This window comes from Pseudorca crassidens, chromosome 1 (genome assembly GCF_039906515.1).
Source record: "Pseudorca crassidens isolate mPseCra1 chromosome 1, mPseCra1.hap1, whole genome shotgun sequence".
NCBI classification, from domain to species: Eukaryota; Metazoa; Chordata; class Mammalia; order Artiodactyla; family Delphinidae; genus Pseudorca; species Pseudorca crassidens.
The window spans coordinates 13,950,229-14,463,983 of record NC_090296.1 but is presented as its reverse complement, the minus strand read 5'-3'; the positions used below and the strand labels follow the sequence as shown (position 1 = coordinate 14,463,983).

At 46.4% G+C, this 513,755-nt stretch overlaps 4 protein-coding genes, 1 long non-coding RNA gene, 2 other non-coding genes and 1 pseudogene across 21 annotated transcripts; 3 read left to right on the top strand and 5 right to left on the bottom strand.

Moving 5' to 3' along the window:
* Window positions 1-39,507: 39,507 nt before the first annotated feature.
* PSMC1 (proteasome 26S subunit, ATPase 1) lies at window positions 39,508-52,686 on the top strand. Its single transcript, XM_067727961.1, has 11 exons — window positions 39,508-39,594; window positions 42,764-42,817; window positions 43,416-43,512; window positions 45,162-45,286; window positions 45,903-46,088; window positions 46,277-46,405; window positions 47,498-47,594; window positions 49,770-49,959; window positions 50,435-50,586; window positions 51,163-51,317; window positions 52,328-52,686. Exons 1-11 carry the CDS (start codon window positions 39,592-39,594, stop codon window positions 52,460-52,462), a joined length of 1,323 nt encoding a protein of 440 aa, XP_067584062.1. The 5' UTR covers window positions 39,508-39,591; the 3' UTR covers window positions 52,463-52,686.
* A 1,815-nt stretch (window positions 52,687-54,501) lies between these two features.
* Window positions 54,502-100,173, bottom strand: NRDE2 (NRDE-2, necessary for RNA interference, domain containing). Of its 3 annotated transcripts, XM_067727929.1 has the most exons (14): window positions 100,050-100,173; window positions 85,615-85,723; window positions 84,375-84,608; window positions 81,124-81,273; window positions 74,721-75,171; window positions 73,547-73,952; window positions 72,055-72,188; window positions 69,152-69,272; window positions 64,553-64,728; window positions 61,886-62,272; window positions 60,191-61,119; window positions 58,541-58,679; window positions 55,274-55,345; window positions 54,502-54,755 (listed from the first exon to the last, which is right to left on the bottom strand). In XM_067727929.1, the coding sequence occupies exons 1-14, from the start codon at window positions 100,111-100,113 to the stop codon at window positions 54,630-54,632; spliced, it is 3,498 nt and encodes a 1,165-aa protein (XP_067584030.1). In that variant the 5' UTR covers window positions 100,114-100,173; the 3' UTR covers window positions 54,502-54,629. The 3 variants fall into 3 exon arrangements, with proteins under 3 accessions (XP_067584030.1, XP_067584041.1, XP_067584051.1); XM_067727940.1 differs by lacking the exons at window positions 54,502-54,755; window positions 55,274-55,345 and adding an exon at window positions 55,354-56,715; XM_067727950.1 differs by lacking the exons at window positions 54,502-54,755; window positions 55,274-55,345 and having other exon boundaries at window positions 58,541-58,674.
* Window positions 100,174-117,383: 17,210 nt separating this feature from the next.
* LOC137219416 (uncharacterized) lies at window positions 117,384-147,383 on the bottom strand. 2 transcript variants are annotated; one of them, XR_010941121.1, is made up of 3 exons: window positions 126,606-127,769; window positions 125,572-125,787; window positions 117,384-117,831 (listed from the first exon to the last, which is right to left on the bottom strand). It is a non-coding gene; the product is annotated as an uncharacterized lncRNA (long non-coding RNA). The 2 variants fall into 2 exon arrangements; XR_010941120.1 differs by lacking the exon at window positions 117,384-117,831 and adding an exon at window positions 143,298-147,383 and having other exon boundaries at window positions 124,428-125,787; window positions 126,606-126,832.
* TRNAV-CAC (transfer RNA valine (anticodon CAC)) lies at window positions 119,675-119,747 on the bottom strand. The gene has a single exon. It is a non-coding gene; the product is annotated as a tRNA-Val (tRNA).
* A 12,516-nt stretch (window positions 147,384-159,899) lies between the features above and the next one.
* Window positions 159,900-168,421, top strand: CALM1 (calmodulin 1). The gene is made up of 6 exons (XM_067727903.1): window positions 159,900-160,116; window positions 162,928-162,958; window positions 164,127-164,270; window positions 166,672-166,778; window positions 167,210-167,345; window positions 167,518-168,421. The coding sequence occupies exons 1-6, from the start codon at window positions 160,114-160,116 to the stop codon at window positions 167,544-167,546; spliced, it is 450 nt and encodes a 149-aa protein (XP_067584004.1). The 5' UTR covers window positions 159,900-160,113; the 3' UTR covers window positions 167,547-168,421.
* A 32,936-nt stretch (window positions 168,422-201,357) lies between these two features.
* On the top strand, window positions 201,358-201,933 carry LOC137224085 (large ribosomal subunit protein eL21-like; annotated as a pseudogene).
* A 66,919-nt stretch (window positions 201,934-268,852) lies between these two features.
* TTC7B (tetratricopeptide repeat domain 7B) lies at window positions 268,853-505,786 on the bottom strand. Of its 12 annotated transcripts, none has more exons than XM_067727815.1 (22): window positions 505,496-505,782; window positions 482,808-482,962; window positions 478,801-478,969; window positions 448,420-448,550; window positions 432,558-432,679; window positions 401,756-401,834; window positions 395,655-395,827; window positions 388,337-388,400; window positions 384,377-384,514; window positions 368,324-368,407; window positions 367,230-367,334; window positions 365,346-365,463; window positions 363,080-363,137; window positions 357,594-357,666; window positions 354,917-355,077; window positions 334,618-334,734; window positions 327,453-327,550; window positions 323,215-323,376; window positions 320,764-320,814; window positions 312,163-312,303; window positions 299,866-300,068; window positions 268,853-269,825 (listed from the first exon to the last, which is right to left on the bottom strand). In XM_067727815.1, exons 1-22 carry the CDS (start codon window positions 505,614-505,616, stop codon window positions 269,604-269,606), a joined length of 2,745 nt encoding a protein of 914 aa, XP_067583916.1. In that variant the 5' UTR covers window positions 505,617-505,782; the 3' UTR covers window positions 268,853-269,603. The 12 variants fall into 12 exon arrangements, with proteins under 12 accessions (XP_067583916.1, XP_067583971.1, XP_067583925.1 ...); XM_067727813.1 differs by lacking the exon at window positions 268,853-269,825 and adding an exon at window positions 299,482-299,766 and having other exon boundaries at window positions 505,496-505,786; XM_067727870.1 differs by lacking the exon at window positions 299,866-300,068 and having other exon boundaries at window positions 505,496-505,785.
* LOC137208052 (small nucleolar RNA SNORA11) lies at window positions 424,905-425,033 on the bottom strand. The gene has a single exon (XR_010935446.1). It is a non-coding gene; the product is annotated as a small nucleolar RNA SNORA11 (small nucleolar RNA).
* Window positions 505,787-513,755: the final 7,969 nt, after the last annotated feature.

The window sequence follows — 513,755 nt, the reverse complement described above, 5'->3', positions numbered from 1 at the left end:
ACTCAGTTTTAATTAGTTTTGTTTAAAAAGAAACTTTGTCTCACTACCTAAACAGAAGACTCATATCACTTGCCATAAACAGAAAATAGAGTCATTACAAAAATCAATATAATGAAGATAAAACTATGTTATTAAATTCTAACAAGATCCCATATCCTAGTAAAGGCTTTAATCCCAAGATCTTTTCTCTCTTGGTTAAAAACTGAGATTGGCAAATGTGGGGAGTTGTTATAAAAACTCATTAGCACCGAACAGAGTCTCTCTTCATGATGTAATGAAAGGACTGGAAGAGAACTGGGAAGGGAGTAACTTTCTGACCGTACGGTTCAGTGTTAATTCATTCCAAGCCTGAGGGCCCCTAAAATCATCTTATGTTCCACCCAAATCATTGGTGCACATCCCACATTGGGGGGGCTACATAAAAGTAACAAAGTACAGCACAGTTTCTGAGGTCATGCCCCCCACATGGTAAAGAACAGTTCTCGGATTTGAACACCAGGCCCGGTAGTTGTAATGTGAGAGACAGTGGGCAGCTCTCTCAACCTCACTGTGTCCCATTCCCTCTGTACCTGTGATGTGGAAACAGTAGCAACACCAGATCAAATGAGGAGATGCACAGGGCAGGGCTTTGTGGCCTCTGAGGAGCTGCAAATGCAGTGGGTGCTGGTGGTCCATGTGCTGTGGCGGTGGGGGGACGTTACATCCAACAGGGAAGGATTTTGTTCTCGCACCTTCCACCCAGCACTTGCCACACTGCACTTCATTAACTGTTCTCATTTATTAAATGGTGTCACTCTTGGTGAGGGTTTTATACTAAACCAAAAGACCACAATGTCTTTATTTCTGTTCCACTGAGTCCTTTTATTTTAGTATTAGCTGAGCCAATTGAATGATTTGACACAGTAGAATGTTCTGGGAGAGCTGTAATATCTTGGATTTTGCTAGAATTTTATAGCTTTTAAGGCTTATCCATTCACAGTTGTAATATTTTAACTTTCATAACCACATTGCGAAGTAGGTAGGGTACTTATCTTCAAACTGCCTTTAAGCTTTTCTGAAATAAGAGAGAGAAATAATCACACTTCACATAAAAATTAACTGTGGTTCAGATTGAAGTAGGTTAGAGACTAAGTAAGTTAAAATTATACAGGGCTTCCCTGGTGGCGCAGTGGTTGAGAGTCCGCCTGCCGATGCAGGGGACATGGGTTCGTGCCCCAGTCCGGGAAGATCCCATGGAGTGGTGGGATGCCGCGGAGTGGCTAGGCCTGTGAGCCATGGCCACTGGGCCTGCGCGTCCAGAGCCTGTGCTCCGCAATGGGAGAGGCCACAACAGTGAGAGGCCCGCATACCACACAAAAAATATATATATATACAGACTGGGTTTGAAGTTTGGCTTTGTCACATTCTGGTTATATGAATATGGGAAAATTACTTAATGTTTTAAAGCCTAGTTTCCTCATTGTTAATGTGGGAACAGTTGTATCCGCATTGCGGCATCACTGAACCAGGTAAATGAAGTGATCTGGGTCTAGGCTCTCATCATCAAGACTATGGTCCCTAAGCCCTTGGAAGTGAAGGATGATAAGTCACAGCATTTCAGAAGCCAAAGGAAAAACAAGACCAGCTTCTAGAAGAGCCCATTTTATTCCAAGATTTGGAAAGAAAGGAAGTTTCCTCCTTCCTATATGACATAATGTAATACATTCTTTTATGACCAAGTGGGATTTATCCCTAGGATGCAAGGACAGTTTAACATTCACAAATCAATAAATGTGATACACAACCAATAGGCTGAAGATAAAAATCATAGAGTCATCTCAATAGATGTAGAAAAAGAATTTGACAAAATACAACATCCTTTCATGATAAAACAAAAACTCTCAACAAATTGGGTATAGAAGGAATGTACCACAACGTAATAAAGGCAGTAGATGACAAGCCCACAGCTAACATCATACTCAACAGTTAAAGGCTGAAATCTTTTAAGGTCAGGAACAAGACAAGGATGCCCACTCTCATCATTCCTATTCAACATAGTACTGGAAATCCTAGCCAGAGAAATCAGGCAAGAAAAAAAATAAAAGGCATCTAAATCAGAAAGGAAGAAGTAAAAATTCTCTCTGCAGACGATATGATCTTACGTATGGAAAATCCAAAAGACTCCGCAAAAAATGTTGTTAGAATTAATCAGTGAAATCAGTAAAGTTGCAGGATACAAAATCAGCTGTGTTTCTATACACTAACAATGAAATATCTGAAAAATAAATAAAGAAAAGAACCCCATTTATATTAGCATCAAAAACAACAAAATATTTAGGAATAAATTTAACCAAGAAGTTGAAAGATCTGTACACTGAAAACTATAAGACTTTGATTAAAGAAATTAAAAACAAAAGATATCCCATGTTAATGAGTCAGAAAAATTAATATTGGAAAAATTGCCATACTACCCCAAACCATCTATAAATTCAATGCAATCTCTATCAAAATTCCAATGGCATTTTTCACAGAAATAGAACAACAACCCTACAATTTGTATGAAACCACAAAAGACTCCAAATAGCCAAAGCAATCCTTAGAAGAACAAAGCTGGAGGCATCACGCTTTCTGACTTCAAACTATATTACAAGGCTATAGTAATCAAAACAGTGTGGTACTGGCATAAAACCAAACACATGGACCAATGGAACAGAATCAAAAGCCCAGAAATAAACCCAAGCATATGCAGTCAACTAATATTTGATTAGGGAGCCAAGAATACTCAATAGAGAAAAGACAGCCTCTTCAATAAATGGTTCTGGGAAAATTGGACATTCACAAGCAAAAGAATAAAACTAGACCCTTATCTTACACCACTCACAAAAATTAACTCAAAATGGATTAAATACATAAATACTGAAACCATAAAACTCCTAGAAGAAAACATAGGGGGAAAGCTCCTTGACATTGGTCTTGGCAATGATTTTTTTAGATATGACACCAAAAGGACAAGCAATAAAGGTGCAAATACACAAGAGGGACTACATCAAACTTAAAAGCTCTGCATAGCAAAAGAAATAATCAACAAAATGAAAAGGCACCTTACAGAATGGGAGAAATTATTTGCAAACCATCTATCTGATAAGAGGATAATATCTAAAATGTATAAGGAATTCATGCAACTCAACAGCAAAAAAATCAAACAATCTGATTTTAAAATGGGCAGAGGACCTGAATAAACATTTTTCCAAAGAAGACAAACAAACGGCCAACAGGTACGTGAAAAAATTCTCAATGTCATACTCTCTGTGCCTCCAGAGGAATGGGGTTATCTATAGCCATGTACCACATGGGGAGCAATGAGGAAATTCCCACCCCTTATTTAAACAAAAAAATGTACTAGAAGATTCAATCTTCTGGTATGGAAAAAAGGTAGTCTAGTGGTTTGATAGACTGTCTTGTCGTCTCATTTAAAAATTTAGCTACTGCTTCCTGGATATACAGTGGTGTGCTAATCAGGTGGGATGGAAAGTACCAGATGAGATGGGAATCCTCATCCCTGCTGTGCATCAGCATCCTCTAGGGACTTTTGTTAACATAACAGATTATCGGGTTCCATTCCTTACCTACTGCAAAATATTCTCTGATGCTGGAACCTCAGAAATATATTTTGCACAATTTTCATTGGTGCTTCTGATGTGCAGTCAGGTTGAGAGCCCCTGTTGAGGAGGAGCTTGTTATCTTGGGTTCCGGAAATTACTGTATCTAATTAGTAAGGATGATCTAACAAGCACAGTACCTTACCTGGCGTAATCTTTATAGTTTTCGAAGAGCTTCCATGTGTTCCATGTGCCACTTGATCCTGATGACAGTCCTGTGAAGAAGGCATAACCGTTCCCACATTTCTGATGAGGAAACTGAGCCTCAGAAAAATGTAAGGACTTGATAAAATTTCTGGCCTCTACCCCTAGATGTGGAGAGCTGGAAGGAACATCACTCCAGCCAAACAATGAAAAAGAGCCAGATGAGCTTCAAATTCTCCACTTTGTGGGAAATCACTGGAGAGCTGAGGTCGTAGAGCAACTGGCCCAAAATAGGAGGAGAAACAGATAATCTGCCGAAGAAGAGGAAACGCAAGTGCTCACTTAGCTGGGGTAGAAGCATTTAGCCAGAATAATTGATGAACTGGTGAATGGTGATTCTAGCCTCGCGGGATGTGTGAAGCCCCAAGGGCCACAGAAACTGGAGGAGCCCACAGCCTCTTGCAGATCTTTTCTCCATGAACCCCACTGAGCACTCACAGAAGAGACCAAAAAGAGCTCCAAGAAAGTGTCCATCGTGGCGCAAACCCAGGGGAGGGGAGTGGCTGCCACGTGGGGAGAGAAACTCCACCAGGACCCTCTCTCTCCTGTCTCCCCTATGGGACAAAAGCCTTAATGTGGAGTGGAGGTGGAGCAACAAAATCTGCTCTCCTTAGGGCAGAGTGAAAACTCACTGCAGTGGGGCAAGGGGACAGAAAAAGTATCTCTGCTTCGGGGAGAGAGGCAGGAATATGTGCTGCACCAAAAGGCACAGGCAGGGGACAAGCAGGAGGACTGGGACGAACATGTCCCTGATGCCCAAGGACATGGCACCTCTCGGAAACAAAGGCTGAATGTGAACAACACAAACACTCCCAGCATCCTCCCCATCGAGCTCAGGAGCTTCCGATGACAGGTATCAGTGGCAGGAAGATGAGAGCGTGCAAAGAGACCCCCTCTCAGAAGGGTGCAGGGAGAAGACCTAACATTCAAGATCAAACAAACCTCGCTCTGGCAAATCAAGTTTCATTCTAAACACAAGGCATTGCTACAGGAATGTGAGGCCTGAGGAGCGCTGAGGGTAACCATAGCAACCACCAACCTCAAGTCCAGGCCAACTCCTAACTGGATTAAATCAAACATCCACACTAAGCATTTATCAATAGGAAAGGCATGCTCGTGTCTAGGCGTAAAAACTCTGCCTCAGTCTCTGCTGACATACACAAGATGCCCAGCTTTCAAGAAAAAAATTATAAGGCAGGCAGAAACATCAAAAAAAGAAAACTTCCCCCAGAGACAAAGCAATCGTCAGAACCAGACTCAGATTTGAAACAGATGTTAGAAAATATCTGGCAGGGAATTTAAAATAACTATCATTAGTATGTTAAAGATTTAAGAGGAAAAAGTGGACATCAGGCAACATAGGATGGATAATTTCAGTAGGGAGATGGAAACTATAAGAATCAAGTAGAAATGCTAGAAATAAAAAACATAGCAACAGAGATAAACAGTGCCCTTGACAGGCTCGTCAGTCGACTGACACAGCCAAGAAGAGAATCCACGAACTTGAAGACAGGCCAATAGAAATTGCTCAAACTAAACCACAAAGAGATGAAAGAATGAAAAAAAAAAATGACATCCAAGAGCTTTGGGACAATATCAAATGGGCTAGCACATGAATAATTGGAATCCCAGGAGAAAACAATGAGAACAGAGCAGAAGATATATTTGAAGAAATAATAGCTGAGAATTTTCCAAAATTAATGACAGAAGCCAAGATCCAAGAAGCTCATAGTACACCTAGCAAGTTTTAGGTATAAACACACACACACACATACATAATACACAAACGCACACCACATACACCTAGGCGTATCATATTCAAATTGCAGAAAACAAAAAATCTTGAAAGCAGTTAGAAAAAAAAGAACATTACATTCACAAGAACAAGATAAAAATTACAACAGATCTCTCATCATAAACCATGGCTGTCATAAGACAATAGTATGACATCTTTAAAATGCTGAAATTTTTTAAAGAACCCCTGTCAATCCAGAATTCTATATCCATCAAAAATCTTTCAAAAGGGGAGGAGAAATAAATACTTTCTCAAACTAAAACTTAGAGAATTCATTGCCAGCAAACCTACCCTTCAAGAAATGTTTTTTAAAGTTCTTTAACATTTTAAAACAATGGGAGAGAAGGAACAACTTTTCCAAACAGAAGAATTCTAATTAGTAAATGGAGAGGAAATTAGGGAAATAGAGAATTACCATTAGAACACCAAAGTAATAATTGCTGCAGGGGAGACCCACAGATGGATGCTAAAATTAGTGATGTAAAACTTGAAGAAGAACCAGGATATTTACGGTCTCAAAGGATCTCCACCCACCACCAAAATATTTAGTCATTACAAAAAGAAAACTAGTCACTTAACAGTGGACAGTTCTGGCAGACACCACATTAATCCATTGAGCGGAGTTAATGTCACCAGTGACACCATGATGTCACAGATATCATGAGCCATCTAAAATGATGTGTCGAGACGGGAGCAGCAACTAAAGCATCCTTTGCAATAACTTCAATCTAATCATGAGAAAGCATCAGACCCAAACTGAGGGACATTCTACAAAATAACTGACAAGTAGTCTTCAAAAATCTCAAGCCAGTGAAAGACAAGACTAAAGAGGCATGACAACTAAATGCGTGTGGGATCCCGCCTTGAAATCTGAAATATAAAACAGACTTTAGTCGACAAACCGGGGTGACAGTCAATAAATTCTGTAGTCTACTTAATAGTATTATACCAAGGCTACAGTCTTCGTTTTGATGATTGTTCTATGGTTATGTAAGATGTTAAATAAGAAGCTGGATAAAAGGTATATAGAAACTGTCTGCACTATTTTTACAACTTGACTGTAAGTCTAAAATTATCTCAGAAAGTTAGGAAGAAAAAAACCCAAGAATTTCTCGAGTTTGCACACAGCCAGTCACAGCTCAGCGTGGGCTGTGACTTGAGCGTTAATACACCCGTGATTCCAGTTCAGTTCTCACAGCCTCAGCAGGTCTTGGCCATCGCTGTAAAGCTGTGGTTCTAAGAGTGTGGTCCTCAGATCGGCAGCCTTAACAGCAGCACCTGGGAAGTTTGAAGTGCAACTATCTGAGGCCCCAAACCTGACTTGAAGAATCAGAAACTCTGAGGGTAGGGCCCAGCAGTCTGTATTTTAACCAGTTTTTCAGGCAATCTTTTCCAGTAAAGAGTGCTTTCCTGAGCATGAGCTATAAAGGATGGGAAAGAGACCCTCCCTGGGACCCAGCCTGCATCCCCATCAGGCTGTTCCACTGTTGCCAGATGCCAGTGGCTCCCAGAAATTAATTTCTTCTGTATCTCAGAGCCATTTCTAATCATTTTGAATTTCCCAGACACTAAAATAACTACTCTGGAAACTCTGCTCCCTGCAGGTTATTAGATGAAGGTAATGATTCTGGATTTAGGCAGAAGATGGTGCTTTTTTGTTTGCAAGGGATTTTTTTAAAAATATCATCTCCTAGTTGTCCTCGGGTAGATTTCTTTGTATTCCTAGGGCATTTGCTGAGTGAATTTTGTTTAGTCTTCCCAGCAGCTGGCCTTGGAATTTAAGTTATTACAGAATTCCCTGCCGGTGGGAACCATGCGTCCAGTATGTCCTACCTTCCTCAAAAATCACCATAATCCCCTGGGGAGATTGTTTTTCATGCAGATTTTCAGGACTTTCCCCAGACCTTCTCCATCAGAACCTCTATGGGTGGGACCAAGGAATCTGCATTTTTTATTTTAATATGCATCCACCATCCCCGTAAAAATCAGTCCTTCAGCACATTAACGTTCGAGAACCACTGCTTTGTGGGGTTAGGTGGGAGGAAGAAAGGACATCGCCTCAAAGAAGGTGCAGGATCTGCCTCGGGTTTGCTGAGAAAGATTCGCGGACACGTGAGATTGTAAATTGCAGCAGAGATTTGTGCATTCATTCAGCTTGGTTGGGCTGATGGCCACTGAGACGATCAGAAACCTGCGTGGTGCACCCGTTCCCATGATTTATTCCTGACTTTCTCTGGCCCGTGTGGGAACTTGGGCACCACCCCATCCGCTTCTCCATGCGCAATGGAAATGTTCATCTCTGCTTTCTCGCGGGCTCTTGTAAGTCAGTTCCATATTTATTAAGTATCAAGACCTGCCCTGTGTGAGCTGCTTTGAAGGTGCAGAGTGAATCTCAGGCAGTCAGTCCCTGACTTTAGGGACACACTCAACACACTTTATATCACTAAGGGTTGGAGACAAAGTCTCTGAAACATTTCCAGGGTGACCAGGAAGGGGTGAGGGTCCGTGTGGACTTAGCAAGTCAGGGAGATCGCATGGAAGAGGTGGGCTGGGAGCTAGGACCGGGAGAATGGATACAAGCAGTAAAGAGCTCTCTGCTGAAGGCGTAGGTAGGTGAGAAAGGGAGAAGGAAGATCATGACTGCAAGGAAAGAGACTGTGTCCTGCAGCCAACATTGAGTATTTAAGAGCACCTCCCATGCGCAAGGGAAGTCAGGGGTGAGAACAAGTCTAGAGCTGAAGGCAGCTGCTTGCTCATCTTCTTCCGGAATTCTTTTTCTCCCTCCTCTAAGGAGAGTCTGCCCTGACTCTTCTCTTTCCTTTACCAGAATCTCTCTCCTTCTTGGTCCCCCTGGGTCCTCCGGGATTTTACACTAACCGCAAGGACTCTTTAAACTCTCCGTGAGTCGCTTAAGCTCGATCTAGTGGGAATGGAAGGTAGCAACCAGCGTCAACACCTCGTGCTCCTGGAGAAGAGACGTGGGACAGAGGAGAGTGATGAGCTGAGAGGCACCACCTGGGGAAGATGGGCAGGCCACAGCCTGTTGTATTAGCCAGCGTTCTGCAGAGACACGGAACCCATAGGTTGTGTAGATGCATAGAGATTTCTTTTAAGGGATTGGCTCATGCACATGTGGGGGCCGGCAAGTCCAAACTCTGCAGGGCTGGCCAACAGTCTGGAGACCCAGGGAAGAGTTGATGTTGCAGCTCAAGATCAAAGACAGTACAGAGGCAGAACTCCCTCTTCCTCCGGGGACCTCAGTCTTTTTCTCTTGAGGTCTTCAACTGATTGGATGAGGCCCACCCACGTTTTGTACAGTCATCTGCTCTACTCAAATCTACCAATATAAAGGTTCATCTCTTCTTAAAATAGCTCCACAGCAACATCCAGACTGGTGTTGGACCAAATATTTGGGTGCCTTGCCCAAGCCAAGTTGTCATAAAACCAACCATCATCACATCTATTAAACACCTCAGAGCCTAAAGCAGAAAAAAATTAGAAACTATCCTAAACCCTGAAATCCCCTCCAGTTAAGCTTCAGAGAGAATGCCCAAAATGGCACACTCTCGCCTCAGGCGTCTGGACCTCAGCTCTGAGGGAGGGACGAGCACTCCTCTAAGTGTCCAAGGTCCCCCTCAGCCGCTCTCCCTCTGCTCTAGGGGCGGTAGCTTCTTTCTGCAGTTGCTGCATCTGCACACTTAAGATCCTCCTTCCCCCTCTGAGTGGTTAACACCTTTCACCAGGTAACCATTCCTTCTGTTAAATTTTCCCTGTTCAGATTGTTGGTGTGGTTTCCATCTCCAAATGGACTCTGATTAAATCAGAGGGAGAGCCCTGAGGAGAGCACCTGTGATCCTTCCCTTCCCTAATTCAGCTGGGAGACTGAAGAAGGGAGAGAACAGAAAATTCTATCCTCTGCTGAAAGTGAAAGCTGCTGTCTGTAGTGTCTCCTCTAGCCTTTTTGCTTCAACAGGGCATCCTCTTCTCTCACTGTACACTTGAATCATTTGAGAGCTTTAAAAAATATATGATGCCCCATTCCTGTCTCCAGGGATTCTGGCTCAGTTGGTCTGGGATGATGCTCAGTCATGAGTATTATTTAGTTGCTTCCATAGTTGTTACAAGAGAGAACTGCATGAAGTACTCAATTTATGCTGTATAAATTGCTATATAAATTCTGTGTTTCTATGTATTTTTTAATTTTCCCTGAGCTATATTTTGTAAGATTTGTTTTGAAATTTTTATCCTGCCTCAGGAGAGAGGTGGTTTGGTCCTCACTCAGTCTCAGGAGAAGAGCATGAGTAGGAAAGTCAGATTAGACATCCATGCCTTGCCTCCTGCAGGGAGGCCACAAAACATGCTCTTCTTTGTTGGATCCACGTGTCAAAACATAATTTTCAAAAAATTAAAATCATAATTCTCATGCAAATATACAGTGAACAAAAATAGAAGACTTTTTTAATAGAAGGTATCTTTAACTCAATGAGGGAACAAAAAGGAAAGAAAAAATGAGAGATGACAAATCATTCAAAGGATGATAGGAGATACATAATTCATATGTATGTACACACACACAGTGAAAGAAAAGATGCTGGAATAAAATTGCTAAATTAGATACAACGTGGGTTAAGCTAACAGCTTTATACAGAACACTCCACCAAATAACAGCAGAACACACATTTGTTTCAAGGGCACATGGAACAGTCTCCAAGATACCCCATATGTCAGGCCACAAAACAAGTCTTAACAGAAAGACTGTTTAAATTAAAATCATACAGAGTATCTTTTCCAATCACAACAGAATGAAACTAGAAATCAATAGCAGAAGGAAATAGCAGAAACTAGAAATCAATAGCAGAAGAAGAATTCACAAATATGTGTAAATTAAGTAACTCTTATGCAACCAATAAGTCAGAGAAGAAATCACAAGGGAAATTAAAAATATCTTGAGACAAACGAAAATGAAAACACAACATACCAAAACTTATGGAATGCAGCAGAAGCAGAGTTAAGAGGAAAATTTATAGCTATAAGTGATTACATTAAAAAGAAGCAAGATCTCAAATTCATGACCAAACTTTACACCTTAAGGAATTAGAAAATGAACAAAGTAAACCCAAAGCTAGCAGAGGAAGGGAATAAGAAAGTAGAGGTAAATAAAATAGACAATACGACAATAGAAAGAAAAAAAAAACAAACCAAGAACTGGTTCTTCAAAAACATCAACAAAATTGACAGACATTCAGCTAGATTGACTAAGGAAAAATGAGCAAAGACTCAAATGACTACAATAAAAAAATGAAATTGGGAACATTAGTACTGATTTTACAGAAATAAAAAGATTATAAGAGAATACTGTGAGCACTTGTATAGCAACAAATTGGATAACCTAGGCGAAATGCAGAAATATCTATAAACATACACTCTACCAAGACTGAATCACAAAGAAATGAAAAACCTGAATAGAGATTGAATCCATAATCAAAAACCTCCCAACAAAGAAAAGCCCTGGACCAGATGGCTCCACTGGTGGAATCTACTAAACATTTAAAAATAAGGCCAATTCTTCTCAAACTATTCCAAAAGTTGAAGGGGAGGTAACATTTTCTAACTCATTCTGCAAGGCTGCATTACCCTGATACCAAAGCCCAACAAGAACATGACAAGAAAACCATAGAACGATATCCCTTATGAACATTAATGCAAAAATCCTCAAAAGAAAAATATACTAGCAAACTGAATTCAACAGCATATTGAAAGGGCTATACACCATGACCAAGTGAGATTTGTTCCTGGAATGCAAGGATGATTCAACACATGAAAATCAATCAATGTAACACACCACATCAACAGAATGAAGGGATGAAAAACACATGATCATCTCAATTGATGCAGAAAAAGTATTTGACAAAATTCAACACCCTTTCATAATAAAAACATTCAACAAACTAGGAATAGAAGGAAACTAGCTCAACCTAATAAAGACCAAATATGAAAAACCCACAGCTAGTATCATTCTCAATGATGAAAGACTAAATGCTTTTCCTCTAAAATCAAGAACAAGACAAGAATGCACACTTCAGCCACTTCTATTCAACATAATATTGGAAGCAGTAGCCAGAGCAATCAGACAAGACAAAGAATCTATGAGAGAAACATCTAGTTAAAAAAGAAAGAGGAAAGAGAAGGGGATGGGGGGAGGGGAGGAAGGAAGGGAGGGAGAGAGGGAGGGATGGAAGGAAGGCAATTATTTCAACCTCAATATTTTTCATTACTTTACATGGATCGTTTCAGAAATATCTCTTGAAAAGAAGAAACATTTATTTGAAGTTTAATGATTTCTTCTATTTCTTGTCAGTTACTTCTATAAAGTTCAAGTAAGATTAAACGTAATTAGTCTTCTAAATGTCATGTATAGATTCATCCCATTTTTGCAATAGCATTTCTTTCTACAGCTGTCTATTCATCCATTTACCCATCTATTTATTTATCCATATTCTGATGCCTAAAAAGATGTCTGAAATTTTGTTCAGGCATAAACCTGGAAATAAATATACTTAAGATGCTAACAATAATTAATTCTGAGTTTTCATATGGCTGACTCTTAATTGCTTCTTTGTAGTTATCTATTGTTTTTAAATATTCAAGAATTAAAATAAAAATACAAAATAAAATGAGTTCAGTAATATGTAGTGGGAAAATCAGACAGATTTCTATTTGCGTATTGACAACTTTGTTAATTTCTCTGACTTTCAGCTTCCCCATCAGTGAAACAGAATAATTATACTCACCTTTACAGCAGAGTTGCACAGCTGAAAAGATTTAATGTCTGCAAAATGACCAGAAGTTCCTGGCTCAGAGTAAGCTCTTAAAGGAACTAACTTTGACTCTGTTCTTGACATGTTACTGTCTCCCTCCTCTTTTAGGGTCATCCTGGCAGCTGTCTCTTCTTCAGCTACCACTCTGACTTTTGGACCAGCCACTCTGCACTGTCTCTCCTAGTTAACGCTTCTAAAATAGACCCTTAAATGAATTTTAAATTATTGATTAAATATGAGTTACTAAAGCTGAAAGAGAGTCTAAGCAAGAGTGACTGGCTTTACTGTAGGGTTTATGGCATTTTAGGGCCAAATCTGTGTGCTGCTATGTTCGTTCAATTAACCATTCATTTAGCAAATATAGATTGAGCATCTACCATCTGCCAGGTGCCATGCTGGGCATTAGAGGTAGAAAGATGAATAAGGCACAGTCCAGACTTAGGAGATCCACAGACTTCAGCCTTTATTCCATAATGTGGAACTTGTCAAAAAACTGGTGTCTGGTGCTTAGATGGGTGTTAAGGTGGATTTCTCTGTCCCCGAAGAGCTAGATCAGTTCAGGGAATACCCTGGCGGTCCAGTGGTTAGGACTCCGTGCTCTCACTGCCAAGGGCCTGAGTTTGATCCCTGGTTCAGGAACTAAAATCCCACAAGACGTGCAGCACAGCAAAAAAATAAAAATAAGTTTGAAAAAAAGCACATTAAAAAAAAAAAGATCAGTTCAAAGCCCTCCCCTCCCTACTCCCAAGACTGCTATGAGTTCTAGGGGAGCCATTGCTTTTGTGGTCATTTCTGGCTCTGAGATTCTTAACAGTCTAAACTGTGTTTTTTCAAAATAGGTCCTTAAATGCCTTCCTGGGTGAACACATGTGTGGTTCCTGTTGTGGGTGCTCCCACAAGCACACAGGCACCATTCTTCTGGCTTCTCTCTCTCTCTTCTCCTTTGTGATGATTAATTTCATGTGTCAACTTGACTGGGCCACCAGATGCCCCGGTATCTGGTCAAACATTATTTCTGGGTATGTCTGTGAGGGTGTTTCTAGAAGAGATTAACATTTGAATTCATAGACTGAGCAACGCAGATGGCCCTCTCCAATGTGGGGGGCACCATCCTATCTGTCAAGAGCCCCGGTAGCACAAAAAGGTTGAGGAAGGTTGGATTTGCTCTCTGCCTAACTGCTTGAACTGGGGAATTGATCTTCTCCTGCCCTCGGAGCTCCTGGTTATCAGGCCTTTGAACTACACCACCAGCTTTCCTGGGTGTCCAACTTGCAGACAGCAAATTGTGGGACTTCTCAGCCTCCATAATCCCATGAGGCAATATCTCATAATAAATCTCTTTATCTGTATCTATATCTCTATATCTTCATATCACTATCTATCTATCAATCTATCTATCTATCATCTATCTATCTCTTATTGGTCCTGTTTCCCTGGAACACCCCAACTAATGCACCTTCCTGCCTCACCTTCTCATCCTCTCCTGGATTATTCTGGGGAACTACCGGTTCTTCTCATCATTTATGAAGAATTATAATATTTCCTTCTCTTCACTGTCCTCCTCTTTTGAATTATTCCCCTTCAATGTGAAAAGGGCCTATCGTTGAATCTAATAAATATCTCTAATTAGCATCACAAAGGAGAAGAATTATTTTAAATTATTGCTGAGAAGGATGCCATTATATACTATAGGGAAAGATCTTTCTCTAATATGAAGTGGTTGGGGGCGGGAAGAACCAGTTACAATCGTCTAATTGTTTTTGATCCAAAATATTTCCTGCTTCATTTGTTTTACTTTTTTCTCAGATTAGTGACGGGGGCTGGAGGATTGAATCATAACATGGTTTGAAGCCCCATGTGTGAGGCCAACAGATAGCTTCCTGTTGAATGTTTCAAGGATCTGTTCACTGGGCTGAGAGTGCAAGTACAGTTGTTCTTCATCTCCAGAAATGGCCTCTTTACTCAGAGGCTCTCAGAAAAATTTAAGAAACATTCCTCCAATCAGTTCCATTTTCAAAGGCTTACCTAAAGGGATCCTTAATTAGAACCTTCAGTATAATGGATGCCACTCCCAGACAGTCGTAATTAAGTTACTTGATAAGTTTCTGAGTCTACGTTGTAGTGACAGGCCTATCGCAGGGCAGTTCCAGGGGTCCCTTTTGGTCCAGACACTTGGTTGCATTTCAGCCACTGAGCCATCTTTGGCTGTCACTTCTCACTAGATGAAGAGATTGACCTGCAGATGTTACAACTTTTCCACCCTGGACTCTCCATTGTCTTATCTCAACTTAGCCCCTGTGATCCCCCACTTCTCCCATTCTCTTAATTTCGTGGTCCTCACTTCAAAAGCCCGTTTCTGGTGCCTCCCCATGGCCTGACCTGGGCCAGTTTGGTCATTTACAATTCTTATGTTTTCTGTGCTGGATGCTGGAGACCACCAAAAGCTCTGAGAGGAAAAAGAGTTAAGTACCCCACCAAACCTTGCTGCCAGGAAATAATGAAAGGAAGTCTTAGACCAAATTCCACCCTACATATAGACGTTTATTAAATAACTATTTATCAGCATGTCGGTCCCAAACCAGTTCCTACAGCCTGTTCCGTGAGCTTGACGGAGTCCCAGCCCCTGTCCTTCTACACCCTCTGACCACACTCCACATAGAACATTCATCAAGGCAGAAGGACCAGTAGCCAGCATCAAAACAGATCTCTAGGTTCTGCGTTAGACAAGGGACACTTGGAGACTTGGCTGAGGGACTGGGTTCAGTCATCACCCCTTCCCTTCTGCACAGCTGATCTCTTCTATTAGCTCCCTCCGCCAACAGAAGAGCCAACACTTACTGAGTTCTCGCTGTGTGCCAGGCACTGTGCTAAGCGCCTTGTAGATGTTCTTTTATGCAGTCCCCATAATAACCACATGACCTAGGAAGTATTAGAAGCCCCGTTTTACAACTAAGAAAGTGGAGCTTGGAGAAGTGACTTGTCCTAGGTTACAGGAATTAAAGGTGCCCAAAGTTAGAGGAATAAAGAGGGAGGTCTGGCTGGTGCCAAAACTTTAACCACTTAACCACATACTGCATTTAACCACTGCACTGTGCTTGAGTCACTCCCAGAGAAACAAATAAATAAAGTAAAAAAGAAACAGGAAACAAAAAAATTCCTTTGATCTGCCACCTGGGCTCTCGTCTTCCCTTCAGAGCCACGCTTCCCCAAGCAAGAGTTGAAGTTGCCATTTCCTCTTCTCTACCCGCCTCTGTCCCGCTGCAGCACAGGCTGTGCCTCCAGCACCCACGAGATATGGTCACCAACAGCATCCATGTTGCCAGGGGCAATGGATACCTGGGCGCAGACCTTACGCTGTCTCCTGGCGTATTTGGCTCTGTGGTCCACGGCCTCCCTGAAATTGTGTCCTTGCTAGCCTGGCTGACAGTTTTGTCCTACTTCTCTGGGCACCCCTCCTCCAGGGCTCTTCTTCCTTGTGCATCCTGTGAACATCCTCCAGGGTTTACACTCACCCACCCACGTGCCTTTTACTCCCACCCTGTGGAACACTGCTTAGAGCTCTACTGATGTCACTCACTTGTCCTGCTGGTGGTAGAGAAAAAGGCAAAGCAAGTTTCAGCCTGTGTAAGGGATACTCTCTTTGCAGACGTTTCTCTCCCTGTTATATTTGTCAATACTTCAGTATGAGAAGTGTAGTGGGGAAGGCTGCGCCCGCAAGATAATCCAAACCCGTAACACCTCCGCAGACGTGCCTAATGAGCATAAGGGATGACAGAGCATCCTTTGGTTGGTGGAATTACAGGTGAAGTATCGGGACCCACCGTGTGATTAAGTATGAACACTGGTGAGCCCTTATGATGGGGAAACCTCTGGAAGTCTAGTTTGACCACAGCCCTTACCTGTGAGCCATGTTGTCACTCAAAGCTTTCATGCATGGGGTAGATGTGAGTCCCTGAGATGGAGAGAGACACCTTTCCTGAAATTCCAACCACTAGTGAGACTATCCAGGCTGTTTACTAATAAATGTCTGTGTGTTTGGCAGAATGTGGAGGGGACTTGCTCTCACTGTCACTCACCTCCTGGTGGTGGCCATGGGGGCGCAGAGGGGCGCACAGCTCCTTTCTGCCTCCAAACGCTAGAAGCTGCCCAGAGTCGTCAAAAGAACCCGACATTCAACAGATTATAAGATGAACTTTTGGTTCACAACACTCCATTTGGAAAGGATAAAATCTAAGGTCATAAAAAATGTCCTGCCAATGGAGGTTTTTTATTTAATACTTTATTTTTAAAATAAATTTACAGGACTTCCCTGGCAGTCCAGTAGTTAGGACTCGGAGCTTCCACTGCAGGGGGCGAGGGTTCAATCCTTGGTCGGGGAACTAAGATCCCACATGCCACGAGGCATGGGCAAAAAATAAAAAATAAAATAAATTTTCTATTTTAGGATTATTTTAGATTTACAGAAAAGTTGCAAATATAGTACAAAGTTCCCATATACCCCTCACCCAGGTTCCCTGAACGTTAACAGCTTACGTAACCATGGCACAATTGTCAAAACTAGAGAGTAGTACTGATACATTATGATTAACTAAACTAGTCTTCCCACTGATGCGCTCTTTCTGCCCCAGAATCCCATCCAGGGTCCCACACTGCAAATTAGTCATCGTGTCTCCTCGGTCTCCTCTGGTCTATGACAGCTTCTCAGCCATTGCTTGCTTTCCTTTTCAAGACCTTGACAGGTTTGAGGAGTACTGGTCAGGTGTTTTGCAGAATGTCCCCCAGTTTGGGTTAGTTTGGTGCTTTCTCACAATTAGACTGGGGTTATGTGTTTGGAGGGAGAGTCAATGCTGGAAGTCCCCCCACAATGCCCACTGAAGCCCCCTCCACTGAGCAGGGGCCCCCAGAGTGCTCTGTGGGAGCTGTAGGCTGGGAAGGGAGCCGGAGTGACTAGGAGACAGTGCCTTGGAATTCCATGATGGGACATCACCCTGAAGAGCTGTGTGGATTTTGTGGTCACTGGAAGGTCAGCGCTAGAGAAAGGCAATGGTTGTTGATGAAGGGGGTAAATACATCTGAGGCTGAAGGAGGGAGAACAGTACAGCTGCGCATGGGAAACCCTCACCCCTGTGTGTTGTAAATAGATGGGTTAAACATCCTGTTGCTGTTTCTTATTTTTTCCAAGTCTGCTTTTCCACAATAAAGCTGTATTTCCTGTCTAAGAAGGAAGGAAAGAAGGAAGGGACGGAGGGAGGGAGGGAAGGAGAGAGGAAGGAAGGAAAACGTACTAGAAAGAAAGAACCTGAATGTAATCCACCCTGGATTGTATTTGTCTTTGAACCAATGCAATCATCAAATATAATTTTAATAGGTTTTTTTTTTAAGAGGAAAGGGACCACAAAGGTTACACCACAGCCTTGCTCCAAGTGCTGGCAATCTTATTTATTTCTTGATTGAATGCAGGTCCCTGAGGAACAGGGTTCCATGAAGCTTAACTTGGGGTGAATGTTTATCAGCCAGTGTCTCCAATAAGAGGGGAAAGATACAGCCAGAGAGCCTTTGGTGCCCACAGTGGAGGGGGAAGTATTGGTTGAAGCAGAGTCCACAGTATTGCTAAGGGCTGGACTTGTCCTTGAGAACACTAGTTCCTTGAGCTCCACTGGGCGGAGTCCCCATTCCACACTAATTGATTAGTGGTAAATGGCAGAAATAAATGGACAAATAGGCTAACAATTTAAATTAGTTTACAACCAGAAATGAAGTTAAATGCACAGAGCCCCAGTCTCTGGAGGAAGAGGCAAGATTACCAGGAAGCCGGACATGCCTCAGCTTCAGGGAGCTCACTACCTAAGGAGAAAGATGAAGAAATAAACAAATAATCACAAAGTAATAACACATTGAAGGGACAATGGGAGTGCAGAAGAGGAAAATCTATGCCTCAAAGTCAAGGATGACTTTATGAAGAGGTTAATTTAGACTGGGTCTTGACAGATGTGTAAGAGTTCACCAGATGAAGGATCAATGTTAGATGATAAAAATCACAGGCGTTGGAATCAAGCAGTCCAAGATTCCAATCCCAGCTCCATTCTTTACTGTTCATATGACCAGAGACAAGTTATTTAGCCTCTCTGAGACTCAGTTCCCCTATCTATAGTATACCTACTAAGAAGAGTTCTTGGGAAGATTAAAAACAATAATGTACATATAGTATCTAGGTGCTGCCTGGCACTTAGTAGGCTTTCTTGTAAATAGGAGCTACCAAAAGGAGAAGGTGCATCAGATGATGAGGGTGTGTATAAAGGTGTGTCGGAGGGATGAGTCACACAGAGGCTGGGGAGAGGGTATGTTGGAGCCCAGGGAGCCTGGGTTTTCATTTCTTCCAGTCCTTGACTTACAAGCTGTGTGATCCTGGGCTAATTAGTTTCTCTGCAACCAGAAGATGTGGATAATAGTAGCACAACCTCAAAGGGCTGTTGTGACGATGCAATGAGTTAATGCAGGTAAAATGCCCAGTACAGAGTGACCAGTCAGCACAGGGCACCTATTATTTCTGTTGTCATCATCGTTCTTTTTGTCATCATTGGGAAAAAGGAAGTGAGAGAATGGAGCTAAGAACCAACAGCCTATATCTGGCCCTCCATCTACCTTGACAGTATTTATTGATAGGTTTACCTCTTTGTTGTATCTCCCCACTAGAACACGCCCTCCCATGAGGGTGAGCTCATGGTCTTATTCAATGCTGAGAGCCCAGTATCCAGCATCGTGCCTGGCATGTAGTATGTGCTCCAAAAACATATGTAAGATGGGTGGGTGGGTGGATGGATGGGTGGGCAGATGGATGGATGGATGGATGGATGGGTAGGTCGTTGGGTCATGGATAGATGGGTAGTTGGGTCACAGATGGATGGATGGATGGGTAGTTGGGTCATGGATGGTTGGATGGGTAGTCGGGTCATGGACGGGTGGGTGGTTGGATGGTTGGATGGTTGGATGGATAACTGGTTGCTTGGTTTGGAAAGAGCACAAAGCCTATTACAGGGAGGACTCAGAGCAGGAGAGTGACTGCGACTCAGCTCCACATGCAGTTAAAGCTCCAGAAACGTTTCCAGCAGTGGCCCTGGGAGAATAAAGCAGGAAGAAGGCAGATGGGTGCCATTGCAGGTGGGTGGGCGTAGGTGGAATGCACCCCAGCCCCCGCACACAGGTGCAAGGTCAGCTGGACCTTCAAGGGGATCCTTGCCAGCCCCCAGCCACTGGCCCTAGGGAGCCTGGAACCCCACCCAGACAGCAGTGATGGGAGCCTGGCCTGGGTCCCCAAGGAGGGATGGTGGGGGGAGTGGAAGTGGGGCCTCTCCACTGCTCAAACTCTGACCATCCTTTGTTACCCTTTTCTAAGTATCAGGAGACCCGAATTCAAGTCCCGGTTCTGCCACTCACGGCTGTGTCTCTTAAGCCAGTTATACAACCATCTGTGCCTCAGTTTCCTCATTTGTAAATAGTGGGGAGAGGACCTACCTTCTAAATTGTTGTGAGCATTAGACCCAACACAGAGGACGCCCTGGACAGAGGTGGCAGCTGTTGTTACTACTGTTATTATTATTTTTGATAATAAAATGCACTTCATAAACAGCTACAATTATTACTATAGGCCAAAGGAATCTCTTTTTTTGCTGAACAGCATAAAGACAGCTTTTCCTGTCTCAGTTACAAAATCCCCCTCTAGATGCAAAGCTCGTTTGGGGCTGTGGCCTCTGAGAATCATCCGTGTGTCATTCTGCTTTCCCTGGCTGTCAGGAGCTCCTGGGTCACCGGCGTGGTCTCTCTCTCTGTCTCTTTGTCTGTCTCTCTCTATCTCTATTTCTCTCTCTCCTCCTAACTCTCTCTTCCTTGATGTTCTCTCTCCTGAGGTCCTCCCGGCCCCACTCACCATCACCCTTAACCGGAAGTGACCCCCTCGCGACTCCCCGCCCCCCCCCCCCACTCCTCTGGGCAGCTTTGCACAGAGCCTCAGTTTCCTTGCCTGTAAAAGCAGGTATGGTGGCAGCCACATCTCTCAGGGCTGTGGGAGGATTCAGTGAGATGGAGCAGACAAATTGCTTAGCCCAGGGCCTGGCGCTGGGAAGCGCTCAGTCACAGGGCAGCACCTGTGCTCTGCATTTGCACCTCATTTCCTTCCCTTCATCGTGAGTCCTTAAGTCAGGCACTGCGCTCTGGCGTCATCCCTGAATAATTCCCAGCATGTATCACGGCGTCATCTGGGGACCAGTGAGGGGTGAGGAAGACACAAAAGGGGACGAACAGAGCGGGTGATGAGCTGGCCCTGCTCATAGAAAATGTAGTCCTTTTGTTTATTTTTTTGTTGTTGCCTTTGCTTTTTTTTTTTTTTTTTTTTTTTGCTGTATGCGGGTCTCTCACTGTTGTGGCCTCTCCCGTTGCGGAGCACAGGCTCCGGACGCACAGGCCCAGCGGCAATGGCCCACGGGCCCAGCCGCTCCGCGGCATGCAGGATCCTCCCAGACCGGGGCACGAACCCGCGTCCCCTGCATCGGCAGGTGGATTCTCAACCACTGTGCCACCAGGGAAGCCCGTTGCCTTTGCTTTTGGTGTCAAATCCAAAAAATCATCACCAGAACCAATGTCAAGGAGCTTACTGCTTATGATTTCTTCCAGGAGTTTTAGGTCTCAGGTCTTACAATTCAAATCTTTAATCCATTTTGAGTTAATGTTTGTGTATGGTGTAAGACAGTGGTCAAGTTCATTCATTTGCCTGTAGCTGTACAGGTTTCCCGGCACCATTTATTTATTTATTTTTGAATTTTTCAATTTTATTTTTTTACACAGCAGGTTCTCATTATCATCAGTTTTATACACATCAGTGTATACATGTCAATCCCAGTCGCCCAATTCATCACACCACCACCACCACCCCCCCGTGGCTTTCCCCCCTTCGTGTCCATACGTTTGTTCTCTACTTCTGTGTCTCAATTTCTGCCCTGCAAACTGGTTCATCTGTACCATTTTTCTAGGTTCCATATATATGCGTTAACATACGATATTTGTTTTTCTCTTTCTGACTTACTTCACTCTGTATGACAGTCTCTAGATCCATCCACATCTCAACAAATGGCCCAATTTCGTTCCTTTTTATGGCTGAGTAATATTCCATTGTATATATGTACCACAACTTCTTTATCCATTCGTCTGTCGATGGGCATTTAGGTTGCTTCCATGACCTGGCTATTGTAAATAGTGCTGCAGTGAACACTGGGGTGCATGTGTCTTTTTGAATTATGGTTTTCTCTGGGTATATGCCCAGTAGTGGGATTGCTGGGTCGTATGGTAATTCTATTTCTAGTTTTTTAAGGAACGTCCATACTGTTCTCCATAGTGGCTGTATCAATTTACATTCCCACCAACAGTGCAAGAGGATTCCCTTTTCTCCACACCCTCTCCAGCATTTGTTGTTTGTAGATTTTCTGATGATGCCCATTCTAACTGGTGTGAAGTGATACCTCATTGTAGTTTTGATTTGCATTTCTCTAATAATTAGTGATGTTGAACAGCTTTTCATGTGCTTCTTGGCCATCTGTATGTCTTCTTTGGAGAAATGTCTATTTAGGTCTTCTGCCCATTTTTGGATTGGGTTGGTTTGTTTTTGTTTTGTTTTTGCGGTATGCGGGCCTCTCACCGCTGTGGCCTCTCCTGCTGCAGAGCACAGGCTCCAGACGCGCAGACTCAGCGGCCATGGCTCACGGGCCCAGCCGCTCCACGGCATGTGGGATCTTCCCAGACCGGGGCACGAACCCATGTCCCCTGCATCGGCAGGCGGACTCTCAACCACTGCGCCACCAGGGAAGCCCAGTTGTTTGTTTTTTTAATATTGAGCTGCATGAGCTATTTATATATTTTGAGATTAATCCTTTGTCCGTTGATTTGTTTGCAAGTATTTTCTCCCATTCTGAGGGTTGTCTTTTCATCTTGTTTATGGTTTCCTTTGCTGTGCAAAAGCTTTGAAGTGTCATTAGGTCCCATTTGTTTATTTTTGTTTTTATTTCCATTACTCTAGGTGGTGGATCAAAAAAGATCTTGCTGTGATTTATGTCAAAGAGTGTTCTTCCTATGTTTTCCTCTAAGAGTTTTATACTGTCCAGTCTTGCATTTAGGTCTCAAATCCATTTTGAGTTTATTTTTGCGTATGGTGTTAGGGAGTATTCTAATTTCATTCTTTTACATGTAGCTGTCCAGTTTTCCCAACACCACTTATTGAAGAGGCTGTCTTTTCTCCATTGTATATCCTTGCCTCCTTTGTCATAGATTAGTTGACCATAGGTGCATGGGTTTATCTCTGGGCTTTCTATCTTGTTCCATTGATCTATGTTTCTGTTTTTGTGCCAGTACCATATTGTCTTGATTACTGTAGCTTTGTGGTATAGTCTGAAGTCAGGGAGTCTGATTCCTCCAGCTCTGTTTTTTTCCCTCAAGACTGCTTTGGCTATTCAGCGTCTTTTGTGTCTCCATACAAATTTTAAGATTTCTTGTTCTAGTTCCATAAAAAATGCCATTGGTAATTTGATAGGGATTCCAGCAACATTTATTGAAGAAGATGTCCTTTGTCCATTGTCTTGTAAGTTGTTATGGGAAAACCCGAATGAACTTTTTGGCCAACTCGATATATTCTTGGCTCCTTTGCCATAAATTATTTGACCATATATGTATGGCTTTATTTCTGGGCTGTCTATTCTATTCCATTGATATGTGTGTCTGTTTTTATGCCAATACTGTGCTGTTTTGAATACTATGGCTTTGTAATATAGTTTGTGATCAGGAAGCATGATAGTTCCAGTTTTGTTCTTTTTCAAGATTGCTTTGGCTATTTAGTGTCTTTTGTGATTCTGGAGTGTGTTGCATTTCTGAAGGGCCATTTCATTGTGATCGACTGTTTCAGGCATCATGAGATGTCCAGCTTTCTAGCCCACTAAATGCCAGGACAACCCCTCCCCCCAATCACTATGCCAACAAAAAATACCTCCTCATGCTTACAAATGCTCCCCAAGGAAGTGATATTATCTTATTTTAAGAACTGAGTCTTACCTGGGGCTATTTGCCATGCTCTTTTGTCTGACACAGACTGGTCAAAATATCAATACTTTCATGAAGCACATTGGGATTCTGTGGAGGCTCCCCATGAGGACCTCCACACTGCTCTGTTTCCTGACTTTGGCTTCAAATTCTCCAGCTGACCTCTCATGAACACCCCCCCTCCTGCCCCTGGGGGTATGCCACACAGACTCCCCCTGCTGGGGTTCCTACATGCTGGCAGACGCCTCTTGGTTGGGATCCACTGAAGGTTCAAGCCAGCTATTTTCTGTGGCATCCTCTTGTTCCATGATGAGCAACAATCAGGCTGCCCCCTCTTCCAATGGCCACAGCAAGCTGGTCCAGGCACCCTCCCACACGGGCCCCCCAACTACAGGCATACATGTCAAGTTCCCACCAAAATTACTCTCACGTGCTGCAGCCTGGTACCCCCATATGTCTGCAACTTAGCAAACCTGCAGCCAGGGAACCTGCACTCATCCCCTTCCTGACGGGGAGCCCCACATCTCTAGGGGTGATTCTGCTTGGGTTTGCTCACTTGGTTTGGGAGGGGGAAGAGAAAATCCAAAGTACTTTCTGCTTCCAGGTGTGACCTTCTCTCTCCAGTTCCTTTATAGGCGCCGTCATGGTGGCTGATGGGAGTTGATAGGACCAAGCCCTGCAAGGGTGTATCTGATACCTCTCTTAGCAGGTGGAAGGACTCGTTGTCTGCTGTTCTCAGTTTTAGGATTTCTCCTAACTTCTGTCACCTTCCACCTCCCCTTACAAATGAATAAATAAGCACAGTTCTTTGCTGAATGTAGGTAGGTCTCTGAGCCTGGAAGCCAGATTGTATACAGAGCAGATGAGAAAAAATGAGTCAGCTGGAACTCCAGAATATGTACAATAAGTGTTTGTTATGTGCTAAGCTCCACACTATGGGCTTCCCGTGCATTATCTCATTTAAAACCTAATTTTACAGAGAAGGAAACTGAGGAGCAAAGAGGTCAGGTGACTTGCCCAAGGTCACCCAGCTGGGTGGAGGTTGAGGAGCTAAGCTGTGAACCAAGGTGGGCTGGGGAAAGCCAGGCTCTGAACTCCTGCTGTGATTAAGGTTAACCTCTGGGCGGGTCCATCCTGCTGGCAGCTTGGACCACAAAACCCTGTGGAGGGGATCAGAGGGGTCTTCATTATGGGGGTGTTTGTTATCCCAGCAAGCAACAGTCCCAGGCTACAGGAAGCAACGCTGCCATTTTACTAATGAGTTCAGCCGTTATAAAACCAGTGCCACCCAGTCACCACCCCCGCTTCCCAGCACACGGGGTCCACAGCTTTGTCCTCAGTCTCTTGCTCGTGTCTGATTGTCAGATGTTGCCATCCAGATGCAAGAGCAGAACCTTGAATCTTGACAACGATGCTGGACTTTGGGACAGTGATGCTGGACAGCTGCTTGTGTCTCAAGCAAAGGTCTGGTCCAGGGAGGATGTGGTGAGGACAGGCCAGTTAACACCCCAGGACAAGAGCTTCAACAAGCGGGTGGTGACACGTAGAAAGAGAGTGATTGAATTTTGAGAGTCCAGGAGGCCGTCAAACATTTTTGCTAGAATGACCTTTCTGATTGTGCCATGAAAATCAACTGGGACAGGAAGGATTTAGTATCGCACTGTCATTTACGCTTGTGCTGCAGAAATCACTCTTAAGAAGCCACCTCCAAGCAAGCAACGTCTGATTCATTCTTTGTTCACTTTTAGAATGTATGTGGGATGCCATTACACCCTAAATGTCCTTATATATTATTTTCCTAATTATGAGTTCTATTTTTCATAACTGAGTTTCAGCCATGTTTTTTTTCCTCTCTACTTTCTATTCCATTTCAATCCTTGCTTTAAGAGCCTGATAGGATGGGGAAAGAGAGAAAGACTGAGGCTAGGGAGAACTCAAAGGGGGAATGGAAAGAGTTTAGGAGATGGCTTGGAAGAGGAACAAAGGAACCGGAAGCCGTGACGTTGGGAATGGCAGCTGGTGAGGGCCTTACTGGGCTTCGTGGGTGTGGCACAGACACCATGGGTCTGGGGAGGCCTTGGCTATACCTTTATCCACACATATTCCCTGAGTGCCTACTGTATACCAGAAGTGCTGCTGGGGACACAGAGATGGAAAAGACCTTACAGCTCACAATCTATTAGGAGAAAGAGATACATGAACAGATAATTACTATATAAGGGGATTTTAATAAACACTAATAGTGAATCTCTAATAGGAAATTGTGTTTTTATAGGTTGAATTGTGTCCACCTCCCAAAAAGATATGTTTGAGTCTTAACCCCCATGACCTCAGAATGTGGCCTTCTTTGGAAATAGAATCATTGCAGATGTAATAGTTAAGATGAGGTCACGCTGGAGGAGGGGGGGCTCTAGTCCACTAGGACTGCCGTCCTTATAAAAAGACGGCCAGGTGAAGACACAGATACAGAGGGCAAGCCACGGGATAATGGAGGCAGAAGTCACGCAGCTGAAAGCCGAGGGACACCAAGGATTGGTGACAGTGCCAGATGCTGAGGGACCTAGGACAGGTTCTCCCCTAGAGCCGTCGGGAAAGCATGGCCCTTCCGACACCTGGATTTTGGACTTTCAGCCTCCAGAACTCAGAGACAATACATTTCTGTTATTTTAAGCCATCCAGTTTGTGATACCTTGTTGCCAGAGCAGTACTAGAAAACTAACACCTCTGCTGAGTAAAAATATCCCCAAAGGTTACATTTATTTAACATTCTTGAAATGGCAAAATTACAGAAATGAGAACAGATGGGTGGTTGCTAGGGGTTAAGGAGGGGGCGGGGGTGAGAGCAAAATGGGTGTGGCTGTACAGGGATCCCAACCGGGCTGTTCTGCATCCTGACTGTGTCCCTCTCGAGATCCTGGCTGTGATCTTGTAGTACAGCAGTGCAAGGTGTCAGCACTGGAGGAATCTGGGTAAAGGGTATGCAGGGTCTCTCTGTATTATTCCTAATAATTACATGTGAATCCATAATTATCTAAAAAATTAGAGTTTAATTTTTTTTTCTTTTTTTTTTTTGCCCTACATGGGCCTCTCACTGTTGTGGTCTCTCCCGTTGCGGAGCACAGGCTCCAGACGCACAGGCTCAGCAGCCATGGCTCACGGGCCCAGCCCCTCCGCGGCATGTGGGATCTTCCCGGACCGGGGCACAAACTCGTGTCTCCTGCATCGGCAGGCGGACTCTCAACCACTGCGCCACCGGGGAAGCCCTAGAGTTTAATTTTTTAAAAAAACGTAGCTACCATTGATTAAATAATTACTGTGTGAAAGCACGTGGCACGTCTTATCTAATTCTCACTAAGATCTGAGGAAGAGGTATTATCATCCCTATTTTAGGAGGAAATGGAGGTTCAGAGAGGTTAAGGAGGACGTGGCTAGGAAGGGTTACGGATCAGGATTTGAACCCAAGCCTGAATAACTCAAAAGCCCAGGGGCTGAGAAGCACATGCTGCAGTAAGTGGGGAGAGAAGGTCCAGAAGAAACCGAAATGTCCAGGAGGCAGCTGGGGATTTAAGACTAAATCTCAGGACTGAAAAAGAGACAAAAGAGATTCTCCTTCTGAAAGTGGTGGCACGAGGTGAGTACCTTCTTCAGGAAACGCATATAAAAATGGACAAAGTGGGCTTCCCTCGTGGCACAGTGGTTGAGAGTCCGCCTGCCGATGCAGGGGACACGGGTTCGTGCCCCGATCAGGGAGGATCCCACATGCCGCGGAGCGGCTGGGCCCGTGAGCCGTGGCCGCTGAGCCTGCGCATCCGGAGCCTGTGCTTCGCAACGGGAGAGGCCACAGCAGTGAGAGGCCCGCGTACCGCAAAAAAAAAAAAAAGAAAGAAAAAAACTGGACAAAGTTATCAAAACGACCATCACAGGGCCCTGGAAAATGATCAGAGGCAGACAGCTTGAGAAGTGCTTACTCATGAAAGCACAGCTCCTTCATGGAGAAGGAAGGCAAGTTCAAGGCATTCTGTTTTTTTTCTTTTTTTTTTAAATTGAAGTTTAGTTGCTGTACAATATTATATTAGTTACAGGTGTACAATATAGTGATTCACCATTTTTAAAGATTATACTCCATTTATAGTTATTGTAAAATATTGGCTATATTCCCCATGTTGTACAATATATCCTTGTAGCTTATTTTATACATAATAGTTTGTACCTCTTAATCCCATATCCCTATATTGCCCCTCCCTGCTTCCCTCTCCCCATTGGTAACCACTAGTTTGTTCTCTGTATCTGTGAATCTGCTTCTTTTTTGTTATATTCACCAGTTTATTTTTTAGATTCCACATGTAAGTGATATCATACACTATTTATCTTTCTCTGTCTGACTTATTTCCCTTAGCATAATACCCTCTAAATACATCCATGTTGCTGCAAATGGTGATATTTCATTCTTTTTTTATTTGACGGAGTAATATTCCATTGTATATATATACACCACATCTTCTTTATCCATTATGTGTTGATGGACACTCAGGTTACTTCCATGTTTTGGCTATTGTAAATAGTGCTGCTATGAGCATAGGGGTGCATATATCTTTTCCAATTAGTGTTTTTGGTTTTTTTGGATAAATATCCAGGAGTGGAATTTCTGGGCCATATGGTAGTTCTATTTTAGTTTTCTGAGGAACCTCCATACTGTTTTCCATGGTGACTGCACCAAATTACATTCCCAACAACAGTGAAGGAGGGGAGAGTTCCCTTTTCTCCATGTTTGAGGCATTCTTGAGTGGGGTGTTCCACCCCCTCCCCAGCTCACGTGGCAAAACCTGCAGTTTTCTCAGCCACAGGTGGTGTCTGGACCAGGCAGGTGGCAGAGCAGCTATAAAGCTAACACAGCGATAGTGAAGTGAGAGAGCCAGGAAGACTGAATAACAAACTCCACAATCCCTGGCTGACTGCCCAGCTACACATGCGAGTGGGGGACCCCAGAGAACCCAGAGAAAATTCAAAGCCTGAAGAGACATCTGAAATTCTGCACTTATGAATGCCTTTCCCATTCCCCACACAGCTTGGGCTGCAGAGGGTAGTGAAGTGTCTGAACAGAACCTCTACTGACCACTTAAAATATGCAGCTGCAAGGGAGACCCCTAGGGAGCGAGGCTCTAAAAACAAAAACCAAAAACTTTGAGGAAACACATCAGCAGCTACATATCCCAAGAGATACAGATTTTGCAGTTAGAGTTAATTACCTAGAAAAAGAAAAGAAACAAAAACAAAACACCAGAACCCTCAGAAGAACAAAACAGAAGCCAGAAATGTTACAGTGATACCACATATTGTTCACAATGTTCAGTTTCAATAAAAAAATTATTAGACCTGCAAAGAAACAGGACGGTGTGACCTGTGCTCAGAGGAAAGCGATCACTTCCGAGTGGGAATATGGGATTTAGCAGAACAAGACTCCAGAGCATTCCCGAGTATATATTCAAATAATTAAAGGGAAATGTGTTAATAATGAGTCAACAGTGGAGAATATTGACAGATAAATGCAAACTGTAAAAAAAAAAAGAACTTCTAGAATTTAAAAGTGTAATGTCTGAACAAAAAACTGACTAGGTGGGTTCAATGGGCAGAAGAAAGAATGAGTGTCTTTAAAGAAAGACGAATAGAAATTAAACCTCCAGAAAACAGGGAGAAAAGGGAAAAAAATTGAACAGAGCCTCTGAGATTTAGGACAATATCAAGTGTAACAACATAGAAGTAATTGCAGTCCCAGAAGGAAAGGAAAAAATAAAAAAGAGGCAGAAAAAATTTTTTGAAAAATAAATTGCTGATAACACCTCAAAGTTGGTGAAAAGGATCAACTTACAGATCCAAGAATTTCCATGAACTCCAGGTAAAATAAACAACGCAGGAGAGAAGGCGGAAGGAGGTGGGAGCTGTCTTCACAGAGGGGCTGGCTGAAGTCCTGGACTCTCCTCGGGGAGGCTGTAGGGAAAGCAGCCAATGGGCCAGGGTGACTCTAGTGAATGGCTGTAATTAGAGGGACTGGAGGAGGGACAGTTAAGGGCGAGAGGCCAGCCTAGACAGTGTACATACATGTCAGGGAGGTGAGGGGGAGAGAATCTCATGGAGGTCAGTGGTGTCGCGTGCACAGAGCAGCGTAGAATTAAGGACAAGGGACCCAAAGGCCACCGGGTATGGTCCTTACATCTCCAGGGCACATTCCGCCAACACCCTCATCCTCTACTGTTGGGAGGGCAGCCTGGTGCAGACTTGCAATATGGCAAAATGGCAAAATATTTAAAAATGCTAACTTTGACCCACTCACTCTACTTCTAGGAATTTATCCTATAGAAATTACTAAGTGAGGCACACAGATTTCTGCATATTCATTGCAATAATAATGACAGCGGACTTTTGTTAAGTGATTACCAGGTGCTGAGTGCTCTGCGTGTGTTATTTACCTCAATGAGGCAAATGCTATTTTTATACCCATTTCATAGATGAGGATACTGAGGCGTAAAGAGATTAACTTAACAAAGGCACATAATACAAGGGAAAGCTCAGGTCTTTCTGACACAGAGCCCCTACTCTCAAATGTGAAAGCAGCATAAATGCTGAAAAATACCAGCTTGGTATAAATGATGGTATATCCAACAACCGAAGTATCACGCTATCGTAAATCTCTTTCCCATGAGAAGGTCAGCTCCATGAGTGTGGGGTGTTTGTCTGACTTGTTCCTCAACGCCTGAAACAGTGCCTGGAACATAGCAGATGTTCAATAAATGAGTTTATTTCATATTTGTTCATAAGGTAAATTCATAAAATAAGTGAAGGAATAAGCCTATATAATAGAATATTAAAGGTCATTAAAAATCATTTTTCAAAGAGTAGTTAATGACATGAGGGAAATATTCATGATAAACAACTGTGATAATATTTTAAGTAAAAAGGAAATATGTCACATGAAATATATAGTATGTTCCCGATTTTGCTTAATTATTTATTATACATAGAAAAAACAGCTTAAGGAAACACACCAAAATGTTAATGGGGTTACATCTGAGTGGTAGAACAGCAACTGACTTGTATTCGCTCAGTTTTTCTCAACTTTTTTCTCTATTTTTAACATTTTTTGTAATGAACATACGGCACTTCCAGATTTAGAAGAAAAAAAAAATGTTATGGGCAGGGTCAGCAGAATGAAGGTCACGGAAATCACACGGCAGATGGAAGGTTGAGGAGAAATCAACTGCAGGGGCATGGAGCAGCGGTCCCACCAGTCCTGCTGCGAAAAGGAGAGAAATCAGACAGAAACAGGAAGGGCAGCCGGGTCCGCTGAGGCTTCTTCTAGGTGATGATGATCCCGAACCTGTCTGAAGGCAAGGTGGGGAAGAAGCCCAAGGAGCCAACTTTGAAAACCCTGGAGGAAAGTAGAAGTGGTTTCCGTTTAAATGCCTTTTTATTTAGCCAGACCCACTGCAGAGCAGCAGAACTGCTCCCAGCTGAGCAGTACTTTCCTTCAACCAGTAAATGGTTAAGGAGGCCCCACCAAGTGCCTGGGGCAGGATACAGTGATCCAGGGATGCAGGGGTGAGCAGTAGATGTGGCACCCAGAAGACAGTGTCTGAGAATTGTAAACTTTTGTTTCCAATGACAAGCATCTAACTCTTGTGGGATTCGTGCTCAGAGAAGAGAAGGATGAGAAGATATGGCTGGGGTAGGGATCAGATCTGCCGGCCAGGGAAATGTTCTGAGGTGGATGCTGTTATGGGAGAAGAAGAACTCTTCCTCTACCCTCTAAGGTTAAGTGAGTGGGTACATGCGAATTAAACTGACAAGAGACATATTAACAGGAGAAAAGGTTTATTCATATGCATATGAGAGGTAACAAGAGAAGTAGTAGCTCAATAAATGGTTAAAGTTAGAGGCTTATATACCTAATTTAGTAGCGTAAAGGGAGGGGGGAGAAAAGGCTCCTGCGGGAGAACAAATTGGTTTCTTTAGGAAAGACAAACATATTTCAGGAGAACAAATGGGAGATAAGAAAGGTTGTGATGATATTTGTCTATGCAGGTTTGAGTTGGCTTTCTGTCTTCTTCGGGGCCATAGAACTCCCTCAGAGGGAGGATTTGTGGCCGGTTTACTCTTGGTCTCTCTCCTGGAAGTAAACTGCCCCAAGAGGAAATTCATGGCAGCCTCATTTCCCCAAAGTTGCTGCTTTTAGTCAGATAAGGGAAGCTCCTAGGCTTCTTTCCCCATCTGTTGACTCTCAAATGTTTTCAGCTCATAATAATCTTCCTACCAACTCTGGGATTCTGAGTGGTTACCCGAAGTATCTAAGCTGAGATCTGCAAGTTAAGTAGGAGGAAGCCAGGCAGAGATGTCCCCAAGCAGAGGTCACGGGGCCCCCCAAGGGCTGGCTGAGGCACTGATCCACTGTCTGGGAAGTGCAGAATGTGAACTTGAGGCTGCATCCCAGTCCTAAAACCCTCTGGAGTTTCCTGCAAAAAAAAAAAAAAGGCGATGAAAATAAAGGTTGGGAGCTGGAATGTCTAAGTTAGACCTGACTGCCCATCAGCTATATGGTCTAGAGCAGGTCATTTAATGACTCTGAGCTCCAATTTCTCATCTGCAATTTGGGGGTAATAGATGAAACTCAAAGCATTGTTGTGAAGTCATGTGAGCCCAGGTCGAAGAAGGTGGCCAGGGGGCACTGGGTGAGAGTTAAGTGGACTCCGAAGTCTTTAGCGTTAGTTCATGCCGTGGGGTCAAGGGCCCAAGTGGAGCAGAAATGAGGAGGAGTGGGAGAGCAAGGGAGAGCGGCCCGGCGCCTTTCGGGCGCCTTGGAGGAGCAAGAGTCCCGCTCCACGAGGCATTTCGAGCACGACCACTGCGCAGTATTTCGTTGGGCGGCCCCCTCTGCTGGTGAGTCTCTGAACTGCATGCACTCTTCAGCCACCCGGAAAACTGGCCGCCGTTCATTCCTCCTTCAGTCCCCCGGCTTGGGAGACACACCGACAGTAACAAGCAGCCTGGGCGCTAACTCTGGGGTTTCTTCTTGTTGGAAGGTTATCAAACTTCAAGTCATTTAACCCAAACCCTTTATTAAAAAAGATAATTTAACAAACATAACTGGTCACCACACTGTTTTATGTACTACAAATGTCACCTAGTTTGTTATTTTAAGTACTTCTGTGAGTAGGGTCGGTTAGTGTACCTACTTTACGGATAGGGAAACTGATGCATGGGGTCACACACTGACATGCTGTGTGAGTGGCACACTGGGGGTCAAACCCAGGCAGCCTGGCTTTAGAGTCTCTGCTCTTAACCATTACTCTACACCACCCACTCCTTTATATATATATATAAATAATACATATATATATAAATATATATATATAAAACAGCTTTATCGAGATATAATTCACAACTGTACAACTTATCCACTTAAAGTGTACGATTCAGTGGTTTTTATATGTCTTCACAGATATGTACAACCATCACTGTGGTACATTTTGGAAACTTTTCATCACTCCCAAAAGAAACCCACTACGCACCAGCAGTCAATCCCCATACCCCTCACCCGTTCCCAGGAAACCACGGATCTGTATACTTTCTGTCTCTATTGATTTGCCTGTTATGGACATTGGAAGTATATGTGGTCTTTTGTGACTGGCTTCTTTCCCTTATAATTTTTTCAAGGTTCATTCATGTCATATGTATCAGGACTTCATTTCTTTTATGTCTGAATACTATCCCGTTGTGTGGATATACACCACCTCATGTTTATCCATTCATTGGTGGACATTTGGGTTGTTTACACTTTTTTGGTCATTATGAATGTGGATGAGAAATTAATTGTCAACTGAAGAAAGAAATGGAGAATTTTACTCCAGCCAACTTGAGGATTATAACTTTGGAGGCAGTCTCTCAGAAAGCTCTGAGGACTGTTCCACCCGTTAGAGGTCAAAGCACAGTCTTGATTTCGAGACAAAGGGTTATACATCAAAGTAACATACTGACCGTTTACGTGGTCCAGATCTGCACGTACAAGGCCAGTAGTGGGTCATCGTGACCCTTGACAGGACTGAGAAAAGAATGTTATCTCCTAAGGAGTTACCTTGCTGGTACCAGGAGAAAACTGCTCTTTTCAGTTGAGCAGGCATTCCTGTGTCTTCCAAGGGGATCTGGTTAATGTATAATGCAGATGCACAGGGCACACCAAAGAGGGGTAGTGGCCCAGACGGGCAGAGAGAATTTTATGGGTAAAAAGTTTCTTGTCGTGCCTTAAAAATAATTTTATTCCCTCAGAACAATGCTGCTATGAATGCTGATGCACAGGTTTTGTTGAATGTATTATGTTTTCATCTCTCATCATCACCCAGGAGTGCAATTGCTGGGTCACAGGGTAGCTCTGTTTAACCTTCCAGAGCAGCTTCCAGACTGTTCTCATTATTATTTTTTTAAATGTATGTGTGCTTTTTTTAAGGTAAGGCCCAAGGAGGGAAGGGACTCTCCCCAGTTCACACACAAGGTAAAGAAAAGGCCAGAACCTGACCCCAAGTCTCTGACTCCTGGCCAGTGCCCCTCCCGCTACACCACACCGTCCCTTGGGCCGGTGGCCTCACCCGTTGGGTCAGCTGAGCTCCCAGCACTGCCACATTCCACCCCTTCCTCCGCCTGCTTCCCTTCACCTTCTACACCAAATAGCAGAACTTCCTTCTACACCAAGGTCCAGATGACGCTTAAACCCTTCCCAAGGGCTTCTGCTTTACAGCAGGAATCAAGCCTTGAGAAGAAAAATTAGTCACTTTAATGGTTAAAGTTCATGGTTGATGCAAAAAGAGTCCGGTTCCAGGCTCTGATCCTCAGAAACAGGTTTTTCAACCACAAAGATGCCTGGCGGTAAGGTATTGAGAGTCCTGGTGAATGCAGGATGTTTCGTTGTGTGGGGTGTCCCTGCCCACCCTGCCGCCAAATACCAGTCACATTCCTCCTCATCACAAGGACCAAAAGCTGCCCCAGAACTTTCCCAAGTGTCCCATTAGGCGGCACCGTCCCTGGGAACCCAGCTCTGAACACCCACTCCTACCCCCAGATTCCCTTCCTGTCTTCTGCACCTACTACCCTCCCCACCAGCCTGGGGAGAAACTTCATTCTTAATCCACGTGGACTCTATCAAATCTATGTTCTAGGTCCTGAGATCTTTCCTTGCCCCCTTGAAGCTGGCTTCTGACACTGGCTTAGGAAGCAGGGGCTCCGTTTTCTCTGCTCTGCGCCAACCTCTCCATCCCTCACCTGGAGCAATGGGTCCAGGAGAGCCCGGCAGAATGGGGGAGGGCAAAAGGTAAAAGGCGATGTTGGAAACTGGGACACAAAACAGCCAGAGGTTAGGATTTTCAGACTATTCTTTCACCACAGCACCTAAAGGAGACTGACACCAGCAAGAACAAAGGCAGCCAGTACTGAGACAGGGGTTCTCAGGTAACGCCAAGCAGCCCACTTAGCTGAGGAGGCAACTCTGAAGGGAAGGCACCTGGGCTTCCCTGGTGGCGCAGTGGTTGAGAGTCCGCCTGCCGATGCAGGGGACACAGGTTCGTGCCCCGGTCCGGGAAGATCCCACATGCCGTGGAGCGGCTGGGCCCGTGAGCCATGGCCGCTGAGCCTGTGCTCCGCAATGGGAGAGGCCACAAGAGTGAGAGGCCCGCGTACCGCAAAAAAAAAAAAAAAAAAAAAAGTTAAGCATCAGGGCTTTCCCGGTGGTGCAGTGGTTAAGAATCTGCCAGCCAATGCAGGGCACACAGGTTCAAGCCCTGGTCCGGGAAGATCCCACATGCCGCGGAGTAACTAAGCCCGTGCGCCACAACTACTGAGCCTGCGCACCTAGAGCCCGCGTGCCACAACTACTGAAGCCCGTGCGCCTAGAGCCTGTGCTCGGGAACGAGAGAAGCCATAGCAATAAGCCCGCGCACCGCAACGAAGAGTAGCCCCCGCTCACTGCAACTAGAGAAAGCCTGTGCGCAGCAAAGAAGACCCAGTGCAGCCAAAAATAAATAAATAAAATAAATAAATAAAAGAATGATGCATCTTATGATAGAGGTCAGGTCATCAAACGAAACTTGTCATCACTCCCACTTTGCCTGTTTCCCCATGTATAAATTCAGAACACCGCACCATGGCTGCAGTACTTCCTTCCGACTCTGATGTGGCTGAATAGCTTGAAGTTGAGCATTATTTGCCAGTTAGACATTTTTCATAAATAGAATATTCCAAATCACTGATGCACCACAGTTTTTGACAAGATCTATTTAAAGAAGTTATGTGACAAAAAAATCTCGTAAAAAATATTACAATATTTCCAAAGCTGTAATGAAATTAATGATGTTAAAATGTTTCCCAGCTTTCTTTGAGGCTATTAGTTTAAATAAGGGGTTTCTGAGTGAAGAGGTAATAAGGATAATAGTTAATCTTTTGATGTGTCATGGTAAAGCCTTTTGGGTGCATTTCCCAGAAACTGAGAGTAAATGGCTTTGATGACTGAGTAGTAAATCCTTTTGTACACCCAATGTTTTCTAGTTCCTTGCCATCACATGGAAGAAAGACTTAATTCAAATTATCATTAATAATAGATTTTGCTGATAGATCACTATGTGATTTGGGGTATACGACACAGAAGGATTTAAAGAATTGGGTGACATTTTAATTACTAAATTCTTTCCTTTGCTTTTTAATTCCTAAAAATTAATTTATCACAAACTATAATATAATATATACTTTTGATCAAGTGTGTACTAGTTATAGTTTGTAATAACTCAATCTAGAAAACATTTTTAACACATGGCACCTTAAAGACAGAAAATAAAATACATTGTAAAATTCTAATTTGTATAAAATGTTTACAGAGATGTTTGGGAGATTGATCAATAAAATATTTTCAAGCACAGAAATACATGACATTAGGATAAAAGTATGTGGGATGGAAATGTGAATTCAAGGAGAAAAAAAATTTTTAACCCTACAACATACTCACCACCAAAAATTTATTTTCCATCTGTCACCATACAGTTGATCCCCTTTATCCATTTCACCCTTCCCCTGCCCCGCCCCTTCCCCTCTCATAACCACTACTCTGTATTTATATGTTTGGTTTTGTTTGGTTTGTTCCTTTCTTTTGTTTTGTTTATTAGCTTTTTATATTCCACATATGAGTGAAATCATAAGGTATTTGTCTTTCTCCATCTGACTTATTTCACTTAGCATAATACCCTCAAGGTCTGTCCATGTTGTCACAAACGCATGCTTTTATCTCTTTTTATGGCTGAGTAGAATTCCGTTATACATATACACATGTATACCAATTACATCTTCTTTATCCATTCACCTGTTGATGAGCACTTAGATTGTTTCCATATCTTGGCTTTTGTAAATAATTCTGCCATGAACATGGGGGTATCTTTTTGGATTAGTGTTTTCGTATTCTTTGGATAAATACCGAGAGGTGGGAAAGCTGGATCACGTGGTAGTTCTGGTCTTAATTTTTTGAGGAACCTCCATACTGTCTTCCCTGGTGGCTGCACCAATTTACATTCCCACCAACAGTGCATGAGGGTTCCCTTTTCTCCCCATCCTCACTAACACTTGGTGTTTAGTTGTCTTTCTGATAATAGCCATTCTGACAGGTGTGAGGTGACATCTCATTGTGGTTTAATCGGTTGTTTATTTTTTTGTCGTTGAGTTGTATGAGTTCTTTATATATTTTGAATATTAATCCCTTTTCGGCTATATCGTGGGGAGAAAAATTTTCAGTGCTAAAGAAGAACCTGTGTACATAACTTTCAAATGGATGGTGTTAGATATCAAGCTATCAAGCTAGTTAGATTCCACTGGATAGACAGGAAAATATCAAGACTTCAAATGTGCTGATGAACGGATTCCTTGCAGCTATTTAAAACTTATGATGAAATTTAGATGCCAACTTAGAAATGTGTCACACAATATGTGGTTGTGCAGAGTTTTTGTTTGTTTGTTTGTTTGTTTTGCGGTACGCGGGCCTCTCACTGTTGTGGCCTCTCTCGCTGCGGAGCACAGGCTCCGGATGCGCAGACTCAGCGGCCATGGCTCAAGGGCCCAGCCGCTGTGCGGCATGTGGGATCTTCCCAGACCGGGGCACGAACCCGTGTTAGGCAGGCGGACTCTCAACCACTGCGCCACCAGGGAAACCCTGCAGAGTATTTTTGAGGACACGTGTAGGCAAACGTGTTTGAAGATCTCTGTACCAATAGGTTATAAATTTTGTGAAGGATATGTGACCATTTAATACAGCACAGAACAAGGAAACTAGGAGCAATTCGTGTATTAAAAATACTACTACTAATAATTGTAGCTGATGCTTAGAGTTCTAGGCACTTTAGTCCTCAAACAAGGACTCTGTGTGGGAGGAACTTTTTTTTTTTAATTTTATTGGAGTATAGTTGATTTACAATGTTGTGTTACTTTCAGGTGTAAAGCATAGTGATTCGGTTATACATATACATATATTCATTCTTTTTCAGATTCTTTCCCCATATAGGTTATTATACAGTACTGAGTAGAGTTCCCTGCGCTATACGGTAGGTCCTTGTTGGTTGTCTATTTTACATATAGCAGTGTGTGTATGTTAATCCCAAGCTCCTAATTTATCGTGGGAGGAACTCTTAAGGCCCCTATTTCACAGATGGCAAAACTGAGGCACAAAGGGCTTAAACAGCTTACTAAGACCACACAGCTCCTTAGTGAGAAGGCCAGAAAGGAGACCTGAAGTGGGGGCCCACACCCTTAATCCCTGTGCTGATTGCCTGTTTAATTGCTCTTCTTTTATAAATAAAAGATTTAGTATTTAGTATCTAAAATAAAAAGATTTAGTTTCATTTTTAGCATGAAAACATTCTGATTTCTTGTCAGCTGGGTGGAGAATATTGAGAGGGTCCGTGATGGGGAAAAAAGAGAGGACCATGTTTGCTCTGCATTAAGAAGTCTTTTTTAATGAACATCCTCCAGAATAAATTCTTAAGTTTTCGCTATTAGCCTATATTCTTTGAATGTGACACAATCTCAGGGGCACTGTACTTCTTCAGATAACACACAGATTTCCTAGATATTCTGCACAACTCTGGAATTGCTTTCCGCATTCCTGAAGGGAGAGTTTTCTTGTCCCTAACCTATCACATCATTTCATGTATCATGTAGATGCCACATTTGTTAGTGGAGGTTGACAGTGTCAAGACTTTCTATTACAGTATTTTAGTGATGAAATGGAAATAGTAAGTTCCTGTTGCGTGTTAGGGAAATATTTTTAGACTTTCAAAATTAAAATGCCTAAATTAATCTGGATGGGGATGGGGTGGAAATCAGACAAATAAATCCATCTCTCCAGTTCAGCGAGATGCAGCATTTTGAGCACCTGTTATGGAAGTTTACAGTGGCCAAAAGGATGCTTGCCATCTTTCTGATGTTCTGCTGGATGTAATAAATGACGAACTTTACAAACTGGGTGCAAGATGAGGACTTTTAAGACAACATTTGGCATCATCACAAGTCATCAAAAAAAAAAAAAAAGATTTAGATGATTCATGAGACAGATGAGCAGATTAATTCCAGAGACCAAATCAGAGCTTAAATGTTGGTGCAAAAGTATATGTTAACTTCTCAGTTCCAAATGCCAGTCCAGTTCTTGGAGAAGTAAGTAAAGGTCTTCCCAGCTTGATTTTTGCATATTAAAAAAAATTATATTTTCACAATTGTCTCAGTGTGACAGTCGAGGTCATTGTCTTAAGTTGTTGACAATAACCTAATAACTGCGATTTAAATTTTTTTTCAAGTTAAATATTTATAAGGCTCAAATCTCGCTTGTAAGTTAGCGCATCATTGCCCACCCGCTCGCACAAGCCGTGAGAGCTCATTGGTGCGTGCGGGATTTGGTTCCTATCGGCCTCCGTGGAGTCCCTCGTCAACTTCCGCCTCTGACGGGCCGCCGAGGCGGTGCACTTCCGGCAGCGGCGGCTCGAGCGGCCGAAGCAAGATGGTGAGTGACTAAGGGTTTCGGCTGGTAGTGGCGGTGCGACGGGGTCGAGGCGGCTGCCGGAGGCACTCGGTCCACCCGCCGGCCCGGTCTCCTGGGGCGGGCCTTATCCCGGGGCCCCGGGGCCGGGGCTCGGCATGGAGGGTCCCCCAGACGGGCCACGGGGGCGGCGGAGCGGCTCAGGTGGCCCGGCCTCACTCCTCCGCCGGCCAGGGCTCCGCCAACCGGCGCGGGGTGTTTCGGCGGGAGCCTGCTCGAGTAACTGGGACGAGGGCTTTCGGAGCCGCGCAAGTGGAGGGATGTGCGGCTTGAGCGGAGGGAGGGATTCGCTCCAGCTGAGGAGGGAGAGCGAGTCGTGGGAGACCGCCCGGAGTTGGAGGCATTTGACGGAGGCCTTAAGATGCCTTTCTAACAGGTGGACCTTGGAGGGAAAGGTCCCGTGGTGCGCTAGTAATAATAAAAGCAGCTAGCATTTATTAGTTCGCGGATTGATGTTGCACTTTGGCGGAGGGAGGGCCCAGGCTCTGCTCTAGGCGCTGGGGATACAGGGGGTGAGCATGACTGACCTAGTCTCTGCCTCTTGGAGCTTACATTCTCAAGAAGACAGACAAAAAATAGAGGAAGGGATATGTGATATGACGTCGGGGCGGGTGGCCGTCGCTTAGGGCTGTTCTGCAGAAGGGGGTAGGATGGGGAGGGGTAGCTGTTTTACATAGCATGTCAGCGAGTCCCGATGAGGAGGTGAGATTTGAGCAGAGATCTAAATGAAATGAGAGAGTAGCCTATGCAGGTACCTGAAGGAAACTGGTCCAGGCAGAAGCAACAGCAAGTGCAAAGGGCCTGAGATGGGAATGTGTTTGGCCTGTATCGTGAACAGCAGGAAGTCCCGACCACAGTCTTACAGGTCTTAGAAGGACTTCGGGGTAGCAGTATTCTGGGTATGATAAACACGTGGCAGGTACTTTTCCAGCATTTGGTCATTATTCTTCTCAACAGCCCCTTGAGGTAATTATTATTATCCTCAGTTTACCAAGGAGGAAACTGAGACAGGCTAAGCGGCTGTGCTAGAACACAAACCCTGTGGGTCTTTGCTATGAGGTACTAGTTACTCAGGCAGTAGAGAAACACAGGTATTGGTGCCCCGTGGACCTGAGTGTGATTCCTGGCTACCTCTCTGACAGCTTTGTGACAACAGGCAAGTCACTTAACCTCTCTAAGCCTTCATTTCCTTATCTGTAAACTAGGGGTATTGATGGTGCCAACCTCATAGCGTCTGTAAGAATAAAACGAGATGATACCTTGAGAATGTTTAGCACGCTGCTTGGCATATAGTGTAATGCATATACTTGTTATTATTTGAGGCTGAGAAACATCATGTAAATGGCCCAGACATGAAGAAGTTCGGGACCGACTCAGGAAAACGTCCTCCAGTGGGGCCAGACTTGTAGGACCATGGGAAAGGTAGATGAACCTGGGAAAAGTTGGTTGCAGCCAGTTTGGCAAGGGCCAGTTATGCCAAGCTAAAGAGTTTGGACATTACACTCTAAATGTTAGGGAGCAGTTGAAGGTTTTTGAGGAGATTTGAAGGATCGGCTCTTTGCTGTAGGCGGTAATAATTGGATTGGTGAGGGAAGAAACTGGACCTGGAAATCTCAGCTGGGAGACTAGAGCCCAAATAAGATATGATGGCCTGGACAAAACAGAGACAGGGTGTGGACAGAAGAGAGAGTGAAGAACTGAACCAGAGTGGATTTGTTTCAGAGCCCAGACTTTATAACCAGACTGACAAAATCCTGACCCTGACATTTCTTATTCACCAATGATATTGTATTGAGTAGGTACTATGAGTCATGCAAATTTGAAGTGTTTTACGTGCATTACTTCATTTTCAGCAACAAATAGGAGCTAATACTATCCCCACTTTCCAGTTAAGGAAACCAAGGCTCAGAGAGGTGGCTTGACTTACCTGAGGTCACATAGCCTATTAGGAATGAAGTCGGAATTCAAACCTGGATACATTTATTTCCTTAGCCCATGTTCTTAGGCTTGTTGCAGTTCCTCATCTAGAAAGTAGTAGTAATGAACCCTACCTTGAAGGACTGTCCGGGATTAATGCGGTAGTGAAGGAGAACGTCTAGTACAGACTTCGGCGCATCGTAAACATCTCAGACAGCTGCCCCAGCCAACAGCGCACTTCCTTAGGGGTGTAATTGATTGTGAAAGGCCTGCAATTTGGACGGCTTAATGCAGTAAAACTAATTCTATTTCCCAAAACTTCTCAGAGCCTTGAATTACCTTCTTCAGAATAAAGTGCAAAGTTTTAAGAATCCTGCATGTTGGGAAATAGATTTGACTTTAACTCTTTCAGGTAACGATGAGAGGGTTGTTTCGTCCTGATAATGAAGCTGGTGCTGTATTAATTTAGAGGAAGTGATTTGAGGGGACAGAGGGCCCCTCTAGTCAAGTAAATTCACTATTGCTCATTTCAAATGCCGTCATTTCTGAGACACTGCTCTGTGTGAAACATTGTCCTGTAACTGAAGGGTCTGTTTTAAAGTCAGAAATCCCACTGAACTTATTAATACACTAAGTTCTTGATAGCTTAAGGTGATTCAACATTTTAGATTGGGAAGAAGGACCTGCCCGAGCACTCCAGGCTTTAGGGTGGGAGGTATTTAAGCTGCCATTGAAAGGAAAGTCTCCTGGATCTTGGCGTGATGCTAGTAAGGAGTAAGTGACTGACAAGTGACTGTTGAGTAGGTTAAATGATTTAGCTTTCATGGCCCAATTTCATGAAATACGCTCTTGGTGGCCTCAGCCAGGTAGTTTTATATTAGAGAGTGTCAGGCTCTATACCTTCCCCTCAGGAAAGGGTGGTCTTAAGATCTTAGTCTCATAATGACACATTAGTTATATCTGTTTCTTAATAGAGTTGTCCTTGATTTAAGATGCAGTCTGTGGCAAGGTGCACCATTGATCTAACAGCTTTCCAGGAAAAAGAAATTCTGCCACATTAAGTGTACACGTTGACTGCAGGGTATATCTTGAGTTCAGAAATATTAAAATGTGGGGAAGTGTTGGTGTCTTAGAATCGCAGGAGAATAAGAAGGGTTTTTTGAAGTGATCATATTCTGAATTTATACCTCTGTCTTAATTTTTTTCTTTTTTTCAGGGTCAGAGTCAGAGTGGTGGTCATGGTCCTGGAGGTGGAAAGAAGGATGACAAGGTAAATAAATAAGAAGCCAGATATGTCTGTCATGTGAGTAAATTGCGGAAAATGTCAGATCTCAGCTGAGAAGTTCTTTGGGGATTCACGAATTTTAAAATGCAAAATAAATTATCTCTTCATTTAACCAGCCTAGCCTACAGATACAATACCCTTTTCGTGTTTTACAAAAGATTATTGACCGTCACGTAGGTATTTATGAATTAATGATTTTTAAAGGTGTAAAATTAATAACGTTACAGAAGTGTTAGAATAAATTGCCTGTGATTTTAGTGTTTAATATCCTTAGGTGTGAAGACTTGTGTCAAATCATTTCACCTCAGACTTCTGGCATATTATTCTGAATTCTGACTTCTGTTCCTTATTGAATGATCTGTCAGTGTGTATTATAATAAAGAAAGATCAGTTACATTCACATATTAACATTGTAGAACGTAAAAACAGATTTTGGGGTTTTTTTAGGACAGTCTTTAATAACATCCTAAAAGATGAGGAAAATTGTATTACCTGAAAATAGATGATGGTCCCGCATAAGTAAGTTTGTGTTTTAATATGATTTCTGTGTGATTTTTTTTCCTTACTATTCTAAAAACTCAAGGACAAGAAAAAGAAATATGAACCTCCTGTACCAACTAGAGTGGGGAAAAAGAAGAAGAAAACAAAGGGACCAGATGCTGCCAGCAAACTGCCCCTGGGTAATGACATGGTTCCGATTCCTAGGGGGACTGTCTCTGTGTGTGTAGCTTAGAGGTCTGAATGTGGAGACAGGAAATAGGGTGTGGTTGAAGCTCTAGGTCTGTGACTTTGTGGGGCATTCTCTAGGTTGGAATAAAAGCTGTATTTTGGTTTTAACAGTATACACAGGATACGACTGTTATTCATTTTAAGAAATTCCATTAATTTCCTCTAAATAACCAGCTCCTCTAGTGTATTAGAGCACGGGGTTAGATTAGAAAACTCAGGTTGAGCTTGGTTACCTTAGAGATAAGATACACTTATTTCATGAAGAAATGGAATTTAGTGTATTGGAACTCACAGCATGCGATGCCTGAACATAAAATTTTTCAATGTCTTCCTACCAAGCAAGGAATAAAACTCAATCAGGTGACCTCACCCAGCCCACTGCTCCATCCTCAGCCTCTTGCACTCCCCTTGTGTGTCGTTCTTCACACTGCCCTGCCTCACGTCCTTTGAATCTCCTGCAGCAGGGCCTTTGCTTCCCTCTGCTTAAAAATGTTCTTCCCCCAGTCCTTCCCGTGGCTGCCTGCTTCTCATCCCTTCAGGCTTCAGCTCAAATACCTCTGCTATCCTCATCTATCATCTAAACAAGTCTATTCCTGCTTAGATGCAATAAAATAAAAATATTGCTTGGTTAATAATAGAGTCAGACAGTAAAAAAATGTGCCATTAACCTACCGTAGTGAATCAATATGGTATTGATAAAGAACAGATCATCAGATCCCCAGAAAAGCATATAAAATTCAAAAACAGAGTCAAGTTATGGATAACTATTATGTGGTAAAGGTGACATTTCTGTTCTGTGGAAGAGGATGGGTTATTTAATATAAATGGCTGGCATCTTTTATTTGTTATTGAGAGAAAATGAAATTAGACCCCTTGCTCTTTGCCAGATGAGTTAGATATACATATGTAAATAAGTAAATAAATGAAAATTCAGGAATACATTTAACCTTAGGGGAGGAGAGACCTTTTGAAGAAGCCAAGAAACCCAGAAACTACAAAAGAAAAGTTGTCTATATAAATGTTAAAAGTCCTGTGTAGCACGAGACTTTAGGCCAAAAGAAACAACATACGAGTGTGGAAAAAAATATTTGCACGTATGTTAATATCCCCAGTATTTCATAATCCTCCTATAAATGAATGTATGTGTTACAGCTAGGGTGCAACAACCTATACTGACTGAACAGCACCTGCAGCTATCTTTATTAGCACCTGTGGGGAGTAATAAACCAAAGCAAACTATCTTTTTGGTCAATGAGTTTTTTCTTCTTTGTAGACAGTTACCACATGTCATTTATATTATCTGTTTGGTCATAGGCCTCATCCCCATTATTATTGGGCTGGCCCAAAAGTTCATTCGGGTTTTTCTGTAAGATGTTACAGAAAAACCCGAACGAACTTTCTGGCCAACCCAATACATAAAATCCCTCTCCCCTTTGCATTTAGGCACCTACTTACTTCGGGTCACCAAACTTTGAATTTTTCAGTGTCTGTCCAACTAAACTAAGTTTAAGTGTTAACTTCTTTTTGTTCTTAAGGATGAACCGAATTAATTGCAAACTTCAAGCTCCAAGTATAATAAAACTTTCTTTTTTAATTACAGTGACACCTCACACTCAGTGCCGGTTAAAATTATTGAAGTTAGAGAGAATTAAAGACTATCTTCTCATGGAGGAAGAATTCATTAGAAATCAGGAACAAATGAAGCCTTTAGAAGAAAAGCAAGAGGTAAATTGAGAAATTACTGTAACTTGTTTTTTTTACCAATTGAATTCTACTTAGAACTTAAAACTGTTAATGAATAAATGAAATTCATTTTCTGCCTTTAATGAATTATTATTTAACTGCCTTTTTAAAAAAAATTTTATTTTAAATTTATTCATCGATTGATTGATTGGTGGCTGCGTTGGGTCCTTCCCATTGGGTCTTCGTTGCTGTGCGCGGGCTTTCTCTAGTTGCGGCGAGCAGGGGCTAATCTTTGTTGCGGTGCACGGGCTTCTCATGGCGGTGGCTTTTCTTGTTGCAGAGCATGGGCTCCAGGCGCACAGGCATCAGCAGTTGTGGCACGCGGGCTCAGTAGTTGTGGCTCTCGGGCTCTAGAGTGCAGGCTTGGTAGTTGCGGCACACGGGCTTAGTTGCTCCACAGCATGTGGGATCTTCCCAGACCAGGGCTCGAACCCGTGCCCCCCCTGCCTTGGTAGGCGGATTCTTAACCACTGCGCTACCAGGGAAATCCTTAGCTGCCTTTGAAAAGTACCAACTGCTTTGTGAATCTTGTGAACTGTCAGCATCGTCTACTTTTTAGGTCTAATCTGCTTTTCCTTCTTGGCCTACTCTTATGTAGGAGGAAAGATCAAAGGTGGATGATCTGAGGGGGACCCCAATGTCGGTAGGAACCTTGGAAGAGATCATTGATGACAATCATGCCATCGTGTCTACGTCTGTGGGCTCAGAACACTATGTCAGCATTCTTTCATTTGTAGACAAGGATCTGCTGGAACCGGGCTGCTCGGTCCTGCTCAACCACAAGGTAAGTTGATAGCCTAAGAAAGCCCGTCGGAGTGCTTGCTTCTTGCTTGCAGATCCGTCCACCTGTCCCGTGGAAGTAGATCACCAGAGCACTCCAAAGGGTAGAGAAAATTCTGTGATTGCCATTTCATTGTAAGTGGATTGTGTGAACCTTACATGCCTGTGTTAAAGCTTAATGTTCCCTGTTAGGTGCATGCTGTGATAGGGGTGCTGATGGATGACACGGATCCCTTGGTCACAGTGATGAAGGTGGAAAAGGCCCCCCAGGAGACATATGCTGATATTGGGGGCTTAGACAACCAAATCCAGGAAATTAAGGTATGTCAAGGAACCAGCTCTGGGGTTTTATTATGTATTTATTTATTTATTTTAAAATATTTATTTATTTACTTGGCTGCTCCAGGTCTTAGTTGTGGCATGCGGGCTCTTTAGTTGCAGCATGCATGTGGGATCTAGTTCCCTGACCAGGGATTGAACCTGGGCCCCCTGCATTGGGAGCTTGGAGTCTTAACCACTGGACCACCAGAGAAGTCCTGAGCTCTGGGATTTTAGACCTTTGGTTTCTTACTGCTGTCTCATTTACGGTGCTTGGAGTTGTTTTGCGTGTTTTATTTTTTCTTTATTGATCAGACCAGTAACTGACTCAGACCTTACTAGTGGTGGTGTTTTGTGTTGTTAATACTGAGTTAGGTAATAGAAGTAAGTATAAATTGTATGATAGTTCTTGCAGCAGCAGCAGTGTAATACTTTTTACATGTAATGTTCAATAATTATCTGTGTGAACATGTTTCCAGTTGTACTGACTTCAGCTGTGGCTATCCAGAAACCTCCAGTGATGTCTGGGGGTAGGGTGAGTGGCACACACTTGCACAGTGCTGGCGTCTAGAACGTTAACCCCAGCTCCTGCCAGGGTCCTGGGGTCAGGGGCATGTGGTGGGCCAGCCCTCTGCAGGTTCTTTCATCTGCAGGGAGGTCATTCAGAGTGATCACAGATCTCCACTGGTGACTCTCAGACAGCTGGGAAATAGCCATCATGTCCCTTGGTGGTCACAACAGAAAATCTTGCCAGCTCCTGCCTGCAGTTTCATTGAAAAGGGTGAATTTTAGCTTTAAGTTTCTTTTGCTCAGGAAGGGCTTAAATGTTACTCAAGGTTGACTTTTACTGGGAAATGAAAGGGAAATTGGGTGCTATTAGGAAGAGGGGATCAGTGCTGGGAGCTCAGGTAGGACAGAGGTCCTCTTCAATGTGTCCTTGCTGCTGGTGGAAGTCAAACGTTGTCTCTAACAAGAATAATTGAAATTTTAGCTTATTTTTGTTGAAAGTGAGATGTACCCATGATGTCAGTGAATGAATCTGATAAATTTCAGTAAGAAAGCCTTTTATTTTTACCAAGTGTCTGTTTTCTTTAGGAATCTGTGGAGCTTCCACTCACTCATCCTGAATATTATGAAGAGATGGGTATAAAGCCCCCTAAGGGGGTCATTCTGTATGGTCCACCTGGCACAGGTATGTGTGCTCTGTGTTGGTCACTTTCCAGGCACTGAGCTCGTCTCTTGAGCAGCAGCACTAGCTGGTTATAATGACTTAGCTGTTGAGTGAGGATGCCACACTTCCTTAGTTTGAAAATGTGCTCTAAGCAGCATTTTGGACATTTCTGAATAAGCAGCTCCTCTGGAAACATACCTATTGCATGAAAGTATATATTTCTGTATAATAGGTGTACTAAGAAACTGAACTATCTTAGGCTTGTAATTGTAGACTTAACAGAGTTAATGTGTTAAAAACAATAGTAGGAATTACAACAGAAGATAAACACCAGTAGGCACCCCCCCCAAAATGCCTGCTCGATGTGAATGCATTTCCAGTTCCCCAGCGCACCTGTTGTATGCTCAAATGTGCTAGATTTATATGTTGTAAAACATAATGCCTTTAAATATTTTAAAGAGTAATGTGAGTCTGTTGAAAATATTTTGTAAGAAAAAATAAAAATAAACAGGGTGCTCAACTTTGGCTGTACGTTGGAATCACCTTGGGAGCTTTAAAAAATACTGATGGCTGCTCCCATCCCTGAAGATTCTGATCTGTTCATCTGGAGTGTGGCCAAGCATCAGCACCTTGGTGGAGGACCACTGTTTTAAAAGCTATCCTGTGCTGTTCAGATTAGGTTCATCCTCCTGGTCCATTGGTACTGAATGAGTCTACCATTGGATGAATAAATGGAGAAAGATAAAAATGCATATACGTATCTGGTTCATTATGCAGTAAGCTGACCTGAGTAAGTTGTATAGTCATTGCTATGTAAATTCCAAAGGAAGAGAGGTTATTTGATTGAGTGAACTGAAGCCATGTTGCCAAGAGGGTCTGTACTGAGGATTGCCCACGCTGGAGGGACAGGGAGCCAGCTGTACCCTGAGGCAGGGAGCTACTGTAGCCTGTCATTTTATAGCCCAGGGAAGTGAGTTTCAGAGAGGCCAGCGACTAGCCCAAGGCCCCATTAGCTCTGGGAATTGAGCTGGTACCAGGGCTGGAGCTGGAACACAGGCGTTCTGACCTGCAGCCGTGAGCCTTCTTTGGGGCACACGTGCTGACAAGGGCTGGAGTGGAGTACCGGGTGTCAGCCCTGTCGGGAGGAAGAGGAGACTGGTTCAGGGATCCCTCTGGCCATTGAACATCCCGGCAGCTGAACCTGGCTGCTTCTGGACTGTAAGATCCCATCCACTTAGAAGGTCCTTTTTGTCTTCTGTCAGCCATCCTTAAATGATGCTCTCAGGAAGCAGTCCAGCCCTCTAATAGGCATTTGAACCTGCCACTCTGACTGCCCGGCTGAGGGAACGCCATTGCCCCGTCTTGTTGCAGAGCTTAGCTCCCTGTCCTCCTTCCCGCTTGCACGAAATCTTCTGTGTCACTCACTCACTCGCCTGCCGGCCTCCTCCCCTCCCCTTACAGGCCTGAGGGTGGTCCTCTGCCAGCTCTGCCTCTAACTGCCTCTGTGTCCTGAGGTGACTGCCCAGCCCTCACCATCAAAGGGGCCATGGTCTTGAGCTCGAAAGTTCTCAAGTTGGTACTCTTTGCTTACTCTTGTTCTTGATCTGAAGGAGGAATATCAGGGAACAAAGCAGGGTTGGAAATGTCAGGTCTTCCCTGAGATCAGTGAGGAACGTCCCGTAAGGGCACACCACGAAGAGAAAAGTCTCTTGAGCTTTCAGCAGCTCACAGCTGTGGGCTCCATCAGGAGCTGGTCTTGGCTCAGCTGACTCAGCCCTGGGGCAATCCCACAGCAACGTCTTCAGGAAGCCCGAGGGCACTGCAGGCCCTGCTCAGGGACACTATGTGTCCTTCGGTCAAACCTAGGGCTCCCGGGCCTTTTTTTCATCACTGATAGTTTTGTAGGAGTTGAGTTTGGTTCTCTAACCCTGGTTGCATAGGTCAGGTTAATATATGCAACTTTGCAGTAAAAAGTATTTTCTGACATTATCTTGATGAATTTAGGAAGATGGTTAAAAATAATCAAAATATGTTTTTTAGGTTTTTTGAATTTCCTCTTGTCTGCTTTGGAGAACAGAATGCTTTTCACAGAGGGATCCTCCCATTCTTGATGTCTTTTTAAGGTGACAATGAGGATTTTAAAGTTAAAACAGCACTTGAGTTTTTTTCCCTTTTTCCTCTTTCAATCTAAAACAGGTAAAACCTTACTAGCCAAAGCAGTAGCAAACCAAACCTCGGCCACTTTCTTGAGAGTCGTTGGCTCTGAACTTATTCAGAAGTACCTAGGTGATGGGCCCAAACTTGTTCGGGAACTGTTTCGAGTTGCTGAAGAACATGCACCGTCCATCGTGTTTATTGATGAAATTGATGCTATTGGGACGAAAAGGTAGACTTTCTCTTACCTCTTTTGTGTTATTTAGAGGTAAAAACCATATGGTCCGTCTCTGAGAACGCCCGACCGCTGGGCACTCCCTACGTGGCCTGCATGTTGGTTTGCCACAGTCCGTACTGGGTCGCTTCCATGGATTCTTTAGGCTCTGCTCTCCCACGTGCCAGGTAACAACTACCCGGCAGTTGACTGGTCAGTAGCCATGCCTTGAGCACCCGCTCTGAGCATGGCACCATCCTGACTCTGGAGACACAGCCATGAGGATGAGTCTCTGCCCTTGAGGAGCTCAATTGTGGAGACTGAATAAATCACATAATTTCAGGCATGAAAACTGCTACGAAGAAAATAATGTGTTGTTTATCTTGGGCTTTGGGAGGGTGTGACATATAGGCTGAGACAGAGCTGTGTTTTGTAATCCCCTTTAACAGGAGATCAGTTGGGTCTTCACTTCTCCCTCACTTCTTTTCCAAAGGTATGACTCAAATTCCGGTGGTGAGAGAGAAATTCAGCGAACAATGTTGGAACTGTTGAACCAGTTGGATGGGTTTGATTCAAGGGGAGACGTGAAAGTCATCATGGCCACAAACCGGATAGAGACTTTGGATCCAGCACTTATCAGACCAGGTCACATTTGCTTTGGTTTCATTGTGGAGAATGAAGGTCCTATGTGGATTTGTATTTCTTAGGAGCACTTTGGGGAGAATATAAATGATACGTGTAAGGCAAATACTGCCTGGAAACTTAGAATAATTCACCAAAACTGTGTTCCCTTGAGATAATCGTGATGTAGTCTGTGTAGCTTGGCCCTTTTAGCCTCGAGACGCCTTTTTTTTTTTTTTTTTTTTGAAGAAATATGACAGCTCAGGTCCATTTTTTACATTCAGGTAGTACCAAAAGAAGCAGTAGCTAATTTTACTGTCTTTTGTAATGTTTTTAACATGATTGATCTGTCCTTTTCCACTAACTGTGCCATTTAGGAATCTCTCCTTTCGTTTGTTTCCCAAAGTACCAGAGCAGAGAGGATTCTGTAAATGAGATGAATTCAAACGTTGATATTTACAAACTACAGACATGAGTGTTCACTTTTTAAGAGCTGGACCTCCTTCCATAGGACACTATGTGACTGAGACTACTCGTGTGGAGACTAAGGCCTCTCCCCGGGCCCCCAGGAGTGTGACTGAAAACCTTTTATACCCACAGGCCGCATCGACAGGAAGATCGAGTTCCCCTTGCCCGATGAAAAGACGAAGAAGCGCATCTTTCAGATCCACACGAGCAGGATGACACTAGCAGACGACGTAACCCTGGATGACTTGATCATGGCTAAAGATGACCTCTCTGGTGCCGACATCAAGGTGAGGACCTGGGCTGGATTGTACCTCTTTGTTTTATCATATGTGTGTATGAGTTTGGACGTGTCTTCCCAGATGACCGGAGTTTAAAGCAAGGCCTGGCAGCACTGCATACGGCCACAGCCTGCCTTCTGGGGGAGGACCTGGGTTGATGCCATGGTTAGGTAGGGGCGGCACACACAGGCTGTTTCACGCTGGTGCCTGCACTGAACTGCGTATCCCTGGCATCTATAGAACTAGGTTAGTGTCTCAGTTGGGGAGTAACTCTCTCTTTTTAAAATTTAAATTACCTTAAAATTCTGCACCAACTTTTTATTTAGAAAAATTTCAAGCCTTCAGAAAAGTTGCAACAAAAACACCCACATACTCATCACCCCCATTTACCAAATGTTACCCTTTTACCTGTTTCTTCTCTCTGTATGCAGAAACACTCTCTCTTCTGAACCATCTGAAATAAATATCCTAAAGGCCATAACCAGATAGAACCTTCAGTGCCAGGATTGTGTTTTTACCATATCATGTTGCTTGGGTTCTTGTTTTACTTTTGGCAAGTAATTGTTGAGAAAATAAATATATTAGAATAAATACTGTACTAAAACTTGTAAATATTTAACCAGAAAATACAAGTTCTCTTCTGACTATAGGTAAATGAAATGGATGTACACTCTATGTGGGCTCTAAACTTCTGGAATAATTTTATCTATTTCTTAGGAGGATTACTGCCTTTAATGAAAGCAGGGCTGTGAGAACTTACTGACCTGCCAGGCCACACGGCAGGGGTTGGAACCTGAGCCAGTCCTCTTCCTTAGTGAAATATTCCCAGTTTAAGCCACTTCAGGTCCTTTGAGGAAATAATTAGAATGTTCAAAACATTTAAAAAATCTAATCGTTCCCAAATGGTTTGAGAACTTCGTGTTTAGGTTGGGTGCCTACACCAGATTTCAAAATAGCACTCTCTGAATTGTTAGCATAAAAATTATTTCACTTTCTGAACACACTGTTCCTTCTTACAGGCAATCTGTACGGAAGCTGGTCTGATGGCCTTGAGGGAACGTAGGATGAAAGTAACAAATGAAGACTTCAAAAAGTCTAAAGAAAATGTCCTTTATAAAAAACAAGAAGGCACCCCTGAGGGGCTCTATCTCTAGTGGACCACAGTTGCCTTCCAGGAAAAGGTTGGAAGTGTGTCGACCCCCTCAGAGGTGAGAGGTTGGGGAAGTTGCCCAGGAGTCCATGTTGTGGTTGATCTTCACTAGCACAGCACCCCGAGTACCTTTGGAATGTGATGTGTAGGATGCCCGTCCAGCCCTCTTCGTATGTTGCTCGCGTGTAGCGCTCTCATGCCAATAAAGCGTGCTCTTTCTCAAACAAACACTGAATCCTGTTTCTGGGCCCTCCACACCGGCCGCTTGGTAGCAGCAAGTCGATGGATCTGGGTGCTAAGGAAGCTGGCTGACCAAAAGGACTGCAGACTTCAATACCTGCTGCCCCGTCACACCCCCAGAGCTGGTGGCAGTTGTTCAACAGCAGCTGATGGGAAAGCAACGAGCATACGTAAATAGCGGCTATCTATCTTTGTTGCTTAAGCAACAAGGGCTGAGGAGTCCCTACAGCCGTGGCTTCCCTTTTGGAAGGTCGGTGGAGCATGTGGGCTCTCAGCGCTCTGGAGGCAGGAAGGAGGTGTCGCTGTTGCTAAGAGACTGAGGCTCCTACAAGAGACCTCAAAAGGGCAGGGCTGAAGAGTCCCATACCAGCCCTGCCATCCCTTGTTCTCGGGTTCAGAACCTGATCCCTCCCAAGAGTGTTCAGAAATGTGTCAAGCTTCCCCTTCCCTTTTCTTTGTCTATTATTTCCTGCTCTTCTCTCATTTCAGAACAGTTCCATCTCAAAGCCTGTAAGTGGGGCAGATCAAGGAAAGCCTCCACTTGGTTGGCCAGCTTCCTTGGGTGCTCCAAGATGCTCTTTAGAAAGTGCTTTAGCTCAGGAGTCCCCAGTCCCTGGGCCTCCACCTGCTAGGAACCACCGGGCCGAATAGCAGGAGATGAGTGGCAGGTGAAGGAAGCTTCATCTGCCGCTCCCCACTGCTCGCATTGGGGCCTGAACCATCCCCCATCTCCCTCCCCGCACCCCACCTTCTGTGGGAAAACTGTCTTCCACAAAACCGGTCCCTGGTGCCAAAAAGGTCGGGGACCGCTGCTGTAGCTGTGCTGCCCTCTGCTGCTTTTTCCCAACCAGTGTCCATCGATTTCTAGCCAAAATTCTATGCCACAGCAGTGGCCTTTCTGGATGAGGTGCCAAGGAAATATGCTTTCAGCAATTCTAGAGAGCATGATTTAAAAAAAAAAAAAAAAGCCAGAGAGAAGCTGTCCACTTTTTAAAAAGCAGGACCTCAGAGAAGATAAAGCAATTTCCTCTCTGTCAAATGTAACTCAGTTCCTGGAAATCAAAACGAGAGCGTGGCCAACACCGCTGAAAGCCACCTCCGGCACGTGTCACAGGCAGCACTGGGTTTGGTAGGAAGGAGCTCGCTCCATTTTCCACGACTGGCTGCTGGTGAGCTCCCCGGCAGCGGAGTCCTTATTTGTTCAGGCAGTGCTTTCTACACGGTAACGTACACACAAAGTCCCCTAACAGGGCGTCCTGTTAGAGCCCAGGTTCTGACAGCAGGGCTGGGGAGGGGCCTGAGGGTCTACATTGCTCCCAAGCGACGCTGGCTGCTCAGGCCGTAGTCGAGGACGTCACTGAATAGGGTTCAGGGAGTAATGAGAACTTAACACATTTGATACAGGTGAGAATACCAAGGTTTAAACGACTCCCCACTGCTCTGGTCTGAAGATGATAAGGGTAAAATCTGCTAAGCAGCCCAGGGGAGGAAGTCCTAGTATTGAGTAACCAGACCTTTTTTTTTTTTGACTGCAAGACCCAGGAGACCTGGCAGGACCACCAAGGATGCCAACCGAGAAGGTACATTCACCCCAGCAGGGCTGGCGCTGGCTGGGCAGGGGAAGAGTGGACCAAACGAGAACTCGCACATCAACCATGACAGGTTCATTTATCACTTAGCATGATTCCTGTCTATGCACATATATACACATACATATATAATATGCAAAACGATGGTTTTGTGTCATTTGCACACACAATGTGCAAGAGGTGAGAGACCAATAACCCAGACACAAACTATCAAGAAAGAAACTCCAAAGGCAGAGGTCTTAACACACTCGCACGCATGTGTCACCGTCTCTTCTGGTATCTCCTGCTCCCACGGGGCCGGCGCCGAGGCCTCGGAGGCACGCCCCACTCCCCTCCTGGTCTCTAGTCCTCAAGCAGAAGCTCCAGCTCCTCCAGCGGCAGGCGCACCCGGAGCTCCTTCTCCGTCATCAGGTCCAGGATCTCCTGCATCTCATCGGGGAAGTACTCCACGGCATCCAGGTACAGCACCTGGGGCCGGAGAGCAACATCCTCGTCGGCCGGCCGCTCCCTCCAGCTGCCCCGCCACAGCCCACGCTCCCCTTGCTGTCCTAACCCAGCAACACCTTGACATGCTTCAGGAAGGGCTGAACTCAAAAGCAGAGGGAAAGTGAGTAAACTCAAAGTGAGACCCTCTCTTTCCAAAGTGGGGCCGGCAGCTGTGGGCAGACACTGCGGTCACCATCAGTCTGGTCTCTGAACGTCTCCTGACTTGGGCTGTACAGGGCAGAGCTGGGACGCGGATCCCAACGCTCTCAGCATCTGGGCTGAGCTTTGGGCAAATGTTGGGCACCAGCCGCCTACAGCAACGCTCCCATGAAACGCCAGCTCCAGTGCAGGGAAAGGACACAAATGCCCCTCCGTCTCCAAAGGGGATGCTCTGACTATGGAAAGGCCTGGGAAGTGCCCTGTCCCCATGATACTGACTGGATGAGGCTTGGCAGGGAGGTCCTTGGGAATCTGAAGAGACCATGGCCGTCAGAACTCACCTTTGCCCAAGGACAATTCTGAAGTGCTTTGTAGAACACACCTTTGCTTCTTTCTTTATTTCCTAAGGAAACCTGAGGCAAGGGGAAAAAAATACAAAAATGACAAAAGAGAATCCAAGGCCATCCCGGTACTGATCCACCCGGGGCACTGCCACAGTGGCTGATGGGTGGTATGGGTCCCTGTACCACGGGATGCCCTCAGGGGCCACTGCTGTGTCTCAGTGGGCCTGGAGTTGACCTTTAACACTTCTGACTTGTTTTCATCTCCTCCATCACTGGGCCATCACACCTGGCATTACTAAGAGTGCCTAGAACGAGGCCTGTGCACGAGGTGAGGGTGATAACTTTACACAGAGAAAATATTTGCTTTAATACTTGCCATTTTTTGAGAACTATCTTAGAGAAATGAGGTGACCAGGATTACTGAATCAGTAACCTTATCAAAAGCAAATTTCGGGTCAAAAATTTCAGTCTGAGAGCATGCAGATATTCAGCACGTGTTTCATCTAAGCACATTTTTATACTGATATAAAATCCTTATATCTTGTATCAACTCACAGACAGGCGCTTTTTCCACACCTGCTGTGGAAGCTGGAGCAGCGTGTGTCCTCCCCTCCATATCCCCGGGCCTCTCCCAAGTCCCAGGGAGGGATCTGTCCCTCCTCCAGGGAGTCACAACCCACCGGGCAGCTCCCCAGGCGGGCGTCCGCAGCTGTGAATGGGCACAAGCCGAGCTCACGGAGCTGAAGTCTGTTCCTGGGCTTCCTGCCCACCCACCTCCGCCAGACTTCCCCTTCCCACAGCAGAGCTTTCTAGTGGACGCTGGCTCTGCCCACCAGGCAGCCAGGGCATGATGTCCAGACAAGACCGGTGAGGGCTGTTGACCGACCTCTCAGAAACGCGGGGGATGGCATCAAGAGACCCCTATCCACAGCTCAGGACCTCTATCTACCAAGGACAGCCTCGCCTCCTTTTCAGATCTTTCAGGTTAACTCCCACAGTCAGGAAGACTGGAACTCCGGGCTGTAACCAGCATCTGTGATAACCTTCAGGCCGGCAAGGCGCAGGCCTTCCTCACTCCCTCCCAGTGCCACCCACAGAGTCAGCCGCGTGGCCCGGGGGACTCCTGCCTCCCTCCCTGGTATGAGCCTCGGCCATTCTGAGGCTGGACCTCTGAACTTATACCCAAGAAGCCAGTGTGAGCTGTCCTTTTTTCACACACCAAAATACTTCAATGTCCTCTGCTAAAATAGTAACTACACTTAAGGCTTTGTTCTTGAAAGAAGAAAAACTGTACTCCTGTACTTTCTCAACCACTGTATTTGTGAGACTCACAGTTAACCCTGGAATCCAGCAAATCCAGGTACGTAAGTTGGCTAGCCTCAAATGAGAACTGCCCTCTGCTATCTCCTTCATCAGTCAGCCACTGGAAAACGCCTTTGCTGCATCAGGTATGAAAGGGTTAAACGCCAGGTGAAAGGGTGGTAGTGACGTTTCTCCTCCAGGGAGCCAGAGCCACACCCTTCCACAGTGGCCCCACGGCGTCCTGCCCTCTCCTGGCACTCAGAGCCTACACATCACATTTTGGCCCTAATTTGATTTTTTCACTGAGTTTATCAAAGCGTTAGGAGCTCACCCAGATGCCTCAGAAACTGCTAGGAGTTTCACTGCTCTAATTAATTCTTGGTCTGATGCTAATCTTTCCAAAAAGACAGACATTCCTTAATGGTCCCAGGCTGTTTTTCTAAGTCAACAAGAATTTTTCTGTCTACAGTCCACCCAGACTTGGCTCATGGCAGATCCTCAGTGAAAGTACTACAAGTTTGCACTTCACCCTATTTGTCTCTACCTAAAAAAGACCGGAGAAGTTAAATTGGCAAGTGTGCAAGCTCTCCCTCTTTTTAAATTTAGAGTCTTTCACTGGCTTAGACTCCCAGAGTGTTAGCGCTGGAACCATTAGGGAGCATCTGGCGCGCTCCTTCAGTGAGGGCCTGACCACGGGGGTGGAGCTCAGTGGGAACCCAGCCCTCCTGCTGCACCCCAGTGGCCTCCTCTGGTAACAGGCAGGGCCCGCGTCCAGGCCGCACGTGCCCACGGACACCACGCTGGCGTCTGGACTTCTGAAGGTTTCCATTTCACACGAGGGAGTCAAGACGTAAAATCTGAGCTTTTGAGTCTGAAGAATAAACATTAAAAACACAGAAACTTTGGTGGTAATTCATCTTGATGCCGACTTCTGCCCACAAAATTGTGCCCGTTTGTCCTGGGTGTGCTGTCCTGAGATCTGTCCTTCCCTGCTACTCAGGCCTTTCAGAGGTCAGGGGAGGTGCTCCCCGATGAATTCTGGACTCTAAGAGGATGGGGGAGGCCCAAACCTCTCCTAACCCCTAACTTACACTCTATGTATCTCTTTACACCCGACTCTGTCAAATGTCAATGGGAAATGTTCAAATACTTTGATCAACTTCTGAGAAATTATCCTATGGAAACAATCAGAGAGATACATATTTATCTTCTTTTTCAGGAAGGTCACTCCTGACTTCTGAAAGGTACAATATTCAATGGAGGTCACTGTGATATGATTCAATAGCCTTGAGCTAAACAACACTCAAGTGGCCTAGAAGATTGTTTCTAAAAAAGCATGCAACTTAGCAGTAGATGTATTATAGTAAAGGAGGCCCAGCCCAGTGCCAAGCCTTTAAGCAAAGGCAAAGACAATTCAAGACTCCAGGAATGAAGCCCAGGAACCACCTTTCAGCCTGCACAACACATTAACAAAACTAAATGGCATCTCGCCATATTCAATTACTGTGGTACTTTTAAGTAAAAACAAAGTTGCTTTGGAAAGGTCTATTTTAAAAACCACATTCCAGATTGAATCTTATCTTTTAGTAACAAAACAGAATCAGGACCTGGAAATTCTTAGAGGCAGAACAGCAACAAATTTAGGTCTCTTTCAAATGAAAGCTCTTAGACTATTTCCAAGTTGTTGACTCAACAGCATCAACTAGGAGAAAGCCACGTGACATTCTGCTGCACCGAACAGCCCAGGCATCACTCCTCGCTATCATTCTACCAAAGGCCCCAGTAGAAAAGGCAACTTGTGACCCCTCCCACGTCCTGAGGGACCTGACGTCATCCCACCAGGATGCCCACAGGATGAGCCAAGGCTGAGAGGGGTGCGGGCTGCTGGACACCCGCACCGCTCACTTACGAAGGAGGAGGCAGAGCTCTGCATAAACACAAAAACTCCGCATCTTTTCTTACCAAAAAATTCAAATACATCCTCCACAGTAAGGGGCACTGGCTGCCGTAGTCACTCCGCATCGCATTTTCAAACAGGGCTCTGATCCGATGTGTCAGGCCGGTCTCGGGAATGGTGGCGTAGACCTCTCTACCATCTACCCTGCAAGACAAAAGCTCATGTAACTCCAAGACAACTTCCCACACCTACGTTGCAGTGGGAAGAGATACGTCAGTGACAGCTGACGTCAGCAACAACTGGATCTGAGCACGTCGGAAGCAGTGCTGCTGCCAGGTCTGGGGACATGGGGGTGCAGGATATAGTATGATGTGGCTCCTCCAGGGCCAGAGGAAGCCAGCGTCGAGGGTGCTGTGGTGTCTCCGCCACACTGGGTCTGCCTAGAAGGCACACAAACTCCCTGCTTCTCTGTTTTCTAAGGAAAACCTACCCTTTCATCAGCAGAGTGCAAATTCTACCCTATGGGAAAGAAAGACCTTTCAGTTGAAAGTAGAGTGAATAAAATCCTGATGGAAGAAGTAAAAAACAAGTAAACTGAAATACTATTCTGGACCTCCCTGGTGGCTCAGGGGTTAATAATCTGCCTGCCCACGCAGGGGACACAGGTTCGATCCCTGGTCCGGGAAGATCCCACGTGCCGTGGAGCCACTAAGCCCTTGCACCGCAGCTACTGAGCCTGCGCTCTAGAGCCCACGAGCCACAACTACTGAAGCCCACGCACCTAGAACCTGTGCTCCGCAACAAGAGAAGCCACCACAGTGAGAAGCCGCACACCGCAGTGAAACTAGAGAAAGCCCGCGTGCAGCAACGAAGACCCAATGGAGAAAGAAGGAAGGGAGGGAGGGAGGGAGGGACGGACGGAGGAAGGAAGGAAGAGAAAGAAAGAAAGGAAGGAAATAAAAGTTAAAAATTATTTATTTAAAAAAAGAGAAAGAAATACTATTCAGAGGCAATTCTGAACACTCGATTTCTAAGGTCAGAGTGAAGTAACAACAAAGCTTCTGGAAGGAACAATGATGCCTAAGCCAATATGTTCCCAAGCCTGTCGTTTAACCTTCAGATATAAAATACTGTATCCAAAAAAAAAAACCAAAACATTTAAAACATGACACTGTTATCATCAGTAATAATAACAGAGGCTAGTAATTAGTCTGCACTCTCTTTGTGCTCGATACTCACCCTTCCCAGCAACCCTCTGAGGCAGGTCTTTATTCCCATTTTACAGAAGGGGGAACCTACTGGAGACATGAACTGACTTGTCCAAGATCACACAGCTGCTAAGTGGAAGAGCTGGGATTTGACTCCAGATTCCAACTCCAGAGCCTGTGTTCTTACCCCCATGCTTTTACTACACCTTCTCAGACACCTGAAGACCTGGCAGTCACCACTCATGCACCGTAAGCAATGCTCAGGGATCCCAAAAAGCACGGCCTAAGGAGACAGCCACGGGAGCCTCTGACGAAAGGTGTTGCTACTTGCAAGTCTCTCATTCCTTTTTCACCATGTTTTTCTACAACACGGAGAAACCCCCCCGGCAGGCGTTCCAGGCCCAGGCCGCATTCACTTCTGTATTCTGGAGGCCGAGTGGGTGGTGGGAACATGGCAAGCATTGCATAAAGGTTTCTGGACACACAGACAAGATGCTCTGTAATTACCTCTGCACAGTTTCCACTAGTCTTTTCCTCATTTTCTCAGCTTCAATTGCGAACAACCACGGCTCCAAGGGTTTGGCAGACCTGGTGATCGCATCGAAGAATCTTCTGGTCTTACTGGCACTGTGGGACTTATTCTGAATCTGTACATACGACCTCCAAAGAACCTGGTTGTCCGGATACAACTTTAAAGCCTCCGAGAGAGCCTCTCGCAGAGGAGCCAGAGGGTAGACGGCGACTTTCATGTGGAATCTAAGCAGGCTCGTGTGCATCAGGGTGACGGCCTCAAGGACACTGCTCAGGCTCGGGGGGCTGGCACTGCCCTCCAGACCAGGGCCCTCTGCGGAAACAGAGACCTTGTGTTTCGCAAATACCTGCTCATATATCCGCACAGCAGCGTCGATCCCTATGGTCAAATACTGGAAGAGCATAAAGCATTTAACCAGGCTAATCAGGCGGCTAAAGGAATCGGCGGGAGCTGGATCAGAGACACAGCTCTCCCCCAAACAGTCCTGCAGCGCGTGTTCATAAGCCTTCCGAGCTTTCAAAATGTGAACGGCCAAGACTTGCCCGGTGTAGGGCCCGTAGGCCCCATTCTCGGTCAGTCTGGTCAATACGTGAATGGCTCGGGCTGGGGCAGCCCCTCTCACGTCCGGCAACAGCTCCACCTCCAGCTCGGCGTAGACGAGACCGAGCTCACACAGCTCATGGTCCTTCAGTTCTCTGCTCCCTGCCATGCCGAGCGCTGTATCGAAAACTCTTCTGGCATCCTCTGTGTTGCCGAGCAACCACTCCAGATGCGCATACTGCTTCCAGAGGCAAAAATTGTTGCGGTTGTCTGGCTCCTTGAGGAGATTCTTGGCTAGTTTTTTGCAGTTCTTTCCTTGTGATTTTAATCTCTTCTTGTTTTTAGTGCGCAGACACCAAACGACCTAAAGGTAAAAAGAAAAGAATGACTCCAAGTGCTCTGTGATATTAAAGACATCCCTTCGTACTGTCAGATGCAGGAAGCCACACAAGGCTCTTCACTGCCTTCCTTTATCACGTGTCTGCTAAACACTTAGGCTCTCCGAGAAACAAATCAGGATTCCACCAGGGCCACAGGAGCCCCAAAATGAACACATCTAGGTTTCCATCTGAAATCCCTACAAAGAAGGCTTATATACTCCACATGCTCTTCTCCAAAGACAGACGACCACCAAATTTTACCAGGCACTATTTTAATAATACAGCCTGGTGTGTGCAACCTGCAATTAAAGCATCAGAACTTTGGGTTTTATAATTCAATACTAACCGGTGGCCAGCAGAGGGCAGAGGAGTCAACCCTAGATGAACTTCTAGCAGATAATGAAGAGCAGCATAAGTAAGTAGCTTATTTTCTCTATTTTAATAAGCCCCTAAATCCTCTAACCTGGCTTAAGCTTAAGCTTGGTCCTTAACACTAACTGCTCACATAATCACAGACATCCGGTAATAAAGAGTCAACACAACAAATAGCGCGCTGGACTCACTCCCACCTTCCTCCTCTTCCCCGTGGCCCCTCAGAAGGGGCAGCCGCACACCCGGTGCCTTTGGGTCCCCGAAGGAGGAGGTGCTGTGGCCCAGAGCCCTGAAGAACACCAAGAGCCTGGCCATCCCACTGACAAACAGCGACGGGAAATGAGGTCCTCACACAGGGGAGGAGGAGGCCGGAGTTACCTTTGCAATCTCGTACCGTAACCAGGAGAAGCAGAGCTGAGACCTCTCCTTGCCTGAAAACAAAGGCATCACGAGGTGGAAGATGTTGCGGATGAACTCCTCGCCCTCTCGACTGTGACCCCTGGTCCAGTGCCGGCAACCCAGCTGGTCTGTGCGTCCGATACAGCTGACGCCAGAAAATGAAAGGTTGAGAAAAGTCAAGGGCTTTTCATCATAAAGTCCATTGTCAAAGATGCTGTTCTCATCCATGGCCAGATAGAGGCAGGAGGCCGGAGGGCTGAAGCCGGAAGGCACACCCAAGAACTGCAGAAAGGCTGCAATCAGCCGAAACTGAAGATCCGGGCTGGAAAGCTGGATCAGAGACTGTCCAATATCATCAAACAACACCTGCAACAAAGACAAAATCATGTGACCGAATGCAACAAACAAAAAAGCCTTCACATTTTTTTCCACAATTCTTTTTAGAGGAATATACTTACGAGTCAACATTATTCAAATTAAATTTTAAACAGACAGGAGCTAGGCTGTCTGCAAGGCGCAAAAAAGCTAGAGGCCTCCCAAGGCAAGCTGAGGGCAGGAGGGTGAGTGCCAGGGGTCCTGCAGCGCCGGCAGCATCTCACACTTCCTGGGAATCCTCCACAGGAGGGGACACCAAAGTGGAAACTTTCAAAGTCTCCTAACGGATTCACAGGAAATCTAAAATCACATTCACTTCTTTTTCTTTACATGCATTTCTGAGAACACACAAAATTGCTTTTCTAGTTACTCTGATAAGTTACAATTGTGAAAAATTTTTATTTTAAGATAGAAGAACTTTACTACTTTGTGGTTTCTTTGTATAAAATTGCTTCAGGAAATGAAAAATACGCTCAAAAATACACAAACAGCAGCACAGTAAAAAGGAAACTGCAGGAGCAACGGACCATGCTGAAAGCAATTGTAAGAGCCTAATACGGACTGTAACTGTTTGTAGCTGACTTCGCGTAATAACTTTAAAATGTAAGGCCACGGGGACTACACTGTGTCTCAGGTCCTGCTTATCTGACTGGTCTCTGTGGCCCTCAGCAAAGAGGAAATCAAAACACGAGCACAATAAAAGTGGACTACCTGGGACTCAGCTCATCAAAACCATCAACTAATCAGAAAGCTTTTTCTCCTCCAGGCTTTGACTAGAGAAAAAAATCTCTATTTCTAGAGAAATTGTTCGCGGCAGTAGGTTCCTCCAAAAATGAGGTTCCGGGAAACCGCCAAAGTGCTGAGCCTTGAGAACTAACTTCTGAAGGGTGACCATGAACTCTGTAAAGCCATCAAACACCAAAGACCGAGCCCACCCACCCTGCCTGAAAACTTCAGCTCGGCGGGCGGGGACCTCACAGGCAGGCTCGCCTCAGAAGGTCGAAGGTCACCGCATGAGCAGCCATTCCCCTGGGCGCTGGCCCTTCCCTCCTGCCCAGAGGCCACCTCCGTCCTTCCTCCCAATTCTGTTTTCTCATTCTGGCCACTCCTCGAACATCCCCAGCCCTCTGGTTCCTTCACTCCTGCTGATCCCTCTGCCTGGAGGCGAAGCTCTGGCATCACTCTCCACATCCAGGACTACTAACTGAGCGCTCACCACTGGGCAAGCCTCGTCCAGGCACTGGTGATGCAGCAGTGACAGAAACGGGAAAAGTCTCCACTCTCACGGCACGTGATTTGTAGGGAGCGAGCGGGTCAAAGCTCAGGAGCCTTGCTGCTGTAAAACCTCTCAGACTGTACTTGTGACCTGTCGCGTGCCAAGCAGCACACAGTAGACGCTTGAAGAGCACGGGTTTGAACTGGGCGGGTCCACTTACACATGCATTTTTTAACTAAACATGTCCCACAGGACCCCATGACCCGTGGCTGGTTGAATCCGCAGCTGTGGAACCACGGATGCGGAGAGCTGACTGCAAAGTTTTACTCGGATTTTCAGTTGCTCGGTGCCCCTAACCCTCTCGTTGTTTAAGGGTCGACTGTAGTAGGTATCTTGTCAAAGTGGCTCAATTCCAGGTATCAAAATAGAATCTCTTCCTTTCGTTTAATGTGAAACTTCCCAAGCTGCTGGCCACTGGGCACAGAGTAGCAGGCGCCAAGCCACGCAACAGCCGTGAGGGACGTAACCTGAGTGCCTGGCAGCACAGGTGCCCAACAGATGCTACTTCCTCCCCAGCAAGATGAGCTGGACACCCACCGTCCCAACACGGCCTCTACATTCCTGTCCCTCTTGTCTTCCGGAGTCACACCCACCCACCCATCTTTAAGGATCCAAGAGTAGGGTGGGGAAAGTGGACACAGTTGAAGAATCTAGGACAGTGACTCCATGCTTTTAAACCCTGAGCCCCCAGGCTTCCGTGTGAAAAACTAACTGAATAACCTGGAAGACAATCTCCAGAAGGGGGGACCACCAGAGCCGACCCTCCTCCTCGGGGACAAGAACTATCAGGTCGAGTGCCTCGATGCTCCCCCATCACTAGCAGCCAGTGAAAGTCTCCCCGGTTTCCGGGAAAGAGGGGAGTTTCCGTAGGCAGGAGCAGGCTAGAACCTCCCAAGCCAGGCAGGTGCCCAGAGAGCCCAGCATACTCCTTCCGGGGAGCCAAACCCCAAGGGGAACGGGGGCAGAGCAAAGACCCCGCGGGAGGCAGCGCTCACCTGCCTCTCCGGGTCCTCACAGTCTTCCTCCGCCTGCTTCTTGGTCTTCTCAGGGCGCCACGGCCGCCAGTGTCTGTGGTCTCGGGACCGCTCAGCAGCAAGCCAGATCTGCCACCTGGGCAGAGTCTTATCTTTAATTTCCTGGTCGTCGTCTTCTGGTTCATCATCGTCATCATCTAGGCAAGAATCAAACTTCTAGACACCTAACCAGCAAACAAAGCCACCATCAACACTTAAATCTACCTGCTGGTTCCAGCTACAGAGGTGGGCACCTGGAAGGCCAAGGTAAGACCCAGGCCCAGCCTTCTGCGACACTCAGTGGCATTTACAGACTCTCCCATAATCACTCAGGTTCCCAGGAAAAAACGGCAGGTTAGCCGGTGAAATCAGATGATTGTTAATGCTATCACAGCAATTAAAATGGGAATGACACATATTTAGGACAGCACTGCCCAGTGGAACTTTCTGTGATGCCAAAAGTGTTCCAATTCTGCGCTGAGTAATATGATAGCTACCAGCTACAAGTGACTTACTGGGCACTTGAAATGCAGCTGGTAGAATAACTGAATTTTAAATTTTATTTCATTTTAACTAATTTTAATTAAAATAACCACGTGTCACTAGTGGCTACTGTACTGTACAACACACTTCTAGAATGCTAAATGACATTTAATGAGAGCATTGCTTTAGATTTTCTTAAGCCATCAGAATTTTTAGCCAGTGGCCCTATGATTATGACACGTTTACTTTTTTTTAAAAAAAAAAGCAAGCCAAGATATCCTATACTTTATTTCACTTTGTTTCCTAACTCTGAACATGCAGAATAGGAAAGGAAAAAAGTCTGAGTCTTCTGTAAAGTTCAATATTTAAAAATAAACAAACAGAGTATGTAAAATGGTGCAGCCACCCAGAAAACAGTTGGGCGGTTTCTTATAAAACTAAACTGCACTTAACGTAAGACCCAGAAACTGTATTCCTCGTGCTGATCCCAGAAAAATGAAAACCTATGTTCACACAAAAACCTATACATTAATGCCCACAGCAGTTTTATTCATAACAGCCAAAAACTGGCAACAATCCAACTGTCCTACAGAGGGTGAACAGAGAAACAAACTGTGGTACATCTATGCCATGGGCACTGCTAAGCAATAAATATGAAGAAACTGCTGACACATGCAACAGTATGGACGGATCTCAGGGGAATTCTGCTAAGTGAGTAAAAGGCAATCTTAAAAAGTTACACAGAAAACAACTGTTAGTGAGGATGTGAAGAAACTGGAACCCTCGTGCACTGGTGGTGGGGATGTAAAATGGTGCAGCTGATGTGGAAGACAGTATGATGGATCCTCAAAAATCAAACCCAGAACTACCATATGATCTGTCAATTCCACTTCTGGGTATACACCCCGAAGAGCTGAAAGCAGGGACTCAAACAGGTGTTTGTGTATCCACGTTCACAGCAGTATTATTCACAGCTGCCAAAAGGTGAAGCAATCCAAGTGTCCATCCATAGATGGAGAGAGAAATAAAATGTGGTGTATACATACAACGGAAAATTATCCAGCCTTAAAAAGCAAAGACATATTGACACATGCTTCATACTGTATGAACCCTGAAGACATTACACTAAGTGAAATAAGCAATCACAGAACAACAAATATTGAATGATTCCACTTATATGACGTTCTTAAAGTAGTCAGATTCATAGAGACAGAAAGTAGAGTGGTGGCTGTCAGGGGCTAGGGAGAGAGGAGAGGAATAGAGAGTTAATACTTAATGGGTATAGAGTTGCAGCTGGAGAAAATGAAAAAGTTGAGGAGATGGATAGAGGTGATGATGGTCGCACAAGTGTCTGAATGTAATTAATGTCACTGAACTGTACACTTAAAAATAGTTAAGATGGTAAATTTTGTGTGTGTTTTACAATAAAAAATGTTGAAAAGAGTTACATGCCATGTGATCCCATTTATATAAACAGAGGTGAAATAACACAGAAATATAATAATAGACATGGAGAACAGATCAGTGGTAGGAGTGGGGGGAGCGGGGAGGAGGTGTGGCAAGAAAGGTACAGCATAGGGGGCCCTGTGGCGATGCAGTGGTTCTGTATCTTGATTGTGGTTACGTGAAGCTGCACATGTGGTAAAACCGTAAAGTACGAAACAAACACAGGCAAAGACGAGTGGCTGTCAAACCAGTGAAATCTGAATAAACTCTGTGGATTGTACCAGCATCGATTTCCTGGCTGTGCTACTGTCTGCAGCACTACCACTGGGGGCAGCTGGGTGAAGGGTGCACAAAACCTCCCTGTGTATTTTTTTTCCCAACTTCTTGTGAGTTTATAAGTATTTCAAAATAAATAACAAACAAGCAAAAATCTCAAAAAATCGAAATGCATGATACGTGTACCAGCATTTAAAACCCAATATTCTACCCAATGCTCTTCTGAATTCCTCAAAGAAGAAAACAAATTTAACTATTTATCACCTTCTTCTAAAGGTCTACATTTGAAGTAATCCTTTAATCACGCTGAGAAACTTACTATAAGAGAAATTACCCTTGTGAGCTACATATCAGACTTAGATACCAGAATTTATTACATCAGTAATTCAAAAAGTTACATGGTTGTGGACAGATGTATATACGTAACAATCACAGCCTAACAGGAAGCGAGGGTAAGCAAGGAGAAATAAGTTGTACCATATGAAGAAGTACTTCAGAATCAATGAGAAACACCAGCCACTCTCTAAATGCCAGCCCTGTCCTGATGAACCAAAAACTTAAAAATAAAACAAAACCAAAAATAATTATCCACTAGTTTTCTGAAAACAAGAATCTTTCAACCTTTCTCCTGATGCTGCTGGGGTTTTGCGTACTCCCATTATATTCATTAGAAAGAAATTCATTGAATTTTCTCTATAATGGAAACTTTGCAGGAATATTAGCACCAACATATGTCCCTAACTTGATACTAAAAATCAAGGTTTCAACACTGGGGTTACCTTTCTGAGAAAATTAACTTTACATCTGATTATGAGTGACGATTAGACATTTGGACATTTATCAGAGAAGTAATGTTAACTTGGTCTCTGGACACTGCTATGAGAACTCTATCCTCATAGAACTGCAGAATACGGTAAACTTTAGAACGTAGATTCCATGCAGTCTAAGAGTCTTGCTCATTCACAAAACACAGAAACAAAAACAAGCTGAAAACACAGAACCATGCTGAGTCGGTCACTCAGAGAAAGAAGATTTATTACCCAAAGACCTATGTTCGTAATTCTTCATGTGGTCTCGCAGACTCAGTGGCTAAAAGTGCAACACCTACTTCCATTTTTCCCTGCATGTTATTGTTTTCATATATGAAACCACTGAGGTCAGCCTGAAGAACAGTGCCAGTTCTTTTAGGAAAGGACACTCAAGAGAAGTCAAAACAGCTGAGCCTTTGACAGCATAGGTGAAGCATGACCATCACCAGACAGTGCTGCCCAGAGCAGAGTCACCCCAAACACCTGACGGTCCCCCCCACCCAACCTGCCTTAGTGGAGGCAGGGATGCCACCTGGCCTGGAGCTCTGCGCTGCCACGCAGACCTTAGCTAATCCAAAGCTTCCATGCCACGGATGAAGAAACCAAGGCCCAGAAAGGTCACACCTGTGAGAAGAGGCTGGCCGAGTCTGGGCTCTCTCCCCCTCACACTTTCAACAAAACCAGAAAGTGAAGCAATTCCTGAATAGCTGAGAGCTGTGCTGTCCAATTCAGTAGCCACAGTATGAGGCTATCAAGCACCTGAAAGTGGCTGGTCTGAACTGAGATGTGCTGTAAGTATAAAATATACACGAGATGGCAAAGTCTTTGTATGGAAAAAAAAGAAGGCAAAATATCTCATTAATTTGTTTAAATTGATTACATGTTGAAATGTTCATGTTCTGATATACTAGGTTAAACAAAATAACATTATCAAAATTAATTTCACCTCTTTCTTTTCACTTTTTTAACGTGACTACCAGAAAATGTGAAGTTACATATGTGACTTGAATTATATTTCTGTTGGTCAATGCTGTCTTGAAGAATACAAATCTGGAAAATACTTTGGAGTCCCTTAGGATGACTACTGTATAAATGCTAGTTAATAATTATAGTAAAAAAAAATAAATAAATAAAAAATAATTATAGTATTCCTAAAAAGGCAAGTATTTTTCAAATAATCTGTTGGTCTGTACATTGCCAAGAAAACGAAAAGACAGTCTTAAACACACACAAAAATGGGAGGAGGGAGAGCAGGGGATCAGTAACAAAATTACTAATCAGAAGCAACCTACAAAATGAAAATTACTTCCTCTGGAAAGAAATTCAACCCTCAAGAGTGTATGGACTAAAGGAGGGCAACGGCAGTCAACTGCTTTAAAATCTCTAAGGGGAAGAAACAGTCTTTCTCCCAGGTCAGTTACTTCATGAGTTTTTGACACTTTGATGTTTGCACAGTGTTCTTAAGCTACTGATAAATAGCTCACACCTACAAACAAATAACCCGTGAAGACGTGAAAACAAATTCTGGAAGGAAAAGGCAGAGCATCTCAACTGAGAGGCGCCTTACCTGGGCTGACGACCACCCAGCCGCCCCGCTCCTGCTGCTGCATCCACGCTCTCCAGCCTCGGGCGCCCTTCTCCCCGGCCCTGGGCTCTCCACTGTCCCAAAAGGGCTCAAAGAATTCTACCTGTTCAGGTTTAAGACACAGAGGTTAGCCTACCTTGTACAGAACTGCTAAGTCACTGGGCAAAATCAGTGCTGACTGGCATAAGAGGGGCTTATGATTCTTGAAATCTTGCCTGTCATCAGTCCTGGGAGTAGATATACGATACACAAAACAGAAAAAACAATTCGTGTGACAGGCAGCCACCAAGAGAGGCCCCCGTGGCCCTCCCCTCCCTTGAAGTATTCACACCCTTGAGTGTGGGGTGGGCCCAGCGGCTTCTAACAAACAGAACATGGCACAAGGTGATGGGACGACACCTCTGAGGTTAGTTACAGAAAGACCGGCCAAGCCCACGAAGAGGGACCTGCAGCTGGGTGGGAGAAGGACGATTTGCCGGTTCTGACCCTGGTAGGCCAGTCTGACCAGGGACAGTGGCACTGCCAGTTCCCTGAATGCCACTGGGCCCCCTAACTGATACCTGAAGTCATGTTGCTTTCAAGACCTTTGGAGGGGAAGGAGAATCAAAGTCTTTTCTTTAAATAGAATGACAGTTGATTTACAATATTATATTACCAAAGTTTTAACAGGACAGACTGTGAGCTCTTGAGGTCAGGACCACATCTCAATTACAGTAAATTCCCAGCACCTGGCACTGTGCCCAACACACAGGAGGGACTCAATAAATGTTTGCTGGGAGACAGCTGAACATGGCTGGCACCCAGCGAACAAACAGGCCTGCAGGGTAAAGCCTGGTCCCTCCCTCAGTCATCTGGCCACCAGGCCTGCAGCGTGTGGGGGCAGTTTGGCAGCAGCAATTCCCTATGGAACAAACGTGAACACTTCATGAACAGGAAACTGAATATGTCATCACCTGACAATCGGGACTTTGAAAGTTGGCCAGTAGGGACTTCCCTGGTGGTGCAGTGGTTAAGACTCCACGCTCCCAATGCAGGGGCCTGGGTTCGATCCCCGGTCAGGGAACTAGATCCCACATGCCGCAACTAAGAGATGGCATGCCACAACTAAGGAGTCCGTGAGCTGCAGCTAAAGGAGCTGGCAAGCCGCAACTAAGGAGACCCAGTGCAACCAAATAAATAAATAAATATTTAAAAAAAAAAAAAAGTGAGCCAGTAACCTGTTCAATGAAAGCTTTTGCAAGAAACCTCTTGAAGAAGAACGAGCAGGCTTCAAAGGGCAGGAGCGGCAGGATGACGCAGCCTGAGCCCCAGTCTGCAACCAGGAGAGCCACAGGAGGGCCAGGCCCTGCGCTCGAGTGCAGGCAGCCACCTCGGCCAGGGGAACCGCGAGGACTACACTCCCTCTTTACAGGATTTGCTCTTATAATAAGAAGGGATGGCAGAAGCGCAGTCAAGAAAAAGAAGGTTTTTTTTTTTTTTTTTAAGTGTGATGAATGGTTATAACCAATTCATTTATTCCACAGAAGACCAGTAATCCCAGACTCTGCCTGTTTTCTGTTGTACTACTCTGTTTATGGTAACAATGTCTCTCAGTTACAAAGGTATGGAATGTCATTAAACAAAAGCTTCAAAGTTGTCATACACATGCTTTGAAATCACAGATCTCTTATTCACTGGGTGCCCACCACCGTCAGCTCTGTGCCAACAAGCACTGGTCCCTACCGTGTGCTGGGAACACGTGTTAAGCTGAGGTGTGGTCATGCCCTCCAGAGTATTTAAAGCCTCAAGTGCGTGGGCCAGTCCTGGGTGATGCTTCTGTCCTGGGCAGCGCCCCCCAAGCCCATCAGCAACTGCTCCCACCCCAGAGGGTGTCAGCAGAGGGGTGGGGGTGAGGGAAATTCTGTTCCTGACCCCCAGCACACACCCCAGGCTCCACAGAGAGGTTAAGAACCACTTCTGCGGCACAGCAGGTTCTTCAAACAGCAAAATGTGTCTTAAAGTAACTGTGCTATCTGGCTTATTATACTAATAATCAGTTATACCAATACTAACCAATATTCTTTAACCCAATTTTGTCTAGGAAAAAAAGGTTAAAAATAAGGATGATAAAAAGTCTTTACAGGCAGTTCATGAAAGCTCCACAAGATGGAGACCATAGCCTGTCACCAAAGACCTTTGAAAGTTCACCATAAATTCAGATGTCCAATCCATCTCTCATCAGACCCTCTTTGCTGAGTAGAAAACTCAGTTTTCTTGAGTGGAAAAAGGGAAAAGAAGGTTGTCTTATTTGGATAGTTCTACAGTTAGTTTTTTTTATTGCTTCACATCACGAATATTGGCAATGTTCACTCATCTTCTAAATGACTAACCCCCCCAGCCCTACCCACCCCCAGTTAGGATCGGTGTTGACAAAGCACCAACATGTGCTTGCAACTCCACTTGCAACTCCAGCAAGATTTTAGGTGGTGGAAAGGTTAACCGGGGGAGAGACGCGAGACCCAGATTAGAGTGCACGCAAGCAGGAGAGAGGACCACAGTTTACAGGGCATGACAACTGCCTGCCTGGAGGGCGGGGGCAACTAGCACTTAAACACGGGCAGTTAAGTAAGGGAAAAAAAGGAACATAAGTGAACCTTTATATTTGGGGAGGCAGAGGGATCGTCTTTCCTCTCTCCATGTTTCACTACTTTCATTATGGAATTTTCCTTGCATTGCCAGAATATTTCTGAGGAACAATCCTCAACAGGACTGATGTAAAGGAGGATATAAATATTCTAAAAATACGACCACCACCTCCCATTATCCACACACCCCCACGAAAGAGGGAGAGGGGGAGAGAGATAGAGATGGAGACGGGGTGGGGGGGACTCAAGCAGGACTCGCACCTGTCCTTTGGTAGGCAGGTCTTTCACACTGTCGGGTTTGAAGAAGGTGAAGTCAACCATGGCCTGGAACAGAGAGACGGCCTTCTCGGAGTGACCAGCCTGCCGCAGAAAGTGGCACTGCTGAAGAAAGAGGGCTGCAGGCAGGGAGAGCAAAGGGGGAGAACCCTGGTTAACACCCAAAAAGGGAGAGAACATAACTCCTACAGACATGCAGTTCAACACCCAGAACATCTTTTCCCTGAAATTTAGTGACTTAATATTTTCAAAGCTGTGAGACATACATGTCCTGATTTTAAAGGACTCAGATGGTACTGCAATGAAAGTACATTCTCATTTTTATGTGAAACTATCACAGAGTACTAATAGTAACAATAAAATAAGGCAAGAGGATGGTCTGAATATTGGTTATCAAATACTCAAAGCTCATTAATACGAGAAAAATTCTAGGAAAAGGATGGCGTCATAGATTTCTTATCAGAAAGCAAAGATCTGTACTCAACTGATCACTAGATGGCATTATTCACCAGCAATTTTCATGGTGTACTCAGTCCGCTGTAAACAAATCAGGGTTCCATGTTTGAAAATTTCAGTTCATTTAAACTGTGGTACAATTCCATCTACTAAATACCATTAAGCTATTTGAGCTCATCACAAAGGATATCAAACATGAGACTCTTTTAAGTCAGTGGAGTAAATGCTTATTATTTCTAGAGCAATATATTTCTATCTTTAGAAATTAGCAGCACTATTCGATAGCAGGGATTTGATCAAATAAACGCCTGCTACATGCCGGACCCTGAGCTAGACTCACCATATATTATCTCAGCTGACGTGCGCAACAATCAGGTAAAGCAGGTATTGTACTATTGCTGCTGAGGGAGAAACTAGAGCTCAAACAGGTTAAGGAACCTATCCAAGGTCACACCAGAACCCATGAAGGGCAAACTCAGGATTCAAGTCAAGAGTGACACTCTCCAGCTCCTGTATAACATGCAGTCTCCCGTGCCTCATTACTGGACAAAATTTATATTCTAGTCTCCTTCAGGACCTGCCAAAAATGGTAACAGTATAATAATACCAAAAACCTATACCTATCAGTGATGTCAGCCAGTCAGGGCAACCCGCACACAGTAGTGCCTCAGACCCTATGCTATAATGGGTCAGATGAGCAGTGCAGGCATCTCAACAGATAAGGCCACCAACAGCCAAAGCAGTTAAGAGACTTGACTACATTTACCTGATTAACAAGTAGAAAAGTTGGAACTTCTAGTCTGGTGATATTTTCCGAGCCCTACTGGCTCTAATGCCCCACCACCAAGAAGCTGGAGGGGGAGAACCTGTTATCAAAAGGAGTCATAATACCTTTTTTAAAAATCAGTTTTATCGATTTAGACATTCCTAAAATAAACCAAAAATAAATCTTCATTTTCAAGTTAGCCAAAAGAAAGTACAGCTCCTCCCGCGTAAGAGGATCTGGTCATCATCTCCTTACCAAACATGGCCTCCTCAGTGCCAGGCAGCTCAGGGTGAGACAAGATGCTGCCGTCCTTAACAGCAGACAAAGTACTCAAGCATTTTCCATAAAGACTCTGAATTTTTGATATGGAAAAGGTGCTAAACTGGCTCTGGCAAAATAAAAGGTATTTCTGCCAAAGGGCTGTATTGTTGGGATGTAAAAATATCAGTTTCTGCCACTCTTTGACCAGAGTGGAGGGCTCCCAGAACTCGGTGCAGAGCTGCAGCTTGGCAAGTTTCAGATCCACGCTGCTCGGGTTGCTTTCCACGGCCCGTTCCAGAATGGCCAGCTTCTTCTCCAGAACCAGCTTCAGGGACCGCTTCCGCTTTTCCTGCTGTCCTTCCTCGATGGCATACAGGCCCGGACTCCTCATGACCTCGTCCTCAACAACAAAAACACCGATTTACAAATGCAAATGGAAGTGGGGGACCCTCAGGATTTCAAGGCTGCTTGTAGAGTGACTTATAAGCCCCAAACGGTTTCTCACCTCTCAAAATGAATTGTTATTCAGACATGTTTGATCTCGAGTTTAGTTCACCTAATTTACCTATCCACTCTCTGTCATTTTAAACTTAGATTTATGTATCAATAACTAGCATGCAATGTCTTGAAAACCTTTTCTGAAGAGCCAGTTTTACCAATAACACAGCCAAATGTAGGACAAATATGATAATTATATAAGTGGTTCAAAAAGATAAGTGGGACGAAGACAAATCCATGTGTTCCAGAAGGGGAGCACACAGCTCTAACTACGTCATTCCACGGGCAGCCCCTCTTTGCAGTTCTGTGCACTTCGCATGTGCTGTTTGTATTTCAGGAACGCCTCCCCCTGCCTGGTTAGCATCTACTGTTCTTTCACGATTCTGTTCAAGTTTCACCATCCCTTGGAAGCCATTTCTTACTCCCTAGTGGCAAGTCACCCCCTCATTCCATCCCCAAATTAGATGTTATAGCGTTTATTACCCCAGATTGCATTTATCCTCCCTCACGGGGCTTTGAGTAAACTCAAGGCGAGGGCTGAATTCTAGTTATCTTTAGAGGCCCGGCACCAGGGTTCCTCCTAGGAGCTCAAAAATCACTGCAGAGTAAATCAGTGCCCCAAATTATGACCGTCATTCTAAGGTAAGAGAACTGGGACAGCGATACTTACCTGAAAAGCAACAAATGCCATCCACAGCTGAATGTCCCGAGGATTCTCCCAAACCCTCCTGTTAAACTCCTCCACCTTGGCCTTGAGAAGCACGTTCTCTCTGTTGGGCTGTGAATCTGGCTGCTTGGATTCTTGCTCTGAAGGACCCCGGCCTTGCAACCACTGCGTGGTGGCTTCATCATAAATCCCCAGAGGGTTCAACCAGGTTGTAACAGGGGAAACCACATCCTCTGCACCCTTCACTGGGATAAATGAGATCGACTCTGATGAGGGAGGTTCAGTTTTACTGCTAATGGCAACTCCGTCAATGTTCATTAATCCCACACTCTTCTTTGTAAAGTAGCGCTCGACATGCTTGTGTGACCGCTTCTTTTCTGTGGAAGTCCCCTCCCAAGATATACACTGCTTCCTAGGGTTAATGCCAAGGCAGGAGTCTCCTTTCCTCTTGTATCTTATATTTGAAAAAGAAAACAAGTTACTGAGAGAACATGTGCCCTGGATCCAAATGACTGAAGGCCCAGCAGACACACTCTTGTTCTGCAAGTTAACTGCATATATTCAAATTCACCTTCCCTTCAAACTGCTTCTATTTAGAGAAGCACGAGGATTAGCTGCTAACTTTTTCTGCCTGTTTGACTTATTCCTCTAACATGACTCTTTGTTTATGTCTCATGAATTTAAGATCATGCCTGTCTTCCAGATCTTAGTAACTTATATTCTCCTGCAGCTTTGTACAGCACCGTCCCATACATTGTGTCATTTGAACACCCCAATCATGTGTGACAGGCAAGGCGGAAATCATCTCCTCTTTTACACCATTCCTAGATGAGGACGCTGAGACCTCAGGTGACACTATGTCATCTGTCTCCTAGACCAGTCCCTTTTTCTCAGTACTGCCCTGTGTCCCTGCTTAAGATAACAGAGAGGTCTAAGATTCTTTTTTTAATCCTGAAACAAAGTATGTCAAATAAAATTACATTTGGCTATTTTCTCCTCTACAGGAAAAGAGGCTGGGTTCTGAAATGCTTTTATGGATCATGTAGGCGTCCCCAGAGTTAAACACAAGACTACTGAATATGTGCACAAAAGCTAAGGAAAACTGTGCACACTTTTCTGTATGTATGTTATACAAACAACCCAATTAAAAAATGGGCAAAAGATCTGAACAGAAATGTCACAGAAGATATGAATGACCAATAAGCACATAAAGTGGTCAACATCATTAGTCATCAAGGAAAAGCAATTAAAACAGTGAGATACAGCACAGGCCCACCAGACAGCTAAAATTAAAAGGACTGACAATACCAAATGCTGGCAAATGCTCTGTGGAGTAACCGGGACTCTCATATGCTGTTGGTGGGAATGTAAACTGGTACAATCACTTTGGGAAAAGGTCTGGCAGTTTCTTAAAAAAACTAAACGCAGACCTTACCCTATGACCTAGCAATTCTATTCCTAGGTATTTACCCAAGAAAAAGGAAACCACAGGTCTACACAAAGAGCTGTGCACAAATGTTCTCAGCAGCTTTATTCGTAACAGCCAAACACTGGAAAAAGTCCAGGTGTCCATCAATAGAAGAATGGATAAACAAATTGTGGTATGGTACTCCCACCAGGAAAGAGGAACAAACTACCGATAAATGCCACAGCATGGATGAAACTCAAAAACATTATGCCGAGTGAAAGGAGCCAGACACAATGGAGCACGTACTATATGATTCCATTTATATGAAATTCCAGAATAGACCATACTAATTGATGGTGGAAAAAAATTAGAATGGTAATCTTCTCTAGGGAGGTGGGGTGTGGACTGAGTGGAAGGGAGCCTGGGGAAACTTCTTGGGGTCATAGTAATGTCCTCTATTTTCATAGGTGTCTGGGTTACACAGGTATATGCATTTATCAAAACTCAGCAAATAAAGATGTCGATTATTACACTGTAAGTAAATTTTAAATCAAAAGAAAAAAATAAGCAAATCTTGAACTCTAGCCAATGATATGCACGTTGAAGTATTTAGGGGGCAGTGTATTGATTTCTGCAATTTACTTTGAAACGCATCCAAAAATTAAGATGGGTGGGTAGACAGCCAAATGGACACGTATGTAACAAGGCAAGCACAGAAACATCAATGGTAGAACGTAGGGCATGGTTATATGAGTGCTCACTGTAAACTTCTTTCGACTTTGGCTGTATTTTTAAATTTTTTCACAATAAAATGCTGTGGAGAGAAAAAAACAAGAGAGAGGTGCTGCCATCTTCTGTCAACTCCCAGAGAGCTTCTCTTCCACCTCCTCCTGGTCCAGCTCCATCACCTCCTTTCCTTCCTCACTGTCAGCAGAGACCTGAGAAGCTCTCTGCTTGCCTGTGCCTCCCTCACCGCTCCACTGTGGTGGATTCCACTTTAGGGGAATAGTTTCTCTTGTACACACAAGTTTTCTCTCAAACCCTTTCTCTTTATCCTCTCTCCCAGTTCCTCCTGGATTACCTCTGGATAATCTCTCTCCTTTCCATTTATGAGTCAAACAACTTTAGCAAAGGGGTGATGAGATAAAATAGGCTAAAATAGCTCTATATAAGCCTTTCATCCCCTAAGAAACAAATTTTAAGTTAAAAACTAGTTTTGTTTTCCTTAATTACTATTTTCTTTTATTTTCACTAAAAATGAACAATATTTTAGATATTCAATCTCTTAAAAAATGTTTTCTGACTTTAAAACTGCATTTTGTAAAACTGATTTTAATAGCTTCCTTTTATAACAAATTTGATGAAAATGATAAAGGAGAAAAAAGAATGCTACTGGCCTACATTATTAAGTATCAACTTTCAGATAATGTGCATATGTATATATTCATATATATACATACACACATCCTTTTTAAAAACAGCTGATATATTATAGCTTCAGGCTTTCCTCCCTACTTTTAAGCATTTCCCCATACCATTAGTTTTAGAAAATACAATTCTTACTGGCTTCAAACTGGTTCATTGGAAGAGTGTGTCATAATTTATTTAACCATTTCCCTACTGTTGGATATTTAGGTTCTATACAATTTATCACAGAACCTTAATAATTGGACAGGACCTAGGATTAATGCAATAGTTCCCCAAATAAAGGCACTTTTTCTATAAAATCCTTACCAAATAATCAGCTAGTCTTCACTTGAATAATTCCAGAGGTAGGGACCCTCACTTTGTTTGGAGGTTCAGTGAATGATATCACATGTATCTAATTTAAATAAATTCAGATATAGGTACTTAGTCACCTCCCCAAAAAAAAGAGAGAGAGAGAGAAAGAAAGAAAGAGTGAAAGAAATGAAAAGAAAAGAAAGAGGGAAAGAGTTTGGGAAGAGAATATGTTTAAATCAAACACCCAGTTCTGCCCTGAATCCACTCAGTGGGTCTGAGCCCCAGAGTAAGCTGGACTGAACAACATGAATTTGCCTTTCCTTTGGCGAATTCAATTCACACATGCCTTCTGAGTGTCTGACTGCCTAGGTCCAAATTCCAACTCCACCATTTACTAGCTGGGTGACCATGATCAAGTTTTAAAAAACAAACAAACTGTGCCTCAGTTTCCTTGTCTGTAAAACAGGGATAATAACAGTACCTTATGTCAGAGAATTGCTAGGATGATCAAAAAAGTTTATATATGTAAAGTCCTGGGACTTCCCTGGTGGCGCAGTGGTTAAGAATCTGCCTGCCAATGCAGGGGACATGGGTTCAATCCCTGGTCAGGGAATTAGACCCCACATGCTGCGGAGCAACTAAGCCTGTGTGCCACAACTACTGAGCCTGTGCTCTAGAGCCCGCGAGCCACAACTACTGAGCCCACGCACCACAGCTGCTGAAGCCCGCACGCCTAGAGCCTGTGCTCTGCAACAAGAGAAGCCACCGCAATGAGAAGCCTGTGCACCGCAACAAAGAGTAGCCCCCGCTCGCTGCAACTAGAGAAAGCCCACATGCAGCACTGAAGACCCAACGCAGCCAAAAATAACTAAATAAATAAATAGAAAAAAAATTAAATTATATATGTAAAGTCCTTAGCCATACAGTAAGGACTAGATAAGTTTAAATTATTATTATTATTATTTCATACAACTTGGCTCCTAAACTTGAGCCAATTATTTCATTTGGTATATAGCCAAAGAAACAATAATCTCTTCCAAAAATGGAGGAAAAACTAGCTGAACTTCACTGACAGATAGTATACTAGTCCTATGGAATTTTCCAAAGGTAATTCTGACTTGTTATACACTCACTTTAGAAGCTGACCCTTGCTTACCACAATGCTCCAAAACACACCACATCATTGCTGGGATGCTCACACTCTTAGATCGCTTTCATGCTGAGCCAAACTTCCACTCACTGGTCCTGGTTCTGCTTCCCAAGTTACACAGGACATTGCCAACCCACCTTCCAAAACACAGTCCAACAAAGCCTACAAAACGACGACCATATCCCTGACAGGGGCCAAATACCCACAAGCCCTCACCTCATCCTCACACGATGGCCTTTAGCCAAGTGTCTGCTCACCTTCCTCTCAATGATCTTGGTTTGTCAGTATCCCTCTTAAAAAGTGTGAAAATTCAGCACCTGACACAGTATTCCCACCATCCCCTGAGCAGCTCAGAGTGCCATGGGACCAACACCTCCTCAGACCTGGACACTAACAGTTGTACAGCTATTAATCTGGGCAAGACTTGCCTCACTTAAGTTTTAGTAATTTACTAGGAAATCACACCAATGCCCTAAGCCCTTTGTAGTAGTCTCTTTGCAGTTTAGATTAACAAAGTTGTCTTTAATTACTCTTCCTGAGCTCTGGGCCATTCATTAGCAGAGGCTCAAGAGCCACTCTCTGTTCATATTTTTTCCTTTTTTCAATCTGTTACTAAATAATAACTCTTTCTATTTGCACACCAATTTCTAATTTCATAGCAAATATTTTTGATATTTGAGTGTAAGGCACAGCAGGCGTTACAATTCCCAATTTACAACTGAAGAAATGGAGGCTCAGAAAGGTTAAGAGACTTGCCTGGGATTACATTACTAGTCAACAGCAAAGTCAGAATGAGAACCAGAGTCTTCTGTTTCCCAGCCTAGAAAATGCCCTACCACCCAACCTGTCTCCTCTTTTTGTGGACAGTGGAAGAACATCTGAAGTCAGAGAAATACAGGTTTAAACCCCAACTCTCCTGCTTCCGGGTTGTATGACCTCGAGAAGGTACTTCATCTCTGAGATTCCTTTCCTCGTTGGTAAAATCAGAGTGTCCCCTCCTCATGGAACAGCTGTGAGGGTCAGACAGGCTAGCATCAGTGAGAGAACACACACAGGATCATGCTACCTACTTCATGCCAGGCCAGCATTTGCTGTGTGTCCCCACATCTGCGGCATGAAAAACCGCACAGGACTTTAGGGAGCATTAAAATCATTCTAAAAATACACAAATACACTTTAAATATGATAGTCATTTACTCCCTGCCATGAGGTTTTAGTAGACAGTATGGAGATACAAATATGCACCAAAAAATAACTGATATAAACTCATCATAGAGGAAATTTTAGTTGGAGTTGCTTATGTGGTGAGTTACAGTGTCAACAATGAGTGACAACATGACTAAAATGTGGAGGTGCAGCAAAGTAATGGGAACTAAAATTTACTTTAAAAAGTAATTAGCCCATGAAGAATGATGATGATCTTCAAGGCCTCCTCTTGGCTGTATATTCCATGATCTCTACCTTCAGTTTTCATTACCTATAAGCTGTTTGGGAATAGAGACTGTGTATTATTGTTCTTACAAAGTAGTAAGTGTCTAAAGAGTTTATTGAGGATTCCAATATTTTTGATTGACAGATTAGAGGAGAAAAGTTTAAACTCATTACTGAAGCAAATACCATCACCTATTTTTACGATTATCTGGTGACATCTGCATGCTGGAAGCAGTTTGAAAAGGTCATTACCATTTAATGTCATTTTTTAAAACGGCACACGTGCGTTGCAGGGGGTGGACAAATAAAAGGCTTTTGTAACTTTTAAGAACGGCATATAGATTAGCCCAAATGGTTCACGGATAGTCACAATTATTTCAAGGTATTTTTCGGTTCATTCATTCTACAAATATTCATTGAACACCTACTATGCCAACACACTATGCCAAGCACCATGGCTAAATAAGATTAATCTGACCTGGGTCCTGATCTCAAGGTTTAAAATTTTATTTTAGAATGTGAGATTACTCACCTTCTATTGTATATGCTTACATAACTTAACAGTGGATAAGAGTCAACAGAGTCGATGGGGGGCGGGGGAAGGCAAAGAGACACAGACAGTGCTGAGAGAGCACAGAGGAGAAGGAAGTTCCCTCCCAGCAGGGAAAACCAGGGAGCGCTACCACGATGGATACCTTGCTACATCTCCTCGGTAAAGAGACTTATACTCCCAGTTTGCAGGATCCGGCTTCTTATCTGTTCTGAAGGTTTCTCCCGTCAGAGCCTGAATGTCCTCAAGCCAAACAAAGTGACGTCCAATATCAGCAGTGGCATTATTTTCTTGACTGTGGGACAAAGGAAGGCGAACAAAAAAAGGGAAGAGGCACTTAGAAATCTCCCAGTTACATATCTCACGTTTCAGAAATGTGAAAGTTACACACTTCAAACTCCATACAGCATCAAGCACACCTAAGTACATAAAATGTGCACATGCCATAAAAATGGGAAGAGGACTCCTACTCTGGAGAAAGTTTTAAAATACAGAGCAAAAACTGTCAACACTAAGTGACCCTTTACCAAGAAATCAAGTCAACTTATCCCAGAAATACAAGTGAAGGATACAGGTGTTTTTTTAAAAAAAATTCATTTAAATGATAACTTGATTTTCAAGTATATTTATAAACAAGGTTTTTTCTAAAAAAAAAAAGAGAGAGAGAGAAAGATAAGGCTGCCCTAACTTTGCCTAACTTTCTTGAAAGTGCTCAGATAATTTATTCCAATTAAAAACTTAACAACAACGGCAACAAAGCCACAGTTCTGAATGCTTCAGTCTTGCGTGCTACTTATGTATGGTCTAAGTCTCGTTTTTATAGTCTGGGCTCTGTGTAGGGTGTTTTGCCTATACGTCCGGACCTCTATCTAAAGGGCAGAGTCTACTATAAGACAAGACCCTTATTTATCCCTTTGAACCAATTTGTGACTTGGCAGACTTTCAGATACAAAGGGAACCAGTTCCCTAGGAGTCAAAGAAGAGGGAGGTTTTTTTCTGGCATCTAACATGTTTCTTCCTCTAAAGAAAATCAGTTCATAATGCTGCTGACACAAGAAGGTGCCAAAGTAGTCGAAACAGCCATTAAGTGTTGTTCCATCTTTGCTTTTTGGCTCTGCCCAGATAGAAATAAAGATTCTAAAGGCTTATAAATCATTCTTGGCTGGCAACACAAGGGAATGGTATTTCAGGGACACAAAGTAGCTACTCAATAAGTATTTGTTGAATGATGCATCTCGGGTTAAAATACATGGTGATTTTTAACACATTCCCCTCCAGAACAACTGTGGAGGGTTTTCTGATGACAAAAACTGAAAGGGGCAGCAAAGGGAGAGAAAGAGATCGGTGCACTCCAGAAAGAAATGGAAAGCCAGTGCGGAGAGGGGGCGGGAAGGGCCAGGCTGCCGACCACCCCTGGGGAGCAACAAGCCCTCACTCCTCCCCTACTGGGTACTGCGGTCAGGAAGCAGGCTGTGGTCTAGGCCGTGTAAGAGGAAGGATGCGCCTCCCCCTGAAGGTGAAGAAGAGCTCATCCTAGGAGACAAAGGTCAGTTATAAGCTGTGACCTCTGGGGAAGCTGTCCCTCGATCACCCTGAAATAGAGTCCCATATGGTATGCAACCCACCCCTCCCTCCAGGCCACTTTCCTGACATCATGGAAAGACTCTCACAACTCAGTAATATCTTACTCCCTGTCTGTACAGAAACAAACGATTCTTCCAGGTCACCGTTCCAGGAACAGACTGCAGAAGTGAGTAGTGAGAAAGTAAAAAACAAAGACAAGAACAATCCACTCTGATCTTAATGGGGATATTCTACAAAATATCAGCAGACTTAAAAATGCTGTCTGGATCATAAAACTATCAAGAGGCTGTAAAGATCACCTCTGATGTGGTTAAGCACAGGCTGAAAATAACTATCTTTCAAGTTCTTATGGTCGTTCCTGTACAGTTTCAGGAAATCCTTTAAAACTCATTTTCCTCAGCCATAAAAAAAGACAGTTAAAGATGAGTCTTCAGAACACACAGCAATTAATGTATTTTGCTTTGAAGACATACCAAAAAAGCAACAATATCAATGGTATATTCATCCATTCATTCATGTAACAAAAACGTACTTGAGCATTTACTCCACATCAGGCCCAGTGCCAACCGCTGGGGGGACTCAAAGGCAAGCAAGGTGGGGTGGTTCCCACCCACAGAAATTCAGCCAAGTTCGAAACCTTGCTGCTAGACTCCTTTATTCCTTCCTCCTCTAGGGTTACAGGGATAGCACCTGAGACACAGAGAAGGCTAAATAAATCTGGGTCCTCTGAGCCACAGAGGACTGCGGCATTCTCCAACACTGATCTGCTGACAAAAGGGTCCCGGAAGACTACGGTGTCTGCCTCTCTGGAGACTACGGGCCGGATTCCAGACTCACTCTGACCAGAGCTCTCACGGACATCAATGGGACTTCTAAGCACACCACAAGAGCAAATAATCCCTGAAGAGTCGCAAAAGTCTTAACAGCACTAAATTTTTTCAAGTATGCCTTGGACAGGACTTAAATTTTCTCTCTTCTAGACCACATGAACAAAGAAAAGAAAAAAAGTTAAATGAGGAATAATAATTCAAGTAGTTTCACCACATAACCACCTGTCTCACGCATGGGAAAAGTGCCTCTCTATGTAAGAGGAAGTTAGATTAAGCAGAGAGGAAAAGCACCTGCTCTGGGGTCAACCTGTAGAACACCTGGAACACTATGCTCAGCGTAGACAGCAGAGCGAAACACGGGGAGAAAAAAGGCCCCCAAGGAAAGGATGCTCATGCTGTGGTCATGAGCCATTCTATACCATTAACACAGTGGTTCTAAACAAATGTGAAATAAGGACGAAAGCAATGATTATTTTTAAGTGCTATATTAACCTTAACGTGTGTGTGTGTGTGTGTGTGTGTGTGTGTGTGTGTTATGCACACAGGGGTTCTGATGTGAGTGACTGAAAGGAAGACATATCAAGAAAGAGAACGAAGACATTTTTCTTACTCGTTACAAAAGCATGTAAAGCTAAGTAGTGACCTGGTTCACATGCCCACTGTAAGGCACATCTGCCACCTTTCAGAAATCCTGTAGACTTTTTGTCTGAATCAGATTTGACACAATCATTACTGTGTCTAAATAATATTTCTCAAATAAAATCATGGTCCTATTTTTTTTTTTAAATGAAAGTTTTCTTTTCTTATGTTGACCTAATGATAGAACTCTTTTCGTTTTTTTCCCACTTTACTGAGGTATTTATTGACTCCATTTTGATTGAGTGGCTAAACAGTCATTCAGATGTCTAACTTGTGGCAACGATCAAGGGAGAAAAAAATCAAGATTTGAAAAATCATAGGTATCTGAGAATAGAAAACCTACTTCGGTTTCTCTGATTCCTTTTTACTGCTTCTGATGCTTCTGGACGATATGTCTTTTTCAGAATCAGTATATGACTCAGATCCACTGCTACTTGACTGCCCACGTTTTCTCTTGGTTTTCTTGTGGTGCTGATGCTTCCTTTTCTTCTTTTTCTCTTTCTTCTTTTTTCTGCTTGTTTGTTTGGGCTTTTTGTTAGTGTCACTTTCATCTGAAGGCTCTGAATTCAGAGGACTCCTATTTGGGAAAAGCAACATTAGAATTATTTTCAAAAGAGAATTAGGGAAATAATATGTAAGTAAGTATGCAAATAAACAAATATGCAAAAGGAAATTCTATAAATGCCCACACCGACTTACTATGTGCCCATACATTATACAGTGCCTTCCTGGATTGCAACTCACCTTAAAGATTTAAGAGTTGGACCTAAAATAACATCAGCCGAAGAAATTCTAATCTTTCTAAGATTTCTAAGCTTGTAAACCTGTATTTTCATAGCTATATATTTTTAAATTAATCTACCAGTTATTTTATCAAATACAGTTTTTTTAATGCTATAAAAGGTTTATTTTCAGTCTTACATATTATGCCAGCATATCCTTAATGCCAAAAGAAAAAAAAGGTTTAACTCTGGTCCTTGTTTTTTAAAGTTATAACAAGATCTTCCTCATTACTCCCTCTCATGCATTAACTATTCTCAATTTCTAAAAGCTTCCTACACTTTTAGAGTACATCATATTAATGAGACCGTTTGGCCTATATTTGTGAGAGAGCTCATTTCTCAATCCAGTGATCTATAACAAAATTCTTTCAAAGCTGGGTACAGATGCGTGCCATTTTGCTTTCCCCAAAGTTTTCATGAGGTTTTATCCTATCCTTCTATTTTTGCATGCAACTTCTATCTTTATGCAACTAAAGAAATATCTGAATTACAATACTCTAAAGGTTACTAATGAGGTTAATAAAGTTACTTAAGAATCACAATGATGCCATTTCCCTTGTGGCCTAATTACTGGCAGTAACTGTGTCAGGTACTTGCCACTCCAATGGAAAGGGAAAAAAAAAGGATAATCTGTTAAGAGTGAGATAAGGGAAAATAGTCAAAGATTACCTCATTACATCAGGTAAAAGGAAGAGTTTTACTTAACTCTTTTATCACAGGGTTTTCTATGGAGCATCATTCAAACTAAGCCATAGATGGTACACTGACAAAGACTAAAAATCCACCTATCAAAAAAACTACCTGGTCAGTAGCGACTCTTCAGAAACAAAGGCTGTGACCTCTTCAGTTTGTTGGCTCAGAGATGTTATGGTTCCAACACAAAAGCTTGGGTTGCTCAGCCAGTCTAATTCTGCACATGGGCGAAAAGGAGAAAAGATCAATGAAATTAGCTCAACAGGATTTCTAAAGCAGGAAATCCATCTTACCAGCTGACATCTTAATTCACAGCCAACGTCAGCCAGACATTTTGAACAGTCCACAGAAGCTGAAGGGAATCCATGAAATTGTTATCTCATAGGGCATGGGGCTTTAACACACTCTAAAATATTTAAAACTGAAATCCTCTTGTGATATCAGGCTGTAGCTTAAGCAAAAGCCATGTAATAAGCATGGCCTAAAATACAACAAGGCTTTACGTATTCCATCCACACTCTAATGAGCATGAACGCTTCCAAAGCATTAGGTTTTAATGACCCCAAATTTGATTTAAACAATTCTGAAAAGTTAAAAAAAAATCAAATCATGCATAGAAACCCACCAGGCTTAACATTATTCCAGAAGATTCAGATATTTTTCTTTAAAAAAAAATTCCAATGTTCTTAGTATAGTAACTTAACATAAGCTTTTCCTTATAACAGTACTCTGTGAAAATAAAAACAGAAGGTGTCAACTTTTTAAATTAATGCTAAAATTATATAAGATGTTAATAATGATTATCTCTGGACAGTGAGGTTAAATGTCCAAAATTTTTCTTCTTTCTGCTTATCCATTAATTTCTAACTCTTCTATGATGAACTATTTCTAAATTACTTATTTTCTAACTTTTAGGAGTCTTGGCTGTGAAGGAAAGAAAAAGAATGGTGGCAGCAAGGGGGCCCACGGTGGTGTGTGTATTTTGTCCTGCTTTGTTTTAGGATGGGAGGCCACAGCATGATCACATGCTCAGGAGAAAGGACCCACAAAATGGTTGAAGTTAGAAGAGAAAAGGGTTAATTACATTTTTTAACAGTTGTACTGGGATATAGATTATATACAAGGTTCACCCATTTAAAGTGGACAAGTCAGTGGTTTTTAGTATATTTAGAATTGTGCAACTGCCACTGTAAGATAATTTTAGAACATTTTCATCATCCCCAAAAGAAACCCCACACCTATTAGCAGCAACTCCCCATCACCCACCTCCTGCCCTCCGACTCCCACAACCAGCCCTAGGCAACCACGAATCTACTTTCTCTCTCCGTAGATCTGCCTATTTTGGACATTTAATATAAACAAGATCATACAAGGTATGGTCTTTTGTACTGGCTTCTTTTGCTTGGCATAATGTTTTCAAGGTTCATCCATGCTGTATCATGTATCAGTACTCCATTCGTTTTTATTGCTGAATAATAATTCCATTTTATGGCTATACCACATTTTATCCTTTAACAGTTGAGGGACACTTGGGTTGCTTCCACTTTTGGCTATTATAAATAATGTTGCTATGAACATCCAGGTACAAGTTTTTATATGGACATATGTTTTCAGTTATCTTGGGCAGATATCTAGGAGCAGAATTGCTGGATCATATGGTAACTCATGTTCAGCATTTTGAGGAACTGTCAGATTGTTTTCCTAACTGGCTGCACCATTTTATACTCCCATTAACAAGGTATGAGGATTCCAATTTCTCCACATCACTGCCAGCTTGTTACTCTCTGTCTTTTAGATTACAGTCATCCTACTGGGTATGCTGTTTTCTCACTGTGGTTATGATTTCCATTTCCCAGGTGACTAACGATGTTGAGAAACTTTTCATGTGTGTGTTTGTTGGTCCTTCATATTTCAATAGAAATAGTTATTCAAATCTTTTCCCCATTTTTTAACTGGGTTGTCTTTTTATTATTGAGTTGTAAGAGTTCTTTATATATTCTGTATTCTAGTCCCTGGTGGTAACTGCATCTTAGTGAAGAGGGGATATCGGAATGTATGCTCCATGATACAGTACCTTATTTTATTCACTGCTGTATCCCTAGCACTGAGAGCAATGCCTGGCATACATCAGTAGGAGTTTAATAAATATTTGTGGAAAAGAGGGGATGAAGGAAGGAAGGAAAGTTCCTTAAGAGAAAAGGTACATTGAAAAGCAGAGGAAAAAGGGAAAGAAGAGAGGGAATCTAGCTTATGAAGGGCTTTACTGTAGGTCAAGCAACAGGTTAAGCACTTAATTTACATCCTTTAATCCTCACAACAACCCTCTATAGGAGGTACTACAATCTTCATTGTACAGAAAAGGAAACTAAGGCTCAAAGGGATCAAGTAATTTTTAAGGTCATACTTAATAAGAGTTAAAAGAATTCTTCATGCAGTCTTTCTTCTATTGTCTCCTTTTTCCTTCTGTGGGGTTCCCTTCCCTTGGGCCTAATTCCTGGCAAGAGGTATGTGAAAATAGTTCCTGTTGCTCACTGAGGTCACAATTATTTTCACAATAATTGGATTCTATCATGAGCAAAGGAAAAGTGGGAAAAAATGGAACAAACAATATGCAAGGAGAGATGCTCTCAAAGAAGTCCATTATATTTTTACATAAATATCTGGATAGTGAGGAGAGCTTGGAGGAAATGTAAAGAAATAGATACGTTAAAACAACAAAGCGTGTAGCTCTCCAAAGTCCTTCAGAAGGTACAAAAAAAGCTTTTAAAGGATGCATTTAAGGCTCTGCCATATGGGACCACTGTGGGGAGAAAAAAGAAGTAGTTTATAAAGAACTAAAACTCTTGGGTTTTGAACTCAGATCATCACTGACCCTCTGAGTGACCTTCATCTCAATCAAATGACCTTTTATAGGAACAAAAGGTATTTTTACCTGATAAGAAGTTGCTGCTGGTTTTTGGGGGGTGGGAGGAGGGAGGCTATCATATTAGCAGTAACCATGTGTGGAATATTAAAGTAATAATCATTGGGTGTTAGGCCTAGAAAAATTTGGGAGATCACCTAGTCCACAGATTTTCAAACTTTCTTAGCCAAGGAACTCACTGTTCAAGCACAATCTTTCAGAGAAGTTCAAAATGCAGAACAGAAAAAGCAGGATGCCCTTGTTGGGGGCTCACAGGGAGGGAGCAGGTCCACAAAGACTCACTGGAGCACAGCCTGGATACCCGTCCCTCATTTACAGATCAATAGCCAGAGGCTCAAAGAAGTTAAGTCACACACACATCTGAACCTGGATCTGGGATCCTCCATCCAGCCCTCTCTAACCATGCCATGGTGCTAACTCTTCACTGCCTCAGCTAAGGAGTTGCTTTTCCTAAGTCTCCCCGCAATCGGTACAGGGGACTACGACAGCAATTTTCACATTGTAATCTCATTATCTGCATGTCAAGTCTTCCCATCATATTCTAAGCCAAAGGCCAACAACTCAAATCCTTACAGGGACCAGATGAGTAATGATTACTATGACACTATCGAGAGTGACAACAGAAAAAAAGAAAACGACAAAAATATTCTTCCAGCCAAACAAATATACCAACTGGTTTACAACTCGTGCATCCAAGTTTCCAGCTTGCCTCCACTCCCACTCCCTTCTTCCCAAACCAAAAGAAACATGAGGGCAGGAGCCATGACTATTCACTCCTGTATTCCCAACTCCTAGCACAGTGCCTTGGTACAAAGTAACTGGAGTCAATAAATATTTGTTGAATAAGTAAAATGAATGAGCATCTGAATCATATCTCTGCATCCCTGTACCCCCAGCACCTAATTTACAGAACTGAAAAAATTTGATTGTTAAAAGCATGCCATTGGGGCTTCCCTGGTGGCACAGTGGTTGAGAGTCTGCCTGCCGATGCAGGGGACACGGGTTCGAGCCGCGGTCCGGGAAGATCCCACGTGCCGCGGAGCGGCTGGGCCCATGAGCCATGGCCGCTGGGCCTAAGCGTCCGGAGCCTGTGGTCCTCAACGGGAGAGGCCACAACAGTGAGAGGCCCGCATACCGCCAAAAAAAAAAAAAAAAAAAAGCGTGCCATTATCTAGGTATAAAGTACTACTTTATAATTCTTCCAGTCTTCATTGTAAATTCAGATTTAATCATTAAAGAATGGAATATCTACTATGTGTCCAGGCACAGTTCCAGGCTTTGGAGGCACAGTGGTGAACAAGTCCCTGCTCACGTGGTGCTTATACTTAATCGTAACATTAACTGTTCATGTAATACATGTGCATTCTTAAATTTTAATTACACAGAATCCTGGAAAGTTATCTGAGATCAAAAGATGCTTTATTAATCAGATTGCAAAGTCCTTTTCTATATTTACTTACATCTTCAAATAATTTACAAATACCAATTATGTATTTAGATAACTGTGCTAATACCAAGCAGGATGTAACACGTTACAGAGAAGACTAGCAGGATACCACATGCCTAGGGTTTAAGATAGAGAAGATGACTAGCTAACAAATCTTTTGTCCCAGCAGGTTAGTAAGTAAATCACAGGTTGAAACTTACCTGGAAATTAGTACCCTGCTATACACATACACACATCTAAGAAGGGAAGAAGAGTGGAAGTATCAGGCAGAAAAACCACTTTAGAACTACTGCCTAACAAAACCAGGCAGGTATCTACAAAAACCACATCATGTGTAATTTTACAGAAAAAAATATAATGTATCATCACTGAATACTTCAAGCTGAAATGCTTTTTGCGATTATATAAGTTTATTATATAATTCTATTTCTCCATCACTAGTGAAAATGCTTTAATTCAATTCCACTATAGATGGAGGGAAGAAGGAATTGTCATGAATAGATTTAAATTTTAAAAACAAATTTTGGGGGGCTTCCCTGGTGGCGCAGTGGTTGGGAGTCCGCCTGCCGATGCAGGGGATACGGGTTCGTGCCCTGGTCTGGGAGGATCCTGCATGCCGCGGAGCGGCTGGGCCCGTGAGACATGGCCGCTGAGCCTGCACGTCCGGAGCCTGTGCTCTGCAACGGGAGAGGCCACAGCAGTGAGAGGTCCGCGTACCGCAAAAAAACAAACAAACAAACAAATTTTGAGGACTTCCCTGGTGGCAGAGTGGTTAAGAATCCACCTGCCAATGCAGGGAACACGGGTTTGATCCCTGGTCCAGGAAGATCCCACATGCCGCGGAGCAACAAAGTCTGCGCCACAGCTGCTGAGCCTGCACTCTAGAGCTCATGAGCCACAACTACTGAGCCTGCGTGCCACAACTACTGAAGCCCGTGCACCTAGAGCTCATGCTCCGCAACAAGAGAAGCCACTGCAATGAGAAGCCCGTGCACCGCAACGAAGAGTAGCCTCCACTCACCACAACTAGAGAAAGCCTGCGCACAGCAACGAAGACCCAACACAGCCAAAAATAAATAATTTTTTTAAAAAATTAAAAAGTTAAAAAAATAAAAACAAATTTTGAACGACAGGTGGATAAAATGCCCTTGTTCTACACCCATTCCCCATTGTATTAGGCTTTCCCCTGCTTTTCCAAAGTTCACTGTATGACACTTTCCTCTTATGAAAGACCTTCAACTAGTACCTATTTTCACTAGCCAAAATCCGAAGAGGATTTTCGCTTTTACCAAAAAAAAAGGCGAAAAGCAAAAGTAGCCTTCAGTGTTTGTTTTGCAGCGAGCCTTCAGAGAGGCAGTGAGCACCCCAAGCAGCAACAGTGGCGTCACCAAGCTCCCTCCTCAGGAAGGAGCTCAGCATCAAGCCGCCATAGCTTTGAACTATGTCTGTGAGTATCTGTGCTTTATCCTGATTTACTCTGTGCATCCGTTAGCAAGATGTGTCCTGAAGTAACTGTTTCTTCACTGTACATCATTTCAGCTTAGGACAGGTTTCATCAGAACGCTGCTCTACCTTCAGATAGTGGGGGAAACCTGTATAACAAAATAGCACTGATTATGAGTTTACGTAAACTCAGAGGCAAGCACCATCCCTTCAGTGATAATTCAAAAGACATTTCTAGGGCTCTACAGCATACATATTAGGGAAGGGGGTTATTCCTTTAAAAAGAATGAGCCAAGCTCTTTGTTTTGATGGAAACACTTGATTCCTGACAGAATCTGAGAGCACAAGCATTTGTACAAACAGCACTGGCAAACATGACTAAACTGCATTTAAGACAGTGAGTACAGAGAATCTAAGCAAAGTCAGCCTTTCCACAGAGTTAAGCTACAATTTGAAGAGACCCAGGGATCCCAAGGGTAATGTTTAAACAACCAAACCCCAAAGTACAATATCACAGTGTGGTTTATAATACAATTTCCGGTGTCAGAAGGACCTGCGTTCAAACACTGGCTTTAAAGTTCATTAGTTGTGCAACTCGGAACAAAAAGCCTAATCTCTCCAAGTTTTCTCCTTTCATCCAGCACCTTTTCCCTGAGAGCCAGGCATGGACAAACCCAGGACAGCCCTCAGGGAGCGGACACACTGGCAGTCATTTACATGCAATTAGACAAGGCCAAGATAAAGAAAAGTTACAGGGTATAATGAGAGCACACAGCTGGGTTCCGTAGTCCATACTAGGTATGGATCAGAGAAAGCTGCCTGGGAGAACAGCTCAATAAGACCTAAAGGATGAGAAAAAAAGTAGGCAAATATGCTCCTAGGAAGCATCTAGGCAGGGGAAATGGCTTATACAAAGGCCTGAGAGTGAGAAAGCATGACTCTCTGGGCAACAGGAGGGAGCTGCTATGGCTGGACCACTGGGAGTGAGGGGGTGGGGCGGGGGGAGCAAAATGAAGCCAGAGAGGTTCAGGGGCCTAAGAAACCCTATCAGAGTTTGTGTTTACCCTAGGAGCAATGGGGAAATGCTTGAGTTTGTGGCAAGGGTGACAAAATCAGGCCTAGGGTTCAAAAGATCAGCAGCAAAGAGCATACACGTTTTGAAGCTAGATTGCTTGAGCTCAAATCCTGCTTCTGTGCCTGTTTCCTCCTCCCTAAAAATGCTGACAATAATACCGACTTCACAGGGTTGTTATGAGGATTCAGTGACTTAATATGTATTTGTAAAGCATTTAGATCAGTGAATGGCACATAGTGGTCTTTTTTAATTTATTTTTTATTGAAGTATAGTTGATTTACAATGTTGTGCCCATCTCTGCTGTACAGCAAAGTGAGTCAGTTATACACATACATTCTTTTTAATATTCTTTTCCATTATGGTTTTTCCCAGGATATTGAATATAGTTCCCTGGGCTATACAGTAGGACCTTGTTGTTTATCCATTTTATATACAATAGTTTGTATCTACTAACCCCAAACTCCCAGTCCCTCCCCCACCCCCCCCTCCCCTGGCAACCACAAGTCTGTTCTCTATGACTGTCTTTCTGTTTTGTAGGTTGGTTCATCTGTGCCATATTTTAGATTCTACATATAAGTGATAGCATACGGTATTTCTCTTCCTTTTTCTGACTTACTTCATTTAGTACAATGATCTCTAGGTACATCCACGTTGTTGCAAATGGTATTATTTCATTCTTTTTTATGGCTGAGTAATATTCCATTGTATATATGTGCCACATCTTCTTTATCCATTCATCTGTTGATGGACATTTAGGTTGTTTCCATGTCTTGGCTACTGTGAATAGTGCTGCGATGAACACAGGGTTGCATGTATCTTTTTGAATTATAGTTTTGTCCAGATATATGCCCAGGAGTGACATTGCTGGGTCATATGATAGTTCTATTTTTAGTTTTCTGAGGAACCTCCATACTGTTTTCCACAGTGGCTACACCAACTTACCTTCTCACCAACTTACATTCCCACCAACAGTATAAGAGGGTTCCCTTTTCTCCACACCCTCTCCAGCATTTGTTATTTGTACAGTTTTTAATGATGGCCATTCTGACCAGTGTGAGGTGGTACCTCATTGTAGCTCTGATTTGCATTTCTCTAATGATTAGCAATGTTGAGCATCTTTCCATGCGTCTATCAGCCATCTGTATGTCTTCTTTGGAGAAATGTCTATTTAGGTCTTCTGCCCAGTTTTCAATTGGGTTGTTTGGTTTTTTGCTGTTGAGTTGTATGAGCTGTTGGTGTATTTTGGAAATTAAGCCCTTGTTGGTCGCATCATTTGCAAATATTTTCTCCCATTCTGTGGGTTGTCTTTTCATTTTGTTTATGGTTTTCTTTGCTGTTCAAAAGCTTGTAAGTTTGATTAGGTCCCGTTTGTTTAGTTTTGTTTTTATTTCTATTGTCTTGGGAGACTGACCTAAGAAAACACTGGTACGATTTATCTCAGAGACACACAGTGTTTTTAAGTAAGTAGTTTTAAAATTCTGGCTGTGGTGTGGAGAGTGGTTCAGGGAGTGACTATTTAGAAGGCCGTTGTAATATCCAGGGGATGACTGTGGTGAAAATTATGCAGTGGCAGTGAGAATAGAGGGAAACTAACGAATTTAAGAGTTATTTGGAAGGACTGGATGAAGAACTGAATGGGGGGAACAGGAAGTTGAGGTATGTGTCTTTTGGCCTGGGAGAATGGCGGTGCCATTTTCTGACATGTGGACACAGGAAGAAGAGCAGGTTTCAGGTAAAAAGACAATGTGTGCAGTTTCTTCCCCCAATATAAATAATAACCTGCTTCATATGCCTCATATCTTCCAGCCCAACTCTGTCTGAATATTCAACCCCCAAGCAACAATGTTTTAGAGTAGACAAGCCTAATAAATCTGATGGTGTAGAAAGAAAAGCTCGAGAATTGGAGGGATCACACACTGAGGTCTTTCTGCTGCTCCTAACACAGGGGAGGCGCTGGATACCTGTTTGTTGACAGAATGAATGTTACTGAATTTAGCCTCCCCAAAACACTTACTGAGCGTGATGCCTGCTTAAATCCTGGCCTAACTCTTAACAGTACCGAGAGAGCGGCGAACAGAGCCTCTCTCACTTGCTTTGGTATTGCTCATCTTTCCTGTCCAGGAGTTTTTTGTTTCTGTTTTTGTTTTTGTTTTTAATTGAAACTCTGCACACACCAGTACTAACACCATCTTACATTTTTATCACATTTTATAGTGTAAGGCCAAAAGTACAGTGCTTCTATTTTTAACAGCAAAAGACCAGAAACAGTCAAAATGTCCTTAATAGGGACTGACAGAATAAAGTATGTGACATCCACACTATGGAGCTCTGTGGACCAGTCAAAAGAAGTGAGGAAGACTTCTATACTCCACTGTAGAGTGATGTCTGGGATTTTAGGTAAAATGCAGAATAATATGCATTTAAGAAACAGAAGTGTGGGCTTCCCTGGTGGCGCAGTGGTTGAGAGTCCGCCTGCCGATGCAGGGGACACGGGTTCGTGCCCCTGTCTGGGAGGATCCCACATGCCGCGGAGCGGCTGGGCCCGTGAGCCATGGCCGCTGAGCCTGTGCATCCGGAGCCTGTGCTCCGCAACGGGAGAGGCCACAACAGTGAGAGGCCCGCGTACCGCAAAAAAAAGAAAAAAAAAAAGAAACCGAAGTGGAGGGGGGAGGAGAGATAAATTTGGGACTTGGAATTAACAGATATACATTACTATATATAAAATAGAGAAACGATGAGGACCTATTGTATAGCACAGGGCACTATATTCAATATCATGTAATAACCTATAATGGAAAAGAATCGGAAAAAGTATATATATATATATATATATGTATGTATAACTGAATCAATTTGCTGCATATCTGAAACACTGTAAATTAACTATACTTTAATAAAAAAACAAAATATTTAAAAAAAGAAACAGAACGGAAATGTAGTTGCTCATGTTAAGGAGGAAAGAAATAGAAGGATATCATCGATTACTAAAAATTCTAAACTGTAGGGGAAAGTTGGAGAATTGAGATGGAGGTTTATTCTCCGAAAATAACTGGGTTACACGTATTTTCAACTTTAGAACCATGTAAATGTTTCACAACATTACAAAATGGGACCAAATCAAAAAGAAGAAAAACACAATCCCCCAAAGTTAAAAACAAATATACCTAATTGTATATCAAACTGGTAATGAAATCACACAGAGAATTATTTCAAATGAATTTAAAACACAGTAATTTGACAGCACATGGGTTGTGGGATACAGCGTAAGGACAAATAGAACCATAAAGAAATAGTGAACTATTTAGTATTAGTCATACTACTATTGTTATTTTGGACCTATATATAATTGGACTAATGACACTAAGAACTAATATTTTCAGCATAAGAGGAAATGAATATAAATAGTAAATCAAAGAAATCAATTAAAAATCTCATAATCTTAAACTTGGATTAGAAATATCAGTATGAAGGCATGATGTATTTTTCTCTTTCTGGTTCTGGCCATTGAAAATGTTTAGAAGTAATGACAACCCAGTGCCATGAGTACTCCCAATATCCAATTTGTGGTTTTAACATACCCATACCATTTTCCACTAAAAGAAACCAGGGTTCCTTTGAGAAATAGTCAATTCCAGGCCATAATAAAACATGTAAGCGATGAGCTCTGAGCAGCTTTTAGGGCAGAAAACAAGGAAGTGATTAAAGACAACGGGTTTATGCTAAAAAGACACAGGCCCAACTTGATCAAGGCCCCATCAGCCAAAAATGGGACAATTTGAGCATTAGAAAATAGTATTCGCAATGGACTGAAATATAAGTATGTTAAAAATTCATGAGTTCATAATTAAAGGGGGTGGGGGGAGAAACACCTCACTTGTCACCTCTAAAAGTTGCCAAGACCCAAACTTGTTATTCTGTAAACTAACAAAAGGAACAAACCAAGTATTCATCCTGTCCTTCCTGCCTGAACTGTATTTCGGGGTATCCCAACAGTTTTGAGAAAAAGTTCTTTATAGGATAACTGATACTAATAAATATAGGAGGAATGCTAAAAACGGAAAATACCCATTTTGTAACCCCAATGAAATGGTGGATCTAAGCAATAATCATAAATGGCTGCAAAAATCATTAGGTGAAAGACTGATAGGCAGCTTCATAATGGATGAATCAGGCCATCCAGGAAGCCACTGATCAATCTTACCACTAAAAGGGAGAAAACTGGACAGCTCATCTTCCTGATTTGGCTCAACAGCAAGTGTAGAGCACACCCAATGAGGTATTTTCAACTAAAAAAACTGTACCTGAATCTAATTAACTCTCTACATCTAACTACCAGTTTACAGGAAATGCTAGGGTAGAGAAGCATGTTAAATGACACCACAAGGATTTGGTGGGAAATGTCTATAGGACAAATGATGCAGTTTCCTCAACAAATCACAAGGGAAAATAGAAGGGAGGGAGAAATTGTTTTATATTTTTTAAAAAGACCTAAGAGACATATCCAAAATGCAGTGTTGGATTTCTTTGGATACTGATTTGAAGAAACCAACTGTAAAAGGCCATTTTTGAAACAACTCTGGAAATTTGAACATTAACTGACAATTAGATGATATTAAAGAATTATAGTTACTTTCATTATGGCTAATAATGTGTTTAAATTTTTTAAAATACAGTACTTTATAAAAAGCTCTTAACATTCTCTAACACCATACACAAAAATAAACCCAAAGTGGATTAAAGACCTAAAACGTAAGACCGGATGCTGTAAAACTCTTAGAGGAAAACACAGGCAGAACACTCTCTGATATACACTGCAGCAATATCTTTTTGGATCCACCTCTTAGAGTAATGAAAATAAAAACAAAAATAAACAAATGGGACCTCATTAAACTTAAAAGCTTTTGCACAGCAAAGGGAACCATAAACAAAACGAAAAGACAACCCACAGAATAGGAGAAAACATTTGCAAACAATGTGACCGACAAGGGATTCATCTCCAAAATATACAAACAGCTCATACATATAGCTCATATTGATACAGCACAATATCAAAAAAGTAAACAACCCAATCAAAAAAAAAGAAAAAATGGGCACAAAATCTAAATAGACATTTCTCCGAAGAAGACATACAGATGATCAAAAAGCACATGAAAAGATGCTCAGCATCGCTAATTATTAGAGAATTGCAAATCAAAACTACAGTGAGGTATCAACTCACACCAGTCAGAATGGTCATCATCAAAAAGTCTATAAACAGGGCTTCCCTGGTGGCGCAGTGGTTGAGAGTCTGCCTGTCGATGCAGGGGACACAGGTTCGTGCCCGGTCCAGAAAGATCCCACATGCCGCGGAGTGGCTAGGCCCATGAGCCATGGCCACTGAGCCTGCGCGTCCGGAGCCTGTGCTCCGCAACGGGAGAGGCCACAACAGTGAGAGGCCCGCGTACCGCAAAAAAAAAAAAAGTCTATAAACAATAAATGCTGGAGAGGGTGTGGAGAAAAGGGAACCCTCCTACACTGCTGGTGGGAATGTAAATTGATACAGCCACTATGGAGAACAGTATGGAGGTTCCTTAAAAAACTAAAAATAGAACTACCATATGACCCAGCAATTCCACTACTGGGCATATACCCTGAGAAAACCATATTTCGAAAAGATACATGCACCCCAGTGTTCACTGCAGCACTATTTACAATAACCAAGACATGGAAGCAACCTAAGTGTCCATCAACAGATGAATGGATAAAGAAGATGTGGTGCATATATACAATGGAATATTACTCAGCCATAAAAAAGAGTGAAATAATGCCATTTGCAACAACATGGATGGACCTAGAGATTATCATAGTAAGTGAAGTCAGAGAAAGAGAAAGACAAACACCATATGCTATCACTTATATGTGGAATCTAAAAAATGATACAGATGAACTTATTTACAAACCAGAAACAGACTCACAGACTTAGAAAACAAACTTATGGTTACCAAAGCAGAAAGGTGGGCGGTGAGGAATAAATTAGGAGGTTGGGATTAACATATATACATTACTATATATAAAATGGATAATCAACAAGGACCTACTGTATAGCACAGGGAACTCTACTCAATACTGTGTCATAACCTATACAGGAAAAGAATCTGAAAAAGAATAGATATATGTATAACTAATCATCTTGTTGTACACCTGGAATTAACACATTTTAAATCAACTACACTGCAATATAAAATAAAAATTAAAAAAAAAACGAAAATAAATAAATTTTAAAAGAATAAAAAGCTCTTTTGCAATCATTACCCCAATGCGGGTACCCAGAAGATGTCCAATAAACACTGGTTAAGATAAATGACAAGAGCAACACTCCCCTGTAAACCTGCCACTTCACCCTCCCAAAATAAAAGGATTAATCCTTGGCCTGTTATTCAAGTCAGTACCATCCCTCATCACCAGTTCCAACCATATTTCCCAAGGTGCCTCCTTACACCTCTACATTTCCAGACAAATTGAACTACCTGCAGTTTTTTGCAGAGGTCTCATGTTTTCCTTCGTGCGTGCCTTTGAAGGCCCTGGAATGCCCTTCCACTATCTCTTTGTCCAAATCTACCCTCTTGAAGACCCATCTCCAAAGTTAGCTCCTATATAATGCTTTCTTTGAACTTCCCCACAGAAGTCATTATTCCGCTGGTTCACCTGTGTCATCTATAACATCCCACCTTGTAAGTACTGTTACTTTTTTGTTAAGTACTTACTATTGGTCTGTACATTCAGCTAATATTTATCGAACACCTACTACACTTTGGGCCTGTGCTAGGGGTTAACGATGCTGCAATGAATAGACAAACACTGTTTCTGACTACGTGGATGTTACGGTCTAGTAAAGGATGACCAAAATTACACTAGTTATATAAGAAATTACTCACAATTATGAGAAGCATACCAAAAAAAGAAATGTAGGAATTACGACTGGATACGATAAAGGTGTCAGACACAGCTGGACTCTGCCACGTAAGGGCATGATTTAGGATTAATCACTTTAAATTACAATTCACTATGTGCCACAGCTTTTAACAATGCAGATCTGGGAACGCTTAAGGCCTAAATAAAATATGTAATGCCATTACCTGACCTACAGTCGACCCTCAATAAATAAATGTTAGTTCTTATTCCCAGCAGCTGTGCCCATCTGGAGAGAAACTGTGTTTGATTAGCCTTTGGATCCTAATTCTCTAGCTCTTGGTCTGCCAAAAGATATGAGTCCAATAAACAATTCAGAAATAAGGAGAACAGAGAAGGAAAAAAAGCTGTAATAAGAACACCCAGCATTTGCATCAGGAGTCTCCCCGAGATGTGGAGTACCATTGTTTCCATCTTACAGGTGAAGTAACTGAGGCTGGGGGGAGAAAACGGGGCTCAACAATATGATTACATGTTAAGTCCCAGCTCCGAAGCCTCTCCCGGTCTGTCTTTCTCCTTTTGGACTCTACAACTCTAGCGCAGAAACCCGGACGAGCGCCGCTGCTCCTCCCACAAGGCTTTGCAACACCGCGGAGAACTCTGGGATACAAATGAATAAACAAATCCAAGGCAAGGGCGAGACCTGGGCCCGAGAAACTCCGCCCTAAGCCCACCAAGTACCTTCTTCATCCCTTTTGTGTGCTTACCTTTCCTGGGGCTCCCGCTCTCGGGCTCCTCACTAACACCCGCAAAGGCGGGGAACAGCGCCATGTTCACAGGCCACACCGCCTTTTCATTCCACAAAAATGGCGGCGGGAAGCCGAGGCCGGTAGTAAGGCCCTTGCGGTCGGTGTGCACTCTGGGAAGTGTAGTTTTCCCGTCGGTCCTTTGGCTTGTACCCAAACCGCGGGGGCGGGGCGGAATGAAAGGGGAAGGGGCGTGATGGGGGAGGGGCGGAAGGGACCACTTCCCAGTAATTAGTACCGTCAGGCTTCTGTGAGAACCAGAAAATGCTGAGACTGGAGGTGCAACTGTTCAGAGCACAAAGTTCAAGGAAGTTGGGATTCTGATTACACCCCAGAGTTCACACCATGGCTTCCTGAGTCAAATCAAATTCCCTAAGCTTCAGGGGTTTTTTTGGGTTTTGGGGTTTTTTTTTTGCGCGGGCTTCTCACTGTTGTGGCCTCTCCCCTTGCGGAGCACAAGCTCCGGTCGCGCAGGCTCAGCGGCCATGGCTCATGGGCCCAGCCGCTCCGCGGCATGTAGGATCTTCCCGCACCGGCGCACGAACCCGTGTCCCCTAAATCGGCAGGCGGACTCGCAACCACTGCGCCACCAGGGAAGCCCCAAGCTTCAGTTTTGATGAAATAAAAATTTGTATTTTAAGGCAAGATAAAAATTTAAACAAAATTTTTCTCTGCCCATTTGTACCTCCTCCCTCCCATCTAGTGTGCATCCTGCATCTGCATTATGCATTAACCAGACCTCCGCAATGGCAGAAATACCTGCTCAGCCGTAAAGATCAATTTTTCTTTTTCTGGTGCCAGCTGGGTAATTCCTCAGAAGATAACATTCCTTTCTCAATCCTGTAAGGGGTCATCTATGACCCACCACTCACCCTGTATGTGTAGGCATCTTTGGTGAACTTTATGTACAATACCAATATGTCATTTCCCTTAAAGATAGTGATTGGTGCAGAACAGACTGGTCAGACGACCTGCGGAGAGTACTGGGCCACACCTTATGGAAGTTCTTGGCATAAATACATATTTATGAACTTAATGTTACCAGCTATATTACTTGTTTTCTGTCTATTCTATAAGATTATTGTTTCCTGCATTACCAAATGTGTGACTGAGTCTCAGATAAAATTAATGATGAATAGATGCCTTGAAGTGATTGATCAAATACATAGTTCTATAAGATCAATGATTGTAATAGTGTAACTCTAGATACGGGAAAAAGCAACAAGAGGGAACCATTTCCTGGACCATAGAAGACTAGTAAGACAGGCAGTCCAGAGGCTTTTGGTTACTGTTAAAGGGGCCTACTCCAGTAACAGTACCTTGAGGGGCCTATCAATGACATCTTTGCTTGACCTGGGAATGAGCATTTCCAGCACCTTGGGACAAAGTGGTCACGAAATGCCTCCCAAACCTTGGTCAAAATTAAGACCAAAAGGGAGGGGATTGTAAAATAAAGAATGTCACCCACCATCCAGTTCTACAAGAATCAAGTCACTAGCCACTGCAGTCACTGAAAGGAATCCCTGAAAGGAATTCAGGGCAAGCATCAGGATGAGGCACTTTTGTGCTCTGGGAGAACTGATAGAACTGGCCCTCAGATAGTTAGATATTTTCAGGTGAAAATTTTATGAACCCAGTTTCTTGCACCTTCCAATAATTAGAAAAGCACTAAAACCATTAACTAAGATATCTTTTCCTCCCAAATGGCAGTAACCTTCTATCAAGATGAGAGTTTGCATGTAACCCTTCACCAAAATCACATACATTCTGGCCTCATACTGTATCTCTTCAGAACAGTTCTCAGAGCTGTCTGGGAGATTGTCTCCTGTATTATAATCCTCAGTTTGGCGCAAACAAAACTTTCCATTTCTTTCTTAGATTGACAATTGATTAAGTTTTTTGTGTGGACAGTTTCTTCTGCAAAATGTTTTGAAGGTTAAATTAGCATAGAGGTAAAGTGCTTAGGCTTGTGCCTGGCTCGTGGAAAGCACTTAATACAAGTTAGCTTTTATGTGAGTTGTGACTGCAAGTCTGACTCAAAGCCTTGTGAGATATCCAAACTTCAATCAATTTATCATTTTAAATATTTTAGAAATACAAAAGAATTCAAGGTCTTCTCAAGTTCAAAGGTCTTTGCTGGTTAGAAAATATATTTACCCACTTATGAAGTATTCTTGACTTTAAAAAAATTGAATCTGAATCTAATGAAGACTGCTACCAGAAATATATGAGTAAAGGAACAATTTAAAGAGCTCATACCACCTAGAAGCAATCAGCCAAATTTGGAGTGTAGGAAATTATAGAAAACAACCCAGTTTCTTCAACGAATCAACATCTTTAAGGGGGTGGGAGATTGAAATAGATTAAAAGATTTTAGAGATATATCAACCAAATGCAATATACAGCCTCACTATGATTCTGGTTGGAAGAATTGTAAAAATTCTTGTTTTGAGACAGATGGAGAAATTAGAAGTCGACAGAATATTAGATGACATCAGGTAATTCTTATTAATTCTGTTAGATGTACTAATGTACTAATGGCACTGAGGTTACTTTTTTAAAATTCTTATATATCAGAGATATATAGTGAAGTATTTGCAGGTGAAAATAAATAAATGAAAATATATTGGGGGGGGGGTGGAGTCCCAGGGAGTTCAAAGATCTTTAGTTAGGAAATAGATTAAGAGTGGGAGATGCAAATCAAGTCAAAGGATGGATGGACTCTTGCGAAAGCTGCAGACCTGTGTGAGAATTAGGTTGTGTGCGTCCAAAATGAGCACCCTTCAAGTTTTTTTTTGTTTGTTTTTTTTGGGTTCTTTTGCGGTACGCGGGCCTCTCACTGTCGTGGCCTCTCCCGTTGCGGAGCACAGGCTCCGGACGCACAGGCTCAGCAGCCATGGCTCACGGGCCTAGCCGCCCCGCGGGATGTGGCATCTTGCCAGACCGGGGCACGAACCCGTGTCCCCTGCATGGGCAGGCAGACTCTCAACCACTGCGCCACCAGGGAAGCCCACCCTTCAAGCTTTGAAGGCCTCTACACATTGCTTACAAAAAGAGACTTAGTATGACGATATGAGCAGCAAAAGTCTGCAACTTTCAGGTTCTACCAAAATCTCTGGCTCTAAGGTCCCTCAGTTAATCGGGACAGCTTCCGCCTCCATTAGCAGACATCTCCCTTAGCAGACTCCCCTGGCTGCTGCGTTCCCCACCGCTTCGTATCCTTCCATTCCAGAAGAGCAACTAATGTGGAAGGGTTAGGAGAATCAGGGCCATAATAGTAACGTTTTTGTCCAAGAAGGAATCTGGGCATATTAGATATTTTCTGTACTACAGATGGGGAAGAGAATTTGGCTTAAGAGACGCCTTATAAGCAAAATTTAAAAGTGTGTAACTGAGTAACTGCTTTAGATTCCTGATTTTAAGTCGAAATCTTATGAAGTTTAGGCAAAGTTTCAGACCATCGAATAAGTTTACCATACTTTTAGGTATAATTGATTACCTTTGTAAAAATTAATACTTGAAGAAGATTGATGTATTGTCAGGTAACTGAAATACCCAAAGAGGAAATAAAATGTATTACGTTTATAAATTTATATAAGATGCATAAATGCTAAGCCAAGTTCAGCAAACTTTTTCTTAAAGGGCCAGATAGTAAATATTTTAGGTTTTGTGGGCCAGAGGGTCTGTGCCACAGCTACTCAATTTTGCCACTGTATTGGGAAAGCAGCCAGAGATAATAAATGTTAAATGAATGGACATGGCTATGTTCTAATAAAACTTTATTTACAAAAACAAGTGGTGAGCCCACAGGCCATCATTTGCCAATCCCAAAGAGGCCTGTATTACATTGGGAAGTGTTTCATTAGCTACCTTTATAAACTGAAGCAAACATTATTCAAGATCCCTAAAAATTATTGCTAAAATAACAAATGAAATATGTAATCTGAACTTGAACATTTAAGAACATTATTCTTCAATTAAATCATTTATTCCTTTATATCCAACAACCAGTTTTCAGGAAATGAAAGGACAAAGGAACGTCATAAACACCACCAGGGGATACAATCAGCAAAATCCTGATTTTGGGAAAACGTGTGGAACAAACTACCTGCTTGCTTTCTTTCTCTCTGTTTCTCTCTTGGCTGTGTTGGGTCTTCATTGCTGTAAGCGGGCTTTCTCTATTTGCCGTGAGAGGGGAATATTCTGTGTTGCAATGCACAGGTTTCTCATTGCGGTGGCTTCTCTTGTTGCTGAGCACGGGCTCTAGGCGCACGGGCTTCAGTAGTTGTGGCTCGTGGGCTCTAGAGCGCAGGCTCAATAGTTGAGGCGCAGGGGCTTAGTTGCTCTGCAGCATGTGGGATCTTCCCAGACCAGGGCTCGAACTCGTGTCCCCTGCGTTGGCAGGTGGATTTTTTGTTGTTGTTTTTTGTTTTTTTGCGGTACGCGGGCCTCTCACTGTTGTGGCCTCTCCCGTTGCGGAGCACAGGATCCGGACGCGCAGGCTCAGCGGCCATGTCTCACGGGCCCAGCCGCTCCGTGGCAATGTGGGATCTTCCCGGACTGGGGCACGAACCCGTGTGCCCTGCATCGGCAGGCGGACTCTCAACCACTGCGCCACCAGGGAAGCCCTAGCAGGTGGATTCTTAACCACTGCACCACCAGGGAAGCCCCCTGCTTTCTTTAACAAATAAAGTGCAAGGGAAAAAAATAAAGCAAGTACCCAAATGGAGACATGTATTAAAAGAGACTTGAGTTAAAAAAAAAAAGAGACTTGAGAGGCATATTGACCAATAGTAATGCACAGATCTTATTTGGATTCTGATTCAAACATACTGTATACGTAAAATGATGACATTTACAAAACAGCTGAAAATGTGAACACTAGCTGGATATTTGATAAAATTAAGGAATTATTGTTCAAACTTTATAGACATGATAAATGTGTTATGGTTATATATTTTTTTAAAGAGTCCATATCATTTAGAAATACATGCTGAACTATTGACAAGTAAAATGGTATATGCCTAGGATTTGCTTCAAATATGGGAGGGAATTAATTGGTGAAGGTATGGTTGAAACAACATTGGCCCTGAGTTTATAATTATTAAAGTTGGGTAATGTGAACATGGGGGTTCATACATTATTTGGGCCTTTTTTGTTAAGTATATTGAAATGTTTCATAATACAAAATTTCTAAACTGGAAATTTAAAAGCTTATTTTTTTAAAAACATAGCAGTGAAAAGGAACAAACTACTGATATACATAGCGACATGAATGAATCTCAAAATCTATGCTGGGTAAGAAAAGCCAGACACAGAAGAGTATTTACTGTATGACTCTGTTGATATAAAATTCTAGAAAATGCAAATTAATATATAGTGACAGAAAGTGGATCAGTGACTTCCTGGCTCTGGGAGTAGAAGGAGGGATATTCTGTGTGGTGCAAGGAGAATCTCTTGGGAGTGATGAAAATGCTCTGTGTCTTGATTGTGGTGGTGGTGGTTTCATAGATGTGAACCATCTGTTTTTTTAAAAAGCTTAGGAACACACTAAGGTTTCGAATTTGTTGTTTCAATAAACTGAATGCTAATCTTTTAAACCAGGATCAGCAAACTTTCTGAAAAGGGTCACATAGTAAATATTTTAGACATAGCAGGACATACGGTCTCTGTGGCAACTACACTGAAATCTGAATTTCAAAAATTTTCACGTCACAAAATATTATTCCTCTTTCTATTTTTTCCAACATTTATAAATGTAAAAACCATTCTCAACTCGTGGGCCATGCAAATCAGCGTGGGCCGATTTGACCCACGGCCATAGTTCACTGGACCCTTACAAACTTTTTACCATTAGACAAAAATAAAAGTAAACTTTTTAATAGTCTTTTCTGCACAGGAAAAACCACCCCAGAGAGCATGAAACGAACTCACTTAACTATTAGTATTATTATCTGGGTATTTCCAGTGCATTTGGCAGGGTATTTCTTGGAATAAACCAACGTTTTCAAATTATGATTTGGTTTTGCGTGGAGCTTGACTAAAGGAAAAGAATGCACTGCTCAGCTACTTGTAAATGTTGCTATTCTTTGTAGTAGAGATTACTCACTCTAAATTCATAAGTTGCTGTTCTAGCATCTGTCACACTTTCTAATGTACACTCATTTAGCCTGTCTCACAGACCTTGATCACCCTTGGACACCAACAAGGGTGAATCTTTTCTCCAAAGCTGGGAGGAAAAGATGTGGGGCAGGGGGGGTTGTGCAGGAGAGATATATGAAAAGGGGCTGTATTTTAGTTGCAGAAGAGTTGGATGAGAGAGGTTATGCAATCTTGATCTCAGTAAAGTGGGCAGTCAGACTGGCCATGAAGAATGAAAAAGACGCGGGCATGACATAGGGGCTGAAAACCATAGAAAACAGCCTTTAAACGATGTCATAGAAGACACAACATGAACAAAAGGATTGGCAGGAGGCAGTTAGATACCAAGTACGTAGGTGTAGGTACTCAGTACTTGTTTGTTGCCAAAATAGCACCTACATAATTCCCATTTACTTTTGGAGAAGGATATTATAGAAAAAAGAATAGGTAGTGGACATCTTTTGTTTTGCTTAACTAGCACCCTCTTTTCTGAATCCACAGGGTGGTCATGTTAGTACAATGTGGCCTTACTGTCCTGGCCCCATCTGATTGGTCAGGGTAAGGATGTGACCCAACTTGGCCACGTCTATAGTTGGTCAGTGTTCAACACAGCTCTGACCCAATCCGGGCCAAGCAAAGTTCTTTTCCAGGAATTTTGGAGCTAGAACTGAGAAAGAGAAGCTTGTCCCTCTTTGTGTGTCTGGACTGCAAGATATAATAGCCCAGGAGCTGGTGGACAAGTAGAGGAAACCTGCTTGTAGAGAGAGAAGGATGAAAGCAGATGTGAGTTGGAGAAGAGGGGTACGGAACTCTAATTCTAATCGTCCCTGGAGCCTCGGGTCTATGCTTGGATTCTGGAAAACAGCCCAACATCCCTTTCATGTATCCCTCATTTCAGTTAAACAGATTCCAGTTGACTTTCTGTCACTCACAACCAAAAGTCCTATATGATACAGAATGAATGAGTGAATGAATGAATAAATGACATCATCTCTACACTCAAGGTCATAATCCCAGAGCCTAGAGGTGCTCCAATTAGTTTCAATGATGATGAGATTTTTAAACTGGTATAAATATTAACAAAGGGAAACCTCACTAAAATGGATTTGGGAGGCTAGAAGCAGGAGAGCTCTCATGCACATACCACTCAGTCTCAATTACAGGAAAAACTGTCAATTACAGACCCCAACAAAAGAATCACCAACAAGAAGGAACCATCAATTCCAGGCCCCAACAGAAAAAGATGTACATTGCATCTCCTACATGAAATCTAATACCTCAGCAATTCAGCCAATGAGAAACCATCATTACCCCAAACTCTCACTTTCTCTAATGGACTTTCATTCAAAACAACGCCCCTGGGCTTCTCTGGTGGCACAGTGGTTAGGAGTCCTCCTGCTAATGCAGGGGACACGGGTTCGACCCCTGGTCGGGGAAGATCCCACGTGCTGTGGAGCAGCTGGGCCCGTGCGCCACAACTACTGAGCCTGCGCTCCAGAGCCCGGGAGCCACAACTACTGAAGCCGGCGCGCCCGGAGCCCGTGCTCCGCAACAAGAGAAGCCACCACAATGAGAAGCCCGTGCACCGCAACAACGAGTAGCCCCCGCTCTCAGCAACTAGAGAAAACCTGCGTGCAGCAGCAAAGACCCAGTGCAGCCAAAAATTAAATAAATGAATAAATAAATTTATTTTTTTTAAAAAAACCTCCCAGTGCCCTCCTTTTTCCCTATAAAATAATGTTCTTCTTTGTTTATTGGACTTGCCTATGGTTTTTGCTATAGCTTGTTTGTCCCGAATTGTAATTCCTCCGCTATCCCGGAATAAACATATTTGCTGGTTGAATAACTGACTTTTATTTTTATGGTCAACATTGGCCTATGAAGAACATGTAAAAGCAAACTCTTTTCATCTTAAGAAGAAAGGAATCTTCACCCAGTAACTCAGGCAAACTGGAGAAACCGGTCTATCAACTCATTCAATCTTAAGGAATTTTCTGCTGGTCCCTATGAAGTAAAAGAAAGAAAATGTGCCTTTGGAAACCAGAGATATCAACAAGGAAATAAAAGAGCCTGAGCCATTTCATTGCTGTGATCTGCTTTCCCTTTTTTTTTTTTTAAGAGGAAGAAGGATGGCATGTCTTAGGTTGGAATGCCTTAATACGTGGACACAATCCCGAGCAATTGTTCTTCAGTCATGGCTAAAGTGGCCTATTTATGCCTAATCGCAGTTCACATACTCAAGAATCTGTCTGAAATATGTAAAGTTTTGAGAAGTGGTGCAGAAATTACGGAAGAGTGTCAGCAACAACGCTTAGTAATGATGTTAGCATTTAGAAGAGTCTCTAGGAGGAAACTCAGGTTTACTCTTCTATAAGGAAGGTTATGTGGTCAGGCTGAGGGCGTTGCCTAAGAGCTTTGGATAAAAGGGATTAGAACCAGAGTTTTAAAAGGTTAAATGAATTTTCTTGTGTAGCTTACTCTTAAACTAGCCTTTCTTCCCAAAATGCCCTGAACTTTCAGTCTCTGTTATGATTAGACTCTTCCAGAAAGTGATATGTTTTATAAGTTATACTGATAATGAAAGGGATCAGTGAAAAAACATAAGCCTTTTATTTTTTTAAGTAATTTTTAACAAGCAAATAGTTAAATCCCCACTAGTCAGGCTGCCTTTCTTTGACTAGGAAAGTGACATTTTTAAGAACTGGTTGGTCCCGGTTTCCATTCAAAAACTCCTTTTTCCTATTGACTTTTCTCTCCCTGGTGATTCTCCTGGCTTGTGGCAGCATGTCTTTTAAGTATGGGGCAAGCGTGGCCGGTTTATCTCCTCCCCTTCTTATTCCCATCTTTGCCTCTCTTCACTGCCTCCTCTCATTGCCAAAAAGAACAAAAATGTGCATTTTTTTCACCTGTAAATTTCCAGTTGCAAATGAAAGTATCTAAATTAAATTGGTTTCACCTTGTGCCCACCTATTTAGGAGTACAGAGAGGAATTATCCCCCCCTACCATTTTAAGCATGCAATACATGCTTGATACAAAAAAAAAAAAAAGGTTTAAACACTGGAAAGTATAAAGAAGATGGGGAATAATTGCCCATATTTTCATTACCCAAAGACAAATACTATTTTGGAGTATTTCTACAGAGCCCTTTTCTTTCTTTCTTTTATGTCTTTTTGGGGTCTTAGTTTATGGGTATATTTTTTCATCATAACTGTGATTACTTTTCCTCCTAATATTCTATATAAGCATTTCTCGGTTTTACTACAAACCTCATAAATATGCATTAGATGCATAATATTTCATCCAATGAAATATTCTACTTAACCACTTTCTACTTCTAGATATTTCACAAACCTTACTTCTTGTGTCATCTCATCAGTGTTACCCGTGAGTTTTCCAAAACATGAATGGCCGGGCAGGATGGTCAGCAACAAGATCTTAAGTGGTAGCTCATCCACCAGTAGCCAAGAAAGGATGTTTGCAATGAGGAACTGCCACAGTGCTGGAGCATGAAGGGTGACGTGGCGAACATGGCAGCAAAAAAGGGCAAGAGGACACTTTCTAAAAAGACAAATATAACTTCAAATAATGTAGGCAAAACTCCATGAAACATTCACTCGGCAGTCACTACATTACGTGCCAACAGGACATACAGACATCTCAACAAACAAAGTGCAAAGATAATCTATAAACAAACAAGGAGTACCAGCAGCTGGGGAGGTGGGGATTAACTCTGCCTGGGAGGGCTCCACAGAGGTGGAACTGCTCACCTACGTCTTGACAAATAAGAAGGAGTTCCCTGGCTAGACAAAGGAGAAAACACAGGTAGACAGAGGAAATAGCATGTGCAGAAGTCCAGTTTCTAAAACAGCAAGGTGTGGTCAAGGACTCTCAACCAGGGCTATGTAGCTGCAGTGAAGTGAGAGAGGCTGGGGTCACGTCCTGAAGAACCCTGATGCCCTGTGTTGAACAGTAAAGAATTTGTCTGGTCCTTGTGTCTCTCAGTGGTAAACACTAAATCCTTGGCATTTACTGAGTGATCCTTTGCTGTTCATGGTGGCCCCTGACCACACCTGCGTTTATGCTAACGCGATGACTTTCCAGCATGACTGTCACGACTTAGACCAGTCATGCTGGAAAGATCAACCATGTGATTAGAGGGTTGGGGCTTTGAGCCAGCCAACCTCTAGGGAGTGGAAGGAGGCTGGAGGCTGAGTTCAGTCACCTGGCTGATAATTCAATCAATCATATTATGTAATGAAATCCCAATAAAACTCGAGACCCCAAGACTCCAGTGAGCTTCCTGGTCGACAAATACATCAAATGTGCAAGGAGGAGGGTGCATCCTGAGTCTACTAGGAAAGTGCACAGAAGCTCTACATCTGGCTGGTCCTGATTTGCATCCTTTATAATAAAACTGTAGTTGTGAGTATAGTACTTTCTTGAGAGTTTTATGAGTTGCTCTAGGTGGTTGTGGGCACCCCTGAATTTGTAGCCAGTTGGTCAGAAGTGCAGGTAGGCTGGGGGCCCCTGAACTTGTGACTGGAATCTGAAGGAGAGCAGTCTTATCAGGGACAGTGCCCTCAACCTGTAAGTCTGCAAACTTCAGGTGATCTGCATAGGAATCGCACTACAAGGTTGCATCCTGGGAAGAAATTTGGACCTGATTTTGAAGGATTTTAAGTAAAGGGACATCACATATTTGTGTCTTAGGAAAATCACTCTGTGCAGTATGAAGAGTGGACTAGACAGGGAAAAATATGAAGGGAGGGCTTTATGGATTGCTGGGAATCAGGCAGGAGCAATAAACTAGGCCAACATACAGCAATCAGGAGTGAAGATGAATTACCAAAAATCTCTGAAATAACTGTGTGAAGCAGCAGATCAAAGAGCAGAATCCCCCAGGGTTGGCTCTGCAAGAATGTGCCCAACCTATCATGGAATGAAGACAGAAGTTTATTGGAAACATCACTTTCGATTATCACAAGCTAAAAGATTTGGATCTTTTAAAAAAGAGTAAAAAGATACATTTTTCTTTTGAGTCTTTAGGAAGAGTTTAAAGACACAGAATAATACAACGAATGATTATGTGCTTACCCCTGCCCCCAATTAGCACATGTAAATATTCTCTTCTTTTCTATTAATTAGTTCTATTTGTGCTTATTTGTTTTCTATTATAAATCAGTGGCTTTCCGCAGGGGGGCGGGGGACTCCCAGGGGACATTGGATGGTGTCTAGAGGTATTTTTGGTTGTCACAATTGGGGATGCTACTGGCATCTAGTGAATACAGCCCAGAGGTGCTGCTAAACATCCTAAAATGCACAGGACAATCCCCATCGCAAAGAATTATCTGGCCCAAAATGTCAGTGCTGAGGCTGAAAAATCCTGATTTCAATAAAAGAAATAAAATATTATAAAGTTGAACTCCCTGTGTACCCTTCCAAACCCACTTCCCAACCACCCTCTCCCCAAAGGCAGCCACTAACTTGAATTAGGTATAAGGACAGAGGATTATTTTGGAGTTATATTTTTCCAATTTCTTTTTTGCTAAGTTCTTAGGGTTCAACCCTTTGAAAATGTTTAGTTAATTCTCAGTGTCTCCTACAGGAATGAAAGTACCCACACAGACACCACTGTGCCACCAAAAAAGGACAATTGTAAAGGTGCTGCCTTTACACACGCACACACACACACACACACACACACCCAGATCCATCCCCTTACCACTGTTAATCTGCGCTGCCCTCTTTCTCAAGCTAGGCTGGGTTGCCCACCTAAAAGCGGGAGAGGAGACACAGTGCTAGACATGCTTCAGCCTTGACCAAAACATAACAAAAAACTCTTCTTCATTCAGTCTCCTTTGACACTGCTACTAGCGGTCCATCCTACAGGATCCTATGGTTGACCCTTTTACAGAATATAGTAAGTGTTTAATAAATTTGTTGGAACAGGGTCACTAAAAGCAGGCTTATTAAGCAAGGATGATCTAATTCAAGTCATCGTCTTACAAAAAACTTACAAACAGATGTTTGTGTTACAAACGGCTTATGAGAATTTGGGGGTAATACTGAAATGATGCTTCAATGCAAAAAAAAAAAAAAATCAACTAAAAGAAATGAAAAAGTTATCAAAAAGATGGAGAACAAAAAATAGCTCCTGGGCTTCCCTGGTGGTGCAGTGGTTGAGAGTCCACCTGCCGATGCAGGGGACACGGGTTCGTGCCCCAGTCCGGGAAGATCCCACATGCCGCGGAGCGGCTGGGCCCGTGAGCCATGGCCGCTGAGCCTGCGCGTCTGGAGCCTGTGCTCCGCAAAGGGAGAGGCCACAACAGTGAGTAGGCCCGCGTACTGCAAAAAAAAAAAAAAAAAAAAAAAAAAAGCTCCTTGTTTTTTATTTTAAAAAATAAAAAGCAAAACTATCTTTTAACTGCATGCTAAGTACTATGCTTTATACTGGTGATAAACTATCACTCCAAGTGAGGGAAATATCACTCAAGATGCCTTCAAGGATCTCATAATCCAGAAAGGGAAACACAAACATTAGCAGATAATGCTCGTAAGATGACATGGTGGGACAATGAAAGAGATATTTTTTCAGTATAACTGCAGCAGAGATGAAATTAAAGACTCAATTGGTAATAGCAATGCCCTTCTTCATCCCATGCAGACTATTGTTTATAACCTTGTAATAAGAGCTGAGAATGCCATTTAAATTAAAATAGTCCAACAAACTTACTCTACCAGATTTCAAATATATTGCTATAATAATCCACTGTAATTTATATGGATAAGACACTGGTTTAAAACTAGGTAGATATAATAGAATAGAGAGTATAGAAACAGAGTTTGATCTAGCATAAATATGGTATTTCATATCAGTAAAGAAAGTATGGATTATTCAATAAATGATCTTGAAATAAATTTTAGTTTGGAGGAAAAAGTACATCATATCCCTAGCTCTTCTTAGTAGCAAATAAATTCTAGGAGGATCAAAGATTAAATATTTTTAAAACACATGAAAAACTAGAAGGAAATATAGGTATTTTAAAAATCTTGAGTCAAATGAGATATTTCTAAGTATGACACCAAATTTAGAAATTCCAAAAAGAAAATAATTTTTGCTAGATTAAATTTTTAAACTTCTGAACTACAGAAAACTGTCACAAACAAATGTAAAAAGAGAAGCAATCTTTTTTCAAAAAAAAAACTAGGTCATCTGGACTAATATCCTTAAGACATATGAAGAGCTCTTATAAATGAATAAGGAAAATGTGACTCTCCCTGATGAAATGGGGAAAATGAAATAAAAATGTAATTCACAAAAGATTTACAAATAATCAGGTAGAAGATAGCGTTCTTATTAATAGTCAAAGAAATGCAAATTTCACCACAATAAATGATGGTGAAGATTTTAAGTCTGAAAATACCAGTTTGTGCAGAAAGCAGATATTATTACATGCTGATGGTGGCAAGATACCTCGGTAGAAATCTTCTAGATGGAAATTTGGTAATACGTGTAAAAAGTTAAAGGAGAAGAGAAAATAGAGGGGAAGAAGGTTGAGGGGAAGAAGAGATGCTGAAGGGAATACTTTTGAACTAGCCCTTTTCATGAAATTTGTCTTAAAATTTATCTTAGATATGCTTCTAGGTCAAGGTGTCAGCAGGGTTGGTTTCTCCTAAGACCTCCTTGGCTTGCCGATGGCCACCTTCTCGCTGTATCCTCACGTGGCTTTGCTCTGGCTTTGTTTCCTTTTCATATAAGGATACCAGTCATATTGGATTAAGGCTCTACCCTTATTTAACATTAATTACCTCTCTAAAAGCCCTATTTCCAAATATAGTCACATTCACGGTTAGGGCTTCAACATACGGATTTGGGGGGAACACAATTCAGTCTATTACAAATCGTGAAAAGTGGAAAAAACCTAGAGGTCCAGAAAGTAAAATATTATGCAGCCTCACAGCGATGAAGCCGATTTATACTTGTTAACATGGAAAGCTGTCACAATACATGACATTTTTTTTTTTTGGCCGCACCCCACAGGTTAGGGGATCTTAGTTCCCTGACCAGAGATTGAACCCCTGCCCTCGGCAGTGAAAGCGCAGAGTCATAACCACTGGGCCGCCAGGGAATTCCCTATGACATGTTTCTGAACAGGTTTTAAAACAATAGGCTTAGTATGACCACACTTTTGGAAAAATATATATGTATATTTGCAAAAAAACGTTATGTATGTAAACAAAGTGACATCTGGATAGCGGAGCTCTGAGAAAGATACATATTCAATTTTATATTTTTATGAATAATATAAAATGAATATTTTAACCTTTATAATAAAGGAGAAAAAAGTTATTTTCGAAAGGGCAGTTCCGTCCCAAATTTATTTCTTCCAGGATTATTTAAATACATTTCAAATTCTGATTGCTAATTTTTTGCATAAATAATTACAAACTATGAGCCAAAGTGACTCCGCGGGGTGCACCAGCGGAGGCCACTGATGCGAGGCAGATGACAAGCTTGAGTGGAAGAGATTCATTTGCAGAAAAATTATGAACATAAAAAAGTGTTAATTAGCCAACAGAATTTATGGGTGTGTTTTGTGGACCCTGGCACTCATTCAATTTGATTATTGTAGCCTATCAAACTACATAATTTAAGCCAAAAGGCCCTGTTAGAATAGACAAATACATTGACAAATTTCAAAGACAATAGATTCCTTTTTTTAGCAACTTGGAATCCTATGCACAATTTCAACACCAACCAAGTGGAATTTCACAAAAAAAGTGCAGTTTCACAACAAGGAAAAAAACAACGTAACAGTGTATGTTGGTTTAGTCCCTGATTGGTTTATCCACTAATTCAGTCCCCCGAGTGACAACTCTTTCCTTTTAGTGAAAAATCATCTCAATTTGCTACTTCTTTTGAGTTAGTTTTTGTATTTAAAGAATCAAAATTCAAGGCAGCTCCCTCAAATTTGAAGACCTCAGCAGTGAAATCACCTAGTGGTGATGGTCGTTCAGACTAAGCAACATTCCCAGTGTAGCCCTCCCTTCTGCATCATTAGTTATGGTTACGTTGTAGACAGAACCTCCATAATGCAGCTTGATTTGCCTAAATAGAAGAAATAGATCTTTCTCTGTTAGAGGGAAAGTTGGCATCAAGGACAGAAATTCATCTCCTGATTTTTTGCCATCCTCAAACGTTTAGCTAACTGATTCATCAGAACAAGCGAAAGCATAATGTCTTTCAACCTCTCCTGGGATTATCAAGTAGCTGATTGCAACCTTTCACAATCCTTCAGCATATGGGTTGCATAATCTTTAGGGGATTCTGCAGAATGTGCTGATAATGGTTTCCTCTTTGACATTCAAGTTAATTATCACTATTGAATCTTTAATACTTAAAAAATATGTGTTGCTTAATTTGTTCATGAATCAGTGGTTTAATAAATGCCAGCATATATATTAAATTATGTTAATGTTTAATATCTTTTTTGAGCAAAGTGCATTAAAAATTAAAATAAAATTAATTCTCACTTTCCCATTCTTACACTGTAAGTAATGTTATTTTACGCTGTGCTACAGTCTTCTACAAATTGATGTTCAGTGCTTTGAATTAATGAACTTTGTGATTTATATACTGGCTGGGGTATTATTCATTGCTTTTTCAATTACAGTAAAACTTTATACATCATGACATGAGACTGAGCAATTGGATGAATAGTACTGGGGGAGTTTTTCTTTTAAAAGGGATCACGTAATAAAGACAGAAAACTAAATTAGCGTCTCTAATATGCCAGCCAGCGACACTGGGCTCCGTGTTAGTGCGCTTATGAATGACCTTCCGGAAGTGAAGTTTTCAGAATCAGAATGTTCAGGAAAACCTGATCTCCCGCCCTTGAATAACTGCAAACGTTCATGGCGAACCACTATCATCCAGAGAACTAAAAAACAAGAATCTCTAGGATCCAGCGTATTAACAAGAGGCTGAGATTTTGAAAGTACTGACATGTCGTATCATCCTATCAATTTTTAGAACTGCCAGAAGTGATGGTTATGCTTTGCACCGACACCTAAATGTGTCCCATGCATCTGACTTCTTTCCATATTTCTTTTAGTCAACACTGACAAGATTCCTATCCCTGCCCTGGGCTCTAAGGGCTGAGGGAACATAACACAGGGATGACATTCCCCCAGGGTTTGTTCTGTTTGTTTGTTTGTTTTAATCTCTTGAAAACCATGTGTCATTCCCAGGAGGAGCATCCCATGTAGTACATGGCCCCAGCTGGAAAACTCAAGGTGAGGCCAATGTGAGGAAAGGCTAGAGGGGGCCTCACTGAACTGCTCCCACAATCACAGAAGAGCGAGAAGCACAGTGAGAAGCCAGGAGAAGCGGTTGACAAGGCAACAGAAGCAGCAAACAGGCTCACTGGGAATCCAGACTCAGCACCGGCAAGCCACTGACTGTGAAAAACCCACAGCCACATGGGGCCCAGGCTCCTTCCAGCCAGCTTGACCTACTCTGCTCATGACCCTCAACCTACAGGAACTTCAAATGCGCCAATAGAAAGGGAGGCTTTTCACCTGGCATGAGGGATTTTACTATTCAAAAGGAAGGACAAAGGGAGGGAGGAAAGACCTGTTATCACCTCAGAAAAATGGGCCTGATGACAAGACCCTGCACCACGAATACCCCAGAAGCCTGGGCAGCCCCTTGCTTACTCAGGCAATTTGAGACCAGACCACACAAAACACCGGAAGGAAGCCTGTGCTTAAGACAAGGGATAGCCATGTAACTAATAAGCATTTATTAGTCCTGTGCATAGATATGCAAAATACCCATCACACAAGGAGACTTCAAACTCTAATTTTAGGATTTTATTCCTGTCTGAAAAATATAACCTCTGTTTTCTGGAATTTTCCTCATTCTGTTCTGGCATCTCTTAGTTGGTCAATCTGCCCACATCCCTTTGGTCACCTCCCATTAGAACAGGTCCCCCTCCACCCCGCGCCCCGCCCCCCAGGGCCATTGCCTCCTCCGGCACAGGGCTGGTCCCAAGTCACTGTCTGTCATACAAGCATCCATCTGAACTGACCCCTCATTTCTTGTCCCCCACCCTGTTCCCTGCTTATGGTCTTTCCTGACCCTTGTACCTGATGCTCAGGATGGCTTCTCTGGCTCTTAACACTGTCTTCTGCTTTCTCCTTGATTTAAACCCAGCTCTTTGATGAAGCCTGTCTAAGCCCCTCCAGGAGCCCCTTACCCAGGACAGGTCCCCACCAAGCCAGCCCTGGTTCCTCCAGCTGAGCAGACCAAGACAGTTCTGGAAATTTTGCATTTGGAAGTCAAGGAGAAAATCTTATTTTGCATCAACACTTATTGTAAATAACATCTGTAAAAACTGGTGGATTTCTTGTCTGATCCTTTCTCAATGATGCAGCATGGTATGTATCTCAGGGTCCTCATTCCAAACATCAGTGAAGGTTGCACAGAGCTACAGTTCATCCAGTAAGATGGTTCATCCACTAATAGGACCAGACACTGGAATCCTTGGCTTGAGTCACCTCTCTTGTCATTTGATGTTTTCTGATAAGAGACAAGTGCTGTAAAAATAAATAAGCAACAGCATTCCAGTTGTTGCAAGTTCTGGGGAGCAGGGGGCTTTTAGACTTCCTACGCCATAACCATCCAAATGGATCCCAAAATTTACGTAGCTCCTGGAAAGTGTCACAATTATCTTGGCAAGTAAATCACTCTGCCCAGAAGTATCCACAAAATCCATTTTTTTAACGTCTTTACTGGAGTACAATTGCTTTACAATGGTGTGTTAGTTTCTGCTGTATAACAAAGTGAATCAGCTATACGTATACATATATCCCCATATCTCCACCCTCTTGCATATCCCTCCCACCCTCTCTCTCCCACCCCTCTAGGTTGTCACAAAGCATGGAGCTGATCTCCCTGCTGCTACCCACTAGCTATCTATTTTACATTTGGTAGTATATATAAGTCCATGCCACTCTCTTACTTCATCTCAGCTTCCCCTTTCCCCTCCCTGTGTCCTCAAGTCCATTCTCTACGTCTGTGTCTTTATGCCTGTCCTGCCCCTAGGTTCCTTAGAACCAGTATTTTTTTTTTTTTTTTTTAGATTCCATATGTATGTGTTAGCCTACAGTATTTTTCTCTTTCTGACTTACTTCACTCTGTATGACAGACTCTAGGTCCACCCACCTCACTACAAATAGCTCAATTTCGTTTCTTTTTATGGCTGAGTGATATTCCATTGTATATATGTGCCACAACTTCTTTATCCATTCATCTGTCGATGGACACTTAGGTTGCTTCCATGTCCTGGCTATTGTAAATAGAGCTGCAATGAACATTGTGGTACATGAGTCTTTTTGAATTATGGTTTTCTCAGGGTATATGCCCAGTAGTGGGATTGCTGGGTCGTATGGTAGTTCTGTTTTTAGTTTTTTAAGGAACCTCCATACTGTTCTCCATAGTGGCTGTATCAATTTACATTCCCACCAACAGTGCACAAAATCCATTTTAAAGCCTCTGCTTTCAGGTTATCTGAAGACCCTGTATGGAGAGACCTAGCATAGGTTGTAGTGAATAGATGGTGTAGGTTCCAAGAAAGTCATGACATGTGCTCAGTTTTGGCCAGAGTGGCTCATGGTTATACTGTGGTCAGTGCCAGCTGAGACCCACTCAGGACCCTGCATGGCCTGCCCAATGACCTCCAGAACTTTTGGGAAGGTGGTGACAGCATGGGAGCGTGACTGAGGGAAGATTCAGGGATGTGTCCCACCCTTAGTCTCTGAAATAGGTGTGACTCGTTGGCTCCAGTTAGAACTGGTGAATTCCCCAAATCCAAATGTCAGAGTGGTGATTTCTTGCAGAGAGTGGATGGTAGCCCTGGATATTTTGGGAACGAACCGTATCATCTTCCCTCATCTCTTCTGGGAGAGCAGCCTACTTCTACACATCTGCTCCCAGGAGATCAGTCTCCAAAAAGCCCCACCTTGAGTGCAGGTTACAGGGTCAAAAGATGCTGCTGCTTTGGCTGCCAGCTGGGGTGATGTAGGCAGAGAAGCTGGGATGCGGAGGCATGCTATCCTGACCTACAACTGCTTCCCTTGCAGCCTGTAGACACTGCGAAAGCAATTTTGAAAATCTGAGACATCTTGATGTATCTGTTCATCTTAAGCTTATTTTAATAACTATAATTTTATTTATTTTTTAAAGCATTTATACCCTTTAAAAATTTTATTTATTTACTTATTTTATTTTATTTGGCTGCGCTGGGTCTTAGTTGCGGCACACAGGATCGTCGTTGCCACATGCAGGATCTTTGTTGCAGCATGAGGGATCTTTAGTTGCATCATGCGGGATCTTTTAGTTGCAGCATGCTAACTCTTAGTTGCGTCACGTGGGATCTAGTTCCCTGACCAGGGATCAAACCTGGGCCCCCTGCATTGTGAGCGCAGAGTCTTAGCCACTGGGCTACCAGGGAAGTCCCTAATAACTATAATTTTAGATGGTCATCTTTTATCCTGATCTTGAGTCTTACATCTTACATTTAATTTTTAAGCATCATAATGAATATTAATGAACTAATTTACTTAGGGATTCACCTAGAGTCTATTCCTTTATGTATGGCTTTCATCACAGTGATCTCAAACACTTCTAGGAACATTACCCACATAAATAGTGCCCCCAGCATTTATGCTGGGAAATACTTGATTGCTTTCTGCTTATTGTTAATTCAGGAAACCCGTTCATTCTCAAAATATAAACTCTTGCAATTGAATCAAATGACTCAGCTCTCCCGCTCCAGCCATGCTGCCTGGCCTTTCCTCACAGCTCCAGACAGGGGTCCAGTTGTCCTGAGCACACCCCCGCTCACCTGTCCTGTTGTACGAAACTAAACGCGTTCCCTTCTTTCCCAGAGTCTCCCTATTTACTCCCACCAGTTAGACTGTGCAAATATTCCCGTGTCCTTCGGGGATCCCAAATCACACTGGACCCATGAACCAACCCTCCAAAATCACACATGATGTGTGGTACATGTGTGCATAGTTTTCTGGGGATCACACCACGGCTTTCATTATATTCTCAAAGGGCCCATGACCGTCTCATCCAAAAGGATGGAAATGGTCTCTCACTGTCATCGATACTGTCCTATGGTATACTTGCAACAGTAAAACAGCCTCCTGGCTGGTCCCCCCGCCTCCAGGGTCCTTCCAGTCCATTCTGTGCACTGACACCACCTCACTGATCATCAGTGGAACACAAGGTTTACCTGCTTTAATTCTCTCCCATTCCCCAAGTCCACGGGAGCCTGAGAGCGGTGCCACCGCACCTGTTTTATTCCTAATTAATTGCTTTGCTACCTAGAACACCTCCCCTGCCTCTCTCCGCACATCCATTCAACCTCCACACTTCAAGGCCCAGCCAAAGGCACGTCCCAGCCGAAGACCAGCCTAGAGGTGGAGTTTGGTTTCAGATGACAGGATACCTGAGAGAGGATGTGGGCCTGGAGGTTTACAGAGCTGGAAAGGTCTGCATGGAGTTGAAAATCTTGAAAAAGGACGAGCTCTCCAAGGTTTCAACCTTGACAATGAAAGAGCTCTCCAAGGTAACTAAAAGCAAAAACAGTCAAATGTTTATTCTCAATTTCTACAGCACTTAGGTGCCCGGCCCAGGGCTCCACAAAGAGCTCACTTGAATACTTACCGAACAAATGTGGAACGTTACATTCAAAACGAAACATAATCTGATGGGGGAATGGGAGTTTCATAAGGTTAAAATTTGCCTGCAAAATATTTTGAACAAAGTACTTTGCAAAAATTAGGTGAATTATTTCCCTAGTCTTTGCCTCAAAAATTGTAATTTATAAAAGCACTGGAGTTGAAAGTGGTTTAAAGCGGCAAATGAAAAGTCAAGTGACATCCTTAATAGGTGCATATTAAATATACATATTTCTATTAACATTTTTCATGGATGTGATGATAAAGTAAATCTACAGTGGAGAGAAAGAAAATACACTTTGCATTAATAATTTGTAAATCACTATCTCAGGGATTTGCTTAATTACTGTTACCTATGCAACTAACCCCGGGCATAATTATTTAGGAAAGAATTCATGTCTTCCTTGCGACACATTCTAAACCAATATTGTTGGTCTCTAAGGAGAAACTGTGTCCGCAGTTAAGTTAGGTGTTTAATATCATGAGTCAATATTAATATTAAACTAGAGCTGAAGAGAGAACAAGAAACAGGGGCTGGTGCACAGCCACAGAACCACGCTACAACTGCAGGCAAATGTGAGTTGCCAAATTAGGTGTTATTGAAATGGAAGACCAAGCAGGAAGCTGGTGGATCGGCAGGCGGGGCCCGTCCCTCATGACGCGCTCACCAATATAACATTCCCCCAGTGCTTCATCTTCATTTGCAGAGGATAATGGATAGGATCAGGGCTGCGAGAGTTTGGTCAGTTGCACAAGACCCAGCCTCTAGGCACAGAGCTACCACGGAGCCTGGCTTCTACCAGACCATCTACTCTCTACCAACTCAACAGCAGTTTATAAATTCCCCCCAGGGCTTAACAATGCCCTTTGGACCTCCATGCACAGGAGCCCTTTAAAAGCCGTCATCCCCAAAGCTGGCTGCCCATAGCATCCCACCAGTGTTCAGACCACACAGCCCAACTGTGCCCCAAATCTAGAGAATTTCCAAGTCAGAGCCCTCAACAATAACTGCTCCTCTGCACATGTGACGAAACAGAGGCCTGGAAGATCTAAGAACTGGGCCCGAACCTGATCTTCTTCCAGTCCGGAGGAGGTTCTGCTGTATCCCAGTTCTGCCAGCTGTTATGACATAGGGGATGCCAACCGAAGTAGAGCTGGCTTTTCAGAAGTGATATTGCAGTCCTTCAGGAATCCTGAGCGCCTGGACCTTTGAGTGTTATTGGAAAAGCATTGTTCCAATTTACTGGAAATTTTCCTTTTACAAATTGACCTCCTGCCCTTGCTAAACCGTTCCCCTTCTTTTCGTCTGGAAACGGTCTACCTGGACACCCCTTGCCATTGTTACCCGGCTGTGGGCACAGGGATTCCTGTCTACTAGGCTCCCTTGTAAATAAATGTAGTGAGCACTGGCAAAGAATGGGAGGAAAAGGCTGGAGCATCAGAGGTTTTTTGATGCAGCTGTTCTAGAGCAAGACCCACGGTGCAGAAAACCAAACTCTGACAGCAGGTGTCTGCAGCAAAATAAGGGTTTATTTGCAGGGTGCCAAGCAAGGGAGTGGGAGACCAGTCTCAGATCCACTCCATCTTGGTCTTTGAGTTAGGGCTGTTTTAAACGGGAAGAACAAAGAAACTGGGATTAATCATTTTGTGACATTTCTGTGACATTTCTTAACTGTCGTTTCGCGAGTCAGGATGCCTCTGGTTTATGATTCTCTGGCCAGATGGTCCAAGCCTCAGGGATCTGTGAGCTCATCTTGCTCTGAGTCTTTACGTTAACGATGACCTCCATAATAGCAATTTTACTGTATTAACAATGTTACCGAGAACAGCCATCTTTGTCATCTGACTGTTTGATTCGTGTTCAGTTAGCACAGGATTGAGGTCAGAGGAGACAAGAAAGAGATCAAGGTTTTGAATAGAGAGATTAATCATAAACTCTGCAAGGGAACTCGGTTTTAGAGGCACTCAGTTTCACAGTCAGTGGCCAAGTCCTTGACCTGAAAGCTGCCTCGGGTGCCCGTGTCTTCATGAAGGGCTTTGCCTGGCTCAGAAAAGCCTTGCAGCTGATAAACTTTGTGAAGTCCCTGTCCTGCCTGTTTCCACCAAGTAAAGCACCCTCAGCCCTTTCCCCTTCCCTCACTGGTTTAGGCAGATGGCCCAGTCCGTCACAACCAAAGCGGAGAAATGGTCTGAGCTGACTCATTGAAGAACAGTAATTCCTTCCAGAGAAGATTCGCCATTCGCTTAGACACTGGAACGATTATTTGCTGGCGGACAGCTGTAATTACTTTTTGCTGCAGGTAGGCAACTGTTCCAGAAGTCAAACTAATAGAATTACTGGTTTCTGAACGGCTTTTGGAACAAGTAATTTTCAACGAGTCAGCACAGCATGTTCAGTGAACTTTCCACCCAGGACAAATCCCTGCCTCTGTGACTCCGCACTGCAGGCAAGATGTGGGTTCTTCGATGGGGCACTTTGGAACTGTAGGGGCATTTTTCTTCCAGGACCCTTCGTTTGAAAATGGGACTTGAGCAAATCGTGCTTGGAGATATTTCATGAGCTTGCACCAAATCACTCTTCTAATTTTTAATTACTCTGGGAGTTGGCATTAAATTGTATCAACCAACTAACCAACCTTTCTAGCAATAGCAGGGTAAATCACTTTCCCAGTCATGGTATCCCATGGTAACTTCTCCCTCCATGCTACCCATTTCTGAAGAGAAGTTAAGGGAAAAATAAATCCAGAGGGCCTTTTAGTCAAGGTTCCTAACAAGATTACCAACTACTGTAGACTGTAGATAATGATTTTGCAACTAGATTCTCTATTTGATAAGAAAAAGCCCTTTTGAATGCTTGTCAACATTGGACCCTATCAGCTGATTTGATGTCTAACAGATTTTAAAAAGCACATCCATGGTCTGTTGGGACAACAGTTCCTTTTACTGAGAAGTCTTTGAGGTATTTTTTGCTGTTGTTGTTGTTGTTATGATTACTAAACATTCCCGCCTCCTGCTTTGCCATCCACTAATTAGCTGAGCTCTGGTTTTGAGTGGGCTGGGCCATAACTGTTCTCTTTGTGCCCATGAGTTGGCTTGTCCTGTTACCTGTCCAGGGGAAGGAGCAAACGCAAAACTGTATGACTTGGGAGAAGACTGGGCCTACCTTAACTCTAGTATCATAAGAAGAGACAGGTCTGCTTTTAAGCAGATTGAGAACACTGAGTTGTTGAGAATCAAGAGGGGATGGACTATATAGACTATTGATCCGGAGACTGTGTATGGTGAGAACATTTAAGACTTACCCGCTTAGTAACCTTCAAATATACAATACAGTATTGTAAACTATATTTTATTTTTATTTTTTTTTATTTTTTAATATATAATTTAATGAGAAGCAATTTAATTTATTTCTAGTATTGTAAACTATAATCACCATGCTGCACAACAGATCCCTAGAACTCATTCATGTTATGACTAGAAGTTTCTACCCTTTGACCAATATCTCATCACCACCCAACACCCCAGTTCCTGGCAGCCACCAATCTACTCTCTATTTCCATGGCTTTGGGTTTTCTAGATTCCACATATAAGTGAGATCATATAGTATTTGTCTTTCTCTGTGGAGACTATTTTTCAGACTTTTTGACATATGGTCAATGCATAGAGACCTGTTAAGGGAATTTATTTCAAGCAATTGGTGTTATCAGTCTGCTTTATTGATATGCAAATTCATTAGAGTCTGGGATCCCCAGAGAAGGAACTGTAACCCCACAGCAAACTTCCTTTGCAGCCCTTAGAAATCAAAAAACCTTCATTCATTGTTAGGAAAGTTGAAAGTATGCTAGATAGCTGTCCTCAAAAGCCTGAAAACTGCTTAGCTGAAAATCATTAAGTAGGTTTAAGGAACTGTTGACTGTTTAGTACTACAAAACATTTAGTATTACCACAACCTTTGCAAGTCATTCTGATGGGGGCACTAAAGTCACTCAACTGCAGGACCCCAGCTCTAAAACATCAGGAGGGTAGAGTCTGCAAATTGAGAGCATATGAGTCAGAGCAAAAGTTTGGAATCAGACAGAACTGGGCTCAAATCCCACTCTACCACTTCCTACCCGTGTCTTCCTACAATCCTGTCTGCCTTGCAATGGGGGTGATGAGATAATGTATGTGAAGCACTTAGTGCTGTGCCTGGCACATAGTAAATGCTCAACAAACAGTGATCAATACATTAATTATGCTGATGAATCATGCTTCCTTTAAAAGACATACACCAATAACATTTCAAAGGGCGTACCCTTTGCTAGCCAAACCTCCTTTACGGAAGATCTAACATTCTGGGTGTTGAGGAAGATTCTAAGGTACCCATGAGACCCATACTATCACAAAAGGTCAGTGTGGTCACTTATCACAAAGTGTGGTCAGTGGGCCACTGTCCCAGAATCACCAATAGTGCCTGTTTATAAAACTGGTTTCTGGGCCCCCTAGAAGGCAGGCTGCACTGGTCAGGATTGGCCAGGCTATGCTGCAGTAAGAGACACACCCTAGAAGCTTGGCGATTTCACCTTGAAAGGTTTATTTCTCACTCACGCAAAGTCCGCTGTGGCTCTGAGCGTCCTCCAGGGCATCTCATTTTCAGCAGGGGCTCGGGGACGCAGGCTGTTTCTCTCTGGTGGCTCCACTGTGGAGATAAAGCCTCTTGCTGTTGATATGGCAGGTGAAGAAGACCACCAAAGTGACTCCTGGCACATCTACTCACAGTCTGTTGGCCAGAACCTGTCACGTGATCCCGTTTACTTCCAGGAGCTGAGAAAAATGGTGAGGAGGGTGGATATCTGAAATGTCTCTCTCTGCCTCACTCACTGAATCATTCTCTGGGGTTAGGATCTAGGAATCCACATTTTCAAACTCCCCAGATGATACAATTCAAAGTTAGCCATCACAGGGCTGTGATTATCTACTGCTGGCAATGTTCCTTTTTGGGATAAATAATTTGAAATAATGGAAATGAGAGAGTGGCTCTGTCAACATAATAATTAAACTGGGAGTCTAAGAGTCTAAAACATTAGGCTCTTTTCTAGCTGTTATGTTAAGTGTAGCTCTTAGGTACAGATGCCTCTGAAATCTATTTCTGGTCCAGACTCTCCACTGCCTTCAGACTGATATATACTCAGCCAGGGTGTCACAAATCTCAAACTGGTTGTTCATCTCTACCAAACCTGTCCCTGTGTCGTGTCCTGGGACAGTACCAACACCCACCCTCTCGGGCAGCTTCCAAGGCTTCGTGACTTGGGAGTCTTCCTTGGCTTTTCCCTTTTTTTAACCCCTCAAAGCCAGGCATCAAGACTGTGTTTCTGTCTCTTCACCGCATAGTGCGTCTGTTCCCATCTCTCTTCCTCCACTGCCGTTCCCTTAGTCCAGGGTCCCATCATCACCTGCCCTGGTCCAGCTCCTCTCTCCTCTTTCTCCCAAATTGCTGCCAGGGTGATGAACTCCCCTTCACGATAAGCATTTCCTCATTTCTTCCCAGCAAGACTCCTCTCCTCAGCCTTCTCTGAGCTTACTCTTTTCCCCTTCACTGTTCCCCAGCATACTTCTCTCACACAGCTATAATTTGAACTCACCTGTATCTGCTACACTGCAAGCACCCTGAGGACAGACAGCAAGTTTGCCTCTCTCAGGATGGGATCCTCATGGTCTGACACCACACTCAGCACATAGTAGGTATGAAGGGAGAGACCAGTGAGGGTGGGGAGCTGCATCGTGCCTGGCACCCGGTGGGTGCTATACAAAATTTGTTGAGAAGAGGATATCCAACCATCTTCCTCTGCTTAGTTATCCTGTCCTGCAGCTATGATCAAAGATGAGAAAAAGAGGTGGAGCGAGTCAGCATGTTCAGGGTGTCTGAGTAATATTGTTTTGCAAGCAGAGCAGCATTTTAATTTGCAGAAAAACAATTCTGAGTAAAACCAAGTGAATTAAAAATAAATTGCATGAGTGAACTAATTCCCAGTTCAAGGAGGGCTAACAACTGAAAGTGATATCATTTTTCTTAATTCACAATAGAATCCATAAATATTTGGGGGAGTTAAAATAGTAGTGTTAATATTTGTTATATTCCTGAACATCTACAACAGTATTTATCCACACGTAGTAAAAAGTGAGCCAGAAATATACTCAGAATGTATTTCTAGGAGCATGTTTGTGAGCCATTTACATACTATACAATGGGTCTCATGTCTTAAATCATAATACAATTTTGTTACAAAAGTTTTCTTATCTCTAGGTCTGCTCTTTCATATTTTTAAGGCAAGACTTGGCACCTCTACTCACTAAAGATTTCCAAAAAATGACCCTCAAATAGGAGACTCTACAAAAGAGGGTAATGTTCTAATATGTAGATATAAAGAGATAAAGAGAGATTAATGAATTAGAAATAGTACTTGGAAAATAATGAATTCTTTTTTTATATTTTAATTAAAAAATTTTTTTTGATGTGGACCATTTTTAAAGTCTTTATTGAATCTGTTACAATATTGCTTCTGTTTTATGTTTTGTTTTTTTGGCCATGAGGCATGTGGGATCTTATCTCCCTGAGCAGGGATTGAACCTGCACCCCCTGCCTTGGAAGGTGAAGTCTTAACTACTGGGCCACCAGGGAAGTCCCAACAAGAAATTCTTTTAAAATAATTTTTAATAATATGTGTGTGACAAAGCGAGAGAGAGGCATGGACATATATACACTACCAAACGTAAGGTAGATAGCTAGTGGGAAGCAGCCGCATAGCACAGGGATATCAGCTCGCTGCTTTGTGACTGCCTGGAGGGGTGGGATAGGGAGGGTGGGACGGAGGAAGATGCAAGAGGGAAGAGATATGGGAACATATGTATATGTATAACTGATTCACTTTGTTATAAAGCAGAAACTAACACACCATTGTAAAGCATTATACCCCAATAAAGATGTTAAAAAAATATGTAAACTATTTGGAAACTAGAGACAATCAAAAATAATAAAACAAAAATCGGTCATAATTCCTCCCAAAGCAGATAGTTACTAAATTTTTTGATTTATCTGAAATTTCATATGATGTATGGTGTAGGGGAGAAATCAAACTTTATTTTTTTCCTGAATACAAGTTAGCCAGTTATCTCAACTTATATCATTGGGTAAAGCCTTAGAAGAAGTTAATTTCCACTTAAGCAAACCAAGATTGCACCTGTGTTGGCGGCACTTCCTGAGATCCTCTGCTTTTGCCACAGTTCTAAACTTTCTTGGTTCTCTGACTGAAGGGAATATACCAGCAGCGGTGGCCATGTTGCCCACTCAGACCCCAGCCCCGACATTGTCTCCTTCTCTGGGAAGCCAGGAGGACTAGTCAAACCAGAACAGGGAGTTCCAGGGCGGCACCAGCTGAGGGAACAAGTGGAGGCAGAAAGGGTGTCACAGACATTTTCCAAAAGTCTGAATGCATATGCCCAGGATACCACCTCTTTGAATCTAACCTAAAGAAATACTTTCACACATGGACAAAAATGCAAAGGAAGCACTGACCACTGCAGCATTATCAGTTATCAGCAAAAACATCAATAGGAAGTTGGTTACATAATGATAAATCTGTATTATGGAATACTTTGCAGTGATTAAAAAGAATAAGGGGGGAGGGAGAGAAGGGAAAGAGAACGACTGCAAAAACATATTAAATGAAAAACCAAGTCATAGAATAATATGTATGATTTGATCTTGTTAATGTAAAACGAACCCTCATAAATGTGTATAATGTATATATGATATATAAAATGTAATATATACAAAATATGTATTTATACATATATAAAAATATATAAAATAAATAAACATATATATACATATATAATATATAGTATATATTTAGAGTATTTAGGTATATGTAACGAGAAAATGTTTTGAAAAGATGCAAATTCCACTAAAGAAATCACAAATGGAATTGACAGGGGGAGTGCTGGAAAAGAGAGATGGCAGAGACGCTGTTTTACATTTTGCTCTAAGTACTTCTGTATTTTTAAAAAATCTTTTACAACGAGAAATGCAGGAAATGCTTATTCAATATTTTCAAAAGACAAAAATAAACATATAAGAAAGGAAGACTTTCATGGAAACCCTAAGCCCATTTATGCCAGCATGAACCAGCATGTTCCCGACTTGCCCGACAGTGGGGTTCAGTCTTTATCAGCAGGTGCAGCTGAAAGCCAGCCCACAAATTCCTACCCATGACTCGAAGCTTAATCTGGGAAATGCAGAATGGAATACAGGAGAACAGGAAACACAGGAGTCCCAGGAACGCTTATATTAAGGACCAGTTAAACCCAGAATTTTAAAAAGTAAAAGGAGCCAGAAATGATGACTACAACAAAAAGAATCATCACCCCCATGGAGAGGGCCAGGCCGATTTTGTTCTGGGCTGGACTTGATTAGACCATGGCATGAAAAAAATGAAATAATTTTTTTTTTTACTGTCTCAGAAGAAAAATACAGAAGGTGTGTCTTGAAGTAACCGAAAATCACAAAGTTTTATTTTTTAAAGTGGAAATGATTCTCTCTTTTGCCACCTGGTGTATCTTACCAAACTGATTTACTAAAGGCTTGACCTTTGGGTCATCCTATGTTTATAGCAGGTGCCAGATTAGATTCCATTAAACTGGAATAAAAAGCACCTGCCCCAGCCTGCAGCATCAGCCCAGTCCGAGGGCCGTCTGAGAGAGCAGGGGCATGGGGAAGCCTCAGGGAGGGAAGACGGTGGGCTCCCCTACCTGTCAGGTGTCCTAAGGAGAGCACTCCAAGGGACCCTGCTCCTCAGACGCTGATTTCTATTAATGAAGGAAATACTCAGGAGAAGGGAGGGGAGCATAGACATAGTGGATTATGAGGAAAACACCACTGCCACCACCACCTTCTTTTATAGGTCTGGTCCCAGAAAATGTCACCTTATTTCCCAATTCCCACCCTACCCTTGCCCAGGGGTGAGAAGGGGTGAGAAGAGGGGAAAAATGATTTGCTTTGATACTTGAAATGTATTAAAACCTGCAGACACTGACAGTCTGCTCCTCTTCCATGCAGCAGCGTGGGGCAGTGATGAACCTAAGGAGAGAGATCCTGACAGCTGAGAACACTCACAGGTTAAGTGGTTCTGTGCAATTCCACACCCCTGCTGGTATCCCCCAAAGGACGAAATCCCAGAGTACTGTTAAGTGAGACAGTCTTTTTTATCTAAGGCCACTTTTTCTATTCTGTCCTCTCTTGCTGCGTGCTTTCAATTACCCTTCTCTTGCTCAATTATTTAATCTTTACCCCTCAACTGCAACTTTTCAGCATGCGGAAGGCCTTCCCATTTAAAGAAAAATAACCACATTCTCTTGTTATGGACTAAATTTTGTTCTCCCCAAATCCATTTGTTGAAGCCCTAAGCCCCCAATGTGATGGCATTTGGAGACAGAGCCTTTGGGAAGTGATTACATTTAGATGAGGTCATGAGGTTGGGGCCCTCATGATGGGATTACTGCCCTTATACTCAGAGGAACCAGAGAGCTTGCATGCTCTCTCTCATTCTCTCTCACTTTCACTTCCCACCATGTGAGGACACAGCAACGAGGCAACCACTGCAAGCCAGGAAGAGAGTTCTCTCCAGAAAGCAGCCATGCTGGCGCCTTGATCTTAGACTTTCAGCCTTCACAACTGTGAGAAAATAGAAGTCTGTTGTTGAAGCCACCCAGTCTATGGCACTTCGTTACAGCAGCCCGAGCTAAGACGGTCCTACACTCTGCTTCCAGGAACTACTTCTTCTACCATTTCACAGCCAAATTTCTGGAAAGTGTCAGTGTTTATAAAGCCTGTCTTCATTGCCCTTCTCCCACTCATCACACCCCTCCAGTCTGGCTTCCTCCATTTCACTAGCCCAAAGAATCTTTCTGTTAACTTACCAATCACTTCCATATTGCTACATCCAGTGGACAGTTTTTGCCTCTCTTAGGTGTATTTGACCACTCCCTCTTCCCCTGGCTTCTATGAAGCCACACTCTCCTAGTTTTCCTCTTCTGTCTCTGGCTGCTCTGCCTTAATCTCTTTTGTGGGCCTATTTTCTGCTATTGCCCTAGGCCCTCTTCTCTTCTCCCTGTAGACACTCTCTCAGCCGGGGTGCACACCTTCAATTATCACTTACATGCCAGTGATTCTAATTTTCATCTTCAGCTGGGACCTTCCCTCTAGGCCCCAGATCTACAAATGCTGATCTGACGATTCTAAGAGGAGCACCCCAGGACCAGCATGTCCAAAGTAAACTCACAAGTTTGCCCATAACATGGTTCATTCATGCATTTAGACAAATGAGTCCGAAATCTAGGAATGAATCATTCTTGACCATTCCCGCCTCCATCTTACATCCAATTTATCATTAAGGCTCACTTATTTTGCTTTCTGTGACCAATTCCCTTTATGCCCCTTCCTCTCTCACCTGCTCTATTGCAGTAGCTTCCTAAATGGTATACCTGCATCTATTCTTGCTGTCACCAACCCATGTGATTTTTTTCAAAGTGCAAATCTGATCACATCTTATTCCTGCTGAAATCTTCCAATAAAGTTTCATTGCTCTTACATTATGACCAAAGTCCCTAATGCAGGCCTAACCACGCATCTTTACTTCCGTTCCAGCTTCCTCTCACACCACACAACCCCTCACTTTCTACTCCACAGAGGCCATGTTTCCTCCCGCCAAAGGATCATGTCATGTACTGTTTCCCCTGCATAGAACACTCTTCTACTCCTCTTCTTCTTGTCCTGTTATGGGTTGAATTGTGGCCCCCCAAAAGATATGTTGAAGCTCCAACCCCTAGTACCTCAGAAGGTGATCTTATTTGAAGACAGGGTCTTTACAGAAGTAATCAAGTTAAACAAAATGAGGTCATTAGGGTGGGTCCTAATCTAATACGACTGATGTTCTTACTACAAAGGGGACATCTGGGCACAGAGACCAACACGTACAGAGGGAAGGAAATATAAAGACACAAAGGGAGAAGGCAGTCATATGCCTTGGGAGGTACATCTACAAGCCAAAGAACACCTGGGGTTGCCAGCACACACCAGAAGCTAGATAAGACAAGGAAGGAGTCTCTCCTAGAACCATCAGAGAGAGCACGGCCCTGCTGACACCTTGATTGCGGACTTCTAGCCTCCAGGACCACGAAATAATACATTTCCGATGCTTTAAGCAACCCAATTTTTGGTACTTTATTATGGCAATCCTAGGAGGCCAATACATCCTATCAATCCTTCTGTCTCATTAACTCCCATTCAGTTCAATCAGACTTTCTCAGGGAGTATGTCCTGGACCTCCTGGCTAGGGCCCCTATTAGATATACACAGCACTCTGTTCTCCCCTTCATAGCACTTACCACAGTTACAACTTGACATGTATTTATATGATTATTTGACAGAATCTCTCATTAGACTATAAAGTCCACTGCAGTAGGGACTGTGCCTTTCTTTAGTTTATTGTGCTACTCCCTGTGCCTAGCCTAGTACATCACACATACTGAAGCTCTATAAATATTTGTTGAATAAATGAATGAGAGAAAGAGATAAGAGGGGCATGCTGGAGATGGAACTAGAGGCTAAGACCTTAAAAGAAGACAGGCTGGGAGACAGTTTAACATGATAATAATTTCCAGAAGGGCCTCGAAATACCTCTGCTGTCAGCTGGTGCTATCATTCCATAGAAGAAAGGTTTGAAATGCACATATCCCTGAGAGAGATAAGACATTAACCTAAATTTGCATTAGCATATTAATAACATCCTTCCCAGAAAGTAAGCTCGAGGAGAAGGTGTGTCATGGAGAACACTAAATCAAGACTCTGAATGTCTGAAGATGGAGGCTGTGACTTGATGATGGGAACCAGGGTGAATGGTGTAAAAAAATAACCTTTCTTACGTCACAGTTTTGTTAAGGGTCAGCTTACCACTGGCCAGAAGCAAACTGCCAGATTACTACTTACCAAGCGTCGACGAGACCCCTTCCCAGAGAACTTTAACACAGCGCTCCACTGACACTTGGCAGCCAGGGAACCACTTCCTCTTCAACTAGATGATGCTGGGGGACAGTGAGAGGACGGGTATCCGGGACCCACCCAACCCACCATGCCCTTGAGTTCTGATCACAAGGTTCTTCTGCTGGAATTAAAATGGAAAAATCTTCACCATTGATCAACATCCAGATCCCACAAGGTACAGGCCACCACACACAGCCGGTTCACAAAGGACAGTCAGCTTTTCGGGGAGATCAAACTTTAGAACCCAATAATGACAGGAAATGATCCTCACATTTTATTAAAAAGGATTTGCTGAAGATCAGCAGAAATAGAAGAGAAAGTTGTTGTGTTTTTTTTTGTGGTACGCGGGCCTCTGACTGTTGTGGCCTCTCCGGTTGCGGTGGGATCTTCCCGGACCGGAGCACTGAACCCGCGTCCCCTGCGTCGGCAGGTGGATTCTCAACCACTGCGCCACCAGGGAAGCCCTGATAGTTGCTTTTATAAAACGTTTTTAGAGCTACAGGAGTTCATTCTTTTTTTTTTTTTTAATTCTCTACTGTCAACATGCCTTCAATGGCAGCAAAAAGGGAAACAGATTTTTCTTCATTGCCCCAACTCAGGATATATTTCCAGAATAATGATTAAACACCCCTCAAAATGCCTCCCATTCATACTCTCTGAAATTGTTAACGTTAGTTTATAAAGGATTAGTCTAAAGTTTACTGAAATCTTAGACTTTTAGAGTTAAAAGGGATCTTTGAGTATATCTGATCCAACCTCCCTCCAGTGAAAAAATATATTCTACAAAATTTCCAACAGTGACCTCAACTTATGCTTGAGTTTTCATGGGAACAACGATCTATTTTACTTCTTTTCTAGCCAAATTATTCCATTACTAAGCAATTCTACTTAAGCTTTTTTTTTTTTTTAACATCTTTATTGGTACTTAAGCTTTTTTTAATATATCTTATTACATGGAACTCTATAAAACCAGTTGGCTCCATTTAAATTTTACGCTGGTACCTTATTCTTCCAAAAGTAATTGCCTAAAAAATTACTTAATTGAATATTTAAGTGAAAGGCACAAAATTGGCAATGATTTTATTTTTGCACTTATGACCGCTGGAATATTCCTGTGGCAGGTGTAAAATTAAGCTAAATTTTGAAATCTAACACAAGTTTCAACATGTACATTACACAATTGCAGTCTTTCCCCAAAAACAGCTTTAAGCATTAGAGTGTTTTCAATCTTTACCTTTTTTAGTGAAACTTGAACTTCACAAAACAGTCATTTGTGAGGTATCTTTCCTACAGTGACTCATTTTTGTGAACAATTTCATTTCTATAAAATATATTGTTGGCACGTGGTATAGTCATTTAATTTTATAATGACAGTATATTTTAAGAGTAAAAGCAAATATAGATGATTTAGAAATTCTGAAACATAAATTGAGCAACTGGAAGTAAAAACCAAAAGCTTTCTCAAATATGTTTTAAATAAACCATTAGAGTCAGACTAAAAAGAAAACTTTTAACTTTGAGCAGAATTTTAAAACATTTTAAATGTTCATAAAAATCTCAAAATATATAACCAAAATAAGCAGAAAAATACAGAGGTCACAGGCTTCTGATTGGGCTCAATGTGGAAATAACAATCTACACTGTTTCCTGAAAGTCATTAATAGGACTTAGTCAAAACAAGAGAGACAATTCTAAAGAAAGGAGATCTGATAATTAAATCATGAGATGATTAGCAAAAGCATTTACCTTCCAAGAGGCAGCAGGAAGAAGGTAATCTCAGCCAACATCTCTATTCAGCAAAAAAGAGAGCCCCGAGAAACTGAAATGACTTAGCTAGATCTCCCCTACTGTTCTCTATAACTGATAGGGGCTGCTGCTGTTTGACTCAGTTGTAAGGACTCATACCGATGAAAATTAGTTATAGCAATTGCTTGTACTGTCAGCCATGTTCAAATGCTGCCTTCTATACTGTAATAATCACGTTTCAACTTGAAAGGGATGAAAACCTCCACAAATACTGAAGCATACTGAAAATAAATTGAAAACCAGTGGGAAATAGAGTGTGGTTTAAAAAGCTTCATCAGCAACTTAAACAGAAGAATTACGACTTGTGCCCCAGATAAAATTTCAGAACGGACTTCAAAAGCAATCCTTAGACTATTTTCAGTGTCTCAAAATATGTTAGTGGGAAGAGAGGCATAACAATTTTATTTGGATCTGTTTGGGACAAAAGAAAGTTTAATTAGAGACAAATTCCATAATTCACTTAGGAAGCAGAGTCCTTTTTCCTTGGTTTTTTTATTTACAATATTTTAAAGTTACAGTTTTGAAAGAGCTGAAAAATGTTTCCTACTAACTCTCCCATGTTCTCTGTGGATAAAAGTTCTGTGTTTTGGATCCTTCACACGACAGAAGATAAATGCAGGAGATGGAAGGAGTGAATTCCACAAACACTCAGCCTAGCTGCAATGTGAAACCAGCAACTCTAATAATTTATAGCTATATAAAAAGAAAAAAGGGAGACTGCTACACTTCACAACCACGAGGAGTAGCTGATCACAGCTTTCATACAATACGCATGCAAGCACTTCCCCACAATCACTTCAAAGAACCATTCTCTTGTTCCAAACAATTTCAAAAGCAAAGGAACTACCTATAGCCATTTAGAAAATGAAATGCTGTCTAGAAAATAATTATTGGGATCCATAAACAATTAAAATTGGAGGTAGGGGATACTTAGATTTACTTGGATTCTTTCTTAGGAAGTTAAATTAAGAATTATCAAAGAAAATAAATTTCAAAATAGTGTATAAACTCCTTTGGAAGTAAGCTACATATAAATAAGTAGGTGTTCTCTTGATCTGTTCAAAAATCATCTGACACTAACAGATATACTACCCTGTATTTTGGTAGTACCATTTACGATCCATAAGATGGCAGGCCTAGATTTCATAGTGATATTCTTAAAAGTGTTAAGTATACTGGTTGCCTTGAAATAAATATTGAATATTATCAGCAGTGTGTGGCTAGTAATAATATTAAGGGCATCTATCAGATTAAATTTGGAAATTATGAAGCATGGAAACTATTAACAAGCTAATGCATTCTATTAGCTCATAATGAATCACAAAATACTACAGCCAGAAGAAAACTCATGATCATCTATTTTAGTCTTGCCTTTCTCCATATAAGGAAACCAGAATCCAGATTGCCCAATGTCACAGGGCATAGGGAATAGCAGAGAGAGACCCAGAATCCTGGTTTTCTTCACCCCAGTTGGCATTAATCCTAACGTTCACTGTATTTCTTCAGCTCCTCATGGTGGCATCAAAGGCCACATAACTGCTCTGCCCTATCTCACTGCTCTCAAACCCCACTTCTGCACTTCTCCACAGACTGCCTTTTACTTGTCAAAGTGTCTCTCATGAGTTAGCACTCTGTTCTGCCTGGACCCCAAGCATGGAATTCCACAACTCTCTTCATGAATTTGTTCGTGTGTTTCTCAAACTGGGGTGTGGTGATATGGAGTGGTATTTGAAGCTACAGGAGTAGTTAAGTCCTATCTCTTAGACAGGTTTTTGGAGGTGCAACATCTTCTTAATTGAAAGAAATAAAATATGTATAAATTTTAAACATGAAATACATGAAGTTTCAAAAAAATGTGTAGCATTGGGTAGACTAGCTCAGGCCGGCAGCAATAAATCTCTTCTGTTCCCTATCCTGTCAGGGATACTCTGGTGAAAAGCTTACAGCTGTACAGTCGGCCCTCAGGTTCTGTTATCGGTGGATTCAACCAACTGTAGATTGAAAATATTCGGGAAAAAAAAATTCCAGAAAGTTCAGAAAAAGCAAAACTTGAATTTGCTGTGCACTAGCAACTAGTTACACAGCATTTACATTGTATTAGGTCCTATAAGTAATCTAAAGATGATTTTAAGTATATTGGAGGATATGCATAGGTTATATGCAAAGATCACGCCATTTTGTATAAGGGACTTGAGCATCTGCAGATTTCGGCATCCTCAGGGATCCTGGAACCAAACCCCCTCACATACCAAGGGTGACTGAACCTGGTTAAAAGGTTCCTTTCCAAAAAAAAAAAAAAAAAGGTTCCTTTCCTTCAGAGCATAGCCTGGAGCCCACCCTGTCTTCTGTGAAGTACCTAAGGTCATGTTACACTTGTGTCCTAGACAAACTATCACACTACTGCCTAAATACTGTGTAAATGGTCCTAAGATAAATTTAACTTCTATGTGACAAAACATTATATTATAAACATTATAATGGAAATCAAATATCAACTATTATACAACTATCATATGGGATACATATGTAACAGATAGAGACAACTGGTTGGCAGAATTCTTATGGGCAAACCAAACACAGTAGACGGAATTAATAAAAATAAACCAATGTACTACTTTTAGAGTTTTATACTGAGTTTTTTCCATTAAGCATTATATGCTATAGAGAAAAGTACGGAGATCCAAGAAGGTGAGCTAGAGGACTTCTGACCAATTACCTAATCTGTCTTGGTCTGCTTTCTATTTTCTCATCTGTAAAAAAGAGTGAATTGGATTAGGAAGGGGGGAAAAAGTCTAGAATTTTAAATTGCTTTTTCTCATCTTTTGCTCTACCATCTCTTTGGCATAACTTTTTAATGAATGTAACATAAAATAATCAGTGCCTAAACCTTTTTTCTATATATCCTGACAGTGATTAATTCAGTTACTTGAAATATACTTACTTCCTTAAAAATTCTCAGCATATTCATGGGTTAGAAATCTGTAAACTAGTCCATGTTGTGAAAAACACAGACGGACTGAGGAAGGATTCCAGATTACGTGACACTAGAGACATGACACTTGAATGCAATGCATGATCTGGGATTTTACTTTTCTATAAAGAACAGCAGTGGGACAATTTGCAAATTTTGAATGAAGACTGTAGATTGGACAATATTGGACAATGTTATTATGTCCTTTTCCTGATTTTGATAATTGTACTATAGTTATGTAACATGTAATAGAATGACCTTATTTCTAGAATTATACACTGAAATGTTTAGGGACAAAGGGCTATCATGCCTGCCACAAGAAAGAGGGAGCACAAGAGAACATGTATGAATGTGCCAATGTGATAAATGTTACCATTTGGGAAATAAAGGGTACATGGGGATTCTTTGTACAATTCTTGGAACTTTTCTGTAAGTCTGAAATTATGTCAAGTAAAAAATTAAAAGAGGGACTTCCCTGGTGGCACAGTGGTTAAGAATCCGCCTGCAATGCAGGGAACACGGGTTCAAGCCCTGGTCCGGGAAGATCCCACATGCCGCGGAGCAACGAAGCCCGTGCACCACAACGACTGAGCCTGTGAGCTGCAACTACTGAAGCCTGTGCGCCTAGAGCCTGTGCTCCACAAGAGAAGCCACTGCAATGAGAAGCCCTCGCACTGTAACAAAGAGTAGCCCCCGCTCGCCGCAAATAGAGAAAGCCTGCAGACAGCAACGAGGACCCAACTCAGCCAAAAATTAATTAATTAATTAATTAATTTTAAAAAATTAAAAGAAAGAAATCAGAAAGACAACTTGTTTGATGGCTGCATATAGAACTACAATGGAAACCAGATGTAGAAAGATTAATGAGAAAGGAAAATTTTTCTGGAAAGAAATCCTATTCATTTACAATACTATATTTCTCTGGAATTTGAGTTTATGATACTAGACATAACACACTATACTATGTATTGTAGAAAAGGATGCTCCTAGTAAACATTGGTGTAAGGATTCTTATTTGATAAGATAAATGTTTCTATAATGCCATTCTGTTTGTGGCTTGCTTCTTTACTTTTATGTTCTGCTTTAGTAAATCTTTACCAGTGTTATAACTTAAAATCTCTTCACAGACAACTCACAGGAAGAGTTTCACTAAGAATCCATGTAAAAACATACCCCAAGTGATTAAAGACAGTTTTGAGACTATGAAATAGAAAACATACATGACAAATAGAAAAGCAATTTAAAGTAAATTTCCCCCAAAAAATGATATTTCAAAATTTACTTTACACCATAAGAGGGAAGGAAAGGCAAAACAAACAAAACAAAAAAGTGAACTCTAATATATGCCTTCTCTGAGTGCATAGGTAAGCTGTTCTGATGTCCCCAGGATTTAGCACACAGAAGTAACCCTTACTACTTTTTTATGGTATTCAAAGAGCCTGTAATAAATTATCTTCCATATGATTATTAACAAATGTATTTTTCAATCACTTACTAAATGTATTAATTCTTTTTTTTTTTTTTTTTTTTGCGGTACGCGGGCCTCTCACTGTTGTGGCCTCTCCCGTTGCGGAGCCGAAGGCTCCGGACGCGCAGGCTTGGCGGCCATGGCTCACGGACCTAGCCACTCTGCGGCATGTGGGATCTTCCCGGACCGCGGCACGAACCCGTGTCCCCTGCATCAGCAGGCGGACTCTCAACCACTGCGCCACCAGGGAAGCCCTGTATTAATTCTTAATAAAGAATCACATAGATTTGTCTTCTGTAAATCCTTGTTTCTGATTTATCCATCTCAAAGTTAAAATACCCCTGAATTGAGAATGCAGTTTGGGCTGAGGGAGAGGCAGGAAGATGACATTGGGAAGTATACAAGTTATTTTCCACAGTATTGGTAATTTTCTAATTATTTGAATAGGTGGTGAATTCACTGGGGCTTATTTTAATATGCTTAATAATTTACATTTACTATATATATTATTTTATATGTATCAAATATCACATAATAAAGGTGTTTTAAAAGAACATATGTAGTATTTTCCCTTTTAAAAGCTACATTACAAAATAGAAGCTTTTCTTCTTTCATTTAACTCTCTTTTTTCCTCTCCAACTATTTTAATAGTTATTGATTCAGATGTTCAACATACACTTAGTTAGCAACTATTATATGCCAGACTTGGTTGTAAGTATTGAGGGTATAAGCAAACGTAAGTGTAACTAACTAAATAACTAACTAAATAAAACTATGGTCCCTGCCTGCATGTGGGTTATAGTTTAGTTGTGAGAATGTAAAGGGCAGAGCTATGTGTAATTCTTTGCAAGCTCGGTATTCCCAGAGTACCTTGCCCAGGTAAGAACCTCAATAATGTTCACTGATGATATTGATGATGCTTGCACCACCTATAGATCTTTTTTATGGGTAGAAGATTCTTTATGTTGTAATCAGATCATTTTACCATTTAAAATAGACTTCATCCAGCAACAAAGAAATCTGTCATACTGGATTCCTAAAGGCCACTTGGAATTACATCCTTTTGGGAAATCTCAGCAACCTTGTCTTCCTGAAATAATCATTGCAACAAGTTTCCAGGTAGAGGTAAAGAGTTGTAGACACTTGTAAATTTTGTTTGGTATCCAGTTATACCATCATTAATTATTCACACAGAGAAGAACTCTCAAATGACAGCTTGTGTTCCCTCTCTGCACCTTTTAAACATACAAGTTTTACACAAATTCATAAATCTCAGGTTCCAGATGACAGGGTTTCTCTTTATCAGTCTTTCTGCAATAAAATTTAGCAAACCTGATGTTAATTAGGAAGAGCAGCACAAGGGAAGTAATACCAAAAAACCCACTGGTAAACTGTTCTGAAAATAACTCAGGCAATCACCACTCATTCTCTTCAATGAAAATACTTTTTCAAGATAATAAACAAACTTTGATCAAAACATCAATTGTACTAAATCTCACAGGAAAATGTTCTGTGAAAAATCTTATTTACGTACTCCAGGTATGTAATTGTATATATTTAATTGTATATATTTCTTTAATTGTATATATTTCAGGTTGTACAGACTTTAAAACAAATGAGAGACCAGAACTTAAAAACTTCAAAGACTAGATTTACCAATATGGCATATTATAATTTGAAAAATGCTTGCATAAGTGACGAATTACAACTCTTATCTTAATGAAAAAAACAATGCTATAATGTATTTTGCCTCCCAAATTCCAGTAGCAAAAAGATGGCCCTTTTTTGCTTTAAAGTCTTATGATTAAAAACAACAATCAGTTCGAGTATTGAAATAGTTCCCTTAGTGCTACGTATACAGTTGATCAACTAAACTACGTATGAATGCCTACGTATGTAGTTATCTACATAGATAGATCATATGTGATCATACAGTGGTGAGGCCTAAACACATACCACTGAAGAGGATTTTTAGATTTTAAATGTCTTGGTTTTGATTGAGTCTGAAAGTCTAGACTCTATGATAAGAGTTGCAGAATTATTTTGTGTATGTTTTTCTGGGAGGTTTCTATGGCTTTTATTAGACACCCAAAGGTGCTGATGACCCCCAAACCACTAATAACCATGACCCCAGGACAGGGTAATAAGCACTCACATTCAAGGGTATCTGACATACAGAATGAATTTAATAAACATTGTTGAATGAATCTTGAATGAATATCCTTTTTCTAGAGTATCATTAAACTTTTCAGTGCTGTCATCAGAGGTAAGTGTTGACTAGAAAAATCAGAAAAAAAGGGGAGAAAAATGACAAATCAAGACTGAGTGATTACTATATGCAGGACAACGGTGCAGGTGGTGGGAATTTTTTTTTAAGGTAATTTCTGTTTTTAAGGAACTTATGATCTAATTAGAATGATAAAAACACACAAAATGATGTAAGAACATTAGCAAAAGGGAAAAAGGTAGTCAGTGTATTATAAAATGTATACTAGAACTACTGATGATGAAAAGCCTTTCCTAGGTTTGAAGGATCTTTGACATATATAGCGTTTAATTTTGCCATCTATAATCAGGAAAAGACCAGAAGTATAAAGGGTAGCGAGAGGTGGAATAGAAGGGGTTGGAATAAATACTCTTTTTACGGTCTTTGGTGATTGGGAAGACGGTACCAAGGGAAACACAAAATAATCCAGTGGTTCTTGAAGGGCAATTGTTCTTGACGCTCTTCCTCCTTATTGCTAGTGTATTTTTTGGAGGGGCACGGTGGGGGGCCATGGGGATGCTGACTTGACCAGAGCATAGGAAAATCACTCCTCCAGTGCTCTGAAACCATTAAATATCTTTAAGCAGGTACTACCCAAGGTCTTTCACCCGAAGGCAAATGCACTGAAAAATTCTAGTTCACATTCAGAAACATGCCCAATCAACAGGAATATTTGGAAGCATAACTTGGTACACCTCCAGGCCACTGCTGTTGGCACTTTTCCTCTATGAGGTTTCTGAGGAGTCAGAGTAGAAGGCCAAGCCCAACTAGCATCTATATCCTTTCCCCATTTTGATATCATGAGCTTTCGTAAAGTGAGGCAGAACTGTAGCAACGTATTTTGCTTACTGGTCTTATTTCCTTCATATAGAAAAATATGTAGGAGATACATGACGAAACCAACGTTGGAGAAGACAGTCCAGGAGTTCAGCCCAACCACAGTGGTATTTGTTGCTTTTTCATTCTTCACTTCAAACTTAAAGTACATAAAATACTATAATTTAAGAAGTATCGGGGACTTCCCTGGTGGTCCAGTGGTGAAGAATCCACCTTCCAGTTCAGGGGACGCGGGTTCGATCCCTGGTCGGGGAACTAAGATCCCACATGCTGCAGGGCAACTAAGCCCGCACACCACAACTACTGAGCTCGCACACCTCAACAAGAGAGCCCGCGTGCCGCAAAGTACAGAGCCCACGTGCCCTGGAGCCTGCACGCCACAACTAGAGAGAGAAAACCCACACCGCAACAAAAGATCCCGCATGCCACAGCTAAGACCTGATGCAGCCAAAACATAATAAAGACAATTAAAAATATATATATCATTTCTTGGATCTTCTCCTCTAATTCCACTGCTAACACTTTCAGATTAAGGGTAATTCATGGACCAACTACTGCATACAGTAAATGGGTTCAACTTCCAACTCTGTCACCATGGGTGAAGTTGGATAAGTTATTCTTATAACTTAGTTATTATAACTAACCTCTTGTAACTTAGAGGTTAGTTATTCCTCTCTAACCTAAATTTCCTTATTTGTGAAAAGGAGTGAATAATAAGGTTTTCGTGAGCTATAAATGAGATATTGCAAGGAAGGATATTGCACGGCATTTTGTAAGGGCTCAATAAATATATGCCATTATTCTTATCGCTTTCATTAGTCTCCCTGTGTACAGTATCACTGTAAAATTCACCTCCCACTTTGCTGCCACATAATTATTCTGAACTCACCTCTGATTCTGTCCGTCTCTTGTCAAAACTCTTCAATGGATTCCATGCAACGGCATCATCTTATCTTCTGGCCGGGAATGTGTGGCCATTCTCTATCTAGCCTTAACCAACCTGCCACCAGCCTGTCTCCCAAGAGGCCCCTTAATAACAGATGAAACTTCTTCCCCTTCCCTAACATACCCTTCATACCCTTCATACAGCTTGGTAGCTTTGTTCCTGGTATTCCCTCTGTGTTGAATGCCTTCCCCATGTACATCCATATAAGTCGCTGATCCTCCAAGCTAGCTTGGATGCCACCTTCTCCACAAAGCTTTCTCTCATCCCTCTAGCAAAGTGCGTTCTCCCTCTGGATGCCTGAAATACTTGTTTTCTTTTACCTTGAAAAAAATGTTATTTAGGTTCACATTACCTCCCAACCCAAAATACAAGTCCTTTAAAAACCAAGGTTTGAATCAGTTTTATTTTATATCCGCATGGCCCCTAGTACAGGGCCACACTCACAACAGATACTTGAAAAACATTTATGGAATGAGTAATCAAATACTCATAATAAAGTAGACAGTAAGAACAGAAGAGGGTAAAATAAAGCACTGAGGGAGTCCAGCGGAGGAAGAGGTTATCTTAGCTAACTTTGCATTTGAAGTCTTTAAGGATGTTAGAACTCTGCTAGGCAGAGATGATGGAAATCAGAAATCGAGGCCCAGAGAGCAACGTGAATGTAAGATGGAGGGGAAAAAGCACAAAGATTAAAGAACAGTTTGTACGGCCAAAATTTAGGAGTTGCAAAGGGTAGTAGATTATTAGGACTGAAAGATCAGATTATGGAGGGCCCTGAAGGAATTCCTGAGGAAACTGCACTTAAGGCTAGAGGCCATAGGAAGCCATGGGAGGTTGAGGAGGGAAATTATATAGTTATATATGTGCTTTAGAAAAACTACTCCATCAGCTGGGCGTAAGATAGAACTAGGGGTGGGAGAACAATTTTTGCAATAGTTAGGAAAACAGCCACAGTGTCTTGAACTATGGTGGTGACATATAATGGCAAGAATGTAAAGGTGGGACTTCCCTGCTGGTGCAGTGGTTAAGAATCCGCCTGCCATTTCAGGGGACACAGGTTCGAGCCCTGGTCCAGGAAGATCCCACGTGCCGTGGAGCAACTAAACCCATGTGCCACAACTACTGAGCCTGCGCTATAGAGCCCACACACCACAGCTACTGAAGCCCGCGTGCCTAGAGCCCGTGCTCTGCAGCAAAGAGAAGCCACTGCAATGAGAAGCCCACACACCGCGACGAAGAGTAGCCCCCGCTCGCTGCAACTAGAGAAAGCCTGCACGCAGCAACAAAGACCCAACAAAACCAAAAATAAATAAATTTATTTATTAAAAAAAAAAAGAATGTAAAGGTAAAAGAGAATAAAAGAGGACAGGGTGGAAAGAGAACTACAATGGAGCAATGGAGAAGGAGTGGGGTTCTGAACCTGGCCTACATGGAGACAATTCAGGTCCATAAACTTGGATGGAAAAGTAGAACATCTCTTTTCACTAACCTCTAAGTGAAATGTAGCATGCCTTCAATTATGAATACAGCAATGAACCATAGCAGCATTAGGCTTCATCAGATTGACAAAGGGGTCCATGGCATAAAAAAGAATTTCTGTGCTCCAAAGTGACGAAATCTTTAGGAGAGCCTTTACCAGAGATAAAGATTAGAACTGAATAAGAAAATTCCGAAACAGAAAGATTGAAAAGAAAGAAAACAGAGGAAGAGAGGAAGGAAGGCACGCAGGCAGGCCCTGTGTGGGGACTGAGAGAAGGAAGGACAATAAAGATGGATAAAATTATGTTTGAATTTGGACATGCTGAGTTTCAGGCGTCAGCCCACACTTACCTTACACAAGGACATCCCTTTTCTTGAGCCCAGTAGCCTCCAGCTGCAGGGAAACCTAATCGCCTCTATATAGTAGGAATCTTCATTTCCTATTCTGTTCATCCTCCCATCTTGTGGGAATGAAAACAGTCCAAGGGTGACCAAATGTCCTGGTTTGCCTGGGACAGAGGCGCCTTCTAGGACATGGGCCTTTGATGCTAAAACCAGGAAAGACCAAGGCAAACTGATGTGCTAGTCACCCTAAGGGCCCTCAAATCTGGCCTGCATGCAAATAAGGCTACAATAATACTATGCCTTCAATTAAGAAAAAAACTATGCTATTTAAGGTTTATTTTAGATCTGAGTTTGTCAATCTGTTCACCCCACAAAGCAGAAAATACTGAAGGAAAATCTTCCTCTCACAGTGTCAGACAGTTATTGGCACTCAATAAATGCTTTAGTAACTGAATATCATTATGTCAATAGTTCTACAATTTACATAGTGCTGGCACATTCCCATCTCATGCAATCGTCACAAGGACTGGGAAACAGACTTGATTCTCTTCATACTACAGAAGAAACCAAGACTCTGGAAGATGTAGTCCTTTGCTCTACCTCACACAGCAAGCCAAGTGGCGGACTCCCAGCACTGCAGCTGACAAAGAACACTGAATTACTGCGTGTTCCACAAAGGCACGAGTGGTTGTTGCTATATGGCGATTATGCAAAGCTGCAACTGTCTTTCTTTTGCAATGTCCATGAACTCAGTGGTCTGGTATTATATTGATACACAGTAAAATGGAGTGTAAGTTTTAGGCAGAAAGCACCCTAAGGTAAAGTGATGGTTTGCCTATGGGAAAAGGCATAAAAAGCCAATGATTAAATGTTCGAACTCGGTATGATGAGGTAAGAGAAGCAGTAACTTACACATCAAATTGTATGGCCAATGGTTCCAAAACTATGCTCCCGTATGCAGCCTCTAATTACAAAACCCATACAAGGCAGTGACTGCGCCTGTATTAGTCAATATAGGAATCAATACAAGACCCTCGTGTGCCTGTAATGATCAGTCCAGGAACCTTGGACCGGGATGGGAATGGTGAAAGCCAGGATACATAAACTTGGATAGTTAATACTAAGGCTTCATTCAAGGGAGAGGCCTGGCCTTGCTGGGTTTATTGGCCCCCGTAACTCACCAACTACCTCTCCCTGTAGCCATGGCAACACCCACACCAAGGCAGCTCCAGAATTCACCTTTGGATACCCACACTGCACCGAATTTGCACCTACGCAGCTCAAATAAAACCAACAGAGACATCCCTCCCGCTAAACCAAGACAACCATGGCCTTTTCCCGTTTCTCCAGCTCTAATTCACCCAGGGAACATAGTCTTTCTTTTCACCCATATCCACTGAAGAGAGTCCTGGACAACGACCACTTCTGCTGCAGTAAAAGATAAGAAGAGGGTTTTTCTCTTTTTTGCGGGTGTGGATATCAGAGACGAATGAAAGCCGGATGCGCGCGCGCGCGCGAGCGCACACACACACACACACACACACACACACACACACACAGAATAGTTGCCTAAAAAGGCAACTAAACTGATAAGATCAAAATAATTTTCAGCCAACATCTCGTAGCATGTCTGTCAGGCAAGCTCCGTTTTGCTCCTGCAGGCCACTGTCCCTGCAGCCGGTAAATAGTTTCCAAGACGGCTACTGGACTTACAGCTCTAAAACACAAAAAACGCATTCCCTGCAGGCGCACAGCATGAGCAAGAACCATGACGTATTCGGGAGAGCTTTCCAGAACTGCTTTCCAGCCCGAGCAAGATGCCCAGGAAGCAAATCTCCCTTTTGCTTCTAGAAATGGAGAGCAATCAAATCACACTCCCCGCGCTCGCCGAGAGAACGCAGACCCAGCGGTTTTCGGGAAGCGGCGGCTAAACGTCCTGTCAGACCCCCTCCTTCCTGGATGGCCACTCGGCCCTGAGCCGGGAGCCCGCGAATTCTACCCCCTCCACCTCCCTGGCACCTGAGCAAAACCGAAACAACCCACCGCAATGGAAAAAAGGAAAAGAACCCCCCTCCACAAAACTTCTGTCGCAAAGCGTTTTTCTACTGGCCCAAGAGCGCCCTGAAAAACCCCTTTGCGTCTGGGACGTCCCGGCTGCCACTAGTAAAGATGGCGGCCATAGGCGGAGCCGCTCCCTCCCGAAGGCGGCCGGCTGCCCCTCCAGCCATGGGCATTCACGCCCACTGCGGCTTGACGCATTGCAGGTGCGGCGCGGCCAATCAGGCGCCTCGACTCTTTCCGGCCAACTACTGCAGGGTAGCGCTGGCCAATCAGAGCATCCTTGTCAAACTGAACGAGGAAAGCAGCCTCGGCAGCGCCAACTAAACAACCTGCCCCAGAGCAGCGCGTTTTGGGGCGTGGAAAGCAAGAGCTGCTGTGTGCTCCTCCGCCGGGAGATATAGTGCCCTCGGCCCGCGCCCCGCCCCGCCTGCCCGCGCGCGCTTGAAAAGCTTAGGCTTGAGGCTCGCGTATTCTTTTCCCCTCGCAGGGACGGGAAGCAAGGAGTTGTTCTAAGAACAATGCTGAGTTCCTTTGCCGTAGCACGTGGCACTCCGGGGGGCGATCTCAAACCACTCTCGCCCTGCCTCCTGGCTTGTTGAGGCCGCGCTCGTTACGGTTCATCCGGCACGTTGTGAGAAACAGTTGCCACTGGTGAAATAAGAAAAACCTCCCCTTATCTCCAAAACCTGACTCGATCCGCCTCCGAGACGACCCTTCCTGTTTACGAGCGGAGGCCCAGCCGCCCGACAAGCATCCTTGTGGGCACTTTTGTTTCAGAAGGGCCCTTTTCCATTTCCCTCCTGTGGTCCCGCGGGCTCGGGTTTTCCGCCGCGGCCGAGCAGGAGAGGCCTGAGGGGGACGTGCCAGGAGCCGGCCTGGGGGCTACGGGACAGACGAGGGTAACTTAACAGGCAGTGAGCTGAGAGCCAATGGTTAGCTCCTGGGTAGACCGACGGGGAGCTTCTTGTGTCCTGAGGAAAGACTCTCCTAGATGGAGGAGAAGACTTAGTGAAATAACCTGTCAAACGTGCCAGATCTGGTACCATAGTGTGCCTAGTGTGTAGTCTGTCTGGGTTTCTCTAATCCCTCACTGTACAGCCAAACAGTCTGAGATCCAGGAGGGTCAATGGACCCTCCTGCAGTCACACAGCAACTGAGGAGCAGAGCACAGAACAGAATCTAGGTTGTCTGTCTCCCAAGCCCGTGTTTTTCTGCTATAGTAACACCTCATCTTCTGGAGCTGATGCTGTAGTGAGAGATGGCTCAAGCATTTGGGGAGCTTTATTGTATAATTGAAGGAAGGTATAGGAATTAAGGGAACTAAGTTGTCTCTGAACATAATTTTCCATTAGTGTCCTACAGAGAAAGTTAGCAGAGAAGAAATGTTACTTGGTTATTCTCACTCCTGTAAGAACCTAGCTAAGAAAATGAAATCCTCTGGGTTTCTTAGAACTGCCATTTCATTTAAATGTGATTTTATCCTCTCTGATTTTGACACAATATGACTTGAATGATCTAATGATTTTTGTGATTGAACTACTGTATATTCCTGTTTCCAAGATTATGCTATTAATGGTCTTTCCTGAGGTTTTACAACTTGTGTGTCTGCTCTGTACCCGTGTAAAAGTTGTTCTCTGATCTAAGGCTATAGTTGCCAGCTGCTGTTTATTGCTGCTTCTTAGACTTTTACTCAAAGCCTTGATCAAAAAGGAGAAAAGCTGTGGTTTTCTTTTTTTTTTTTGAAGATGTTGGGGGTAGGAGTTTATTAATTTATTTTTGCTGTGTTGGGTCTTCGTTTCTGTGCGAGGGCTTTCTCTAGTTGTGGCAAGCGGGGGCCACTCACTACTGTGGCCTCTCTTGTTGCAGAGCACAGGCTCCAGACACGCAGGCTCACTAGTTGTGGCTCACGGGCCTAGTTGCTCCACGGCATGTGGGATCCTCCCAGACCAGGGCTCGAACCCGTGTCCCCTGCATTAGCAGGCAGATTCTCAACCACTGCGCCACCAGGGAAGCCCTGTGGTTTTCTTTCTGTAGGCGGCTAGTAGTCATCTCTAAAGGTGTTTACCAAATGAGCAAATATCTGAACTTCCAAATGAGCAACTCATTATAAAAATACCTACTCAAAGAAACAGTACATCATATTTCTTTTGCAATGTGTATGGTATAGGAAATATGTACCATGACTTCTTGGTGTCAAGTCAGATCATAATGTGAGATAAGAGCTCTGGCTGTGCCACTAACAAATTGGAAATTCTTGGCTAAGCCCCTCTGTTCCCTGGACCTCAGTTTTCTATTCTGTCGAATGAGAGGATTGAATTAGATGATTTCCAGATTTCCTTTCAGCTCTAATATTTGATTCTGCTGCAAAGAAGTTAGACCATAACATAGCTGTGTCGTTATATTTAGGCTTACCTGCTTCTGCATGTAGTGCTTTAAGCTTTTTTTTTTTTTTGCGGTATGCAGGCCTCTCACTGTTGTGGCCTCTCCCGTTGCGGAGCACAGGCTCTGGACGCGCAGGCTCAGCGGCCATGGCTCACCGGACCAGCCGCTCTGCGGCACGTGGGATCTTCCCGGACCGGGGCACGAACCCGCGTGCCCTGCATCGGCAGGCGGACTCTCAACCACTGCGCCACCAGGGAAGCCCTGCTTTAAGCTTTTAAAGTCACTCTTACATTTATTTTCATGCTGGAGGGAGAGTCCCCATTTACCAAGAAGTTAGGTTTACTGTAAAGTGTATCCCAGGTTTATCTTAATGTGAATCAGTGTGCCACAAAATATTCCTCTGAGTTTACTTCAGTCCTAGTACATACCAAACCTGCTACTTTTGGTGGTCAGAAAAGTAGTTCACTAAATTGTGAGCTCCTCAAGGACGGGGCCTATCAAATTTATCTTCATATTCACAGTGTTTAGTGAATTTCATTTCCATGAGCTCAATAAAAGTTTATTGAAGGAATGAATGAACAGTAATTAGGACAGAGGTAGAAAGAAGAACCTGGATGTGAAGGGGTCTTTTGAGTTTCAAGAAAATCAATCAACCAATACTTACGGAGAGTCTACAGTGTAGAAGGTATAGTTTCTTTTTTCAACACCACAATTTTTTTTTCCATTTGAATTGTCTTCACTTTTTATTTTTAAATTAAGGAAATATCGTCATTATGGGACATTAATCTTTTGAAATAGCAGGGCTTATCTCCAAGCTTTCCTTTATATGTATTCTATCATGTTCTTTGAAGAATATAAATATTTAGAAGAAAATGTTTTTTTAAAAAATTTGACACTCAAAATTGCTCACTTTCCCCTTTTATTGTTGCTTTTCTGGTCTTTTTAAAGAGATCATGTCCTCTTCCCAGCTTTTGATCATTTTTGGCTCTTTTTGGAAATAAATGTCCAGGATTGATCTGTCAGTGGGAGATCTAGGCATGGCCTAGTCTGTTCTAAGTATTTTAACTGAGTATCATTCAACAAAGTAGGAACTCTATAATGATCTGAATTTTTACCATTTTTACCATTTATAAAAAGATGTAACTCTTGAGTCAAGTCCCCTATGACCTTAGCTCTATTTACATTCACATCTCCAGGGGTCTCCTAGTTACTAGGGAATTCTGCACAAGTTCCTCACAAATTTCACAAGCAAAATATTTAGAATCATAAAATTCTAAATCAGGGAGGCACCAGAGAAAGTCCATCTGGGTCCCCTTTCCCATTTTTCAGTTAAGAAAACTAAGTTCCAAGAAGTACAGGTTCAGGACAGAGCCACCTTTAGGGTCTTACTAGACTGATCTTTCCTTTGACCTTTGAAAACATTTTAATGAAAGATTAGTCATATTAAGGGGATCAGAGGAATGTTATCATTTACAAGGCCTCCGAGTGACTGTGGAAAATCTCTAGATGACTTTGCTTTGGACTTTGTGATTCCATTTAGGGATTGGCTGTCCTGAATTGTTCCCTGTGCTAGGCCTTATCTATACAGCTTGTTTAAAATCTTTGACCTCAGTTTAAATTGCTGACACTTTCCTGTTGTTAAGCCTTATCATAGTTTCTTTACTTACGTCTTCTTCAGGCTAGCAGTGGTTCCCTTTCTTATTCCCAAAAGAGCTCAGAGAAGCTAATTTTTAAAAAGAATTTTTTTAACTGAAGTGTAGTTTATTTACAATGTAGTGCAAAGAAGCTAATTAAAAAAAAAATTTATTTATGTATTTGGCCGCGCCAGGTCACTGCCGCGTGCAGGATCTTCATTGTGGCATGCAGGATCTTTTACTTGCAGCATGCAGGCTCTTAGTTGCGGCGTGCGGGATCTAGTTCCCTGACCAGGGATTGAACCCGGGCCCCCTGCATTGGGAGTGTGGAATCTTAACAGCTGGACCACCAGGGAAATCCCAAAGAAGCTAATTTTTTGAGATGAGTAACAAACAAATGAAAGGGTAAGTAGTTATACAATTATAATTTTTTCATATCATTCCAAAGTATTTTTTAGGGTATTGCAACATGCTAATAAAGAATAATCATGGATATATCTTCATTTCTCACTGTCCAACTTTTAGGCTGGTTCCTAAAAATTTGGTTCTTTTCTTCAGCTGATTAAAACAGGTATGAATGGACTTGTTCAGAGTATGGTGCTCTTTCACAGAAAGAAAAACTTGTTCCATGACTTTTGCAGCACCTAACCCCCAACCCAGCTGGCTACCTAGCAAATGTTACAAGCAGCAGCGTTTAGAAAGTAAAAATGGCTTGGTGGCAGCCTGTGGTATCACCATACAAAGCACAGGTTGAAATGCATGCTCTAGTCTCAAAGTACCCCAAAATACAAAGTTCCCACAGGTGTATACAAAGTCCTGAACGGCTCTGTTCCGTTCTCAACCTTTCTTTAGGATTTAAAAGTCAGAAATACCTCTATTAGAATCACTACGTCAATAGGCCATTTAAAACATGGCTTCTATATTTTGCTGCTATTCGGTTTTGAGGTCATTTCCTAGGTTTCAAACGTTGTGTGAAACAGGTGCAACTAGGAAACTTTGTGTGGCAGAGAAGAGCTAGAGCAGTGAAACGTGAAACTATAAATCAGTTCTCTGAGTCACAAATCTCTTCGGCTGCTCTAGAAGACAGTGATGACTCAGCAGCATTCCACTGGCATGGTGGAGGGAATGAGTCTGCGAGGGCTTGTTGCCCTGGGCACCAGCCTGTTGGGGGCGTGGAAAGATGGGAGACCTTGGATCTTCCCACTGCTGAACTGTTAGACTGCTTCAGATTCCCTGACTGTTCTGAATTGCCTTCTATCTGACCTTTGCCATGTTTAGCTGATTGATGTTTTAGATATTACAAACAACCACAACTTGTATTTGTCTCGCTAGGTATTTATTGTTTACAAACTAATTCGACATTCTTTTCACGCATGTAACCCTCACACAAGCCCTTGAGGTTTTGTTATCACACCCATTTTACAGATGAGATGGCTGAGTCTGTGTGGTTAACTGGCCAAGGAAATAGTCATTTAACCTGGCAAATAATATGCCACAATATTATCCTCTTCTTGGGAAATAACTGTTTTCTTTGTCAAAACAATAAAAATAACCAAGCCTTTTGCTGAAATAAGACAAAATTTCTTTCGTTTTGGTTTATAGAGGAGGGTGTGAGAAGAAAGGGGGCACACCACTACTCAGTTGTACAGCTTAAAAACTCTCCTGAAGGCAAACCTTTTCAGGGACCAAATGATCCAGTCATCTTGTTGTGATGCCTAGAGTTGGTTTATTAGCCAACGACTCGGAGTATCTACTTAGGATGAATAAGACTCAAGAAGCATCTTCACTGGACTTAGACAGAGATAGTTTCAGTTTTTCTGTTCAACTACAACTTGCCTTTGGCCGTATTTTCTCCATATAGGAAGCAGGGAATGGATCCAGTCATGTGAAAGTGGGGAAAGAATTGCAGAAGGAGGAAGGATCAGCCCAGGTCCATACGTGCTCAGGGCTGTAGAAGGGTACAGGTCAGGATCAAAGCAGGAACAGTCTGGCCTATTCCTGAGGAAGTATGATCCGCCACCAAATCTAGGGAGACTCATTTCTGGTGGTAGTTCCAGTGGTAGTATCAAAGCAAAAGACTTCCTTTTCCTTTTGTCTCTGCTTTGGAAAATTCACTTCTCATATCCTCTCTAGCCCAGTAGTGAATTGAGCTCACCACTAATCAATTAAATAATCTATTGATATTTATTATCAGGTACTGTGCTGAGCTCAGAGTATAAGATGGTAGCTTCTGCTACTACCTGGTTGAGGAGATGAAATACATGAAAAGATAATACCAAGTAGAAATGGGTAAGAGGTGTAGGCATTCAGAAGAGAGGAAGTATCATTCAGAGCTATGATAATTGGGAAAGTTTGAAAGATGTGTGATTTAAAGAGGACATGAAGGACTGGTAGGATTTAGATTGGTGGCGAGGATCTGGACACTGAGAATGGCATGGAAAAGGCAGTGAGTTGGGAGGGCAGAATGAGTATTCAGGGGTCAGAGAGTAAACCAATTTGTCTGAGGCAGAGAATTCATATTTGTAGAATAACAAAAGTAATGCTGAAAAAGTAGATCAACAGACTGTTGAAGGGCTTTGAATGCTAGGCACAAGGACGTTGCATTTTATCTCCTGCAGGCATTGGGGAGCCTCTGAAAGTTTCTGAGCAGAGAAGTGACAGGATGAAGCTAATTTGGGTGACTGACTGTGTGCTGCATGTATCAGAAGGGAACAAACTCATTGGGATGAACAAAGAATAATGGATGTGGTACTAAAAATTTGGAACCCTCAGGATTCTTGATCTAGGCAAACATGATGCTCCTTCCTTTTTTTAAATCTCTAGAATGGTGCTGTCCAATAAAACTTTTTTTTTTTTCAATAAAACTTTTGTGATGATGGAAATGTTCTGTGCTGTCCAACACGGTAACCACTAGCTATGGGGGCCTACTGAGTACTTGACTGTGGCTAGTGAAACGAAGGAACTACATTTTAAAATTTTAATTATTTTGAGTTAAATAGCCACACGCAGCTAGTGGCTACTCTACTGAACATCATGGCTCCAGAAGGCAGGATAAAGGCTATTCATTATGATTCAAAACCAAACCACACAGTTACCAAAATAAATCTTAATTCTGTTGGAATTGGTGAGGCCCATTCTTTGGTATAATCCACATTCAGCATCAGTTTCTCTGATTTATCATTATGGCCCAGTTTTCTGCATATCAAGACCTCAGTGAAAGTACCAGTTTGTGCGGATCACTGGCTCTGCCCTTCAGGCAAACTGAGTCACCCCAAAACTTGCCATTCCAGCTTACCACTGTGGCTACACAGCCCTCAGATGACTAGTTGTTAAATCATCTATAAGCTGCTAAATGCCTATTGTTGCATGGACGTCTTAGACCTGCTCTCTGGTATGACCCCCACTGTAGCACATGTGGTAGAAATGAGAAGTTGCTGGTTACTGTTTGGATGTTGATTAAAGTTACTTTTGCACTTGACTTTTGGATTAATGGGGAAAATGGTGACTCAGGAATTTCCAGAATAATATGGCTTAGAGAATACATTGCTCAGTAGGTCAGCTGCATTGTTTTAAAAAAAAGTTTAAATTTAGTGTAAACACCTAAAGCACAAAAACTATGATCTTATCCCATTGGGCGTTTTAGAATCTGAATTCACATACTTGGTCCTTAAGTCTATAACTGTTGGCTGCCTGTGACTTAAAATTCAGTCCATTAAAGCACAGACCTAACGAGGCCCAAGTCATGGGTCCAGTCTCATTAATGGTCAATTATTTTGCTCTGTTCTCACACTTGCTGTGTTGCATATTCATGACCTTGGTCACAAGGGTGGACCAAGCCAGAGAGGGAATAGTGCAAATCCATGACCACAGCTACTAGCAAAAGAAGCACAAGCCCTGTGAATGGAGGGCAAGATGTGTCCTCTACTATACAAAAGAAAGTGTTTAAAAAACAAACAAGAATTGGGCACATATGCAAGGTGAATGGTGCTATTTGGAAATATTTCACTTTAGATCATTAACTAAATATACTGATGAACCCTGCAAGCTGGAACACACAGTAGGACATGTAGTGGTCTGGTTATGCTTCACTTAAAATTCTGGGACACTAAATAGACATATGCTAAAATTGATAATGTTTTTCTCATGGTAATAAGTCATGGCCTAACACTTGCTTATTTTGTTACAATGGTAACACATTTCAAATTTGAATGTAATGTTAGAATTTTCCCTGTATTCTTTACCTATCTAAGAGTCATTCATAAAATATAATAGCAAAAAAAAAGATAATAGCAAAATTTTATGTGGAAAAATAATGAGGTATTTTGTCATTGATAGGGATAGTAAAGCTTGTGTAATAATCCTGTATAACACTTAATGAAATGTAAATCCACACACAAACAGCAGGAACCTGTTCTGGCTATTGGAGATGATTGATGAGGAAGACAATCCCAAATGGTGGATCATCATCAAATTATATTGGACTATGGGGCAGAGAAGGAGGGAGCTGGGGATGGTGGAGAGGTAGAAGACAAGATTTCTTTCCTGTGAGACAGCTTACAAATTCCTTAAGGAAAATCTTCTAACTAGATAATCCATCCACGAAGACACAACAGACTATGGTTATATTCAGTGAATGAATTTAGACTGGTTACTTTGTAAAAACCATCAAACCAACCATTCACCTCTCTCTCTCTCTCTCTCTCTCTCTCTCTCTCTCTCTCTCACACACACACACACACACACACACACACACACACAGTCATTTTCTCAAAAGACTGTAAGCTCCATGAAGGCTAGGAGATCTATCTATCTATCTATCTATCTACCTATCTACCTATCTATCCATCATTCCAATCATCCATCTCTCTCTGTGTTTAATTTAAAATACCAAATCCCAGGGCTTCCCTGGTGGCGCAGTGGTTGAGAGTCTGCCTGCCAATGCAGGGGACGTGGGTTCTTGCCCCGGTCCGGGAAGATCCCACATGCCGCGGAGCGCCTAGGCCCGTGAGCCATGGCCGCTGAGCCTGTGCATCCGGAGCCTGTGCTCTGCAACGGGAGAGGCCACAACAGCGAGAGGCCCGCATATCGCAAAAAAAAAATTTTAATAAATAAAATTAAATAAAATACCAGCTCCCAAAGATACAGCATGGAATAGGACTGGGATTAGGGAGTCCTTGGCTATCTCTTTCAATGAAAGCATATAGTCAACTAAATGTTTGACAGTGAGCAAGTCTCCTCACCTCTTTAGGTCTCCTCTGCAAAATGAGAAATGTCCTCCAACTAGGAAGCATCACAAAGTAAAAGTTTTTCTTTTTCTTATGCATTCTACTCCTTGTGTGGGAGATACAGCTATTACTACATTCCTATGATCTTATTTTAGTTTTAAATCCTTGGGTAAGAAGTATCTCTTTAACAACCAAATTTGAACCTTATTCTTTGTGCTCCTTCCAAAAAATTAAAAATAAATTCTATTAAAAATTCTATTAAATTACAAGAGATATAGTGTAATGCTTACATGTTTGGTCCTCTGAAATAGATTTTTGGGTTCCACCACTTAAATTAGGCAAATCACTGAATCTCTCAGTGCCTTGATTTCTACATAAGGATAATAATGACACTGGCCTCACAGGATGGGCAGGAAGATGAAATAATACAGTTAGCACAGAGCCTGGCCATAGCCAATGCTCAGCAAATGTTAACTTTTAAGCCATTCCCATTTCTCCATTTGCCCTCTTCATCTTCAGTATATGTATAATTGTGTGTATACACGCATATATGAAATAATGTATAATATATATTATACATGTATATTTTATAATAACATATATTATAATCTCAGGCACACCGTTTTACAGCTGGAAGGAATTTTTAGATTAAATCCAAACCTCTTGTTTTACCCCTGAGTATGTAAAATTATTACATTTTTATTCTTTCTGTTAGACTCAGATAGGTAGAGTAATCAGGTTAGTGACAGAAATGATATTCGAACTTGAGATTCCTGACTTGGGGTTGCATTCTTTCTATTTTTCTTCAATTTAATATTACTTTATATAAATAATAATAACCATTTTCTATCAATATTATGAAATATTCCATAGTTTTTTGGTTCTCAGTAAATTATGAGTTCATAATAATGTGACTTATTTTCTTCTTGATCTTTTCATAAATTAGGAAGTTTATTCACTTAAAGAAATCTTTAATGAACACCCAGTGATCATCTAGGTGGTCGGAAGAACCTGCTTCAGGAAACAGGTAAATCTTCACACGGTACCTTTAAAAATTTCAGGTATTAATTTCACTAATATATAATCTAATATTAGAGCCCCTGAGCAAGATCTTGGGCAAGTCACTTGACCTTCTTATATTTCAATGTGTCAAACTGGCCGTAAAACTGAGTAAAGCATGACCTCATTATAAATCCAATTAGACTTGAAAGCTAAGATGTGATTTGATACATTAAAGAATTACCAAAAGGGAACTCTAGCTGGTAAAATATGAAGAATCACAATAATGAATTTTACTATAATAAGTAAAATGATTCTGAAATACAGTTTTTAGCAAGTAAAATCATGAAAAAGGTTCACAGTGTTTTATTTGGGTGAAATAGGTTAAATGATAGAGGAAGAAATATTATTTTAGAAAATGCCTGGTTTTCAAAACCATACATTGTAGCAACTTAATTATAAGGCGTGGAAGACTATTAGAAGGTAATAAACCCTTAACAAACACATTTTATTTCTAGGCCACTATTTCCCCCTACCTACACAACGTATGCCAAGTTTTAAAATGTATTTAATTAACTACTGTATGAAAACCTGGCAAAAGAATACAAATTCCCTTAGTGTGTTTAGCCATTTAGACTGTAACTCACTGTATTACTGAATATTCTTTTAACTGACTTTATATTAGTCCCTTCCCCCTATTTCCAACTCTCCTATTAATATATACATTTAAAAAATATATATACATATATTTTATTTCCACTCAGGTTACCCCTGTGAGCACAAGATGATGATGATGACGATGGCGATGACAATGACAGTGACTGGTAGATGTGTTAACTGGATGATGTCTTTCTCATCTGCAGAGGGAAGGCAGTACCATTCCCTGGCTTGCTGCTACAGCTTCTCTTTAAATCGTACAGCAGGTTCACCCTTTCTGCAGCATTCCAGAAGGAATATCAGTAAGAACAGTTCCACAGATGCTTGTCTGAGGTTATCACAGAAGTCCTGGGGCATCTACAATGTGCCTGAACATTTTCCATTGTTTTACATCTTTCTGCAGACTTTGTCAAAGCCAGAAACAAACACAACCAAGCAAAGCCCTTTCAAGCAGAGCTTGTCAATCGCACACTTTGCCACATTCTCTGAAACAGTAAGCAAATGATAACTTGCAACTGTTGCTCAGGCCCTGTAAACAAAAGATCAAATTCTGTGCTCTGCCTTGGCCAAAAAAGAAACTGCAGCATTTTGTCAAGATTTTTACAAAGTTCTGGGCTTCAAATTTACAACTGGTACTGTCGTTTCTCTAGTATACAGAAAATTGAAAACATTAGTAAATTTAAAGATTAAAATACTACTTGAAAAAGCATATAATTAAGATTGTACATTAAAGAATGGTCTAGCTCCATAGTAGAGTCAGTCAGCTGTGTGTTCTAGCTCTAATCTAGGGGATTCTATGTATCTATTTTTCTCCTTCTTTGTTTGTACGGGCGTATGAGTAAAGATCTGATCTCTCTCAGGACCAGGTAATTAACAAAAAACCCAAAACCAAACAAACAAAAAAATTAAAGCATGTGTTTTAAAGTCTATAGAAGATGCACAGATACATTAATTTCAGTAAGACTGGGGTCAGGATGAATAGTATTTTCCACAGGAAAAAGAGAACCAAACAGTAGGAGAGGGAGATTATTCAGGCATAAAAAAAAAAAAAATTCAGTGGAAACGTAAAAACATTAAAATAAGACTGGCTAAGCATATGAACACGACACAGATTTAGCAACTGAGCATATATTAATTTGTCTCTGATATTACTTCAAATTTTCAAAAGCAAACGTCTGACCAATTTCTTGCACGAGGCACACTGCCCTTCCCCTTCCAGACCCCTCTCCCCGGCAGCAGAAGGAGAGCGGTCAATTCCTGTCCCCAGCTCCCCGCGGCCGCCCCCTACCCTAGGACCGCCCGCAGCTCCCCAACGGAGGCGGCCAGCTGGGGACGACGAGGCCAGGGGCCAGGGGCACCCGGGTGCCCCAGCGGAGCGGTAGGAGATGTGAGGTGGGGGTAGGAGGGGGGCCCACAGGTGGGGGTGGGGCTGGGGTGAGGGGCCTTGGGCTTCTGAAGCCCAGGGCCGCCCCAAGTCGGGGCTATGCTGACGTTCCGTCCTCGCCCCGGCCCCGGTGAGCATCTCCGGGGACTCTTCGCCGCACCTGTCCCGCGACCCTGCGCCTCTCCCCTCACCCTTCGCGTATGGGTCTCCAGCCCCGGCCCGCCGCGGCTTGCGCGCAGGGGCCGGCGGGAGGCCGGGCGCGCCTGGGGGCGGGGCCGAGTGGCCAAGGCCCGGCCCTCGCAGCGCAGCTCAGAACGAGGCGGCCGCGGCTGAGGCGGAGGGATACCGAGCGCCGTATATATATCGCGGAGCGCAGGCTCGCACTTCGACAGTGGTGCTGGGAGTCTCGCGGACGCGGAGCCGTTACTCGCAGTTGGGCGGCGGCGGTGGCGGCGGTGGCGGTGGCATAGCGCTCAGCGCTCACAGCGCCTTAGCAGCAGCAGCAGTAGTAGCAGAGGCACCCCTGCGGTCACAGCCCCGGCGCAGGTGCAGCCACCCTTGTTCTCTCTGCTCTTCCTCCGTTTGCTCGCACCATGGTAGGTCGGGAGTGGCAAACGCCGGCGTAGCAGCTGCCGGCCCATGATTTCTTCCCCAATTTTTAGTTCAGACTATTTTTTACTCCTCTTTTTCTTTTCTTTGTTGGGTTTTTTTTCTTTTCTGGGTGTTACGAAGCAGGTGCGGTTTAGGATGCATTCCGGATTTGCATCTCGGTTTCCTCGGCCAGGGATCCTCATTTAAATTTTGGTGCGTCTTGGAGCTGGGATTGGCCGTGGGCTGTCCGCGAGCTGGGGCTCTGGCCCCAGCTGAATCGGAGCCATCTGCATCCACCCCCCTCCCCCAGTCCGCACCACTGCATCCAGCGCGCCGCACCCGGGCTGCCCGCAGCGCTTCGCCTCTGCCCCGGGGGGCGGGGGAGCCGGGCGGGGCCGGGCACTAGACCCTGGCTCGCAGGCAGCTGGGCGGGCGGGCAGCGGAGAATGAATGGGCCGGAGCGAGCCGGTGGCGCACGTTGCTCCTGCCGGGATGTGGGGGGCGCCGTCAGCCTTCCCCCAACACTGCTATCCCCGTTGGGCGCTCTCTCCCGGCGCTCTTTCCTCTTCCCTCCCGGGGGGCGCGGCGCGGGCGTGGGCTGGGAAGGAAGGAGCCGGGGAAGGGTGGGGTGGGGGCAGGAAGGCGCGGGGTGGGGGCGGAGAGGGCGGAAGCGGCGGGCCGGCCGCCCTGCACCCGGGCGGGGCCCTGCGGCGTGGCCGGGGCTCGTGTCTCGTGGGTTCGTCCCCCTGCAGCCCCCCACCCTGGGCGGCAGTAAAGGCGTGCGGGAGCCTCGGTACACCAGGAGGTCCCTTCCCGAGGGAGGCGCTCGGCTCGCGCTAATTGGGGCGGGGGACAGGCGGGGGAGGAGGGAGCTGGCGCGCAGCTCGGCTTCCAGCAGAGACGCAAAGTTTCTGCTCTGGGAGGCGGTGGCGGCGCGGCGGGCTCGTCGCCTCGGGGAGCAGAAGCGGGTGGGGGGCGCGGGGCGGACTGGGCCTCCGCCTGCCGCGCAGCCGGGGGGTGGGGTTGGGGGTGGGAGTGGGGGTCTCCCTGGCCTGGGAGGGCGGCGCCCCCTTGAACCCGCCTGCACTCGGGGCCCGCTCCCCTGCCCGGCCCTTCGCCCGGCGTTTTCTCCGCCCCGAGCCACTTCCCAGTCCGAAGGGAGATGCCCTCCACGTTTCCGCTTTCTCTGCAGCCTCTAGATTGCCAGATGCGGCTGTGCGCCTCGCTGGGTGTTTTCCATAGCCCCTTTCCTCTCTCGGCGGGCAGGGCTGACATCACCCACAGCGTTTTCTGGCTTGGCGGGGTGGGGAGGTGGCTCCCGGCAGGTTCAGCGCACCTTCGCCCCCAAGGCCAGCGCGGTCCGGTGGTCGGCGTGTATTTCTTTGTCGAGGAAGGCTGATGCTCTCGATAACCACTCTAATGCGAGAATTTTGCGGCGAGGTGAGACTGTCTCCACGGTGAGGTGACAGCTTCTCTTGCGAGGTGTGGCAGCGCTTCCTGTTGTGCAAGACAGACGTTGCCCTGGCATTACGTAAATCATCGTGTCTCCTTCATTCGGTATAAAGAAGACCAACGTGCTATGTCTGGGTTAGAAAGGAAGGAAGACCCAGTTCTAATTTGAAAACATAAGTGTCTGATGTAAATCAGTATATGGGAACATCATTCCTATTGTGAAAGCTTTCACTTATGAGTTAGAATAAACTTAATGCCGTCAGCTTTCTAATAGGACTTATTCTGGAACTGGCTTCATTAGGCGTCCTTCATTAATATAAAAATACATATCAGCTCTCCTTGAGATCTCGAATTCCCCTGGCTGGAGGCACAGGTTCAGTGTTGCTGAGGCCAAATAATGCAAGTGAGAATTACCTTCGTGGCCGTTACCACCTCTAGTCAAGTATTTCTATTATGAGCAGCTCTTACGTCATCCATAAAGTAGGTAAATATTCTCTAACAAAGTTAATAGTTCCTCTCCAAAAAAGGGAGGGCGCAGTCTCAATAATTATTATGTAGTTTCTTTGTACTTAATTTTTGCAGTTTTCTAACAGCTCAGCTGTAGGACAGTTCCATTTTTTCCTGGCTCCTGAGTCAGGATAATTTGACCAAGGGCATTTAGCTGTTCTAAATTTTAGGCTTTTAACAAATAGCTGCCTAATTTAAATGATTGGAAAGCACTTGTTACGTGAGAATGAAGTCGGTAGGATAACCCATTGCTGTATATTTTTTTCCATTGAATTGTGTCTCATAAAATAGATATAAAAGCCTGTTAATCCAACCCAATGACATTATGTAATGCCAGTTTGGAGCTTTGGAGTGCCTGCAGCAATGCGCAAGGTGCACTAAAAGTCTGCCCCTGGACCCAATCCTGGCTGCGGTGACAGCAGCAGCAGGCTGGGTCCCTTCTTGGATGGAAGCGGGGACTGTGGCACCCCTGGTGCAGTAGGTGGCGCTCTTCTTTCTCAGAGCCTGCCCCTGCAGCCGATGCAGTGGGCCTTTTGCCACTAGAGGTGCCATTTTTCAAACTATGAACTGACCCTTCCTAGTTAGACTGCAGAGCGTATAGCCATAGGCCCAGAGAAGAAAACCCGAAATGAGATGTTGTCACTTCCTTTGCCATCCTTTGTTTTTAAAATAGCGTAAAGGGTTCCCTTTATTCTAATTGTTTTTATTAAATGACTTTGCTGAAGTTTTCAAACAGCTGATTTTTTTTTTGAGATTGATTTTTGAAAGATCACTATTAAAAGTGTAATTGGAAAAACCATGTTGACCTCGATCAAACTCTGGTGGATTGAATTATAACCTTTTCTTTTTCTATGTAGGCTGATCAGCTGACCGAAGAACAGATTGCTGGTAAGTTGATGATTTCAGGGAGTTTCAGTAGACCGGAACTAGGCAGACTCAGTTCTGGTGACTCCTCTGTCCTCTCCCCCTATAGTCTGAGCAGTTTTCTAAGAATTTACTTAAATGAAAACAATAAGCAGAGATATTTAGGTCAAGTGTTACTCCTTGTCAGCGTTTTGGAGATAATGAGAAAGGAAGTAGAACTAAGAATACCCACATATTATACTCTGGAGTATTTGACTATGCTTCACGGTGTGCCAGGCTTTGTATATAATGAGATTGCATGGAGCCTGCTACAAAAATGTAGCAAAAATGTAGTTTAGAATTCTTATGCCATAGGTCTTTTAGTAATTCACCATGAAAGCTTGTACTTGCTATTCTAAATGGGAACGGATGGAAATAAGTGTCAGGACCACTGTAATAATTGGGAAGGGAATGGTTTAGTTTATATTTTAGCTTTTAATATTCCCTGGAGAACTTTTTTTTTTTTTTTTTTTTTGTGGTACGCAGGCCTCTTACTGTTGTGGCCTCTCCCGTTGCGGAGCACAGGCTCAGAGGCCATGGCTCACGGGCCCAGCCGCTCCGCGGCATGTGGGATCTTCCCGGACTGGGGCACGAACCCGTGTCCCCTGCATCGGCAGGCGGACTCTCAACCACTGCGCCAGCAGGGCAGCCCCTGGAGGACTTTTTTGAGATGGTTTCTCTTTAGGAAACCAGGAATGCCTTTGAAATACTCTGAATGCCATGTAGAGAGAACACACTGGTTACGTGGGATTGTACATTTCTGGTAACCACCTCTTCCTATGGCTGTGAAACGGGGAGTTCTTGTGGCTGTAGAAATTTAACAGGAAGGGACCATAAAGGAACATGTGGACCAATCTTCACTTGTCAGATTGGACTTAGGACTAAATTAAGTGTGTTGAAGCTTAGCCTTCCTTATGTGACAATATTGTGGCTTTATGGAACTGGTTACCAGGAATGACGTGTGCTCTATGGACTACTGTGTGAAGGCCAATCCAACAGAACTGCTGTGATCTTTGTTTCAGCAGATAAAGAGCAGACAGTTTCTCTTAACTTGCACAACTTGGATGGCTTGCTTTGGCAAGTTAAGGAAAGGGCGTGCTGTGGCTGGGTTGGGTGAAGACATTCATTCTAAAAGGTAAACTTTTGTTTTCAGAATTCAAGGAAGCTTTCTCCCTATTTGACAAAGATGGCGATGGCACCATCACAACAAAGGAACTTGGAACTGTCATGAGGTCACTGGGTCAGAACCCAACAGAAGCCGAATTGCAGGATATGATCAACGAAGTGGACGCTGATGGTAAGGGCTTTAGCACTATGAACGAATGCCAGCGTTGTGTAATTCAAGTTCAGACATTAAAGATTGTCTTTCAGGTCCCCAGATCAAGGCAAACGTGCAAAGATCCTTTCTGTGGTTTCCTTACAGCCACTGACAATTAAAATAGAAGATTACGGGCCTGCCTTTCGCCCTGCTCACTGTCTAGAATATTTCCTGGATCGGATCACAGTATTGTTCTTTTCCACTCGCCATGACCTACAGCTCAGTCTTTTATCAACTGGCCCATGAGTCTGCACTGAGTCCTATGGGGAAAGTAAAAATAAATAGCCGTAGACCTTTAAAAAAGCTTATTGTCTCTAAGAGGAGAAAAAACCCAAGTGAGGTGGGGGAAGAGCATTCTCAGATGTTAACATGTGGAAGTGAGTACAGTGTGAGCTGTCAGTGTGTTTTTTTTTTTTTTTTTGTGGTACACGGGCCTCTCACTGTTGTGGCCTCTCCCGTTGCGGAGCACAGGCTCCGGACGCGCAGGCTCAGCGGCCATGGCTCATGGGCCCAGCCGCTCCGTGGCATGTGGGATCCTCCCGGACCGGGGCACGAACCCGTGTCCCCTGCATCGGCAGGCGGACTCTCAACCACTGCGCCACCAGGGAAGCCCTGTCCGTGTGTTTATTGAAGAGGGTTTTGAGGATCATTGAGGCTTGGAGGTGGGGTGCATGATGATTGTAGGGAGCAGATTTATAGAAGCTAGTAGAAGGATGTGGAGCCAGAAGGGACAAGCAGTAACCCCTCCAGCAGTTGGTCACCATTTGGTTGTTCGTTCCTCTGGACTCCAGAACAGTGGACAGTAGACCTTTTATTGGGCACTTCTATCAGTAAGTCGTTTTTGATCACTTCCCCCCCAAAAGAAAACACGTTTTTTGGAAATAATATCAATTAAATTAATAATTTTAATTTATTTAATAAACTGAAGTAAATTAATCAAATCTACAGACATTGTAGAACATTAGTAAATTTTGAAAAGAGGTAGGAATAAACAATTTGGATCTAGACTACTTTCTTGATGATTGGCATGATAGTAGCCATTAAAAATATGGTATCATAAGGTGATAAAATGGAATTACACTTCTCTGGTAATATACATTTAGAAGCAGGGGTTTTGGGTCAGCTCTTTAACAATGGTTTTACCCCATTTGAACTACTTCTAAAGACTGTTTTCATCCTTAGTAATTTGGAAAAAGGTTTTTCATAGTTCCGTCTCGTTTGACTGCTAAGGGTGACCAGCCATCTGGGAGCGTGGGGTGGCTCTCTCATGTTTTGTGTAAGCCCCGGGGAAGCTGCTTGGGGGCTGGCAAAGTGTATTAGGCCCTCGGGTTTTATGGAACAAGGTGGGGAAAGTTGTCTCAAGGTATAGAATCTGGTACTCACAATGAATAAATGTGATGCCTAAGGACATCGCTGTGTGGCTGTAAGAGAGCATTTCAAATAATTTTGTCTTCCGTGAATGTCAATAATGCTTAAAAATTTTGGAGGCTAAATAGATTTGAAGGAATCTCTGAATTATTATTTTGATTTAAAGGTACTGGTGAAAATGAGTGACTTAACGTAAGGCTTTTTTCTTCTAATTTAATTTTTGTTTCTGTTTAGTTCAAGTAACACTGTTGATCTGGTGACTTGTCTTTGGGGTGTTCATCGAGCTGTTGGTTTTAAAGGAGGAGTTGTTTGGAATACTGGCCATAGAACAGATTCTTCTGACAAAGTTTCCTGAATGTTAATAGTCTGAGCTGAGAAAACACTTTTGAGCCTTGCCCTTAATGGGAAATAAAGATACTGGAGTTGGGGAGAACATGATTAGGTGACTTACCATAATGTGGCTGAGAAATGCCTCCTGGAGAAGACTTTGCAACACTTCATGGTCCCTGGCATAACAAAGTCAACTTTTTTCCCGCTCATAATCCTTTTCTTTCCTAAAAACATTGTGTATTCCTGGTGGCCCAATTATGGACCTTCACCAGCATCGCTAGTGCAGGCAGAGCTAGATCCGAGTGACCTCCCTAACTCTGGGGAAGGCAAACTCAGGTGCCTCCCTTGGGAGTAGAAAGATTCAGCTTGCACTGCTGTGGGCTTTTTTTCCTCTTGAACGGTACAAAACCTTCAGTGGCCAAGAGTCTGTATGTGCATTTTCCTTTGCATCATTAAATGCTATCCTGGGCACTGATCACTGGTTTGAATTAAGTGAATCACATGAAATTGCCCTGTGAAGTATTTGAATAGTTTAAACCTAAGATGGCTCAACATAATAAAACAATTTACCAGTTTGTCCTAGCAAATGCTTACTGTTCTATAAAGTGGTTCTAAAACTATCACTCCAGGGTAGCGTCACTGGAGCGCTTATTTTACATGAGCTTTTGTTTTTTTATTTGAGGGAATGGCACCATTGACTTCCCAGAATTTTTGACTATGATGGCTAGAAAAATGAAAGATACAGACAGTGAAGAAGAAATCCGCGAGGCATTCCGAGTCTTTGACAAGGTAACCCTGCGTCTGCATTGCAGACTGTGCTTAAATATGGCTTTCTGGCTGTCATTTCTAAAAGCTTTAACGTTCTGTTCTAGTTAGAACACTTACCTAACTGCCTGAGCCTCTGTAATCTCATTTTCAGATATCCTGACTTATTGTAGTAACCTTATCAGATGAGAGTAAACATAATAAATAGTAGAGAAATTTTGAACCAAGTTTCTTGATTGTGACTTTCAATTTCTGTTTGCTTTTCAAAAGCCCCTGCAGTGTCTGCATTGCCTGACTGCATGTGTTTAGTAGGTAGAAGTGGGAACTGGAGATGGAGAATTGTCGACATACACACAGTTGGCAGTAACTTGAGGGGCTTAATTAAGTCAAAGGCCTACTTGCCCACAGCGAACCACTATGAGTCCCTACCAGTAACAGTTGCTGAATGTTCACAGGATGGCAATGGTTACATCAGTGCTGCAGAGCTACGTCACGTCATGACAAACTTAGGAGAAAAACTAACAGATGAAGAAGTAGATGAAATGATCAGAGAAGCAGATATTGATGGAGATGGACAAGTCAACTACGAAGGTAACACACCAAGTTTCTTCAGCTTAGTTTTTAAGGTTTCCCTTTAGGATCTATAAACAAGTTAACTGCTTGAACTAGATTTTTTTTTTTTTCCTTACGCAGAGTAGAGACGTTATGTTCATTAAAGCTGCTTTTGAAGATAACCGAAAGTTATGATTATTTGTCTTTTCAGAATTCGTACAGATGATGACTGCAAAATGAAGACCTACTTTCAACTCCTTTTTTCCCCCCTCTAGAAGAATCAAATTGATCTTTTACTTACCTCTTGCAAAAAAAAAAAAAAAAATTCATTTACTCATTCTGTTTCTATATAGCAAAACTGAATGTCAAGAGTACCTTCTGTCCACACACACAAAAAATCTGCATGTATTGATTGGTGGTCCTGTCCCCTAAAGATCAAGCTACATCAGTTTTCCGATATAAATACTTGTCCTACCTTAATGATAAGGAAGCACTTAGTGGACACCTGGCAGGTCCGTCCGCTCATGGTTAATACACTGTTTGGGCTGGCCAGTTTTTCATGCATGCAGCTTGACAGTTGAGCACAGTCAGGCGTTTGTATTAAAAATGAAAAACAAAAAAACAAATTCAAAGCCTGCTCAAAGGGGCTCTAGTTCAATTTGTTACCATAAACCATAAAAGCTGGTTTACTGAAAACAGACATTGAAGATTGGTTTACCTCAGGATGCTGTGGAAGAGAAACTGTCCAGGCATAGCCCCACTAGCAGGATGGCCCTCTTGTAACTTCCCCGTGCCCCTACCTGTCGTGACCGGGACACACCCTGGTGGCATGCCCACGTGTGTTGGTTTAGCCTTGTGTGCATTGTGCTAGAGCGGAGTGGGTGTCAGGCTATCACCATTCATACAAATTTTTAAAAACCTTTATCAAGGGAGCATCTTTGGACTCTCTGTTTTTAAAACCTTCTGAACCATGACTTGGAGCCAGCAGAGTAGGCTGTGGCTGTGGACTTCAGCACAACCATCAACATTGCTGTTCAAGAAATTACAATTTACGTCCATTCCAAGTTGTAAATGCTAGTTTTTTTTTTTTCCAATAAAAAGACCATTAACTTAAAGTGGTGTTAAATGCTTTGTAAAGCTGAGATCTAAACGGGGACAAGGCAGTTGGAGGGGAGGCAAGTGTACCTTTAAATGCCCACAGCCCAGCATTGGGTTTCCCTCCCTCCCTCCCTCCTGAAATCCCAGCACCAACTGCTGAGCCTGAGACCTTGCCTAAAACCAAGCAGATACCGATTGCTTCATCTTATTTATGGACATGTAGGTCTACTTGTATTTTCACTGGGGGGGAGGGGGGAAAGTGAATTATGGTAACTTAATGATTATTCAGGCGGTAGAGCTCTTAATGAAGGAAAAAAACCACTTTCTCTCAAGCATGTATTTAGGGGTTCTTATCAATTGTGCTGCTGATTACCTGTTTTATGTAACTACTTGAGACCATCTGTGCAAAAGACATGATTTAGTGTGTCTGTAATTCAATCCTCGCTGTGTGTGGTAGAAGCAGTCACTTTTCTAAGCCAGGCTTTTCATGCCTAAAAGACACTACCAGTCACCTTTTGATTCACAGTTTTTAATTTATGATTATACTTACCTTAGACTCCTTTTCCTTTTTCTTTTTGTTTTTTTCGGTTGACTTGACTTTGCTTCCCCACCCCCCAAGTAGAACGAATGCTAGCTCCCAGCTTGAAAGTAACACTCCCAGCCCAGAGGGAATTTTGTGTTTCTTGATAAACCTGTAACCAAAACTCAGAGATGCTGGTACTGGTCTTTGCAGTGGGATTGGTTTGCTTAAAAGCTCCCTAAGAGGCGTTTGGATTTAGTGCAGACCTCTTTTTGAAGTGAAGGCTGAATGTGCATTTTTCAGGGTGTTAACTTGGTTGTATCTTATTAGCGAGGAGATTTGGATTTTGAGTGTTTCTGTGAGAAGTTTTACTTTGCCAGGGAACAGCGGCAGGCTGCTAGTGAGGCAGTGAGAAGCTCTTGGCAGCCAAATGGGTGCATTCGGGGCTGTTTTACGGAGACCCTCAGCTTCTCCCTCTCCTACTTCTTGTCTCTCTGGCACTTTGCAGCTCTTTAGTTTTCCCGCCAGAGGGGTGGGTCAGAGCAGTGGAGAGGAGCCTGCCCATCTGCCTTTGCCGCTGGTCCTTAGACCCGGTGGTTGGAAGAAGAGAGGTTGACGTCATGAGCTGGGCTTGGCTTTCACAACTCCTTGAATCTGGAAGGAACATGTCAGAATACCTCGGGGGTTTTCTTCTGGTGAGACAGGACTGGGGTTTCTCCTTCGAGTAAGTTAATAACCTGGATGTTTCTTGCAGGGAGGTCAAGTAGCCTGACTGTTGACCCACTCTCAGGCCTGTGGCCGATGACCTCCTGGTAGTTTTAAAAAGGGTTGAGGGCGATTTGGCTTGTTTTTCAGAAACTTTGCCTTCTATCTTACCCTTTCACCAAGTTGTTTTTCTAGAAGCTGGGTGGACTCCATGTTAGTGGTCCTGCAGTCTTTCCTAAAAGACTACTCTTGAAACCAGATTCTTGAATGGCCCGGATCCTGTACGGGAACCAGAAACCTTTCCCCCAGGGGATGCTGAGTTCCACTTTGGTGCACCGGGAACTCAGTCCACTGTAGCCTTTCTCTCTGGCCTTTGAGGGGGACGACCAGCCCAGGGGTTGAGTGTTTGCAGTCTGCAGGGGTTTGTGAGAGGAAATGGCTGGAATGAGGTGGCAGTACTGTGAAAGTTGGTCAGCACCTTCCTGTAAACTCTTGCCCTACTTCTAACTGCTCTATAAATATATATATATATATATATACACACATATATATATATATATATATATACACACACACATATATAAAGTGACTAGTTTAACTGGCATCCCGCAGGAGCCTGAGACTTGCCATAAAAAACTGCTGAGTCCTTGGCATATACCTTCATAGTTTTGTTCTCCATCTGTTCAGGGTAGGTGTCAAGCAAGGTAAATGTATCTTGATATTTCAGATGGACTTTTGATGTACTGTTGCCAAGGAAGGTTTTTTTCTGATTTTTTGACAAACGAATTTTTGCACACTTTAAATTGGTGTCTTTCGGCAACTTAAAACACATTGAAAATTAGCTACTGTACATATTTTTATATTCTCTTTATAAATGCATGTCTGACTGTACTTGTAACCATATTGTAACACGTGGCCGCCCAGTAGGCCTCGTGCTGCTGTGGCCCCGTCGGAGTAGCAGCATATTAGCAGCCCCTCAGCATACTGGGAAGTTCTTCCTAAACAAAGAATGTAAATTTGGTCAAGTCTGCTCTTGGTTCATTCAATTATTTTTAACATTTGAATTAATTATTGTATATCCTAAATACATTTATCCTTTTGGCAGTGACTAGATTCCACGAATGTGTCTTAATCTATCCCTTCAGCTGGCGGTTACTATTATCTTTTTTGATCCCTTGAAGTTACCCTGTAGGAGACAGAAATCCTTTGCTGTCTGTATTCCTCAGAGTGAGAAGGTAGTGGCATGGGTGGAGTGTGTGTTCTTTCTCCAAATCTATTATAATGTTCATTAAACATGTCTGTAGCAAAGATGGTGGTAGTTCTTTTGTTACCGAAGTCACCCTTCACCGTGGCGATTTGCGAAGGAGATGTACTCGAACGTTTCTGTAAATCGTGAGATGAACTGTTTGGAGATTTAACCACCTCTCTGATGGGGGACCAACTCTATGGAAATTGTAAATAAGTTCTATTTATAAACCTGGCACTGTATTCAATAAACATTTCTGCAGCCTTTCATCTCTAACTGCGAACTCTGTAGGTTTTTAGCTCGCAATGCTTTCCATTCCTTTTGCTCAATGAACAAGCTACACCTGCCCTCAGCTGTGATTCCACCTGGGCCCTAGCGTGGTAGGGGAGGGACCAGAAACACCACAGACACATCCCACTACGGCCTTACCCTGGTTTTAAAGTTTAGGTGTCAATAGCTGACGTTTTAACACAATCTCTTGGCATATTAATGTATCTGTGTTTGCCTTATGTGGAAAATTCACACCGTAAAAAGATTCATTCCTCTTTAACTTCAAGGTTAATCCAAGTCTCTTTAGGAATCGTGTGAAGAAGTACACTTTAAACATTAGATGGGAATTTAGATACTAGATGGGAATTTAACATTACGTAAGCACATGCCTCTGCCCATGTCCAGAGCAGGGCAGTGGAGGCTACAGCTTCCATGCAGAACCTTGGAGTTGAAACCTTGCCCTTAATCAGTGCCATCGCAGACCCTGGTTTCTAGACAAGGTTCTCTAGCAGGAAAGGCCATCTCCTGGCTGCCACCTGTGTTTCCAGAAGGATCTTCCCCAGGCTGCCGTGCCCATTTCCTTTCTTCCCACTGCACAGAAGCACAAGAGGGCTGAGAAGAACGGGAATGATCACAGGGTAAGCCCCTGCTTTGGCCAGAGGGCTTGAGACACAGCCAGCCCCTCGTCTACAAGGATGGAGACACCACCGTGGGGACAGAGCCCTCTGCTGAGACTTTAGGCCCGGCTCCTAGTTTTGCTTCTGTCCTTCTGTAGCCAAAGACAGGTTCTTTACCTCTCTACACCTCAGTTAAAATCAGATTATTGGACGAGGTACATTCTACCTGTGGCTTTCTAGTATTGTGACCAACCCAGCTTGGCGTCACTTGGTGTTTAAATTGAAATTGCAGCCTAAAGGGTGGGAGGCAAAAGAGTGTAGGTATGCTGTACACTTGGAGATGACAAATGGCATTTTAAAAGTCTCAGCAGCTCCCTGTTGGGGGTGGAGTGGAGGGTAAGCTTGCTCTTAACACTGTGATGTAATACTGGAACGGGGGTCAAAGAAACATCATGAAGTGACTTCCATCCTCCTGGCAGCACAGAAATAGGAAGCTACCATTCACTGCCTGCAGGAGATTCAGTCCAAGTGATGTCATCTAGTTTTTCAGCAGTTTTGGTTCAGGAAGAAAAACACATGCACACATTTCCGATTTGAGCTGAACTTCCCAGAGCACTGAGGGCCGGAGCGTCCAGTGACTCATGATGCCTTAGAAGGAAATCAGACTTCAAGTTTTTTTATAGCTGCTGAGAAGCTGAGAAGCTGCTGCTTCTCTCCCACTGCCCTCAGCCCTCTGCCAGGGAGTGAGAGGAGTTCACTCGTGCTCTGGAATCCACGGGAAAGCTGACGGGAGCCCGAGGAACTGCCGGCTCTCCCATCTCACGTCTCCATCGACAATGCCGGAACTTGGGTTAAAAAAATGGTGGCACTGTCCCACATAAGAATTATTTATGTCCTGCCTGTGTGTCAGCAACTATGGGAGTGAATGTGTAATTTACATATTCAGATAGTATTTCAAATGTCACGTTTTTAAGTTCTGCTTTCACTTTTACAAAGGTGAAAGGTCAGTGGTTCGGCTCCCTCTTCACTCTTTGTGAACATCCCATTCCCTTCCATAGCCTGGCAGAGGCCTGCCTCTTCCTGTTCCTCCTCTTCTGGGTGCCCTGTGGTCCTATCGGAATTCTGACTACTCCTTGAGAAATGCTCACTGCCCCCAGCCAGGAGCCCTTCTCTCTAGTATGGCTGGACCTAGCCCAGATTTGTCTAACACCATGAGAAATGAAGCCACCTGGTCACATCTCACCTCTTCTCTTCTTCGCCAAAGTCTTGATCTTCAACTGGAAGATGTCACACAACACCCCGGGGCTCCCACGACCTGATTCCAACTCAAGGTTGGAGACACTTCCCTAAACCCCAGAAGTGGGTGATGACCCAATGGTTGGCTAAACCCTAGTGAGCTCATCCTTTTTGGAGCGTTCCGGAGGGGAACTCAGGGTCTGAAAGCAGCTGTTCAAACAGAGCAAATCCTTTAACTCAGCTCTGCAAATAACTGCCCGGCCTTCCCATTCAGGCTGCCACCTATGGCCAGGAAGGAATTCAGAGCATAGTTCTTTTGCTGTTTCTTACTGGGAGCGCCAACTCATTAGAGGAAAAAGTGAGAGTGCTGTATTCTGATGATTTGTTCTCAGGTTCAATGCCTACAATGTTCAGAGCTCAGAATTAGAGGACTTCAAAATACTGGAAGGCTCAGTATCAACCTTTTGAGGAGCTTTTGCAGGCTATTCATAGAAACATGAGATACAACCGCCAAGTAGCGTGCCAATGAACAATATATAACAACTTGAATAAATAAGAACTGATGCAGACATAGCATAAGAAAGTATAAAGCAAGAATTGACAAGAGTAACAAATCCATCATCATAGAGATTTTGACATAGTTACCCCAGTTATTAAGAAATCAAGTAGACAATAGTACATTTGAACTACACAATGAACAAGTTGATTTCATGTATGTACGTAGAACATGGCATCCAGCAGTTAGAGATTTCATATTACAGATATTAACATTAATAATAATAAATCATTAAATATTATATTGATTATAGTTATAGGATAATATAATTACAAATACGTAACAAATTAGTAATGATAACATAAATTAATAAATAAGTTTAAGTAGAGAATTAAGATTGACTATATATTAGATCATAAAGTAAACTGCAACAAACATTAAAAAAAATCTTTCATATTGACCAAGTTGCCTAATAACAATGCAATGGATAGAAAACAATTTAAAAATTACAACTTTTAATATACCCATTTAGTTTGAAAATTAAAGTCCACTTCTAATAGCATTTCTAAAAAGAAATAATATGCACATCTAGAAAATGTTTAGGACTGAATGAGAACAAAATTCTACATTCCAAAACTGTGGGATACAGCTTCGAAATTAATAGCATGAAAATGCTTATAATGGAAAAGAAGAAAGACTAAAAATAAATAAGGTAAACATCCAACTTGAGTTAGAAAAAGAATAAAATAAGCCCAAAGAGAGCAGAAGTATCAAAGATACCCACAGAAATTAATGAAATACGAAACAAAGGTACAAAAAAGAAGATCAACAAAGACAAAAAGTTGGCTCTTTGAAAAGATGATTAGACACAGTATGGTAGCTTGTCAAAAAATTAAACATATAATTACCACATGATATATCAATTCCACTTCTGAGTATATACCCAAAAGAATTGAAAGCAGGGACTAAAACAGATATTTGTACACCCATGTTCATAGCAGCTTTATTTACAATAGCTAAAAGGTGGAAGGAACCCAAGTGCCCATCAGTGGGTGAATGGATCAAAAAAAAAGGTGGTGTGTATATATATATATATATATATATATATATATATATATATATATATAAAACAAAATATTATTCAGTCTTTAAAAAAGAAAGGAAATGCTGACATATGCTACAACATGGATGACAACAATCTGTTCTTTTGTAAGAACAAATACTGTATGATTCCACTTACATGAGGTCCCTAGAGTAGTCAAATTCACAGAGACAGAAGGTAGAATGGGTGGATGCAATGGGGGGGACAATCATTGTTTAATGGGTAAAATTTCAGTTTTGCAAGATAAAAACGTTCTAGAGATGGATGGTAGTGATGGTTGCACAGCAATGTGAATATACTTAATGCTGATGAATCGTACACTTAAAAATGGTAAAAATTATAAATTTTGTTATGCATGTTTTACAATTGTTTTTAAAAGTCAAGCAAGTGAAGAAAATATTACAGAAAGATAATGTCATCCTGGAAGTTGCTTATATTGCAGATGATGTTTTCTGTTTCATTGATTTTTTTTCCCTATTATTTCACCATTAATATAATGTTTAATTATTATAGTTTTATAATAATAAAACTATAATAATAATAATAATTTTTAAATTATTATAGTTTTATAATAAAAAATATATAAACTATATTATAGTTTTTGTAATAAAAGTTCATTCCATTTCTGGTTTAAAAAGTTTAGACAAATCTCAGGCAGTGCTAATGAAAAAAATGTTAGGAGGGAATTCTCTGGTGGTCCAGTGGTTAGAACTCCACGCTTTGACTGCTGAGGGCCCGGGTTTGACCCATAGTCGGGGAACTAAGATCCCACAAGCCGTGGAGTGCGGCCAAAAAAAAAAAAAAAATGTTAGGAATAAAGTGGGAGACGTAACCACAAATAAACCAGAGATTTTTTGAAAACTGTACTGTAAAAACTTTGATGCCAATAAATATGAAAACTTAGGTAAAAGGGATAATTTCCTAGAGAACTGACTCAAGAAGAAGTAGAAAATTTAAAACAAACTAACCATTAAAGGAATCTAATCAGTAGTTAAAAATATATCTACCTGTGCTGGATGACTGTCTAACTGTGCCCCATTCCTCCCCATGAGTGATGAGGCCTTGGTCTCATACCCTTGAGTCTAAGAGGACACTGTGACTACTTTGACCAATGGAATACACTAGAAAGGATATACTAGTTTCTGGGCCCATGCTTTTTCCAATTCTGCCCTTGGAACATTCTGGAAGCCCTGAGATCTCCATGCTGGAGAGGCCACATGTAGATGCTTCAGCAGACAGTCAGCTGAGCCAAGCCTTCCTGCCAGCTGTCCCCACTGAGGTGCCCAGTAGGTGAGGCTATCTTGGATCTTCCAGACCAGGTCATTTGCCAGCTGAATACCACTGAGTAATCTCAGTTGACCTCAGATGGAGCAGAAGAATCACCCATCTGAACCCTGCCTGAATTCCTCACCCACAAAATCAGGAGATAAAATAAAATGGTAGTTGTTTTAAGCCACTAATATTTGGGTTCATTTGTTCTGAAGTAACAGATAACAAAGCCACCACCAAAAACAGAAAAAAATTATTCCAGAGAAAGAAAACAAAACAGAAAGATTACACTGCAACTCTTTACCCATTCTTGACAAGTTCTTCCAGAAAATAAAGAGAGAGTATGTTAAAACTGATTATCCACACCAGATAAGAATACAAGAAGGAAGGAAAATGACAGGCTGGTCTATGTACATAGATGTAAAAATATACAAATATAATTATTAAACTCAATCCAGCAGTGTATTAAATAAAATGCATCTATGAACATGTTGGTTGTAATCCAATAACCCAATGATTATTTCACATGGAAGGAGAGAGAGTCGTACGAGGGGAAGGAAAGGCTGAACAACCTAGCCAGTGGAAAGGCAGATGCCCCGAGCTTCAGGCTTTTTGGAACTGGGGACTCCCCCTCCTCCGTCGAGCCTCTGGTCCTCTTGCTTGTGCATTGTCTTCCTTCCCTATCTTCCTCGAAGACTGGCTTTCTCTACTGTAGGCAACGTGGCTGGTACCACTCCTGAGATTTATACCCTACACTTTTAGCCAGGTAGAGACAATCTGTTTCAGTCCCAGCTCCAACATTTTTGAGGAAGAATTCTGCTACAGTTTGCCTAAGGCACCCAATCTTGGACTATTCATCTGTGCCAGGAGGTAGACTCTGGGGAAACAACTATGCATTAATTTCTTATTGCTGCCATAACAAGTATCGTAGACTTAGCGGCTTAAAACGGGGGTCTCCAAAGCCTGGGCTGCAGACTGGTAACGGTTCACGGCCTGTTAGGAACCAGGCCACACAGCAGGAGGTGAGTGGCTGGCCAGCGAGTGAAGCTTCATCTGCCGCTCCCCATCGCTCCCCATCACTCGCATTGCCGCCTGAACCATCCCTGACCCCTCCCCCCCAGCCCCCCACCCCCGACTGGCCTGGAAAAATTGTCTTCCATGAAATCGGTTCCTGGTGCCAAAAAGGTTGGGGACCGCTGGCTTAAAACAGCACACACTTATCTTACAGTCCTGGAGGTCAGAAGTTTGAAATCACTTTCACTGGCCTAAAATCAAGGTGTCAGCAGGACAGGTTCCTTCTGGAAGCCCTAGGAGAGAATCTGTTTCCATGCCTTTTCTAGCTTCTATAGGTCACCTGCATTCCCTGGCTCATGGCCCCTTCCTGAATCTTCAAATGTAGCATCTTAAATCTCTTTCTCTATGACCCCTGCTTCTATTGTCACATCTCCTCTGACTGTGACCCTCCTGCCTCCCTCTTATAAAGACCCTTGTGATTATATTGGGCCCATCTGGACAATCCAGGATATTCTTTCCACCTCAAGATTCTTAATCACATTTGCAAAGTCTCTTTTTCCATGTAAGGAAACATATTCACAGGTTCCAGGAATTGGATGTGGGCCTCTTTGGGGGCTATTATTCTGTCTGCCCTCAACTGTGATTGGCTTAGATTGGATCAGGTGTTCACCTCTGGACCGATCAACCACCACTAGGAAGTTGGGCTACTCTAAAGTCAGGGCTGCTTCCACAGGAACCTCAGAGATGGGGGAGTTCTCAGAAGGATGGGAACACTACACAGAGAGGATGAAAATTTTCCCCTCCGGTGGCATTGCTGTCCACTCATTACCCAAACTAGAAATGTGGGAGTCACTCATAATTCCTTTCTTCCCCCTCATGCAGTATCAATTGTATTATTTTAACCAATACTTAAGTAGCACTTAGTCTGTGCCAAGCGTTGGTTTCAGCCCGTGACCCATAGTCACTCATGTATCCTCCTGTGAGATAGTTACTCTCCCAGCTCCATTTTCCAGGAGGGAACCTGTGGCGTAGAAAAGGTCCAGTACTTGCCTGGGGTCCCAGAGCCAGGAAGCTGAGAGCCAAGATTTGAGCCCAGGAAAACTGGCCCTAGAGGCCATGCTCTTAAACACCCTTCAATTCTGCTTCATCCTTTTCCTTATTTTGCCAGTGAGCATTTCCTAAACGCTGTGTTTCTTCCCTACATTATCTTATTTGCTCCTTCAGATAACTGTGATTGAAGGCGGTCCAGACAATTCTACCTTTTAAACGCCCTGCACCCTGACCTGCTTCCCTCCTGAGCCTTATCCTGTTACCATCCACCTCTTTTTTTTTTTTTTTTAGGCTGCACCATGCAGCGTAATTGAACCTGGGACCCTGCGGTGAAAGTGCAGAGCCCTAACCACTGGACTGCCAGGGAATTCCCACCGTCCACCTCTTATCTCTTGGTTGACTGCTACTGCCTTCTAACTGGACTGTCTGCCTCTGGCTTGGTCCCCTCAAATTCATCCGTCAAACAGGTGACACAATAATCTGCCTGCTTAAAATGCTGAAGTTGAGGGTTCCTTTCCCATTGTCGAGGGGAAAGTCCAGTCTCACTAACACACTCTCCAAGGCCTTCCATGAGGTGCCTCACCCACCTCTCCAGCTGCCTTCCTGCCACTTTATGCTCCAGCAAAACCAACTTGCTCATGGGTCCCCTCACATACAACCCATCCCATTAAATGGTGAGTTTCTTGAGGGCAAAGACTTTCTTACTTACATCTGAATCCACTTGGCCTGGCATGGAGGGATGACTTATACTCCAAAAATGTGTTAGGGATCCACTCCCATGGGACAGGAGGTCTCCAGTGGATTGCCACTGAGCTCTGTCCTGATCTATGTTCCTATGCTTGGCTCTGATGAAACCATAACGACACCCCGTATGACAGAATCAGGAAAGTTGAGGTTGAAATGATGGTCCCACACGAATTTAACAGACATGTGTGTAACATCTTATGCTTAGGTTCCAGAATACACCTGCCCACGTACAGCAAGAGGGAGACAGAATTTAGGGCAGCAAATAAGGTAGCGCTGTGAAAATTAGAGATTCAGCGAGCGACTCGAGGCCAGGAAAGGGTCAGTGTTGAGTCCAGAGTTTGAAATTCCGTTTCTGACGTTCTTTCTATAGTCCAGCATGGCTTCCCCAAGGCCTCTCTCTCTTATTGGTTTCTGTCTCCATTGAAGAAGAAAAGCGTGTCTTATATTTCACGGCATCCCTGTTGGCTTAGGCGGTTCCGTCTGGTCACCATGCTTGTTCCGCCACTCTGGGATGGCTGACTCCTTCTCAGTCTTTGGGTCTCAGCTTGGATGTTTTCTCCTCAAGAATCCTTCCCTGACCATCCTCTACAAGACATCCGCCCATTAGTCTCTACCACAGCATCCCTGTTTGTTTGCTTCCCACCAGCGTAATTTGCTTCCCTTCCTTGTTCATTGTCTGTCTCCTGTGAGAGACAAAGCCCACGGGGCAGGGACCAGGTTGGTCTTGTTCACCAACGTGTCCCCAGCCTCCGGCTCCAGGCCTCGGTGTTGGAGGTCCTCAGTAAATAAATATTTGTTGAATTGGAGAAAGATATGCCACTGAAGCAGTAGAAGGTTACACAGGAAATGCCAAACACGCAGGTGGGCCTTCTCAACAAGGGGTCCTGTCACGGCAGCGGATGGGAGGAGATGAGGGGGTCAGTAAGCCCACAGCAGGGTCCAGCCCTGGGGGACTGTAGTCCTGGCCAAGGAGCCAAGGCAGGGACTCGGATCCAGGTGGCTCTTTGCTGTGTTCGTGTAGGGCCCAGCATGAAGTTGAGTTTAATACATTATAGCTGGGTTTTATTATTTTTTTTAATTTTTATTATTTATTTTTTCGGTACGTGGGCCTCTCACTGTTGTGGCCTCTCCCGTTGCGGAGCACAGGCTCCGGACGCGCAGGCTCAGTGGCCATGGCTCATGGGCCCAGCCGCTCCGTGGCATGTGGGATCTTCCCGGACTGGGGCACGAACCCGTGTCCCCTGCATCGGCAGGTGGACTCTTAACCACTGCGCCACCAGGGAAGCCCAAATACATTATAGCTGGGTTTTAAAAAATTTACATATCACACCGTAACTGCCTGACTTCTCCCTTGTTTTTTTCTTTTTTAATGGTAGCAAAACTCATATAACATAAAATTAACCATTTTAAAGTGTACAATTCAGTGGCATTTAGTACATTCACCATTGTGCAAACACCACCTCTGTCTAGTTCCAAAACATTTTCATCACCCAAAAGGAAACCCCAGACCTCCTCCCAGGCCCTGGCAACCACCAACCTGTGTTCTGTCTCTACGAATTTATCAATTCTGTATAGTTCCTATAAATAGAATCATGCGATATGTGACCTATCGTGTCTGGCTTCTTTCACTTAGCAGAGTATTTTCAAGATTCATCTACACCGCAGCATGTATCAATGCTTTGTTCCTTTTTATGACTGAATAAAATAATATTCCACTGTATGGATAGACCCCAATTTGTTCATTCATTCATCCGCGATGGGCATTTGAGTGACTCCCGTCTTTTGGTCTCCCCTTGTTCTGGTCAGTGATGCATGTATCTTAGTGGGTGACCTAAGAAAATGGTACCCCGGTGTGTGTGATGCTGATATCACAAGTGAGAAGAATACACAGATGTGCCCTGGGGGCCCTGTGTCCATCCTGCTGTCTTTGGGGGCAATGCTAAGAGCCCAGCTGTTGGCCTCAGGACATCCACCTTTGAGTCCTGGCTCTGCCACACGGGCTCCCTGGACCTCACCTGCCAATGGAGCCGGCCACACTTGTGCTGCCCCCTCATAGGTATGTTGGGAGGCTCCTGTGGTTGCCAGAAGGCTTTGTGAGCTGAGAAGCTTAGCAGATGGGCAGCTAATACTGCTGGTTTCCAGACCCAGGTGGAGCAGTAAGTCTCTAGGCCTCATGTGACCCAGACTGCTTCGGTCCAAATCCTGGCTCCTATAATTTCTAGTCCAGTGGTTAAGACATGTTGTCAGCTTCTCTGAGCTATTGAGAGAATACTTTCCCCCCTGGGCCCCTGAGTTGAGCTGGGCTGGGAACTTGGTTCTCCTGCTTCCAAACTTCAGATTCCTTCCTCTGAAATAATGAGAGGGGGCACCTTTTTATCAAACTGTTGTGGAAAGGTGAGGGACAGGCTCTTTGCGAAACCAACCCACATGGGCGTCCAGATACAAACCTTCACACAGCTGCGTACACACATCCAGGTTAGCCATCAAGACACTGAACAACAGATAGGGCCCTTGTTACCTCCACCAACTAGAATGCTCTCTTTCCTTCACTGGAGCAGGTCGGGGGTTAACCCTTCAGTTGAAGGCTCATCTGTGCCACGGTTCCAGGGAGGGGCTGGGGCAATAAAGGAGCACTTGGGTGTTTGGGGCAGTGGCTGTTTACCAGCAGGTAAGGATATTTTAGAATATTTGAAGACTGAAGGCCATGATGGTATTTATCAGGTACACATCAGATGAACGTCGACCTTGCCTACCTGCGAACATTTGCTCATCCATCAGCACATACAAGGGCACTGCCCCCTGCCAGCCCGCGCCCGACACCAGACTTTCTGACCTCCTGCAATCAGTTTTCCTCGAATGAGGCCGGGGGGGGCTGACTCAGGCGGCACACGGCCAGCCTGCTGATACTACCCTCGGCTCCGGCCTGAGAAGCTTCAGGGAAAGAATCACGCACATCCTGAGCTCTCACCTGCCCTGGACAGGCCTGTGGGCCTCCTGGTCCGGATGTCAAGGCAGCTGGCCACGGTTCCACCCTGTCCTTCCCTCCTGCCAATCACGTTTGCAGGGAGAAAAACCCATACCACACAGGGTTTCTCCAAAGTCCTTCTTGGGAAGAGGCCTACAGGATGGGCTGAGGCTGGGTTTCCTACCTTTTGGAGCTGGGAAGTCACTCTGGGATAACCGGGCCAAGCTCTCCACTTACCAGGTGAAGAATTAGGTCCCAAATGTTGGAGGAGAACCAACCCAAGTCACCCATGGAGAGGGTGGTGAGACTAGGGCAATGTCCAGGCCTCCCAAGGCCCAGCTGACACCTTCTACCTTTACAAGTAGAAGGGGACATTCCCCCACTTGGTGTTCCGATTCCCTCCCAGGCAGGACCCCACGAGCAAAATGTCCTAACTGGCTCAGTTTTCTCTCCAAGCTCTGCCCGTGACCGTTCTGAAGGCCTGCCTTCTATCAGCTCTGGTCAGGACTTAACCCATCCATGTCCTGCTCTCCCAGGTTCAGGTGTCAAATGGGTCCACCTGATTGGCCAGCTGACAGGCTGATGCACTTCAATGAGTGTCCTCTCCTGGGAGTGTGTGGCCTTCATCAACCCAGTTAAATTCACCCTTCCCCACACCCAGCCCATACCCACCGCAACACACTGGCTAAGAGCTCCTTGGAGGTCACAGCTGGTCCCGTGGTCTCTCCCTTGCAGAGCCCAGCACAGGGCTAGACTCAGAGCAAGTGTCTGGTGACTGTTCCCTGAAGGGGACTGAGAGGGACAGGGATCTGCTTAGAATCCATGTCCTTAGAGGGACCGGGAAGGGGAGGAACTGTGGAGGGTGGCCTGCAGGGTGGCTGCGAGCAGGCAGGGAAGGGACTCCCTCGGGGGGTGGGGGGGGCTCTGGAATCCCTCGGCCTGCCTTCCTGGACAGCACCCACCAAGCACCCAGTCCCGCCTGTGACTGTAGGGGCCAAGGTGGGCCGGAGAGCGCTTGCTCAAGATGGGCTGGGGGGCTTCCCTGGTGGCGCAGTGGTTGAGAGTCCGCCTGCCGGTGCAGGGGACACGGGTTCGTGCCCTGGTCTGGGAAGATCCCACATGCCGCGGAGCGGCTGGGCCCGTGAGCCATGGCCACTGAGCCTGCGCGTCCAGAGCCTGTGCTCCGCAACGGGAGAGGCCACAACAGTGAGAGGCCTGCGTACCGCAAAAAAAACAAAACAAAACAAAACATGGGCTGGGTGGTAGCAAGGCCTCAACGACACCCCCCGCGGGAGGGTCCTGATTCTGAACAGATGGGCATGGGGAGGGCTTCAGGGAATGGCTGAGAGCCCAGGATGCGGGGCTGGGTGGAGCTTGCGTGACTCAGGTGGGCAGTGGGGAGCCAGGGAGCCTGTCGGGCTGTTTGTTCTCCGTGTACCCCCAGACTCATCTCTGCCCTTCTCTGCCCTGCCCAGTGTCCTGGAGTGGGGCTAGCCTGTCTCCATGGCATCAGTGGGCCCCCTTACCCACTGGTTTCTGGTTGGAGCTGGCCAAAGGGAAGCACTTAGGCAGACTGGAGGACAGAGGGGCTAGTCGTTGCCAGGCCATGAGTCAGCAGTGGCTGTGTCCCAGCTGCTGCGTGTGTGTGTGTGTGTGTGTGTGTGTGTGTGTGTGTGTGTGTGTGTGAGGGTCCCAGCTCCTGTGGGGCAGCCCTCCCTGCAGCTCCGGCGCTCTCTGGGGACTGCCCCTGCCCCTTGCTCGGCAGGAGTAGGGCTGGTGCCGTGTCTAGCCTGGATGCTTCCATATCCCATGCTGGTGTCCTTCTCCCTGTCCACACCCTGTAAACAGCCCCAATTCTCCTGTTTCAGGGTGCCCTCTGTGTCCCTCCAGGACACTTGTCGGGACCCTGTGGGTCAGGACCAACAGTTGACAAGCATGGTTCTAGAAGATGAGGGGGAAAAGGCCTAAAGCAGACATGATAGTAACTGGGGCTCTGAGGCTCACCCCAGAGCAGACTCCACTGGGCAGCAAGACTTCTGAGCACAGCGGTCGCCCAGACTCAGCTGGAGGCCCTGGGGGCTGAGATTAGAGAACCAGCTGAGCCCACAGACATGGTTAGGATGACTCCCAGAGGAGGGAGCTTGGCTCCCAGGACGGAAGAACCCAAAATGGCCCTCCTCAAGCCCAGGCAGTGGGGGGGGGGGGTGTCTGAGCCTGCAGACGGGCACCCCAGAAAGGCTCATCCCTCATTCCTGCTCCGCCCTCACACCTCCTGCTGCCCATGGGGAATTGGCCTGGGCTTCCAGCATGCACCTGGACTACTTGGACCTTGATAGAACAGTCCAGGGCCTTGGGGAGATGCGGGAAGGGGAGTGGGGTCAACACAGGGCCTTGTTCTGACTCTGGCCTTCCTACTAATCAGTGATGGAATCTCAGGGGGGCAGCTTCTTACCCCTGGGGCTGCAGCCTGCCCTGCTCCCACACTGGGACTCTGGGGCTTCGACCCAAACCTACTTGAGAAGATACTGAGAGCTGACTTGGCTTCTCTAAAAAATTGGAGAGAACAAAGAAGCAAACTCACCAGTTACTATGGAAACCACCCAAAATTTAAAAGACTAAAACAACAGTTTAATATCTCAAAAATCCTCTTTTTTCTCCCCCCCTCTTAAAAACACACACTCATATACAAATCCCATTGTACCACATTATTCTGATGAGATGGGGTGGAGGTGGAGGGGAGGACGAGAAAAGGATTCAGAATCTCAGGGGGACCACATGGCGATGGGGTTCCCAGAATTAGTTCTAGGGGTTTAAATTAAAACACAAATAAACATTGGAAATGCAAAAGACCTAAATCCTCCTGCTACACTGCAGATGGAAACAAGGTAAAAGCTTTTCACTGGATTAAAAGGGAGAGAAGATATGCAGGTGGGATAGTGGGGCTGAGGAAGTCAGCTGGGCCCTAGTGCCTGAGGGAGGGCCGGGGACCACTGCTCCCTCCAGAACCCCATCTCTTGGGCTTGGCCATCACTCCAGTCCCACCCTGTCCCATCCCCCCACTCTCTGCAGGGCCTGAGAACTGAAGACTGGGAACAAGGCATCCCCAGAACACTCATCCCCTGGTGTGGGTGAGTGGGGACTGAGCTCCCTTATGTGGAGGCCATGGAGCCACTGCCGAAATGCCAGGTCCACTCCTGTGAGGACAGGTCTCGCCTCCCAGAGTGTCACACTGGCCCCAGAGAACTGCCCCGGTGTAGCGCTTCACTGCTGGCAGGATGAGTCTGTGGGGCACGCTTGCTGCCCTGTCCTTCTGGGAATGGTTCCCTGAATGTCCACAGGACCCACCCATCCTCGAGTCTCAGGCATGTGGTTTTTGCAGGACTGACTCCACCCCCAGTCCCAGGGGAGAGGCCTACCTGGCCACAGGGACGTGTTAAAGGATAAGCAAGTGACATGTCATTAGATGCTGACTTGGAGTTCTGCGAGAGAGATGTCCGTCTTCCCCTCTGGGCTTGAACTTGGCAGCGTGAGTGTGCTGGGGGCCACCCTGAGAACATGAAGGGGTAAACCTGCCTAGAGAAAGGAGCCAACACTGAGAAAGCAATGCTGAGATAACATCACCCTGGATTAAGCTTCGCCTGAACCCCATCTCCCGGCCCCCAAATGCTTCAGTTGTTTGAGCAGATACATTCCCATCATTTCCTCCTGAAAACATTTTAGTTGGTACAGATCTCGACCCCTGGGCCTGGCATTCAAGTCTTGTCGCCATCTACTTCTCTCCCCTTTTATCTGCATCTCCACTAATTGCTCTGCATGATTCCTCCACTCAGCCCACTGATCCAGTTGGCCTTTTTCCAAACATGCTGCGAGCAACCCACCCTCCAGGGTGTTGCTTACAGCACTGTCCCTACCAGGAATGCCCGTTCTATTTATCTGAGTACTGAGTACTCAGCACTTGCTACTATCTGAGTAGTACTTAGACAGGTAGGCATATTAGATTAGGACTAATTGCTAAGTACTACTTACTCTCCAAGGTCCTTCTCCCTCTTCCAGGAAGACTTCCTTGGAAGCCTCCTCTTGTGTGTTTTCCTGATTGCCCAGGTCTCTCATCTGGCCCTGATGAAATACACCTGGCTTCCCAGGTGGTTCATGAACTCCAAGTATCATCCCTTGGCTTGATTCAGTAGGTTCCTAGAACCTATTTCTATTCCAGCAAGGGACTTGTGTTTAGGGATGGACACCTGTCCCCAGGCCCCAGCTCTGCCCTGTTCAGGCAGCAAAGAAAATGGATCCTATCATACTCATTTTCACATTTGGTCCTTACAATAGGTCTGTGAGGTAGGAGATTTTAACCCATTTTAAGAACCAAACCTTGAGGCTCAGAACAGTTCAATGACTTGTCCAAGGTCACACGTTCCTGCACTAGTAGACTTGGCACCTCAAACCCAGGTCTTCTGATTCCCTCGTTCATTCCTCAGATGAGAGACAGAACTGAATTTTACTGAGGGGTCCCCTGGGATGTGTGTGCATCTCTACTTAGTCCTGCGGAGCCCAGGGTGGCACCTGTACCTTCACAGCTGAGCCAGTGTCTTCCATCCTGGACCCAGCAGGCTGGGTCCCAGGTGGCAGTGGATTCTGAGCAGCCAGGGGCTGGCCAGCCTCATCCTGACCATGTCAAATCCCAGAGGCCTCGCTGAGGGGTCATGTCCCTCCAGATGAACAAAATAAATTCATGGAAATGTTTTCACAAGGGCGTTTTTCCTCTGCTGGTCTCTGCTTCCTTGAAAAACACAGACTTGGAGGTAAACAGTCTTTGCTGCTACAAGGGAGCAAATACAGACTTCCTTCCCCATCTCCGGCCCCGACAGTTCTGCTTCCTCTGCCCTTCTTTCCAGCACTGTCCAGTGTCCCCCAGGAAGGCCTGAGGACCAAGCTCCAAGGATGGAGGGTGTCCCACAGAGACAAGCCGCGGGGACACCTGGAGCTCCAGATGCTTCTGCCTCCCCATCAGTCAGGGTAGTTGGACTCCTGTCCTCTGGACTCTCCCCACTCCCATCAGATGGGCCCGCTGGCCTGGAGAAGCAAAAGGGGAGCACTTCTGAAAGGAGGGGTGCTGTTAGGTTAAGATGGAGGCTCGATCCTGACGGGAAAAATAATCCACGGGCTTGAACCATGCTTTCTTCTTAATTCCAGACCCTGGAATTTGCTTGTAAACAACACATTGTCATCTTGATTTTCAGCTCCTTGAAATTAAACAATGTTAAGAAGGGTTTGTACGAACAACCTTAACTGCAGAGGGCAGAATGAGAGGAATTACTGTCTGTTTATTTATGCTTTACATTTTCTACTTGAAAAATGCTTCAAGATACATTTCACTTTCTGTCTGGGATTTTTTGTCCCCCAAGATCCTGGTGGGGACGCCTCTTTCTAGTGATTCCTGGGGATGGACTGGAGGCAAACAGCAGTAGAGTGACCTGCCCTCAGTCACCTGCAAGGGCAGGATTCACATGATGGGTGAGCACCACGGCAGATGGGATTATTGGTTGCAGTTCCTCACTCCCCTGTGCTCATGTAACACACCCACACCCTAGCCATAGCCTCATAGATTTCCTTGTCCCACTGATTTTGAGGCTGACCATGTGACTTGCTTTGACCTATGGCAGGTGGACAGAAATGGCAGTGTGCCAGTTCTCAGCCTAGGCAATAAGAGACCGCACGTATTTCTACTTGTCCTCGTGCGCTTTTGCTATCTTCACGAGGGAAGTTTCCCCTGGTTGCCGCTGCCCTTTTATCCTGGGGCCCAGAATGAACATGTGAGGGGTCAGAGTTGCCCCTATTGATCCACAGATCCCCGAGAGGGAAAAATGACGGCTGTTGTAATTCTCTGAGTTTTGAGGTGATCTGTTACACAGTGTTTCATGGCCATTGCTGACTGATACAAGTACTCAGTAGAAATTCTGTAGATAGTAGGTGATTAATAAATGACACCCTGGCATGTTTATTTCCTACAGATTTACTGAGCATTATCTATGTTTTTGCCAACCACTGTGATATGTTAAGTTATGGGGATACAGATAATAACAAAAATCAGTAAAATAATAATTAACATTTATTAAACATTTACTAGGTTCCAGGTATCATGCTCAGCTCTTTATATATAATATCTTATTGAATTCTCCCACATTTCTATGAAGAAAATGAGGAAATTAAGCCTTTGAGAGTGAAAGCAACCTTCCCCAGATCATATGACCGGAGAGACCCAGTTTCTGTCCTCAGGACACTCACAATCTGGCAAAGAAGGATGCGTGCCTGCATACACTTGTGCACGCCTGTCCATGTGACTGGACCGGTATTATTATTGTCCAAGTTTGAATTCTGTGGTGAGGCAGCAAAAGGCAGACTGGCTGTTTTGGCAGGAAAATCTGCCTTGTTCTTCTCCGCAGGCAGAGTTGAGCTAAAGGCTGTTAGCAAGCTAGGGGGTGGTGAGGTTACAACCTGCACCAAATGGCATGAAGGTGAACATGACCCCCACAGGTGCTTAGGAAAGCCCTGCTTTTGGAGTTATAAAAGCTTGAAAGTAAGTTTCTGTGGTTCTGCACCCAGCTTCCATAGACATGTGGTATGACCTTGGGCCCACCCCTTGCTCTCTTTGGGCCTCAGTCTCCTCACCTGTAAAATGGGCTGGAGGATGTGGTTGGGTGATCTCTACAGTGGCTTCCATTTCAGAGATGTGTGTAGCCTTGGACCCCTGCTTTGGAAGGAAAATGTCTTCCTTTCTCTTTGCTCTTGTCATCTGCAAGGGGGTGGGAAAGGGAGTATAGAGGGGTAGGGGAGGAGTGGACGTGTTCTTTTAGAAATTGTGTTAAGGGCTTCCCTGGTGGCGCAGTGGTTGGGAACCTGCCTGCCAATGCAGGGGACACGGTTCTATCCCTGGTCCGGGAGGATTCCGCATGTCACGGAGCAGCTAAGCCCGTGCACCACAACTACTGAGGCTGCGCTCTAGAGCCTGCGAGCCACAACTACTGAAGCCCGCGTGCCTAGAGCCTGTGCTCCGCAGCAAAGAGAAGCCACCACAATGAGAAGCCTGCGCACTGCAACGAAGAGTAGCCCCCACTCACAGCAATAAAGACCTAACTCAGCCAATAATAAATAAATAAATATTTATTTATTTACTAAAAAAAAAACGAAATTGTGTTAAAAGCAGTGCAAGCACAGGGACTTCCCTAGTGGTGCAGTGGATAGGACTCTGTGCTCCCATTGCAGGGGCCTGGGTTCGATCCCTGGTCAAGGAACTAGATCCCACATGCATGCCACAGCTAAGGAGCCTGCAAGCCGCAGCTAAGACCTAGTGCAACCAAAAAAAAAAAGCAGTGCAAGCAGTTTCATACTGTGATGTTTGTTTGATTAGAGACTTTGTTGACTGTGGCTCTTTCTCCTGGAAACTGGCTGTAGAGTGGGATTTTAGCACCAGCACACGGGGCGTGTGTGTATGTGTGTGTGTGTGGGGTGGCCGTGTTCTGTGGGGGGGGGGGTTAGCTTTTCAAATGGAAGGATCACAACCCCATCAATAGCTACCATTTATTGAGCAACTATTATGAGCCAGGCACTTGCATTACCTCCATCAATCCTCCATTTTACAAAGGAGAAAACTGAGCCCCTTAGAGGCTTCCTGTGCTGCTTTCTCCTGCTCAGGAGCCTCTCCTCTTAGCAGAGATGCCCTTCATGGCTCTGTCATCTTGGGCAAGTTCTGAACATCTCTGAGCCTCAGTTTCCTTATCTATAAAATGGGCATAAGAAGCCCTGCCTCACAAGTTTGTCGTGAGGATCACACTGAGTAACATAAATGTTACTGGAACGTAGAAGGCACTTGACGAAAGTAACCATTTTACTTAATGTGCAAATAAGCATGTATTTACTTAAAGTCTTTCCCTTCAGATGCAATAATTCTAACTCCATCCCTTCCCAGAAATTTTTATTCTGTTTTCACAATTACTCACTTTGCTCAGTTCAATTCAAACCTCAGAATCATAGACATCAAAGCTCAAAATCACCCAATGTCTGCCGGTCCAGTCAGTTTTAATCTTGTTTTTTTTTTTTTTTTTCTTCGCTGTCTAACCAGAGAAACCTTTTTGCTAACTAAACCTTCCGGAGAAGCCCAATGAACAAAACACAGAAAAGCTAGGTTGCTCTGATGGAGGCAAGATGGCTGGGTGGTGCAAGGGATGAAATCCTGCCCGATGGGGGTTCCTCCTCCCCTAGAGGGGGCTTCTAAATGCCTCTGAGGATCCTTGCCTGGCGCCCTTCAAACCGCGTGAAATCAGTCTCCAAGTGCATCATTTGGAGCCCAAGGCTGGTTGCAGAGATCAGACCAAGGAAGAAGGATACTGCACTTTACTGATAACCGCAAAGGTCCCGGCAGTGTGTGGGCTGCATTCAGAGACAGCGGGATTCCATGCGGGAAGCAGCTCCCAGCTGGCTTCTGCTGGATCACGAGGGCTGGCATCCCCAGGCTGGAGCTGGGAGTAACCTTCCTGCTGCACCCCAGCACTCCTGGTGCCGCTAAAGCAAGTGAGCAAGGGCAACCTTGAACCTCTTAAGTTATATTGCTATTAATGAGCACCTTTTCCCCATGCAAATTACTTGTCATATACCTCCCGTGATCCTGCCTGGGATGCCGAGGTGGAAGGCATTAGGCCTGCAGTGAAGCAAGTTTTGATTTTTGTTTTTCTTAGTAATATTCATTTTTTAGACACAGTCCCTACAACTCTTCTGTCCTCCCTTTGTCCCCACCTTCTTTGTGTGCCAGTGTCTCTCTGTGTCTCTCTTAGTCTTTGTGTGTCTCCCTGGATGCCCCAGTCTTTCTCTATGGACTATTCTCTGTCTCTCTCCCTCTCTGGCTCACTGTTTCCTCTTTCTCTCCATCTCTCTGATGTTCTTCCCTTCTTTTTTTTTTAATTAACAGGAACAGAGCTGGTGGCTCTGAATGCACAGTGGCTACCCCCTTGCTAATTTCACCACCAGGACCCATAGACCAATGACCACGTGGGAAGAGGCTTTCAAGAAAAGGGCAGTTCCCATGATTCTCCTCTCCTCTCTCCACGGGAACAGGAGGGGAGCCATTTGTGGCTGGTTTCTCCATGGGAAGCTTTAACAAGGTGCTGGCAATCAATGGTGGCCTTTTGAGCCCCGACTGCCTGCTCTGGGACACCATCCAGCTCTAGAGAGAGCTAAAATACCCACACTGGACAGATATTATTAACACTGAGACAGAAAGTAATTTCCCCTCAGCATTTACAGAATCTTCCCCTCAGCTCTGGGAAGGAAACCAATATTGTCCCCATTTTATGGATGGGGAAACTGAGGGCCAGAGTAGTAAGTGAAGTGACTCACCAGAGGTCTCACAAGTGATTCAGAGCAGAGCCAAGACTTGAATCCAGGTCTCTTGACCCTAAACCTCAATGCTCTGAGCATGAGGCCTGTGGAGATGGAAGCTTCCAGGAAATATTGGCGGGGAGAATGAGAGGGGCAGGCTGCAGGCTGCTTAGAATTGTGACTGTTTTCCTCCTCTGGGTCCCGGGGCTGAAGTGAGGAAATTCCTCCATGAAGCAAAGTTGGATTGCCTCTTGGAGGCTTCTCTTCCTGTGTTTGGAAGGCTCTCAAGGCAGGAGGGAAGGGGAGCAGCTGGTGGGCATGTTCCTTGCGCCAGGAGAGAGCTGTAGGCGACTACTTATTTTCCTGTGTCCTCCTAGGGTTTCTTTTCTTTTCTTTTTTCTCTTAAAAGATTAACTTGAGAATTTAGTATCTTTTATCTATTTATTATTATTTTTTGGCTGTGTCACGTGGCATGCAGGATCTTAGTTCCCCTACCAGGGATCGAACCGTGCCCCTTGCAGTGGAAGCGCAGAATCTTAACCACTGGATCTCCAGGGAAGTCCCTCTACTAAAGTCTTGATTCAGGGCTTCAGTCTGATCTTGGATGGGCAAAGGGGAATTACAGGTAACTGAGGAGGGATGGCAAAGGGGGGCAGTAGTCCACTCCCAGAGCTGCCTGGTGGCAGCATGGTGCTTCGTGAGAACACCCTAAGGAAGGTGGGGAGGCTGTTTTGTGCCCAGCTCAGCCTGTCAGTAAGCTATGCTGTGGTTGGATTGGCCCTTGTGGTTCTTATTATGATTGTAAGGCATCCTTCGGCAATACCCACCAGGAGACTCTGTAAAAAATAAAGGTTTATTACTTACAGGACCTGGAAGTTACATGACACACCTGGGGCCACACAGCAAGGCCTTGCGGGGCAGGGGTGGGGTAGAGGGAGAATGGGCCTGGGCTTTGCTTTTATCGGGGTCAACGGTGGAGGCCTAGGGTTTCAAGGACTCAATCTTTATTGGTGAATTTAAAACATAAGAGTGAGCAGAGAAAGACAAATATCATATGATATTGCTTATATGTGGGATCTAAAAAAATGGTACAAGGGAACATAATTACAACAGAGAAATAGATTCACGGATGTAGAAAACAAACTTAAGGTTACCAAGGGGGAAAGGCGGGGGGAAGGGATAAATTGGGAGATTGGGATTGACATATACACATTGCTATATGTAAACCAGGTAACTAATAAGAACCTACTGTATAGCACAGGGAACTCTACTCAATATTCTGTAATGACCTATATGGGAAAAGAATCTAAAAAAGAGTGGATATATATATATATGTATAACTGATTCACTTTGCTGTACAGCAGAAACTTATATAACATTGTAAATCAACTAAACTCCAACAAAAATTAATTTTAGGGACTTCTCTGGTGGTCCAGTGGTTAAGACTCTGCGCTTCCACTGTAGGGGGCAAGGGTTCGATCCTTGGTTGGGGAACTAAGATCTCGCGTGCCATGAGGCACAGCCAAAGAAACAAATTAATTAAAAAAAATAAAGTTTAATTATCAAGGGGGAAAAAACCCCACAAGAGTGAGAATTTAAAGCATGGGAAGAGAAAAAACAACTGGCCCAAATGGTCAGTTATTGAAATCAACCAAGGTCTCTAAAACAAAGGCGCCTCAGTGGGAGGAGGTGGGCTGGGTCTTTACCTAGTCCTTTGGCTGGCAATGTGTTTATTCAAGATCCCCATCATTGAAGTGGATGCCTCTTTGAAGTGGCTGCCTGGGCAATCAAAGCTTAAGTCAGGCACTTGCATTACACAAAAGAAAAAACAAACAGACAAGAAACAACTGGCAGGATTTATACTGCAAAGGCCCTCCACAACTGGAACTATACGGACTAGGCACCCTCCCCGCATGCAGACTCTCCCCTCACTGTCAGCTTTGAAGGGCTGGGGTGAGATTTTATTGAGGGAGCTGAAGCTGGTCTGCTGGGTGGGCTATGAGGGAGGGCGGAGGCACTAGTCCATTGCTATCCATTTTGGACATCTTTCACTGGTTTAGGGAAGCAGGTTTGCCTCATCTGGGCTCCACGAAGGATGTACGCTGCACAACTCTGGGGAGCACCGGTCCCATTGTGCAGTGCACAGCCTACACTCCTGTATGTGGCAGCCTGGTCTGGGAAGGAGGGGTGCCTGATTCAAGGCAAAACCAGCCCAACACAGATCCCGGCTCTGGGAACTGAAAGGCTGGTCTTGGTCCACTTTAGTGACCAATTCAATTTCAGATTGAACTAGCCCACACTGAGCTCCTATTATGTGCCAAGCTCATAGTAGGTGATTTTTCTTATTCAAATCTCTCCATCTCCCAGTGTACTCTCTACTACATTTTGAACTGGAGGAAATTTACTTGCCTTATTGATAGAATGACCACATTTATGTTCTCAGGGCAGACGGTTCATTTTCAAAACTCAAAAGTCAGTTTTTCTTTGTTTTTGTTTTTTTGCAGTACGTGGGCCTCTCACTGTTGTGGCCTCTCCCTTTGCGGAGCACAGGCTCCATACGCGCAGGCTCAGCGGCCATGGCTCACAGGCCTACCCGCTCCGCGGCATGTGGGATCTTCCCAGACCGGGGCACGAACCCATGTCCCCTGCATCGGCAGGCGGACTCTCAACCACTGCACCACCAGGGAAGCCCCAAAAGTCAGTTTTGTAGCCAGGTCTGGCATGCAGTGTAGATTGCCTTTGTGCCTCTAAAGACAATTGAGACATTCAAGTTGGTACTCAAGAGCCTTTCTGGGGCCCCGTGGATGCTTCTTCTCATACTGATGACCCACAGGCTTCCAAGCAATCACTCAAAGGGTCCCTGGGCATTTGGCTCTTAGCCGGGTTAAGAAGGGCCTGTGATTCTGGGAGGTTCTCCTGCATCAGGGGCTGGGCTGCCTGCTGGAGTGGCCTGTGGAACTAGAAAGGACCTGGGTCTTGGGTTCAACTCTTAGCTCTCTTACCTACCAGCTATGGACCTTGGACAAATTTCTTGCAGTCTCAGTTTTCTTACTGTGAAATGGAGATGATAATACATGCTGTATTATATCGTGAGGTTTACATGGAAATAAAAGGCACTGTTTATTGAGTACCCACTGTGTACCAGATCTGCTGAGCCCTTGACATTTGTCAGCTCATATGACTTGTACCTGGCACAAAATCCCCACTATTTGCTGAATGAATGAATAAACGCTTCCTCAGAGGGCCAGCTTCACGTGCAGGCCACCTGGGCACTTGCACAGGACCCCACACTTAGTTTAGTGCTCTGCTGTTGCCATCTTGAAATGTTTCATACTTTTTGAGCAAGGGACCCTGCTTTTTTTTAAGGTAAGAAGTAGATTTATTAATATCTTTTGTTGCAGGAAAATGGGGCACAAGAGGACGGTCAGGTCCCAGGTCTCGGGTGAGTTCCTGGGATGGGCCATCAAATAAGGGTCCTTGGCTTCACGCAGGGAAAGAGGACCCTGCATTTTGATTTTGCACTGGGTCCTGCAAATCATGTAGCTGGTATTGCCTCTCCATAAACCCTGTGGGACATGCCTAGTCTGCATTGTCATACCTATTCTACAGATGCATAAACTGAGGCATAGGGAGGCGAAACTACCTGCACAAAGTTTCCCAGCCTATAAAATGCAGAGCAGGGCCCCATTGTGGACCTCCACTAAATGCAGTTCATTTCACTGGGGTGGTGGCCCTGTTGCTCTGGCCTCACGCCTGGGCTGGGCCTGGCAGTGGACAGGTTACAAATCCACAAATTGGAGTGGCCTTTCCTCCAGCTCTTAAAAGTCAGGGGTTTGGAGGATCTCACCAGTCTTTGGAAAAACTTCCAGTTTCTGACAAAGCAGTAAAAATGGCCTTCAGTCCGCCCACTCTCTTTCTGTCTTGTTCTGGAAGATGAGTGAGAGGTAAATGCGGGAGAAACAAGGAAGATGAACAAATGTCATGGAAAGTCAACAACATCTCCCTCACCAGTGTGGTCGAGGGGAGGAGGACACAGAAAAAGAAAGCCCCCCACCCCAGGCCTGGGGCCTCTGGGTGGCTGTGTCCACGGCTCTCCAAACAGTGCTGAAAATGAAAACTGTGGGACAAGCTGGTCCCCACTGCCTAGAACAAAGGGAGGCTGGTGTGTCTTAGTCACTGCTAATTTCTGGCAAATTACTGGCCTTGGGAGCAGGACTGCTTGTAAAGTTCTCAGCTGCTCTAAGCTGAAGGCAATGTATTCAAAGGGAAATAAGGGCCACATCTGCTGAGGTGATGGGGAGACAGGGAGCCTCTTACAAGCTCGTAAAGATGGTGCTGGAATCTTAGATGCACCTGCAACAGGCCTGGCACTCTCCTCAGCCCAGTTTTTATTCTTTTGGATTGGTTTGCAGAAGGATGCCCAGAAGGGTTTATGAGAACCTGGGACTGTGTGTATGGGTTCTTTAAAAAATAATAAAGTCCTCTACTACTCCCATGGCTGAGTGCATGTGATGTGGGAGTCGTGGGCGGGAGGAAATTGCAACTGGTTTTTTTCAGCCTGAGAGGGAGGGTGTTGGAACAGGTTCTGAAGGAGAGGAAATGCTCCGTTGTCTCTTAATTCCAATGATGCTGGATTCACACACAACACTCCAGCAGCTCAAGGCGAAAAGGGAGCTTCAGGTTGTAGGTGAGCGTTCAGGTTCACCAGCGTTCAGGAGCTTCAGGTTGTAGGTGAGCGTTCAGGTTCACCAGCGTTCAGGAGCTTCAGGTTCCAGGTCTCAGGGCTGGAAACCCTGCGAGGGTAAAAGCAGAGAAGGAAGAGGAGGTAATGCCTTTGCATCCTTGGGCCTCAGTTTACCCTTCTGTAAAATGGGATCTGGGAGCCCAGACTAGAATGGAGCTTGAACATTCTGGATTATGAACCTAGAGAAAAGGGGCAGGCAGGAAAAGGGGGTTATTCATGAGCCCTAATATGTACACAGAGCTTTACAGTTTATGAGCCTCTTTAAAGACATTGTCCATTTCTTCTTCTTCATTATCATCCTAGCAGACATACAGAAAAGGACATAAGCAAATGCAAAGTGTCATGGGTAATTCTAATTGTAATAAATTCTAAAGCAAACACCCATCTAGTGAACAACCCAGATCAAGACAGAATGAATGACAGAATGATGCCAGCAACACTAAGTGATCTTTCCCACTCACATCCCCTCCCATATACTACAGGCACTCATAGCTTTGCTTTTATGAAAATCATTTCTTTTTCTTTCTCTTTTGTTTTAGTTTTGCCACCGTGTATACATTCCTCAATGACAAAGTTTAGCCCTGCCTGTTTTTGAACCGTATATAAGTGGATTCATACAGGACATGTTATCTGTGTCAGCTTCTTTTACTCAAAATCATGATTGTAACACTGGCCCATTTTTCCAGATGAAAAAAGGGAGCCTCGGAGAAGTTAAGTGACACATCAAAGGTCACATAACTAGTCCTGGCAAAGCTGGGCATGAAGCCACACCACCTGGTTACTCCGTTACCCAGATCAATCCGCTGGGGTTGCTAACGTCCGTTTCCAGCAATAGGGCAGAGTAGGTAATCCGAGAACAGAAGAGAGGCCCTTATGGCTGAGCCAAGGTCACGGGCCCTAGAGAAGGAGCCTCTGTGACCTGCTCTTCTCTGGCTTGTTCCTGTTTCACTTTTTTTTTCTCTATTGAAGCATAGTTGATTTACAATGTTGTGTTAGTTTCAGGTGTAGAACAAAGTGATTCAGTTATTTATATATATATATTCAATATCCTGTAATATATTCAATATATTCTATATATATATATATTCTTTTACAGATTCTTTTCCATTATAGATTATTACAGGATATTGAATATAGTTCTCTGTGCTATACAGTAAATCCTTGTTTATCTGTTTTATACTCAGTAGTGTGTATCTGTTAATCCCAAACTCCTAATTTATCCCTCCCCGCCCTTTTCCACTTTGGTAACCATAAATTTGTTTCTGTGTCTGCGAGTCTCTTTCTGTTTTGTAAACAAGTTCATTTGTAGCTTTTTAAAAAAGATTCTACATATAAGTGATATCATATGATATTTGTCTTTCTCTGCTCCACTTCTTAATATATGAGTTAGGACAATTTACCAAAATAAACCCCTAAGTACCAGCGGGCAACGGTGAGCAATCTAAGCTAATGGAAACATAGATTTTTCTGAATTTCTTCTTCAAGAAAGCCTTGCATTTTCTCCTCATAGCTTTGGCTCCTGAGGCTGACACAAACATAACATAAAATTGAGGCATTTTACAGCACCCAGATGCCCACAGGACTACATTTCCCAGCCCCTGCCTGCGCAGTTCTTTCATGTTACCCCTGCCTTTGCTTGGCCCTTCAGGGCCATGCCAGAGGCCACTAAAGTCTTGAGAAATGCCCTCAGTTTCCAGCAGTGGCATAAAATGTTTCCTCATATTGTCTTAAGTGGGGCTCCTGGTGAGTCAGTTATATCCTAGACTGCAGAGAGGCTCCCGGGTTTTTGGAAGATATTTGCAGCTGGGATGAGACTTTGGGGAAGGGGGGATTCTTGGCTGGAGAGGGGAGATGGTGAAGGAGGAGAAATGAATATCTGAAGAGATTGGGCTGTGGGTATTCGGGCATGGAAATGGGGGCAGGGCAGCTTAGAAACACAATACAGGGGTCACGGTGCTCGGGGAGGGAGTGTCAGGTGAAGACAGGGCCCTTGCACAGACCCTGGCCTGGGGCGGCTCCTTCGAGGTGCTCATGACTGAGGCCCTTGATCCCTTCCAGGAAAGCACAGAACTATCTCCAGGAAGCCCCCAGCCTTGGGCAGAGGCATGAGCACTGGTCCAGGAGTCTGGGAGCACTCAGGATGTGCCCGGTCCTGTTGCACGCACGCTCCTGTGTTAATTCATTTGAGACTTACAAGGACCCTACACTTTTTACTGGCATCATTACTTTATCATAAAAGGGAACGTGACTGTTCCCTTTTGACAGACGAGGAAAATGAGGCACTGTGAGGTTAAATAACATGCTTGAGTAAACTAGTGGTGGAGCCGGGATTTGAACCTTGGTATCTGACTCGATTTTTTTTTAAATCTTAAAAAAATGAGGGGATGGGACCGGGCGACATCCATCGTCCCTCCCAGTCCACCATCACAATGGCTAATGGTCTTGTCTGCTAACTTTATTGTGAAGTCTGGGGTCACACAGCACAACAGAATAAACCTTGCGAGAAACAAGCAGCTTCGTAAAAGATGAGGCTGCCGGGCTGACCCGATTTCCTTCCTTGACATCATGAGATTCTAAGAGAACAGGCGGGCTGGGGGCACATCCTGCCCGAGCCAGCGGTCCCTTGAAGCTCCACTGTGTTCTGGGTCTCTCTGAATGAATCCTGCCCTGCCTCGCTCATGCAGCTAATGCTGGATGGGGGGGTCCTCTTCTCCTCTGACCTCCCCACCTGCTACGCCAGCATGGTGCCAACTTGTACTCACAACCAGTAACGCCAGTGGCGGGGACTGAAGCTGGGCCTCTCTCATCCTTTCTCTGTGGGGTAACACTAGGTTGTCATAAAGTGGGGTCCACCTAGATAGAGTGGGGAACCTAAGGCTTTCATTGGCCTGACTTGCTTGGGTGCCTGCTTAAGCAGAGAAGCAAAGATGAGCCACAGGGGGTGGCATTTAAGAGTCACCAGGTCGTTAGAAACAAACTGGTCCTGAGAGTCAGAGGGGAGAGACGTTGGACCCAGCTCTGGGGGGAAGCTCTGAGTGACAACATCGGGGAACCCCTGCTACCCACTCCCTGGACAGAGGAGCAACCAGTCTTGGAGCAACTTGCCCAAGTTCATAGTGAGTGATGGTGGAACTAAGATTCAAACAGGATCTCTCAAGGCCAAGTCTGGGGCTCCAGCCACTTAACCTTTTCTGCCTTCACATCTGGTACCAGCTCAGGAAACCATATGCTCTGGTCATATGGGCTCGACACCCAGGAGGCCCCACCGCTCTGCCAACAAACGTGAACGTGAGTTTGTCCCGTCTCTACGGGAACCTCCAGTGATGACTCAGCACCTGCATGCTCTGAGTTCTTGGAGCTCCTCCATCCAGAAACAGAGAGCCTAGGAGTAACATGGATGGCAACTCTTGGAGTCGCTCCAGGCCAGGAGGGACACAGCCCATCACGGGCCACCTTGGCAGCCTGTGCCGTTTCTCCGGGGAGTGGATTGATCCTGTGCTCTGCACTCTGTCTCTCCCAGTCCCCATACACAGCGATACCACCAACCAACATTCACTACCCTTCACAGCAATCTAGTGAGGTTGATACATTACTGCACAACAGCATTTTACCGATGAGGAAACTGAGGCATAGGAAGGTTAATACCCTGCCTGTACTGGCTAAGTACAACTAGTCAGTGGGAAAGCCAGGATGGCAAACCCAGACAGCCTGGCTCCCAAGTCCATGCGCCCAATCACTGCACCCAGGTTATCTCTCCCTTCTCCTTTCTGGGGGACATTCACTCAGCATCTCCTTTAAGAAGCTCCCCTCCTCCGTTCCGTGAGGTGGGGGGAAGGGAGGGGCTGGCTGTCAGCCACCATGCCCTACCCACAGGGTGGACCCAATGCCCAAGCTGGGTCAATCAGGTTCTCTAGGCACAGGACTCTTTGCCTGAGTGACAAAGACATCTTGAGTCATCCTCACAGTGATGGCCCCCAAAAGCTCCTTTCTGACTGAGTTCTCTGGACCTGCCTTTGTTTCTTCAGTGTTTCTTTCACCACTGTGAGCTGTCCAGTTTCCTTCCAATAAATAGCATTTTTCCCCTGCTTGTTAGCCAGAATTAGGTTCTACAGTTCAAGAACCCTATGGGTATAACCACTGCAGAAATGACTTACCTTTCATTCCATATACATTTAGTAGGTGCCCAAACAGGCCTGCATTCAAATGTGAGCTCTGTACTTACTAGCTGGGTGATCCTGAGGAAGGGACTTCTCCGATCTGATCCTCACCCCTCTCATCTGATAAAGGAGGACATTACCTTGTAGAACAATTACACGGACAACCTTCCAAGAAGAGGAAAACCCAGATGCAAAGGACTGGAAGTGAGCGAGTGTTTGCCTTTGACCACAGTGGCATTAATGGCCCTGTTCTACACCTCTCCCTGTGTCCATGCCCTTTGTCATGTGGCTTTGCAGTACCCTCCTTATTGTGGGTGGGAGGTACTTCCCTACCTCTTTACTCTGGGCTCGACTATGTGCTTTGGCCAATGGGATGACAGCAGATATGGCTCAAGCAGACACTTGATAAGGGCTTGCAGGACTGATTTTGCTTCCTCGTGCTACTACCATCACCTTCAGATGGACATACCCAGGTGAACCCACTGGCCTCAGGTGGAGGATGAGAGACACATGGAGCACAGCCATCCCCAGCTGAGCCTAGCCTAGATCCACGAGCTGCAGACTCATAAATTGGCCCAGCCAAGACCAGCAGAGCCAGTCAAGTTCAGCCTGGGTCAGCCACCCCGCAGCTGACTCACAGACATGTAAAAAAATCATTCATGATTTTTATCTTAAATGACTGAAATTTAGGATATTTTGTTATGTATCAATAATTAACTGCTACATAAACTGGTACGCAGAAGTGGACATAAATCATATGTAACGTTGTTTTTTGGGACTGGGTGGTGGGAATGAGTAAACTATTAGGGAAGGCTGAAAAAAAAGTAAGGAAATTGCTCTTGGAGGCTGGAAAAATGGCAATCCACATTATGTAATGCTGAATCCTTTAGGAAAACTGTTAGTAACTTGGGAGATAAAAAGTGTATCTAATAAACTCTTGGACTTGGGCAAAGAGATTTCTCAGCAGAGTATTGAAAGCATCAGTTGGCTTTTATGACTGTGTTTGATAAGGTACTACAAAAAAGAGACAAGCTCATAAAATAACTGCCTAGTTTGCAAGTAGTATTAGAAGCATCATAGAGAAGGTAGAATCTGTTCTGTTGCTGTGGCTTCTGGCACATGCTGTAGAATGGAATCAAAGACAAAGGGAACCCACAAAGTTTTTAGGCAGAGTTATATTGACAAAACGACTCGTAGCCTGAATTAAAAGAGATGGAAATTGTTCAAAATATAAAAAGACCTCTGGGTAGGAAGTAGTTTCAAAAGATTGCTTAAAGGCTATATTTTATAATGCCTTCAGAAGTAGCCAGTGATGGTGATAGAAAAGGAAGGACATCTCAGAGGCTGGGGCAAGAGCCATAGAGAACAATGGGGAGAGAACCTTTCTTAGAATGCAGATCTTGGAGCCTTTCGGCCGGAACCGCCATCTTCCAGTAATTTGTCAAAATGACCAATGCAAAGGGAAGGAGGAGGGACACCTGCTACATGTTCTCTAGGCCTTTTAGAAAACATGGAGTTGTTCCTTTGGCCACATACATGTGACTCTACAAGAAAGGTGATATTGTATGTATCAAGGGAATGGGCACTATTCAAAAAGGAATGCCCCACAAATGTTACCATGGCAAAACTGGAAGAGTCTACAATGTTAGGCAGCATGGTGTTGGCACTGTTGTAAACAAGCAAGTTAAGGGCAAGATTCTTGCCAAGAGAATTAATGTGCATATTGAGCTTTTGAGCACTCTAAGACCCGAGATAGCTTCCTGAAATGTGTGAAGGAAAATGATCAGAAAAAGAAGGAAGCCAAAAAGAAGGGTACTTGGGTTCAACTGAAGCACCAGCCTGCTCCACCCAGAGAAGCACACTTTGTGAGAACCAATGGAAAGGAGCCTGAACTGTTGGAGCCCATTCCCTATGAACTCATGGCATGATGGGTGTAAAGAAAATAAGGGACCTGGACTGTACAAGTGTTTCTCTTAACTGAGTAGAAGTGTTGTGTCCCCTCCCCCAAAGAAATATTTAAAGCACATTTTAATTGTGTCCAGATTCAGTGGGTGATGTCTTTACTTTCCAAATTTAGTAGTTTTTCTTCCTGAAAGATGTGAGGTAGTTTGCTGTGCAATATACTCCACTGGTGAATAAACTGCCAATTATAATTTATATATATATTAAAAAAAGAATGCAGATCTTGGAGCTAATCAAGGAATGTTACCTATCCCCAAGGTTGTGGTAGCTGGAAACGTTTTCCCAGCAGGATTTCAGAATTGCTATGGACCAGTGACTGGTATGGACCTCCTTCTTCCCCTGTTTGAATAGGAATGTTTATTGCAGATGTCCTGTCCCTAGCTTACCATTATATGTTGGAGGTATGGGAGATGGATAACTTTCCCAGAGGTCTTGGATCAAAAGGAGCTGTATCTGGACTGATGTAGATCATGAGAAAGTAGATTTTGAGCTTGATGCCACTGGCTGTTTCTCAGTCTTGCAATGGGAGTGATTGATTTTTGCATGTGGGAAGGATCTGAGTAATTGAGGTTGAGTGTAGGGTGCAATAGATTGATTGCCTTAATGGACCCAATTCTTCACCCCTGCTGTATCCACATCATTTGCCATGTAAATTGGCAGTGCCCTCTTACTGTGGGGAGGAAGCACTTCCCTACCCCTTGACTCTGGGCTCCTATATGACTTGCTTTGGCCAATGGGATATTAGCAGAGCTGACACAAGCAGAGTCCTGACAAATGCTTACCTGATGGGGTTCGTCCCCTTGCGCCTCTGACATCACCATCAGAAGGCTGTGCTCAGGCCAGCCTAGTGATCCACGGAGGAGGATGAAAGACACATGTGGCAGAGCCTCTCCCAAGCTGGGCAACTGCAGACTTATGTGAGTTCACTCAAGACCCACAGGACCATCCAGCCAACTCCAGTCAATCCACAGAGACATGAAAAATAATACGATTGCTGTTTCGAGCTTCAGAGATTTGCAGCGATATTTTTATGCAGCAGTAGATATCTGATATAGCAACAAAGTGGAGTTTTTCTCCACGGGAGGCTGCTAGCCACACATGAAGACCAAATGAACCCCTTCCCTTGTAAGACTTCTCCAATACTAATCATGATAACAATAACAAAAGCTATCACTTACTGAACTCTTATTTCCAGGTCCTGTGAGAAGGGCTAGATGCATCATCTCGCTGAATTCTTACAACAGCCCTGAGGGTTGGTTATGATTATTTCCATTTTATAGATTAAAAAAACCCCAAACCCCCCCCCCCCCAGGGGCTCAGAGAGGTTAAGAAACAGGCTGAGGTCACACAGATAGTAAGTAGTACAGTTTGGATTCAACCTCAAGCTAGTCTAACTCCAAAAGCTATGCTATCTAGTCAGGCACAGGCACTGTAGTGAATGGGGTTGGTTTCAGGCCTGCATTCTCCAGGCTGCCCTATGGATCACACAGCATTTGTTGGTTTTGTTTTCCCAACAGACTTTAATGTAAGAAATTATTTGAACAGGTGCTGGAGAATTGAAGAAGTGAAATGGGGGATATGAGCATAACACAGAGGTAGAAGCCACAGCTGTCATCACCCTTAAATCAGGGAACAGAGGGAAGAGGTGGAGTTATCAGAACTTTGCAGCTGGGACTCCATTTTCTGGGGAGGAGCCCTGTCTGGCAGGTGCTGGTGCCTCTGATGGGCAGAGCTCATTTCTGACATGTGAACAATGTCAAGAGCATCAAGGAACATAGCTGGCTGGTTGGGGAAGGACTGGGTTATCCAGTCTGGAACCCACTTTGCTCCAGACATAAAGAAGTCACCTAAGGAGAAGGAACGACACCAGGGAGAAGATGGGGCTTGGATTAGGCATCAGAAGATGGGGATAACTGAAGAAGAGATCTAAGGGAAGGAAACACTCACCCAAGTTCCTGGGGCTAGGATGGGGGCAGGGCTGAGACTGAACACAGATCCAGGTGTGCACACTTCCCACACTGCCCTGGGGAGGGACGCACCCCTGGAACTTCCTGCCAAGACTCCAAGCATGGGCTTGTCCACCCTCTGACATGATGATAGTGGTCATGTGTGCTGGGGAGGGCAAGTGACAGTGGCCCTCTGAGTTGGAGTATGGGGGCCACAAGCAAGGTCTTTGCAGCCAGATGGTCTGGGACCTAATTCTCCCCTCTGCCACCTAGTAGCCATGTGACCTCAGGCAAGTCACTTAACCTCTTTTATTTTTATTTATTTATTTGCGGTACGCGGGCGTCTCACTGTTACAGCCTCTCCCGTTGTGGAGCACAGGCTCCGGACGCGCAGGCTCAGCAGCCATGGCTCACGGGCCCAGCCGCTCCACGGCACGTGGGATCTTCCCGGACCGGGGCATGAACCCGTGTCCCCTGCATCGGCAGGCGGACTCTCAACCACTGCGCCACCAGGGAAGCCCAACCTCTTTTATTTTTAAACTTTTTATGTCAAGAGAATTTTAGATTTACAAAAGACTTGCAAAGAGAGTTCCCACATACTCTTCACCCAGCTGCCCCTGATGTTAGCATCTTACATTCATCCCAAGAAAGAAAGGAACACTGGTACATTACTGTTAACTGAACTCCAGACTTTATTCAGGTATCTCCAGTTTTTCCACCAATGTCCTTTCTCTGTTCTGGGACCTAATCCAGGATACCCTGTCACACTTAGACTTCTCCTCTCTTTGCTTCAGTGTCCTCATCTGTAAAATGGGGCGATGGTCATGATGGCACCTAGAATCCTTGTCCTCTTGTGAGGATCAAGTGATGGGTCACTGATGCATAGCACTGAGGTGGTGCCTGGCACAGGGAACTGCTGTATCAGTGTAGGTCATGATTATAACGCTTAAGACCAGTGACGCCTTTTCCTGCCTTCTGGGAGCGTACCCTGGAATGCCAGCCGGAGCCCCTACCACTCACTCAGGACTCAGGTTCCTTTGGAAACCCCTGGCAGTTAGGTGGGTGACAGCGAATCCCAGATACCATCACTGAGACCCAAGTGGTGGGAATCCACGTCGTCCAAATCCAGCAACTGCACTCTTCAGCCCGAGCTCACTGCCCCGCAATGATCAATTCTGTAGGAATTTCACAGGCTCAGCATTTGAGGCGTCCCACACATACTGTGGGAAGAGGGATCGGGACACAGAGCTGTCTCAGAAATAGGAGAAAGAGGAGCAAAAATAGGAACCCAGGGAGAGGGTGGGCAGCAGAGCATCATCTGGGCCAGCCTGAGACCCTCCTTTTCAAGTCACAATGCCACCCGCAAGCCCTCGCTGAGTGCCCGGTGCTGGCCAGGCTCTGGGAGGACAGCATGACAGCGAGCGCACATGAAGGTGCCGTCCGAGGCCACCTTCTGGGAGCCTCCCGCTGCCTCTGGGTTCTGGAGGCATCCTCCTGGGAAGGCCGTGATGGCCTGGTTGGGCATTTCTGCAGAAGCATCAGCTGGGTAGAAGTAAAGGGGCGGGGAGGGGAGCAGAGAGGAGATAACACGCGGCCAAGGCAAGGGGCGATTTGGCGGACTGGAGGGAGAAGCGTGCGTATGCGATTCCCCGTGAGCTAGGCTGTATGTTCAAATGCCCAGGGGCACCAAACCTGAGGGGAGCACAGAAGGAGAACAGCGCGGAGCGGGCTCGGCCTGCCCAGGAAATTGTTGCATGGCTCTGCATTATGCTGGGAAAAAGAGGGAGTCTGGGTTTGTGACGACCAAGGGAAGAAGACTGGAAGCTGCCATGCATCACGCCTGCTGTGGGCCCTGAGGCTGACCTCCGCTGTCAGCCACCCTCCCTTCTAGCTACCCCGGAGTAGGGGTTACAGAGGCTCAGAGAAATTAGCTGATTTGCCCACGGACAGACGGGTACTAATTGGGAGGGGTGGGTGTCTCATACAGTGTCCTGCTCTGAGGAGGGTGAGCTGCTTAGGACTCTCAGTGGGTGGAGGTAGGGGACTTCTGCACCAGGCTGGCCTCCCAGCTCGCAGCCCCACCTGCTGTCATTCCTGGCTCTGATGCAGCTCATGGGCTCTGGAGCTCACGCCTAACCGTGGAGGCAGCTGGGAAAGTCAACCCACGGCCTTGGGGGCTTTAAGACAACCACCAAAAAAATACTAGGAGGGCAGAGAGAAGCCAGCACTTCATTTAAACTGCAGTGGCTGTGTAGAGGCACATTCAGGCAAAACTTCAAAGAACTAGACTGAGAAAGGTCTTGAGGAACAGGAAACAGGCTAACAGGTAGAGGGAAGAGCAATGGTATTTGCTGCCGATTGCACTGATGGCCCCAGGGACTGGCCCACGCTCTTTGCCGTGAGATCTTGCAGCTCCTTCCCACCTCCGATCTGGGATGCCCTTGGTACTTGCTTTGGCTGATAGAATGCAGCAGAAGTGTGCCAGTCCTGAGCCCAAGCCATAAGAGGACTCGCATGCTGCCACCCACTCTCTTGGACTCCAGCCTCCTCCGTGGGAATAGCCTGGGCTAGCCTCTTGGGAGATGAGACACCTCATGGAGCAGAGGCAAGTCACCCAGTTGTCCCAGCTGAGGCCCTGGCATGTGAGAGAGCCCAGCCCACAGCTCTTCTGCCCGCTGACACATGAGTGAGACAGTTAAGACAAAAGAATTGCCTCGCTGACCCCCAGACTCAGAGGCTAAACAAATGCATACTCGTAAGCATGGGTTTTGTGGTTTGTTACACAGCATTACTGTGAAATAGAGAACTGATACAGTGTTCGATACAGGGAATGGGAAGACAAGGCTTGGAGGTGGGAGAGTGTGGGGTACCTGGGGATGGTGAGCAGTCCAGAATTTCTGTTTCAAAGGGAGGGCTGGAGGTAGCCCCAAAGTATTCTCCAGCCAGGGGCCCTGGAACCTCCAGGGCAGCTGACCTGGCCAGCTGTTGAATGATGGATCAAGTATCTGATTGCCTGGCTGACTGGCCACCAGCCTGACTGCTATCTGATGAGCTGACCAGTTGAATGCCTGCCAGGTTCACAGACAAATAGGCCAGCCTGATGGGATGTTTCCTCAGCCTGTTTTTTCCTATTGATATTTGCCAGTGGCCAGGCCTTTGGAACACCTATCACAAGACGGCTTCCTGGCAGATCCTGCTCACTGGTGACTTTTGCACCTCCCTTGTGCCCTCTATTATGGACTGAATGTTTGTGTCCCCTTCAAATTCATGCACTGGAATCCTAACCCCCAATGTGATGGTGTTAGGAGGTGGATGCCTTTGGGAAGTGATTAGGTCATGAGGGTGGAGCCCTCATGAATGGGATTAGTGCCCTTTTAAAAGAGGCCCACAGAGCTCTCTCCCCATCTCTGCCACATAGGAATACAATGAGAACTTGGCTGTCTGCAACCCAGAAGAGGGCCCTCACCAGAACCCAACCATGCTGGCACCCTGATCTCAGACTTCCAGCCTCTAGGACTGTGAGAAATAAATGTCTCTCGTCTATAAGTCACCTGGTCTGTGGCATTCTCTTACACAGCCTGAGTGAACTAACACACCTTCTGAGCATTCATTGCATCGATGGCCACATGGGGTTGGTCATGTCTACTGTTCTAGTTGTTAGAGGGGAGGAAGCCTTACAGGAGATGCTGATGATGCAGGGGGGTAGAGTTAGGACAAGTAAGGTCGAGGGGGTCTTAGATATGCCCCCCTCCTCTGCTGGTGCTGGAGCTGAAATGTGCCCCTGAAACCCTCTAGTCTAACCTCTTATTATGGAATAGGGAGCCTGAGACAGAGAAGGCAAACAGCTTGTCCTTGGTCACACAGCAAGTTCACAGCAGGGCTCAGACTGGAACCCCATGCCAATGGTCCCACCACACTGCCCAGCACTACCTTGCCTCCCCATAATCTCCCCTTGCTGCCAGAGCCAAGCTCCCCCTTCACCCCTTCTTCTGCCCCTCTCTGAGGGGGAGGGGAGCAGAGCCACACAGAACAATCTGGCGTCCGGGCTGGGTGGATGGATGGTCAGCCCCTCATGCCAGCTCAGGACCCCCGAGTGCCCCTCCCTGTAACTACAGTCATCAGTCATTCTCCTTGTCCTTTTCCTGTACCTGGTCTCTCCACCACCAACCCCCACTTCTGTCTGGGGGCTGCTCAGAAGGCCTGGGGGCAGGGGTCCCAGCCTGCCCCTCAGAGAAGAAAGGGGGGCCTTCCAGCCTGTCCTGCCCCTTTCCTTTTTGTTAAAGAGTCCCTAGTCAGCTAGGTTCACAGCAAGGGCACAGTGATGGGGGTGAGGGCAGTGGAGGTTGTGGGCATCGGGTGGTGGGGAAGGAGACCTGTGGGTGTGGGAAGAGCCTGAGCTGGGAGTCTGGAGAGCCATCCCCAGTCCTTGCACTGCCTCAAGAGGGCTCAGTATCTTCATTTATCAAGTGGGGGGTGAGGAGTCTAAGGGAACTCTGAGATCCTGTCCAGATCCCCAGCCTGAAGTTTTTGTGTTACCCCCTGAAGATCTGCATCTGAGAAGGGAAGGAGGCTACCTGTGTGTGTGTGGTGGGGGGGCTTACTGCATGCCAGGAGTCCTTTGAACCTGCCGTGTGGGTGTGACCCCCAGGACCTTGAGGGAGGCCCATAGAGACTCCAAGACCATGCCTGAGTTCCATAGCTGTTAAGAGGCCAAGGTCATTCTGGGACTGGAACCCACGTCTCTGGCCCTGTGAGGGCGCTCTGTGTGACAGAGACAGAGGCCCAGGTCACCTGCACACCTTTGGCAAAAGCACAGGTAGGAAGTAGGTGGGAAGTGGGCTAGTTCAGGCCTAGGCTAGAGGGCCAACCCCCATGGGAGGGGCTGGAAGGGAGGGACCTACTGCCTCTGCCCCGAATGTACAGTTTGGTGGGGGCATGGGTAGTCCTAGGCCTCTGCCCTGTTTCTGAGGAGAGCAAGGAAACGCTCCATGTGTCCTGACTCTGTGGCTCCAGCTGGAAGTGTGTTTTTGCAAGGCAGCCTCTCCCTTCCCCACCCTTCCCCCCACCCAAGCAGTCCCTCTATCCCAGGACTCCCCGTGCCCAGGTTGGTCCCTCTGACTGGGGACCTGTGTGAACCATAGAGCACCAGCCTTGGCGTCAGGCAGTCCAGAGTCAGGTCCTGGCTTTCTGCCACTGCACCTTTCCATCCCTCAGTTTTCTCATCTGTAAAATGGGGATCACGACAGGGATTACCTCATAGGGTTGGGGGAGGGATAGGGCCCTTGTGTGCCAGTGCATGTAGTTGGGATTCCTGGGGCAGAGATAGGATGGAGGGGCCCACAGGTGTCTCACCCCCTCCTTCGAGAAGTAAAAGCTGCTTTGGTTTCCATCCCCAACTCCCCCTGCTCTCTCTCCCTCGGGCCATTTGAATGGTCTTTTAAAAAAAGCACAGGGATTTCTGAGACGAAGGCAAGTCCTGGGCAGCTCCTGGCTGCCCATGCCACATTTTGGACTCAAACCTGTAATTCATCACGTGTCTAGAGCAAGTCGTAGGCATCCGAATCTCACACCTCACATTCTCAGCTCAGCCTCCTCCCTCTGGGCACCAGGCTGTTTCCCCGGAGGGCCGGGCTAGTGCCTCTTCCTTTCCTCACTCTCCTAGGATTTGCGCGCCCGCAGACTCGAAGGCACTTGCGCTGCCCCAGGGGGTGACGGAGTACGGGGTGTTTGGAACCCTCTCCCCGCGCTCCCCCATGAGCTTAGAGCTTGGTAAAGGCAGCAGCCGGCAGCTGCCAGTCCCCGGGTCTGCTCAGGGAGGGACCCGGGCTCCTGGCTCAGTCCTTAGCTCCCCCAATTCGCGCCCCACCCCCTCCCCAGACCCTTGATTCCTTCTGCGGAAAACCCCCAGCCGCGAAAAGCACTGCCCTGGAGTGGGTTTTGGAGTGGCAGGAAGAGCAGCCAATGACGTTGGAGGCCAAGCATTACATCATCACTGTGGGCTCCCATTGGTTGGGGACACGGCCTTCCCGGCGCTTACCCCCGTGCTTGACAGTGGGCATCTCTGTGCCCCAGGCTCCCAAAGGTCTAGTGCTGGGTTTGCAGAAGGGCCCGACGAGCTGGAGGTCCAGGCTCTGCCACTGATAAGGGGTGAGGCGCTGTGTCGCCAGGCGTCAGCTTCCTCACGTGCAAGAGGAGAGAGTTTCTGCTTTAACATCCTCGCCCACTGCCACCATTCTACAGAATTCCCCAGGACCAGGCTCTGACCCAGTTCCTCCACACCACATCCACCGGCTTGAAGGTCCTCCCCGCGGGGCCAGGAGCCCTGAGGGGACAAGAATCTCGCCTGGCCCACTCTCCTTTTCATCCCCAGAGCCGGGCAGGACGTGGACATGTATAATAATGGTTAGCGTTAACTGAGTGTTTTCCTAAAAGGCAGACATTGTGCTAAGCTTTATATATCATTTTATTCATATTATAAATATTAATTCCCCACTGACATTGAGGCTGGGTAAGGACAATGATTGCCCAAGGTCATGAGACTGGTGAGTGGGAAAGCCAGGCATCGCGCCCAGGCAGGCTGGCTCCAGAGCCCGTAATTCCAAAGCCATGGGAATGAAGGACCAACCCTCACCGCTGTGCCTGGTTTAAGCTCCCCTGCCTGACAGGCAGTCCTTGGCAGGAGCCTTCCCTGGACTGGCTTTTCAGGGCAGGGCTATTCCGCTGAACTGTTGTCAGTGAGCTTGGGTGTTGCTGGGGAAAAGCTGTTGCTGGGATTTGAGGAGTTCGGTCCTGAGCTGTCAGAAAGGATTTTAGCTCTTGTGCCACCCCAGGGATGGTGGCACATAAATCACAGCAGACTGGCTCCTGGCATGTCACCTGTGGCATTTGATGCCAGCATGGCTGCCTCCTCTGTCTCCCCATCTGTCTTGGCTCTTGTTTGAACTCTACACAGATTCTCTGAGTGATCCGGAGAAAACTGTCCTGACTGTTTAGGCCTGACATCCGCTAACCTGTACCAGGAAAGGGCGGAGATGGATAATCTCACACCCAGGAAACCTGTGGGGCCCTACCTGTGACCTCCACCTGAGCTCATCTGGCCTGTGCCCTATGGTTTTTGAGCCAAGGTGCAGTTTTGGGGGTGCAGGACCAGGGAGAGGGTGCAGGTGTCTGAATGCTTTTTTTAAAAATTTTTTGGCTGTGTTGGGTCTTCACTGCTACGCGTATCCTAGCAACCTCCAAGGCTGACATCCGCAGGGCTAGACCCAAACTCAAGGCTTGTTCGAATTCCCTAGCCTTCCATTAATGTGTGTTTCCCACAGAAATGGGGGGTGGGTTGGGGAAAAGAGGAGAGAAAAAAGCAACAAGTGTAGCATCCAGCCCCATCCTGGCCCAGATCAGGCCTCTCAAAAAACACAGTGGGGGTGGGGGGGGGGAGGGAGGAACAAGGGGAGTCCTTTAACTGAATATTGCCACCTGCCTGTCACCAAGGTCAATTTACAGCCATTTAGAATACAGTGAATCTAGGCAGTGACCGTCAATGACAGCTAATATCATAAAATGATAGCTGGAAATTATGTTCCTTCCGATGGAAGAACACAACACTATCTATGCAGTATTCCTGCCCCCCAAAATCAAACCTGAATCTGATCAAGCCTCTAGAGGTAACTCCCAGTTACAGAGATGCAGCGAGATCTTATCTATAGGAAAAACACTACAGGTTTCATCAACAAGAGACTGTAAGGAAAAGGAACAACGGCAAGAACAGCAACAACAAAAACCTCAAACAAAACAGAAGGGGAACAGAAGCTCAAGAGAAATACCAACCAATTATAATATATGGACATTGTTTGGATCCTGATTCTTACTAATAAACTAAAAAACAACAATGACAGTAAAAACTAAGACATTCTGGGCTTCCCTGGTGGCACAGTGGTTGAGAGTCCGCCTGCCGATGCAGGGGACGCGGGTTCGTGCCCCGGTCCGGGAGGATCCCACATGCCGCGGAGCGGCTGGGCCCGTGAGCCATGGCCGCTGAGCCTGCACGTCCGGAGCCTGTGCTCCGCAGCGGGAGAGGCCACAGCAGTGAGAGGCCCGTGTACCGCAAAAAAAAAAAACAAAAACCTAAGATATTCATGAGACAGTTGGGGAAATTTGAACACTGACTGGATGTCTACTGATATCATTGAATAATTTTAATTTTTAGGGATGTTAAAATGATTTGGAGATTGGAAAGAGTCCTAGTTGTTCAGGAATGCATACTGAAATATTTGTGAGTAAACTAATAAGAGGTCTGGAATGTGCTTTAAAGTAATCCATGGTGGAGAGGAAGGTGGAGAGGTTTAGATGAAACAAGATTGACCTTGAGCTGATGATGGCTGTAACTGGGTGGTGATAGGAACATGGGGGTCATTATACTATTAATTTAAGTCATGTCGAATAGCTGCTATTTAACCATTTTGGACCTTCAGATGGCAATTTTGTATGGTACAAACTAATCCTTTGGTATATGTTTGAAATTTTTCATAAAAAACGTTTTTTTAGAGCAAAAGGAGAGGTCCAATCCTGCTTTTCCAAGAGACTGTGCCCTAGGAAAGTGGTATCCCAGGCTGGTACTAAACTCTGTAGCACTGTTATGAAAAAAGCTGAAAACAACTCTCAGAGGCTTCTGTAACCTGCATGAATGATCTCTGTTGAACTACTAATAATAGTAACAATATAATTTACTGATCACTGACAGCAAATGCTGAGCGACTTGACTGGGTATGTTTGAGCTACGGAAGATGGCTTCATTGACATTTTAACTGCTTACTAAGTAACAATAAAAAATTAAAGGAATCCAAACAAACAGTAGACACATCAAACGAAAATTCTTCTTGCTTGCGGAAGAAGGCACACTGGATCACTTCTGGAGCATAAATTTTCCCTGCGGAACATTGGCCAGAAGACCCCAAAGAGGGGGCAGAGTCAGGCCCTGAACTCCAGCGCTGGTTCATCCCATGGTCTCTGCAAATCTCCCAACTTCTGAAGCCACAGTGTTGAACTCCTGCCCATTTCTCAGACTTGTGGTTTCCTGTACCTGGAGAAGGCCCAGGTCACTCTACTACGTCCCTTGTCTAGTTCCTGCTTTTATCTCGATGCTGAGTTAATTACTCATGCAACCAACAAGGTTTTATTTGTTTGTTTTAAATAATGTCTTCTCTTTGTGAACCACTGTGCTGGATGCTTTAGATGACACGGTTTCTTGTCGTGACAAGCTCGTGAATCAAATCCCAACTCTTAATAGCTTTGTGGCCCTAGGCATGTAGTATTTAACCTCCATTTGGGTCTCAGTTTCCTTACCTGCAAATTGGGGTTAATGATAGTTAATACCTGCATATAGGGATTTTGTGAGGATTAAATAAAATAAGGCAGATCAACCACTTAGTGTCTGGCACATTGTAAGGCTCAATGAATGGTAACTACCACTATTATTATTATTACATAAAACCCTGAGTGTTTAACAGTAAAGATAAACTGTGTGGTTTGGGTGATATGTGATATAAGATATCCTAGTGGACTGGTTTCACAGGAAAATCTTGTACTGAGAAACTACTAACTGCCCCTCACTATTCATTGTCCCTTTTTTCCTTAGTAACAAAGCTGGGACTACATTTCCCAGCCTTCCTTGCTGCTAGACATGGCCATGTGACTAAGTTCAAAGAAGTGAAAACACAGGTGTTATGTAGGACTTCTAGAAAGGCTGCTCAAAAGGATCTGATTCAGCTGGGAGGAGAGTCCCTTTGTCCCCATTTCTTGCTTCTGCTGGTGTGGAATGCTGATGTGATGGTTGGAGCTCTAGCATCCACTTTGGAGTGTGAATCCATCTTGCAGATAGAAGAAGTGTACTGAGGATGATAGAACATGACAGGAGCCTGGGTTTCTGATGACTGTGGAACAACCATGATGTCCCTGGACTCCCTATCTCTTTACTTTTTTGTGTGAGAGAAGTAAACTCTCTTGTTTACCCCACCCCCTCTTCTCTGGTAACCACCTGTTTGTTCTCTGTATTTATGACTCTGTTTCTGTCTGTTTGTCCATTGGTTCTGTTTTTTTAGATCTCACATATAAGTAAAATAATACAGTATTTGTCTTTCTCTGACATTTCATTTAGCATGATACCCTATAGATCCATCCATGTTGTCTCAAATGGCAAGATTTCATTCTTTTTTATGGCTGAGTAATATTCCATTGTGTATGGGGTGGTGTCTCATTGCAGTTTTGATTTACATTTCCCTAATGATGAGTGGCTCTGAGCATCTTTTTATGTGCTTATTGGCCACCTGAATGTCTCCTTTGAAGAAAGAATGTTCTCTTTAGTGTGTGTGTGTATGTGTGTGTGTAGGTTATAAGAGGGGCTCGAAGATATCACTGGAAGTAACATCAAAGAGGCCAAATGAATCAGATTACAGAAGCCTGTGAGAGGTAGATTCAGAAATATTCTTGAATTTGAGGCGGTGGAGCATCTGTGGGTTTGGGGGTGAGTGAGGGACCAGATGACCATCGGAAGTGATGAATCTTGGCTGTGCAGTGCCAGGTGGCATTTCAGTTGCCCCTTCAGTGTAACAAGCCATCTCTATCAGTCAAAGAAATCATGAGTCTGTCCAGATTCGGGGGGAGCACACATAGGTGCCCCTTCTCACCGGGAGAAGAGTCAAGTTCATATTGCAGAAACACATGAGATGGGAGATTCGATTGCAGTCATCTGTGGAAACTACAGCCTGGCGCTGGAGGTGTCCTTCCTTTTCAGCACCTGTCTAGTTAAGAAGACCCTCAGGGTGGATGCTTTCCCTTACTTCGCAGTTCCAGCCCATTCAGAAGTATCTGGAGGTGCTTACTGCCTTCTAAGTGGGATACACAATGTGCACCTAAATTATTTATGGAAACAAATGATATCTATCGTGGAAAATAACCAAGAAAAAGCTTAAGCATTGAACTAATTAGCTAATGTAATTGAAACAAAGGGAATAGTTCAGACTCTAAGTATGACTCAAAAATAAAGAGAAATGATTTTTCAGTGGGAGATGATATAGTTCCCATCACTATCCAAAATTACTGGACTTATGAGTTATTCATTTAACAAAATTTCCGGAGTGCCTACTAGGTACCAGGCACTGTGCTGAGTCCAGGTTAGAAGCAGATGATCCAGCTCCTACCTGCAAGCAGTTGGATAAGATTTAAAAACTGTGGACCATGATGTGCTAAGCGCTCTGCTGGAGGAATGCAAAAGGAGCCCTGGGAACATGGGGGTGGTTGGGCTCAAGGGTCAACCTTGAGCTGGGTTTTGAAGGAGTATAAGAGTACCCAGAGGCAAAGCAGGGTTTGACCTGCAGGGTGACCCTGCAAGTTTCCTGAGGCTGGATCTTCTCAACCATGGCTGAATGTTGATCTGTCTCATAGACCCAAAGTTAAAAAAAAAAAAGAAATATATATATGGTTTCCGTCTTTTTACTGTAGCCTTAAGATAAGGAACAGCTAGTTTTATACAGCAATATGGGCCTATTCAGGGAAGGGGCAAGCAGCCCCCCAAATCTCTACAAGCCCAGAGGGAATCGTCCAGTTGTATTTAGGGCAATAATCAATGTCCATAATGATGATTCTGGGCCATCCAAATGTTTAATTATCTCTTAGATCCATTGTTTAAATGAGGCACAGCAGATGATTGCATCTTAAAGAAAATCAATCATTCTTATATAAATTTACAAACAACATTTACACATACCCTTTGGTCTAATTTTCTTGACAGTCCTGTAAATGAGTTTATCCCCACTTTCTGGATAAGGCTCAGAAAGGTCAAGGGGCTCACTCAAGGTCACTCAGTTAAAATCAGAGAGGGGACTCCAGCTTAGTTCTTCTGGTATGTTTTACTTTCTTGACGGGATAGTTAACTTCTGGGGAACAACTGATTCTTCCATGATGCCAGATAAATGACAGATGAATGGATTCAAGTTAGCATCACGGAGGGGAGGAAGCGATGGTCTTTGGTCTTTTATCATTTCGAGCCCCACCCCCAAGGTCATTCTGAGCCTGGATATCCCACTGGCAGGAAGAGGAAGAGAGAGTATGGCAGCCCAAGAAGATTTTCTGAACCAGGTGGGGATGTGGCATACATGATGTCCCCCACATTCTGTTGGCCAGAACTCAGTCACGTGGCCTCATCTCAAGATCGAGGTGGCAGGGAAATATAATCCCCAAGTAGTAAAGTTCTTCCCAGTGCCATTTAGACTAAGAAGGAGAAGCATGATTGTCTGATATTCTGCTGGTCATCAATGCCGTAACACACTTGTCAAGCGTTTACAATGTACCAAGCAACGTTCTATGAGTTCCACCAGTATTGACGCATTTAATCCTCACACCAAAACTGGGTGGAGGTCCTGCTGTTAGTCCCATTTACGGGTAAGGAAGCTAAGGCACAGAAAGGAGGTAGTTAACTGGGATTCACACTGAGATCCTTGCTCTGGACCTTGGAGCTTGGCTTGTCTCCATCCCACACATCCCTTCTTGACTTCTCCTCTGACTTACAGCCTGCATCTGGCGCCTCGTCTCCATCCTCTGCCACAGGTCCAGGTTACACTTTCTCCATATCTCTTGTGTTCCCCTCTCCCCCAGCTTGTCCCCTCCCATCCACTGTCCCCTCTGCCACCAGTGATCTTGAAAGTCAAGTGTGACTCTGTCCTTGCACCTTCCTACCAGTGCCTGTCTGTTGCCCTCAGGATAAAGTCCAGACTCCCCTCCGTGGCAGTCTAGGTCTATTCAGTTTGACAATATCTCCATCCTCATCTCTCACCAAGCTGTGTTCTCCAAACACTAGGCTTCCACCCCTCTGAGCTTCTCACCAGTCCCCACTCACCAAGGAGCCCAATTGTGAACTCATGCGTTTGCAATGCTGTGCTTTCTTTCTGGAATGATCTTTCCTTCTCGCATTTGTCAAATTCCCAGTTCTTCAGGACGAGGCTCAGAGACCGCCCACCCCATACCTCCCCTTGGGGCTCCCCCAGGTGGGTCCTTCACTCCCTCTTCTGTGCTTCTCAAGTTTGCACGGAGACTCCAGCCCTTCCCACAGTACCTTGTTGGTTCTTTACTTGAGTGTCTCCCTCCCCAGACCAGGAGCTACTCAGGGTCAAGACAGTATCTCCTCCACCATCATTTCCATGGGGCCCAGAACAGGAGCTGAGCTCTCACACTGTCGAGCCAGGAGGAAGGGAGCCTGTGTCCTATGGCCCGCTCTTCCCTGGCTAGATTTGACCCTAGTCAGCCTCTCTGTGAATGAATGGAGGGCATTTGTCTAGTCAGTGGTTCTTAACCCCAGGAACCTTGTAAAAATTACTGATGGCTAAGCGTTACCCCCAGCAATTCTAATTCGATGCTCCCTGGTGATTCTAATATGCAGCAGGGCTGAGGACCACTCCAGCGCTTCTCTGGCTTTAATGTGCACGCAGATCCCCTGGGATCGTGTTGAAGGGCCAGCTCGGATCCAGTAGGTCTGGGGTGGGGTCAGAGGGTCTGCATTTCTCACGAGCTCCCCAGTGATGCCAGTGCTGCTCGTCCAAGGTCCACAGCTTGAGTAGAAAGGACTTAGATGATCTCTCCCGTGGCTGGCCTGGCATTCGATGCCACTGAGAAGAGAGGAGGAGGCCTGGAGGCCTGCAGGTCAGAAAGGAGGGGTGAGGGATGAGGGGAGGTAGTGAGGTCAGGGAGGTGGGGCATACCTGAGAGCTGTCAGGGAGGACACATGGGGGGGACATGGCGATACTTGGCACAAGGGTGGGTGACGAAGGTCCTGGCCTGCGTGTTGTGGCACCACGGTCCGTGGTCCTGCGAATCGTAACAGCTAGTGTTTACCAGGTACTGGGCAATATTCTAGACTTCTAATAACTCATTTAATCCCCTCGTCCTTTTCATAAATGAGGAAACAGGGGCACAGAGAGATTAAATAACATACCCAAGGTCATGCAGTAGGAAGTAACAGAGCCCAGGCACTCTGGCTGCAGGGTCTGAGTGACTGACCCCTTCGCCATATGGCCCCTCTGGTTTCTGAGCCAATGCATATTCATTTCTTTGTTCATTTCACCAAATATTTGATGGCCCCCCGCTCTGAGCCAAGGTCCAGGTTGGGCACTGGGAATACAAGGGTGCCACTGCCCTGGCCCCCACCCCACAGAACCCCAGCCCCTTCTGCAAGATCTACTCTCACGAGCAGCTCCTCGAATCTGGCCCCAGCTGGCGGGCATGCTTGGCTGAATGGAGGGTCAACGTGTAGCACCCACAGGGCTCTGGACCGGAGGAAGGCAAAGCAGCCTGGGGCCCTTGTCTCTTTCCCTGACAACCTCCTTCCCTGCCCTGCCCAGCCTCTTAGGAGTTCAGTCCTCTTCAGGTCTCCTCTCCAGTCCTTGAATTTCATTGTCCCAGCCCATGAGGCACCTAACTGCTTGCCTTTTACAAAATCAATTCCATTCTATTATTTACTAATTACTTAGTTATTATTTTGATGGATGGAATAGGCACCCAGCCCTCTGGGCTTCTGGAAGCCCACACTACTTGGATAAATAATAGATCCTCACACTGGGAGGCAGGTGAAAGCCCATGTGCTGCGATGCCATTGTTCTCTGTGTCCCTTGCTCCTGGGGACTGAGAGCCTTCACCTTCCCTCAGGTGGGCTCTCACGGAATGGGTGCCCCATTTGGTGAGCTCACTGGCTGAGGTCAGAACTCTCCCTCAGGGAACCTGGTTGCTATGGGGACTGATGCCCTGAGCTCCAGGTCGGGGAGAGGAGACGGACACGGGGTCAGCAGGAGAGTTATCCAAGTCAGAGGGAATCAGACTGACCAAGGAAAAGCTTATCCCAGCCAGACCCCCCTGGTCCCAGCCTCTGTCTCATTGGGTCGTCATGTTGGCATCATTGCCGCCACCATCAGGCTGGGAGCTCCAGCAGCATCTGATTTCTTTTCATCTCTGTCACCCCCAGAGCCTGTGTAGATGATGTCATGTGTATCCCATGGGAGGGGAGAGCCCAAGGATTATCATTCCAGTAGCTGTCACCAGCCTGGCATCTGCCATTCATCTGCCGTTTTGTTTGACTCCTGTTCCTAATAGCTCACGTTTGTGACACATACGGTATACTGTTTATTCACAATTAGTATTTCCACTTGATGAAAACCTATGGGATCTTGTAACTTACATAGCAAACTCATAGGGAGTGTTTACAATGAGCCATGCCTTGTTTGAGGTGTTATTCACTCATTGAATCCTCATAGCAGCCCTATGAAGTAGGTACAGTCATCATCTACATTTCACAGAAACCTGAAGCACAGAGAGGTTAAGTCAACTTGTGGGTAAGTGAGGAGCTGGGATTTAAACCCAGGCGGCCTGGCTGCAGATTCTGTGCCCTAACCCTTAGCTGAGCTCCTCTCCTGGTCTTTTCATTTCCAATCATTCTTCTCTTTCCCTGATGTTGTATGCCTGCCTTGATCAACATAAAGGAGCTTCTAAACTTTCTGATCAGGTATGCCACCAGCAAAAATTTCTGAGCGTGCATCCCTCCAATATACGTATATTTAAGTGCCTATAAGTTATGTTCAGGCACTGCCATCAGGAATCAATATCTCAAGACCCAATATAGACTTCGTGCAAGGGCCATCACTTACTATGATGGAAATAACCCACTTTTCAAATAGTCTTCTTGAGAATTAAAAATTGGGGGCTAGGGGTAATTGTTTGTCAGATTTGTCACTGGTTTTATCTCAAAGCAGCTGAAAGTAAAGGCTGTTCTTGGAAGAGAGGAGGGTCAGCTTTGTCATTTGCTTGTTTTTCTCCTGTGCTTACGTGATTTGTATTATCTTCAGCCCATAGATTCTTGGGAGTCTTTTAAAGCCATATGTCCACTTCTTGAGAGCTGATTTAATGAAAAGTAGTTTGCAAACTCAGTTGCCTTGGGCAAACCTGAAACCCACGCACTGAAACACTTATGGAAGAGGGTCTGCGGTTAACCTCACCACAGTGTGGCCACCTGATTTGGGACAACCTAGAGGTCAGTTTGTAAATTAAACGTTAGTAAAGTATCATTTCTTTCCTAATTTTTACATGAAGATCTGAACAAAAATTCTAATATTGTCTGAACTCAGATGAACCAGCTTTAGCACCCCCTGGGTGCATATACCGCCCCCCATCACAGTCTGTTTCTTGCTCCTTTAATGTTTATTACCATTTTTTCTATGGTTTTCCAGAGTTCTTACACATGATACGGCCAATTTTACACAGATCAAACCTTTGACTAACCGAATAAACACTTAAAAATAGCCACAGAAAATTATTTGATTAACTAAATACAAGCTCAGAAACACTAACATTTCTCAAAAACACTTTTATGGGTGGCATTAAGTTCAAAATAGGTGATCTGTGTTTAGTATTAAACACAGTAGAAATTCTAAGCTTGATTTTAAGAGATCAAGTAAACAAGTGCTCTGAAGGACTTGCAATTCTTGTGAACAGTCCCTGCCTACCTGTCACTTGTTGGGTCAACATTTACAGAGGAACAAGGATGGTGATCACTGCTGGAGTGATCATGGGATTAGTGGGCCCAGCTGCATTTGTATCTCCCATATCAGCATTTGAAGCAGAGAGGTTTAAAAGGGGAGGCACCTGAATCTTGGAGAGGTTAAAGGTCACACAGAGAGTTAATGGTGGAGCTGGGTTATAGCCAGGTCTTTTGATAGTGCTATAGCAAGCTTTCAAGTTGGCCTGTGAATTTTTGAAAAAATTTTGAGATTCTTTGATGTTTTTTTCATTTTTATTTACTTGATCCCAAGTCAAAACTATAAAACATGGTACATTCAGATAAGTCTACTTCTAACTATGTTCACTTCTATTGTTTTTATTAGCTTGGGGGATTACTTCAATTGTTTCTTCTTAAAAATATAAATAAAACACACACACACACACGTGTGTGTGTTTGTGTTTATATGTATTTCTCCCTGTTCTACACAAAAAAAGGACAAACTATGCACTCTGTTCTGCACCCTCTCTTAACAATATGTCTTGGAAATTTCTGCATAACATTACGTAGACATTGTCCTCATTCTTTTATACAGCTGCATAGTAATCCATTGTATGGATGTACATAGGCTATTCAACCAATTACATATTGATCAATATTTGTTTTTTTTCCAGTTTTTGACTGTTACAAATAATGCTTCAATGAATGACTTTTACCTACATCATTTTGTATTTCTTTCAGTGTACTTTTGGGATAGATTCCTAGAAATGGGATTGCAGGGTCAAAAGGTAAGGCCTACGTAATTTTGCTAGATATTGCCAAATTCTTGATAGGGAGTGCTTTTTTTTTTTTTCTACCAGAATTATGTGAGAGTGTGTTTTCCTAAGGCTTCTCCAATAGTGTATGTTGTTAAATTTTTGGAGTTTGCCAGTATGTTAGGTAAGAAGTGGTATCTTGGTTTGGTTTTAATTTGCATTTTCTATTTTTATAAGTTTAGTGGCTACATGCTTTTTTTTCCCCCTGGGAACTGTCTATTCATATCTTTCATCCATTTTTCTACTGAGCTGTTGTTAGGGGTACTAACTCTTTGTGATGTAAGCTTAAAAATATTTCCCCAGTTTATCATTTTTTCACTGTGCTTATTTTTTTATATAAAAAAATGAAAACTTTTTAATATAGTAACTTTACTATTTTTTCCCCTTATTGCTTCTGGATTTTTAGTCATAGTTTAAAAAATGTTTTTCCAACCCCAGGTTATAAAGGAGTTCACATATATTCTCTTTATAGAATTTTATTTAGTTTCTACAATTAGATTTCTGGTTCATATGGAATTTATCCTGGCATGCAATGTGAAGGCTGGATCTGATTTTATCCTTTTCTATATGGCTACCCAGTTGTCTCAACACAACTTATTAAAATGTTCTTCTGGGCTTCCCTGGTGGCGCAGTGGTTAAGAATCTGCCTGCCAATGCAGGGGACACGGGTTTGAGCCTGGGTCCGAGAAGATCCCACATGTCATGGAGCAACTTGGCCTGTGCACCACAACTACTGAGCCTAAGCTCTAGAGCCCGTGAGCCACAACTACTGAGCCTGTGTGCTGTTACTACTGAAGCCCGCATGCTTAGAGCCCTGCTCTACAACAAGAGTGGTCACTACAATGAGAAGCCCGCACACCACAACGAAGGATAGCCCCTGCTTGCCACAACTAGAGAAAGCCTGCACACAGCAATGAAGACCCAATGCAGCCAAAAATAAATAAACAAATAAATAAATTTTAAAAAATAAATAAATTAAATTAAATTAAATTAAATGTTCTTCTGGGACTTCCCTGGTGGTCCAGTGGTTAAGACTGTGTGCTTCCACTGCAGGGGGCACATGTTTGATCCCTGGTCGGGGAACTAAGATCCTGCATGCCATGTGGTATGGCCAAAATAAATAAATAAATAAACAAATAAATTAAAATAAAATAAATTTTAAAAATAAAATAAAATGTTCTTCTTTGCCACCATTGACTTGAAATGCTACCTTTATCATATACTAAATTTCCATATACACTTGTGTTTATTTCTGGATTTTGATCAGTGTGTGCACCAATACTATACTGTTATAATTATAGAGGCTTTAAAATATATTTAATATCTTTTAATGCTAGGATCCCTTATTACTCTTCTTTTTTAGTTTTTTTTTCTTTTTTTTGGCTACTCTTACTAGCTTTTTTCCTTATGAATTTTGTAATCAACTTCTGATGCTCCAGGGAAAAATAGACGGTATTTTGGGAGTGAGAGATCTCAGTAAATTTATAAATTAACTTATGGAGAATTGGCATTTTTACAACGTTGAATTTTTCTACCTGAGAACATGGTATATACATCAATTTACTCAAGTGTACATATCTGCATTTCAGGAACTTAAAACTTTTTCTTCCCATAGATTTTACACATTCCTTGTTAAGTTTATGTCTAATTTTTTTTTAAGTTTTGCTATTATAAATGGAGTCTGCTCTGCTGTTTTTTATAATTTCTAACATAATTTTTTATATTTATGAAGACTTGGTTTCTGCATGTTAATTTTATCTTACTATTTTGCTAAATTCTCAACATTTATAGCAGTTTTTCCATATTCTTTTGGCTTTTCCAAATATATATAGTCATATCATCTGCAAATAGAGATAGTTTTTACCTCTTCCTTTCTGGTTCTTATACCTCTACTTCCTTTCTCTTATCTAATTGCATTGGTGAATATCTCCAATGCATGTTAAATAGTCACAATGTGCTGTTTTAAAATGTGCTGTTGGTTTTTGTTTGCTAGTATTTTATTTAAGATTTTTCTATCTGTGGTCATAGGTGAGATTGGTGGGGCCTGTTTTTAAACCTTTCCATGGTAACCATGGCTTAAGCATGGGTGACAGCATGAACTGGAAAGATTCTCATTAACTTCACTTTGTGTCTCTTTCCTCTCTTCTTCCTCCACACTGGCTGGTGTTATCACCTTCAAAATATACCTCCCCTTTGCTTCCTTTTTCTCACCCTCCATTGGTTTTTTATTCTTCTCCATTCACCCTCATGTTTGCTTTCTATTCTTTCTCTTTCCTGGGAATCTATGAATCTTGATGGGATTGGGTAAGTGAATAGACCTCAGACTCACAGAGACCAACCTGGTATTGAATCACAGCTCAGCCACTTACCAGTTCTGTGACTTTGGGCCAATTGTAGAATCTTTTCAAGCCTCAGCTTTCTCATCTGTAAAATGGAAATGATAATAGTGCCTTACTTCACAGTATTGCTGATAAGAGTAATGGATGAAACAGACAGTACAATTAACACGTGTCTGTTATAGCTCACCAAACCCATCCTTTCTTCCTGAGCATATTCTTAAAAAGCATTTCCATTTTTCCTTGCAGTTAGGTGTGGCCAGGTGCCTGTGTGCTAGCCAATGGAATATGATCAGAATAATGTGTGATACTTACAGGTAAGGCCCATAAAAAACTTCCCACAGGTAATTGTCCATGCTTTTCCCCTTCTGCTAGCTTCATGCAGACAAGCAAGGTGCAGATGGTGGAGCTGCAATGTAGAAGGAGGCTGGGCCCCTGCATTGCCATGTGGAGGAGAGTCACTCGTTAATCAGAAACATAGTTTCAGACTTTACTTGAATACATAGTAAACCTCTACCATGTTTGACCCATTGCCCTTTTCAAGGTTTGCTTGTTACAGCAACTAGAATTACCCTAAGTAATACCATGCTCAATAAACATGGCTTCTTCCCATCCCTTACAACCCATCTCACAATGCCAGCTCCCTGGTGAGACTTTCTCCACCCTCCTCAGGCAAAATTAACGTCATTCTGTCTCTGTGCTCGCAGGTCACTTAGCACAAGCCCTGCCTGAATCACAAACTGGATTGTGGATTCTTTGTTTACTTACCTTCTCTAGTCACCTGGCCCACAGCTGGTGTTCAGCAAGGGTTGGCGGGTTGAATGAAGAATGTGTGTAGTATGAAGACGCATCAAATCCACGTTCTAATAAAGATGGAAGGCTAGCTGATGGCTGCAAAAGGGTGTGGAAATAACATACTCACCTGCTCGTCCAAAGTTAAGTCTCAAAGCGAACTGTTGGCCTAGTTACAACATTACGTCACCGCCAGGGACAGCTCTCAGTAAAGGCTCTTGTTTTTGCACTGGTACCAATGACGTGGATCGCACGGGCCCTTCATTTCCTACCACATAAGGTTCAAGCCTTGGTTCTGTCTGGAATTGGCTGTGCGGCCTTGGACATGTTACCCCTTCCCCCGCCCCCAGCCCCGGACTCACCCCTCCAGCTCAGAGAGCTGTACCTGGGAGTGGGGGAGATAACTTCTGACCTGAATGTGGGCCTAGGGGAGCTGAGCGACAGGGACCTGAGGCTGGGGGAGGCCTCCCTATGGCTTCTCTGGGGTCCCAAGTGGCATTCATGTCAGCAAATATCAGAATTATGGGCCCAGGCCTCAGCTCTCTCTGTCTTGCCCAGCTCAGCCCCAGCCAGTCTCACTGCTCCAAACTCCCCATAGGCAGGGCCACTATATTTGGAAGAGATTCTGGGGATCGCCACCACTGCAGAAGTCATACAAAATTAAAACAATACTGGAAATACCGTAGTCCAAATGAGTTCTGATTTTTTTGATGATTATTATTTTGACAGTGCTTTTACAACATTACATATCAACATCTTTCTAAAATGTTTTATTTTTCCTCATTTATTTTTGGTGACCCTGCTTGCAGTCTACTTCAGCACCTGCTGGGCCTCCTGTGTTAGGATTCAGGAGGCAAGTGATACTCATCTGAAAGCACCTTGAGAATTGCGCATCCCTGGTGTCTGTAGGAGCGGAGCCCAATTCCTGTCCATGTGGGTAGGTGCTGATACTTCCCTTCACACGTGGCTGGAGAGGAGCCAGGTCTCAGAGCTGCAGCACCTCTCTCCAGTTCCCGTGGCACTTGGCACTCGGAGGAGGAAGGAAGTCTTGCAAGCTGCCGAGTGTGGGGTGAGGGTGTGACAAAGGGTGCAGGGATGGGGACGGGTGGGCAATGGAGAAGCTGAGCTGGGAGGAAAGTGAGTCGGGAGGGGCCCCTAGAAAATGCCACATGCGTCATCCCTTCGGCTCTGGATGAGGCAGAAAAATGTGGAACAAGCCCAGATGGTGCTTGGTGGTACAGGGGATTAGGGGCTTGGGACTGGGGAACAAGGAACCCCTGACTGGACTTCCAGCCTTTCTTCTGATGTTCCAATAGTGGCAGTGAAGCAGAACAGTTAAAAAGAATGCACTTTAGAGCCAGATTGACCAGATCCACATCTGGGCCCCATCATGACCTTGGAAAAATCACTTAATGTTTCTGAGACAGGAGTTGGTCCAAACTGGAAGGGATCAAAAAAGCCAACTAGTCCAGCAACCTCGTTTTATAGAGGATGCTGCTGAGATCTTGAGTGGGGAATGAGCTCTCCAAGAGTCCCAGCTAGTAGGAGGCAAGCTGGAGTCTGAACCACGGACTTCTGACTCCCAACCAAGTACTTCATCCAGTACATCATTGTGAATACTGGGTACAAACAACATCCACCACCAATTCCCCCCGTTTAACCAGTTATCCCTCCAACCATCCATCATCCATTCACAGATCTACCAACTGCGCCATTTACCCACCCATATACCTCATTCCATGCATGACCCATCTATCATCCATCCATCCACCTATCAGTCTATCCAACTAGTCCTTATCCATCCATTTACCCACCATCCTATCCACCATCCATCTATCCACTCACTTATCTCCCCATCTTTCCATCCAACCACCATGACATCCATCAACCCGGGGGAAGAGAGGGGGAATGACTGTACATAACCAACAGTGTTTGCCATAGGGTGTGAAGCTGAAATTATTACTATTAAACCTGTTGTTCTTAATTCAATTCAAAGTGATTACTGAGTTGCTATTAAGTTCATAGCTTTGTGCTAAGCACTGCTGGGTAGGGGTAGGGATTCAGAAAAAAAAAAAAACCCACAATACATAAAATATTTCCTCCTAAAGAAATAGGACAACTAAAAGCAATTCTAGACCCTGGGTTGGGTCTTAGCTTGGGAAAATAAAAGGACTATAAAGGACATTACTGAGACAATTGATGAAATTCTAATATGGGCTGTACAACGGATAATACTATTTTCCTGGTATGGTTAATTTCCTGATTTTTATAACTGTACTGTTGTTATATAAGAGAATGTCCTTTTTCTTAGGAAATTCACACTTGAAGTATTTGGGAATAAAGGGGCATGAAATCTTTGACTTACTTGCAAATGATTTCAGAAAAAAGTTTTTTATATATATAAAAATATATAAAATGTATAATATATATTAACACTGTAATATATGGTAATATATAGGGAGAGAGAGAGTGAGGAAACAAATGGGGCAAAAAGTAAGCAATTAATGAATTTGGGTCAAGAATATAAGGGGGAGCCTTTATATTCTTGCAAATTTTTTGTCTGTTTGAAATGATATGAAATAAAAAGTCAGTCCCCCAAATCAATAGTTCCTTTGTGTTAGATCTTATAATTAGATGAGGGAGATACCCATTGGAAGCTCAAACACATATGAGGAGGGCGAGATGCGCATTAATTTGTGAGTGTTTGTGTTCCCCTCCCCCACCCTGCAATGTACATCATAAAGAACGGGAGGGGAGAGAATGCAAGTAAATCTGTAGGGGCTGGGGCTGGGATGGGCTTTTGAGAGCTGCAGCTTCAGGCTGTATGAGGACCTGGGAGTTGCAAAGGAGCTTCTGAGAAGTCTGCTACGGATGATGAATTTGTTTTTCAAGCATCAAGAATAAAGACTGAAATGTTTTTTAAAATTACTTTTGGTTGCTTGACTGTCTTTGAGTGCAAATCTATGCAAAGACTGACCACACGGAGCCCTGCATCTTATCCCGGTAACAGATTTATAACTACTCCCTATCAATGAGGACTACAGCAAAGAGGTGACTGAGGAATGGGCTGGTCAGAGAAGGTCTACCTCCGATAGTCATTGGAAGATATGGACGGTGGAGCTTGAGGCATAAGTGGCAGCTGGCTAGGCAGAGAGGAAGAGGAAGCTATGGGAATCCAGTGAGAGAGGGGAAAGTCACAGAGAAGATGGGTATTTATGGAGCACTGTACTAGGCTCTTTTACATACCTTCATTTCACTTAATCCATACGATATCCCTGCTAATTACTCACTGTTAGTTCTATTTTGCAGATAAGGAAGCTGGGTCGCAGGGAGATTGCCTATACTGCTGGTAAATGGCAGAAGCAAGAATTGCATGACTCTAAAGACCTCTGATGCCACAATGCCTCAGGAAAGCGCATGGCTCGAGGAGATGGTAAGGACAGATGAGAATGGGATGTGTCTGAAGGGAATGGCCTTGAATGCTAGTGTTAGGGGAACCACTGACGGAAACCACCCTCCCTGCTCAGGCATGATAGTAGCCACTTGCATGAGTTATCTTACAACAGGAGGTCCTGGTAAGGAACGTGGAACTAATAAGCTACAACCAACCGGAAGAATTCGGGAAAGGCCAAGAAGAGGGAGGAGACACCGGTCTATATGTCCCTAACAATCTCCCAGAATCCTTCTCGCTGGAATCCATCTTGCCTGAGTGATGTGCACGCCACCAGGAAGGACCCTGAGTCAGAGTGATTGGCCAGAGACAACCTGGAAACTAATTCCATCACCATAAAACCCAAGACTGCGAGCCACGTGGCAGAGCAGTTCTCCTCGGCTGCCTTACCCTGCTGCTCTCCACCAGGGCGCCTGTTCCCAATAAAGTCTCTTGCCTTTTCAGCACGTGTGTCTCCTTGGACAATTCATTTTGGAGCCCACTCTCGGACCCTGGAAAGTGTCCCCCTTCCTGCAGCACTAGGAGTGAGATCCCAGGCTTTACAAATACAGATTCCCAGAAAACTACTAGAGGGAAAGGGCCTGGTGGACGTAGAATATTAACAGTTGGGGCCGGGGGACTTCCCTGGCGGCGCAGTGGTTAAGAATCCACCTGCCTATGCAGGGGACACGGGTTCGAGCCCTGGTCTGAGAGGATCCCACATGCTGCAGAGCAAATAAGCCCATGTGCCACAACTACTGAGCCTGTGCTCTAGAGCCCGCGCACCACAACAAAGAATAACCCCCGCTCGCCGCAACTAGAGAAAGCCCACGTGCAGCAACGAAGACTCAACACAGCCAAAAAAAAAAAAGAAAAAAGAATTGGGGCCGGGTGTTCCCAATCTTATCCAGCCACAACAGCAGTGGTGACACAGAAGGCCACCTCTTAGCGGGCCTGGTTGGTAGACCTCTCAGCCTGATTGAATATCCTCAGGGTAGAAAATGCTTCTTTCACCATGGCACCAGGCACATTTAAATTCAGAGAGAAGGATTTGTGATTCTGTGTGGGCAGACTCCAACTGTGAACTTGCCAGCTGTCGCTTCCTGTTCTCTCCTGCCACAGGATGGGGGGAAGCGCCCCACTTCCCCCCCCCTGCCTTGCAGAATGCATGATTATTGGACGCACACCAGCTGTTCAATTATTCCAGCCTCCCTCTGCTTGGTGACTTGGACTGAAGCCCTGCCCACCTGGCCGGCCATGACTCCAGACCCAACCCTTCCGGGATGAGCAGAGGGGCTGAGCATGTGACACAAGGGGCCAAGAGAAGGCTGCAGTTTGGAGGAACGGCTTCAGGGCAGCATGAAGGGAGCAGTGAAAGCCAGAAAAAAGTCATTTGGGATTTCAGCAAAGTCGAAGTAGGATTCTCCTAACTGGGCCAGGGCTCTGTCTCCATCTTTCAGATGATGGCAGTGAACTATGCCCTGCAGGATGGCCGAGCCACGAGATGGAAGGATCCTGGGTCTCTGAAGGACAGTGAGGAGGACAGCTGACTAACCACCCTGAATACTCAGCCAGGACTAGTGTGAGCAAAAAGAACTTCTGTTGTGGTGATCTGTTACATGTTTGGGCCTGCAGTTACAGCAGTTAGCCTGCTCTAACCAATACACAGTCTGAATCATCAGGGTGTCATGAAAAGAGCACCCTACTCCTGGTTCTACCACCAATTCACTCTGTCATCTTGGACCAGTCACTTTTCTGGGCCTTGGCTTCACCATCTGTGAGAAAAGAGTATGAGTTAGGTGATTTCCAAAGTCTCTTCTATTCTACAATTCTACAAGTCTGTTTTCTAAAAGGTGGGTGGTAATACTTGAGAATAGAAACCCAGTCAGATATTTGACAAAATGCTCCCAGTCATCCTTACCAATAATATAGTAAAATGGAACCTTGCAGGTTGTAGGTGGAGACTGGTCACAGCAGGTTGATTAATGATACCTAAGGAGCACTGAGAGGTAGATCAATAACAACTGGGAAAGGAGGTCTCTAGTGACATGCTACAGGGCTCTTTTAAAATCAACAATTTGGATGAACACACAGAAAGGAAGCTGGGAAAATACAGATCTTTCTCCACTTACAGTGGGGTTACATCCCCATGGTAAAGTTGAAATCACTGTGAGCTGAAAATGCACTTAACACACTTAACCTAACGAACATCATAGCTTAGCCTAGCCTATCTTAAAGTGCTCGGAACACTTATATTAACCTACAGCTTGGCAAAATCATCTAAAACAAAGACTTTTATAATGAAGTGTTGAATATCTCATGTCATTTACTGAAGACTATACTGAAAGTGAAAAACAGAATGGTTGTCTGGGTACAGAATGGTTGTAAGTATATAACCGTTGTTTACCCTCGTGATTGCTGGCTGACTGGGAGCTGTGCTCACTGTCTACTGCCCAGCAACACGAGAGAGGATTGTACCATATATCACCAGCCAGGGAAAGATCAAAATTCAAAATTTAAAGTATGGTTTCCACTGAATACGTACTGCTTTTGCACCATCGTAACGTCAAAAAATTGTAAGTTAAACCATTGTGAGTCAGGGACAGTCTGTATATGGAAAACACAAAGCTGGGAGGGCTGGTTTATAGATGGATGAGGGACTCATGGTTCAAAATAGTCTTTATTAAGCAAGAAGTTGGGACAAAGACAGCAAAGGAGAATGAACCAAGATGAATGCAGGTCCTGCAAAACTCAAGGGCCAGGGCACTTGTTTTGGCAATAGGCCTTAGCGACAGGCTGTGCAAAAGTGCCCTGGGCATTTCTGTTGACCACAGGTTCTCATGGAGCCAATGCTGGGTCATGGCTGCTGAAATCCACAGCATCTGATGCTGCACCAAGCAGTCACACAGAGGATCCTAGGAGGGGACACCAAGGGAGGCGCCCATCCTGAAGGTCAGGCCATACCTGGGATCTCTTGTACCATTTAGGGGACCACTGATGCTTTGGAACAGGGGTCAGAAAACTTCTTCTGTAAAGGGACAGGTAGTAAATGTTTTAAGCTTTGTGGACCATACAGTGTCTGTCTTGACTATTCAACTTGGCCTTTGTAGCACAAAAGCAGCCATAGACAATAATAAATGAGTCAGTGTGTCTGTGTCCTAATAAAACTTTATTTACAAAACAGGTGGTGGGCCAGATTTGGCCCTTAGGCTGTAGTTTGCAATCCCTGCTTTAGAAACAGGCAGACATAAGCGACTGGAGTGGTGAGGGTCCTGGAGGTTGGGGCATATGTGGATTGGTCAAAGAAAGGAGTGGAATTCACTGTGGAGAGTTAGGTGTGCCCATTCAGTGGTCTCAGAAGGAAAACCATAATGGGGGGAAGTCACAAAGAGGCTTAATTACATTCATGCCAATAAGGACACCATAAACCAACAAAGAGATGATTCTGTATCATCGGAGGTGTGCAAGCAGAGGCTGGGGGATGGGGGAATTGGGCTGGGTGCTCATTAATCCCCAGTCCTGCTCTGGAGTGAAAAGGTTTTCTACCTCTCATGACGGCCCTGTCTTCCCATCCTTCCCAGTGCTCAGTGCTGAGCTGGTACATCCTGCCCACATAGTGAGGCGTGAATAACACATTGGAGGTGGAGCCACAGTCCCTTTGATCATGAAGCTCCAGGAGTCGGGGAGACATTTGTAGGGCTGGCTTGATAGGAGACTTGCAGTGAGCCCTGTGGAGGATGGCGAGCGGATGCAACCCCCTTCCCTTATGGGTGATAGAAAGCTGCCTCCTACAATGGGGGGCCTGGCCCAGGACTGAGCATTCAGAGCTCCCCACATGACCAAAATGGTGGGAAGGAGTTGGATGAGTTAATTTCTCTGGTCCTTCTCAGCATAGGTGTCGTGGGGCCAGCAGATGGAAGCATAAACCTCACTCATTGCTTTTGGCTGACCGCTGGAAGGAGGCTTGCTAGTAGAAGTGGGACCTCCAGGTTTCTTGAGACAACATTCTGGATCCCCTCACCTTAGTTCCGTAAGGTCACGACCGAGCTTGACCAGGTCTGACATTCAGTTTTGCAGTAAACCTATGGAATGGCAGGCCGGCCATGAGGTTTTGTTACTAGTAACAGAAACCACAACTCACCTGACTACATAGAAGCATAGAAGCAAGTGACTCAGCACCAAGGGTATGAGACCCAAGTCCAGGTGAGTGAGGTGTCTGCTCAGGTAAAAGAACCCGCAATTCCAAATGGCTTAAACAGTGAAGAAATGCATCCATTATCTTAGCAACGATCTTCAGTAACATGGGACCCCGCCTCCCTGGCCACAGCTGATTGGACCAGGAGAAAGCACCAGACTCAGAGCAGCCAATCAGTGGCCTGGCCAGCAGCCCATGGGATGGTCTGGAGGGGGAGTTCTGTGCCATCAGGGTGCCAGCAATTAAGATGTCCAGGCTGGACGCCTTGGAAATTTGATCCGGAGAGTTGGAGAGAGTGGGACAAGCCTTAGAGGGATCTGAAGACAAAAATCCCACCCAAGGTAGTGAGTAGAGGAGCATCAGGCACAAGGATACGGAAACCAGGAGAAAACAAGGCCAAGTGGCTCAGCATGGAGGTCATGCCCAGCGACTGGCCTGGCTGAGTTACTATCTTTGCTGCTCCCACAATATCTTTATACATGATCTCCCACCAACCCCTCACCATCATCTGAAAGGTTCTGAGGAGTGCAGTGAACCCCCTGGAATTCTAAGCCTCTTGTAGGAGTATGATGGGCATAGGCAGACCTGAACCCTGGGTCAGGTTCTCAATCCCCAGGGTCCCCCAGGAGAAATGAGGGGGTGCTGGGAATGGCATCCAGGTCTCTGGCTCCCTGAACCTCCCAATGCCATCTCTAGGACAGGAGCCTCCTCTGGGCCTGAGAGAGCGAGCACTAGTCAGCCAAGGCCAGGAAACTCAGCCAATGGTGGTGCCCGGCAGGTGTGGGCAGTTGGCATTGCCCTCCACCCTGGCTTCAACCAGGAAGGTCGGTGTGGGGTGCAGGCAGTGGGAGGGGAAGTGGGGACAGGGTCTTCAGAGCATGGACATGTGCTGCCTGTGCCCCTCTGTGTCCCCCCGCCCCTTCATTTCATTAGCAGCCCCTGGTGTTTCTTAGACAATGGAGACCATCCAGACACCACAGTGGCTGAGGGTGCCGTCACTGGCATCCAGCCAAACTCCTGAGTCTGCCAGTTACTGGGCAAGTCATCCAACCTCCCTGGGCCTCCACTTGCCCATCTGTGAAATGGGGATGATGATAGTACCTACCACATAGTGGTGAGAGGGTTAAATGAATTCACATGTGTAAAACACTTGGAACAGTGCCTGGTGCGTAGTATGTGCTCAATAAATACCAACTACTGTTCCTAAGGGCAAGGGCTCAGGGAAGGGAGCGGGAAGGAGGACCTAGAGAAAGGAGAAAAGAACATAGAAACATCAAAAGAGGGAGAAGGGAATGAAAATGCAGAGGAAATGTGGGGTCCGCTTGGGTACTGGCCCTACCCTCGCCCAGGGCCTGCTCAGGGCTCACTTTCTTGTTCTTCCCTCCCCCATATGCTCTCCCTGGAATTCTGAGGAATTCTGCTTCCACCCCCCAGCAGTTGCCATGGTGATGGAAACCTGGACCCAGTGGAAAGTTCTCTGTGCTTGGCAACGAGACTGCAGCACCCTGCCTCCTGCCTGCCTGTGCGTGGGCGGCCAGCTACGACTGCTGCCAGATTCAGGGCCAGCACGGCCGCTCCCTCTCCATGGAGACCAGCCCTCCCCCCATAGAATCTAGGATGGGAGCCCTGGCATGACTGGCACCAAGCGCCCTCAGGGAACATCTAGCCTGTCCCACTTTATAGGTGGGACATTGGGCCTGGGAGGCGACATGGGTGACACAGGGCACCTGACACCCCTGTATTCTCTCTTCTGGGCTCAGCTGTGAATTCTGCAGGCGTGGGGTACCCGAGGACATCACAGCATTGGCTACAAGGCAGGGCAGGCCAGTCCCAGAGAACTGGACAGCTGCAGAGAGCCAGGGGGACACAGGAAAACAATGGGACTCTGGGGAGGGCACCACGGTCCCCTTCCCATGTCACAGTTGTCAGTGGGGTTTGCTGGGGTGCTGAGTTTGCTTTCCTCCAGTCAGGCCTACTTTTAGCCAAAGTGAGGTCATAAAGCCAGCCTTTAGCAGCCCCCATCTGGCCTTTCCTGACAGGGTCCCACTGCCCAGTCTCAGCTCCTTCCTCCACCCCTTCCCTTCCCCCCAGACTGAGCCTTGGTTCCCAGAAGGAGACCAACTATTTCCTTCAGGTGTTGGTAGGTCCTGGCTTCTCCTCCTTCTCACCTACTCAGCTTCTTCTGTGTGATGTTTCTTCTATGGATCCCATATTTTCAAAACGTTGTCCCTTGAGCAAAACATCTTTATTGAGTGGCTATGCTCACACAGCTCATTTTTCTTTTTTTCACAGCTCATTTTTGATCATCAAAATCCTTTACACCCCAGGTTTGACTGCTCCAGAGGCAGAGACACGGGACTTGTGTGGCTGTATGGGGGATACATGGGACAGTTCCAAGAAGTGAAAACTGCCGCTAGCTCAGGACTCATGGTCCCCACACCTTAGAACCCTGCAGGTGACAGTCCGCAGGTTGGCGACAATGGGATTTCTCCCAAGTCCCACAAACCACCAGTGAGTAGGATGTGGGTTGTCTTGGGAGCTGTGGCTACTGGCCAGACGGAGGCCAGGATGGGCCATATCACGCCTACCCGCATTTCCTGTGAGTCTGGAGTGTCCAGGCGTTTGGGGTTTATGAAAGACTCTTGCGATTGCTGCCGAGAATCCAGCTCTTGCCAAGAAGGGGTCTCCCACCCTGTTTCTGATAATATGACTTGGACAACAAAACAACTTATTAGAAGCAAAGGGCTTTCCTCATGGGATCTTAGTGACCCTGGAAGCTGTTACCCAAAGACTAGAGACTAAGCCCATGAGTCCTAATTTTCCATGGAAGCTAGGATTTGGAAAATTCCCTTAGAGATAGATGTAGCCCAGTGTCTTCATTACCCAGCGGTGTGAACTGCAGTCTAGAGGGGGGAGTGATGGCATAGGCAGGGGATGGGTACCAGATCCAGAGCCAAGGCGTAGGGGCTCAAGAGCCACCTCTGTCACTCCTGAGCTAAGTGATTACAGAAGAATTGCATCACTTCTCTAAGCTTCAGGCTTCCCATCTATAAAATGTGGCCACTGTTCATTCCTTCACCAGGTCATGTGTTCCACAGAGGAAGAACCATGTCAATCTCTTGTTTCTCTTCCACATTCCTACTACAGAGAGCCTGGCATAGTAGTCCTGGTGAAATCAAAGGGTAGGAACAAACCATGAGGGCATTCCTTCCTTAGACCATCCACCTCTCATTCATTTCATTAATTCATTTGTTTGTTCAACCAAAATTTATTGTCATCACTTATGTGTTGGGGGCACAGCAGTGTGGTAGACAGACAAGCTTATCATTAACTCATGGGGTCAGGTAGGTGATTCCCCACACACTGGGATGTGGGAGGTACAGAACATAGAGGAGACCACCACCTTTAGTTTTGCAGAACCTGAGAAGCCTTCCTGAGGAGGTGACAACTCAGCCAAGACCTCAAAGATAAGAAGGTTTAATACAAGCAAAAGCAGTAGGATTAGAGTTCTAGGAAAGATAAGTATAAACTGGAGGGGGAGAGGTCCTCTGGGGCCACACAATTCCCCTTCCCCCCCCCTCTATTTCCCAAAGAAACAACCTCACTCTGAGCAGAGACCAGAGAGGTAGTTCAGGACCACGGAGAGCACCGTAGGGACTTCCCCACCATTTTGACCTTGCTAATTCGAAGGTGCACCACTTGGGCTAAGACCTGAGGAGAAGGGCGGGTCTGTGGCGGTTTGGGAACCACCGGGTTAGAAAAAGAGGTAGGAGAGTCTGGGGACCTGACTGAAGTCCAGGGTACCAACTGTCACCTCTCCAGCTGGGTGATGGCTGCAGTCACCAGACCCAAGAGGAGCCTGGTGAGCAACCCCTAGGCATGGGAGCCCAGGAGCCCTGCTGGCCACAAAGAAAACAGCAGGATGATTGAGACAAGTGGTTCTCAAACTGTTTAGAGTCAGAAATCCCTTTGAGAATCTGCTAAATAATAAAGAATAAATTTAAAAACATAGCATGATAAGTAAGTAAATCATATAGCATGTCAGAAGGTGATATATGCTGTGGGAAAAACAACCCTCCCTCCCCAATTAAAAAAACAACAAACAAACCCAAGTGAACTGAATATTTTGGTATAATTTAGGAGGTTTTTTTTCTTTCTAGCATTCTAAAGTCACCTCTTTATTATTTATTTATTTATTTTTATTGAAGTGTAACTGATTTACAATATTATATTAGTTTCAGGTGTACAATATAGTGATTCCGTGTCCTTGTAGATTACACCCCATTTAAAGTTACTATGAAATATTGGCTACATTCCCTATGCTGTATACTATATCCTTGTAGCTTATTTATTTTATACATAATAGTTTGTAACTCTTAATCCCCTACCCTTATCTTGTTCCTTCCTCCTTCCCTCTCTCCACGGGTAACCACTAGCTTATTCTCTGTATCTGTGATTTTTAGCATGCCCGAGCCCTCCATGGACACAGTTAAGAACCAGTCCCCCTCCAGGGTATAACCCACTCTGCATGAGTGTAAGGGAGGGGGAGGGAGGATAGGTGGCAAGAGAAGCTGGCTGAGTCTGCCTGGATCCCCAGGAAGGTACTGGGGGCCCCATGCTCCCTGACCAGCTGCTAGGGGCATCCCCAGGCTCCTGGATCCTGACTTACTTGCAGTTCCATCTCTCCATCATCATATTTATTGATTGAGCATCTATGTTGGATCAGCCACTGTTCTAGGTGTTTAGAAGATATCGGAAAAAGTAAAGCCAATGCCCCCAGGGAGCTTATACTCTAGTGGATGAATACAGATTGTAGATAATCAAATAACTGAAAATTATATAGTATATTCAAAGTGGTAAGTGCTGTGCAAAGAAAGGAAGAAACCCGGTAGGTTAAGAGGGATTGGGGGCACCTAGGATGGGCTGGGTGGGGGAGGGGCAGTTGCAATTTTAAATATGGAGGAAAGAGTGGGTCTCACTGTGGAAGTCACCCCTGAGCAAAGACTTGAAGAGGGTGAGGGCCGTGGCCATGCAAACACAGAGGGGAAGAGGTCCAGACCAAGGAAACAGCCACTGAAGAAGCTGCGAGAAGGGGACTGTGCCCGGTGTATTGGAGGGATGGCAAGGACCAGTCAGGGAGTAGGGGAGGGGGCAGCAGGGGACCAGATCGTGGGGAGGCTTCACCAGGCTGGTAGCCAGAGCAGTGGAGGAAACAGGTCAGATTCTGGATAGAGTCTGAAGGTAGAACCAACAGGATTTGCCGAAGGATCAAATGTGGGATGGAAGACAGAGAGAGAGGACTCAAGGATGACTCTGAAATTTTGACCTGAGCACGTGGAAAGATGGAGTTGCTGTCCACTGAGTTGAGGAAGCTGTGGAGGGGGCAGGAGGGGACAGAACGAGAGCTCAGTTTCAGCTGTGTTCTTTTCGAGATGTTCATTGAACATCTCGGTGGAGACACTGAGGAGGCATTTGAAATATGAGCTGGATTTCACAGCCCAGAGTGGCTCGAATGGCTGCCTGAGCCCAAGCGCCCATCAGAGCTGGCGTGTTCCCTCACGCATCTCCCATCACTGCTTGCACGTCCCCAGGGATGGGTGCTCACTGGCTGCTGAGGCGGCCCCTGTCTGTCTGAACAGTCCTGACTGAGAGAAGTTCTTCCTGCACTGAGCAGACTTCTGTACCAGGGCTCTAAGGATCGCAGAAAGAAACGCAGATGAGAGACACTGGGTCGCTGCCTCCGGTGTAAGAGAGTGACATGTAGAGGAGATATATGGGTTCCTGACACCTTCCCAGGGTCTGGCTGCAATCCTTCATGAGACTGGGGTTCCCCAAGATGCCTGGAGCTTCCCCACAGATGTTCCCTTTCTCTTGAGCTGGCTCCAGCGGGCTCTGCCCCTGCCACCTAGACCCCTGCCCAGCCAAGCCCAGGACTGACAGAGGGGCTGTGAACACTGGGTGAGAGAATGTGTTGAATGCTTGTCCCTGTGCCTGGTGAGGAGCAGGTGCTAGAAACAATGAGATAATCACCTGTGACAGAAGAATCACCTGTGCTCCAGAAGCATCCAGAAAGGCAGTGGCCAGGAGCCTTGAGTGAAGTCCTGAGAGGTGGGTAGGAGTTAACCAGATGAAGGGAGGGAGGAAGGGGTTCCCTGTCCTCAGGACGTCTCTTCTCCATACTGAGCAGCCCAGCTCCTGCCACGGCCACGCACCCTCCCCCATGGCTAGTGTGGCCCTGCCCCTTACTGGCCGTGCCCAGCACAGAGCTGTGAGAGAGAACATAGGACTGTGTAAAGAAAGTTCACAGACTAGATCCAGATATTCAAATTCAGACCCTTTGCTTACTAGCTGTGTGACCTTAGACGACTTAACCTTTCTGTGCTTCTGTTTCTACTGCAGACAAGGGGATAGTAAGAGAACCTACCTTGTAGACTTTTGTGACAACAAAAGGGGATAGTGCCTGGAAAGAGTCTAGACATGGCGAGCGCTCAAGAAATGTGAGCCTCTGTCATCACAGATGGAGGCTGACGTGGTACTGGTCTCTGCCTCCACTCCGTCCAGCCACCCCTGGTCTGCCACGGTTCACAAGGCTTGCTCCAGCGCATGAGCTCAGGAGACCCCATTTTACAAAGAATGAAATGAAGGTGACTCTGAGTGGCCAAATGACATTTCTTAGACCCTAGAGCTGGTTCAGGGCAAACTCAGCCCAGGGTCTGGCTCAGGAGAGAGGCAGTTACCGAGGGACCCAAGTGAAGGTGTGGTGGGAACTCAGGGCTGCAGCAGGAAGCAGAGGAGACAGGCAGGGCTGAGGGGAGAGAGAGGCAGTTTCCAGCAGGAAGAGGGAGAGGAAACCCAGCAGTCTCCCCAGGGGCAGAGGAAGGTCTGACCCCAGACACCTGGCCGTTCCGTTAGGTCCCCACAGACCCCTCTTGCTTCGACTCTGGGTCCTGGGCTGCAGCAGAAAAGTCATTTGCTGAGCCACCCAGCAGCTGGGACAGCCCCAGAACTTCCTCAGGCTTCCTGCAGAGCTGGGCTGCCTGAATCAGCTCATCCCATTCAGTTCCATGCCCCTGCCCAGCGTCACCTCTGAGCCTCGGCCTCTGCTCCGGCCTGGCCACTAGCTGATGGTGTATCCTTGGGCAGGTTGCTTACCTCTTAGACCTACAAACTGTCCAGTGGGGGTTCCCATCACCAGAATGCAGCCCCCAGGAAGCCAGGGACTTTGATGGTCTGTTTGCTATGTATCCCAGGACCTACAGTGCAGTCAGTTAGATGGTGCTTAGAGAGCATTTGTCAAGTAAGTAAATGAATGTATGAATGAATGCCCAGCTTTGGTCTGACGGCAGTAGTGGAAACCAGATAATAGGCTGCAAAGTTCAACTTGGTCCCGTCTCCAGATCTGTGCACACACTGGAAACTGGACCCCTCCTTCAGGATGCTTCCAGGCCTCAGACTCCTTATAACTGAACCCCTTCATTGCCTGCCCCCGACCCCAGCTTCTGCTCAACATCGTCGCCCCTGACCACCGCCTAGGAGTCCCCTCAGAATCATCACCCTCATCTCCTGTCCATCACCTGCTCCCTCTACATACTTAATCTCAACTCCGCCCACTGTCTCCATTTGAACTTCATCACCTTAGCTGGGCCACACCCTTTCCCCTCCTACCTTCCAGAGCCACCTCCCAGCTGGCCCCTCTCCAGTCACACCTCCCCACCACACACACCACCCCATCCTCCCCACTGCAGCCAGATGGGTCCTTCTCCTCCAGGACAGAGTCCAAATTCCTCAGCAGGCCCGGCATGGCCCTTGGAAGCTGGACCTCTGCTTATCTTTCCAGAACTCCTGCCTCTCCACGCCCCTCTCCTCTTACTGTACGACACTCCCCTTATGATTCAGGAACCGCCTTGCTCTCTCCACACCTCTGTGCCTTTGCTCCTTCCATTCTTTTGGCCTGGAATGTGCAAAGGCCTCCCTTGTCCGCATGATAAGCAATCATCCCTCACATCCCTCAATGTCCAGGGAAACCCATCCTGACCGCCCAGAGTTGTACAACTTTTGTGAATACATCTATTATATTACATTTCTCATGTTGTACCTTAAGTATTGGATGTCTCTCTCCCTTAGGACGTATTTCTATAATAGGCTCATGGTTTATTTAGGTTGAACATGAATACAAATGTGAATATTTAAATATAAGCAGTATCCAGCTCAAGTAGGTGTTCATAACTGTGTGAATAATGGAGGTATTGTTAGATAGCAAGGATGGGAAGACAAATGGAAAAATGAAAGAAAGAATGATTGGATAGATGAATGGATGGAAGTAAGGAAAAAGGAAAGATGGATGGATGGATATGTTGAAGGAACAAGGATGGAAGGAAGGAGGGACAGCTCAATGGAAGGAAAGAAGGATAGATATTGAATGGCAGGATGTAATGATAAAGGATGGATGAATAAATGGATGGATAGATGGGTGGCTGGATAGAGAGAAAGACAAGAAGGAAAGATGGAAAGATAGAAGGAAGGAAGGAAGAGAGAAAAGAGGAATGAATAAAAGAATAGTTGGATGGAATGGATGAATGGTTGGTTGAATGGATGAATGGAAGGATGAAAAGATGGAGGGAAGATAGGAGGAAGACTGGAAGGATGGTTGAGTGAAGGCATGAATGCTCAGATGTGATTCGTGGATAGATGTGAGTTTTTGTGCCGCTGGAGCTGGTCGGCTTTCTCACAAGGCAGTAGGGGTTCCCAGGTAGTCCCTGTAGCTGGCCCCAGTTGCCTGACCTGGCACATTTATACTGCACGTTTTCACCTTAGGCAATAAACTCATCATCAATTTGTGGTTACTAAGAAAAACTAGAATTCTAGAGATCATTTAGTTCAATAGACTCAAGGGCGTATCAGAGGAAACGGAGCTCAGAGGGTTAAGCAGCCTGCCTAGGTCATAGCCGGCTCCTGGACTCAGCTACCTACCTTGAACTCAGCTCTTCTAACTCCCTCCAGAGCTCTGCACGCTATTCTTTGACCTGCCCTTCTCCCCGGAGGCTCATTCTGGGCAGTGCCTGCCTGTCCACCAACTTGGGGAGAGTTTTTTTCATGGAACAGATGCGAAAAAGAAATGACCTCACCCAGGGTTGAGGCCGGGGAGACCTGAGCGCGGCAGCTGCCTTTCCACACCCAGCGTAACCCTGGGCACATTCCTGAGCACGAGGAAGGGAATCTGGGCCAGTGCCAGCTTCCAGGCACCCTGCCAGGGCCACGACACAGAAAAGGTTTGTGCAGCATTAGAGAGCGGTCTGGGTGCCTGGGAACCCTCGGGGGAGGTGAGCCGGGAGGTCAGGGTGCCCCTCATGGATCCCAGAACAGGGCCTGGCCGTGGAGGAATCTGGCCCCTGTGCACTGTCCCACCTGCCTTCTGTGGTCAAGGTCCAAAGACTGAACCTCTACCTGTGCCCCCAGGCCTGTCCCCTCCGTAGCACTGACTCCTCTCATTCTTAGCTCTTCATCCACGGACTTTATTAATGAAGCTTCCAGAAGATGCTTGGCCACTTGTGGTACCCACACACTCTCCTGCCTCCCTGCATCCCAGTGAGGCCGGCAATGACCCAGGAGAGCCGTGCCTGGGGTGCCATCGGCCCCTCTTTCCAGTTTCCTTCCACACGTAGCCCCACTCTGGGGCACCTGGTGGTCACCTCCTCTGGCTCTCCCTCCTTTACCGCTCGTGGAGACTTCTAGCAGCCCCCTTGCGGGGAGGGACTTAGGGTTTCTACTACACAGCTGTAGACCCAGAACCCGGGGCAAGAGGGTCAAGAGAGGTCACAAGATTCAGTTACCGAGGGGCACAGATTCTGGAAGGTACCCTTAAGGCAAGGTGAGAGCTTCACTTTTTCAACATCTCTGTCTAACTTTGTAAGTCCTGCTGCCTGTTCGTTTTCTTTAAGGCAGCCTGAGGACAAAGCATGTATTTTTGAAATGGCAACATTTTATTTTCTTTTTCTCCCTTTCTTCCTGGAAAACAATTCAGGGCTTTCTTTTCATGCTTCATGACCATAGTGACTGAAAAAAGTCTGCTTTGGAAAGTTGGGGGAGAGTCCAAGTTTCCTAAGGAGGCTGGCCTGGCCACGGGGTGTGGGCCATCTCGCTTTCTTTGGTGCGGACGTGGTTGGCCGACCCCTGCCAGCCAGCCTCAGACTCAGGCCTCCCGCCCTCCGCGGTTTTAAATGTTGTTTCTTTTCAGAGTTAAGAATCTGTGGTTTTTAATTGCACCCCAGGATACCACCCTGCTCTGTTCCCAACCACTGGTCTTCCAGGTGAACACAGGGCCTCAAGGTAAGTTTCGAGGCTCTGTCATGCTGATTATTCATGAAAACACATAGAGATCTGTATTTACTCAACCAGAGACAAGTACTGGAAGCCTCTACAAAGAACTAGATATATAAAGTCTAATTTTAAAATATATGCAAATTAATGTTTGAAGTGTAGATATATGTAGCAAAATTGCGATAATACTGTAATTTGGGACTTTATTACTGCACGTCTTTAAGAGTCCAGCCTCTTCCTGGGCTTCCTTGCCTCTGCCATTGCCCCTTACAGTCATTTTCAACGTCTCGCCAAGAGAGAAACTTAAGGCACACGCATTTAGGACAGGGGTCAGAAAACTTTCTTGTAAAGGGCCAGAGAGTAAATATTGTAAACTTTGTGGGTCACACAGTCTCCAAGGCAGCAACGCAACTCCGAACAAAGCAGCCGTAGACAATAGCAAACAAATGTGTTCCAATAAAACTTTATTTACAAAAACAGGCTGAGGGCCTGATTTGACCCATGGGTTGTATTTGGCCAGTCCCTCTTTAGAAAAAGGACAGACGTAAATGGCCGGTATGACAAACATTCAGGAGGATTAGGGAAAGAACTTGTTGGGGCTCTGTGTGGAGAAGACTTGGAGACTTAGACAACCCCGCCTTTAAAACATTGTGGGATTGGGGAGGGACTCAGTGGTCCCAGAGGCAGACTGTAATGGGGGGGGGTGGAGTTACAGGGCGTTTATTTTCATTCATGACAAGACATAAGCAACCCAAGACACCCATAAACAACGGAGGGGTGAGCTCCTCGTCATTGGAGGTGGGCAAGTGGAGGCTGGGGCATGGGAGGAGGGGGCTGGGTGCTCTTTACACCCCTGTTCTTAGAGTGTAAGTTCCTCTGCTTCTGCTCAAAACTCTCCGTGCCCTTTGTGCTTGGCACAAAGCAAAAACCAAAGTAGCCACAAAGATGGACGACCTCGCATGTCCCGGTCCTGCCGCCTCCCATCCCCCTCCCTCTCTTGACTCCAGTCCTGCTGACCTCTGGGCTGATTCCTGAGCCCCTGGACACACTCCCACCACAGTGTCTCTGCCTTAGCTGATCTGCCTCCTAGAATCTTGTCCCTAGACCTCCCCACGGCCAGCTCTCAGAAGTCACCTGCCTCCTAGCGCACCCTAGCCCTCCACCCTGCAGTATAGCTTTTCCTCTCTAGCATTTACCTCTATTTAATATGCCATTTAGTTTACCTGTTTATTTGGCTGACGGGCTGTCTCCCCCAGCTAGAATGTCAGCTCCACGGGGCAGGGACTTTGGTCTCCGGGTCACTGCTGTGTCTCCAGTGGTTGTACTATGCCTGGCTCGTGGTAGGTGCACAATAGTTACTAAAGATGGCAGATTGTAGTTTTCCAAAGATGGCCACCACCACACTTCACCCCCAACTTGCTTTTTTTTTTTTTTAACATCTTTATTGGAGTATAATTGCTTTACAATGGCGTGTTAGTTTCTGCTGTATAACAAAGTGAATCAGCTATACGCATACATATATCCCCATATCTCCTCCCTCTTGCGTCTCCCTCCCACCCTCCCTATCCCACCCCTCTAGGTGGTCACAAAGCACTGAGCTGATCTCCCTGTGCAACTTGCTTTTCTTACAGCACGAGGCTGACACTCCCCGCTTTGAGTAGTGGGGCCAGCGCTCCATCCCCTTGAAGCTTGGCAGGCCTGTGACTATGCTGGGAATGATATTCTGAGACTGGGTGACTTCTGAGACTGGGTCAGGAAGGGTGACAAAGCTCTGTCCAGTTCTATTGGGATGTTTGCCCTTGGAACCCAGACGCCATGGTGTAAGGAAGCCCAAGTCACATAAAGGCCATGAGCAGAGGCTCCAGCTGACAGCCCTGGCTGAGGTCCCAGCTGATAACCGGCCTCAACCAGCAGACACATGTGTGAGGAAGTCTTCAAAATGACTCCAGCCCCAGACAGCGTAACTGCATCAGAGGCTCCAAGTGAGAGCCAGTCAACCTCCAGGAATGCAGGCTATAGTAACGAAATGTCGTGTTTTTCTAAAAATTGAAGCATGGTTGATTTACAATGTTTTGAGTGTATAGCGAAGTGATTCAGATATATATATAGATATATATATATATATAGATATATATATATATATATATATCTTCTTTTCCAGATTCTTTTCCATTATAGGTTATTACAAAATATTAAGTATAGTCCCCCGTGCTATACAGTCGGCTCCGACTGCCCCTGCCTCCACCCCTACCTCACATTCTGTGGCCTCAGGCCCAGTCCTTCTCATTAACTGACCATCTGTCGCTCACTGTGGTGAGGGCCACCCCCTGTCCCCGCCCGCCTGAGGCTCCGTCCTCGTCCTCAGCGCTCAGGGAGCCACCCCAGGGCCGCTCGTCAGCTCCCTCTGGGGCTTGCAGATCCGAATAAGCCCTTGCTCTCTGTCCTGGCAGAGCCTCTCTTTCTTCTGCTTTACCCCAAATGAATAGAAAAAGGGTCCAGGAAAGGAGGTGTGTTGAAAACTGGCCTTTGAGTCGGGGTCAAATGGCTCAAGCCTTGGCTGCTAGAAGCAACATGGACCCCCAGAGGGTTTGGGGGACACATCTCTGCTCCTTACTAGCTGTGTGAACTTGGGCGACTTCCTTTACCTCTTTGAGCCTCAGTTTTGTCATTTCTGAAATGGGCACAATAGTACCGGTCCTGAGGCGTCAGACATGCCTGCCTGGCTCTGGGGCTGAACCAAGATACTTCTCTGAGGTCACTTTGAAGTTGGTCTTCGCCTTCTCTGGGTCCAATGGCCCCTTCCCCCTGGATAGAAGTCCCATGGTGATGATGTGTGTACAGGTCTGCTTGTCCTTCACGTGTGGGCACCTGGAGGGCTGGGACCCTCCACCATGTCCTCTGTTAGGGGCCCCGTGCCCAGCACAGGGCCACATGCAGAGAAACCAGCCTGAGTCAGAGGAGTGAATATGGACTGATTTGTGAGCTCACGGCTCCAGCTGGGGCTGAGAACCCAGGGAAAAATGTCCCAAGCAACACCTTGGGGTGAGTCAGCAGGCAGAGACAGGCAGAGGTGGGCAGGGGCAGGCCAAGGAAGACGCTCTCAGCTCACCTGGCTTTCGGAGAATTCCTAGACAGTAACCCAGGGACCAGCGCAGCCCAGCCCACTGTAGGTGGTGCTGACTCAGAGGGTGACTGACTCTTCCTTTCCCAGAATCCAGGGGCCCTGGAGGCACCTCAGCTGAAGAGATCTCTAGGACCCACAGGCCTGATCTCTTTTGCTTTCCCCATCAGTTTTGTCCTGTAATCTTTGTCATTGTCATCATCCCATTACAATGTATTTATTTTATTTGGTAAATGTAATGTTTGATAAATGCTGTATTTGATTTAAGTAATGATTATGATATACCAGGCACTACTCTCCGTGTTCAAAAAATGTGAATTCATTTACTACATCAACTCTGGAAGATGGGTACTACTCATTAACCCGAGGCCCAGAGAGGTTGAGTAACTTGCTGGACGCCACATGGCTAATGGATGTCAGAGCAGGGCTCTCTGCTTCCTTCTGAGAGGCAGCAGCTGAGAACAGGGCACAGAATGGTTCTAAGCCCATCTCCAGACACAATATTATCCTGTAAGCTCCTCCACATGCCACGTGGGGCCTCCTGAGCTTCGGTTTCTTCATCCGTAAGTGGGGACAATAATGGCCATTTCTGCGGGGACCAGGGCTGGGTACAGGGGCCCCATACCCTCTCCTTTCCGTCCACCGTCTGGCCAAGGCTGGCTCAGAAGTTCTTGCTGATGCGATTCTGCTGGAACAAGCTGCTGGGACGGAAAGAGGTAAGAGCAGGGCCAGGAAGGAACCCTTAGACTCCATGGCTGGCTGCACTGGGGGGAGGCCCCAGAGTGTGCCAACACCAAGTGGGGACCTGTGCCCTTGACCTTCCTCCGCCAGGCCAAGAGCCTGGGCTGGCTCTGTACAGCACTGGGCCAGGTTTGCAGCAGCCCCAGGGCCTGGCCCTGAGCTGTGGGCTGGCTTGCCAAGGTAGGGTGACCCTGAGGTCAGGAGGCCTCCTCAACAAGGCCCGCCCCCATCTATGAGGAAATCCACTCTGTTCCCCAAAGAATTCCCTGCGTGAACGTCCTGGCAGCCAAGGTACACGGGACCTTTGTGAAGCACAGGGTGTGGGCAGGAGGGGCGGGCAGGGCTCGGGCCAGGAGGAGCCCCGGGCCTGGTGGAAGGCCATTAGGCACCTGCCCAGGAGTTGTGGGTATCCCCCTCAAATCAGCTTCAAGCCCCCAAAGCTCCCACCCCAGCCCTCCTGGGGAACTGGGTCCTCGGGGTGAGGAGAGACGGAGCCCAGAGCACAGCTTGCCCTTCCCCTGCATCAAGGGAGCTGAGGCGGGTGGCACGGGCTGAAGGTCACACAGGCGCCTTGGCCATTGGCCACCTTGGGCTGGGCCTGTCACGGGAGGCCTGTCACGCACCAAAGGCCTCAAAGTAGCCCTTTGACACTCTCTCTGAAGGAGGTGACAGCCTTGGGCATGACTGAGATGTCTGCAGGGTGAAAGGAAGTTTATTTTATAGCCACCAGGGAGGGTCCCATCCCTGGATGCCCCTCCCACGCGTGCCACCCCCCGCCCCTGAGCGTGTGTATGTGGAAAATAAGTCCTATAACTAGCTTGTCACTATCACTACGGTGTTGCCCTGCAGGTGAGGTGGGGTGTTAACAGTAGCATTTTATTAACTGCAAGCTTTAGAAATAACACTGTGATTCTTATAACCCTATCTTGACATGTCTTGGTTTGGTAATGAGCGTGTTTTGCATTGTCTCCCTCTCCGAGGGCCTGGCCCCGGGACTGCAGGGTGAGTGGGCAGCCTTCCCCACCCCCATCCTGCAGGGATGGCGGGAAGATGACGAGGCTTTGGGACTGCGCCAAGTGCTGATGACCAGCATGTGAGGGGCAGGTGGACGCCTCCCAAATCAGCTCCGTGCAGAGCACAGGACCTCGGTGCCCGGCCTGTCTCACCAGCCCCTCCTCTGTGACCTTGGGCCATCAGACTCTCGAGGGGCTGAGCTGAGTGACGTCTCTGATGCCCTCCAGCCCTGCCCGTGCATGGCGAGGACAACCCAGCTCAGTCCCGGGGAAGCCCCTCACTCTGGGGAATCTCCCCCGAGCCACCTGGGGCTCGAGCAGCTTCAGGAAGGAAAGACAGGCTCTTTGAGTTGTCATAGCAGAGCGGGCCTCCAGGTACCTCCTGTTTACCGAGGCTGAGTAAATACAGCCAGGCCCTAGCAACGGGCACAAAGGGGTCTTTGTGCAGCCGCCCAGCCCTCTGCTCCTTCCCTGGCTCAGCCCCAGCTGGGGAGCGCTGGGAGAGGCAGGGCCGGGCCACCAGGCAGGTGACAGGGGTGGGTACAGGACCAGCTGTGCGAGGGCTGGGTGTCGGGTAGCCAGGCCCTTGAGGGTCCCGTCCTCTACAGGCAGGAAACTCCACCCGATTCTTTCTATCACGCTTGTCAGTCAGAGATGCAGCAGGGCGAGCCTTGGACCAAGGAAGCGCAGGGGGGTGGGGGGATCGATGTCACTCTTGGCCGTGAAACCTTTAGCACGTTATGAAGCAGGTTTGGGCCTCCGTTTCCTCATTGGTAACAAGGGGCTGCACACCATCTGCCTCGCGTGGCCGCCTGGGCATCAAATGAGATGAATGTCTGAGGACGTTCGTTCTATAAACCCTACCCCTGGGCAGACAGAGCAGAGAGAGCTGTCATTTCAGGCTGAGAGTCGATGGTAAATGGGTTGTGCCCCCGGTAAGAGCCGGAGGCTCCCAGGCCCCCTTTTGAACATGAGGAGCCCCTCTTCTGGAAGCCTGCTCTGTACCAGGCCCTGGGGGAAATCCCCTCTCCCCACTGGCCCTCAGTGTCTAAACAGGGGGTAAGGCAGATCATGACAAACGGCTGACTCGTGTAGTGTGTGAAGCGCTACAACAAATCAATACAAAGATGAATGCCTAGGCTGAAAAATGAGGCAAAAACACGAGAAAGTAGTTCATAAAAGAATGGCTGATAAACACTTGGGGAAAAAACAACCTCACCAGAAACAGAAATGAAAATAAAAGCAACAATGAGATTTTCTTCTTTTCCCCCATTAGATTATCAAAAGATTGGAAATATTTCTCCTAGTATTGTCAGAAGTGTGGGGAGGGGACTTCCCTGGTGGCGCAGTAGTTAAGAATCTGCCTGCCAATGCAGGGGACACGGGTTCGAGCCCTGGTCTGGGAAGATCCCACACGCCGCAGAGCAACTAAGCCCGTGCATCACAACTACTGAGCCTGAGCTCTAGAGTCTGCGAGCCACAACTACTGAGCCCGCGAGCCACAACTACTGAAGCCCACGTGCCTAGAGCCCGTGCTCCGCAACAAGAGAAGCCACCGCAATGAGAAGCCTGCACACCACAACGGAGAGTAGCCCCTGCTCGCCCCAACTAGAGAAAGCCTGCGTGCAGCAACGAAGACCCAACACGGCCAAAAATAAATGAATGAATAAATAAATAAATTTTAAAAAAAAGGAAATGTGGGGAAAGGGGAGCCTCCATAAACTAGCGCTCTGCCACTTACTAACCCCTGACCACCGACATAAACTTCTCTGTTCCTCACTTTCCTCATCTGTAAAATGGGTGATGCAAGTACACACCTTGCAGGTTTGAGGGAAGGATTAAATGAATTTTTCGGTATAACGTGCTTACAGCAGTGCCAGGCAAGGAAAAAGTGCTTAATATATGGTAGTTATTAATTATTAATATTATTATTCAAAATATAAATTGGTCCAGTCTTTCTAAAGGCCAATTTGGAAACATGTATTCCAGGTTTAAACTGCCCACCAGTTCCAGGTCTAAGGAAATAATCAGACAAGTGGGCAAAGAGAAATTAAAAGGATATGCATCAGAGCATTGTTTGTAAAAACGAGAAATTGGAAAGAATCTGAATGACCATTAATAGGGAGCAGAATAATTAGATTATAATCCATCTATCCCATGGAATATCGCCCAACCATTAGATCAGATAGGGTGGAGATATCTGTATTGATATGGAAAGTTCCACCCATCACACTGAGGGGTGAAAAAGCAGGTCATGTGACAGGGAATTCAAAGAGATCCCATTTATGGGAAATTGTAAACATAGCTTTATAGGTTTTGTACTGTGTGTGAGGATACTCACCAGAACGCTAGCAGTGGTTTTCTCTTCAGGTAGCTTTTATTTTCTTCTTTACATTTTTCTGTATTATTTAAACTAAAACACAAACAAACATGTATAAAGTTGTTTTTAAAAACTCTTCCTAAAGCTATTTCCTGTTGTTTCAAGTTCACATGCAGTATGTGCTGAATGGAACCATCCAGGCCTCCCTCTCAGCGTCTGGAAATGAACCAGGGCACGGAGGGACTCAAATCGGGGAAGATGTGGACCGTCCTGATGGTGGGGGGGTCAGGAAGGCTCCACGGAGGGCAGCACAGAGGCAGGGAGGGCCGGCGGCCAGTGCAGGAGGGACCCTGCAAGGTCAGAGCCTGGAGGAGTCCGGGGGTGCGAAGGATGGGGTGGAGGGGGGCAGCTAGAAGAGTAGGTTGATGTCAGATCACAGGGACTAGAGGGCCAGGTGCAGGGTGTGGTTTGTTGGTTTTTTTTGCGGTACACGGGTCTCTCACTGTTATGGCCTCTCCCGTTGCGGAGCAACAGGCTCCAGACACGCAGTCTCAGCGACCATGGCTCACGGGCCCAGCCGCTCCGCGGCATGTGGGATCTTCCCGGACCGGGGCACGAACCCGTGTCCCCTGCATCGGCAGGCAGACTCTCAACCACTGCGCCACCAGGGAAGCCCAGGGTGTGGATTTTATTTGGAATGTTGGGACAAGGCGCAGGCACTGACCCGGTGACTCTGTCCCTTTTGGGTTGCTCACATCCGGGCCTCACTGCTCCCGGCAGGAAAGACTTGGAAAGGAGGGGACGGGCCCGCGGAGGCCGGATGCTCGCACATAAGCACGTCGTGCCTACTTGAGGCCTGCTGGGGCTGCAGCTGTGACTGTGTCTCTCCCAGTCCGGTAGGGCCTGGGCCATCCCGTGACTCACAGTGAGAGCTGGGCCCCATGCACCTGCTGGGACATGGTGAGCCTGGGGAAAGGGCTGGATCCTCCTGTGGTCGGCAGGCTCTCCCACCCAAGTCCAGAGCCACCCCAAGGCAGCCTGGTTAGTAACCACAGGGCTTTTGCCTGGCAGCCTTGTACAATTACAGGAGATGCCATGCTTCCTTCTCTGCGCTCCAGCCACGCCCCGGATGTCTTGAGATGCGCTATTGGCATCTGGGGGCTCAGATAATTCTCTGTGGGGACCTACCCTGTCCATTGTAGGTGTTTACCAGCATCCTCGACCTCCACCCACTAGATGCCAGTGGTGCCCCTGACAGGTGTAACAGCCCCAAATGTCTCCAGACGTGAAATGAGCCCTGGGAGGCACAATCACCCTCAAGTGGGAACCAGGGCCCCACGGTGACCTACATGGCCGCCAGCCCCTCTCCAGGACCGAACGCTCCTCCTGGGCAGGGTCTCTGAGCCCCAGCTCAGGCCCGGTGCACAGAAGCGATTCAGCCAAACGGGGAGCTCCAGCGCTGCCTCACCCGGACCCCTCCCCTCCCCCGCCTGCAGAGAGAGCCGGAGCAGCCTTGCCCCCTGCCTGCCCAGCCGGGGATACTGAAAGCCCCACTGTGTCCTCCCACCTCCCCTAGCTCTGGTCTCCAAGTCACCATGATGAAAAGAACCAAATCCTTGGAGTGAAACAAGCTTTAGTAACATTTGCAGACACTGCCCTCTACCCCACCCCCACACACAGGGAAACCAGCGCTGGGGACACAGCGGCCAGCGGCCAGCGGGGCAACTCCCTCTGCTGGGTTTCTGCACACGCATCCTTCACACACATCCTTCCCCGGTACCTCTCAGGAGGACCTGCCACCGGATGCAGCACCACATCCTTAACGCGCTAAAGTATTTATGGGGAGTTAAATTCTCAGAACTGCCGCCAGGAAGGGCGCTGTGGGTGATACTCCTGTAAGATGTGCAGGGCTTGGATGGCCAGGAGGGGTCCTGGGCAGGGGTGCTGCGAGGTGAAGGGCACCAGGTGGGCGGCAGGGGCGCTCCTGCAGCAAACATCCTGGGGCCGTGATCTGCACAGGTGAGAGGTTGCTTCCTTTCAGACTCTGATGCGGAAGGGATTCCGTCACCTTGCCCTGCCAGTGCTTCGGACAAAGGCAGCTCCTGCTGCAGGGCCAAACGTAAAGTGAAAAGCCATTCTAGGTAGGCAAGTGGCCAGCAGGGCAGAGAGGGCATCGAAGGAAGGAAACTCTTGACAGCTGCCGGGCTGGAGCTGCCAGATATGGGGCTCAGGGCATTCGCAGGTTCAGGGACCCCAAATCTTGTGCACACGGTGAAACGGGCCTTGCCTCAGGAAGGGCCCCTTCCCAGACCCCATGTCCTGGACGAGAGCTCATGGGGCACAGCAGGAGTCAGCAAAACCCCAAAGATGAGGCCTTTGGATAACATCAGAACAGGGCCACGTCTCCAAGAAGAGGACTGTCACCGGTCCTCAGAGAGGAAAGACTGGACCCTGATCACACCAAGCCCCACTGTCAGGCTCCCCATCCTTAGGCTTTGTTAACTGCAGGGAGACAGGTGACCTTTTATTTCAGAAGGCGCCTGACAGCCAGCCAGCCCTTGATAAATCATCTTTATTTGCTGTATGCCATCTCAGGCTTCTCAGCACTGACTGGCCCCTGGGGTAATGGGGTCCAAGGAGAGGGGCCACACTAAAGCATCTGAGCTTCTAAATGACTTCCTATTTGTTCACAGTTAAAGGGGATTCCAGGCTACCCCGCGACACCATCGCACACAGGCAGGCCGATGTTTTGGTGAGGGCTGGTGGGGGTGGAACCCCGCGTGAACGCCATCAGGTGTGTCGCGGTACGAAGAAATAAAGGCTGAGCTCTGCAGCTCTAGACGTCTGGGTTTGGGGGACACAGGATACTATGACCAAGATTCTGGTGCCTGGGGTGGGCACAGCCCGGTAAGTGGCCCCCCTGCTTCCAGCTGGTTGTCTTCAGCAGGCCTCTTTCTGGCTGGGCTTGCTATCTTTGGAGGCACAGCTGCACTGGGATTTGGGGTCCCTTCCTCCCCTCCCCAGGGAGTTCAAACCCCTGTACCTCCTGTGTCCTCTATCATCACATTGCCCCCTGGAGGATGGAGCTCATGGTCACATGCGCACAAGTGGCAGACATTTTAACAGGCCCTCCCTCTCCTCTTCCTGGCCATCCAGATCCCAGTTTTGTTCAAAACAGCAGTGTCCAGGCCCACGGGACGAATCTTGCCCCACTGACGGTCCTGGGCCCTTTTTCCAGATTCTCTCTTTCCAGGCTCCCTTGCAGCTCTAGGTGGCCACTGATTCAGTCCCAGGCAATGAAATATAAGGAAAAGTCTGTTGGGTGGAGGGGGAGTTGGGGAGACATCTGGGAGAGCTTTTGCGCCTTCATAAAAGGGACAGGTATCAAAGGAGAGTTCTCTTAGGCCACCTTTCCTCTTTTTTCGTGATGGAACGCAGGCCTGATGTCTAGAGCTGCAGCAGCCATCTTGCAACCATGTGACACCAGGTTAACACTGAGGATGGTGGGCAGAGATATGGAAAGACCCTGGGTTCTTGATGACCTCACCAAACTGCCAAATCACTCTGAAGCCCCCTATGCCCGGGATTCTTTTTATTTTTATTATTTATTTTTAAATTGATTGTGGTGATGGTTACTCTGTGACATGTACTCTGTTTTTTTTTTTTTATGTGCTCTGCTTTTTAAAAATTTTATTTTATTTTTATTTTTATTTATTTTTGGCTGCATTGGGTCTTTGTTGCTGCGCATGGGCTTTCTCTAGCTGTAGGGAGCAGGGGCTACTCCTCTTTGCAGTGTGCGGGCTTCTCACTGCAGTGGCTTCTCTTGTTGCGGAGCATGGGCTCTAGGCGTGCAGGCTCAGTAGTTGTGGTGCACAGGCTTAGTTGCTCCGTGGCATGTGGGAAATTCCCAGACCAGGGATCAAACCCGTGTCCCCTGCATTGGCAGGTGGATTCTTAACCACTGCGCCACCAGGGAAGCCCCAGGATTCTTCTTAAATAAGGAATTAATGCACTTCTGGTTTAGCTGGGTTCTGATACTTGCAGCCAAACACATCAGGGAGGCAGTGAGGTGTGACTTGCTCATTGTGAGCGTATGTGAAGCGCCTAGCATGGTGGCCGTTATCACCATGGCATGTGGTGCATGTGCTGCGTGTGTACGCGGTCGCTTACTCACGTGGGTACGTGCAGATGGACGATGGATGCGTGAAGTATACGTACACGTGACCTCTAGAGTCGGGATGCAATTCACGTCCAGGTCTTGTGACTCGGCCCGGCCCTGGGGCATGCCCCTAACCTAACCTCGGGAGACTCAGTTTCCTTAATTAAACTCAGAGGATGATGACGATTAACTAAACTGGCAATTAATATGCCAGGTGTCAAGATGACGCAGTTAGGGCGAGAGTTCTGGCTCCACTTGGCAGGCGGGGAGGCCGAGGCTCAGAGAGGCTAAGTGACGTGGCAAAGTCATGAGTTGAGAGTGGGGAAGCTGGGACTTGAACCAGATTTTCTGCTCTACCATGTGGCCTCACACAGTGCTTTGGGCATTGGAGGATTGCATGTGGTGTGAGTGCAGGGTGTGTGTACAGGGTGTGTACGCAGGGGTGTGTTGCAGGCGTGTGTGTGCAGGGGTATGTGTGCAGGGTGTGTGTACAGGGTGTGTACGCAGGGGTGTGTTGCAGGCGTGTGAGTGCAGGGTGTGTGTGCAGGGGTGCGTGCAGGGTGTGTATACAGGGTATGTACGCAGGGGTGTGTTGCAGGCGTGTGTGTGCAGAGTGTGTGTATATGTGTGTATTCAGGGGTGTGTCTGTGCAGGGGAGTATGTATAGGGTTGCGTGTGCAGGGGCGTGTGCACACCGTCACACAGCGCAGTCACATATGCTCTCGCAGACTCCCAGGCTCCGGCAGGGTGCTCCGTGTGCCGATTCCCTCTAGCTCCCGGGGCGCTGGGACCTCCTGCTCCCTTCTCCAAAACAACATCAACAGCAGCATCGGTAACAGCTCCCAGGGGATGAGCCGCCTCCCTCCTGTTTACCACCTGCCCTGGCCTCACCCTGCTGGGCTGCTCCAGGCTGCCACCAGCAGGTGTGTTTTCTAGGCCCCTGACATTTTCCCCTCTGGCACCTTTCAGGGCCGGCTTTGATGCATGCAGCTGCTCCTGAGAAGAGTTACCCTCTCCTTTGATGCCAAGACCCCCAAAACAAGGGGTGTTTCCCAGGCTTCTCCAGCTGAGCCAGCCTGGGGGGCAGGGGTGGGGCCCTTGTATGAAAGAGAGGCCAGGTGAAGGATGTCAGAAGCTTACAGAGAAGCTTACCCTCCTCCTTGTTGGAGCAGATCTTTCAGGTTGCCCTGAAGACAGGGGTCCACTAGGACCTTAAGCTCTGGCCCAGACGTTGCCCAGTCACGACAACGTGACTGGGAAACCCTCTTGTTCTCACCTTACCCTGAAGGGCGCCTTTCCCCTTCCCCTTGCTGCCTGTCCTCGCCTCCTTTTCTGCATCTCTGGTAGAAGGAGATTCTTCCCTCCCACCTAGAGCTCAGGGCATTCCCACCTCCTGGGCCCACCCAACACCTCCAGCCCCCGGGCCACAGGCCTCAGTTCCATGATTTTCTCACAACAAACACACTGCCCTGCTGTCCTTCCCCCAGGGAGGCTTTGATCCACCTTGGGCCCTGAGCCAAAAAGTCATTAAAAGAAAGTACAGCCAAGGAGGGGAAAAAATTGCTCTTCTGACAGGACGAAGCCAACCACTGTCACACACCGAGGCCACTGACCCTCTCCCAGGAACTGCGGGAGAGCTTCTGGGGGCGGGCACAGAGTGAGGCAGAAGAGGGTGCTTATAGCCGGGGCCTTGCAACCCAGCTGGGGAGCCCAGCTTCATTCCTGATGAGGCCTTGAGCAAGAGGTCAGCCCCTTGGGGACAGCCACCTCGCACCTGGCATAGAGCAGGCCCCAGTGAGGAGGGCCGCCTGAGGGCTCTGCTCTTTCCCACAGCTCACAAGCGTGTTTGAGGGGGGACAGCACCGGCCTGAGCCTCTCACAGGACAGGTGACCAACTGAGGTCTGGGAGCGATGACCTGCCTGACATCACAACCTGGCCCATAGAAGACATCACAGCAGTAAAGAGAGCGGCCCTCAAGAGCCTCTTTCTCAGCTGGAGAAACAGGCCTAAAGCGGGCATTCTCACGGGACGGGGGCTAGAATACACATCTCCTGGTTCTTCCTGCATCCTGCTGGACTAAATAGCTGATGCTTTTCTTTGACCGTGCCATGTGGCATGTGGGATCTTAGTTCCCCGGCCAGGGATTGAACCCATGCCCCATGCAGTGGAAGGGTGGAGTCTTAAACACTGGACCTCCAAGGACATCCCCAGAACTAAATAGCCGATGCTTATTGGGTGCTTACTGCACTTGGGGCCTAGCGCTCTGAGCTTTCAGTACATGATCATAGTTATTTTTACAACAAACTGATAAATTAGGCACATTTATTACCCTCCCATTTACAGATGAGTTAGTTGGGATGGCAAGGGACAGACCCAAGGTCACACAGCTGACACACGGCGGGGTTAGGACTCAAACCCAGGGCGTCTGACTCCAGTGTCTGTGGCCGTGGCCTCTGATGGGGGCTGAGGAAAGCTGACATAATCCTCTGTGTCGTGGGCCCCGTGAGCCAGGTGGGAAGAGTGCAAGGGCGCCTTCTGCAGGGTGCCTGGTGCACAGTAGGCCCCTAGCGGATGAGGCACTGCATTGAGATGCACGCAGACTAGGCAGTCACAGCAACAGGGCGCGCTGGCTGAGACCCCACGGAAGAAATGGAAGGGGCCGAGGTCAAGCACTTAAAACAGTGGTTAGTGCAGCCTAAGCGCAAACGATGAACCTCTGTTAATCCGGAGGCCCTCTGCTCGAGAGGAAGGACAGGCGGGGATATCTGTGAGGATGCAGGGGCCAGTTAGGACCCTTGAAAGGAACAGAAGAGCAGAGCGTAGGGGAAACTCCTCCCAAGGAAACCCAGCCGGGGTAGTGGAAGGAGGAGCCATTGGCTGAAGGACACAGGGGCTGCGGTCGGTACGGCTTCCTCCAGGTGCCTGGTCCCGGCTGGGCATGGAAGTGACCAGAGAGATTGCCCAGGCTCTTGCCATGGCTTCCTCTCTCTCCCAGCCACAGGCCTTTCCTGGTCTCTGGAGCTTCTTCTCTGAGAGTCTGCCTCCATCACCTGTCCCCCAAGGGAGCTTCACGTTCGTGGAGGGGCGCTAGGGCAGGGAAGGCCTCCTCCATCCCCAGCCCAATCTTATCTCTTCTTGCAGCCACAGGCGGGCTCCACACCACCCTCTGCCCTCCCGACCTCTCTGTAAATCCAGGTGTAACTGGGTCTCAAAGAGAGATGCCCCTCTCCACACTGGATAATGGGGGGAGCTAGTCCTTTGGCTCCAGACCCTGAGCCCGAGTTGGTTGCCAGGGCAACAGCAGCCCTAGGGGAGGCGGGAAGCTGGGTGCTGGGGAGTCACAGCCCAGCCCGCTCATCCCTAAGTGCTGTAAGGGTGTGTGTGTGTGCCTGCTGCATGCCTAGCGTGCGAGCAGGAGTGTGTAGCAGGGGTGTGTGTGCCTTGGTGTGTGTCTCTGTGTGTACCATAGCCTGTGAGCATGTAGCCCTCAATTCTGTAACAGAAGGGGAGGGAGGAAAGGGGAGGAGAAGGAAGGGGAAGGGAAAAAAAAAAGTGTGCCTTGGTTAATCCTTCCAACTGTCCAGGAAACATCCCCCCATTTTATAGATGAGGAAACTGAGGGTCATTATGTATTTTGCCCACAGCATAGCAGGGCGGTGGCGTTTCCCCTAGACCTGCCGGATCCAAGCCTGGACTCTTTCCCGGTCCCCTCTGTCACTCCTTCTGGCTTCAGGTGCAGGGCCCGAATTGTACAATACACTTTTCTCTGTCGTTGGACTGTGTGCCTGGTGTTGTTGAGCAGAGCTCCTGGCTCACCTGCCATCCGTCCTCCTGAGGCAAGTTATGAACAGCTGTGCAGGAGGCCCCGTCCTGATGGGGTCCCTGGGCAGGGGCAGAGCCTGGACCCCACAGGACTGAGGACCAGAAGGAAGTGGCAGGGGAAAGGGCACTGGGAGCTATAGGCTCGACTCCACTCTGGTCAGCTGAGCAGCTGCACGCAGGTTGGGGAAGCTGAGTCTCCTGCATGCATCGCACTGTCCCTTCTGCCCCTCACCACTGGAGGGGCTCCTGGGGCTGTGGCTGGGGAGAGGCAGCTTGGTAGGCCCATTACCCGTGGCCTCACCAATGGCCAAACCCTTCACTACCCGTGCTTGCTCAGGGACAGAGAGAACCACCCTTCCTTCCAGAGAACTCAGTGGAAAGAGCTTGGGGGACAGACGGCCCAGGCTTCAAATCCTGCCCCCAGCTGCTCACCAGCTATGTGACCCCGCATACGTTTCTTAACCTTTTCAAAGCCTCGGCCTTTTCACGTGTGATGGGGCATCTACTAGTCTGCGCAGGCTGCCACGACAAAGTACCACAGACCGGGGGCTTAAACAACAGACATTTGTTTTCTTACAGGTCTGGAGCTGGCAGTCCAAGATCACGGTGTCGGCAGAGGTGGTTTCCTCCGAGGCCTCTCTCCTTGGCTTGTAGACGGCCGCCTTCTCCCCGGGTCCTCACATGGTCATCCCTCTGTGCGTGCCTGAGTCCTAATCTCCTCTTCTTGTCTCCCAATCTCCCCCAGTCTTATTGGATCAGTGTCCACCCATATGACCTCATATAAGTTTTCCATTCCTTTAAAGCCCTTGTCTCTAAATACAGTTGCATTCTGAGGTACTGGGGGTTAGGACTTCAATGTGTGCATTTGGAGGGGTACAACTCCATCCATAATAAGGTGTAATATGAGTAGCAGTCTCCTTGGTTTGGTGTGAGGGTTATTCATCATGGAATGAAGCCAGCAGGCCTGGGCACCACAGCCCAGCCAGGGTCTTCATACATCATATCCATAACCCTCACAGCCTGGGGGGAGCACAGGCCTGCGCCCCCAGGAAATGGGGGGTGCTAGGGCTCAGTGCCTGGTCTGGCTGCACCCTTGGCCGGAGCCCAGCCTTCTCAAGCCTGCCCTGTCCACTCCACCACAGAAAAGGGCAGATGTGCACTGTTTCCAAGAGCCGTCCATACTCTCAGCCCCACGAGCACAGCCCAGCCCTAGCGTGAGCAGGACAAGGTAGCAGGGCACTCCGCTTCCCAGATGGGAAAACCGAGGCACGGAGAAGCCACGCAGGGCACTGTAGCAGGGGGTGGAGGTGCACTGGGGCCGTGGGCCTGGCATAGGGAGCAGCGATGATGAGGAGGTAGCTGCCTGGCTGTGCCCTGTGCTCCCAGAAGTGGGAGAGAGGAGGTGGGCCTGGCCTGAGCGAGGGAAGGATCCCCGTGGCCCCAGACCGCGGCCTCTGCCCCGGGCCCTGCCCGGCCGAGCCTCCACTTCCTGAGCCGGTAGCCAGGACAGGCTGGGCTGCTGAAACCCTTCCTAAAAAGGAATCGGGCTGTGGTGGCCCAGGCTATTTTTAGACAATTGTGTTGAAAAATTCCCAAAGTACATGTGGCATTTCTTCAGGAAGAAAAAACAGAGAGGGTAAGTGGACTCCCCCTCCTTCGGGAGGGTCCTCATACCACCAGGGCCCTGCAGCTGCCCAGCCTGGAGTTAGGTGATCGGGCTCTTGGGCCAAGGCAGGGCTCACCTCGGCCCCTCTTCATCCTGGGCTTTCAGGGGGTCTGGGGCACACACGATCACCCCAAATTACAGGTGGGAAGACTTAAGCCATGTGGCCTTTGTCCCCATTTTCAGTCTTCACTTAAAAAAAACAGCTTTTACAAAATAAACTTTACTGGAGTATAGCTGATACAGCAAAGTGAATCAGTTATACATATACATATATCCACTCCTTTGTCGATTCTTTCCTTGTATAGGCCATTACAGGGTATTGAGAAGAGTTCCCTGTACTGTGTCTGTTTTATATGGAGCAGTGTGTATATGTCAATCCCAATCTCCCAATTTATTCCTCCTCCCCCCCACACCCCGGCTTTCCCCCCCGGTAACCATAAGTTTGTTTTCTACATCTGTGACTCTATTTTTGTTTTAAAAAACCAGTTTTATTGGGGTATAATTGACAAATGATAAACTGTACATATGTAAAGAGTACAATTTGGTATGACCTGGGTTTAAACTCATGAAGCTAGCACCACAGTGCAGGCAGTGAACAGACCCATCATCCCCCAAACTTGCCTTATCCTCTTTGTAACCCCACCCACCGGACCCCCTCCACCCTCCTCAGTTCCCTCCTGCTCCTGGGAACCATGAGTCTGCTTTCTGTAACTGATTTGTTTTCATTTTCTAGAATTTTCTGTAAATGGAATCATACAGTCTGCTCTCTTTTTTCGACTGGCTCCTTGAACTCATCATCATTACGTTGAAATCCATCCATGTTTTTTTTTTTTTTTAATTGGAGTATAGTTGCTTTACAATGTTGTGTTAGTTTCTGCTGTATAGTAAAGTGAATCAGCTATGCATATACATATATCCCCTCTTTTTTTGGATTTCCTTCCCATTTAGGTCACCACAGAGTGCTGAGTAGAGTTCCCTGTGCTATACAGTGATTCTCATTAGTTATCTATTTTATTGCCAGGACTATCCCATTATGTGAACGGACCACAATTTGTTTCTCCAATCATCTGTTGATGGCTATTTGAGCTGTTTCCAGTTTTTGGCTATTATGAATAAAGCAAGTCTTTGTGTGGACAGATATTTCCTTTATGGTAAATACACAGGAGAGGAATTCCTGGGTAACTCGATGTTTAACTTTTTAAGAAACCGCCAAGCCGTTTTCCCAGGTGGCTGCACCATGTTACATTCCCACCAGCAATACCCAAGGCCTCCAGTATCTCCTCATTCATGCCAACACTTGTTATTGTCTGTCTTTTTGATTATAGACACCCTAGTGGGTGTGAAGTGGTATCTCACTGTGGTTTTGATTTGCATTTCCCTCATGACTAATGATGTTGACTGTCTTTTCTTGTGCTTGTTGGCCCAAATCGCACTTCCTTCTTAAATAAACTTTTAATTTGGGGATAGTTTTAGATTTGCTGAAAAGTTGCAAAGATAACATAGATACGCAGATATCCCCTCACCCAGTTTCTACTAATATTACTCCCTTCTGTTATCTGGTATATGTGTCGCAACTAAGAAACCAGCATTGGTATATTGCTATTAAACTTTATTTAGATGTCACCAATCCATCACACCCATGTCCCTTCCCTGTGCCTGGATCCCCACACCACGTGATATTGTCATGTCTCCATAGGCTTCTCCAGCTCGGGTCAGTTTTCTAGAATTTCCTTGACAGTTTTGAGGAGTATTGTCAGGTATTTTGTAGAAAGTTCCTCAGTTTGAGTTTTTCTGGTGTTTTCTCATGACTGGGTTTTGGGGAAGAAGCCCACAGGGGTGAAGAGCCTTCTCATCCCATCCTATCAGGGTACATGCCGTCCACATGACTAACCACTGGTGAGGTCGACCTGATCTCTAGGTTTCTCCTGCCAGGTTTCTCCACTGTAGTGTTATTAGTTTTCCTCTTTCCAAACTCTACTCCTCAGAAAGGAGCTGCTAATTCCAGCCCACACTTGAGTGTTTAAGCTTCTCAAGCCTCACTTTGCTTTGAGCATCTTCTATGTCAGGCGCTTCACACTGATACTTCCCTTAATCCCCAGCCCTTCCACTGTCCCACAGGGAGAGGGTCCAATGATCCCTAAACTCGGCAATGTTTAAAGTTACAAAGGATCAGGGATCATTCATTCATACTCTTTCCTACCCTTTTAACAGACGAGGAAACCGAGGCCCAGAGAGGGAGGTGACTCACTTATGATCACACTACAATCAGAAGTGGTCTTGGGGCACTGGATAGGGCAGAGGTCTGGAAGGATGTCCTGGCCCAGAGTAGACATCTATTGGTAGATGAGTTGGGCATATGATGATTGAATGATAAGGACTTCTGTTTGTGATAAGGTTTCTCTGAGGACAACGCAGATAGCCATGCAGGACACCTGTGCCTCCCAGGTACCTGCACAAACCAGGGAAGCAAGAATGGGTGATGCCAAAGGGCAGACCACCCCACACTACCCTGATGTGAGCCTGGAATGCCCCCCAAGCTGGCCACACAACAGAAAGGCTGGATTCGGGGTTTCAGCTGGCTACGCACAGCCTGCCGAGTGGTCAGGGTCCCCATAGTGAGCAGACACAGTCACAGCCTACGGTGTGAGTATAAACTGGTAGGGTGATTTGTTCATACGTATCAAGGGCATTAAAAGTGTTAATGGTTTTCACCCTGGTTCCCACAGGGAGGCCACGGATGGACCATGGAATCAGATGGATCCTGGATGGAATACAGCTTATGCTCTCCCATGAGTCACTTTATCACCCTGAGTCTCCGTTTTCCCATCTATAAAATGAGGGTAGATTTGAGAAATGCTTTCTTCTTTTTTTTTTTTTGATGAAATTAGTGGTGTTAAAGTGTGCGTCAATCCACAATCAGGGTGGATTGGTTAGCAATATTGTACGGGTACCTCTAATGCGCCCAGTAACCTCTACCCTTCCTGGAGCACCTAGGACCAAACCTCCATCTAATTCTGTGTCCAGATGCCTTTGAGGATTTTGTTGCCTGATCAGACCAGAAGGGAAGCTGAATCCTGCCGTCAGAATCCTGTTGCATCTGCCCTAGCGGACTTTTCATGGGAGAGCTTCTCAGTGCCTGAGATGCCAGAGACTGGGAGCCCCACCCGGCCCAGACCGGGTATCTGCTTTGGCACCTGCTTCCTGATGGTACCCTCTGTCTACGCCTCACATGCATTGGGGCACCAGCTGGCAAGGTGAGCTTGGCAAGGGAGGAGCCGATAGCCCTCCGTGCTGCTAGCGATTGGTCTCCACACAGAGCGGTCAGACAGCATCTAGCAACTAGAGCCACCCACGTGGGCTCTGTTCAGTTTATAGACCACCTCATAGAACCGTGAGGGTTAATGAGACAATCCACAGAAAGTGTGTAGTGTGCTTCCTGCACAAACTAACATTCCTCCTAGAAGTCTACCCTAAGATAGATAATCAGAGATGCTGGAGAAAATGTGTATGTGAGGGGCTAAGAGTGTGGATTCTGGAGTCTGGTGACCTGGGTTTGAAGCTACCACGGAATCACCCAACCGTGGGCAAGTTTCTTCATCTTCTGAAGAAAGCTTCATCCCGCAACTGTACCAGTATCTGTAGTAATATCATCCAGCTCACAGAGCTGTCATCAGGGTTAGATGAATTCATGCATCTTTTAGTTGTACGTAGATCTTTTAGAACAGTACTTGGTGCACGGTAAGTGCTCAAACAATGTGAGCTAGCATTAATTATTCCGTTGTATGTGGTGTGACAGGGTAAGACCCCTTAAATGGCTGATAATAAGGGCCAGGGTTAGATAATAATAATAAGGGTTAAATGTTTGACAGGGCATCCATGTGATGGAAGGTTAGGCTGTCTTTAATTGTTCATGGAGTTTAATGACAAGGGGAAGATTAAGTGAAATGGTGTATAAAGTGTTACATAGAGTATGATTTTACTTTATTAAAAATATACACTCTACAAATGAACTTATTTACAAAACAGAAACAGACTTATGGTTACCAAAGGGGAAAGATGTGGGGAGGAGGGATAAATTAGGAGGTTGGGATTAACATATACACACTACTATATATAAAATGGATAATCAACAAGGACCTACTGTACAGCACAGGGAACTCTACTCGAAACTCTATAATAACCTATATGGGAAAAGGATCTGAAAAAGAATAGATGTATGTATATCTATAACTGAATCACTTTGCTGTACACCTGAAACTAACACAACATTGTAAAGCAACTATACTCCAATATAAAATGAAAATTAAAAAAATAAAATGCAGTTATCATTCAAAAATATATATACTCATAGGAAATTGCTGGAAGACAATAGGCCAGAATGATGAGAAAGTTAACACTAGATGGTAGAATTTAATGACCTTTATCTTTGTATTCCTGAAACTGTGTGTGGTGGGAGTGGTCAGCAGAAAAATGCGCCCGCCACCCATAAGATGTCCACGCCTGTGAACTTTTCACCTTGCAGAGCAAAAGGAACTTTGCAGAAGTGATTATGTTAAGGATATTGAGATGGGGAGGTGATCCTGGATTATGCACTTGGGCCCAAAGTAATCATAAGGTCCTAACCTGGGAAAGAGGGTGGTGGAAGTCAGGGTTGCAGCAGGTGCTATGATGAGGAAGATCAAAGGTCAGCACGATTCACTGATGGTTTTGAGGATGGAGGAAGGTGCTGCAAACCAAGGGATGTGGGCAGCCTCTAGAAGCTGGAAACAGCAAGGAACGGATTCTCCCCTCAAGCCCCCAGAAGGAACACATCCCTGCCAACACTTTGACTTTTGCCCCTTAAGACCCATTGCAGACCTCTGACTTCAAAATTCTAAGAGAATAAACGTGTGTTAAGCCACTAAGTGGCCATTGACTACGGCAGCAATAGGAAACTAACACAATGAGCATGTATTTTATAATCACACACACACACACAGAGAGAGAGAGAGAGAGAGAGAGAGAGAGAAAGCTGCTTGTTATTTTTAAAAAGGCAGAGTTATGGGTGAAGCAACTTCATTTCCACAGAAAGCCACGTGCACCTGCCAGGGCAGACAGGAGCTGCCCAGGTTCAAGATGTTAAATACGAGAAAATGAAGTTTGTAAAAATTCTTCAGGAAGTTGAAAGCCTGAAGATTCAAAATACTGTGCTGAAAAGTCGTGTGGTTTTTGAATTCCATCTGATTGCTTAATGAATTTTATTGTTTTTAAGACCACGATTGGCTAAATGAAAATATTTGTAAAAACTAAATTAGTAACCTTTGACCAACCATGTTAAAAAAAAAACAACAAAACCTTGAGAGGATTTAAAGTGGGCCACATCTTTTCAGTTTAGAGAATGCTTTTTCATCTTCACATGGTCAGATTGTCAGTTCCTTGCTGACAATTAGAGGATGGGCCCCCTTTTGCACACTGCCGGGCCCAGGCATCTAGAGTGAAAAGTGGCAGAACCACAGGCTTCTTGGCCATGGTTTTCCCTCAGGAAGTCTGTACATGATCCTCTTTTAGGCAGAGAACCCCAGACTCCTACCTCTCTCCATGGTGGGGGGCCTTCCCGTCACTCAGTGTCACCGCCTCACAGAAGGGTCCCCTGGCCACCCCATGTAAAGTAGCCATCCACCCATTACGTAAAACTTGCTCCCAGCACTGCCATCTATCCAGTAATTATTTATTTACTGCTCTGTTTGCTGTCTGTCTGCCCAGTCCCCACCTAGACTGTGACCACCTAAGGCCACAGGAGGTGCTCAGAACCTGGTAGCTAACAAAGGGGGATCCGGGGGGGGGGTCCACCTTCCTGGCAGCTGTACCTTCCCGGGTGCTGCTGAGGGGCAGTGGGGCTGGGGGCTGGGGCTGAAGCTCAGGCTGGAATCCCCTCCTTCCCACCATGGCCTTGGGGGTGCTGCATGGGAGGGCCAGGCTGGGCTCTCACCGGAGAGTAACGATAAGCACAGTGGTGGTGAAAGTCATGTTAACACGGGTACCATCAGTGGAGCACATGTGCCTGTCGAGCGCTGTGCTTATGTTACACACACTCTGAATCTTTGCAGTGATCTTGTTCTGCCCATTTGACAGATGAGGAAGCTGAGGCTCAGGACGAGTGACGGCTCCCCCGTCCCCCCCACCACAAGGTTCCTCAGAGAATGAGCATCCAGGCCCAGATTCAAAGCCTGGCTGGCCGACCCCACGGCCCGAGCCCTTGGACACAGGCCCTGCTTCAGGCAGCTGCAGACGTGAGCTTCATGGCGCGTGTGGGCAGGGCTGACTCTCCCCCTCTCCTGGATCCGGGGGCCGAGGAGGCAAAGGTGAGGGAGGCCACCAGCTGCACCCCTGCTGTCCTGGCGCTGTGGGCAGGAGGCCCCCGGCCCAGGCGTCTCATCTCCTCCTCCAAGCAGAGAGGGAATGAAGCGCAGTGGGAATCGCCATGTGGTTGCAAATAGTTCTGTGTGGGAAGAGGGAGGAGGGAGCGGCCTCTCTCCCCAGGGACTCGCCTCACTCCAGGCAGGGGAGAAAGAGGGGCGTCCCTGCAGCGCACCCGGGGCCCAGGCCCCGTGCTTCATCGAAGCTGTATTAACAGGCCCAACGGCGGTGTGAGGGGAAATGTCACCCCTACGTTGAGACAGGAGCAGGAGGCCCTTCTCCACTGGCGGTGACGTGACCGGGCAGAGCTGGGATTCCAGCCAGATCTGTGTGACCCACAGCCCAGTGGTCACCAGGAAAGCCTATTGTCCTCAGGGGGCCAGGGGTCAACCAGTAGAAGACGGGGGAGGCAGGGAGGGCCCTGGAGGCTCTGGGTGGCCCAGCTGGAGCTGCTGCTCCAGGCGGACGGGCAGAAGGCACCCCACGACCTGCCTGCCACCCCCCGTAGCCAGCGTCGCTCTGGGCCTGAGCATCCAGGAGTCGTCCAGCGGCAGCCTGGCTCCCAGGCCCCTCGCGGTGGCCCCACGGGGTGGCCCCTTCCTGGCACCGCACACCCGCTACAGCTGCCTGCTGACTCATGTCTCAGCTGGGAGGGCAGGCTGGCAGGGGGGCCTGTCCCCAGAGAGGGACAGTGACTCAGGGTCACCCCCCGGCAGGCACAGAGCTGGAATGGGTCCCCCAGGGTATGGCCTTGGCGGGGCAGGCTGGGGGTGGGGGTCTCGGCCTGGCCCCCAAAGACCTTCTGGAGGAGCCCCTGCCTGCCTGAGACATTTGCAGGATGTCCTTTTCCTGGTCCCATCTGGCCGTGGAGTGGGAGGAGGCAGCAGGAAATGAGCTGACCTCGAGTGGGAGGAAGGCTGGTGGCAGTTCTGAGGGTCAGTCTCCTGGGGACCAGCCATCCGCTTGTGTGTGTGTGTTGGGGGGGAAGGGGGCTGGGGTCCTCACAGCCTGGCACGGTCTGCCCACTGCCCGTCTGCCCCCGGACGGGACTTGAGCACGGCCTCAGGAGCTTGTGGTCCCCTGTGTGGATGCTTCCAGAGCAGGCGGGAGGGAGAGGAACCAGAGGAGGCCTGAGCGGGCTAGCGCCAATTCTACAACTCACTTGGTGCCCCCAGTTGGACATGAGAGGTAGAGGGGGTGGGGGGAGGGGGAGAGGGCAGGAAGGAGTTAGGTGGAGGTGAAGGAGGAGGCACTGTGCCGCCTTAGGCTCCCTGTGGGAGAGGCTGGGAGGGCGTGGAAGAGGGACACGGCAGGGCACGGAGTCGCTGGCTCTGCCTCAGAACCCCCTCTGCTGCCCCCAAGCCTTCAGCCGAGCCTGCCATCTTACCCTGCGCCGGCGATGCCGGGGGAGCTGAGGAGGGGCCGCTGGGCTGGGGCCATGGCTGAGGTGGGAGTGAGAGGCTGCCCGACGTGCCCAGAGCAGACAGGGTGGAGGGCGAAGATCTCCAGAGTGTGTGAGATGGGTGCCTGGCTAAGGGCAGGACTTCCGGGGGGCAGATGGGATGGGGCATCCAAGGATGGTCATGTGACCACAGAGGAGCTCGGAGTGACCGTCCGGAGGACTCTGGGGGCTGTTCCATGCTGTCACAGACAGGGACACGCACAGGCCCTCTCTTGGGCCATGAACAGGTAAGGGGTCCAGGGGAAGGAGGCCTTGGTTCCCACCTGGGGAGATCCTGAGCTCACAGCCCTCCCTGGTCCTGAGAGTGAACCTGGGACCTGGCCCAGGCCCCAACCTGGCCCTGTCCCCAAGACCCTTCCCCGCTGCTGGTGGTGGGGAGGGCTGGCTCCCTTTAAAGAAGGGCAACCCCTCTCCCCTCACTTCTTCGTCCTCCCCTCCCTGGCCCACCCGCCCTCCCATTCCCTTCCAACTCGGTGGGGAGCTGGAGCTTTCGTGTTCCAGCCATGACCCTGGGACCCAGTCTCTCTACCTCCTTACTCTTTTCCTGAGTTGGCATCATTCTCAGGCAGGCCATCCCACATGGTGCCAAATGGCCACCCGCATCCCCAGGCTGGCATCCTATCAGGATGTCAAACCCAGTAGAAAGAGGTTTTTTCTAATATTTCCATAACACAGGTGCTAGAGGGGCCTCCCATTGGCCAAGTTTGGGCCACATGTCTAAACCTGAACCAGTCACTAAGCTTGGGGGCTGTAAAGTTCTGGACGAAAAGGTCGGGCCCATGTGTTCTTCCTTGAGCCATACGGGTGGAGACTGGGTTCTCCCAAGGGAGATGGGACACTACGGAGGGGACAGATGGTGGACAGGCAGACAGCAGCCGTCACCAGTGCCCCTGCACAGGCTGACGTGCGCAGGACTCTCCAAGGCAAGGCCCTGACACACAGCCAGCCTGGGAGATAGTGGCTGGTATGATACCTAGACTATTATCCTTGGGTGGCCCTGGCCTCCTGCCTTCCCGGTCCTGACCTGAAAGGGTCTCTTCCCGCAGTGCTGCACAGGATGGCAGGCTGGCCCTGACCCTCCAGCCAGGGCTAGCTGCTGCCCCTCTGAGCACCTGTCCTTTCCTGCCAGTGTCTCACGTTGCAAATTCCATGACTTATGACCACCCGCAGCTCCAGGTGCTGCCTGGCAGGGCCAGTGCTAAAGTTGGGATGCCTACCTGCTTTGCCTACAGTGAGCTCCTGCCTTCAGTCTCTCTCCAGACATCAGCTGACCCCTCACCTGCCTGCCTAGTGAGTCATGGAGGTTGTGTCTAGCTTAGGGGGAGGGGGATTGAGACTTAGCGTGCCTACGATCAGAGCTCAGGCTCTGCACACTTCCCTGGGTCCTGGCAGGGTGGGGTCACCCCACAGCTGCTCAGCCGCGCAGCTCTGGGGGATTAGAGAGGCCTGCTCAAGTCCTCTCTGGTTCTTCATCTTTACTCTTCACTCTGTTGGGCTGAGTCTCTGACTTCACATCTGGCCCCCAAACCTCTACATGCCCTCTCCTCACGGTGGCAGGACGGCTACTGCAGTTCCAGCCTCACCTCTCAGGTTTAGGTCCCTCAGGAGAGTGAGACTCTTTCCTTGCAGCTCCCACTCTCACTGGACCATTTCAGGTCACATGCTCATTCCCCATCCTCCGTAGAAGTGAATGCTAGATGTTAACTGGCCAGGTCTCAGTCACATGCTCCAGTCCCAGGCAACATGGGGAGAGCTGGGAAAGGTGAATTCCCACACTAAAATCAGGGCTGGACCTCCTAGTTCCAAGGGCGGACCTGTCCAGGGCGGCCCCCAGGCGCCGAAAACTCCCCACCCCAGGAACTGAGCCTTAACCTCTCTCGGGTCTGTGGGCTTTCACGAACAACACAAGCCATGGGTCCATTTAAAAATCATTTTATTATTAACTTCATCTTTCCATTTAGCCAAGTGTCTGTCATGTATAAGGAATGTCGGTAAATATTCCATTTGAAGCTTCTTTGTACATATTTCCATCGATAAATAAACTCTGAATTCACATAAAAAAGTTAAACTTAAATAACTCATATTTCCTTCTCTTGTAACAGGCCTATATTGGTAAAATATAAATATTCTTGGACTCAGGCTTTGTTCTAAGTGAGGGCAGTAATTTATCACATGGTACAATTACTGACAACAAAACTAAGAAACTGTCGGCTGGTGTCCTGGCTTGGACGAGTACTGAGGCGGAAAACAGAAAATTCACATTTGGTTTCTGGGCCAAGGGTAGGGCAGGAGTGGTGATGGTGGGGAGAGAACAGTTTTCTTTAGAGCTCTGATAAAAATAATCTGTTCTGCCACTGAATTTTAACTTTGAATATATTCTTCTACATTTGCAGATTAATTCCATGATCATTTTACTTAAAACTTAGATGTCAGCTAACAAAATATGGCACATGATCCATTTTGAACAACGTCAGTAGGTTCAGAAACTATCATTGGGCTGGCGAAAACGACAACAGAAATGCACGTAGAGAGCGACGATCAGGGGTTGGTTTGTTTAGTCCACTGTGGTCAATCGCACATTCATCCAGGGCCTTCGTGCGCACACTCGACCTTCAGCGCCCAGGCGGGGCCCCCTTGGCCTGGGCAGCAGTGAGGCCGGGGCGCTGCTCAGAGCACGCGGGGGATGATGGTGAAGGGCACCGCGGGGCTGCTGGCCTCCAGCTCCAAGGCCGTCAGGAAGCACTCAGTGGCCGCCGCGTCGTTGCCCTGAGCTTGCAGGACCTCACCCAGTCCGTTCCAGACCTCGTGGGCCGTGGAGTTCACCTGCACCGCGTCCCGGAGGATTTTCTCGGCCAGACTGTAGCGGCCCAGCTGATGGAGGATCAGGGCCTGCAGAGACAGACAGACAGTCAGAGAGACTACCACTCTGCACTCCTATCTGTCCTTGAGTTTTGGCACGTTCCTTGGAGGGAGGCATGCATCTCCATTGGGCTGGGCACAACGTAAGTTCAAGTTCTTCCTGCACTTGGGGCTAAGAGTCAAAAGAATCGCTCGAACCATGAACTGTATGAAGTTACTGATGTTCAGCCTTTTTTTTTTTTTTTTTTTTTTTTTAACGGTACGTGGGCCTCTCACTGTTGTGGCCGCTCCCGTTGCGGAGCACAGGCTCCAGATGCGCAGGCTCAGCGGCCATAGCTCACAGGCCCAGCCGCTCTGCGGCATGTGGGATCTTCCCGGACCGGGGCACGAACCCGCGTCCCCTGCATCGGCAGGCGGACTCTCAACCACTGCGCCACCAGGGAAGCCCTCAAAGCGTTTTTTATAGCCCCGTAAATCTTTGGCTAAATGGAATCTTACTGCTCACGCTCACACATTATGGGTATAAACAGACAAAAAGGAACTGCTGAGGGTAGGACAAGGGGGGGGGGGCCCAGAGTCCCCAGTGGGCTCCCCAGAGGCCCTGTACAGGCTCAGTGGAACCAGCTGGACAACCATTTGGAGAGTCTTCCTTTAGGACAAATTTCCCCAAAGTGGCATTACTGGGTCAGAGGATAAGACTCTTTAGGGTTCTCCAAATATTTTGCAAATGATATCCCCAAAGGGTGGCGTCACGTTTTTAGCCATCTACAGAGTTGCAGTGGTCCGTCCCCCGCCCCACCTCCGCTACCATTACTCTTTATTTTTACTAATTTTGTAAGTGCAGATTGTCCCCTCCTTGTCAAAACCTGCATTTCTTTCATAACAATTGAGGTTAAATATTCAATATTTCCCATGCCCATTAGAAGACATGCATCTGTTACCGTAATGGTCTAAAGTCTGTTTTTGACTTTTGAGGGGTTTTTTTCTTCTGTGAACAGAAGTTTTTAGTTTTTTAAGTTGAATTTGTTGATCTTTGGTTATTTACTGATTGATTGTCACTTCAAAGCTTTGGCAGTTATCCTTTCAAAGAACTGACATGCCTTGGATTCCATTTGTTGTGATCTGACTCCCCCGCCCCCATAGTTGTCCACCTTCCCCGGCAGATAGGAAACCTCAGTGGGTCTCCTCTACGTAGCTGGACACAAACTAGCTACTCCCCGCTTCCCCTCATTCCTGTGAGGCACTGCCTTTGTCACACAGTGAATTACTGCAAGAGATGCGGGGGGGTGGGGGGGGGAGCTTCTTAAATTTTCCGATGAGCTACACCACCTACCTTTCACATAAGCACCGTGCTGTTTGGATTTCCTTATTCCACATTAGGATTGAACAGGTGGGATTAGAGCCTTTCCTCATTGCTCTTCACTTTCAGTGTATTTATTGACAATCTTGCCCTGTACTAGTCCAGATGAATTTTAAAAATCACTTTGTGGCTTCCCTTTGGGAGTTGAATTGTACTTGCATGAAAGCTCTAAGAGTGTGGAGAAGCCTAACATCCTTACAGTGTTTTGTCTTCCTGCCCAAGAATGTGGCCTGACTCACCGGTCCTTCAAATCTCGGCCCTGTACTTTCTTTCTGTGCCTCACGTGTGGCAGGGGTGAGTCCTCCCTGGTTTCCTCAAAGCTGTACTTCACCGGCGGGCAAGGGGCAGACCCAGGCAGTGCAGGGGCATGACGTGCAGCCTGGGCCAGGTGGGCCCACTCCAAAGGGCTCTGGCCTCCAAGATGAGCTCTTAGACGGGGTAGGAGGAGCCCTCAGCAGGCGGTGTCCAGCACCTGAGGGTTGTCTGGCTGACCTTGCCCCGGGCTTGTGGCCCTGGGGGTGGTGTCTGAGAGCCAGAAAAGCAGCCTGACTTCCCAGAGTCGCCTGCACCTATGAGCCGCTGGCACGGGAGCCGTGAGGCCAACCCCGGAGGAGCTTGCGGTCAGCGGGGCCTGGGAGACCCACGGCCCCAGCACAGGGTGTGACGCCTCGTCTCTGGGAGGGGAGCCAGCCCGGGGAGGCTCCCTGAGTGAGGAGGTAGAGGAGGCCTCAGGCCAAGAGGCTGCAGACTTTAAGGTCAGGTCCAGCCTCTCTAAGAGGCAAACTGCATATGTGTCCTTTCTTATTAACATCTAGATACGCTGTAACAATGTCCACCCTGGAGTCCCTGGGTACGAGTAGGTCCTGGACTGGATCTGCCAGAGCTGGGGGCTCCGGGGGGGTGGCCAGGGCCAGGCAGGAGGGTGTTCCAAGCTTCGGAACAAAAGAGGTGGCAGAAGCCAGTGCTCGCAATTAGGATTTTACTGGGTTTCTGGAATTTGCTCTCCTCAGACTGCAAGGCCTTCCCGTTCTGCAGTGAGCACTGCTGGGTTTCGGCTGCCTTCCTAGGCTGGTCAGGGTCAGGTTTGCTGGGACTACCGTGAAAGCCCCCTGTTTGCACATGAGGCCACCGCACGGAAGCACTTCCCGCGTCCACAGGGTTTTCTCCTCATGGCTCCCTCCCCAGAGCACCGACTCCCTACCCACCCAGGAGGGGGACAAGGGAACAAGGGCGGACGTTCAGTGTGGACCCGGGCTTCCTGGCAGGATGAATAGTAATAATAAGAGCGGCAGCGAGTGCTAACAGTGTTTATAGCACACCAGGCCCTGCTCCAAGGGCTTAGTTCACCTGGGGACCCCAGAGCAATTTCACACAGGCGTGGCCAGGACACAGAAGCACCTGCATGCAAGGCCTGCTTTTATTGCTGCGGAGAAAGAGCCCACAGTTGGGGCGGAAAACATGCTCACGCACTGGGTCCTCCTACCCCCATTTTGCAGGTGAGTATGCCAGGGTGCCTAGAGGCTCCGGGTCTCTTGCCCTGGGACAAGCTGCTTACTGCAGAGCCGGGCCAGAACCTGCATCTCCCAACTCTTCAGGCCTCCCTGAAGGCCATTCGGCTGTGGAGTGCACGGTGGGGTGGGGAGTAACCGCATCCCTCTCCCAGGTGGCGCCCCCACTACTCCGGCCCTCCGCCCTCCGTTAGAGAAAACCTGACAGCTGACACCTGCACTTCCCAACCTCGAAGGTCAGGTGGAAAGAACGGGAGGCCACTTGCCCAGGACGTGAGGGCTATGCCTCCTTTCTTCCAGGGGAGGTTATCAGCCCCAACTCCTGCTAGAACATTCTGATTTAGCCAACACAGAAATGAGAGGAGGGAGGAGGGTCTGGGTAATGGCAGCAAACACAGGCATTTAAAGGTTACAGAAGGAGTCCCGTCGCGTTCCTTCAAGGCAAGACTTTCTCAATGCATCAAATTATTGAACACACACGTTTTCTGAGCGGCTCTACCAGGCAGGGAGGCACAGATTGCGTGTTTGGCAAATGGTGATGGGGACAAGGCACCTGGTAAGCCACAAAGAGGCATGCTTGGTTAATCGGTGCAGGTGGAGAATATAACTTAGGTCCCACTGGCTCTGCTGCGGTAGAAGCAGCCTCATGCTGTTTCCTTTCTGTACCCGGAGTTCTGTCTCCCCGTCGGGCACTATGCCGGACGCTTGAACTTGGCTTTGGCTCGTCTCCTATTTCCTCCACTTTAGATATAAGGAGACAGGCTCGGAAAGGCCAAGTGTCTTGCCCAAGGTCACAGGGCACACGAGTATGGAGCTTGCAGGCCAGCCCAGGTCTTCCTGAGGCCAAAGCCCCGTTCTCCCCACCTTGGCTTCTCATCCGCTCGCTGCTGCCTCTGTCACTTTAAGAGACAAGGTCGGTGCCCCTCAGGCACTAACCCAGTTACATCTGAGCAACAGTAAACGGGCACCTGCCATGCTGTCTCTCCCTTCCACTTTCTCTGACCACTGACGGCCGGCTCTGTCGCTCCTTCCCGCGGTTACAATGGGGAGGTGGCTCCTCTCCAGGGCACAGCTTTTCTCCTATTTTTCTGCTGTTTGGGAGCATCCTGTATATTCACTCAAGGACCGGAAGGCTCCTTGCCTCCCTTTGGTGGCCCACAGGCCGGCTGTGACCTTGAGGCTTGGGGTGGCTGCAGCCGCCAAAGGACTGGGGCTGCTGTTAGCCGGAAGGCAGACCAATGAGATGTGGAGACCCAGGAGGACCAGGGCCTTGGTCCAGCAAGGCCCGGAGGTCACTGCTCTCAGCAGCAATGACCTGCCCCTACTCTGCTGGAGTGGGGACGAGAACCCCAGTCCTTTTGCTGGGAATTTTGTTTAGAAAGTGGCAGGCTGCTGAATCTACCCTATCTTGGGGGCTCTAGGGTACACGGCAGCGGCAAGTGTACCCCCCAAAATGCCTGCAGGAACCAGCCCCTGGGCTAATCTGACCCGTCGCCCTCAGTGCTGGGCAGCTAAGGGCCGTTGTGAGTCTCTAGTGTTCTCGTGGGCTTGGAAATTTCCAGCCCATTCCTGGACTTATATTCCGAATGTACGAACAGGCTACCATTTCCAGATGACCTTGAAGCTTCCTGAGCAATCTGTCTAGTGGAACTAATTCCTAAAGCTGGAGCAGCTCGGGGAGACATCAGACTTGCTAGGGGCTGCCAGCTCAGGCTTGGCCAGGGAATGAAAAATCGGCCTCTCCCCAGTGCCCCAGTGAGGCAAGAGCAGCTCAGAAATCAGTCACACGAGGAGTCCAACCAGAACAAGCTCCAGCTGGGGTCTGAGTCACTGTACTGGGCCAGCGTTGCCGGCAGGTTGGCCAGAGGTGGGATGGGACCTGGACGGGCCTGGCTGTCAGGACTGACACACCTCCCGAACCCCTCTACGTTGTGAGAGGCCTCCCCTGGCTTTGATGTGCGCTTATGCATTAGGACCCTGCTGTCTTTTTCATCCTTCAGGCCCCCTGCTTCTTCTCTTCTGCAAAGATCAGAGGCCACTGATCTCACCACCAGCTGGGTCTCACCACCAGTTGGGTCCAACTTTCTCCTGGTACAGACCTCTGGGTTCATCCAGGCTGATTTGTCAGCCCAGGTATTTCTGCAGGACATAGCCCCCAGCCCCCGTCCACCTGTCCAACCTTAGTCGGTCCCGGCCTGGCCCCCTGCTGCTGGGGCTCTAGTCCATCTGCTTGAAGTGCTGAAGATCCCCATTCCCCCCAAAGCCCAGGCTACACTGCCTACCTTAGGCAGGGCTACCCAGAGGCACACGGCTCCCAGCTCCAGCCCTCAGGCTGGCAGGAGACAGAGATTTCGACGACTGACATATTTCATTACCTTAGTAAGTACCCCCCATCAAAATCACAAAAACTCACTGAGCGATTGCCCAGCCCCCAGCCACGTGCTGGGGACACCGATGTGGGCAAGAAGCAGGCCTGCTTTCAAAGCTGGGGCCTGGTGACCATCCTAACACGACCGAGCTATGTGCCAGGCGCTGGGCTACGCCTCGGCCGGCGCGCCCAGGCCCTCACTCACGTCTACGCCTCGGGGCCTCAGCAGGTAATGTTGGCTCCTGCCTAAGGCAGGGCGTAAGTGGCAGAGCTGAGACGTGAACGCTGCCGCCCGTGCTCCTGACACTGGGCCCTCTCCCTTTCTCTTGGAGAGGATGTGCAAACAGGCCTCCACCTTTGCCAGCCCTGCTGTTTCTGGAGACTCTGGAGGTGGGGAGCTGTCTGGGGCTGGCCTTCTGAGAGGACGGGAAGCACTGAGGAGGTAGCTCATTAGTCCCTTTCTCCAGACACAAATGGAGGCAGCTCCCCAAGCTTGTAATTATTATAATCAGGTGTTTTGTACAAATAAGATCTTGGCGATGCACCAAGTTGCAAATAAGGGATTAAATTAAACTTGTTATTTCAAATGAGACAAAACGGACTTGGCTAGTTTGAAGCCAATTAGCATCTTCCTCATTCATGTCTTTCATGCGTGTGTGAAAATAGCTGCTCAAGGACTAAACACCTTGCCCCACGCTGAGGGCGCCGTGCAGAAGCCCTGTGCAGGCTCCACTGCTGCAGCCCTGGCTCTGCGGAGACTCTGTCCACGGTCCCGGGAGACCAACAGCCGGGCTGCAGGACAAAAAGCTCCTTGGAGATTTTAGACATCCCTGTGGTGCTCTGCCCAAGTGCCAAGTCAGCCCTTCGCTGGGTTCAAGGGTGTCTCAGACCCCTGCTTGTCCCCCTAGGCGCACAGGTACAGGGAGATAACATCGCCGCAAGATCCCCACCACAGCATGCCTTGCAGAGGGGGAAGGATTTCCCTGGCACCCGTGAGCCAGGGGCCCCATCCTGGATGGGGGCTAATGACCAGATCTGCAGCCTTTCCCAGGGCCTGGCCTGCACCTGAGCTGCTGGGACCGTTCAAGGCAAGCCAGCACCTCCGAGCTTTGGACAAGGATAGTTAAGCCTCCTCCTGGTGGAATTCCCGTTGTCAGGACCCTGGGATTGTGATGGCAGCTAAAGGAAAGCCTGTCTCCCCAGCTTGTTACTCTCGGGGACAATGACAGAGCTGCTGAGCTGGCTGCAGTCTGAGCTGCGGCTGTGCTGGCTGGGGGAGGTGTGTCAGGGGGTCAAGACACAGGCTGTGCAGGCCCTCGTCACCGCTGGTGGCTCTGGAGTTAGAGGGGCCCACCAGCAGCCGGGGAAAGGTGTGGATCGCTCAGAGACGGCAGAGGGTAGGTCAGGAGCACGGGCTCTAGGCTCCCCCGAACTGGTTTGAATCCTAGCTCCACCACTGACTTGAACAACTTCTTCTGGGTCTCAGGTCTTCTGTCTGTATAATGGGGACAAATACTAAAATACAGGCGAGCAGCGAGGCCTAAATGAGACAGAGTTTGTAAAGTACTCAGTATGATAAACCTTCGGTGAATGGTCCCCATCATCAATATTACGATTATGAGCGCTATCATTCCTCCTAACGATCGCGGGGCAGGGAGGGCTTCCAGGACGCCCACGGTTAGATGCTTCGTCACTGCCAGCCCTGATGCCCTCTGGGCTGGTGCTCACAGAGCAGGGACCATCTGATTTGCCTTTGCTTTTGCAGCACCTAGAGCGGGCCTGGCACAGCTGAGGTTCTAGGTGAATGTCTGTTGAATGGATGGAAGGATGGAAAAGGGGACGGTGTGGATGCTGTGTGATGGTGGGGAGGGGAGAAGTGGGCGTGGCCTCTTCTAGTGCTTCTGACTAATGAGCCCTTCAAAGTTCTGGCCTCAGGTCACCCTTGTCCACACTCCCAAGTCAGACCCCGCTCACTCAGAGCCTTCTCCGCCTTCCGGGTACATCAGCATGGTGGCTGAGTGAGGGAGGGGAGCAGCTCTGTGGGAGAAGGTGCCCGGCTCCCGCTGGAGCCCAGGAGCTGCCATGGCCTGCCCTCAGGCTGTTTGCTCACTCACCACAGATCTGACACCGCTCCCCAAGAAAACCCCAGAACCCACCTACAGACTTTCTGGTCCTACACTCTTACAGATGAGGGAACAGAGGGCGAGAGAGGAAAAGAGGCTTGCTCAAGGCCACGGCCCCTGGATGCAGAGTGGGCTCGACCCCTGAAGGTGCCAGGAGGAGAGGCCTGGTGGCAAGTACCCAGAGCTTTAGTTTCGGAGCCCAGTGCTTTAACACCACCCTCAACACAGCTGTATGTGCACGGCAGAGTCAGGGCTTTCTGGAAGCCTATCAGGCCCCCAAGAGGGAACAGGGACCCCACACGAGCTCCCACCCTTTCCCAGAGGCCACAGGTCGGCTGGTCTGGGAGTCAGCACCAGCTGAAACATCACATTGGGTGAGAAAACCCAGCGCGCTGCCGTCACTTCTCTTCAGGTATTTGCATTTTCTTCCTGAAGATGCAATCCATCAGAGAGAAGCAGGGTGGTAGCGGTGGTGTTCTCAAAACTATTTTTCTTTCAAATCAGAAGACCACAAGGAGACAACCGACTTAGAAAGGCTTTCCTCGGAGCAGCTCTGAATGCCAAGCCCAGGGAGGCCCGCTCTTGTCTGCAAGCATCAAAGGCACTGTTGGTTCTGAGCACGAGCATTTTGTGGGTGCAGCGAGGGGGCAGCCCTGAGCCCCGCCCTGCTTTCCAACAACGCCTTGAAGAGGAACTGAACTCATACTCGGATGGGGCGGGGTTGCAGCTTCTTCACCTGGATTCCAGCAGCTCTGGGTGAGGCCTGGTTTACACTGGGCTCTGTTTTGTGTTTCATTTCTGTTTGCTTTGAGTGCTTAGAAATCGCACTGGCTTGCCAGGGGCCCGCGTGTGTGTCTCTTGGCAACTATGGCAGCCACGGAAGCCCCGCCTAACCCGGCCAGGAGTCCCCAGAGCCTCATCCTAGGGATCCTGGCTGATGCCGAGGGCGTCTGCAATCCTACCTCCTAAAGCCCCTTGCCCGCTGGAGCGCCAGAGCCTTCCATAGGCCGTCAAGAGTGAGTCGAGGATGCCCTGGAGAAGGACCCCTGGGAGTTGGTGGGACTCAGTTTTCCTATCAACAGATCTCAAGTTTTGGGGAGGGGCTGGTTCTTTGCCACTTTATTCAATTTGATCCAGTTTCCCCAAAGGCCAAAGCTAGCCATTCTTGAGAACCATGTACTCATCTGAGCCAGGACACAGCAGGGCATGTGCACGGCTGCTGCAACCGTCACCTGGGGGTCTCAGAGTCCCACCTAGCTGCCCCGGTCCTCAGGTGGGGACAGAGCGTTCATGAGGCCATCTGACCTTCAGAGCAACAAAGGGCCGCTGACGTCCTCATGAAGAGGAGGGGCAGTGCTGGCTGAGCGGCTCCCGGGGAAGGGCCAGTACTGGACAGTGACCTTGAGGATGGCTCCTGACCAGGGTTGGTGGGATTGAGAAGCTGGGGGCGGGGGGAGGAGAGTGGGGACCAGGCCTCCACGGTAGCCAGACTTTTTCCACGTATTCTGGGGCTGGAGACGAGCGTTACGAGAAAACCTCCCGGCACCCCTGTGGCCTCCGTCCTCCACATCCCCCCAGTCTCCCTGCTCCGGTGTCAGAACCAAATCACGAGGTGGCTCCTTCCCCCACCCCACTTCAAGTCAACTAGGCCAAATGCCCCCATGTCCTCAGACAGGCATGGGGGTGCAGCACCCAGAGAGGAGCCTCGGCCCGAGGAACCAGCGGTCTGGGCACTAAGCTGACACCCTGGGAGCCATTCCCTCAGCAGTGTGTGCTGTGAAATGGTGCTGAGTATTCCAGAGGGAGGAGGGAAAGACCCCCAGCCCCTCCTTCCCTCCCCCAGAGGATGAGCAGACGTGGCTGAGAGGCTGCCCACACCTTTGCTCACCAGGACGCCTGTGCTCTCGTGGGGGCCCCTTTCCAGGTCAAATGTTTTATTTGAAGAAATGTACCTTCTGGGGACCAGGCCTTTCTAGCATTGAACTCAACTCAGAAGGAAACAAAACTCAATTTTTCAAAAACCTCTTGTTTTTCGAAGCCAGCAGCCAACGAGCTATGGAAGCAGAAATCCTCGGGGTTGGCGCAGGGTGTGTGGGGGGGGGTTGGGCCTCTGCTCTATGACAGAAATCCCTGCTGCAGTCCCCGACAGGCAGCCTCCCACTCTTGCTTGCACCCTCCAGTGACGGGGAGCTCACTACTTCTCCAGGCCGCCCACACCGTTGGTGGGCAGTCTGAACTGTCGGTTAAAAACGTGTAGCCCTAATTAGGCTTTATATCTAATTCCTACTCTTTGATGTTTGCTGAGTCCTCTGGAGTCATGCAGAAAAGTTCCCTCCCCTCCCTTTCTGCCCTATAGCCTTTCAGGCTCTGAAGAAAGCTTCCAGAATTCTCTCTCTCTCTCTCTCTCTCTCTCACACACACACACACACACACACACACACACACACACACACACACTTCAGGGCTTTAGAGGAATGGTAAACTCAGACCTCCCACCCTCCTGCCCTCATCTCACTGGACTCTAGTGCTGAGGGCGGCGCCCAAAGGAGACCTCACTGTGGGCTCAGAAGGAGGAGCCGTTAAGCCCCAGAAAACCGCGAGTGGGGCTCTTCCTTTATGTTTAAGCGTCTGACTGGCAGAATCTTTCAAAGCTGCTTTCTTCCAGGATGGTGTGGAATATTCTGAAGGAGCTCATTCTACGATTAGCAGAGCAATGGGCCGTCAGGCAGTAAACACCAGCGGTGAGCGGGGGGGCAAGTCTGGCCCGAGCCAGAGGGCCCGTCCAGCCCCCAGTGGATGTCACACAGACTCAGGGCCCTTGGCCCCAAATTTCCTCTGGCCTAATTTCTTTGAAACTGGGTAGCTCGGCGTCAGTGCTGAAATATCCACAGATCATGGTGGCTTCTAGGGAACAGTCCCTCAGGGAGGAACCACAGCTGGCCTGCCAGCAGCTTCCAAGCACCGAAGGCCCACAGCCTGTCGCATCTGCAGCAGGGCGTCGGGAGGGCGCTCAGGCGTGTGCAGAAGGGCACGTGAGCGCCTCCAAAGGCGGGAAAGGGGGCCATGGGTGGGCACGCACGCTGTTAGGGTCACAGAGTGAGCTGAGGAACAGCATCCCAGTTCCCGGGTTCCCAGGACGGGGCTCGCTCACTTTGCTACAACCAAGGCTGTTTTTAGCTCTTCTCTCCCTTCCGCAAACTTCTTTTGAGTACTGCGATGATCCAGCACCGCGGTGTCGGGAGCTGTGTGGCGCGCAGGGCGCTCAGAGGCACAGGCCGACACCCTGGCCACATTCCCTGCTCTCTCTGGACTGGAGGGGTTGGTTTGCCGGGGGTTCTGCCCCAGACTGAGAGCCCCCTGAGCAGGGCAGGACTGTCATTCACGTGCGGACACATCGAGAACAGAGCCAGGCTGCTGGAAGGAGGATGAGGGGGAACATTCCACGAAAGAAAACATGACGCTCCCCCCTTTATAAAAAACGAATGAGAAGCTCATAGTTGGGGTGACCACTCATGGCCACACAGCGGTGAAGCACTGTCACCCCAAATCGGATCCGATGCCTCCACCTCTAAAAGCTTCCCGTAAACTGGTACCTGGCCCTGCGTGTCTAGTTCTTCCTGGAGGACAGTGGCTCTCCCTGAATGGTCTGGGGTAGGCAGGCTCCTATCCGGGGGAGCCACACCGGGGAGGGGCCTTAGAGGTGACAGAGAAATGAGGAAATGGCCCTGAGAGTTGGGTCCCAGAACCCAGGTTTCCCAAGGACCAGCTCAGGGCTCTTTGCCGCACATCAGGTTACCAGGATCTCTAGCGAGGGCACCGGGCATACAGGGAGCTTAGACGCATGCCAAGAGCCTTCTCTGGGTTCACTGGCTCTGACCCTACAGCTCGTGGCTGGTTTGTCCAGGGAGCAATCCTCCTTGGGGGAGAAGTTCTGGGGACATGACATCCCCGTCCAGCTCTGTCAGCCTGCCTGGGCAGCGCAGGCCCTTCCTGCACGTTGTGGCTTCCAGACCATGGGCTCTCCAGACCCAGGGGACCACCAGAGCGCCTGGCCTGAGAGGGGCTGACAGCGTTGCCCTCATCTGTGTGACGTGAAGAGCGCCCACCCTACCCGGCACGCTGCTCACACGGCACGCCCGTTCAGTCTGGGACGGGGGCAGCCCGGCTCCCTTCCCTGCGACGTTACCTCAGCAGCATCCGTCCCACTGGCTGTGCTATCTTATAACCATCCCCCACCTGTAATCTCTGCTGGAAGATGAGCTCAGACTCCAGATTACAGATGGGGCGTCCTGTGCCCTTGGCAGTCTCCCCTGGCCCCGACTGCAACCCGGCTGTCTAGAACCCAGCGCCCCTTCACTTGCCCTTCAGAGTTCATGGTGTGGTGATTTTGCTAGTCAGGAAAAAAAAAGGGAGAGCTGACCTCAGTAACAGAAGGATGACATCACCTCAACATCAGTATGTCTGAGCATCTCTCTGACTCGAGCGCTGGAAGGACTAAGGAGGCGTCGGCTTCCTTCCTCCCTGAAAACCAGCGCAAAGGCAGGCTGGGAGCTGCTCTCTCTCCTTACCCCAAGTGCTGCCCCGACCCCTAGCCCTGGGGGTGGAATTACTTTTATCTGTGTCCCGAGGCCTGGGTGTCCCACACGGCAGCAGGCAGGACCCTCGGAGACCAGGCCGGCAGGGTGACAGGGAGTCCCGTGCCCGGGCAGGTGAGCTCCACACTGGCCGCAGCCTGAGGCGAGGCACTCGTAAATTCAACGAGCTCGCGCTCAGAAACGCCAGCGTGAGCATCTCCAGAGCTCTGCGTGGCACACTGACCTAACTGAAGAAATGTCAGCTCAAGCCAGCCCCACGCAGCATCAAGGGACACCCGTGAGAAGGAGTCTCGGGGTTACTTCTGCACCTGAGGCTGGGCGGGGGCCCTGGCGAGGGGCGAAGGGGGGAGCTTTGGTGTCCCCAAAAGATGTGGAGATCCTGGGCATCGTCCTCACTCTGAAGCCTGGGACAGTTCTTGGTAACGTTCCAGGTAAATCTCTAGCCCCGCCTCCCTCACTCTGCCATTTGAATCACGGGCTTCGTTGTTGCAACTATTAGCTCAGAGTCTCAGCGTGAACGGAACGTCAGCTGCCAGCTCTGAGGAGAGAGAAAGCCACAGCTTGGCCCCAGGGCTGTGGGACCTGCCACGCCCCAGCCAATGTTTTCTGTGGGTGCTAACACGGCTCCCCGTGCCCATACTTTTCCATTGGTAATGGGCAAGAGACTCCTGGCTGACTTAGTTAAACATCTCCCTGGTTGACTTATTTATAAAGAATAAATAAGGAGGATATCCACCTTCCCCAACAGCAAGTCAGGCAGGAACAAGAGCAAGGGGTGGCCCGGAAGTCAGCATTTCCCCACGGTCTGAGTTACCCACGCAGTGGAAAGTTTGGTGCTCATCACCCCGGAGGCCGAGGCCCAGCCTCCCACCCTCAGGGGAGGCTGTTGCTACTCCGGGTGTGTTTGGGAAGATGGTGTTCCTCTCAAGGCCTGTGCAGCCCGGCCAGAGAGTAAACCGGGTCCTGCTTTGGGCCCAGCCTCCCCGTGGGGTCCCAGGGCTTCCACAGGTGAGAACAGCAGCCCAGGCAGTCACCTGGCTCTTCCAGAAGCTGGGGGGAATGGGGAGGGAGACATGACCCCAGAGCCCTGGAGCGGGAAGTGGAGGTTCTCCACGGTCAGAAAGACGATTCCCAGGCCACCACCTCGTCGCTGAGCTGACGAGCTTCCTGGGAGAAGCCGAGGGTGGGAGGGTCCTAGAAACCCCAGCCTCACTCCTGAGGTCCCAGGCTGAGATCCCTTCCCAACGACCCTGACACACCCTCATCAGGCCTCTGTCCCAACCTGTCCTCAGATGGGGGGATGGGGTGGGGGAGGGTCACACCTTTGACTGGCGTGTCACTGTACGTGAGTCTGAACATTTACCACCAAACAATGAAAGCAAAAGCCGGTCCTGTTATTTCCAGCAAGAAGTCCTGGCCTTCCCTGGGCCGGCACCCTGGTGGAGGGCAGGCCCTCTCAGGCCAGCTCCGTGGTCCACCGCCAGCTGTCCAACTTAGGCAAAACCTTCTCTCTAGCCTCTTTCCCAACCTAGAAAATGAAGGGGTGGAGTAGATGATCTCCAGATGAAAATACTGGGGTTTGGGAGAGTTTCCCACCCACCAAGTATTGTTGGAGCACCTACTACACACCTGATGCCCGTCTATTCTTTCAGGGCTTAAAGTTTAATTGGAGGAACAAGCAGAAAACACTCCAGGGCAGCCTCTTTCCTGCTGTCTGCAGGGTAACCGACCACAGTGTGAAAGGAAGGGGCGAGGGGCAGCGGCCGGCACGGCTGGGAGGGCTTCCCGGGGGAGGAGAGGCCCAGAGCAGGGCTGCCCTCCAGCAGCAAAACTGGACACAAACAGGAGAGTGGCCCCAGAGGCACATTCCCTACTGCGGCACAGTAGCCCAGGCAGAAGAGAGGAGAGCAGGCTCTGCTCTGATTCTGTGGGGGACCCTGGGGACGCTGGGGACCTGTGTGCCCTGGAACCCCGTGGGCACTCAGTAAATGCTGCTTGACTGAAAGGCAGTTCCGGTCCCTGGCACGTGCTCAGTATACTACAGGCACTCAATAGATGGCTGTGTGTGGGCGTCATCTCCCTGCTCAGTCACCCACTCCAGTCTAGGCAGTGCCCACCCTAAGAGGGGTTGGCACCCTCCATGGCACCCGGAGCAGGGGAGCGGAGGGGAGGGCTTCCAGGCCCCAGCCCTGCAGGCTCCTTGGGGCTATCACGGAGAACGTCAGCTACACGACGGCCACCAGGACGCCTCAAGGCCAAGTGCTCCCGCGACCGGGCTTCCAGCAGGTCCGGCCGGGGGCTGCCCACCCGAGGCCCACCGGCTGGAGCGGGACAATGCTCCCCACCTGCCCCGCCGGGACGTGAGCACGGTGATTTACTCTCCGCCAAGGAGGATGCGGTCATTTTGGCGAGCGCCTCCCCCATCCCCGCCAGGGTTTGGCATGAACAATTTTTCCATTTTTACACAGGAACAAACAGAAATGATAAGACAGTTTCTGATGACGGGAGGACAGGAATTGATAAACCTTGGAAAAAACGTTTTCCACAAATAACATGAGGACTCACCCCACGGAGTGCGGGCAGGAAGGTAGGTGTGGGCTCCAAGACCCCTGGGCCAGGCCGGGCCAGCCTGGAGGACAGAGCCCGGGGAAGCTATGCTGCAGTGAGGAAAAGAAAGACAGGCAGTTTGCTCGGACATGGGGACTTCCTTGCCTGGGCTTTTGTTATAAACGTTCTCCCCAGGGTCCTCAGGCCTCGTCCTGGGACATGCGGGGAACAGCTGCCACTGGGAACCACGTGGCTGCCGGGGAAATGGAACAACCTGGCCCGCGCTCTCTGTTCCCACAGAGCCGAGCTCTTACCACTGACCACTTCAACACAGAGTAAACAGCATCAAGATTAGGGCCGTTTCCTCAAAACTCCCCCATCAGCCCCCATGGGAAGGGTGCAGTGACGTGGTGGCTCCCCTGAACAGAGGCCCTCAGGGCTGGGCCTCGGTGCCCAGGGCCATGAAGGCTTCTCCAGGCCACGTGCCTGTGCAGGGAGCTCCCCAGCGGATCCCTGAGGGGTTGACCAATCACCTGGGTGGAGACAGGCAATAGGAGAAGGAAATTACAGCCACTGCAAATATCGCTCCTGTGGTTAAGCTCCTGCGACTCTCACATGTGTGGACTTAGGGAAGGTAACACTCACTGGGTCCACAGAGGTGGCCGCTCGCAGCCAGTGGGGACCTGCCCCGGGCTCCGCTGCCCCAGGAGCTGAGCGGGTCTGGTCTCAGCTTCCTGGTAACCCTCTCGGGCACCCCCTGCTCTCCGACTGGGGTACTTTGCTGAGAAGTGAGCCCTGGCCTTCTCCCAAAGGACCTAACGTCCACCTTGCATGGGCCCTGGGGACCTCTTCACCTCACCCTCAGTTCTCACAGCCATGCGTCCTTGGGAAAAGGGAAGGTGCAGAAACCTAACACCTGCTAGGCAGCTCTTACATGCTGGGCAGGTGCCCTCACAACACCTATAAGGATAGACAGCTAGTGGGAAGCAGCGGAAGATCACAGGGAGATCAGCTCCGTGCTTTGTGACCACCTGGAGGGGTGGGATGGGGAGGGTGGGAGGGAGACGCCAGAGGGAGGGGATATGGGGATGTATGTGTAGGTATGGCCGATTCACTTTGTTACACAGCAGAAACGAACGCACCATTGTAAAGCAATTATACTCCAATAAAGATGTTAAAAAAAAAAAAAAAGGATGGAATTCTCATTTCTGCATGACAGAGGCCAAACTGTCCAAGGTCATAGGAATCGCCCATGGTTGGTAGAGCTAGAAATCAAACGTGGGTCTTCTTGGCTCCAAGATGTGAGATCTCCCAACGACTTCTCCCTCCCGGCCACCTGCCCGGGCAGTTCTGAGTCTCAGTCTAACGACCTCTCCCTCCCGGCCACCTGCCCGGGCAGTCCTGAGTCTCAGTCTTTCTCCCCGTTGCCTCCTCTCAGCTGTTGTCTCTGTGGAGAGTGGTGAGGTGAGCTCCACTGCATCTGTGCCCCAAGCACCCTGCGCTCGCAAGTCCTGACTCAGGGACACCTGTGCTCTTCTTTGCCGATGTCCACTGCTCCCTCTTCTCCTCTGCCTCCCTCCCCACCACTAAACCATCTGGATCAGAGTCCAGCCGTGTGCTGGTAAAGTTGCTCTCCGAAAGAAAAAACCCCGGATGCGTAGCATTTGCCACTTTCTGTGGTATAAATACTCCCTCCGCGGCTGAGTTCACAGGACGTCACTGTAGGCGGAGCTGGGAAGCCGGGAACAGAGCGGCCCACCGGCCCCGCAGGCACCGTCTGCGTCCTCTAATTGGCAGGAGCCCTGAGCTCCTCGCCCCCAACGACAGCAGAGAGGGGCAAGAAAGGCAGGCGATGCTGGTGCCCTGAGACGCGTGCACCCCGTCGGCCAAAGCACATGGTACCTTGATGGCTGGGCGGGGTCAGTACAAAAATACTATTTTCTCCAGGATCGAGGACAGAAAGGGAGAAGAGAGGCCCGTTTTCTTCTGTCATCAAGCAACTTGACTCGGGGAAGCTTAAGGCATCGTTGAAACGCCCTCATAACGCCTCCGACATCTGGCCTTTGTCTTCTCCCGTTCAGTCTCCAAAGGATCGTTGGGCAACATGGCCTCCTAAGCCTGGATTTCCCTAAAGCCAACTTCCTTGTACACCGGGCTGCGTCCTGTCATACTCGTGGGTGGGTGCACGGTGGTCGGGGGTGACTGCTGGGAGGGGTCACGGGAGGAGCTGCTGGCAGCAAGGAGGATGGGATTGCAGCTTTAATCATTCCAGAGGCAGGAGCAGATTCATCCCCTTTGTGTAAGACACCAGGCAGCAGGTACAGAACCTAACAGCTTGTGGGAGTCCTAATTAGAGAGCCAGGTATAACTCCGTTGACCTGCCCGGCTTTGAAAGGCCTGGAAAAATGCATGTTTGTCCTTAGGAAGAAGCAGATTTTGCTTCTCGCTTGTTCTGCAAGGTCCCCGCGGGGATCGCTTGTTGGCACTTTGATTCTAGCCTCCTGCATCTGCCCGGATGCCCGCTGCCCGGAACGTGGAGGATCAGAGAGAACCTGCGGGGACCCGGGTCCCTACAGGGGAGGGGCCGTTTTCCACAACAGGCCTGCTTCACGCCTTTGTTTATGAAGAAAGACACAGCATCGTACCCCACAGCTTCCCCCGTGGGGCTGGGCCAGCAGTTTCTGCTTCATTTGGAAGGACATCAGCCAGCATTTCAATTTCGGATCTAATCAAGACTGACCTCTCGGCAAGGCCAGATCCCAGGCTGAGTGTGTGTGTGTCCAGGATTCCTTGGAGGAACAATCACTGCTGTTATCAGCTTGGGTTATCCCCCTCCCAACCCCGCCCCCCCAACCCGGGAGGCTGCCAGCTGGCCAGAGAATCAGGTCTCCAGGAGACATCAAGAGGGGACAGTTCACGTTTTTCTCGAGAACCAAGGCCGCCTTGACTGTCAGACACCATCGGAGTCTAGGTAAAGCTAGAACAACCCCTCACACGGAGCAGAGGCTCAAATACTGAGTCCTTTGCGGCTTTACACGCCTTCTGGGTGACTAGCTGATGTTCTGAGAGGCATGAAAAGAAACAATACCTGCAAAGGTATTTTAAGAGACAGGTGTTATGTAAACACCAAGCAGATGAGGAAGGTGGAGGGAGGACGCAGCCTGGAGGAGGGACGAGAGGGACCGCGGCACAGTCAGTGGACCTGGCGGGAAGTGAAGGGGCAAAGTAACCACGGGGCGAAGTGCTTGGAGTCCCGGGAACCTTGGCGGAGGAGCCGTCGAGCTGAGGAGCTCGCAAAGGGCGTTCCCAAACTCTTGGAGTCTTGGATTTTCTGGACACCGAGGCCCAGATCTGAGAGCTAGTGGGGGGTCTCTCAGACCGCAGTTCTCTTCTCTCCCCAGGAGGCAGCTGAGGCCTTCCTTGGAGGCACGTTGGGGTAAGGCCACCTCCGGACCCCGGGCAGCCTTCTCATCAAATACCCCAGCGTGGAGCCCCTGCACACCTTGTACCCCTCCTTGGTCAGCAGGTTTCTAAGAGCAAGGGGTCTGCGATGACAGGCCCCAGAGGAGGCTTCTGCACATCTGGATCCAAGTAATCACCTTTCCAGAGCCTGAAACCTGGTGGTTCTTGGTATTTCGTCATTGGTGCATTTGGCATTCCTTCCTCCTAAAGCAATCCTTCACCACCACCCCACCCCCTTGGTAACAGGAGGGACACCAAAGGCTAACCCAGAAACTTTTCTGCATGTGCCTGGGCTCCTAAATCAGTGCTGAAGCTGTCGATTCAGGCATATCCAGGGTCCGGGCAGCTGTGAGCAGGGATGCTACACAGCAGGGAGAGACCCCTCTGGGCAAGGTGAGAGGCAAGAGGAAAGACAGAGACTTCACTGCAGTTGAGAGCAAAAGAGAAAGGAGACAGGCTCAGCAGTTGCTGCTTGACTGTCAAGTCACAGAGTCAAGCCCTCCAATCCCCAGAAGATGGTGAGAAATTCCACTCCTCCCACCAGAGCAAGGGGCAGAGTTCTCTGGGGCCAGGGTCACCCTGGAGGGGTCCAGAGAGCTGATGCCTTTCACCCCACCCCCAACCCAAGAAGGCAAGTGCTATTATCCCGTTTTACAGATAAGGAAAGTGGGCATGAAACCTTCAAAAGTGATGGAATCAGGATTCCTGGTGGGTCTGCCACTCAGTGCTGTGCCCTTGGCAAGTCCCTTCCCCTGTCTGTCTCAGCTTCCCCAGTTGTGAAAGGGGACGCTTAGATTAGGGAATTCCATTGGCGTTCTAAATCCCGGACTGCTTTCAACTGTCTGGGGAGCATCAGGTCCAAAGGCTTTCATCTGCCACCTGTCCACCCTAGGCCCTCATCCTTGATACCGGTGAAGGAAAACCAGAAGCAGTACCTGGGGGAGACTTCTCACAGGAGGTCCTCCCTAGACCTCTGGGCTGAAGAGTTTTAAGCTCAGACTGTCAGAAGGTCCGGACAACACATGAGAGAGACATGGCCCAGAGAGAGCCCAGAAACACCAGCAGGGGCGTCTCTGGGACCAGCCCCAAATGATGGGGAAGCAATTCAGGCACGAGACGGGTCGGAGGCTGCCAGCCCGGGTGGCTCCAAATGCCACCATGAGAAAATGGTGGCAGCTACGCCCTCTGGCTGAGTTCAGAGGCAGGCTGCGCGGGGGCGGAGGGAGCTGAGGAATCCAAGTTAAGCAGCAGGGCTAAAATCCTGGGAGGCCTGAAATAAGGAGAGGGGATTAGGGACCGGGATCTGAGAACACAGAAGGACCCTGGTAAGTGAAAAAATCTGGATCAAATTCCTGATCCAAGCTAGGGAGCAATAACTGTGGAAAGGCAGGAAAGCAGTGGAAGCGAACCGTCAAATCGTCCTGGAATAATGGGGCAGAATTTCTAAGAATACATGGTTTGGGTAGAGTATGTCAGATTTTAAATAATTTTAGATCATCATTACTAATGAGACACTGAAGCACTCTGCCTGTAATTAGTCATCTAAGACTCCAAAACAAAAGAGGAATAAACACAGAATTCATTTTTTCCCTTAAGCTGCAGCAAAGGAAAGCCTAGTGACACGGCTTGCATTTCAGAGCCTGGCCTGGGTCTGTGCTGCTTCTGGGTCTGTGATTTCAGTCCTCAGGGAACGCAGGGGTGGCCCGATGCCGCGGCTCCCTGGCCAGCACCCAGAAAATGCTGCAGTGGGAGGATGGACCCAATCATCAAGCAGAAAATGTCTGCAGAGAACATCCCTGCACCGACTGACGCTGTTTGGGGTGGGAGGGTTTCTGGCGGGGGCGGGGGGTGGCGGGAACAGGGCCCCAAGTCACACAGGAGCCATGCGGATGTACAGCACACGTTCCGGGTTCCCAGGCGACACTCCTTTTGCTCCAAGGACACACGTTCCCAACAAGCCAGAAGCACACAGTTTCAAAATGATGTGAAGACATAGCTTGTGTCGTAAAACCTTTCAATTACCTGCTTCTTCCCTCAAGTCATTCCCAATACCCGCCACCCCCGTCCCCACTCAAAGGTCCTCTCTGCTGGGTTCGCTCCCCTGATCCGCTTCGGCAGACTCGCTCTTTGACTGTTTCTGCCACTGCTGTCACCTCCCTCCCAAAGCCGGGTGCAGGTGCTCTGCAAAGCCGGTTAGGGCAATGTGGCCTCTCCCTCCCTTCCTCGGAAGACGTCCCTCCCCAACCCAAGCAAGATGTGAGAGCAGAGAAGATATCTTGGTGCTGTGGAAATAAGGAAGCTGCTTTCATCTGGGTTTGGAGTGGGGGTCAGGGGCAAAAGAAGAGGCTCCCTCAGTCTGGGACCAAGAGCAGAAGGTGGTCTCGTCCTGAACGGGACGCCAGGCTCACAATCTATGGAGGGAACCAGCAGGAAGGGCTGAGGGTGTGTCCCGAGTCACAACCAAGGGACAAAAGATCGTCCTTGGGGAGAGATGGCTTGGGGGTGACCAACAGAAAGTCCACTACAAGAGAATTCACCTGGCCTGAGGGAGTGGGGTTTGGACGTCCGTTGTTTTCAGACGGGAGATGATGTTGAATGATACTTGCGTGGCACACGGGGCTGAGGCTATCCCTTTCCTGGCTCACCTGTAGCCACAGGACATTAGCAGGGAGGCTCTGGCCTACAGGGGAGGTCACAGGTGGGAGCGCTCTGGCCCAGGAAGAAGCTCTGTGTGGCGGAGGAGGGGTGCTGCCGGGGTCCACGCAGCTCCAACCCCTCGGCAGCTGCCACGCCAACACGTCTGCCTCGGTGCCCCCGGCCGCCCGGGGTGGCCATTTCAGCCTCCCCAGCACTTGAGTCTGAGTCAGGCCTTGGGGCCTGGCATCGAGCTTGGCAGGTGAGCTCCTCTGGGGAGCAGGGAAACAGAGCACAGGGGCTTCGACCAAGGAATGGTGGATTCTTTTTACATTACCATTTTGATCTCTGGTCTGGAACTAGGTCTCTCGTGGGTGTGGTCAGGTGAGTCCGTTTCTTAGAGGTGACCCTCCCCGACTGGACTGAGAGAGCCTCGCAGGCCCGGCAGACAGCTGCACGGGGGCGCCTGCCCGCCCTCGGCCCGGGCCTCGCCCCTGTGGACTCCAGTAGCGTCCCACGGCCGTCTGTGGTCTAAGGATGGTGACCACCATGCTCCCCAAATGGGGTTCAGGGTCTGACACAGAAGAATGTGCTTGGGGACAACAGGACAGAGTATCTGAACTTGAGAGGGGTTGTCACCGCGCCCCTCCCGGGGCCCCTGAACAGAGGGCTGCCCCTCCAGCCTTCTGTCATGTTCAGCCCCTGGAGCAGGTCCACAGGTAACCACTAAGCTGACACACCTGACGGGAGCCCTGCCTGGCAACCCAGCAAGTCCTCTCTGAGATCCCGCTGCCCCAGGAGGTGCATTAATTAGCCCTGTCCGGCCCTCCACGGTCTCCAGTCCCACCTCAGTGTCATTTCCTGTCCTCGTGGTCGATGGGACTTTGTGCAGAGGCGGAGCCACAAAGAGCTAGTAAACCTGCCCGGCGGAGCCAGCATGTTCCCACGAGAGCTGCTCGGTCTATTCAAGGGAATTAGCACCCAGGCTTTGGGGGGCTTCACTCATAGAAGGGGAGTAATGACATCTGTCAAGTTCACCGTCGCCTGTAGTTGTTCTCCCCCTCCCTCCTCCCCAGCCCACCCGCCCCACGCCGGCCGGCCACCCCTGGTCTATGCAGTCACTGGGCTGCCTCAGGCAGGGCGCCTTCCCCCAAGGAGCAGACAGACCCATGAGCAAACAATTCCGCGTTGGTTCAACCGGTGCTTCCAGGGAGGGAGGTCAAGGGGCTGAGGGCCCCTCTGTCAGGGTAGGTAGGTAGGGGGCCAAGAAACGCTTCTCAGAGGCAGTGACTCCTGAGCCGGGCTCCACGACAGGCTCTGCCCTTCCTGCCGCCCAGGCTGATGCCTGGTACCTGACTGCCCCTGCCCACAGGCCGAGGGACCACCCCACCCTGGCCATGGGGGCACCCATCTTCCACAGCAGCCCTGGTCTGGCCCAGCTGGGCTTCCCCCTGAACCCAGTCAGAAGAGATGCTTTCTGCCTCTACCTGACAACAGGTCAGGCCAGCTGGGGCCTCCACCGTTCCCTGACTCCTTTCAGCCTGGATAACTAGGGCTACAGGCTCAACAGAAACAGTCAGAAAGTAATACTTAAAAAGGAAAGTGTAATACCATGCTCTCGGCCAAGCACGTGCCACGATATATTCTTTTTTTTTTTTTTTTTGCGGTACGCGGGCCTCTCACTGTTGTGGCCTCTCCCGTTGCAGAGCACAGGCTCCGGATGCGCAGGCTCAGCGGCCATGGCTCACGGGCCCAGCCGCTCCGTGGCATGTGGGATCTTCCCGGACCGGGGCACGAACCCGTGTCCCCTGCATCAGCAGGTGGACTCTCAACCACTGTGCCACCAGGGAAGCCCCATGATATATTCTTATTTCAGCTCCTCCAACTGCTGAAATTTGGTTCAGGAGGAAAGCTACACCCATGGTCAGTTCCTTCAGAAAAGAACTCCCTGTCAAATCGAGGCAGAGAGGCTTCCACCACGGGCAGGTGGGACCTAAATTATGGAGACTGGTAGTAACGCTCATAGCTAGTGCTTATGGAGGGCTAGGCAGCCTGTGTGACTCACTTAACCCGCAAAATCACACTGCCAGGGGATCACCATTATTATCCCCATTTTATAGCTGAGAAAATGGAAGTACAGAAAGATTAAGGGACGTATCTCAGGCCACACAGTTGGTAAGTGACAAAGCTGGGACCCAGGTGGGTTGGCTCCAGTGCCACGCTCTCAACCTCTGTGCTGTCCTATCATTCAAGCTGGAGACTCTTAAGTGACTCTACCTTCTTGTCCTGGCTCTGCTCCTAACTTGAAATACGACCTAGGGCAGGTCACCAAGGGCAGCAACCCCATCAGTAAAAATGAAATTCTCTATTTCATATTTCATACGGCAAGAATAAACATCAGATACGGCGAATGAGGTTTTACATTTCTTTTTTGAGGTTAAGGTTATATTCGTGCCAATTATTAATAATTCTTGGGGGACTTCCCTGGTGGCGCAGTGGTTAAGAATCTGCCTGCCAATGCAGGGGACGTGGATTCGAGCCCTGGTCGGAGAAGATCTCACATGCCGAGGAGCAACTAAGCCCGTGCGCCACAACTACTGAGCCTGCACTCTAGAGACTGAGAGCCACAACAACCGAGCCTGCGTGCCACAACTACTGAAGCCCGCACACCTAGAGCCCGTGCTCCGCAACAAGAGAAGCCACCGCAATGAGAAGCCCGTGCACCGCAACGAAGAGCAGCCCCGGCTCACTGCAACTAGAGAGAGTCCGCGCGCAGCAACGAAGACCCAACGAAGCCAAAAATAAATAAATAAATCTATTAAAAAAAGAAAAATTCTTGGAAGGGCCTGAAGCTGTCAATGTTGCTCAGAGGCAGTGTGTACCATTAAGGGACGGGAGGGAAGCTGGAGTGAGGAACAGGGGCTAAGCATCTGGTAGAAGGCCCTGCTGTTTCCTCTCCTCTGTTAGTTTGAGTCCCAAATACTGTCAGTAAAGACAGTAGAGAAGTTAAGGCCTGTACACTTTTCAAAGAGTACTGTCAACAGCACACAGATGAGTAGGAAAGGTGGACATCTAAATATTTCAGTAGTCTTCCTTTAAAGAAAACAATTGTTCTCCTTATGTTTAAAAGCATTTTAAAAATCCTGGAAGTAAATGAAATACAATTAATAGATGAGAAGGCTTCTCACTAGACGATGGTAGTGTTTTGTTCCCTGCCAATCATTCTTTCTATGTACAGAGAGAAATCGATACTTTGGATGAAAGAGATCCGTTTCTCAAGATCAGCATTTGCAAGGGGAAGGGTATCTCCATTCGGCTTCATTACCTTAATTGTACCTGGGTCTTATCCAGAGTAACAGGAAGGATCAAAGTTCCCTTCTTTAAGACTGGCTTCTCCAAGGGAAAGATGCGGAGCCCTGCCCTGTCTGGGCCCTGGGCCCTGGGTACCCCTTACTAAACTGATGGATAAGCTAGACAGATACACAGACAGTTGCCGCCTCTGGAGTCACCCTGAAAATTTCACGACTCCATGCTGCATCTCTCCTCCAATAGGGGCATCAACTGGAAAACGTGCTTCTAAATCATAAAATAGACGCAAGCTATTTCCTCCAAGTCTCATGAAACACTTTAAAAGAGGGAGAGAGAGAAAACACCAAAGTTTCATAATTTAGCAGTGCAAGCTGCGTCAGGCAAGCCGGAGTCACCTCTTTCCCTTGATTCAGACCTGCCCTGCCTGCCACCCTTCTGGCTCGTCATGCGCAATGGGATGAAGTATTTTCGCACAGTAGACGCGCGTGTAAGCTTGAGGACAGTTTAAAGAAAGCTCCGACTTCAGGTCCCTCTTTGAACTTCAGAAGAGCTGCCGCCGTCTCCGAGCAACGTCATTAGCCTTGTTCGGATGCTTCCGGCTCAAACTTTAGAGCTGCGAACACGACTTAAAAGGAAGTAACCATCCAGAAGACTTGTCCCCCTGCATCGCGCATTTCAGGTCCTCCTTCCAGACCTCCCGCCGACGTGGCGTGCCTCCGGGTATCTCATAACAGGATGCACTTTTCCGACAGCGCGGCCGTTCTCTGCCAGCCTTTGCTACTAATGTGCTCCCGGAACAGAACGGCAGCACCCGTTCTGAAGTTCTCACACTTGATGTCACTACAGATTTCTGATGTTTCTGAAAATGTAAGATCACGGAGGAGACCCTCGAAGACACCTGTGCTGAAATCTTTAGCCTGGAGCTGTCTGGATTGAACTGAGGTGCGGGGTGAGGCGTGTTTCACGCCTCATCCACAGAGGTCAGCCAGCACTTTTGGACCCTTCATGCCCCAAACAAAAAGTCTATTCTATTATTCAACTGGCCACCTACAAGAGCCCCCAAAGTGTCTTTCCACTGAGCAGGAACCCCCTGCAGCCTCCCTGGGGGTCCTTGCTGAGCTATTCATACAACCCACCATCACGGGGCCCTCAGGCTGAGGCAGGGAGGCCTCCGCCCCACTCCTGGGAGGACCTCTGGGGCCTGACCCCTGGCCTCCGATGGTCCCTCTTCCCCATCGTCCTCCCCTTTCTTTGGGGTGCTCCACCAGTAGGCCTTTCTCACTACTTCCTGTGGCAGAGCGGGTGAAATTCACACCACCCGCCCCCGGTCTCCTAGCTACGCTCCTTTGAAGGATGGATGGCCTCTGTCCCTGTCCGGGTGTCCAGCCTTGTCGTGGGACCTTCGACATTCAAGGCCGTGGTCCCTGGTGCTTCCCCTCTGGTTTCTCCCCGCTTCGGCGTTAGCTCTGAGAGACCCTCATCTTGCCGTAGCTGGAGGCCCATCCCTTGGGGACAAGTCAGTCCTCTTCCTTCCCTGCAGGGCAGGGGTGGGGCACAAGCAGGGCCCTTTGGGCCCAGCCCCTCTCCAGCTCACACCCTCCCCAAAACCGCCCGAGCAGAGCACGCCTGTCTCCCTCTCCTGCGGCCCCGGCCTCCAGCACGCCCTGGGCGACCCCCACCATCTGCTTCTGTTTCACACCTCTTTTCGACCTGTCGAGTTCATTGGTGATGTGCTCCAGGATAAGTTACTTTCTCAGCAGTATTTTCCCCTCTAGTCTCACCAACATCATCTCCCCGCACACAGCCTTTCTGGCTTCCTTCCACGTTCATCTCCCTCTTGAAGGCTCTCTCTGTTCCTTTCTTTTCTTTTTTTTTTTTTTGCGGTACGTGGGCCTCTCACTATTGTGGCCTCTCCCGTTGCGGAGCACAGGCTCCGGACGCGCAGGCTCAGCGGCCATGGCTCACGGGCCTAGCCACTCCGCGGCATGTGGGATCTTCCCAGATCGGGGCACGAACCCGTGTCCCCTGAATCGGCAGGCGGACTCTCAACCACTGCACCACCAGGGAAGCCCCTCTGTTCCTTTCTTACCCTCCCATCTCACACACAGCCCTCGGGAGCCTAGGGTGACGTTATCAGAGGGCAAGCGGGTGGCCCTGTTTGCAGAGCCTGTCCCTATCCTGGTCATCGTGTCCCTGTCTACCCTGAGTCCGTGCCTGTCCTTGGCCTGGGTGGTATCACCCAGAGGCCGTTCCTCTGCCCTTAGTCCGCCGTGAGCCCCCTTTCCCTCCTCTACCCCCTCCTCCTGAGCACAGGGTTACTGGTGTGGAAACAGTTGCTCTATGTTTCATTAATTTATCTCAGGTCCTGGGAGTGAAAGGCTTTTTACCACGGCATGCAAATGTATGTAAAGTTATATACTTATGCAAAAAAGATATGAACATATGCCTTTAGATTTTCTGGAAAGAAGTCTGATCACTCTATGATTCCCTCCCCTTGTCAACAACATCACTTTGTAATTCCTTATCCCGTCAGCTCACCGCTCCCTTACTATCTGCCCACACTCAGCTCTCTTGTCTTGTGCTAACTCATTATTAATATTAAACACATTATTTCTCTTCTTTCTTTGCCCTGTATGTGAATTTAAACACATCTGTGAAGGCTGAAACTATTAGAAAACTGTCAATTTTCACTGGGGTTTAATTTACATTTCTGTTGTCAAGTCGGACCTTGTATTAACTTTAATACATTTAATACTTTAATGAATACCATCTGCCTCCAAGTCGTTATTGCTTTTTAACAATATTAATGTGTTTGCATTTCTCTGAAATCGTGCCTCTCCTACGAGCTGGGCTGGGCGGTGGCACGTCCTCCCACTAACCCGCCCTAGAAGGTAGCAAACAATCGTTCCTCAGGGAACAAGCTCGCGCCCCGACTGCTAACCGTTCTCCGTGGCCACCGTCAGCCCCTGGTCTCCATCTGTGACACACAACGTGGCTTCCTTCCTTCAAATTGGCTCCCTCCGACTGCCCCTTGGCCCCTCTCCTTCCTCTCTGAGCATCAGGGCTGACGCAGACGCACTTTCCATCCTCTGGGCTTTTTCCATGACCTGCAATCTGCCTGCAGTCGGTTCCTTCCCTTGGAAGCCCCTTGGCTGGTTCTTTGGGATGGTGCTCGCTGCTGCGCTCAGGTCCTTCAAACTCCTTCTAGTCTGACCTCTGACCCTCGCCGTGGCCTTGCGGCCAGGCCTCCTTGGCCCACCCTGTCACTTGCGCACCCCACTCCTGAGAGCCAGGCAGGTGCCAACGCTCACATCTGTTTCCGCCTCCTCTGCCCCGTAAGTCTAGAGCCCCCGACTCTTCCCTTGGACGTCACCTGGGAAAAAGGCGGCCTCTGATCTCCCTGCTGACAATTCGTCTTCACTTAGGGGTTTGCAAAGCAGTCTGGCTGCCACGAGGGTAGAGGCAGGACCTTCTGTGACTCAATAAGAGGTTTCCCTTCCCGTGCTTCGTCTGTGTCTGGGGCTAAGATTATGCCTCTTTATGCACCAAGAGGGTGAGCCAAAGAAACAGAGCTTTCCTGTGCCGCTGGGGTGGGAGGCAGGAAAGACAGGGCTGTGATGTTTCAGGGCTGGGGGCCTGGGTTCCAGGGGCTGCCCCTCCGTGGGCACCAGGAGAGTCGGCAGTACCGGTGGGAGGGGAAGCTGACCTTGGCTGCCGCGGGGCTCCCGCCAGCTGTGGCTGTGGCTGGGAGGACGCAGGCCAGCGGGCATCATTTACGAGGTCACCAAGAAGGAACTGGCCGAGCCACCCTTTGGGACCCACAACAAGCACAGTCACTGGGCAGTTTCGGACCACGAGAATCTGAACTCCTCAAATTTGTAGGCCTGTCGGACTCAATCTGCCTCCAGTCTAGATAGTTTTTGAATGTATCAGGATGCGTGGAGAAGTTTAAGAGTTTATTATTATCACAATTTTCTCCTGTTGAAACCTCCAAGGCAGCTAATGTCTCCGGGCCAGAGACGGCTCGGTCGTTGCCCTGGATCCAACAGGCAAGGCCCCTCCATCACCCGGCCCTCGCTCACCAGCTCTCCTCCGCTGGGCCCACTGCTGCTCCTTTCAGAAAGGAAAGCGTCTGGCATTTGGCAGGGAGCTCAGGTGTCTTGACAAGCTCCAAAGGTGAAACAGAAAACTTTCCCGGTGCGATTTTCCTATTTGATCTTTTGTCTCATGTGTTCCCCTTGGGGACGAACAAGAAATACTTCTCTGAATAATTCATAGGCCCCGGGGTAGAAACACGCTGCCTCTTTTTAATAAAAAGGCTGGGTGCTCGGTGTTGATTATACCTCTTCTGTGATACTTCAGCAAAAGCAGGGAGATCTCAAAAGCTCTTTACAGATTCCTCTTACAATAGTGAGACAAAAATGAAAAGCCATGGAATATTTTTAACCAAACAAACTAATGTTTGGATAATACGTAAAATTATTTATAAAGCTGTATTGAACTACAAAATGCTCATAAAGGGAAGTTGAAAATTAAATGATTGTGATTATTACAAGGTCTGATTTATTTTTAAAACTGAAAATGATTGTCTTCAGTTTTCTATTTAATGAGCACCTACTAGGTGCCAGGAGCTCTGCTGGCCTCGTTATGTAAACCATTTCATGTTGTTCTCACAAATGAACTGGGTAAGGAACAGCTCAATGCACAGAAACACCGAGGCTCTTAGAGGTTAAGTGACTAGCCCAAGGTGTCCCGGGGGCAGGGACAGGGCTGAGTTTGAACCCAGATCTGGCTCAGAAGCATACGTTTCCCATGGTTCCTAATGCTGGGCACCTGGGCCCTCTTCTGCTGAAAACCACTAGTTACTGCTCAGCTCCATCTACATTTTGTGATGTTACTGTGAGCAATGGTGAGAGAACAAAGCCTTTGGGACCCTCTGGAGAACATTTTACTTATTGGTTACAAAACCGTATCCTCTTAGCACTGGACAGAAACTCAGAGCCTATCTAGTTGAATATTTTCATTTTACAGCAAGGAAACCGAGTGCGGAGAGCTTATGGGCTTTCCCCAAAGTCAGAGAGCGAGCAAGTGACACGGCAGGGCCAGAATTCTGTCCCTGGACACCTTGTCCGGTGCCCGTTCCTCCACGTCACACCCCCCTGATCATACACGCTGGGCTCCCGAGGGCTGCCCACCTGAAGGACACCTCGGCTGCATTACGGGCTTTTCCCTTCCCGTGGCTCATGAAATCAGAGATGTCCTACCGCTAAGAATGAAATACAAATTCAGAAGCTAAGTCTGGCCGACAGGCCCAGAGAAAGCAGCTTTTCACCCGCTCCCTGGACCCGGTTCATCTCCAAGTCTCCATCCAGACTCTCGCAGGAAGGGGACAGCAGACGGGCAGCTCCTGGGCAGCCACTGTGCCCCACGTGTGAGTGGTCTAACTGACCCCGCCCAACTGAAACCGAGCTGGTCGGGTGGCCAACTCCCAGGCAAGGAAGGGAGGGGAGCAGTGGGGCAGCCCCGGGCTCCTGGCCGGGCACCCAGAGGAGGGGCATGTGCGGCTTCAGAGCCACCACACCCGTATGCAGTGTGGATGCTGTGGTGACTTACCTGGGTCCTCTGGGCACAGTAGGGCTGCCCCCGTCCTCTGACAGGATGCTCCCACTAGCCAGTGGCCTCGGAGACAGGCTGGGGTCTCGGCTCCCTCAAGGTAAGAGAGCCCCCCAGGAGGTAAAGTGCTCTGACTTCTGTACTGAAGGCTCCCCAAGGTGCGGACACCCCCAAGGTGGCTGCTATAAGCAGCTCGGAGACCAAGATGACAATGACAGTGCCCAGGGCCACAAATATGTCTTTATTAAACCCAGAGCCACAAGGTGGCTTGGACTGCTGGCCGGAGACCGCTGACTCAAAACTCTCCTCTCACACCGATCAGGACCCCCAGGCAGGGTCGCTGAGGCTGTGCGCTGCCGATTCCTACGAGCTCCATTTGCGTAAACTACAACAGGAACGGCGCTCGCTGGCTTTAAGCACCTTGACAGCCTGGCAGCCCAGGTGCATCTGGCCTTTGGAACAGGAGCAGGGTTTGAGGGTCAAGAACTATGTGCTGCTTCCCGGGGGACCCCTGGTCCAGGGCTGGAGGCCCCGCCAGCGCTCAGACTCACCAGCCGCTGCATGCTTTTCACGTGGGTGGGGCTTATGGATAAGGCCTCTTCATACCACCGCCGGGCCTCCTCGATGTTTCCTCGGAGCTCGGCAACCTGGCCTCGCATGTACAGGACGTTGTGGGACATCGGGAAGAGGTTGGCAGCTTCTTGGGTACAGGCTGTGGCTTCTGCCGGCTTCCCAATGCCGATGTAGACATCAGCTGTGAGGAGGAGAGCACAGGCAGATGCTGTCCTGGGCCACTGCCCTTCAGAGGCCCTGGGACATCGCCTCCCCTCCACCACGGGAGTCTGGCAGGGGCCCACCTGGAATACGCAGGGCCCAGAGCCAGCCAGCCTAGCCCCCAACCCCATGTGGAAACAGCCGCGGGCTGACGGTCCTTCCCGCCCACTGTTCACAGGCACTCGAGTCAAGGCCGTGCGGCCTTGGAGGGGACACTTGTCACCACCGATGAGACGGGAGTGAGGCCTGCCTGGGCCCTGCCCCCCCATTCGGAGGTCACGCATCCTCAGGGCGCACCAGGGACACCTGCCCTCAGCTCTGGCAACCACAGAAGAAGGGCTGGATGAACCCAAGGACAGGCAAACCAGAGGGGCACAGCCCCTCACAGGGCAACGGCTCTGCTCTCGGGCTGGTTCCCCGATGCCAGGAAGTGTGACAAGGCCAGCAGGCGGTGCTGCTATGGGCACGACATAAAATCACTGCTCCATCAGACCCTGCCCTGGACCGACCAGGGAAAGCCACTGCACCGGGGGGACTAGTAACTGTGTAACACTGCCGAGCCATCGCTTTCCAAAAAGCAGGAAAATGAGCTCTCCTCCAATCTCAGGTCTCAAGTCTCCCACGCCTCCGTGGAGGGTCCCTAATTGCTCTGCAGCCCTGGCTTCCATCATGCACGTCCCGTGCCCCCAGCCATCCCCAGGTCCGCTCAGATTCCTCATTTCCTTAGGGCCCTGAGGTCACGGCCCCACCGCCTCTCCAATGTAGGGCCTGCGTTGGCTGGATGTGGGAAGACTCTCCCTCCTCAGCCACACCTGTCAAGACCACCACCAAGAGCCCCGCTCAGGTGGCCGCTGTGCTCCGGGCCCACGGACCCCTCCTCCCACCCCCGGGCAGCCCCTTCCTCGCCTGCTCCTGCCCTGACTGCTGGCCTCCACTCCTGGCAGAGAAGGAGGTTTTGTGCCCATATCTCCAAGTTACGTGTATATGCACACATTGTGTATAACGGAAGGCACACGAGAATAGGAATGATAGAAGAACACAATACAAAGAAACAGAAAACGTTGACTTTTTCCCTCACGCCCCTCCCGTCTCTCCTCCAGCCCCTCTGTCCTGCGCAGCCACTGACAGACCAGCCTCCCCAGGCAAAGCTCCGGTGGGGTCACCACCCTGCTGCAAAGCGCTCCTTCCGTTCCTGAGCACCCCTCACCCCCTTCAGTCTTCCCCGGAACGGCCTCTGAGAGGCTTCTGCTGACCATCCCACCTAAAACTGCTGCTCTCCCTACCCCGTCCTGACCCAGCACGACCCAGTTCCTTTCCCTGCTTTCTCTTCCGGCCAATACCAGGCTCACCCTGTCTGTCTCACTCACTGTCTGGGGGGCCCCTCTAGGACATAAGCCACCACCTTCACACTATTCACTGCTGAGTCCCCAGCGACCGGATGAGCGCCTGGCAGTCAGAGCGCAAGAAATGGTTGCGAACGAATGAACGGTAACAGTAATGATACCAGTAGCTAATTATCATCAAACATGGGCTTTGTGCAAAGAAGTGCTCTCATTTCTGCTTTTGTCTGCACAGTGATCCACTAGGTCCTATTATTTTATCCCCGTTATACAGACGAGGAAACTGCGGCACAGACAGGCTGAGCAATTTGTCCGAGGTCCCAGGCAAGGTACAGGCAGGCGTGGCTTTGCGGCTGTGCTCTCAGCTCTCTACAGAGAACAGTGTCTCCCCTGCCCCCAGATAACATCCAGACCCCTTTGCCTGGCATCCGGAGCCCGTGGTGACTGTCTCTACCACCCCTACTAACCTGTGTTCCTATTGCTTCCTACACCCCCGGGCTCTGCCGTGTTAAGCCGCCGCTGTTTCCCTGGGCTTTTGTTTATTCTCTTGCCTCTGCCCTGATGGTGTCACCCCTGTACCCCCTTTAAAGCCCAGCTCAACGGCCACCACCCCCGGAAGCTACCTCTGACCCCGTCCCACCGCCCCAGCTGGAAGGGGAGCCCAGCCTGGGTATCCCTCTGATGGCTGTGTCCCAGAGACATTTTGTGAGGGGTCCTGGCTACGCCCCCGGACAGCACGTTCTGCTGACATCCACTCTTCTACCTCCCCACCTCCAGCTTCAGGTGCGGAGACTGGAAATTCTGGGTGGGCAGGGTGTGGTCAGTGTCGATGCCACTGCATGGCCCTCTCCTAAGCACCTCACTTCCCTGGTGACCATAGTCACACCAGTGACTGACTCCTCAGGCCATGAGCAAGCCCGGGGGAGGCACAGACCCACCCTGCACCCCATCTGTGCTTCTGGCTATCAGTCCCCCTCAACAGGGAGCAGAGGTGATGGGCTGGCCCGGGGACCTGCGTGGAGAAGCCCAGCCTCTCAGACCTGGAAACTCGGACACTCACATACAACTGAGCTCTAAGTGTGGCTGGGCCGGCACTGCGCCTGCCTCACGTCCTCCGAGACTCCTCTCTTGAGGTACTTACTGAGCACCTACTACACACGGGGCCTCTGTAGGAACAGAGACCACACGCGTCTGTCCTTCCGCCTGGGCCTCTGCAAAACCTGCCCTCCTGGGAGGTAGACACGCAGGGCTGCCCGCTGTCTTCCAGTAACACGACTCTCTCCAAGCTCCCGCCAGAAGAGTCCGGGGTGTATCTGGCAGTTTCAGGTTCCGGAGCCTGGCGGCTGCGGGGGCAGCAATACAGAATGTTCCTCCCACTGTATGCTGCCTCCTGACTTGCTTCCCTTTGGGGGTGAGTTCGTGTTCATTTCCAAGGTCCCAGGGCTGCCTGTGGGTGGGTGAGACACCACAGGCCCCTCCCATCTAGATCGCTCCGGAATAAAGGCCAACTTGGGAGAGCGGGGACGAAATGATTCCAGAGCTTTGTTTTGCTTTTGCTTTTTAAATTTTATTTTATTTTCATTTATTTGTTTTTTGGCTGCTTCGGGGCTTAGTTGCGGCACGCAGGCTCTTCATGGCGGTGCGTGGGCTCCTCTCTAGTTGTGGCGTGCGGGCCTAGTTGCCTCGCAGCATGTGAAATCCCAGTTCCCCGACCAGGGATCGAACCCGCATCCCCTGCATTGGAAGGCAGACTCCCAGCCACTGGACCACCAGGGAAGTCCCCAGAGGTTTTATAACAAGAATCAAGGTGTATGTTGCAGCAGTGGGGGGAGCCTTGAACACCAACACAACCATGTAGATGACACCCTGTTCTGTGTGGGTCCCGTGAAAACAAACACGGGACCGAGTGTCTTCTTGGTTCCGTGTCTTCGGCTACAGGTCTGGTGCCTCTCCTCCCTCCTCGTGATGAGGAAACAGACGACGGGGGCTGAGCTGAGTCATGATTGAGAAGGTGGGAGAGAGGATCCAGACCCCCGAGGACTTCTTTGCCGTGCTGTCCAAGTTGCAGGGGCAGGCTCATGTCACTGCTGTGGCCTGTGCTCCCGAGGCAGAGGGGCGGGCGAGTGCACGGCCCGCGCTGCTCCCTGACCCCTCCGTTTTAAGATCAAACAGAAGGACACAGGCGCAACGGGCTGGGGTGATTTTCAAACCATTTCTCCCCAGTGGAGCCTCTTTCCTCCAAAGAGATCTTAAGAATGGACAGCTGGCCTCCCCTCTTGGTTAGGCCCCCTCTCCGGGTCTCTGAGGCAGCACTGTCTCCACCTTATTCAAGCCCTCCTTCTCCTTGCTACCAGGACTCTAGGGTACCCCGTTGGTCAGCCAGTGTCAGGGGAACATGGAGGGTTCGATCCCTGCGCCCAGGCCTTGTGTGTGACCTTGGGCAAGGCCATCAACTTCTCTGGGCCTGTTCACCTGCCAGGTGGGGCCTGAGGCTGGCCCGCGTCTCTACCAAGAGGGTGGAAGCCTGGAGTCTTGAATGCCCGCATTCTCGGCTTGCTCCTGCGGGCGTGATGCTGGGCTCTGCCCCTGCGACAGCGAGGCCAGCAATTCGGGACGGGTGAATTCGATCAGCTGTGATGCACTGGGAGCCCAGCTGAGGCCAGGCGTCACGATGCATCCTCCGATTCAGCCTCCCTGGGCACAAAGCTGGGAGTGTGATCTCCATCTCACTCCCTGTCTCTTTCTTAACTGGCTCAGAACTCAGGACGTAAACAGAGGTGTACTATTTCCCTAAAGCCTCCAAAAAATGTGATCGGTATTGTCTTTTCCCACTAAAACTATGAGCAACTTCCAGCCACGTCACCTCTGCACCCCTTAGCACAGGACCTAGCACTTAGTAGGTGCTTAAGGAAAGACTGTAGACTAATGGACACTGCTTGCGGGTCAGAGGAAGGCAACCGTCTCTGTGGCCCAGGTCGATGAGGAGTCAAAGGCCAGAGAAGCCACAGCAAGTGATGCTCCCCTGACCCCTTCACCAAGGGCTAAATTCAAGTGAAAACAAAAAAACCACAAAAAAACCCACAAAGGGCCTTTTGAGCTCATTAAGAGATATAAGAGCTTGTACCGAAGGAACAGTAACAGAGAGGGAAGCTGGCTCTGGGAACTTAAAGCTGATCGGCTCCTAACAAGAACACAGTTCAGCGCAGTGTCAGAGCCCCCGCTGCGGGGCGGGCTCTGAAGGGTCACTCTCTGAAGAGGTCACAGGGACAGAGTCTGTCCTGGTCGCTGGCAGCTGACAGCCTCTAACCAAAGGTAAGGTGCCACGCAGGGTCATGGACACTTTCTACCCCTTTCTGAAGCTCAGACTAAGCTCTGGCTGTCCTCTCTGGAATCCCCTGCCTTCTCCTTGCTACCAGGTTACTATGAAAAATGCTGGAAATACCCCTCCACCCCACCCCCGCTTGCAAACCCTCAATGGTTCCCAACTGCAGGTGAATGTAACCCAGATGTTTTTGCTGCCCGTTCTAAACTAGGACCCTGCTACCTTTTCACTCCCTCCGTGCTCCATTCACGGTCTCACCTCCACACATTGGCTCTGCTGTTTCTTCTGCCCAAAGTGCCTTCCCTGTACTGTTGCAGACCCATCACTCCTCACCCTGGGCTCCCGCAAACCTCGCCCTGCACACGACGGCCCCCCAAACCCCACCCTGCACACGACTTCCCCAGATAGGCCTGGGTGCGTCACCCCTCCACTGCCCTGCGTGCTCTGGGAAGTCCCTCACCCCAGGCTGCCCCGTGCTCCCGTGACTTGTGTTATCCCATAGAGGTCACGTCCCTGGAGGGCCGGGATCAAGTCCGCTCCCCTGTGCGTTGTGCCTCGCGCAGAGGGCTTTCCGAAATCGTTGGTCAAACCAAGCTAAAGATGGGATCTGAAAAGGGCTGAGCTATAGTGCCAAGGCCCGGGGCCTCTTTCCTCCTCAGTGGTGAAGGGGGCTCCCGATAGGGGGACCTGGAGCGGGATGCACCCACAGCCCCGCACGGGGCCCAGTTTCCTCACTCGTTCATTCACTCTTCTGACACTTGTCAAGCACCTGCTTCACGTCGGCTGCAAGGCTGAGAACCGGCTCCCATTGCCTGCCTTGGGCTCAGGGCTGTTTGGGTCGTGCGCCGTGCAGAGGCGCTGGGTGGAGTGGGGCTGACCAGCCTGGACCCCGCTGGCCAGCTGTGAGCCTGGAGTAGGGCTGCATCTGCCCCTGGAAAGCGAGGAAGCTCTTCTCACCAAGGTGCCTTCAGCTAAGGCACACCTGCTCCCTGGGCCTTAGCCTACCCAGAGGGGACATTCCTGTGAAACTCACACAAAGGAGCCGTGTATGTGAGAGGCGGCCCGAGGGCTGTACCTGTGTGCGAGCCATCAGATCCTCCATTCCACCAGAGGTCCGGCAGAGAGGGATGCAGAAAAAGGCGCGTGGGCCATCAGCTTCTCTTGGTCTTGCAGGCAGCAGGGAGTTACGCCTGCAGACTCGCCGACCCCCCGAAACCATTTCCCTTTCCCCAAACCCTGCTTCCCTAGAGAGAGGAGACTTGGGAAACAACCTTAGCTGGTCCTGGGACAGCCTCCGCCGCGGAGGGCAGGGCAGCGCCAGGGCTGGGCGCACGTGTCTGCCGGGAGACAAATGTCTTTGTCTCCATCTTATTCAAGCCCTCCGCAGCATTTCCTACCTGCCACACGCACTTAAAAATCATTATTTTACAATGGGGAGAGGGAAGGGGGCAGGGGCAAGGGAAGGGTAGGGGACTAAGAGGTATGAACTATTAGGTATAAAATGAGCTGCAAGGATATATTATACAACGTGGGGAATATTTTATAATAACTATAAATGGACTATAACCTTTAAAAAGAAATGAAGATACAATGCTGATCAAGAAATCATTATTTTAACAGTTATGGAGTGTCTGACCCCCCCCATTGAACACTTTCATGCATTTTCTGTGTGACTGTCAAACTGTCGTCATTTTGCAGAGGACGGCACTAGGGTGGTGGGACCAGGATTTCAACTAGTCTGAGTCCAGAACCCAAGCCCTTGATGGTACCGCGCAGGCACCTTCGTAACCCCCCTTGGCTGCCAGGACGCCACGTCTCCCGGTTCCCTCCCGCCTTGCTGACCACTTCCTTTCTGCTGCTTTGGCTTTTCCTCTCCTCCCCACATTTTGAATGTTGAGGGCTCAGGTCTGGGGCCTGGCCCTTTTCCTTCTCCATCGACATTCTCACCACATCCCTTGGCTTTAAATCCCCACTCGCAACTTGATGTCTCTAGCCCAAACCTCAAGCGTAGACTTGAGTATCCAGCCACCTGCCTGACACCTTCACTGTGGGTCCTCAGGCACCCGACGCTCCCAAGTTCAAGGAGGGCTCTGGTTGCTCTTGCCCCCCCATATCCCCACCCATCGGTTCCCACCACCCAGGCTGCCCGTGGCAGGAATAGGAATCACCAGTTACCCGCTGGCTCCAGCTCCCAACACAGGAGTCTTCCTTTTCCTTCACCCCTACATCTAACCCATCAACAAGTCCTATCAGTTCTGCCTCGAAAATGCAACTCAGGTATCCCCCTCTCTCCACCCTCAGACCGGCCGTTCCCCGCGGTCACACAGACCGAAGTTCCTGACCTTGCCTCCCCACGGCACTGTCTCCCGTTCCGTGCCCCACATTCCTCCAGGGTGATCTTGTAGCAACCTCCCTCTGATCCTTTCATGCCCCCGCTTGCCGTCCTTCAACAGCTTTTCAGTGCTTTTAGGAAGAGATCCTGACCTGGTCACCGGGGCGCTGGCTCGTCTGGCCTCGCCTCGGCCACGTGGTTCTTCCTCTCTAGGCTGCATGCCCTGCGGCCCTGCCATTTCTCTAACCTCAGGGCTCACGTGGCCCACAGGCCTGTCCACGTGTGTCCTACGCCTGCCACATGCTCAGGCCTCCTCCGGTCCTGGCTGGGGAGGACCTCGGTTCCCAGTTCTCCCAGAGCCTACACTGCTGCTCTGGGGTACTCGGCACCGTGGAATTAAGTGCTTCTGCAGTTGTTATGTTTCATATCTGTAAACTCCATGAAGGCAGAGCCCGTGTCCGTCTGCTGACCACTGAGCTCCAGAGCCTCGCCCTGATGACGCACGTAAACAGGTGCTCACAGGTGCGTGCTCCATAGCTAAGCGCCCTCCCTGGGCGGGGGCTGGGGCTCTGGGGCCACACTGGCTGGGTCTGGATTCTGGTTTCTCCACTTACTAGTCATGTAACCTTAGGCAGGTGACGTGAGAGCTGTGTCTTGGTTTTTCCATCTGTAAAATGGGGTGATTAAAGGGTATTTATACCTTATATGGCTATCACAAGGACTAAACAAGTTAAGACACATAAAGTCCCAGGATAAGGTCTGACACATGCACGGTGCTTGGTAAAGGTCAGCTACCTGCAGGTCGTAGACCGTGAATCAAAACCTCCCAGGGCAGCAGAAGGGGCAGGTCTGGCGGGGCTGACCCATGGAGACTGGCACCGTGTCAGGTCAGGCTTGACCCCTGGGTACCACATGTTCCCTCCTGCAAGCACTCCCTGTGCAGTCACCCTCACGCCACCTGTCTGGGAGCTGTCTTCACCTTGTCATGGTGGCCGCGCCACAGGATTACCCTTCAACCCTGCCGATGCAGCCTCCCGGTGGCTGGGAGGAACCTAGCAGGGGGAAGGGCAAACGGGACAGGCCGGCCAGGGCCAAGGAATTTGTGAGAGTATCACAGCTTTACATTCCCAGCAGAAATCAGAAAATCTGATCTTGCACATCTAAGAATAGCCGTTGCTTTCGACGGTGAGAGATGCCAAAGTGAAAGCTATAATTATTAGTAAGTAACAAGCAGAAATTATCCACCTACTGCACAGTCATTTTTAGCTGCCATCCCAGAAGTGGAAATTGAAGGATGGACACCAAGAAGCTGCTTGGCTTGGGAAAGGCCCTGGTTCAACTCTGAATGACTGTGAATGTATGAATTTCCAAAGGCCAGTGATAAGGTGTGCATTCTAAAGAAAACGATGTATGACTCCCAGGGAGATATGTCTCAAGGTGCAACAAACATCAAAGGCTCTAATTCAGCTTACCTGACTCCTGCCCAGTGAGACCACAGAGGAGCTGGTTTCTATTTGGCCTGGGTTTCCCTTCTGCATAACAGAGGAAAAGAACGCTTTGGACCTTCTTTGTAAGATGGTGTTTATACAAATGGCACTAGAAGATACTTGGAACTTCCAGGAAAAGAGACCATAAAAATGGGTAGTTTCTTTCTAAATATCATGTGATACCCAGAGCTGATACCCAATCTTTTGATACCCAAAAGATTGGTAAATGTAAAAAAAAAAAAAATTTGGCAAAAAACCCCCAACAAAACCCCAAAACACAAACAAAATTAAAATGGGGGGAAATACTTAGAGCACATATGGCACAAGGCCAATTTCTTTGACACATAATAAGTGCTTACAACTCAAAAAGAAAAGCTCGGTATCTAAGAAGATAAATGGGCAGAAGCCGTGAGCAGACAACTGAAATACCATTTTCATCTATCAGATCGGCAAAGATCTTGAGGTCTGATGATTTGCTGTGTTATCAAGAATGTGAGAACATGGGCATTCCCACCTTGTTGACTGGAATGCAAACTGGCACGATTCTGTGGAAGGCAATGTGACAAAATTTACCAAAATTAAAGAGTGCGCACCCTTTGCTCCGTCAATTCCACTTCGAGGAGTTTGCCTTACAGGGACGGAACAATCTATAGACGGCTACTCACTGACGCGTCGCCTGTAGCAGCAAAATACTAGAACGAATGGAAATGTTAGTCAGTGGGCTACTCGTTAAATTACGGTAAAATCATACAGTGGATTTGCTCTCTGACGTGCCGACGGGCAATGGTCTGCAGCGAGTGTTATACCCCGGCGGGGGTGCACACACTAACGGTGGCTGCCGTGGGGGAGTGTGACTGACACTCGGGTTGGCAGGAAGCCTCTCATTTCACATCTCTTGTGCCTTTTGAACTGTGTAGCATGTGCGTGTATTATTTTTTCAAAAATAATTTAAATAAAATTGTCACATGGGTCCAAAAAAACCAAGCAACAAAACATGTACAACCCATGCCAGTTGGCCACCAGGTACCCTGTGAGGAGCCTGAGGCCCTGGGGTCAGAAGCGTCCAGGAAGGAGGAAGAGGTACAGCGGGAAGGGGTGCCCAGGGCGTGGGTCCCACCACACAGGACGGGAGGGACCCCGGATGGTCAAGCATCCCTGGACTTCCTGGGTCTGTGCTCCCCACTGGGCCTGTGGCTGATGTCCTCACAGAGCAGCCAGAGGCTCCGGTGTCCCAGTCATGATCTCTTTGCCACTCAGATGACACACAAGTGGCTCAGGGACCTGCTCATATAATAGGCTGGAAATCTGAGGTCGTCTCAGAGTGGCCTTACCTGCCAGCCTCAAATCTGGGGCCACCTCCAGCACGGGCCTCCACCACAAGCTCCCACTACATTCAGATCACCAGCAAAAACAACCAGGAGAGAAGAGACCCGCAAACGCCACAGAAACACCATGGCCTTGGGTGTGAGGCCTTGATCTAGTTTCTTCCAAAGCTTGCGGCATTTACAGAATCTGGCGGTATTGTTAGAGCTGACGATGGACGCAGATGTTACCTGGTTTCCATAAGTTGTCAAAAAATGTGAGTCACTTTTAGTTTGCCACCCAGAGCAGTAAAGCTCAAACCACCTATGGTAAAACCTTACAGTTCAGTGGAAGCTTCTTTTATGAATTCCTTCTGAGTTTACCTCTTCAAAGACCATATTGAATATACGATACCATTCTAATCTTGACTCAAAGTCAGTGCTTTGAAAGAGTCAATATAGCACCAATCCTATAAAGATTATAATTTGCTTCACTCATTCATACTATATAAGCGGGACTTACATTCTGCCTGGAGTTTAAGGCAAGTATGATATTCCATTTCCAGAATTCAATCCCACCAACTCGTAGAATGTTAAAAGCCACACGCGTTAATAGCAATGAGAGCTTTATTCTGTCCTATAGGCTATGGCAATGAGAAAGGGATGTCACACGATTGATAAAACTTCAAGGATAACTCCAAAAGGAATCTTAGCTGCCGGGTTCTTCAATGTTCTAATAAGCAGCTACAAAATTTCCTCCCGAGTCATGGTGGGTCACGTCGAGGAGCAAAGCCTGGATAACTGAGGGAGGGGCAGCAAGCCACTGGGCAAAGCGGTCCTGGGACTCAGTGACCCTCACCAAGGTCATTAGGTTTTCCGAGCCACAAGCAAGAGAATGCCTGGGAGGTCAAGGGAGCTGCTTCCAGCCTAGAAGGATCACCTTCTGCCCTTGTGGTTTCGTAGACATTGACCCTTTAAAAACTCAACTTCATGCCCATTTTGAAGGACAACTCTGCCCCTCTACTAGCCCTGCAGGTTCGGCCAGTCTCACCTGGCCTGGACACTAAAGTGAACCCCTTCTCTTTTTGTTCTTTGCCGTCACTGCTCACGAGGATGACTGAGTAGGACAGGCACCAGGTCCTAGACTGGGGACCAGCTTTTCTTCAAGAGAGCCACAGAGGAAGGCATGACTGCTGTTCCCGGGCCCTTGAGTCAGCCTGTCTAGAACCCAGCAAGGGGCTGAACGCTGGCCAGCATCTGCACAGGAAGAACAATCAGCACGTTCGTGAATCATCCCTCTTTTGTATTTCTGCTTAGAAGAACATAATTTGTTAATTTACAGTGGTTGTTTTGGCTCAATTAAAGATGCCAACACGGGAGCGGCTGACTGAGCTCGGCTCTGGGACATGCCAAACCTAGGTAAATCCAATTGTGTTTCTTACACGAAGGTTCCAAACAAGGTTGGACATCATACAATTAGCCTTGGCAAAAAAGGGGTAAACAGATGGCCAGTGGTGGGTAATAAGCACTTCTGCGGCCAAACCTGGGCTTTTGCCGTGCACCCTGAGAGTTGAGCCTGGGAAGGCCTTGCTGATCAAGGGGTAAACTGGAGAAACAGAAGTTATCTTTCCTATGTAAGCACATCAAGAGCCGCCATTTGCTCTGTATGGTGGGATTCCCATTGCTAAATGTCTGCAGGCTGCACAATAATGTGGCGATTCCCTAGCTGTGCAGAAGCAGCCGTGTGAAACTGGGGGAGGGGCAGTCACACCTGCCTTCTGGGCTAGTTTCCAGTCCGGCAGCTGCTGGTACCTGCCTCGCTCTCTGAGGATTACCAGGAGCGCCGTCAGAAGTGGCAGCTCGGACATCCAAACGCTGTTCCCCCCGTCCCCTCGGCTTAGATAAAGACATCTGTGTCATCAGGACACCTGGCCCCTCTCCCAGGGTCTCTTAGACTTCACCACCAGGGTGTGCCAGGCACTGTGCTCACCAACCCTAGGAGACGATGCTATTGACCCACCATACGGATGAGGAAACCGAGGCTGAGAGGGGAGGCTATCACCTCCAGCCCATGCAGCTGTTGGTAAGTAGCAGAGCTGAGGCTCCACTCCAAGGCTGCAGGACTGCCAGACCTCCGTCGGGTCCGGGACACCACGCTCTGCTGTCCCCCTCAAAGAAAGTCTGGGGTGTAGATCTCTGGCCCCTGCGACAGCATAAACCCTGCGGCCCAGGCCGCAAGCTCCCCTCTGGCAGAGCGGCAGGTGGGCGTGGGGTTGAGGGGCAGAGCGGTACCTGCGTGGAGCCAGATCTGCGCCAGCGTCATCCAGGGGTGTAGCGGGCCCTGCTTGGGGGCACTGCTCTGCAGAGACGACGCCACTTCCGACAGTGCCTGCTCCACTCTGGAGGCTGCTACCGACGTGGCGTGGACAGAGCCTGCGGGAGGGTTTCGGGAAGACGGCATCAGAGGTGGAAGGACAGACCCAGAGCCAGCCACCGACCCACACAGCCAGCCGTCCCCCTCACACACAGGCACGGGTTCAAGACGTACACACACCCCTCCCTCACAATGTTTCTGAGGTTTACGGTCCTTAGTGTCCATACAGTCACTATGGCCTGGCACCTTAGTTTCTGTCCGTTGCTTTAGTTCGTCTTTTAGTCAGGACAGAGCACACGCTGTGCAGATGCTCCGTCCGGGAGCTGAGTCGAGCGCAGGCTGAGTGTCGGGGCAGGAGAGGCACAGCTAGCCACGAGGCCGTGACACGCTGCTGAAACTTCGCAGACGTGAAGTACTACGAAGGGAGGTGACAAAGCACCCCCGCCTGGGCCTGAACCTAGAAACTACCTGGGGGGCAGGGGGAGGAACCACACTTGCCTCCTGGGGCAGGATTTGGCATAGATGGAGGCCATTCTCAAGACAAACCCAGCAACCGCCCGTTTCATTCCCTGGCCTTTGAGGGATCTGGAACCGTATTCTAGGACATGCCTTAAAAACTGTAGACAAAGCACAATTTGCCTGCTGTCTAAGCAGGTGTCTATCACTAAGGCTAATACTAGACTCGCCGAGGACAGGTTACGGCAAAGGGGCCCGGAGCTCAGGAGCTGCACCCGCCTCACTCCTCTGTAGAAGCTACTGTCCTGAGAACTGGGGGAGGCGGCAGGCTGAGCACATTCACCGGCCAAAGGGCTTCTATTCAGAAGTCCGATGAGTCAAATGACACACTCCTCTCCACGCTGACCCTCGGGAGGTCCTGGCGATCGGAGGCCACCTCCCCAAACAGGGGCTCTTTCCCCACTTCTTTCCAACATCCGCTCTTGGAGGAATGGTTTCAGAGCTGAGAGCGGGAGTCTCGGTTATTTCAAATTTAAAACCGGTGATATTTATATTCACTGGCAACATTCTTAACTTATAACGCATCGTAAAGCGTAATACGGAGATAAACGTTCCAGCGCCTTCAGTGGTAACTATCGACTTATCGTGAGGTTGAAAATGGTGATGATATAGAGAGATAAATGCTGACTACTCAAATAAATTTCACTCTGGGTAAAATGAGACTGTGAGCATAAAAATAATTTCTGTTGGGGCTTTGAGATGCACCAAGTTGGTCCTTTTTATGATAGAAAAATATTAATCTAGAAATGGGAAAGTATATTCTCAGTAAGGCACAAAGGGCCAGCAACTTCTTGCAGTTAAACATCAGAGATTGTCTCATTGAAGTCACAAATGACATAAGAATGCCTTCTATTTTCATGAATATTTAAGGAAGAAAGCTTCTAAAAGTTCTAAACAGTGAATAAGACGTGAAAGATTTGAAAAGAGGAAAGCACAAAGTTATTATTTTCAGACTATACGATTGTATTTCACGAAGACAAAATCTGGAAATTAACTGATCTGAAAGAAAATTTTTTTTAAATAAAAATTCATGTATTCATTTTTAAGACTACCTGCGGCAATAGACTGGCCATCCATATGCCAACACAAAGGAAACATGGATTTTTCTAAATACACTCAAATCCTTCAGTGGGGTGGGGTTGGTGGAGGCAAAATGCAGGAGGTGGATGGGAACCAGACTGGGAATCCAGCGTCTGTGGATAATCCGCACACAGCGCCCACGGGGAAAAGCACGAGGAGGGCCTCTGGAGAAGGACCAGTGAGTCCTCCAGTGAGCGCTGCCGCGCAAGGAGGATCTCGAGGCCCAGTTCAGAGGCACTGATCGATATCATTATGATCCAGGAGAACTGATGAAGTTCAGCTAAGAACTGACCTTGCTTAGACAAAGTGTGTGGGACTACCTAAAAAAACCCCAAACAGCAAAATGATGAAACTGCTGTTGATTTTTTTGGTCTTGTTTTGTTTTGAACCTTTTTATGGAAAAATCAATGCTTTAACTTTGATAACAATGATTTGATGTTGTTTCCCTGAGACTTTCAATAGCAACTATTAGTAAATAAGTAAGGTGGTTGTTGCTACATTCTGACATTATCAAGCCGACTCACCTCCTCACTGACTACCTTCAACAGTGGTTCTCAACTTTGACTTCGCATCAAAATCACTTAGGGATTTAAAAAAATCATATGCCGTAGCTACAGCCCAGACTGACCGAATCATGGACCCTAGGGGTGGGACCAGGCATCTGTTTGTTAATAGCCCAGGTGGTTCCAATGTGCAGCTAAGGCTGAGGCCCCTGACCTGGGGAGAGAGGAAGCAGGTGTTATTAACTGACATGTGGTCAAGAAAAGCCTGCAGGCGTCCTCTACACAGGCCAGCCAGCCTGAGCTGTCCTGCTTCCCTGCAGCCCAACAGTCTGGGGAAAGAGTACCGGGAAGATCTTGTCCTTTAGGACGGAGGTTCTCAGAAACCTCTCGGTCTCAGAATCCCTTAGGAGTCTGCAAATTTATTGAGACCCCTCAAGAGATCTTGTTTACACGGGTTATATCTATTGATATTGACCCATGAGAAGTCGAAACTGAGAAATGCTCAAAATATTTAGTTATTAATTCATTTTTCAAAAAGAACAATAATAAACTACCGCTCTAGAAAACTCCCACACATTTTCTACCAGGTTCTCAGGCTCCTTTGCTACAAGGACTTGTGACTTTTGGAGGTGCTAATTCTGTTTTTTTGGATTAACTGTTTGGTTCACAAATGCACTCGTCAGAACTAATGTCAAAGTCCTTTCTCTTTGTGGTATCTATATACAACTAAATCAATTAATGCTTCACATAATCATCTGTAAAATAACAGATTTTAAGTTATTATTACAATCAATGTTTCGCTGTGAATAAGGTCTGGCAATGATGATGATGATGATGCCAGCAGTGGTGATTAGCGGCTTCAGTGAACGTGGCCTGTTTCAGGCACTCTGATTTGCACTTTACATATATTATCTCACTTAACCTTTAAACAATTCTTTGAGGCAGGTAACACTGTTACCTGCATTGTTTAGATGACAAAATTGAGATTTTAGTGAGTATCTTACCCAAAGTCATACAGCCAGCAGGTGGCAAAACCAGGACTCAAACACTATCCTAACTCCGAATCTAGCCTCTGAATCCAGCCCTGATGCCACCTCCACCGGGAAGGCTGCCGTGAGCCTTCTGTTTCTTCTCCCTACCACCCTCGTGTAAAAAGTTAGGCCTCGGGTCCTCAGTGCCCCATCTCCCCCTGTGGGTATGGTTATCACTGTACAGACCACACTGTTTTATGTAAAAAGTTGATGTAACTGTCTCTCCTCCGAGACTGGGTGGTTCTGGAAGACAGGAACATGCCCTCCATTGAGGTATTTTCAGGGGCTAACAATGCCAGGCCCACGCAATGTACTTGGTAAATGCTTGCAGAATGAGTGAATGATGAATCAATGAATGGAAGAATGAGTACTGTCAATACACACATCACTGTGTGAAATTTAGAAGAGTGGCCCCTCTTTGGGGAAGCACGTCTGGGTGCCCTACTGTCCTTCCCTAATGGCTCAGAGGCCAGAACCTTCCCTGTCTCAAGGGGCTTCTCAGCATGGCTGTGCTCACTTCCAACAACCCGGACTAAGAAGCACAGTGGTGCACAGCTGGATTAACACTGTACTCACCTAGGGGCTTCCCAGATCTAACATAACTAACCCGCTTAAATAGGGAGGGTAACTGAGGTCCGTCAGAAATAACTGTTTCCTTCCTAGTCGATCCCTTTTCACACACACCTCACAGGGGCAGAGACCCTTCAGGTTCTGAACTGGGGATGGATATTAGGGCATTCAGTACTCATTAATAATGGTAGGTGACTTATGATAATGGTAAAATTATTTAATAGTTAATGTCTACTCTTTCTGGCAATAGCACAGTATATCAAATTCTTCCACTGGGTTAGAATTTGGAGGAAAAAAGGGATAAACATCATTATGAATCAGAATGGATATATATCTGATTACAAATAATCAAAACAACCTGTAACTTAACTGTTTCATAGGATTGAAAATGGTAAGTGGCAAAACAGATTTTGATTTCTGTTGGTAACACCTAGAAATGCTAGTTCTAACCCGCCTATCTTTACAGCAACCCCTTTCTCACCAAAGCAAATGTCCTCCTACAGCGTGCATGGGGGTTAAGAGGATTATTCCCCTAAGGGAAATGGACAAATTGAGGCTTGAGAAAGGAATTAGAGGGAGGAAGAGAAGACATATTTCTAATTTGAAATCCAAGACTCTGGAGAAACAAGCTTCCACATAATCAGGTTCGACAGGTAAGCCAGCAGATGTGTCTGGCCACTGTACACCTCTTATTTATCACGTTAATTTGAGAAGCGCTTATCCCTGTCGTAACCCTGACAGCCGAGCAGCCACCAGGTCCCTCAGTCACAGGGCACAGTGGCTCTGAAAAGCTACTGCAAAACCAACTGAACCGACAGCTGACACAGGCAGGTGAGAGCACGCCCTAACATCTGGCCTAGGTTCTGTAACCTGACTGCCCCAGTGGTCCAGAGGGCATAAGATGCCCCGGAGCTGAGGAGACCTGAATTTCCTCCCAGCTAGAGGCCCAAGAGGAAATGTTATCTCGGACACCTGATACATAGGCAAAATGCCACTTGAAGAATTGTTCTGATCCCTACATCTGGGGTCTTTATCTGAGTCCTCCCTCCCCCCCGGACCACTGTCTGGGTGGGGTGGGGGACAGGGGCAGCGAAAGAGAGGCCCCAGGAGCTGCAGTGGAGAGTCATCTCCCCATGGGCTGAGGGGCCAGGAACCCAGGCCCCTGACCTCAGGAAGCTGAGTCCAAGCTCAGCTTGGAGGATGTCTGCCCCACATTCCTATCATTTGCTGAAGCCTGTGGAGAAACCCTGCCACAAGTAGAAAGCCGGGCACAGCCAGGTCAACTTGCTGTTGCAGTTGAAGCCTTCCCAAAAATCCTTTTCCAAAGCACACTACACCCGCGGTCAATTTCACACAGACCTCAAATGTGGCAATCACACGTGGACCCTATTTCAATATCTAAGGCTCATCATTCAAAGGGATCTCAGAGCCAATAATTCTGTGAAGCAAAGGGCTCAATAAATTATGTGGCCTAGTTATGTTCCATCACCTGTATTTTCACAAGCAGGGTCACTGAGTGCATGGCATGTATTTATATTCTAGCTACCCTTTTGGCTGTTCTGGTCGCATTATGTAAGCTGCTATGGTCTGAAGGATGTCCACCTTCCCTGTCCCCTCATATCTTCACAGCATGTAGAAGATGAACAGGTCTCAGATGCAGCCCTGCTGCCTGCTGACTTGGTGAGCAACACGGTTCAGGAACAACAGACAGCTATGTTACTTGATGTGCGAAAAGAATCCTCTACCAAAGAGACATCAGGAGGCACATCTCACAGGTGTTTGCTCAGGATTCAGGCTGCTCTTTGCTTCCCGGCCCTGGAGAGTTAACTCGGATGCCTCCTATGCATGAACGTGAGACAACGTAGAGCACGTGGCCGCGCCCCAAGTTCCATCTCTCTGCTTGTCACCCACATTCTTTCTGCCTGATGCCGCCGCAGCAGATACTTGCCCTCCCCACGTTTTTCTGAAAAGAAACCAAGTGTGCAGAAACTACCCACCGCTAATAAATCTCTGTACCTATTTTCCCTCAGTCCTGAAGTGATTCCATCGTATCTGTCAGTAGAGTTTATTCAGCTTCCGGTTCTTAGAAGCTGTGCCCCCCAAACAATGAAAGAATTAAAGAAAAGAAGGCGCCCCTCCCCCCCTTAAAGACCCTGCAAACTGAACAACGATCTGAGTGACTAAGCATTCTGCCCCAGAGCTTTGCTTAAAACTCTTCGTTTTTAACAGGAAAAGGATGCCTGTTTCTCAAGATAGGGCTTGCGCATAAATCAGTGCAACACTGCGGACTGCTGGCAGCCCAGTGACCTCACACCTGGCCCCTGTGCTCTAAGAACCCGAACGTCCTTGGACCCGAGGAGACAGTGCTGACTGTCTCTTCTTTTCTGAGGCGGGAGGAGAGATGCGAGCGTCTGCTCTCACTTCAGCACTCAAATTAGGCATATTTTTCTCTGTACCTTAAAAACATGAGCCATTTTCCTCCACTCCCCACCCTGCCAACCCCGGGCGAGGACAATTCCTATCTTTGCTGGAGGCGGTCCTGCCTCTCAAGGAGGCTGATCTGGGGGTGGTGGGCTCTTCACAGCACGCTGTCAGAGATCCCCCTTCTACATTCTGATCCCTCGAGGGCTGCCCCCTGCCCTCTGCACAGCATGTCCACCCACGTGATGGGGCCACGGGGCTGGGGCGGATTTAGGGGCCACTGCTGGGTCTATCCAACTCCCACCGACTATGGGGCCTCTTGGTTGTGGGTCCCGCTGATAAATAGCTCTGGGGGTCATTCTAGTAGATACTTTCCTTTGTTCACTGAGTGAAAAAGGAGGTTAAGATAGCCAAGGAAATCTGGACAGCCAACCCACGGTCCCAAGACGAGATCACAATTTCCAAATGACTTTAACAGAACTTCAAGCACAGCTGAAACCTGACGGGATGTGCCTTCTCTTGAAAGGGGAACGTCCTTTCCAGGGAAAGCTTTAGGGAAGGATCCCCCGAAGGCAGGGGTATGTGGTCACCAGCGGGCATGCGGGGCTGGCCTGCGTGCTGCTGCTGGGGGCTGGCGGAGCTAAGCGGCGCACATGCAGGGAGGGGCCCGCCGTGAGGGTGAGCCGGGAGACAGCACCTTCCGGAGGACTGCACAGGGCAGAGGCTACCCACCTCCTCAAACCCTCCCCCGTGCACAGCCATGAGGCCGTGTCTCTGGAATGAAGTGTCCTTCCGCCTGGGAAAGGCTTTTGTCTCTGATGCAGCTGATGGGAGAAGCCTCCCTGGCTCAGGCCGTAGTCTAATTGCTGGTCACACACTCAACTTCTCCCCGAGTGCCATTTATTATTGACTTGTCCATCTCCTAAAATTCCAACCGACCTTGTTTAAAGAAAGACACCCCAGAACTACTTAAGGAGAATTAATTTTAATTTAATTAAAATGGCAAGAAAAGGTTTATACTTGAATCATTAGGACTGAATGTTTTAAACTGCCACTCCTCGAAAGCAGTGGGGTCATCACTAGAGTGATTTTTTGGTCACATATAGGTGACAAAGATGACTTTATTCTATTAAGCAGTAGCAGAGGGTGAAATTCACCACCTGACTAGTCACTTCCTGATCATGACAGATGTTTCTGAATGTTAGAAAAATGCGAAGTCAATAATACAACGCCAGCCACCGTGGAAGGAGACAAAACGACTACCTTGGCTTTATTTCTCACCTGAGTTCGTTTGAGAGGTGTGTTTTCTCGTTAATGTCTATTCTCTTGTCCTGGTTCCTAAAGAGAGCCGCGGTGTCACCAGAATCGGTGATATGAAAAATGAAGCTGAGCACCCAGTTAGCACGTTCTTGGAGAGAAGAATAAAACCTCAACCCACACTTCTCTCCAGAAGGATGACTGCTGGGGCGCTCGCTGCTGGGGGCGCCTGGGATCCTCAGGTTTCAGGAGTGAGGGCAGCGGGGCGGGGGGCGGGGGGTGGGGGTGGGGTCCTGGCGGCTGCGTTCCAGTCCGGCTCTCCCCACCTGGCCGGTCACTGCCCTCTGGAGGCCACAGAGTCCAGGCTGCAACTTGGGGAGCAAGGCACCTGGCCGAGGCTTGAAATCAGGATCAGCTACCGGCAAACCCCAAAGGTGTGTGTGAACAGAATAATTAGTCGACTAAGACCTTTACAGATGAGGATGCTGAGGCCAGGAAGGTTAAATGAGTTGCCTGGATTCCTCTGCAGAACCCAGGTTTCCTGACCCTCGAGAGACTTGGAGCTGTTTTTATGGAAGTAGTTAAGTCCCTTGTATAAATATGTCAAGCCTCCCTTTAACATATTTGAAGGGAATTGCTTAGTCTGCTTTAAATTCTGGTAGAAGTAGTTTAAGTTTTATGATGTCTGATTAGCTTATTTTAGGAAAACGAATTATTAGAATTGTTTTCTATGAGCAATAGTGGTTGAACTGGAAAGGAATTTTAAGATTCAACTAGTTCCCTCTACCTCAGATTTACAGATGAGCCACACTGGGGAGGCTGGACGTCTCACACTTTTGATCAGCCCCCGTGGGGTTGCTGACCAAGCCACTGCACGCCCCTACTTGGGCATTCTTCCTGCAATGCCTTCTTCTGTAGTCCTTCCCAGACAAGTGCTGCCTCCTCAGTGTTTACACCCGAGCTGCAGAAAGCATTAGAGGGCCTGGGAGGGCTGGTCCCCAGCGGGAAGGGGTGAGCAAGCTTCAGGTCCAAGCCATCTCAACATTCCTGATCAACGGCCACAACACACACTGCATGGTGGGGTCAGCGTGATTCTGGAGACCCTCAGAAAAGTTAACAGATAGATCGGTAAACTACTTACTAACTGAAAAAAGGGAGGGAAAACCATGAAAGTATACTTCTGGAGAGTTGCCTTGGAACAACAAATCAAACCAAAAATTAAAACCAAGAAACAAACATTTGAAAAATCAAAATTAAGGCTAAAAAAGCAAATGGAGTTCTAATAACCTTCCAACCGTAAGTCTGGCTGTCTGGAATCAGATTTCAATTCAACAGTGACATATGTTTTTCCACTAACAATGATTTTTTCTTTTTTTTTTAAAGCAAAGAAAGGCCAACTGGGCATTCCCCTCCACGTTTAAATGTTCACTCAGCACATGAAAGCTGACCAATTCATGTAATGTGTTTTGTTTCCAGGGCAGGAAATTCCAAAGGGAAGGGAAAAATAATCAAACGAGCAGTTTTCAGATCTTTCCACACGTTAACCCTAATCACGATTCCAGCCGTTTGTAGGGCTGGGCTAGCTTTCAATCCTGTGAAGTAAAGGACTGGAGGGAGAAATTCATAAAACTTCAGGTCTTGGCTATCTGTCCTAAGGGAAAGAGTTGGGATTCAAATTCATTATAATTTTAATCAAGAAATTCTACATTTACTAGCAATGTATGTTATGTTTTCCCTTCTCTAACTAAATGTTGGATTTATGGGGTGGGGGGAGGGGAACAGTCTTACTTAAAACACCTGGTTACTGGCTATGCACTCCCTAAGGATGGAAGATGACTCAGAGCTTCACAGAGAATAAACAACTGAGCACTGCTTGGTACATATTACGTTCAGCAGAAAGCCCAGTGGGTGCTCATCGCCCTAACAATTTGCTAATTAATCTGATATAAGGTGCCCCACCAGAAGAGTCTGGACTTCAATCTTCAGAGGTTTAAAGGGACACAGGGCTCCTTGGGATGCAACAAGATAACTACTGGCAGGGTGTGGAGGTAGGTGGGTTCATTGTGCAAACGAGAAAGGATGGGGCAGTGGGAACATCTAACATTATTCTAGAACAGTAAGATCCCATTTTAAGACCCCAGAAAACTGGGCAAAAGTCAGTGTAATAAACAATTTTTTCTGGAAAAACCAAAGCAGAAAAAAAAAAAAAAAAGTTGGCAATTGCCCGTAGGCATCATATTAAAGGGAAAATATCTATTTTAAGAAGTGGATTAAAAACGACATAAGCAGTTTGTAAATTTTATCTTCATATTCCATTTCATAAAACTGGGATTGCCGTTGAGGCTGAGTTCAGAACACTTAATATGCAGATAAGTAAGGTCAGAGTGTTTCTTGGTTTGAATTATTTATTTTAGATCATAGTCTCCTTTCTGCCAGACTCTGTGTGTGTGTGTGTGTGTGTGTGTGTGTGTGTGTGTGTAACACAGCAGGTTACCATCAGAAAGATGAGCGCATTAGGGAAAGTAGTTCTTTCTGGCAGCAGCTCCCCTTATGAGCTTTTGTTTAGCATATAACTGAGTGTTTGGAACAAAGATGAGCCCTTTTAAATCATGGACACAGAGATTAAATTTTCTGGCCGTGTTGCGGGTAAAGTGAACATTAAATAAATGAGTGGAAGAACAAGGGTGGCTCTCCTGGTGAGAGCCATATTTAGGTGCCATTTAAGGGCTTTATCAACAAGTGTCTCATTTCAATACAGGGATCTTTTTTTTTTTCTTTCCATTGACAAGTCCCTAAACGCCCTAAAACAGACTTTCAAATTTCCCTATTATTTAAAATCAAGATTAGATTAAAATACTGTTCAATTTCCCTGCATAGTTTCATGACACAAGCCCTACGTTTTCCTTCCTTGCAAACAGAAAACAATTTATAGCATTGTTTTTCAAAATGTAGTACACAGCCCACTGGCATCGGGATCCTAAGGAGGTATTTTATAAATCCAGATTCTGGGGCCCCACCTCAGGCCTCCTGAATCATAAACTCCGGGGGTAGGGCCCAGAGAATCTGCAGCGTTCAAAGCTCTCTGGGTGATTTTAACGCACAGTAAGGTTTGAGAACCACATACTTAAAAGGCATATGACTGATATCTTTAGAATACTACCTTGATTACTATATACTTGGTGAATTAATTTCTAAACTGAAAACCAGAAATGATTAGGAGTAAATTATTATTTGCAAAATGTTCTAATTTGTCTTTTTAAAAAATGAGATCTGTATGAATTTATATCCACTCCAGGAAAGCGGAAAGCACAGAAGTCCCCAAGAACTGGAAGCGATGCTCCAGAGAAGCTTCTATTGATTCTGCTCTAAACAGATTTCCTTTACTTTTTAAAAGGGAGGTTGGAACTTGGGCACCAACGTCTCCTTCTGCCCGCACAGTTTTTGGATTTTCAAACTAGCAAGATTTCTCTCTCAGGTAAATTTGATGGAGTTTCCGATCCAGCTTAGCAGTTAGGAAGATTATCAGAAAATAAAACATCAGGCAAATGAAGCAGATCTAACAAGAAAGGAAAAAACCATAAACCATGTTTACACAGAGAGGGTTCCTGGCGGGGACCTGGGTCACTGACTGAATGAGCTGCCGGGGGCCACACAAAGGTATCGGGTTTGGGATGAGAATGAAGATGAGAAGATACAAACAGGTGGAGAGGAGATTCGGTTCTTGAAAGAGAAGAGGAGGAGGAGGAATCTGACACTAAAAACATGAAAGAGAGAGAAAAAAAAAGGATAAAGGCAAAAAAACTTTAGAAACACAAAGAAAAAAAATAAACTGGCTTTTAATATACTCACATAAGCTGCAAAGAAAATGAGGCCACGTAATACACAGTCATTCCTCTACTTGACAAGAGAATGCAAGTGCTTTCCGAAGAAAACACATTTGCTGTTTTTTCCACTGGTTATTTAATTGTTCTGCAACAACACCACGGCATAAAAACATCTCAGAGTTACCTGGGCACGGACTCAGCAGTATGATCCATTGAAAATAATGCCTCTTTAACCTAGAATACCCAGGACATTCTGGAGGAAAAGAAACTATCTGCTTTTCAATTGGAAAGGATTAGAACTTGACTTTTCCTTGATTTGTTTTTTATGAGAAGCACTTATATAAAGTTTACTTGAAAACTAAGGTCTTTCTAGGTGCAGATAACTGAGGTGCAACAATGGGTCAGGTCCCTGAATCGTGACAATGGAGTCTAAGCTTGCTAAGCTGGTCTACGGTTGGGTCCACTGGCCGGGCATTTTGAAAAGGAAGCTATTACTGTCACTTCCATGCCTTCAGCTGGAGAGATACAGAGCAGTAGGGAGAACCACTGCAGTGCCAAATTAAAATTTTTCCCAGACAAAATGGATCAAACTTTCAAGGCGAAAGAATCCTTACTACGGATCGGTGTCTGGTAATATCTACCAAAGATCAAAGATAAATCTCCTTACTCCGCTTCCTGTTTTGAAGGCAAAAGGAAGGAAAAGAATTCTTTTTCCTCCTCTATTTAAGGAACTAACTTATTCCGAAGAAAAGACAATGATTCAAAGCTTCAAAGTTAAATGACTGTCCCTCCATTTGATTCCTCTCTCCTGATGGCTAGGACCTATTGGATGACAGAAGTGGGGGGAAGGGGACCCAGAGGCGATATTAGAAGGGAAAGCATATTCCTTAAGGGTTTTTTTTTTCAGTCTGCCACATCCATTTAATAAAACCAATGTCCACTCTTTAGCCACAGTGGACTCAGCTATAGTCCAAAGCTTGTAGACATGGGTTCCCCTTATGTTATTACACAGATCTGCATATGGACAATTTCAGAGGTGGAAAACCATACCCCAGTTAATTATTCACCTTCCAAAATCAAGAACACTGAGCCTGTACTTCATAATGACCCAGATGTATAATAATGGGATCTCGGTTATATTTTTATAACCGAGCTCTCATCTGTTTGACATATACACTGAAATTTTAACAGGCAAAATACGATGTCTGAGATCTGCCTCAAAATAGTCTACAAAAACTAAGTGTGGGACAGCAGAGATACAGGAAAAAAGAATAGGAATTGTTGAAGGCTGGTGTTAGGTACATGGGGGTTCATTATACGAGTATTTCTATTTTGGTATACTTGAAATTTTTCCACAGTAGAAAATTTTTTTAAAAAAGGAAATAAATTTTAGTTCTGGAAGACAAAAACAACAATCCAAGAGGGCCTGTGGCTTCACAGAGGCGTCTACTGCACACTGGGTGACTCAGAATTGGCAGTATCACAACCGTGGCAGGTCACCTCGGCTTTGGCCACACGTCTTTGCCGGCTGTGCTCTTGTCGGATGCATTTCGAAAAGCAGAGAAGCACTGCAGAAGCCTGAGGACGTTCTCCCAAACGGGTGCAGAGGAATCCTCAGGGCATGTGTAAAGGGACACGTCACAGGGGCTGTGCAGCACGTATATGGTATGCTATTTTCAAGTCAAGGGACACGGGAAATAAGATATAATCTTATTTGTATGGGAGGGTAAACAAAAAGCTAATAAAAAATGGTTGTCTTTAGGGAAAGGCAAGATGGAAGGGCAGGGATGGAAGCAAAACACCTCTATGGAACCTTCGGAATCAAGTTTGGACCAAATCTGTGGGTCGCTCACGAGACAGGCAGCCCCACTGATGCACTAATAAGAACCGCTGCCCTCCTGCGACCACCAATGGGCTGAACTATCTAAAACTGGGCTTTATTAATCAAGATGGAGGCATCTTTTCCATTTATAGGTGAGTCTTCATAATTTTTAAGTCTCTCTGATTTAAATGATCACTTCAGAATGTTTTACCATCACTTATAATCAGTCTGCAACTGATAAGGCCTGCTAACATGGCCTTCCGTTTCTCTGATTCCTGGCCTCCTGGGTAAGTAACTGGTGGTGGTGGTGTGAAAAGCAACGATTTGGGGCTGTGGGGGCAGGGCCAGTGAGAGGAGTCTTGGAGGGCGTCGTGTGGACATACAACCACACCAACACAATAAACTGGTCACTGGCCAGCGCCTGAGGGAGAGCAGTGTCCACTACGGACAAGTGGCAGCGACCCCCGACTCTGCCACGGAGACACACCTCGGCTGGAAGCTACAGCACCTGATGTTTAACCTGAAGTGGGAGCCTCCTGGAGGCTCCGGGGAAGAGGTCCCAAGGGGCAAAGGGGAGAATGAATCCCAAGGGCCTCCCTCATTTTCTCCCACTGTCTGTTTTTAATGTGATGTGGATGAAAGTCTCAGACCTCAGGGGAGATTAAGGTCCCGATCAGCTGGTGGGGAAGGGGGTCTGAATTTAGTATGAGTGTCCTCGCAGGGTCCTGTGGGTGGGGGAGAAGGGGAAGCTGGCCCTGGGCAGCCACAGCAGCTGTGAACCAGCTGTAGTGACTGTTACCTCCCTCTCTTCTCTCCCCGGGGTCCGAGCCTCACCTCTCAGTGGCTAAGTCCTGACAGCCTGACCTTCCCTCTCCTGCAGCGAGGGGGGCTACACACGTCCCTCTAGCAGGTCTGGACCACAAGCAGAACTCTGCTGTACCATCCCAGGTCAGAGTCTGCCTGGTGCGCCGTCTAAGCCCACCAATGACTGCCCCTCCACCCAGGGGCCAGGCTACTCCAGGGGCGAGTTTCTCTGTGGCCTAGCTGGCCTGCATTTTGAGCAGTGGCTGCAAGCCCTGTTAAACTGCACTAATTTATAATTCATGCTGCTTCCGATGCCCAACACTCTTTTGACCTAGGAGCCCCAAGGCCCTGGGATCAGGCTTCTTCAGCCGACTTTAAATTTGGTAAAAGGGAGACTAGCACAGGAAGGCAGGCAGCTGTGAGGACGGGCTTGGGTGAGTACCACACCCGGCTCCCATTGCCACCTGGGGAGAGATTTTCCCAGGACGGCTGTGCACGCCTCGGGGCTGCTCTCTGGCTCTTTGGAGGGGCTTGGTCAGGAGCCGGGACCTGGCACAGTGCAGGAGAAAGACCCGGAGGCTCCTTTCATGAAATCAACCCACAGAAGACCAGGCGTACCCAGACAGCGATTCAGCCTGACCCAGGGCCCTCTGGGGTGGCGGGAGAAGCACCAAAACCAGCTTCCAAATGATGCTCTGGAACTATCCCTGAGGCTCAAAGCGCCGTGGATTTCTTTACATTCTGTGGGTCTGTCGAGTCCTCCGAATTGCCACTGAAAAGTCAGTATTACTACTAAAGTTACCTGTTTGGAGATTACAGAGGTCTCTTTACCCCTCTGTACTTAGGCACCTGTGGAAACGCAAATGATAACTGAGGTGTAAATATCTGCTCCGAGGCAGTAAGTGCTACAAGCTTCCTCGTGGGGTCAGTAGATTCAGAAGCTCTGAACCCACCTGCCTCTCCCTGCAGGGTTTCCTGTGGGGTTGTGTGAGTTCATATGTGCAACTGATTAGAAACCGAAAGCTTGATTTTAGCAAGGTCTGAAATCTGAAGAAAGAGAAAGAAACAGAAAAGCAGACGGGAAGCTTGATGGGGATGGGAGCAGTCTAATTTTAGTTTCGAATTTTCGGCTCCAAGAGCAAGGGGAAAAATCGATTTCAAAGAGCTGCGTTGGGCAAGTAATATTACTTCCCCCACTGTGAACAAACACTTGAAAAAAGACACCGGAGAAAACGCACCTCAGGCGACAGTGTAGCCTATTTGGGTGAGGACTTCTTCCCGCCCCAGGCCCTGGCGGTCTTCGTCCCGCGCGGCTTGGGGCCAGGCCCCACGTCCCTTCCGGTTGACACCATTTCGGCCCCTCTGGCTTTTTATTCTCACCTGTCTCGGGATCGCTGAAGTCTGGCAAAGTAATTGTATTAAGCTGTCGTCTGTCAGCAATGGTTCTATCTAAGAGGCTGCTCCCACGTCCAGAATCACTGCAAAACACAGCTACAAATGTCAGTCATTTGAAGGGTGGGCAGGGGAAGGCAACAGAGTCAACCAATCCCGACTCCTGAAACGCAGCAAAACCTTCTGTGCATTTTTGGAGCTTCTTCAGCACCTTTCCACTCGTCACCGGGCATCCTGCTTCCCCGCCCGGCCTGGTCTGGGATTCCTTTCAGGATCCGTATCACAAACACGGTTTAAACCGCACCCAGAGACCCGAGCTAATTTTCGTCTCTTTTGTGTCATGGTAAGACACAAAAATGAGAACTTCGAGCCACGCTCTCCATCCGCCGTGTGGGGGAAGCTGATGAGCATTCTGTGCTGCTACGTGTCGGGCTCAAGCCCATGAACACATCATCCTCGAGCTGTCTTTAGGAACCAACGCTCTACACCAGTGCGTCTAAGCCCTGGCTGCACAGAAGAATCACCCGGGGCATCTCGAAAAGCCATGGATGCCTGGGTCCTGCCCCAGACCAAATAAATCAGAATTTCTGGTTTTCAAAGCTCCCCAGATGGTTCTCATGCATAACCAAATTCAAGAACCACTGGCCCTGCCTTTTCAAAGGGTGACACAGCCACGGCCTCGTTTGTGTCCTAAGAACAAGCCTTTAAGATAAATGGCATGGTTGATACCTCTATTCAATAGACAAGAGAGAGGAGGTGTGAGGCCCTACACTGAGCTGGGTGCTGGCAGAGTGGCAGCTACAGCCCCCTTCCGGTGTTCCCGAGCTGGGAAGGCTGGGCCTTGGAGAGAACACAGTCGCGTTTGGGCAGCAGCCTCCAGGCCGGTGGTTCTCATTAGCTTCCGGCACTGAAGCCCCCTCTCCAGGCTGCTCCCGCGTATAGTAACGGGATCAGCCCCACTCCTTGGGCGAGTCACGTGGGAGACCACATCGGGACTAACGGGAATGGAACACCGTTAAGGGCGCTCAGCTCAGAAAGATTTTTTTTTTTTTTTTAATTCTAAGAAACTTGTAAGTAAAAACAATTAAACAATTGCATTCTTTTTTCCTCTATCATGGTATTCTATCAAAAGATGTATATCTGTCTCTTGAGGTTTGAGCCTTTAATGCTTTTCTTTGAATCCATTTTTTTTCCCCCAATCTGGGGGCTCTACAAATGATTTTTTTCGTTAAGAAGTTCAAATTCCACAGTAAAGGGACACAATTTCCTTCCTCTATGCAGCTGTTGCTAAAAGTGGTACAAACAAGATTTGCTATGAAACTTAATATGGTTTGCAGGCTGCAATTTCCACGTCCAGTGATGTAGTTAGAGAAATCCACAGGAAACAGAAGGAAACTTGCTTCAGTACAGACTGGTTTGTCAGCCTATACTTATGACATCACTGGATACATGCTTTTTGGAATCTGTTCTATTAATTATTTCCATGACTGAGAAACAATAAATGTCTCTGAGCAGAAGACAGCATAAAAGTACATGCAAATTTGCATTAATCACATTAGCAACTGAATATTTCTAGCATTGATCTATTCATGCATGTATTTTTAATATAAATATTACAAAAAATACTACAAAAATATTACAAAGAGTTAATTATCTGAATGTTGCAATGGCTCCCCACTTAGGAGTTTTTTGGAAGATCTTATCTCAAAATATAGTGAAGTTTTTCATCACCTTGGGGATTCCAGGACGCACAATGAGGTCTTGGAATTGCCAAGGAAGGATCTGCCTGGGTTTTCAGTGGACCAAATCACAGTAAGTGGATGGGAGATGTCTGGTTCAGCCACAATCCTCCAGGCTTCTCATTTCATCAAGTATCAGAGCACAGGGTTGGCTGCTGCATGTCATGCTGGGTCCTGGAACCCAACCAGGAGTCTGGGTTCTTATCCCACATCTGTCACTAATGGTAGGTCACTTTGAGCAAGGCCCCTTTCTCTGTGCCTCAGTGACTTCCCTGTTAGGTGAGGTGGCCTCTTCTTCCCATACAGAAGTGTGTCAGGCTGAACTGAGGTCACGGAGACAGAACCTTCAGAAGAATTATAACCTCTGGACACATGCCAGGTGTCCTTATAAACACCATGCCTCCAAATACGCATCAGGGGTTAACAAGGCTGGCCGACTTTTGGAGACAACTTATTCCCAGCTGTCTGGTGCAACGGTAGGTGTGGAGAAGCTGAGTTAAGGACCTCCTACTCCAGATGTTATAAACCCCAACTAAAACGAAGATCTTAACTTATGAACCTCAGCCAATGATAGGGACACAGGACCTATTTCCCTTCCACCAGCTGAGAAACAATATTTGGTTACATTCCTTTGTTTATCTCCATAGTATCTGTTTATCTCCATAGTATCTGTTTATCTCCATAGTATCTGTTGCTTATATAGCAATAAATAACTGTTCACAATGGAGATGCCTTCATTTCCACTCTGACTGTTGTGACTGACTGAGAATTTTGGTGGATGCTTCAAGCAGGTTTTAGTTCTTTGTTTATATGGTGCAGAATTTGTCTTTGCCATGATCCACAGGATATGGAAGGAGGGGCAGAGGGAGGCCTGGCCTCGCTCTCTCATTCTGGCCAGCGTGTCTCGGGCAAGCCTTCCTCTCTCCCTCTGGGACACATCTACTTGGGCACTCCGTGGACCACCTCCCCCCTACAGCTCAGTCACCTCACCTCTTCTCTGTCTGGCCCTTAGGTGCCAGGACCACCTCCGAAGGAGGATGACAGGAAGGAAAGGAAAACCATTACTGGTCAGTGGTGTTAGTAGAGGGTTTAGGGAAAGGAAACTGGAAGGAGCCCCAAATCCACCGCACATAAGCTGAAGAGACCCACATATGTAGATGTACACATCCAGGTAATTTCTATTCCCTTAAAGAAGGACTGAAAATCCAGAGTAGACTGTACTGTTGGTTAAGTTATCCTAGAAACTGGAAGCTTCTCTTGGAAATCCTCTAACACAGCTACACAGAGATTAAACACAAGAGGCAAGCTGATGGTGGACTGGGAGCCAGAACCCTGGGGTCCTTGTCACAGCCTTGTCCTCTCCCAGCTCTGAGACACAGTGCCTGGCACACAGTAAATACTGATGTAATAGAGGGGCCTTGGATAGGAAACCAGAACATTTCCCAGGCAACTTAAGCCTGGATTACATGAATCAAGGCAAGTTCTCAACATTCCCAAACTCAATTTTCTCATCAGTAAAATGGGTCTGATGTAACACGACATTCGCCCATTTTATGGGGCTACTGTGAAGATGAATGAGAGCACACTTTGTAAAAAGAAAAGCTCCACCGAAAGATGGATGACTACTAGCGTGAAATGGGGTTTCCGGGGCTTCCCTGGTGGCGCAGTGGTTGAGGGTCCGCCTGCCGATGCAGGGGACGCGGGTTCGTGCCCCGGTCCGGGAGGATCCCACATGCCGCGGAGCGGCTGGGCCCGTGAGACATGGCCGCTGAGCCTGCGCATCCGGAGCCTGTGCTCCGCAATGGGAGAGGACACAGCAGTGAGAGGCCCGCATACCACAAAAAAAAAAAAAAAAAAAATGGGGTTTCCAATTTCCAACTGAGGTTAGAGCAAATAAATTCTTTTTAAAAAATGTTTATATGCTATTCGTTAATGTGATTGAAATGGGACTTGGGAAGAAAAACTTTTCTTCCGATCATATGGCTACATGATGGAGATGGTCTAAGTGGCAGTGACAAGAGGGGGAAGAAGTAGTTAATAATAAAAAATAAAAATAAAGGAAAAAAAGCTGGTTGTCAATTCAGAGAGGCAGCATGGGTGATGGAGAGAGCTTTGATGTTTGGCAGACCTGGGTTTGAATAATAGCTCTACTAGTTGTTTAATTGAGAAAACTAGGGCAAGTTCTTTAATAAAAGTGTAGTGTAGCTTCACTTTTATTTTCTATGAAGTGGAAAGAACAGTAGCTTTCTTGCAAGGCTGAGGCAGGGGTTGAGGAGGACGTATGTATAAACAGCTTAGCACGGTGCAGCACAGAGAAGGTACAGCATCCCTTGCTGAAGCGCTGGACCGCCTGGCGAGGCTCTGGCCAGAGGTCACACTGTCTTAAGTGGCCAAGTCAACGCGCACAAGAGCTGAGGGAGCTGTGCACTTCAGCAGGAGAGAAGACGAAACGTGAGGCGGATTTCTGTCCTAAAGGCACGCAAAGCTGCAGGCCTCAACCCAGGCTTCTGAAGTGACCAACACCTTGCCAAACGTACACTCAGGACAACGCCACCCACCCTTTGCTCACGGCAGGAGAAGCGTTCTCAGCCTGCAGGGACCGCTCTTTGGCCTCAGGCTCCGTTCAGCAACCGGCCCAGAGGGTGGTGCTCCTTCAAGCAAGAGTGAAGAGGAGGGACGGGTCGCAAAGGACAGGAAGCCAGGTCTTGTCTCCGTTTGGCCCTGTTACTGCCCGTGTCTTCTTCTGCGCCCCCTTGTCCCACTGCTCTGGAGGCCTGTGCCAGCCCCTGGGTGGGGCTCTTGGGGGTGGCGAGCAGTGGGACGCCCTGGGAGGGTGAGCACAGGTCCCTCACAACTGAGCACACTTAGAAACACGGGCGCCTGAGCCCGGAAGTCAGTGAGGACCTTCTCCAGCTGGAAACCAACCGGCCCCTGCCAGCATGCTTTCTGCTCAGTTTTCACGTCTTTTATGAAGCAGGGATGCTTCTCAGCCACTTGTGCATGCGTTTCTATCCTCTTCTAAAGCCCCGCGTGTCCCGACTTGAGGCTGCTGGGCCCAGAGTCGCCCTTATCTGGAGAACTGCGGGGTGTGCTGTCCCCGTCAAGACACTACCCTCCCCTCTTCTGCTTTATTCTACTGCCAGGGTCACGCCCTCCCCGACCGTACTGGGGAGGATGTCTAAGTCTGCACACTGGTGAGGGCTACAGGAGAAACATTTATTTATATCCCAGAGAAAATAGTTAAAAAACAAACAGGAAACTCCTTAATAAGGGGCTGCTGGACTGCCAGCACCCCCCCTCGAGGCTTTGGGAGTAGCTGGAGGGAGCAGTTCCGTAGAGCTGATGCGTCCTCCACCCACCCCCACCCCCACCCCCAGCCAGACTCTGCGCCCGGAGCCAAGGTCCCCCCGTGCCTGGCCCTGAAGGATCCTTCAGGGAGCTGAGCAAGTACGGACACAGCCCAGGCATTTGGTTAAGTGTTTTTAAAAAGCTTTCCAATTCTGCTATTTTTTCTTCTCCTCACATGCAATACTCTTGGTTGCTAAGTGGGAAGAAATGTGGGGAGGTGGGAGAGGTGTGGAGAACTGAGAGAAAACTGGCAACGGGAAAGCTGATGGATTTATTTTCTCACTTCTAAAGGGGGTACAGACAAAGGGATGTGCTCCACTAGGAAGCAGCCAGCCCGGGGAGTATCGCCTGTAGCTGGGCTCGCGGCAAAGACCCTCCCTCAAATCCTGCTGCGTCTGGTAGGCTGGGAGTGGGGACTATGGGACATAAATATGGACATTTCCTATTTCTGCCTACAGACTTAGAAAAGTAGAATTTTTTTAAAAAATTAAAATGATCTTTATCTCCAGAACATACCCACAAAAGGGAAGAGGCCAGTTTCACGATTAGCTTTTCACCAAGAGGAAGATGGGCCCCATGGGCCTGGTAACGTGCCACAGGCTACGGTTAGGAAGGGGGCTCTCGTGTAATTCTTGTGGCTCGGGCTCTGCGAGGGGGGGCTCCCGGCCAGGCTCCCCCATCTTCCAGCCACACCGCCCACGGGGCTTGTGGTCTCAACTCTGGCTCATGTCAGCTCATCAGGACCCATCACCTCAACAGGGCCCTGATTTTGAATATATATATTTTTTTAACGGCAGAAACTTGTCGAACAAGATCTCACATGGAGCCCCACCAGCACCCTGCTGCTTCCCTAACCCCACCCCACCTTTCCTCCCACCCCGCAGCGACTCACCAGCCTGCCTGCCCGCCTCCTGCTGGGCTGGATTGGGTGGGCCACACCCTTGGACACATTTACACTTTGACTTATACATTCTTAGGCTCCTGACTCTTAAGAGCAGAATGTGGGCTGTCCATACATCTTGCTGCGAACTTGAAAAACATTCTGAGTGTTTGAGCAGTTGTTTGAATTCACCTGAATCGTGAGGTCCCTTTTCATTAAATCACTTCCTTCACAGGTCAGGGCACACTTCGTAATCTAGACACATGCCGGGAAACACTGCTCAAGACTTGAAGATGGTGCTTTTCGGGGACATGCTGGGAGTTGACTAGTGGACCTTCCCTAGATTATCTGCCTCTGCAGGGTGGGCGCCTTTGACTGACTCCTACTGGCTGGGCCCTTTCACATCTCTATGGGGCAGAGTTGGCCAGTAGAAAACCTATGAATTTTGTCTGGTCGAGATATAATCAATGTCCACTCCGTAGAAAAGATAACCCCAAACAATGTATTTCATTGTTCTAGAGAATATTATTGTTTTTATATTTATTTGCAAATTCATTTCAGCAAATCTATTTTTCAAATTCTTCTTTGAATGGGTCTCAACATTTTACTGCTTCCCTCATTAGTTAATGAGGTAAGTAAAATCTTCCATATGTGCTAATCTTTTATGTTTTATATGTGCTAATCTTTTATATTTGTTTGAGTCATGATTTTAACTTTTTGAAAATTACACTTTATCATGTCAAAAGCAATTTCTACTCTCCTTAGTAGCATGTGGCCTGTTGTCTATGCAGGTCTTTTTAAAATATTACTGTGAGAACCCCATCTGGAATATATAATTGACTAGTCTATCCATAAATCACCAGAAAGATAAAGACTTGTCAAAGGGAATTACACAAATGGCTGGCCGAGGGAAATCAGACGGAGACCAATTGGAAGTGAGCCTAGAGGGCCACCGTGGCAACGAAAGCATAAGAAACCCACGATTTGGAGATTTCATCAGACGCTAAGAGAAAATCGGCTTAAAAATGTAATGTGTGAGGCTCCACTGCTCTTACTTGTGGCTCCCGGGGGCCTAGGGGTGCACAGGGGTGGAGAATTTGTCCTGCTAAATGCCTATCGGGGATGGACTGAGAGGCAGGGGCCATGCCAAAACCACGCACAACAGGTGCCGCCGCTGGCCTCTTACCTGGGATTGGTAAGATTGTAGCAGGACTTCCAAGTCTGCAGCATGTGCTTACAGGTGAGGAGCGCCTCATCCGGGCCCCGGCACAGCGACTCCAGCCTCACTTTGGAAAACAGTAGTCTGTGGTGGGGGGATAAAGGGAGAAAAGAACACAGCTCAAGCCAGAGTCCCCACCAGGACAAAACAGAGTAGCCAGAAGCTCTGTACTCATTCTAGAAGGGGGCGCCCAAAGGCTGGATGCGAGGGAAGCAGTGGCAGGAGGGCTGAGGATTCCAGAGCTCCCGGCTCAGTATCTGCCTTTGCGTAAGTCTCACCCCCAACGCCAATGCCGGCACAATGCCACCATGTGTGGTCAGGTTAAGCGTATCTGGAGTGGCTAATTTCATTCAGAACACAGGGATTTTATTAAGACCGTGCTTTTTAGAACAAAGCCAATTTATTTGCAAAACTTCAAAAATGCATCAAAAGCGAATCTTGATTTATTTACAAAATTACACAGGCGATGTAATTATCTACATAAATATCTACAAATAACCTTCCGCAATGATCCTCATCATGGGAAGGAGATGAAAGCCTGAACCGAGGGCACATAAAAAGGGGGCCTCGGGCTAAGGCCCTCTCCTCTTTGATCTTTTCCAGCCCTGCTCTGTAGGGGCTAGGACTTCACCAAGTCACCCATAGTCACCCACTACCTCTTCCCAATTTTTTTTTTTTTTACCACCGATGGCTTCGCGTTCCGCCCAGACCTTCAGGGCACTAAGCTTAGCCCCTTCTCCCTTTCGTGGCCCCTCAGAGCTGCCCCGCCCCCTAAGTCTACTTATGTCCCTCTAGACATCAGCTCCCTTGGTCCCTGGGCTCATCACTACTGTCCCTGTGAAAGCCCCAGCATGAGCCCAGGTACCGTCCTGAAGGTCGTCTTGCTGTCCACTCACCTGCCCGGCTCTAAGAAGTCATATAATAAAGATCTCCAAAAATCATTTTCATTCCCAGCTCAAGAAACTACAATGATTCCTTACTGACTGCAATAATAAGTCAAAATTCCTTATTGAGTCCTTTAAGACAGGGGTACTAGTCCGCGGCCTGTTAGGAACTGGGCCGCACAGCAGGAGGTGAGCAGCGAGTGAGCAAAGCTTCATCCGCCGCCCCCCATCGCTCGCATTACAGCCTGAACCACCTGCCCTGCCTCCCACGGCCCCCCACCGGTCCGAAGAAAAAATTGTCTTCTGTGAAACTGGCCCCTGGTGCCAAAAAGGCTGGGGACCACTGCTTTAAGACACTCTGCCCACTGGCCCACTCCTATGTCACCATCCCATTCAGTGCCACGGATCCCACTGGGCCCTTTACTCCTACCAATGTAATTCACTGGCCAAAGACTATGTATGTTTTTATCATAACTCTAAGAATATATGCCATGCTCTCAATCTTTTTTTTTTTTTGCGGTACGCAGGCCTCTCACTGTTGTGGCCTCTTCCGTTGCGGAGCACAGCCTCCGGACGCGCAGGCTCAGCGGCCATGGCTCACGGGCCCAGCCGCTCCGCGGCATGTGGGATCTTCCCGGACCGGGGCATGAACCCGCGTCCCCCGCATCGGCAGGCGGACTCTCAACCACTGCGCCACCAGGGAAGCCCATGCTCTCAATCTTAATCTCTACTAATCCACATCACTCCTTAATTCTTCCTAAATTCAGCTAAAACTCCACCTCATCAAATAAGTCTTCCATGGGTACCACTTTCACACCTTTATCTTTACACTGTGTGTATCATATCAGCTGGTGTTTGTTGTTAATAAAAAGAAGACAAAGACAGGGAGGAACTCCTGCTTTTTAAAGGTCTTCTATGTGCCCGAACTTGGCACTTTTACAAAACAATGTCAGTGTTATCTGTGTAAGGACCCCTCTCAGTAGGGGGTTTTATCTCCCTTCAATAAAAGAACCTCTGGCCTCACTTCCACAGTGCTTAGAACTGTGCTCTGAGGTCAGTGGGCTTTAAATCAGCACTTGCTCACTGACTATTTTCTCTATAAACCACAGAAGGTAAAGAAGTATGTTCCCGGTGACTTAAGTTAGACACATAGGAGAATTGCCTCACTACTCATCTGAGGGCAGGCGCTTCGGAGGAGGAAAGTCCACCCCCTGCCCCGGGAGAGGTGGAAGGAGGGCGGTCCTAACAGTCGCCACCCAAGCTCAGGATGGGTTAGCACCAACCACTCCCTCCAAATGGAACACAGGATGCCCAAGGGGGCGCTGGTGGCTCCCAGAGGGGTCAGGGCTGCAGCCTTCTCAAGCCTGGGTCTGCAGAAGCCTAGGACGATGGAATAACAGGCCAGGTAAGGAGACGGATGGAGGCCCTGATCTACCAGCAGGTGGGCGTAAAGAGTGAGGCCGGATGTGAGAACAGGGCTTGGCTTCTGCTCAAAAACACCTCAAGAAGTGGAAATTCCCTGAGGCCTTTCCAGGACTGCCTGCAAGGGATGGCAGCCACTCAGGCTGTCTGAGGGGTTTTTAAGGAGCCGGAAGCCAACTCTTGCTGATGTCTTCATGAGTCCAGAAGGTGGTGGGAGTACTTCTCCACCAGAATCTCCCACATGACACGGGTCCAGTCAACATGGGTCAACTGGAACATGTGTTACAAAGGAAGGAGGAGCTGCCGAACGGTCACCTGCCAGCGTTTGGTGGAGACCTACTTGGAGGCCAGAGACCCTCGTGGATGAGGTCTGGGTGCCAAGCAATTTTGGCCAGGGGAGACCCCACCGAGACCATGGTGTTCTCTGGAGGCGCACCGAGTCCTCTGGCTGAGTCAGGTTCGGAGCTTGCCAGCCCACGGAGGGCCACGGAGTCGTGGGGAAGGTGTCCTGGCCTGGCAGGCAGAGCTGCGGCTCTAAGAGCAATTACCCACGATTCCTCTAACCGTACCAAAGTACAAAACACCAGAGCTCGTCTCTAAGCCACAGCTTGGGGGAACAGTTCTGTGCAAGGCTTCTTGGCTGGAAAAAGAACTGCTAATTAACATGAAATAACAGCTTTCAAACACTTAACTCAGGATATGGAGTTGAAAGGTGTGGGCTGGATTTCAGAGAACCAGACAGGAAGAACAATAGTAGAATTGCTGAGCCCAAATGATGGAAAAGGTACTTGGAAGTGAAGCAAGAGGGGCAGTGTGAAGGAGAGGCTGACGGAGAAGAGGAGCTGAGAGCACAGGCTGGGGAGAGAAAGCAAAGCCTCTCGGCCACTGTCGGATGTGCCCAGCGCGATGGGCAGACAGTTCCAGGAGCCTTTAGCTCCGACATGTTCTTGCGTGCAAAAGAGAAGCAGGAGATTGGAGGCCTCAGAGACTCTGCTCCTTCTCGCCATTCCCCAGACCTTGGCTGGTTTATAAGGCAGAGAACAATGCCGAAAACAGGACAAGGGACTTGTCAACGTGTTTGCCGAGCCCTGCTCACACATTTCAAGGTGGTTCGAAAACATCTGGCTGGGTGCAAGTTACACTGGCACAGATGTGAAGATAAGCGTTCATGTGCTGCGTTTGATGTCCAAAGATACTGTAGATTCCATCTACTGAGGAAACCCTGAGGCAAAAAACCTGGGACCAACCAGCATTTCAATCTGTGGAACTGTCAACCTGATAGAGAGGGCACAGGGATGGCCGGGCTGAGATCATTTGCCGGCCACATCACCCAGGACCCACCACAAATTAAGTGAGATGTTCCTCTTAAGTATAGTAAGGCATCACATGCTGGGAAAATGGTCTATTCCTCTTCCCTGTACCTGGCTCAAAGTCCATTAATCTAATTAAAACGAATTTTGCCCAGAGACTTACTGAATACTTACAGGATATTAATGAAGAATAGAACCTCGCTAAAATACCAATCTAACAATGTTCCTGGTAGTCCAAATCTAGCATCACATGCAGTGCCTTTTATGATCTGGCTCCTGCCCACATGCTTAGCCTCTGTCTGCCCTCTGCCCGCCGGGTACATCCCCTATTCTAGCCACGATCAACTTCCTCCGCATGTCACTCTCCTTCGTGCCCCTGGGTCTTTGCACATGCTGTTCCTTCTGCCTGGAATGCCTTTTCTGTCCACTTCTGCTTTTTAAGCCTCTACTCATCTTTGGAGATTCAGGTCAAAGAGCCTCCCCAACTCCCAACCACTGAAGCCAGCCTTAAGTAATAGGAGCTAAAACTCCCAAATGGAAATGCAATTCCAGAAAATACAAGAGCTCTCAACTGTGGAATAATAAGCTATAAGCCAGGAGGCTTCTGCTTTCAAGATGGGTGAAATAATAACAATAACAGCAGCAGCTGTCAGACGCTGTAAATACGTAATCAGTGATCTCTACAACAACCCTCCAAGTTAGGCTGAGAGCTAAGGAATCTGCCCCAGTTCACGTTGCCAGTCGCTGTTAGAACAGAAATGTAAACCCAAACCCATTTGACTCCGAACAGCCAAACGAGAAACAGAGGAGAATGACTTGAAATGTTCTGGCCACACTAATGAAGATATGTAGCATTTTCTAATCCAGTGTTAAATATTTAAAACCCTAAAATGTGCAAAGATCTGTGTTAGATACTGTGTGGAATAAAAGTGGCATAAAATACAGTCCCTTGACCTCAGAGAAGTTACAGTCCAGTCAGCAGGAAAGACTTGCCACGAATATTAGGCAGGATTTCTGGCTTAGGGACAGATTAAGGCCCTGAAATCTGGGTAGGGCTGCAGGAAAAGTGGAGTTTGGGCTCCTGGGGTGTTGTTCCTAGGATACATCATACATGGTTCTTTAAAAAATGATCACACTAAAAAAAAAAATTGATCACATTTGCCTGTGCTTTTTGTGACTTGCCTCTTTCGCTCAAAAGTCAGGCACATATAAAATTCTAGACACTTGAAGGATGCAGTTAATCAAGGCTTTACTTTTCATTAAAACTAACAGAAACAATACTTTACCCCATTTTTGGAATTTTTTGAGAATTCCAAGGTAACTCTTGAAATAACTGTCTGGCTTAGTGTAGAGCTTAGAAAGAAGATACAGGCCCCTGGTGAAGCTCTGGGGCCATGTGGCCTGGTGACTTTTCACTGGGCACCCTGGAGGATGTACCAGGGCCAGGTTTAATGTCTAATCCTCATCCCCGGGAAGACTCCTCACTCCCTGGAAACTGCCCCCAAGCACTAGGCTTCCCCTCTAGCACATCTCTCTGGTTTAGCTTCACCCCGGGCCCCACCCCCATGAGACACAGACTCAACAGGATTCCTCGAGCTTTTTCCACGTGCCCTCCCATCTTCCTGCCTGCGCTCACCGTGCTCCCTCCGCCTGCCTAGAAGTCCCCTCCCCAGAGCCCCCCAACCAACTCTACCTGTTCAAGTCCCACCGTCTGACATCTCCTATGACTCACCCCCTGCCCCCCAGGCAGCATCTAGCTCCTTCCTCATCTGTATAAAATATTTTTTGTAATCTGTTCACTCACCCCATAATTTGTACAGCTGACTACCTACATGTCAGTGTGCCTGATAATGAACTTGAATTTGTTCGTCCTTTTGTCAATCATTAAAAAAATGCCTATTACGCCCTTGAGGCCACAAAGGGGAATAAGACATGGTATCTTTCCCCACCAAACCTCACAGTCTAGTGTTACATACACATATGTGATGAACACAAACAGACATATGGACAAGGTTCTCTGGCAGCACAAAAGGAAGGAGACAGGGTCGGCCTGGGGGGGTCATGCAAGACAGCTGAGAAGCAGGACTTTCAGTTAGGGTGGGAGGGGTCCTGGGGAAGGGCCTTCCAGGCAGGCAGATGGACCATCTCGACAATGGCAGGAGCGTCCCGTGCACTCAAGGAATGGTGTCTGGAGTCTGGGATATAAGGCTGGGGCCCGAGAAGAAGCTAAAAGGGTAGATATCACTAAATTCTGAAATCTAATACTCCTCACTAAGCTTTCTGATGAAGAACTGTCCATGAAAATAAATTAGGAAAGTTTAGAGAAATTCTAAAGTAATAATTCCCTCCAATCTTATTTGGCAGTATAAACAATGCGCTCATTAAGTCCATCAAGGAGGAAACACGCATATTAATAAACAAAACCCCTCACTAATTAGCAGATCCGTAAATGCTGTATTCAAGGCAACTGATTCAGAAAGAACATCACGGGAACCTTGAACGTTTGGTATTTTGTGCTGATCTGTGCTTGTGTGCTCTTGGGCTCAGCATGCCAGGGACCTGTCTTTGTTTATCTGCTGAATGTAGGCTGGGATGCAAAACAGCTGTGCAGGAAACGCATGTGGTATTTGCCCACGTGGGGCAGTGGCCACGGGGGACTTGGATACCTCCCACATCTCTCACTTCCCAGGAGCCTGACCTGAGAGCTGGAGTGGGGCGGACTGCCAAACACCTGAAGGGAAGTGTCACCACTCTGTCACCAGGTAGAAGTGACAGTGCATCAGGCAGGGGTGGGGAGGAGGTAGGTATGATGAAATGAAATTTTAAATTGAGAAGATGGCTTGGCAGCCACAGATCAGATGGTGAGAGAAATTGAAAGAGATGCGCCCCAAGCACGTGGTGATGAGCAGGGGCGGTGGAAATCTGAACCCAGATGAGTCAGCTGGGAACAAAGTCAGACAGGACTGAGCGGCAGCCGGTCACGGAGAGGATGTTCGAAACACCTCTAACCCACCCCTCAGGGGGGAACGAGGGGCTGCTTTCAGGTTTCAATGTGGCTTTCGTGCAGGAAATCCATCTCAGTTCCTCGTTACCAGCATTTCTCATGTCCTGCTGGTCTTGGAGCCCTTGCTCTCCTGGCCGGGTTTCCAAGGCAGCCCAATCCCAGGAGGTGGTGTTCTCTGCAAAAAGCAGCCTCTGACCCGGGGCTGAGTCACTGTCACTGGAGATCAAGGCCACGACTGGCCTGCGAGCTGCCTGGCCTGACGCAGCTCCACAGGCCCAGTCACCACCAGGAGAGCCCATGATGGTGGGGTTGCAGCTGCGCAGGCCCCAGAGCTGAGGCCTCCAGCCCCCTGAGGACCCTCTGACAACAGCTGGAAGGGATGGGGGGGTATGATATTAGATTAGATATCAAACACTGCTTGGGGGGGTCTCACTAATGGTGGTTGTTCAGTAAATGTCACCTGAATGAACGCTCTGTCTACCCAACTATTACACGGGAAATACACAATTTCTTTGATCATCTGGCTCACCTAACTGCTGTACTGATGTGCTGTTCATCGACTCATTAGAAAAAATATAGATTTTTCCAATTAACCCAACCCTGGAAAAGGCCTTGAGAGGTCCTATAATGCTTTACTGCTCAAGAGCGTGGCTGGGGCAACAGCCTCTGCATCCCCTGGGAGCATGTGAGAAATGCAGAAAGTACACACCACTCGAGACCCGGTGGATCAGAACCTTCATGTAACAAGAGTCCTAGGTGATTTGTGCAAACTTAAGTTCAAAAAGCACCACTCTACTTCATAACTCTCCATCTTAGCCTTCAAAGGGTCTGAGTTTTTTTAAAAAAGACATCCAAGGAAAAGAGTTCCCATAGTCCCTACACTTAGGCAATTCTACCTGTGTTTATTTCATTCCAATAAGGATTTTGAGGGTATTTTATTCTTAAATTCAGTGGCAATTCTCATCAACCACCTACATTAAGCTCACAAATGAAGGCTACCCCCACCTGTGGTCTTGAACCTTCCTTTCCATCTGGAGAGAGTCTCTGGGTGGCTTCCTGGTGGATGTGCTACAACCCTGTCCAGGTCCTTCCCGAGCATCTCCGGTGAGGAGCAGCGTACTAAGCCAGGGGCACCATTCGCATTTTCGCCCACATAAAGGGCACGTCCCGAGTCTGCAAAGCACTGGATAATCACCCACTGCCTTTGGGGGTCCTCTTCAGGGCTGGAAAACTCAAACATCTTCCAGAACCAAGCAAGTAAACAGGAGGTGAGCTCAGGATCTCAGGGAGTGTTTGGAGTCATGCCTGCCCAGCCTGAAGATAATTAAATCCAGACATCTTTGAAATGTGCGTTGACCTCCTGGAATTCTAAGAGATGTCTGCTCACAGGCTGCCAGACAGAAACCCTTCGTCTACAAGTCTTAAAGGGATCAAATCTGAGTGCCTGGTTTCCTCTACAAAACCCCCAAGTGCGCGCTGACTCCTGCTGGCTTTGCTAACAGGACCACCAAGGGAGGGTTTGGAGGGCACGGCTCCTGCTATGAGAGCATCTTCTCCGGGAACGAAGCCCTGTCGAGAGACCGGCACAGACGGCTCATGGGTAAACTTCTGTCTGGGAGTTTTTACCGCTGAGGAAGTTCTTGAAATCTGACCACTTTCAGGGCCTCTGCTTGCTGTGGAAGGAGATGCCGCACAGGGTGCTGGCAGGTCTGGGGGGGGGGACATTCAGCACGGCTCCCAGTCGCCGTGAGCCTGACCCCAGCTCAGGCTCCCAGATCTGCTGGTTCCTGGAACATCGACACCACGCTTGTTCAGCAAAAGGAAGCATCAGGGTCAGATACCTCGCTCTGCAGGACTTAGCAGCCCCTCATCCTGGCCTGGGAGGCTGCTTGGAGTGACGGCGCTGGGGACGGTCCTGCCGCCGCTTCTCGGTAGCCTGATCCCGCCTCCTCCTCGTGACCCGCAGGGACTCCTGCACGATCCCGTATCAGTTACACTCTGCTTCTCATTTCAGTCAAAGTGTCAACAATCTGGAATACTCCCCCATCCTCCTCACGATATTTTTAGAACAAACAAACAACTGACATATTTAGCTGAAATAAATCACCCCAAGAAACCCCAGTTTGGCTCATTTTTCGCTCCCACTTCAGCTATTAATCTCAACTCCGATTAGCGTCCTGGAACCGGCACCTAAGCCGGAAACGACCAAGACAGGCTGACCTGAGAACATGTGTGGATTCACGCTGCCCAGACTTGGGAGACCTCCTCCCATGCCTGAGCGTGACAGTTTCATGAAGGGAGCCCTTTCATTAAGTGCTATCCACGAAGCAGCAGTCGGGATGGTTTCCTGAGCACGGTCGGACCGGGTGGAACCAGGGGCCGACGGCGTGCAGGGCAGCAGGCGGCCGAGAAGCTGCCCCCAGCTCTGGTGAGCGATTCGGTGAGCAAGTGCCTTGGGCCCGGTGAGCCCTCTGCTATACAAACGTGTGAACAGGAAACATTTGAAAAAAAGTTCTCCATTGAACTATCCCGGCTCTAAAAAGAAATAATCTATTCTGTCTGAACCACAAAGCCATTGGTCATCTCTAAAATTGTGAGGGGGCGAACCAAGAGCAGATCTACTGACAGGCCGCTCCCCAAAAGCCGTCTCTGCGGGATTTATTTCTGACTCGGCTGCCACGGCCTGGATCTCCCCACATTCCCACGTCTGAGGATGGGAGCTCAAGAAGAAAAGATGCACTGGGGGCCCTTTTCAGGGATAAAGGCAGATGCCAAAGAGTGGGGATCCTACAATCACCTAGACCTAGAAGGAAGAGGGCTCAGCCCGATGAGACACAGACTCTAAGGGAGCCATGAAGTTCTGTAATTTAGAAATGGCAGCCTCCACCCAAAGTCAAGAAGGGCGCCAGAAAGGAAGAGAGCAGCGGGGTGCTACGAAGCTGGCCAGCTCCGTGGGACCAGAGGTGGATCAGGCATCCCGCTGGGATCACAGGCCGAATGGAGCCATGGGTCCTTGCACAGAACCTGCTCTCATGAATCCTGCCCTGTCTTATCCACGTTCTCTCTTTACCTTCTCTGTGTCCTCACGTAGCACATCATGAGGTTTGGTACACACTTGGCAGAAAGCGGGCTCTCTCACCCTTAACTGGAGGGATGTTTAAAGCAGAGCAAGTCTGACCGTCTGCAGGTGGGTGATGCATTCCCCACCAGCTGTTTTCAGCTCAGGATCCCACAGGAATGCTTAGGAGATAAATTTGAAGATTCTTTTCTTGCTCTCCTTTAGCTCTCAGGTGTTTTTGTTTTGTTTGTCATTAACTGAAAATGCAAAGACCACTACAAATGAACTGGCATTCAGCTGGACTTGTACTATTGGAGGTTTTCTCACAGGTGGCTGGGTACCTAGCAGGAGCGGTATGTGAGCCCTGAAATCAGCAGACATCATCATTTTATCATGTAGCGGAACTCAGCGGAGTGAAAGCGGAAACAGACACTAGACGAAACACAGGTAAACATGCTTCGCTGTGAACTAAGGCCTCTAGGCTGCTCAGCAGGGTCGTCAGTGTACAAACGAGTAGTAATGTTTGCAGCAAGCTAAGCTCTGGGTTAGGGGCTGGGGATCCAGAGATCTCCAGGAAACACCCCGCATGAATTCTGAAGATGATATTCCACACTTTGAATGGTGGGACGAGATATCTAGGAGAACTTGAGACATTGTAAATGGGAGCACTGAAATAAATAAACCTTCTGCGTGCCACCATCGGGGATGGCTGGCTCTGGGGTGACTGCCCTGGCCTGGCTTCTCCCAGCAGCCAGGTCTTCAGACAAGCTCTCTTCCCAGGAGGACAGGGAGACAGGCGTGCAGAACTGGAACCCTGTATCCACTAAGTACTCTACTTTGTCTCTATGATTTTGACTACTCTGGGAACCTCATCTAAGAGTAATCATACAGTATTTGTCCTTTTGTGGATGGCTTGTTTCTCTAGCATAACATCCTCAAGGTTCATCTGTGTTGCAGCATGTCAGAATTTCCTTCTTTCTTTCTTTTTTTTCTTTTTTTTCGAATTTCCTTCTTTTTTGAAAGCTGAATAACATTCTGTTTTATGTATGGACCAGATTTTGCTTATCCGTTCATCCATCCATGGACACTTAGGTGATTTCTACCTTTTGGATATTATGAATACTGCTATTATGAACATGAGTGTACAACCTCTGTTTGAATTCCTTCCTTCAATTCTATTGAGTATTTACCCAGAAGTGGAATTGCTGGATCATATAGCAATCTATTCTTATTTTTTTGAGGAATGACCACGCTATTTTCCAAAGCAGCTGCACCATTATACATTCCCACCAGCAGAGCACAAGGGTTCCGGCTTCGCCACATCCTCTCCAGCACCTGTTAGTATCTGTTTTCTTTTTGTTTGTTTGTTTTTTTAAAATAATAGTCATCCTAATGGTATCTCATTGTGGTTTTGATTTGCATTTCCCTAATGATTGGTGATGCTAAGAATATTTTCATGTGCTTACTGGCCATTTGAATATCTACTTTGTAGAAATGTCTATCTAAGTCCTTTGTCCACTTTTTTTTTTTTTTTTTTTTTGCGGTACGCGGGCCTCTCACTGTTGTGGCCTCTCCCATTGCGGACCACAGGCTCCGGACGCGCAGGCTCAGCGGCCATGGCTCACGGGCCCAGCTGCTCCGTGGCATGTGGGATCTTCCCGGACCGGGGCACGAACCCATGTCCCCTGTCTCAGCAGGCGGACTCTCAACCACTGCGCCACCAGGGAAGCCCCTTTGTCCACTTTTTATTCAAGTCCTTTTGCTGTTGTTGTTGTGGAAAGTTGATTTTAAATAAGCTGCTGCACCACTGAATCCACTCCACTTTGGTCTGTGGTGTCGTTTAGGCTGTCACCCGCTCTCCTTTGCCCAAGGATCCCCTCCCCAGCCTGTATCTGAGGAACAGGCATCCCTGGGTTGGTTATCTTGCACTCATCCCTCCCAGACATCCTTCAGGTTTCCAGTGAATCATTTCTCTAGTTTAATTAGACGAACAGCCTCTTTTCTTGAGTTCCAACTTTCTATCAAATGCAAATTTAATAGGCATGTTCATTACTCCATCACTCAGCTCAGACATAAAAATAGTCCATAACACCTGGCCTCTCAGTAATCACTACATCAAAACATTACTCAATATGATATTTCAACTTAAACTGAGTTTCTCTGAGACTATGTGTGTTAAGTGAGACAGACTGAGAAAAAGGTACAATCTTACTTGCCAAGTAATGTTTTTTTTAAACCAGGTATATATACTCCACTCAAGAAAAGAATGATCCCCATCAATCTTTCTGGTTTATTGAAGAGATTAACGGAGGGTGTAGGATAAAAATCCTGTTCATCTGGATTGTTAGCCTGAAGAGGGCATAAATTACCTCTCTCTCGTCCATGGCGGCATGCCCAGCACCTCACATGGCAACTGGAATGTGGGAAGAACGCAATGCTTCGAAGGCACAGAGCACAGAGGCCAAGGCCAGGCTGCCTGGGTTCAAAGCATGACTCTGCCACTTACTAGGTACACAACTAGACAAATCACTAAACCTCCCTATGCCTTAGTTTCCTTATCTGTAAAACGGGGATGATAATACTACCAACCTTTGATGGTCTCATGATGATTAAATTAGTTTAAAATATGTGAAGTGCAGATAGGAGTTGCCTGTCACAAAGCAGTGCATAAATGCTAGTGGTTATTATTGCTAAATGAGTGAACAAATGGATGAATGAATGCATGAACGTTATATATGTTCATTTCTTTCCATACAGTTAGTTCCTGTTGACGTAAAAAGCAGCACGATTGTCTGAAAAAATCTGTTTCCACGGGTACGAAAATAGAAGACCACATACAGAAGAAGAGATTGTTTTCCAATCTGGTGGCTTGAGGATTTGTTTCAATATCTGATATATCAAAGTCGTGGATCAGAAAACACCATAATGATCCCACTTGTATTTTTATCTTTGAGAGGTTTCAAAATTTACTTTTTGTGCTTTGCAGTAACATTTGATGGTTTCTTAAGTGTGTTGTTGATTTGATGACCTCTCTGAGAGCCGGAGAATAAGTGTCTGTATGTGTTTTACTTAAGTAGGAAAGAGTAAAGTTCAAATCAACTAAAAATCTGTAATTAGGAAAGTTGTAAAACCACAATTTGTCTCAGGGCAAGAAACTACACCCTGGTGTGGCTGCCCTTAGCAGCCATTGGAAGGCTTGCTGAAATTAGAATAAAATATCTCAGTTATACTAAAGTTCTCAAATGTGCCACCATTGGCATGATACTATCTGGTATATTTTCCAGAGACAAAAGTAACAAACTGTCAGTTCTCATTGCGATATTTTATCTAAAAATGAATAATCCCGTGGCAGAAACACGAAGTCTGTGAGGGCCTGACCAAGCCCTGGCCACCACACTGTCTTTAGGAGAAACAATTGTTCCCAACATCACCTGGCATCTACTTCTACATTCTTGGGCCAGTGAGGAAAATTACTAAGTAAAATACAGTAATCAATTAGGAAATTTTTGCAAAGCTCTATTTTAAAAGAAGAACGATTTGAGGCTCTTATACCAAGTACAAGAGAAAGCGAATCTATCAGAATCTGTGAACACTGTTCAATATAAAAATGTGTACTTTGTTAAATTTTATTTTGGAAAAAACTTACAGTGTGTTAGAGACATTTAATACATAATCAGCAAATACTAATTTTTCATCCTTTTGTTTAGGCATTTAATAGTTAAAGGGTTTAAAAAAACAAGTTTTCAACAGAAGAAAAAGGCAGTATTAGAGGAACAAAAGAGACAAGATATATACAGAAATGGCAGACGTACATTCAACCATCATTAATTATATTAAATGTGAATGGACCAAACACTTGACACAAAAGGCAGAACTTATCAGACTAAACAACAAAAGCAAGATCCAGTGATATGCCAGCTATAGGAGAAGACATACTGGAAGAAATGATGGCTGAGAATTTTCTAGAAATGATAAACAATACAAACAAGACCAATCCACAGTTTTAAAAAGTCCCCAGCAGGACCTACTCTTAGCTGTATCACAGTGAAAATGCCAAGCATCAGCAAGAATGGCAATGAAAGCAGCCAGAGAGAAAAGGCAGATGACATTAAAATGAACTAAAATTAAACCAACGGTTGACTTCTCAACAACGACAAAAGGAGCAAGATCACTGTGCTGTGAGGAAATGTGAGCTTGGAATCATAGATCTAGTTTGAAAATCTCTTTTGAGAGAAAGGCCAAATACAATTTTAGACACAGGTTGAGAAAGTTTGCCAACAACAGACCCTCACTAAAATTTCTAAAACAACCAAAATAGAATGTTTCTCTTACAAATTAGTAAAGGAAAAATATGTAATAAAAACATAATTATTTAAAAGAAGGTAGGAAAGGAGAGGATAAGATATGAAAAAAGAGCAGGACAAATAGAAAACACAAATGAAGTGGGAGACACTAATACAAATATGTCACTATTTATAATAAATGGAAATGAACTAAATGTTCCAGATAGACTGTCAGCCTATCTGGAACAAAAAAACAAAACAGCTATATTTAATGAATACAAGAGTGCATGTAAAATATAAGAATATAAAAAGTTCAAAGAATGGAAAAAGATATTCTAAGCACACACACACACACACACAGTATGTGTGTATACATGTATATGTACACATATACATTTGTGTGTGCAGGTATGTGTCCATCAAACAAAATAGACTTTCAGGCAAAATGAATTATGCAACTACTTACATATTGATAAAAGGTTGAATTTACTAGGAAGACATAGCAATTCTAAATTTAAATGCACCTAATAGCACAGCTTTTAAAAGGTGCATTTTAAGAGAGGCCTGCGTACCGCAAAAAAAAAAGAAGAAAAAAAAATTGCTTCAACTATGTGGTAAAACAGGACAATCTACCAATCAGAGGTAGTTTCAATATACCTCTGCTCAAAAACTGATAGATATTAAGTAGAAAAAAAAAATCAATAAGAAAAAAAAGATCTGAAAAGCACAGTTGATAGCTCAACGTAATAAAATATACAAAAAATTACCCCCAAATGCAGGAAACATTCTTTTTAAGCACACATGAAATATTTATAAGTAGTGACCACATGCTGGGCCATAAAACAAGTCTCAACAAATTTCAAACTTATATTGATTATAGTCTCTGAACACAGTTCAATGAAGTTAAAAACCCATTGACAAAAGATAAGTTAAAAAAAACCCATATATTTTTAAATTATAAAATATAGTTCTAAAATAATTAATTCATCAAAAAATAATAATGGAAATTTAAAAATATTTAGAATGAAACAATAACAAATATTTCACATATTGAAACTTGTGGTTTATAGTTAAAGGAGTACATAGCGGAATATTTTATCTTAAATGCTTATGTCAGAAAATAAGAAAGGCACAATACTAAAGAACTAAACATCCAACTTAAAAAATTAAGAAGGAAAACCAACTAAAACAAAACAGAACAAACTCTAAGAAAATAGGAGAAAAGAAATAATAGAAATAAGGACAGAAATTCATAAAAGAGAAAGTAAATATACGGTTGAGATGATAAAAAAAACTAAAGGTTCTTTGAAAAGATCAATGTTTCAGACAGTTTTCTGGCAAGACTGTTCAAGAAAAAAAAAAAAGGCACATTAAACAGCAATGAGGAAAGAAAAAGACCTAACCACAGATGCTGTATGACAATAAATAATTTAAAAACATTATAAACTACTCTATGGCAATAAAATTTAGAACTTAGATTAAATGGGCAAATTCTTAAAATATATATAGTATATCAAACATAGCTTAATAAAATAAGAAGTAGAAAAACCTGAATATACTATAATCATTTTAAAAAAGCATCAGAAGTCCTTCCATGGAAAAAAAGACCAGTCCCAGATGGTTTTACAGGCAAATTCTACCCAAACTTATTATTCTAGGAACAGATAATTCACATCTTACACAAAGATTCCAAAACACACAAAAAAGAGCTAGTCCAACTCATTTTATGAGGCCGGCCTAACCTTGATGCCAAAACCTGACAAGGATATAATGAGAAAGGAAAATTACAAGCTAGTTCACACATGAACATAAATGTAAATGTTCTTTAAAAAAACTAGTAAACTGAATCCATTAAAAAACGAATAGATCATGATGATGTTGGGCTTATTCCAAGAATGCAAGGTTAATTTAACATTTAAAAATATCAATTAATATAACATTCACAGATTAAAGGAGTAAAATCATATAATCATCTCAATAAATACTGAAAAAACATTTGATAAAATTCAATATCAATTCATGATGAAAAAAAAAAACTCTTAGCAAGCCTTCTTGGAAGAAGGAAATTTCCCTAAACTCTTAATAGAGGTTTAAATAGAAAAGCATGGAATTTTTTTCAGGTAACTAGGAATAAACCTAGTAAACATCAACAAAATCTTTATAAAGAAAATTATAAAGCTTCATTTAAAAAGTATTTTCTAAAGGCCTAAATAATTAGAGATATCTAATTTTCCCCAAACTAAGCTATTAGATTAAATGTAATTCCAATCAAAATCTCAACAGATTTTTTTCGGTGGAACGTGAAAAAACCAATTTGAAAATTTATATGGAGGCTCAAAGGCCTGAGGGCAGCCAGGATATCCCTGAGGAGCAAGTTACAGGGGTGGACTGACCTCATGTATAATAAAGTTGTAAGAATGACGATAGAGGGGCTTCCCTGGTGGCGCAGTGGTTGAGAGTCTGCCTGCCGATGCAGGGGACGCGGGTTCGTGCCCCGGTCCGGGAAGATCCCACATGCCGCGGAGCGGCTGGGCCCGTGAGCCATGGCCACAGAGCCTGCGTGTCCGGAGCCTGTGCTCCGCAATGGGAGAGGCCACAACGGTGAGAGGCCCGCGTACCGCAAAAAAACCCAAAACCAAAACAAACAAAAAAAAAGGATGACGATAGAGAGGCAATCACACAGAGGTGGGCACCCTGAACCCATGGAACCAAGTGGAAAGCTCACAGACAACTCCTCACACAGATGGATGTTTGGTTTAAGACAAAAGTGGCCCTGGGGAGAAACCGCAAAAGGAATCTTTTCAATACATGTGGCTGGACAATTGGGTATCCACATGGGAAAAAATTACCCTGGATCCCTTACACCTCACATACATAAAACAGTCAATTCCAGATGGACTCCTAGCCTCAAGGATGAAAGATAACATGAGAGAGCTTGAGAAGATAACTTAGGAAAGGTCTCTTAAACTAGACAGAGAAGTACTACCCATGGATATGACTGATACATTCAACTATACTTTAAAATTAAGAACTTCTGTTCATCAAAAGATATCATTAAGAGAAAGGAAAGACAAGACACAGATTGGGAGAAGCTTTTTACAATGCATATAACCAACAAAAGCATTTTTAATCATAACATAAAGAAATCTTACAAATTAGTATGAAATGGACAACCAGATTAGAAAAGAAGAAAGACTTCTATATGTGCCTCATAAAAGAGAAAAGCTAAATGACCAATAAACACATGAAAAAGGTGTTCAACCTCATTAATAATGAGGACATGCAACTTAAACTCACAGTGTAATACCATTAACCAGCAGCCAACAAGTCTGAGGGCACCAAGTGTTGGTGTCTGGAGTTGCGTGGGCCCGTGGGCACTGCTGCTGGAGATGTAAACGGACACAACCGCTATGGAGAACAGTTTGGAATTATTTGGTAAAACTGAAGATACACGCATCCTATGACTCAACAGTTCCGCTCCTAGGTGTCTACCTGACGAAATACTTGCACATGGGCACCAGGAGGACTGTGCAAGGATATTTACAGCAGCATCGTTCGTGTAACAGCTGAAAACTGAAAACAACCCACATATCCGCTTACGGTAAACTAGAAAAAGAAATCTTGGTATATTTATACAATAAAGTACTATTTGTCAGTATAAATGAATAAATTGCTGTTGTATGCAAGAAGGATGACCCTCAGAAACACAATGTTAAGCAATGAAAGCGAGTGGTGTAAGGAGATCATTAAAAATTTTTTTAGAATTCAGGATGGTGGTTAACCCGTGCAGGGAGAGGTCAGGGAAGAGGACAGCAGGAGTGCACAAGAAATTCACAGGCAACATTAATGTTCTTTTTCTTAAGTTAAGAAGTGGGTATATATAGGTTAGTTGTATTATTATTTTGAATAGATTTAATAAATAGTCTTTTGCTTCTACTCAATATTTAATCATTTTAAAGGATTCTAAAATATTACATTTGAAGACACTGTATCAGTAGTAATACTATTAATATGAATGCCTCTCAATTACTGAGTGATCACCACGTATGAATGCCTTCAATGCACTGACCAGGACAGCTCACTGCCCCTGGGGGAGCCCCTGGTTTCTCCAGGGTTACCCGTCCTTACTGTCACCATGAAGTGATAAAAGATGGTGGCTAAGTATCTTGAATACGTTTAATGGAGACCAAAAAGCTCTGTAATTCTCTGCATCAGGCTAAGAGGCTAGTGAAATCACTTCTTGGTTCAACAGTCGGACAGGCCTGACCCTAGCAGAGGGAAGGGGCCGAGGGAACATCCACTACATACTCAGTCTGTGGTAGGTTGTGGCTGCTGGGACACGAGAGACACGAGGACATCCCAGGCTTCCGAAAGTCTGCAGCTCTCTGGAGACAAGCTTGTCACAAACATACGGATAATGCTACATGGCAGTTGGGACAGGTGCCCACGTAATCTCATTTAGGTTGGTGTTGAAATGTTTCAGCCAGGTTAGGAAGAAACCATGGGATCCACTGACTATATCTGGCCCCAACTTTTAATAAAGTATTCTTGGGAGGAAGAAGTTTCCCATCACAAAGGAAGAAATACAAATATTTAAAAAGCAAGCAAGTCATCAGAGGCTCTCAGCCCTGCTGCCATATGCTTTGCTTTTTTGAGCTTACAGCTTAACATTAAAATAACAGGCTCGCATTCCTCAAATACCTCTACTGCTGTTCCTTACTTCTACTACTTGAAAAGGCTGTCAGCTGCTGTCACTTGGAGGCATTACCATATTAGCCACCACTGTTTACTGCTTACCGTGCAGTGTGGCTGTTAGTTTAATAAGCCTCCTCTCCTCTCAGATGACACCCCAGGCTGTCTACGCAAGGGCCACACGCTGGAGTCTAACATCTAACAAACATCCAATGAAGGTGCTGGGCTTGGGAGGCAGGGGCAGCCACTTTATAAGAGTATTGATGAGAGAAACTGAATTCAGTTGCATCAGGCTCTACTCTACTGAGGGCTAAAGGGCCGAGTATTTTTGAAAGTGCTTTAACCACTTGACGGTTCCACGGGCTAACCAGCTTTGGATAAAATCCAGAAATGCACTCCGTGTGCATTTTGAGATGTACTCCGTGAGCAAGTGGCAAAGCTCTTTAATTCACTCTGCATAAATAGCTGAACCTACAAGAGAAATCTCTAGTCAGAGGTTTCCTGGATTATAATGAGAATTTTCTCGATGGGGAGAAGAGAAGTGCCCTTTTCACTTGAAGACAAAGAAATGTTTGTAATGGAAACGTGTGAACCGATTTTCTGAGCGGAGTTTGCTGAAACGCACTGATTAAAACCACAGTGAGGTGATGAGGCAGAGAAATAAAGCCAAGGCGGGTCCACTTAAAATTTGCATTATTTCTGGAAGTGGAGAGAGCCTGCCTTCCCTTCTCCCCCTGCCCCAGGCCGCCCCCGCCCACTGCTGACCCTGCCACTTAGACAATGAGAACCTGCCAGCCTGCGGGACTGTTTACTGTTTCTGGCCACTGTGTACTGGTTACTAAGCTACTCCACTGAGGATAAAATGAGTAGCCCAAAAGACAATGTCCTTCTCAACAAAGCCTAATCAACAGGCCTGGATTCAGGGATTCAGAGGGAAGACGGGAAGACGCAGACAATTCCAGCACATGGCAGTGTGTAATGACAATTAGGTTACGAACAAACACTGCTGATTGATTTAAGGAATTCCATTTCCTAGAGAATAAACCTAAGACACAAAGAGGTCAGGTATCCAGATCAAAGTTGCCTAAAATATAGTGATCACCTGGAAGTAATGGAGTCCTTTATGGAACGTGGGACAAACAAGCTACAAAGCAATGTTTCCCAAATTTCAGTCACTGGAGTTTGTTCAACATAGCTTTTGCCATATCCATGTATATTAATATTTCCCTTTAAATTCACTTTAAAACAACTCATTTAAAAATTCTTAGTCTCCCTCTGAGCAATAATTTCTATGAAATCACACTTTGATAGGCAGCTGTATTTTCTCTAATGTACATTTTAAAATGCATAGCTATTAAAATAAAAATGTTCATCCACAATGCATTTAAAATCATCTTGTATGTCTCAAAGGTACACAATGGGAAAGAATGGATAAAGTATTTCAACTCAGGTTGACCTGAAGACTATGTTTGTTTCTAAATATCATGAAAAAACAAGAGTAAAGGGGATTCTGTACTATTTACCACCAGGAAGTGCATGAAGGACTTAGATAGATTGGGAGAAGTAAATTCAATACCTTCTGTGTAAGGAAAAGCAAGTCCAGTATCACTTACATAAAATTTTCTGGATATTCACTCAGGGCCATGTCAATGATATTCAGAGCATCATGGTAATGCTTTTGTGCTGACAACAGGAGGGCAAGGAGGTGCAGGGAGTTGGCATCATCGCCTTGAAGTTGAAGAGCTTGGCGGACATACCCCAGAGCCTCTGGTATCTGGTTTAAAACAAAACCAGAAAGAATTTTTAAACACACACACACACACACACACACACACACACACACACATAGAGCCACCATTTCAGTATCTGATTCTCTGTATATATCAGGAGTTGTTTCACCATGTGCCACACTCAGATTTTAAGCCATCTTCACGGCAGCCCCAGGATATTAACCACAAACACGAAAACAGAGGCCCCCTTCAAGCAACAGTATGACTAATGAAGTGATACAAGAGACTCTGTTTCTCAGTATAACTGCCAATACCAAATCGTTTACTTCTCCCTAAATAATCTGTCTCTTTTTCCACAAAACTGATTTACTTTCGATTATGCCCAAGATAATTTCACTCTAAATGGAGACACATAACAAATTCCCAGCAGTTTTTATTGGAATGAAACTGACTTAGCTGAACTGTTCTGATTTTTTAAGTGTACTGAAATTAAACTGCTTGATAAGTTTCAGAACCTTAAACAGAGCTTTCCAAAGGATCAGACACCTGTGATTCTTTTCAAGTCCCTTTGTCCTGCATCTCCGTTAGACATCAAGGAACTATGCAAACAAATTAACCAACCCCACACCTTTCCAAACTACAATCCAAAGGAACTCCACCCAAGAAACAAACTGCAATGCCACATACACAGCAGGTGTGTCCAAATTTAAGTAGGATCAGATACGACCTTAACCTTCAAAATCCAACAGCTCTTCAAGACTTTCTTCAAAATCACCCAAGCACAAGGGTGGATAAAATGCATACATAACGGGTATCTGAACACCCGAGATTCTGTGCAGGTTTAACAGTACCTAGGGAGGATTAGAACCTGAAGCTGGATTTCAAAACAGGCTCAAGACTGAAGCATTCTTACACGGTCACCCCAGGGACTCCTTTCTGTCTCCCCTCCAACTCCGGGCCCTGGCTGGACCTCTTCTCAGCTCTCCTGCTTCTTCCCAAACCCTCAGTAACCTCGCTCCTTAGTAGGAAACCGTGACTTCCGTCTTTACCAAATCTATTCGTTTTCCTCTCCGAAATACCATTTTTGATGCATGTAAGTTAAAAATGCTGGTTACAGAGGCTTTCTGTTTTGAGCCGTAGAATCCCAGCTATCACAGCAGGAAGAGACCATCCGGCCCTACACGTCACTTCACGAAGTGAACCCAGAAGGCTCCATCTACTGCGCCCCTCCCCAGGGGCACAGGCTGCTGTGTAAACAGCACTGGTATTCTGGGAGGGTCAAAAGGCAGGTACACTCATGATATCCGTTTTTAGGGATGACTAGTGTAATCAGGAAAAAACTGATACAGGGTGCAAAGTGAGGTCCTTAAGGGCTGGGCGGACTTGAAGGAATTCGAAGCTGGTTCCTTCATTCAATGAGTATTAGTGAGGGCCTACCACGTGCCAGGCAGTGTCCCCGCTGCCAGCGCAAAGCAATGATGACAGATGTGGGTTCCTGCCCTCAGGGAACCTAAGGTCTAGTGAGAAAGATACTGAACAAGAGAGCTGGGCAAGAGGAAGCAGAGGAACGGGCTGCTATGGGAAGGGGGCTTCAAGGAGGAGGCGAGCGGAGCTCCTGGAGGAGGAGAGAGACTGGACGGTCGGTCACCCGCCCACAGCTGTCTCTGCAGCAGCTTGTGGTCAGGCCAGCTGTGAGCCACACCGTGCCAGGTGAGCTCTCTTGGTTTCCTTGGTCCCCAGGTCGCCAAGGGGAGCCACTTCTTGGCAGCATTCCCTGGCCTCCGGGAAGTCAGATACGTGTGGACAGCCCAGGCCTGCCAGGGGAATGGCATGTCTGGGGAACTGACCTTCGATTCACCCTCCAGTCAGCACTTAGGATTGTGCTGGGGTTACCACCAGTGTCTTGCACGTGGTGGGCAGGCAGACATGGGGCCGGAGTCTCCTGAACAGCTGGGAGGGAACGGGAGGGTATGAGAATGGCAAAGGCAGCTTCTGGAAGCTACCGCTGGGAAGATGAAGGCCAACAAAGCTTGCACCTCCAGCAAGGAGAATACTGTCGAGTCTCCTATTTCGAGGAGACACTGTGTGTAATTGTTCATATCTTCTACATATTTGAAAGGAACTGGTCTCTTTTGTCTACACTCGCTGGCATCTTCCTGTCAATCACTGATACCCTTATGACGACCAGGCCTCACCAGTGACTAAATCCCCACCATGCAGCTCACCACTGGGCTCTGTTAGCAAGGGACAAAGGCTGTCTGAGGACTCCTCCGTCAGGGTCTACATCATGTGCTGCATCCCCTGTTGCCATGTGACCCCAGGTGGGGCCCTCCAGATTTGCAGATTTAATCTCCAAAAGCAGAGCCTGCCTGCCTTGTGTCTTCACAGCTGGTGCTCCAATTGACCGAAACACCAGGGTCTTCGCTGTGAGGAGGCAGCGGCCTCTGAGGAGAGTCCCTGGCTCCAGGTCAGCCTCAGGTGAAGGAAAGCAGGTCAGCTACTCCCTCAAACTGTATCAAGACGGAACAGGCACCAAGTGTGGGAACATTGGAGAACTGACCTGTCTGGAGATGGCAAGCTGCAGAGCCAGGTAGAAAGCTGCTTGGTGATCCGTAGGTGACAGGCTGTGGGCCCTGAAAAAGCATTTGCAGCTATTAGTACATGAGAGAGGCCATTGTTACTTTCCATGTCAAACAAGTACTCCCATTTGTATTTTTATTTATACCAAGGCCCCATATTTTTTTAAATTAATTTTCATTGGAGTATAGTTGATTTACAATGTGTTAGTTTCTGCTGTACAGAAAAGTGAATCAGTTATCCATATGTCTACTCTTTTTTACATTCTTTTCTCATATAGGTCATTACAGAGTATCGAGTAGAGTTCCCTGTGCTATACAGTAGGTTCTTATTAATTATGTTACCAAGGCCCCATATTTAATTTAACTATTTAATGTTTCATTTAAACTCTTCTCCTCTGTCCTCGAACAAATGGCATGCATGTTTCCTCTTGCCACTGTACATGGGAATGACACAGGAGCATGTCTCTGTTTTGTTTAGCATCTGAAATGGCAGCCAATGGGCTTGACTTTGAGAAGGAGCCTGGGGCTGAAGAAGCCACAGGCCCCGAGGTCTGACCTCCCCAGCAGACGCCTCCCTTGGGCTGAGCAGGAGAGCTCCACGTGTCACGCTGGGACACGGTGAGGCTGTGAGCATACTTGGCAAGGCGACAGCTGCTTTGGTTAAGTTTTCGCTTGGTCTTAACACTACTTTATCCAAATTTCTGGATTTCAGAGAAACCATATGAAAATCAAAGGCCCGGCTTTGCTTGTAAAATGAGGTTTTGGTTTTTTGATGAACTATAGAGAGAAACGGAGGATATTCATTCAGTCTTTTGAAGCTTCTACTAAGTTCCATGCAGTTTAACTAATTACATGCAACCAAGACATGTAAGACTTTGTGGCCAGACACCAGACTTAGTCTATCAACTGGCTTTTGACACCAATGGGAAGAGGCTATGCTGACCTCCTACTTGATGGCAGACACGTCATTCTTGCTTTTATGTGGAAGTCAACTGTATCTTACCACAAGCAACTGGGGGGAACTAGGGGGTGGGGGATGTTCTCTGTCCTTTTTTTAACCTTAAGAGCAAAACTCCCATCCCTGGGGAATCTTCACTAGTAAGTTTGCCTCCAGACACTGCCTTAGGACTCCTCTCACTTTAGTCTAAGAGGCTGAGGCGGAGGATTTGCCTGTGTTGCCCTTTGAGATGTCTTATTTCTAGCAGAGGCCTACTCAGCATGCCCCAGTTTTTATTACTTGACAGGCATTGGTTTTTCCATGAATTTATACATCAAAGAATATTTTTCTTTGGTGTTCATAAAAAGTGAGATTGGAATGTCATGGTTTCTGTCTCTCCCAATTATTCAGGGAAAATGAATACAAAATGGATTATGAAGAGACTTTGAATTTAGCATTATTTATTTTATCTCATCCTCCTTCACAATTAAACCAGCTTTCTACAACCCTCAAAAAGAATTCCACAGAGCTATAATTTTCTCAGCACAGTCTAGAGTTTTTACAAATGAAGTTAAATCAAATCACGGTTGTTTCTACCCAACACCAACCAAGTGAAAAGCTGACAATGGTCTGCTGAACTCAGGGTGTGGATAAGAATAGTTCTGACCAAAGGCCCTACCTTAGCCTCTTCAAATGATTATTAACTGTTAGCCACAGCACTAAGAAACAAACAGAAGTGCTAGAAATCTTGGCATCACTGGGGTACATTAGGACAACGTCGGAAGAATCGTCAACTTGGCTAATAATGAATATCCAACAGCCAAATTTCTAATGAGGCACAACTTAAGCAGACACATTTAAAAAAAAACCTTATTTCAAGAATTTGGCTAATACGTTAAACTGGCCACTTTAGCTTATGAAAGAAAAAAGGAAACATGGAGATGCTCAAAAAACTAGAAAAAGTGCAAGATGTTCATCTCAGGTAGAGTCCTGAAAACGTGCTCCAGTTGTGCGGGACAACTTCGGCAGCTAGGCTTCCTGTGACAACACCAACTTTGTATGCCCACAGAAAATGTGCTTGACAGAAATCATCAAGCAATGCAGGTGAGAGGAAGGACATTAGTGATCTTGAAAACTGCAAGCTTGCTGGACTCTGTACGTGAATTTAGAGCAGCGCTATGAATCCCATTCCCATGCTGTGAGCACCTGGTGAGGCTGCTAAGAGAAAATCAGAGACCTAAAAAATGTCACTACAGGGGTGCTCACAAAGTGCTTCCCTTGTCAAAGCACCTCCATACTCATTAATTCCATTTTTATTCCATAGGAAAAGAAAGAATTGCAAGACACTGGCCCACTGAGGGCACCCATCTATCCACCCATCCACCCATCCATCCATCTACCCCTTCATCTCTCCATCCATCCATCCATCCACCCATCCATCCACATTATGCAGTACCTACTGTGATGCCAGGCCCTGTGTTAACTTTTAGGGAGCTTGGAGATGAATAATACAAGTGCCTTTCCTTGAGGAGCTCCCCCCAACACCACAGAGGGGGAGACCTAAATGATCATTACAGTGCAGTACGAGCAGTGCCCTGAGAAGGGTATGCCAGACTGCTACTGGAGTGCATGCGATGGGCCTCCCAGATCACCTGGCTAAAACTTAGACTGCCCTGAGGTCCACCCCATCATTCTCCTGAACTCTGGCTCCAACATCCTCTGGAGCTGAACCAAGAATACAGAGATAGCTGATCAATTTTGACCCTGGCCCATTAAGACATGTACCCCTTGTAACAATAATAACTACAATTTATGAAGCATCTACTATTAAGCATCTTGTTCGAGAACATCAAGCAAAAGAGGTAAAGCCAGAAGTGAAATTCCGAGGCCTGGTCTCTCCACCGTATCACCCTGCTGCCTTATTTAGCCGATTCTCCTTGAAGTCCCCTTCAATCCTGATTACAGTAGACATGGGATTAGTGTATCATTATGTTAAGAAAGAAAAGTGCAAACCTGGTTAAATCTATTACTCTGGGACCTCCCATTACTTACACACATAGGATGACCCACTTGTCCTGGTTTGTCCTGTATTTTCCTGGTGTTTGCACTGAAAGTCCCATATTCTGGGAAACTGCTCAGTTCCCAACAAACCGGGCTGGCTGGTCACTCCATACCCACAAAACATACCACATTCAAACTTAAATTCAAGCTAGGAGTGGGAGAGGAAAATAAAAGTGAGATTGTGAGACTGTGTCCCTTCTACCACACTGAGTGATAAACACCAGTGACACCACGCAGCCCGGATTCCTGCACGCTGGGGGGCAAGTCACTGAGACATGCGCTCGACTGTTTCCAGCCTGGCTTTTCTCTGTAGGATGTGAGAGCCCCCAGGAGCCACCACTGAGATCAATACAGCATCTTAGAAAGCTTTGCAAACAACAGTCTTTCTTCACTATAATTTTGTACAGGACATATGAATTGGTTCAGCCTCTTGGGCTCAGCTTATGAGTGTATGAACAGCTGAGGGTCTCAACATTAAGATGCAATCATGCAACTGGGATGTCTTCAAAAATCACCTCTCTGAATCCAGGAGAGAGCAAACCTTTTTGAATTCTGACTCCAGTCATAATTGAGTTAATTTTCACACGCTATATCTGCAACCTCACCACTTTTTGAGCTACACCGTTTTCTTTTTAAACCAAATTTGCTAAACAATAGTATTAACAGAATTGTGGGGAGAAGATTTAAAATATATAGTAAGAAAATATTTCTCATCCAAGTGATTTTTAAATACTCATTTACATGTAAGAAGTAATACAGATCCTTCTTATTTACTTAAAATCTTTCCCTTATAGACTTTTGTACAGTACACTAGGATAGTCCTAGTTCATGCGTACTTGAAACCAAATATTTTTATTACTTTGAAAAATACCCTTAAATATACATAAATACAAATTTAGGTTAGCCTTCCCCAATAGAATCACGTAGGTTAGTAGGATTTTATTCCGCTTTATTCCCATATGAACTAATATTTTAAAAATCCCTTTGAATTAGAAACTAAGCAAAAGAGGAACAAAAAGAAATTCAGGCCAATGGAACAGCTGTTATATAACATGAAGTTATGAATTCTGCGGCTCAAGGCAGACCACCACCATGGCTGTTTTTAGAGAGCCAGTAAGACGAGCTGATTTAAGGAAAGTGAAACAGTGAAACAGATGTAATGACCACTTTCTTAGGCATCCATGTGTGGGTTTTACAAACTAGGACTGGAAAATTTAAAACTCCAAATCATTTGAAATGGAAATGCTTTCCACACTCCGTGCTGAAGGATATCAACAAAAACTTAGCACACAGATAGGAGGTCTGTTTGCTGCTGTCAGTTGGTACCTTCTGTCATTAACCAGTCTGGGACTGGCAGCGTGAAGGAGCTATGGGCACGCCTGCTAGGAAATGGAAAGAAAAGAGATGAAAGTGTTTCAGACTAACTGAAACCAAGTGCTAATGATTTCGTGATAAAAAGGAGCATGTACACTGTGACAAACCTACAGGCAGCCCTAGTTCTAAGGAAAGAAATCTAACAACGGTTATTAGGTATTGAGAGGTCCTCGTAAAACTTTTGGTTAAGTAACTAAGTTTCTAATATAATTCCAAGAAATCAAGTAACTCAGGTATATTTAAGCTGACAGGATCAATACCAATTCTAGATTGGACATCATGGGGTTATACTTTCAGACAGTGATTCATGTTAGTGATTTATTATGCCTGCAGTAAGAATAAAATGAGGGAAGTGTGGTGTAGTAGGTACCAGAGAAGCCAGTCAGTGTCAGAGACCTTGACCTTCCTGACCTCAATAGCTACAGGATTCCGGCTCTTCATCCCTGCATCTCGGTCCCTCACCTGCAGTGAACACACGACTTGTTCCATCTACCTTATTGGTGTGGGGTGAGGATCAAGTAAGGGGTGTGAAAGGCCACTGTGACATGCAAGCGGTCTCTAATTATAAGGCCTTCTCCTAATTTCATGAAAGGTACAGTGATGGAGATAAGCATAAGGTATTATGGAGCATGGAGGGGATGGAGAGGCCTGGGACCTGCTGGCCTGACTGTCTTATAAGTATTTCAGAGACTGCCCTAAAATCTGGCCTTTTCATTTCGTAATATAAAAATCTGCAGATTGACATGTTAAAAAAAAAAAAGGTTGCAAAGAATGATGCTTTTTCTAGATGATAAAAAATTTCTTTAATAAAAGGAATCATCTCCCTAGACATAAAAAAGTACCTCTCTTAGAGCTGAAATCGCTTTATTAGGAATGAATAAAATGTGCCCGAATGAATAAACATATCAAGGATGCAGATTTACATGGCAACAAGTGATGCAGCAAGTTTTATACTGTCTGTTCGGTACTCGGGAGGAAAGACTCCCAGGGGTAAAATACTGTTTACATAATCTTTATAAATATCTCTTCTTTTTATACTTATCATACTTTGGTGTCATTATGTACAGCCGAGTGAAAAGATGAACTCCCACTCACCTCTGAAATGCAAGAAGCGCCTTTCTCTGTAGGACCTCCTGCATCCCTCGCAAAGAAGCTAAGAAAAGGGTTCGATTAGTCAGTGGCATGGGAGATCAGGGAGTTTCTGACAAATAGAAAACTCATCACAAAAACTAAACATTTGACTGGATTAAGAGCAACAAATTCTGGGAGCTTATGTGCCCAGTCCTGTCCCAGGCACTGTCGAGGATGGGAAACGAAGGCCGTGTCAGCCTGAGGCCCTTGCACTTGTTGGGCATAACTGTGGAACCATGCCAAGGCGAGAGTGAGAGTTGGCTGGTCACTCTTGGTACCCCCAGGAATAGCAGCCTGTCTTCAAAAGACTAGCTGGGAACTCCAGAGAGGAAACCATTCTCAAGGGCAGGCATGTAATTCACGGGTGAAGAATGGCTCTGCCAGAATGGAAGAGAAGAGATTCAAGCCCCAGTGGGTGGATTTGACGGCCTTCAGAGTTCCTTCCGGCACCGAAAACCAAGGACACTAGCCTGATGCCATGGAAGGCCAGTTTAATTCACGGAGGCAATGGCTAGGACCTTTAATGCCTTGATGTGAACACCAGGGACAGACAGGGCAAACCCAACACTGATACTGGAAAATCAGCTCAACACTTCCCCTGTAGACAGCATGTGAGAAATGCCACCTTAGAGCCTTGTAGAAACTAAAAAGGTACTTTTTACGGGGACAACAGAAAAACTCCTAGAGGAACCTGTTGATGGCTGCACCTGGAGATGGTCCTTATCTAACAAATCCAACATGGCAGATCCCATCCTGACATCGCGCTGAGGATGGTGGAAGGCTGCCCAGAGCTGGATGTAGCTGTGAGCCATGACTAACTTAGAACAACAGTGAATGAGCTAGAGGCATCCAGAGAGCTGTCCCAAGAGAACCGTGGATACAGATGAGACCCAGCAGGGTCACGTGACTCTCCCACAATTAGGTGTAGAGTCTCAACTAAGAAGTTATATGGATAAACATATGCTATGAAATTTACCCTTCACTGAAAGCCTACTATAGTTAAAAAAATGTTCTGGGTATTGTCAGTGTATATGAAAAATTAGCAAAAAAATCTATGATTGAAAATCAGTTGATATGCAAAACTTCTCCAGGGTCTTTGATATTTTAGGGCAGAGGAAAGAAAGATTTGGGGTAACATGTAAAATAAACTATAGCAAAATTACAAAGAAAGCAAAAGAAAATGAATACCATAAAAGTCAGGGTAGTGTCTTCTCTTAAGGGGGCTTGTGATTGGGACGGGCAGGTAAAGGGCTCCCAGGTAGCTGGCAAGGTTCTATCTCCTAAGCAGGGTGCTGCTTATAAGAATACTTTCCCTTATACTAATTCACTGAGTTGGACAATCATTTTTGAGATTTTTTTTGGTATTTGTGTTACATTTAACAACAAAATGTAAAAGGAATAATAGAAAGTTCAGAAAAACAATTTACCAATTTACCCTTTCTGCAAACATATAATTGAAAACTCATTAAGTATAGAAAACATAATTAAGATTTTTTTTTTTTAGCCGGAAGCCCATCCACCAAAACAGTAAATACATCCCAAACGTGTAATGTCACTGCAGGTGCTGTGAGCCACTATACTACACGTGTACGTATCCGTGAATTAAAATGTGCAAATGGGGACTTCCCTGGCGGTCCAGTGGTTAAGACACCGCGCTCCCACTGCAGGGGGCATGGGCTCGATCCCTGGCTGGGGAACTAAGATCCCACATGCTGCGCGGAGCGGCCAAAACATAAATAAATAAAAAAGAGTTGTTTTTTTTTAAAAAAAAAGTGCAAATGGAGAAGGGGCAGGTACTGATAAATCAAGGGATGCTTTCTGGAGGAGGTGGGCCCTGAATGCTTCTACATTCCTAGCCTAAGACCCAACATCCCTCCACATGGGGAGAGCTCAGGCCAAGCGCTGGGGCAGAGTCAGGTGAAGGGCGGGTGGGGTGAATTCTCTCTCAGGGCCCTGCTCACCTCACTCCTCAGGACAGATCCCTACAGCTGCCAGCTGGGCACCACCAGCACAGTGCACCTGTGAAGAGGGCCTGGGAGCCGGGGCACAGGGCCTGCATTTCTTCCCTCCCATTCTCCGACCGGTCCAAGCAAAGAGGACAGCGGTGGCAGGTCCCCACAGGACGGCAAACGAGGAACCAGCCATGCGCCCTCCTGAGACAGGGGATGGGCCGGTCCTGCAGTGCAGACTTGGTGGCTCCCCAGCTCCCGTGGGCGGGGACTTCGCTCACCGTCAGTGGCCTGCAGACTGTACGTAAGCCCCAGGGCCAAGTAGCCTTTGGCCTTGAACTCTGACGTTTTCTCTCCCGCATCAACGACGGTTTTGGCAAACTTCTCAGCCTCTTCCAACTGAAAAACCAGGTAAGTTAAAAACAACACCAACATCCTGCAGAATTTCTAACATGAGTTCCCATAAGCATCTGCTGTCCTAAGCGATTTCTGATGAGTCACTGTGAAAATAACTCCCAGATCTTCCAGTTCCACTCTGGTGATTCTGTTTTCTGTATTTCAGCTTCTCAACAGTCCTCAGGATTCCCACCTTGCCTTTTTGCTTTCAACCTTTCCTTATCGTTTTTTTGCCCTCTTTTCCAAGGTCACTTGCATACTTGGTGGGGCTCTTTGTCGTCTCTGTTTTTCACTGATTGGCTCTGTGATTAGATTGTGCTAGGTATTCAGAAGCTATGTATACATGTATGTATAATTTGTAAAGAATAAAGTTCTTGAAATATTTTGTGCTTGGGTCTTTCCTTTTTTGCATGACATAAAGAATCTTTTAGGCTTGGATTCTCTTTCCCACAAGCTGTTAGAAATTTCAAAACTCCATCTATTTATTTTACAGTACACCGCACACAGACCTCGCACTGGCAGATTCCAAAGGGAAGAATGTGCACCTGTAAACTACACCCACAATAAGACCTTTTGCACAGCTCACTAGAGGCAAAAATAATAAGATTTGCTCCTTCGGGGTATGGTAAGTGCTGATGTTACTGAAGCTGGGTGATAGTACATGGATGATAGTTGATTATGCTCCTTACTTTTGCGGTATTTGGAAATTTTAATGATAAAAATGTAAAAAATATACAGAAAAGATTTGTTATTCTCATCTTGTAAAAGAGAGTCAGGTTTATGTTAGGTGTTATGGTGATGAATGATGCCATCGCTGGAAGGAGTGTGGCAGAGTCACAGCTGGAAGCTGGCATTTTCAAAACCGAAAGATTCGGTCCACTGCTCCAGCCACTCTCGGGGCCTGCCTGCATGTCCCCTCACTTGCCACACCAAAGTGTTAAAACCTGCACGGACCACACAACACCTTCACGGCTGTGTTTCAGGTGAGAGCCACATTTCAAAATGTGTTTTTTCTTCCACACTTTCCCAAGAAAAATTTGACCAAAGTAGGACACTTTCTTCACAATGTTTACTTTCGCCCTGCTGGGTGAGAATAAATGGAAAAAAAAGAGCAGCAAGGACCGTCATGGTAGAAAACCTTAGCCACGTGCCTCAGTCTTTTGGGCAACTTCTTCTTATCACTAACCTTGACATGAAGTTAGAGAAAGACATTAAAACTCCACTGTATGTGGCGATCAATTGAGTTTTCTAGTTTCTGCTCAAACAGTACGTTTTTGAGGTACTACAATTGTTACAAATCAGGCTCTTCCCAGATTCAAAGCTGAACAAGAACATTGGAAGCGGAAAGCCTCTGTGCAGGAAGAGGAATGAAGGAAGCTGGGTTTACACATGAGCTAAAGTAGAGGTTGACTCTTGGCTTTACAGAAAAGCTCAGGCTCTCCTAAGAGGGAATCACTGAGTGACATAGACTTTTTCAGTCCCATATGACTTACATACAGGATGCGTCTGAGTAGGAATTCCAATTCCATCTTACCATTTCTACTTTTGAAGCACATTCCCATGAAAAAGAAAAACCTGGAGTTGTACTGATTCCCCGAAGTCCTTGGGGTGGGGCTGAGGCCTGAGGAGGGCTGTAGCCTGGCCCAGAAGCCCGGGGCTCTGAACAGCCTTGCTTTTGTGTAGCTGATGCACTGCTACTATTTCCTCTCTGCCTAGGAATCAAAAGGGTGGCAGCCCCCGCACACGCGGAGGGCCCCAGCCCCACTCACCCAGTGAAGGGAGCCCATGCACAGCTTTGCGGCCAGAAGTGGGATGGTGGCGTCGTCCGGCTTCAGGCGGATGCACTCTTTCAGCACCTTCACCGCGCGAGCAGACTTGGCAAAAGGAGATCATTTCTGTGAAACTCAAAATTTTTGACAGAACCAAATTCTAAAGCCTTCCCAGTGGGGTTTCTGGTTAGGATACACTCTTAATGAGGTTTTCCAACTTTCACCCAATGAAGCAAGGGCCTGGGGATGGAGATAACCTGAGCTTGGAACTTTTGGGGGACCGGGGAGTAAACTGTGGTTAAAACAAGTGAAAACGCTGCCCCGAATCCCCCTAGTTTTATTCCCTACTTGTGTAGCCATTGTAAAAGTAAGAAAAAAATAAAGACAGTGGAGGTTTACATTATTATAAAAAAGAAACTATCTAATTTAAAGCATACCATTCAGAATGGAAAGCATACCACTCCACTTTGCCCCAATAATCTTGTGTCTCAGACTTTACAATTCACTAAAGGGCCTAAATTAACAAGAATAACAGTGGCTATTATCTTTATTGAGTGTGTTCGTTTTGGGGGTCCTATGCTAAACACCTTGTGGGTATCATCTCACTACCTGATGACAATTCTATGAAGTCGGTACCATTTCTCCATGAGACGGAAGAGGAAGCTGAGACACTAAGTGACCTGCCATGGGTCACACGGCTTCGAGGTCCGCACCAGGCCTCTCTCTCCACAGCCCTTGCTTTCAACCAATACTGTACACGGTCTCAGATCACATCTTGCTACAGATAATTAGCAGATTTCCCCTGCCAGGAATAGTTTACACTCTCAAATGAGTGAAAGGGGTCAGTGTGAAGAACTGACCTTACAGCTTCAGATAAAGTTACAAACACTAGAAAAAGGCAAGAATTTCAAAATTTTCTTCTCAATGATGTGTCCATGTTGGCCCCCAAATAATTAAATTCGATCACTCATTTATAAATGACCACAGGACAGTTTCAAGTAGCTGGTGTAGACATCTACCAGGCATCACATCATCCCATGAAATTCAAGTTAACCATCAACACAGAGGACTGCATGTCAGAAAGGGAGACTCACTTTTCCAGCAGCCATGAGTGACAGAGCAAACTGGTACCAGAGGTGGAACTCCTCAAAGGCAAACTTCATGGCTCTTTCTAAGCACTGGATTGGAAAGAAGAACAAATGCAGACAGGTAAGAATTGCCGGTGGCGCAGCTGGGCAGGTGTGAGTGTGCGTCTGTGCGCACTAAGAGCAGTCCTACCACATCGGCTTCCCTGGAATGCTTAAAGCACCCTGCTCCTCCGAACCCTCCCGAGGCGCCCCCCGAGGCAGCCCCCTGGGCCAGAAGCCGGGGGCAATCCACAGCTGACTACAACACAACCCTTGATCCCAAGGAGCTTTTCATCTAATACAGGCAAAGAGGCAGGTACACAAACTACTCAAATACAAGGTCCCAACTGACAAGTGTCCCAAGAGGAGGAAACAGAAAGTACTGTGGGAAAGCGGTCACGGGCATCGGGAACGGCGTCCTGGCAGACTGGTACTTGAGCCAGTTCTGTTGGATGAGAAGGGAGAAAACACAGCTAGGATTCAGAAACGGTGCTCCGGGAAGAGGGGGGACAAACAAGGACGTGGAGGCACGAAAGAGGATGCTTCGACGTGCCAATGACAAGTGGTCCAGTATAAACCCAGCTGAGGGCACGGGCGGCCAGAAGGCAGGCGCGGCTGGGGCCGCGTCACTGAGAGTCTGACGTGGTGGCTCCTTGTCTGAGTTGTTCCATCTCCCTCCCCCTCCCCAGCTTTGGTTCTCCCTCCTCTGTGCTCCCAGAGTTCATACCTGTGTTAATGTGATGTCTTCACCCGCCCCAGCCCAGCCCAACCCAGTCCAGCCCAGCCCAGCCCAGCCCAGCCCAGCCCAGTCCAGCCCAGCCCAGTCCCACTCTGAGAAACTATCCAGGGCAGAGATCCTGTCTTCAATGTCTCCTCAGTGCCCGCCTGAGGCGGGAGATCTACAAATGCAGGTCACCCAATCCATGAGGAGCCTCTGGTTTCTGCATAGAGTGACACGACCATGTCAGAACCTAAGGGAGATCATGGGATGAGGGGGGTGTATGACCAGGGGGGTGTATGACCAGGGTGGATGAAGGCCAGGAATAAGGTGGATAGAATGGTCCAGGGACTTCAGAAACAAGGACAGAAGCAAGAAATGTGTCTGAATTAGAATCAGCAAGGAAGGGCCACCCAAGGAAGGAGCGGGTGGCTGGTGAGATGGAGGGAGTGAAGGGGGCCCTCAGAGTCTCCGGCCTACATACCCGGGAGCAAACCCATGGCACGGAAGGTCTGTGTATGCAGGTGTGTGTGTGTGTGTGTGTGTGTGTGTGTGTGTGTGTGTGTGTGTGTGTGTGTGTGTGTGTGTGTGTGTGTGTTTATTAGAGAGAACGACAGAGAAAGAGACAGAGAGAAAGAGAGACTGGGGAGGCAACCTGAGGGGAACTAGCAGGCAGAGAAGAAAGTGCAGAGATGGGTTAGAAAGCCAGGCCCCTGGAACAATGGGCTTCTCACGTGAGGCCTTCTCCCGAGGAGGTTTTTAAATGAACAGAAAAGCCTTAAACAGCAACAAAACCTTCACCCTGAGAGGGCAGACAGCTCCCATCAGGGTCACCTCAAAGACTGATGTGGACATGCGGTGGCACCTACGGCAGCACGTGGCCCCTCTTCTCCAGCGACGCTCCCTGCAGCCCGGGAGCGGAGGAGAAGGACAGGTGGGATGCTTAGGATTCATGGATGCCCAAGGAGGGAGGGGCAGGGGGCTGGGGCTGAGAGACAAAGCAGCCACAGAGAAGGTCATGATACAGGTAAAGTGAAGGGGTGAGAGGAGAGGAAAGAATTCCAGGATTTTAAATGGTATGCACAAAGAAAGTCACAGTAAATACTGTGCTGGTTGGTTTACTGTGAAAACCTGCCCTAAAAAATATATTAAGAAGCGAAGTATAAGCAGTTAATAAGCCCATGCTAATGATGGTGTAGGATGTAAAACGGACACTTGGTCCCTTATTCTGATCCCACTGGAGACACACTTCGTCAAAAACTCGGGGGTGGACATGTGACTCCGTCCTAGACCAGGATGTTGGCAGAAGTTAAGGGGAGGGCACCTGCAGTTGGCATACACTTTGCCCTCAGCCCTGGTCCTTCTTCCGCCCGGGACACAGACTCAATACTGGAGGTGGGGCGGCCAGGAAGTGAGAAGCATGAGGACAAATGCTACCCTCTAGAATGACTGAGCAGAAAGAGAGAAGGTGCCGGGCCTCTGATATCATGAGATGCTGCAGCTGCCTCTCCTCAGACTTCCTGCCATAGGGAAAAAATACTCATATTTGGTTAAGGCACTCACTATATGGTGGTTTTGTTCATTACTTCTGGATACACCTCTCACTAATAAAAACACTGAATAGCAGAGCTGGGATCTGAATCTGTCGCCAGAGCCCTCTTACCTGCTCTGCTACACAGATGAGCAACAAGAAAGCATTACTGTGCCTTTAAGAAGCACAGTGGGTGTAAAAAGAGGAAAGCACCTCGCTGAGAAGATCAAGTGGGTGAGACGGGGTGGTGCGGGAAGACCTAACCCAGGTGTGGGGCGGCACGGGCTGGGAGCACGTGGGGCAGGACAGGTATTAAGGAGAGAACGCCAAGCGGTGAAAAGCCAGTGCTTGGAAACTGACTTAGGGAAGGGGGATGAGGGATGATGAAGAAGGAAACCAGAATGATGATCACATTGGTGGAAGTAGGCAAAGGAGTCAGTATGTGGAGAGAAGTAGGTAGATAATGATCAAAATGAGGTTTGTTCTACAACTCCACTCAACGAATTCATTGCAATATAACCACTAAGCACTTAAATGTGTACACGGAGACATTTAAAGGTTTAAGTGCTTTTCTGCCTCCTTTTGTGAAGAAGAACGATAAACATCAACTTCTTTCCTGATAAACAAAAGCTCACAGCTCAAACACTCTGCTCTGAATCAAAAAGCTAGAGCTTATAAATAAGTGTGCATCCTTATTTTCTTTTGTGACAAAGGCCAACATACTCATTATCTTCAGTGAGAAACATTCATGGAAGCCTAATCAGTATAGAGCTCCACTCCAGGTGCTCCAGGGAAATACCAGCCCTCATAAAGAGTAGACTCAGAATCGTGGGGCTACCAGGGAACTTGGGAAGCATCTAGTCGAAGTCTCTTAACGGAAGGGACATTTGTCATTTTGGCTGCCTATCACCTCAAAACTCTCCTGTTTATTTTCAGGCAGGAGTTGGGGTAAGGACACCCTAGATAAAAGGGGAACAGACTCTGCTTTCCAGGTGCCAAACCTAAGGGTGAACGAAGGAGGGAAGCAACTGGAGTGTGTCACGTGACCTGAGCCTGGCCAGTGAGATGCTCCTGCCAGCGAGTTGCATCCAGAGGTCTGGGCAGGGGGACGGGCCGTTGGAAGTTGTTTTCCATGGCCAGGCCTGGGGGCCGCGGTAGCAGCCGGGTTGGTGGAAGCCCTCCAGAGTTAACAGTATCCTCCCAGACTGGGGCAGGGGGCTTTGCCTCCTCAATTTCTGCTCACCCCTGTTCTTTAGCCTTCTGTGGATCCTGTGTGCTAAACGGTATGCATTGGTAGATGCATGACTTTTCTGCCTGAATTGACAAGTCACGTCTGTTACCTACAACCAAGGTTCTGAAGGTGCACCCGATCAAATGCTTCAGGCCCCTCTGATAGCACCCCCTACCACCCAGCCCCCAACAAGTAGTTGTACTACTTCTGCCTGAGAACTTTCCAGAATAGGGAATTCATGACATGTACAGCAGCTAGAAATAAAGAATCACCACAGGTTAAGTGTGTGAATTTGGGCAAGCCAATTAACTTCTCTATACCCAGATTCCTCACCGTAACGTGAGAAATATAACAGTAATTAATGTAGCGAGTTACCAGGAAGATTAAATTAGTTAATACATAACAAGCAACAGGAACAGTACTTCAGATACAGGCTAGTAGGTGCTAAAAAAAGGTTAGCTATTACCTAAAATTAACATTCTTATATTAAGAGAGGAAATGTAATATGACAGCTATCATTTTACCCAAATTTAATATATGAAAATTCAAACGTATAATACATAATATCAGAAATAATTATTTACTTTACAAAATGTTTCCTCATTTTAGAAAAGGATTCAATCTGAGGCCCTTGAAAATAATGTACAACTTTATGGAACCAAACTGTTAGAATACATGTTTATTATTTCCTTAATAAGTGGTATGGACTAAAAGTCTGTGTCCCCCCCCAAAATTCTTATGTTGAAACCTGATCCCCAATGTGACCGTGTTAGGAGGCGGGGCCTTTGGGGTTGATTGGGTCATGAGGGCGGAGCCACAGAGAGATTCCTTGCCCCTTCCACTGGGCGAACAGCGGGCGGTCTGCAACCAGAAAGCAGGCCTTCACCAGACATCAAATCTGCCACTCATGACCTTGGACTTCCCAGCCTCCAGAATTGTGAGAAATAAACGTTTGTTGCGTACAAGCCACGCAGTCTGTGGTATTTTGTTACAACAGCCCAGACTCGCTGAGACAACAAGCTCTTTGCTAACACTGCAGCCAAGTGCTCTTCTAATTGCTTTACAGGAACTGCCTCGTTCGCTGGTCCTAATGACCCAACAAGGTCCAAGCAGGTACTGTTACATTTACAGAGGAGGGAAATGGAGCACAACTCTGCCATGTGACCATGCAGGGTCTCAGAGAGCTGTGGCAGAGCCAGGATCTGCACACAGGTGGTCTGGTTCCAGAGCTGGAGCGCTTATCCATAGCTCTCCACTGCCTCTGAGACGTTAATTACAGACAAGCCACTCAACTGATTGGGCCCATCCCTACCGCATAAAGCAGAGTATAGCTAAATAAAAGCCTCCTAAAAATGCCACACGTTCCCTGAAATACTCCCGAGATTCAACAATATTTTGTACTGCTGAGGGGCCCTCGCTCCTGTGTCCTCTTGGGGATCCCTGGAGCTCTGAGGACTGAGGCCTTTCCAGCTTGCTGAATTTTCAGGAAACTTCACAGATCCCAGAGATGCCCACCAGCATCACGGTGGCCCATCTCAAAGGCGCACGATTTGACAAAGATGTACCCAGGCCATGGTTTCCTCTACACTGCAGATCTTTCACAGCCCCTCCCAGCTCGGACCCCATTCTCATAACTGTAACTACCCACGTCCCATTATAAGCCATCGGGGTGTCATAGAGAGAGTTAGGAAACGCAAACCAACAATTACAAATTAACCCTTCACCCCAATTCAAAAGTATTGGCGCTCTGGCCTCAGAGCCGATGGCTCTGTCTTCCTGTGGGCTCTTGGCATCCTCTATACAATGACGGCAGCTGGCTCTGAAAAAGTGCCCAGACAGCTCCAGATGCTCCTGAAATCCTGATGCCAAGCGTACTGCTCGGCTATGTAACGCGTCCTCCCCTATGTCCCTGTAAACACGGAGATTATATAAATCTCTAAGCACTCAGGTCGACATACCTCAATCACAAAGGAAGCGCTCTTCCAAAGAATGCATTTAAGACCAAAGGGAACTTGGGGCGTCACTGGAACACCTGCTATCCACAGCCTCTGCCCCTTAGACTAGGGCTTTGCTCACCCCAGTTCTGTTTGGCTATCCCTTTTAAGCACCTTCAACACATATGTATGTGACAGAGTAAAAATTTCCAGTTTATTTTCCTTCTTAAAAATTTTTATTATTACTATTCCTGTTCTCTGTGAGTTAACTGCCTTTGATACAAATAAGAAGTTTGGTGATAAAAAATTTTTATTGTTGAAAAATTTCAAACACAAAGATAGGGGAAATAGCATAATAAATCCCCGTGTACCCTTCGCCCTATTTCAACTACCAACTCAGTTCTCAACCTGTTTCATTTGTATCCCTACCCATTTCTCCCCAACATATTATTTTGATGCAGATCACAGACAGCATAACATATTGTCCATAAATTTAAAAATTCCAGTTTTAATGAAGTAAGGAGCCTGGGAGCAGAATATATGCTATAAAGTGAGATAATTCACATTTCAATAACGGTTCCAGTCTAAAAGAGGTACTAATGAAAATGGAAGAAGATGTAGGTGTTGCAGGATGGAGACAGACGGGAGTGGGGTGCATATAAGAGGCGGCTTCGGTCCCCTAGACCCAGCCTGGCTGGTGGCTGGAGAGGAGAGCAGCATGTGCTGATGGCAGCGGCTCTAAGGCCAGACTGCCTAAGCTTAATCCAAACGCCTCGCTCACCAGCCAGAGGGTTGTTACTGGGTTAAAGGAAGTCATACGTGTAAAATGCTTAGAAGAGTGTCTGGCACAGAGCGAATGCAATAAACATGCTACTGCTGATGTCGCTTTCACGAAACAAAGAAGTAGTGGATGCTGCTGCAGGGCTAGATCCGCGGCGAGGAGCCCTGGGAACGGGGCTGGGGTGCCAGTGGAGGGCAGGGGGAGAGAGGAAGGGAGCCCCTAAGTGGAAAGGGGGAGATGAGAGCTGGCCCTTTTCCACTTCCAATGTCCAGCGGAGAGACGGCAGTGTGGGCCTGGGGAGAGGGACGTGGACTCCAATGCAGATCTGCAGATCCCTTAGTCACCCACACAGAACGGCAGGTGATATCTCCAAATCATCTCCCTTACAAGGAAAGAAGATGGATCTGGCAACAGTATTATCTCTACCAGGAAAGACAGGTCCATTTGCTGCAATCAGACTTACTGCCACCTCTCTCTAAATCCCAGATAACATTCATTTAATACCAAGAATATTTGGTAGAACAATAATTAGACTCTAATTGGCATCCTAATCATTTGAGTGGTCATCAAAATGTCACTTCCAAAAATGTTATTTCCTTTTGGTAGCAAGAGCTCATCCCTTCCAGTCTCCTAATTTGGCTTTTCATAAACGAGCCGTCTCTGAGGGGGCTCCAGGGATGAGAAGTTCTTCTGGCAGAAGAAAAGGATTTAGCAATTACCTTCCTAGTATGCAAAGCCCAATTACACGAACTGGGTGCATGGCAGTGACAGCTGTACAATACCACAAGCAAGGAAAAGCCAACGTCTATATTTGGAATTCAACGGTGAGATTCCAAAACCCATGGGGGAGGGGGCAGGAATAAAATAATCAGATACCCCTCAAATTTAGCCTGGAGGGGATGTCTAAAATTCATCACTATTAAAATAGAACAAATAACATAGAGAACTGTCTCCATTATTCACCTTTGTGGACAGGTTGGCCATATCCTACAAGTTCTCATAACCTAGATCCTTCGATTGATTAGGAAGCTTTTCTTTTCTATATCGTATATACTTAATGAATCAATTAATAAATGTAATTCCTGGCAGGTGTGTAACAATTTTTAAAAATTTAACATGGTATATGAATAATATTTCATTTCCTTACTTTAGCGGTGAAAAACTAAGCAATGAAAAACTATCTAAGCAATTTAGACATTCTGGACCATTATCTTAGACCCACAGATTGATATAATCAGAGAGTGTGTTGACCTTCGAGATTATCTCGTCCCATTCTTACTTTACTAAGGACATGGAAACTAAGACCTAGAGAGAGGAGATAGGACCAGCCCAGGGTCACACAGTGGCAGCCCTGGAATTAGAAGCCAGGTCTCATGATGCTCAGGTCAGAGCCCTTATTTCTAAATTAACTGCATATAAAAGTACAAATTAAAGTGGAGTTCGAGAGATCTACTCTACAAGGAGTCTGGGGCCAGGAAAAGCTTCTAAAAGTCAGGCTGATGGGACTCTCAGCTACAAATAAAAGTCCTCCTACCCAGTTTTGAGAAAACATAGACAACACCCATCAAGGCTTGCTCAAGTTTTCTCCCCTTAAACTGGAAATAAAACGGAGCAAACCCCACGTCCGTGCCCCCGCTTCCCGTTTCTCTTTTTGCTCTAAAGCAGCGATATGGCTTCAAGCAGAGGAGTGTCAAACCTTTATTACTTCAGCAGATGCTTAAATTAGAGGCCACCGCTGCCTCTGGCCATGGTGGGGGGAGTAGAGAGTGGGTTGTTTTTCAAAGGTCACAGACTTTATTACAGAGCGTGAACGCTGGACGCCGCCCTCCGGCACGCTCTCCCTTCGAGGATGTGAAGCAACTGGATCAAGTTTGCACGGTGAGTAAAGGGTTGCCAGGTTTCTACTCAAATACCGCTCCATCTGCTCTTTTGCTGATGTAGCCCTTTGTTATTCTTACAAAATGAATCCCTAAACTCAGGAAATGGGCATTTCATTCCTCTCCCTCCTCTCTCCCCAACTGCCCTCACCTTTTGGTCTTTGTTTTCAGTCCTTCTCCCCTGGCTCTGGGCACCAGGGACTTCAACCATGGTGGCCCCTTGACACACACAAGAAGTAGGGAGGGAGGTAAGGTGTCCCGGGTGCTCCCCAGAGGTGTGTCTTACACAAAGTAGGTGTTCAACGAACGCTTGAATATAGGTCGAATGTTAGGATCCATTCTTCTGGTTGTCCTGTAAGGGGGGCCCCAGACAAATCTTCATGACCTTGGATTTGGCGACGGATTCTTAGATATGACACCAAAAGCATGAGCAACAAAAGAAGAAAATCAGTACACTAGACTTCATCAGAATTAAGAACTTGTGCGCATCAAAGGACATTGTCAAGAAAGTGAAAAGACAACCTACAGAATGGGAAAAAGTATTTGCAAATCATGTATCTGTTAAGGTTCTTATCCACATTAAATAAAGAACTCCTATAACTCAACAACAAAAAGACAAACAGCCCAATATAAAAATGGGCAAAGGGGACTTCCCTGGTGGTCCAGTGGTTAAGAATCCTCCTGCCAACGCAGGGGACATGGGTTCGATCCCTGGTCCGGGAAGATCCCACGTGCCGCGGAACAACTAAGCCCAGGCGCCACAACTACTGAGCCTGCGCTCTAGAGCCCATGGGCCACAACTACTGAAGCCCAGGCGCCTAGAGCCCGTGCTCCGCGACAAGAGAAGCCACCGCAATGAGAAGCCTGCACACCGCAACGAAGAGCAGCCCCCGCTCGACGCAACTACAGAAAGCCCGCACACAGCAACGAAGACCCAAAGCAGCCAAAAATAGATAAATAAAAAAATAATTTTTTAAAAAATGGGCAAAGGTCTTGAACAGACATTAGTCCAAACAAGATAACGCAGATGATGAATATGCACGTGAAAAGATGTTCAACATCATTAGTCAACAGGCAAACTCACAATGAGATACCATTTCACGCCTACTGGAATGGCTATAATACAACGACAACAGCAAAAAAACAAAAACAAAAAATAAAAGCGTGGGTGAGAATGTGGAGAAACTGGAACACTCGTGCCTTGCTGCTTGGAACATAAAATGGTGCAGCTGCCGTGAAAAACAGTTTGGTAGTTCTTCAGAAAGTTAAACATAGAATTACCATGTGACCTGGCAATTTTACTCTTGGACATATACCCAAAAGAACTGAAAACAGGAACTCAGATACGTGTCCATCACTGCATTATTCACAATAGCCAAAAGGTGAAAACAATCCACACGTCCATCAACAGACGAATGAATAAACAACATGTGGCATATACACACGATGGAATATTACTCAGCTCTGAAAAGGAATGGAGTTCTGATACACGCTATCAGATATATTATTACAACACAGCTGAAGCTTGGAAACACTAGGCTAAGTGAAATCAGCCAGAACCAAAAAACTAGTACTGCATGATTCCATTTGTATAATGTACCCAGAATAGGCAAATTCACAGACACAAAAAGTAGCTTAGAGGTTACCAGGTTATGGGGGTTGCGGGAATGGGGAGTATTGCTTAATAGGTACAGAGCTTCTGTTCGGGGTGATGGAAAAGTATGGAAACAGACATACTGGTTACACAACACTGTGGATCCAATTGATGCCACTGAATTATATATTTTAAAATGGTTAATATGGCATTTTTTAAGTTGAAAAATTTTTTCCCTTGAGGGCCATAAGAAGAGAACAATGATGCTTATTTCAAAAAACATACCCATAATGGTGGGAATATAGACACCTGTGGCCACATCAGTGGCTGAGATTCTTCAGGGCAGGCCTGTCGTTCAAAAATGATGTAGTTGATCCCTACTGGGCTGACCCCCAAAGCTGGACCAGAGCTGGGATCTGCACCAGTCAGTGCTCTGCCCCAAGCAGGGCCCACCTCTTCCTCTGCTATTTCCCAAGTAAAGGACCTTTAACCTTTGGGCCTACCTGGGGAAGATACACTCATTGTACATCCAGGGACAGTTTACCCCCAAACCAAAGGAAAGCAGGATGAGAATGTACATTGGTTTTGAAGCACGGGTTTATTCAGCAAGTGTTTATTGTGCACCTATCACGAACCAAACGCTCTGCCTCGATTCCTCAGAAGTCTGCGGTTCCGTTTGCTTCAGGCCACCCTGATGCCTTCTAGGGACCCTGGCATGTAGGTCAAGGCTGGGTTTCTGCAGAGTGAGTGGGGCTGCATGAAATACCAAATGTTAGTGTAAACTAACAAATGATAGGCCGGTTAAGCAGATGTAGTTAGATGTTCAAGTGTTCTCTACAAGCCTCCCTGATTAAATAAGTGTTTGGGGTACGGACGTGTAGATGCCCCTTTGGTACAAGCACGAGCCAGACAGTCCTACCCACAGAACTATAAAGTTGTTGAGATTTACCATAAACAAATGAATACGAATTCAACAGGAAAGATAAAAAAAACATTTCTGTCTTTAAAGCTGCCATGTCTGTGTAGAGGGGATACACACACCCTTCAAAAAGGACCCCAAAACATTCTGTCAAAATGGAGCCATTAATAGTCAAATTCAAGAAACAATTCCTTAGCAGCTTGCGTTCATTCTAAAAAACAGAGAAAGCGGCGCTTGTTGCTTTACTTTTAATAGCGCAGGTTGTCATGCCAACTAGCGCTACTGTTTAAAAAGGGGGAGAAAAAGAAGTGTTCCTTCCTACACAAACCTTTCAGCAGGGCTTCACATCAGTCTTTAAAAACATGAAAACTCCTAGCACTGGAGATACGGTAACCATTGCGCTTATATTTAAACCCGTTAGGATGAGGATATGATGCTCCTTTGGTTTGAATTCCCTTTGCACACAGCGCTCCTTGCCCAGGATCCGGCTGAACAGCGCCCCGAGAGAAAGAAAGGCACCGTGTGGGCACACAAGAAAGCAGCCCATCTTGAGATGCGAGGGGAGCCTTCCATCTTGAACCACGGAGACACAGAGGAGAGTCTTTCTGCAAAGTGGCTCTGCTCCCCACATAAGCACCATTCTTAAAGGGCGGAGTCTGCACAATGCTTACGACACACACAAAGGTGTCGTGAGTATGAGAAGATGGACTGGGGGCCCCCCACCCTGTCCCTGCTGGTGCGGGAGTGCCTGGACCCGCGCTAGCCACGTCCTGATGCAGAAGTGTTGATGCTGTTTGGGGACAAGAGAAGGGAGGAAGGTATGATGAGGACAGGGTGGGAAGGAGGCAAGACCTCTCCTCTCACAGCAGCCTGGTGGAGGTGAACTCTTCTGTTCATGAAAGATTCTACCCAGAAGAAAGGAAGGTTCCTGCAGCGGCACAGAGGCAAAGATAATCTGCTCACAGAGCAGCTGAAGGGTGGTGTGCCAGACACGTCAGGGCCTGGCAACCCGGCTCCTTGCTTTCACCCAGTCCTCGCCTCTTCTCCCTCCATGAGAGCAAGGCCTCACGTCCCTGCACCTCCGTGACCTTGATAATGAGGGTGTCCCTCTGCTCTTAGACTTAATTCCTGTCAGGCCCCGAAGAGCCAATTCATACATCAGCTGTTTGTCATTCTCCCTGGCACCCCCAACCTGCCAGCTCTGCTGCACCTGGCCTAGTCCCTTCACCTGCAATTAACGTGCCTTGCACTATCTAGTCTTCTCTAACTGGTTACCTTTCCATGAGTTGTTTTCTGATTTCCTTATATAGACTGGAAGTTTCTGGAAGACAAGATACTGTTTTTATATACTTAGTTGCTTCCCCCATGCCTGGCAACTCCTGGGCACCCAGCGGTAGAAACAGCACAGCAGCACGCGGCTGCTGTTTAATGAGCTCTACGTGTAGGGCTCTGTTCTGAGCGCTTTACATGAATTAGCGAATAACCCTCAGAATGATCTGACATAGGTGTGATTATTATGCCTATTTTACAGAAGGAAAGACTGAGGCATAAGAGGTTAATGATTTGCCGGGATCACACAACTAGTAAGCGGCAGAACCAGAACTCAAACCGAAGCTCTCTGACTCTAGGGCCTGTGCTCAGGACACATGAGATGTCTGACCCGGGTTTGGGGGTTGAGGAGGCAGGGCTGGGGTGGGGATGTCAATGGAGGGGAGGAGAATGATGGGGAATATCCACAATAAAACGTCTATGATACTGTCCCATTCCTTGAAACTTACATAGATGTACATGCACTTGTTCATAAAGAGATACAGGACAAAGTGATCTCTAAAATGTCAGTGGGTAGTCAACTCTTTCAGGAGAGTGGGATTCTCAGTGACTTTTTTCTTTGTCATGTTTGTATGTAATGTTTGATTCTTCAAGGGCTGTAGCATGGGGCAGAAAGACAATGAAGTTGTTTTCATTACAGGAGGAAAAAGAAAGCAAAACAAAATAAAAAGAGGGAGAAAAAGAAGGGGCAAGGGGGATAGCCATGAAATGTTTCTCAACAGAAGGGTGTTTGAGAAAGATCACTGTGGTGACGATGCAGCAGATGAAGACAGGATATAAACAACCGCCATGTGAATGATAATGATAATCCCAACATCCGTGGGGCCCAGAGAAATAATGTAGGAAGTTTAAAAGCCAGTTACTCCGCAGCAGCACTGTTGCCACGGCCAAATGTCCACCAACTGATAAATGGAGAAACAAATCGTGGTCTATCCATACGATGGGATGCTACTCAGCCATAAAAAGGAATGAAGGACGGATACGTGCTACCATGTGGATGACCCTGAAAGCATTACACCAGGTGAAAGAAGCCAGACACAAAAGGTCACATGATGGATGATTGCATTTACATGAAATACTCAAACTAGGTAAATCTAGGGAGTCAGAAAGCAGATTAGTAGCTGCCAGGGCCTGGGGGCGGGGAGGAGTGGGAGCAGCTGCTCAGTGGGGCCGGGGTGTCCTCCCAGGGTGATGAAAGTGTTTTGAAATTAGAGGTGATGGTTGTACAACAGCATGAATGTACTAAATGCCACTGAATTGTACCTTTTAAAGTGGTTGAGTGTATGTCATGTAAATTTACCGCAATTAAAAAAAATCCAGTTAGCCTTTTAACCTAAAGTCCTCAGGAAATGGAAGAGCAGATGAGAAGAAAGAAAGGAAGGGTGGGGAGGAAGGAAGGAAGGAAACATACAATACAAATTGGGGGGAAAAAAGGGGGAAGGAGGGAAGGGAGGGAGGGAGGGAGGAAGGGAGGGAAGGAGGGAGGAAGGAAGGGAGGGAGGGAGGGAGGAAGGGAGGGAGGGAGGGAGGAAGGGAGGGAGGGAGGGAGGGAGGGAGGGAGGGAGGGAGGGAGGAAGGGAGGGAGGGAGGGAGGGAGGAAGGGAGGGAGGGAGGGAGGGAGGAAGGGAGGGAGGGAGGGAGGGAGGAAGGGAGGGAGGGAGGGAGGAAGGGAGGGAGGGAGGGAGGAAGGGAGGGAGGGAGGGAGGGAGGGAGGAAGGGAGGGAGGGAGGGAGGGAGGAAGGAAGAGAGGGAGGGAGGGAGGAAACCCCAGCAAATGAGGGAAGCGGGACACTTTAAGTCATGGCCTGAGACCAAGGGAGAGAGGTCGGCGCTCAGCCAAGGGCGGACCGAGACCCTCCTCCAGGAGGCGAGCTCTCCCAAACCAGGGCCAGCCCTCGAGACGCTGTGCACCTGCGCCTTCCTCCTAAAACAGCTCTACTCAGATCTGCTTCACCGTGGCCGCCACATGTGCACTGGGGGAAGCTCCATCTGCAAAACTAAGTAGAAGTAGCAAGAAAAGCTAAGGCCAAGGATTCAGATCCGTCATTACTGGATGAGACCCTGTGTGGAGACCCCCCGGCAGCGGCCAGCCCAGATGGCGACTGCCTGCTGCTTGGCGGCCTTCCTCTGGGCTGGGAGCCGCTCACGGACAGGGACCCCGCCTCGCCCACGGCTGCATCCCCGGCCTGAATCACAGCCCCTGGCACAGAACCAGGGGCTGCATTTATATGTGTTAAAGAAATGAATGTCCTCTATTATATATATATTTGATCCATCGATTTATATGTTTAATAGATAAAACACAGATACGGCACGAAATTCAAAAGGCTCCGAGGGATACACAGTGATAAATTTCCCTTTCTTCCACCGTTCTGCTCCAGCACTTGCAAGGCAATCCCTGACGCTGTTTCCACTGTTGACAATGTGACTAGAGCATATTCTGAATTGCAAAGGCTCCGGCAACCAACCGGACTACCCAGTGACTTGGGCGTCAGGTCATCACCACGAGATGAAGCTACATGTGATGTCAAGGTGAAAGTCATCTGGCTGAAGACAAGGTCCCAGGATTCCGTGCCGGGCAGAGGCCCATGCCAGGGAGCTGAGGGCTCGCAGAGGAATGCCGCTAGGATGACAGCCGTGCCCCTGGAGTCACTTGTGGCACGACGAGAAGCCTGTGGGCAGGGGCCGTCCAGCCTGTCAGCCTCAGGCTCCTCACACCTGCTGCGGACACAGGGGAATTTCAAGCTGGGGACAGGTTCTGTTGCTACATGATGGGAGGAAAGCAGACGTGCCAACCACGCTCAACCCTGGCCTCTGAGAAACTTTTAGTGGTTTGTCGGGGGTGGAGGGGAGTTCACCTTAAGAGAACTCAGCTGTGAGCTGGGTGGCACTACAGATGGGCTCTTTGGTGGAAGCGGCGGACAGGAACTAAGCTGGCCAGAAGGAGGGGGTCCCAGGAAGCCAAAGCCCTGGGGTGGTAAAGAATCCGGGCCGATCCCAAGCCTGGGCAGTGTCCCAGGGGGTATACCGTGTATGACAGGAACATCTGGACTCATTGCCTTATCTAAGCCAGATGGCGAGGGCTTTTTGCTTTTTTTTTTGAAGACTGAGTAACCATTGCCCTGTATAGTCACCAAACCAAAGACTAAAAAAAGATCCAAGCCACGCAGGCTCATCTGTTCTCCAAGGCTCCTGCCTAATGCGGCGATGCACCGGCAGGCAGGCTACAGGGTGAGCTGGGTGCTTATCTGATTTCAGCCAATCTGTTACTGTATTTCATTCCCTGTCCTCCTGCCCGGAGGCTGTTGCAATGTGTGTAAATTTAGAAAAAGAAAGATAAATAACATGGAAAAGTTCGTTTTAACAAAAGGAGTTGTCTTTCTTCCCTTCTTTCTTTTTACTTCACTAAAGAGAAGATAAAATCATCTTGTTACTGATTTAGCCCCTACCAGGGTGGATCTGGTATTCTGGGCAGGGACTCAATAACGCATAACCGCAGCCTCGGATTAACCAGCTTCTTCTGAAACTGGAAAACCCGTCAGGCTCCCATCCTAAGTGTTTCTTAGCAGCTGAGGGGGTGAGACGGCAATGCCTGGTACAAGATCTGTGAGCAACTGGGGTCTCTCCTGAGCGAGTAGAAGACTCTACGTGGCGACAGCGTTTGCTTCCCGCGAAGCCTGCACCAGCTCACCCAACGCACACTGTGCCGGAAGATGCCAGCTCACCAGCGGCTATGCATTGATACTTTATATAAAATGAGACCTGTTTTACAAGGAAATTAATGTCACAGACGGGAGATTGGGGTTATGGTGCAAATTACACTGAAAGAGAAACTGCTTGAGAAACGCTTGCCTTCTCTCATACGGGAACTCGCCCCAGTGGGTTTATGGACCCTTGGGAGATGACCACCAATGAATTCCACCACCTAATCGTTTAGCCCAATTCGCATTTTGCAGAGATGGAAACCAAAGTTAAGTGATGGGCCCAAGGTCACATGGCTGCCAGCGACGGGGGGTGGGGACAAGACCAGGTCCCACAGCTCTTCACAGTGCTGGTACTGCCAGCACTACCCACTGCTGGAAGTCAACCAGACTCAAGGGCTGTACCTCTGACAGCATCTCATACTGGCCTCTTCTTCCAAGAGCGATGGTCAGTAAATCATAGACCACAGATGCACTCTGTAAACTGATGAGGCGGTCGCTCTTGTGCTCAGGTATCCTGCTCAGCACAGCGTCCCGGTTGGCCTGGAAACAACACAGAAGAGAGAAGCAGACGGTGAGCTAGCCCGTGCACACAGCTGTCACCGTGCGCAGAGAAGCCATCCAGGCTCTCCTGCCCCTGGGAGCTTGCCGCGGGTCTGGAGACAAGGACACAAATGAGACAGGGGTCATTTATTCAAAATCCCCAGAGCACCACAGCACATGGTAACATGGTATTATCCAAACACTGAAGGCCTGGCGGGCACTTGTCCCTGTCAGCAGGCGTCTGGAGGAAGCTTTAGGAGTCGATGAAAAGCAGGGTGGTTCCTCCTGGGCTCGGGTTCACAGACAGCCATGCTGCAGACACAGCTGCGCTCTGGGGCAGCAGAATCAACCACCAAGTGAAGCCCTGCTGCGCCTCACTTGTAGATCCTGCTTCTGCTGTACATTACAGAGCGGGAGAAAATTCCCAGCCCCACACTTCCCATCACCAACTGGTGTCATCACGTTCCATCAGTCCAACAGAGATATAGCGTACTTTTCCTCTCTCACCCAAGTCACGTTCAAATCCCTATATGACATCTTCACTGGAACAGACTACAGAAACTAATTCAACTTTGTTTAGGGAAGCACAAAACAGATGTACAAGAGACAGCAAGAAGCGAACGGATTTTTGTTTTAAAAGACGTTAGCACAGAGGACCCAGGAGAACACCAGGGCATGCCTATTTCACTTCCCCACTGCTTAGCACAGAAACACAGCAGGTGCGTTCAAGCTTATTTATCTCATCTATCTAGAAATCAACCGCTCTTCACAGTGACTTATTTTCATTACTTTTGAAATTTCTCCCCCAATTCCTCCAGACATATCACAGGTACTGGAGACTCTCAACATAGCTCATTTTCCTTTTCGCCCTAATAGGGAGTTCAGTATCAATAAAGTTAGATTTTTCCTGTCTTCTTTTCCTTGCTAAGGAACAGAAGTCCATCCCTAGGAGCACAGAAAGGGCCCCTCCGTTCTCCCCACGGAAGTGGCACGTGCAGGACGAGGGTCACCGGTCCAGGCGGGCTGACGTCTACCTTCCTGCCTGACACTTGGAAAGGCCACGCACACAATCTCCTGCTCACTAACGAGGTGAATGCTTTCTTTCGTGTGAGTCCAAGGCACTGACTTGTAGCCTCCTGTCAGTACTTACTTGTTTTAAAACTCCTTACTCTTAAATGTCAAAGACAAATAAGAATATATAAGACAGGCCACTTCCTACAAAGTGAGTCATCTCTTATGGAAACAAGCCTGCTTTTGAAGATTTCATTCTAAGTTTTTCTTGTTAGGAGTGCCTTTCGACCCAAAAAAAGAAGCTCTGGGGAAAATACGGCCTGTTGTAAGTGGTCTCATTTTATTTATTTCCTCTAAATGTTCCATATTGAGATCAATGCCTGGGAGAGAAGGGAGTAAGACAAAACACCATTTAAGAGAGATTTTCAGGTTATGCCCAAATGCGTCTTTTTTTTTTCTTTTTAAAAGAAAAAGTCTCTCAGTGCTTTTTGATTAAAAAGGTACAATATAGAGCCTCAAACAGGTCCACAAATAATAAATGTCCCAGAACATTGTCTCAGTGGTAGTTGTACTAATATGGCTCTGATAACCCCTTTCTCCTGGGGAAACTAATTTGACTTGAGGTAAGAATGCAGTCCAATTCCAAATGAGTTCTTGTAGGTGGAGGGACTATGGACAAATTTATGCTTCTAAGTTAAAATTAGGACCAGTAAAGAATACAATTTTCTCAGACACCAAAAAAGCCCGGCAATTCTCATTTTGGTTCTGAAATTGAGCACATCTATTTTCGGTCTAAAAACTGAAAAAAATCAAGGAGTCAAGGGACGTGAAAAAAGACTTCCAAAGGCAACTTAATTTAGACCTCTACCTACGTAACTATGGAACGATTTACAGGGAGAACATAATCATTTTGGTTGGCAACCTAGCCCTTCATATTTACTGTCATTGGATTTCACCATCCTCTGAAGAGACTTCCTGGAAATTAAATACGACAGAGTCAGATTTGACTGTCTCCAGGGGATCCGAACTTTGAGTATTACTAGTTTCTACCACTTCAAGGAGGGAGCAGGAGAGTTGGGGACATCACTCCCAAGACAACAACACTTAGAGCAAGCATTCTAGAGATGTGGCCATGTTTCCCAAATTCCAATCTGGAACACATGATCTGACAATAGAACTCAATCCTTTCAATCAGAATTGTCCAAGAAATCGAAAGCGTATGCTCACCACGCTTTCAGAATTTTTACACGGTTACTAACCAAGTCTGCCCAAAGGAAGCTAAGTGCCAGGTTGTGAAGAGTCCAGCGATGAGGCCTGTGTGGGCAGCCCCCTTCCCCCCCCACAGAACTGATGACGGTGAGACCTGCCCATCTGAACACCAGTTACTGGAGGCCACTGGGCGCCAGCCTGTGCACATATGTGCCTCCACATCTGTGCCAAGGTAGAGTAGAGGATGTAAATGACACCGTCCTAAGTCACCAGCTGACAGTCAAGGAAAGATAAGCCACAGGGGCAACCTGTTTCCTTCAGAGGAAGTAGGGCCAATGATGTCAAAGAGCTTCCAAATAAAAAGAAGCGGTGACTCAAGCAGTCTCGCTCTTATAAACATCTCGGGGCCATTTCACAGAACAAGAGAACCCAAAGCTTTAACTTAAGGCAAGAAAGCTACGCTGCCTGCCTAATCCCAGCCTCTTTTGCCCCTCTTTCACTCAGCACGCAGACATTCCTCTTGTGCTCCGTTTCTAAGTCTTTCTCCCTGAGTGTATTTCACGCCTCCATTTAAACTGTCTGCTTGGGGAAGAAGGGAACACCTTCTCTTGCTTTAGTTACGACGCCTTTTCCTCTTTTCTCCTCCTGCCTGCCTGGTGGGGTGGGAGTTATGGAAGAAGGCAGGATGCTCTGCTACAAGGAGCAGCAGACCACTGCATGATGCCTCCATTCTGCCTGCTCTAGGCCTCCGGTCCCTCGTCTAAATAACTAGGTGGATGTGAGGACCTCTAGGTCCCTCCAAGTTCCAGGGGCTTGCTGTTCTGCTCAGGTGCTCAGCAGACACCATTTACTTGCCAAGGTATTAACTACTATAACACAGATTACTCCAGAATGTTTCAAGCCGGGCTGTCATGTCTAGCGATATGCAGAGTAGAAACCCAGTAAAGGATGAGCGATGAAATCGTAGACCTATATTTGATATCCTGGCCAAACACTAAGAAAACATTTCAAAGGAATTTGATGGTCTGGCAAAAACTCCCTCACAACAGCAGAGCCAGGTAACAGGAGTGGGCTCTCTGGGCCTGGGCTCTGCAGTGCCTGGGAAACAGGTGGGGGCTTGGGGAGAGGACCTGGGCAGGAGGACGAGGCAGTTTCATCAGGCTGCTGCTATGGAAACCAGAGGTTCAAGTATACAAGTGTTTCACCCCCAAATTCTCCCTCCCACCAAGGCAAATGGAGAAGGCTCATAAAGGTTACCTTTTGGGGGCTTCTTTCCCCTTTCAAGGTTCCTCTGGTGGTCATTTTAGCTATAGTTACCCATATACAACTGTGTTAGTGTTCAATCAGTACTTGGTGGATAAATGAATGAACTAAGGGAAGAGAAGCTCCATGCTCCAGGCTGACCCAGGGACATATCTGGCCAGTCCAAGAATTAGAAACGTCCCTTTTTTTTAAACCACTATACTTTTTTCCCACCAGGTATCCCCTTTGGAAAGTACTCGTCTCCAAAGAGAAAGAATCACCATCCTGATGGAGTCACCATATCAAAACAGGGACCATAGGAATAGGGGACAGAAAAACGTAAAAACACATTCTACTCACCATTGACTCACTAATCAGCAATAACAACAGGGCTTCTTCAGTATTTTCTTGAGGACAAAAAATGCTGTATAAAGAAAATTGACGTTGATATATGGCAATTTCAAAATAACACAAAATACATGACTAAGCAGAACTGAACGGCTAACAGCTTCTAGATTTTTATATAGTGTAGAACCCACGAAAAATACTGTATAATCTGGGCCCCTGGATTAATCTGTTTATTTCTATGGTAATCTATGGGACGTATACACTTTAACTACGCATTTTAATAGCAGGCAGCCGGGTAACGCTGGAGAAACCAAGTTAAAAGCCCAAAGCACGTTTGTGCCTATTACAGAGGTGGAACGTTTGATCACTACAAACTGACGTTACCTAAAGAACACAAGCTTCCTCCTAAACCCATTACGAGGTATAAACTGAAGACATCTCACTACGTGGTACTCTTCTTACCTCTTACTTGCTAGCTGGCGTATTGCATATTGTCGTTTAGATGATACAGGGGATAGGAAGCAGTTTTAGAGTTTGGATGATTTCTAGAATACTGTGAGAGCTTAGCGGGCTGCCTCACTCAGACGCACGCGTACTACGGGGCGGCGCGCAGGGGCTGTCTTATTCATCAACTTCATGGGATTTGGCTGCCATCTTGGATTAAAATAGAAAGCTTTTAAGCTCAGTGCTGCTCAGGATTAAAGAACAACGAAAACCAAACATCACTCTGGTCTCCATTCCCTATATCCTATTTTTTGTGCTCTGAGCGTTTTAAAAGACCTCCAGGGAATTCTCTGGTGGTCCAGTGGTTAGGACTCTGCGCTCTCATCGTCCGGGGGCTGGGGGTTCAATCCCTGGTTAGGGAACTACGATCCCACAAGCCGCGGGGCTCAGCCGGGAAAAAAAAAACCCTCCAGCATTTTCCCCCATTCTAAAGTTCTAGCATCCTTTGAATAGAATTGTAAGTCTTATCACTGGTTGGGCCAAACTCAACTCTGTTTTTTTTTTTCTCGGTTCTTGCTTTTTTGTGTGTTTGTTTTTCGGCCATGCCAGGCGGGCATGTGGGATCTTAGTTCCCCCACCAGGGATCAAGCCCGCACCCCCTGCGGTGGAAGCGCAGAGTTTTAACCACTGGACTGCCAGGGAAGTCCCATCAACTCTTTTTCGTGGAATGGTAGAAGAGTGCAGTAAAAATGAACTTGGTTAAAAAAACTTGGGGATGTTTTGGAGATGACTAAATAAAGAGTAAATTTACATCTTCCCAGGGGTAATATTACAATCATTTAACTTAAGAGAAGGGATGATTTCCCCCCCAAAATGGCCAAAAAAATGTTTTCCAAATGATTGCAAATATTTGTTCTCTTTGAAGTGCTGGCAACTTTTGTATTGTGTCAAAGGGCCATGAGGAGTAAGACAGAAAAGTCCAGTGACTGATACTCTTTTTACAATTCAGTCATCCCTGGAGGTAAGGAAACCACCTGTGGGATGGTTCCTATTGCTCCTGCAGGGCTAAAATTTATAAAAGGGCTGGGCTGTGAGTGAGAAGCAGGATTCTGGAATGTGCAGTGACCTCCTTAAAGAGGTAACTTGAGGTGATTTGGGTTTTTGGAAGATGGAACATTTCTTTCCCCTTAAATTCAGAAATAGAGCCAACAGGCTTTGAATTAAGAACGCTCGTGTGTGTGTGTCTGTGTGTGTGTCTGTGTGTGTGTCTGTGTGCATCCCCATCCAGCAATCATTTCCTGATATCCTGGCTCGTGCTTACATGCAGTTGGGACCTTACAAATAAAGCAGAACCATTAATCATTTTTTTCACAGCTACCCAGTTCTGCATTGTCCAGACTAATTGAAAAGAGAGGGAGCCCATTCTAATCATAACTTAACACCAGCAAATTCAGTCCAGAGATAATCCCCAAATTCCACTTGAGCCATCTAGTCTACTTAAATGTGAGGTTGTGTTATTTTTACTAGAGCTGCTAACAAGCAGCACATTAACTGATTCTAATTCTACTTCCTCTACCCTTCTTTTCAAGGCAGGAAAGATGGGTACTCAGGGGTGCTGCAAAGTTCTCAGGGCTGGCAGGAAGAAGTGGGGGGCGGGGGAGGGGGAAAGGATAGTTTTAAGAGACATGCCTAAAAAGCTACCCACTGGAATGCCCCCTTCTCCATAATTATGAATTCTCTAGATCTATTTCTGGTCATTCTTTCCCTCTTCCCTGCCCAGGGAAGTGTGGAGCTCAGGGTGGACAGTCAAAATTGTTGGGGCCCTCCTTTTGTGATATTATCCTCTTGGGGCCCAAGAGCCTCAAGGGGAGATCCTGGGGTGCCCAGGCCTCAGCCTTGTGGAGCCAGAAGCCTGGGGCCTTAGACCTGGAGGAAGTTGATTGAAGGGATGGCCGTTCACAGCTTCAGTTCTGCCATCAGGTAGTTGTTAGGACCCTTCAATGTCCCCTATCTTTAAACTTTGAACAGCATCCTCGTCCTTACCAAAAGCCTCTGCACTGGCTACCAGGAGGTTCAGACCTGTATTTAGCACGCCATGATCATTACTTTCTCCTCTTAGGCCTACCGAGGAGTTTAGCACAATGTGTGGCACTCCTAGTTTTCAATAAATCATCATCCGCTTCCTGGCATCATAGTGGTTTCTAGCTTCCTCCTTTACTTAATGCTAATTATCTAGTCTAATATGCATTTAATTATCTAAGCCACCTCAAGTGCTTTTTACAAGGAGGAATACAATGGAAGTAAAAACATCCTTGAGTGACATGCACACATATGTGGACTAAGAAACATATATAAGAATATTCATAGCAGCACTATTCCTATTAGCTCCAAATGAGAAACAACGCAAATGTCCATCAAGAGTAGAATGGATCAACATATGGGAGTATATTAATAAAATGGAATATTATTCAACAACAAAAACAAACTACTACTACATGCAAAAATATGGATGAATCTCTCCAATATAATGTTAGACAAAAGAAGTTAAATGTAAAAGTACTTAATATATGATTCCATTCATGTAAATTTCAAAAATGGGCCAGGCTAATTACAGTGATAGAAGTCAGGATAGGGTTACCCTTGGGCAGGGAGCAGTAACTGGGGGAGGGTACAGAGAGTCCTTCTAGGGTTCTGGCCATGTCTAGTTCTTGACCAGGATGCTAAATTACTTGCATGTGTTCACTTAGTGAAAATTCATCAAGTTTTCTACTTTTGGTTCGTGTATTTTTCGCAATGTATATTATGTGCCAGTAAAAAGCTTACTTAAAAAATAAGTAAACAAAAGTCAATAAAATTCTTCATAGAAAGATCTAGAAGAAAGGAAGTAAGGAGGCCTATGGCATGTGATTCTTCCTCTCTTTTTTTATCTTGGATTATCAGCATTTGATTTCCTTTCAACATTTAAGACGGAGAGAGGATGAGCATCCTGTACCCACTTCACATCCAGGTTGCAGTGACAGGGAGGGGAGTTTTCTGGCAGAGGTTATTTTTCAGTAATGGTCCATCATGACCAATGGTCCTGAATGGTCCGTGTGGTTTGCTGGAGCTGGAAGGATCTATGGCACATCAAGTTTGCTTTGTGCTCATGTTCCTCATAAGAGGGGAGAGAGGAGGGACCACTGGCCAAAATGAGATTTAAACATCATCTATGGATTCCCCCTTTTTACCTCCCAACTCACATAACTGAACTGGTGATAACATCTTTTTGCCACAAAATTGCTTGATTGGAGAGTCCTGTCTTGTTAATAAGGAAGCCCAAGCAGATTTTTCTCTCTTTACTAATAAATCAGAAGTAAGGGTATGAACATGCAAAACTAGAAAGCTAAAAGCTGATGGCGATAACTGAAGGAAGAAAGATTAGCACAGAGATTAACTAACTAGAGAAATAGAAACACAATAGAGAAAAATCAACAAAACTGAAAGTTAATTCTTCAAAAAGATCAATAAGACTTGACAAACTTTTTAGGTAGACTGACCCAGAAAAGAAAGAGAAGACTCAAATTACTAAAAGGAGAAATGAGAAATGGAAGAGGGTACATGACTACAAATCTTATAGAAATTATATGTGTGTGTGTGTGTGTGTGTGTGTGTACGTGAATACTATGAACAACTGTACTCAGCAAATCAGTTAACTTAGATGAAATGGACAAATTTCTAGAAAGACACAAACTACCAAAACTGAAGAAATAGAAAATCTTAATAGCTCTGTAACAAGTAAAGGGAGCGGATTAGTAATCAAAAACATTCCCACAAAGAAAAGTCCACGAGCAGATGGCTTCACTGGTGAATTCTACCAAACATTTAAAGAAGAATTAATAATAATTCTCCATAAACTCTTTCCAAAAATAGAAGAGGAAGGACTATTTCCCACTCATTCTACGAGGCTAGTATTATCCTCATACTAAAATTAGACAAAGACATCATGAGAAAAGAAAACTATAGATCAATTATTTTATGACTATTGATGCAAAAATCCTCAACAAAATACTAGTAAATCAAACACAGTAATAAATAAGGATTATATACCTAGTGGGATTCACCTAAGAATGCAAGGTTGGCTTCATATCTGAAAATCAATTAATGTAATACATCACATCAATAGAATAAAGGACAAAAGCCAGATGATCATCTCAGTAGATACAGAAAAAGCATTTGACAAATTCAAAACCTTTTCACAAAAAAATATACTCAACAAACTAGTAATAGAAGGGACTTTCCTCAACCTGATAAAGGGCATCTATGAAAACCCACAGCTAACATCATACTTAATAGTGAAAGACTGGATGTTTTCCCCTTCCTAAGATCAGGAATAAAACAAAGGTGTCCACTCTTGCCACTTCTATTCAACATTGTACTGGAGGTTCTACCCAGGGCAATTAGGAAAGAAAATGAAATAAAAGGCATTTATGTTGGGAAGAAGTAAAACTATATTTGCAGATGACATGATCTTGTATATAGAAAATCCTAAAGAATCTAAAAAAAACTATTAGAACTAATAAACAAGCTCAGCAAGACTTCAGTATACAAGATCAATATAGAAAACCAATTTTACTTCTATATACTTGCAATGAACAGCCCCAAAATGAAATTAATAATAACAATTCCATTTGTGATAGTATCAAAAAGAATAGCACACACACCAACACACCCTTAAGAATAAGTTTAACAAAAGAAGTGCAGGGCTTCCCTGGTGGCGCAGTGGTTGAGAGTCTGCCTGCCGATGCAGGGGACACGAGTTCGTGCCCCGGTCCGGGAAGATCCCACATGCCGCGGAACGGCTGGGCCCATGAGCCATGGCCGCTGAGCCTGCGTGTCCGGAGCCTGTGCTCCGCAATGGGAGAGGCCACAACAGTGAGAGGCCCGTGTACCGCGAAAAAAAAAAAAAGTGCAAACCTTATACCCTGAAAACTACAAATTGTTGCTGAAAAAAGTTAAAGAAAACCTAAATAAATGGAAAGATATCCCATGTTCATGGATCAGAAGACTTAATATTGTCAAGATGGCAATACTCCTCCAATTGAGCTACAGATTAAATACAATTCCTACAAAATTCCAGTTGCTTTTTTTTTTTTTTTTTTTTTGCAGAAATAGACAAAATGATCCTAAAATTCATGTGAAAATACAAGTGTTTGGGGATGGCAGGTGACAGCTAAGGGGTGCTAGGTTTATTTTGGGGGCAGTGAAAGTATTCTAAATTTGACTGTAGTGATGGGCTATGTGACTATATTAAAAGCTATATTAATGTGAATTGTACACTTTAAATGAATGAATTATATAGTATGTGAATTATATCTCAATGAAACAGTTTAAAAAAATGTGTGTATTTGTGTGAAATGAAACTTGTGTCTCAGTAACCTGTCACATGGGAATCTTCCCTTTAACTAATAACTTCATTTAACTAGATCTGCATTTTGCCTCCATGATTCTCCTTGTACAGATGGGGAAACATGTTAAAAGAGTGACAGAGGCTGAGTGGTTTAGGAAATAAGGGAGAAGTGGCCAGCACTGTGAGCTTCTCTGCCTTCAAGGGGTGAGGCCACACTGGAATCGCATCCAGAGAGACACAGGGCTTCATCCATGTGTCAAAGTTGATTGGGGGAGGGAACAAGAATTAGATTCTTCAATATACCGGCACTTTGGCTATTAAGAAGCATCTGAAGCAGAAGAAAAATCTAGGGTCTATTTTTAAGATTTAAATATCACCTAAGAAAGAACCCCAATCCTGCTGCTAAATAGTTCATAATGAGGGGTCAGCATTTTAAAAGTGAGAGTTTGAGAATTGCTAGAACAGATGTTCTATGAATCCAGACAAGTACTAAGGAGTAAACGCAGGGAAAAGTTAAGAAAATGCTCAGTAGTCTGAATCCATATAAGAAATGCAAATTGAACAAGATGAGGAGGGAGACAAATGCCAGGGTCAATTTAAGAGGATTAAGAGGCAGTTACCCTGAGAAATGCTGCCCCTTGTAAAAAGCGGCATTGCGTTCAGAAGTCACACACGTAATAACTATCTAATCACCCCATGTCTGTCAGTGCTTTCTGGGGCCTCAGAAGCAGCAGCCTGCGGTCTTTCAGCCATTTTTCCAATTTGTAATGACTAAAGAAGGTTTCCGTATTTATTCTTACACGTTCCCCTTTGCTTCATGGAGAGGTTCTGAAAAGCCATCATGCCTTGTCCTTGTAGGAACAAAGACGGGAAGGAAAGCTTTGAGGGGAGGAATGAGTCAACCCCTGTTCCCGTTTCCCCGCCTTCTTGTGGTCTCTCTCCCTCCCACCTCCTCCTTCCCGGACCTGGGGAAATCCCAGGCTGAGACCGGAGTGTTTCCCTAGCCCATTTTCCTCAAAGGTGATCAAGTTCCCAATCCAAAACTTAAACCAATTAAAACATTCTAAAGAGACATCACCTTCCAATCACCGGTAAATTATCAAATTCGCCTTCTTCTTACAGCTAATTCAGTTTAAAACAAGCTTTTAAACAAAAGGATCAAGGAATTGCTGAGGAAAAGTAAAGAAAAGTCAACTCTGGCTTACTAATAGCTTTGTCACTGACTGCTGTATGGTTCTGCGGTTCTTATAATAAACGAAATGAAAATCCCAAAGACCAACAGCGAAGGCTGAGAACGGCAGCCAAGCACTAGATGAGAGCATTTTCCTACTCAAAACGTCCCCACGCATGCATGGATATTTGCTGAAATTATGAAGAGTAAAGAGCTATCTTTATTAAACTGGTAGAAAATCTACCCTTGAACTTCTATTCAATCCTTACATTTTCCTGAAGTTTCCCTCCCATCCCCTAACCTACAGATGAGGACACCAACTCCCATACTTCTCTCCTGAGTAGACACGGGCTTTCCGCGTGAGGGTGTAGGTTTTTGTGTTTGCTCCTTTCCGGAGAGGATCGTCCAGAGGTGACTGGCATGGTGGATTCTCCAGAGGGTTCCAGTAGCTCTGCTCACACATACCCCGCAACAAGATCTCCGCCAGCTGCCTGGCTATTGTCTGGGGACACAAAGGAGCAAAGGCACAGCCATGAATCTATTTTGTATCATTCATTCATTCATTCGCTCATTTAATAAATACGTGTTAGTCATCACTTTGTCATCACTGTTCCAAGACTCATAATTAAAAATGTCTACTCCTATGATGAAAATTATATCAGTTGATGACAAAAAAAGAAAAGAAAAAATGATACACTAAGATATTTGAAAGATTAAAAAAAAAATAAGTTTATGCCCTTCAAATGCTGCCCTGCCTGTTATACTCTGGAACACTAAACATGTTTTATACCGGAAACAACTGAAACTTTTAGTTAAGCGCTTTTCCAAAAGCTCTTATAAATAATAGGTGAACTGCAAATATTTTCATCACCTCCCAACCGAGGCCTGCCAAAGCCCGACCTTGGCAGAAAGCCAGTACTCAACCTAGATGATGTAATCCCTGAAAAAAATCTCTTCGTTGATGATAAGATGATGTTCGGTGCAGATTTTTAGAATGTCTTCCTTCTTCGGAGTGCCAAGGGCAAGTCCTTCACAGCCCCACCCTGCGACTCAGTACCTGAGGCCCCGTTCTTACTGCATCCTGGCCCTTCAGCCCAAAGGTTCCCACTGGCCTTGAGCAAAGTGGAGAACTGGCGAAGTGACTGTGGCTACTGATCCAGAAGACCGTTTTTTTAAAGCTGGGTAGGGATCTCCTTTCTTACTGTGAAAACCCAGAAATATCCAGATCTTGTTCTTCTAAGTTAGGTGCAGATTACTATGTTTTTCCAAACTCTATAGCTCCACTGCCTAGAACAGCATCACGTACGATGTATGGGGGAGGGAGATGTGGCAGCTACTAAGAAGTACTTTGTTAACTGATGCATATCAGTTAACTTACCTCATAATCTTCCAGTGACAAAGAAGAGAAGTAAAAAAAAAAAAAATCCCTCCGAAGATAGAAGCACTGCATCTCAGGGTGGTCCAGGCCACCTCACAATCAGCCAGAGGTGGCCAAAGACAACTTCAACCAGCAGATTTTTCCACAAGGTTTTAGCATTCTTTGGAAGATGCAGACAAAGAATGCTGATCTTCCCTGACAATGAGCCTTTTTAAATAAATATTTTCCAGAACAGAACTTTGCTAGGCTTTCATCCATGTGAAATCTCTTAAAACACCACAAGGAATCTTAAATGCAACCAAATCACTAGCTTAGTGGTTTCTGATAGCCACTGGGTAAAGGCAAATTTTCTTCATTATTCCCAAGTAAGACCCACTAGCTTTAAATGTCTATAAAAATGTGAAATTAAATGCACTCCTATCATCCCCAACTGAGCCATCTGTAAAGATCTCATAAGAGCACGATTTTTAGGACCTAAACAGTTCCTGAACTGTTTTCTTAAACCTTCCATTACAGCCTCATTTTGATCTCACTGCAGTCATATAAGCTAATGACTTCTGCTGGAAGCGCCAACTAGCAAAAATAACCTCCACTCACTATAGCTGAGAAAAAAACGTTAAAGGAGAAAAATGAACAAAGAACTTCACTTTCTGGATGTATCTGCCATGGAGGGATTCTAAGGTTGTAAAAGTCTCTGCCCTCAAAACAGTTTGCTTGTCCACTGCTGGATAGCTCACGCTAGATCTCATTTTCCCTCAAGGTATTAACCTTCCGGAGAGATTTTTAAAATGAGGTTATGTGATTGCACATTTTAAAGGCATCACCTCGTCATGCATTACCGATTAGGAAGGATGTTGGCTGTGTTCACTGAAATCTCAAATGAAGTTCAGAAAAGGAGATTAAATATGAGAAATTATCAGCAAGATCACCAATATCTATGATACCTTTTATGTTTTATACTCCGGTTATATTTAGCTTGCGGTTTAAATGTCTAAAAATTGTTGGTAGCTACCAAATACATTTCAAATACATTTAGAATTAAAGGAAGGAAAGGAGAGAAGCTGGTCTGGAAGAAGACTTGAACTTCTTTGTACAAACTGGGTCATTAAATGCACTTTTTTGTATGTGATTTTAAATTGTGATAAAATTCACATAACATAAAATTCATCACGTCAACCATTTTAAAGTGTACAGTCCAATGGCACTTAGCACATTCACCATGTTGTACAACCATGACCACTCTAGTTCCAGAACATTCTTTACCCTAAAAGGAAACCCCATACCCTCTAAGAAGTCACTCTCCATTCTCCCTCCTTCCACCCCCTGGGAACAGCTAATCTGCTTTCTGTCACTATAGGTTTGCCTCTTCTGGACATTTCACATAAATGGAATCATATAATATGTGGTCTTTTTGTGTCTGGCTTCTCTTACTTAGCATAATGTTTTCAAGGTTCATCCATGTGTTAGCATGAATCAGTACTTCATTCCTTTTTATAGCTGAATGATATTCCATTGTATGGCTAGACCACATTTTGCTTATTCAATCATCAGTTGGTAGACATTTGGATTGTTTCCGTCTTTTGGCTATTGTCAATAATGCTGCTATGAACATTCATATACAAGTTTTGATTTGAACACCTGCTTTCAATTATTTGGAGTACTTATCTAGAAATGGGGCTGCTGTGAATGTACTTTTAAATCCTTCTCTGCTATGGTCTCACACCAGAGTTTACAAAGCAACTTTTTCATCTCATAAGGATATCATAAATTTGTAATTATCAGCTAATCTAAAAAGAATCATACAGCAATTAAGGCTGATAGAAACACTGTCTTATGAGTGGCAATAGCTGGAGAAGTGTCCTGATGTCCACCGGAAACCAAGCACCAGTGTAGACTTCCCAGGAAATGCTTCTCAACTAGAGTGGGCAAAGACTCACTTGTGGAAACTAGAAAATACGGATTTTCAGGCCCTGCCGCAGACGGACTCAGTTGGCATTCCTGAGGTCAGATACAGGGATGTGTATTTGCTCAAAGTTCCTCAGATGGTTCTGATGCACACCTTTCGTTAAGCACTCAAGGGATTAGAAACGGTTTAACTTAGGTCACTTGAGAACCATCCACCAAGACCAAAGGTGTACTTGCAACTCAAGCGTGACATTGAGTGGGGAGTGACTCCCCCGCTTACATAACACTAACCCGTCAGTAACAGCTGAACGTGCCCAGGGGCAGCTTTAGCTACACAGGCTTTCTTTAGAAGCCTCTTCACGGGGCTGCTCAGAAAAAAGGAAAAAAAAAGAAAAAAGAAGAAGAAAACTGTCTTCCTTCCTAACATCTCTAGTCAGAATCCTACCTCACAGGATTTTTATAAGTTAAAACACATTGGTTTGAAAATCATAAACCTTAGACAATAATGGAAGATATTCTCTAATTTTGATAAATATTGGAGTAAGCAGCAAGCAGATTCTCACAGTGCAGTGCATGCACTCAACCTTCTAACGAGGAAACACCCCTTATCTCCTTAACAAAATATATATTTTTTGAGAGTCTATAAGCAATTTTGAAAGATTGGCATTTTTAAAATTTTTATTTATTTATTTATTTATTTATTTATTTATTTATTTATTTATTTATGGCTCCGTTGGGTCTTCGTTGCTTTGCGCAGGCTTTCTCTAGTTGTAGCGCGCGGGGGCTACTCTTTGTCGCGGTGCGTGGGCTTCCCATTGCGGTGGCTTCTCTTGTTGCAGTGCACAGGCTCTAGGCATGCGGGCTTCAGTAGTTGTGGCTCGCGGGCTCTGGAGTGCGGGCTTGGTAGTTGTGGTGCACGGGCTTAGATGCTCCGCGGCATGTGGGATCTTCCCGGACCAGGGCTTGAACCCGTGCTCCTGCATCGGCAGGCAGATTCTTAACCCCTGAGTCACCAGGGAAGCCCAAAAGATTGGCATTTTAAATGTGCTTTTAAAACAATTATAAGAACACTTGCCAATATAACCACTTACTTTCATTGTGCTTCCAAATCTTAGAAGAAGCTATTCATGCTGACCAGTTCAGAAGTTTTATGGAATGTTGGGAGTAGGTCAGTTTGAGAGAAAAGATAGATAGCAATAAATTTTAACCATATTTTTTTTTTTTGCGGTACGCGGGCCTCTCACTGTCGCGGCCTCTCCCGTTGTGGAGCACAGGCTCCGGACGCGCAGGCTCAGCGGCCATGGCTCACGGGCCCAGCCGCTCCGTGGCATGTGGGATCTTCCCGGACCGGGGCACGAACCCGCGTCCCCTGCATCGGCAGGCGGACTCTCAACCACTGCGCCACCAGGGAAGCCCTATCCATATTTTTGCAGGGTTTTTTCCCTTAAAGGACTGTGAAGATCAAAATGTTTTGTTTGAACTTCTGAGGGCACCCGTAAATCATATAATACATAGGTAGATATCGAAGACCAAGTGAGTTCTTGGTGCGGGGTGTGTGTGAAGTCGCCCGTCTTGTCTCACCTCCCATAATTCTAGGAAAGCCTATGGCTTAGCCATCTGGGCCAGTGAGTTGTATGTCCACATCCTTAGCATGAAGATACAGCCTCATTTCCCAGGACAGGAATCTCTTAGCCTTGCCCAACTGAACACTGTCCCACAGCATTTAAAGGACTCATGATAATGGGAGGACAACAGCATGGATGACGAGACCAAGGACACTGCGGTCTTAGTGGGGCTGCCACATCAGCTGGGGCCTGGGGCGCTTCTTAGCTTCCACGAGCACCAAGCCTCACCCAAACACTCGATGACTCTGGCTCTGAAGGGTAAACTGTGGAGGTATAATTAATGAGCCTCCCAGACAGGAAGGTGAAAGGTTTAAAAGGAAAGAGAGAGAACTCAAGTCAACAGGAGAGCCAAGCTGCTGATCAACCAGTTTATTTAACTAGCTTTTCTATTTCTGGGTTTTATGGTCCATATAGTGAGTCGAACAGCTAGGTTCTCCTCAGGATCTAATCTGCTTTGCTCTGTCTGGGTTTTGGTATGAATCAGCAGCCTACAACGAACCCTTCACCGCACTGGCATCAGGAGGGTATGCCTTCTAACTGCTATACAGGATGCATTTTTTGTTTCAAGAGAGAGCATTCGCAAGAAGCAACTGAAAAGATGCTCAACATCATTAGCCATCAGGGAGTGTAAATCAAAACCACAATGAGACAGCACTTCACACCCATTAGGATGGCTAGAACTAAAGAAAAAGATAATAAACACGTGTTGTTGAGGATATGGAAAAACTGGAACCCTCGTCATTTCTGGTGAGAATGTAAAATGGTGCAGCCGATCTGACAAATAGTTTGGCAATTCCTCCAAATGCTAAATGTAGAGTTACCATGTGACCCAGCAATTCCACTCCTAGGTATCTACTCAAGAAAAATGAACACATATATACACATAAAAACTTGCATGAGAATGTTTGTAGCAGCATTATTCATAAAAGCTGAAAAGTGGAAACAAAAAATGTCTACTGACTGATGACTGAACAAACAAAAATGTGGTCTATCCATACGATGGAATATCATGGTGCGACGAAAAGGAACGAAAGACGGATACATGGTATAACGTGAATGAACCTTGAAAACGTTATGCTAAGTAAAGGAAGCCCGTCACAAAAAAGACCACATACTGTATAATGCCACTTATATGAAATGTCCAGAATAGGCAAACCATAGAAACAGGAAGTAAATTAGTGGCTGTCGGAAGCTGGGGAAAGGGAAGAATGGGGATTGACTAGTAATGGGCATGGAGATTTTGGGGGAGTGATGAGAATGCTCTGAAATTCAATATTAGCGATGGCTGAACAATTCTGTGACTACTAAAATCTAATGAGTTTGGGTGAACGTATGATGTATATATATATATACATATATATGTGTATATATATATGCTTCACTGAGATATAATTTATAATGTATAATATCTATATTACATAGTATGTTATGATATATAATGTATTATTTATAATACACGTATGAAAGAGAGAGAGGCACTTGAAGTGCCTCGGGCCTCAGCCAAGTCATTAGTTACACTTACCATTCGCAGGTTCTGGGTTGTCCTCGTTTCCACTGCTCTGAGGATCTCTCTAAATCTCCCGACCCCTCTCGTCAAGTTCCTGTGCGCACACAGAATGGGACAGGGTTTCCGTCTGGCGTGTATTAATGTTAGATATTTTATACACATACTTCAATTCATTTTGCCTACATAAAAGCTGTTGGCGAGACTGTAAGCAATCGTTCTGCACATGCCTGTCCATCTTTGTTCAACTCTGAAAAGTTTGACCTAGGATCAGTGGTCTTTTGAACTTCCACAATTCAATTTTCTCGGGAAAATAAATGTCGGAAGATCAGATCCGAGGCAAAAAACAGAAGGCAAGATATCTTTCCAGAGTCTATCTTCTACCTCACAGTGGCTGAGGAGTTTTCCTGCTCTGCTGAGTGGTGCTGAAAACTCTAGGTTTTCACCGCAAGGTGGGTGGCAAAGGGGTACAGGAGTATCAACAAGGCACTGTGTGCAACGTGGGAAAGGCTTCTTGTGACCTGCAACCTTTACAGGCAAGACAAAGAGAAAAGGTATGAAAAATGAGGGGCTCCGCCAAGCAACCACTCCGTGTCTTCGAGAACACACGTCACTGCCCAGTAAACCCATCGGCCCCTCCTGCCCCCAGCGAGGCAGAGGGTCACAGCCCCTCCCACGGTTAGTGAGCGCTGGCTGGAGGCCGGCGCCACCTGACTGGGGCCAGCATACCTCATTTTGGTGCCCACACACCTCACAGAGATGTGCAGGGTGACACGTTTCGTGAAGGGACAGTAATTCGTTAGTAAATCCCAGTCCACGTGCCCAGACCCCACTTGCTGTCTGCCCCCTCTGAAGGCCGTGCCTGACCCATTCAGCTGGGAGCATTTCCCAGCAGGTCCCTTTACATCGAGCACCGCCACCTCCTACGACAGAACCCCGTGATATTTATAACCTGCTCGTTAGAACACATCTCAGCTTTCCAAAAAAGCCACAGAGCGGGTCAGCCGGTGCGGACCTGTCAGCCAGCCTCTGCAGTCTGTGGCAGATGCTCTAGGTATTCAGCTCTCTTCTTGGATGACATTTTGAATCACACAAAGGGATTAAATCAAACTGAAGGTGGGTTCTGTATGCTACGAGCACTCACAAGGGCTATCAATTCGTGTCTTATACCTAACGTGACATCCCAGGACGCTGATTCACAAGAACAGCCCCAGAACTTGAAGGTAATGGTGTATTGGCACAGATACGTCAATACTCCCATATTCCTCTCACCCACACATATCAGATGATACCAGATCAGAAGCTTTACGGTGGCATGAAAAGAGAGGCTTGAGCTTGGCAGTCCAGGCAGCACTAAAGGAGACGTGAATAAAAATTAGGTAACAGGCCCTGGGACATGCAATCTACGCTGCTGCTTTCCCCTTCATCTGCTTTTATGGGATCTGTGTTCACAGGCACCAGAGTACACTTGCTTTGGACTGAAGCTCGGTTCTGTTACGTAACATGGTGGGGAGAAAACAGCTACAGCTGAAAAAGGGGACGGGCAGGGCAGAGCAGTCTCATTTTATTCCAGAATCGCAGAGTAAGCTCCTACTATGTACGAAAAGAATGGCGTTTTGAACTGTGTGAAATAAGGTGGGACTGGGACAATATAGTTGGAGACCCAGGTTTAAAGGGCTGTTTTGGCAGGGTGGAAATTAAGCCTTCAGTAGGCAGTATCAAATCTATATGTTATAAGTCAGGGAAGGCTATCAGATGGGAATTGGCCATTTGGAATGCCTCCCAGGCCCTCTTTGCAGAGTGAGATACCTATCCAGTTACGCAAGCACAGAATTGTCTAGCTATAAGTGATCTGACACAACCTGGTCCACTGGGACACAGAAGAGAAACGGCTTGCTCAGCCCTCCACAGCCAGTGAGAGGGAGAGCTGGGACCTTTCGACCCAACCTCTCACCTTCCTGACAAAAGAAATGTGAGCCCTCAAGCTGAAGTGCAGCTCTAGAAGAAAGAACAAAATATGCATACGAGAAAGGTCTGTTTTACATCATTAATATGAAAATTAATATATATACATAATACAAGTCGGATGCGCTCCAGTGCTCCCAGCTAACGAGATTCTCCTAGGAACTGGTTCAAAACTGGAAAGAAAATCTGCTGGCCCAGGTGAAGCAGCCTGGTGTCCAAGGGTGAGGCCTCAGCTGCCCTAAATGAGAACCGACGGGTAGAGAAATTCAATTCCCCTCTGAGGCCGAGGTGTGGTTTCTCCCGTGCAGGACCGAGGCCCTCTGGTGGCGACTGCAGGAAGTCCCCGTGACCGAGAGGACGCACAGGAGGCCAAACCGGTAGCAGCTGAGGGCGTATTCCTGACGCATTGACACTGCCTTTGAGGCAAATTCAAGTTTTTCTCAAGCTGCTTCCAGTTTACTTCTGGGAAGAGCTTAGGATTCAGAACCAAGTTCTTCCTGAAGCTGGGAGGAATCCTGCTTGTCAACAGCAGATCTGCAGTAACCGCAGAATGTCTCAGAAGGCCTCCGGCTGTGCTGGTCGAACGGCACCGTCAGGACAACCATGAGGCTGCCTGTCCACCCACGGGGCAGGAGGGAGGGGGACTGGAGGGGAGAGATCACCCAGCTTAAATATCAGAAAAGGAAATAAATATCCTAAGCGCAAAGACATCCAATTCTCAGCAACTCTTATACCATCCATACATGTTTTTAGTCACATAATTTTATTCAAGCAATCACTTCCACTGTTGCCATGACAGCAGAAAAAAAATTTTTAAGCTAGATGGATAATCATGATAGAAAGGAACAAAAAAAGGAATTAACTTGCAAGAATTACATTCTAAAGGCTATGAAATACCCCAATTTGAGGGAAATAAACAAAAGCCACATGATTGTTTTCATGTCTCTAAACTCTTAGTTTATTCTTAAAATGTGGAGACCCATGAACTACCTGGAATGAACCGCTGCTTAAAAACTCCACTCCAAAATGAACAGAAGAGAGACAAGGAGTTGCCCCGGTTTTGAGGGTTTCCACAGACCCTCGACATTAGGTCATTTGTTCCATTTCAACACCTTTGACTTAGAGAGTGCAATGATGTCAAAATCCATTATGGTAAACTATTCTTAAAAGGAAGGTTCTGGCCAGCATTCAAGCAGCAGGCACTGGCAAGCTGTCAGAACTTGGGGTTCACCTCCTGCACCTCGCTTCCTGAGCTGGGTGTGCTTCCCTCCACGTGGAACGGTTCCCAACTGCTAAGCTCTTACCACGGAGAAAGGGCCTACAAGTCCCTCGAGCACCAGCTGGTTGTTCAGCCCGACAGGCAGGCGAAACCTGCCAACATCACCGACAGTCCCCAGCCCAGCAGGGAGAGCGCAGGCCAGCGTCCTCAGCCTTGCTCTCGTGCAAACCCAGGCAAAGGAAAGCCCACCCACGGTTCACGGGCACACATTCTAATCCCCCCCTTGACATACTTCCTTTTTTTCTTCTCTCCTCCCTTTTCCATCAGGTTTCATCCTCCTCCCCCTGAGCCACCTCCTTCCAGGTCTCGTGTGCTGGTCCTCAGGTCACTGCAGAAGCATGACTTCCTGAAGACACCCGGGGAGGGCACTGACTGGCCAGCGCTCGGCCTCCCTCTTGACCCTTTGGGCCTTGAAAGCAGCACTTCTGAAGGCTGGTCTCTGAAATGTACATTCTGACGTACAAACCTACAACCGAACCAAGGCGGAAACGTACATGGGAAGGAAGCCAGAGTTCCCAAATCCAAATCCAAATGGAAAACCGAGGCTGGGAGAAACTCGGAGACCGGAGAACTATTTCACCTGGAGATGGGCAGCTATTTCAACTGCAAGCTCAATATATTTTATTTTTATATTTTTTATGTTCACTTCTTGGGAGCAGGGTGGAAAAATACAATTCTTCCCTTAACCTGTCCTTCCATATTCTCTTCTAACCTCAGAGTTTGGCCCAGGCCACCAATGCACTCAAATTCAACCTCAACTGTCATTGTCATCGCAAACTCTACGTTCTGATGTGAATAAAATACTGGATGTCAAATTCCTGGGTAACAAGGGAAAGGTACCACTGCCAGCGTAGGTTCAGTATTTTTTCTCCTTCTCTGTGGTGGAGAACTTTATAACTAAAGATCAATTTTAGAACAAGTCAACACAGTAGATCTCTTAGAGCTAAGAAATCGTTCGGCTTTTTCCATGTTCTTTCATACCAACTGGCGCTTCTGAATCTCTTAAGCAGTAGGTTATTTCAATAATTACTGAGCACTGTTACATATCGGGTTCCAGTCTCATCCCTGAGGATACACTGGTGAACACGGGACAGCACCAAGAAGCTTGGATGGCTTCACATCCCCCATAAGAACATAAGCGCCTTGAGGACCAAGATCTTTGTTTTGCTCACTGCCATATCCCAAGCCCCTCAAACAGAGTTGGCATCCAGAAAGTGCTCAATAAATATGTGTTGAATGAATGAAATTCAGAACTACCATGAGCTGAGTGAACCACGACCCCGAGGGGATGCATTTTCTACCTGTTTCTTACCCCCTTCGTTCTCACCGCACATGGACTGGCAGGCAGCACAGCAAGCTCCCTTTAAACAGAACACGTCTCATACATCCTCAGTCGTGTTTGTAGCATGGGTGCCTGGGAGAGCAGGGACACGCCTGTAGCAAGCAACGTACCCAGGCATGCCCAGCCTGCCAGCTTCTAGAGGGTTGTGTGGATAATGAGGATTTCGAGACTTTTGAAAAAACCTTTCAGACAGTTCAGGGAAACCTTGCTGCCCAGGCGCCTTTCCACATGCTCCTCTCTCTCTTTAAAGAGTCCTAAGTCATCCTTCAAGACCCAGGTCAAAGGCCACCTTTGAGAACCTTTTGTGAGCTTCCCCAGGAAGACACGACAATGCCTCCTGGTGTTGCCAACAAGTTTGTACTTTTTTTTTTTTTTTCTTAAATTTTTGGCTGCGTTGGGTCTTCGTTGCTGCACATGGGCTTTCTCTAGTTGGGGCAGGAGGGGGCTACTCTTCGTTGCGGTGCGGTGGCTTCTCTTGTTATGGAGCATGGGCTCTAGGTGCACGGGCTTCAGTAGCTGTGGCACGTGGGCTCAGCAGTTGTGGCACGCTGGCTCAGTAGTTGTGGCACACTGGCTCAGTAGTCGTGGCTTGCAGCTAGAGCGCGGGCTCAGTAGTTGTGGCGCACGGGCTTAGTTGCTCTGCGGCATGTGGCATCTTCCCGGACCAGGGCTCAAACCTGTGTCCTCTGCACTGGCAGGTGGATTCGCAACCACTGCGCCACCAGGGAAGTCCAAGTTTGTACCTATTTTGAGTGTAGACAGCACTAAACCTGTGCTTTTCCTTTGTATTTACGTCTGCAGTCATCTTGAGAGCACAGGCCCTCTTGTACTCACCTCTTCTTGTCCCAACTGCCTCACAGAGCCAACCAGGTACCCAGTGACCCTCAGCAAGCTTTTTGTGGGGTGAGGGCAATCTTACATTCTGAAATCCCCTTCCCCATCTCCTGGCTGAAAAGCATGTTTGTGATCACAAAGAGGACAACTGAAGAGATCCTTCTCACACCAGGAGATCCACCCTGTCAGTGTCTGGACACTGTCAGCACTTACAACCCTAGAAAAACACAAAGGGATACCATGTATCCCTAGGTCAATTTCTCTTCGTTCTCAGGCTTGGGAATCGCTTCCCCTTCATTTATACAACCCTTAGTACCATCTATGTGGAAAGAGTCTGGAATCGAAACCAGAACTCCAGATCCGGAAAGTGGGAGAAGAAAAAGACATCCTTCACAGTACGGAAGGCCACTTCTGGCCGGCTGTCAGGGAGCTGTTTTTCCCAGAATGGATTCCAGCTTCTCCCTCTGTGCACACTCTTTGCCTCAGATCCAGTGACATGCATTTGTGAAGACAGATGGCTTGCTGTAGTCAAGGGCCAGGGATCAAACCCACAACCTTGGCCTCATTAGCAAAGGACTCTCTCTGATCACTGGAGCGAGCCAGCTGCAACCTAGATATAGCAATGGAGGGTGTGACAACCGTGCACGCCGGGACCTGAACAAGCGGGCGAAGCTTCCGTAAGTCTCATTTCAAACCTAATGAGAGTCATACTAGGCTTAACAACATTTTTTGGACCACCCTGGCAACGAGGGCTTCCTCGTGACAAAAGCAGAGCAGACCAGGCATCCTAGTCAGCTGGCCAGGCAGCCACAGCACAGGGAGCAGCTGGGTCCCGGCAGCAGAGACACAGGTGGACGAGGCACAGGGAGCCCTGCGGGGCCCGGCCTGCTCACGCCTGTGACATGTGACAGCCAGACAAACTGTCCTGCCTGTGATGTATGACAGCTGGACAAACTGCCGTAGGGGCTCAGACGGAAGGACTACGCACCCTCCTACCCATTCTCTCCCCTCATCCCGACCCCGAGGCTCTGGGGAAACACGGGATACGGAAAGGCCTGCTCCTCTCCCATCCTCCTTCCTTTCAACCTTTGGAAATGAGTCAAAGGATATCAATCCTCATTCAAACAATACACAGCGAGCGTCCACTGCGCATGAGGAGAGGACCCCGGGGACGCAATGCTGGGCTCGCCAACAAACGCGCTTCCTCCCGCAGACCTGGATCGTAACGAGGCTCAACTTGACCCGAGAGGCCTCACAGTACCTAACGCAGAGCTGGACTCCTCGATCTGACAGCACTTTTAACAAACGAACCAGAGCGCGTCTAACACGTGAGGCTCGCTCTTCAGGGCACCCACCTGGAAATCCATGTACGCATCTAATCTACGTCCTCAAACCGAGGCAAAATAGAACGCGGACTCTGGAGTCAGTCTGGGCTCAGACCCAAGCTCTTCCACTTAACTAGTTGTTGACCTTGGGCAAGTGCTTGCCTCGGTTTCCTCATCTGTAAAATGGTGAGAACACATGTACCCACCTCATAGACTGGCTGTAGGAATTAAATGAGTTCATACACGGAGTAAGTGCTTTTTAAGCACTCGCCATGATTATCACTATCATCCTCAAAACTCTGCCATTGGTCAAAACGGTTCTGGAATTCTGGAATCTACCTTCCAGTCAATGCACAGACATGAAAGTCTGTTTTACTTCTTTGGAGTCATTTAATTTTGAAGAAAAAAAAAAGATATTCCCCAGTCTGATTCATTCACTCACTCTGCTATTTACTGAAAGCCTACCATGCTCACAATGACAGAAGACACGACTGATGTCAGGTGGAAGAGTGAAAAGCTCTTTCCTGGGGCCCTGTGGTCACTCTCGCAGGAAAGGATGGCGACATCGCTTAGGAGTGCTGGTGCCCGTGGGGAGGAGCAGAGAGTCTCCGCCAAAGGCCACCGGGCAAGGGTCAGAGCCCAACAACACAGATGAGGCAGAGGAACCAAGGCTGTTAGCAGTTGAGTCCTTCTTGTTCTGGCTCAGCTAATACAGGTTTGCTCTGAATCAATCAACAGGGGCCAGTCCAAACTCAAAAATGTGAGCTTGGGTGGCTGAGCCACTAGAGGTAGTTTAGTGGCTCAAAGTAGTGGTCCAGGAGGTTTAGCCACTAAAGTTCTAGGAGAGCCTGATACAAAGCTGACAAGAGAAAAGCTCAGCACCGACATCGTTCACTTCCACAGAGGGAAGTGTTTGCTCGAGAGCAGCCCGAGGTGGGAGACACACACACATGTAGCACGAGGAGTGCAAGAGAGGCCAGGGTTCCAAGGCCTGCTTCCAAGAAGGGACATAGCTTATTACGTGGAACCCTGATACGCACCAGGCCAATCTAATACTCATTTAAAATGTCAGTAATAAAGCAGAAGGAAAACAATCTAGGAGGTAGAACTGGTCTGCTAACAATATGGCTTCAAACATTCATGAATTCTAAGCAGCAGGGTCACATAGTTAGGAGGACTTCTGACCATCCTGTTCATCCAGTCACTTGGGCTGTGGAGAGGGGGAAAGGCAGAGAGGACATCAAGGTGGGGGGGCAGTCCTTCCAGATGGACCACAGTACTTAAGCTGAAGGTTCAATACAAGGATAAGAGGACAGTGTTCACTTCCATTCCAATAGCGGGAAACAGAACTGCATTTCCAAAACAACCTCTGGGGACAATATTTCAAAAGCTATGACAAGTGAGAAAAAATCCAAGGGACTCAGTTTAAAAATAACATATATAGGACTTTAGGGACTTCCCTGGTGGCGCAGTGCTTAAGAATCCGCCTGCCAATGCAGGGGACACGGGTTCAAGCCAGGAAGATCCCACATGCCGCGGAGCAGCTAAGCCCGTGCTCCGCAACTACTGAGCCTGCGCTCTAGAGCCCGAGAGCCACAACTACTGAGCCCGTGTGCCTAGAGCCCGTGCTCCACAACAAGAGAAGCCACCGCAATGAGAAGCCTGCGCACCGCGATGAACAGTAGTCCCCAATCGCCACAACTGGAGAAAGCCTGCACTCAGCCATGAAGACCCAACGCAGCCAAAAATAAAATAATAAAATTAAAAAAAAAAAATATATATATATATATATAGGCCTTTAAATGTCCAGGAGTCACGGGTCCAAACGCCTTCAGGAGCCAAGCAGGCAAGAGATGGGGGTGAGGAGAGCTGAGTGGGGACGGGGAATGGCAGCAACTCTGAAGGCAGCGCTCAGGCCAGGTCAGCCCGAGGGTCCCATTCAAAACCAGACCAGGCACCCTTGGAGGGGAAAGGAGGACCTTGGCCATGAAGCAGGCACATAAAAGCCTCCGGGAATTTTCTCGGGGAAAACAAAGCAGTGTTGCCCAGTTTGAGGCAGCATGGTGCCGCTTGGAATCCTCACAGGTTCTTGTGAGTCAGGCTGGGAAAGATTAGTAAGTTGGGGATAGAAAAGAAGGAGAGGGCAAAGGTTGAGAGTGATCATGAGACGAGGAACAGAGACTGGAATGTGAGACATCTGGAAACAAGGCGAAGGGAAACAGTACCAGGCGCTGGACCTCCACGGGAGGGTAAGAGCCCGGGAAACAGGCTTCACCTTGCTGTACCTGCCTCCCCATCTGTAAAATGGGACTAATACCTGCTCCTGAGGCCTGGATAAGATGACGCCTGTAAAGTCGCTGGCCCAGCGCTCAAAATCATGTAATCCTCCCATTCCCCACCCTCCCCTAACCCTCGCACCACCCGCCACCTGGTCCTCCGTTCCACACATAAACTGTTATCGGGTAAAAGCCAAAGACAGACACTGGTACGTTTGTGTACCTCTGGTTTAGCAGAAGATACTGCAACATCAGGACTGGTTTCCATCGTATACTATGGTCAAAATTTTTTTCTCAACTCACAGGTATTTAGTATCTTCTGTAGTTTTATACACGAAGAAACAAAGGCTCAGAGAAATTATGTAACGTGCCCGTGATCATCACACAGCCCACAGACAGAAGAGCTGGTATTTGAACCCAGGCCCAGTCTGACTCCAGTGCCCAGAAAAGTTGATGATCCCTGTCATGCAGAAGCCTGCAAACAGTCTGGAAACTGTGACTAACTCCCATGACACAAAAGCAAAAGCACGACAGGGCAGAAGAGAAGCAAGGAAGGCTGGGAACAGCGAGGGCCAGGCCAAATTCCTACCGGGACACACTTGGCTCTGAAGAAGGGCTGTGATTCATGGCCCCTGCCAGTGGCGGCAGACAACAAAGGGACAGCAGAGCATTTCTGCCGCGTGGGCTAACCTTCACGGCAGAAAGAGAACTCTGAACTGGACCAGGATGGACAAGGAGACTAACATTGACAAAATGATGGTAATATAAAAACGGGTCTGTCCACAATTCGTTAGGACAAGCTTCTACATCAGATGCTTTCATCATATGCCTCACAGAGTGGCCCTTCCCAGTCAGAATTCACATCCAATCACTCAGATGGTGAGCTCAACTGTACCTTTGCACCATCTATAGAAAAGAGGCTTTGTTAAGCACATGAGCAGGGCAAACATGATCTGTGGGGAGAATATTGAATTTGCTCAGCAGAATAAGCTATTTTCAAGCCCTTCTAAGCCATCCAGAAGAGCGGACATTTACTAATAGACCCCTGACAAGATAATTACAAATGAGTCCTCTCTCTCATCAAGAAAGCCTCCCTAAGACTTTCGGCTGCTGGGAACTTCCCTGGTGGCGCAGTGGTTGGGACTCCACGTTCCCAATGCATAGGGGCCTGGGTTCGATCCCTGGTCAGGGAACCCGTGCATGGATCCCACATGCATGCCGCATCTAGGAGTTAGCATGCTGCAACTGAGGAGCTGGCGAGCCTCAACTAAGGAGCCCACGAGCTGCAACTAAGACAACAGCGCAGCCAAATAAATAAATAAAATAATTTTTTTTTTTTTTTTTGTGGTATGCGGGCCTCCCACTGTTGGGGCCTCTCCCATTGCGGAGCACAGGCTCCAGACGTGCAGGCTCAGCGGCCATGGCTCACGGGCCCAGCCGCTCCGCAGCACGTGGGATCCTCCCGGACCGGGGCACGAACCCGTGTCCCCTGCATCGGCCGGCGGACTCTCAACCACTGCGCCACCAGGGAAGCCCTAAAATAAATATTTTTAAAGAAAAAGAGACTTTCAGCTGCTTCAGGACAGAGACGGGGTCTTCCAGGGTAAGACCAGCTGCACACCTGCTAGTCACAGGGCTGCTGTGAAGATCACATGAGGCCACAGTCACTGATCAGTAAATGTTCGCCATCATCGACTTCTTCTGAAGTGACATGAGCTGGTCCCACGCCACCCCCAGCCCATTGTTCCAGATGGTTCTCCCACCAACCTAGTGAGCAGACAGGACTCGTTACCCTCAACTGACAGAGAGGGAAACTGAGTCCCAGAGATGGAATGGGAGAGGCCTGCCCAACAGCGCTGAGCGGGCAGCGGAGCCAGGACCGGGATCCCCAGTGCAGGGATCCTTCCCCTGCCCCTGCTCGGTGTCCTTCTATCCACCCCAACTATTTTTTTTAACTTTTTGTTATATAAAAAATAGACACAGAAAGCCACATAAAACAAATATATCGCTTGAGAAATTATTACAAGGCAAAAACACTTGTAACTATCACCCAAGTTTAAAAAAAAAAAAAAGAATCGTTGTCACTCACCCCATCCCAGTTAACAGGCCTCTCCATCCAACCAGAGTAACTGCCCCCCTGACTTTCCTAGTCATGGCCTCATTCCACTCCTTACAGCTTAATCACTCAAGTATACATCCCTGCACTTGCCCATTTTTTTTTTTTCTTACTTGATGAGTCTTTAAAATCTCGCTTAATCTACAGGTTCCCTTTCTACCTCTTTCTTTTCCTTACAATTAATCAGTTAAAGAATCTGAACTGCTTGACCTGTAGAGATTCCCATTGGCTGGAAAACCACACAGTCATGCAGTTCGATAGGAAAACCACAGAGTCATGCAGTTGGATATATTCCTCCTTTCCCTGTATTTCTTGCATTTGGGAGCTGGATTTTAAGGCTTCACCCATTCATGTTCAATCCCTTTGCAAGACTTTGCCAGTCGTGTGTTCTTCCATCAGGAGGCACATTGGGTCCAGCTGTCGCTCTTTTTTTTGCTGTTAGCTGCCCTTGATGCTTGCTGGTCAGATATGTTAATTCACTGGGAGTTACAAAATGGTGACATTCTAATTCTCTCACTGCATTTTCACTTACTAGCTGGAATAATTTTATAGGGAGGTGTTTCCCTTCATCTAATATTTGGTTTTCCAGTTCATACAGTAAATGGAGGAAAACCATTTGAATCTTTCTTTCTGTCTACTTTGTTAGATACTGAATTAGAACTCATGAATTTAAACATATTTGATGAGACTATTGCAATTTTTATCCTTCTTGAAATTTAAATTGTCCCATATATGGCCTGAATTCCATGTTAGAAAACATAGCCCTAGAAATCTTTGATAGTTCTCTTGCTTCTGATATGTAGAGATTTTACAGGCTTGTCTCATTTATTTCCTAACCCAGAACTGAATGAGGTTTTTTAAATTGGAAAATGATACTTCAAGATCACAACCTAGGCACTAGGGACGGTCATTGCTACTGGGTCAGTCACTGAGCCAAACCTCCTCTCCTCTCCTTGTCTCTCTGAAGGACTTATTTAAAGGACCTCCTCTCTCTCTCTCTCTCTCTCTCACACACACACACACACATACACACACAAACATATATGTGTATATCTACACACACGCACACACAAATACACATACAGACACACACACACACACACACACACAGATACTTAATGATTTCATACTGATATTTCCAATTCAGTCATTCAAATTGAGGACTACACTACAAATAACAAATGCTGGAAAGGGTATGGAGAAAAGGGAACCCTCCTACACTGTTGGTGGGAATATAAGTTGGTACAGTCACTATGGAGAACAGGTGGAGGTTCCTCAGAAAACTAAAAATAGAATTACCATATGATCCAGCAATCCCACTCCTGAGCATATACCGGGACAAACCCGTAATTCAAAAAGATACATGCACCCCTATGTTCATAGCAGCACTATTTCACAATAGCCAAGTCATGGAAAATACCTAAATGTCCATCAATAGACAAATGGATAAAGAAGATGTGGTACATATATATACAATGGAATACTACTCAGCTATAAAAAAGAATGCAATAATGCCATTTGCAGTAACATAGATGCAACTAGAGATTATGATACTAAGTGAAGTCAGAAAAAGATATACCATATGATATCAGTTATATGTGGAATCTAAAATATGGCACAATTATAAAGCAATTATACTCCAATAATAAAATAAGGCACAAATTAACCTGTCTACAAAACAGAAACAGACTCACAGACACAGAGAACAGACTTGTGGTTGCCATGGGGGAGAGGGGTAGGGGAGGACAGGACTGGGAGTGTGGGATTAGCAGATGTAAACTATTATACATAGGATGGATAAACAACAAGGTCCTTCAGTACGGCATAAGGAACTATATTCAATATCCTGTGATAAACCATAATGGAGAAGAATATTTTTAAAAAAAGAATGTTGGGGCTTCCCTGGTGGCACAGTGATTGAGAGTCCACCTGACGAGGCAGGGGACACGGGTTCGTGCCCCGGTCCGGGAAGATACCACATGCCGCAGAGCGGCTGCGCCCGTGAGCCATGGCCGCTGAGCCTGCGCGTCTGGAGCCTGTGCTCCGCAGCGGGACAGGTCACAACAGTGAGAGGCCCGCGTACCGCAAAAAAAAAAAAGAATGTCTATATGCGTATAACTGAGTCACTTTGCTATACAGCAGAGATGGGCACAACATTGTAAATCAACTATACTTTAAAAAAATTAAATTAGAAAAAAACAAATTCAGGACTACAGAGTTTTTCCTTGATTCCTTCTATCTTAAATCTATTTTGCCTTTCTCCCACACCAAGAATCCTGGTTCTCAAGGACATGGGGGATAAGAGAAGTAGAACATTCCATGACTATTAAGCTGCTCTATTTTGTTACACAAAAACATTTCACAATATCAAATCATATCACCATCATTATGATTACTGAAAAGCTAAAAATCTTATTTTCTGCATATGCTATCAGCATTCTCCTTTCATTTTTTAGTTTATGGTTGTACTATATCTGTTATGAGACAATCAAAGAAATAGGGAAGCATGACCTATACTTTAAAAAAAAAAGAGTAGTCAATATAAACTCACTCTGAGTGAGCCTACGTGTTGGATTTAGCAAAGACTTCAAAGTACCTATTAAAAGTATGATCAAAGAATTAATAGAAACTACGTTTAAAGATTAAAAGAAAATAGCAAGTCAGCAAATAGGGAATCTCAACAGAGAAATAGAAACTATAAAAATTAACCAAGTGGGGATTTTAGAGTTAAAAAGTATAACCAAAATTAAAAATTCCCTAAATGGGCTCAACAGCAGCTTTGAGATAGCTAAAAAATCACTGAACTTAAGATAAATGAATAAAAATCATCCAATCCAAAGAACAGAGAAAAAAAAAAGGCTGAAGAAAAACAGAGACACATAATGATAAAACTGCGGAAAAACAAATCTTGAAAGTAACAACAGAAAAATAATCACATAGAGGGGAACAACAGTTAAGATTACTAGTGACTTCTCATCAAACATAGGGGAAGATATACTCAAAGTGATGAGAGAAAAAAAAAAATCACCAAGAATTCTGCATGGCGTAAAATTGTCACTCAAAAATGATGGCAAAATAAAGACATTCCCAGATAAACAAAAAGTGGGAGAATTCATATCTAGCAGACATGCCCAATACAAAATTTTAAAGGAAGTCCTTCAGACTACAAGGAAATGACAACAGAAGGTAATTTGAAACCACAGGAGTAAATTAGTAAGAGTACTAGAAATATAAATATATGGTTAAATATAGTTTAAATATATTTTAAAATCTTTTCTTCTTTTAATTTATATTAAAAATAGGACTGTATGAGGAAATAATTATTAATATCGCACTGTTGTGTTTATAACATATAGAGACATTAGTAGCAAAAGGAGGGAGGAAATAAAGCTATATTAGAGCTAACCTGCATATTTTACTGAAATAGATGGATAATTTAAGATATGTTTTATAATTCATAGAGGAACCACCATAGAAATTTTCAAAAAATACAGGTAAAAAATCAACAGAGGAATTAAAATGTAATGCTGAAAGGTATTTGTTTAACACAAAAGACGGCCATAGGGAGGAACAAAGAATAAAAAAGACACGAGACATACAGAAAACAAAGAGCAAAACGGCAGATGTAGATCTAATCATGTCAGTAGTTACATTACAGGTGAATGAGTTAAATATTCCAATCAAAGGCAATTTTTTTTATACTGGATAAAAAAAGCAAGCTCCAACTATCCGCTATCTGCAAGAGATATACAAGAGAGGTGTTTTAATTCAAAGATACAAATAGGTTGAAAGCAAAAGGATGAAAAAGATACACTATGTAAACAGTAACCACAAGATGGCTGGAGTGGCTATATTAATATCAGATAAGGCAGACTTTAAGTGAAGAAATATTACTAGAGACAAAGAGGTATCTATGAAAAACCTACAGCTAACATCTTACTTAATGGTGAAAGACTGCATGCTTTCTCCCTAAGATCGGGCAGGAGTAAGATAAAGAGGTCTGCTCTCACCACTTCTATTCAACATTGTATTGAAGGTTCGGGGCAGTGCAATAAGGTGACGGTAGAAATAAAAGACATACGGTTTGGAAAGGAGGAAGTAAAACTGTTTTTATTCACAGATGACATGATCCCATATGTAAAAATCCTAAGTAATCGATCTATTAAAAATTATAAGAACTAGTTAACAAGTTCAGCAAGGTTGCAAGATACAGCATCTATATATAAAAATCAATAGTATATATATGTGTGTATATATATATATATATAAGCAAAGAATAATCTGAAAATAAAATTTTAAAAACAATTTCATTCACAATAACATAAAATGAATAAACTACTTAGGAACAAATTTAACAAAAAATTCAAAACCTGTGTAATAAAAACTGCGAAAAGATTTTGAGAGAAATTAAAGAGGATCTACATAAAAGAAGAGACAATGGATTGGAAGATTCACTATTGTTAATGTGGCAATTCTCCCTAAATTGATCTAGAGATTCACTGCCAGCCTTATTCAAATCCTGGCAGGCTTTTTTTTTTTTTTTGTAGAAATTGACAAGCTGAGTCTAAAATTCATATGGAAATATCAAAGACTGAGAGTAGCCAAAATAATTTTGAAAAAGAACAAAATTAGAGGACTTACACTAACCTAATTTCAAAACTTGCAATACAGCTACATATTCAAGACAGTGTGCTATTGGCTTAAGAATAGACATATAAATCAACGACACAAAATAGAGACCCCAGAAATAAACCTTTATATTTATGCTCAATTAATTAATTATTTTGCTAAAGTGTCAAGGCAATTTAATGGGAAAAGAGTTGACTTTTCAACAAATGGTGCTTAGACAACTGGATATCTAAATGCAAAAAAAAAAAAATTCACTTAGACTCTTACATCGCACCATACACAAATATTAACTCAAAATAGATTAGAGGCCTACGTGTAAAAGTTAAAACTATAAAACTTCTGTAATAAAACACAGGAGAAAAACTTTGTGGTCTTAGATTGGGCCAAAATTTCTTAGCTATGACACCAAAAGGACGATCCATAAAAAGAAAAATTGGTTAAGTTGGACTTCATCAAAATTAACTTTTCCTCTCTGAATGACATAATTTAAAAAAATGAACACCTGCCATAGACTGGCAGAAAATATCTGCAAATTATATATCTGATAAAGGACCTGTATCCAGAATATATAAGGAACTCTTACAACTTGATAATAAGATGACAATCCAATTGAAAACAGGGCAAAAGATCTGAAGACGTTTCACCAAAGAAGATATAATAGCTAATAGGCACATGCAAAACAGCTGAACATCATTAATCATTAGGGAAATGCAAATTAAAATCACGAGATACCACTACAAACCCACCAGACTGGCTTTAATTTCAAAACTGCCAACACTAAATGTTGAAGAGAATGGAAAGAAGCTGGAACTCTCATACACTGCTGCTAGGAAGGTAAAATGGTACAGTCACTCAGGAAAACAGCTTAGCAGTTTCTTAAAAGTTAAACATAAACTTATGACCCATCAATTCCACTCTGATGAATCTATCTAAGGAAAATGAAAACATATGTCTACAGAAAGATTTGTCCATGAGTGATCATAGCAGCATTATTCATAATAGCCCCAGAGTGGAAATGATCCAAATGTTCATCAACTGGTAAACGGACAAACAATGGGAAAACTATTTAGCAATACAAAGGAGTGATTACTCATATATATTCAACAACGTGGGTAAACCTCAAACACATTATCCTAAGAGAAAGAAGCAAGACACAAAGGACAACATATTCTATGATCCCATTTATGTGACATTTCTGGAAAAGGCAAATCTATAGAGCAGATAAGTGGTTGTCTGGAGCTGGGGGTAGGAGTGGGGACTGATTACAAATAGGCATGAAGAACTTTTAGGGTGATGGAATGTTCTAACGCTGAATTGTGCCAATGACTGCAATGCTTCCGTAAGTTTATTTAAAACAATTGAACTGTAATATTTACAACAGGTGAATTTTTGATATATAAATTATACCTGAATAAAGCCACTAAAAAATAATAGTAGCATCTTGCTTTATGATAGTTCCTGGCTACCTCCCCGTCCTTCACTTTTATCTCTACCTGATCGTTCTTTTGTCTCTTGTGTCACTTGGTCAGTTTTCATTCCACTTGCAGCATTCTCCTCATTGTGGGGTCCAGTCCCAGCAAAAAGCCCTAGTGGGTCTGTTTCAAGTCTTCACAGGGGCCAGACTGCTCCAGTCCCTTAGACCTTACTTGGCAAAACCCTCTTATTTTCAGCAGCTAATCTCAAATTGGCCAGACAAGCTTTTCAGGAGTCTTGAGGGCTATTTTCGGGTCTCCTGTCCTCAGGCCCCTGGGATCCCCCATTGCTTCCTTCTGCTTTCTCCCACACAGATGCAAATAACATGCTTGCCTCTAGCTGTTGGTAATCTGTCGCCATTAGCTCGTACTTTGGTGTTCGTGAGTACACCTTGTCATCTAGTTTCACTGTAAATGTTGTGCACGGGTTTTTGGTTTTGCTGTCCGGTTACTGTGTCTTTTTTAATGACAGGATACGAGAAGATCCCAAAACTATACTGCCACTGTTGTTATCATCTTCCCAGACTCTCAGCTGCTGATTCTTACCTTTTCTTCTAGGGAGCTGACAAACCCTTCACTCTGCAGGGTTTTATTAATTTATTTATCAAACTTACCATGTGCCAGACACTGTCCAAACACACAATAATTACTAACGCACTTAGTCTGCCTAACAACACTATGAAGCAGGTACTATTATTATCCCCAGTTTACAAATGAGGAAAGTGAAACACAGAGAGGTTAAGTAACTTGGCAAGGTCACCGCGCTTGTAAGGGGGAGGATTCAAATCCAGGCAGGTGGATCCAGAGTCAATGGTTTTTAACCACTAGACAATGCTGCCTGCCAAGAGTGCATAAAGTGTGTCTGGCCTGGTAGCTCTAGCATTCAACCAGGACTGCCATCCCTGCCCCCCCAGGCCTCCCTGAGATGGGGAAATCTCACCCCTCCCTCAAAGACCAAGTTCAAATGTCAGTTCTTCTAATGAACTTGATGAACGCACCCAGGCAAGTGCTTGTTCCTCCTTCCTCCCCTCCCTCTCCTTCTCCCCAGCAGCCCATCTTTTCTTTATAGTGCTTTTCACCAGGTGTTATAATTATTTGTTGTCTTCCCCATGAGCTCAGAGAACATTTTTTATTCATCGCATATCCCAGAGCTTATCCTAGTGACTGGTGCCCAGCAGGCTCTCAATAAACATACATGGAGTTGAGATGGCAATATCTTCTTTTTTTTAACTAGCTCAAAACGTACTTGAAAGCAGTGTAATTGCATCTTTAAAAAAATCTGTAATTCAGAGGTTTTACCAAGTCTGGCTAATGAGTTTTTCTGAGTATTCTTCAGAAGAAACACAACATCAGATTCTTCCTGGTATTTTAACTGCTTGTTTCCAACATGCAGAGATTGCTGCTTCTGATGCTAATTTGCCAGGGAGAGTCAAAGGAGAACCAGCTCCCATAACCATCAACCAAGCACCTGCCAGCAAAGAGAAGATACAGAAGGAAGAGCTAACTGAACAAAAAGGTACAGTATGTCTGTGCCGGGCCTAGAGAATCACCACCAAAGTCACCTGTGAATAAAAAGTAAAAATTCAAACCTCAAATAGAGAGGAAGGTGGAAAAATCAAATGTCAATTGAAAAAAGCAATTCATTAATTTTTAAAAATCTTACAATTTAATGCAGGATTTTGCTATGAGAACATACAATCATATTGCAGATATCCTTATTGGTGTAAAGATCTATGGCGGACATTGCTATAAAAATATAAAGGCAGGTGTTTGTAAGAAAATTTATGGCCCCCTCACTTTCAATAGAAGGTTCTAGCATTTCCTAAGAAAAGTCATAAATTTTCCAAAGATGTCTCAGTCATTTTCTGGGCTTTAACTCAACCTCTCTGCAACTCTCTCTAAGAGCTGACTAAAAATACCTCTGCAAAAAAAAAAAAAAAGTATGGAGAGAAAAATGATGACTTAAAAAGAAATAGGTAGGAAATATCCCTTGAAAAGAGCTGGGGCCTCCACCCCCTGCACCCTGCCCTCATATAAAATATTAACACATTTGACACCTAAACCAGGGAAGGGAAAGAACAGGTTGATGAGATTTGCTCTGGCCAAGAACAGGAATGCTGCGTGCCTTCCCAGCACCCTCCTGCCCATCCACCCCGCTTCCCGGGCAGATACATCTGGACCGGCTCTGTGGCACAGACGTCACTAAATTACCGAGAAAGCTCTCCACAGTCTGACAGGCTCAGAGAGGGTAAAATCTGGCTTCCTCCTTGACCAGACGGGACGTGAATTCCTCCTTCCCGACACACATGTGTCATTTCAATGGCCTGCCCTTGAGGGGCTGCCTACAAAGGCCATGCTTAAACAGGCTCTCAGGCTTCTGTGTCCAACTTCAGCCTGTGAGGCTTCAACTCAAAGCGCTACATACTTGAAAAAAAACGCGGGTCTGGGAGGCTCTGGGAGCAAATGTTCTCAACACTAAACCGTGGAAAATGATAATTCTCTTTCCTGCTGTGGGAACGCTAGAATCCCATCCAGATGTGTACACGCCAGGCTTAAGCAAGGAGGGCTACAAGCACCAATTTTCCACCAAGCTAGGAGCTTCTCAGAAAAGAAAGAGTCTATCAGGCCTGCTTGGGGGGTGTCTTATAATAAAGCCACCGTTATTGGAAACAGTCTCAGAGATAAGGCAGACAGCAGAAGTCCCTATGACCTTCCCAGAAAACGTATTATCTCTTACTGAGGTCAAGGAAACCACTTGATACCTGGCCCCCTTCACCCTCTTCCAACAGAAGGACATCATCTGTGGGAAGAGCTGGACGGTCAGAGCACAGCTCCCCCTAAACAGCAACAGGAGCGGTCACTTCCATGAGGCCCGTCTAGGCTGTCTTTTTCTTCCTTACATCCCGGCACCTAGCACAGTGCTTGCACGCTTAGCTGTCAGTACATACATGCTGCGTGAACTAATTTTAAAGAAAACACACAACTGTCAGGCATCTGTGAGCCACAGCCATCTCGGCCGAACATAAGTTCATTCACTCACTCACTCATTCATTCACGTACACCTGTATACCAGATACTCTCAAGGTACAGATCCCTCCCCAAACCAAACAGATAAAAATTCCTGGAACTTATATGCCAGTGATGGGAGACAGACAATAAACAGATTAGATAAGGGGAAAAAAACACAATGTGGGCAAAGGGTTAGCAAATTCCTTTCCTCTCCTGCTTGAGAATCTGACCTTAGGTTAACTTTCTAGTTCTGTTTCCCTGGAAACCTAATAAAGCTAGAATGTCAATTATGTTATGAGGCAACATTGCTTATATTAAGAATGACCTCTGACTGATAACTTGCATCTGGACTGGAAGGAACTATAAATATCTGACGGGGACAACGCCGTTTTGGGCTTCCTTGAATGTGATGACTTACGACTGAGCATATCCCTCAGGGAGATGTTAAGCCGGGGCAGACCCCATCCCTACTCCACGTGAAGCTCACTCTCTAGCATGTGAGCTGTCACAGGATGAGGGAGGGGCAAAGAGGACAGCTCCTGGGTGGCCAGATGACTGCCAAGAGCACAGCTCACATAGGAGAGAAACCCTTGACACTGCCTGGTTGGCAACTTACGGTTCTGTTCCAGATCTGTCTCCACAGATGGCCAAGTGTGGCCAGTGAAAGGGGTCGGAATGCTTAACTGAACCTAAGAAGATCCCTGGTAAGCACTGTTCGTAGTACATTTGATGCCCGTTAAATACTGAGAAAAACAGACCAGAGAAAAAGGATGGGTTGGTTGGACCAGATGCCTTTGATGCCTATTCAGGATCCTTTCAGGTCTAACCAGCACGAGCACCCTTCCCAGTCCACCTTGCCTTTGTGAATTAGCTCCTCTTCACTGATTCATCTGCAGGCTCTGCTCAGTCACTTGCTCGGGAAACCTCCCCTAACCACCAGCTCCAGGTCAACTTCATTTTCAAATGGCCTCTTACAGAAATGGGTACCTTGCCGCCTGAGCCCCATCTCGGGGTGTAGTTATACACCCAGGAATATAAGGACCTGGTTTCTCTCTGAAAGCAAGAAGCACGTCTGGCTGCTCACCATTTCACCCCCAGCACCTGGAGAACATCTGGCAGGAGCAGCAGCTGAATAAACACTGGCAGAACAAGTGAATGTTGGAACAAATCGTCTGAAACTAAACAGAGTTGGGCAGTAGTCCTCACTTCGCACTGTTATGTTCCTGCTGTGTATGCTCACTGAGGATACTCCTGTTCAGAGCATGACCCAAGAGTCGGCCTGCAATATTGCCCTCCATAAAAGAAAATTCCAGGGTCAATCTCCGGTCGTATCAAGAATTATTGGGAAATATCAAAAAAATAAAGTTAATTTTGATTTTTTAGCCACAACTGTTATATAACCATCTCTTTTGGGGAAAACGTGCAAAGTGAAAGGCTGAATTTAAAGAGGTAGTATCGCCTTCTTCTCCTTTCCTAAGGTGTAAGCCTACTTGTAGTTATTTATCTTCCTGTTGGACTAGAAAATCCACTGGGATCATTTGCTGTCTCAACCCTAGCTCCTAGCACATAAATGTTTGCTGGATGAACAAATAAGTGAATGAATAAACAAAGAACCTCCCCCTTCCCTCCTGCCTCCATTAAAATAGAAAATCACTATCCCGGACAAACGCAAGGTGAAGAACTGGAATAATCTCCGGTACCAGTTCATCTTTCAGGGAATTCCAACTCTGAATGGAGGCTGAAGGAGGCAGCCTACAGCTGGGAGAAACCGTCCGGAGAGGGGCCTTTGTGAGATGCGAGTAACTGCTAATGAGTTCACCGGTCCCCTCCCCACGCCCCGTGCTCCCACCCTACCCCGCCTTGTACTCTGGAAGCCTCAGATGACCTACCCCGTTCTTCTGCTGAAGCCAGGACAGGCCAACGTGGAGGCACCCACCTTGCTGAACGCGGATAACGCTTTGATGGCGCAGGCCTCGAACACGCCGTGGGTGCTAGCGCTTATGCAGTGCAGAAAGCAACTACCCGTCCCCCATAATTCATTCCCTGAAATTTATCACGGAAAGTGGTCCTGGAATTTCATAATTAAAACTGACAAAGACTCCTTTGTTTTCATACTAAACTTTTGATGGCATTAAGGGATGAGCCAGACCTAGTCTACACTGAAACGAAACAGAGGAGACTTGGCTGACGCTTTTTATTCCATAAACAATTACAACTAGACTGGCTTTAAAAGTCCTTATTTTCTCAGCCTGATGTATTCCTTGCGGCTCTTGCTGCCCAGAGCTCCATCTTCAAGAAGAGAACACTAACTGGGCGTGGTCATTCTGTGCGAGAGCTGAGAAAACCGGGCTGGGCGTCAGCAGGGGGAGGCACAGGCCACCAACTAGCTGTGTGACCCTGAATAAGTCTCACTGCCTTGTTTAATTCTCTTCTTTTTCTTTCTTTTTTTTTTTAGCAGTTTTAGGTTTACAACAAAATTGACAGGAAGGTACAGAAATTTCCCGAAGTCCATAGTTCACCTTAGGGTTCACTCTAAGGAAGTGAATAGTGTTGCACATTCCATGGGTTTGGACAAAAGTATAATGACACCTATCCATCATTATAATGGCACACAAAGTATTTTCACTGCGCTAAAAAACTTCTATGTGCTGTGTATTCATCTCCCCTCTCTCCCAAACTCCTGGCAACCACTGATCTTTTTATTGTCTCCACTGTTTGGTCTTTTCTAAAATAGCATATAAATGGGATTTTTTATTTTTCCTTGAAAAGAGGGTCAAAGCCTTTAAGTCTATAAGACCACTCATGGTCCTCCACAGGCTCTAGGTGGCAAACTCCCCCGCTAAACACTGTGGCTTTTCTTCCAGCATGGAGCCCTGTCCCACTGGTCCCGCTGAGCGGCCACCTGGAGGTGCAGGAGGACATGTGTAGGGTATTTGTTCATAGGAAGGCTACAAGTTTTGTGTCCCTTGTCACAATGAACCCAGATGCTTGTCAGGTGTGTTATAAACAGAGGAGCCATTGCTTCAGGCTCCTGCTCTGAGCACACCCCAGCACTGCCTTGTGTACTGACGGTCTCCCTGAGCAAAATGTAAACCCCAGCAAGGCAGTGACTGGGTCTGACCCGTTCACTTAGAACAGCGTTTGGCACTAGTAAATAACCTCTGGAGGTTCTTGATAAATATTTACTAAATGATCATTGAATGTGATTTCTCTGGATCTCAGAGTCCTCAGCTACAAAGGGCAGTGATTTTTAAAAATATGCTCTAACCATTTGGACTCCAGGATTTTCAGATTCTATACCCGACCTTCAGCTCAACTATTATGAAAATTTTCCTTATTACTGAAATGACTCATGGGAAGTGCTTGCACAGTTCGCTAGGTTGACCCAAAGTCTTCCAGACCCAGGACTGCTTGAATGACAAGTGGCATCACTGAGGTGGTCCTGGCTGACCAGGCTGCAGGACTCACACTGGTCTGTAAACTTCCCTCCTGAAGCTGTTGTGAATAAAGGAAGTAGCCCACTTACATGGACTCCCCCCCCATCTCCCTCCATCACCCCATCTTTCTCTCAGTCCAATACATACATGGTTCTTGCTGAGATCAGAACGTAGCCTATGGCTGAAAACCAAGTAAAATGAACCAAGTCCGACTGACATGGTGGGCGTGATTCTGCTGGCACTAGACCCCTGCCAAATGAACTACCCTAGCCTTGGCCCTTCCTGATACCCCATCCTTCTCCACACCTGAAGAATAAATGCCCTGCATCTTAGCCTGGTTTTCAGTCTTCCACCATCTCTCCGCCATCCATCCTTCCAGCGAGAACCCTAACTTGGAAAAGGAAATGGGAACTGAAATAACATTTATTTAAAGTGACCCACATCTGATGCCACCACTTCATTCGTGCCGCTCTTTCCCCAATCTAGCTTGTGCTCTGACCATCCACCAAAAGTCCTTTCAAGGTCACAAAGGCTTTCCATATTATCGAATCCAGTGCTTTGGTATTTACCCTTATTAACACCTCAGCATCATCAGGTGAGCCCTTCCTCCTCTTCAGGAACCTTAGGCTTCTACGAGGACACACCCTCGTGGTCCCTCCTACCTCGGGCAGCTCCCCTATGGGCTCCTCCTCCTTGGCCCAACTCCAACTCTTGCAGGTTTCCTGCTGGGTCCTGGGCTTTGCTTCTCTCTTTACGGTCTGTCCCTCTCAGCCCATCCAGTCCAGGGCTTTAAATATAATCAACATGCTGAGACTCCAAACTTATAACTCAAGGTTCAACCTCCCCTGTGCTCATCTATCCTCCTAGTCGACACTGCCACTTGGAAATCTCACAGGCTCTCAAATGATACACATCCAAATCTCTGATTTCCCCTTTTCCGAATCTGGTCCTCCCCTTGTCCCCACTCCATCTAAACAGTTGCTCCGACTGCAACTGGGGAGTCATTCCTGATTCCTCTGTTCCCCTTCCCGCTCCCCCCGCAAATCCAATTCATCACCTAGTCCCCACACCAGTTGGGATCACACATCAACGAACAGCAGTTCTACCATACATCTCCAATCCATCCACTTGTCTTGGTCCCTACTACCACTGTCATCTTTTTTTTTTTTTTGCGGTACGCCGGCCTCTCACTGTTGTGGCCTCTCCCGTTGCGGAGCACAGGCTCCGGAGGCGCAGGCTCAGCGGCCATGGCTCACGGGCCCAGCCACTCTGCGGCACGTGGGATCCTCCCGGACCAGGGCACGAACCCGCGTCCCCTTCATCGGCAGGCGGGCTCTCAACCACTGCGCCACCAGGGAAGCCCCACTGTCACCTTTGATAGTGAGCATCTAATGCCTTGCCCACCACTGTCACCTTGCCTTTGTTTTGGTGACTTGGGGATTTTTCTTTGGACAATCGCTACTCTCCCATTGTACGCCACCACAGTAGATCTGCCTTTTCAGGGTAAGCCAAACCAGGAGAGTCTGTGACTCTCCCCCTTCCAACTCTGCTGCAGCCACACTGGGCTCTTTTCAGGTTCCTAAACACATCAAACTTCCCTGGGTCAAGACCTTACACGTGGCGGGCCCTCTGCTTGCAGCACTCTTTCTCCTGCTTGTGGCACGCTTACTTCCTTCTCATCCTTCAAGTCTTGGTCTCATGTCACTTCCTCAGGAGGCCTGGCCTGACCACCCTACCTAAGCAGGTGCCCTCTGTTATTTGCTGCACCCATTCGTTTCCTAGCATTTATTACGATTTGTAATTATAAACATTGGTTTACTTGTTTATTATCTTCTCCCTCACTAGGCTGTATCCTCCCTGAGAACCCGGACTATGTGTCTTATATTCCCCAATTCAGTACCAAGCACAGTACAGGCACATAGCAGAACTATGTTGGATAACTGACCCAACCTACTGCATGCCAGGTCCTGTGCTGGGAGGTTTATATAGAAACACATACATTACTGTATAAACCTCTGCTCCAACCAGAGTGGTCTCCTGATACCCTGCAGAATATATACAATACTGAGTACAGTTCTAACCCCAGGTTTCTACCAACTAGTTGCAAAGCACCCCTGACTCTCCCCAATCTGTGCACCTACATCATCTCAATCCCACTTCTCCAAAGCTTTACTCCCCTTCCCAAATCTTCCGCCGTCTCAACAGGCAGCCTCCTTATTTGGCTTTCTGGCAACCTGGACTTCCCCTGTCACACATGTACAGACTATCCTGAGACTGCTTCTTTTAGTTAATTCCCTGAGATGAAGTTCTAGGAGGTCAGGGACTTTGTTGTTCTTTTCCGCATTAGAGCCCCAGTGCTAGGACAGGGCCTGGCTCCTATGCAATTAGTCCTCACTAAATGGATGAATAAGTACTTTACTGAATGAATGAATGGGCCTGGAAACCTCAGCTCAGTTACAGTGATTATTAGGTGTTCTTGCACTGTTTACTCTTTTATACAACCATACTGTCGCCTATAAAGTTACTTATTTTCACATCTTACCCTTTTTCTTTTCTCCTACTATCTCCCACAGTGCAGGCTCATTTCTTTTTACTCTCTGAGTCTCTCGAGAAATGTCATGTACCAAAAGTTGATACATACGAAACGCTTACTGGAAATGTGTCTGAATTTTCTCATGTTCCTTGCATTTGACTCCTAATGTAAAAAGCAGGGGGCAGTTGAAAAAACAACCATTTCTATCACCGCCAGAAGGAAGACGTACTGAAGGCAAGAATGCAGAGGACAAGGCCAAGTCGCTCCAGTGCCTGGGGAGGCCAGTGCATCGAGCCAAGCCCTCTCCCTCCCCCTCCCTCCCGCCCCCAACAGGGCCTGTGGGAGCCCGTCTGCTGCTACTGTTTCTCTGAGGCCATAAACCCAGGAACCTCGGCAGCCCATGGGACGCCGCAGGCCTCATGGCCCTTCTTCCTGCCTTCTAATTCCAAGCTACACTGAGCAGGGCTGAACAGTTGCAAAGGTCAACAAGATGACTGGGGAAGTTTAAAAACTTTGAAAAGTCAATGCATAGTGCTAATTAGAGGTCTATTTAAAGCCAACAAATGCATAGTGCTGACTGACTGTAATAACACAACTCCAAAAAGCCCTCCATCCCACTTTATTCCCTGGCCTGGCTGCAGGCACGTGGGGGGCAGCCCAGAGTCTGACCATATTGCCTGACTTCCTACCTTCTCCCAGGATCTCCCACACAGAACTCCGTGATGCACCCTAGGAAAGAGGACGACCCAGCGGGTACACTTCCCAGACACTGACGCTCATTTGCCTTCTTGCTTGAATTTATCCCCACCCTCCTTGAATTAAAACCAATTCAGAACCAGGGGAAACACACACTACAATCCATTTGGCTTACCCAGTACACCTGACATGCTGGAGCAAGAAGCAAAGCTCCTTGAAATGTCCTTGGCTACCCTTTGTTTATAAGATATAGTTCAATATTCCTAAAATAACGTGGAGTAAATAAATGGCCTCCCAAACCCAAGCTTCTCTGGCATTGTGGCCTCAAGGACTCAAGGAGGGGCAACACTTCTCAGAAGGCTGAGGGGAGCCCCAGGCTGAGGCTGTTTCTCTGCACACTGCCCAGAACACCCAGTGCTAGTGCCTCACACCAGGCGGCCCCGCCTCCTTTCTCTGAAACACTGGGGTGGCCCTCGGTGATTAGGGGTTACCCAAGCTAATTGTTACGCATCTCGAGCAGAGCTGGCTCACACCAGCAGTCATAAACGAGGGCCCTTCCTTGAAAACTCTGCTGTGTGAGGCTCTGCAGTGAAATGAGTGACGCCTGCTTCGAGAACGTCCACTTCAGCTGGAGCCCGACCTTCCTGTGGTCCCACTTCCAGCTGGAAAGCCAGCCAGGCATCGTCATCACTGGAAGTTACAGTTTCCCCCTGCCTGTTTGCCTGACGCTGCACCAGATGCTTCCACATGCGTTCTCTTATTTGCGCCACACGCAGCTCTCTGGTTCTGGCACTATTTTACAGATAAAGAAACGGACACCCAGCGAGGAGAAGGGCTGGTCCCTTATCCGGTCCTCTGGCTCCAGCGCCCTTGCTTCCCCTCATCCGAGTGCCTACCGTGGGTGAGGAAATTCGAAAAGCTCAGAGGCAGTAGCCCTGGCCCTCTGCGGCTAACGCGCTCTGCCTCCACCCTCTGCACAGCCTCAGCAGGACGGTTTTCTCATCCACAGCAGGCCTGCTGCTGCCACCCAGAGGGATGAGAGAAACCCCCGTGAAATCGACGTGGGTGTGTGCCAAGCCAGACCACGCCCAAGGACACTGGGGCTGGGATGATGACAGGTGCTCTCTCCCTCCCAGGGGACAGGGGAGAAGGGGGAGTGAGGGGGCAACAAGGAGAGGGAGGGGAAGGGGGTGAGGCAGGAAAGAGAGGGGGAGGAAAGGAGTGGGGAGAGGGGCAGGGGGAGGAGGAGAGAAGAAACATATGATTTGTGACAGGCTGTAGATGAGACATGAGGAAAAGTGTGATGAGAAAACACCAATTCGTGGAGGCTGGGGACCATCCCCCGGCAATGTCTCATCCCGGGGTCAAGCGCTCCCTCACAAGTGAGGCTGGATGGTGGACAAGGCCACGGTTTGAAGGTTGAGCCAAGGCCCTGCACACAGCATTTCCCCTGCAGTGGGGGCAGCACTGAAAGGACTGAGGTCAGAAGCCCGGCAGCCAGGTCACCGTGTGTGTAATAGAGGCGATGCTGTTTACACCGCCAACCCCAAGGGCGGTGGTGGGCGTGGAAGATATAACGCCATGAGGATCAACGATGAAATAAAAGTACTTGGTAAACAGAAGAGGGACCTAAGGGATCAGAGCGGCCCAGGAGCTGGTCCTGGCGTCAGGTTCTTTCTGAAAGAGACCCAAGTTCACGGGCTTGGCAACTAAAAGGCTGAACATATTTAAGTGTATTTCTAAAGAAAAAGATACGCTTTACCAATTAGTAACTCTTATTGCCAAACTCATCTAAGATGCATTTTCCTAACCCTGAAAATCAGTCAAATCCTGTCAATCCCAGATATATATATTTCTAAGTTGTAGAAACACAAAAAGGGAGCGAGACGACGAAGGAGCAGAGCAAACACATTGGAAGATGGGAAGCCGCTGGTGTTTAGGGATGGCTCCCGCCTCCATTTGCCCCCACTTGCTCCGCAGAGACACTGGCGGTACGCGTCCACTGATGAATGCCCCCCGGGTGTGGCTCTTGGGCCCCGAGTGACCCACCGTGTAAGTCAGCAGCCCTGACAGCGCTTGGCATGTCCAAAACCTCCCACTGGTCTCTCTCCTTTCGTCCGTGTTTCGTGGTCTCAAAACTGGCCCTCACCTCCACCTACCCACGTAACCTCTTGTTACCGCTTTAGAACACTGCAGCTGACAAGAGCCCTCCAGGGTGGCCGGCTCAATGCATCACTGGTCTTTAGAGCCCAGGGAGAAGACCAAGAGGACAAGAAGAAACGAAGAGGGGCTTCAAAATTAAGCAGTCCCTTAACTTTGACTATGTCAATGGGAACCTTCTTGAACTTGGGTAAGATAAAATGAGACATGAGCCAGTAAGCAATTCCCAGCATGTAATCCATCACCTAGTGCAAACCTCTCATCATTATTTTTTAGTTGGGTTCTGGTGGGCATCCAGAGGTTCGGGGCAAGAGGACAGAGCCCCATAGCCCCGCTTCTTCCTCCTCGACGAATAAGCTTCAAATAGGAAAATAAGTCATCCGGCCGGTCCTTATCAATCTCACACAAAACATTTTCAATAGAAGGTATTGGTTTGGGACTCCTGAAAGCCCCAGGGAAATTCATTCCGGCCTCTGGACTTGCATATCAATCACACACACTCACAGGTTAGAGGGAGGGAAAGCCAGTGTTGGAGTTTCCTCTGTGATGACACTATTTATTGTGAAGAGGGAGAATAAACAGAAAAAATATTCTACGTTCCCTCCCTTCTCTCTCTATTTATAACAGCAAAGAAACTAGAACTCAAAACTCAGTCTAGAGGACATGCACCATCACTCAGACGATCTCAATCAGTGACAGATGAGATCAAACTCAAAAGCATCTATGCCAAAGCTACCAAGCCATTCCAAACTTTGGGGTGTTTATTGCAGCCTTTTGTGGGCCCTGCCAATCTGAACCTTTGGAGCAAAGCAGGCCTTCTCCACAAACAGTTTAATAGGATTTGGAAAATAAGCATTTACTCCCCCAACAAATGGGAAACAGAAGCACGTGGCTCTGGGCAGGTGAAATCCCACTTCCATGAGCTACGCCCCAAGGTTTGAAGCTCTTGAAAATGAAGAGGGAGCAACTCCCCTGTTCAGTTATCCAATCTGCAGCTTAAAGCGCTATTGGACTATTCCTGAGGAAGGGGCCTCCCACGCACAGCCTAGGAGGAGCTACGGGGGAACCAGATACCTACTGTTGGTCTCCATGCACATCTATCCTGCAGCAAAATGTCAAAACAAGGGACAGCTGAAGAGATTTGGAAGAGTATCATTGCATTTCTCATAAGAGCAACACGAAAAGGAAAACAAGCATCAAATGCATGAGAGAGCTATCCCTTACGTGCAGGCTCTTAAACCTTTTTAAAACTCTTTTCAAGGGCAGCTCAAGGGGAAAATGTACCTGTGTGGCATTACAGCCATACTTGCTTTCATAAAAGCCGTCTGAAATTTGGCAAATCCAGTTCTCTAAACGGATCAGCCATTCAAAGGCAGGTGATCCTGTGGGCCAGGGTTTCCGATCCATTCATTTTCCCCACAACAAAGCAGGGAGGCCTGTGCAGTACCATCCCAGGGAGGCAAGGGAGCACAGAGCATGGGCCCCATTCCCTCCTGGTCCCGGTGCTCCACACTGTGACTCGTACTCATAGGGGGGCCTCCTCCCTCCCCCCACCTTCAAATCTCATGGGAAAGTGAGGACCCAGGTGGAGAAGAGACAAAAGAGCCTATGCTCATTCTTTTTTTGAAAAAAAATTTATATTTATATTTAAAATTGCTTTACGATAAAAACTAAACTGAAGACAGCATTATAAGGCTTTCTACTTTCCTTCTTTAGGAATTTGATTTAGAAAAAGAAGAAGGCTTACCCATTTTTGAAATAGAGGACATGGGCTCTCTGTAGTCCTGTTTCTAGGAAAAAGCCTAGTTCTTGATCGTGGGGAGCAGAGCCAGGCTTAGGACTTCTGTTTTGAATATTAGAAAGTATTACCTAGAAGGGGAGAAAATCGGAAAACTAATCAGATCCACATGCAAGCCTGCCTCCTGCAAACCCTGTCTCTAAATGCACTGCAGGACTTGTACGCAAACATCAGCGCAAGGCACTGAGGTGGGCGTGTAGCGAGAAGAAAAGCAGAGGGAATGACTTCTGTGAGACAGGGAACAACTGCTAACCCCGGGCCACGTGCGGCCCTCCTGGCACTGAGGACAGAGGAGTGAAGGGTGCTGATGAGCGCACGGTGCCAGGAGAAGCATTAGAGGTGGAGTGGCTCTGCCGAAGGCCAGGATGTTGACAGAGAGGCTGAGTGATACAGAAGCCAGTCCAGCAATGGACAGAAACAGTCATCATCCACCCATGGCTGAGGTCACTGATGGGTGGCCCGCGGCTGCAGCCCTCCAGAGTTTGATGAGCTTCAGAAAGAGCTGGAAGGTGCCATGATTGGCACTGGCTCTGGAATTAACCAGAGAGGGCAAATTCACCAGGCTACAGAGCTGAGGCCTGTGGACTGGGCAGCAGCCACCTATTCTCAAGGGGAGAGTTGAGAAAAACCACCTCGACTCGCCCTCTCCCCAAACTTGACCTCTTGTCAGCAGATAACGAGGTTTTAAAGGTTGACGTGTTTAGCCCTGCCAGAAAGACTGCCAACTAGTCAAGAGAAAGGCTTGCAAGTTGAGGGGGATACAGTGAAGTGTAAACACTTAGCTACGGTTACAGAGGCTGCTCTCCTTAAACTCACAAGTCAAATGAAGCATTTATCAACCAGAAGCTACTGTGGCCCATTTTAAAACCACAGGAGTGCTCTCCAAACATGCTGCCAACATCTGCTGAGTCGGCAGCTCTCCAGAGATCCAGCTGTTAGCCAGACCCCAAATATTTCAGAGGCCTTGAAATTATTCTCCAAATGGAGCTGAAGGAATTGCTGGTTCTCTACCTTATGAGCTTTAGGGAGGGAAAAAAAAGTAGAAGACACACAATGAACAATACATTGTGGAACGAAAGCCGGGTGGGCAACCCTTGCCTTTGAACTACATCCCAGCACCTCATCAAAACTGCCTGGCTCCTTCTTGACTTAGCCCTTGGCTCTGCAAGTGCTGAGAGGTAGGTAGGTGTTCCTCCTGCCTCTGAGAACTGTCATTTTTGGCTTCACCCTCACCCATCCTCGAAGTGCTGGAGATGCACAGAGTGCGGTTCTGGGCCCTTGTCCTTCTCTGTGAAGTGTCTCTCAAGATGATCTCATCCACTCCTCAAAAATCAGCTACACGCTGCCGAATCCCAAATTTATAATCTCTAGTCCAGACTTTCCCAGACTCATATATCCAACTACTTCCTTGACATTTCCACTTGGGGGTTCAATGCTGAAACTTTAAAAAATTATCCTCCATTTGCTTTTGATAATAGTTTTAAATTTTTTTAAATGCCATGGTTATTTTAAAGTGAAAACAATGTAGTACAGTACAAAAAGAAAATTAAAAATCATCTCAAAATTCTACCACATAGAAATAGCCAGTGAACATTGATTGAACGATAACCCAGCTATCTCCATGTACGTATGTATCAAGAGGAGAGAAAGATAATAATCATTTTACAAACATTGAGATTGTTATACATACTGGTTTTAATTTTAAATTTAACAGGAGAAACTAAAGTGTGACCAAAGTAATCACTCAACCTCAGAAAAATGTGTTTTTTTTTACACATAGTTCATACATTTATGTCTCTCTGACGTTAAAAATATGTTATATTTATTACATGTATGCATGTGTGTTATATGTATGTGTATATAGACAGAAAGACAGAGACAGGGAGACAAAGAAAGAGCCCGAGAAAGGACAGAAAGTAGGTCATTCTTTTATCTACACAGTTCAACACTATACAGTATCTGCTGACCCAGAACAAAAGTGAGGAAACTGACATATTCATACTACCTTCTCCTTTGCCTTCTCCTCAGCCTCTTACTTTTGTTACAGTACTGTTTTTTATTGCCAAGGTACCTAACAATTATGTTCTACTCCATAATTGTTTCTCATCAGTTCTATAGCAAAATGCATTTGAGGGGCAAGATAGGGGTAGAGGATCAAGAGGTACAAACTAGTATGTATAAAATAAATATGCTACAAGGATATTTAGTACAACACAGGGAATACAGCCAATGTTTTATAATAACTATAAATGGGATATAACCTTTATAAATTGTGAATCACTATGCTGTACCCCTAAAACATATAATACTGTACATCAACTATACCTCAATCAATCAAATGCATTCATTGTTTCTTTAATTCTTTATTTTCAATTGATGCTTGCTTGGTGGAATACTGCCAAAAAGGGCTCGTGGATGCTACAGGCCCTGAATTCTTACAGGTGTAAGAATGTCTGTCTCTTGTCTCTGTTCCTCTAAACCTGAGACATTCAGGTATGACATTCTCAGATTTCCCACTTTCTCTCCCTCAGAACGTGGCAGACGATACTCCAGTCTTCCAGCACCGACAGTTGCTGTGGACAACTCGGAAGCCAGCCTTACTGGTCTCCCTGCAGACAATCTGCAAAGAGCAGTCCTTTTCTCCCTGAAGTCTAGAAGATCTACCAGGTGTTGTCTTGCTGTTCATCATTCTATGTCAGCTATTCTTGGAACACAGTATGAACTCTCAATCTAAAAATTCAGATCTGCAGTATCAAGTAAGGCACTGGACTCGGGCTGCCATTCTGGGTTCAAAGCCCAGCTCCACTACTATGGGCAAGTCACAGTCTCTAAAGTTTTCTCATTGGTAAAATGGAGATGGTAATAGAATTTTTCACTTAGTGAAGTCCTATGAACTAAATGGAATAATAAATGGATAGAACACTTAGCACAGTGTGTAGCAAGTGCTGAATAAAGGCTTACTTTGTTGAAGAATTTCTCTTTGATTATATAACTGCATTTTCTTATCTAGTCTGGTTTTTTCCATTTTCTTTTTCAGGAATACTAATTGTGTGCACTGTCTTAATTACTGTAGCTTTGTACAACAGAAAGTTAAAAGATTGGGAAGTGTGAGTCCCTCAACTTTTTTCTTTTTCAAGATTGTTTTGGCTCTTCTGGTCCCTTGCATTTCCATATTAATTTGTGAATCAGCTTATCAATTTCTGCAAAAAAGGCAGCTAGGATTTTAATGGGGATTGGGTTGAATTTGTAGATCAATTTGGGGAGTATTGTCATCTTAACAAATTAAGTCTTTTGTTCCATGAGTGTAGGACGCCTTTCCATTTATGTAGGTTTTCTTTCGTTTCTTTCAACAGTGATTTGTAGTTTTCAGAGTATACGGTTTGAGCTTTTTATTATCCCAATGCATTTTAATCTTTTTGATGCTATTAGAAGTGGAATTACAATTTTAATTTCATTTTCAGATTGCTCATTGCTAGTGTATACAAATAAAAGTGATTTTTGTATATTGACCTTGTATCCTACAACCTTGCTGAAATCATTTATTATTTATAGTATTTTTTGTGTGAATTCCTTAGAATTTTCTATATACAAGATCATGTCATCTGTAAATATAGTTTTACTTCTTTTTTTAAAAATATTTTATTTTTTGGCTCTGTTGGGTCTCTCTTGCTGCACGCTGGCTTTCTCTAGTTGCGGCGAGCAGGGGCTACTGTTCACTGTGGTGAGTGTGCTTCTCATTGTGGTGGCTTCTCTTGCTGTGGAGCACGGGCTCTAGGCGTGCAGGCTCAGAGGGCTTCAGTAGTTGTGGCACGTGGGCTCAGTAGTTGTGGCGCACGGGCTTAGTTGCTCCACAGCATGCGGGATCTTCCCGGACCAGGGTTCAAACTCACGTCCCCTGCACTGGCAGGCGGATTCTTAACCACTGTGCCACCAGGGAAGTCCCTCCCTTTTCAATCTGGATGCCTTTTATTTCTTTTTCCTGCCTAATCTGATCTTGGAAGGAAAGCATCCACTCTTCCACCATTAGATATGTTGTTAGACATGGGTTTTCATGGATGCCTTCTATCAGGTTGAGGATATTAATTTCTTTTTTTTTTAATTTTTCTTTACTTCTATTCCTAGTTTGTTGTGTGTTTTTGTTATCATGGGGATTGTTGGACTTTGCCAAATGAGTTCTCTGCATCTACTGAGATTATCATTATCATGTGGTTTTTGTCTTTTATTCTATTTATATGTTGTATTACATTCATTGATTTCCATACGTTAAATCAATCTTGCATTTCTGAAAAGAATCTCGCTTGCTGGTATATAATTCCTTCTCTATGCTGTTAGATTCAGTTTGCTGGTATTTTGTTGAGGATATCTGCATCTGTATTCATAAGAGATACTGGTCTCTGGGACTTCCCTGGTGGCGCAGTGGTTAAGAATCCTCCTGCCAATGCAGGGGACACGGGTTCGAGTCCTGGTCTGGGAAAATCCCACATGCCGCAGAGCAACTAAGCCCGTGCACCACAACTACTGATCCTGTGCTCTAGAGCCCAAGTGCCGCAACTACTGGAGCCCACGTGCGTAGAGCCCGTGCTCCACAGCAAGAGAAGCTACCGCAATGAGAAGCCCACACACCGCAACAAAGAGTAGCCCCCACTCACCGCGACTAGAGAAAGCCCACGCGCAGCAATGAAGACCCAACACAGCCAAAAATTAATTAATTAATTAATCAATTAATACAAAAAAAAAAGAGATACTGGTCTCATAAAATTAGTTAGGGAGTGTTTTACTCCTCTTCTACTTTCTGAAAGCTTCTATAGTACTGGCCTCATTTCTCCCTTAAACTGAATCTCTCTTCATTGAATTCACCAAGGAAGCCAACTTGACCTGTAGTTTTCTTTATGGGACGATTTTTAATGATAAAGTCAATTTCTTTAATTCATATAGGTATACTTGAGTTATCTATTCTTTCTTGAGTGAGCTTTGGTACCTTGTGTCTTTCAGGGAATTTGTCTATTTTCTACAAATGATCAAGTTTATTTGCATAAAGTTGGTCATAATTTTCCCTTACAGCCTTTCAATGTCTATAGCTCTATAGAAGTGCCTCCTTTTTTCTGGGTATTGATAATTTGTGTCTTCTCTCTTTAATTCTTGTTCAGCTTATTAATAGTTTACACAAATTTTATTGATCTTTTCTAAGACTCCAGTTTTGGTTTCACTAGTTTTCTCTACTGTTTATCTGTTTTCTATTTCACTGATTTCTGTTCTAATCGTTCTTATTCCCTTCCTTCCGCTTATTTTGGCTTTAATTTGTTCATCTTTTTCTAGTTCCTTGAGTTGGAAATGTAGATCATTGATTTGAAATTTTTCTTCTTTTCTACTATACACATTTAATGTTATAAACTCTTCTATACATTTTGTTTTCTATATCTTGAAGCTCTATTATTAGGTATACACACTTTTAGGATTATAATGTCTTGATGAATTGACTCCTTTTATTATATCTCCCTTTATCTCCTATAATATTCCTTGTTTCTAATTCTACTTTATGATATAATACAGTCACTCTAGCTTTGTTTTGATTATTGTTTGCATAGTGTGTAATTTTACCTTTTATCTACCTATGTTTTAATATTTAAATCATTTTCTTGTAGATAGAAAATCTCTGCCTTTAAATTGGGGTGCTTAGACAATTTACATTTAATATAATTATTGACATGGTTGGAATCATCTTGCTAGTTTTTGTTTTATTGTCCCATATGTTCTTTGTTCCTTTTTCTCACTTTCTTCTTTTGTTTTTTTTTGGATTGATGATTCCATTTCATTTCCACTATCAACTGGTTAATTATGTCTCTTTCTTATTTTTTAGTGGCTGCCCTAGGGTTTATAATGTAGCTCTTTATAACATCTCTAAGTAATATTACACCAATTCATATATAGTTTAAACACCCGATAACAATATACTTCTATTTCCTCCACTAGCTTTTTTGCTATTGTTGTCACACATTTTACTTCTATATTATAAATCTCATAATACATTGTTCATATATTTGGTTTAGGCAGTCGATTATCTTTTAAAGAAATTAAACATAAGAAAGTCTTCTTTTTTTTTTTTGCGGTACGCGGGCCTCTCACTGTTGTGGCCTCTCCCGTTGTGGAGCACAGGCTCCGGACGCGCAGGCTCAGCAGCCATGGCTCACGGGCCCAGCCGCTCCGTGGCATGTGGGATCTTCCCTGACCGGGTCACAAACCTGTGTCCCCTGCATTGGCAGGCGGACTCTCAACCACTGCGCCACGAGGGAAGCCTGAAAGTCTTCTTTATTTACCCTCATTGTAACCATTTATGATGCTCTTGATTTCACTGTGTGGGTCTGTATTTTCTTCTGCTTGAAGAACTTCTTTAACATTTCCTGTCACACAGGCGTGCTGGCAATGCATTCTGTCAACTTTTCTTTGTTCTAAAAAAGTCTTTATTTGTCTTTCCAGTGTCTTCTAATCTGTATATTGTTTTCTGATGATAAGTCTTCTATAACTCTTATCTTTATTCTTCTGTATTTAAAGTTTCTTTTTCTCTGGTTGCCTTCAAGACTTTTGTCTTTGATTTACAACACTGACTATGATGTGTCTAAGTGTATGTTTGCATTTATCCTGCTTGGGGTTCTCTGAGATTCTTGGATCTGAGATTCCTTGCTGTGTTTCAGTAATTCTGAAAACTTCTTAACAATTTTCTCTCTTTTTTTTTTTTTTTTTGCGGTACGTGGGCCTCTCACTGTTGTGGCCTCTCCCGTTGCAGAGCACAGGCTCTGGATGCACAGGCTCAGTGGCCATGGCTCACGGGCCCAGCCGCTCCGCGGCATGTGGGATCTTCCCAGACCAGGGCACAAACCTGTGTCCCCTGCATCGGCAGATAGACTCTCAACCACTGTGCCACCAGGGAAGCCCAACCATTTTCTCTTCAAATAGTTCTTCTGTTCCAGTTTCTCTCTCTTATCCTCTTGGGGCGCCAAATACATATATATGACATTTTCCCACAGCTCTTGGATGCTCTGTTCTGTTTTTTTCCCACTCTTTTTAATTTTCTTTTTGTGTTTCTCTTTGAATAATCTCTATTAACCTATCGTCATATGAAAGTTTTTTCTTAGCTCTTTCCAGCCTTCTAAAAGCTATCGAAGAAGTTCCTCATCTCTTATATCATGTTTTGTTATTTCTAGCATTTTAATTATACTTTTTTTACAGTTTCCTTCTCCTTGTTGAAATTCCCATCTGTTCCTGCATGTTGTATATCTTTTCATGATATCCTTTAACATATAACTCATGGGTATTTTAAAGTTCCTATCAGATAGTTCCAATACCTGGGTCATTTCTGGGTTTGGTTTTGTTTATTGCTCGTCACAGTGATTTGTTTATTCCAGTTTGTGTGTGTATATATATGTATCTTATAATTTTTTTTTTTTTTTTTTTTTTTTTTTGTGGTACGCAGGCCTCTCACTGTTGTGACCTCTCCCATTACAGAGCACAGGCTCCGGACACGCAGGCCCAGTGGCCATGGCCCACAGGCCCAGCCGCTCCGTGGCATGTGGGATCCTCCTGGACTGGGGCACGAACCCATGTCCCCTGCATCGGCAGGCGGACTCCCAACCACTGCGCCACCAGGGAAGCCCTATTAATGTATTTTTTACTTGATTATTGGCTGTCTCCCTCCATGGTGCTGCACCTTCTGCAAAGTCAGGGGCCATGTCTATTCCATTTACTAATATATCCAGTGTCTACTGCAGTGTCTGGGACAGGGTAAGCATTCAATATACATAGTAAGTGTAGTAAATGAATAAAACACATAGTAAATGAATGAATGAATAAATTTGCAGGGCCAATAAGAAATGCAGGGAAAAAAGCAATAAGAAAATAACCTATTCTGCATTAGGCACTATGTAGGTACATAGACTATCTCATTCATTCTCCCACAAAAACCCACTGAGACGCACACTATTACCCTCTCTTTACTGAAGGGGAAACTGAGACTTTGCTCCACTGAGCAAGTTGCCCAAATCACATGGCTAACGAGTGTTAAGGCTGGTGTTGAAACTCAGGTCTACCTGACTCTGCAGTCTGACTCCTCTCCCTTTGTCCTATTAGTCTGCATTTGCTTGCAGAACAAAGTCCAAAAGACAAGGTCAGGGCTGCCAGGATGAGTCAGGATGGGAAAAATGCAAGGTGGATGAGAGAGGGAATAGCTTAGCTCAGAGTTTGCCCTGAAGTCTAAGTATCTTGGATTTAATCCCTTCCTCACAAAGAGCCTCTAACACATGGGCCTGGGCAGGAGCATTGTTTGGCAGTGTTGAAGCCACCAGTTTTTCTGTGGATAAACACTTCCTTGTGAGAGGACTGCCAACAAGTATCCTTAACAAGTACAGCCTGCTTGGGCAAAAGCACACACCCAACACCTGAGGAAGCATGACAGAAAGTGGGCTGGGGCCAAAGATTTTAGGTCAAAAGGCCCAGGTTCAAGGTCTGGTTCTGACATTCCTCACCACTTGTGGACTTAGGACAACTACTTTGATCTCTCAGATCTTCACTGTTTTCATCTGATTAATGGGGATAATAATATATACCTACATAATTGTTATGAACTGCAAATGAGAAACTCAATGAGCATGTAAACACTATAACCCTTACTGGAGATATATTAAAGTATCACCTTCAAGTAGGAACAAAATAAGGATACTTTCCACCACCTTTATAATAACATTGTTTTAGAAAAGTCTGGAGATAGGGCATGAAAGAGAGATAAAGTGGAAAACAGTAGAAAGGAAGAAAGAATAATGACAAAAATCATTCCTCTGCCATATGTTCATATCCTTAGAAAAATGAAAAGAATCAACTCTATTTTTATGGAGGAGTTCAGTATTGTGGCTGATAACCCTGTATTCCTATCCTTGTCAGCCTTCAAGGTTCAGCTCAGGTGTCATCTCTTCCAGGAGCCATCCCTGAACTTCCGCACGGGTCCAAGACCCTTCTCTGGGCTTGCAGAATTCTCTGAGCGTTCCCCACCAAAGCAGCCCACGTGCTGTTTATGGACCTGTGTCCTCAGAAAACAGTAAGTTTCCTGAGGACATGCTCTGTGGCTTATTTCCTCTAGTGCCCCTGGTGTCAAGCACAGTGTGCAGAACAAAGAAGGCACTCATTAAATATTTTTGTAATTGAATTTTAAAAACCAAAGCATTGCTATATGTGAAAATGCAATGAAAAAAATGATCCTATATGCGAAGCAATACAAATAGAAAAGATCTGGGAATACAATCCATCTACTGAAGTCTGTAAAACAAAAATCTTGCAAAATGGAAAGAGGTATCATGGTCACAGGTGAGTAAAGACTAAATATAATTCTCCAAACCAATGTATAGCGTTAATAAAAATTTGACCAAATCCCAATTATTCTAAAATGCATCTAGAAATACCAACAGAAAAGGACAAAGGGTATTCTGAAAAATAAGTAGTTACTAATCCCTTCAGATGTTAAAACATATCATAAAGAAGCACTTATTAAACAGTGTCACACTGGTGCAATATAAGATTAGCAGAACAAACTAGGAAAGTTCAGAAATCACTGTTGTGTCTAAAATTTTATTAAATGACTTAAAATACATAACAGAAAATATGAAAAAAGAAAGATAAGATCATCTTAAAGTGGTACTGAAGTTTGAGGAAAACATTAGAGTCATATCTAATATCATACACCAAAATAAATCTCTCCAACAAGATTTGAAAATTAAAAGTTTTTTTTTTTAAAATGGAAAATGGTTGAAAACTTTTTATATCCTAGAGAAGATTTATCTCAGTACTTCGGCTTTAAAACAATGAAATAAATGTAATAAAAAGATAATCAGATTCAACTAATATATATAATAGGTTTAAAATGTATGAACAATTTAGAAATGGAAAAGTACTGAGTGGGAAATCATTCAGAGCAAACATAATAATGGGTTAACATATTTATGGTATAAAAGCTTTATTCAAATTATAAGAATAATACGACATCTTAAAACCAGAGAGAAAGTATAAACAAACAAAAAGGAAATATAACAAGGTTAAACATAAAGTTATCATATGACCCAGCAATTCCACTCCCAGGAATATACTCAAGAAAAATGAAAACATTTGTCCACATGAAATCTTATATACAAAAAGTTATAGCAGCATTATTATAACAGCCCAAAGTAGAAACAACCCAAATAATAAACGATAAAATAATGAATGGATAAACATAATGCAGTATCGCCATACAATGGCATATTATTTGGCAATAAAAAGAAATGAAGTACCGATGCGTGCTGCAACATGAGAACATTACGCTGAGCCAAAGAAGCCAGTCATAAAAGACCACATGTTGTATGGTCTGATTTACAGGAAGTGTCTAGAATATACACATCTATAGAGACTGGAGAAATTGGAGGTAAATAGGGAGTGACTGCTAATGCGTACAGGGTTTCTTTTGGGGGTGATGAAAATGTTTTGAAATTAAGTATTGGTGATGGTTGCACAACTCTGTGACTATATTAAAAACCACTGAATTGAATACTTTAAATGGGTAAATTCTATGGTATGTGAATTATATCTCAATAATGCTGTGATTTTAAAAAAAGAAAAGAAATATAGCTAGTAAGCAAATAGATGGAAAAAATTTCACCCTGACTGATAGTCAAAGAAATGCAGGCCAAAATGGCAAAGTACTGTTTTCACCTAGCAAATCAGCAAAGTAACTTAGAAACAAATGCAACCCCGTCAAGATTGTGAAGCAACCACTACTCTCCTGTATGGCCAAAGGTATAAGATGTTAGTATGACTTGTAGGAAGCAATTGGATACAATATATAGTAACGAGAATGTTAAAAATGTCCCGACTTCTGGGAATTTGCCCTTAGGAAACAAAGCAAAACAAGGGGAAAGCTACCTGAAGGAAGCTGGCACCAGAGCAGTATAAAAACAGGCTATACCCTACTATAAGTGAATTATACCATAGAGGCCATCCACTTGGTAAAATATTACATAACCATGACAACACTTTGAAGTTTTGATGTAATCTTGAGTGAAAAAAGACAGATATAGGCCCCTTTAATGCTATAAAATTATGAGGGCAAAGACTGACCAAGAACATACAAAAATAAAAATAAGCTACTGTTCTTCTCTGGTTTCCAGGCTTTTCTAACTCAGCTTTAAGTGTGCTGTAGCCTCCTTTCCCAGCCAGTCAGATGGCAGCCTCAAAGTCGGAGCAACATACTGGCCAGTCAGTTTCTTGACATTTCTTTAAGGAAATAGTTTATTCAGATGCACTACATTAAGCCATGACCTATAACCTGCTGCTTCAGCTTAAGTGAAAAGGCAGGGATTGGGAAGGAGAAGAGAAGGGAGAATCCATCTTTTTTTCATGGTCTCATGTTTTAGACCCTAAAGCACAGCCACATGGACCTCCAGAGTCACACCCTGCCTTCCGTGTCAGTAGCCCTGAGTACTTTTCTTAGGACATCTTGTTTGAGTTCAAGACACACAGTAACCTTAATCTAATCCAGTTGTGAATCCAACGTCTCAGCTGTGTCACTGCAAGTTCTTCCTGTGGGGAGGACAGAATCCACTCAAGGACTGACCACGATGACCAGTGAACGGCTCCTGATGAACAGATGAAGTCTAGGCTGGGCCCTGCAACATTTGGGCACCAGCTGTTTCTTAACACTTCAACGCTGAAACAGCCCATAAAATAACTATGGGTGTCCCATAATTTAGCATTAACTTCTTTTCTAAAATAGGGTGTAAAGAAATGAACTGTCAGCAGAAGGTAAGGTTCCACCCTGGCGTGGCTTCTGCTCAAGAAAGCCATACCCAGCTGGCTGGCTGATGCATGCAAAGGACAGAGACAGGATGATTTCATTTGCCAAAAGCAGGGCTCATATTATGATATTCGAGGGTGAAGTCATCTTTATTCCTATCATTGCACCTTTAGAAGCTTCTTGTGGGGCAGATAACTTTATTTACTGTTGGTGTAATGCCACCATCCAAAGATAAACTAATCAAGGTCAACCTATGTCATGTCAATCTATTCTAATTTGGTTTGCTTGATTAAATTATTCTATATGCATAATTTTGGAGGTATTTCTCATTCCCCTTCAGAGAACAAACTATCAGAGAAAATTATTAGCAGATGTCTCTGTGACCCTAATGTAACAAGGACAACACTAAACAAATATTCAATGCACACGGCTTTCAGGTATTCAAATTTCCTTTGGCCCTGCATCCCTGTTTGGAACAAGGAGGGAGAACAGTACATGGAAAGCTCCTATCATACTGGGTGGAGAACACTGGTGGCTCACTGGTTTTCTTCCCCAGACAAGTCAGGCAGTATTAATCCCGCCATGAAAATGGAAAGCTGAAGCACACAGATATAAACGATTGGACCAAGGTCAAACAGCCGGGGTGAACAGAGATTCAGAACCCGGATATGATATGGGGACTCTAGGCAAGATGGTGTTCCATTAGCTTCCAGGCAAGAAATGGAAAACCAAATTCTCCTGAAAAAATTACTCCATAAATATCTCTTTAAAATTATTTAACACTTTTAATAAAACAGCATGTCTAAAATACTCCATATTTTCATCTAAATATCTGAAATCTTCGAAGGTTAGGAAAGATTCCACCGCCAGGTGACACAGGAACAGATAATGACAATAAAACGAACATTTAATGTGTGCTAAACATGTACTGGGAACAACATGAGTTGACCCAATTTATGCTCACATCAGCCTTACAGCAATTATTATTGCTATTTTACAGCTGAGGTTCGGAGGCAGCACAGAGAGGTTGAGTAACTTGCCTGATGTTCCACAGCTAAGAGGTGGCAAGGCCAGGATCCCAACGCCGGCGTCACTTAACCCCTGGGCCCTGCTGCCTCTCCCAACTTAACTTAGCCGCCTGGAGGGGAAGCCAAGGTCAGCCCCCTTTCTGAAGAGCCCCCGCCCTTCAGGAAACAAACAACACTAACGTTGCTAAACATACCCACTCTTAGAGAAACTAGAAGAGGAATGAGGCTGTAGCAGAAACAAATCGATGGTTCCAGATTATGAAAAAACATTTTCCACAATACTCCAAACTGTGCTCAAAAGTTCTCCTCAAATTTTATCCTTGCTAGTGAATGACATTAAGAGGCAACACATAAATAAAATGCCAAAAGGTCCCGGCAAACAGAAGTTTCTTCGCTTTAGAATGGCTGGGAAATGAGGGGAAAAACCACTGAAAGACTGTCTTTGCCCAGCAGAACAAACACAGGAACAGTGTGTGGGGTTTTCTACTTAAAGGGCTACCTACCCAGAAAAGCAAAGCACTATTTACCTAAGCTTGCCCCAGTCTTTTGCTTCCTTCAGATTTTATTTTCCTAACATTTGTTTTCAATTTAGCATAATTCTTAAAAGTCACTTAAGTTAAAGGAAGAAAAAAAAGGCCAAACAGGTATCTTCCTCTGCATGGCACAATTGTCTTGCCTCATAAAAACCCCTGAACTTCCACCAAGCCCAGTGGTCACTTAAGGAAGGTCATTTTTCCCCTAGACTTCTAATTAGTCACAGATAATTTATTGAGCATCTACTACAGTCAAAACAGATGTTTCATTCATTCAATCTCTCTCATTTCTAATACCCCAGCTTCCTGGATCTGGGGAGACCCAAAGTGGTTTCCCATGAAGGAAAACTCAGACTGGAAAATCAGAGCCAGAAATGTGAAAGTCATCTAATATATACCCTGAAATTGAACCATACACTGAGTGAGGCTGCTTCCCCACACTACTAAGAGCTATGGCTTGCTTGGTCAAATACTTATTGAGCACTTTCTACATATAAGGGTGTAAGAAACTACGGGGTTCCACATTTATTGGCAGCGGCCTGGGATAATGAAGTAAGTGATGATGAACTAGGTGTCAGAAGAGCTGAGTTCTAATCTTAGCTTTGGCCCTAACTTCCTGTGTGTCCTTGGGGGTCTCCCTTTCTGGGCCTCCATTTTTTTCTCAAAATCTAACATCCTATGATCACTGTTTCCTCAAAACCACGAAAAATATTTATTTTAAATCCTACGATTATGAGAGTCTCCTTTCTGGTCTGGCTAAAGAACCCAGTGGTGAATAGGTGGTTATAAAGGAACACAACAGGAAGTACATCTAGATCTGCCAATTCCCACATCATTAAAGACACACATAACAGATGAACCTCCTTTCTCCCAGCCAGGAGAAGGCAGCCCCAGCGTGACAACAGAGAGTAAAATGCAAAATAAGGTCCTCTAAGTGGCAAGGACTGTGGGGTCCACAAGAACAGCTTAGCTGGCATAAGCAGACTTCTCAGCTGCCCAGAACTGGCCATCAGGGAGGTAGACAAAGAAAATCATGCAGATTTTAAAATCAAGCTGCATGATCATTTCTCTAAAGATCGTACCATCAGTTCTGAATAACAAATAATTCCTTTCTCATAGAACAACATTTTGGCAAGACAGCCAAATATATTCCTGAATTCCTGGATATCGCGAACCATGATGTATAAACCATTCTGGTATGGGCCAGGCCAGACACCACTCCCATCATCCTCTCCCCCTCTTCTCTGTGGCTCTCACCCTACTCTCCCTGCTCTTGAAAGGTAATTCTGATCCTTGCCACCCACATCAACACACTACAAAAAGATTTCTATGAAAGAAACTACTTCCAGTCTGTACACTTATAAAATAACAAAAACTATCAAGACTTTGGTAGTCCCTCTCTATTCTAATCCTTAAGGAAACAGAGAACCCATAAGTTGATGGGAAACAAGATTCTGACCATTTTCAAAAAGTCTCACAGAACTTCTACTCATTTTAAACAATCTCACAGGATGCATCTCTGGGTCCGAAAGGGGAAATATCAGGACCGAGCCTTGGTTAGAACACCAGGAAGCTCTGCAAGGGGCGGACTTGACTAGGAGCTATTGTTTTTAGGAAAAATAAGTGTCAATTACCAAGAATCCAATTCATTTCTGAATCTGGGCTAAATGCCTTTATTTAAAGGACCTTTTACAATGCCCACAAGAACTTCATGAAGTAGGAACCATTATCATGCTCCTTTTACAGACAGGAACATTAACGCTGAGAAGTGAAGGAGGTAACTTAGTGAAGAGCAGAGCCAAAGACAGCGATCCTTCTGAACAGACAAATTGCCCAAGCTCCCCAGCCTCATCCAGCCTTCAACGTCCTCTGTCTGAGGGCGTGAGCTCAGGGTGCCTTGCTCACTCGTTCTCTCCTCAGATGGCCCTCTGATCAGCTTCTGGTTTCATTCCCCACAGCAGAGGCAAACCACTGACTGCTGGGAGAAAACCATCCCAGATGGTCTCAAGGAACACAGCCTGCTCCAAGCAGGTTGGCTGAGAGTCCCCAGCAGCCCTTTGGCATGACCATTGAGGTAAAGCCTCCCAAACTCCAGATGTACCCTGTGTTGGTACAGAATCCACACAAGTACAAAGGAAGCTCAACCTGTCTTGCCTATGAGAACAGGAATGAGTAGCCAGCTTCGGGGCACTGAGGGTATAAACAGATGCATAGTGTCATTTCTGCTCAGAGGATGTTAAAATGGTTCCCAAACACTGACGCATCTATTTTCACAAGGTGCCGCATTTACCACCATATTCTCCATAGCATTAAAGAACAGAAGCAAAGCTTTGCACCCAGAGACAGACAAGCTGAAGGCTTCCAGAGGCTGACCACAGTTCTGTGAGATCTGATTTGAAATTTTTAAAAATTATCAACTGAACGAACACATGGTCCTCACTTACCCTTTCTATCTCTTGGAGGTACAGGAGTGCAATGTCCCCTGCCTTCTCATAACACGTGATGACATCCTGTTCCCGATCCACAAGGAGATTACTGGTAGAAGAAGAAATAGGCAACTTCTCTAAACAAAGTCCTAAAAAAAAAATCAACATACAAAAACTGGGTAAGTTGTTTTTCATGGGGCTTAATTTTTTTTTTTTTTTTTTTGCGGTACGCGGGCCTCTCACTGCTGGGGCCTCTCCCCGCTGCGGAGCACAGGCTCCAGACGCACAGGCTCAGCGGCCATGGCTCACGGGCCCAGCCGCTCCGCGGCACGTGGGATCTTCCCGGACCGGGGCACGAACCCGTGTCCCCTGCATCGGCAGGCAGACTCTCAACCACTGCGCCTCCAGGGAAGCCCCATGGGGCTTAATTTTTTAATATTACTCTAGAGGGCCAGATAATATTAGAGAAGCAGATACTCTGCCCTCTCTCTTTAAGGACAAAAGGGAACAGCAAAATGGAGTACCAAAAAGAATATCCATAAGTTTCAGATGAAGGAGGCCCCTATATATACAGAAAGCACCATTTGACTTTGATATCCAGGTTGAGAATTTGATCGGGTACTTCACCATGATTCCATTCAGATCTAACAGAGCTTCTCATTCAAGTATGTCTCAAGGTCCTTAAAGAATTTTTTAAAGTAAGTACAGGTAGGCTCACAGCACAATACTAGGTACAGAGTATCTTCTGTCCCATGATGTACACTTAACCGATTGAACACAAAACATTTCCAAATGCTCTCAGGAGCCTCAGTTACCAGGAAACTCTTCCAACTCTCAGCCCTAGAGTTCTGTAGTGACGACAACACCCCAAGCCACCTCTCAGTTCCAGGCCAAGAAAACACCCAGAACATTGCTGTGTGGGCACATCTTGGGAGATGGAGGGGTTACTCTTTGCCAAGAGAGAGTTCAGGGCTGGGACGGGATATGAAAGCATGAAAGACTGAGAAACAACAATGCTGAGAGGAGCAGCTGTTGTGTAAACCGAGCACCAACCTCAGCCCCTGCTCTGGGCAACCAGGCTGGGGCACGTCGGGCTCCAGGTCCCCGCCTGCAATTGGAGGCAGAGAGGGAGCCCCGCGGGGAGGGTTTCTGCTGTGTCAAGTGCCCTGGGGTACCGGGAAACACACACTGCACACGTTCACTCCACGCACGAGGGTGCGAGAAGCTTCAATGCGGACACAGTCCGGCTCTGCAGCTGGAAGGGGCCAGAGAGGTCCCTGGGAAAGCCACTCATTTTATAGACGAAGAAGCTGAGAGCCATCATGGTAAAGTAAGCGACTTGCCCAAAACCTGACAGGCAGTTAACAGCACAGCAGGAACGAGAACCCAGGTCTGGGGCCTCCCAAGCAACACCTGTCAAGTGAGCTGCTGGCTTTCAGAGCAGACACCACCGCAGAGGGGACCAAACACACCAAACGCCAGCAAGTGACCCAGAGCCTCCCATGCATCACTCTGAGAAGGGCCTCCTCCAAGGTGCTCTTATCAAACTGTGACAGTCCCTCTAGGCTGTAGAAGGTGATAGGAGGTGGTCGTACTGCATGGGAAGGAGAAACCACTTCCATCCACAGGGAGCCCACAGCTGAGGACAGTGTGCCGGGGAGCTCAGAGGTGACCACGTTGTCACAGAAGGTGCGGATCGGCCAAAGATTTTGTTACTGTTTAACAGCTATATTGAGGTTGCGCTTTTTTAATGTTTCATCATGATTTCTTTTGTTTTTATTGACTCTTACTTTTTATTAACTAAAGTCCATCGTTTACATTAGGGTTCACTCTTACGGTTGTGAAGTTCTATGAGTTTTAACAAATGCATGGTGTCATGTATCCACCATCGCAGCGTCGCACAGAATTGACTCACTGCCCGAAAATTGTGCTCTATCCCTCTAGCCCTCCTCCTGAACCCGTGGCAACCACTAATCTTTTTACTGTCTCTACAGTTTTGCTTTGTCCAGAATATCATATAATTGCAATCATCCAGTAGGTAGCCTTTTCAGATTGGCTTCGTTCACGTAGAAATATGCTTTTAAGCTCCCTTCATGTCTTTTTGTAGGCAGATAGCTAACTTCCTTTTGTCGTTAAATAACATTCCATTTATTCATTATTTAAAGGCACCACGGTTGCTTACAAGTTTTGGCAATTATGAAGAAAGCTACTATAAACATTCACGTGCAGGTTTTTGTGTGGACATAGACTTCAACTCAATTGGGTAAATACAAAGAAGGGGAAATGGTGGATTGTATGGTGAGAATGTGTTTGTAAGAAATAGCTAAATAAATATATTTAATTTACAGATAGCTTTGTAAGAATAAATATTATTGGGTTGGCCAAAAATTTTGTTTGGGTTTTTCTATCAGATCTTATTTTTAGCTTTATAAGGAACTACTAAACTGTCTTCCAAAGTGGCTGTACTATTTTGCATTCCCGCCAGCAATGAATGAGAGTTCCTACTATTCAGCATCCTTGTCAACACTTGGTGTTATCAGTTTTTTGAATTTTAGTCATTCTAGTATGTATAGGGGTGTCTCACTGTTGTTTTAACTTGCAGTTCCCTAATGGCATATGATATTGATCTTTTCTTACGCTTATTTGCCACCTGTATACCTTCTTTGGTGAAACGTCTGGTCAGATCTTTTGCCCTTTTTTCAATTCAGTTGTTTGTTTTCTTACTGTTGACTTTTGAGTTCTTTGTATATTTTGGATACGTGTCCTTTATCAGATATCTATTCTGTAAATATTTTCTCGCAGTCTGTGACTTTTCATTCTCTTAACAGTGTCTTTCACAGAACAGAAGTTGTTAGTTTTAATAAAGTCCAACCTATCAATTTTTTATTTCAAGGATTGTGCTTTTGGTGTGGTCTCTAAAACGCCACTGCTAAATCCAAGGTCACCTAGGTTTTCTCCTATGGTATCTTCCAGAAGTTTTATAGTTTGGCATTTTACATTTAGGTCTACAATCCATTTTGAGTTGATATTTGTGAAAGGTATAAGGTTTTTGTCTATATATATATATATATATATATATATACACACATATATATATATATGTGGCATGTGTATGTTCGTTTGTTCCAGCACTATTTGTTGAAGAGACTACCTTTCCCCATTGAATTGCCTTTGCTCCTTTGTCAAAAATCAGTTGATTATAGTCGAGTAGGTCTATTTCTGGGCTCTCTATTCTGTTCCACTGATTTTTTTGGTCTATTCTTTCACCAATATTATGTGTCTGGATTACCAGTATACAGTATATCATTTTTTAAAAATAGCTCTACTGAGAGATAATTTACATGCTATAGAATTCACTCATTTTAAGTAAAATTCAACATTTTTTAAATAAACTCATAGAGTTGTACAACCATCAACACAATCCAGTTTAAGAACATTTCCATCATCCCCAAATGATCAAATGATTGATTGCCCAAATCAATCTCTATTCTCAGCCCCAGCCTCAGGCAACTGTTAATCTGCTTTCTGTCTCTGTAGATTTACCTTTTCTGGACACTTCATAAAAACAGAATCATATAATATCTGGTCTTTTGTGTCTAACTTCTTTCACTTAGCATAATGTTTTCAATGTTCCTCCAAGTTACAGCAATACTCCATTTCTTTCTACTGCTGTATGGATATAGTGCATTTTATCTGTCCATTTGCCAGTAACGGGCATTTGGGTTGCTTCCGTTTTGGCTATTATGAATAATGCTGCTATGAACATTCAGGTATAATTTTCTTGTGTGAACATATATTTTTAATTCTCTTGGGTAAATACCTAGAAGTGGAATTGTTGGGTCAGATAACAAATTCACTTTTAACTGTTTAAAAAACACTTGTTTTCCAAAGTGGCTATACCATTTTACATTCCCACCAGCAACTTATGAGCATTCCAGTTTCTCCACATTCCTGTCAATACTTGTTCTTGTCTGACTGTTTTGTTATAGCCATCTAAGTAGGTGTGAAGTGGTATCTCATTGTGGTTTTGATTTGCATTTCCATAATGACTAATGATACTGACTTTTCATGTGCTTATTTGTTATCCATACATCTTCTTTGGTGAAATGTCTATTAAAATCAGTATTGAGTTTTCTGACCTATGCACAGAGTATGTCTCTTCATTTATGTAGGTCTTCTTTACATCTCTGAGCAATGGTTTGTAGCTTTCAGTGTGCATGCCTTGCAAACCTTTTGTTAGACTTAAGTATTTCATATTTATTATGCTGTTGTAAGTGGTATTGTTTTAATTTTCATTTCCTTTTGTTCATTGCTAACATATAGAAATACAATAGATTTTTGAATAGTGATCTTATATTCTGTACCCTTGCTAAATTCACTTATTAGTTCTACACAATCATGTTGTTTGCAAATAAAGACAGTTTTACTTCCCCCTTTCCAATCTGGATGCCTTTATTTCTATTTATTGCCTTATTGCACTGTCAAGAACCTCCAGTACAACACTGAATAGAAATGGTGAGAGCAGACATCCTTATCTTATTACTGACCTAAGGGAGAAAGCACTTAGTCTTTCACATGAAGTTTGATGTTAACTATCAGTTTTTCATAGATGCCCTTTATTAGGTTGAGGAAGATCCCTTCTACACCAATTTTGCTAAGAGTTTATATCAAAAATGGATGTTGGATTTCCTCAAATCCTTTTTCTGTGTCTATGGGTTGTTCTCTTTTATTTAATCTGGTGAATTAAATCGACTGATTTTCAAATATTAAACCAAACTTCCTTTCCTGAGATAAACCCTATTGACCATGATGTATTAGCCTTTTTTTATATTTTTAGATTTGATTTGTTAAATTTCTGCTTGGAATTTTTTCATCTATGTTCATGAGGAATATTTGTCTACAGATTCCTTGTAATGTCTCTGTCTGATTTTGGGATTAGGGTAAGTCTTAACCTCATAAAATGACTTGAGAAGTATTCTCCTCCCTTCAATTTCCTGGAAGAGTTCGTGTAGAATTACTATTTTGTTCTTAAATGTTTGGTAGAATTTACCAGTAAAGCCATCTGGACCTGGAGTTTTCTGTGTGGAAGCTTTTTAACTATAAATTCCATTTCTTTGATATACGGTTGTTCAGATAATCTCTTTGTTCTTAAGTGAGCTTTGGTAGTTTACATCTTTTAAGTAGTTTGTCCATTTCTTCTGAGTTGTCAAATGTATTGGTACAGTGTTGTTTATAATGCTCCCTGATCCTTTTAGTATCTGTAGAATCTCTAATGGTGACATCTCTCCCATTCCTGATGTCGGCACAGTTTGTGTCCTCTATTTTCATCCTGGACAGTCTAACGGTTTATCAGTTGAACAGCTGAAATTCTCATTGAGATCTTTTGATTTCATTGACTTTGGTTTCACTGATTTTTCTCTATTATTTTCCTGTTTTCTACTTCATTTATTTCTGTTCTGATCTTTATTATTTCCTTTCCTCTGCATACACTGGACTTAATTTATTCTTCCTTTTCCAGTTTCTTAGGGTGGAAGCCAAAGTATACATCTGAGACCTTTTTCCTTTTCTAATATATGCACTTTGTGTGATGAATTTCTCACCAAGTAGTTTTAGCAGTATCATACAAATTTTGATATGTTATGTTTTTATTTTTATTCAGTTCACAATACTTTCTAATTTAACTTTTGATTTCGTCTTTAAAATTGTGTTATTTAGTTTCCAAACACTCATGGATTGTCCAAAGATCTTTCTGTTATTGATTTCTAAATTAATTCCATTATGGTCTATGCAGTAAAGACTAAACAGGCTTGAGATGTTCAAACTCTGCACATTCCAAAGAAAGGACTGGCCTTTGATCAGCTGGGAGAAAAGCTCTAAGCCCTTGGAATATCCTACCGGATAAGAGTGTCTTTGTACATCTGGGGCCTCAGGCCATGCCATTTAGTTATACTTAGAATGTGATTTACAGTGTAGGTCTTAGGCCACACTATACCACTTTGACCTCTAGGGAGACTAGAGACCAAATAATTAAGTTCTATGCCTTCTTGACTGACCCCCAATACAAACCGTGGACATGATGGCCTGAGCGAGTTTCCCTGGCCGGCAGTACACCATTACTGCTGTCCCACATCGTTGCTGGGAGAACTAAGTGCTGTCCATATCACCCCACTGTGAGAAGATGACTTAAATCTTGTGGTCCCTTCTGGACTCTGCCTTATGTGCCTTTACTAATTTTAACCTGTAGTTTTTTGTTGTAATAAACTGTAACCATGAGTATGATAGCTTTTCTGAGTTCTGTGAGTCTTTCTAGTGAACCACTGACCTGAGGGTGGTCTTGGGGATCTCTGACAGAAGTCAGAGAACATATTTGAACCCTTCTAATTTTGTCGAAATTTGTTTCTGGCCCGGAATATGGTCAATCTTGGTAAGAATCTTGAAAAGAATGTGTATTCTGTTGTTGGGTGGAGTGACATATAAATGCCAACTAGGTAAAATTAGTAGATTGTGTTGTTGCAACGTTTCTGTATCCTTACTGATCATCTGTTGACTTGTTCTATCATTTATTGAAACAGGGTATGGAAGTCTCCGAGGACTGCTGTCAGTGGTTGCTTGAAGGTTTAACTTATCACAGTCTACGTCAAATGATATTATACTAATTCACATACAGCATAACACCTTTACTATTACATACTTCCATTTCTCTCTTTCCAGTCCGTATCTTCGTATTATATACATTATACTTTTACACAGATTATAAATCCAATGCTACATGATGATTATTTTTATTGAAATGGTGGATTATGTTTTAAAGACATTTTAATAAGGAGGAAAAACTGATATAGGCTCTAATATAGTTACGATTTCCAGTGCGCTTTGCTCCTTTGTGCAGATTCGTATTTCCTTCTACCTAAAGGGATTCCTTTAATATTTATTACAGTGTAGTTCAGCTGATGATGAGGGCTTTCAGTTACTGTCTGTCTGAAAAAGGCTTTATTCCACCTTCATGTTTGAGAACATTTTCATTTTCATTCACTTGACAGGTTGCTTCCCCCGCCCATGCCCTCCACCCTCCTAGAACTAAAGATGTTCCTCTATGTATTCTCACTTGCATGTTTTTTTACAACAAATCTGCTGTCACCTTATGTTTATTCGTCTGCATGTAATGTGTCTTTCCTTTGGCTATTTTAAAGATTTTCTCTTTATTACTGGTCATGAGCAGTTTGGATTATGAAGTGCTTTGGTTTCGTTTTCTTCACGTTTCTTGTGCTTGGGCCTCACTGAACTTTCTGGATCTGAGGATTTATAGTTTTCATAGTATCTGAAAAACATTCAGCCATTATTTCTTCAGAATATTTTTTTTTACCCTTCCCCTTCCTTAGGGGACTCCAATTACACACATATTAGGCCACTTGAAGTTATCCCACAACTCACTTATGTTCTTTGCACTTTTTAAAAAAGTTTTCACTCTGTTTCATTCTAGATGGTGTCTATTGCTATGTCTTCAAGTTCACTAATCTTTTCTTCAATGTCTAATCTGCCATTAATCACATTCAGTGTATGTTTCATCTTAGACATTGTAGTTTTCATCTCTAGAAATTAGATTCAGTTCTAGTTTTAACTTCCATGTCTCTACTAAACTTTTTGAACAAGAAGAATAGATATAATAACTGCTTTAATGTCCCCCCAGTCCTAAGTGCTCAATATTCACTCCCTTTCCTTTAGAGCCAAAGTTGTTTATATGGTTGCAAAAAAAAACTATTAAGCACCCTCTCTCCAGTGTGAACTCTGTTTCAACCTCTTAAAATTTTCTCTGAAGGAGAATACAAGATAAACTGAACAAATTCACCATTTGGTAGAACAGCTCTGGAACTACTCAAAAGCAAGCACTTGATTGGGGCTTCCTAAATGTGCTTTAAGTGCTCATTTGTACAAAATTAAAATCTCCAGAAAACAACAAAAAGAGATAAATTGTTTCATAATCTGCCTTCTGCTTGTATGAGAAGCAGCCAAATACTGTGCAAGTTGGTATCAGGGACTTAATATAAAGGAAACAAATTCTCCAGAGTATGTCAAAGGGCCAGGAAAAAATGGGTCTAGTCTTTGGCACTTGATACTACTGCAGGCTGGACTCTGACCCCTAATGCTCATGAAGATGACCATGAAGATGACCTGACAAGCCCACTGAGTCAAAGAAAAGGCAAATCCAGTTCAACACAGTTTGACTATCATCTGTACTGTACATTCTGAAATAGCTGAAATCCACTTATCTAGGGCTGCAATCCATGGCCATGCATAGTTGGTAAGAATATTCAAAGCAGCTACACAACTTAATCCTCCACCATGAGGACAGACTGGTGTTTTCTGTGGATTCGTGTTCTGACTAGGTAACTATGTGGACACCTAAGCTCTTGGCTGGCAAATGGGTCTTTGGCAAGGAGTCCATTCTCGGGTAGGAGGCCCTTAAGGGTAAATACTGTTCCTTTCCTTCTCCCAAATGCTGTGACGTTCATTCCACGTGCCACCACGCACATCTCAGAGCAACAGCGGAGTCTTGATTTACCACAGTGAATTTGTGGCTATGCAGCTCAGTTCCAGAACACGCAGTTCTCTGTCAAAAGCTGCTTACAGGACCTCTGGACTAGACTGTCAATTTTCAAGTGTCTGGGATCAGATCGACACTATCTGAGAAGCAGAGTTCTGAGGTCACAGTCCAAATTGGCCCTCATTAAAATGTCAGATAATGCCTTGTCAGTTTGGAAGGCTATCATCAATAATGTTTTTGGTTACTTTTTTTCCAGAGAAATGCAGGACAAAAATAAAAATCAGACTTGAAAAATAGCTGGTGTGGGAGCGATGCCTAATAAACATCTCAATAAGATCTGCATCTCCAAAATCAAAGCCGTGTACAAAAGAGTAGACGCTAAGTGCTCCATGACCAATCACCAAGGCCAACTTTAAAGCATGGGTGGAAAAAGTGGCTGACCACATGCTGTGATTTAAAGAATGCTGAGTAGCCACTGGACCCAAAATGTATCTCCCTTCCCATGGGAAATTCCCACAGATGGACTCACTTCTGATTCTATGAAGGGCAACATATTTTAACTAAACTCATGATAATAAAGTCATTTAGGTCATACTTGACTGCTTCGAGGCTCTTCCATGCGCATTAGCCTGTTCGGGCCTGTTTAATGGGTACTATCCTCCTCCCAAACTTGTGGGAAAAGAAACAGGAGGTCTGCACAAGGGCCAGAACTGAGATTACAAGGGAGCCCCTGAGCTGGGACAAGTGTATCCTGCCCCAGGTGATGGATGGTCTAAGAGTCTGAGGCAGGGTGGACTGCTGGAAGCAAAGGTGCAGTGCAGCCGTCAGGGACCAGTGGAACATCACGGTTGGGAGGGGACACCAGTCAATGAGGGGCAGCTGAGGACCCTGGACACTTAAAAGTTCAAATGCGTTCAGCCCCCGAATCGCTCTGTTGAGGCGCATCTTACAGATGCAACATAATATGGCAACCCGGACTCTCCGTCCCTTGTTTCCTTCCACACCAAGGTTTCGTCACCTCTGAAAGGGAGCTCCATTTTCTTTCCTCAAGGGCTGGAGGTTTGGCTGAGCAAGTGGAGAGCTACACGTCTCACTGCCAGAAAGATAAATAAATAAATCCAGTGATCACTGAGGGGTTAACATCCCCACATTCTTTCAGGATTGTCTAAACTTGAGATTCCTCAGCTAGGAGCCTGATCTGGGCGCGTAAGGCTGCACAGTTTCCGTAATAGTAAAGGTTCGTTTGTCAAGGCCCTACTCAGCATGCAGCACTGTGCCTGGGGTTTGACATGCACCACTTAAAATCCCCACAGCCACCCTGGCGAGGAAGGTGTTAACAGAACCTTATACATAAGATTGAACTTAGGGTCCCACAGTTAGTAAAGGGTAAAGCCAAGTTTCGACCCCTGGTCTATCCAACTACAAAACTCTGCTCATAATATCCTGTCTCAGGGAGCTGCTGACAGCATATTCGGTATCTGATAAGAGCAGTGACCATAAAAATGAGTTTCAAATGGTAAAGGCATAGAAATCGGAGTCCAGAGCTTAGGGCAGTGGTTTCCTCTCCCACCAGGAGCTGCATCACCCTAGGCAAGTCCCGGGATCACCGGCCTCTTCTCCTCATCTGAGCCATGAGGGCTGAACTACTGGGACACCATCTTGAGCTGGATGACTGTGCAGGACTACAAGCCAAAGCAAATATTTGGATTTTTTTAAGTCGCCTTAAAATGAACAGGGAATTAATTTCTCATGAAGTTAAGCAACACAATAAAAGGCAACACAATAAAATATAATTATAGGAACTATGTACTAAAACATTAGGCATTGTTTCGTCATTTATCTTAACTGCATCTCTGAAGCCAGGCCCAGGCCAGGTACACTCTGATGCCTTGCTGTAACATGACCCACAGGGCAGTTTATAACTGGAAGTACCAGAAAAACCTCATTACGATACCATGTCTCTGTGGCAAGGACTTCAAAGGCAGTAAGACAGATTCCAGGGATCTCAGTTTCCAAGGCTGAAAAGTAACTGGGGAAAAGAGATTCAAGAGTCTCAAAGCAAAGTCCTGGTACAGGCAGCCCCAGATTGCTAGTCCTGTGTTCTCACCTGTAGAACAGCCGGGCTCCCAGAGGTGTCAGATGTACTCAACTCAGTGCAAGACAAGCCTCGACACAGGGTGTAGAGAGGGGATGCTAATGGAAACCACCCAATGCGGGGGGTGGGTGGCCTAGACCTCCTGTGAAGACCCCGTCAATCCAGAGCTTCTCTGCTTTTAGTGGTCTCTGGGCTGGGAGGCACAGTTGGCCCCTTCTGGATGCTTTCAGAAGTTGCTGTCTTCCTTCCAGAGTCAGCATATTCTTCTTAGGAAGTGTGCACGTATACATACATGCATGCACACGCACGCGCACGCGCGCACACACACACACACACACACACACTGCTTATAAAAGGAGATGCCAGGCCTTGAATCAGACATTCACCTGCTACAGCAGACGATCTTTCAGTGTCCCTGCCACTCTATAATTCTGTGAGCAAATGAGATGCTAATTCAACCTGAAATGCTCACTAAATAAAGAGTTTATAATTTGAATTAATGTTCTTAAAGTCTCTACTTAGTAACCATATACTAGTAATAACAACATGCAACAAGTGCTAGCTACATGCCAGACACCTGAGAGTTTAAAATAATTTTTCTAACCTTCACAGGAATGAGGGAGAATTCACTATCATCCTCATTTCAGAGATGAGGGAACTGGAGCTCTGAGCTGTTAAGTAAATCACCCGAGATTACACAACTAGTAAGTGGCAGACCCTCTGCCGTCTGAATTCTTGCTCTCAGCCTCTCACATCTCGGATTTATCTGTCTTTAACGTGTAAAGCGGTACTGCATAGTGGCTAAGAGTGTGGGCTTTGGAGCCAGACTCCCTGCTTCCTAATCCACAGCTGACTTCATATGTAAAATGTTATGTGCTTAAAACAGTGCCTGGCACATAGTAAGCATGCAAAACCCAGCCACTATCAGGATTATTCTCTATATCACTATTCTCGTTACATAACAGTAGGCTGGAAGGTCTCCAGGAGGAAGCATTTATTCTTTTGCTATATTCTTTTTATATATTTTTTAAATATCAGCTTTATTGACATATTATTCGTATACCATAAAATTCACCTGTTTAAAGTGTACAATTCAGTGGTTTTAGTATATTCACACAGTTGTGGAACCATCACCACTAGCTAATTCTGGGACATTTTCATCACCCCAAAAAGAAATACCTTACCCATTAGCCCTTGCCCCCCATCCCCCCTCCTCCCTGACCCTGGAAACCACTAACCCACTTTCTGTCTCTTTGGATTTGCCAATTCCGGATATTTCACATAAATGGAATCCTACAATATGTGACCTTTTGTGTCTGACTTCTTTGTCTCAGCATATTTTCAAGGTACATACTATTGTAGCATATATCAGTGCTTCATCCCTTTTTTTTAAATTGAGGGGAAATTCACATAACATAAAATTAACCATTTTAAAGTGAACAATTCAGCAACATTTACTACATTCACAATGTTGTACAACCTCCATCTCTGTCTAGTTCCAAATATTCCATTCCTTTTTATGGCTGAATAATACTCCATTGTATGGGTATAACACTTTTTACTTATCCAGTCATCAGCTGATGAACATTTGGGTTGCTTACACTTTTTGGGTATTTTGAATCATGCTGCTATGAATATTCATGCACTGGTTTCTGTACGGACAAATGCTTTCAATTCTCTTGGATATATACCTGGAATAGAATTGGTAGGTCAGGTGGTAATCCTATGGTTTTGTTATATTATTTGTAATCTTTGTGCTAAAAATGACACCTATTACTACTACCAATCTGCTGGGTAAAATATTAAGAAGTGAAAATACATGGACATGGAAAATACATGAAAATACAGGAGTAGACAGCCTTGGATTCACACCCTGCTCCTCCATTTTCTAGCTCTGTGACTTTGAGCAACTTCCTCAGTATCTCGGGGCCTCTGTTCCCTCATTAAGCAAATGAAAATAACAGCACTTGCTCTAAGCGAGTATTATGAGGTTTAGTCCAGTGCCTGGCTACAAGTAAAGTAAGTATTTGATAAATAACAACTACTATTATCAACAAGCACCTTTCCTGGGGGGAACTGCAATCCTGCTCAATTTTCTGAGGAGTATCTATAAAATACAGAAAAGCATCGAGAAGACAGTAACAATCATCTATGTCCCCACCCCTCAGAATCAAGCATAGTTAACATTTTAGTACAGACCCTCAGCCTTGCTAATACATGATACCATGTAAACTTTGGTCTTGGTTCTAGTTTCTTTCCTAAGAAGAGTGGACTCATCACCCTTAGGGGATCCCTACGGTACCAAGTGTAGCCCTGACTACAGCAAGGAATGAGAGTGGCCAGTGAACAGACGTGCCTTCCCTTTCTCCATTCCACAAATTCTCACTAAGCACCACGGCTGGGCTTCACGGAGCAGGACATGTTCTTCTCCCTTGAGAAGGCCCACCCCTAGTGGAATGGAGGAGAAAGACATTTCCAAAACAGTGTGAAGAGTACAGTGATTGAGACAGACATGGTATCACAGAAGAACTAAGTACAAGCACCACAGTGGACCTTCACCTAAGGCCCCAAACTTTCTTTGGGCTCTGTCTCTGCTTGTTTCCCAAAAAAGAACCAATGAAGAGTCTATCAACACAACCAACGTTAAATATGAATATGGGTCAGCAGCAATAAAAGGGCTCTTACTCTCCTTACACTATCTAAATATAAACAGGAGGCTCTGACTAGCAACCTGAGATGAGTGGCTACATGCAACGCAGCATCTAGCTTCCCACCATCCGCAGAACCGTTAAATCTAGATGGGAAGAGGCCTAAGAGAGTGCCGCGCCCGAGATAAACAGCTCCGGAAGGCTTACACAGCAGATCCCCAGCAGGCCACGGCATCACAGCTCCTCGCCTTCTCACACCCGTACTCCCACATTTTCTGGGTTTTGCACATGGGCAAAAGCACTCGGCAAGGACCCCCCGGGCCCCACCTCTGCCACCCCATACCCTCCTCTCATGGATAGCTGTCTATCAAACTACTTCTTTTCACTGAGCCTGAAGCGATCTCAAGACTTCAAAAAGAATAAAAAGCAGCTTCTAAAGGGAAAAAAACTGGATCCCCCTATCTCCTCTCCTCTCCTTACCATGGAGATGAGGAAATTCAGGCTCAGAGGGGGTTCATAATTTGCCCCAGGTCACATAGTGGGTATTGGCGAAGACAACCCTGAGCGCTGCTGCAATGAGCTCACTACCGGGGCAGGTCTACAGAAGCTGGGACCCAGCCTCCAACAGACTGTAGAATTTTCCTGCCAGGGAGGAAGCATCCTGCATGTTACTAGTCTGTCGTTCGGCTCCAGGATACCTAGGAGGTCATGGTCATTAGCAAATATCCAATTCATAAAGGTCAGGATTAGGTTCTGTCACTTTAAGACCTGATATTAATCCACCAAGAAATACTCTAGGAAAATTCTCTTTGGATTCTCCCTACAGTCCTTATGACCAGGGACTTTTCAGTCCATGAAAAAAAAGGAGGTATATCAACTCCTGCTAACCCTCCACTACCAGAATTCATACTTGTAATTCCTTTCTCTTTTCAAGTCATCCATGCACTGACTTTAACGTACTGAATGGGGTCAGACCCTGCGGGAGTCTCTGTAAACGCGGTCACTGCAGGGAGCTGTAGAGGTTCGGCTCCCGGTCTAGTAAGAACGGGCGAGGCCTGTGTATAATTGCCTACCCAAGGCACAGCTTTCGAGAAATGACCCAGGAGTCCCTTAGGAGGCTCACTGATCCAAGGTTAATAAAGACGGCTGGCAAGTTCACACTTCTTCCCGGCTCCCTGACCTCGAGCAGAATCTTAGAATGATCCAAATTTCAGGGCCAAGGCTGCTGGGTCGGCTCCGCGCATGCTCGAACTCCTCGGCGAGGACGCGGCTCCCGCGCCCCCTGGCGGCGGCAGCCGGCACTGCAGGAAGACCTCTATGGGTGCCCTGCGCTTGGAGGGTCCTCCCCACCCCACTGTGGTGTGGCCCACGACGGAACTTTTGGCATGTGACCCGCTCAGAGGCCTAGTGTGGAATTCCGGTTTTTGAACGTGGCCAGGGTACCAAAGAATCCTACTGTTTAAGTAAGAAGCCCCAGTGTTATCGACGCTGTTCAGGGAGAAGGATGTTTTTTCCAAGACCTCCTGCAAGGTCCAACCAGCTCTGGGAGCCACTCAACGCAAACCAAGGCACCTCACAGCACACCAGGGTAGACTCAGCCTCTCTCGGTGCGCCATCGGCAACCTCTGCACCCGGGAGCGCCTGCACAAGTGATACACCGGCCCCAGTCCACAAAGCAAGCATCTGACAGCAAAGGAGAAAATGAACGGGGGTCTGAAACAGAGGGTCCACCCTTTACTCCTCCTCTTAACTAGGGATGGTACCTGTGTGAGGTTTAAGGGCATTAGGGGGCAAGTGCTTAAAGAGTGTTTAGAAGGTTTTTCTTTTTAATGCTGTAATTACTATTAATAATTTAGTACTATTATTCCAGAACCTGGCCCATAGTAGGAGCTTAATAAACCTGAGTTCCTCTCCCTGTCTTGCGAGGCTGCGGTGTGTCCCTGCAGGGCAGACACAGGTCTCTACCTCACGGGTCAAGGGACTGGGCAGGGAGGCCCAGCACAGCTTCCTGCTCTGCTGCACCAGTCCCAAGGTGACTGGGGGAGAGTGCAGAGCGGCTCTGACACCCTCCCTCTCCCCAGAACAGTCTGTGCTCTGCTCCCGCCCCCAGAGAGCTCTGAGCTTTCCAAATAAGGATGCTTTTTTCATTCCCAAAGCATCAGGAACATTTGGGGGAAGAAAATGAACACCAGACATGGTTTGGAAATGATGGAAGCCAAGTGATGGGTGGTGGCAGGACAAGCACTGTGCTAGGACTCAGAAGTCCTGGTTTTAAAGTATTAAATGGGAGCCTGGACTACTCCCCTTTTATAACCTGGCCCGCGTTGTATGGGTCTAGGCCTCAGGGACCTAGAAAAAAGGCCCCAAGTCCAAAGAGGGAAAAATACAGCCACTAGCACACAATGCAGGGGAGAAAACTGCATTAAGGAGGCCCAAAGAGCCCCTGGATTTCAAAGAACTGAGCCATGAGAGATGGGCTCGTCAGAGCCAAACAGCCTGAAAGACAGTCCACAAATTGGGATGATCTACCTGAAGGTGAGTGTGGGTAGAAGAAGAATTAGAGACAAGATTGTTTGTTTTATATCGGGCCCAAACCAAAATCTATTTTCATCTAAAATGGAGAGCATTTCAGAATACACTAAAAACCCTGCACTTTTGCTTAAGCAGCTTGTGTTACTCGGGTAGAGTTTATCGTCGATAGTGTGGCCCTGGATGCCAGGGGAGAATGTTTAAAGAACCATCCCATCACAAGTACCCCTGTGTGGCAGGCACTGTCCCAGGTGCCAATGCCGGGATCCGCAGCCGGATCCAGCAGCTTAGATGCGGTACAGCCTCAGAGCCCGCCCCCCGGAGCAGGCACTCACATATCTGCTGATTTAATGAATTAATCAATCATACAGTCTAGTCCGAGAGAGGCAAGTGGCAGGTGCGAAATAATTAAAAACAGAATGCCCAACTGGATGGTACTAACTATAAATAGAGGTAGAATCAGAGGAAGGAGAAGTTGAAGTGGACGATGGAGCTGGAGAGGTTGTCCCCGAGGTGTCCCCGAGGGCGGACTCCTCACAGGAGAAATGAGAGACTCGCAGCTGGAGGGAGAAGACAGGCGGAGGAGGGAATAGGCCCGCCGGGCTGAGGCAAGCGGGCAGGCAGCCGGCAGGTGGCCTGGAGCAGAGTGTGGGCAGGATGGAGCAGGATGTGGGCCCAGTCCCGGCAGACCAGGACAGAGCCTCCAGGATGGGGAAAATGCACGCCCGTCCCTAGACTTTTTATGGTCAGCAGAACTCATCAGGAACCCGAGCTTCAACAACAGGGGAGAAGGTAACAATGGGGGCGCGGGCGTCTGCTCCTGACGACCTCAGTGTGGATTTTCCTGTGGTACATTAAAACCTCAGACTGGGCTTCCCTGGCGGCGCAGTGGTTGGGAGTCCGCCTGCTGATGCAGGGGACACGGGTTCGTGCCCCGGTCCGGGAAGATCCCACATGCCGTGGAGCGGCTGGGCCCGTGAGCCTGCGCGTCCGGAGCCTGTGCTCCGCAACGGGAGAGGCCACAACAATGAGGCCCGCGTACCGTAAAAAAAAAAAAACAAAAACCAAAACCTCAGACTGCTTACCGCCTTCACCACATTTTAACTTCGACCTACTTAAGAATATAAAATTGCCACAAATGTGCAAATGCTCACATGTTCTGGGTCCCGTAACCCCCAGGGCAAAGGTCTCTGTCACCTGCATCCCTCCTCCCTTTGTGGGCCCAGAGCCCTGGCAGGCGCTCCGCCTACAGGTAGAGCTCCCCTGTTATGTGCTGGGCCTCTTGCCTTCCCCACTCCCTGTGGTCCCCTGAGCGAGATGCAGCCGCTCCTGGGTTGTAACCAAATCTACACACAGTCAATTCCCGAATCTTGACCAACGAACCAAGAGCCTAGAGACCCTTGTGCTGAGCAGCAGCCCCAGAATTAGAATGGTTCCCTGGACAGCACCCCCTTGTGGTTGCAGCGGTCTCATCCTGCTCAACTTCAACGCAGTGTCTTCGCCCCACCCTCCTAGGGAAATTGGCTCCTCCCCCTGCAACCCTTACCTGGTTCAGCAACAGCATTGCCTGCCCAGTGAGCTAAGCTAAAAATCTCACAGTCATCTCGTTTCCTTCCTCAACCACATCAACACACATACCATCTCCACGGCCTACTGCGATCCAGGCTTTTGCAGTTATGTGTCAGGATCCAGCTAGGACAAAGGAATCACTCTAGTTCTTTCCAATAAAGGAGAGTCAGTGTATGGGACCGGCTACATAAGGGATGAAACATATGAGAAGCCAAACAGGATGGTATGGCATCCCAGGATTCTGCAAGAGCGGAAGGCCATGAACACCCCGGGGCTGGAAAGGATACAGGGAGGAGGTGGAGTTACAAGAGCTGACGAGCTGGGGCTGTTGCTTGGGAGACGGAACCCAGCAGAAGCCCCCTGGTGGGAGCCGAAGCCACAGAGGGAGGGTCTGTCTGACTACAGCTGGAACCACGGGAGAGATGCAGCCGCTGTCAAAGGTGCTGCCTAAGGCAGAGAGAGAAAAAAAAAAAAAAAACCCTGGCCCCTCCCTCCTCTTGCTCTCTAATTTCCTGCCAGTGTTTTCTGTTGGCGGAGCCCAGGCGCCCGGAAACAGCCTGCAGAAGTCAGGCCCCCGAAATGCAGACCCCAAAGCCAGCTCACCTCCCCAACCGGTCTCATTCCCCATAATCTCTAATTCCTTCTAATCTATTCTCCACTCTGTGCCAGAAAGATGCTTCTTGCTCATGAACTTAATTAAGTCATTCCTCCTGCTTAAAACCTGGCAGTGGCTGACGGTTTTCTAGCAGGAAAAAACAGGACTCATCCACCAAGCTGATTGTGTCAATCAAGTGCGAATATAGGAAGTGCTGTTTCCCTTGACGACGACGTGTACTTGAGTTTACTCTGTAACATGGGGTGAGCTGCTATTCAAGGTATCGTTGTGGAAGAAAATAGAGACCATTCCTCAGTCATCCACCCTGAAAATGGCAACTGGCTAAAGACCATTCCTTTCTGAGCACGACGGTTTGCCATGATCTGAGGCTCAGGGCTCCAATGAAAAGATGCCACGTAGAAGCAAGTGGAGAACAAGTAATGGCTTCAAAATCTATTAAAACAATAGAGTATCAAGAGATTGAATTAGTAATCCAAAAACTTCCTATGAAGAAGAGCCCAGGCTCAGATGGCTTACTGGTGAATTCTACCAAATGTTTAAAGAAGAATTAACACCAATCCTTCACAAACTCTTCCAAAAAGTAGAAGAGGAGGTAACACTTCACAACTCACTCTATGACACCAGTATTATCTTGATACCAGAACCAGACAAAGATATCCCAAGAAAACTGCACCATTATGAACATAGATGTAAAAATCCTCAACAAAATATTAGTGTAGCAAATCCAGCAACACATTCAAAAGGATTATATACCATGACCAAGTGGGATTTGTTCCAGGAATGCAAAGTTGGCTTAACATATGAAAATCAGTCAATATAATACATCCTAATAGAAGAATAGGCACAAAGATCACACAATTATTTCAACAGAAAAAGCATTTGACAAAATCTGACACCCTTTTAGGATCAAAAACACTCAACAAACTAGAAATACTTCTTCACCCTGATAGAGGCCATTTATGAAAAACCCACAGCTAACATAGTGGTGAAAGACTGAAAGCTTTGCCCCGAAGACAAAGATCTCTGCCCTGGTCACTTCTATGCAACATTGTACTGGAGGCTCTGGCTAACGCAGTTTGGCAACAAAAAGAAATGAAAGGCATTCAGATTGGAAAGGAAGAAGTAAAACTATCCTATTTACAGATGACATGATATATATAGAAAACCCTAAAGAATCCATAAAAAATTATTAGAACTTATAAATGAGCACAGCAAGGTTACAGGATAAAAGATCAATATACAAAAGTCAGTTGTGTTTTCTATACACTAGCAATGAACATTCTGAAAATTAAATTAAGAAAACAATTCCACTTATGATAGCATCCAAAAGAATAAAACTTAGCAATAAATTTAACAAAAGGAATGTAAGACTTGTACACCAAAAACTAGAAAACATTTCTGAAAGAAATTAAAGAAGGCATCCCATGTTCGTGGATTGGAAGACTTAATATTGTTAAGATGGCAATATTCCCCAAATTGATCTACAGATTCAACATAATCCTTATCAAATTCCCAGCAGGCTTTTTTTTTTTGGTACTAATTGACTATTTGATCCTAAAATTTATATGGAAATGTAAGGGACCCAGAAAAGCCAAAACAATCTTGGAAAGAACAAAGTTGGAGGACTCACACTCCCCAATCTTAAAACTTACTACAAAGCTACAGTAAAAAAGTAGTACTGGCATAAGGATAGATATACAGACCAATGTAATAGAATTGAGAGTCCAGAAATAAACCTTTACATTTATATTCAATTAAATTCAACAAAGACATCAAAACAATTCAATGGGGAAGAAATAGTCTTTCAACAAATGGTGCTGGAAAACCAGATAGCCACAGATAAAAGGATGAAGTTGGACCACTACCTCACACTATATACAAAAATTAACTCAAAGTAGATCATAGACCTAAATGTAAGAGTTCAAACTACAAAACTCTTTTTAAATGTTAATAAAAGATCTGTGACCATGATGAGGCAACAGTTTCTTAGATACAACACCAAAAGCACAAAAGAGAAAAAAGTAGATAAACTAAAATTAATCCAAATTTAAAACTTTTACATTTCAAAGGACACGATCAAGAAAGTAAAAAGACAACCCATAGAATGGGAGAATATATTTTAAAACCATATAGCTGTAAAGGGACTTGCATCTAGAATATAAAATGAACAATTATAACTCAATAATAAAAAGACAAACTACCCGATTTTAAAATGGGCACAAGATCTGAATAGACATTTTTCCAAAAAAGATATACAAATGGCCAAAAAGCACATGAAAAATTGTTCAACATCATTAGTCATTAGGGAAACAAGTTAAAAACCACAGTGAGATACCATATCACACACACACCAGGATGACTGTGATCAAAAGAACAGAAAAGCGTTGACAAGGATGTGGAGAAACTGGAATCTTTCAGAATAATACAGCCGCTTTGGCAAACAGTTTGCAGTTCCCCGAAAAGTTAAACACAGAGTTATCACGTGACCCAGTAATTTCACTCCTAAGTATGTACCCAAGAGAAATGAACACATACATCCACCCCAAATCTGGTACACAAATGTTCATGGCAGCATTATTGATAATAGCCAGAAAGCAGGAACAACCTCACGTCCATCAGCTGATGCGTGGATTAACAAAATGTGCAAAATGTGGTACCTTCATACAATGGAATATTATTCAGCCATAAAAAGGAAAGATACATGCTGCAACATGTGAGAACCCTGGAAACATGCCAAGTGAAAGAAGCCAGACACAAAACATCACATGTTAGGACATTCCATTTATCTCAAACGTCTAGAATAGGCAAATCTCTAGACAAAAGGTAGATTAGTGACTGGCTAGAGCTGGGGGGGTGGGCATTAATCAAATAATAGGAAGTGAGTGTTAATGAGTACAGATTTCCTTCTGGGGTGACGAAAATGTTCTAAAATTGACTGTGGTGATGGTCGCACAACTTCTGAACTACTGAATTGTACACTTAAAAGGTTGTATTTAATGGGATGTAAATTATATCTCAATAAAGTTTTTTTTAAAAGCTATAGAGCATATTTGTAATAGGAAAACCTGAAACAACACAGATGTTCCATAGGCGATTCGTTCAAACATACCCATAAGGCACACCACTGTGCAAGCCCAGGCTGGTTCGAACCCTGGTCCCAAAAACACACCTGTAAAATTTGTTAACTAACTCAAGTGGCAGTAGGGTAGCTGGTTTTATTTTTTGCTTTATATTGTTCTTCATTTTCCAAATAGCCTATACTCAACATACAAGTGAAGAATAAATGTTTAGGGGCTTCTCTGGTGGCGCAGTGGTTAAGAATAGGCCTGCCAATGCAGGGGACACGGGTCCGGGAAGATCCCACATGCCGCGGAGCAACTAAGCCTGTGCGCCACAACTACTGAGCCTGTGCTCTAGAGCCCGCGAGCCAGAACTACTGAGCCCACGTGCCACAACTACTGAAGCCTGCGTGCCTAGAGCCCGTGCTCTGCAACAGGAGAAGCCACCACAGTGAGAAGCCCGCGCACCGCAACGAAGAGTAGCCCCTGCTCGCTGCAACTAGAGAAAGCCCGCGCGCAGCAATAAAGACCCAACACAGCTAAAAATAAAATAAATGTAAAAATAAATAAATTTTTTTAAAAATTTAAAAAAGAAAAAAAAAATGTTCACTTTCAGATGAAAGGTCAGAATGAGAGGCGGCTGGTCCCACATAGCGCAGATAGGAAAGCACACAGGCACAGCCGTTCTGCAGCAGTCTGGAAATACTTCTTTTCTGACCCAGAAACTCCACCTCTGGAAACCTCTCCTAGGGAAATCATTAAGAACAAGCACAAAGACCAGGCTGAGAGGGCATTCATCACAGCCTTATATGTAACAGAGAAAAGCTGAAAACAACATACATGGCCCAAAATAGAGGCTTTTTAGTTAAATATATTATAGCTTATCCATGCAATGAAATGCTGCACAGCTGCTAAAATGTTGCAGAAATTTATCTGTTGTTGCAGAAAATGACAGCAGGTCACAAAGCAGTATATATGATATAATCTCATTTTATTAAAAAAAAAAGCCACACGCATGATAAGTATAGAGAAGATCTAAAAGGAAACACACTAAGATGTTAACAGACGTTGGCTTTGGGTAAACAGGGTGATGGATATTTTTATGTTCTTTTGACTGGTCTGTATTTCTTATTTTTATACAATGCACATGTATCTTGTCTGTATTAAGAAGAATAATAAAGGGAAATTATGGGGGAAGAGGCAAGAGGGCAACCCAGGACAGCTGGAAGCACCACCAGCTGCCCAAGCAAAGGAGCATGATAGGCGGGGCCGTGGGGAGGGTTGAGACCGTCACAGCCACTGCTGCTCCCAATCTCGGGACACCTGAGGTCAAGACTACACAAGCTCCCTTTTGCTGACCTCAGATTTATATATTTAAAAGCGTTTTCCCATTTTGTCTTCTTCATTCTTCTCAGTATTCTTGTATCATTATCTCCATTGTGTAGATAAGAAAAGTGAGACTTAGATCTACTTACTTAAGAATCACAGAAGAGCATCAAAGGTTAGCAGGTTATCTGACACCAGAATTCCATCAGTGACATCCCTACTCCAACTGAAAGGCAGCTCAAGAAAGCAGAAATAATATGGATTCTGGAGTCCACAGGCCTTGATCTGACTCCCACCTCACCTCTGAAATTCAGGCTTTCAACCCCTCCGCAGGGAATGATAATCCTTATGGCGCAGGACTGTTCTCGGGGCAAAGTGCAATCATGCAGGTAAATCTGAGAGCGTCATGCCTGGCTCCTGGGAGCGCTCAACAAATGCTAATCCAACAGGAACCCCAACCTCTCAGGGCAGCCGAACCCTGAGGTGGCTGTGTGTGTTAGAAAGATCTCCAGATATGGGAATACTGCTGGACTGCATGCCGTTTCCACTGCCTGGCCTGGTCCTATCCCCGAGGCCAGAACAGTCAAGTCCTTCTTCCCCCGAGAGCTCTCCATGCAGGCAAGGTCGGCTCCTCCATCCTTGGAGACTGCCTGATGCGGTCTGGTCCCAAGGCCATCTCCAGTCCACAGTGACTCTGTCACAGAGCGGTCACCTGGCTCCTCCTCAATTGTCCCTTTTCCTTTTCCCCTGCAGGGATCGCCTCCAAGGAGAAAAGGCAGAAAGAGCCCCAGCTTCTTTGACAAGAAGGCCCCTACTCAGAGGAGCCACTGCTGTGTCACCTGTCATGGACATTTGCCCTCCCTCTCATTCCCCTGAAGGGCCCACCCTCTTCGTCACAGCCTTCATGCAGGTCCTGGGCCAGTTACAGGGCATGTCGCTGGCCACCGTAACTACATTGAGGATGGGAATGTGACCCAGGCAGGGTCAACAAGACCCAGTGAAAATCTGGCTGAGGTTCCTATGACTTACGCCTAAGAGAATCAGAGTCTGGAGCTTGAGATGGGAAGCAACACAGGGGAAGATGTGCTGGGAAAAGGAGAGAAAGCGTCCACGCCTTTGAGCCCTGAATCCGGCTGCCCCCGAAGTCAGATTGAGTTGGGTTTTCTTTCACCTACAACTGAAAGGCCCTAACCCACAGATCTCAGCAGAACTTCAAAATGCGTCTTCAGCGTGGGTTTACCCTATGCATGCGCTCAGGGCAGGGGCTCTGGCCTTGGGGGATGGAGTCTGAGTCGCTGACTTGGATCGGCACTTCTGCCTCCATCCTCTCGGTGAGCACAGCATACCCGTTCACTACATCTGCAGAGCAGTGGGCTCGGGCTGGGCAGAGCAGGTGACACGGACACCCTGCCACCGGTCCAGCCCCTCCCCCTCCCACCATGTCCCAGCAGCTGTTGTGTCTCTCTCACGGCACTCTCTCCCACCGAGCACACAAGCGACCTGAGGGCCTCTCTGCCACCCAGTGCCTACGTGAGCTGGCTCAAGGGGCGAGCCCTGGTCACCATGCCTGCGCCTGCAGCTGTCAGCTGAGCATAGGCGCCAGCTGGTCCGGAAGACGTCAACCCACGGCCTGGAGAGGGCAGGGGCCCTAGTGTGCGAGGGGACCGGCACTGCCTACCCCACAGATGCCTCTGGCACTGGTGGAGCATGGCCAGCCTGGACCCAACCCACCACATGCAGGTTCCCCTGGGGGCGGCAAACGAACATCCCTGAGGATAGAGCTCCCACCATGGCCCCCAGGCGAAAGCCCCCAACAAACATGCCTCCACTTTCCCAGGGGAATCTGGGCTGCTCCAGACAGACAATATTCCAGGAGGAAAAATGAGGCAGAAAGGTAAACCACCTTCTAGGAACCTCATTCCTCGAGTCACCTCGTCGGGAGTCTGGCCTCACCTTGACACAGAGGGCTGTTACGATGAGCCCCCAAGGAGGAAGAGCAGATACACCCTTCTTCTCCCGTCTCTTATATTTCATGGGTGGGGGGCAGGGAACCCTGGTTCAAGATATTTGTTTCCTCCGTGGCCACAACATGCGACAGCCTTCTTGGGAGCACGACAGTACTCAAGTCATAACTACCCACAGCCTGAACAATTTCCAACTCAATTTATTTCAGGCCTTTTTTGATACCACCCAGCGGCCCAGGACTGAGCAAAGTGTGGTGGAGAAGCCCGTGAGCAACACCTAATAAAAGCCACTCAACAATGAACCGTGTCCCTTGTGCTGATGTGTCTGAATTTTGCACTGGCAGGGGGCCCATGGAAGACAGCGAGCAATCCCCAGGGGCCTCTTCCCCAAACGTTTTGTCAGTGAATGTTTTAAGTCTCTGTCCTCTGGCCTAACGACTGATTACTGCAAGCTGAGGTCCGTGGGTGTGAGAAGACACTGGTTTTCAAGCTGGGGAGGGCAAGGCTGAGATCCACACCTTTCTGGAGATGGGTTCTGTGTTTGAAGACTAGTGCTTACAAGCTTAAGGGAACAGGCAGCACTTCTGAAAGCCCCTGAGAGCTCCCTCGCCCCTCGGCGCTGCCCACGGAGAGGTGGGCATCTTAGTTCCTTCTTGACACCACGCCCCAAGACCCGATGCTCAGAGCACACAGTGGGCAGACCGAAGAGGGCTCTGGGGCCAGTCTCACCCGAGGAAGGAAGTAACATACCCAAGGGGAGGCCATTATATGATTCCGTTACCACATCCCCACTGCTGTTCTCATCACACCCGCCCTTCTGCGAAGCGAGAGGCCCACGAGGTCTGCAGACTCTAGGGAAGGGGAGGCCTCTGGCCAGGAAGTGAAGTGCGGTCAGCAGAGACGAGCCCTCCTCCCTGGAGCCCAGCAGAGACAGTTTCTCCTCCTCCGCTATCTCCTCTCTTATCGGCCAATGTATTTAGCATGTTCCTTATGAAGACAACTGTCTGGGAATTGTGTGAATTGTTTTTGCCTCTTAAAGGAACACTACTTGCATCAGCTGATCCATCCCAACGTGAATGGCCTTTTGTGATAAAACCATGAATGTGGCTCCAACTCTAAAGACCCTCTAACCTTCCGGGCCAGCCCGGGGCAGGGCTGACGAAGTGCAGGATGTTACGGTACCCACTCCACCTGCCCCTGACCACTGGGTGCCCCCCAGCCTCCAGCAACAGCCTTTCCTCCCTCAGCCTCCAATCTCTGCTTGCACTCCCACAGCCTGAGCCAAGCCCTCTGCTACACAAGGCAGATACACTAGGGCAACTCTCCCCTCTCCCCATAGCTGGCTGTTACCTGGGGCTTCTGAAGAGATCTATCCATTTGGGTTCAAGCTCCAGGGATACATAAGAATAAAAATAGCTAACCTTTGTTATCTGCCAGGCACCGTGCTAAGCGCTTTACATGTGCTCACTCCTTCCCTACAACAATGCTACAGTGTAGATACTATTATTATCTCCATTTTATAGATGAAGAAAGGGAGCCCCAGTGAGGTGAAAGTAATTTGCACGAGATCCTACAGCTAGTAAGTGACAAAGCTACAGATCAAACTTGGAAGTCTGGCTCCAACACCCCAAGCTCTGAGTCAGTGTGTCAGAGGAGCAATTTCAAACCCAGGAACAAAGGAGGAATAAAGAAAGTGGAGGAGGCCCCACAAAGCTCCCAACACTATACCGCCTTCTCCACCTGGGCAGATGTCATGCAGCTTGACAGGAACGTTTCCTACCAAGAAACACCTCCGTGTCGGGGCCCTGCCTCCAGTTCATTCTGTGTCATTGGGCAAGTCCCTTACCTTCTCTGGCACAGTCTCCCCTGCTGGAAAATAAGACATTTGTATGAGAGATGGTTGTGAAGGCCCTGTTTAGATTTTGGAGTCAGTCCTTCTCTGCTTTGGTACCATGCAATCTGGAAAGGAAGTTTAATACCACGCTGCTGTTTCCAGGTTCGTAATTTCCCTCCTCGTGGGCACCAATCCCAAGCCTCAGATCCTACGCATTCCCTTTCATTCACCTGCATCCTCCAACAGGTCCCATCTGGGTCCGAGACCAAGCTCTGATGGACATGTCTAATGAGAGGCTTACATGCCCCCCCCTCCAGTCTCCTCTTTTTCCCAAGTGCCTGGTGGCATGGCCCTAAAGTGACTTCTCACCAGTGCACTGTCAGCACAGCTGATGTGTGTTACTTCTGCTCACCCTAGACATCTCTCTCCTTTCCCCTTTCCACGAGCTGCAACATGCCAGCCACCCAGCTTCAGTCATCCATCACACAGATGAGGACTGCGCCCTAGCAGACGGGGGAGGAACAGCAACCTCGCAGAACACAGCTGCCTACCCACCGTGACCAGGTGGGCCATCGCAGGACTGTCACAGGCCTTCCCTCAATTGGAACCCATGCATCTGTGGTCCCTCTATTACAACAGGGTACATGCCAAGGCTATTTATAAAGGCCATCTCTAGGAAGGCAAGCCACTTACAGCTCCCACTGTCCTAGCTGCAGCAAGTTAGCCGATGTCCAGCAGATCGAAGTCCCAAAATAGACAGTGACCATGTGTTCACTGTTCCCAAGCCTCCCCCTTTGGGAAAAGAACATCTGTGGCCACTCGGTGTCCTGGAGATTTCACGTGATATCTCAATCTGTACCCAGAATAAAGATTTCTACTCACTTGATTAACCCAGTTCTACCAGAAGCTAAAGAGTTTCTCCATGTCTTCTATTCCCATTCTCTGTTTCTCTACTTAGTTTTAAGGGATAGGAGGAAGGCACTGGGGGGATGGGCGGGGGGGGAGTTGAGATCCATTGAGAGGCTCTCTGATAATGGCAATGAACTGAAATGTATAACCTTTGGGGAAGGGATCCATGCCAGCCTCTGTCATGGTGTGATGTCAACATGCTCTTACAGGTATACCCCGTAACTGGCAGCGAGTAAGTCTGAATTATCGAAATATGCCCAGTATGTTACCCCTGGGCAAAGAAAATGCACCTGACCATGACAGCTAGAAGCAAAGGCACCCAGAATCACCTGAATTACACGATGGGCACCTTGGTAGAAATCTGAGCAAGGGAACTTCTATAAATTTCAATCAATAATTGAGCACCAATTAGGTACCAGACACCGTGCTAGTTTCTGAGGATGGCAAACGAACAAAACAGTTCCTCCCTGAGTGGAACTCACAGACTGGCAGGAGTGTCTGATCGCAGTACAACTAGTTCTAATATGATGTTTGAGTAGTTCTAACCTACTGGGCTGTGATACTATCAAATGCGATGGCTTCTGAATGGGTGAGCCCTGGAGGGTGTCAGGGAAGACAGGACATGTGAGCTTAAGGGCCAGAACTTACAGCAAGGGACCTGGGCAAGGAGTTAAGGGAGAGGAACGTGAGAGGTGGGGCTGAGAGGAGGAGTGTGGACACAAATCTAGGGTGTTCTCTAGTGACCTGAATGTTTTCTACCTGCGGAAACCTTACCTGGCCTGAGCGCATTCCCATCCACGTGCCAACAGAGCAGAGTAATTAAGAACGTGGGCTTTGGAGCTGAACACTCTTCAGACTAAGTCCCCCTCTGTCACTCAGTAGGAGAGCATGGGCTCTGGAACCAGCCACTGAGGCTGAGTCCTGGCTCTACCACTTCCCAGCTGTAGGGCCCCGGGCAGCATATCTAACATCCCTGTGCCTCGGTTTTCTCATCTGTAAAATGGAAAAAATAATAGTGTCTACCTCATAGGGTGATGGTGAAGCTTGGCCGAGATACCCAAATAAGGGCCACAGTGCCTGGCACACAGTGGGCACCATATCATTCTTAGTAACCTCACCCAGTCTCATTTCCTTTGTCTGTAAATTAGGGGTTTGGAGGATTAAAAAGACAATAAAACCCTCACGTGGTGTTGGCCCATAGGAGGTTCTCATAACTGAATCCTGTTGGCTTCTGATTCCCAACAAGCCGAGGCTATATTACCTGGCCAGGGGAATCTGCTCCTGGCCATGGCTGCAAGAGCAGATGTGGGAGTTCATGGACATTGACTCTGGCTGAGAGACTGGGTCGAGTCAGACCTCAGGGGACCATGGAAAAGTTGAGGTGACCTGTGAAAGTGTGCAGGTCAATTCCCCGGCTGACAGCAGCATACAGGTGGCACAGGGGAGGGGCGTGGGCTGGTGCATGCCCATCCAAGGTGCACCTGGGCTTTGCTCCAGCCCAGTCTTACTCTGGTGAAGTGAGGGGACAGCTGTTCCCTTCTCCCATGAGCCAGCCAGCATGTCCCAACAGCCAAATGCCTCAGCCCCGTGGCTGGGGCCCACTGCTAATCACACACCACCCAGGGCCAGACTTGGGGACCAAGCCTCCTGTCCCCCTTGCCCACTTTGCATGGCAGGTGTGAGACTAAGCTGGTGGTGCCACCTGCAGACAGTCTGCCCACCAGGCCGTCTCAAATCAAGACCTGAGCTCTTGGTGCTAACCAGGTCTTAGAGCCATGCTCCACCCCCAAAGGACAAACCAACTCCTGGCTACAAGCCAGGAGGCCCCAGGTCAATCAGGTGACTGGAAACTGCCAGATGAAGCCTTGCTCTTGTTGCACAATATCGTTCCTGGCCCCAAATCTCTCTCTCTCTCACACACACACACACACACACACACGCACACACACACGTGCACACACACACAGCTCCCATAAGCCTAAGGCATGTGAGGCGCTGGGTGAACACCAGCGAGAAAAGAGAGCAGCTGTGTGGCACAGACCTCAGACAGATGCACGCCCAGGTCCAGGCCCTCAGAACCCCTGAGACAGCCTCAAAGGACTGTGCCCAGTAAACCACCAGAGTGCCCTGTCAGAGTGACAGCATCCTTTCCCACCCACAGGGACACTGAGAAGATTAATTAGAGGAACCTAAAAGTGCTTGAGCAAGGCTCCCCAGGGAACTGGGTGAATCTGTCACCCCTGTCACAAGGCTCTTTAAGTGTGCCTTGGCTGGGTCTTTGTTCAACATTGCATAGGATAACCAAGACAGACAGCCGGCTGCAGACAAGTGGCCAGCTCAGTGCTGTTCTAGAGGGTCAACCCACCCAGGGCCCGAGCCTCTGTGTGGCCACAGTCAGCCACATTGGATGGTTTGCATGGTAGGTGGCAGGAAGGAGAGGAGCTGCTTTCAGAGGGTCTCCTTCTTACTGAGGCCTTTATAAATCTACTTCAAAGTGCCCCTCCTCCTCCAGGAAGCCTTCCTGGCCCTGCTGGCCTACAGTGACCTCTCCTGCCTCTGAAAAGCTGTTACCGGGCCTGGCTTTTTCCATTTGCTGTTTTGTTTGGGGCTGACGTTTAAAAATATCATTTAGTAAGTGCTTTACATACGTTATGTGACTTAATCCTCATAACTCTGTGAAGTGGATGTGATTATACTCATTTCATAGATGAGGAAGTGGAGACTTGGAAAGGTCAAATAATGTGTGTGCCCTGGCTTTCTGTCATTTTTTTTTTCCCGTGGGATTGCACTCCCTCACATTAGATTACAAACTCCTCTGTGGCAACCAGGGCAACATTTCCCCCGTCTATCCCCTGAGCCCCTAGGCCCCCAGGTAAACACTGCATGACGGGCTGTTACAGTGACCACTGAGCCTTAATTAACCCAGAGGTGGCACTGATGAATAAAAATGAGATCAGCCACATGGCCGACTGGCCATGTGATAAGGATCCCTGTATATACGCTGTGCGGCATCTCAGTTACCAAGAACGGTCCCTGCTTAAGCTGCACATTAATCATCAGGAAACTTTACTGCAATGTTGTTCCTTCAGGGACAACTGAGGAGCTGCAGCTCTAAGGAAACGCCGTGTCGCTGGACTTAAAATGATCCAGTGCCTGTGGTGGGGCAACCCCAGGGGCCTCGCCAGGAGCTGCCGGGGTTAAGCCCAGCCAAGGGCACAGGGGTCAAACCGCAGGATCCAGGGAGGCCCTGCAGCTCCAGACAGCGCGACCCAGGGCATGGCCCCCAGGAGAGCAGGCGTGGGCCTCACCTTTGGTGGCGTAGGCGTCCGCGGCCATCCGTAACCTGTAAGGGGGGACGCCCGTCAGCGGCCAGTCTTCCAGGCCCACCCGGGCATAAATGTTGAGAGCGGCTTCATAGTCTCCTTCAACATAATCCAACTTGGCCATGATCAGATTGGACTCTTGTAGGAATTCTGACTAGAAGGAAAAGGAGAGAAAAAAACATTTTCCTACGATATGATGTGTGATGCTCCCATGGAGCCCCGCGGCTCTGCACAGAAAGACGGGTGTGGGAGCCTTCTTGTTGGTACTGCTCGCAGGGGCCCCAGAGCGGAAACAGCCCATGTGGCCAGCAGCTGATGAGGGGGGAGGCAAAATGTGGTCTCGCCGTCCCCCGGAATATTACTGAGCCATCATCAGGAACGAAAAACTGACCCCTGGGACCACATGGGTGAACCTCAAGAACATGACGCTGAGTGAAAAAGCCTGTCACACAGGCGACATATATTGGCCCGAACGGTCGAGCCTGCTGAGGCAGAAAGCAGACTGGTGTTGCCTAGGGCTGCACGATGGGGGCATGAGAGATGACTGCTAACACCTACAGGTTTACTTCTGGGGTGATGAAAATGTTCTAAAACTGACGTAATGGTTGCACAGCTCCTGAATTGTACACTTTCAATGGATGAATTATATGGCATGTGAATTATACTTCAATAAATCTGCTGTGGGGCTTCCCTGGTGGCGCAGTGGTTGAGAGGCCGCCTGCCGATGCAGGGGACGCGGGTTTGGGAGGATCCCACATGCCGCGGAGCGGCTGGGCCCGTGAGCCATGGCCGCTGAGCCTGCGCGTCCGGAGCCTGTGCTCCGCAACGGGAGAGGCCACGGCGGTGAGAGGCCCGCGTACCGCAAAAAAAAAAAAAAAAAAAAAAAAAATCTGCTGTAAAACAGGCTCCCCTCAGGCCTCAGGTTTGGGTCAAGAATGGAAGGCGTGCGTTATGAACAAAACACACGAGCACCTGTCTCCGAAAAGGAGGCTCCACGGACATCCTGGTGGGTCCTGCCCACAGCACTGGGGGTATAACACAGACTGTAACCCAAATCCCAAGGAGAGAGGCTTTCTAAATTGGTGCAAAATTCAGGACTTGCTTTCTTTCCGGGGACAAACTTTTCTCGCTGAGCTGTTCCAGCTTGTTATGGTTACTGACCCAGGTCCCTTCCCAGAGGCTGCAAGTTCTAACTCTGATGGGCTCGTCTTCCTCTCCATCAGGAGAGGCTGGCTTCCCCAGTCCACACCCACCAACCTCATCCTCAGCCCATCCTCAAGCCCCACTCATCACTGGGGAAAGAAGAGGCAACCCAGCCATCTACATAAGGAAACATTTATCACCCTCTTCTAGGCCTTCTCATTGGAACCCCAGGTATACAAAGCCGGATTTTTCAGCTTACAGAAGCACACCATGAAGCTGCACTATCCTGTAATCTATGGCTGAGACGGAGTGGGCGATATGCAGGTAACCAGCCAGAGCGTGGCGAAGCCGCTGTTTCAGCCAAGGTGGTCGGCTTCCAGGCAGTCCCTGAAAGGGAGCAGGGGTAGCGCTACAGAGGACATAGAACAGGCAAGAGAATGAAGGGAGCAAAAGGGTTTTAAGAGTGGCCCAAGGGAGTGGCACCAATGCAAGACGTCAGAATTATATTTGGAAACAGAGAAAGAAATCAGAGCAGACTTAAGAAAAGAGAAAAAGAGCTGTGAAAAGAAAGCATCCACCACAGGGGTTCTCCACCAGGGAAGGGGACAGGGCAGGCTTGGGTATATTGAAAAGGCTTCCTAGGAGATTCCTGTGTCCTCCCTCTTTCCCCAGAACTGAGACCCATAGGCTGAAAAGCAAACTAAAGGGGGAGGGGGAGGGAGTTAGTGTTTGCTGGGCACAGAGCTTCAGTTTGGGATGATGAAAAGTTTCTGGGGATAGATGGTGGTGATCTGAATACGAATGCACTTAAAACCACTGAACCTAAAAGATGGTTAAAATGGCAAATTTTATGATATTTATATTTTACCACAAGAAAAAAGTTTTAAAAATTAAACCCGAAAAAATTTTTAATTAAAAAAAAAAAAGGTAAACTTGAAGGGCCAGATGGAAAATATGCAGGAGCTTGAAGAAAATTCCAAGAGTATGCACAGTATGGAGAGCCTTGCTGGGCAAGTCCAATCTATGGCCTTGTGCAGAGGAGGAAACAGCTTGGCAGAGGCCCCTGGGCCGAGGGGGAGAGGGGAGCAGCTCCAGCCCAGTGCCATGTTACCTTGCCTGTGACAAGCGCAACTTTCTTGAGTTGAATCAGAAGCCAGGCCTCCTGACTCCTCGTCCGGGCTCTTTTTGCCACCACACGGCTACCTCGCTCTAGTCTCTCCAGCCTCAGTTCACTTGTGTTTTGTGGGCACCTGTGTCTGCACAGGGCTTTCCCTAGCTCCCAGCTAGGAGACACCCGAACTTAAGGTCAAGAGGAGAGGAAATTTCACATCAGCCAGCGTGAGTGGGTCAACCCGCCCAGGCAAGATATGTTCCAAATATGACTTTGGAACACTCTTTATAAGGCAGAGGGAGCTCAAAAATGGCAGCAGGAGAAAACTTCTCTAGGTAGAACCAATAAAATAGCAAAAACTGACATGTATCTCGCGCTATCCAATTGTGAAAGAACTTCTACACCTGAGACTCAGAATGGCCTTGAGCTAAGTACACTTACAGATAAGAAATGTGAAGCTCAGAGAGCTTAAGTAACTTCCCACGATCACACAGCTTATAAAGCCACAACTGGAAAGCAAACTCAGAATTCTAAGTTGAAATTCAATGTTCTTACTACCGCACTGGGTTGTGGAGGATGGAGAGCAAAAACTATGAACATGTGGTAAAATTAAAGGTTAATTCAAAGTGGGGGGACTCAAAGTGGGATAGAAACTAGCCAAGGTGCCAGGCCTGGAGCAGTGATCTTCAACCTCTCCCCCCAACACAGAGTCTCAGCCTTATACCTCCTGGAAGGACACTTGAGTCTGACCAGCTGTCACTATGAGGTCCCCCCACCCTTTCCCACTGATTAGGACCCACCAATGTCACCAGGACCATCTTCGTTAAGAACAACTGACATGGAGACAACTGTCCCTAACTCTGAAGAAAAGTGAAAGAAGGAAGGAAGGAAGAAAGGAAGAGCTTTAAAAGTTCACTGAAGACTGCCCTTCCCCAACAGAGAATACATCCGAGATTTTAAAGGGACCCTGAAGAAGCTGGCAGGAGTGCTGGGATGCAGTCAGCTATCTGAACAAGACTGACTTCAGGAAACCAGTTAAGAGCCAGACTTCAGGCAGGGAAGTGTCCAGAAACCAGTAAGTGAGGTAACAGGGTGGGGAAGGGGGCAGGGGGGAGGGAAGGCAAGGTGGAAAAGATTCAGTGAAGCAAGGAAAGATGTGAAATGGAGAGGGAAAGCTGGATACAGAGACCAGGAAACAGGGCAGATGAGGAGAAGGGCAGCGCTTAGGGTTTCCTGTGCCATGAGGACTAGGGTCATTGCTCAGGCAGAGGGAAGTTCCTGCCCCGGTTCCCTCCCACACCAAGGTACCAGGCCTGCCGGCGCCAATGTGCACCCCGCTCCGGGCCAGAGCTGCCTGGGACATTCACAAGCTGCACGTTTCAGGCAGGGTATCATGTGGTTTAAGCGACACTCCTGATTCACTTCTCTCTTCTCAGTGGGACAAGGTGTCAGATTGAGTCCTGGGCCACAGATAACAGCTTTATTCCAAGCACCTGGGGAAGATTAGTGCCATTTCTCAGGATAATGTGTCATTAGAGACTCTCATCAGAGAGAAGCCATTGGTCTGGAAGCCCCACATCAATTGCACAGGGAGTCGGCCTGCTCCTCAGAAGACAAGCCACAGATGTTCTCCGCCCGTCGCCCAGTTTGTCCCTGGACGTCCTTCCCGAGCACACGCTGCCCAGAGGAGGTAGAGCCAGCACATCCCTCTAAGCCCTCATCCCGAGGCCCACGGTACCTTGAGGTTCCCTCGGTCCAGGGCAGCGGTCAGATGCTTGCGGACCTCAGTCATCTGGGGCCTGGGGCCTCGGGGACTGGCCCCCTGCCGCAGGGGGTGTTCCTTCAGGTACTGCTCCAGCTTTGATTCCCCAAGGAGGAGTTCTGCCATGTCATCTACAAAGAACACAGTGAGAAGCTAAATGGGGGTGAGGAATGGTCTGTGTGCTGGGAACTCCCCAAGGACCTCAGGACCATCTTACGGTGAATTCTCTTAATTAGTTAAGAATGTTCCAGAGTATGAAAGCAAAAGGGTGGTAGCCCAAGCATTCATTCCTCCGTCCCATATTTATTGAACTAGAAAGATGGATAGATACTCGTTAATGTGGACAGAGCTCAAGTTCAGTAGAAGACACAAAGTTGTCTTATGATTTATTCAGCATGATCGCTACAAAACACACAAAACCCAATACTCTGTATTTTCCAGAGACAATGCAGTGAAATCTTCTAGCTCTTTTGTGGTCTACGGCTTTATACACGGACATGAGCTGGTAGAAAGTCTTGTGTACTCAGATTCTTAAAACAAGTTCGTGTCAAAATGACCTGAATGCATGCAGTCTGTTCCTGCCTAGAAGTCAAAGCTCTACAGACATGGTATCTGGGAACGTTTGTACGAAGGTTCTGCTCCTAAGAGCGCATTGCTTATACTTCTTTGTTAATGTCTCTGTTGGCTTGTTAATTAGAAGAAAAACCTCACTCTAAGAGCAGCTCTTTGGAATCCACACATACAGATTGTTCTGAGTAAACCCAGAACAATTCATACACCAGCCTGAACACAGTCTATTTTTTCTGTGAAGGGACAGAACATAATTGTATGAAAAAATAAAAGCAATTTTTAAAGGTCTGGAAGGATATGCCTCAAACCCATGGCAGTAGTTACCACTGGGGTACAGGAAGGAGAACCTCAATGGGGGTTAGTGGCCAATTAGACTTTAGCTTTATCTGTAATGTCCTGGCCCTAGAAAGGAGAACAGGTTTGCCCATTATTTGTGTAATCTAAAATTAACTAAAAAGAAAATATCACAGAGGACCCACTGAGATTTTGGGAAGTAGGTCTACCAAAGGCCGAGAGCTGTAACAAGAGCCTTTCCAAGTGCTCTGGTCAGTGACCCAAAGCTGCTGACTCTATAGTTCTCAGCAGTGCCTCTGTGCAATGTGGAGCCGAAAATAATCTTTTAGAGATGAGACCGAGGGTCCTGGGAGGAACCAAGCAACGCAAAAACAGAGCTGAGTTAGGCTACTGAACACAAGAATTCTTCTGCTGTCCAAGAAGAGAAAGCAATTGCCTACAAGATGCAGAGGACGTCAGGCTTGTTCCACGGCCGCATCAACACCGAGGGCCGTAAGGCCATGTCGGCACAGAGCTCGGGGATACGGAGCAAAGCCCACATGGACAGGCCAGCCCAAACAGCAGCTTCCTCCCAGAAGCATGAGTCCTTCCTGAGAATGAAATCCAGCTAAAAAAGAAATCCAGGGCTCAGGGATGAAGGACATGTAGGCAGAGGCCTGCAGGCCTATGAGAATTACAAAACAGAACATGACTGTTATAAATTAATATGATGCAAAAAGAATAATACGTCAAAAACTGGGAGGAACTTCAGGGGCCATGCCCTCATCTTTCAAAACACTGTAATATATGTTTAAACAAAAAAACCAAACATGACTCCAATCTTCTTAAAGCTTTATTGGGGACTTCCCTGGTGGTCCAGTGGCTAAGACTCCACGATCCCAATGCAGGGGGCCCAGGTTCAATCCCTAGTCACTAGAGAACTAGATCCTGTATGCCGCAACTAAGAGCCCACGTGCCGCAACTAAAAGATCCCACATGTCGCAACTAAGACCCGGTGCAGCCAAATAAATAAATATTTTTTTAAAAAAAGCTTTATTGGACTCTTTAGGAAATGATTGTCACGTGGTGAAGCAGTTATTTGGAGCTCAACAATTCCTTCGGATTCAGTTTCTTCCCTCCATGAATACTTACTAACACCTTATTTTGTAATAGTGCCCTGCCATCCAACAGAAATATATGCAAGCCACATGTTACTTTAAAATTTGTAGTAGCTACATTAAAAAAGAAACAAGAGACAGGTGAAGTTAATTTTACTAATATATTCTGTTTAACTCAATATATCCAAATATTATCAGTTTAACCAGTAATCAGTATTTTTTAAGTTATTGAGATATTTTACATTCTTTTTCATATTAATTTTTCTAAATCCGTTGTGTACTTTACACTTAGAGCACATCTTGATTCAAACCTACCACAATTCAAGGGGTCAGTAGGTACATGTGGCTAGTGGCTACTCTACTAAACAGGAATATGATCACCATTTATAAAAGTGTCTATTTAAATCTGTCTATATCCCTACAGAGACATCTAGAATGATTATCACTGGAGGAAACGACAGGCATTTCTGAAGGATAATATTTGGGATAATTTTTAAGCTCTCATCTTTAAAGTTTGAATTATTTATATTGAGCAGAATCATTTAATATTACTTTTAGAAAAGATGAACTCTTCTATAAAAATTGGAAATAAACTTTTTTTTTTAAAAAAAAATATATATATATCAGGATATTAATAGTGGTTATTTCCGGGCTTCCCTGGTGACACGGGTTCGTGCCCCGGTCCGGGAGGATCCCACATGTCGCGGAGCGGCTGGGCCCGTGAGCCATGGCCGCTGAGCCTGCGCCTACGGAGCCTGTGCTCCGCAACGGGAGAGGCCACAACAGTGAGAGGCCCGCGTACCGCAAAAAAAAAAATAGTGGTTATTTCTGAGTGGTAAGACTATCAGTATACTTTGAATTTCTTTTCTGTATACTTTAAGCTTCCAAAAAATAAAATAAAGTAAAATGGGATTCAGAGTCCTAGATTTAAATCTCAGTTTGTTGCTCTGTGACTTTGGCCCTAGGATTTAACCTCAGCATTTTGGGGGGTAATTCTAAGAAAGGCTCTCTGGACACATGAGCTGAGGATTCCTCTCTCCCCATCATTCCACACTACTCCGCATTATTCTGAATTATTCCGCGTCATTCCCCGCCCCTCCAGCTCACCTCCCTGCTGCTGATCTCCTGCCCCTGCATCTGGAAATGGCTGCCCGGGGCAGCATCGCCAGGCCAGCGAGCAGAGAGGACAATAGATCAGGACCTCTGCTACCTGCTGCATCTCTCTAGCTGTGGGACCAGGGGCATACTGAAGCATCAATTCCCCCGTTTATAAAATGGGAGCAATACTGTGACCATAGCAAGACTGCAGAATAGAGCTAATGAGTTCTTAGTAGGGACTATGCTGTGACCTTGGAGTGTGACCACACCACTCAGCTGGGCCTTAAAGGTTGAGTAGGATCTGGACTGGCAAACAAGAGAGGGAAGGGTAAACTAGGCTGAGGGAACAGCACAGCATTGGAAAGGTGCAAAGGCAAGTTTCCTTTGCATTGAACAAAGCGGCTGGAGAACAGGGTGCGGTGAGTGAGAAGACCAGCTGGGGTCAGAACTCAGAGACTGGGGCTTCCCTGGTGGCGCAGTGGTTGAGAGTCCGCCTGCCGATGCAGGGGATACGGGTTCGTGCCCCGGTCCGGGAAGATCCCACATGCCGCGGAGTGGCTGGGCCCGTGAGCCATGGCCGCTGAGCCTGCGCTTCCGGAGTCTGTGCTCCGCAACGGGAAAGGCCACAACAGTGAGAGGCCCGCATATCGCAAAAAAAAAAAAAAAGAACTCAGAGACTCACCGGTTCACCCTCCCCCACCCCCCTACCCAGCCCCATCACCACGGGGTGACGCCCAAATCCCTTAGCATGGAACACAGGTCCTGGCCAAGTTCTCCACAGGTGCCAGCCTGGTTCACTCCTCCAAGCCTTTGCAAGGCTCTGGGATGCTGAGAACACTGTTGGCCGTTACTGATCTCTAAGCGCTGTGGATCTCCTCCCCGACATGCCCCATCCCAAGCCACCCCCAGCTGTCCCAGCAACCTTGAGCACCCCAATCCCTTCTAGACTATAAGGAGAGGCTTAAAGGAAGAACCTGAGTGTCATTTTTTTTTTTTTTTTTTTTCAGTACGCGGGCCTCTCACTGTCGTGGCCTCTCCTGTTGCGCAGCACAGGCTCCGGACGCGCAGGCTCAGCGGCCACGGCTCACAGGCCCAGCCGCTCCGCGGCATGTGGGATCTTCCCGGACCGGGGCACGAACCTGTGTCCCCTGCACCGGCAGGCAGACTCTCAACCACTGCGCCACCAGGGAAGCCCCTGAGTGTCATTTATTTTTGAGTCCCAGGGCCGGGCACAACATCTGGCAAAGAGTGACAATAAACGGTGAATTAACTCGATGACAGGCAGAGGCATTTGGGCTGCACCTTCCAGGGTAGGCCTGTCCCTGCCTGTGGCAGAATCTGCCAGTCGCCCCCTAATATTCATTCTCCCCTTCTTCCTTTAGCATTAGAATGCCCAGGTTTCATCAGTGCACATAGCTTCCCAGGGCCCCTGGGAGCTAGATGCTGCGTGTGACTCAGTTACAGCTGATGGGATACACGCAGCATCTGGGCCAGGGCCTGAGCAGGGATGAGCCTGTCATCCAGCCCCTCTTCATCCCACCCTACCAGCCGGGATGTGGCTGTGCTGATAGATACTGGCAGACTGTCCCGGACCACGAGGTGGAAGCCATCTACTGAGGATGGCGAGCAGCAAGACACAAGGACCCTTGTTCTCTAACACCCAGGAGCTGCCACAAGCCCTGGGCGCTGCTATGGTCAATTAGTACATGAGAGAGAAACACTAACTTTTACCTTGTTCTGCTTAAGTCACTGTTATTCTGACCTGTGTTACAGTGGCCAAAATCGTATCCTAACTAGATCTCCCAAACACAAAACAGGCTTTCAGTTGAGAAACACTGTCTGAGAAAACTTACCAATGCCCATCCCGAAGTTCACTGCTTTCTAAACAGAACTCTGCAGAACCCAACTGAGGGCTTTGGTAGAACCCCTAGGCTCTTCACCTCTCCTCTTTCATTGCTTTTTACTTCCTAGGCTTGCAAAGATGTTGATGTAAACAAGGGGCTGCATAGTTGAAGAGGAGTGTACAAACCACTCCCTAGTGCTGTGTGGGATTCACGTCCCTTTGTGTTCACCGATCTCCTAACACTGGGGCAACACATCAGGGTCTTTTTGTTGTTTGTTTTGTTGGTTTTTTAAAATTTATTTATTTTATTTATTTATTTTTGGCTGCATTGCGTCTTCGTTGCTGTGCCAGGGCTTTCTCTAGTTGTGGCGAGCGGGGGCTACTCTTTGTTGTGGTGCGTGGGCTTCTCATTGCGGTGGCTTCTCTTGTTGCAGAGCATGGGCTCTAGGCGTGCGGGCTTCAGTAGTTGTGGCACGCGGGCTCTAAAGCCCAGGCTCAGTAGTTGTGGCACACGGGCTTAGCTGCTCTGTGGCATGTGGGATCTTCCCGGACCAGGCCTCGAACCCATGTCCCCTGCTCTGGCAGGCGGATTCTTAACCACTGCACCACCAGGGAAGTCCACGCACCAGAGTCTTCATTCAAGACGTGAAGAGAGCCCAGTGCTCGCAGAGCAGCGGGGTGGGCCCTGGCAGAGGTTCAGCCTAGAGGAAGAGGCTCTCCTCAGAATTAGGAGACAGCGCCCCTTTTCTCATGGAGATTCTGGTCCTTCAAGACCATTTAACATGGTGCGGGCTCTAACAGAGATGCGTGTAGCTCTGGCTGGGAGGAGGAGAAGCAGGAGACAAAACCTTCAGCAAGAGTGTGACAGGTATATGCTTTCAAAGAGGAAAATGTGGGGAAGGGCATTCCAGGCAGAAGGAACAGAATATGCAAAGGCATGACACAGACCAGCTGCTTGGGGAAACTCCAAGAGCTGAACCATGAAGGGCGTGGAGAGGGAGAGGAGGTAGTCGGGGTAGTTTCCTGTCAGATAGGCAAGGATCAGCTCCTCAGTTCTAAAAGGAGGTGCACATTCTGAGTAAAGAGCTTACAATCTAATTTGAAATTTAGCATGGTGGCTACAAAATCATTTTTGAAATTTTTAAAATTTCCAGGCTCTAATTAATCTCCCAAGCAAATTATGTTTTCTTGGCCTCCCTTCAAAAAAGGTGACTTCCCTGCCACTCACTCTCCCAACAAGGAGGACAGAAATCTTAAAAATATCAAGCAGCTTGGGGCTTCCCGGGTGGCACGGCGGTTAAGAATCCACCTGCCAATGCAGGGGACACGGGTTCGAGCCCTGGTCCAGGAAGATCCCACGTGCTGTGAAGCAACTAAGCCCGTGCGCCACAACTACTGAGCCTGCGCTCTAGAGCCCGTGAGCTGCAACTACTGAGCCCAAGTGCCACAACTACTGAAGACCGTGCACCTAGAGCCCGTGCTCCGCAACAAAGGGAAGCCACTGCAATGAGAAGCCCGTGCACCACAACCAAGAGTAGCCCCCGCTCGCCACAACTAGAGAAAGCCCGTGCGCAGCAACTAAGACCCAATGCAGCCAAAAATTAATTAATTATTTTAAAAGATCAAGCAGCTCATGCCAGAGGAATTATGCAGAAGCTGCAAGGCTAGTGATGGATGGGGCTCCACGGGCGCTGGCCAAGGACCGCACAGCTCCCCAAACAGAATCCACTATCGACAAAAGAAACAGACGTCCCCCACCCCGCTGTCATGGACCAACCGTGTGTCCCGCTACATGCCAGGACCATGAGGCATAAGGAAATAAGGCACCTCGGGGCACACAAGGAAATGAATTCCCACTGTATTAAAGAATTAAATATAAAAGAGGATCCAAATGTTAAAAATATACTTTCACTTCCAGCCAAGACGGACCGAATTTACCCTCCCATCTAAAATAAACACAAAAACAAGACAGAATTTATGAAAAAAAAAAGAAAAGCAGTTTTCCAGACATTGGACATCAGGCAAGAGAGGAAAGTGACCCCAGAGAACTGGGTAGCAAACAAGGTGCACCCTATGATCGCCTTGAGAGCTTCCCAGTCGCAACACAGAATCCTGCTCCCGAAAGACTTAAATCTGAGTATCTCTTCCTCCACTTGCCTATTCACACACCCAAGCACAGGGGAGAGCATCAGGACTGCAAAGTGGGGCCGGGGTGTCCTTCCCAGGATGGGGAAGCCCAGTAGTACTATGTGAGAAACAGCTTTGGCCTCAGGCAGCCGTGGGCTTGAATCCCTGCTCCTCTGTTTCCTAGCTGTGTGGCACTGGACAAGTTACTTAACCTCTCTGAGCCTTAGTTTCCTCACCTTTCGCTACTGTGAGGCGCTGGGATACTGTTCTGGAGATGGGATTCAAACCCAGATGGCTCCTGCCCCGTCTCCCCAGCAGGTCAGGCACAAACCATGTGGACGTCAGCTCCAAGAGAAGGAGCCCAGCTTCCTTCCCAACCCTGGCCAAGCCGGGACAGGCAGTTTCCAAGTCCCTCTCCTGCTCCACCTGCTGGGATTCTCAGGTGACCAAAGTGAGGGGGGACTCAGGGGCCCAGGGGCTGGATTCAACTTTCCCACGGGTATTTTTGGGGGTTTGAGGTGGCAGAAACCAGCTTCCCAGTGACAAACAGAGAGGAAGCCTGAAGCCAGAGACCACTCCCCAGGGCCCTCACCAGGAAGAGTGTGGGGAATTAGCCCCCAGGCAGGGGACTCTGGTCCCCGGTTCATGTCCACAGACAGTCCCATGAGCCTCGCGGCCGGCTCGGCTCTGTGCCCAGGTGGCCCCGGAACCCCCCTCCCCCCAGGGAAGGAGGAACTGTGCCCTTTGCCACTTGAAGTGACTGCCCCTTCCTCACAGTCTTCTCCCTTGTGGGATAAACAGCTGACACCCAGAGATGTGATCAGATGGGGAAGAAAAAACTTCGGTTTCTACTCTGTTCAGGGAGTACTTGATATCAGTATAAAAAATCTCAACTACTCAGTTTACATGTCAATAGAGAAGCATTAGGTCTATTCAAACCATTCCTGCTGGGGCTCCAATCCAAGAGGAAACAACAAACCCCTATTGAAGGAGGAACTGGTTTGTCCCCTTTGTTATCCAGCAAAGACAGTCAGGCTCTCCATTTCCCAGTCTCCGTAGGAACTCTGAATTTCATCCCCTCGTCTCTCTGGCTTCTTGTAAATCACAGGTACCTTAATGTTTGCAGCACTTGGGACCCTCCTGCCTCCCAAAGAGTGTTGACAAGAAAACAGAGACCATCAGATAGCGTTGGGAGAAGTATAAATCGATAGGAGTGTCTACAGAGGGCAACTCAGCAACACCTACAAAACAATGTACGTACCTGTACCATCCGACCCAGAAATTCCAGTTTTAGCAAATTCTCCCATAGATACATGCACTCTTGAGCTCAAAGACGTACGTATAGGGATGTTTAGTTTACTACATGCAGCTCTACTGGTCATGGCAAAGGATAGGAACTACGACAGGGGGCCTGTTAAACGAATGACGGTGTACCCCAGGCAGTGGGACAGACTGTGTCCATTAAACAAAGGGGACAGATCTAAACACAGCTCCGTGGTAGCCTGGCTGCGCCTCCCTGAATCCACATGCTTCGTGGCCTTTCCCATTGACCCTGGGCTTGGCCACATGACTTGCTTCAACTGATATGACCCGAGCAAATCTGATGCACACAGAAGCTCAGAAAAGGGCTTATTCACTTCCACTTCCCTCTTGCTTCTCTGCAACCACCATGAGAACATGCTTGGCTGGCCTGGACCTAGGAGGCTGCAAGGTCACGTGCAACAGAGCTGAGCTGTCTCAGGTGAGACCTAGCCAGGTAAGAGCGCCCCGCCAAGGGCAGCAGCATCCCTGAGCTGACCCACGGCTGGCCACCGAGGCAGGAGCAAGCTCTGAGAAGCCCAGAATCATGAAAAACAATAAAATGTGGTTGTTTTAGGCACTAAGTGTTCCGATCGTTTGTTACAGAGTAATAGATAACAACTCAAAGACAGATACAAAATAGGGAGTGCAGTATGTCACTACTGTGTGTAAAAGCCAAAAACCAACAATACACTTTCTTATAAAGGTACAGGTACACAGAGTGTTTCTGAAAGGGCACCCAGGAATGGTCGCTTCAGTGGAAGGGCGCAGGAGGACACGGAGATGATGTAAGGAGGCAGCTACTTTCACTATATACTCCTTTGCATTATTAGGTCTTAATAACCACGTACATTCGTTACCTAGAAAGTATTAACTGGCTAATTTAAAAGGAAAAAAGATGGCCCGTGTTACAGTGTACTCTGAATCTAGAGCAGCTGGTCTGGGCACCCACAGAGGGCTTCCCACGACGTACTCCACCATCTCAGAACCATGTGAAGATGTTTTAAGTCTGCAGTTACTACTGAGAAACGAGCACCCGCTCTCCCTGGGCCGCCAGCCTCTCACACACACTCTCCAGGCCCTCAGCATCCTTCCAAGGCCGTGTCTCACCAGAGGGTGCCTGGACATGCTGTGCCTGCCTCCCTTCTCCTGCCAAAGTTCGAGGCATCGTCTGAGATGCATTTCAGGGTCCACCGGGAGAAGCTTCCTCCGCTCCCTCCGTCTGAGCTAACCATGTACCTCCCAGGGCTCTGCACGTGCAGGCACCGGCCAGCCCGCGCCAGGACGTGCGGCAGCGAATGAGACAGGAGAGGCCTCTGCCCCCAGGGAGCTTACGTTTCGGGACAGAGGAGACAGAGACAAACCAGAGAAAGGCCAGACAGTGGTAAGAGATGTGCAGAGAACTAAAGCAGGGTGGCGTGACAGTGAGCAAGTGTATGGCTACTTGAAACTGGGTGGCCAGACCAGAGCAAGAGTCTCCACGGAGAGGCGTTTGACACTTGAATGATGTGCTAGTCAGCCATGCAGATGGCTGAGGGAACAGCATCCTCTGAGCTCACGTAAGGGCCCTAGGTGGGGACACAGCTGGTGTGTTCTAGCAACAGCAAGAAGGCCAGCGTAGCTGGAAAAGAGGGAACAGGTCAAGATGGGGATAGACAGAGAGGCGATCATGAACTTTCTCATAGACTGCAGTGAGGAGTCTGGCATTCACTCTAAGTGCAATCGCAAGTCTTTGGTTGGGGGTTGCGGGTAAATGGGGGTGTGCAATGATCTGATGTAGGTTTTGGAAAGATCCCTCTGTCTGCTGTGTGGAGAATGAACTTGGGGTTGGAGCATGGCAGAGGCAAAGGCAGAGCCAGTTAGGTTGCTGTAGTAGTCGGGCGAGAGGTGACAGACACTTGGACAAGAGGGTAAGTGGTGAGAAATAGCACAGAGAGGGAGAAATCGTTTGACTGAGACATAGTTTGGAGAGAACATAAACCAGACTAACTAATGGAATGGACTGGAGGTATGGCAGACAGAATAGTAGCCACCCCTCGCCCCATCAAGACGTCTATGTCTTAACTTCTGGAACCTGTGGATATGCCACCTTGTCTGGCAGAAGGGACTTCGCAGACGTGATTAAGTTAAGGATGTTGAAATGGGAGGATTCTCCTGGATTATCTGGGTGGGCACATTGGGTCCCTAGAAGAGAGAAGCAGGAGGGTCAGAGTCAGAGAAGAAGGCGTGATGATGGAAGCAGAGTGAGAGAGACTGGAGGACACTGAACCACCGGCTTTAAAGATGGAGGTGGGGCCGCAAGCCAAGGAGTGCAGGCAGCCTGTAGAGGCTGGACAAGGCAAGGACACAGTCTCCTCCCTACAGCCTCCGGAAGGAATGCAGTTCCGTCGACACTTGATTTTAGCCCAATGAGACCCATTTCCTATTTCTGACCTCCAGAACCGAAGGAAAACAAATCTGTATTGATTTAAGCCAGTAAATTTGCAGTAATTTGCTATAGCAGCAGCAGGAAACTAATGCACAAGGGTTGAGGAGAGGAGAGGATTAAAGGTAAATTCTAGATTTTAGATTGCACAGTGGAGCGGACAGCGGTACCACTTTGCCATGTACTGAGGTGAGGAAGAAAATACCCAAGAGTTCTGTGTTAACCAAGTTAAATGACACTTGATATCCAAGTAGAGAAATCATGTCAGTGGGCGAGGGTCCACATCAAAGCTGCGGGAGACTGAGTGAGAAGGACCAGGAAAGAGAGACTGAGGTTAGAAGTTTCCAGAAAGAGGAAGTGGTCAAGTGGGTTCAAAGCAGCTGGAATATCCAGGAAGATAAGAGCATAAATATAATCATTACGTTTGGCAACATGGAGGCAACATTGGGGTGGAGGGGGGCGGGAGACCTTAACATGAGAAGTCTCGGGGAAGCCCAGGGGATACAAGCCCAGCCAGGGTGAGCAGAGGAGATGACGATTTTCCAAAGAGTCTTTGCCAAAAGGGAACAGAGAGATGAGGCAGTAATTAGACAGCGATGCAGGGCTAAGGATGGTTCCAATAGGAAGTCTAGGGCATGTGTGCATCCTACAGGGCATGGTCCAGGAGAGCCAGACAGAGAGACAGAGAACTGATCCAGGGAGGCAGAGAGTGGACTGCAGAGGCCAATCTGGGAAGGCGAGGACGGAAGGGATTCAGGGCTGCAGGCCTTTGGAAGGAACTGAGGCCCCCAAGCAGGCCAGGAGGAAAGCAGGTCAACTCGGGGGGAGGAAACGAGCTGGTCTCCTGATTGTTTCTATTTCCTCAACAAAGAATGAGGCAAGGTCATGAGCGAGGGGTGACAGCAAGGCATTCAGAGGACGTACAGGGTCTAAGAAGAGAAAAGAACGCGTGCGACAGACATTTTGGAAAGGGGGAACGCAGACCTACTGGAGGAGGGGCAGTGCCTTGGTGAGGTCACTGTTCACCAGGGGCACGTGGTCAGCAAGGTGAGGGCGTTCCTCAGCCAGACCCACGGGTAGGTAGAGCTGGGCCGAACCAGGGTAGGGACACTGTCACGGTGGAGGATGGGGAAGAAAAGGGCACACACCTTGACTAGAAAATATGGATTACATGCCCTACACCTGTTTCAAATCTAAGTCGGGTCAGGTCACCCCTCCCCTCAAACCCTACAATGGCTCCCCCCTCACCCAAAGTGAAAGCCAAGATCCTTGTAACTTACCACCTTAGCTCTGCCCTCCCTCCTATCGCTCTCACATTCACACTCCACCGCCAATGCTCAGCACACAGCAGGCGTCCCATACACATTTCTGGAACGAATCAATCAATAAGCATGTCTCCCCTCCACAGACACGGCCCAACCAAGTACCTTAGTCTCTGGAGACACAGCTCCCTCCGCCGGGGTGCCTGGCACACAGTCGGGGCACGACGCTCAGCGAGACCAGACCTCCCCGTGTCTACCTCAGGCCCCACTGCTCCCCTTCCACTAGCTTTGTTTAAATTGTGACCCAGCTCGGAGGGCCCGGCTACTGTGGAACTCTTACTGACAGGCAAAGATGGCATGAGGCAAAGGGTAAGGAGCTCAGAAGAAGCTGGCAGAAACGACATTCTGGGATGGCCAGGGTCCAGGCCTCATGCCAATGCCTGCTCATATCCACACACAACGCAGAAGCTGAGGGACAGGACGGGAGAGGAACATGCGGGAACAGAAGACTACGCTTCCTCCGCGCTGCCAGAGTAGACGAGTATGCTGGACACACACACACACGCACACGCACGCACACGCACACACTTCCCCTAGAGAAACCTCGTCTAAGAAGAGACGAGGTAACTTGAAAGTCATGAGCTTGGAGTTGGCCTGACCTGTCCCCAGAGCTCCGCAGGGCAGGAAGTGAGTCTAGCGGGCAGGGGGGCTGTTATCAGGCCAGCCCAGAAGGCTTGGAAATGGCTCTCTCAGGAAGCCAGCCCCACACAGGCTCGTTAAACGTACACCCACACGGACTCAGCAAGTTCCTCCTGAAGACCCAAAGCCCCAATCCAGTTCTTGCCTCCAAGGGGTAGGGTCTGTAGGGAGGCGGGTACCACCAAGCCCCGTGCGGTGGTGTGCAAAGACCAGCAGGGACACTCAGGAGGGTGTGAGAAGCAAGTGAGGTTTGAGGGGCCTGAGGAATTTCTCTAAGTGAGACTCCAGGCAGAAGGGTGACTGGACACCACCGGCGTGTGTGCTGGGGCAGGGCGGGGAGGCTGCCACAGGGTGTGCGGCGGCTACAACGGGCCAGGGAGACCCACTTTCCCAGGCCTCCAGGCCCAAGACTCAGTGGGGAGCTGACTGCCTTGGCCTGGTGCCTGGTGGACCAGGGAAGGGAGGGTGGCATTGACTGTAGGTCCCTGGGCTGGGCACCACCCACCCCTCAGGGGTATCATCTCACCAAGTGGACACCCCTCCAAGGCTGGCTAACTTGAGAGAACGCTGCTTCAGAACCTACAAGAGCCAGAGGGGGCAGTTCCTCAATGGAGCCCGGCCCTGCAGCAACGGGGCTGAGCCAGCCTGAACGTGAGGAGGAAAGAGGGATAAGGGGGCAGCGAGGGGACCGGAAACCCTCCCTGGGATGGGCCTCCCAGCAAGTGTCCACCCTGCAGTTGCCCAAGAAACAGGGAGAGAAGGCCACAGGCAGCCAGCCCGAACAGCGATCCATCAGCCCCAGGTGGGCCCAGGCCAGTCGCGCTAGGACGACACCAAGAGACTCAGATGTGCAACCACGCGCGGGTGGACACTCCCTCCCCAGGGGCCGCCACAGCCCAGTCCCTCCACCACCCCCAACCCCGAGCCCAGTCTGCCAAGTTTCCATGTACTGGACTCAGCGATCTTCGTGTTCCGGGCCCTCAGGACAGGGCTGGCACCCAGGAGGTGTTCAGTAGGTGTCTGATGAGTAAATGAATCCAAGTTAACTCCTCCAGAGCACAGGCCAAGGTGTTCGTTGAAGAATTAGTTGAGAACCTACTGTGTGCCAGCCATGTGATGGGTGCTTGGGATAGAGCAATGAACAAGAGAACAAAAGGCCGTGCCCTCCTGGGGTGGCCAGCCCCGTGGTCTCATTCATCTTCGTGTCCCCATTACCCATGGCAGCACCCCTACGTCCTACCCCAGGCTTACTGGGTGCTGAATGGGTGGCTGGAAGAGAAGGCCTGAGGCATCTGTCAGACCTGGGCTGAAGCGCTTACTAGTTCTGTGACCCAGCAAACACGGGTTGTTGTCAGCTTCTCAGCACAACAAGAACCCCACCGCCACTAAGCATCTTTGTTATCATTGCTATTAGTGTTGTCCTGCCCACTTCGTCCACACCCTGTAAAGGACTGAGTATCTGGAACTTTCTACCCTCCTTCCACACACAATACTCCTGATGCAGTGAGGCTGCTTGAGATAATGCTTGTGCTAGAAACTGCATTATCTTATTTGTTCCTCAAAGTAACCTTTGAGATAAAGATTGAGGCTCAGAGAAGCTAAGTAATTCACCTAAGGCCGGACGAGCAGTAAGTGTCGGACCCAGGATTTGAACCCGGATCTAACAGGGCAAAATCCACCGCTTTCTCCTGTACTAGGTTCCTTTCCTCTTTGCTAAAATAACTCCATCCGCCTAAGAGGGTGAACTACTGTCCCACTGCCTAGGACTGAGGGGGCTCTGGGACACAGGACTCTCGGTGCTAAGACCAGGAGAGGCCGCCTAAAGCTGCCAGGCCTCACCCACCACCCTCAGCCCCAGTAACCCAGCTGCACCCTGTAGCCTTCAGTGATGCTGTCACTGTTCTCCTCAGGCCGCAGGTGACACTGTCCCACCACTTGGACAATCATGTCTCAGTGTGGTCCGGGAACTCCCTGCGCCACAATCCCCCGGGTGCCGGTTAACAACCCTGTTCCCTGAACCCGACGCCACCAAGACTTCCCGAAGCAGAAGCTCGGACCCAGCCTGCGACTCCGAGTTACTAAGCAGCCCCAGGTGAGTCAGCTGCCCAGAGGCTGAGGGACTGCCCTGAGTGGGAAGCTTCCTGTGGCTGGTGACCGGCTCGCTCTACGTCTTCTGGTGCAGCGTCCCCCGCCCCGCTCCACAGGAGGTGCTCCTTAAATGCTAAGAATGGTGGCTGAGGGCAGGGGCTTTCAGACATGCCTGGTGACACAAATCACCAGAGGCTGAATTTTGAAATACAGATTTCCAGTCCGCATCTTGGACCGAGAATCGCCACCCTAGAGGAGAGGTCTGGCAATCCATATTGTCTGAGCTCCCTTAATTCAGTGCAGCTCAGAGCGTGTCCATGGACCTGCATAACTGGCAAGACCTGGGAGCTTATAAAGAGTGCAGAAGCCTAGGCCCCAACCCAAACGGGCTGCATCAGAATCACCACGTGTGGAGCCCTACAAACTGGGTTCTAATAAGCCAGCTCGGTGATTCTCTGATCTGAAAAGTTCAGAAAAACATTAGTGTAGAATAATGGAACTAGAGTCATAATTGGGCTAGAGTCCTGTTCTATGAACATCTCCAAGCCTCGGTCTACTCGTGCCCTGAATGGGAATCACAGCCCCGACCCCACTCCCCACGTGGCTGTTGGGATGATTAACCGGGATCCACGTGCAAGTTCACGCGCAGAATCCGGCACACAGCTGAAGCTCAAGAAACGCTTGTTCATCCTCCCTCCGTACTGGCACTGTTTTAACACCCATGAAGTCGGGAAAACTAAGGTTTCAGTGGTTCAAGTGATGTGCACAAGGTCACTCAGAGGGAAAATACCTGGGGATTCTGACTCCGTGTCTGGCAGGCCCGTGAAAGGACCAAAAAGCATCTGTTCTGCCTGGTGCTGGCACCTCCACCACGCGCTGTGCTCGATGAACAGGGACAGACAAGCCTGGAGGGTAGCAGGGGCTGAGGCCACAACACCAGGTTTCCTGTGGCTGCGGCTGCCCTTTCTAGTTTACATGGCTCTCATCCCACCCGCATGCCAAACTCTGCTCAGTCTCATCTTGGTGGCTGACGGGGAAGGTTTTGAGATGTCTCAGAAGACCTCTTCCTATTTGTAGCAACATGGATGGACTTGGAGGGCATTACGCTAAGTGAAATAAGTCAGACAGAGAAAAACAAATACTGCATGATATCATTTATATGTGGAATCTAAACAATACAACAGGGGGCTTCCCTGATGGCGCAGTGGTTAAGAATCCACCTGCCAGTGCAGAGGACACGGGTTCGAGCCCTGGTCCGGGAAGATCTCACATGCCACAGAGCAACTAAGCCCATGTGCCACAACTACTAAGCCTGTGCTCTAGAGCCCGTGAGCTGCAACTACTGAAGCCCGTGCGCCTCCAGGAGCCTCCCCTGGTGAAAGTCTGCGGGCCACTTCGACACAGCACACCCAGTGTGGGCTAGGAGGCTGGTGGCCCACTAAAGCAGGAGCACACCCTCTGCCCTTCAGAAGGGCCACCACAGTGGGAAGACCAGGCACATGCCCAGCAGACTGTGTGGGGAGGGGAAGCGGCCCTGAGCGGGGAGGTGGGAGACGCTAGCACCCACCACGAGACAACCCATGCTATCTCTGATAAGGGCTTACTCTGTGCAGGCCCCAGGCTAAAAGCACTTTCAGGTGCTCTTTGGCTTGTTTGTTTTGTTCTGTTGTCACGTGGTCCTTCCAGCCACCTTACCAGTTTAGCACTGTCATTACAGGTTCACGATCCCTTGTCCATAATTTCCAAAATCCAGACCTCTCTACAAACCAAAAGCTGGGTTTTGTTGTTAACTTACTGGGCAGGTAAACTGAACCAATGTAAGGTTATGTGGAGTCTATTTATCCCTTTTGCAATGACTGTTGATATGTTTTGATGCAGAAATACTGCTTGTTTTCTCATGAAGCACTGCCACTAACCCCACGGGGAGTGTCACGTAATGTCCAGTATATACACTGCACTCTGAAAAATTCTGCATCCTGAAACACATCTGGCCCCAAGGGTTTCAGAAAAGGAATTTTGGACGTGTGTCCCCACTTTACACATGGGGTTTCACAAGGCAGAGCAACACTCTGACCCAGGGTCCAGACCTCTGACCCACTCTGCTCACCTCTGCCATCGCCGGCTGGTGGCTTTAAGGAAGACACCTCTCTCTCTGGGCCTGTTTTCTCATCTATAAGATGGGGAGGTTGGACTAGATCAGTGGGTTTCAAATGTGTTTTTTTAAGCACATTAGCCCTTCCTTCAAAGGAAACTTTAAGGGAAAATGTACCTGCTCCAGTGAGTGAGGCCTACCCACCTGGTCACCAGGGTGCTTTCTCGACAGGACAGTGTGAAAACTGTTATCCAGTGTGATCGCTCAGGGCCCATCTGGTTCTAACTCTCTGTGGTTGTCTTCTCAGAGGCCAACAGCCTTTTCTGTGAGGGAAGGACAGCTAGGAGGAACCTGAACCAGACCATGACAGATGGCTAGGCTTCTGACCTGCAGAGAGGGCTCTGGAGCCCAACAGCTTGCGCACAGGTGAGAGATGAAAAGCAAGGGGAGCGAGAAGGTCCAGGAGGCCAAACCAGCCAACGGAGGGGCCCCGCGCACCAAGGGGATGGAGGTCAGGCTGGAAAGGCTGGCTGGCCAAGCGGATGGATGTCGGGTATCCTCCTTCCTCTCCACTCGGAGCCTGAAATTCCTGTGCCCTGGAGGTGGGGGGGGGGGGCGGCGGGGGGGGGTGTGCAGGAGGAGCTGAGCAGCCCCAGTCCCACTGTGTGGAGCCACAAGGTCACAGTGTTTTTGCCCTGACCACAGCGACCACGTGAGCCCCAATGCCCAGCTCGGAGCCACCCATGTGCGTTGTGGAATGAGTGAATCTTCTGGATCCAAAAATCAGGACGTGTGGTCTGCCACAAAGGCATGTCCTTCAGAGGACAGCAGGACGCTGGCCTGGGAAAGCCAGGAGGGAGAGTCTCCTAAGTTTCCTTCCCCTGTGTCTGGGGGCTTCCCGAGAGTCTGCCGTACCCCAGGAGTGTCCAAAGAAGCCATTCCTACACGTCAGGGCCACCTTCTCACCCCGCTGCAGGCTCTCAGATACACCTCAGCCTTGTTTCCTAAGAAGCCCCTCGGGCGGGCAGAGGGGCCCCCCATCCACCATTACCTCTCTGCCTCTCTGGGAAATCTCCAGGGGCCTGAGCGGGCCCGGCCCTCCTCCAAAAGGGGAAGCCACAATGCCACCCGTGCCCTCCTTCAAACCACAGGAATATCAGCTATTGGTAAAGGCGAGAACCTCACTCTCACTCAAAGGTCTAAGTACATTTTATAACCAAACTTTGCCCCCTAAATATTCTTTGTTTCAGGCACCACTTCCCTACCTACCCTTCACCAAGAGGTAAGTAAAGTAACCCCAAATCACACCTAACCAGAGGGGCGATGGTCCCTTCAGGAGACACTATGATCAGGGCCTAATTGCTCTAAGTGAGCTCAGCGACTGAGCCCGTCTGAGAAGCTGAGCAGCCTGGGGAAGTGGGGAGAGGCCGACATTGCCTCAGAGCGAGCGGCTGTCTTTCGGGGCGGGTGCAGCCTCCAAAAGGTCTGTTCTGTTACTGAAATATGCGGAAGTCTTGACCAGGCCCAGCTCACGTGTGTCATCCCGAGGTCTCCCACACTTCTTCCCAACCAGGTGATAGCCAGGACCTGGCCTGTCTTGCCCAGGGTCGTGCTGGGTCAGCAGGAAGGAGTGAACACCAGTATTTTGCAAATACCAAGTTTAACATATATCAACTCATTTCATCCTCACAGCCATCCTGATGGGTTAGGTATTATTAACCCTATATTACTGATGAGGAAACGCAGGCTCAGAGATGTTAAGTAACTGGCTCAAGGTCACCCAGCCAGCCAGAGTCTGAATTGAAGCCCAGGGGCCAGATAACTGCACTTTCTCACACAGCAGTGAACCTAACCACCAGGAGGCTAGAGGGTGACCTTCTGCAGAGGGAAGCCAGCTGGGACTGCCCTCCCACGGCCAGGGCTGACCTGTGAGCCGACAAGAAGCCGATGTGCGGTTCTCCATGTTCACCCCTGACCTCTCGGGCGGCCACGCCATCTCCAGGCCAGGGCCCCTCCCACTTCCCTGTGCCCACCAATCCCCTGCAGGTCTGGGGTGGGGCCCGAGAGTGTGCGCTCCTCACGTGCTCCCAGACGATGCCCATGCTGCTGGACCCCTGACCACACTTGAGGTAGCAAGAGCCTGGGCTTGAGTGGACTCTCCCACCCCCTAGCTTGTATGTATTCCCATCGCCGCTCTCTTGCTGGAACGCGTCAGGGCCTGGCATTTAGCTGCCACACATTTCGGTGCCTTGAGATGGAGTGATTAAAAACAGTGACTGCAGTGGGGTGTGAGGCACAAAAGGAGCTTCTGGGCTCTGTTTCCAGCTTGGCATTGGCCCTTTTCTTCCTTATACACCTCTTGGCAAAACTAGCTAAACCAATTTATCTCAAAGGAGTCAGGCTGGAGCAGCAGGCTCTGAAAGTGTCCGCTATTTACCGGCCTCCATGGGGAGGGGCTGCCATGCCCAAGCACAGACGCTGACGTGCTGAGCGGAGAGGCTCGCTGCAGGCGGGAGCGCAAGAACCAGTGACTCCTCTGCTCAGAACCTTCCCGGGGCTCCCACATCACTCAGAGAAAACCCAAAGCCTTAACCATGACCCATGAGGCCCCATGCCATCTGGCCCTGCCACCCCTCTGCCCTCACCAGGCTTCTGCCCTGGAAGTCCCCTCCCTGGAACACACTCCACCAACTTAGCTCTTATCTCAGATGCTGCCTTCCCATCAGAGGCCTTCCCCGGCCACCCATTTAAACAAGCCCCACCCCCACCCCACCCCAAAGCACTTTTCCTTCTTCCCCTCTTTATTCTTCTCATACCACTTACCACCATCTGACATCCTGTCAATTTTACTTCATGATTTTATCTATCTGTCTCCCTGCCCCTTCCCTACTAGAATGTGGGTGTCATAAGGGCAGGGATGTTTGTCTGATGTGATCACTGGTAGATCCCCAGTGCCTAAAACAGTGACTAGCACATTGGCAAGTACTCAGTTTTTGTGGAATGAATGAATAAGTGAATGAATGAAGGGCCTGCCTACTAAGGCGTCAGGCTCTGTGGCTAGCCCTGGGAGTCTTTAGACTCCTTTGAATCTCATAACAACCCCTACACGGTAAGTCTTTTAATCCTCATTCTAGGATGAAACTACTGAGGCCCCGAGTGGTTAAGTAATTTGACCAAGGTCACAGCGTTAGGAAGTGGCAGGTCCAGGACTCAGGCACTGGTCTGGCTGGTTCCAAAGACTGTGCCCTTTTCTGCCTGTGGTTGCCTTCAAGGTAACTGTCTTAGTATGATAAACATGACATTAACTCGCTGTCCTTATTCTAAACAGCAAATGTTTTAGCTTAGGGATTTTGCCAAATCTGCCCAAAACTTGAGGTCTAGTGCACCCAGGTGGGTCTGGTGCCCCCAAAGCCAGGAGGACGTCCCACTGCCAGTCAGGGGAGCCCCCATCAGCCAAAGAAAGGGAAAGACCCTCCTACAAGCACTTCTCTGAACCCCAAAGGAAAGCCACAATAATTCTGTTTTGTTTCATCCTTTTTCTTTTTTTTTTTTTTATCTTCCTGAGCAATCTCTTTGACCTTTTCTAGTCTGTGTGACCTTTGGCCATCAACGGCTGCTGTTTACCATGTGGGTTCTGGGGCAAAAGTCTCTCTCTCATGAGTTTCCCCAAACCAAACTTGCACATAGACCCATGGACCACTGTGCCCCGTACAACCTGCTCCCCCCGCAAGCCCCATTAATGACTGTGGCTTAGATTCTAGGGACCAAGCCTTGGAAAGGGAGCCAAGCCTAGAGGGGCCGTGAAGGTAAGATCGGCTCATGCCACTGAAAGCCCATCTACCCTCTCATTCCAGAGACCACCATAGTTTGAGTTACCCCACCTCTCCTACCCATCATTCTCAGTCACATGATCTTGTCTGTTTTCTTCAAATCGCTTCTCACTATCTGAAGCTACCTTGTTTACTATGTCCATATTTGCTTACCATCTGTCTCCTCAGAGGAGGTAAGCACATGACGGTAGAAGCTTGGTCAGTGCTATTCACCACTGTTGATGCCCGACACGTGTGGGCATGCAAATACTGGTTGAATGAGTAAATAAAGCAGGAAACAAGTGGGTTCTGAAGGGAAAAACCAGGGGGCTCACAAATGAACTTATTTAATCCTAAGATCAACGAAGGTATTATATGCCCTGAAGGTATAATACGCCCTGAAGGTATTATATGCCCACACAGCCGGGAAGTGGCAAAGTAGACCCAGGATTGTCGAGCTCTGAAGAAACAAGAAAACTTTGCAGGTACGGGGAAGAGACGCAAGAGGCCAAGCTCGTGACCCTTACAGGGACAGCAAGGTCAGGCTGCCACTGGGGCCCAGGGGACTGAACACCTTTTCCTCAAATGCTGGCGTAACTGAGAAGAGTCAACACGTTCCACATGCTGAGCCCAGGTAGGTCTGTGCTTCCTCCATGCCCCTGCTATGATCATGGCACCTGCATCTGCTCAGGAAATACCGGCCCAAAGCAAGGTACCACAGTTGAGAGTGCACAAAACCAAGTTCTTATTTTGAGGCTCTGATACTATAAAAGGCACAAATATAAACCATTCCTGAAGAGGACACACGACATCCCTCTCCATTTCTGGGTAGTTTGAGGCGAGAAGGTTGAAAACAGTGTGGCGGTCCTTTCTCAGAACAGTGTCATTTATTCATTCTTTCATTCATTCATTTGTTCAGCCAACATGTGCTCACCCAGCCTCAGGAAGCCTGAGATGAAATGTGACAAAACCTCTGCCCTCTCGCCAGTGCATTGGTGCCTGCGGTTTTGGCGGGCACTAAAAGACAAGCAAATATTAAGGATACTTGCTTCCAAAACAAATAAGGACACGTGGAGCTATGCTCTGAAATGGCATTTTGGATGCAATTTTGATTCCACTGGGTATGAGAACCAGTTGAGTCAACCGGGTCACAGACTAACTCCAGGCACCAGGTTCCTACTCCTTGGACCTCTCTGACCCCCTCTTCCTCTAGGCCCCAAGCCCCTCACACACCCAACTCCATTTCCCAACATTCTTCAACCACATTGCCACCTCACTCCACAATATTCTCCCTCCTGACTCCCCTGACTCTATTTCCCCCATATTCCCAAACCCGACCTCCCTAGATCCACAGCTTCGACATCCTACCCTCTGGATCCCGGGACACATCTCAACCTGATTTCCACCACCACCCCCCACACACCCCAAGCCTGGGCTTCCACCTGGAGCCCCTTGAACGCCATCTGTTTACAGAGCATATTTCCCAGGTGTCTCTGCTCACCACCCCCATTCGCAGGACCCCCGTAAATACATCATGACTCCGAGTACACCACACACACACCCTGGATCCCCATACATCCACACCCGAGTCTTGAGGACGCACCCTCCCCCCATCACCTCCAACTTCTCAGAGCCCCTAGGCCGGCCCCTGACCCCCTGGGACCCCAGTACAGCAGCCAACTCCGAGACACCCACCCCCTGACTCCGCAGAAGCCCGCCCTGCACGCCGGAACTCTGGGACGCCCGGCACAAGCCCTCGGCCGCCGGAGGCCCCCACCGCGCCGCTCCGCGGACCCTGGGTTCCCGAGGCCCTGGCCCAGCCGCGCACATCTCCGGGCGCAGCGCCCTCGTGACCCGGCCGCGCCCCTGCCCGCGCCCCGCCGCGCCTCGGGGGCCCGGCCCGGTGATCGGCGGAGGCCGCGGCGCCTCCAGCAGCCCAGGCCGGAGCGCCCGGCGCGTACCGTTGGCGATGAGCTTGGCCGACAGCTGCTTGACGAGCTCGGGGATCCGCTCCCACTGGCACTCGGAGCGGCAGCGCTCGATCTCCGTCTCCAGCCGCGAGCCCGCCTTCTTGGTCGCCATCGCGGCCTGGCCGGGCCCGGCCAGCCCCCCCGCAGGCCCCGCAGGCCCCGCCGCCGCCGCCGCCGCCGCCGCCCGGGCGCCCCCGTCTCCGCCTCCCGCTGCCGCCGCGGGCTCGGGCTCCGGCTCCCGGCTCCGCGGCGTAACGGGAGCGCCGGCTGGGGAAGGGGCGGGGAGGCGGGCGGCGGCGGCTGGCGCGGCGGGGCCCCGGGCGCCGCGAGGAGCGGCCCCTACCGGCCAGGGCCGGAGCCGCAGCGCGGGCCCGGGTCGGGGCCGGGGCCGGGGCCGCGGGGGCCGGGGTCCGGGGGGAGGGGGAGGCGCGAGGAGGGGCGAGGTGCGGCGGAGGCCGGGTCGGGGAAGGAGGCCCGGGAACGGGACCTGGAGGGGGGCTGGGGCTGGGGTCCAGATTCGAGGGGGAAGGCGTGGAAGAGAGAGGTGAGGAAAAGCAGGGGCTGTGGTGGTAGGGGTCTGGCAGAATGGGGGCGTGGAGGAGGGAGACCCGGGAGGAAGGGAGGGAGGGAGGCAGAGACTGGGAGCCCCACAGACCCTCAGGAATAGGGCCTAGAAAGGGCAGTGACCCTGGGGACGGTCACGGGCCAGGCCGGACTAGTGGGCCTGGGGTATGAGGTGGGTGTGACGGGGAGGCCTGCCTGAGCTTGCCCTGCCATCTCAGGTTTCTGGGAGATCCCTCTGGGCCTGGCTTGGCCTGTGCCCCTTAGCAGGCCCCCTCTGCCCCAGGCAGCCTTCGCCCCACCCAGTTCGAGGTGGGTGGAGACTCATCCCTCAGGCAGGCTCAGCACCTGCCCAGGGCTCCATCTATGTCTGTTGAGGCGAGTTGGATTGAACCGGGCAAGGACTGCCAGCTCAGATGTCGGCTACCTTGCCCTCTGAGGAGGATGCAGAGTCCGCAGGGGGGTTTCCTTGTCTTGGCCTTGCAGACAGAGCTGAGGGCAGGCGTCCCAACTGTGCCTTCTTTCAGTTATCCGATGACTATGTAGTCATCACCTACTATGGCTCGGTCCTGTTGCAGGTGCTGGGAATACAGCAGGAAACTAACAAAATACCTGCCTTTGTTACATTCCAGGCAGGGGAATAAATAAGCAAAATAAAGTAGTAAATCAGAAGGTAAAAATGGTTAGCTGAAGAAACAGAGCAGGGTCCAATGAGGAGAGTAAAGAACTGAAAGGGTGGTAAGAGACGGCCTCCTTGAAGTGACATTGGACAAAGACTTGAAGAAGGTGAGGGAGAACATCTCTGGGCAGAGGGTACTGCAACCAAGTACAAAGGCCCTGGAGCATATTTAATAAGCTGGGGGAACAGGAAAGAGACCCAAGTGGCTGGGGTAGAGGAAGGGAGGGGGTCGAAGCAGGAGAGTTCAGAGGTGGGAGTCAGAGCTGAGTTCATGTTGGCCCTGCGGACCATTGTGGAGACTTTGGCTTTTCCTCTGGTGAAATGGGGCATCCGTGCAGGACTTTTAATGTACGTCATGACGTGACCTACATTTTAGGAATACCACTGTGGCTGCAGGGCTGAGAACACTGCCAGTAGTTCAGGAGGGAGATGGTGGTGGATGGACCAGGGTGATAGCTGTGGCAGTGGTGAGAGGATTGGATTCTGGATACCGCATTTGAGGATGGAGCTGACAGTCTGGAATGTCAGGTATGAGGAAGAACCAAGTCATAATCAACATCATCCCTTCTAGGGGTGCCTTACTCTAGCTTTCCAGGAGTTCTTACCTGCAGTTTCGTCTCTCATCCCCTCAGCAGCCCCGGGGCTGTTCTTGGGAAGAAAAGACATGGACCCCAGTCAACCAAGGGTGAAGCTGAAACTCAGATATCCAGAGATGTGAGGAAGGAAGATCCGGAGATGCCTTCTGATGTGACCGGCATAACCTCAGGCACCTGCAAGGACCTATGAGGTGATGAAGGTTGGCCTGATGAGCCTCAGATGCTATGGACATCTCGAGGGGAAATACAATGTCAAAGTTTCAACAGAGGTCCCTTTGGGGGCTTGGATTCTTTAGTTTCACCAAGAAGAAATAGGAAGAGAAGTAGAAGGAATCTCCACAGGAGGTATTTCCACCACCATCCTCCACCCTGAACGCTCATATTCTCCTCTTAGCATGGAGGTCTGTTTCTCCAGATGCTTGCACAGGAAGTTCTCTCCCCTCTGGTCCAGGAGGGAAATTCCTGTGCATTCTTTGAGACCCAAGCCAAGGGTCACCAAGAAGCCGTGCTCAACATCTGACAGATCCTGTGTGATCCCACAATAGTTGCTCTTTCCCTCTGTGATAGGGCTTCTTATAACAAACTCTGTCATATAATGCCTGATGTTTATACTGCCTCAGTTGCCACACTGTAAGGTATATTATTGGTGTCCATCTCTGTGCTCCCCCGCCAGCTGATAAGTTCCAGAGACAAGGCCTGTGTCTTCATGAGGGCAGAGCAGACCTTGACCCTTGACTCAGCATGTGCTGCCTGGGCAGTGGCATTAATAGTTCCTGCCTTCCCCGCCGACAGTTCCTCAGCTATAATACCTACCCTGTAGAATTGATTGTGAATTAAATGAGGAAATACAGGTAAGGCACTTAGAAGGGTGTTGATAGACCATAAGAGTGCAATAAACGTGCCCTGACATTCCGTGTCTCTGTACCCCTTGCACCCAGTGTAGGGTCTGGCACTGTGTAGGAGCTTGAATGAAAGAGTGAATGAATGAATGAATGAATGAATGGACGAGGCTGGAGATCTCCAAGGTCGAGAATCAGCCTGCAAATGTATTCCTTCAGGATTTAACACAACAGTAATAAGTGACTACATTTGAGGCTTCCACCTTCACAGCAGGCCGTCCTGGAAGTGACTGACACCCACCAGCGTACCCTTCTGACCATCTGCCTGAGCGCTGAGCTTGCTGGGATATGGGGGTTGGGAGCAGAAGCTGATAAACATTGTCTGACAGTTGGGCTCCTTGGTCTCTGGGCTCATTCCCACATCTGCGATGTTTTCTGATCTTCATCCGTTGCCCGGGCTGCTCTGGCAGCTGCCACAGCAACCCTGGAGATATACAGGTGATCACAGGGGGAGAACATCCCCAAATGGTTTTCCAGGTGAGTTTACCTGCAGGCGGCACTCAGGGAACCTCAGTAGTAGGAAGTCGTTGGTGCTAATAATAGTAATTAAGCCGACATCTTTTTTCCAGGCATTGCTGTTACAGGTTTGACAAGGATGTGAAAAATCACAGCCTGTAGGCCGAATCCAGCCTTGAGGCCTGGCAATGGCTGGCAGGAAAGGAGCTAAGTGGAAGATGGCTCAGGAAGTCTGACTCCAGGATAATTCCTGCAGGAGAGCTGTCTTGCCAGGAGCCATGGAGACGGGCTAAATGTTCAGAGCAAAGGTCAATGCAAATGGGATGCCTCGGTGGTCTGGAAACGTCCCCGTCCTCTTCCCCCAAAAGCCTGGGCCCCCTGGACAACTAGAATAAGGCAAACAAACTATACTTCATTTAAAAAAAAAAAACAAAAAACACACCCACAACTAGAATAGGGCAAGAGGTAAGCAGAGGGGAGAGGGCTTGAGAAAGAAGACAGGCTGGGGAGGGGCGGGGGAGCCCCAGGGAAAGAAAGAGACTCGAGTGAGCAGGGGCCGGGCCTTTACCCTTGTGCCTCCCTCAGCCTGGAAGACCCTTCCCACATACCCACGTGGTCCCCTCCCTTCATTTAGGTCCCTGACCCAAGGCCACCTCCTTAGAGAGACCTTCCCGACCACCCTATCCAAACCCACTCCCTGCCCTTCCCTCCACTCCCTGTCCCCTTACTCAGCTCTAGGCTTCTGCTTGTCACCACCTGATTCATATTTATTAATTTAGTGTTTGCCTCCCTCACTAGAATGTCAGCTCCATGAGGGCAGGGATTTTTGTGTGGTCTCGTTCACTGCTGCATCCCCAGCGCTGAGAATGGTGCCTGGCACGTCGTAGGTGCCTAGTAAATATTTGTTGAACGGCTGAACGAGTAGAAGGAAAGTGGTGGGGCTGGAGTTGTACTCCAGGCAGACAGGCCCGCAGTCGAGTGCAAATCAGCTTGCGGAAGCATATGGGGCAGGTTTGAGGGGGAGATGGAAATCCGGAGAGAGGAGATGTCAAGGGGCCTCAGTGTGCTAACAGAATAACCGCTGCTAACCTTTGACCTCACCATGCCAGGCAGCAGCCCTGTCATCTGGCTGCCTGAGCGGGGAGACTCCCCAGAGCCCGGGGGGTGTGAGCCATGCGTGCTCGGTGAGCCCCATGGGCGGGCACTACAGCAGCGCGTGTGACGAACGGGGGGACAAGCCACAGTGCTCGTGCTTGAGTCATGATAGCTGCAGTGCCTTTGGATGTCTTTGATTATGTTTTTGACACCTACAAAAACAGATAATCAAGAGGCACCTATATAATAAAATAATGAAGTGAACACCAGGGACCCAGCTGACCATCTCAGAGTTAACCACAAGTTTGATTTTTGTGTTGATTACATCCTTATTTTGTTTTTTAAGTAGTTTTAGCACCACACATTTCCTGCCACCCCTAGTAATATGAGTGTCATATGTAACCGTATGACGCTCTTTAGCTTCGTGCTTTCTAAAGTGGCGTCCTGTCCTGTAATTTGCTTTGTTGCTCATTACGCCCCACGATTTGTCCTTGTTATGCGAGGCTGTGGTTCCTTCCTTTTCTGTAGCGTGTACTGCTCCATGGCATGGAGTATATTATCCACCCCCCAGGCTTATCACACTTCAGTGCCCAGGTGTGCTTTTATGAACAAGGCTGCGGTTTATAAAGCTGCATCGCTGCCGCTGTTTTGAGCAGGGTTTCTGAGGATGACTCAAGATGGCTCTGTGCCCCTCTCCCCCTTCAAATACCCCGGGGTCCCCTGACTTTCTTCCCAGGGTCACCTGCTGCTGCCTGGAGCCATGGTTCCCACTGTAGGAACAAACCAGTGGGATCCTTGCTGAGCAACCCCACTGCAGGCACCGAGCTGGTGTTTCCAGTTAACCATCTGTTACCATTTGAGAGGGACAGCCAGGTGTAGGAGGCTGGCTGGCTGGCTGGCTTCTCAAGGAGGGAACCAGCACGGCATGACCCGAGTGCGGAAACCACGTTCCTGCGTGGCCTTCAGCTTTGCAAGTCCGGAAACACGTGGGTGCTCCAGGGTGCTCCACCTGCTCCCACAGTGAAGTCCACCAGCGGCCCTCGCTTATGCTCCATGCCAATTCCATTTATGATGGAAGCCGTCCCCCAGTGCCCCATACCCAGAGACCTAGTTCCCGGTGTCAGGATGCTTGCAAAGCTGAAATGCTTGCTTGGAGGTTGCTTGGTGAGTGTGGACTTGGAACCAGAGAGAGGAAAGTCTCAAGAAGGTCATTACCCAAGCCCTGGAAAAGCTCTGTGAGCCTTCTTGGTTCCATTTCTGAACCACCTCTCTGGGGCTGAGAATATCCATGTGTCTCAGATCTGCGTCCTCCTGCCCAGGATGAAGCTGGAATAGCTCTGAGACTTTTCACTTTTCCTCTCCATTCATGATAACCTTGCCTAGGCTTTGGACACCATAACAAAAATCAAGTTAGTTTTCGGTTTAGTCAGTATGATAGAAATCACTTATCTTTGTGAGTGTTTTTTTCACACTTGGAGATCTGGGGATACTTTCCTGTTACCCTATATATCACCTGTCCTACCTTCTCCCAGAAAGGCAAAGAGTGGGCTTATATGTCTAAATGAACAGCAAAGTAAAGATCAGAAACTACACAGCTATAGGGGAGAACATTATACCTGTCACCAGAGAGGAGACTGTTCCTAACAGTGTGAATAGGATGATTTTTGAGCTTCCTAGCAGACCAGGCACAGAAGAAAACACATGGAGGGTTCTGATTTGAATAATGCAATTGACTCACACTTCTGGAGTTTTAAAGGGCAATCAGGAATTAGGTAAGCACAAGGGATCTGTTTGTTTTTATGGAGTTGTACTGGGTTGGCCAAAAGATTCGTTTTTTTCCATAAGATGGCTCTAGTAGCACTTAGCTGTCTTTAACTTCATTTGAAACAATTTTGTTAGGTTGTATGTGACAGCTGTCATATCAGCGTGCATTTAAAAAAAAGAATCAAAATTGGTGAATTTTTGTATAGCCATTTTAATGTTGAAGATGGATGAAAAAAGCAACATTTTCCGTATATTATGCTTTATTATTTCAAGAAAGGTTAAAATGCAACTGAAACACAAAAAAGGATTTGTGCAGTGTATGGAGAAGGTTCAGTGACTGATCAAACGTGTCAAAAGTGGTTCGTGAAGTTTCAAGCTGGAGACTTTCTGCTGGATGATGCTCCATGGTCAGGTAGACCAGTTGAAGTTGACAGCGATCCAATCCAGATATTAATTGAGAACAATCAACGTTATACCATGCGGGAGATGGCTGACATACTCAAAAAAATACCCAAATCAAGTGCTGAAAATCATTCGCACCAGCTTGGTTATGTGAATCGCTTTGATGTTTGGGTTCCATATAAGTTAAGTGAAAAAACCTTCTTGACCGTATTTCCGCATGTGATTCTCTACTTAAATGTAATGAAAACGTGCTGTTTGTAAAACAAATTGTGACAGGCAATGAAAAGTGGATACTGTACAATAATGTGGAACGGAAGAGATCGTGGGGCAAGTGAAATGAACCACCACCAACCACACCAAAGGCTGGTCTTCATCCAAAGAAGGTGATGTTGTGTATATGGTGGGATTAGAAGGGAGTCCTCTATTATGAGCTCCTTCCGGAAAACCGAACGATTAATTCCAACAAGTACTGCTCCCAATTAGACCAACTGAAAGCAGCACTCGACAAAAAGAGTCCAGAATTAGTCAACAGAAAACGCATAATCTTCCATCAGGATAACGCAAGACCGCATGTTTCTTTGATGATCAGGCAAAAACTGTCACAGCTTGGCCGGGAAGTTCTGATTCATCCACAGTATTCACCAGACATTGCATGTTCGGATTTCCATTTATTTCAGTCTTTACAAAATTCTCTTAATGGAAAAACTTTCAATTCCCTGGAAGACTGTAAAAGGCATCTGGAACAGTTCTTTGCTCAAAACGATAAAAAGTTTTGGGAAGATGGAATTATGAAGTTGCCTGGAAAATGACAGAACGTAGTGGAACAAAAGGGTGAATATGTTGTCCAATAAAGTTCTTGGTGAGAATGAAAAGTGTGTCTTTTATTTTTACTTAAAAACTGAAGGCACTTTTTGGCCAACCCAATATTAGCAAACAGTTGTGAAGTTTTCATTTCAAACACTTTACTAATAAAAAGAGTGAGAAGTCTCATTTTGTGTGAAGGAGCCTCATAAACACAAAATCTGCATCTGTTAGGAACTGCGAGTGATCTTCCCCTGCACAAGGCAACTAGCGTGCAAGGTTTCCACAGTTCAATTCAACAAACATTTATTGAGCATCTACTATGTGTCAGACCACGTTAGGCCCTGAGAATACAAAATTGTATAAAGTGTGATGCCATCCCTCAGGAACTCATGGTCTAGTTGGAAAGGGGACAAAGAAGTGAACAATAGCACTGCAGCTGGACTCAGATGAGCATTGGGGGCTGAAGGAGCCCTTGGTCCACCTTTGTTGGTGGGGATTCCAGGAAGTCTTGGAGGAGGTAAACTCTGAGCCAAGCCTTGCAAAAGGATTTCAGGTCTAGTCTGCTTGCCAAGTCTCCCCATCTAACAGAGTGGTCCTGAGTTTTCAAAAATCCTTGACTCAAGAGAGGGTCATAGCATTCGGACTCTTCAAGCACCAGATCACCCGCTACGTCAGAGGAGAAAAAATCCGCAGCTTGGTCTCCTTTCCTGTAGCAAAGACACTGTTGGTAAGAAAGGTTGGGGATGAAGGCTCACCTGAACTGCTGGCCAGCCAGAGAAGCATACAAACACTTCGGATTGCTTCCTTACTCCCAGATTAGTGCTTGCAGTACTGAAACCATGCTCACTGCACAAAACTTTCCCTGGGGACTCGTGGGCTTTCCATTCTTTCCAGCATTTGGGGCTCATCGCTGGACAAGAAGAGCAGGAGGTCAAGTCCGGCCTCTACCCACAAACAACTGGTTTGTGCTCAAGTACCCATCAATTTCTTCATTT

Excerpts from the sequence above, each read along its gene's own strand:
- TTC7B (XM_067727813.1), bottom strand. The coding sequence starts at position 505,616 with ATGGCGACCAAGAAGGCGGGCTCGCGGCTGGAGACGGAGATCGAGCGC. Across the intron at positions 365,464-367,229 it reads GCATGGGCTCCCTTCACTGG|TTGGAAGAGGCTGAGAAGTT; the intron begins GTGAGTGGGGCT and ends CTGGTTTTTCAG. Across the intron at positions 320,815-323,214 it reads CCGCCAGGAACCCTCTCTGT|GCAACTCTCCAGAAGTATAC; the intron begins GTAAACATGGTT and ends TGTTGTTCCAAG.
- NRDE2 (XM_067727929.1), bottom strand. The coding sequence starts at position 100,113 with ATGGCGCTGTTCCCCGCCTTTGCGGGTGTTAGTGAGGAGCCCGAGAGC. Across the intron at positions 72,189-73,546 it reads CACTGAGGAGGCCATGTTTG|CCCTCTTTCTTCAGCAGTGC; the intron begins GTAAGGAGATGA and ends CCCTGCCTGCAG. Across the intron at positions 64,729-69,151 it reads CTGGGTGGTCGTCAGCCCAG|ATGATGACGATGATGAACCA; the intron begins GTAAGGCGCCTC and ends ATTCTTGCCTAG.
- PSMC1 (XM_067727961.1), top strand. Across the intron at positions 49,960-50,434 it reads GATGCTATTGGGACGAAAAG|GTATGACTCAAATTCCGGTG; the intron begins GTAGACTTTCTC and ends TCTTTTCCAAAG. Across the intron at positions 50,587-51,162 it reads TCCAGCACTTATCAGACCAG|GCCGCATCGACAGGAAGATC; the intron begins GTCACATTTGCT and ends TTATACCCACAG.
- CALM1 (XM_067727903.1), top strand. Across the intron at positions 162,959-164,126 it reads GACCGAAGAACAGATTGCTG|AATTCAAGGAAGCTTTCTCC; the intron begins GTAAGTTGATGA and ends TTTTGTTTTCAG. Across the intron at positions 164,271-166,671 it reads CAACGAAGTGGACGCTGATG|GGAATGGCACCATTGACTTC; the intron begins GTAAGGGCTTTA and ends TTTTTATTTGAG.